At 44.1% G+C, this 568,649-nt stretch overlaps 5 protein-coding genes, 4 long non-coding RNA genes and 2 pseudogenes across 28 annotated transcripts; 3 read left to right on the top strand and 8 right to left on the bottom strand.

Moving 5' to 3' along the window:
• Window positions 1–3,099: 3,099 nt before the first annotated feature.
• Window positions 3,100–6,498, bottom strand: LOC103349368 (non-selective voltage-gated ion channel VDAC3 pseudogene; annotated as a pseudogene).
• Window positions 6,499–12,504: 6,006 nt separating this feature from the next.
• Window positions 12,505–38,483, bottom strand: CLUL1 (clusterin like 1). The gene is made up of 7 exons (XM_008261126.5): window positions 38,348–38,483; window positions 36,945–37,093; window positions 29,509–29,676; window positions 26,134–26,566; window positions 22,030–22,167; window positions 17,481–17,695; window positions 12,505–12,758 (listed from the first exon to the last, which is right to left on the bottom strand). The coding sequence occupies exons 1-7, from the start codon at window positions 38,451–38,453 to the stop codon at window positions 12,570–12,572; spliced, it is 1,398 nt and encodes a 465-aa protein (XP_008259348.4). The 5' UTR covers window positions 38,454–38,483; the 3' UTR covers window positions 12,505–12,569.
• On the top strand, window positions 20,600–26,618 carry LOC149123775 (uncharacterized). The gene is made up of 2 exons (XR_016214128.1): window positions 20,600–25,220; window positions 25,895–26,618. It is a non-coding gene; the product is annotated as an uncharacterized LOC149123775 (long non-coding RNA).
• Window positions 38,484–76,701: 38,218 nt separating the features above from the next.
• Window positions 76,702–78,124, bottom strand: CETN1 (centrin 1). Its single transcript, XM_008261127.5, has one exon. It carries the CDS (start codon window positions 78,072–78,074, stop codon window positions 77,556–77,558), a length of 519 nt encoding a protein of 172 aa, XP_008259349.1. The 5' UTR covers window positions 78,075–78,124; the 3' UTR covers window positions 76,702–77,555.
• An 84,886-nt stretch (window positions 78,125–163,010) lies between these two features.
• COLEC12 (collectin subfamily member 12) lies at window positions 163,011–368,665 on the top strand. Of its 2 annotated transcripts, XM_089305861.1 has the most exons (11): window positions 163,011–163,264; window positions 192,119–192,169; window positions 196,169–196,441; window positions 324,282–324,404; window positions 336,797–336,895; window positions 337,581–338,627; window positions 353,126–353,614; window positions 354,568–354,704; window positions 356,066–356,175; window positions 365,738–365,883; window positions 367,961–368,665. In XM_089305861.1, the coding sequence occupies exons 1-11, from the start codon at window positions 163,258–163,260 to the stop codon at window positions 367,978–367,980; spliced, it is 2,502 nt and encodes an 833-aa protein (XP_089161987.1). In that variant the 5' UTR covers window positions 163,011–163,257; the 3' UTR covers window positions 367,981–368,665. The 2 variants fall into 2 exon arrangements, with proteins under 2 accessions (XP_089161987.1, XP_051708036.1); XM_051852076.3 differs by lacking the exon at window positions 196,169–196,441 and having other exon boundaries at window positions 163,014–163,264.
• LOC138844042 (uncharacterized) lies at window positions 293,636–302,061 on the bottom strand. The gene is made up of 2 exons (XR_011379409.2): window positions 301,721–302,061; window positions 293,636–293,974 (listed from the first exon to the last, which is right to left on the bottom strand). It is a non-coding gene; the product is annotated as an uncharacterized LOC138844042 (long non-coding RNA).
• Window positions 353,558–434,131, bottom strand: LOC127492402 (uncharacterized). 4 transcript variants are annotated; one of them, XR_016214624.1, is made up of 5 exons: window positions 433,996–434,131; window positions 363,196–363,262; window positions 360,124–360,302; window positions 358,944–359,043; window positions 354,528–354,937 (listed from the first exon to the last, which is right to left on the bottom strand). It is a non-coding gene; the product is annotated as an uncharacterized LOC127492402 (long non-coding RNA). The 4 variants fall into 4 exon arrangements; XR_016214623.1 differs by lacking the exons at window positions 360,124–360,302; window positions 363,196–363,262 and adding exons at window positions 380,096–380,173; window positions 380,873–383,681 and having other exon boundaries at window positions 433,996–434,126; XR_016214622.1 differs by lacking the exon at window positions 360,124–360,302.
• LOC127489894 (transcriptional regulator ZNF706 pseudogene) lies at window positions 378,224–378,593 on the bottom strand (annotated as a pseudogene).
• On the top strand, window positions 433,642–490,476 carry THOC1 (THO complex subunit 1). Of its 13 annotated transcripts, none has more exons than XM_089305866.1 (22): window positions 433,889–433,905; window positions 434,481–434,585; window positions 436,105–436,178; window positions 436,271–436,331; window positions 437,523–437,589; window positions 441,592–441,710; window positions 442,130–442,178; window positions 445,190–445,285; window positions 455,188–455,270; window positions 457,175–457,248; window positions 462,567–462,675; window positions 464,712–464,843; window positions 475,577–475,677; window positions 477,711–477,777; window positions 477,976–478,026; window positions 478,117–478,187; window positions 478,518–478,613; window positions 479,381–479,446; window positions 486,474–486,557; window positions 488,721–488,868; window positions 489,595–489,670; window positions 490,077–490,476. In XM_089305866.1, exons 7-22 carry the CDS (start codon window positions 442,169–442,171, stop codon window positions 490,370–490,372), a joined length of 1,560 nt encoding a protein of 519 aa, XP_089161992.1. In that variant the 5' UTR covers window positions 433,889–433,905; window positions 434,481–434,585; window positions 436,105–436,178; window positions 436,271–436,331; window positions 437,523–437,589; window positions 441,592–441,710; window positions 442,130–442,168; the 3' UTR covers window positions 490,373–490,476. The 13 variants fall into 13 exon arrangements, 10 of the variants coding, with proteins under 10 accessions (XP_002713492.1, XP_089161989.1, XP_089161995.1 ...); XM_089305865.1 differs by lacking the exon at window positions 433,889–433,905 and adding an exon at window positions 434,066–434,202; XM_089305864.1 differs by lacking the exon at window positions 433,889–433,905 and adding an exon at window positions 434,193–434,289.
• LOC138844044 (uncharacterized) lies at window positions 474,414–490,080 on the bottom strand. Of its 3 annotated transcripts, none has more exons than XR_016214625.1 (2): window positions 489,988–490,080; window positions 474,414–483,511 (listed from the first exon to the last, which is right to left on the bottom strand). It is a non-coding gene; the product is annotated as an uncharacterized LOC138844044 (long non-coding RNA). The 3 variants fall into 3 exon arrangements; XR_011379411.2 differs by lacking the exon at window positions 489,988–490,080 and adding an exon at window positions 485,460–486,467; XR_016214626.1 differs by lacking the exon at window positions 489,988–490,080 and adding an exon at window positions 485,460–486,467 and having other exon boundaries at window positions 474,414–482,725.
• A 1,922-nt stretch (window positions 490,477–492,398) lies between the features above and the next one.
• Window positions 492,399–546,769, bottom strand: USP14 (ubiquitin specific peptidase 14). 2 transcript variants are annotated; one of them, NM_001082257.1, is given in 16 exon segments: window positions 492,990–493,288; window positions 493,772–493,879; window positions 495,157–495,217; window positions 507,071–507,199; window positions 508,712–508,804; window positions 508,954–509,019; window positions 511,910–512,024; window positions 512,713–512,795; window positions 513,165–513,245; window positions 514,350–514,480; window positions 519,328–519,386; window positions 525,172–525,275; window positions 528,489–528,593; window positions 536,962–536,994; window positions 541,162–541,307; window positions 546,390–546,507. In NM_001082257.1, coding segments are annotated over 16 exon segments (1,482 nt in total). In that variant the 5' UTR covers window positions 546,406–546,507; the 3' UTR covers window positions 492,990–493,136.
• Window positions 546,770–568,649: the final 21,880 nt, after the last annotated feature.

The following is a 568,649-nucleotide window of genomic DNA, read 5'->3' as shown; positions in this document are numbered from 1 at the left end:
ATGTGATTGTGGACCATCTCAATGGGGAAATACCCATCATGAGTAGGCCAGAGGTTTTTGAAAGAAAGCATCGGAACAGCACCCCAACTGTGGTCAGGGGCAAAAAGCAGGCTATTCCCTCTTCTCCACCTCTTTTATGAGGTAGGGGTAGTGGTGACTTAACTGAATATTCAAAGAGGGTGGGGTCTTAGCATTGGTGAAGTCAGCTGGGTTTTTTGTGGCACCACCAAGTGGAGTTTAATATGTGGTATCATGGCTTCTCCTCCTTCCTGGTCCAGGATGAGACACAGGTGCATCCTGGGAAGGTGGGTGTTTTAGGTTGCCAGGTAGAGATTACATTGCAGGGCTGGCAGGAATTCCAGCGCACCTAGACCTAAACCCTGCCTATGCCCACTATATAAATATCATTTTTTTCAATTTTAGTGAGGTGTTTACAGTTAGACTCCAGTGAATAGAAACTGTCTGATAATGACTTTAAGATGTATCGATACATGTGTTGTAAACACAAGCAGTCAATTACATCAGCAACTGTGTATTGAGTACACATTAAGTGCTCAAAAAATTTTTATTTTTGCTGTGTCTGGGAATATAAGAATAAAAGATAAAAAGAATACAATGTGGTGGGGTCAGAACTGTGGTACATCAGGATGCGGCACTGGCATCCCATATGGGCACTGGTTCGAGTTCCGGCTGCTCCACTTCCATTCCAGCTCCCTGCTAGTGGCCTGGGAAAGCAGAAGAAGATGGCCCAGGTGCTTGGGCCCCTGCACCCACGTGGAAGACCCAGACGAAGCTCCTGGATCCTGACTTTGGACCGGCCCCGCTCCAGCCGTTACTGTCATTTGAGGGGTGAACCAGCAGATAGAAGATCTCCTCTCTCTCTCTCTCTCTCTCTTTCTCTCTCTCTCTCTCTCTGTAACTCCGACCTTCACACAAATAAATCAATCTTTTAAAAAAAAAATTACCATGTGGGCTCTGCGGAACTTGTGAAACACTGTTTCTTGCCATTCAGTAAAGTGGATGTGTAACCAGACTGAGTACATCTTTCTTTTCATATTCTGATGAACAAAAGCAAGCTACTGAGCCTGCGACTGATTAAATTGTCTGTTCAAACAGATAAATGGTGTTTGTTAGTGAATTCCAGAGACTGGCCTTGGGAAGACCAGCTGCAGGTGCAAAGTGTTCTGGTCCTCCCAGGTCAGCATGGCCAAAGGTTTGAGTTTATCGTAATGTAATGTAAAGGGGGACCAACAGCTAAGGGTCAAGCATGAGCCCTGGGCCGAGTGGGCTTCATCCTGCTAAATAAAACACTGGAATCTCTGAACACAAGACTTTGCCTCTTTCAGATCTCAGCCAAAATAATCTTTTGTAGCTACTTAGTTGTACAGAATATGTTGCCTGTGTCTCCTCATGATAAAGTCAGCCATCAAGCAAGCTTCCCATGGAACCCCACTGGCGTCAGTGCCCTGCTCGCAGGCTTTGACACCTGGCCCAGCAGCCCAACCTCCTTTATAGCCTTATTAAATTCCCCGGACCAGGCGGGCATTGTGGCTCAGCAGTTAAGCTAACCACCTGCAACACCAGCATTCCATATCTGAGTGCTGGGCAAGTCCCGCCTGTTCTGTTTTTCATTCAGTCCCATGCTAATGAGCCTAGGAAAGCAGTGGGCCCCTGTCACCCACATGGGAGACCAGGATGGAGCACCTGGCTCCTGACTCCTGGCTTCAGCCTGGCCCAGCCCCAGCCACTGCAGCCGCTTGAGGAGTGAACCAATGAGTGGAAGATATTTCTCTCTTCCTCTCACTCTCTGTCTCTCACTCTGCGTTTCAACTAACTAAATCCATAAATCTTTAAAAACAAACCAACCAACCCCAGACCTTCCTCACTAAGCAGGAGTAGTTTTTGAGACTCAAAAGTCTGCTATTGTCCTCCTTGGTCAATAGATTAAAATGTCGCTTTGCTTTAACCTCAGATCTTGTCCTTGTTATTTTTATTCAGCGTGGGGCACAGGGACTGATTGAGCTTTCAGTTACTGGTGCTTTTTCCTAGCAATCCCTTATGTATTGTCTTTGCAAGATTCTAGAATCTTTCTGCAAACGCTCACCTCTCAAGCTCAAGTTTACAGTTTTTACGACAGGAAAACAGGGTAAAAAGAAGGAGTAAATAAATACCTCTCATCTGCAGCCTTGCCGCATCTGGTCAGCAATGTGGTCTGCTCTTATATGGCACAAAACCTTTACAAAATAAATCTCAAAGACAATTTACTAAACAGTTGGCCACTGGGTAAGTTGGCGGGGAAGAAAAATACTAAGAAAAGAATAAGGAAGTGTTTCAGGAAATATTTCACGAGCCTGGTGGATGGAAAAAGTGGTGCAACGAAGGCCACAGTAAACTGAATTACATTGAGTTAAAGGGTAGCAGATAGTTTACTTTTCTAATTATTGTTTTAAATTATGCTTTTAAATGTATTTTTTAAGTTTTTTAAGTTTTTGGGGATTGAGAACAATAATATTCAAAGGTCATGAAAAAGTGGTGTGGGACATGCAGGTTGTGATGTACAAGCTGGAGGGCTAGGTCATTTCCTTTAATGACAGGGCACTGCTGCTGAGGAACGCATTAAAGTTAACATGCAGACCTGAACCGAAATGTGGCACAAACATGACAACTTCCAGGCATGCCTTTAAGAACCTCCCTTAGGATGGCCCTGCAATCTCTAGACTTCAGTGTAGGGAGGATTATAATTCTTTGGAAGAATAAAAGGTTCAGGGCTGGCACCATGGTGCAGTTGTAAAGCCACTATCTGCAGCACTGGCATCCTGTATGGACATCGGTTTGAGTCCCGGCTGCTCCACTTGCCATCCAGCTCCCTGCTAATGCACCTGGGAAAGCAATAGAAGATGGCCCAAGTCCTTGGGCCCCTGCACACTCGTGGGAGACCTGGAAGAAGCTCCTGGCTTCAGCCTGGCCTACCCCCAAAGCTGTTGAGGCCATCTGGGGAGTGAACTAGCAGATGGAAGATCTCTGCCTTTCCTGCCCTCTCTGTCACTCTCTCTCTGTAACCCTGCCTTTCAAATAAATAAATATTTTTTTTAAAAAAGGAAGAGTAAAAATTCACATGTTTGAAATTTCACAGAAGAATTTTAAGGCCAAAACATAGTGGCTTCATTTCTCTTCACTGCCAGGGACCAATCTGATGCTTTACTCAAAGCCACATTAAGTTTCCTGTTCAAATCCCAGCCCACCTATGTAACCTTTTGCATTGAGGTTCTTCCTGTTGATGACAGCTTGAGGGTCAGTTTGACTCCTGGTTGAAGGGTCTGCTCAGTCCAGTAGGCTTATCAGAGAAAGTTCAACAATCCAGCTTGTATTTAGCTGCAATGCCAAAATGGATGGTGTCACTGCCAACTGTCCACGCAACATTCATTGACGTGTCTGTCTTCTCATTGACCTTCTGGTAGACAGAACCTCCAAATTCAGTGCCATAGGTTACATGAGTATACAGCTGGTAGTCTTGTAACCCAGGCCAAAATTATTCTGTGACGGTTTGGATTGAGCTCTTTCAAAACTTATCTGATAGTCTGCAAGCCAACCTTCAAAAGCCAGCACAGGCCAGCCATAGGTGGTTACTCCAGAAAAAATCTGTATCAACATTACTTCCAAGACTAAAACAATCCCATTTATAGGAAGCCTTCAATTTCCCAGTCTTCTTTTATGTGTTCAGTACATATATGGTATCAAGAGTTAGTTTCACAAGACTAGTGTCTGCTAATACTAACTGATAGAATTAAAAAGGAGAGAACAATCCATCATGAGAAGCAGGATACACAGCAGACTCATAGAATGGCAGATGTTCTACAGCACTCTGGCCTCAGAATCAGCCCTAAAGGCATTTGGATCTGGCTAAAAAGCCCATGAGAGTATTTCAGGCATGGAAAGCCAAAACACTGTGGCAAAAAAAAAAAAAAAAAAAAAAAAAAAAAAAAAAAAAAAAAAAAAAACACAACAACAACAACAACAAAAACACCTAAATGAAAGATCTCTGTGAGTGAGATCCCAGCGGAGAGAATGGGCCATCAAAGAAGGAAGTACCTTTCTCTGAAGGGAGGAGAGAACTTCCACTTTGACTATGACCTTGTCTAAATAAGATCCCAGTCAGCATTTGATGCTCTTTTCCTTTTTTTTTTTAAACCACTTCACTGCTTTGAATATGAGCTCCCTTTCCACCCTGTGAACTCTCATAGTTTGTTGGTTAGAAAATGTCAGGTTCCCTTTATAACTTATTTTTTGGCACCTCTCTAATAACAAATCTATGATGTGTATGGTTGAGTAGATGGTATTTATTTGAGGAATCTGGGATTCTATCAATAGTCCCTATTTTCTTCATTTTTCTTTCTTTTTATGGTAGCCTTCAGTTATGATTTAGGAAAAGCTTTATCTTCATTTGGAGTTGATTATATTAAATTGGCTGCTGCTGAACTCTAATTTTCCCTGACAAGCTTTTCTATCAACTAGATCAAGACCAGCTGAAAGGTTCTTTAAAGAGTTAGCGTCCTCTCTTTAATTACATTTGTTTTTATAATTTGAAAGGTTGTGTGTGTGTGTTCTGCATGTAATCCTTTTCATATAAACTGGCAAATAACATTCCTATCTCTGTGTTGCACCACTGTCATTAAGTGAGCATTAATTATGGCATTAAGTGAACATCAGCATAAAACATGTTGTGTTTTCCATGTAGTATGTTAAGCCTTGTTCAAAGAAAGCACAGTTGTATTAATTTAAAAATGAGAAGTAGCCATTTGGCCTAGCAGTTAAGATGCCCACATCCCATATTATAGTGCCTGGGTTTGATACGTGGCTTCTGACTCCAGCTCTCTGCTCATGTAGATCCTGACAGGCAGCAGTGATCGCTCAAGAGATTGGGTTCCTGTTACCAACGTGAGAGACGAAGACCAAGTTCTTGGTTCCCAGCTGTTGTGGGCATTTGGAGAATGAATCAGTGGATGAGAGCTCTATCTGATCCTTTCTCTCAAATAAATAAAATAAAAATTTTTAAGTAAAAAATGAAGCTCTACAGCACACCCATGTTCAAAGTAGCTTTTTTAACAATAGCTAAAAGGTAGAAGTAATGCAAGTGTGCATCAATGGATGAATGGATAAGCAAATTAGATTTACACATACAATGGAATATTACTCAGCCTATAACAGGAAAGAAATCCTGATATATGCAATGACATGGATGAACTTTGAAGGCATTGTGCTAAGTGAAATAAGGAAGTAACAAAAGTACAAATACTGTATGATTCAACTTATATGAGGTACCTAGAGTAGTCAGATTCATAGAGACAGAATGTAGTATGGTGGGTGTCAGGGGCTAGAAGGTAGGAGAAATGGGGGTTGGTATATAAAAGGTACAGAGCTTCAGTTTTAGAAGATGAGAAAATTTCTGGAGGTGGACTTGGTAGTGGTTGCATTACGGGAATGTAGTTGATGCCATGGAACTATACACTGAAAAATGCTTAAAGTTCCAGTTGGCATTTGGTTGTAGCAGTTAGGCCATCATTTGGGATGCCCATAGCCTGTAAAGGAGTGCCTAGGTTTGAGGGCTGGCCCCACTCCTGATTCCACCCTGGGAGGGAGCAGGTGATGTTTCAGAAGTTGGGTCCCTGCCACCTGTGTAGGAGACCAGATTGAGTTCCTAGCTCCTGGCTTCAACCTAGCCCAGGCCTGGCTGTTGTAGGCACTGAGGATTAAACCAGCAGATTGGTGAATACTCTTTGTGCCTTTCAAATGAATAAAAGTTTTTTGAAGCTTAAAATGTTACATTTTATGCCATATTTATTTTACTATGCACACAAATATACAATACAGAAGCTATTGAAATGAATTATATTTCTTTTTCTGAAATGTCAAATATACACATTCAAAAGCAATTTTTTAAAGATTGATTTATTTGAATAATAAGTACAGAGAGAGAGGGAGAGACAGATAGTGAAAACTTCTGTCCACTAATTCACAGCCTAAACAGCTAAGGCTGAGCCAGGGTGAAGCCAGGAGCTTCATCCAGGTCTTCCATGTGGGTGTCAGGGGGCCAAACACTCATTTGGGGCATGTCCACTGCTTTCCACAGACCATTAGCAGTGAGATAGATTGGAAGTGGAGCAGCCACAACACAAACAGGAGCCCATATGTGATGCTGTTTTTGCAGGTGGAGGCTTTTTCCATTACATCACAACACCAGTCCCCAGAAACAAATTGAAGGGGATGGGCATTTGGCCTAGAAATCAAGACGATGGTTAGGATGCCTGCATCTCATATTGGAGTGTTTGGGTTCAATCTTCAGCTCTGACTCCTGATCCAGCTTCTTAGAGTATGGATCCTGGGAGGCTCTGGGTGATGGCTCAGGTAATTGGATCACTGCTATTCACATGGGAGGACTGGACTGAGTACTTGGTTCTCAGCTGGTGCCACCCCGGACTCTATCCTGAGGGTTTTGGGCATTTGGAGAAAGCTAGTGGATGGGAAGTACAATTTTCTCTCATGGTGCTCTCTCTCTCTCTCTCTCTCTCTCTCTCTCTGCCTCTCTCTCTCTCTCTTTTTCTCTCTGTCTGCCTTTTGAATTAAAAACAAATTGAAGGAAGAACTTTTTGTGATTAGAAAGTAGCATGCTTGGAGAAGTGACAAAATGTGGAAATACAGGTGATTTAATATATAATACAAAGAACAGCAGTATCAGAATACAGTATATATGTACATTCAATTTTTAAAGGAGTTGTCATTTAATTTAATTTAAATAGCTATTGGACTGTCATCCAATTAATAGTACTCCATAACAAGTGACTAACATATTTTCTTGCAACTATGTTTATTGCATTACCCATATGTACTTCAGAATTATCAGGTCTCAACAGAAGGAGTAATTCTACTTGGCTGGATTTAGGATGTATTAGATCTTCTTACCTAAAAAAAAGCAATGATCAAAATACTAGTAAACTATTTATAGATTTAGAGTGTTTTTTCTTTGAGTGAATGTTCAACAGGAGTAATAGAATAAATGTTCTTGGCTTTTGTAAACAATAATAGCAAAATAATGAAAAACCCATGGTATGGTTATAAACATCACAATTTAAAGAAATTTTCATAGTTCCCCTAGTTTGTTGGATTTCTAAATGGTCTTTTTCTATTTCTGATGTGAAAATATTCTGTTCTCTGTGCAAACAGCAACTATTCAATAAATTCCTGTTACACCATTATTTTATTCAGGAGCTTATTAGATAGTCAAGATGTTCATGGCATTGTCTTACTGCCTGTAACTGTGGATCCCAGTGCCAGTGGCAGCTGGGAAAGTTTAGAATAGAGGGGCTGGTGCTGTGACGTAGCAGGTAAAGCTGCTGCCTGCAGTTACGGCATCCCATATGGGTGCCGCTTCATGTCCTGGCTGCTCCACTTCCCATCCAGCTCTCTGCTATGGCCTGGGAAAGCAGTAGAAGATGGCCCAAGTCCTTGGGCCCCTGCATCTGCGTGGGAGACCTGGAAGAAGCTCCTGGCTCCTGCCTTTGGATCGGTGCAGCTCTGGCTGTTGTGGCCATCTGGCAAGTGAACCAGCGGATAGAATACCTCTCTCTCCCTCTCCCTCCCTCTCCCTCTCTCTCACTCCCTCTCCCTCTCTCTCACTCCCTTTCTCTTCCTCTCCCTCTCTCTCTCCCTTTCCATCTCCTTCTCCTCTCTCTGTGTAAATCTGACCTTCAAATAAAACGTGAATCTTTAAAAAAGAAAGTTTAGAATAGGAAAATAACTCATTTGGAATCTCAGACACTTAGGATGCTAGATTATTGGATGAGAATTCCAGAGGAGGGTTCTAAGTATGTATTTTAGTCTATAGAATTGGAATCCATGCTTCAACAAGCTACATATCTACAAACACCTAACAAGTGTTCAGAGAATTGAAAATGCCAGGAGTTATTCTGTTCTACCTTCTTTCCTGTATTTTTCCTTAGAATTTTTCTCTTTCACCTTTCCTAGATGTGAGACACTGAGGTAACCGATATAAGCAAAACATGGATAAAGTCTTTAGCCACTATTTGAATAGGATGGTGCACAAGATGAAATTTAGTCATTAGGCAAACCTAGAAAAACATTGATTCTCATAAAAAATAAAAATTGTAACAGTGAGGTAAAAAATTGTCATTTATGAAGGACTTTTCACAATGAGGGGCTGGTTAGGATATGAGAAATGGGTGCTTTAGACATTGCTGTTACATTGGGCAATATCTATATCAAGAACAATGAAACATTAATCTTTAAGCAAGCAATTCTATCTTAGGGGACCCAATCTAAGAAAATACGTGGGAGGGGCCGGCATTGTGGTACAGAAGGTTAAGCCTCCTATGGCAACGGCATCCCATATGGGTGCTGGGTCATATCCTGGCTGCTTCTCTCCTGATCCAGCTCTCTGCTTATGACCTGGGAAAGCAGTGGAAGATGTCCCAAGTGCTTGTCCCTTGAACCCACATGAGAGACCCCAAAGAAGCTCCTGGCTTCAGATTGGCTCAGCCCTGGTCATTGTGACCATTTGAGGAGTGAACCAGCAGATGGAAGACCTTTCTCCCTGTCTCTCCCTCTCCCTCTAACTCTGCCTCTCAAATAAATAAAGCTTAAAAAAGGTGGAAATGTAAATAATAAAAATAAAAAATGATAATGGAAGTTTTATTAACATGGTGGGATTATAGATGATTTTTGTCATTTAAACTTATGGAAACTGTGATTTTTGTTGAATTTAGAATTTCTATTTTTAAATTTTTGATTAACTTTTAACACTTACACATTTTATAGCATTCAGTACAATTTTCCTTTTTTCTAAAGATGTATTTATTTAAAAAGCATAAATACAGAAAGGGAGGGAAATAGAGATCTCCCATCTGGTGTTCCATTCCTCAAAACAGCAGGGGCTGGGCCAGGCTGGAGCCAGGAGCTTCTTCCAGGTCTCCCACGTGGGTGGCAGAGGCCCAAGCACTTGGGCCATCTTCTGCTGCTTTCCCAGATGCATCAGCAGGGATCTGGATAGGAAGCAGAGCAGCCAGGACTTGAACTGGCGCCCATATGGAATGCCAGCACAGCAGATGCAGCAGATGAAGGCTTAACATTCTGCGCCATGGTGCTGGCCCCTCAGTGCAGTATTTCAACACACACATAGACAGCATAAACTAATTACACTAGGAAGCTAGCCTTTTCATTTCTTTTTTTTTTTTCCATTTCCTTTTCTTTGTGTTTGGGCCTACCAGCTTCTCTCTTCTAGGTCTTTATACAGTACATAATACACTATTGTGAATTGTCACCCCCCTGTGCTGTGGAAGCCTTGAGCTTGTTACTTCTCTCTACTATCCATTATGCAGCCTCCCTCTTTATACCTGCACCCTTCCTAGTCTCTAGTAATCACTATTCTAAGCTCAGTTCAACTTTTTAAAAATCCCCACATATGAGAAAAAACATGCAGTATTTTTCTGTGTCTGGTGTATTGCACTTAACCTCTAGTTTCATCTATTTTGCTGCAAATGCCAGGATTTCATTCTTTTTGTGGCTGAATGATATTCAATTGTGTGTATATTCCACACTTCCTTTATCTATTCCTCCATCAATGGACATCTAGGTTAATTCAGTATGAACAATTCCACAATGAAGATAAGAGTGCAGGTGTCTCACTGATACACTGATTGCATTTCTTTAGGTAATATACCCAGATGTTAGATAGCTGGACCATATGACATATCAATTTTTAATTTTCTGAGGAATCTGCATAATGGCTGTACTAACTTACATCCCACTAGCAGTGTGCAAGGATTCCTTTTTCTATATCCTTTCCAGTTCTATTTTGTCTTTTTTATAATAACCATGGTGTTGATTCTCATTTTCCTGATGGCTAGTGATATTGAGCATTTTTTCACACATTTGTCAGCCATATGAATTTTTTCTTTTGAGAAATGTTTATTCAGATCTTTTGTCCAGTTATTCATTAAATTGGTTTAATTGCTGAGTTCCTTGTATACTCTAGAAATTAATCAGTCAGTTTGCAAATATTTTCTCCCATTCCATTGGTTGTCTCTTCGCTCTGTTGATTATTTCCTTTGCTGTGTAGAAGCTTCTTAGTTTGATATAAACCCATTTGTCTATTGTTGCTTTTGTTGCCTGTCTTATCCAAAAATCATTGCCTATACCAGTGACTTGAAATGTTTTCCTATACTTTCTTTTCTTTTTTATATTTTAAAGATTTAATTTATTTATTTGAAAGGCAGAGTTACAGAGAAGCAGAGACAGAGAGAGAGAAAGTCAGTCTTCCATCCACTGATTCACTCCCCAGATGGCTGCAATGGCCAGAGCTGCATTGATCTGAAGCCAGGAGCCGGGAGCTTCTTCCTGGTCTCCCACGCAGGCGCAGGAGCCAAAGGACTTGGGCCATCTTCCACTGCTTTTCCAGACCAAAGCAGAGAGCTGGACTGGAAGTGGAGCAGCCGGGAATGGAACCAGTGCCCATATGGCATGCCAGCACTGCAGGCAGTGGCTTTACCCACTATGCCACAGTGCCGGCAGCCACTTCTCTGCTTTCTTCCAGTGGTTTCCTAGTTTCAGTTCTTACATTTAGATGTTTGATCTATTTTGTGTTGGGTGTGGGTTAGGAAATAAGTTTTAATCTTCTGCATGTGTGTACCCAGTTTTTCCAGCAGCATTTACTGAAGAGACTGTCCTTTCTCCAGTGATGTTTTTGGCATCTTCGTTGAGAATCAGTAGGCTTTACATTCATGAATTTTATCTTTTGGATCTCTATTCTCCATCATTTGTCTATGTGTCTGTCTTGATGCCAGTACCATGCTGTTTTTGGTTATAATAACTGTAGTTTGTCCTAAAATCTGGCACTGTGGTAGAGCCACCTGTAAAATTGGAAGGACAGAGTGCTCCCTAGTGTTATGAGGATGCATGAAAGGCGGCCCAGCCTACTTTAGGGGTCAGAAAGAGCAAACTGTCATCCGTGGAGAAGTGACAGATTTGACCTGAGATCCATTGGTGCCTCAGAGCTCCCTAGACGGAGTTAGTATATTGGAATGTTCACTGAGATGCCCTTCTGTGCCTGTGCAGAAGCAGACATGAGGCCCAGCCAGGCCAGTTTGGTTCCTCCCTGTGCATCAAATCTTGAGCAGAGTGACCTGTGAACAGTTCATGACTGCAGCTGCTTTGCCCTGACCACTGTGCCCCAAGCAAGCTATCCACTGGTTCCAGTTCAGAAGTTCCTGGGCTGCTGGAAAGTGAGCTGCCCTGCCCTGAGCTCCCAGAGCCTGCACTGGTGGACTCCTAAATCCTGCCCTGGGTTACAGTTACGTGTGTGTCTGTCTCGTGCCTCTTGCTGCACATAGGGAGCTCCTCTACAACCCTGTGCCTGAACCGAGCTATAAAAGATACTGTTGTTGACGATATAGCTAGCAAAGCAAGGTCTCCAAAACTCAGAGGTAAAGGGAGAGGCAGCAAATCTGTTAATAGCTAACTTAATTATACCATTGATGGGGACCTACTAACAAGGTCCCTTATGAACAATAATTTAGAATTAAAATGTAATTCCTCTTTAGGATTGGTTATGTTACCAAGATTTTTGCATCTTGCTTTTGTTATTCAAATGTCCTAGCAGAAGGCAGTACAGTGTGGTGATTAGGAGTCAGAGAACTGAGTTCAAATTCTGGCTCCAGGAGTCAGCCTTGTGATGGAGTAGGTTAAGCCTCTACCTGTGGTGCTGGCATCCCATATGGGTGCTGGTTCAAGCCCCAGTTGCTCCTCTTCCAATCCAACTCCCTGCTGGTGGCCTGGGAGAACAGTGGAAGATGGCCCAAGTGCTTGGGCCCCTGTACTCATGTGGGAGAACTGGAAGAAGTTCCTGGCTTCAGATCAGCCCAGCTCCAGCTGTTGTGGCCATTTGGGGAGTGAACCAGTGGATGGAAGACCTCTCTCTCTCTCTCTCTTTCTTTCTGTAACTCTGCCTCTCAAACAAATCTTAAAAAACAAAAAAAATTCTGGCTCCACCACCTACTGACTTGAGAAGTTTGTTTAACCTTGAACCCTGAGCCTCAATTTTCTTTTCTGTAAAATGATAATATGAAATTAATAGTGTTTTCATAAGCTTATTGAATATAGTCATAACCTATTTTACTACTCCTGTTTTTAGCTATAAAGATTTTTTTTATACTTCAGTATTTTTTCAAATATCTATATAGACCTCTATATAACTCTCTTGGAGGCATAACCTTTAGTCTTATTTATTCCTAAAGACTGATTCCAAAAGTGGAATTATTATATCAAGGTATTTTATAGCTTTTGATATGCATAATCAAATAGTTTTTCAAAGGGCAAAACCAGTTTATGTTCTCGTCAATAACAAGAATTCCCATTTTATCACAAAATGCTATCTTCTTTCATGTCTTTGGTTACTAAATAGGATTAACATATTTTCCAGATTTTTTGAAAGCTACTTTTGTTTTTTCCTTTTATGAATCATCTCTTCCTGTCACCAAAGCACTCCTAATGAGACACTCCGCTTACCAAGTTCTAAAATGTTCCTTAAAATGCTGTCGAACTTTTGCCGCTATGTAGTCAACAAAGCTAGAGCTCTCAGAACTTTCTTCAAGAAGCATCTTGAGTGTAGAATTAGGAGAAGGCAAAATGCTGAAGTCTACCTTCATTTCACCTTGTCTGGTTGAAGTTCTTTCACGAACACTTGGATCTTCCTAGAGAATTATACAGTAAAGGATTATTAAATTCCAGTATGCCTTTGATAAGAATTTTTAAAATTTATTTACTTGAGATAGAGACAGAGTTCCCATCCACTGATTGCTCCTCAGATGTTCACATCAGCTAGGGCTGGGCTGAGCTGAAGCTGGGAACTGGAAACTCAGTTCAGGTCTCCCATGTGGGTTGCAGGGATTCAAATGCTTGAGCTGTCTCCTGTTGCCATCTATGGTCTGTATTAGCATGAAGTTGGAATGAGGAGCCAGAGCTGGGAGTGAAACCAAGGCACTCTGATTTAAGATGCAGGCTTTCTAAGCATTGTCTGAATCCCTAGGCCAAATGCCTACCCTCAGTGTTAATTTAATACCACATGTCAGCATAGGATAGGTTTTGCTGAGAGAACAAATTAGCCTCAACATTTTAGGCTTCAAACAACAACAATATTTCTTATTCACATTGCATATCCACTACAGGAGCTCCATGTCAGTAAACACTCAGGACCCTGGTGGACAGAAGTGCATCAGCTCATGACTAGCAAGTGAGCGCAAGGTTTCTCCGTGCCCTCAGCAGAGAAAGAATGAATAAGCACACAGGCTCCTCAGTATGTCAGCCTAGAAGTATAACAGTCCTTGGCAGCTGTGTTCCCATTTCATTGGTCACATGGCATCACTTATCCACCAGGAGAAGAATTGAAAAACACAAGTGAGTAGGTGGAATGTTTGCTGAGCACTACCAATGCTCTGTGCCATGAGCATTGATGTGACATGCCAAATTTTGTGTTTAGTTTTCCTAGGAAATGTACAATTTATAGTTTTATGGGTGGTTTTAGCAAGAACTAGTCATGCAATACACTCATTGGTTACTCTCTTAATGAATTCTCAAGGGCATGTACTTGACTTTAATCATTTACATAGGAGCTGGTGCCGTGGCTCACTTGGCTAATCCTCCACCTGCGGCGCTGGCACCCTGGGTTCTAGTCCCGGTCGGGGCACCGGATTCTGTCCTGGTTGCTCCTCTTCCAGTCCAGCTCTCTGCTGTGGCCCGGGAGTGCAGTGGAGGATGGCCCAAGTGCTTGGACCCTGCACCCTCATGGGAGACCAGGAAGAAGAACCTGGCTCCTGGGTTTGGATTGGCACAGTGCGCCGGCCGTAGCAGCCATTGGTGGAGCAAACCAACGGAAGGAAGACCTTTCTCTCTGTCTCTCTCTCACTGTCTATAACTCTACCTGACAAATAAAAAAAATAAACAATCATTTACATAGAAATGAACTGATGTGCCACTTGATGGAACCTTAAATGGACTACTTTGGAAATGTTTTCAAACAAATTTCCATATCAAAACTAAAACAAAAACATTAGAAGGCCAAATTGAAACTGATGATTTTGTGATTCTAATTTATAAAGGAATAGCTCACGTAACTATCCCCCTTTCCTTTTGGTAGCTTAATAAATAACTATCCATTAAATACAACTGGGGCCATGCCTTTTTTCACCTGCTAATCTGTGTAGTTTCTACACAAGCCTTCCTTTTATCACTTCCTATTTTAGGAGTTTGTACTTTGCTTTGCATGAAATGAGAGCTGATTTGAGAAAACTTCTAGAGGCAGCTTAGGGAAGTGGTTAAGTCTCCTCACTCTGGAAAAATGCTGCTTGAATTTGAATTCCAATTACTAGTTACTAGCTGTGTGACCTCACACAAGTTGCCTACTCCCCTTTGTGTCTCATTTTGGAAAATACTACTGCTTACTTTTAGGGTCATTTAGGAGATTAAATTATCTGATATGGGGGAAAAATTCTTAGAACATTGCCTGACGCATGGTAAATGCTCTTTAGTGATCGTGATTATTAAAAAGATAAGTAATTGAAACTAATTTCATTCTACATGGAGGTTTTTATATAGAGGTGCCTTTGTTATTGGTATAAAGCATTTTAGATAAATCTTATGACTCAGACACTAGAATGGAAGCCAGCAGAAGCACAGGCTGGAAAATACTGATGATGATGATAAAAGCAACTACATATTGGTTGTAACTTTCTAAATCTTAAAAATTATTTTTTTCTTAAAGTTTTATCTTTTAATACAGGATTATTTTTCTTATTCAACTAAAAGTCCATCTGTCTGAGAATGACTGAACATATTGAATTATTTTACCCTCCTGGAATATAATTCTGATAGAATCATAAGCCAGAAAGTCATCAGGGATTGGAACAGTGGCATTCAAAACCCTTTGTGGTCTACAGTAACAACCATGAAGGGCTGCAGAAAGTTTAGGAACAGTGGAATTAAAAGGTATCTCATGGGGGCAAGCACTGAGCCCAACAGTTAAATGCCTGTGTCCCTCGTCAAAGGATCCAGCTCCCATTCCCAGATCTGGTTCCTGACCCCAGCTTGCTACTGATGCAGATCCCGGAAGGCAGTGGTGATGGTGTGAGTAGTTGAGTCCCTGCCACCCATGTGGGAGACCTGGATTGCGTCCCCAACTCAGGCCATGTAGGTATCTGAGAAGTGAACCAGTAGATGGAAATTCTGTTTCTGTCTCTCTGCCTCTCACATAAAAATCTAAAAAGGAAGAGTTCACATTTTCCATGAATGTTTTAAACTCCCTATTTCATTTCACACCATGACTCAAAACACAAGTCTATTCATGCAGGTGGTTTGGCCTAGCAAGTTTGACATCTGCAGCTCTGGCTCCTCACTCCAGCTTCCTACTAATGTAGAACCCTGGAGACAGCAGGTGATGGGCCAAGTAACTGGGTTCTTGCCACCCATCTGGGAAACCGGAATTGAGTTCCCAGCACCTGGATTCACCCAAGAGGGGTTGTGGAGTGAACCAGTGGTTGGAAGCTTTGTCTCTCTGCCTCTCAAATGAGAATTTTTACATAATACATATCCACATGCATATCTTACATACACACACATGCGCACACATGCACACACGTTCCATGACATGCATGACTTAGCAAACACAATGAACCATTTTTTTCATTTATTCTCTTTTGCTTGTTTTTTTAATGTGCTTGTTGTGACCATCTAAAATTATTTCCCAAGTCACACATAGGTTATAACTTTATGATCTGAAGGAGCAAAATGCTGATTACAGAATGTTATAGGTTAAACTCCTGGGAAGCAGAGCTCAAGATTCTTGCCTAAGTGATTCATAAAGGGATGCTCTCAGCTGGAACTTTTAAGATGATACCAAGCAAGACTGTGGCTTTGGGCAACTTCTAGCATCAGCCTGATCCTGCAGTGTAAGTGGCCACAGGGCAATCCTCAGGTGATGACCACGGGGAGAGCAGTGAACAGCAGCACCAGTAGGTGCTGGTAAAAGACACCCCAGGGCTCTGGAAGGGCACCGACATCACATACTGCCCCAAATATTGCGTCTTCAATTGTTCTCCCAGTGATGTTTGCATCCAGATCTTTATAGGAATCCACCATTACTAACCCCATCAGGAAGCATTAGCCTGGTGCATTTGGATATTAATGTGTGTGTATGGGGGGGTAGATCTCATGAAAAAAGTTACTATGCAGAAAGAGTTATTGATCGAACGCAGGAGTCACAGTATTGATGTAATTTAAGATGATACTATGTTTTATGTCAAGGTTAATGTATAAATATGTTTTTTTAAAAGATTTATTTGAAAGTCAGAGTTACAGAGTGAAAAGACAGAGATATCAATTGATCTTCCAGCCACTGGCTCACTCCCTAAGTGGCTGTAATGGCTGGGACTGAGCCAGGTCAAAGCCAGGAGCCAGGAGCTCCATCCTGGTCTCCCGTGTGGGTGGCACAAGTACTTGGGTCATCTTCTGCTGCTTTCCCAGTCCATTAGCAAGGAGCTGGATCAGAAGTGGAGCAGCCAAGACTTGAACCAGCAACTATGTAGGATGCTGGCATCACTGGCAGCATCCTTACCCACTGTACCACAACACTGGCCCCTAAATAGGTTTAAGATCAAGGCAACTCAGCAGCATAGTGTCAAATGCTGTAATCGACAGAGCTCTTGTTTGTTCAAGCATACTTCAAAAAGCTTGCTTTAAAAAAAAGGGATTAAAAGATGAGTTAATTTTTGGAGCTGGCATTGTGGTATCGCAGATTAAGCTGCTGTCTGTAGTGCCAGCAGTCCATATGAGTGCCCATTCGAGTACCAGCTGCTCCACTTCCAGTCCAGCTCCCTGCTAATGTGCTTGGGAAAGCAACAGAAGATGGGCCAAGTGCTTGGTCCCTTGCCACTCACGTAGGAGACCCAAATGGAATTCCAGGCTCTGGGCTTTGTCCTGGTTCAGCTCCATCTGGGTAGTGAACTAGCAGATGGATGATCTCTTCCACTCTGTCTCTTCCTTTCTCTCATTCTGCCTTTCCAAAAAACAAAATTTTCAAACTCAAAATAGTTAATTTTTGTGCAAAAAAGTTTTGAAATCAATACATAGTTTTTAAATAATATGCATTCTACACATATGATGAAAAAATTTTGCTAAACAAAATTAGCCATCTCTGAATTAGAAAATACTTGGTATTTTAAGTTGATTTTCTTTGTAGAGCTTCTTGTTTTCTTAATACCGTGAACTACATTACATCAAGTCAGCCTGAATACAATCACAATGGAAATACGAATATTCCTCTCTAGCTGATTTTTCAAATTCAGATGCAATTACTATGTAAGTTCACGGGAAGATGAAACATGTACATGGGGTCTCCATCTGCTCTTGGGTGTGGCCATTACCTTTGTTGAGTTGAAGGCATTCTCAGTTGGTGTGGTCTGGTTTGCCAGGTCAGACACCCAGCTGAATTGGGCTCTCATCTTCTCCATGAGATACATGGTGTCCTCCACATGATATTGGGCCATCCGCAGGATCTGGGCATATTGCTCATTGGATACGTTGACCAATTTGAGGGCCTCCTCCAATTCTGTGTGTAGTTCAGGTACATCAGGACAGTCTGGCAGAGAGGAAAGCACGGTCAAGGAAAGGTCCGTGAGACTTGGAGCGGAGTGACATGGGCCGCAGTCCCAGCCCTTATTTCTATGTTCCCCTTTGCCTATGAGAGATGCACTTTATGCCCGGTGTCTAAAGCAGTTATTAGTATTACCTACATTAGTTTCAAATATGTTCTGGTTTAGTTGTTAATTATATGATTTTATATCACAGAAACCAGGCTGCAGATAGAACTTCTTGCTGTAAACCCTATGTACCTATCACCTATCACCTATATTAGGAACAAAAATTACCCAGACGAAGCCCTTAATGTGTCCCTTCGACATTACCTCATTTCATCCTCTCAAAAGGGAACTTCTATTTTGGATTCATATTTTGAGTTTGGATACATATAAGAGTACATCGAAAAGTTCATTAAAAAGATGCGTAGAGGGGCTGGCACTGTGGCGTAGTAGGTTAAGCATCTGTCTTTGGCACCAGCATCCCATATAAGCATTGGTTCTAGTCCCGGCTGCTCTACTTCCTTTTTTTTTTTTTTTTTTTTTTGACAGGCGGAGTGGACAGTGAGAGAGACAGAGAGAAAGGTCTTCCTTTTGCCGTTGGTTCACCCTCCAATGGCCGCCGCGGCCGGCGCGCTGCGGCCAGCACACCGTACTGATCCGATGGCAGGAGCCAGGTACTTGTCCTGGTCTCCCTTGGGGTGCAGGGCCCAAGTACTTGGGCCATCCTCCACTGCACTCCCAGGCCATAGCAGAGAGCTGGCCTGGAAGAGGGGCAACCGGGACAGAATCCGGTGCCCCGACCGGGACTAGAACTCGGTGTGCCAGCGCCGCAAGGCGGAGGATTAGCCTAGTGAGCCGCGGCGCTGGCTGCTCTACTTCTGATGCAGTGGAGGATTGCCCAAGTGCTTGGGCCCCTACACTTACTTGGGAGACCCAGAAGAAGCTCTTGTCTCCTAGCTTTGGATCGGCTCAGCTCTGGCCATGTGGCCATTTGAGGAGTGAACCAGCCGATGAAAGACCTATCTGTCTCTCTCTCTCCCTATCCAACTCTGCCTTTCAAGTAAATCAATAAATTTTTTTTTTTTTTGACAGACAAAGTGGACAGTGAGAGAGAGAGGCAGAGAGAAAGGTCTTCCTTTTGCCGTTGGTTCACCCCACAACAGCCGCTGCGGCCGGCACGCTGCGCTGATCCGAAGCCAGGAGCCAGGTGCTTCTCCTGGTCTCCCATGGGGTTCAGGGCCCAAGGACTTGGCCATCCTCCACTGCACTCCCGGGCCACAGCAGAGAGCTGGACTGGAAGAGGAGCAACCAGGACAGAATCCGGCACCCTCACCGGGACTAGAACCCGGGGTGCCGGCGCCGCAGGCGGAGGATTAACATATTGAGCTGTGGCGCCAGCTGTAAATCAATAAATCTTAAAAAAAAAAAAAAAGAAAGAAAGAAAGATGGATAGACAATGAGATTACTTGGGATCAAAATTTTTGAGAACCACACATATGAATCTTCAAAAAAGTCATGGAAATTCATTTTATGAAAAATATGCACGAATTGCAAGTCTTTTTTGCACAAAAAATTAGCTTATCTTTTGGTTCCCTTTTTTTTCTACAAACATTTTTAAATCCCTTCATGTGTTCAGTGCTGGGAATTGATATGGAAAATGAGGAAGAGAATTATTTACAGTAATTCCACTTAAAATTGAGACCAGAAATGTATAATAAATAGTGAAAAATGATTAGTGATGTTTTAGGAATATTTATTATGATGAACTGAAATAATTTTGGCCTACATCTCTCTATACATGAGTGACAGCAGTTGGTCCAAAGCAGCCTCAACAGTGAGCTATACTTTAGCTTGATGTGTAAACAAATTGTAACCTGACTTAGTTAGAGAGTATCAAGGATTATTCTCTGTTAAGAATGATTTATTTGAGAGGCAGAGTTACAGACCGAGGGGAGAGAGAGATATTGTCCATCCACTGGTTCTCTTCCCAGATGGCCGCAACAGTTGGAGCTGGGCCAATCTGAGGCCAGGGCCCAGGAGGTTTCTCCTGGTCTCCCACGTGGGTGTAGGGGCCCAAGCACTTGGGCCATCTTCCACTGCTTTCCCAGGCCATAGCAGAGAGCTGAAATAGAAGCAGCCTGAACATGAACCGGAGCCCATATGGGATGCTGGCACCATGGGCAGAGGCTTAGCCCACTATGTCACAGTGCAGGCTCCATAGAGTAAGCACCTGAGTCTCAGCCAGTCACAGTGGTTGACTCTGAGTCAACTACACCCAGTCCCTATAGGAAGATGCCGCAGCACACCATGCCCACGTAAAACAAAGGCTGACTGCAGCTCATCAGGTTGCTCCTGTACATCACTTCCTTTTCTCTGTCTGTAAATACAGCCTGTATGAAGTGGAAGAGGAAGACAGCCATTCTTGTGCTGTAGCCTGGTGAACATTTCTCCTGTCCGCTTCCAAGCCCCATCAGTCTGAGAACTCAGCAACAGGAGGCCAAGCTGGTGGCTACTGTATTGAAATGAAAGAAAGGGAGTGCTTCTCTACAAAGAGTTAGTAACTACCCAAAAATTGATGTAATTTCAAGTTCAAGATTTGCTCAGTTCAAGTTCTGCCTCCACCTGACTTCCGTTGAATGTGTACTCTGGGAGGCAGCAGCAATGGCTTGCCACTCACGTGGGAGACCCGAATGGAATTCCAGGCCCTTGACTTCAACTGGACCAGTCCCAGCTGCTTAAGGCATCTGTGGAATGAACTGACAGATAGAAGATCTCTCGTTTTGGGGCCTGGCGTTGTGGCAGAGTGGGTTAACTGCAGTCTGCGATGCCAGCATCCCGTGTGGGCACTGGTTCAAGTCCTGACTGCTTTACTTCCTTTCCAGCTCCCTGCTAGTGTGCCTGGGACAGCAGCAGAAGATGGCCCAAGTGCTTGGGCCCCTGCACCCATGTGGGAGACCTGGATGGAATTTCAGGCTCCTGGCTTTGGGCTTTCCCAGCCCTGCCTGTTTGAGCCATCTGGGGACTGAACCAATGGACAGAAGATCTCACTCTTGCTCATTTTCTCTCTCTCTCTCTAACTCTGCCTTTCAAAGAAAAAAAATCTTCTTTGGAAAAAAGCTCTCTGTTTATCTATCTCTATTTGCATTTTTCATAATTATGTTAGCCTTCTCTGAGGTTTCTTCATAGAATAATTTTGTTAGATCTCAAAGAGCATCTTTGGTCCTTTACTTACAGATGACTAGACTGAGGCCTAGACAGTGAAAATGAGTTGCCCAAAGTCACAAGCTGGTGTGCTAGGTTAATTTATTGGTTTTAATTTGTCTTGCTCTTACTACATTGTCCAACCTTCTGCTCTAAGCCATTAACCATATTTTTACATTTTCTTTCCCTGAGAGCTTTAGTGAGATAAAATACGGAAATGTAGGAATCAAAAGCTTCTCCATTGCTTGTTAAAAAAAAAAAAAAAGGAAAGTAAATAATCTTTAAAAATTACCTACTTGAGCAAGGAAAAGAACCTGATCCCAGTTACTGATTTACTCCCCAAATGCCCACAACAGTGCCAAGAGTCAGGAGCTCAGTCCAGGTCTCCCACATGAGGGGCAGTGACTCAAGTACATGAGCCATCACCTGCTGCCTTCTAGGGTGTGTATCAGCAGGGGGGTGGAATAAGAACTGGACTTGAACCCAGGTATTCTGATATGGGATGTGGGTGGGCCAACTGGTGCCTTAACCACCAGGCTAAATGCCTGCAGTGTGGCCCCAGTGGGCTGAGAGGAGGAAAGGACTGGGACTTGGGGAGGGACAAGGAAAGGGAGAAGGATTTCCCTTTACTGTTAGCCACAGCCAGGGCAGGAGGTGGGGGTGGGGAAGCTTCCTAGGGTTTGGGAAGCAGTCATTAACTAGTTGATTAATCTACCAACTGGAAAGAGCTCATGCCACTCTTTTAAAATCTCACTTGACTAAAACTTTGTGTGCTCAATGGGAAGTTCTCCTTGATTTGTGGGTTTTCATATTCTTTGCAGAAAGAGTTGCCCTATTTTGTTCACTGTTTCTCTTTTGTGCATATATTCATTTTGTTTTTTTTGTCATTAAAAAAATTTGGTCCTTAGCCATAAAAATTTCCCAGGAACAATCAGATAAATGAAAAAAAAAAAAGTGGAAGGATTAGTTGATATACTTTGGAGTAATAAAAATCTATAAACCTTTACTGAGCACTTCCAGATGAAAATGAGCATGCAAAAAAGTACCTGAAGGAAAGCAAATGAATCCACAATGCTTATGAAAGTGAGACTTTGACCTCTGACCGGAATACTAAGAGAATACAAATTATTTTTACCTTTGGCTAAGTAATCTTGACACTTCTGGCATCTTTGGTGAAATCTGAAACATCCCGACAAGTCCTGGCTCAGTTCCCCACATGGTTGTCTGTCCTGCTCAGGTAACATCTTTGAAGCCAGGCGCCCGTGGCCAGGGTCTGCAGGGAATGTGCAATTTACACATTAGTGTCCTTAGAGTTTGCTTTAAAGAGACAGAGAGGATGTTGTTCCTTTGGCTTACCAGTGCCTTCAAAGTGTTTTCCCATATTCAAGCACGGGAGTGATGCTGGTCCAAATGTTTGCTAGGGCAATTTGACGTCTATTAACTGTTGCCTATATTCTTCAGTGGAGGAATCTCATTCCTAGAGATCTATTGTTTGTATATGCACACATTACGTTACTGTGTGCAATTTTATTTTCTAGAAGGTTTCATGAGGAATTAGTAGTAACTGTCTTTTGGAAGAGAGACTTAATGCAGTGAGAGCGAAGCTTTCATTTATGTTGTTCCTCTGTATATTTGGATTATTTTAAAGCTTGTATGTCTTTTTTTTAATCAAATTCCTGGCAATATTAAGTAAATAGGTGACATAAGCCTCTTTTTCTTTGGACTTCTACCAAGAATGTCTTTAACAATTATTTAAAAATTATAAACTGTAGTTGAAATATATTGGAAGTCCAAAGGTATTGGAAAGTCTGTTTCTTAAACTGGGTGCTGGGTATTTATTTTATTACAGTACCATTTTCTTGTGTATTGCATGTATGTGTACACACACAAACACACACATACACATGAAATGTATATAATGCCACGAAAAGTGGATCAAAGATTTAGAAAAATACTTAAAGTGGATTAAATTTTGAGAAACTATTCTAGGACAGTTAACCATCCATATAAAAACATTGATATCCAAGAAGTCTGTCCAATGGAAAACTGGCAGTTCCTAATAGACCATTTGACATTAGGACAAGTTCATCAACATCATAATCTGATGTTATTCGCTATTAAGTCTTCAATATTGTACAAGGAAGCATCTTACTTTGAGGCAAATTGTGAATCTCACAGTTTAAAAGCCTGTGCAGCATTGCTAGATTGTCTATTGTGTAAGGCAACCATCTCTTTGGTAACCAGAAAGTCATTTCCTCCCAGCTGCCTTCCTGCATCCTCTCTGCCCCCAAAACCTACTGTGAGGCGGCCCACTGTAGAAGATACCCCTGCTCTATGTGGTAGTGGTGCTTGCTTGCTTCTCTTCTTCCTTAGACTTCTAGCCTCCTGGGGGGAGGGACTTGACCTTGGCATCTTAATCTCATCATTCTTCTGAACCTTCTTCTGCCCCTTCACCTATAATAGATATGGTGGTGCAAATGTCCACCTATCTGTCTGCCTTTCTCTGGACTGAGCTCCTGGAAGTGAGGAACTGTGTCATAATCATGGTCTCATTCCCAGCATCTAGATTAACATCGTGGTGCACACATTAGAGATGGCAAATCCCAGGTCCCTGAAACAACCGTTCTCCATTTTGCACCCATGGCATCATCCATGACCCCAGTCAAGCTGGGACAATATCTTTCTAGGCAGCAGCTACTTCCAGTGCCATCACTGACAAATCATCCATTCTTGTCTCAGCCTCTCCTCCATGAGCAAATTAGGGTGGAGACACATTCCCTAAGGCAGAATTAGACCACATCCAGTCCTCTATGCAGTGTCAAGCTACAGTAGATCATGATCTCCTCTGTTCTGACTAGGGATTTATAAGATAAGTGAAGATCGAGTGAAGATCGTTGCAAGAGCTATTGTGTCCTCTTTTGATAAATTCAGGAACTGGGGTATGGATTCTGACTTTGGCTTTTAGGATGATCCTAACCAACTAAGCATAACTATGAAGGCTGCCAGCACATGTAGGCCATTGTCATCAACAAGAGGTGTCTATTAGTTTCATAGGACTGCTTTAACAAGTTACCACAAATTTAGTGGTCCAAGACAACAGATTCACTATTGTATGTTTTTCCATGTCCAAGGACTGAAGTGGATCTCCCTGGGCTCACATCCAGATGCCAGCAGAGTTGCTTTCCTGTGCAGGCTCTAGGGGAGGATCTACTGCATGTGTCCAGCTTCTGAAGACCTGCATTATGGACTAGTGGCTGAGCCAGCAAAGCAGGGCCAGGTCCTCATGCTGCCAGCTCTGTTAATGTTGTTCTTCCTCCTTTTTGCACTTTTAAGACCCTTGTGTTTACAACGAACCCACCTTGATAGTCCAGAATCATCTCCCTATTATAAAAATAAGTGAATCAGCAACCTTAATATCTCTTTGCCACATAACACAAATTCACAGGTTCTGGGAATGTGGGAATGTGGGAGGATATATCAGGACAGCATTGTTCTACCTACCATAAGGCAAAGCTCAACTCGATAGGCAGATTTTCTAGGGGCAATAGGCTTATTCTTCACCTACCACCTGTCCAGAAAAGTGATGGAAACCACCTGCAAATGTCCCATAGCCCTGTATGTCTCTTCATAAATAGTACACGTTTGCTCACCTGGGAAGAGAATATCTCTGTTGAGTTTGCTGTGTATTGTCTGGATAGGCAAGAATATTGTAGAAAGAAGAGCATAATAGGGTAACATGGGCTTTTAAAAAATTGCATTTATAGGGATCCTGAATATCCAGGTGTTACAGAGGGACAGGGGTGCAGGAGCAGCTGAGAGCAGAGGGGCTGGTCCCAGGTGTGTGAGGGAGGTGGGACTTCAGGTAAATGGTGGGAACCCACTTTCGTAGTCAGAGGGTGGGAGTTGTCATGGCTGGGAAATTGAGATTTTGATGTGTCTGAATCACTGCTGTCCGGCGCACATTTGAATGCAGCAACACATGAGTAAGGTTGCTACAAAATGTGAAGGAGGAGGCACCCTGTTCTAATGCACACATGCTGAATCAATATTTCAAGACAATTACATCCACTTATAGGATCGGGGGAAATGACTCCATGTCGGTCCAGCATTGATGTATTTGGTCTCTAGCCCTGATGCTTCTGAATATTTGATGAATTTGGAACCTTAGAGTGGAATATGAGACAAAACACCTGATTTACAGGACCCTGAAATAGAATTACAGGACCCAGAAATTCCAGTAACGATGGCTGTCCTGTAACCACGGAACAATGGGTCTGGAAGGCTGTAAAGCACTGTTTCCTGGCTCCAGTTTCTGTGAGGTGTGAGGTAAGCTCCTCTTCTATCAAGACCAGTCACGCAATGCCATGGGGATTCTGGGATCTGATTGAGATGTTGCCAGCTACAGCGATGTAATTGGAAAACAATCAGCCAGAAGGAGCCTGATTTATTTTTCATCTCAAAGGGGAGCAGCCTTTCACTTGGCCTAGTGGTCAATAAAAGCTAAGGTCAAGGAACCATAGGTCCTGCACTTGGCCCACCTGGCAGCTCTCATGTATGACATGCTTCATCTAAGCGGCTCCAGGGGAGCCTGAAGGAGGCATCTCCTGCCTTCAAACATAAAGCAGCAGTATTCTCCCAACACCAAATATTGCAGAACGCGATTAGCATTGATAGAAAGCAATTTCTTATCTATTCGCATTTTCTGTAGTTTTGGGTTTGTCTGTGGGCGTGTTCTGTGGTTTCATGCAAAAATTTTATGATTGAAGGAACTACAGTTGTGGTTCAGAGGGGGCCATGCTCTGAAGAGCACTCAATTTGACCATATTAAATGTGAGAGGAGGTTACATCACAATTTGGGAGTTGAAAAAAACTCTAGACTCATTTTAAAAAAGAGAAAATCCATGGTGTTCAAACAAAATGACCTTGAACATCCAAAGGAGCTCCGATAGATTAGAGAATGGGTTTTCAAGCTCTCACTCTATTAGTATTTTCTTTTTCAGCTGTGAAAATTGCTCGAAAGAGAGAGCGCCACACTAGAGTTCTCAGCACTGATGGAAGAGGGATGGTGTTTGGCAGACTTAAAAGCTTCTTTAAAGAGGCCCTGAAACCTGGTTATACATAAATTGTCATTTCAAGAAATGCCGCACAGTGACTCAGAAATGTCTAGAGTCTTTGAAGCTAAACAAAACTTGATGTTATTATAGACATCTAAGTAAAAGTAACCTTCTAAAATACTTGCCTTTGCCTTGTTTTGGTGAATCCTGTACTGCAGTCAGTGTCTCCGTGATGGCTCCACTGACACTTTCATAAATAGACACACTGAAATTACGAAACATCTGGAAGAAATCGGGGATGTTCCAATTCTGCACGAGACCTGCTTTTTGCATTGGCTCTTTGGATAAAGCCGGAAAAAAGTAAGGCTCAATGAGGTCTGTATCTGACATGAAATATAATTGAAAAGCCTCATCAAATTCTTGCTGCATCTGTTTGAAGACTGAAACACTCCTGTTAAAGAGAGATTTCACATCCACGCTCAGCTGGCTGAACACACCCTCTATTTGGACCAACTGTTCGTCTTCCTCAATGTACTTTTCACTGGCAGAGAGGTCTTTTTCATTATCTTCGTGGAAGGGAAACAGAAATTGGTATATCTTCCTGAAAAACTGTTCAATCTGTGGGTGGAAGAGAGGATGAAAATGGAATAAAAGTTAAATTTTTTCTGGACCATTTCTTACTGCAATTTTTATTTTATTTAAAAAAAAGGATTTATTTACTTGAAAGAGAGTGACAGGGAGAGAGATCTTCCACCTGCTAGTTCACTCCCCAGTTGGCCACACTAGCCAGGCTGAAGCTAAGAGCCAGGAACTCATCAGGTCTCCCAGTTGTGTGGTAGGGACCCAAGCACTTGGGCCATCTTCTGCCTTCCCAGGTGCATTAGCTGGAGCTGGATGGGAAGTGACATAGCTGGGACTCAAACCACTGCTCCTATGGGATGCCAGTGTCACAGGCAGCAGCTTTACACACTGTACTACAACACCAGTCTCCAGCTTACTACAAATTCTAAAGTCAACTTACATAGTTATTATAAATCAATAACATTTCTGGGCAAGCTAGGAAAAGGTGATTCACTTTATGATAATAATTTATTAACTCTCTTATACTGGCTTTGACTTTGTGGATATAGCATCTGAAATTCCTCTTGGCTTTTGTTTGCCCACCAGTGGCCTGAAAGGGTCTGATATTCAGGGCAGGTGCTGTGGTGCAGCAGGTTAAGCCACCGCTTAGGGCACCTCCGTCCCATATTGGAGTGCCTGGTTCAAGTCCCAGCTATGCGTTTCTGATCCACATTCCTGCTAACACACCTGGGAAGCAGTGGAAGTTCTTGGGCCCCTGTCACCCATGGAGGAGACTCAGAGTTCGATCCTGGGTTTGGCCTGGCCTAGCCCTAGTTGTAGCAGGCATTTGGGGAGCAAACCAACGCATAGAAAATCTGTCTGTCTCTCTCTCACCCTGTCTGCCTTTCAAATCAACTTTTTTTTTTTTTTTGCAAAAGGTCAGATTCACAATATAGTTGACAGCTTATAGCCTGATAAGCTGGTGACAGTTGGAATGCCATTCCCTGCAGGGCATCAGGGAAATTGCCTGAACACTGGAAAGAAGCCTCTTGTCTTTCACTTCTGTCTTACTTAGTTCTTTACTATTATCATTACTACTTTGTAGAGTTAGTATCTTGGTGTCATTAATGGCTATATTCTCTTTCTCACGAGACTAGTCTATGGAGAAGAAAATAACACATGTACACTGAATAATATATACTCAAGAGAGCTTGATAGGCTACATAGGGGTGCTTATATATTAGCAGTGAGGAAGCCCCTTTTCTATAGTCAAAGGAATAAATTTCTAATTGCAGAAATCTGGGCACCACACATTAGAAGATTTGCTAGTATTCACACTATGCTCTACTTCATCTGTGTGACATGTAAGTCTAGGAAGATCATAATTTCCCTTATGTGATTGTGACATGGATATTTTGGGTGTAATCAACTGTTGAATATAATTGGTATACATCATCCCTGTACTGTGCAAATAATTCTCCAGGGATTTTTAGAAGACCCATGCCTGTCTCAGAAATTAGTCTGGGTAGATTGTCTCTCCCTCTGCCAGCTTCTGTTTACTTGACTCCATCCACAAAAACCCAAATGTTAAATCCCCCATGAATATTTTATAAGGTCATACAACTGATCCTTAAGGGAATGGCCCCAAATTTCCTGACCTCCAGCCAGTTCTAATTCCACCATATTCTGGTGTATTAGAGAGTGGCTCTAAAAATAGAGCAGATGCCATTAACAGTGGAGGCAAATTAACTTGGCACGTTCATGATCCTAGGGGTGCCTCCCTGTAATTGAGTTTGGCACTGCCAAGCCAGGGGCATAGTCTAATTAGTGTGTGCTTTACTACAGAGTGCAATTCCACTCTACTTAAAATTCAGCTTAGTTCCTGGAGGGGGAAGAAAAAAATCCAGGTCAGCTGGAGCCTTTTAGGGGGCAGAGCTCATCCTACTCAGGTCACCCCCTTCTGTGATTCCCTCTGCCCTGAAGATCACCAAAGGGACAAAAAAGACAACATGGTAGGCCTGTAGGATACGTGTGGATGGGGCAGGAGAGGATGGGGAGAGGTGTGTAGGTACATATGCACATGTGTGCATGTGTGTGAGAGACACACTTACGAGGCCAAATGCTGGGACAGGTGTTGTGGTACAGTGGATTAAGCCACTGCTTGTGATGCCACCAGCCCACATTGGAGCACCAATTGGAGTCCCCCCAGTTCTACTTCTAATCCAGCTGCCTGCTAATGCACCTGGCAAAGCAGTGGAAGACAACCCACGTGCTTGGGGCCCTGCCAGCCACATGGGAGACCTGGATGGAGTTCCAGGCTCCTGGCTTCAGCTTGGCCCATCTTGGGCTGGTACAGTCATTTGGATGTTGAACCAGAAGATGAAAGATTCCTTCTCTCTCTCTCTCTCTCTCTCTCTCTTTCTTTCTCCCTCTCTCTCTCTCTCTCTCTCTGTGTGTATGTCTATATGTCTTCCTCTTTCTCTGTCACTCTGCCTTTCAAATAAATAAGTAAATCTTAAACAAAATGAAGGCAAGTACATGAAAGAAGAGATTGAGGGGGAAAATGTCTTCAAATATTTGACCTCCAGGGGTAAAAATTAAAGCAGATGGAAACCAGAGACAGCATGATTCCAAACACAGTTCAGCATGTTTATTGGATACCTACAGTGCTCAATGAAGACAAGTAAGATCCGATCCCTGCCCTCAAAGAGCTTACAATCTTGCAGGAATGTGAGCATGAATAAGAAAAGACAGAAATACGGTATTGCTGAGAGATGTGTAGTGACATTAAAAGGGGGGAATGAACGCAAAACAAATGTTCTGACGTATTGTATGTACACAGGCAATGGCACACAATCATTAGTGTTAAATTCGAGACTGCAAAGGCCAATATCAGATCAAGCACCCCTAGTCTACATATGAACATACACTCAGTTAAAAAGTAAGCTGAAGCAGGTGCACTGGGCACTCTGAAATCTTGAGCTCTATTCCCCCCTTACCGTGTTTTTCACAGAGGACCACCTGGGTTGGCAGGTTGTATAGAATCTCATGCAGTCGCTTTCCAGGCAAGACCTGCATTCATCCCAGGAATCTGCCGAGGACACCTGGCATAGCCTTTCTTCTTCTTCCAAATGATCCTGAACTTCATTCATAAGTTTCAGGGCCTCCTAATTAGAAAGCAGAAACAAAAGTCCTGTTTCCATTTCATGATTCTATTTGCACCTTAGCAGATTTCTCTGTTTAGCAAATTGTGTATAGCCACACCCCTTATCTGTTCCAAGGCACGCAGTGATCGCCTGAATCCATGGATGGTACAGCATTGTACTATGTGTTTTCCTATATGTACAGACCTGTGATAAAGTTTAATTTATAAATTAGGCGCAGTAAGAGAATAATAGAGAAATTACAAAAATACACTGTAATAAAAATCACTTGATATTTATTCATTATTTATCTATGAAATTTTCCATTTAGTATCTTCCGATCACAGTTGAAACCATGGGCTGAAATCACAAAAGGCAAAACTGCAGATTGGGGAGCAGGGGACGACTGCAGCCTAAACCCCTCAGTCTTTCTCCTTGGGGATCCTGGCACCTGCCGGATCCGCTCCAGTGCTTTCTGTGTGCTTAAGGAAAGATTGCTGATTGATCCCCGGGGAAGAATGTGCAAACCTTGTTCACTTGGTCATTCACTTGAGTGTTTGCTCGATGTGAGTGAACCTGTACTAAAAAAGCCGTTTCAATCTGGGGACAATGCCTGTGATTTACAGGTCGGCGGGTCTGTCTTCACGTCCAGTCTAAGGGGGATGTGGAAGGCGGACTTTTAAAGTGGACACCCTTTTTTTTTTTTCAATTATGCTGCCTTTAATCTCTGTATACACTTAAACACTACAAGAAAGCCCAATTCTCGGATTTCCACTCAAGTTCTCCCGGTGACTTGCCCTCCAGGTGCAGAGCTGCTTTCACGCGGCTTCTCTTCCCGTCTGTTTCTGGAGCACGCCCCCTTGTGGTGCTGGCTCTGCTTGACCAGGTCCTGTATGGGCTTGGCCAGGTCCGGGCGGGGCGGGGGGAGGGGGAAGACACCAGAAGCGGTGGCACCCCTTGGACCCCACCCCTCGGCGCAACAGGCCTTTGTTCTTGTGCGCCTGACTGCATCCCCAGCCTTCCTGTGAATGGGAACTTGTCCAGACCAGCTGCTCTGTGCCTGAAATGGAGCTCAGAGGAGTAAGGGAGTGGGAGGTGGGGGGTGGAGGATAAAGGGGACTATCCAGAAGAGAGACGACCCCCAAGCTGTAGGTAACTCCCTTAAGTGAAAAACCAGTGTGGGAGAAAAGTTTCTGTTCTTAAAAGCAACTTACTGTGCACTTTTGCCCAAGGGCAAAGCAAAAGAAATCAGTGATGGCCTCGGGTCTCCTCCACCTGCCTGGGACTCCTCAGCTGCCGTCACTGCGGAGTCCCCATGCTCCGCCAAGTAGCATTTGCTCCTGCCGCATGGGAAAACCAGCCAGGACCCCAGCCCGCCAAACACTCCTTACAACTCAGACAAAGTGTGCGTGTGTCTCCTTGGGCTTTGCAGAGCAATGTGGCGATCCTACAGCCTCTGAAGAGTGGTGCATCACCGTGGCAGGCAACAATCGCTCCTGGATTGTCTCCACCAGTCCTGATTTCAGATATTCTGCTCACTGTCCCTGTAAACCAAAATTTCAACTTTGCCAAATTCAAACCGCACTCAACTGTGTATCCTTGTCAGGTGACCTATCTCTGAGTCTCACTCTCATTAGCAAATAGGAATACAATAGGACCCGCATCTGAAGGTTTTTGTGTTGAGATAAGTGGACAAAGTCCCTCCTACATTATGAATAGTCTTCCTCAGACCACCTGCCACTCACCCCCAGAAACTAACAGAATTTTACAAAATCATGCGTTCCAACACCCTAGATGAAGTGCAATCTCTGCTTTAGGAATGTCTTGTCTTTTGCTTCCTTCTCCCATACATATTCCACCCATGGCCAGAGACTGTGTTTAGATCTCAGTGCCCACAGTTCACAGTTCAGCAACACAGTGTCTCAAGCTGGTGGTGGGCACTTCGCTGTGTGCTGCTGCAGGCTTTCCCATGTAGCAAGATGTGTTTCTGATGCATCATAGGGTGGGTGTGGGGAGGGGACAGTGATGACGCTGGGTCACCCAGCATGAGTGGCACTCCACCCTGGGAGATGGGAGAGCTGGCCCCATGATTGCCAAGTCATGATTTGTCTAAACCTTTATTCTAGATCTAAAGTGATTTTTAGTCAGGGACCCTCACGGATAAACAGGTTTTCTTTTATTTTTTTTTAAATTACCAAGTGCCCAAATTTAAGAGCATAATTCAAAGGATTTTTATAGAATAAATAGGTTTTTTTCCAGTTATGACTCTTTAGAACTTGTTTTAATTCGAAGACTTAACCATTTTTAGCATTTTGCCACATTTGTTTCAAGGTTTTTTTTTTTTTTTTTTTTTTTTTTTTGACAGGCAGAGTGGACAGTGAGAGAGAGAGACAGAGAGAAAGGTCTTCCTTTGCCGTTGGTTCACCCTCCAATGGCCGCTGCGGCTGGCGTGCTGTGGCCGGCGCACTGCGCCTATCCGAAGGCAGGAGCCAGGTACTTATCCTGGTCTCCCATGGGGTGCAGGGTCCAAGCACTTGGGCCATCCTCCACTGCACTCCCTGGCCACAGCAGAGAGCTGGCCTGGAAGAGGGGCAACCGGGATAGAATCCGGTGCCCCGACCAGACTAGAACCCGGTGTACTGGCGCCGCAAGGTGGAGGATTAGCCTACTGAGCCGCGGGGCCAGCTCAAGGTTCTTAAGAATAAATAAAAATTACTGGTAGTTCTGGATTCTTCAGGGCAAGCATGGAAATCAGTATTTGCTTACTTGACCCATCCTAACTGGAATATTCTTTCATAGCACCACACCCTGAGCTTGCCAGGAGGTTCAAGAGAGAGCGAACAGCAGAAGTCACCAGGTCCCACATGGCACATGTCTGTCTTCTCCCTGCTCATTCATTACAGTGTTGGAGTAATACCTTAATTAACTTCTCCAATCTCAGTATTCTTAACTGTGAAATGAAAGCAATGGTCTATTCTGATGTTGGAATCATTCCATGGGATAATGTGTTTCATAAAGGGTCTATTACTGCACCTAGTGTCACTCTGCCCAGATGGCAAGACCCACAAGCCCACCAGGAAAGAATTCAGCTATGAGCTTCTATATTTGCTTGATGAGGAGCTATTTTAGATTTCCTCAAAATCTTTGGTTTACAGCCCGAAGGGAGGAGGGTTTGCAGCTGTTAGTCAAGCAATGTTCCTTTCATGCTGGGAACCCTGCCTGCCTGGAAGCGGCAGGTGTAGCTGCAACATCAACCAGTTTCCTGACAGACAGGTTGCCACACAGCTTTGGGGCCCAACTGGCAGTTGCTTAATGGACTCCCAGAAGCCACGATGCTCGGGAGCTGAAGAGATGCAGCCAATGGTCATCCAGTGCCCCCAGTGTTATACTAGGGCACTTCGAAAAGTTCATAGAAAATGAAGTTAAGAGATAGGTTTATTTTGGGGTAAACATTGCTGGGGGGGTGGTCAGTCATTTGGTGTAGCAGTTAGGATGCCACGTGGGACAACTGCATCCCATATTGGAGTGCCTAGGTTTGAGTTCCAGCTCTGCTTCCAATCCCAGTTTCCTGCTAATGCACACCCAGGGAGGTGGCACTCCCTGGGAGAGTTCTCTCTCACGGAGAACTGGATGGAGTTTCAGGCTTAGGCCTTTTGCCTGGCTCAGCCCTGTTGTGGGCACTTGGAGAGTAAACCAGTAGGTGAAAGAACTCTTTCTCTGTCCCTCTGCCTTTCAAATAAATAAATATATAAATTATTTTTTAAAAAAACTTGAAATCACACATACAAAGAATCTACCAAAAGTTCATGGAAATGCATACCAGGAAAAAAAACATGCATTAGTTTCAAATTTTCTTGCATGAAAATAAACTTTTAATTCTACTTTTCGTGTACATTTTGAAGCATCCTCGTAGGTTGAAAGGTGCAGGAAGAAGATAGACTGTCTGTCTGTATTTTTCAACTAAGAAATTGACCAGGGAGAGAGGCTGTGGGCAATTGCTAAAATGGAGAGTTTCAGATGAAAACAGTTCTGGAGATTGGCTGCACAACAGTTTGAATGCACTTAACACTACTGAACAGTGCACTTAAGATGGCTGATGGTCAATTTTATGCATATTATTACAATTTAACATTCAAAAAATTAAAAGTATTTTACTCTTTTTTTTTTTTGACAGGCAGAGTGGACAGTGAGAGAGAGAGACAGAGAGAAAGGTCTTCCTTTTGCTGTTGGTTCACCCTCCAATGGCTGCCGCGGCCAGCGCACTGCAGCCAGCGCACCGCGCTGATCCGATGGCAGGAGCCAGGTACTTCTCCTGGTCTCCCATGGGGTGCAGGGTCCAAGTACTTGGGCCATCCTCCACTGCACTCCCTGGCCACAGCAGAGAGCTGGCCGGGAAGAGGGGCAACCGGGACAGAATCTGGCGCCCCAGCCGGGACTAGAACCCGGTGTGCCGGCACCACAAGGCGGAGGATTAGCCTAGTGAGCCGCTGCACAGGCTGTAATTTACTCTTAACATTAAATCTTAAATATTTTCCCTAAATTATTTTTGCTACAGGTTTTATTCCCTCTTTGATTTAGAAGTAATGTTGGAAAATAACATTTTTAAAAAGAAATGTAATTGTTTTGAGCATTAATTGTTCATGTTAGTAAACTGAGCTGTGCAATGTCTACAACTTAGAAATTTACCATTTTACACTGCAGAATGTAAACAATTTAAAAAATTTTTTTTTTCATTTACTTAGAGAGTGCACTTCCATTCTCTGGTTCATTCTCCAAATGCCCACAGTGGCTGGGGCTGGGACAGGGCTGAAGCCAGGAGTCAGGAAACTCAACCTACATTTCCTGCAGGAGTGGCAAGGACGCAATTACATGAGCCACCACCCAGAGTCAGCATTAGCAGGAAGCTGGAGTCAGGAGCCAGAGCCATGGGGCCAGCATTGTGGCGTAGCAGCCTAAACCTCCACCTGTGGCACTGGCGTCCCTCTGTCTGTAACTCCGCCTTTCAAGTAAATAAAAATCTTAAAAAAAAAAAAAATAAGCCAGAGCCAGGTATGGAACTCAGGTATTCTGACATGGGATATTGACATCTTATATCTTTTTTTAAAAAAAGTGTTTTTTTTTTTTTATTTATTTGAAATGCAGAGTTACAGAGATACAGAGGCAGAGAGATAGAGAGAGGTCTTCCATCGGCTGGTTCATGCCCCAGATGGCCGTGATGGCTAGAGCTATACCAATCCAAAGCCAGGAGCTTCTTCCAGATCTCCTATGTGGGTGCAGGGCCCACGGACTTGGGCCATCATCCACTGCCCTCCAAGGCCACAGCAGAGAGCCGGTTCAGAAGAGGAGGAGCCAAGTCTCCAACTGGCGCCCATATGGGATGCAGGCACTGTAGGCGGCAGCTTTACCCACTACACTATAGTGCCGGCCCCCAACTTACATCTTAACCACTAAGCTAAACATCAGCTCCTGAACAATTTTCAACATCTTCCAAAGATATTCGAATATAATGTTTATCAGTAAAATATGTAGTTTGAACTATAGCTATTAAGTAAGACTATTTGAAATTTCAAAAATAGATTAGGCTGATGTATTTAACATACACTAGTGCTTTCTTGAAATGCTTGTGTCAGACATTAATGTGGCCAGCTGTGTGTGAGGATCCTGGGGGAGAGGGCCTCCCACACCCTGGAAGCCTGGACCAAGGCTCACATCTCTGTTCATTTGCAGCTGATGTTTGAGAGGACTTGGGAGGACTGATGGATTTTATTGAGTTTCTTCTATTGAGTCATCCACAGCCTCTGTCCTCGTGGTATAAATTTGTCTACATACTCAAGCAATAAAATCATTGTTTAACTTAAAAAAATTCTTATTTAGCTAAGCCAACTAGATGGATATGAAACAAAGATTTTTAGAAAAAAGGCTAACAATCTGGTAGACTTAAAAATATATATGTGGGCCGGCACCGCGGCTCAATAGGCTAATCCTCCACCTGCGTTGCCGGCACCCCGGCGTTCTAGTCTCAGTCAGGGCACCGGATTCTGTCCTGGTTGCCCCTCTTCCAGACCAGCTCTCTGCTATGGCCCAGGAGTGCAGTGGAGGATGGCCCAAGTGCTTGGACCCTGCACCCCATGGGAGACCAGGAGAAGCACCTGGCTCCTGCCATCGGATCAGTGCGGTGCGCCGGCCACAGCGCGCCTGCCGCGGCGGCCGGGTGAACCAATGCCAAAAGGAAGACCTTTCTCTCTGTCTCTCTCTCTCTCACTATCCACTCTGCCTGTCAAATATATATATATATATATATATATGAACAGAGGACAGGCATTTGGCCTGGTAAGGTACTAGTTAAGATAGATGCCCACATTGCATATCAGAGTGCCTGGGCTGGATTCCTGGCTGAAGTTCCTGACTCTAGTTTCCTGCTAATGCAGATCCTGGGAGGCAGCAGTGATGGCTCAAACCCTTGGGTTCCTGTCACCCACATGGGAGACGTGAATCAAGCTGCCAGCTCCTGGCTTTGGCCTGACTCAGTGCTGTTGTACGCATTAGGGGAGAGAACTAGAGGATAACAGTTCTTCTCTCTGTCTCTCTCTGCCTCTTAAATCAGTAAGTAAATACATTTAAAAAATATGAATAATGAGCTCAGGCAAGAAGCAAATGGCAAAGCTGATCATTCTTCAGTATTTGCTCTTTTAGGTTTACATGATGACATAAAATTGTGATGATCCAATCAAGTCTGGCAAGTTGACTAAAAAGTTCAAAATCTCTAGAGGATTATGTAAATGTTGACTTGCGTTCATCCTAGCTAATGTTGAAACTCACCCTAAATGTATTTGTAAATTGTGCCTTGAGATATCAATGGTAGCTAATTTATAAACAAATGAATGAACATATATTTAGGAGTGAGAGCTAACAGTCTTTGAGTAACAGAGTGTGGGAGATAAAAAAAAAAAAAAACTGGGGGGGTATCTAATCTAGCCAAAAACTCTCTGAACACTTGACTCATGATCCTAATTCAGAAGTGACCAAGAACAAAAGTATTTTTGAGAAAGTAGCACTTCCCAAACAGAGATGAAGTCCCCAAATTTCTGTTTGAAGTCCTGCAAAGACCTATTCTATAAGTAATATGTTCGCTGAAGAAATTTAAATTTTCCTTCAAACTTGCCCTCAGTAAATGTTACCCCTCCAGGAAATTTATTTTTAGGGAAAATGAGGATGTCATCGCTTACACTAACAAGCATGGGATTTATGGCCCAGATATATTGACCAACAGGTGTTATTTCCAATGACTGTACCTGCTTTTCTTCCCTGCATTTCTTCAGGGTTTTCATGAGCTTCGTATGTTCTTCCTCTCTTCTTTCCATCATGATTTTCATCTGCTTAATGCCAATCAAAGCCATCTTCACTGCTTCGTCCTCATCTATCTCCCCAGCTTCAGAAAAACCTAAAAGGCAATGGAGTCTTTCTTGGAGATCTGATTAAAGAACAGCAAGTTCACCCATCTTCCATGTCCCCTAAATAGAGGCATAATTGTATTTTATAGCCTCGTTCTCTGCAAGCTGGTGGTAACGAATGGGCAATCAGCAGCCACGTGCACCCAGCTGCCACATGGACCCTGCCTTCTGCTCCTCCTGTGTCAGCTCCTAAACAAGTCACGGTTCATGGGACCTCATTCCTGCCATTTCCCCCTGGCACTGTTTCATTTATCCATTTTCTTTCATTTAAGACTCAAGTGTGTTTATATTAGAGAAAATTGTGAATTCTCTTCACAAACAATTTATATTAAATACCCAGCAGGGACTTCAGACACTGTAAACAATTTCCCTTTCTTTCAGCCTCAGTTACCTTCCAAGGAAGCACTGAACTCATGAAGTATCATCATTTAATTATTATCATTTAATACACAATGCCTTCATAACCCAATGGATGTCCCCTATACACCTTTAATAAGCCCGTAGCAGGTACGAAATTCATTGTCATTCTCTTTTCACCGTAGTCTTAGGCTTCCTAAGAAGCCTTATTCTTACCTCTGAATTTAATTACAGACATAGCCCAAGTCAGCTACTTTTTAGCCAATTTGGCCTAAATGTTAAGTATGCAAAACATATGAGGGGGGGTCTCAAAAAGTTTGTGGAAAATATGCATTATGAAAAAAAACCTATGCATAGATTTCAAAACTTCTTTTTCATCAAAATAAGCTTACCTATAATTTCCACAAACCTCTTTAAGTACCCTCATTTATCACTGAGTAAAGGTCACAAGTTAATGGCCACAGAACAACCAGATTCAATGTAAGGATAACCTATTCTTTTACTAGCTTAAGAACAGTCACACAGATCATTTTAATTGTTTAAATTTTTCAAATGCTAGTATAAAGTATTTCACTGTTCATTAAAGCTGTGCTACGATGATGCCAAACATCTGGATGATACAAAAAAAAAAACCCCACAGTCAAAAAGTTGGCAAGTTTTATCGACATGAGAGCAAACATCTGGATTTGTGAATGCTTGCAGAGACTTGATCGGAATTTTCTATTTATATCCAGACGTTTGGTGTCCTAGCAGCTTGGTTTACGTGCCCAGAGAACGTTGTGCTGTGAAAGGCAGTGAATACAATTCTCTCTCTGCCACTCACTATGAAGGCCAGCAGGACAGGCAGGTGCAGTCAGGATACAGCACAGACAAGAAACCAAACTCACTCTTCAGGTTTCCAGTAGGAGCGGCTTTGTCCTTCCAAGTAGGTGCACAGCGACCATCTTTCAGCCACAGCAGATACATAAGAAACACCAAGAGTGGCAGCTTCATGTCCCCGCTGTTGTTGGGCAGAAGAAAATAAACCTGCAACAAATGCCTCCCATTAGGTTAGATGCATTCAGCATCAATGGAAAACACATGGTGCTCCAAAGCGTTTCTCTGTCATTTTTTCTTTATGACTTCAGACAACTTATGCTAATGTGTCTGGGACATAAGGAAGCTGGGAATATAAGTTAACAAAACAAACAAGCCCGTTTGTTTAGTTTACATTCTTCCTGACTGTTAAGTAAGGCTGTCATCGGCTTTGCTTGAAACTCACGGCAGTGGATAGTGTGCATCACAGCCCCTGGTAGTCCAGCATAATTTTATTTCCTTGTCAGCAATAAACTTTTCTAATTAGAGAATGAATTAGAATCCCATGAAGAAATTTTTCCTCCAAAATTCTGAGTCCTCAGGTATGTTTCTACCTACGTGGCTCTCTAACTTTTTAAGACAGCAAAAAACAGTCACATACCTGTTCTCATACTTCTTATAGAAATCATCATACTATATGAATACTGCCTAGCTATTTTTTTCTTCTCAGATAATGAATCTCCTTTTGAGTTTAATTTCACATAATTAGCTATAAATATTCCAAATACAAAAGTTTGAAACTTTACTGAGAAAAGTTAAATGAAAACAGCTGTATACTTTAATGAAATTAAATCTATAAAATAGATTAGACTATCTTCCCCCAAAGGGAATATTATCTGCTTTACTTATATCTGCTATATTAAAAAACCTTTGTTATTTAATCAACATTTGGAGTGTCTTTTGAATGAAATAGTAAAATGGCACTTGTATTAGTAGTTACATAGTTATCACATTTTACATGTCTTTTGAACTAACTCTTCTCTATTACTAACCTACTTACCAAGCAAACCTTTTAATAGAGTGTATTTACCGCTAATTTTGCAATCTCTCCTCAGTGAGGTTGCCCTTGGCTTCTGGAAGAACCTTCACTTTTCTCTGGTGTAATTTTCATCTGTGCCAGGGATTTAGGCTTGTCCTACTAATTTGATGACACAGTTCTTAATCCCATTAAGCCCATATTTTGAGATTACAAATGTGGTTTAAAGTTTGGTAGGCTTTAAAAAGAAACACTAGAGGGCAAGCTATGCACACCCTCAGAATCAATGACTTCAGCCTACTTATTTTACACAAACATGCTTTGGTAGGAATCATTGAAGCCTTCATTAAGGCACTCTTTACATTTTCAATTTACGGCAAGTTTATTACTATATGGGCAAAACAGAACTCTAAGGTTAGAAATAGGAGCAACAGTGTGAAGGCAAAAAAGACTCACATAGAACATGTTGAAAAGAGTACTCACATTGCTGACTGGCATTTGACTAGATAAAGTGAAAGAACAAAGAGAATCACTTTTAATTCAGTAAAATAAAGCCTAGCATACAAGTAATGCAAGAGTGGAGTATGTCAGGCTCACTACAATTTGCTAATTGAGTAACTGACTGAAAATATGGCTCCAAATGATTCATTTGAGAGCAATTTGGAGAGCTGTTAGCCAGGAGAGCCAGCTCTAGACTCTACAGCCATGGGTGCGCTCTCTGGCTGCTGAAGTCTCAAGATCGTGTTGAGTTTCTTTGAAAGCCAGTCAACATGTACTATACACCAAGTACTCCTCTAAGCGGGTCACACCTTGACTGTTTTACCTGTCTTTCCAGAGCTCTTGGAAACTGGTCCTTGACTCCAAGCCAGATGCAGGCTGAGGTTTCTCTCTGCTACACTTGAACACCAAGATTCAGCATTACAGGACACACTCAGAGTCCAGCCCACACCCCATTTCAGCTGTCATGATTACTCGCTAATTCTGTTTTGGTTGGACACCTCTTAGTTCTGTTGGAAAACAGACCAGCTCAAAGCAAAGCTTGAACTATTGCTAGTTTAACCAGCCTAGTGTCACTTTTAAGCAACTACACTCCACACCTCTCACAGAAGTGTCTTATCCTAGGTGATGACTGCTTGGCCTGTGAAGGAAAGAGCACTTGGGTTATTTTTCTCAGGCAGAGAAGAGCAGAATTTTGGAAATGTCTGTCCTTATGAAATTGTCCAGCTCTCCTCAGCTCCTGCACAGTTTTGCTCATGAGTCTTCTGCTGTCCACATTTGGGCCAGGTTGAAGGCCTGGCTGTCACTTGCACGTTGTTGAGGAAGTCCAGTGTATTCTCTAGTAGCAGGTTTTTTCCTTTTCATGCACAGTCCCACTTTAAGCACGATTTCTGAGAACAGTGCTTAATTCCTAAGTAGTACTAATGACTAGAGTTTTAAAAATATCTTCCAAAAAAGCTTCCAGAAGGGTTCTTCCTCTAATTACTTCATTTGTTTTCACAGCTGCCATTTTTGGTTTTAAGGTTAAGCAACACGTCACGGGAATCCAGTTACTTTCGTAATTACAACGTTATTATGCTCCAGATTCAAGTGGATTATAACATATAACAAATAGCTGGTTGGTAATTAAGGTGGCTTAGAAGCAAGCTCATCTTAATTGCAAAAGATGGGAAGGGGAGCATGCAATATCAGCTGAGATTGAGGAGTCACACAGATAGACTTTATTTTTTATAGAAAGCTTTTATTTAATAAATATAAATTTCATAAGTACAACTTTTGGATTATAGTGGTTCTTCCCCCATACCCGCCCTCCCACTCCCAAACCATCCCACCTCCTACTCTCTCTCCCATCCCATTCTTCATTAAGATTCATTTTTAATTATCTTTATATATAGAAGATCAACTCGGTACTCAAAGTAAAGATTTCAACAGTTTGCACCCACACAGACACACGAAGTATAAAGTACTGTTTGAAGACTAGTTTTACCATTAATTCGCACAGTATAACACATTAAGGGCAGGAGTCCTATATGGGGAGCAAGTGCACAGTGACTCCCATTGTTGATCTAATAATTGACACTCTTATTTATGACGTCAGTAATTACCCGAGGCTCTTGTCATGAGCTGTCAAGGCTATAGAAGATTGTTTAAGCTATTCGAGGTCTCCTGTGTCTCCATATGAATTTCAGCATCATTTTTTCCAGATCTGAGAAGAATGTCTTTGGTATTTTGATTGGTATTGCATTGAATCTGTCAACTGGTTTTGGAAGAATGGACATTTTGATGGTATTGATTCTTTCAATCCATGAACATGGAAGATGTTTCCATTTTTTTTCTATCTTCTTCTATTTCTTTAAAGCTTTGTAATTCTCACTGTAGAGATCTTTGACATCCTTGGTTAAGTTTATTCCAAGGTATTTGATTGTTTTTGTAGCTAATGTGAATGGGATTGATCTTAGAAGTTCTTTCTTAACCGTGGCATTGCCTGTGTATAAAAAGGATGTTGATTCTTGTGTATTGATTTTATATCCTGCTATTTTACCAAAGTCTTCTATGAGTTACAATAGTCTCTTAGTGGAGTTATTTGGATCTCCTAAATAAAGAATCATGTCATCTGCAAATAGGGATATTTTGACTTCTTCCTTCCCAAATTGTATCCCTTTGATTTCTTTTTCTTGCCTAATAGCTCCAGCTAAAACTTCCAGTACTGTATTGAATAGCAATGGTGAGAGTGGGCATCCCTGTCTGGTACTGGATCTCAGTGGAAATGCTTCCAACTTTTCCCCATTCAATAGGATTCTGGCCGTGGATCTGTCATAAATTGCCTTGATTGTGTTGAAGAATGTTCCTTCTATTCCCAATTTGCTTAGGGTTTTCATCATGAAAGAGTGTTGTATTTTATCAAATGCTTTCTCTGCATCTATTGAGATAATCATATGGTTTTTCTTCTGCAGTCTGTTAATGTGGTGTATCACATTGATTGATTTGCAAATGTTGAACCATCCCTGCATACCAGGGATAAATCCCACTTGGTCTGGGTGGATTCTATTGGCTAACAGATAGACTTTAAAATGTCAGGTTTCTTGTCGCTGGCTTCAGAGCATCTTGGAAATGTCTGATGGCTACTTTGAAAAGTACCTGGGTAATGAAATTAAAATATAAATTTGTTTTGATGCAAGCATTTTTTAAAAACCTATACATAGTTTTTCCAAAATTCACGTTTTCTGTCAACTTTTCGAATACTCCTCTATGTTACCCCGGAGTTAGACATGTCCACCCCATGGCATAGCTGGTTAGCTTCTGGGTTTCCCATTGGGGCACTTGGCAGGGAGCAGGTTGGAGCCTGTGTGTAGCCCATTCTGGGGTACAATGCAGTATCCCTGCTGTTGTGTAGCCCATGAACCCTGCTTGTGTCCTATAGAAAAGCACAGATTTGCTGTTGTGCCCCTGTGAGGGCTGACAGGGAAAGGAATTCTCCATGATAGAAACCTATATGCTAACAACATGAACAAATAACACCCCTGCTTTGTGCGGTGGAAAATTTGAGGGTAAGAGGCCAGGAGCATTACCTTCTGGAAGAAGCCCTCCTCCTGTGGCCCACCTCCCAAAAAAAATCAAGGTGGGAATGCGTGACAAAAGTAAGATGAAAGAGAAGACCATAAAGATCTAAACAAATTATCCATGTAGATTACAAAAGTAATTAATTTCACCAGATTTATTCTCTCTTCCTCCCTCTCTGGAGCTTGCTTCCTTCCTTATCCTCATTTATTCAGCCACTTATTTAATAAAGGACATGATTCACAACAATAAACAAACTTTTAGAAATAGAATGTTAAGTACTCATTTCAAAATTGCTCCCTGTTCAGGCAAAGATTAACTAATTCATTTGCTATAAGGGACTAGTGGTGCAGTATTATTTAAGGGGCAAGTGGTGAGCCACCACTTGGGATGCCTGCTTTCCACACTGGGGTGCCTGGTTCAAGTCCCAGTCTCTCTGTGCTATCAATCCATCTCCCTTCTGATGCAGCTGGGAGGCAGTAGATGATGGCTCAAGTACTTAGATCACGACCACCAATGTGGCAGACACAGATGGAGCTCCTGGCTTCAGCCTGGCCTAGCCAGGCTGGGTATTTGGGGAGTGAACAAGCAGATGAATGATCTTGCTCACTCTCTCTCTCTCACCCATCCATCCCCCACTCCCCACCCTCTCTCCCTCTCCATCATTCTACCTTTCAAGTATTTCTTTAAAAACACTGATTTTTTAAAAAAGATTTATTATTTATTTATTTAGGAATTCAGAGTTACACAGAGAGAGGAGAGGAAGAGAGAGAGAGAGAGAGAGAGAGAGAGAGAGATCTTCCAACCGCTGGTTCACTCCCCAATCAGCCACAAGCTGGAGCTGCACTGATCTGAAGCCAGGAGCCAGGAGCCAGGAGCTTCTTCAGGGTCTTCCATGCAGGTACAGGGGCCCAAGGACTTAGGCAATCTTCCACTGCTTTCCCAGGCCACAGCAGAGAGCTGCATGGGAAGTGGAGCAGCCGGGACTCAAACTGGTGCCCATACGGGATGGCAGCACTGCAGACGGCGGCTTTACCAGCTATGCCACAGTGCTGGCCCCTAAAATCACGGATTTAAGAGATCAGATTCCATCAAGATGCCCACTACAGTCATCTTATAACCCTATGCACTCAGATATCATTGTTTTCTTCTAAAACCAGGAAAGCTGGAAGAAATGACCCCACTGCTACTCCCAGCTCTGGCAGTCTGTGACTGTGATTCACTGATTCTTGCCGAGCTGCAACATAGGTGGGGTGTAATAAATGAGTTGAAGTGATCTACAAAATGAGATATCGCAGCTACCTTACCCCCTCTTAGATCTCCTGAACAGATCAAATTAGCTAATGCAAATGAAAGTGTTTAATTGAGCCAAAGAGTACATTGTAATCAGAAGGTAGATCAATAACCTCTCTAAAAATTTCAGACTAAACTAAAGCTATTATTTTAGGCTCATATAACATATGTAGCAAAAGCAGGCATTGAATCTTGACTTCAAAATCTTACATGAGAAAATTCAAATTTGATAGGCCTGGCGTTGTTGTGTAGTAGCCTAAGCCTCTGCCTGCAGTGCCAGCATCCCATATGGACACCAGTTTGTGTCCCAGCTGCTCCTCTTCCTACTCAGCTCTCTGCTTATGGCCTGGGAAAACAGTGAAAGCTGGCCCAAGTGTATGGTCCCCTGTACCCACGTTGGGGACCCAGAAGAAGCTCCTGGCTCCGGGCTTCAGATCTGCCCAGTTCCAGCCATTGCAGCCATTTGGGGAGCAAACCCAGCGGATGGAAGATCTCTCTCTTTGTGTCTCCCTCTCTCTTAACTCTACCTCTCATATAAATGAATAAGATCTTTAAAGAAAAATTCAAATTTGAATACAATATAAGGAAATTATATCCTCATGTGAAGGATGAAATTTTGTAGCCAGAATCTATCTGTTTAGACCAGCAGTACACAAATTTAATTATTGATCAGGATGTATATAGCTATCAAATTCATTCTGAAATTTTCATTATGTCCATCACAGTGCTTCTCTTGCTTCCAGCAAGTTCAGCTCTTGGCACCATTTATTCAGCACATGTATACTGAGCACCTGCTAGGCTCCACACTGAGGATGCTGGGGTCTGTGATCTCTAGTTGCTAATGTTGCCTTCTAAGAGAGAAATACAAGAACATCTGGGCAAGAAAAAAGTGTTAGAAAGAAAATAAAATGGGAGAATGTGATAAGCAGTAACTTAGAAGAGAAGGAGCTACTTTAAAATAGATGACCAAGGAAGGCCTCTTGGAGGAAGGGGCCTCTAATACAGTCCCTGAAAGCAGAGCCAAGTACGGGTGGAGCTTTCCTAATCCAAAAGTGATGGACCTGAAAGGCTGCAAAATTGGAACCTTTTTGAGCACCTGCATGGTGCCTCAGTAGAAAATTCCATACCATAAAACATTCCATGTGCAAAATCCTTAAAAATATTGTATAAAATTACCTTCAGGCTGTGAGTATAGAGTGCATATGAAACAAATGAATTTCATGTTTAGAAATGAGTCTCCCCCTAAAATATTTCATTAGATATATGCAAATATTCCATATCTGAAAAAATCCAAAATCCCAAACACTTCTCCCAAACATTTTAGTTCTATGGCTTTTTCTTTAAAATGTTTGTTTTGTTTTCATTTTATTTTAAAGACATATAAAAAGAGAGCTCCCATTCACTGGCTTACTCTCCAAATGCCCACTACCCCTGAGGCTGGGCCAGGCCAAAGCTAGGAGAAGCTCAGAACTCAATCTGTGTCTCCCACATGGAGAACTATTAATTACTAGCACTATCACCTGCTGCCTTCCAAAATATGTATTAGCAGGAAGCTAGAATCAGAAGGGGAGCCAGGACTTGAACCTGTGTACCCAAGTATAGGACCCTTCTGAGCCCAGGGAACACATGCATGAAGCTAGCTCTGTCTGAAAGACAGGCAGCGGTGACTCTTCCAAGATCTGAGGAAGAGATCTGCAAACAAAGAGCAGGTGCACAGGTAGAAACAAGCTGGGCAAGTTTAAGGAAAAGAACGAATGTGGGCTGGCGCCGTGGCTCACTAGGCTAATCCTCCGCCTTGCGGTGCCGGCACACCGGGTTCTAGTCCCGGTCGGGGCGCCGCATTCTGTCCTGGTTGCCCCTCTTCCAGACCAGCTCTCTGCTGTGGCCAGGGAGTGCAGTGGAGGATGGCCCAAGTGCTTGGGCCCTGCACCCCATGGGAGACCAGGAGAAGCACCTGGCTCCTGGCTTTGGATCAGCACAATGCGCCGGCTGTGGCGGCCATTGGAGGGTGAACCAACAGCAAAAGGAAGACCTTTCTCTCTGTCTCTCTCTCTCACTGTCCACTCTGCCTGTCAAAAAAAAAAAAAAAAAAAAAAAAAAGAACCAATGTGGCAGAGTGCAGTGAGAACTACAAAGATACTTCACAGAGCTCATGAGAAAATGGATTTAAAAGGTAAGTGTATTGTGGTACAAAATTTTTGAAATCCATGTGTAGTTTTTTCATAATATGCATTTTTAAAGAATTTTTGAAGGTAACATGAGATGAAGAGGCAGAAAGGGATTGATCATATAGCTTTTGTATAGTAAGGCAGGTTGAGAAGTTAGAGATTTTTTTTTTTTAAAGGCAAGATTAGGTCACTGTGGATAAGTTGACACAAAGGATGGTAGGTTGAAGGTTGGGATGCCCACATAGCATACGGGAATGCATGGGTTCAAGGACCCAGTTCCAGTTTCCTGCTCATGTACACCTTAGAGGGTGACAGGTCACCAACTACCTCAAGTAGTTGGTCCTTGCCACTTCTGAGGGAGACCTGGATTGAGTTCCTAGAAAAGAGGGGTGGAAAGGGAGAGGAAGAGAGAAAGAAACAGTTCGTATCTGCTGGGTTCACTCCCCAGATGGAAATGCAATGGCTAAGGGGCTGAAGTTGAGAGCAGATAACCCAATCCAGGTCCCCTAAGTGGGTGGCAGGGACACAACTACTTGAGCCATCACTTGCCGCCTCCCAGGGTTTCCATCAACAGGAAGCTGGAATCAGGAATTGTAGCTGCAATCAAATGAGGTACTCTGCTGTGGAACTCAGGCAAATTAACCAGCATATTAACTGCTAGGCTAAACACACACCTGGCTGCTGCATTTTGGACTTGAGCTGTGGGTGGATGTGAGGCCATTTTAAGAGCTGAATAAGACTGGGGCAGTACATAATAGGGAACTGTTGGGGTGCTGCCCTTGCTCACTCCTACAGACTTCCCACCAAGCACCAGGCTTTCACTCGTACTACCAATGGGGATTTCTGTGGCTGGAGTCATCAAGAAACTATGATTACAAAAATCTGGTTCCTTTTTAAAAAAATTTTTTTAAATTTATTTTGGAAATTAGAGTTAGGAGGGAAGGAGAGAGGGAGGGAGAGAGAGAGAGAAAGAAAGAAAAAGAAAGAGGAGAAAGAGAAAGAGAGGTCTTCCGTCTGCTGGTTCACTCCTCAGATGGCTGCAATGACCAGCGCTGGGCCAGGCCAAAGCCAGAAGCTTCATTCAGGTCTCCCACACTTGGGCCATCTTCTGCTGCTTTTCCCAGGCCATCTGAAGGGAGCTGGAGTGGAATTGGAGGAGTTGGGACTCAAACCAGAAACTCTGATACAGGATGCAGGCATCCTAAGCAGCTGCTTAACCCACTGTGCCACAACACCCACCCTTCCAGGCAAATTTCTGACTAGCTGCCAGTAAGAGTGGGCTGAGCTTTCAGGCCCATCCACCCACCACAGTCACCAGTGTCCATTACTTATCTGCAACAACGTTCACCAAGTGCCTACTATGTGCCAGGCATTTATCAGCACAGAATACCTGCTCAGTTTCTTTACCACTCCTCTTCCTCTGCCCACTCTAGATGTTTTTACTAGGCTGCTTCAAAGAGTCAAAGGGATCACACAAACAAGACTAGTGTCTGCTAATACTAATTGATAGAATAAAAAAGGGAGAGAACGATCCATCATGGGAAGCATGATACACAGCAGACTCATAGAATGGCAGATGTCCTAAATAGCATTCTGGCCTCAGAATCAGCCCTTAAGGCATTCGGATCTGGCTGAAGAGCCCATGAGAGTATTTTAGGCATGGAAAGCCAAGACACCCTGGAAAAAAAAAAAGAAGACCTAAATGAAAGATCTCTGTGAGTGAGATCCCAGTGGAAAGAACGGGACCATCAAAGAAGGAGGTACCTTTCTCTGAAGGGATGAGAGAACTTCCACTTTGACTATGACCCTGTCAGAATAAGATCGAAGTTGGCGAACCCAAAAGGCTTCCATAGCCTTGGCAACTCATGACTAGAGCCTAGGGAGATTACTGACGCCATAAACAAGAGTGTCAAATTGTTAAGGGAACAATAGGAGTCACTGTGTACTTACTTCTCATGTGGGATCTGTCCTTAATGTGTTGTCCAATGTGAAGTAATGCTATAACTAGTACTGAAACAGTATTTTACACTTTGTGTTTCTGTGTGGGTGCAAACTGATGAAATCTTTACTTAATATATACTAAATCAATCTTCTGTATATAAAGATAATTGAAAATGAATCTTGATGTGAATGGAATGGGAGAGGGAGCGGGAGATGGGAGGGGTACGAGTGGGAGGGAAATTATGGGAGGGGAAAGCCATTGTAATCCATAAACTGTACTTTGGAAATTTATATTTACTAAATAAAAAAAATTTTAAAAATGTTCATGGAAAAAGGAATTAAAAGGTAAGTTTATTTTGGTGTGAAAATTTTGAAATTCATAGGTAATTTTTTCATAATACACATTTCTATGAACTTTTGGAAGATCCCTCATATTTGCTGGGATTTTGTCCTTGATCCTCTTTTCTCCTGCCTTGGGATGACGCTACCCAGACCACAGACATGTGCAGCCAAGCCTCTACTGGCTGCCTCTCTGTTGGCATGGTCCCCAGGGATCTCAGGTCAGCAGCCTGCCTGATCCAGCTTTTTCTCCTCAAGCTCACCCTACCATATCTCCCTGTCACCAGATCCAGACATTTGGGAATTATCCCAGACTTCTCTCTCTTTCAATCCAGTGGCCAACCCAAGCAAACTGCCAGATGTATTGTATCTGGGACTGTGCCATTTATAGGCCCATGTGAGTGAGCTGTAGAAGGGTTGTACTTTAGTACTGAGTAAACTAATGCATGTAGAGATCAATGGACCCTGGGAGAAAACAAGTGTCATTGTACCTAATTTAAAAATCAGGTTTTTCTTTGAATTCTGATGACATCAGCATGGCCCTGACAAATGTTTTTTGATTTGGTTCTTGATAATAACTAGATAGGGTGAAATACTATAACTATTTGATGATTTCTGTAACCTATCCCAGTGACCTGGGGAAGGATAAATCATTCTGTCCCCTCTAAGTAACACTTAAGTCTCACCTTCTGATCCTTAATTGGCTAAAAAATTGCAAGGCCAATATAAAAAGGAGCATATAAATAATGCCAGAATATATCGCTTGACTTATTACATGTGTGCTGAGCAAAACAGTTTCTCTATATGAAAAAAAAGAAAAGAATTCTTGTGTACTGATTGCAAATATTTTGGAAGGTGAAAACAGGCCTAGATTTTAATGGCCAAAGAACCCGTGTGTGTGTGTGTGTGTGTGTGTTATAACTAGATTAAGACTCTTTATGAAAGACTTTTGGTCATGGCCAGATTCTTCCCTGAAAGGAGGCAGGAGACTTGTCCAGGTCAGCAAAGACAGATTACTCACCATGCTTGAGAAAGCCTTTGGCTACATGTTAACCAAAATATCTTAAAAGTTGTTTGTTTTTCTAAACATCAGAACTCTGAATCAATATGACTATTTTCTTACAGTATGTAGAAGTGAATACTTTTTAAAATTATGTGTCTACATTAGAAAACAAGCAAACAAAAACACCTTGATCACCAAGACCTAGCAATTCCTAATCCAATTTTGTACCACCTACTTTGACTTTGCATTTGTCAGGAAACTGGAATTAAGTAGAATTCACCTCATAGGGTTCACATGAAAAGATCTGAAGGCTACTTACCAGCCAGTGGAAATCCTTTATTCTTCCAAAGGCCAAGGGGGAAAAGGGAGGGAGCCATGGCTCTGGAGCCCACTGAGAGCTGGGACAGGAGCTGTGTGGAGAGGATGGCAGTCCTCCAGGGTGAATCCAGAAAATCAGCCCAGAGGCCTGGTGATACCAACTCAGGGGCCAACCTCCTTGGAACACAGGGCAGAGAAGTGGGGTGTGAGTGGCCACAAACAGAACACCCAGTCCAGCCTCACTCGGCCTTGGTCACACTCTTGTGATGGTTCCCCTCTCTTCACCTAAGGTCTTTACAAGCAGGGTTACAGTTCACCATTCTGCATTGTGTAACTGATCAACTACTCAGATGCATACAATATTTCAAGAACTAGGTATGGCTAGTTGTTTTCTTTTCTCCCCACACACCCTAATTAATTTCTATAGGTGAAACTTTAACTGGGTTAAGTGCACAGATGATACAAAAGAAGCTTCATGAGACCAACTAAAGTTATCACAGATACTCTACTAACAGCACAGAGTAGAGGGTAGGAACTGCAGGTAAACTGGCTTTTCTATGGAGGCGTTGGGTACAAGGAAGGCTAGAACATTCCTATCCTCAATGTTCTGGAAGCAATCACCATTTGCCTTAGTTAATTCTTCTTCTTCTTTTTTCTTTTTAGCAGTAAGCACGCTAGCCAGGTTTAATGAACAGAATACACCTGGAAGACCAGGTGGGTGTCTCTGGAAACAGCTGAGACCACAGTTGCATTCAGACTGGAGTTTTTATGGATATGAATATGCTTCCCCTCCCCCATTTATCCTCCCTACCTCCCTCTTCTGAGAAGTTGCTGAGTAGAGGGATTTCTGGGTGTGGAATTCCTGAAAATCCTCCCAGGACTTTATTGGCACAATGTTATTGGACCTAATAGCCCTCATGGTACAGATCAGGGACAATTCCCCTGCCCATCAAGGGAGTGGGCTGGAGTCCACATAACAAGGTTATGCTGGTCTGCTTTCAAGGCTTGTTTCCTCATTCCATTGCTCAGAAATTCCTATTTTCTTTAAAACTTTCCACTTTTCTTTAACAATTCCCATTTCCTTCAAAATTTCCCATTTTTTTCAGCTCCTCTTACACATATGGGTTAATGTCTACCTGGCTACCTAGTATTCCCCCCTCAAGGGAAGTAATCCTTAATGTTCTGTGAGTAGCATGGGTGAAGATCCATCTTCTGTGTTTTCTTCTAATTGGCATTTGAGCATAGAGCTGATTGTGGGTATCCTTCTCTTGCTGTCTGTCCTATGGTGTTTGGAGAAGGCCTGGGAAATTATTGCTTTGCATAATCCAGAGGTCTGGTCACATGATCCAACAGGATAGGCTGGAAGCCCTGCCTCATGACCATCTGGAGCTGGATAGCCTGTATCCACTGCTGTCATTCTCGCCTGCCAAATAAGTTCCTGGAAATGGCTGATCAGAGGTTCTTGTATTTGTGCAAGAAAGAATTCAGACATGAGACAGAAAGTAGCAGTAAGCATGCCAGCCAAGTTTAATGAAGAGATTATGCTTGACAGATCAGGCATGGATCTCCGAAACGAGAGCCTTAATCCATTCTTGTGTGTATGTATGTGTGTACATTTGATGTTTTACTTTTCATAATGTCCTTTTCTTTTCTTCTCTAAACCTTCAATAAAATCTCTTTCACTTGAGAAAAGGGTCTAGTAGCCTTTCAGCTGCCCAAAGGAAGGCCTGCAGTTGAAGCTAAAGACTTCTGGATGACTGCGTCTTTGATTAATGCTTTGACTTCTGACTGGGGGTGCAGGTGAGGAAGATTGGGGTGCAAGAAAGGGTTGGAGATGGTGACAGTCAGTGTCTCTGAGATGTGGGGCTTTGGGACTTTGGAAAAAAATGTCATGAAGAAAACAGTTTGGCCCAGAGACCTTTTATTTATGGAATACAAACTTCATGCATTTCATAAGTACAGCTATAGGAACATAGTAATTCATCCTACTGCACCCATCTTCCCACACCAACTCCCACCCCTCTTCTTCCTCCTTCTCCTATTCCCATTCCTATTTTTTACTAAGATCTATTTCAATTAACTTATACACAAATGATTAACTCTATACTAAGTAAAGAGTTAAAAAAATAGTATTAGGGGCCGGCACTGTGATGCAGCGGGTTAAAGCTCTGGCCTGAAGCGCCAGCATCCCATATGGGCACCAGTTCTAGTCCTGGCTGCTTCTCTTCCGATCCAGCTCTCTGCTATGGCCTGAGAAAACAGCAGAAGCTGGTCCAAGTCCTTGGGCCCCTGCACTCACATGGGAGACCCAGAAGAAGCTCCTGGCTCCTGGCTTCGGATCAGCAAAGGATGTGGCCATCTGGGGAGTGAACCAGCAGCTAGAAGACCTTTTAGTCTCCACCTCTCTCTTTAACTCTGTCTTTCAAATAAGTAAAATAAATCCTCAAAAAATAGTATTAAAAAAGTGCTCCTCAACTGTTGAGAGAAGGGCTGTTCAAAATCATTGCATCTCAAAGTATCAATTTCACTTCTATAGATTTCCTTTCAGGTGCTCTATTATCACAGGGAGAACATATGGAATTTGTATTTGTGGGACTTGCTTATTTCACTAAGTATGATGTTTTTCCTGTTTCATACATTTTGTTGCAAACGACAGGATTTCATATCCCATAATTTCTTTATCCAGTCTTCAGTTGATGGACATTTGGATTGATTCTATATCTTAGCTATTGTGAATCGAGCTACATTAAACATGGGGGTACAGATAACTCCTTCCTTCCTTCCTTCCTTTCTTTTTTATTTATTTATTTGCAAGGCAGAGAAAGAGAGAGAGAGGAATCTTGCATCTGCTGGTTTACTCCCCAGATGGCCACAACTGGTGAAGCTGTGTCAATCTGAAGCTAGGAGCCAGGAGGTTTCTCCTGGTCTCCCATGCAGGTGCAGGGACCCAAGCACTTGGGCCATCTTCCACTGCCTTTCCAGGCTGTAACAGAGAGCTGGACTGCAACTGAAGCATCCAGGACTTTAACCGGTACCCTTATGGGATGCTGGTGCCCAGGTGGCGGCTTAGTCCACTACGCCACAGCACAGGACCCACAAATAACACTTTAATATGCTGATTTCATTTCCCTTAGGCAAATTCCCAAGAGTGGGATGGCTGGGTCATATGTTAGGTCTATAATCAGATTTCTGAGGTATCTCCATACTGTCCTCTACAGTGGCTTTACCACTTTGCATTCCCACCAACAGTGGATTAGGGTACCTTTTCCCCCACATCCTCACCAGCAATTTTTTTGACTTCTCTATGACAGCCATTCTAACAGGGGTGAGATGATTGTAGTTTTGATTTGTATCTCCCTGATGGCTAGTGATCATTTTTCATGTGTCTGTTGGCCATTTGGATTTCCTCTTTTGAAAAATTCCTGTTTAAGTCCTTTGCCCATTTCTGGGTTGTTTGTTTTGTTGTTGTTGAGTTTCTTGATCTCTTTATATATTCTTGTTATTAATCTTTTACCAGTTGTATAGTTTGCAAATAATTTCTCCCATTATGTCAGTTGCCTCTTCACTTTGCTGACTGTGATACAGTGTAGAAGCTTCTCAATTTGATGTAATCCCATTTGTCAGTTTTGGCATTGCCTGTGCTTCTGGAGTTTTTCCAAGAACTCTTTGCCTATGCCAGTGTCTTGCAGAGTTTCCTCAATATTATCTAGTAATTTCATGGTATCAGGTCATAGATTTAGGTCTTTAATCCATCTTGAGTGTATTTTTATGTAAGGTGTAAGGTAGGGGTCTTGCTTCACACATCTGCCTGTAGAAATCCAGTTTTCCCAGCACCATTTGTTAAAGAGAGTGTCCTTGCTCTAGGGATTGATTTTAGCTCTCTTGTCAAAGATAAGTTGGTTATAGATGCATGGGTTGATTTCTGGCATTTCTAATCTGTTACATTGGTCTATCCATCTGTTTTTTTTACCTGTACCAGGCTATTTTGATTATAACTGCTCTGTAGTATATCTTGAAATTCAGTATTGTGATGCCTCTGGCTTTGTTTTTATTGTGTAAATTGCTTTAGCTATTTAGGGTCTCTTGTGTTTTCATACGAATTTCAGCATCATTTTTTTGTATATCTGAGAAGAATGTCTTTGGTATTTTGATTGGTATCGAATTGAATCTGCAAATTGCTTTTGGTAGTATGGACATCTTGATAATTTTTTAAAGATTTATTTATTTCTTTGAAAGTCAGTTACACAGAGAGAGAAGGAGAGGCAGAGAGTGAGAGAGGTCTCCCATCCACTGGTTCACTCCCCAAGTGGCCGCAACAGTCACAACTGTGCCAATCTGAAGCCAGGAGCCAGGAACTTCTTCTGGGTCTCCCACGCAGGTGCAGGGATCCAAGGACTTGGACCATAGTCTACTGCTTTCCCAGGCCATAACAGAGAGCTGGATTGGAAGTGGAACAGCCAGGTCTTGAATCGGTGCCCATATGGGATGCTGGCACTGCAGGCAGCGGCTTTACCAGCTACACCACAGTGCCAACCCTGATGATATTGATTCTTACAATCTATGAATATTGAATATTTTTCCATTTTTGTGTATTCTTCTATTTCTTTAATGTTTTGAAATTTTCATCACAGAGATCTTTGTAATCCTTGGTTTATTCTAAGGTATTTGCTATTTTTTGTAGTTATTGTGAATGGGATTGATCTTAGAAGTTCTTTCTCAGCTGTGGCATTGTCTGGTTATACAAAGGCTATTGATTTTTGTGTGTTGATTTTATATCCTGCCACTTTACTAAACTCTTCTATGAGTTCCAATAGTCTCTTAGTGGAGTCTTTTGGATCCCCTATTTATAGAATCATATTATCTGCAAATAGGGATAGATTTACTTTCTCCTTCCCAATTTGTGTCTCTTTGATTTCTTTTAATTGCCTAATGGCTCTGGTTAAAGCTTCCAGGACTATATTGTATAAAGAAATGAGAGTGGGCATCCTTGTATGGTTCTGGATCTCAGTGGGAATGCTTCCAACTTTTCCCAGCTCAATAGGATGCTGGCCATGGGTTTGTTATAAATTGCCTTGATTGTGTTGAGGAATGTTCCTTCTATTGCAAATTTGTTTAAAGTTGTCATTATGAAAAGCTGTTGTAGGGGCCGGCACTATTGTGCAGTGGGTTAAAGTCCTGGCCTGCGGCGCTGGTATCCCATTGGGTGCCAATTCGAGTCCTGGCTTCTCCAGTTCTGAACCAGCTCTCTGCTATGGCCTGAGAAAGCAGTAGAAGATGGCCCAAGTGCTTGGGCCCCTGCACCTGTGTGGGAGACCCAGAAGAGGCTCCTGGCTCCTGGCTTCAGATTGGATCAGCTCAGCTCTGGCCATTGCAATCATTTGAGGAGTGAACCAGCATATGGAAGACCTCTCTGTCTCTCTGTAATTCTGTATTTCAAATAAATAAAATAACACTTAAAAAAAGAGAAAATATGTTGTATTTTATCAAATGCTTTCTCTGCATCTATTAAGATAGTCATATGGTTTTTGTTCTTCAATTTGTTAGTGTGATGTACCACATTGATTGATTTGCGAATGTTGAAGCATCCTTGCATTTCAGGGATGAATCCCACTTGACCTGGTGAATGATATTTCTGATGTATTATTTGATTCTATTGGCTAGTATTTTGTTAGGATTTTTTGAGTCTATATTCATCAGAGAGATCAGCCTGTAGTTCTCTTTCTCTGTTGTATCTTTTTCAGGTTCAGTAATTAAGGTTATATTGGCGGCCGGTGCTGCAGCTCAATAGGCTAATCCTCTGCCTTGCGACACTGGCACACCGGGTTCTAGTCCTGGTTGGGGCACCGGATTCTGTCCCGGTTGCCCCTCTTCTAGACCAGCTCTCTGCTATGGCCAGGGAGTGCAGTGGAGGGTGGCCCAAGTTCTTGGGCCCTGCACCCGCATGGGAGACCAGGAGGAAGCACCTGGCTCCTGGCTTCGGATCAGCGCAATGTGCCAGCTGCAGCACGCCAGCCACAGTGGCCATTGGAGGGTGAACCAATGCCAAAAGGAAGACCTTTCTCTCTGTCTCTCTCTCACTGTCCACTCTGCCTGTCAAAAAATAAAAAATAAAAATAAGGTTATGCTGGCTTTATAAAGGAGTTTGGGATGATTCCCTCCCTCTCAGTTGTTTTGAATAGCTTGAGAAGAATTGGAGTTAGTTTTTCTTTATATGTCTGGTAGAATTCAGCAATGAAGCCATTCGGTCCCAGGGTTTGGTTTTTTTTTTTTTTTTTTTTTTTTTTGGAGGTTCTTTGTTACTGATTCAATTTCTTTCCTGGTTATTAGTCTTCAGGTTTTCTGTGCCTTCAAGGCTCAATTTAGGTAGGTTGTATGTGTTCAGGAATCTCTCCATTTCTTCTAGGTTTCCTGGTTTGTTGGCATATAGGTCTTTGTAGTAATTTCTGATGATTCTTTTTATTTCTATCGTGTTTGTTGTTATATTTGTACTTTCACCTCTAATTTGATTGATTTGGGTCTTCTCCTTTTTTTGGTTAGTTGGGCCAATGGTGTGTCAATTTTGTTTATTTTTTTCAAAAACCCAGATCTTCATTTCACTGAGCTTTTGTATTTTTAATTTCAATTTTGTTTATTTCTCCTCTAGTTTTAACTATTTCTTTACTCCTACTAGTTTTGCGTTTGGATTGCTGTTTGTTTGTTTGTTTGTTTGTTTTAGGTTCTCAAATTGCATTGATAGCTCATTTGGTGCCTTTCCAAGTTCTTTTTTTTTTAAAGATTTTATTTTATTTATTTGAAAGTCAGAGTTACACAGAGAGAGGAGAGGCAGAGAGAGAGAGAGGGAGAGAGGGAGGGAGAGAGAGAGAGATGGATGGAGAGGTCTTCCATCTGTTGGTTCACTCCCCAATTGGCTGCAACAGCCAGAGCTACGCCAACCCAAAGCCAGAAGCCAGGAGCTTCTTCCGGGTCTCCCACTCAGGTGCAGGGGCCCAAGGACCTGGGCCATCTTCTTACTACTTTCCCAGGCTGTAGCAGAGAGCTGATCAGAAGAGGGGCAGCTGAGACTAGAACCGGTGCTCATATGGGATACTGGCACTTCAGGCCAGGGCAATAATCTGCTGCATCACGCCAGCACCCCCCCAATAAGTTTTGATATGTTGTATTGTCATCTTCATTTGTTTTTAGAAATTTTTTATTTCTCCAATGATCCACTGTTCATTTAAGAGTATGTTGTTCAATCTCCATGTGTTTTCACATGTTCTAGAGATCCTTGCATTGTTGGTTTCTTGTTTCATTCCATTGTGGTCCAAGACTATGCATGGTGTGATTTTGTTTTTTTGTTTTTTGTTTCTTATTTGCTGAGACTTGCTTTATGGTACAGCATATAGTCAATCCTAGAGATAGTTCCATACACTGGTGAGCAGAATGTGTATTCTGCAATTGTAGGATGAAAAGTTCTGTAGATATCTGTTAGGTCCATTTGGTCTATAGTGTTGATTAACTCTGTTATTTCCTTGATGATTTTCTGTCTGGTTGATCTGTGCTTTGCTGAAAGCACAATATTGAAGTCCCCCATTTCTATTGTATTAGAGTCTATGTCTGCCTTTAGATCCCTTAATATTTCTTTTAAATAGCCAGGTTCCCTGTAATTAGGTGCATATACATTTACAGTAGTCACATCTTCCTGTTGAATATATCCCTTAATCATTACATAGTGTCCTTGTCTCTTTTAACAGTTTTTGTGCTAAAGTCTATTTTATCTGATATTAGGATAACTACATCAGCTGTTTTTTTGTTTCTGCTAGCATAGAATATTTTTTTCCATCCTTTCACTTTCAGTCTGCCTACATCTTTGTTGGTGAGATGTGTTTCTTGTAGACAGCAAATAGATGAGTTTTGTTTTTTAATCCACTCAGCCAGTCTGTGTCTTTTAACTGGAGATTTGAGGCTACTTACATTCAAGGTGACTATTGATAAGTAATGATGTGGCCCTGCCATTTTCCCATAAATGTTCCTATGTTGACTTTGGATTTCCTTTGTACTTTTACTGGGGGATTTTCTGCCTTCACCTCTTTTCACAGTGATGACCATGGAATATATCCAGCCATTCTTTCCTAGCCTGTAGGGTTTCTGATGAGAAGTCCACTGTGAGTCTAATTAGAGATCCTCTGAAAGTAATCTGGCATTTCTCTTTTGCACATTTTTACAATCTTTTCATTAAGTTTTACTGTGGATAGTTTGAATACAGTGAGTTGTGGTGAAGATCTTTTCTGGTCACTTCTATCATGAGTTCTGTGCACTTCCTGTACTTGGATGTTCCTTTTTTTCTCCAAAATAGGGAAGCTTTCTGTAATTATTTCACTAAAAAGGCCTTCTAATCCATTTTTTTCCATGCCTTCAGGAACTCCTAAGACCCATATGTTGGTTCTTTGATAGTATCATAGTATCCTATACATCTCCAGCACTGTTTTTTAGTTTTCTAATTTCTTTTTTTTTTTTTTTTTTGGTGTGATGTAAAATTTCCAGAGTTTTGTTTTCTAATTTGAATATTTTTTCTTCTGCCTCACTGAATCTGTTGTTAAGGCTTTCCAGTGCATTTTTTATTTGTTCTATTGAATTCTTCATTTCCAATATTTCATTTTGATTTATCTTTAAAGTCAATTTCATATGAAAATTTTTCATTTGTGTCATGTATGGATTTCCTTAGTTTGTGGATTTGCTTCTGCTTATTCCTAAGTAATCCTACAATCAATTTTTTGAATTCTGTTTCTTACATTTCTTCAATCTCTTCATATTCACATTCTAGTATTGAAATGTTGTGTTCTTTGGGGGGCATCATGTTGCCTTCCTTATTCTTGTTTCTTGATTAGGGGCATTTATTATTAGGCATTTGTGGAGATACTTGTTGGTTTCTTTTTTTTCCCCTGTAATTGCTTAGTGGAGTGTCTGCTCTTTCAGTGAGTACCCAGAGATGTGTGTTGTGTGTGGTCAGGGAGCTGTGTTCAGTGCTCCAGGGTGAGGTGACTATCCAAGGTGACATCCAAGTTGGGTGTGGCATATCTCCTTTTTAAAAAAAAAATCAGAGGGGAGGTTTGTTCAGCTCTATTGGCATAGTCTCACGCTCACCTCCTCTCATCAAAGGAAAGCAATGCTAGCCCCAGTGTGTAAAGTAGTCATCATAAGAGCCACACAAAGGATCCATGCAATCCTTAGTCTGAGCACAGACCCCACAGCAATAACCCTCACCCGGGAATCAGGGAGCCCTGAGAATGTGGAGATGTCCACAGTGACTGCCCAAAGTCCCAGCAACTCCATGCATTCTCCCACATGCATCCTTTTTAGTGAAATAATTACAGAAAGCTTCCCTAATTTTGGAAAAAGAAAGGAACATTTTTAGGTTATTTTTTTAAAGATTTCTTTAGTTGAAAGGGTGAATGAAAGAGAAAAAGATGGGATTTGGAGGGCAGGTATCTTCCATCCATCTGTTCACTCCCCAAATGATTGCAGTGACCAGGGTTAAGCCAGGCTGAAGCCAGGAGCCCAGCATTCCATCCAGGTTTCCCATGAGTGCTAGGGGCCCAAGTACTTGGGCCATAATTCAATGCCTTCCCATGTGCATTTAATGGAGCTGGATCTCTGCTGAGTGGAGGAGCCAGGACTCTAACTGGTTCTCTGATTTGGGATGCCAACATCAAAAGTGATAGCTTAACCCACTACACCACAGCAACACTCCCTCATTAGGTTATTAGGAGAGATTAATGTCTTTCTTGCAAATCTTAGTTCTTGTGGAACTATTAGTTCTCAAGAAAACAGACTGTTATGAAGCAGGTCTTCTTTGTTTGTCTCTTGCCCTCTTAGCACATGTCCTACTTCTCTGCTGTGCAATGAAATAGCCCAAGGTCCTCACCCAACATGACTGCCCTATGGTGGGATTTCCCAACTTCTAGAACCATGACCAATAAATCTCTGCTCTTTAGAAATTACTCAGTCTCAGGTATTCTGTTATGGCATCAGAAAATGGGCCCTGAACAGGTGTGTGTGTGTGTGTGTGCACACGCATGTATGTGTGTATGTGTGAAATGAACAAAATTGCTTGCCATCTTTTCATTGTCTGCCTTGGGCCTGCCTCTCCACACTAACTCCTTCTGCTTCCTTGCACATACGTTGTGCTATAGCTACCAAAAGTTTTTGTTTGAAGCTGCCTGAAGTTGCATGACCATGGGTTATTTTCTCCGTGCCATATATTGCCCCTTCTAGGTCTTTCTCCTACTTGTTGCTTATCCTTCAGTGTTCAGCTCAAGAAATATTTACTTGTAGCCATTCTCTAGGCATTGTTGACAGCACAAGAATGCGCCATTTATTGCACCACTCTGCCTGTGTATATGTCTGTTATTTTACTTAATCTTCCTTTATTTCAGTAATCAGCTTTCCCAACCAAATGGCCAAAGTCTGCACAGGAAACAGTTCTCAGAGGAAATTATGAAATGCTTTTATGAAGGGACTATTTTCAGAAGAGGACAGCATAAGGAAATTGATTGTTGGATACAACAGCCATATGAGTGTTAGAGCTTGGAGGAGGGGATTATAACTGCAAAGGTGCTGCCAAAATGATGTCTTCCATGGCTGAACTCAATCAGAGGACATAAAAGCAAGGATCCCAGTGATACAACTCACAGAAGTCAAGACCTTGGGGAACAGGGTAGGTCAGAGAGAAAGGTGGACTTGGGGAGAGATGGCAAACCAATCAACCAGCTCACTCAATGGTTAAGATCAACTTTTTAAAAATGCAGGTTTTGATTTCTCAATATCTAGATTAATTGAGAGGTATTATTTAAAGATGGTTAAGCCATTATAGCTCTTTGATAGTTATCTTTTGAAACTTTTTAAAAAAAAGATTTATTTATTTATTTATTTGAAAGGCAGAGATACAGAGAGAGAAGAGAGGTCTTCCGTCTGCTGGTTCACTCTCCAGATGGCTGCAACAACCAGGGGTGGGCCAGGCTGAAGCCAGGAGTCAGGAGCTACCCAAATGTGTGCAGGGACCCAAGGAGTTGGGCCATCTTCCACTGCTTTCCCAGTCACAATAGCAGGGAGCTGGATCAGAAGTGGAGCAGCTGGGACTTGAACCAGCACCCATATGGGATGCTGGCACTGCAGGCAGAGGCTCAACCTTCTACACTATAGCGCCAGCCCCTGGAACTTTGTCTAGTTGATTAACCAATTAGCAAGTCCTAAGGGGGGGAACCTTCATTGCCAGTATTCTCTTACCCCTAATCCTTATTAAAGAAAAATTAATCTAATTAATTACCCAAGTACAAAATTAAAATAGATTCTAGGCTATTTATAGAAATAACAAGCCTGTCATTCCACTAATTTCCTCAGGCTCCTTGTTGTATTTCCAAACACCTTGCCTGCCTTCTCTTCGGGAAACTACAAGCCTTTGTGCTAATATTCTGCAGGAGGAATACACACTCACAACTACTGCACCATTTCAAACCTCTGCGTAGGACAATTAAAATGGCTGTGAACAATTTAAGACTTTTTGCAGCAAGTCTTTATCCTCCAGCTTTTGGCTGAACTATGGAAACTTTATGTGCAATAAAACTGCCTAGTTCTTGAACCAGATAAACTCTTTTCCCAGTGAGAAAACATCATATAGAGACTGATTTATATGGCCTTCATGCATGTTCAGGAAATATTTAACCAGAATATAGTATTTATTATTTATGAGAGATTAAAGAAAACATTGGAAAATGGATTGCTTGACTCTTGTTAGGAAAGGCTAATGTTACTAGAGCAAATTTATTGAAAAGTCCAACTGCTGAGTTCAGAGGCAACATACAACTTTTTACTTAAGAACAATAGATAAACCAGCCACCAAAATGAAGACTTGCCTACATGATGTGGTATTAAGGGAGCTACTTTATTTAATATACATGATTTAAGTAATGCTTGATTTTTGTGATTATGGCAGTCATTGACATTTTTGGTAACAAGAATGAATCATTCTAATCATTTGAAAGTCAACTATTTCTAAGATTTTTTTAAAAATCTACCAAGACATATAAAATCACCATCACCTGAAAAATCTGCTAGTAGTGAGAGCTACCTTTATTGAGCATCTTATACTATATCAAGCTCCATGTTAGACATTTTTTCATAGACTCTCATTCATCCTTTCAATCCTGGGATTGAATACTGGCAATCCTATTCTACAGATAAGTGAAATGAGGGTGGGAGAAGTTAAGTAAGTTTCCCAATATCATAAAATTGTTAAGGTAAAAACCAGAATTTTATTTAATCCAGGTCTCATTGTTCTTTCCACTTCAAAAAATACTTAAAGAAATGTAAAAACACTCTTCTGGTAACTATATTGGTTTGCCTTTCTCCACATAATTTCATTGTATTTTGCTAATTAAGAAGGAAGTCAAATAAGCAACTTATATAGCATTATAAAATCTGTAACGCTTTTTGTGTATTGTAGAGATGTTTGTACATTTAGTATTTATTGAATGGTCCTTCTAATTGAACTCATTTTGCTAATTTGCTCAAATATTTCAATTTCTGCAAAAGTTGCCAAAAAGTGTCTAAAGAGAACAATGGGCACATTTTTAAAGTAGAATAAATCAAAACAGCATGGGCACATGCTAAAGATTAATTTGGGATCATTTACATATATGGCATTCTGAAAAAAAGGAGGCGCTTCTTTAAGTGCAGAAAAAGGAATGCAACCTATTCCTTGCAAGGGCATATGAGTGGATCTCATGTTCTCACACATGGCTTTGTTTTCAAATTCTTGAAAGTGCAGAAATTCTTTTAATTTAAAGGTGAGCCCATGGAAAATCTGGACCAGCTGTAGAAAACTATCGGGGAACTCAGTGCCACAGCCACTTTTGTGGTTGTGACACCACCCCAGGGTGATCTGACCCTCTGCTCACCACTGTTCTGAATTATCAAAGACAGGCACCTCTGTCCCCATGGAATTCGTTGTCTCATTAGCTGATAACCACCTAAAGGATGTTGAGCATAGAAACTCAAGTCTTTGGACTCAAGATTCCAGAGTCTCCCCCAGAAGAAAGATTACCCCAAAAGCATTAAATTCAGCTCATCAGATGGTAGGAGGAGCGAAATAGCTGTATTTCAGCACACCATTTGAGGGACCCAGAAAAACAAGATCACCATGACTTTCTTTCTTTGAGGTCATGTGAAGTTTAAGTGATTTTTACTATCCCACATTCCAGAGTGTCCTTTTCTATGGATTCATTTCTCATGGTAGTTCATCATTCTATATTTATGGCATTTTTATTAGGTAACAACATCTCTTCTGGGTCACTGTGCTGCCCCATATTTCTGGAAGCCTTCCCACCCATCACTGTCGGGGGCTGATGGGTTTGAAAATCCTGTTCTTGAACGAGGCAGGTAAAAGTGGCTTTATAAGTATTTGTTTCGAGTGTCCTGAGAAAAGTCCTGGGGAGAGAAAAACAGCTAACAAAGCCTGATGCCGTCCACTGTGAAGATCTGTGCGTTGAAAGCTGACTAAGCCGGAGTAATCGGCTTAACGTAGCCATAATTAGTGTGTGCGCCTCTTCGCTTCATTAACCTCCGTTAACCAGGACGGGATGGAAATCAGTGGCTCCTCTGCGGGGTCCCCGAATTATGAATTGACCAAGTAGGGCTGAGAATGACACGAACTGCCCGAGCACGGGTCCTTGGATGTCCGAGGACTCTTTCTGCTTGGTTGCTGCCCAGGATTTGGCAGCGATGTCCCCTCGCCCTGCATCCACCTCATTCCTCCTCCTTCTGGATGTTTTGAAAATGCGAAGGAACGGTTTGGAAGAGTCCCGGAGGTTGCTGGCAGTCCCTGAAGCTGTCAACAGCTTTTCCCCTTCCCTGGCCAGCCTGGGAGTCACCTGGTTCTGCCCACGCTGGAGAAGCCGGGCGGGGTGCGCCCTACCCTGCAAGGGCAGCTTTCTCTGGCTCCGCCGGGCGGGGGTTGGGTGGGGGGGGACTGGAGGGAGTGGGGAGCGGGGAACGGGGAGAGCTCTGGGTGTTGACGGGTGTCGTCCCTCGCCTGTCACTCAGATGATGCGGGAGTGCTGCCCCCTGGAGGCGCCCGTGTCCTGGGCTGGGAGGCGGAGCTAAAGGCGGCACAGCCTTTGCACCTCCAAAGGGCGGGTACCCTAATTTGCCGCAGGGCCCGCAGGTAGCACAGTGCACAGGGCCCGCAGCCAACGCAGAGGCTGGGCCGCTCCCATTAACTGGGGACCGCTGTCGGGCCTACTGCGGAAAGTACACTCCCCCTCTTTAAAGGAGCCCGAAATATGGATGCTCACGTGCAGTCACTGAATTTTCATGCCTGGCAACTAACTCAGTGAAAAGAGAAACACAAGCAAAAAGTATTGTCATGGCAGAACCGTGGGGACTACATTCAGTGCCTCCCCCAAGGTCTCTGCTGAAGGTCTATGGTGTTCAAGCACTTGACTTAGCCAGTGGATCTCCCATCTGGTACCCCACCCCCCCACTTTTTAAATAAAATTTCTTAATAAATGCAAGAACAATTCTTTCACATAGCAAAGAATGCATCTGTATAGCATATAACTTTGAAAAATAATATCACCAGATGTACATGTCCAAGTGAGTGTTGTTCCTTCAAAACACTGGGTTGCCTTAGTGATTAGACACTTATTCCAACCATGCTGTTGTCAGTCACTGTTTTGCTGGCGCTTTTCTTTAGGAGGTACCTTCAAAACCAGTTAGCAAGCCATTTGATGAAACTAGGTTCATGATTTTAGTGGCATTTGCTGTTTTAAACCACAAATGATGCTATCCAGCTGTTCCAGCCACTCTGGTCAGTAGATCTGACTATAAACAACTGGAGGCTATTTCCAAAAAAATATTTCAGCTTATTCTCGACGGGCTTCATTCTTGAGAATTCAGAAGAATGTGCTGGAGGTTTTCAGGTTGACTCCAAAGAGGAGCTCCAAAATGTTCTAAGCGCAGCATCACCACTGGTCCCCTGTGTGACATTGGAAGGGCACGCATTCACTGCACTGGGCTAGTCCAACAAGTGGGTGAAACTAAATAGTGTTGGGTTGGTGGAAGGTATATTGATTATCAGCCTGAACTCTGGCGTGCAACCAACTGGGTTCAATCCTCCCTTTATCACTTACTAGCTACATACTCCTGCACAAGTTGGTTAATTGCCCCATGCCTCAGTTTCCCTGTTGTAAATGGAGATAATAATAGACTATGTAGAAGCTCCTGAACTTAGAGTAAGTGCTATACTGAATGCCATTGCTAAAATAGCACACATCACTTTATAGTCTCACCTTGAATTATAAATATATCAGTCAACATCCACACACAACAAGGCAGACACTTCTCCTCTAGGTTGATATCAATTGTAGTAATAAAACATTCTTATGTAGGAAAAAGTGTTTTGAAGATTTATTTTTATTTACTTGAAAAGCATAGTGACAGAGAGTGGGAGAGAGAGAGAAAGAGATCTTCCATTTCTGGCTCATTCCCCCAAATGACTGCAATGGTCAGGGCTGGGCCAAGCTGAAACCAAGAGCCAGGAATCCATCACTCTCTCACATGTGTGGCAGGGGCCCAAGCACATGGGCCATCTTCCGCTGCTTTCCCAGTCACATTAGCAGGGAGCTAGTAGAGCAGCCAGGACTGAAACCTGCACTGTGATACAAGATGCTGGCATTGCAAGTGGCAGCCTAACATGCACCACCACGGCACAAGCCCAGGAAAAGTAATTTTATATGGTGGTTGACATCCAAACGAAGTCTGTGGGTCTAATGATTCTTTAAAAACATTCCATTTCATTTTGCATTCTAGAAACCTATATGGAGGTGGAGGGTGGAGACAGTTTTTTTTTCTTTTCTTTTTCTTTTTTTTTTTTAGAGGTGGAGTTACAGAGAGAGGGAGAGACAGAGAGAAAGTCTTCTATCTGCTGTTTCACTCCCCAAATGGCTGCCATGGCTGGAGCTGGGCCAATCCAAATCCAGGAGCCAGGAGATGCTTCTGGGTCTCCCACGTGGGTGTAGGGACCCAAGCACTTGGGCCATCTTCTGCTGCTTTCCCAGGCCATAGCAGAGAGCTGGATTGGAGGAAGAGCAGCCGGGACAGGAATCAGTGCCCATATGGGATGCCAGCACCATAGGCAGAGGCTTAGCCCACTATACCACAATGCTGACCCATGGAGGTGGCTTTTATAGCGTCACAACATCAGTAGCCTGAGACACTTGCAGCATCTTGGCAAAACATTCATCGGACCCATGACTCTACACTCAGAAAGATGGGCCCTGCAGTCTGTCTTGGGGCAGGTTTGGCTGTTGAAAAATCTTCCTGATACTAAGAAATCTCTCCTTTATCATCCTCTCTTCTGGAAACCCAGAGGTGATGTGCCTCTAGAGAATTCTCTTTTCCTTTTCCTTTAAGCCATTTCTCTTCAGCCATGGTTTTGTATCCATTCACACTACCCTGCTGCTCTCAACAGACCTTAACTTCTCCAATTCCTTTTCAGGCATAACACTGCGAGGCAAGCTGGGTCCTCCAGCTTCTAACCAGGGCTCCCTCACTTGGTGAATTGAAATTGTAAGGATGGAGCTGAGGAGTGCCACTATTTCTATGTTAGTTTATTTTTTCTTTTGACAGATATATGAGTCCATTTTGAGTTCCTACAATGAAATACCTGAGGCAGACCAACTTTATTTTAAAAAAAAAAGGCTTTATTTAGCTCACAGCTTTGGAAGCTGAGAGTCCAAAGAGCATTTCACAGGCTTTAGTGAGGGCCCCTCCTTTGTGTGTCTCCCTATAGCAGATGGCATTGCTGGGAGTGCTCAAGGGAGGGAGACACCACATCCCCATCCAGGAAGCAGGAAAGGCTGAGGTCCCACAGTCCCTTTTGAGGGCACGCCCAATTAACCTACGGATCTCCCACTAGGTCCCACCCCACTACGGTCCCATCTCCCATCTGAGAACCAAGCCTCCAACACATGAACTCTTGGTCAAACCATACCGATGCCATACTGTATTCTTACAAAAGTGCTAAAGGAAATAACTTATTCCCAAATCCTACACCCAGTGAAGACTGTAGGAATGAAAGGGGAAATGAGGACATTCTTAGAGTAGAGAAGCAAAGGGGATTTGTCACTAGCAGATCTACCCTGAAAGAATGGCGAGGGAAGTTCTCTAAACAAAAAGGAAATGGGAAAGGAAGTAACCATACTATGAAGGAGGAAACAACACAGTGGCCAGATAAAGTGGGGGTAAATACAATAAGCTCTTCTTTTCTTCTTGAGTTTTCTATATTTTCCTAAAGCAAAACTTAGAAACCTGATCTGGTTCTGTACGTATGTAGAAGAAATATTTAAGAAAACTCTAAATGGAGTGATATAAGGGAAAGGTTCTCATATTTCATTGGAACTGGTAAAATGATGACACCAGTATACTGTGATAAGTTATGAATATGTACTGTAACACCTGGAGAAACCACTGAGAAAATTAGACAAAGACATAAAGAACACTATAGGTAAATCAAATTTAAATGATGAGAAGTATTCATGTAGGGGTGAGCATTTGACAGCATTAAGACACTGGTTAGAATGCCCATATCTCATATCAGAATGTCTAGGTTCATTATCTGCCTCTGGCTCCTGACTCCAGCTTCCTGCTAATGCAGACCCTGGAAAGCAACGGCAATGGCTCAGATGACTGGGCTCCTGCCACACATGTGGAAGACCTGGATTGTGTTCTCAGCTCCCATTTTTGTCCTACACACAACACTGGCCATCATAGGCATCTGGGAGTCAACCAGCAGACAAGAGCTCACATTCTTGTGTTTCCTTTCTCTCTTTCTGTGTGTGTATGTTTACTCTCAAATAGATAAATAAATTGGTTAAAAGTATTCATGTAACCAATGTAAAGGAAGGAAAAGTAATTCAAAAATGAAAAATGGAGAGAACAAAAAGGAATCCAAAAACTTTAGCCCTTATATATTCATACTTACATTCAATACAAATGTTCAAAGTACATCAGTTTAAAGAATGACAGATTGGAATAAAAATAGGACCTACATGTAGTCCATAAAAACCTCTCTTCAAATAAAACAATACAGACAAGCTGAAAGTAAAAGGATGGAAAATGTAAAAGATGAATCATTAAAGGAAAGAATGGTAGCTATATTACATATCAAGGACTTCAAAGCAAATACAATTACTGGGGACACAGAGAGAGAGAGACATTAGATAGTCATACAAGTGTCAATCTACTCAGAAATCAGAAATCAGAACAATTATAAATGTGTATGTACCAAACAACAGAACTGCAAAATATGTGAAACAAAAACTTAAAGGACTGAAAGGAAAAATAGACAAAGCCACAGTTTTATTTGGAGACTTTAACACCTCTCTAACAATAATTGATAGAATAATCAACAGAAAATCAGCAAGGTTATAGGAAAACTCACCCACACCATCAAGCAGAAGGATCTAATTATCATTTATAAACCACCACCAACAGCAGAATATATTTTTTAAATATCCATGGAGTATATTCTAATACAAGTCATACCCAGAGCCATGAAACAAACCTCAACAAACTTTTCTGAAAGGCAGAAAGACACAGTGAGACATACAGAGATCTCCCATCCACTGGGTCACTCTCCAGATGCCTACACAGCTGGGGCTAGATCATGCTGAAGCCAGGAGCCAGAAACTCAGCCCTAGACTCCCACTTGGGTGACCCAATTACTTGAGTCATCACCTGCTGCCTCCTAGCAAGTGCATTAGCAGGAAACTAGAGTTGGAGTTTACCCTATATTCAAACCCAGGTGTTCCAATATGGAATGTGGGCATCCCAAACATCATCTTTTGTTGTTGTTTCTTTTTTTAAGATTTATTTATTTATTCAAAAGTTAGAGTTACATAGAGAAGGAGAGGTAAGGGGAGGGTCTTCCATCCACTGGTTCACTCCCCAACTGGCCACAATGGCCAGAGCTGCGCTGATCCAAAGCCAGGGGCCAGGAGCCTCTTCCAGATCTTCCCATGTGGGTGCAGGGGCCCAAGGACTTGGGCCAGCTTCTACTGCTTTCCCAGACCATAGCAGAGAGCTGCATCGGAAGTGGAGCAGCTGGACTTGAACTGGTGCTCATATGGGATGCCAACACTGCAGGTGGCGGCTCCACACAGCGACGGCTCCTGTTGTTTATTTTTTAAAAGCGTTATTTTTTTTTTTTTGACAGGCAGAGTGGACAGTGAGAGAGAGAGAGACAGAGAGAAAGGTCCTCCTTTGCCGTTGGTTCACCCTCCGATGGCCGCTGCAGCCGGCACGCTGTGGCTGGCGCACCGCGCTGATCCGAAGGCAGGAGCCAGGTGCTTGTTCTGGTCTCAAAAGCAGTATTTTTTAAAGATTTATTTATATTTATTTGAAAGACAAAGTTACGGAGAGAGGTCTTCCATCACTAGTTCACTCCTTAAATGGTCTCAATGGCTAGAGCTGAGGCAATCAGAAACCAGGAGCCAGGAGCTTCTTCCAGGTCTCCCATGCAGATGCAGGGGCCCAAGGACTTGGGTCATCCCCCGTTGCTTTCCCAGGTCATAGCAGGAAGCTTGATCAGAAGTGGAGCAGCCAGGACTGGAACCGGCACCCCCAAAGGATGCCTGCACTACAGGCTGGGGCTTTAACATGCTGTGTTACAATGCCAGCCCCTAAAGCAGTATTTTTTAAAATTTATTTATGTATTTAAAAGGCAGAGTTAGAATGAGAGAGAGAGAGAGAGAGAGAGAGAGAGATACCATTCTTCCATCTGCTGGTTCACTCCCCAGATGGCCCCAAAAAACGGAGCTGAGCTGATCCAAAGCCTGGAGCCAGGAACTTCTTCCAGGTCTCCCACATGGGTACAGGGGCCCAAACACTTGGGCCATCTTCTACTACTTTCCCAAGTGCATTAGCAGAGAGTTGGATCCAAAGTGTGCAGCAGAGACTCAAACTGGTGCCCATATAGGGTGCTGGTGACTTTACCCACTATACCACAACACCAGTGCATCCAAGCACCATCGTAACCACTAAAGCAAACATCTGTCCCAAACCTCAACATTTAAAGGAACTGAAACTATGTAGAGCATGCTCTCTGGCCACAATGGAATCAAATTGGGAATCAATATCAGAAAGGTAAGAGGAAAATCTAAACACTTGAAAAACAAACATAATTCTAAAAAACAAGTCAAAGAAGAGATCTGAAGAGAAATTTTAAAAATATATTAAACGAAATGAAAATCCTGAACCTACAGATCCAAATTTGTGGAACATAGCTAAAGCAATACTAAGGAGTGAAGTTAGGGTCCAGCATTGTGGCATAATGAGTTAAGCCACCACCTTCAACACCAGCCTCCCATATGGACACCATTTCGAGTCCTCATCACTCCACTTCTGGTCCAGCTCCTTGCTGATGCACCTGGGAAACCAGTAGAAGATGACTCAAGTCCTTGGGCTCCTGCATCCATGTGGGAAACCCAGAAGAAGCTACTGGCTTCAGCCTGGCCAAGACCTGGATGTTTGGGGAGTGAACCAGCAGGAGGACAATCTCTCTTTCTGGCTCTCCCCCTCTCTCTCTGTAACTGTGCCTTCCAAATAAATAAATAAATAAATAAATTTTTCTTTAAAAAAGTAAATTTGGAATACCGAATGTACCCATCGTAAAAAAGGGAACATTCTCAACTTAATAGTACAAGTTCCTTCCTCAAGACAGTAGAAAGAGCAAAAATAAACCACAAGAAGCAGAAAAAAAAATAAACAGAAGAAACCACTGAAATTGAAAATAAAAAAAATCATGAAGAGGAACCGATTCTTTGAAAAATAAAGTAACAAAATTAACAAACCTTTGGAAAGACTGACTAGAGGGAGAGAGGACATGAACTACCAATATTGGTAAAAAGCCAAGACTACTGTTTTTCTTACAGTCGATTGATCTAGCAGATGAGAATTTGTTTGAAACAATAACACCAAAGATGTATTCGGTGATACAGCCACCGTAGTGTGGTGTAACGGACAAAATGGGTGGAGGCATCACTTGGTGTGAGCCCAACAGAAGTGAGCTCATTCCTGAGGATGACACGAATCTGCCGCCACAGCCCCGTCCCTCCAGGAGACCAAGTGGCTCTTGGTCCTCTTGACCTCCGCGTCAAGTGGTCTCCATCAGACTTTGTATCTTGGAAAGAGCAAGGACTCACCTTGACAGAACCTGCCGCTTATTGCACTCATGGATTTGCCTTTCTTGCTTGCAGAGCTTCAGCTGGTATCTGAGTATTTATTCTGTTGTATAGAGCCCATGTGCAATTACATTGGAATGAAGGGCTCACTTTAAAGAAAAGGAGGTATAGGGGCCGGCATATGACCATGGAATCCACTGGTCCTGTAGCACGCTGGAGCTTTCAACCTGATAGAACAATAGAACGGCCTGTTAAAGGTGATTCTGAGGGTGGCCGGTGCTGTGGCTTAGCAGTTTCAGCTGCTCCACTTCCCATCCAGCTCTCTGCTGTGGCCTGGGAAAGCAGTGGAAGATGGCCCGAGTCCTTGGGCCCCTGAACCCATGCAGGAGACCTGGAAGAAGCTCCTGGCTCCTGGTTTCGGACCAACACAGCTCCGGTCGTTGCGGCCAGTTGGGGAGTGAACCAGTGGATGGAAGATTCTCTCTCCCCCTCCCTCTTGCTCTCTCCCTCTCCCTCTCCTTTCTCTGTGTAACTCTGACTTTCGAATAAATAAATAAATATTTAAAAAAGTTGCCTCTGAGGGGCTGGTGAGGATGTGATGCCCCCCTTCCAGGAAGCAGAGTATAATGTAAATCAGTACCCACTCTGTGGTGTGGTATCATTTATATAGCAAACTAAGAGTCAAAGTCATTCTTACTGTAACTGCCGGCCATTTACTTAGGACTCTGATTCAGAAGTATTGTCCCCAGAGGAATAATGCTTTCACCAGTAGGCACAGCAAGAGTCCTGTTAAATTTCAAACTAAATATTGCACCCATTCACAGTGGGTTCCTCGGGCTGAGAGACCAATGGTCAAGGGAAAGAGTCAGCTGCTGTAAGAGAATGGGTATGCATGTTTGGCCCACGTTATCCACTCAAATGCCTCTTGGGACTCCTTCACTCCATTTGAGGGTAAAACGGCTAAGTTCAACAGCCACAGCCCAACACCCACAACCTGAGAAGGGCAAGGGATCGGGACCTCAGACCTCTCAGGGATGAGGATCTGGGTCACCCCACCAGGTGAGCCACTGACATCAGCAGAGGTGCTAGCTAAGGGTGAGGGGAATCTAGATTGGATGGTTGAGGGGGAAGATGACTGCTGTGGGGTCCTGAAGACCAGCAGCTGTGACAGGGGCTATAGTTTGTCCCTCTAACCTTCCTTTTATAAGTTTCCCTCGGGAAGAAAGGGCTGTCAGAATCCTGAATTAGCTGTTTCCGGGACTTTAACAGAGCCAGTGGATCTAAGTGGTGCAAGGCATGGACTGTAGTGGAAGCTATGGGGGACTCCCTCAGAAGCAACCACCCCTTCAACTGCACAACCCTTCCCTGTCCCTGCATTTTGCTGTTTTTTTTTTTTTTTAAGTTTTATTTGTTTATTTGAAAGGCAGAATGACAGAAAGAGGGAGAGATATAGCTCTTTCATTCTTTGCTTCACTCCCCAAATGCCCACAGCAACCAGGGCTGGGGTCTCTATGTGAGTGGCAAGGACCCAAGTACTAGACCATTATCTGCTGCCTCCCAGGCACATTAGTACAATACTGAATCAGAACTGGAGGCAGGGGCTGGCACTGTGGCATAGCGGGTAAAGCCTCAGCCCTAGTGCTGGCATCCCATATGGGTGCCAATTTGAGTCCCGGCTGCTCCACATCCAATCCAGCTCTCTGCTTTGGCCTGGGAAAGCAGTGAAAGATGGTCCGAGTGCTTGGGACTCTGCATCCATGTGGGAGACTTGGCAGAAGCTCCTGGCTCCTGGCTTCAGATCAGTGCAGCTCCGGCCATTGTAGCCATCTGGGGAGTGAACCAGTAGATGGAAGGCTTCTCTCTCTCTCTCTCTCTCTCTCTCTCTCTCTCTCTCTCTCTGTCTCTCTGTAACTCTGCCTTTCAAATAAATTAAAAAAAAAAAAAAAGAAGTGGAAGCAAGACTCAAATCCAGGCACTCCAGTATGGAATGTGGGCCACCCAAGAGGTGGCTTAACCTGGTGCACCCAACACCCACTCCCAGCCCTAAACCTTTAAATTGAAGTGTTCCATTGTCCCAGTGCTGAGAGTGTTGATGGCTGACAGTTTGTAGCTGTGTTCTCCTTCCCAGAGATTGCCCTTGGTTGAAGAAGAAAGCCACCTTGCCTAAGGTCATAGCTTCTTCTTGACTGCAGCCCATGCCCAATGATTGTCAATCAATGAGAAATTTTAACAGTCCAACTTCCTTGTCCCAATTTGGAATGTCTCTTCGGGGCCAGGCACCCTAGTTCCAGAGTTCCCTGTGAGATCATTTGAGGCTTTCGTTGTAATTAGGTCACAGCCCAACCCTCCCCTCCCCACCCCCACTCTGGTCCTGCTATCTCTCCTCCTCCACACTTGGATTTCCTGCACACATATCTCAGACTGAGTCTGCTTCCTAGGGCAACCAACCTGCAGCAGTTTCAAGAGTTGAGCCTACCCCTTCCTATATCTTCTTATTTTAAACATAACATTTCTTATCCTCAAGGCAGGGGGGAACCCTTTAAATTCTGTTTATTTGGGGCATTAGCTTTTGTGATATCTTTTAAAATTACTTTTGTATTTGAGAGGTAGAAAGAGAGAGAGAGAGGTGGTGGGGTGTCCCTCTCGTTGGTTCATTCCACAAATGCCTACGATGACTGGGCTGGGCCAAATTACCACACAGGTTCTAGGTCTCCCATATTGGTGGCAGGAACCCAGTTAGTTGAACCGTCACGGCTGTCTCCCAGGATCTACGTGGGCAAGAGGCTGAAGCCAGGAATCAAAGCTAGGCACTGTGACGTGAGATGTAGTTATCTTAACTGCTGTGTTGAATGCCTGCTCCTTGAGACTTTTGCATTTTCATCCTTGGCCCCATGCTCTTGTTTTCAGATTATATCACAAAGCAAGAGCTCATCCACAAGAATTTTACATGGTCATATGGGTTTCTTTTTTATTTTTTTAAGAAATTATGGTACATATATACACTACAGAGTACTATTCAACTGTAAAAAAAAATGAAATCCTGCCTTCTGCAACAACTGGAAACCACTGTACTTAGTGAAATAAGCCAGTCCCAAAAGACAGAAATCATAAGTTTTCCCTGATCCAAGGTAACTAATAGAGTACCTAAAACGTAATGTATTGGAATGAAATAGATACTTTGAGATTTGATGATTGTTTACAGCCCTGGTCTCTTCTGTTGAGGAGCAGTGTTTTTTGTTTTTGTTTGTTTGTTTTTCTCTTCATACTATTTGTTGAACTCTTTTACTTAGAGTAGGGTTAACTATACAATCAATAAGTATACTGAAAATAGATCTTTGTAAGATTTAAGAGTGGGAATCTGAGGGGGGGGGGTGTTGGAGCATGAGCAAGAGGGCAAGCTGGGAAGTACCACTGTGTTCCTAAATCTGTGTATTGAAATATAGGAAACTTGTATAACTTAAGTACAATTTTAAAAAAACATTTATTTGAGAGGCAGAGTTATAGACAGACAGAAGGAGAGATAGAGAGAGAGGTCTTCCTTCCGTTGGTTCACTCCCCAAAATGGCTACAACAGCCAGAGCTGTGCCAATCCAAAGCTAGGAGCCAGGAGCTTCTTCTGGGTCTCCCACGCGGATGCAGAGGCCCAAGCACTTGGGCCATCTTCTACTGCTTTCCCATGCCATAGCAGGGAGCTGGATTGGAAGTGGAGCAGCCAGAATATGAACCGGTGCCTGTAAGGGATGTCGTTACCACAGATGGAGGCTTAGCCTACTATGCCACAGTGCCGGCCCCACTTGGGTTTCTTTGGTTTGCTTCTTGCTCTTTTTTTTTAATTGGGGCCATCTGTAATAGCCCAGTGAAAAATTACATTTTTAATCCTTCCCAAATGTTCTTAGCTATGTTTCCTCATCTGCAAAAAGGTTTCCATAAATTCTTTGTATTTTCTAGGTTCTGCTTTTGTCGTCTAGGGTACATGTCTAACCCAACCAGTAGATGACTAATTTCTTTAAAAATTCTAGAGTCAGTTTAGGCCTGTCCAGCCAGCCCTCCCACTTCGCTCTACCCCCTCTTTGGAGAAGCAGGAAAAGGCAACAATGAGGGATTCTTCCTTAGGAATGAGGAGGATTCAGAAACCTTCCGAAGCCCCTCCCCTTGTGTGGGATGGATCCTGCCCTTAGGCCGCCCCTTGAAGTATTCTGCTGCAGCCTCCAGAACTGGCCCCACAGTGCAGCCAGCTGGACTGACTGCTGGGCTTCAGCCTGGGTTTCTGTGTTTCACTTTTTTTTTTTTTTTTAAGAAAAATTTTATTTACTTGAAAAGCAGAAAGAGAGAGAGAGAGGGAGAGAGGGAGAGATCATTCATCTGCTGGTTCATACTCAAATGCCCACAGTGGCCAGGACTGGGCCAGGCTGAAGTCAGGAGCTTCATCCAGGTCTCCCACGTGGGTGCAGGGGCCCAAGCACTTGGGCCATCTTTCCACTGCTTTCCCAGGTGCATTAGCAGGGAGCTGGTTTGGAAGCAGAGCAGCCTGGACTCAGACTGACACCTGTATGGGATGCCAGCACTGTAGGAGCACCTTAACCCCTGATGCCACAACACCAGCCTGTGTTTCACTTCTATCCTCTACTGGACCACGAACCAAAGCTAGCCTCGTCCAGTTGACTGAGGCGCTGACCCTTGCTTCTAGTTTCTGACACCTTTGCTTCCAGTATTTCTACTTAATGCATATGTCCACCCTTGGGCCAACACACTGCTCAACAAGGACGCCAGATTCCCATATGCTTCCTCTTGCTCTCCGAGCAGGCCCTTCATGTGAATGCTGGCCCAAGTTGTACTTGTTTCCATGACAACTGGATTTGAGCCCAAGGCTTTGCAACTGTTAGTCTCTGCAGCCCAAGAGTTCCCCTGCCCTGTGCCAGCCACTTCAACAAAATCCTGTTTCACAATGAATGTCCATGTAGTCATCACTGTAGTCAGTTCTGTTGGTTTGGCAAATTTGTCCCTGTCATTGAGAACTGAGACTATAATACTATGAAGATTTTCAAAAAGTTCCTGGAAAATGTGTAGTATGGAAAAAAACTATGCATGACTTTCAAAAAATTTTGCTCCAAAATAAACATATTTTAAATCTGTTTTTCCATGAACTTTTTGAAGAACACTCATCATTCTCCTGATTAGATCTACTATCCTCTGAAGAGCAGAACTGCTGGCAAACCAAGTAAAAAAAATTTCTAGAATTTGAGCATTTATCTCAATAGGACTTTACATGAAGTTTTAACTTAGATTTAGTTGTGACCAAAATATCTAGCCCCTTGAATAACTTTGTTGCCTATTTCCAAAACCTTAGTGAAAGCTTCCATCTTGGCAAACAGATTATATTATCTTCCCACAGTCACATTATTTAAATTTTCTCTAACTTCAATTATTTAAGAGTAGGCATCTTTATTTCAAAGCAAGAAAGAGTTAATTTATAAAAGAACAAGTAATATTATTTACACACATGCAAATCACAGTGAATTTACTAAAATGTATAAAATAGAGAACCAGAGAACTATCTGTATCTCAGACACTCTAATGTCTAAAGTACATCAGGGGTCGGGGCGGGGGGGGCTCAATTACCTCCAGTTATGATGTTCTAAGAACAGGTAGGTGGATAGCGCCTTGTAATTAAGCAGTAATGAAATGGCTAAGTTATGTTCTAGTGCTATAATGCCTAAAACATTCATTGATCTTTTCAAGAACAGATAAGTAGCTTAAAATGTATTTGACATTTTTTACGATTGCTTAAATGAAGATCTTACTTTTGTAAATACTCAAAATTGTTAGCTTAACGTCTTCATCAAATTTTATTCAATAGCCCAGGTACACATAGTGGTCCTGCACTGCTCACAGTAGATAATTTATACACAAAGAATCATACATATGTGAGGAAGCCAGAAAATAGTCTAAATTGCACAGTTCACTACCACCCACAGGCAAGCCTATACTTTGGTACCTTTCCTGAGCTCAGTAAGTTCTTAAATCGCCATTCCAGTTTCCTTTAAATCAGTAGTTAAATGATTATGCTAGGATAATGGCTTCAACTGAAGAAATCATATATGAAGCAAGATCATCTAAGACCACCAAAGAAGTGACAAGGGAACCCTATTTCTGCTCGTCCCAAGAAGCTGTCCTGGTTTTAGTTTGATAGATGTCCACACTCGCGAGGAAAATAACGGATGCACTTTAACCTAATGTACTCCAGGTCTGCTCTTGAGAATTAAAAACCAAAACTCATGTTGCATGCATCTTTCAAAGTCTGTAATTGAGCTAGAGGTTTGGAAATTGATCAAGACAAATTAGGAGGAAAAAGAAGAGCTAGAGACAGCCACTGCCCTCAAAGTGACAGTCTCACAAAACTCGGGCGAATGGCGTCCCGTGCCAGCGACTTTAATAGAGGCTGGTCTTTTTCATGATCTTCAGAAACTCCTCCTCGTTCACCTCGCCGTCCCCGTCCCGATCAGCCTCGTCGATCATTTCCTGCAGCTCCTCATCCGTGAGGTTCTCGCCCAGCTCGTTGGCCACGCGCTTGAGGTTTTTGAAAGAGATCTTCCCCGTCTCGTCGTCATCAAAGAGCCGGAAAGCCTTCAGGATTTCTTCTTTGGTGTCCTTCTCGGCCATCTTCTGAGTCATCACAGCCAGGAAGTCGTTGAAGCTGATCTTCCCCGTGCCCTCCTTGTCCACCTCCGAGATCATTTTCTTGATCTCTTCCTTCCTGGGTTCGAAGCCCAGCGCCCTCATGGCCACCTTCAGCTCCTTCACGTCGATGGTGCCACTTCCATCGGCATCGAAGAGGTCAAACGCCTCTCGAACTTCTTGCTTCTGATCTTCAGTGAGTTCGGGCTTCGGACCCGACTTCTTCCTCTGGCTGGCGGGAGCCGAGTTCGGCTTCTTGAAGCTGGACGCCATCCTGGCCCGGCAGTTGTTAACGCTAACGCCGCCAGCGCTGCCGTTGCCACTGCGCCTGCGCCCAGGCGCCCCCACGAGGAGACGCGGGATGTCCCCGCGTTCATCCTCAAAGCGGAGCTCTGTCCCCGCTCCGGCGCAGGGAGCCCCTGCCGGCTAAGGCCTCCACATCTGGGAGATCTTATTTACGTTAACATCCACAGTCCCTGGGTTTATAACCGACTTTCCAGGAGTTGATTCCCGAGCTGGCCAGAACTGCCTGTAGCGCGTTGTCTTCCATAATTCACCGCTCGCTGGTCTTCTTTACGGGCCATTGGTTAGCATCCATCAAACCCATCAGGTTCATTTGGAAGTTCTTCCTCTCTCTCCTTTTCCATACTAATTTTAAAAACATTCTTGGTTTTGAGGTTACTGAAGGGCAAATTTAGGATAATCAAGATTAAGTTTGTTCACTTGGCATTAAATATGGGGAAGGAGAAGGGAAAGAGAATATTAAAAGTCATACCATGTGTTCAACTTGACATAAATGGAAAGCAGATAAAATGGAAAAAGTTATGTATACAATTTGTAGAAGTTTGTCTCCTGACATTACACTCAGCAATAATAAAACTCCTGGCATGTTCTCAAATATGAAATGTAATATCCAAATGTATGATTTATTTTTGGTGTTTCAATTTGACTTCGTATAATTGCACTTGAATAATGGTCCTAATTTCATTTACTAGGCTTTTGATTCGGAGGGAGAGTTGTAATACTGTATTCCAGTTTTCTGGTAGGTTTTTTTTTTTTTCAAACTCTGGCAGCACATTACTCTCTTACAGTTTAACATCCAATCAGGGTTGTGCTCAGCCGCATGCTCTGGGAGTCTTCCCTTGACAGTGGACAGAACAGGAGATGATGCAGAGCACATTAGGACTCAGAATTGGCTCCTGGAAACAAAGGGGTCCTCCTGGAAACCAGAGGAGCAATTGAAAAATGGAAGCTTTTCAGGTGAAAAAAAAAAAAAAAAAGAAAAAAAGTTACCAAATAAGCCCACAGAGGAATTCCCATCAGAATAGTTGCATATGTCTTTAAACAATATTTTTTAAAAAGATGACTTTAATTTGTTAGAATTCTTTGTCCAAAAAATCTGAATTTATCACTACTCAATCTGTTACAACAGAGGAAACTTGGAAGAGTTTTTGTATGCTCAGCACCTAGAACAGTGCTTAAATGTCACGTAATAGGTGGATTAACAAATATTTGTAGAATAAATGCATAACAATGCTATCCTGAAATACCTTCTGAACCATCAACATAAAGCAAACCAAAAAACCCCAAAAGATTAAACGATGCTGGAAGCGCTTTACAAGCTGTTTTTAAAATTTGTGGGCAGATATTGTTTCCATGGCGTGTGGTATAGTTGTGTTATAGTTGTCTGTTTCTCCCTCAAAGTTCCTGTGTTGGAGGCTTGGTGGGGTGGGGGTAGGGGGAGGTATGGGGAGGGGGTGAGACCTTTAAAAGGTGGGGCCTACTGAGAGGTCTTTAGGTCATTAGAGGTGCTGCCCTTAGGAAGGCATTAAGGTAGTTCTGTGTTCCCTTGGTGGTTCATAGCCTGAAGCTGGCCCATGCAGCTCTCCTGCTCTCTGTCCAGTGCTGTGCTCTCACCGTTGCTGTGACTATGAAGTGACACAGCCCAGAGGGCCCTCACCGAACTGAGCCAATGCAGATGCCATGCCCTCGAACCTCCAGAACTGTGACCTAGAAAGATCTCTTAAAGGAGTTAGCTGGTCCCAGGTATTGCATTATAACAATGAAAAAAACTAAGCATGTTTCATTAGCCCTGTCTGACTACCTGACCCAATTGATGTGTTAGGTAGTGGACAGAGGGTCTGGACACAGAATTTCTAAAGGCAAAAACAAACAAACAAACAAACTTCCCTGGTCCCTCCGGTCCCCTGCCTTCCAGCACTTGTTGCTGGTGATGTCAACTCTAAGTAGACTCTGGCAGGCAGGTGTGATAGTTGCAAATCTTGCAACACTGCTCATTCCCCTGCCCTGTTTTATCCCATGTCAAAAAGCTTGGAATCCCACCCCAAGTCCATGACCGACTGTGCCTGTGACTTTGGAAAAGTCCTTTACCCAGACTCATCGGGAGCATCTGCAGAGGCGGCATGAACATGAGGCTTTCTGACACATCTCCAGTGCCAGATGATCCACAACAGTCCCAGGGACAGGGCCGCGGTGTGGCTGTACCTCACTGGTAACTCTTAGTGGAATCGGAATTCTTCCCAGACACTGTGCATTTCCTTTGACACCTACCCCTCTGCCCATCTTCAAGCCAAGCTATGATGTGTTGGGAAAAACTGAAAGATAGAAGCTGCCTTATATAGAGCTACATTTGGGCCAAGTTGAGCAGAAAGCAAAGCAGTTGTCATAGTTTCCAGATGTGTGCAATCAACAGTCACAACATTAGGCCACCAAGAGCTCCTTTTCATTGAAAACAGTGCTTTGGGTCAGAGACAGTTCTTGGTGGAGATTTACTTTATGTTCATCATCCAAACTCTGACTTAAAAGGGGCAGGGGACTTAGATTACCGTGTGCCTGGCGTTGTGCTTGTCCCCCCGTTTGTATTCTCATTCCATCCTTGCAATCATTTCTGCCTTTGCAAATGGAAAAAAAAAAAAATGAAGCACCAGCAAGGTGACCAACATGGCTAATCCATCAGTGGTAGCTCTGGAATTTAGAGTGTAGCCTGGCTGGGTGCAGTGCCGAGATTTTGTTAATCACACTGATCTTGAACTGTTCCTTTAGGCTCCTGCATTCTCAGGAACGTTGCTAAACCTGAAAACTCCAAGCTGGCCTGATTGACTCCAAATCCCGCTGGTTCAGCACAGCAAACACCTGGCTCTTGACTTTGCCTTGAGAAGGAATTCGAGAATAGCAAATAGTAGCAGGCATTTTATTGAGAAAATGGAAGTACACACTCCCCAGTAGTGCAAGCTCCTTTGAAGGGGAGTTGGCCCTGTCTTTGAGCTGTAGTTATCTATTGTTTAATAAAATGGGAGGTACATTCTCAGACAGGGGAGGAATATTCATGGTTCTTCTGGAGAGGGCGGGGAGACTGCCCAGAATCTAGCTCCCACCCTTTGCTTGCTCCTTTGATGGTTCAGTGTTCCCTGTCATGGTGGCCTGCAATGGCAAAAGAGGCAAAAGACCAAAAAAAAAAAAAAAAAGCCTGGGCCCACTGTGTTCCAGGCCTTTAATCCACTTTCAAAGGGGAGTGGTTAATTAGTCTGATTGGCCGGTGCGCACACAGGTGTGGCCTGGTAAGGGCATGAGGTCACACAGTGCTGAAGGTGTAGTCTTCCAGTTCACAAGCCTAATCAATTTTATCCTGTATGCCTGCCTACAACACTAGGACATGACAGTACCCAGCATCCGTGTCAAAGACATTGTGTAGCGGCGTGATTTCAATTTCTCCTGCTCCCTTACTGGTCAGTAATAAAGGCTCTCTCCTCTCAAAAGACTGACATCACACAGCATGTGGGGAGCAAACCCACCTTGTTCTGTAACAATACTGTCAGGCAGATAATTAGACAGGAGTCACTGGGAGGGGCCACAAAAAAGACCCTCCTCCAAGGGTGAGACCAAGGACCCTGTTCTCTAAGGGGGGTTCACCCAAAACTGCCTTCTTTGAATTTAATTTGTGGCTAAAATGCAGCCTCAGCCAAACCAGAAAGTTTTGGTTTACAGCCACATGAAAGAAAAGCCAGATGTCAATCACAAATGCCAATCATGGGGGCCGGCGCTGTGGCACAGCAGGTTAACGCCCTGGTCTGAAGCACTGGCATCCCATATGGGCGCCAGTTCTAGTCCCGGCTGCTCCACTTCCAATCCAGCTCTCTGCTATGGCCTGGGAAGGCAGTAGAAGATGGCCCAAGTTCTTGGGCCCCCGCACCCATGTGGGACCCGGAAGAAGCTCCTGGCTCCTGGCTTCAGATCGGCACAGCTCTGGCCATTGCGGCCAGCTGGAGAGTGAACCATCAGATGGAAGACCTCTCTCTCTCTCTCTCTGTGTAACTCTGACTTTCAAATAAATAAATAAAGATAAATCTTTAAAAAAAAATGCCAATCAAGAGCATCAAGGGCTCATCACCAGACAATGCCCCAAACCAGGAAGAAATGGGGCCATGTTTTCTCTTGACTGGCTCCTTCTCCCTTGGCAACACTTTAATAAAACTTTGCTATAATATCCTTACTTTTTGTCTCTCTGAACTGTACTCCATTACTGTGTCAGCAAAAAAAGTAAAATAAAATAAAATAAAAGATAGTTGAGACAAGCTGGCTGCCACGGGTGCCAATACTATGTTGTCTTCTCCAAAAGTTGAGATTATTACCAAAATGTATTCTGACTGGGAAGAGATGATACCCATTTTCTTCCCTAAACCTAACAATAATACAGCATCTTTCCTGGGAAGATTTGCCAGGAATTTGTTAAAAACAGAGTCCCAGTCTGGCTGGGTATCTACTTCTGTTCTTTAGTTCTGCTTCACTCCGTTGCCTGCTTTCAATGCTATGTACAAGTTAGTGGGAAGCAGCACCCCCCAAAGGGCCTTTGGTTGGCATAAGTGAAAGTCTACACAATGCATGTAAAATCAGCTTCATCACTTTAAAGTCATTTTTCAAGTTCTAAGGAGACCAATATAAAGAAAGCAGGATGTCTTAGAAAATCAGTGGATATGAGGATTTTTTGGTTGGTCAGTCTGGGAGGTTTTTTGCACTCCAAAGTTTTTGTTCCACAGTGTCCTAGGTTATATGCAAAATCGGCTGTTGATTATCTGAGAAGGGGAAAGGAGGTGATTGTTTAAGTCTGGACAGGGAGCCTGAACAGCTGGAAGTAGGGGGGAGGACTGGAATTCCACAACTGGATCTGGAGTCAGTTGAGACCAAAAGAAAGGACCCATGCAGCTTGCTTATGCTGATTATTTGCTTTTCCATTCAACTTGCAGGGCATGAAATAGGTGAGGCTCAGGAGACTTTTAAAATTTAAGTTGCACTCAGCAAATTCAGCAAATTCCAGGTGCCACCCAAGGCAGAAAACATGCATAAGAAAGCTCCTTTTTGCTGCCTATTTACCTTCCAACAAATGCAGAACAGAGAAAATGCAAATGCGTGATGCTGCTCCTACATAAGCAGGACAGCTGTTCTGGGATGGTGGAGGAGGAACCCCCAAACCAGCAACTACAGAGCTGAACTACTTATTCTTAAATAAAGCAGAGCAATTTACAAGAAATGGACTCCGCAGCAAACGTTTTACAATCCCGGTGGTCTCCGAATAGGAATATGAAGTCAGGTCCGATGACTCAAGCCCAAGCCTTCTTGGCAGGCCCAGGAACAGACTGAAGTATCCAGCCAAGGGCTACACGATTTCTCATTCCACGAACCCCAGAAATGAAGAAAATACTCCTTTCAGATACAAAAGTAGGTTGTATTTTAAGGCAGAATTTCACACTGTTTCTCAAACTTTCACCCAAATATTCCTAATAGCAAAGGAGACGTTACAACATTCCCCTGGGATCCAAGGAAACATTTGGAAGAAGCCTGCAACAAGCATGAAATATCTTTATCATCGTGTGTTTTCTTTCTAAAAAGCATATTTTGCTTTATATCTCATAGCACATTGGCAAGTTCTATTATGGTTTTAAATGAGCAAATTTGATTCCCTCAAAAAAAAAATGCACTTGGCTTATTTTGTGACTTTAAGACTAGTCCAAGGACACAACCAGGAACTTCGAGATTCTTACGTGCTTTGGCAAACGCAGACGTGGGATTGATTTAATATAGGGCTCAAGGAGAGTAAAATCAAGATCTACAGTGCTTCTCCCCTTACCCACTTACACATCCATGTGCCTCAACCTTCCACTTTTACATCGTCTGGTTTAGGAGTCATAGAAGAAGGCGGAAGAAGAAAAGTGTGAAGAAGAAACAAAGGAAGAGGGAATGAGCCCCCAGAGCATTTTGAACTTAACAGAATAAAGTGAAATACATCCAGTGGGTGAGAGAAAGACTGCCCCTTCCCCTGTTCCCCTTGTCTTCCTGGAACCCTGATTAGCCCAAGTTGAAAGCACTGCTCCGAGGAAAACAGAGCAAAGATGGGCTCGACGCTGATCTAAACTCGAAGCAAACCAGCTGGGCTTTGTATCACCCTGTAAGTAGTTCACACAGGCTGCATCGGGTACAGGCATCCAACAGAAAATGCAGAACGAAGGGGTCCAGGAACAGCTTAGTTGGATTTTTAAAATCTCTCTTCAACTGAGCTAACATTTACTCTTTGATCCACCTTCTTTTCATTCTCCAGGAGCCCTGCAGCTTCAGCCTCTGACACTGACTCGGAGGCTATTAACTGAGGAGAATTTGCTGCTCACCAGAGGTCAAAAAGGTCAGAGGCCCACAGGGGTGTTGGGTAACACAGAAGGAGCCACGTGTGGGCTTCACGGTAAGGAAGTGTTTAGGGATTAGCAGTGACCTGGAGAATTTGTGCCTTTTTTTTTTTTAAGGATGTTGAAATTCAAATTTAAAAAGAAAAGCAAGGAACTTGTGCAAGTTCTGGAAAGAAAGTCACTCAAACCACCTTTGGGCTGCACGTGCTGTTCACGCAGTCCTGGTGGTCACCTCCTCCATGTGACAATGACGCTTCTCAGAGAACGGAGCAGAGACCCAGGGAGGCTGGAATTCCTGCCTAAAGCCTGTTGGTGCCTGGTTCCTGTAGCACGGCATAGACATCTTTCCTGAAGGCTGAGCGCAGCGTAGACCCCGCGGCAGCAGCAGGTGAACTACTGGAGATGAAGCCATGAATCTGCCTCATTTGCTTCCCTGAACCGGCTTGGAAGGAGAGGAGCCCAGTCTGCCAGCCACATCCTAGTGATCCTTCTCCTAGGACCCCTCTGGGCCTCTAGGCCCCCGGGATTGGCAGGGAGGCCTATTTTGGTTTAGCCTTCAAGGTCTCCCATGAGGCCCTATGCATGGCATCAGGAGGGACAGAACCACTGGGAGCTAGAACTACCTCCATGCCCGACAACTGCCATGTCCCCCGACGTCTGTCCCCAGCTCCCAGAGAACTGGAAAGACAAATGGATGGGATAGAGGATGGTAGAGGAAACTCGTGTCGTTTATGATGAGAACACTTCCTATTTTGAAAAGCTCTGAGAAGTGAATTTTGGATAAAAATCAATTCCTGGGGACAAACACTTAGCTTAGCAGTTCAGCTGCCTGGCCCCACCTGAGTGCCTGTGTTTGCTACCCAGCTCTGGTTTCTAGACTCCGGCATCTTGGAAAGCAGCAATGATGGCTCAAGTAACTGGGTCCTTGTCACCCATGTGGGAGACCTGGATTGGGCCTGGCCCAGCCTCAGCTGTTGGCAAGCAGTTAGGGAGCGAACCAGTGGATGGGAGCTCTCTGTCTCTCACGTAAATGAGTAATTTTTACAAAAACCTTTTTAAAAAGCTGTAGTTTTTATTATTCCCATTTTATCAATGAAGCACCTGAAGTCAGACGCTCTCAGCTATTTTCCAAGGCACACAGCAAGCAGCAAGGTTTTACTCAACCCCGGTTTTCTGATCTCAGCTCCAATTCCCTTCTCTTAAGCCCTGCCCCCCACCCCAACCCTGCTTTTAGGCAACACATACAGGTGAAGTGCTCATGGACATGCTGAAGCCTCAGAGGATATCAGATCTTAATGTTGTAGTCAATCAGATTTAGCATAACGGGTAAGGCACTGGGTTTTGAGCCAGACATAGCTGTTGTCACACACTGGCTCTGCCACTTCCAAGCTTTGCCACCTTGGTCAAGTCTCCTTGCTTCTGTGTCACCATTCCCTCCCTCGTCATGTGGTCTCTTGCCATTAGCATGTTGTGCGCACTCTGGCAAGGTGTTTTACACGGTCTCTTCAACTTTCAATGCTAATTACATATCCGTTATCCAGTGAGGGTGTATTTAGTGTTCTGTAAGCTGTTTCAATTCTCCTTGAGCAGTCATTATTATACAGTGGTATAAAATAATCTTATTTGTAAAAAGATTACTATCTTTGTATTATTTTACTTTATCAAGGCAAGAATATATATATATATATATATATATTTAATAAAGTATTTGGAGAGACTGGACTTGAATGGCAATTAGCCACACCATTGATTCAACTACTCAGTACTAACCATTGGATGTGTTCTTTGGTGTCAGGGACTGAGCCACCCAGCAGTGAGTTTTTCAGTGTGGTCACTGCATGGACTATGGTTTTGTTGCTAACATGTAAAATTTTTATTCACTAAAAATTCCAGTTTGCTGTTTACCACTTATGATTGTTAGACTTGCTTTTGATTCATTTCCAAAATAACAGTTGTTTAAACAAAATAGATGAGTTTCTCTCTCTTGTGTAGTCCAAGCATGCATGGCTGCTCAGATATTCCCAGGGTCCCAAGCTCCTTCAGTATGTTAAAAAATTGGTTATGTTATTTATTTGAAAGGGAGAGAGAGAGAGGGAGAGAGAGATCTTACATCTGCTATTTCACTCCCCAAATGCCTGCAACAATGCAACGGCTAGGGCTTGGCCAGGTTGAAGCCAGAAAACTAGAATTCAGCATGGGTCTTCCATGTGCATAGCAGTGGAAGTCCTTGACCATCATGTGCTGCCTCCCAGGGTGCACACTGGCAGGAAGCACAACTGGAAGCGGAGCCAGCACTTGAACCCAGGTACTCTGAGTGGAATGTGGGCATCCCAGATGACCTCCTAACCGCTGGACCAAATGTCTGCCCCTTCTTCAGTGTTGTTGCCTTGTCCCTCCTAGTTTGTCCAGATCTATGTGAGCTGTGATCCCTCACTGCTTCAGGCATCTCGTTCTGCAGGAATTAGGACTGCTTGAGCACTACTTCAAATCCCCTAAGCCTCACCTAACCACCCCTGAGATGACAGATCTGTGCAGGCTCCGCCCATTAGCACAGATGCAACCTGACAGTGCTCTCACCTCGTTCTGTGCCCCCTGCCTCTCTCTTTCTAATCTGGGCTTCTCAGCCATCCCAGCAAGTGCAGCCCAGCAGCGCAGGAGAACTCACAGCATGTAGTAGCAGGCTAGTCCTCATGGATGTATCCCCCCTGTGTCTCCTCTGGGATCACCCACTGGGTGCCACTCTTCCTCCTTCCTTGTTGCTCTGCCTGTCTCTCACTTCTGTCCCTGGAATTGCTTCAGTTAAACATTCGCTTCAGATTTTGCCAAGGGAACTCGGGCCAAGAGAGGGGGAACATGAACTCTGTAACCAGAAGTTGCCTATACTTCCCTGTGCACATTGCCACAGGGAGCTGCAAGGGAGGCCAAGCAGTGAATTCTTTACTCACGTAACCTGTGTTCAACTGAAAAATCCATTAGCACATCTGACGTCTCTATACATGCCTCATATACGCATTTGTCTTTTGTTTGTTTGTTTGTTTTATTTGACAGGTAGAGTTATAGACAGTGAGAGAGAGACAGAGAGAAAGGTCTTCCTTCCATTGGTTTACTCCCTTAATGGCCGCTATGGCCAGCGCTGCGCCGATCTGAAGCCAGGAGCCGGGTGCTTCTTCCCGGTCTCCCATCCGGGTGCAGGGACCCAAGCACTTGGGCCATCCTCCACTGCCTTCTCGGGTCACAGCAGAGAGCTGGACTGGAAGAGGAGCAACTGGGACTAGTACCCAGCACCCCAACAGGGACTAGAGCCTGGAGTGGAGGATTAACCAAGTGAGCCACGGCACCGGCCACATTTGTCTTCTTTACAGACTTTTTTTTAAAGACATAGTCTGGAAAATTTTATTAAAGAACAGTTTTGCTTGATTTACTTTTTTTTTTTTTTAAGATTTATTTATTTGAAAGGCAAAGGGACAAAGAGACAGAGAGAGATCTTCCATCTACTGGTTCACTCCCCCAAATGCCCACGACAGGCAGAGAGAGGTCAGGCTGAAGCCAGAAATCGGGAATTCTATCAGGTCTCACACATGGGTAGGAACTCAAGTACTTGGGCCATCACCTCCTGCCTTGCCAGGCACATTAGCAGAAGCTGGATTGGAAGCAAATAGGAACCAGTGCTGTGGCTAGGCCTCCGCCTGCGGTGCCAGCATCCCATGTGGGTGCCCATTCATGTCCTAGCTGTTCCTCTTCCAATCTGGCTCTCTGTTATGGCCTGGGAGAGCAGCAGAGGGTGGCCCACATACTTGGGCCCCTGCACTTGTATGGGAGACCTGGAGGAGGCTCTTGGCTCCTGTCTTTGGATCGGTGCAGCTCTGGTCATTGCAGACATTTGGGGAGTGAACCACTGGATGGAAGACCTCTCTCTCTGTCTCTCCCTCTCTCTGTGACTCTACTTCTCGAATGAAAGAAAGAAAAGAAGAGAAGAGAAGAGAAAAAAGAAGAAAAGAAAAGAAAAGAAAAGAAAAGAAAAGAAAAGAAAAGAAAAGAAAAGAAAAGAAAAGAAAAGTAGCTTGGACTTGAACAGGAACGCTGATATGCATTCCAAGTGGCACCACAATGCCTGCCCATCATGCTGGACTTTTCACCAGTCTACTTTGGCCTGCCCCTTCCTCTCTCCCTCCCCCCCCCTTTCTTTCTTTACCAAAGAAACCTTTTATTTAATGGGTACAAATTTCATAAGTACAACTTTAGGAATATAGTGATTCTTCCCATCATACTTGCCTTCCCACCCAACCTCCTCCTCCCTCTCCCCTTCCCAGTCCCATTCTCCATTAAGATTCATTTTCAATCAACTTCATACACAGAAGATCAACTCTATACTTAGTAAAGATTTCAACAATTTGCACACACATACAAAACAATTGTTTGAGAACTAGTTTTACAGTTAATTCTTATAATACAACTCATTGAGGACAGAGGTCCTGTATGGGGAGTTAGTGCACAGTGACTTCTGCTGTTAATTTAAAATTAACACTCTTATGTATTACCTCAGTGATTACCCGAGGCTCTTGACATGAGCTGCCAAGACTATGGAAGCCTTTTGAATCCACCATCTCCAACAGTATTTAGATAAGGCCATAAGCAAGTGGAAATTCTCTTTTCCCTTCAAAGAAAAGAACATCCTTTTTGATGGCTGCTTTTTTCCACTGGGGTCTCACACAGAGATCCTTCATGGAGGACATTTTTTGCCACAATGTCTTGGCTTACCATATTTGGCCTATTTCTACGGACAGCAAAGTCACCTGGCTCAATGACAGTGTATATAACTATACCACTTTCCATATGCTTTCCCCAAGATGATATTGTTGGCACTGCGGAGCTAGACATGAGTTTTGGTCAAAGTGATACAATACTCTGTTTCAGGTTTCCTCAGTGCTGGGCAGTTGGTGAGGGTGATCAACCAGCTTTGCTTTGGCTTCTCCAGTCATCTTCAGATTCTATTTGTACCCCAACGTGGACCTTTCACCTTCATAACAATTTGGACCCTGGAATTGATCAACTCCAGCAAACTTTTGTCTTTTCTGCAGCCACCATCTTCCTGCCTTGGAGGTGAGATGGCCTCCAACCCTTAGCAGGTGCCACAATGGTTGGCGTGCAAGAAGGGAAGCTAAATAAATTTGTATGCTATGGGCACTCCAAAATTCATCACCACTGCCTCCCAGGGTCTGCATTTGCAGAAACTTGGAATCAGGAGCCAAAGCAAAGAACTGAAGTCAGGCACTCCACTGTGGGGCTCACATGTCTTAACTGCTAGGCTGAAGGCCCACTCCCTCCAGCCATTTCCAGGCAAACTTAAGCAAGTTATTTAAGTCTCTGGGCCTGAATTCCCTTCTTTGTAAAATGATGATAGTCTTTTCTCTGGGTGGTTGTGAGAAAAATGAGATTGCAAATTGGAAAGCATTTAAAAATGTTTAAAATGTAATGTAAACATGAATGAGATATTTTAAAATTTTTAATTTATTTTTATTTAAAAGGCAGAGAGATGGAGACAGCAATTTTGTATCTGCTGTTTCAACTCCCTAAATGCCTGCAACAGCCAGGACTGTGCCAAGCTGAAGCCAGGAGCCAGGAACTCAATCCAAATATCCCAAGTGTATGACACAGAGCCAAGTACTTGAACCATCATCTGCCTCCCAGGGTGTACATTAGCAGGAAGCTAGAATTGGAAGTAGCACCAGGACCTGAACCCAGGCACTCCTACGTGGGATGTGGGCCTCCCAAATGGCCAGTATGCCAAATACCAAAGGTCTGCCCTACAGGTTAGGTTTTTGTCACTGCCCATATAAAATGACAAAGGCGTGTAGAACCTCCAGCCCATTTTGTTATTATATCACCAGGCAGAGGATGACCCAATTTACCCCACAGTTGCCAAAAATCACCCAGACCACGGTCCCGGGAAACAGTGTTGGGTCAGGGAAATGTTTGCTGCTTGGTAGTGTGCATCGAGTAGGTCTCTCGCAGATAATCTCTCTTCATTTCATCACTATCTTTGTCTCCCCAAAGGTCATCTACCTCTGGAATTTACCCTTTAAAAAGTAATCATAAAGAGAAGAGGGGAGGGAGGAGGGGATAAAGCTACCCATGATGCTTGTTACAGAAGCCCAAGGGGCAAAACTATGTTCTCTCTCCCCATCCATAACCTAAGCTTTCAAACATGTACGGATAGTTAAGAATTCCTTCTGGACTATTTTAAGAAGCAAATTTATTGGTTCTATAGTATCTTGTAATCCTGAGGTATTCAGGAAAACGACATTCTTTGGATTCTGAAACCCTGGCTGTTTCCCTGAGCTGCTTCAAACAATGCAGCTTTTGCTGACAGGGCACTCTGTGGCCGGCAGTGTTGTTGAACTGTAAGTAAATGATCTTGAAGCAAATCCGTGGTTGACACAATGTCATATTATGTTTACTGCTCCTCAGGAGGGATTTATTCCAAGGATATTGAAAAATTCCATCGCTGTTTTGGGGAAGTGACAATGGGGGTCACCCATAAATTAAAGTGATCCCCCCATCCCAATAGAAAGATCCACAATGTAGTATATGTGCTCATGTATCACACATGGAATAGAACAGGGCTGGATAAAAACATATACAGTTCCTAAATAAAAACAGATAGCATGGATGCAAAAGATGTTTCCATTGCCAAGTTTGGCTGCAGCTACAGCTAGCTTCTTTCTTCTTTTAGGATTAATAAAAGTGGGAGCTTGGAAATAGAGCAGAAAAATTAACAAGTCCTGCTTTATTTTAGCATAGATTTCATGAAATAATTTAGATTACCTTTAAAAGTAGATATTTATTTATTTATTGTGTTTAAATGCAGAGAGACTGAGAGAGGTCCCCATCTACTAGTCCCCAAATACTGGCAACGCCAAGGACTGCCAGGCTGAATCCAGGAGACCAGAACCCAACCCGTCTCTCACATGGGCAACAGGGTCCCAAGCACTTAAGCCATCACCTACTGCCGGTCAGCATTAGCAGGATGCTGGGATCGGAAGTGGAACCAGGCACTCTGGTGGGATACAGGCATCCCAAGTGGCATATCAGCTGTGCCAAACACTTGCCCCAGTTACCCTTTCTATGGATTGATATTTCATGAGTCAGTTCTCTCATTCCTCCTGAGAAGGACATTAGCAGATGGTAACTTTCTAAAAATCAGTACTTTCTCTCCCCTCTGTGTCTTTCTCCAGGGCTGAGTCATGCAGGGGTTGGCCTGGCTTGCTGATGGTGAGAGGTCATTTAATAAGAAGGAGGTGCAAATATATAGTTGAAGCAGCTATCAACCAAGTCTTTTATTTCAGCAAAACTTCTCTAAGCTGATTCCATCAATATATAATCACAGAAAATCAAAAAGAACAAAGGGTAAAGCCACTTCTTGGGCATATACTCACCTTCCTCTAATATCTTCTAAAACCTCTTAAATAGCAAACTGTTCTTTTGTGACCATTTTTCTCTCTCTTTGATTTATTTGAAAGAGTGAAGAGAGGGAAAGACAGAAAGAGCAGGAGAGAGATCTTCCATCTGCTGGTTCACTTCCCAAATAGCCACAATGGCCAGGGCTGGGCCAGGCTGAAGCCAGGAGCCCAGAACTCCATCCAGATCTTCCAAGTGGGTGGCAAGGGCTTAAGCACTTGAGTCATCTTCTGCTGCCTTCTCAGGTGCACAAGCAGGGAGCTGGATGGGAAGAAGACCAGATGGGATTCAAACCAGCACTGTGATATGAGACGCAAGTGGTGCAAATGGTGGCTTAACCCGCTACACCACAATTTGCCCTTGTCAGCATTTCTCTGTGTATGATGAATGGTGGCCATGGAGTCTCGTGAATAAAGACTTCTGTGGTTGTGGTGGGAAACGAACACGCGCCTTCACTTTCTGGCTCTGCTGAATCCCCTAAGGTAGGGCTGAAAACTCACCTTCAGGTTCCTCCAGGAGAGCGTCCAGTACCCAGCAGGACAGTGGAGCAGGTGAGAAAAGCCAGACCTGGTGCAGACACAGCTAGCCCTGAGGCTGACGCCACCAGCAGGGGAGGAGGAGCGTGTTCTACAGGGTGATTGTGAGTGGCCACAAGGACAAGGAGTAGGGAAGAGCAGAAGACTTTTATGTCTCAGGAGAAGACATAAAAGGAGGAGCAGCGAGAAAGCGAGCAGCAGTTCAGAGCCACAGGCAGTTCATTTGCTGAAGCACAGGATGTGAGCACGTGAACTTTAGGGGTGGGGCCAGGGAGGGGAGCCAGGGGCCCATGGAGGTCTGCTGTTCCTCCTGCATGCCAGGCACTGGGGAGCAGCTGAGAGCCGTGGGAGTTCTGGTGGGGACAGAGTCAGAGAGGACAGTGTGATGGAGATGGGCTTTGTCTCTTATAGACCACCCAAGTCAGGCAGCTGATAACTGGTGTGACACAGTGTCCTGTTTGTATGCTTCTTCTGGCCAGTCCACAGGCTAAGGGTTACTGCCAAGCTAGCAAGTCCTCAGATCCCCAGCAGCAGACTTGGGCTACTGGTGCAGCAGTCTGTAGCCTCCCTTGGTGATCTTGCCTTCTCTGCTACTCCCTTGCCAGCCTGGCTGGGCCTTGCGTGTTCTCACACTTACACACTTATGTACACTGGATAACTCTTCCCTGCACATAAAGAAATTGCAAGGGGTATGCATTGGACATGGTGCATTTGACCTGGGATACCTGCATTCCACATCAGAGTGTCTGGATTCAACTCCTGACTCCACTTCTGATTCCAGCTTCCTGCTAAGGCACACCCTTGGGAGGCAGCAGGTGATGGCTCAAGTCCTGGGGTCCCTGCCGCCCACGTGGAGGGTCTGGAATAATAGGTTGCTGTCTCCTGGCTTTGGCCTGGCCCAGTCCCAGCTGTTACAGGCATTTGGGGAATGAACCAAGCAGATGGGAATGCTCGTTCTGTCTTTCTGTCTCTCAAATAAATAAAAATTTTAAAAAAATTTTTAAATGGAGCTGACAAGTTCCTCTTTGTCTGTCTTCCCATTGCTGTTTAATTTACCGTGTGCTCTAGTCTTTATAGCATGGACGGCTTCACGTTCAGATCATCAGTAAACATCCTCAGTTGTTTCAGTGCTAGTCTGTTGAAGTTTCCCCCTTTCCCAATGGCCAAACTGAACCCCCGTGTACACATTGCCCAGCTCCCCCAACTACCAGCTCATGGTCAGTATTGTTTCATCATTATCTTGCCCTCTGAGACAGTCAATATCTGTAAATATTTCAGGATGTCGCAATAAGAACAATTTGACTCACATGCCAACCTGGAGTTTCCCTCCCCAGCCATATGTTACAGGACTGGTTTTCTGTCCATTGTCCTCAATAATTTGTTCAAAGACCATTTGCCATTTTAAAAAGTACATGTATGTGCAAAATATTATGAGGGTATTTCAATAGGTTTGTGGAAAAAATGGAATTAAAAGATATATTTATTATGATGCAAAATAAATGTTTTAACTCCATGCATAGACTTACCTAACAGGATGAGAGACTATATAGGGAGAAAGAGAGGCTCAGGCAGCGCCCAGCAGGCACTGCGCCCCCAGCAGGCTCTGTGCACCGGAGTGAGGCTGTCTTGGAAGCTCTAGCCCCAGCCAAGCTCTCAGCTGGATGCATGTGGGACCCCAGCTGGCACCTGGGAAAGCTCTGCTGGGTGAGCTCAGCCTGAGTTCCTGACCTTCAGAATCATGGGCAATAGAATAAGTGTTGCTTCCAGCCATCAAGTTTTAGGGTAGTTTGCTTCACAATACATAATAGAAACAGTTCATTGTACGTGCTCTCAAAATTTTATCCCTCTGCGTGTTTTTTTTTCCTTTGCTCTCATTATGACATCTTTTGACTATCAAAACCTTTAGATTATAATTGAATTTTTCAATACTTAATTTTTTAAAGAGATTTATTTATTTATTTGAAAGGCAGGGTTACAGAGAGAGGGAAAGGGAGAGAGAGAGGCATACAGAGAGAGATCTTCCATCTGCTGGTTCACTCCCCAGTGGTCACAATGGCCAGGGACAAGCCATGTTGAAGCCCAGAGCTTGGAACTCAATCCCAATATTTCTTATATGGTTAATACTTCGTCTCTCTCATTTGAGAAAGCTGTCCTTGCTTTGAGGTACTGTATTTTCTACTAAAATTTTAAAGTTTTGCCTTTCACATTTTTCACATTTAAATCTCTTAATCTATCTTGAATTGATAAATGCCTTAATCTGCCTTGAAAACAGTAAACTAGGGATCCATTTTTATTTTTTCCCATGTGGATAACTGGTTCAGCACCAAAGATCGAATGGTCTTAGCAGTTTTCCACGTATGCTAAGTCTGTGGGTGGCCCCTTGATTCTATTTGTCAGCCCCTATATGAGTGCTGCCTTGTTTTAATTACTGCAGTTCTATAATCAGTCTTTTCTGTTCCTTCAGCTTGTTTGAAAGACAGAAAGATGGAGATACAGAGAAGAAGATCTTCCCATCTGCTGGCTCACTCCCCAGATTCCCACAACAGTTGAGGCTGAGCCAGGCCACTCCAGGAACGGGAACTCAATCCGTGTTTCTCACATGGGTGGCAGGGACTTAGACATTTGAGCCATCTCCTACTGCCTGCTGTGGCACAGTTAGCAGAAAGCTGGAGCTGAAGTGGAACCAGGAGACCAGAAACCCCAATGGGGTGTGAGCATTCCAAGCAGCTTCTTAAAAGTTGTCCCAAACACCCACCCCTGGGTAAGTCTTGGTATCAGGTAGGGCAAATCTCTTCTCTTTCATAAATGTCTGGTTATATTCTTGGCTGTGTGATCTAAGCTTTAAATTTTAGAATCGTCATAAATTCTGTGATGAATCCTCTTTGAGATTTTCATTGGATTTACATTGAATCTGTCAATCAGGAGGGGGCATCTTCAAATATTGTCTTTGTCCATAAACATCTTATCTCTCTATTATTAAAAGTTTTCTTTAATGATTTCTTGTAAAAGTTTATGATGTTTTACATATAAATCTTGTATAGCTTTTGTTGGACTTTGATGTATTTTATATTTTTTGTTACTAATGTTAAATGGTTCTTTTATTTGAACATTCTGACTGACAGCAGCTGGAGAAGAGAAAGGCAGTTGGCTTGGCATATTGACTTCCTATTTGGGAATTTTGCCTCTTTTTTTTTTAACTCTAAAAATGTATAAGCTTCTTTGAGTCCTCTGTGTGAACAATTATATCATTTCTGAGTGACAGCTGTGTTTTTTCTATTCCTATTAATATTTTTAAAAATTGCATGTGTCAGTTAAGACCTTCAAAACAACGTTGTTAATGAGCTCCTTGTCTTTTTCATGATTTTATTTATTGCTTTTAAATTATTGTTTTTGTTTATTTGAGAGACAGAGAGAAAGAGAGAGACAGAAAGAGATCTATCCTGTTTCACTCCCCAAATGCCCACAGTCGGGGTAGGACCCTGCTAAAAGAGTGGAGCTGGGAACTCTAACCAGGCCTCCCACATGAGTGGCCTCCCATGAGCAGACGCACATTAGCAGGAATTGAATTGGAAGTGGAGTAGGGACTCAAGCCCAGGCACTCTAATAGGGGATGCAGGCAGCCCAAGGGGCATCTTAACCTTGATGCCAATCACCTGCTCCATTTTACATGATTTTAAAATATTTGCTTTTAATATTTCCTCATAAATTATAATGTTTCCTGTCTGTGTGTATGTGTGTGTATACACTTTAAATATATTAAGGAAGTGTTCTTCTAATTGGTTAGTTGGTTTCATAATTGTGAATAACAGTTGAATTTTATTGACTACTTTTTCTGCATTTACTAAGGAAATAATATACCCTTTTAAACTCTTGTTTTACTTGATTTTTAGATACAGAACTCAATATTCTTCCAGTGCACTTAGAATATACTTTTTGTACATTACTGGATACAGTTTACTAATACTTTGTTTAAGATTTTTGCATCTATATTCATGATTAATCTACACTTTTTTTTCCCAATTGTCCTGGTCAAATTTTAATATTAAGTTTAGACTATTATCATAAACTTGAGAGTAGTTTTTTTCTATAATCTGAAAATATTATGAAACTTGGAATTATTTAATCCTTGAATATTTGTTAGAATTTAACAGCAAAATAATGGTTCTGATATTATCTTTGAATATGAATTCAAAATCTAAAGTTTTTTTCTTTTTAGCTGACACATAATAATTATACATTTTATAGGGTACAAGATGATATTACATATATAATATGTAATGGTCAATTCAGGGTAATTAGCGTTTCCATTTCCTTATGATTTCTTTATGTTTGGAGACTTCGAATGCCTATCCTCCAGTTCCTCACAGCATATATAGTAAACAGTGGTGATCTCACTGCGCCCTAGAATGTCAGCACTTACTATTTCTATTGTGTTTTGATGCCCATTTCCAACCTTCCTCTATGTTAGGAAAATGGTGTAGTCTTATCTATGGCGTGATCTACACCCTGATCTACATCCTAGGCACTAGCCCCCGCCGCCACTGCTGAAAGCCAGGTGGCCACAGGGCCCAACCACTGGTGTTAGCCCCACCCCCATCCTAATGGGATTCGCTATTCCTCCTTCCCTGCCCGCCTCTTGGAAAAGGGATATTAGACCTGCTTCCCGGACACGCATTCTCTTTTTCCTTCTTCGCCCCTCCCCTCCAGTTTGCTGGGTTTTCCCAACAAACCCTTTGCCTTACTCCGGTGTCTGGTGTGTTTTGTGGCGGCCTTACACTCTAGTCCCTATCCCGATTACTCTTCCACTCTCTTCTTTGTGATCCACTTTTTTAGCTTCCACATCTGAGTAAGAACATGTAATATTTGTTTTTCTGCCTCTTGCTGATTTTGCTTAATATAACATCCTTCTGTTCCACGACTTTAATTTCTTTATGATTTTTCTTATGAAGAAAAAGCCTGGGCAAGGATGAGGCCCAGACCCATCTATTCACATGGGATACTGGAAGAGACGTCATAAGGGAGGTGTGAACCTCCTTAGGGAAGGCACCCTGTTGACTCCCATTCCCTAGCTGGCCTGGGAGGAGAGCTAGCCTGAATAGAGAAGGTAAGTTCTATTCTTTTTAATTTATTAAGCTATATATATGCTTCATTCACAAACTTTAAGTTCATTATACAATTTCTCTATTCTCTTTCAAAATATTTAATATTGGAGCTGGCATTGTAGCATAATAGGTTAAAGCACTGCCTATGATACCAGCATCCTATATGGATACCGGTTCAAGTCCTGGCTGCTCCACTTCTGATCCAATTCCCCGCTAATGCACCTGGGACAGCAGCTGAAAATCGTCCAAGTCCTCGGACCCCTGCACACGTAGGAAACCCAGATGAAGCTCCTGGATCCTGGCTTTAGCCTGGTCTAGCACTGGCCATTGTGGCCATTTGAGGAGTGAACCAGTAAATGGAAGATCTCTCTAATTCTCCCTATCTCTCTGTAACTCTGCTATTCAAACAAATAAAATGAATATTTAAAAGATATTTTAATATTTACTAATTACTAACATTTTAAAATGTTAACATTCATTAGTACCAAGTAACCTTTCCTCTCACTTTACAGAGACATTAAATACTGCATATATTTTTTAATTAATTAATTAATTAATTAATTTTATTTGAAAGAGCATGCAGAGCATCTCCCATCCTCTGGTTCACTCCCCAGATTCCCACAGCAGCTGGGACTGGGTCAGGCTGAAGCTGGGAGCCAGGAACACAATCTTGGTCCCCCATGTGGGTGGCAGAAGCCCAGGTACTTCAGGTATCACCTACTTCTTCCCAGAGTGTGCATAGCAGGAAGCTGGATCAGAAGCAGACTCAGAGCTCCGTCCCACACACTCTGATATGCAATGCTTACATCCCAAGTGGTGTCTTAACCACTGGGTCAAATACCTGCCCCCACTTAACCATATTCTAAAATCTCATTGCAGAGTGGGTGTTATGGTGCAGCAGTTAGAGGCACTCTTGGGATGCCCACATCCCATATTGTTGTGCCTGGGATCAAGTTGAGCTTCTGCTTGTGATCCAGCTTTTTGCTAATTAGCCTGGACGCAGCAGATGATGGCTTATGTATTTGAGTCTCTGCCACCCAGTTGGAAGACCTGCATGAAGTTCCTGGCTCCTGATTTCAAATTGATCCAGCCCTGGATCCTAGCTGTTGTGAGCATTTGGGGAATGAACCAGTGGATGGACAATCTTCCCCCTCCACCCATCATTCTGTCCTTCAAATGAATAAAAATGAACAAACAATTAAAAAAAAAAACAAAACCCAAGACATATTTTCTAAAAAACCTTATTAAACCACACATGTTATAGCTAATTGAAAGGTCTGGTTGTAAGTTCAGTTTATTTCTATACTTTACTTTAATGTTTATCATAGCTGAAAAAGATATAAAAATATACAAATACAAAAGTGAAATATGTATATCATTAGATGTACTTACTGATGAGGGCAAACCTCCTCCCTCCCTTTTTAATTCTAGGTGGCAATTAAGCAAAATTTTTGGTAAAATGTGGTTAGAAAATTTTCATCTTCTCTGATCTAAAGATCAGATTTTATTTTATATTTTTGACAAATGGTTCAAAAACATTGACATTCTTTATTTGGAAGAGTTTTTAAAATAATGTTTTTTAGCCGGCGCCGTGGCTCAATAGGCTAATCCTCCGCCTTGCGGCGCCGGCACACCGGGTTCTAGTCCCGGTCAGGGCGCCGGATTCTGTCCCGGTTGCCCCTCTTCCAGGCCAGCTCTCTGCTATGGCCAGGGAGTGCAGTGGAGGATGGCCCAGGTGCTTGGGCCCTGCACCCCATGGGAGACCAGGAAAAGCACCTGGATCCTGGCTCCTGCCATCGGATCAGCGCGGTGCGCCGGCTGCAGCGGCGGCCATTGGAGGGTGAACCAACGGCAAAAAGGAAGACCTTTCTCTCTCTGACTGTCCACTCTGCCTGTCAAAAAAAAAAAAAAAAAAAAAAAAAAATAAAATAAAATAATGTTTTTTTTTTTTCAAGTCTAAATAGGCAGATACATGATTATAGTAGGTGAGGCATATCTTCTTTTTAAATTTTATTTATTTATTTATTTAAGATGTAGAGTTACAGAGAGAGAGAGACAGAAAGGTCTTCCATCAGCTGGCTCACTCTCCAAATGGCTGCAATGGCCAGAACTGAGCTGATCCAAAGCCAGGAGTTGGGAGCTTCTTCTGGGTATCCCACATGGGTGCAGGGGTCCAAGCACTTGGGCCATCTTCCACTGCTTTCCCAGGCCACAAGCAGAGAGCTGGATCAGAAGAGGAGCAGCCAGGACATGAACTGGCGGCCATAAGGGATGCCAGTGCCGCAGGCAGGGGCTTAGTCTACTATGCCCTACCACTGGCCCCGTAGCATATCTTTTAGGCATAGGAGTTACATAACATGGGAAGATTTCTAAACATACTCTGCAGAAATGATCTATTCTCCAGTTTCTTATCGTTGACATAAAATGTTTTACTAAGTTTCAATTTAGGTTGATACTGCTAATTAATGTCTTAGGGGTATTTCATTACATTGAATCCAAGTCATAATTTTTAATGTCAGCGATCTAGATAGTGAACATTTTAAATGCACTCACTTTCATTTATGTCATTATCACATATTTCAAATACACAGTCAGGCGGTGAAAATGAGAACATGAACATCCAGCATTTCTTTATTTTTAACCAGGTGGCATCAGCTTTCACTTACGTCCCAAGGTGCCTGAGGATTTTACAGCAATTGCAACATAAAGTACACACAGTAGGCACTGAGTGAATGGGTGGATGAATGAGTGAATGGGTGACCTCATTGTGTGGCTTTCTCCATAGGCTGAACTGAAGGGAAAGACAACTTCTGATCTGTCTTTGTATTCTAAGTGTTTAGTATAATACTTGCACACAGTAGGTGCTAAATGCTTTTGGCAAGAAGGGAAGAAAGAAACCTGAAGGAAAGGAAAGGCTGGAAGGAGAGGGAGAAGAATTATGTGTGTTCTTATCTGGTGTCTAAGTTAAAAGGAATGTTTAGAGTTTGGCCAGTTCAACTTTGACTTTATTAAAGACTTTTCAGAGCTTATTTTTAATGAGAGTCATCAAAAAAAAAAAAAAAAAGAAAGAAAAAAAAAAAGATTCCAGGGATAGCAATTGCTCTTCTGTGTGTGAAAATGTTTTCACAGGGGATGCAGGAAATAGTGAATTCTATTTTCATGGATTCTCAAGGTTACTCCTAATTGCCCATGAATTGGAAAAGATTCTTCTGTCTCTGATATTAGTCTTTAATTGTCTTTTTATAAATAATTTTTTTTTAGTTTTATCTTTAACTCTATTTCAAAAGATAAAAAGCCAGCGGATTTCTGTGACAAGGTTATGTTTTTTCTGTGTCAGCCTTGGAGGTCGGTGGTGGGATAGGACATAGCGACACTTCAATTTATTGAAACGTGAAAGTGAATGAAACTAAGTGGCTCTAATATTCAGCGCTGCGTGTGTATGTGTGGGATGCATAGCCACATGCTGACTCTCTGCCTCATGCCAGCTTGTTTAATCACTGCCTTTGACAAAGTTACATGGTTACCTGCAGTGAGATTCCAGTAATACTTTCAGAATCCAACCCACCGTGAGCTCTTGCTGTGAAGGTATTTAAATAATTAAAAACATTCCTCTATCAAAGGAGTCTCCTTCTGACAGTGGAATCCATAACTTCTGTAGCTTTTCTTCTCAAAACATTTAGATGAAAGACATGCTTGTGTCTCATGCGGCACCAACAATTTTTTTTTTAAATGAGACTCAATTTTGATTCAAACTGTGTGATAAGGCATCTTGGGCAGCATAGATCGAGGCACCCAGTGTCTGATGAGGCTGTGCCAAGTGTTTGTCCTAGAGGAATGCGTGGCGGAACTGTGCAATGTAAACTGTTGGTATTTTTTGTTTGGCCCTTGAGGCATTGTTTTTGTTTACACAGGAAGTCACTGGGCAGGAAGTCGCAGCAGCCTGTGTCAGGCCCCTTTCTGAAGTCAGACAGAGGAAACAGAAGGGCCCAGTGCACACAGGAGGGGCTCTTCTGTCTTCCCCGTGGCAGAGGAAACACACACAGCCCCCAAAAAGGCCCTGACATTCAAGATGGGACCCCTCTGGAGAAAGCCGAAAGAGGCTATGGCGCCCGGGGTGGGACATCGCACTGTCTGAGCATCTTCTTTAAAAAAATTTCCAATGACAACCACTACACCAGCAATGATGTCTGAGATGGGAGCTACTGAAACCCCCGACGGGTCCAGAGCTCCGAAGTCCTTTCAGTAGGAGGCCCCACTGTGGGGTTTTTGCCCCAGTGTAGGGTTTTTAGGGACACAGCTTGCAAGATCCACGCACCTCTGGAGGTGTCAGAATGTGGAGGCACCCTCTGTGCACCTCTCTCCCCTGCAGTGTCACCCCCAGGGAAGATGGGATGATATGGAGAAGGAGGAGAGTTGTCATGGCAAGAGAGCAAGGCGGTCTCCCTGGGGGAAGCTGGACAAGGCAGTCTCTGTGTCACACACCTAGGAATTTGGATTTGCAGGTGAGTTGTTCCTGCAGCCCAGCGGGAAGTCCAGCCTGGTGAAGAGCCCTGCTCTGTGTTCAAATTCTCCATTCTCCAAGTTGATTTATGAGCAGAGGCATGCTCTGGCCAGTGGGTATGTGGGGTCCTCCCCGTGGCAAACACATCAGCTATGGTGATGGCAAGATGCATTACCAGTTCATAAATCAGTTTCCTCAAGTTTGCTACTGTGGACATCCCACCCTCTCCCCAGGTTCCAACACCCCCTGAATGAACTGACTAGAGCAAGCTTTTCAAGCCACAGATAAGATCTGAGGCCCGGCTTCCAGGCCTCACCGATCCCATGTCCTAGTTGGCTCATAACACCCCAGCTGACATGAAAGGGCCAGGCAATTCCAGCAGCTTCAGGTGCCTTGGGAGGGACTAAAGGGCCATCAGCTCTCCACCTGGTGCCTTTTCTGATCTTGGACTTCTCATTCAGTATGGGACTATGGACACCTACCTTTGGCTGAATTCCTGCTCACCCTTATGGGCACCTTACTGTCTAAAACTCTTCACATCTGCAGTGTCGTGTGACCAATGCAACCATCCTGAACAGTAGGCATGTCAGCATCCCCACTGCATGGATGAGAAAACTGAGGCTGTAAGGAGCAAAGTGACTTACTCATGATCACTCCGCTGGCAGACCACAGAGCAGGCCAAGGCTTTATGCCTGGAATTCTGTTATGACAGCAAGTTATATCCTTAAACCACTGACAAACTGTTTTTAGCCTCATTTTCCTGTAAAAATGCTTAATCATGCATTCTAGACATATATACATATTTATGTATATATATATATGAAATAAGATACATGGCAGTATGAATGTTAGGTATGTGGTGGAACATGGTAAAACTGATTTTTAAAATTTATTGATTTATCTATTTGAGAGATAGAGCTCTCATCTGTTTGTTGATTCCCCAAACTGCTACAACAGGCTGGGGCTGGACCAGGCCAAAGCCAGGAGCCAGTAACTCAATCCAGGTCTCCCATTTGGGTGGTAGAGACTCAATTACTTGAGTCATCATCTGCTGCTTCCCGGGTTGTATATCAGCAGGAAGCTGGAATCAGAAGTAAAGCCTGGGCTTGAACCTGGACTTGAACTCTAATATGGAATGTGAGCACCCAAGCAAAGGCCTAACTGCTAGGTCAAACACCAGTCCCCAAACAGATGTTTTACACAAGGAAGAACAAAATGAGGACTCTGGCATTGTAGCGCATAAACCACTGCTGGTGACCCCAGCATCCATATGGGTGCCAGCCTGAGTCCCACTTGTTCTACATCTGATCCCGCTCCCTGCTAACAGCTTTGGGAAAGGAGCAGAAGATGGCCCAAGTGTTTGGGCCCTGCCACCTATGTGGGAGACCTGGATGAAGCTCCTGACTCCTGGCTTTGGCCTGGCCTAGCACTGGCAGTGTGGCCACATGGGGATTGAACCAGCAGATGGCAGATCTCTTTGTGTCTCTCTGTGTAACTCTGGCTTTCAAAATACATAAATAAAACTTTAAAAGAAAGGAAGTTTTAAAATTAGTATTTTTCCTAATTAAGGAAAAACTGATTCAGTTTTTTTTAAAGATATACACATGTATTTTAAAGATTTATTTATTTGAAAAGCAGAGTTACAGAAAGGCAGAGGCAGAGAGAGAGAGAGAGAGAGGGAGGGAGAGAGAGGTCTTCCCCCCACTGGTTCACTCCTCAAATGGCTGCAACAGCCGGAGCTGAGCCAATCAGAAACCAGAAGCCAGGAGCTTCTTCCAGGTCTCCCACGTGGGTGCAGGGGCCCAAATACTTGAGCCATCTTCCACTGCTTTCCCAGGTCATAAGCAGAGAGCTGAATCAGAAGTGGAGCAGCTGGGACTCAAACTGGCGCCCATATGGGATGCCATCATGCAGGTGGCAGCTTAACTCACTAAGCCACAATGCCAGCCCCTGATTTTGTTCTTAAGGTAGTTTTAATAACATTAATTTTTAGGGATATTGTGATAGTCAAAGCTTCAGTATTTGTGAAAATCTTAGTTTAATGCAAGGATCTATAAGTTTGATTCTCAATTCAATATATTTTGATATTATTTTTAAAATAACCTTTTCATTGGAGTCAGCACTGCAGTATAGCGGGTAAAGCCTCCACCTGCAATGCTGGCATCCCATATGGGCACTGGCTTGAGTCCTGGCTGCTCCACTTCTGATCCAGCTCCCCGCTAATGTGCCTGGGAAAGCAGCACAAGATGGGCCAAGTGCTTGGACACCTGCACACACATGAGAGACCCAGAAGAAGCCCCTGGCTCCTGGCTCCTGGCTCCTAGCTTCCACCTGACCCAGCCCTAGTCATTGTGACCATTTGGGGAGTGAATCAGCAGAATGAACATTCTCCCTCCCTCCCTCTCCTTCTTTCTTCCTCCTTCCCTCCCCCCTTCTCTCTCTCCCTCCCCCCCTTCCTGTAACTTTGTCTTTCAAATAAATAAGTAAATCTCTTTCTCTAAAAAAAATAATAAGTTCGGTTTTAGAATACTTTGGGGATTACCAAAAGCTGCAAAGGCAGTACAGAGTTGTCTATCCCATTCACCCAGTTTCTCCTATTGGTAACATCATACCTTGCTGTGGTACGTTCACCAAATCTCAGGAACCGACACGGTTGCATTATTATTAATTAAACTCCAGACTTTCTTGAAGGTCACCAGGTTTTGCATTAATGTCAGCTTTCTGCTCCGGAGCCCCCATGGCACTGACTTGTCTCACCTCCCAGTCTCCTCTGGTTTATGACAACGTCTCAGTCTAGCTTTTCACGACTTTGACGACCTTGAGAAGTTATTAGACGAGTGTCCTGTGAAACATCCTTCAATCTGCTTCATTTTTTCCTCATATCAGATCAAGATTATAATTATTAGTAGTATTCAAGAGTAGCATAGATGGGACTGGTGTTGTGGAGTAGCAAATAAAGCCAACACCTGTAACGCAGGCATCCCATGTGGACTCCAGGTTGTGTCCCAGCTGCTCCACTTCCAATCCAGCTCCCTGCTAATGGCCTGGGGAAAGCATCAGAAGATGGCCAAAGTGTTTGGGCCCCTGCCACCCATGAGGGAGACCTGGATGAAGCTCCTGGCTCCTGGCATTGGCCTGGCCAAGCCATGGCTATTGTGGCCATCTAGGGAGTGAACTAGGGGATGGAAGATCTCTTGCTCTCTTTGTCTCTCCCTTTGCAACTCTGACAACTCTGACTTTCAAATAAATAAATAAATAAATAATTTTTTTTAAGAAAAAGGATAACACAGAGGTAAAATTCCCTCTCATTATTTCACATTGAGGGTACATGCTAGCCACCTTATGTCACGCAGTTATAACCACCACTTGGGTAAGGCAGAGTTTATCAGGTTTCTCCACTGCAGAGCTTCTATTTTTCCATTTTTGGACTGCTATGGTCTGAACATGGTTTGATTCTTGAACTTGTGAAGATATTGAAATCCCAAAATCATAAGTTAATGGTACTATGAAGGTAGAAACTTAATCCAATTACAATATTTAAAAGTGGGTCCAGGGGGGCATGCCTTCAGAAGGTAATTCTTTAGGGAGAATTGATCTAAAAGCTGAGATGGGCCCAGTCTCTCTTTGCTTGCTTGTTTGCTGTGTGATCCTTATTCCAAATGCTCCCTTCACTCAAATGCTGCCCTCATCAGGGGTAGAACCAATGGAACCGCGTAACTTGGACTTAGATCTCCAAACTGCAAACCAAAATAAACCTCCTTCCTGCATAAGTAGGCTGTGTCAGGTATTTTGTCCTAGTAATGAAAACTGACTAATACACTCCCCGCCCCCTGCTTGGAAAAGCAAAACAGTAAGTCTAGCTGATCCTCAGAGCAAGGGGAAAATAGGATTGGGAACTAAGACTTGATTCCTGGAGAGGTAGTATCTACATAAATTATTTGAAATTCTGTGAAGAACATTTGTCTTTTCTCCTCCTGTTTATACATTTATTCAATCATTTGTTTGAATCAACATTGACTCATGAATATTTATTTATAATTTAAGTTATAATCTAATACTATATTATTTATTTTTTTGATCAAAATTTTTTAGCTTCTGAGTACCTTATGCTCCACCATCTTTTGGTGGGGTTTGGACAATTTCTTTCTTTCTGGCACTTCAAGATGTTCCAGACTCATCTCATATTTTCCTCGCCCCAATACTGGACTCAGCCATTTCTCCTAGGAGGTGTGATTCCTTTTATTGGAAAATGGTATTTAGAAACCATATTCACTGATTCTAGGCTCATCCAGTTGACAAAACTATGTCATACAGCTATGTCTACTAACTCATGAATAGATGCATGGCATTTGATTTTTAATGAGCAACACAGAAAAAAATTTGTTGCAAGTATGAATAGGCCCAAATAGAAAAATTATACCACTGACTACATTTTCTAAAATATAGTATGTAATTTTTAATAGGATAGCAGTTATACAAAGTTTTTTGTTCAAATTCAGTTGGTAAGCTTAAATATTCCCTGATGTTAATCAGTTTGCTTTTGTAAACTAGCCAAAAAGTGTTGGACTTCCTTATTTTTTCTTTCTTTTATTTATTTTTTTCACTTTTTTCTTCTTAGTATTACATTTCTGTGTTGTGGTGTGAAATTCCACTGAAACTTTATAGAACAGAAGGGTTTTTTAAAAACTAAAAATTCTCTTACCAGGATTATAAAATGTGCAGATTTCAGGATTTTATAGATGACACATATTATTTTTGACCACAGAACTCCAAAAACATGAAAATGTTTCCAGATAGCCAGTTTCATAATGCTTCCTCTGTAGCACAAATCTTACTTAGAAAATACATGTATTCTCACTCGTTGAGAGTATGCCACCTTTATTGTTAACTGATAGAGTAAGCATTTATTATTTGTTTACATATTTATTTCTTTTTTAGGATTTTATTTATTTATTTGAAAAGTAGAGTTACAGAGGGAGAGACAAGAGAAAGATCTTCCGTCCGCTGGTACACTCCCCAAATGAAAGCAATGGATGGAGCTGAGACAATCCAAAGCCGGGAGTTGGGAGCTTCTTCTGGGTCTTTCACACAGGTGCAGGGGCCCAAGGACTTGGGCCATCTTCTACTGCTTTCCCAGGCCATAAACAGAGGGCTGGATTGGAAGAGGAGCAGCCAGGACACGAAGTGGCACTCGTATGGGATGCTGGCGTGACAGGCAGAGGCTTAGCCCACCATGCCACAGCACGGGTTCCTATATATTTATTTCTTTGTGGTAGAATTTGCATCAAATAAGGGTTATTTTAAGAATTTTTTGTGTATACCTTAGTGTTATGAAGTTCATTCATATTGTTGTTCAATCAGCACCTCCATCCACCTCCAGAATGTTTTCAATTTGCAAACCTGGAAATCTGTACTCATTAAACAATAACTCCATATTTTCCTCACCGTCAACCTCTGATAACCACTACAATTTCTGTCTCTGTGAATTTGACTGTTCTAAATATTTGCTATAAGTGTATTCATATGTTTTTCCTTCAGTGACCGGCTTATTTCACTGAACATGATGTCTTCAAGGTGCACCCATGTATGCTATGTGTAATAATTTCCTTCCTTTTTAAGACTGAGTAATATTTTCTTCCATGTATGTAAAACATCTTGTGTATCCGCTCTTCATTCTTCCTCTGTCAATGGATAACTGGGTTGTTTCTACCTTTCAGCTACTACAAATAAGCTGCTATGAATATAGGTACACAAATATGTGTTCAAGTCTCTGCTTTCACTTCTTTTGAGTATACTCAGAAGTGAAACTCTTAGTTCACACAGTTTAATTCAAAGTGCAAAGTTCAACGTTTAATTTTTTAAGGGGCACTGTATTGTTATCATAGCAACTGTACCTTTTACATTTCCACCAGCAATGCCCAAGAGTTCCAATTTCTCCACTGTCCTTGGCAATACTTGTTATTTTCTGGCTTTTTTTTTAATACTATCCATGTTATTGAGTGTGAACTGGCATCTCAGTGTGGTTTTGATTTATATTTCTGTGATTATTAATGATGTTGAGAATCTCTTTGATGTGGGCATGGCATATATTAATTGCATTCCAGGCTCTTGTCTTGAATCCAGACAAACATGCTAAGTGCAGACACATTTAAGGTGCACACAGTAATAACAAATTGTATTCAAAAGGTGAGAAAGAAAGTATATACACATGCGTGCATGAGCATGAATTGCTCCAAGCAGAGAAATACCCATCATGACTGGGCAGTGGGCCAGAAGATTACCCGAAAGTAGCATGAGTCTGGGAGAGGGGACAAGGAGAGATGACCTGCACAGTACCTCCAGCAGTGATCTATGGTGGAATAGAAAAGAACACTCCTCCCCCTCTTTATGAGGTAGGGGCAGTTCTTCTCCAGGCATGAAGCCACCTGGGAATTTTATAGCACCTCCACATATTCCATATGGAGCTCAATAGCCATATTTTCCTGGATTTTCCCTTAGGTCCTGGATGAAGTAGTTGCATCTTGGGAGAGAGGTCATTTTGATTGACAAGTAGGATAGAATTACATGGGGTGGTGGCAGGGGGCAGGAGGAGCAGGAGAGGGGCCTGTGCCTTGCAGGTAGTTCCAGCTCAACAGACCTATCTAGTTGTCTGCCTATACCACATCATTATCATGTGTTTGTTGACCATTTGTATCTCTTTGGAAAAATGTTTATTCAAGACCTTTTGACCATTTTTTACTCAAGTTATTTGTTTTTTGTTGTTGAGTTGTAGGAGTTTATTGTGGATATCAATTCCTTACAGATATATCATTTGCAACCATTTTCTTCCATTCTATGAATTACATTTTTACTCTGTTGATAATGTCCTTTTATGCACAACTGTTTTTGACTTTAATGTAGTAGAATTTATCTGTTTTTTGTGGTTGCTGCCCAGCCTTTGATGTCATATCCAAGAAATTAATGCCAAATCCAACATCATTAATTTTTCTCCTTCTAACAGTCTTTTTGAAGATTTATATTTATCTGAAAGGCAGAGTTGCAAAGAGAGAGATAAAAACAAGAGAGCTTCCATCTGCTGGTTCACTCCCAAGATGGCTGCAACAGCCAAGGCTGGGCCAGGCTAAAGCCAGGAGCCAGGAGCTTCTTCTGGGTCTCCCATGTGGGTGCAGGGATCCAAGCGCTTGTGGCATCCTCTGATGCTTTCCCAGGTGCATTAGCAGGGAGTTGGGTCAGAAGTGGAATAGGTGGGACATGAACCCACACCCAAAAAGTGGCTTAACATACTATGCCACAACACTGGCCCCTAACATTAAAAAAAAAAAGATTTCTTTATTTTACTTGAAAGGCAGTTACAGTGGGGGTCATGGCAGTGGGGTGGAGGCCACGTAGAGGAGAGAGATCGAGAGATCGTCCATCTGCTGGTTCACTTCCCAGATGGCTGCCAATGGTCAGAACTGGGCCAGGCCGAAGTCAGGAGCCAGGAGCATCATCTGAGTCTATGTGAGTGCAGAGGCTCAAGTGTTGGGCCATCTTCTACTGTTTTCCCAGGTGCATAAGCAGGGAGCTGGAACAGAAGTGGAGCAGCTAGGACTCAACCCCGCCCTCCTATGGGATGCCGGCACTGCAACCAACCGCTTAACCTGCTGTATTACAATGCTGACCCCATCTTCTAAGAGTTTTATAGTTTTAGGTGCTATATTTAGGGCTTTGATCCATTTTGAGTTGATTTTTTAATACGGTGTTAGGTAAGGTTTCAACTTGACTATTTTTTCAGAAAATCTACAGGAATAGCAAACTGCTTGTCATCCCTATAAACTTGAATACATTTTATAAAAATAATGTAAAACTCGTCTTCACGTTCAATAGCTCTTTAAAATATTTTGTCCCAAGGTAACCAATGGCATGAAATATTTTCCTGGTCATTATCCATCTCCCCAAATAGACCTCAACAAGGACATTGTATAGCAGACATCTTTAAAACCTTGAGATTCACTGAAAGTGAACACAAAAATAAGAGCACTACTCTTTTCACGTACTGTGTGTGTGAACCTAGAAACTGTTGGAATCTGTGTTCCAGTAGTGGTGTGCAACAATTAGCGAGTCTTAATTTTTCTTATTTAAAAAAATATTATGCAGAAACCTTGGTGGTTTTTCTTCTCATGTCATTCAGCTGCTGTTCTAGCTGGTACAGGCAGGAGTCGGGGTTGGGTGATGGCCCTGTCCAAGTTTTGGTTTGCTTGCTTGCTAAGTTGATGATAACTGTGGTGAGAAGTGGGAGGATAAGTCTCAGGACCCCCTTCCCTAAGTGCTCTGTGGCCCTCTCACTTGGCACCTCCATCCACTCTCATCAATCACTCAGGTTCCATTCACCTCCTGGTATCCTAGATTCTCTGCCCACAGCTGCTTGCTGTAAGTTCATTCATGGCTGTGGTTAGGATGTGGTTTTTCCTTCAAAGGTTCATATGTTAGAAACTCGGAGGTAGAAGAAGCTTGTTTTTTGACAGGCAGAGTTAGACAGTGAGAGAGAGAGAGACAGAGAGAAAGGTCTTCCTTTTCCATTGGTTCATCCCACAATGGCCAGCACGGCTGGTGCACTGTGCCAATTCGAAGCCAGGAGCCAGGTGCCTCCTCCTGGTCTCCCATGTGGGTGCAGGGCCCAAGCACTTGGGCCATCCTCCACCGCCCTCCCGGGCCACAGCAGAGAGCTTGGACTAGAAGAGGAGCTACCGGGACAGAATCCGGCGCCCCGACCGGGACTAGAACCCGTGGTGCCGGTGCCACAGGCGGAGGATTAGCCCAGTGAGCGGCCGAAGCTTTTAAGAGGTGGGAGGTACTTAGGTCGTTGAGGTTTTGCTGCTGGTCTCAAGGAGGAAGTATGTTCCCCCAAGACTGCACTATCAAAGAGTAAGCCTGACCTCTGGCTGTCTCTGGTTTCCTGCCTTGCCACGCGATTACTTGCTCAAGAGTTCTTGCTGAGGTGATGCCATCTGCCATCAGGCCCTCCCCAGAGCCAGTGCCATGTTGTTTGGTCTTTCAGACTGTGGGCAAAATGAACCTGTTTCCTGCCGGCGCCGTGGCTCACTAGGCTAATCCTCCGCCTTGCAGCGCCGGCACAGTGGGTTCTAGTCCCGGTCGGGGCGCCGGTTCTGTCCTAGTTGCCCCTCTTCCAGGCTAGCTCTCTGCTGTGGCCCGGGAGTGCAGTGGAGGATGGCCCAAGTGCTTGGGCCCTGCACCCCATGGGAGACCAGGAAAAGCACCTGGCTCCTGCCATCGGATCAGCGCGGTATGCCGGCTGCAGCGCGCCGGCCGCGGTGGCCATTGGAGGGTGAACCAACGGCAAAGGAAGACCTTTCTCTCTGTCTCTCTCTCTCACTGTCCACTCTGCCTGTCAAAAAAAAAAAAAAAAATGAACCTGTTTCCTTCATAAGTTACCAAGCCTATGGCACCTCTGTCAGGACTTACAGTAGGAATTTGCTCGATGAAATCGTGCCTGGGCTTAGCGCCTCCTTCTGGTGTTAAGAAGTGTTCGCATATTGCTAGAAGTTCTTGAGATTAATGGATGTAAGGTAGAAAAGCTTCTGTGGAGACCTAAATATAGGACTTTGGCTGTATATTCACGTGGCAAATTAGTTACAAGCAGTTCTCACTACCTTCTTATGGAACTCATTAACAACAGGCTCTGAGGAAAACTGCACAGTCAGCATGATGACTACTTCTGTGTGTGCACCCATGTATGTGTGTTCAACTACAATTCAGAATTAGGACAGGCTTAAAACTATTCTGCTGTCATGCATCTAGGCCTATCCTTGCTTCATTTGAAAGGACAACCATCTTTAGATAGTTTCACGCAAGCACTTTTATTTAAACTGTCAGACAATCCATTTATTCATGCTGGATTTTCCTCTAACACTCTTTGGTGCTTTTCCTGTGATAGAGACTAATGGGACACATATCAGCACCTTTTTTCCCCTACATCAATGCTGACACTCTTCTGGCTGAAAAAGAAAACAAAAACAAAAACAAAAAAACAAAGAATTTTCTCATTTGACCTTACTCATTTGGCAGAAACACCACGTTTCCATGCCAATTCAAATAGGAAAGAGAGAAGGGGGAATGTGAGAAGGGGAAGGGGAGGTGAGCTGTTTTCTAATTAATCAAGGCATGCATATCAACACTTCATTTTTTACCCCTAAAATAGCACTGTGCCCCACCAACTGACATTTGGGGCCATAACTGTGAATGTAGACTTTCAATCTCAAGATAGGAAAAACAATTTTTAAAGTAAAAGAAATTATAAAATAAATTGGGATCTTAATTATTGTTCTCAGCTATGAATGTGCCCTAATGGATTAAATGCTACACTGATTCCTATAAAAACCTTCCTTGTCAAGAACTTTTCTCAATTTTCAACGAGAGTCTTCAAAATTGTTATTACCTATGTGGAGATAATCTTCCCCCTTTTGTCCCCACAAAAGTAACCTTCAGTAATGCAGCAAGGCTATCGCAAGCATCGACCTGTGTTCAACACAGGACACATGGTACACATAAGCAAAAAGTTGGGCATTTGCAAGGCAGGGCAAACCACTTGAGGTATACACAGAATAGTTTGGGGGAAGAAGGGACATGTGAGGTGCAACTTAAAAGAAAGCATGGTGAAGAGGAGACATTCAAAACTGAAGAAAGGGTTTGGTGCTGTGATATAGTAGGCTAAGCCCCCGCCTGTGGTGCCAGCATCCCATATGGGTGCTGGTTCGTGTCCAGGCTGCTCCACTTCCAATCCAGCTTTCTGCTATGGCCTGGGAAAGCAGTGGAAGATAGACCAGGTGCTTGGGCCCCTTTGCTCATGTGGGAGACCCAGAAGAAGCTCCTGGCTCCTGGCTTTGGATTGGCTCGACTCTGGCTGTTTCTGCCATTTGGGGTGTGAACCAGAGGATGGAAGGCCTTTCTGTCTTTCCCTCTCTGTGTCTGTAACTCTGCCTATCCTTTAAATCCTTTTTTAAATCCTTTAAAAAAAAAAACCTGAAGAAATGGTTGGGCTGTCATGTTGGGTATTAGGCAAAGGAACACTGAAGATCAAAAGCAAAACACATTTCTTTCCAGTCAACCTGAATATTGGTTATGTAGAAAAGTCTGATAAAGATGATTGGGGGCCAGTGCCGCGGCTCAGTAGGCTAATCCTCCACCTGCGGCGCCGGCACACCAGGTTCTAGTCCCAGTTGGGGCGCTGGATTCTGTCCCGGCTGCTCCTCTTCCTGTCTAGCTCTCTGCTGTGGCCCGGGAAGGCAGTGGAGGATGGCCCAAGTCCTTGGGCCCTGTACCTCCATGGGAGACCAGGAGAAGCACCTGGCTCCTGCCATTGGATCAGCGCGATGCGCCGGGCGCAGCACACCGGCCGTGGCAGCCATTGGAGGGTGAACCAACGGCAAAGGAAGACCTTTCTCTCTGTCTCTCTCTCTCACTGTCCACTCTGCCTGTCAAAAAAAAAAAAAAAAAGATTATTGGGAAGTGGCTGGCTGCATGGGTCCATTGTAAAGTTTTGAGGAGGAGAGTGGAAATGTCTTTGTACTTCTAGGACACCCTCTTCTGGTATTATGGTTCTTTTGAGCATTGAGGTAGAAGGCCAGTCTGACAGGAAGAATCTTTGGGAATTTTGTATTGGCTTCATGGAGTCTGGTGGAGACGAGACAACATTCTGGGTTTAACGCTAAGAAGTGCATTTTGACAAAGCATCATATGAAAGAGAATCCCAATTTCTAAATGGACATTTTCAAATCTCTCAATCTATCTTCCCAGCAGTATAAAAAGTCAGAGGGGCATTCTCAAAAGAGAGAGGAGGAGCAAGTCTGGCAGCATGACCTTTCTCCCGAATGGAAGATGCTTGTCTATGTAGGGAGCACCCAGTAATTCTTAGTTATTAGGGGGAGGGCTGTTATTGTCTCACTATGTGAATACTCCTGAGTCTGCCTTGGAATCAAGTATCCCTAACTTGGCATGAAGGCCGTAGCTTGAGTCTGCAAATGTCTCACCCACTTTCAGCCTACGTAGATCAGAACCCAACCAAAATCATATAAATGTATGTTATCAAATAGAGAAAACTGAAAGCAACAGCATTCCTAGGCAACATGGAATATGCTTCACTATCATTGCTCTGCCATCGGTAGTCCACAGATGGTGGCTGTCTTCCCAACACTTATTCCCGTTTTTGTTGCCATCTCAATTTTAACTTAAATAGCCACGCCAGCCAAATGCAGGTGTGTGTTTTTAGAGGAAAGATCACACTCTTGTATTGAGGAACTGGGTGTGTGACTCACCTGCTCATAATCTCAGCTTCTGGACACTATTCTCATGAATAATGATTGGGATATAGGGATTGGGAATAGGGATTGTCACATGACCCTTATCTTGAGCATTGGAAAGTGTGGAAAGGTTTGCTGAGGTCTTCAGAGAATACTTTTGGGATAATAGGCTTGTATCAATGAGAAAGAAACTGCACTTTATGAGAAAAGGCAGCTTTGGATATGACTTATTCTTTCATTCAACCAATATTGGGTGCCCATCATATGCTGCTGGGTCGCATGTTCCTGCCCTCAGGACAGAGTAGCTGGGCACGCTGACACATGAACAGATAACAGCAATACATTGTAGCAAGGGAAATTCATGGTGGTGTGCACCAGGTATTGTTCAAGGTCCGGTAACTAAAGGACTAGAGGATTCCTGTGTCACTTACATATTGGGATGAGTCTGAAAGCGGGGTTGGTGAGAAGAGCAGAACAGGCCTTGAAGGTGGATAGGACTTCATGAGCTGACACTTAAGGTACCCACCGGAGCCAAGGGAGAAGCTAAGATATTGAAGATAGGCTCTTACCCAAGCCTTCATCTGCAGGCATCATCTAGAGCGGAGTGCGTGACCATCCTTGGTAATATGACCAATGTGAGTGTCCATGCTAATAATTCAGATCTCCTGAAAGACACTTCTCTTCCTGGGGAAAGGAGTGTATGGGTGAAAGAAGAGGGATCACTACTGTTCCTACCATGTGTCAAGAACTATGTTTGATTGTCCACATTTTGTGTCATTTAATAATCATAACATTTTTGGCATTATAAGGAGCACATATTTGAAATTCCAATAGGTTAGATACTTTTCCCAAGGTTATACAGCTAGCAATCAGCCAAACAGGAATCTCTACTCAGAACATTGTGGCTCCAAATCTCAACTCTACACTTACTTTTGCTTACATAGAATCAGCTTGAAACTTTAGTTTGAAACCACTTGGTATTAATTAGAAGAAAGAGAAGTTGGCAAGTGTTATTTTAAATGCTTTGAACCACTCTCTGGAGAGCACATTCAATACCCGAAAAGCAAAGCAAAAAATGTATATTAATAAGATCACAGCCATTCAAAAGGCAATTGTTTGCCATCAGTTCCAAAAAGAATAAAAGGAGGGAGCTCAATTTCCCTGATTTTTCTTGCCAAGTGCTCAGGCTCCAAGTTTCCCCCACTGCTCTTTCTTCACCTCCTCTACTTACCCGTTACACGTTACAGCTTCATCCCGTAAGAGGTATTTAAAGGAAATGCTGATCACTGCCAACAAGTGAATGCTCACATTAAACACGATTTAAAACAACCTTCTCTCCAGTTGTTTATAATAACCTCTTGGAAGTTTGAAATTAAAATCTGTATCCCATCCAGCCTTTTTTCCCGCCTTGTACATTACACAAAGCCAAGAACTTGCCCTTGAACATACTTCAGCTTCCTGGCCCACCACCCTGACATGCTCTGTAGCTAATTATCCCAACCCCTAAATATTAGTCCTTTCTCTTGTCTTCTCTGGTTTCCTGGACATGATTCATCTTTCCTGGGTACTTCACTGTTTTTGTCTGCTTTGTCCCTTAAACAGACTCTTTCCTCTTTCCTTATCCTATCTTCCCGCAGCACCTTTTCATGGAATTTCTCTTCCTAAACAGGAAGAGCCCCCAAAGTGGAGATAATCTGACCTCCTCCTTAAATAGACAAGGTCACTGAGGCCCAGGGAGATTGCACAGTTACCTAAACTCCGCAGCCAGAAACAGACTGAGTCAAATCAAGACTCAGTCTTGATTGAATTTAAATTCAATGCCCTTTTCACCACCCCGTATCAACACCACTGATTCACACCCCAGCCACTAGCTAGTTTGGTATCACATTTCATCTGCTCAAGACAGGGTGTGTGTGCTTTTTTTTTTTTTATCTGTTTTTCAAGTGACACTAACATAGTGGTACCACTGTCTTATGGGCTTTATCTTATGGCCCCAACACACATCTTCATTATTCTACAACAATATTGCTTGCTTGCTTGTTTGCTTGCCTTCTCCCTTTCTTGCTTCTTCCCTTTCTTTTTCTTTCTCCTTCCATCCTTCCTCCTTCCCTTAATTCTTTTCTTCTTTTTTTTTTTAAGATGTATTTTATTTATTTGAAAGAGTTACACAGAGAGAGGAGAGGCAGAGAGAGAGGTCTTCCATCTGCTGGCCCACTCCCCAAATGACTGCAACAGCCAGAGCTGAGCTGATCTGAAGCCAGGAGCCAGGAGCTTCTTCCAGGTCTCCCATGTGGGCACAGGGGCCCAAGGACTTACGTCATCTTCCACTGCTTTCCCAGGCCATAGCAGAGAGCTGGATCAGAAGTGGAGCAGCTGGGACTTGAACCGGCGCCCTTATGGGATGCTGGCACTGCAGAAGGCGGCTTTAATCTGCTGTGCCACAGCGCCGGCCCCCTTCTTTTTTTAATTTGAGAGGCAGGGAAATAGTGCTCCCACCCACTGGTTCACTCCCCAAAATACTTGCAATAATCAGGACTGAGCTGGCCAAAGCTGGGAACTAGGAACTGAGAACTTAATCCAGGTCTCCTGCATGGGTGGCAAGAACCCAGTTACTTAAGCCATCTCCTGCTGCCTCCCAGAGTCTGCACCAGCAGGAAGCTAGAATTAGGAACTGGAGCCAAGGACCGAACTCAGGTACCCCAATGTGGGAGACAGGCATCCCAACTGGGGTGCTAAGACCCCAGTTGTCAAATACCCATGCCTGCACTAAGGTTTCTAAACCGAAGCATCATCCCCAAACCTTCCCTCTAAAGCTGGTCACTAATGTGTGCCATCTCTCCTCCAAGGATGTTTTCAAGGGAAGAGGTTTTAAGCTTAAACATTTCAGAGAGAAAATTGTCAAGGCAAAGTGTGTGAGGGTGGGTGGGCTGGGTGGGACTTGTAAGGCAGGGCTCAGAATTGCTAAAACTATGCAAACGTTTTGCTATGGAAATCTGGGAGGGATGTAACAAAAAAAAAAAGTTTCACTTTTTTCCCATCGCCCTACAACGCTTTGGGATTATTACAATCCAAATGAATACGGCAAGCCACTCGGAGGAAAGAACCGTGAGAGCCAGACTTCTCTTCTGTGCAGCTTGTGGACCTCCCGCCACTTTGGACCACTCGTGTTGGAATGCTTTTCTGCCATGGCTAGGGTCCTCCATCGCCCTGGTAGAGCCTGACATGCTTGTTGGTGGGAGAGGGCAGTGGTTGGCCCACTATCCAGGGCGGCTTCCTGGACGTGCAGCTTGTGCTGCATTTATTGCTCTGCTGTCACCATCTTGAAATTCCCAAGTTTTGAAAGGGGCCTCACATGTCATTTTGCACTGGGCCACACAAACTGTATAGCTTCTACCCTTCTCTTATTCCATTAAGCTCCATATCTAGATTCTTCACCAAGCTGGAGCAGAGGCACTGTGGTCTCTTCATGCCTGTTTCTCATTTGTACCTGGCAGATCGTGTATTGATTCATGGGACCAAAACGTTTATCTCTCCCTTATCAGTGCCCAATTTTATTAGTGCTCAAAACTTACAAATATAATTGACAAACATTACAAATTACAAACATACATCTATATGGGGGCTTGTATTTTATTTCTAAGTTTATCTTAGCTCCAAGATTCTGATTCTAATTTTTTTCTTGCTTGGGTGCTGATTAATTTTACAATCAGGTTATTTATAGAAACTTCGCAAAGCTGTGTTCAGAAGGCTTGAAAGACAGGTTTTCTTCACTATAAATGTAAATAAAAATGTCTTAAAATATTTCTCCTGAATATGTTTAAACTTTTTTCCCTCTCAGGCTTTTGAGAGGCAGACACACACACACACACACACACGCACAAAACACACAGTTCCCATATGCTCATTTACAACCCAAAATGCCTGCAGAGAAACCAGAAACTCAATCCAGGCCTACCACATGTGAACCAGGGACCAAAGTACTTGAACCATCATTGCTGCCTCCCAGGATGTACATTATTAGTAGGAGGATAGAATTGGGAGTGGAGCAGAGACTTGAACCCACACATTTGCATATGGATCATGGGTGTCCCAGCCCACAGTCTCAACTACTAGGCCAAATACCTGTCCCTAAATACTTTTCCTAAAAGTTGAATAGGGAATCATGGAGTCATTTAAATTTCAGTTGGCCAATTATGAACATTTTCATCTGAGTACAAGGAAACTTCAAAAGCGTTGTGGAAAAACGAATTAAATGATTTCATGACCATTTTAGAGCTTTTAGGCAGCCTTTATAAATAAAAGAAGGCTATTGGAAGCAAGAGTAAACATTGTAAGTAACATGTCTGATTAATACTTTAATAGTCATTATTCTTCATTAGGATTTTTATTAATCAGATGTAATTTTAACAGTTGTTAGTAAAAAAGGAACTAGGTAACTAGTAATGGATATCTAAAGAGATGAGACCCAAAACACAAATAACAAAAGGAAAAAAGTTGGCCAGTGTTGCAGCCCAGTGGGTGAAGCTACCGCTTGCAATGTCAGCATCCCTTATCAAAGCACCAGTCCAAGATCTGGCTCCTCTACTTACAATCCAGCTTCCTGCTAATGCACCTGTGAATGCGGTGGATGATGGCCCAAGTGCTTGAACTGTTGCCTCCCATTTGGGAGACCCAAATGGGGTTCCTGGCTCCTGGCTTTGGTCTGGCTAAGACCTAGTTGTTGTGGCCATTTAGGAAGTAAACCAGCAGATGGAAGAATTCTCCCTCCCTCCCTCCCTCTCTCTCTCTCTCTCTCTCTCTCTCTCTCTCTCTCTGTATGTGTGTGTGTGTCCCTCACTGATACTCTACCTTTCAAATAAATATCTTTTTTTTTCAAAGAAGGTAAAAACAAAACAGCCAATAAAGAAGGATGAAATGCTCTTATACAATTCCCCATAAGTCTGAAATTCAGCTCTTCTGAAGCAGAAGGGAAACAAAGTTCCTTCTGTCACATAACCCTGGGCTCCTTTCTCATTTTTGCAAAGCACAATGGTTCCAATCAAACACTCACTTGAAACTCATTGCCTTACGTGGACTTCTGGGTGCCAGTCACCAAGGTGGATGCTGAATGAGCAGAAAGGAGAACAACCTCATTCTTCAGGCAGGAAGATGGACAGGTGCTCTAGCACCTCACCCACCAGATTGTGAACCTCACCCCAGACGTGAGTCTCTCTTTGTGGGGAGCAACCCGGACTAGACTAAGTTACTGGAATTAAGACTTATTCTATGCATCTGCTCTCCCACAATATGGCGCTGAGAAGGGAGAAACAGCTTCTACGCAGCTGCCTCTTGCCAACTTGAGTGATGACCTCCAGGAGCTGATCCTGCTCCTGATTGGAGGAGAGCAGCGTACTCGGCGTGTGGGCAGCCGAGTTGGGATTGGTGGAAGAGGACTATAAAGGAGGAGAGAGACAACATGCACCAGGAACATCTAAGAGGAACATCTATCTGAAGGAACACCTGTGCAGCCCCTGAGAGAGCCGGCCGGCGGTGTGTCGCTCCCCCGCGGAAGTGGGGAAAGTGGCCAGGGGGAACCACCCTGCCACGGAGGTGGAAGGGTCGGTAGCCAACCCGGGAAGAACCAGCAGCAAACCCGGGGAGGGCCGAGCAGACGAAAGAACAGTGCAGGGTCCTGTGTCGTTCCTCCACGAAGACGGGGAGCGACACTCTTAAACCATGGGTGTCTAGCACAGTGCATATGATATCTGCAAGTGCAATAACTGCTTCCCAGCTGACTGATAGAAGGAATGCTTATGAGTGCACTACTCATCAGCTGATATTGTCTCATAAATGCCAGTTCTTCTTTGATAGCACCAATCAAGCTATTGAACAAGCACTTTGTTTTGGAGGGAAGCTGTGCAGATCTCTATGTCAGATTATAGCAACCTGACCTTCTATCCTCTGGCCTTTTTCATATTGTCCTCAAACAAGGGAGCCAAAGCAAATGATTTAGGTCAGTTAATGTGAGAAGTCTCAGATAACCTTTTTTTTTTTTTTTTTTTTTTTTTGACAGGCAGAGTGGACAGTGAGAGAGAGAGAGACAGAGAGAAAGGTCTTCCTTTGCCGTTGGTTCACTCTCCAATGGCCGCCGCGGCTGGCGCGCTGCGGCTGGCGCACCGCGCTGATCCGATGGCAGGAGCCAGGAGCCAGGTGCTTTTCCTGGTCTCCCATGGGGTGCAGGGCCCAAGCACTTGGACCATCCTCCACTGCACTCCCTGGCCACAGCAGAGAGCTGGCCTGGAAGAGGGGCAACCAGGACAGAATCCGGTGCCCCAACCGGGACTAGAACCCGGTGTGCCGGCGCCGCTAGGCGGAGGATTAGCCTAGTGAGCCGCGGTGCCGGCCTCAGATAACCTTAATTCAATGACCCAGGCTCAGTTGGAATAAAGCACATACAAAATGTGGAATTCTGGACCAGGTGTCATGGCGTCAATTTGTGTCCCGCTTGCTCTGCTTCCTATCTAGCTCCCTGCTAAGGCACCTGGAAAGGCAGCAGAGGATGGCCCAAGTGTTTGGGCCCTTACACCCACGTGGGAGACCCTGTTGAAGCTTTTGGCTCCTGGCTTCAGTCTGGCCCAATCCCAGCCATTTGGGGAATGAACCAGAGGATAGAAGATTGATTCTCTCTCTCTCTCTCTCTCTCTCTCACTCTATTTTTCAAACAAATAAATAAATGTTTTTTTAAAAAATGTGGAATTTGGCCGGTGCCGTGGCTCACTAGGCTAATCCTCCGCCTTGCGGCACCGGCACACCGGGTTCTAGTCCCGGTCGGGGCGCCGGATTCTGTCCCGGTTGCCCCTCTTCCAGGCCAGCTCTCTGTTGTGGCCAGGGAGCGCAGAGGAGGATGGCCCAAGTGCTTGGGCCCTGCACCCCATGGGAGACCAGGATAAGTACCTGGCTCCTGGCTCCTGCCATCGGATCAGCGCAGTGCGCCAGCCACTGCGGCCATTGGAGGGTGAACCAACGGCAAAGGAAGACCTTTCTCTCTGTCTTTCTCTCTCACTGTCCACTCTGCCTGTCAAAAAAAAAATGTGGAATTTAATGCAGCAATTTCAAATCCTATTAGGGAAATATAGTTGTGAGCATGATAAACTATGATGTAGCATTAAATTAAAAAAAGCCTACCAACAACAAGTTACTGTGTAGTTCCCCCAAACAGCTCTGAGTGTCACTTGGGCATCACTACAATTACGAATCTCCAGGGACAGGCATGGGGTGAGTTTGCTGGGCCTGATGCCAAGATCTACTGACTCTGGTTTTTGTATTTTTCATGTGTTTTTTGCTGCTGCTGTCCTACAATGTTCCTGTGTTCCTTCTACCCTGAGTCTTGGGATAATATTAGTGACACACTCTAAATACAGAGTGTTAGACTTAGAAGACTTTGAATGTATTTGTTCAGATTGGTCATGGCGCTTAATGCTGAGACTAGAAGCACCATCTGAGCAAACAGACTTCTACAGAATTGTTTTATAGCATTGGTCTCTCACTGAAGAGTTTACCACTCAAACCAGATCACTTCTGGGAATGAATAGAAATGTGTGCATCTTTGATCCTGACATACAAGGAAGACAGCTTGGAAAGCTGATGACCCAAGACTAAGATGCTCACTTCTTCAGCCTTATTGTTTGCATAAATGATAATAGGCACTGTAAGTAGCCAGCTGGCCTAATTCCTAGGCTGAGTCCTTTATGGTAATGTGCTTTGTGCCATGCAGAACTTCATACATGACTACCGTCCTCAGACCATGGTGAATAAAGTCCAGAAGTGGGGAGACTGGGTTTTAATCCTTGCGGTTTTTGCCAACAACTGGAGACAATTCCTTATGCTTCTCATATCAAATGCAGAAGTTTGCCTAGGGCCTTTCTCAGGATACATTTTTTTAAAAGATTTATTTGAAAGGCAGAGTTACAGAGAGGCAGAGAAAGAGAGAAGTCCTCCATCCAAATGGCCACAATGGCCGGAACTGTGCCGATCTGAAGCCAGGAGCCAGGAGCCTCCTCTGGGTCTCCCATGAGGGTGCAGGGGCCCAAGCACCCAGGCCATCTTCTACTGCCTTCCCAGGCCATAGCAGAGAGCTGGATCGGAAGTGGAGCAGCCAGGACCAAACTGGTACCCACATGGGATGCTGGCCCCTCAGGATACTTCTAATGCAGAGATTTTATTCTGTTAGAAAATCACCTTTGATGCTTCACTCCTGTTTTTTGGTTTATCTCATGTCATGAGAAACTGAGTTTCAAACTGGACTTCTTGGGGCTGTGGTGTGAGAGGCAGTTTGTTTGGGAAGGGTTGCTGGGGAGGGGGAGGGCTGAGAGGAAGGGGAAGAGGAAATTGGAAAGGGGAAGGGGGATAAGATAATTCGACAGGTCTGTTGGAAAAACAGTCCACCCAGAAAGGAGACCCCTGATTATGCTTCCGAGCAAACAGGAACCCACACAGGGCGGATGTTGATGCCTCGACAAGCCCCGCTCTGGTTGTGGGTACATCGCCACACTTACGGCTCCACCCCCTGCCCTAGCAGGAGCTGCTCTGCCAGGCCTAAGTGTTCCTTCAGCGTGATTTGGTCTCCTCTTTTTCTTTTCGATTCTTTTCTTGGAGAAAAATGACTTCTGTCTGTCTTTGACACAATGGCTTGGGTGAATGAGGAGGAATCCAATGGGAATGGCAGCAGACAAATCCACCTTGAGCCATGGTCCATTCTCTACTGAAATAGGTTTCTTTCTATTGTTCCCAGCTAAGATTCTGTCTTCTGGAACTTGGCTTCTAGGGTTGTGTTTTCTCCTGTGGTTGCCAGAGATCCTGTGCCATAATGACTACCCAGACACAAAAGGCCCGGCAGCACCAAGCTAGGTCCTCAGAGGTGCAGGCCAAGGGAAACTGGGTACTACACTCTTTCCTTCAGAGTCCCAACAGGATGTCCAGGCAAAAACCAGAAAATGCACTCATTAGTGTCTCTTTTTGGTCTGAATTACATCGTTTGGACAGGTAACTTAGTTATCTCTCTTTTTAAAAAAAGATTTTTTAATATATTTAATTGGAAGGGAGAGAGAGAAAGAGAGAGAGAGAGCATGAGAGAGAGAGAGAGAGAGACATATCTTCCATCTGCTGATTGACTCCAAAGTAGCCATAACCATTAGGGCTTAGCCAGGCCAAAGCTGGGAGCCAGGAACTCCATCTGGGTCTCCCATGTGCATGACGGAGGTTCAAATACATGAGCCATCACTCCCTGCCCCCCTCAGGCATATTAGCAGGGCACTGCCCCACAACACCCACTCCCCACTTCGCTAATTCTCTGTTATCCTGCCTTCTTAGGCACACATTCTGAGAAAGGATCTAAAGTACCAAAATTAAATTCACAAAATATGTCACTCAATGAAGACTTTTGCAAAATCAAAGATGGACAAAGCTGGAGATCTTTGAAGAATAGTTTGCACAATCAAAAGACATCAGTGCTGGGGTCGAGCCTCCCTGCCCAAGTGAGGATGGGGGAGCCCAGAGGGCCTGAGTGACTTCCCAAAGGCTTCAGCTTGCTCAAGGCCCAGCCAGCAAGCAGCGGGACTTCTGATTCATTCTTTTTTACTTCCCCTTCACTTTTCTTATTGGGTAAAATGCACTAGTGTAAAATTTATTTTAATACATCTTAATCACTTTAAGTGTACAACTGAGTGATATTACATACATTCTTGATGTTGTACAGCCTCTCTACTATCCATTGCCTGAATTCTTTATCTTATTAAAATGAAATTCTGGACCCAATGAAACACTAACACCTCATTCCACCTCCCTTTGCTTCTGGCAACCACCATTCTGCTCTCTCTCTCTGTAAGGTTGGCTGTTCCAGGTATCTCATATAAGTAGAATCCTGTAGTTGGCTTACCTTACTGAGCCTGATGTCTCTAAGGTTCACGACTATGTTGTAAAATATGTCATAATTTCCTTCCTTTTCAAGGTTGATATTATTACATAGTATGTATACAAGTGATCATTAAATAATTAATCAAAAAGCATAGTATGAAAAAGAATTATACAGATTTCAAAATTTTTGGCTGCAAATAAATATCTTTTAATTTAACTTTTCCATGAACGTTGTGAAGTACCCTCTTATATCACATCTTGCTTACCCTTCATGCAGAGATGAACACTTGGGTTCCTGTCATGTTCTAGCTTTTGTGTAGTTCATTCCTCTTCTTCCTCCTCCTTTCCAGAAATAACTCTTGATAGTATAGATTTATATAATTATAGATTTTTCTTGATGTTTATATACACATGAAAAATTATTTTATTTTATTTTGTTTTTATTTATTTTTCCCCAGAAGCCTTTTATTTAAAGAATACAAACTTCATATATTTTAATAATTACAAATTTAGGAACATGGTGATTCCTCCCACTGAACCCACCCTGCCACCCACTCTCCTACCTCATTTTGTCTTCCCTCTCCCATTCATATTCTTGCTTTTCACAAAGGTCTACTTTCAGTCAACTCTGTGTTAAATAGAGTTCAACAAATAGTATGAAAAAAACTGTTCCTCAACAGTCAAGAGAAGGGCTGTCAAACTCATTGCTTCTCAAAGTGTCCATTTCACTTTTATAGGTTACCTTTTAGATGCTCTATTAGTTATTACAGGTCAAGTAGAATATATGGCATTTTCCTTTTGTGACTGGCTTATTTTACTAAGTATGAAGTTTTCCAATTTCTATTTTGTGGCAGATGACTGGATTTCATTTTTTAAAATCTTTACAGCAGTGTAATATTCCATGGTATACATATCCCATAATTTCTTTATCCAATCAAGAGTTGATGGACATCTGGGTTGATTCCATATCTTAGCTATTGTGAATTGAACTGCAATAAACATGGGGATACAGATAACTCTTTCACATGCTAATCTCATTTCCCTTGGGTAAATTTCCAGGAGTGAGATGTCTGGGTCATATGGTAGGTCTATATTCAGATTTCTGAGGTATCTCCATACTGTCTTCCATAGAACTTCACCAGTTTACATTCCCACCAACAGTGGATTAGGGTATCTTTTTCCCCACATCCTTACTAACATTTATTGTTTGTCAATTTCTGCATGAAAGCCATTCTAACTACTGGGGTGAGGTGAAACCTTATTATGTTTTTTTTTGTTGTTTTTTTTTTTGTTTTTTTTTTTTGTTTTGTTTTTTTTTTGTTTTTGACAGGCAGAGTGGACAGTGAGAGAGAGAGACAGAGAGAAAGGTCTTTCTTTTCCGTTGGTTCACCCTCCAATGGCCACTGTGGCTGGTGCACTGCGCTGATCCAAAGCCAGGAGCCAGGTGCTTCTCCTGGTCTCCTATGCGGGTACAGGGCTCAAGGACTTGGGCCATCCTCCTCTGCACTCACGGGCCACAGCAGAGAGCTGGACTGGAAGAGGAGCAACTGGGACAGAATCTGGCACTCTAACTGGGACTAGAACCCAGGGTGCCAGCGCCACAGGTGGAGGATTAGCCTATTGAGCCACAGCGCCGGCCCTTATTATGGTTTTGATCTGCATTTCCTTGATGGCTGGTGATCCTGAGCATTCTTCATTGTCTGTTGGCCATTTGAATTTCTTCTTTTGAAAAATACTTGTAAAATCCTTGGACCATTTCTTAATTGGGTTGTTTGTTTTGATGTTGTTGAATTTCTTGATCTCTTTAAATATTCTGGTTATTAATTCTTCATCAGTTGCATAGCTTGCAAATAATTTCTCCCATTCTGTCAGTTGCCTCTCCACTTTGCTGAGTGTTTCTTTTGTAGTACAGAAGCTTCTCAATTGGCTGTAATCCCATTTGTCAATTTGGGCTTTGATTGCCTGTGTCTTTGTGTTCTTTTCCAAGAACTCTTTGCCTATGCCAATGTCTTGCAGGGTTTCCCAATTTTTCTAAAAATTTGAAGGTATCAGGTCACAGATTTAGGTCTTTAATCCATCTTGAGTGGATCTTTGTGTAAGGTGTAGTTTAGGGGTCTTGCTTCATACTTCTGCAGGTGGAGATTCAGTTTTCCCAGCACCATTTGTTGAAGAGACTGTCCTTGCTCCAAGGATTGATTTTCGCTCCTTTGTCAAAGATAAGTTGGTTGTAGATGCCTGGGTTGATTTCTGGCATTTATAATCTGTTCCATTGGTCTATCCATCTGTTTTTGTACCAGTACCAGGTTGTTTTGATTATAACTGCTGTGTAATATGTCTTGAAATCTGGTATTATGATTCTTCCAGCTTTGTTTTTGTTGTATAAGATTGCTTTAGGCCGGTGCCGCTGCTCACTAGGCTAATCCTCCGCCTTGCGGCACCGGCACACCGGGTTCTAGTCCCGGTCGGGGCGCCGGATTCTGTCCCGGTTGCCCCTCTTCCAGGCCAGCTCTCTGCTATGGCCAGGGAGTGCAGTGGAGGATGGCCCAAGTGCTTGGGCCCTGCACCCCATGGGAGACCAGGATAAGTACCTGGCTCCTGCCATCGGATCAGCGCGGTGCGCCGGCCGCAGCGCGCCGGCCGTGGCGGCCATTGGAGGGTGAACCAACGGCAAAGGAAGACCTTTCTCTCTGTCTCTCTCTCTCTGTCCACTCTGCCTGTTAAAAAATTAAAAAATAAAATAAAATAAAATAAAATAAAAAGATTGCTTTAGCTACTCAGGGTCTCCTGTGTTTCCATATGAATTTCAGCATCATTTTTTCCAGATCTGAGAAGAATGTCTTTGGTATTTTGATTGGTATTTCATTGAATCTGTAAATTCCTTTACGTAGTATGGACATTTTGATGATACTGATTCTTATGATCCATGAACATGGAAGGTTTTTCCTTTTTTATTTTTTTTTTTTTTTGGTATCTTCTATTTCTTTCTTTATGTTTATAATGCTCATTGTAGAGATCTTTGACATTGTTGGTTAAATTTATTCCAAGGTATTTTATTTTTTTTGGTAGCTATTATGAATTGTATTGATCTTAAAATCTCTTTTTCAGCCATGGCATTGTCTGTTACACAAAGGCTGTTGATCTTTGTATGTTGCATTTTTTTTAAAGATTTATTTTATTTATTTGAAAGAGTTACAGAGAGAGGTAGAGACAGAGAGAGAGGTCTTCCATTCGCTTGTTCACTCCCCAGATGGCTGCAACAGCCGGAGCTGTGCTGATCTGAAGCCGGAGCCAGGAGATTCTTCAGGGTCTCCCATGTGGGTGCAGGGGCCCAAGGACTTGGGCCATCTTCTACTGCTTTCCCAGGCCATAAAAGAGAGCTGGATCAGAAGAGGAGCAGCCGGGATTAGAATCAATGCTCAAATAGGACGCCAGTGCTTCAGGCCAAGGCTTTAACCTGCTGCACCACAGCTCCAGCCCTGTGTGTTGCTTTTATATCCTGCTACTTTACCGAATTCTTCCATGATTTCCAATGGTCTCTTAGTGGAGTCTTTTGTATCCACTATATATAGAGTCATGTCATCTGCAAATAGGGATAGACTGACTTCCTCCTTCCCAATTTGTAACCCTTTAATTGCTTTTTCTTTCCAAATGGCTCTGGCTAGAACTTCCAGGACTATATTGAATAAAGAAGTAAGAGTGGGCATCCTTTTCTGGTTCTGGATCTTAGTGTGAATCCTTCCAGCTTTTCCCCATTCAATGAGATGCTGGCCATGGGTTTGTCATAAATTGCCTTGATTGTGTTGAGGAATGTGCCTTCTTTACCTAATTTAGAGTTTTCATCATAAAAGGGTGTTGTGTTTTATCAAATGCTTTATCTGCATCTATTGAGGTAATCATATGGTTTTTTGTTCTTCAGTTTATTAATGTGATATATCACCTTGATTTAAACCATCTCTGCATACCACGGATAAATCTCACTTGGTCCCAGTGAATGATCTTTCTGTTGTGTCATCAGATTCAATTGGCTAGTATTTTTTTTTTTTTTTGACAGGCAGAGTGGACAGTGAGAGAGAGAGAGACAGAGAGAAAGGTCTTCCTTTGCTGTTGGTTCACCCTCCAATGGCCGCCACGGCCGGCGCACCGCGCTGATCCAAAGGCAGGAGCCAGGTGCTTCTCCTGGTCTCCCATGGGGTGCAGGGCCCAAGCACTTGGGTCATCCTCCTTTGCCCTCGCGGGCCACAGCAGAGAACTGGCCTGGAAGAGGGGCAACTGGGACAGAATCCGGCACTAGAACCCAGGGCACTGGTGCCGCAGGTGGAGGATTAGCCTATTGAGCTGTGGCACCAGCCAATTGACTAGTATTTTGATTATTATTTTTTTTTTTTTGCCTATGTTCCTCAGGGAAATTGGTCTGTAGTTCTCTTTCTCTTGCCTTTTTTTTTTTTCCCCAGGTTTAGGAATTAAGGTGATGATGGCTTCATAGAAAGAATTTGGAAGGATTCCTTCCCTTTCAATTGTTTTGAATAGCTTGAAAGATTGGAGTTAGTTCTTCTTTAAATGCCTGGTAAATTCAAAAGCACTGTCTAGTCCTGGGCTTTTGTTTGTTGGGAGGGCCTTTATTGTTGATTCGAGTTGTGTCTCAGTTATTGGTCTATTTAGGCTTTCTGTGTCTTTCTGGCTCAATTTAGGTAGGTTGTATGTGTCCAGGAATCTCTCCATTTCTTCTAGGTTTCCTAGTTTGTTGACGTATAGGTCTTTGCAATAATTTCTGATGATTCTTTTTATTTCTGCAGCATCTGTTGTTACATTTCCTTTTTCATCTCTAATTTTATTCATTTAGGTCTTCTCTTCTTTTTTTTGGTTAGTTGGGTCAAAGGTGTGTTAATTTTGTTTATTTTTTTTAAAAAAACAGGTCTTTGTGTTGCTGATCTTTTATATTTTTTCAATTTTGTTGATTTCTTATCTAATATTAATTATTTCTTTTCTCCTACTAGTTTTGGGTTTGGTTTGCTGTTTTTCTAGGTCCTCAAGTTGCATTGATAGCTCATTTATTTGGTGCCTTTCCAGTTTCTTGATGTAAGTGTCAATTGCTAGAAACTTTCCTCTTAACACTGCTTCTGCTGTATGCAATAAGTTTTGATATATTGTGTTGTCTTCATTTGTTTCCAGAGATTTTTTTATTTCTCTTTTGATTTATTTTATGACCCACTGTTCATTCAGGAGCATGTTGTTCAGTCTCCATGTGTTTGCATATGTTCTAGAGATTCCGGAGTTGTTGATTTCTAGCTTTATTCCATTGTGGTCAGAGAAGAAGCATGGTATGATTTCATTTTTTTGAATTTGCTGACACTTGCTTTATGGCGTAGCATGTGGTCAGTCCTAGAGAAAGCTCCATGCACTGGTGAGAAGAATGTGTATTCTGCAACTGTAGGATGAAAAGTTCTGTAGATACTCATTTGGACCATTTGGTCTATAGTGTCAATTAACTGTTCTTTCCTTGCTGATTTTCTGTCTGATTGAACTGTCCCTTGTTGAAACTTGGGTATTGAAGTCTCCCATTACTATTGTATTGGAGTCAAGTCTTGCTTTAGATCCATTAACGTCTCTTTAAAATAGCCAGGTGCCCAGTAATTATATGCATATACGTTTATAATAGTCATATCTCCCGGTTGAATATATCTCTTAATCATGACATAGTGCCTTTCTTTGTCTCTTTTAACAGTTTTTGTGTTAAAGTCTGTTTTGCCTGATACTAGGATGGCTACACCAACTCTTTTTTGGTTTCTGTTGGCATGGAATATCTTTTTCCATCCTTTCACTTTCAGTCTGCCTACATCTTTGTTGGTGTTTCTTGTAGGCAGCAAATAGATGGGTTTTGTTTTTCAATCCACTCAGCCAGTCTGTGTCTTTAACCTGGAGAGTTCAGGCCACTTACATTCAAGGTGACTATTGATAAATAATGACTTGGCCCTGCTATTTTTCCATAAATGTTCCTATGTTGACTTTGGATTTCCTTTGTACTTTTACTGGGGGATTTTCTGACTTCACCTCTTTTCATAGTGATGACCATGGAATATGTCCAGCCATTCTCTCCTAGCCTGTAGGCTTTCTGATGAGAAGTCCACTGTGAGTCTAATTAGAGATCCTCTGAAAGTAATCTGGCATTTCTCTTTTGCACATTTTTACAATCTTTTCATTAAGTTTTACTGTGGATAGTTTGAAAACAGTGTGTTGTGGTGAAGATCTTTTCTGGTCACTTCTATCATGAGTTCTGTGCACTTCCTGTACTTAGATGTTCCTTTTTTTTCTCCAAAATAGGGAAGCTTTCTGTAATTATTTCACTAAAAAGGCCTTCTAATCCATTCTCTTTCCATGCCTTTGGGAACTCCTAAGGCCCATATGTTGGTTGTTTAATAGTATCCTATAGATCTCCAGCACTATTTTTTAGTTTTCTTTTCTTCTTCTTCTTTTTTTTTTTTTTTTTGGTGTGATGTAAAATTTCCAGAGATTTGTCTTCTAATTTGGATATTCTTTATTCTGCCTCACTGAGTCTGTTGCTAAGGTTTTTCACTGCATTTTTATTTGTTCTATTGAATTCTTCATTTCCAATATTTCATTTTGATTTCTCTTTAAAATGAATTTCATAAGAAAATTTTTCATTCATGTCACGTATGGATTTCCTTAGTTTGTGGATTTGCTTCTGATTACTTCTTTTTTTTATTTTATTTTTTTATTGACAGGCAGAGTGGACAGTGAGAGAGAGAGAGAGAGAGAAAGGTCTTCCTTTGCCGTTGGTTCACCCTCCAATGGCCGCCGCGGCCAGCGCGCTGCAGCCGGCGCACCGCGCTGATCCGATGGCAGGAGCCAGGTACTTATCCTGGTCTCCCATGCGGGTGCAGGGCCCAAGCACTTGGGCCATCCTCCACTGCACTCCCTGGCCACAGCAGAGAGCTGGCCTGGAAGAGGGGCAACCGGGACAGAATCTGGCACCCCGACCGGGACTAGAACCCCGTGTGCCGGCGCCGCAAGGTAGAGGATTAGCCTAGTGAGCTGCGGCGCCAGCCCTTCTGATTACTTCTAAGTAACCCTACAATCAATTTTTAAATTCCATTTCTGGCATTTCTTTAATCTCTTCATCTTCACATTCTTGTATTGAAGTGTTAGGGTTTTTGGGGGGCATCACACTGTCTTCCTTATTCTTGTTTCTTGATTAGGTGCATTTATTATTAGGTATTTGTGGAAATACTTGTTGGGTTTTTTCTTTTTTTTTTTTTTTCCTCCTGTAATGGCTTACTGGAGTGTCCTGTTTTTTAGTGAATACCCAGAGGTGTGTGATATGTGTGGTCAGGGAGCTGTGTTCAGTGCTCCAGGGTGAGGGCAGTGCCCAAGGTGACATCCAAGTTGGGTGTTGTATGTCTACCTTTTTTTCTTTTTTAATCAGAGGGGAGGTTTTTTCAGCTATGTTGGCATAGTCTCATGCTTACCTCCTCTCCTCAAAGGAGACCAGGAGCCTGGGTGCTAGCCTCAGTGAGTACAGTATTCATCCATCCTACCCCAGGAACCACACAAAGGATCTGTGTAGTCCTTGGTGTGAGCACTGATCCCACAGCAATGACCCTCACCAGCATGTATATAGCCCTGAGCATGAATAGCTGCTCACAGTGACTGCCCAAAGTCCCAGCAATACCCTGCACCCTCCCATGAAGCCACAATATTTTCACAGTCCTGGCATACAAGCCTCCCGCAGTCATGAGCACCCATCCCCCTGTCAGTTCTCCCAACCAGACTGTGGCATCTCCACTAGGCTGGTTGTTAGGCGTGCGAACACAAGCTGGCGAAGCTGTTACGTATGTCCAAAATGTCACCTGCCCTCTCTTGGCTTGTTACAGGATGCTGGTGCAGGTGGTCAGGGAAAGAGAACCATCCCCCTTTTTTTTCTTCTCTCATTTGGCAGGTACACTGTCCCCCACTGGGCTCCAAGCTGTACTCACGCCAGACTCTTCCTACAGCTTTACCACCAGTGGCTTGGGCAGCTGCAGTCTAGTCTCACTCTCCAAAGCTGGTGCTGAGGTTCTCATCCACCTTCCACATAGGTCCACAGTGTCCCTCTAATTTGTGTGAAGTTTCCTCTGCCATTTTCTCCCTAACTCTTCATGAGACTGCACTCTCTGCTTTTTTTTTTATTTTTTTTTTAATTTATTTATTTTTTTTGACAGGCAGAGTGGACAGTGTGAGAGAGAGAGAGAGAGAGAGACAGAGAGAAAGGTCTTCCTTTGCCGTTAGTTCACTCTCCAATGGCCGCCGCTGCCGGCGCGCTGCGGCTGGCGCACCACGCTGATCCGATGGCAGGAGCCAGGAGCCAGGTGCTTTTCCTGGTCTCCCGTGGGGTGCAGGGCCCAAGCACCTGGCCCATCCTCCACTGCACTCCCTGGCCACAGCAGAGAGCTGGCCTGGAAGAGGGGCAGCCGGGACAGAATCCGGCGCCCTGACCAGGACTAGAACCCGGTGTGCCGGCGCCACTAGGGGAGGATTAGCCTAGTGAGCCGCGGCGCCGGCTCTGCTTTTTTTTAAACTATCTTCCCTTAGACTAGAGCAGTAATCTCCCTCCCTATTCTGCCATCTTGGATCTCCCCTTGAAAAATAATTTTATAATGCTTGAATCATACCATAAACATTTTAATTAAAAATATTTCATTCTATTTGAGTTTAAAAGAAAAAAATATGAGCTGAACAAAAGAATTGCTGCATTCCAAGAAAAGTACCTGAGCCATCATCTGCTGCTTATCAAGGTGCATTTGCAGGGAGCAGAGTGAGAAACAGAGCAGCCAGCACTCAAACAAACACTTGGATATAAGCGTCATGAGCAGAAGCTTAGCTCAGTACACCACAGCCCCAGCTCTAGGAGTTATTTTTTAATTACATATATCAGCATAGAGAGCTTTTGAAGGTAAAAGCTGAGGAAATTAGCCTATTTTCAGTTGCTCTTTCCCATCAAACAGTTTTTGTTAGTTACAATCTTTTGACAGTGTCAAGGTAGCTCAGTGTTTTTTATTATCCATCACAATACCTGTTGAAATAAAAAGAATGTTGAGGCTGAAAGCATAAAACATCAGATGATATTCTGGAAAGACATCACTAGATCAGCTTGACTGGGGTACACACAGTCTTTGTTCTGAAGTCTGAAGAAGCTGATGCAAAGATATTATCTAAAAAAATACCTGTTTCAGGGCAACTATTTGGCCTAGAGGTTAAGCCACTGGATGGGATACCCGAATCCCATTTTACAGTACCTGAGATCAAGTCCCATCTCCACCCTGATTCCAGCTTTCTATTGATGTGCACCATGGGAGCAGCAGTGATGGCTTAAGTGGCTGGGTCCCTGCCACCCGTGTGGAAGACCTAGATTGAGTCTGTGGCTCCCAGTTTTTTCTGTCCCAGCCCCCAGCCATTGCAGGTATTTCAGGAGTGATCCAGTGGAAGGGAGCTTTCTCTGTCTCTCCCTCTCCATTCCTCCTTTCCTCTCTCCCTCTGTCTGACAAATAAATAAGTAAATTTCAAAAATACTATATGAAAAGGAGCAACAGTTGTTTTTTAATTTTAAAAAATAGCTGCAAGCTGCCTGCTTCAGGAGGACTCGACCTCTTAAGAACAGGTTTGTTGTGACGAGTCCAGGAAAGGGCATCTGTTGAAGAGACTGCAAGGTTGAGTGGTAAAGAGCCTGGGCCTGGAGCCAGATCAGTGGGATTTCATTCTTATCTGTCTTCCTACCAGTGTGCAAGTTACCTAATCCCTCAGGCCTTGGGGTCTATGTAAGACGAGAAGAATGGCAATGCCTACCTCAGCAGGCTGTTGTAGAGACTAAATACGTGTGATGTACTTAGTACATGTTGACACCTTACAAATGCTAAACAGACATTCACCATCACTGTACTTCTAGATACTATATTATCACCGAAATAATTCATTTTGCGAATAATTTTAGAGCTTTTTAAATTTAATTTTAAAGATCTATTTATTTATTTTATTTATTTTTGACAGGCAGAGTGAACAGTGAGAGAGACAGAGAGAAAAGTCTTCCTTTTTCCGTTAGTTCACCCCCCAAAGGCGCTGATCCTGGTCTCCTATGCGGGTGCAGGGCCCAAGTACGTGGGCCATCCTCCACTGCACTCCCGGGCCACAGTAGAGAGCTGGACTGGAAGAGGAGCAATCGGGACAGAATCTGGTGCCCTGACCAGGACTAGAACCCTGTGTGCCAGCGCCGCAGGCGGAGGATTAGCCTATTGAGCTATGGCGCTGGCCCTATTTATTTATTTTAAAGGTAGAGTGGCAGAGAGAGGGAGAGACACAGAGAAAGACTTCTTGCATCTGCTGGTTTATTCCTCAAATGGCCACAACAGCCAGACCTGGGCCAGGCCAAAGCCAAGAGCCAGGAACTCCATTCAGATCTCCCACGTGGGTGGCAGGGGCCCAAGTTAAGCATCCCTCTGCTGCCTTCCCAGCTGCATTAGCAGGGAGCTAGGTTGGAAATAAAGAAGCCAGGTCTCGAATCTGAGCTCTAATATGGAATGTTTGTATTGCAAGTAGTGGCTTAACCCACTTTGCCACAATACCAGCCCGTGTACTTCCAGTTATTGGTTTATCTGGTGATCAAATTCATTCATTTCACAATAAATTTTGAGCTTCTTTGTGTCAGGGACTGAGATGAAAAAGTGTACATGAAACAGGGTTTGTCTTTAAAAATAAAAAGATAGAAGCTGGCATTGTGGCATAGCAGGTAAAGCTACCACCTGTAACATCAGCATCCGGTATGGATACCAGTTCATGTCCCAGCTGCTCCATTTCCAAGCCAGCTCCCTGCCAATGGCCTGGGAAAAGCAGCAGAAAATGGACCAAGTACTCAGGCCCCTGCTACTCTTGTGGGAGACTCCAGTGAAGATCCGGATGTCAGCACAGTTCTGTCCTGGCCATTGCAGCCATCTGGGGAGCGAGCCAGTGGGTGGAAGATCTCTCTTACTTCATCTATCCCCCCATCTGTAATTCTGACTTTCAAATAAATAAGTAAATAAACCTTGAAAAAATAAAAATAAAATCAAATAGTAATAAGATAGTAAAAGAACTAGAATGGAGCACCTAAAAGAGGTGGTAGTTGGTTTGGTCTGCGAGAGTTTAAGGATATCTGTTCTGGAGAAGGGGAAGTCCGAATAAGTAGCTATTAGCTAGTAAAGATGGTGAGATGGGAGTGTAATGAGGGGGTCCAGGATGGAGAATGGCAGGATGGGGTCAAGGTTGGGGGGTAATAAACGATTGTATCAGTGGGCTGGCGTGATTGTCATGTCCCATCCTCCTTCTTTTTAAAATTTTTTATTTATGTATTTATTTGAGAGGCACAGAGAGACCAAGAACCACAAATGCCCACAGCAGTCTCTGACCCCTGACGGCCTGAAGCTGGGAGTTGGGAATTTGATCCAGGTTTCCTTGTGAGTGGCAGGAGCCCAGTTACTTGAGCCATCACTGCTGCTTCCAGGGTCTGTATTAGCAGGAAGCTGGAGTTAGGAACTGGAGCTGGATATCAAACTAACGCACTCTGATATGGAATATGGCCATCCCAACTGTTGTCTTAACCTCTAGGCCAATACCTGCTCCCATCTGCCTTCTTAATGATGTTTTCTTTCTTTCTTTTTTTTTTTTTTAAGATTTATTTATTTATTTATTTGAAAGTCAGAGTTACACAGAGAAAGGAGGAGAGGCAGAGAGAGAGAGGGAGAGAGGGAGAGAGGGAGAGAGAGAGGTCCTCCATCCACTGGTTAACTCTCCAGATGGCCACAATGGCTGGAGCCACACAGATCTGCAGCCAGGAGCCAGGAGTTTCTTGAGGAACTCCCAAGTGGGTGCAGGAGCCCAAGGACTTGGGCCATCTTCTACTGCTTTCCCAGGCCATAGCAGAGAGCCGAATCGGAAGTGGAGCAGCTGAGACTCGAACCGGTACCCATGTGGGATGCCAGCACTGCAGGCGGCGGTTTTACCCACTACGCCACAGCGCCAGCCCCATGATGTTTTCAATAATCATTTTGAAAAATTTAGTTTCAGTGAATTATGCTTAATAGGTTGGCATATGTATAGATCAAAGGCCTTTGGCAGGTTAAAATGTGTCCCATCAGTGATGTGTTCCTACTTGCTGAATGGCCTTGTGATTCAAGAGCAAGCCACAAAGAGATACAGTTTGAAGAACCAAAGTTACTAAGAATAAGCAACATACATAATCCCTGAATGAGGTTGGGGTTCATCCCTGGAAATTCATAACAAGTGGAAAATATTCTACGTGAAAAATGCGTTGAATCCACACAACCTAGTGAGCGTCCTGGCTGAACCACTGAGCCACGCAGTACATGTGGAGTGCTGATTGCTCCCCTTCTGACTGCAGGGCTGGTGGAGCTGTGATGCCTCAGCTGCCCAGTCGCGAGAGAAGATTGTACAACATATCGCGAGCCTGGGGAAAGACGCGCATTCAAAATCCTCACGTATGGTTTCTACTGAATGCCTATCACCAGTGTAAAACCAAGAAGTCGTTATTACATGGAGCCTCCATAAGTTGGGGATTGTTTGTTTACCAACAAGAAAGAGCAGGGGGAAGGGAAGAAGAAAAAAGGAAGGCTGTCTTTTGGAAGTGGAATTTTGCTACATAAACTTTTCCTTTTTTACATTACTGTTTTGAACATTTCTTAATATTTAAGAGTGATTCCATTTTTGTTCTTTAAGGTATTTTCTTTCTTTTTTTAAAAAAAGATTTATTTATTTGGAAGTCAGAGTTACACAGAGAGAAGAGAGGTCCTCCCTCCGATGGTTCACTCCCCAGTTGGCTGCAACGGCCAGAGCTGTGCCAATCTGAAGCCAGAAGCCAGGAGCTTCTTCCAGGTCTCCCACATGGGTGCAGGGGCCCAAGGACTTGGGCCATCCTTCACTGCTTTCCCAGGCCATAGCAGAGAGCTGGATCGGAAGAGGAGCAGCCGGGAATAGAACCAGTGCCCATATGGGATGCCGGCGCTTCAGGCCAGGGTATTAACCCACTGCACCACAGCGCCGGCCCCTTAAGGTATTTTCAAAATTGGCAATCAAACTCCTACTGACATTAATTGAGAGTGGAACTATACTATCTCTGGTTCTCATAGGCTGGCTTTCAAAACCCTGAGGACTCTGGTTTAAGATACCCAGTGAGGCCAGCGCGGCGGCTCACTAGGCTAATCCTCTGCCTGTGGCGCTGGCACCCCGGGGTTCTAGTCCCGGTTGCTCCTCTTCCAGTCCAGCTCTCTGCTGTGGCCCGGGAGTGCAGTGCAGGATGGCTCAGGTCCTTGGGCCCTGCCCCCACATGGGAGACCAGGAGGAAGCACCTGGCTCCTGGCTTCAGATCAGCACAGCACACTGGCCACAACGCGCCGGCCATAGAGGCCACTTGGAGGGTGAACCAAGGGAAAAAGGAAGACCTTTCTCTCTGTCTCTTTCTCTCACTGACTAACTCTGACTGTCAAAAAAAAAAAAAAAAAAAAAAAAGACACCCAGTGAAGGATGAAGGGCTGCCACAAAACACACCAAACACTGGTGTTAAAGGAAAAGTTTATTGTTGAGGGGTGGGGAACCTGACAGGCTAGAGAGAGAGGGCTAGAGAGGAAAAAAATGAAAAAGAAAGAGAAGAGAGCCTGTATGGGAAAGCAGGTCTTGTTATAGCCTTGCAGGGGTAGGAAAGGGGGAGCAGCGAATCCTGTTAGGGTGGAGGTGAGGCTGACACTAATGTTTGGGCCTTAGGACCGAGGCTTATTGTACGAGATCGCAATGGGGCCAGAGCCTAAGATGGCGCCCAGGGCTTAAGATGACACCACAGATAAGACAGCACCATTTCACTAACAAGCAAAATTTACAAAACTTTGCCCAAAGAGGACTAAACTTCAGATGCCTGTTTTTGCTTTTCTGAGTCAGTAAGGCAGCGGTCTGAAGCTTGGCTATCATTAGGGTATGTCCAAATGACTTGTAATCTGGAAGATACATGGAATAAGAGCATCTCACTGGGGGTAACGGGACCGTTTTATTACTAGTGGCTTTCTTCCAGAGAGTATTAATATTTTGGCTTGAATGTCCTTAAAATGGAGAGATGTTAAACATCATTTGCAATATGATTGTCTAAACTTGGGAAATTCTAGATGGCTCTTTGGACAGAGCACAAAGTGCACACACATCTACGCGGTGTGACCTCCCCTGCAGAGATTTCGGTTTCTCTCCTTCCTCTGCTCCCAGTACCACTTACAAACCTCCCTCACAGCTTGAACTGCCTGGACACTGCCTGCAGCTGCCTGGCTCTGCCACTGAACCGTCAAATCTCGTGGGTGCTTTGGTGCTGTCCTCAGATTCTAGAACAGGTCTGCTACAAATTGAGGGTCAAGAAAATGTGTTACTGTTGAAGGAATGAGTGGCTCCTATTTGTTTTGTTTTGTTTTAAGATTCATGGCCGGCGCCGCGGCTCACTAGGCTAATCCTCCGCCTTGCGGCGCCGGCACCCCGGGTTCTAGTCCCGGTTGGGGCGCCGGATTCTGTCCCGGTTGCTCCTCTTCCAGGCCAGCTCTCTGCTGTGCCAGGGAGTGCAGTGGAGGATGGCCCAAGTGCTTGGGCCCTGCACCCCATGGGAGACCAGGAGAAGTACCTGGCTCTTGCCATCGGATCAGCGCTGTGCGCCGGCCGCAGCGTGCCGGCTGTGGCGGCCATTGGAGGGTGAACCAACAGCAAAGGAAGACCTTTCTCTCTGTCTCTCTCTCTCTCACTGTCCACTCTGCCTGTCAAAAAATAAAAAAAAAATTAATAAAATAAAATAAAGTTTAAAAAAAAGTTTAAGATTTATTTATTTATTTGAAAATCAAAGTTACACAGAGAGAAGGAAAGGCAGAGAGAGGTCTTCCATCCGGCTGCAACAGCCGGAAATGCACCGATCCGAAGCCAGGAGCCATGAACTTCTTCCAGGTCTCCCACGCCGGTGCAGGGGCCCAAGGACTTGGGACATCTTCCACTTTCCCAGGCCATAGCAGAGAGCTGGATTGGAAGTGGAGCAGCCAGGACTAGAACCGGTGCCCATATGGGATGCTGGCACTGCAGGTGGCTGCTTTACCCGCTGCGCCACAGCGCCGGCCCCTCCTACTTGTTTTCTGACTAGGTTACTCCATTAAGAGAATTGTCTAGCAGTCTTTGTCTTATCTCTAACTTGATCTCAGAGCAATGAATAAAATGATGACATTATTTGAAGCTATGCTTAGGCATACCTTTTATCTGATATTCAAGATTTCAGACTGCTGAACCATAGCCAAATATTTAAGAAACATCATCATCCCTCATCTTTGTCCTTTATCCAACTCATATTGGTGTATCAAAGTTTCTTCGTTCCAAAAAAGTCTGCATCAGTATTTCTAGTCTTGCATTCAGGTACTTCTTTCAATATGACTTGCGTTTGTGGCTCTCCCATTTAAGGGGACTACAGTGGTGAGGATTTATATCACCAAGGTGCTCCCACTATGACACTGGTAGCAAGGCAGGCTGTTTATGACAGACCCAGGGTCATGAGAGCAAGGAACTCACCTGAGAGAGCTGGGGTTGGATGAAATTTGGTGTGCATCTTTAAGCACATTGATGCAGAAGCAATTAAGAGTGTCCAGGAGAAGCAGTGGGTCATATAAGTAGTCGTGAGCCTTTTTTTAAAGACCAAATTTATTATATTACAGTTCTTTTTTTAAAGATGTATTTATTTATTTTAAGATTTATTGATTTATTTGAAAGGCAGAGTTACAGAGAGGCAGAGGCAGAGAGAAAGAGAGAGAGAAAGGTCTTCTATCCACTGGTTCACTCCCCAATTGGCCGCAACGGCCGGAGCTGTGCCAATCTGAAGCCAGGAGCCAGGAGCTTCTTCCAGGTCTCCCATGTGAGTGCAGGGGCCCAATGACTTGGGCCATCTTCCACTGCTTTCCCAGACCACAGCAGAGAGCTGGATTGGAAGAGGAGCAGCCGGGACTTGACTGGTACCCATATGGGATGCCGGCACTGCAGACCTGGGCTTTAATCCCTGGGCCACAGCACTGGGCCCATAAGATGTATTTATTTATTTGAAAATCAGAGAGAGAGAGAGAGAGAGAGAGAGAGAGAGAGAGAGAGAGAGAGAGATGTTCCATCTGCTGGTTTATTGCCCAGATGGCAGCAACAGCTGGGTTTGGGCCAAGCTAAAGCCAGGGGCCAAGAGCCTCATCACGGTCTCCCATGTTGGTGATGGGGGCCCAAGCATTTGGGCCATCTTCTGCTGCTTTCCCAGGTACCTCATCAGGGGGCTGGATAGGAAGTGAAGCAGCAGGGATATGAACAAGTGTCCATTTGGGATGAAGGCATTGGGCAGCTTTACCCACAAAGCCACAATGCGGGGGGATGAGCTTTGGAAAACAGGGCTTGCTAATACAGGCCCTGGGAGGCCATGGTGATGGCTCAGCTGACCAGGTCCCTGCCTCCAATGTGGGAGATGCAGATTGAGTTCCTGGCTCCAGCTGTCCTGGGCACTGGATCATGGGCATTTGAGGGCTAAACCAGCTGATGGGAACTCTCTCTCTCTCTCTTTCTCTCTCTCTCTCTCTGTGTATGTATGTGTGTGTGTCTCTGCACAGCTGGCACTGTGGTACAGTGGGCTAAGCCTCTACCTATGGCACTGGCATAGCCACATGGGCGCTGGTTCGTGTCCTGGCTGCTCTTCTTCGGGTCCAGCTCCCTGCTAATGGCCTGGGAAAGCTGTGCATGATGACCCAAGTGCTTGGGCCCCTGCACCCACATGGGAGACCCGGAAATAGCTCCTGGCTCCTGGCTTCAGACTTACCCAGCCCCAGCTGTTGCGGCCATTTGGGGAGTGAACCAGTGGGTGGAAGACCTTTCTCACTTTTTCTCCCTCTCTCTGTCTGTAATTCCGCCTCTCAAATAAATAAATAAATAAAATCTTTTTTAAAAAGTTAAACTGAGGGCCGGCGCCGCGGCTCACTAGGCTAATCCTCCGCCTAGCGGCGCCGGCACACCAGGTTCTAGTCCCGGTCGGGGCGCCGGATTCTGTCCCGGTTGCCCCTCTTCCAGGCCAGCCCTCTGCTGTGGCCAGGGAGTGCAGTGGAGGATGGCCCAGGTGCTTGGGCCCTGCACCCCATGGGAGACCAGGAAAAGCACCTGGCTCCTGGCTCCTGCCATCGGATCAGCGTGGTGCGCCGGCTGCAGCGCGCCGGCTGCGGCGGCCATTGGAGGGTGAACCAACGGCAAAAGGAAGACCTTTCTCTCTCTCTCTCTCTCTCTCACTGTCCACTCTGCCTGTCAAAAAAAAAAAAAAAAAGTTAAACTGAATTGTTGTTTTTTTAAAGTAGTCAGGTCCAGGCTCTCGGTGCCAAAAGGGACCACAAAGTCCACCCGAGCACAGCCCCGTCAATACCACCCGTAGCCAGTGCCCATGGTGAGCACTGACAGCAAAGGAAACCCAGACTCCTCGGGGAAAGCCTGGCCCTTTAGACACAATATTAGAAACGCGAGCGTGCAGGTAGAGCTCTTAGTGTTGCAACAAACACTGTGCCATCGTTAGTATTTTTCATGTACAGGAGAAACTAAACTTAGGACTTGACGGTCCCAAGTCTTCAGGAATCAAGGAAGCAGCAACCCCTGACGAAGGCGTTCAGACCTACTCAGCCTGATGTTCTCACCTCCCCTGGGCTGGAGGTGTGAGGGACCTGCAAGAGGCCAACACCATCGATAATCGTTAACTAATCTAGAACTGCACAATATTAAGGAGCGCACTCTGTTGGATGAGAACAGAAGCCTTAAGTGGGAGGACTGCTGAGTCAGACACAGGCAGCACAACTGACCACAAGGATATAGGGCTTTTCAAACCATTTGGAAGAGTGATAATGGAGAACAGCTGGCACTTAGTAGCACTCACTACATTTTAAGCACTTTCTAGACATAGTCTCATTCAGCCCCCACAGCATTTCTTTAAGGGGCTTATCATTGCCTGGAGGTTACCCTTGACAAACAACTTGCCCAATGCCACAGAGCTCATAAATGGTATAACTGGGATTTTAATTCATGCACGCATGATTCCAAAGCTTATTCTCTGCACCCCTGCACCAGAGAGCCACATTGCCACGGAACAGCTCATCTTACAGGTACAAAAGTTCACGGAAAGTGCATATCATGAAAAAAAATTAGGCATAGATTTCAAAACTTTTGGAACAAAGTAAATGTATATTTTAACTCATTTTTTTCACAAGCTGTTTGAAGTACTCTCACAGTAAGGAGTATACACAGCAAGACACATATTCTATGGTCGATCCAACACCAAGGAAAGACATATTCATGTTTGAGAGAGTCGCTTCCTGGCTCTGCCAAAAGGCAGTTCAGGGTAAGGGAGATAAACGGATTTATTTAGATATCAACTTTGTTGGCAGACAGCTGGCAGAAGAGGAGACACTGGTAGTTGCACTTCAGCCACTTCAAATGTGCCACCTCAGACGTGCAGTCATCAGTGTTCCGCAAACACAGAAAGTTGAGAACCACCGTCTTCAGGCTGTATGAGCCAAAGAAATCAAGTCACCTTAACGGAAGATGTAGGGCCTGCATACATGGTTGCCACGGGCGATTTTCATTAATTGAATCTCCATTCACTAAAGGAGGTGAGGAAATAAGATTAGGAGTATCTACACATTCTTGAGATAGTCCTTGCTTGGTATGTTTTCCTAGGAGCCAGTGTAATTTCACTTTTTCAAAAAGCTTGCATTTCTGTAGAAATGCTGGTGGAGTGGCCAGAAAAATGTTTGAAATGGCTTTTAGCAGTAACAGACTTTACTAATTCATTAAAATCTGAAAAAGCAAAGAAAGGAGGAGAAAGGAGTATTTTTGTGCTAAAAAAAAATCAGAAAAGGAGCAGTTATTTGGAGCAGCAGCTAAGATGCCCCTTGGGACGCATGTGTTCCATATCAGAGTGCCTGGGTTCAAGTCCTGGCTCTGCTCCTGGTTTAGCTTTCTGATAATGTGGACTCTGACAGGCAGTAAATAAATAATGGCTCAAATAGTTGGGTCTCTGTCACTCACATGGAAGACCTGGATTGTATTCTGGGCCACTGGTTTTGGCCTGGTCCAGCCCTGGCTGTTGTGGGCTTTTTGAGGAATGAGCCAACCAATGGGAGTGCTCCCTGGCTCTCTTTCTCTATCCCTCTTCCTATCACACTTTCTTTCCCTGCCTCTAAAGTCAAGACAGTAGGTAGAAATTTCTTAAAATATGATAACCTGAAAAACATTTAAATTTCACTTTCTAAATATGAGCTAAAATTGGAAATAATGCATATTTAATTTGTGAAACTTACATGATCCTCTATTAAGTATGTAGTTTCATAATTAACATAGAACTAAAATTGTATTCATAGCTAAAGATAAAAAGCAATTGAACTTGAATTCTGTTGCTAAAACTCACTGCATATATAAGTAGGTAATAAAGCACTCCTGAGGCCGGCACTGTGGCGTAGCGAGTTAAGCCACTGTCTGCAGCAGCGGCATCCCATTTGTGCGCTGGTTTGAGTCCTGGCTGTTCCACTTCTGATCCAGCTCTCTGCTCGTGGCTGGAAAAGCAGCAAAAGATGGCCCAAGTGCTTGGGCCACTTCCATCTATATGGGAAACCTGGAAAAAGCTCCTGGCTCCTGGCTTTGGCCTGGCCTAGCCCTAGACATCGTACCCCAGAGTGAATCAGCAGATGGAAGATCTCTCCCCACCTCCCCTCTCTAACTCTGACATTCAAATAAATAATTTTTTAATAAAGCACTCCTGATGGACTCCACAACAATCAACATCACTCCTTTTCTATTTTGAAAGAGAAAATCAGAATCTGTAAAAATCCAATGGGATTCCAACCACCTTTGAGAACAACAGAGAAAAATTGAGCAGAACAATGTGCTTTGGAAATCCATACCAGCCAGCTGAAGTTCTCCGGTTCTCATCCTACCCTCTGCCCAGCAAAGACACTAGAACAGTACCGTCTACAGGCACCCTGTACCTGCTGCCTGCGGACCCACAGTGAGTCCCTGCAGCTCAGACAATACAGACAGGGTTAAAACCAAACTGCTTGACATCAGACAGCCAAGAGTGTGAGTCCTGATTCTGACCCTGATGACCCATGGGATCTTGAACGAGTCACTGAACTCTTTAGAGCCTTCATTTCTTCATCTGTAGATTGGGGACAATGGTCTGCCATGGTTGCAGAGCAGTCAGCAGGGTGTTGCCCACGGTATGTGATCAGTGAATGTTGACTGTCTCTCCACTGTCCCTGGAGGCTGTGTGTTTGATACAACTTCTTATTTTCTAAGGTACCCAGAGATGGGACCAAGTGAAAGTTTCCTGAATGAACTCTTGAAATCTCCCAAACTTGAACTTGAAAAGTGTGGGGTAGCAAAACCAGGCAAAGAGATTGCAATGACTCTGATTTCTGAAATGTTTCGATTATATTACATTAAGTAAGGTCTCTATTGAATGAGTTTTTTAATCCTTAAAACAGTAATACCACAAAACCCAAACAACTGCAAATCAGAGACTCCCACTGGAATAAAACTATAATCAAGTACTTAAGACACAAATATAAAGACTACATTAAATGTCAAAAGTAATTATATACAATATAAATGCAACAAAGTACCTTTAACCTGATAGTCTTCTTTTGGGTTTTATCTTTAGCCTAAAACAATAAAAAAAACTCTGATAACCTAGAAATATTAATTAAAGCAACCATCAGTTTTACTGCCATAATATTTTGAGTCTGGAAACATCAAAGATGTGCTGATGTTCTCTATAAATAGTAATTTATAAGAGTTATAGTTAACTATGCATTTGATGCATAACAGTGGCAGAATGGGAAGACTGTAAGAACTCTTAGAGGTTGCCCAATCTAACTTTTTTGTTTATCAATAAGAAAACCAAAGACCTCATGGAAAAGACTTGCTCATGTATACCTCCAACCTAATAATACAGCACACATTCGTTGAGTACATGCTATGAGGGTATTTCAAAAACGTTTATATGAAAACAGAATTAATACATTTGTTTGGATGCAACAAAAGTTTGAGGGGTTGTTTTGTGGTGCAACAGATTAACCCACTGCCTGTGATACCTGTATCCCTCCCATGGGAATGCAGGTTTGAGTTCTGGCTGCTCCACTCCCAACCCAGCACCCTGCTAATGTGCCTGGGAAAGCAGCAGAAGATGGCACAAGTGCACAGGCCTCTGCACCCACATGGGAGGCCCGGATGGAATTCCAGGTTTCTGGATTCAGCCTGGCCCAACCCTGGTTGTTGAAGCCATTTGTAAAGTAAACCACAACTGAAAAATCTCTCCTTGTCTCCCCATCTCTCTGTCATGCAACTTTTCAAATAATAATCAAATATTTTTTAAAAATTAATGAATGAAAATTCTGATTGGAACAAATGGGTGGATGATGGTAATATCAACCAGAACAGGGAATCCAGAAAGTAGTGGTTGTCTAGGAAAGAGATGGTTGGAATCTCAGTTTTGTTTTGAGTGTATGAAGTACAAGGGCTTGGTGAACATGTACATAGAAATCTCTAGAATTCTGGTCCAGAGAGCATGGTGAGCATCCCTTCCCCAACTCCATACACACAAAAGCAAGGTAAATAGAGCACTGGACCAACACAGAATAGAAAGACAAGCTAGTAAGCGGGACTGAGGCTGCGGCGCTGTTGGACTGGGGTCTGTGAGCAGGTGCAAGCGGAGCTGATTCCCTAAAGGATAATGAGGACTGAGAGAACCGTAGACAAGCAGGTAGACAGCTGGTCTTGCCCCTAGAAACCAAGTGCTGGCTTTAACTCCAGGGAGAACGGAAACTCAGAAAAGCTGCAACTACCAGCCACCTGGGCCTTCACCTTATACGAATTTCATACCTAAACAGGGAGAGACAGGTGCTCACAGCCAGTACCTGGGTCAAGCCATCCTCTGGTTCAGGGACCCGAAGTGACTAACCCCAGTATTACCCCAGGATAGGATGCAAAGAATTAATACAAGGCAGCTCTGAACAGAGGTGTGGAGGTTTCTGAAGCTTACTAAACAGATAGTGATAAGCACATAGAAGAAAGAAGAAATCCAGGGAAGACTCTCATGTTCAAAGTAAGGCTGCAAATGGAAAACCTCAAAACAGGAGCGAATGCAATGAAGTGTAAGGTATTATTTGGCTATTGCCACAACAACAATGTGTGACAAACCCCAGTGGCTTCAAACTACCCATTTGTCCTCAAGTACATGGGTTGCTAGCAGGTAGCTGCTTGGTGGAGCTGGGCTGGACTGCAGGCACTCAGTTCCAGGTTGGCTTCAATCTGGTCCTTCTGGGAGCAAATGAGACCTAAAGCATGTGGTCTGCTTCACATCTCACATTGCAGGGCCTGAGCTGAGGCACAGCAATTATTGGGTTCATGTTCCTCTCATGACAGAGGGTGAGAGGGCAACTCAGCAACCCAACAGCACAGGTGTATTTCAAGTCACTTCCAATACAGTGGTGAGATTGAAGAAATCCAAACTGTTCTCTATTCTCACGCAGTCACTCAACACTTTTGACACCAGGTATGTGGGGTGTTTCCCCAGGTACCAAGCAAAACAATTTCCAGCAGTCTCCAGTGGACTCTAGCAAGGTGTTCTCTAATTCAACACAACTCTGGCATTATATACCTGCAGTCAGCATCAGGGCCCAGAGGTTGAAGGCTCTGTCACAGGACTGTCCCCCACCTGAGACGCCAATCACAAACCCCAGGTTGTGGTCTGTGCTTTTAATCAACAAGGCAATACTCAGGGCAACACTTACTTACATTTACCTATTCATTGTAGTAGATACCAAACACATACAGATGAACAACCAGGTGCAAGGGTTGTGCAGGGCCAGGCACTGGGAAAGGACGTGGAGCATCCATGCCCTCCCTGGGCGGGCCACCTTCCAGGAACCTCCGTGTGTTACTGGAAGCCTCTGAACCCAGTCTTTTTGTTTTTGTAGTGGAAGCTCCATTACAAAGGCATGATTGATTCGATCATTGACCAGAGGTCATCAACTTAACCTTCAGTCCCTCTCCCTTCCCCAGAGGTTAAGAGGGAGGGATTGAAATTCCAGCGCTTTAATCATGTCTTGGTCATTCTGGTGACCAGGCCTGATCCAGAATCTACTAGGCGGGCCTCAGCCACCTCATTAGCATACAGAAAACACTCCTATCACTCCAGAGATTCCAGGGATTTGGGGAGTTGGGTGTCAGGAAACAGGGCAAAGACAGATATACTTCACAATTTAAAAAAAGCAAATAGTAGAGCCAAGTACAAAACCAAGAGACAGAAAAGCACTCCACCCATGTGAGGCCAAGAGAAAGGTGTGAACATGAAATTCCATTGCAGGAAAGTGAAGAGTCTGCACAACCAGCAGGAGCATCTTGCAAAAAAGGAACTCATTCCACTTGAAATTAAATGAATGCAATGATCATCCAAAAATTGTAAAATAAGTAGCTGAGGATGGTCACAAAGATAAATGAGGGAATCGTAGGTGGAAAAAAATGAGCTGTTATAGACAAAAACAGAGCAATGAAGCAAGAATAGGTGACTAAGAAAGGGAAAATTAGAAATCTCAAAAAGGAACAATATCCACACTTTGAAAATATCTTCACTTTTTACAAAATTCAGTAGGTGAGATAAACTCTAGATGGGCCAAATAAACTGAAGATAGCTGTGAGGAATTTACCCGGAATGCAAGGAGATGAAATTATAAACAACAGGAAAAAGTCCTTGGAGATATGCACATAGAGAGAGAGAGGCTCCAATACGAACTGAAGAGAGTCCAAAAGAGAAGAATTGACCACATCTATGAGGAAGCAAAATTCAAGGAGGGGAAAGACTGAGAATTTTCCAGAAGAGAAGCAAGATATGACTTCTTATATTGAAAGTATGCTCCTAGAATCAAGTAAGAGAAATTTTAAAGATTCGATGCCTCGGTACACTATACCTGACACCACAAAACCTAAGGATAAAGAAAAGTCTGACAGAAAACACAGAGGACAAGCAAAGAGATAGCAGTTATATAGATGATAGATTCTCCTTGGCAACAATCTATGTCAGAAGTTAATTTTGTCAAGAGGTTATAATTTGCAAACGTGAAGTTCTATATCTTGAAAAATGGAAACACCAGATATTCAGCTTTGTTTCTTCCCTAGTGCAAGGAAGACTCTGCCTCCCAGCATGAGGTGGTAAATTACCCACCTTTGGAGGGGCATTTAGATAGTGGGCACCCTAAAATAGATCCAACTACCATTCAACTAAAAAAAAAAACACAGAAAAATAACAGAGCAAAACTAAAGTAAGAGGAATAAAACAATAAAGATAAGAGCATAAAGAAAAAGGACAAAATAAAGAGATGGCCAGTGCCAAGGCCATTTCTTTGAAAATGCAAATCTCGAAGATGGTGGAATAGTGAGGGCGTGCACCGATAGTCTGGGAAAAGACACCAAATAAATGAGCTTTGAGTTCATCTCAAGGACCTAGAAAATCTGCAGCAAACCAGACACAAATCTAGAAGGAGAAGAGAAATAATTAAAATCAGAGAAGAGATCAACAGGGTTGAATCCAAAAAAACATTACCAAAAAATCAGCCCAGCGAAGAACTGGTTTTTTGAAAAAATAAAATTGACACCCCATTGGCACAACTAACTAAAAAAAGAAGAGAAAAGACCCAAATCAATAAAATCAGAGATGAAAAAGGAAACGTAACAACAGACACCACAGAAATAAAAAGAATCATCAGAAATTACTACAAGGACTTGTATGCCAGCAAACAGGGAAATCTATCAGAAATGGATAGATTCCTGACACATGCAACCTACCTAAATTGAACCAGGAAGACATAGGAAACCTAAACAGACCCATAACTGAGACAGAAATTGAAACAGTAATAAAGGCCCTCCCAACAAAGAAAAGCCCAGGACCAGATGGATTCACTGCTGAATTCTACCAGACATTTAAAGAAAAACTAACTCCAATTCTTCCCAAACTATTCAGAACAATCGAAAAAGAGTGAATCCTCCCAAATTCTTTCTATGAAGCCAGCATCACTTTAATCCCTAAGCCGGAAAAAGATGCTGCATTGAAAGAGAATTACAGACCAATATCCCTGATGAATATAGATGCAAAAATCCTCAATACAATTCTGGCCAATAGAATGCAACAACATATCAGAAAGATCATCCACCCAGACCAGGTGGGATTTATCCTTGGTTTGCAGGGATGGTTCAATGGTCACAAAACAATCAAGGTGATACACCACAGTAACAGACTGCAGAAGAAAAACCATATGATTATCTCAATAGATGCAGAGAAAGCATTTGATAAAATACAACACCCTTTCATGATGAAAACTCTAAACAAACTGGGTATGCAAATAACATTCCTCAACACAATCAAAGCAATTTATGAAAAACCCATGGCCAACATCCTATTGAATGGGGAAAAGTTGGAAGCATTTCCACTGAGATCCAGTACCAGACAGGGATGGCCACTCTCACCACTGCTATTCAATATAGTTCTGGAAGTTTTAGCCAGAGATATTAGGCAAGAAAAAGAAATTAAAGGGATACAAATTGGGAAGGAAGGACTCAAACTATCCCTCTTTGCAGATGATATGATTCTTTATTTAGGGGATCCAAAGAACTCTACTAAGAGACTATTGGAACTCATAGAAGAGTTTGGCAAAGTAGCAGGATATAAAATCAATGCACAAAAATCAACAGCCTTTGTATACACAGGCAATGCCACGGCTGAGGAAGAACTTCTTCTTTTTTTTTTTTTTTTTTTTTTTTTTTTTTTTTTTTTTTTGACAGGCAGAGTAGGCAGAGTAGACAGTGAGAGAGAGAGACAGAGAGAAAGGTCTTCCTTTGCCGTTGGTTCACCCTCCAATGGCCGCCGCGGCCAGTGCACCGCGCTGATCCGATGGCAGGAGCCAGGTACTTCTCCTGGTCTCCCATGGGGTGCAGGGCCCAAAGACTTGGGCCATCCTCCACTGCACTCCCTGGCCACAGCAGAGAGCTGGACTGGAAGAGGGGCAACCGGGACAGAATCCAGTGCCCCGACCGGGACTAGAACCCCGTGTGCCGGCACCGCAAGGTGGAGGATTAGCCTAGTGAGCCTCAGTGCCGGCTGAGGAAGAACTTCTAAGATCAATCCCATTCACAAGAGCTACAAAAGCAATCAAATATTTTGGAATAAACTTAACCAAGGACGTTAAAGATCTCTACGACGAAAATTACAAAACCTTAAAGAAAGAAATAGAAGAAGATACCAAAAAATGGAAAAATCTTCCATGCTCATGGATTGGAAGAATCAATATCATCAAAATGTCCATTCTCCCAAAAGCAATTTATACATTCAATGCAATACCAATCAAAATACCAAAGACATTCTTCTCAGATCTGGAAAAAATGATGCTGAAATTCATATGGAGTCACAGGAGACCTCGAATAGCTAAAGCAATCTTGTACAACAAAAACAAAGCCGGAGGCATCACAATACCAGATTTCAGGACATACTACAGGGCAGTTGTATTCAAAACAGCATGGTACTGGTACAGAAACAGATGGATAGACCAATGGAACAGAATAGAAACACCAGAAATCAACCCAAACATCTACAGCCAACTTATATTTGATCAAGGATCCAGAAACAATCCCTGGAGTAAGGACAGTCTATTCAAGAAATGGTGCTGGGAAAACTGGATTTCCACGTGCAGAAGCATGAAGCAAGACCCCTACCTTTCAGCTTACACAAAAATTCACTCAACATGGATTAAAGACGTAAATCTATGACCCAACACCATCAAATTATTAGAGAGCATTGGAGAAACCCTGCAAGATATTGGTACTGGCAAAGACTTCTTGGGAAAGACCCCAGAAGCACAGGCAGTCAAAGCCAAAATTAACATTTGGGATTGCATCAAATTGAGAAGTTTCTGTACTTCAAAAGATACAGTCAGGAAAGTGAAGAGGCAACCGACAGAATGGGAAAAAATATTTGCAAACTATGCAACAGATAAAGGGTTGATAACCAGAATCTACAAAGAAATCAAGAAACTCCACAAAAACAAAACAAACAACTCACTTAAGAGATGGGCCAAGGACCTCAATAGACATTTTTCAAAAGAGGAAATCCAAATGGCTAACAGACACATGAAAAAATGTTCAAGATCACTAGCAATCAGGGAAATGCAAATCAAAACCACAATGAGGTTTCACCTCACCCCGGTTAGAATGGCTCACATTCAGAAATCTACCAACAATAGATGCTGGAGAGGATGTGGGGAAAAAGGGACACTAACCCACTGTTGGTGGGAATGCAAACTGATCAAGCCACTATGGAAGTCAGTCTGGAGATTCCTCAGAAACCTGAATATAACCCTACCATTCAACCCAGCCATACCACTCCTTGGAATTTACCCAAAGGAAATTAAATTGGCAAACAAAAAAGCAGTCTGCACATTAATGTTTATTGCAGCTCAATTCACAATAGCTAAGACCTGGAACCAATCCAAATGCCCATCAACGGTAGACTGGATAAAGAAATTATGGGACATGTATTCTATAGAATACTATACAGCAGTCAGAAACAATGAAATCTGGTCATTTGCAACAAAATGGAGGAATCTGGAAAACATTATGCTGAGTGAATTAAGCCAGTCCCAAATGGACAGATATCATATGTTCTCCCTGATCAGCGACAACTAACTGAGTACCAAAGGGGAAACCTGTTGAAGTGAAATGGACACTATGAGAAACAGTGACTTGATCAGCCCTTGTCCTGACTGTTGATGTACAATGTAATACTTTATCCATTTTAGTATTTTTTTTGTTCTAGTACTATTGGTTGAACTCTGTAATTAACACACAATTATTCTTAGGTGTTTACATTTTAACTGAAAAGTGATCCCTGTTAAATATAAGACTGGCAATAAGAGAGGGAGGAGATGTACAATTTGGGACATGCTCAATCAGACTTGCCCCAAATGGTGGAGTTAGAAACATGCCAGGGGATTCCAATACAATCCCATCAAGGTGGCATGTACCAATGCCATCTCACTAGTCCAAGTGATGAATTTCAGTTCACAATTGATCACACTGATAGGTCTAAGAGTCAAAGGATCACACAAACAAGACTAGTGTCTGCTAATACTAATTAATAGAATAAAAAAGGGAGAGAACAATCCAACATGGGAAGCGGGATACACAGCAGACTCATAGAATGGTAGATGTCCTAAATAGCACTCTGGCCTCAGAATCAGCCCTTAAGGCATTCAGATCTGGCTGAAGAGCCCATGAGAGTATTTTAGGCATGGAAAGCCAAGACATTCTGGGAAAAAAAAAAAAAAGAAGAAGACCTAAATGAAAGATCTCTATGAGTGAGATCCCAGTGGAAAGAACGGGGCCATCAAAGAAGGAGGTACCTTTCTCTGAAGGGATGAGAGAACTTCCACTTTGACTATGACCCTGTCTGAATAAGATTGAAGTCGGCAAACCCAGAAGGCTTCCATAGCCTTGGCAACTCGTGACTAGAGCCTAGGGAGATTACTGATGCCATAAACAAGAGTGTCAAATTGTTAAGGGAACAACAGGAGTCACTGTGTACTTACTTCTCATGTGGGATCTGTCCTTAATGTGTTGTCCAATGTGAAGTAATGCTATAACTAGTACCAAAACAGTATTTTTACACTTTGTGTTTCTGTGTGGGTGCAAACTGATGAAATCTTTACTTAATATATACTAAATCAATCTTCTGTATATAAAGATAATTGAAAATGAATCTTGATGTGAATGGAATGGGAGAGGGAGTGGGAGATGGGAGGGGTGCGAGTGGGAGGGTAGGTATTGGGGGGGGAAGCCAATGTAATCCATAAACTGTACTTTGGAAATTTATATTTACTAAATAAAAAAATTTAAAAAAAAGAAAATGCAAATCTCCAGCAGATGAGAAGGTCAGAAAATATCAGGACAAGAAGAGATGGAAATACAGACATGAGATTTTTAAAAAATTGTAAATGACTACTAGGACTTTGTCCCAGTAAACTTGAAAACTTGGACAAAAGGGAAAGGTTTTGAAATTTCTAGTAAGCAATTAGATATCTGTGTCTGAGGCTCAGAGAAGCTGAAGTGGGAACCAGGTAAGCAGAGAGGCATCATTGTTAAGGTTTTGGGGACAGAGCTGATGGCAAGGATCCTTGGGAGTATCATTATCTTGTAGATAAAGATGAGCTAATAATAAAAACAAGTTAAAAATTGTAGTGAGGCATTTAGCCTAGTGAGTAAGACATCGGTTGGATACCTGCATCTCGCATTGAGTGCTTGTTTTCCATTCCTGACTCTGGTTCCTTACTCCAGCTTCCTGCTAATGCAGACCTTGGGAGGAAGCTGGTGATGGCTTAAGTGGTTGGGTTCTTGTCATGCACATGGAGGCCTGAACTGAGTTCTTGGCTCCTGCGTATGGCCTGCCCTAGCTCCAGCTATTGTGAGCATTTGGGAAGTGAACCAGTGGATGGAAGCTTGCTCTCTGCCTGTCTCTGTCTCTCCAAAAGAAAAAAAAAAAAAAGTCATAGAGTTACAGGAAGAATGGGAGAAATGAGATGATCCGATCAGAAGGAGAAGAGAAGTTAAGAAGTTGAGTGGGCAACAGGGGAGACAGTAAATGACTCGAGGGGGTTTGAAAAGCACCACATGGATTTTGGTGGCTCAACTGTGATAAATAAGCTTCATTAGCAGGGTCAGCGCAATGGTGCAGCAGCAGACATGTGGCTGAGGTTTGAAGAGGAGACAGGATGTCTGGGAGAGCGCTCTCCAAGAGCAGACTGCTTCAGGAGCTTGGCTCTGACAACAGACAAGGGTGTAGGAAGGAAAAAAGGAACCTACAGAGACAGAGGGGGAGACAATTCTAGACAGTGATGGATCATGAGGGCAGGGAGCGGTGGGGGTTGGGAACACTGCTGAGGAGGAGCCTTGAATGGCAGATAAGATGCTTCCTGAGAGATCTCCTGGTGGGCAGAGGGCAAAGTGCAGCAACTCAAGATCCCTGCTAGATAGCTTCTGCTGTCCTGTAAAGAACACAGCGTCGTCTTCGAACAGCAAGAAGGCGGGGGTCGCTCAGGGTCTTGAACTGTCCTCCTACGTGGCCCAGGCAGTCCATCCCCAGCAACCCTCCTGCACAGGATGATTGAGGTCCCAGTTGACACTTGAGGCTGTGGAACCAGCTCTGACCCGTGTTGGGCTCTGACTTCTGGGCACTTTCCTTACAGCACATTAAAGTCGGGAACTCTAATGTTTTATGAAGATTCTAGTAGTGAATACCTTCTCCATCAGATATTAAATAAAATGTAGCTATGATCTTTCAACTACCCATATTCCTATATTCCTACAGCATTGGAGATTTACTTACAAAATTCACATCCTTTCTCTTTAGTCTCAAGTTTTTCATTCTGCCAAACCGTAGAAGAACGTAATTCTTAGGAAATTATATCCGATCTGAAATGTGCATGTTTTGGACACAGTCACTAGGAATGTCAGTGGTGCCGTATTTTCAACTGTAGTGGGCTTCGAAAAGTTGTGGGACCTTTGAGTGCTTCAGCTTCCATTGCTTAGAGTATGAAATATTTTTCATTGTGTGGCTTAGAAATCCACAAGTTATACATCTACAGGGCAACTAAACTTAATAGGCAATGTGAGAATTCTCTATAGCACAGGTGCAATCACCCGTGAACACCTTTCAAATTCACAAAAAGCCTAGGAAAATATATTATTTATTAAATTACCTGGTTCTCTCTATTTTTAAATAAATATTTTAGGCCAGCACCGCAGCTCACTTCGCTAATCCTCTGCCTGCGGTGCTGGCACCCTGGGTTCTAGTCCCTGTCGGGATGCTGGATTCTGTCCCATTTGCTCCGCTTCCAGTCCAGCTCTCTGCTGTGGCCCGGGAGTGCAGTGGAGGATGGCCCAGGTGTTTGGGCCCTGCACCCACTTGGAGACCAGGAGAAAGCACCTGGCTCCTGGCTTCGGATCAGCACAGCGCACTGGCTGTGGCTGCCATTTGCGGGTGAACCAACGGAAAAGGAAGACCTTTCTCTCTGTTTCTCTCTCTCTCACCACTGTCTAATTCTGCCTGTCAAAAAGATAAAATAAATAAATAAATAAATATTTTAGAATATTGATATTTCTCAGTGCTAAGAAAGCACACACAAGGTAAAGAACAATTTAAGCTTGAAGTATAATGTATTGTCTCAATGAAAGATAAATAACCAATGCAGAAAGAATTACTGGATTTTGACCTTGAATAAAAAATGTAGTGTGAGTTAGTTATAGGTGTCAAAAACTCCAATGAAAACTGAGAGTTATTTATAAGAAGAAAGGAATAAAGTAAAATTCTGCCAATCTTCAAAGACTATAATATCAACAGATGATACTGCATACAAGTGAAACCATACTGGGGAACCTCACTAATCTTGATAGATTTATTTGGAATTTGTGACAATTTTGACAAAAGCTTAGCAATAGTTTACCTTTTAACGATTATTAATCAAATTATAGTATAAACAATATTCATAAAGTTAATGTTTAAATAACTTTAGAGAATAAATTATGTTCAGATATCTTGACCATACCATACTTAGTAACAACATACATGTGAATTATAAACATTTTAATCTATTCCTTAAAGTAGTTCTCTTTAGGCTGTCTACTATTTTTGTACTTGTTTGGTTTTAAAATAAAAGTTTTTTTTTTTTAAAAGATATTCCATCATTCAGATTTTAAATTAATTTAATGAGGTTCTTCAACCCAATGGTTATCTTACATAAAATAATTGGATAAAATCATTTTACATTAATTTAACTGGTCTTCTGTTAGATCTTATAAAGAAAAGATAATAAATTAATAAATAATGATAAACAGAAACAGCTACAATTTACTGAGCTTCCCTAAGTAACAGGCAATGAGTGAGGCATTTTAAAACATTAACTTAATTCCTCCCCCAATATTGCAAGGTAGAGAAGATTGTCCTCATTTCTCAGATGAGGAAATTGATACTCAAAGAAGTAATTTCCTTGAGGTCCTAAGTATTTTCCAAATCTGATAATAAAGTAATTAGATACTATCAGTAATCTAGAGAAGACTTGAGGTATATACATCCTTCATGTGTACAGGTCATATGCAAATACTACATTGTTTTATGTAAGAAACTTGGGAATCCACAGATTTTGCAATTTGCAGGGAGTCCTGGAATCAATTCCATGTGGACACTGAGGGATGACTTGTATGTACTCAAATAATACATTCATACATATACACTACGTACATACTCATATGTATCTCCAAAACACATGTGAATTTCCAACTTGCCATTTTCTTTATCTTTATTCTGAACTCAAATGGTGATTATGTTTTTCACTTTAGAGGGTTTTAAAGTTATTTATATATTTGAGTGGCAGAGGAACACAAAGAAAGACAGGCAGGGTTCTCATCCACTGAGTCACTCCCCAAATGCCTGCAATGCCCGGGCCTGAGTCAGGCCAAGTCCAAGAGCCAGGAATGCCATCCAGGTCTCCCCAATTTACAGCAGGAACTCAACTACTTGAGCCATCATCTGCTGCCTCCCAGGGTGCACATTAGCAGGAAGCTGGAATCAGGAGTGGAGCTGGGACTTAAACCAGGCACTCTGATAAGGGATGTGGTGTCCCAGGAGGCATCTTAAATTCTGTGCCAAATGCCAGTGCCCATGTGAGAGATTTTGAACTGATAATGAGCTTGGAAATGAATCCCCAGACTTGCAGTATATAGATGAGAAGACCCGTGTCTAGCAACGAGAGAGCAGGGAGGTGCTCAGAGCAGAACAGGGCCTGGAGTCAGATCCTACTCACCACCAGACAGACTGCGGCTTTGTTCATGTGGGGAGCAATCCGGACTGGACTGAGTTACTGGAATTAAGACTTATTCTATGCATCTGCTCTCCCACAATATGGCGCTGGGAGAGAAGTAAACAGCTTCCGCACAGCTGCCTCCAGTTCAACTAATAAACTGTAGGACTTGCTCCTGATTGGAGGAGAGCAGCGTACTCGGCGTGTGGGCAGCCGAGTTGGGATTGGCAGAGGAGGACTATAAAGGAGGAGAGAGACGGCATGCACCAGGAACATCTAAGGGGAACATCTGAGGGAAAACCTGTGCAGCCCCCGAGAGAGCCGGCCGGCGGTGTGCCGCTCCCCTGCGGAAGTGGGGAATGCGGCCAGGGGGAACTGCCCTTCCACGGAGGTGGAAGGGATAGTAGCCAACCCGGGAAGAACCAGCAGCAAACCCGGGGTGGGCCGAGCAGACGAAAGAACAGCGCAGGGTCCTGTGTTGCTCCTCCACGAAGACGGGGAGCGACAGTTCACATCCACATGCTTCTTGCCCATCAGAAAAATTAATGTCAAAGGCAGATGAAAGATGAAGCCAAAATAAGTCTTTCCGTATCTATGCCACTACAAAAGACACACATTAGAAGCAAAAACAAACAGCAAATCTTGCTTACATAGGTAAGTACATGGAAATGTCCAAGTGCAATACAGCTGAAGCTCAATAGATAGACAATTACTAAGTTTTTGGAATTGGAACAGACCTACTGGTCATTTCCCTGCAGCTCCCTCGTCATGGGGAAGAAATCGTGGCCGGAGATGTTAAGAGATTGGCCCCCTTTTAACAATGCTGCGACTTGGGCCCCTATTTCCATTATCCTTGGCCTATGCCTTTCTACTGAACTTAAAAGGCTCCTGTACCATTCCCAAGAATCACCGCTGGGCTTGGTGGCTATTTCGGATTCTTTCTCAGAACTGGAATAAAATACAGTGACCCCACCATATCCATGAGTTACACATCCATGGATTTGGGCAACCATGGATAAAAAATACTGAAAACAATTCCAGAAAGTTTTCCAAAAGCCAACTTGAATGGACCTTGTGTAGAATACTAGGCTGATCCATGCCAGTGAAGGGCAGGCTCAGGTATTAGGTATCCCAAGTAATTCAGAGATGATTTAAAGCTTACAGGAGGAGGAAGTAGGCATTTGGCCTAGTGATTTAAAAGTCAGTTAGAATGACCAGGTTCCACATCAGCGTATCTGAGTTCCCTGGGAGGCAGCACTGATGGCTCAGTTCACTGAGTTCTTACCAACATGTAGGAGACCTGAACTGTCTTTCTGTTCCTAGCTTTGGCCAAGCTCAGTCTGGTACCAACCCCTGGATGGTAGTTCTCCCTCTCTCTATCTTTCTCTCTCTGCCTCTCAAAAAAAAAAAAAAAAAAAAGTACAAAGGAGGATGTGAAGGTCATATGCAAATGTAAGGCCATTTTATGTAAAGGATTTTAGCATCTGTGGAGTACCCATAGGGGTCCTGGAACCCAGCCCCCAGCAGTACTAAGCAATCACTGTATTGGCTTTTGGGACAAACAGGGAAAGGAACGCTCCATCAGAGCCTTCTTTCAAAAACCTTAAATTTGTTTAAAAGCTAAAGAAATAGAAACAGTAACTGACAAAAAACCATAAGCTTTTAAAGACCTAAAAGCTATTTCTTTATCCAAAAAACTTTTCACACAGTCTCAAGCATAATCACATCTCAGAGGTTGGAGATATGGCACCTGGCATCCATTACAACGTCATTAGTCTTTTTACAGGATGTATAACATTTTAGTGAACTTGGTTAACAGCACCGTGGCTACTCTGCCACACTAGGCTTATTTTGTCATGGATGGAAGAGAACATGAAGAGACTCAGATGGCCAGGCTATAAAAGCCAGTATCTTTCAAATGCAGGCTCCTCTCATGCTATACCCAAGACTTGATTTTCAGCGAGTGGTATAACATCCATTGGTGGCTAAAACTGTGACAGAATTCCCAGGGGGTGTTCCATACATTTTGCTTTTCTTGCTCTGCATTTTTTAGACACTTCCCACTATTGTTAATGCCCTCTCCATCTGTTCTTTCTTTCACTGAATGTTAATTGCTAGAAGCTGTTGTTACAAAGATGAAGAGAGGGTCCTTCTTTTTTTTTTTAAGATTTATTTATTTATTTGAAAGCAAGGGTTACAAAGAGAAAGGAGACACACCCACCCCCACCTCCACCCCCCCCCCCCCACACACACGGGGGTGGGGGGGAGGTATCTTTGATCCTCTGGTTCACTTCCCAGATGGCCACAATGGGCAACGCTGGGTCAGGCAGAAGCCAGGAACCAGGACCTTTATCCAGGTCTCCCATGTGGGTGGCAAGGGCCCAAACACTTGGGCCATCTTCTGCTGCTCTTCCCAGGCCACTAGCAGCGAGGTGGATTGGAAGTGGAGCAGCCAGGACTTGAACAGGTGCCCATAGGGGATGCTAGCGTCTTAGGTGGTAGCTTTATCTAATACACCACAATGGCAGTTCCCAGGAGTCTTTCTCTTAAGGACCGTCCAGGCCATGGGTTGATTCTCTAAGTTAATTGAGCATGGAACTCATTAGGGAGTGACATGAAGCAGCAGAACAGGGCATCTGCCTGTAAGTTCTGTTTTGGATGCTTGAGGCAAAGCCCAGGCATCTGTACTTTATAAAAACACTCTCGGGTAATTCTGATATAAGGGTTCCAGACCCCATTTCTCAACGCCCTGGTTGGAAGGGACAGCATGCATTTCCCGTGTTCATTCAGATCCAAACCATCGTTCAGGGCCCAGTCCTGAGGAAGCTTTCTAAGTTGCCTCAGTCAGAGTCATCATCTGCTTTCCCTCCTTCAGCTGTGTCTCTTTTAGGACATGATGCCTGCCACTTTCCTTTTTCAAAAAATGTATGAGAGAGAGAGAAAGAGAGAGAAACTCCCACCTGTTGGCTCCTCCCCAAATACCTGCAACAGCTTCCAACAGTGGCTAAAGCTGAAGTCTAGCTGGTAACTCAATCTGGAGGGAAGGATGGCTCACTTGAGTCATCACTGCTGCCTCCCATGGTCTACATTAGCAGGAAGCTGGGAGCAGAAGCTGGGGCTGGCTATCAAATGCCTACGGGACACAGGCATCACAACCTGAGTCTTAACTGCCAGGCCTCGAGCCCTCTCCCCACGTTCCATTTTCTACTGTTGATCCTTTCTAGAATGCTTTATCTAACAGAAACTGTGTTCTCTGTAGTATGAAGCGCAGTGCCTAGGACTTAGTAATCATGGAACTCATGCTTGTTGAGTGAAGGGGGACTCTGGATGTGGTGATGAATTTTGAAGGCAACCATGGACATCCTGCATGATAGAGAAAAGAGAGTAGTTTTGGAGGTGGAAGGTGAGGCGTGAAGCTACACAGGTGGGAATAAGACTTGGGTTCTCCCTGGGTTCCTCTGTGGATCATAGTCTGCGAACTCTCTCAGCTGGGAAAAAGGCAGAGTTCAGTTTATTTGTCTCCTATCTCTCACCTGGCCTTCAGGGCTGCTCTGGCTGCTATGTGTTGGGGCTTGGAGTGGAGAACAAGCCACACTGGGCATGCGGAGGTCACTTAGAAGGTCACTGCCATAGTCTGGGTGGGCTACAGTGGTGGAGAAGCTTGAAATGCTTTTGGAAGGTAGAAGCAGGTGAGGATGTAAGGGTGAGGGAAGGGAGTGCTCAAGGGTGATGGAGCTTTTATATCAGCAAGAGGAAATACCAGCAGGAGGTTGGGATGAAGATGCCTCCTGCAAATCTGTAAATGCAGTGAGACTGCAGGGCCTGGCTGCTGGTTGTGGGTGTGGGGAAGCTTGAATGCAAGCTGGAGGCCTGGAGCCCATCCCCTAAGGAGTTCAAAGCAGCCTCAGCTGTCCCACTCAGCCCTCCTCAACTGCACAGTCCTCCTCCTTTCTATTCCTCCCCCTCCCTGAGTCTCAGCACAGTTCTTGATTCCTGCTGGAACTCTGATCAACAGCTGATGATATGCAGGTGACCGAAAACTCAGTCTTTGCGTCCTCCATGTAGAAGCATTTCAATGCATTGTTTGTTCTGCAGGCCCAGTGGACTTTATTACAGGCCACTCTGTCTACCGAGTTCCACTAAGCGTCATTTACTGTTTATTCCCCTAAAACTTGTCTACCTTCTTCATTTCCCCCTCCCTCGTAGGAAAAGGGCTACATAAACATCTGAGTCATGTTGGACTAGCGCATTCATTACACTTCTGTGGTTTCTCCCTCCTGGATGTTCATACATTTGTATGCTTTTTCCCCTATTTAATCCGCCTTTGTCCAAATTCATTCCAGGGCAACTTCAGGGGACACAGTGGAAATTTCCCTTCATCCCTACAAAGTACAAAAAACTTGAATGTGATGAAGTAGATTTATCTATTTTTTTCTTGTGTTGCCTGTGCTTTGGGGGTCATACTCATAATTTAGAGTTCAACAATGATTATTTTTAAAAATTCAGAGGTTGAAATTGGAGCAAAGATTCCCTCCACCTTACAGCTGGAGAAACCCTGGGACGAAAAAGGCAAGGGACTCACTCCAACACAACATTGGTTAGTAACTCTGGGTAAGTCCATTTCTTGGGCTGAATGCAGGCACCCTCACTTGAAAAAAAAAAAGTGCTAGTTTCTGTCTTTTTCTTTGCTAGTCATATCCAAGTTTCAAATTTCTGCTTAACCATTCAGAAAAACTTCTGGAATGGATAGTCTATGAAACAGTTTTGCAGTTTCGGCACTGCCTTTTCGTGAAGCAGAGAATCCCATACTTAGGATGAATGAATGGGTTGGCTACACGGGGCTACCACGTCCTCAGCAGGGCAAACCCTGAGGATTGCAACCTCCGCCAGAATTCTGTTCCTTCCGGAGAGCCAGTACTTTGGGGAGGTAACCTGCGGCTCCGTGCCCACGAAGCCACTCACCACCTAGTTTATGTTTTAAAGCAGCAAACCCAACTAGACGGCAAAATAAACACGGGCTTTCTTAACTAAGTAGACAGGAGGGCAGTGACGGGCGACAATGAAAGGAACTTCGCGAGCTCCCAGCAGCCAGGCGTCCTTTCGCTAATTACACAGGAGACAACCTGACCGCTTCAGGGACGGCGGGCGGAAGGGTAATTTTTCCAGACAAGGGGGAAAATTGTGGGTTTCTGTCTTTTTTTTTTTTTTTCCTGGAAGGTCCAAAAGTTGAATGTTGATCCGAGTTCTGCGGGGGGGGGGGTGGGTGGGGGGTGTCTCACGGTGACTTCGGATTCTGCGACGCAAGCTCTCCCCTGGGTGACCGTGTGTCATTCGCGTTCCCAGACGCCTGCACTTGGCAACCCGGAGCCCGAGGACGTTGTCTAACTTTCCCTGCCTGGTAGCCTTTCGGAGAAGGGGCAACCTGACCCCGGCGTATCCCGGTGCGCCGCTGCTCCTCAACTCTACCCTAATTTGGGTCTAGGGACAGCTCCAGCAGTGGTGCTCTTCGCGCACGCCGAGAGGACACCCAGGTCGTGCCTTCCTCCCGACTTGGTGCCAAGCCTGGTCCAAAGGGGAAAAAGAGCTCAGGGGTGGAGAGCGAGGGCGAGCGCGCAGGCAGAGCAGAGGCGAGGGAGTACTGGGCAGGGGCGTGCGCGGGCCGAGGGCGGGGCGGGCGCGGGAGGGCGCGAGAGGGGCGTGGGCGCGGCCGCCCGCGCGCCCTGGCCGGGCCAGGGGGAGGGGCGCTGGCGGGCGCGGCGCCTCCCGCCGGGGTGAGCAGCGCGCGCGGCAGCCCCGCGGCACAGAGAGCGGAGCGCAGGCAGCGCGGGCCAGCGGCGGCGGCGGCAGCGGCAGCGGCAGCGAGGGCTGGAGCATAGACGGCGGGCGCTCGGCGCGGCTGCCATGGGCGTGCAGTGAGCGGCCGCTCAGGGCTTCTTCCTCGGCGGCGCGGCGCGAAGCTCCCTGGCTGGCGGTGCGTCCCCTCGGTCACCATGAAAGGTAGGGCGGCGGCGGGGTCCGCGGGGTCGCGGGGCGGACTACGGGGCGCGCGGGAGGGCAGCGAGGTGCAGCCTGCGCGAACTTCTCCCCTCGCGGCGGTGGCCGGGGAGCCCCGGCAGTCCCGGCGCGGACACGGGGGGCGCTCCCCCGACTCGCGCGCTGGGCACCGCCGCCGACCTGGAGGTCCTGGGCCGGGGGTGGGGTGGTGGGCTGTTGAGGCGCGCAAGTATCCCCTCCCTGTCGCGGCGTTGCAAAGTAGTTGGAAGCCCGAAGTCGTTGTTTACGGATTCCGGTTTCCAACTTTTTAATTGAAAAAACATGCGGAGGAGAGTGGCGGCATCTTTACGCCTCTCAGTGGGTTTTCCGCTCTGTGGCGCTCGCCAACCTCGCCCGGGTCCTCCTTCCTCCCCCCGTGGCCCCGTCTCGGTCCCTGCAGTCGCCGTGCGGCCGGCCGGGTATTTTCTCCCGGACCCGGGATGGTCTCGGTGCGCGCTCCGCACATCTGGCAGTGATTAGGTGCCCGCGGAGTTCAGCTGGCTCGGGAAGCGCATTTGGCATCCTTCTCCCATCAGATCCACCGACTGGAAAATAACTGCTCTCCGTGCCCGCGGCTGCTGAGCGGGCGACACGCACCGTCCCGTTCCTCACCCCCCTGGGCGATGTCCCCCGCAGCCCGGTTTATGGAGGGGTCATTTGTTATCTCCCTTGGGAAAGAATCACCAGGAGAGGGGCTTAGCAGGGCAGCCTCTGTTTAGTGGATGCACGGGCGCTTGTCGGCAGAACCCTGATTTATACGGGAGATAAATAATGACAGCGGAGGCATCAAAGGGAGTTGCTTGGCGGGGCCGGCGTGGTGTTTACACAAGACCCGGGTTGTGTGCTGGGATAACACGTTTCAGGCTCTCCGTGGCCCGGGATTGTGTGTGGGATGCCTCGCGGTGCGATCGTTTTGACCTGGCAGCCTCGCTGTTCCCGGGAGGCGCCCGGGAGCCCCGCGCGCTCGGAAAGTAACTTTGAACTCTGTAGCGTTTCTCCTAGAGGCTGCGCGCGCTGAGCTCCCCAGAGCGACCACGTCCGGCCGATTTGTCTCCTTCCGAAGGCGTTCGGTTTCCACCAAGGGAGATCCGGGGGAGGAAAGGGACTGACCGCAGGTGAAAAGGGCAGTGCAAGGCACGACGCTGCTTCTGCCCAGAGAATTCCCAAGAGCAGCGGGGTGTGTGCCTTCCCTCTCCACCCCCGTGTCTCCTCGCGTTTACCTGTCAGAAGCAGTGCACATTCCTTAGCTAACTTTGATGAAAGGACACTCTCTGAAGGGAGGGTTTCCCTGGGCTGAAGTTACTCCTGGGGCTCAGTGCCTGCCTGGTGGGTCTTCTTGGCGTCTTTAAGGCCAATAGTTTTTGAACTCTTGCAAGGATCAGCCGCGTACTATTTCAGCTAGCACGTGGGTTCCTAAACTTTAAAAAATGCTTTTTGTTAGGGGCAATGGCTGTTATTGTACCCTGGATACTTTTTACATTAATTCAAATCTATAATGGAAAAAAAAACCACCTAAAAGTCCTAAAATGAAATCCTGGTGAGATTTATGCTGCCTTTGGGACCAGCTTGCAGATTACCCGGAGATGGCTCCTGGCTTAACCTTTGTTGTCTGGTCACTGCCTAAAAGCCCCACCCACCTTCTGCCCTTGTTGGAGGAGGCTGGGGGGACTGGTGCATCCCCTGTGCTCTGAAGGCCTTTTTGAAAATGCAAAGATTCTATAAGAGATTGGCTTACCAACTGTTTGCACCCCTTTGTGTGACTGATGAGGTGAGGAAGGGAAGGTGCAGTAATAAGTATTCAGTATCCACCATGTGCCAGTCCCTGTGCTGTATCCCCTCCGTGTGCTCTAAGGTTGATCCTCTCAATGGCCCTATGATTGGCTATCTTAACCCCTACACTAAAAAAAATTATCTTGTGTATGTTTGTGAAACAAAGAGAAAGACTTCCCATCCTCTGGTTCATTCCCCAAGTGTCGATGATGGTTGGGAGGCCCAGGCCAGGAAGTCAATCCAGGTCTCTCCTGTGGGTGGCAGGAACCCAGTTATTACTTGATCCATCACTGTGGCCTCCCAGAGTCCGTGTTGGCAGGAAGCTGGAATCAGGAGCTGGAGCTGGGATTCCAAGCCGGGCAGTCTGATGTGGGACATGGGTGTCCTTACTTACAGTGTCATAACCGCTAAGCCAGATGCCACCCCATCTCCCATGTTAGATGTAGAAACCATGTCTAGAAGAAGTAGGAGCTGGCAGGCGGGAGGATGCGGTGGGCATCTGCACATAGACTTTGCATGGTTCCCAGCGGTGCACGGAAGGCCCATGGAACCCAAGACTTCTGAGCCTCAGCACAGGTGCCTTGCTGGACAAGAAGGAAAGCAACCTTTACCAAGTGGAATTATTTTCACCATTTGCCATAGGTCACCAACTCATGGTTTTTTCTGGGTTCCTGATTATGTCACAGAGTTGTTAACTCGCTGGGCTTCAGACAGGAAGCATTTTTTAAAAAGATTTATTTATTTGAAAGAGTTATACAGAGGAGAGGCAGAGAGAGAGAAAGAGAGAGAGAGAGAGAGAGAGATATCTTCCATCTGCTGGTTCACTCCCCAATTGGCCACCAGGAGCCAGGAGCTTCTTCTGGGTCTCCTATGCGGGTGCAGGGGCCCAAGGACTTGGGCCATTTTCTGCTGCTTTCCCAGGCCATAGCAGAGAGCTGGATGGGAAGAGGAGCAGTCAGGACTCAAACTGGCACCCATATGAGATGCCAGCACTGCAGGTGGCAGCTTTACCTGCTATGCCACAGTGCTAGCCCCAGCAGCATTTCTTGAGATTTTGATTTTCCCAAACGATAGAGAAGGCAATGGCAAGCCTTAAAAATGTTTAAAGTCAGGGTCAGTTGGTTCTCTCTGTCTTCAGATTGCATGGATGAAAAATACTGAAGAATTGCATCTGTACAGAATACATAGTCTTTTTTTTTCTTGTCATTATTCCCTAAACAACACACTATAACACCTATTTACATAGCATTTATATTGTATTAGGTATTATAAGTGCTCTAGAGAGAATTTAAAGTGTATGGGAGGGGATTGGTGTTTAGCTTAGGATTTGAAATACCTGTGTCTCACATTGAAGTACCCAGGTTGGAGTCCAGCTCCAACCCCTGACTCCAGAAAATCCTGGGAGGCCAGAGTAGCGGCTCAATTAATAGGGACATGTCAGAGACCTGGATCTTTTTTTTTTTTTTTTTAAGATTTATTTATTTGAAAGTCAGAGTTACACAGAGAGAGGGAGGTAGAGGGAGAGGGGGAGAGAGAGGTCTTCCATCCGCTGGTTCACTCCCCAGTTGGTCGCTATGGCTGGAACTGTGCCAATCTGAAGCCAGGAGCTTCTTTGGGTCTCAAAAGTGGGTGCAGGGACCCAAGCACTTGGGACATCTATTGTTTTCACAGGCCATAAGCAGGGAGCTGGATGGGAAGTGGAGCAGCTGGGTCTCGAATCAGCACCCATATGGGATGCCAGCACTGTAGGCATAAAGATTTATTTATTTGAAAGAGTTACACAGAGGAAAGGCAGAGAGAGAGAGAGAGAGAGAGAGAGAGAGAGAGAGATGTCTTCCACCCACTGGTTCACTCCCCAATTGGCCGCAATGGCTAGAACTGCACTGATCCGAAGCCAGGAGCTTCTTCCAAGTCTCCCATGCGGGTGCAGGGGCCCAAGGCCCTGGGTCATCCTCCACTGTTTTCCCAGGCCATAGCAGAGAGCTGGATTGGAAGAGGAGCAGCCAGGTCTCAAACTGGTGTCCATATGAGATGCTGGCACTGCAGACGGCAGCTTTATCCGCTATACCGCAGCGCCGGACCCGGAGACCTGGGTCTTGATCGTGGCTTCAGTCATGGACCAGCCCTGGCTGTTGTGAGCATTTGGGGAATAAACTAACAGATGAGAGCCCTCTGCCCCCCATCTCGGTTTCTCTGCCTCTAAAATTAATTAATCAATTAATTAAAAGTAAAGTGCATGGGAGGATGTGGATATGTAATGTACAGATACTTTATGACATAACATTTGGACACCTGTGGATTTGGGGATTCATGTCGGGGAAGAGGATTAATGTCCTGGAGCCAGTTCTCCTTGGATACCTAGGTTCAACTTCATTAACTCAAAAACTTCTTTAGCCAAAAATAAAACCAGTAGACACTGTAGAAGTTAATTTTCTAAAACAAACTTAACTCCTGTGTGAGTCAGGTGCCTTTTCAGGGTACCTGTTTGACTTTCTAATTCTGATGTTGACACCTTGTACATGGCCTTTGTGATAATCCAGTTTTGGGGGAGCGTGGTCCTGGATCTACAGTGAGCCACAGCGCCACCTATCTGTTGCATGCTGCAAACATCTGTCTGTCCTCATCCCTGCATCCCTAGAGTCACAAGTACCAAAATAATGACATCATTATATATTTTCCAGAAGAAAATGACTTGCCCCATTGCTGCAATACTTGAAACCTTCCAAGCTAGTTAAAACACGAAGTTTGTTTTAATTTTATTTCCAATTTCATTTTCAATTAGCCGTGCCACACGCATAAATCTCGAGGTTTTCGGATAAACGTTCACATTCTTTAGGGAGGAATCTGGCTCCTCTAGAGTTAGGTGTGCCGTTACTAAACCGCATTCCTGGTCCCGAAAGTTGGGGATGTTGCTGAACTTCAGTGCTGCAGCACTTGTTGCCTAAGAAACGGCTGCAAACAACCACCACCACTTGGGACCACAGGGATCCAAACCACTGTTCTAATTTAACACAGAAAGGAGGTTGGTGCCATCGAAACAGAGTGTTCAGCTGCTTATTTTTGTGCTTTTGTATATAAACATTTCTGAAATACTGTTTGCAATAACACTTTTAAAATGCACTAGTCAGCAGTGTACATCGCCCACCCTCATGTTTTTCAAGACTCACAGTCTCCTTGCTTTCCCAAGTGTCTCTGAGATTTTTTTTTTGTCCTTGATGAGGATAAGCAAACAAGCATGTTAGGGGGACTGCATTTAACACTGAAAGAAGCATGTTTTCTAAAGGGAAGTGAAAACAAAATGAGACCTCTTTCCCTTCCCTGATTCAGGATGGGGACTGTCCTTCCTCTGCAAGGCACATTTGCGATGCAATTATACTTTAGGCTTTTCATTAGTTTGGGGATGCTTGACATTCTTAATCTGAGGTTTACTTACTGCTAAGTGTAGATCTTCCCTGTGGTCTCATACAATTCCCAAGATCGTTCCCATGCCTCCCCTGACCCTTCACCTTGTGGCTCTTCTGCTGCTGATGGTGAGACTAGGAGAAGCTAAGCAGATGCTAGCTTTCAAGCCGTGTCATAACCGGGTGTCTGATTTTCCTAATAAATCCTTATTCTCATTAAAATACTATTTCAAAACAGCTGATGCAGTTGCTGCCAAAGTACGTTAAATGGCCCTTGGAGTATTAACTTTCAAATGGGAAAGTAGACATTTACATTTTGTGATAGAAGAAGTATGCTTTACCTTGGGTAAACCCAGCATGTGGATATTCTCTTAGGAAGGCAAGTCTGCCACGTATCTCCCTAGTGGGAACAAGGTGGGGTTCCAGGAAAGGAAGCCCAGAGCCGGAACAGAGCCGAGCCTTCCTGCCAGGCAGCGTGTGTCACTGAAGGTGCAGGCTGTCTCCACTTTCAGAGACCTGCCTGTGGCTAGGGGTAGGGAGCAAGGTCGTCTGTTGAAGATAAATGCCAAGGCTGAGTTCAATCTTTACTGTGATTTGAGCTTACAAGCAACTTCTCAGGTTTTATTGATAGGCTGCTTAATATTTCCATTTACTACTTTTACAGTATTTATTTACTTATTTGAAAGGCAGAATGACAGAGAGAGATCATTTTTCGTTTACTCCCCAAATGCTCATAACAAGGGTCCTGAAGTTGGGGGTCAAGGGCTTCTTCTAGGTCTCTCGCATGGGTAACAGGGGCCTAAGCACTTGAGCCACCTTCTGCTGCCTTCCCAGGCCATAGCAGAGAGCTGAATGTGAAACAGAGAAGCTAGGACTCCAATCAACACTCTGATGCATGGTGCTGGTGTCACAAGCAGCAGCTTAACCCTTGTGTCACAACACCTGCCCCAATATCCACACTTACTATTGTTTCTCTTAATAATAGCTAACATTAACTGAGTACCTGCCAGGCCAAGCGTTATTATTCTCTGTAATTTACAAATTGGTGCAGAGAGGTGGGTGTTACTTGTTTAAAGGCACCCAGCTAATCAGTGGGGGAATCCGTATTCTAACTCAGACTGATTCCAGAATCCACATGTTACATCTCTAGCCTGGGCTTCCCTAGTCATTCATTCATTCAGCCAACATCTCTTGGTTAAGTTCTACTGTGTGCCCTACTCTGCCAGATCCTGGGATGAGCAAGGTAGATAAGGCCCTATACCCTCTGGACCCGAAACTCTAACAACCTAGCATTCAAGGTCTGAAGAATTGATGTCCTCTTCAGCTAGCCACTGGAGGAGACGGTTCTGACTGGGGTTCCTGCAAAGATAAAGCAGATTCCAGAGCTGCTCCTCCCTGTAGTTTATCTTCTGGGAGGTTTTGCTTCTGGCAGCTTAATGAATGTGGATGGTCCTCTGACACCATCAGCTCTGAAAACAGCTCCTGCACAAGTCTTGCTGACAGATTTGCCATGAGACAGCAAAACATTGTCCAAAGTACCGTTTTCAAGAGCAGACTGTAACTACCAGTAAGTAATCAGTAAAAATGATAGTAAGTAAATACTTTAAATGATGGACTAGCAGATATCAATATTCCCTATGGAAAAATAATTTCATTTTTTACTGTTGGCAACAGTTCTTTTTTAACATTTATTTATTTATTTATTTTGAAAGTCAGAATTAACAGAGAGAGAGGGCAAGAGAGATCTTCCACCTGCTGTTTCATTCCCTGGATGGCTGCAGCTACTGGGCCTGCAGCTGGGCCAGGCCAAAGCCAGGAGCTTTTTCTGGGTCTCCCATATGGGCTGCAGGGGCCCAAACACTTGAGCCATGCTTTGCTGTTTTTCCCAGGCCATTAGCAGGGAGCTGGCTCAAAAGTGGAGCAGCTGAGACATGAACTGGTGCCCATATGGTATCCCAGCATTACATTCCACAAATCTGGCCCAATATTTTCTAATCATACCACACCATCCTAAGCTTGAGCAATGGCAGTAACTTTTCAATCAACAGTGATTTGATTTCTGTTTAAATGAGTGACACTTGAAGAACCAAAACCAATACTGTACCTTGAAAAGGTCCTGTTTATTACTTAAGGATGTTTTGTAATTATAAAGCAGTGAAAGCCGTTACACACAGACATTAGTAATCCAAGATTAAAATTCCAAGGAGATCCTAGGAATGATGGCTTTTTTTTTTTTTTTTTTTTTTTTTTTAATTTGAGAGGTAGAAAAAAATGGGTAGGGCTTCTGTCTCTGGTTTTCTTCAGAAATGCTCATAATGTCTGGAACTGGGCTGGGCCAAAGCTGCAGCCAGGAATTCAATTTGGGTCTCCCTCTAGGACGGCAAGGACCAATCACTTGAACCATTACCTGCTGCCTCCAGGGTCCACATCAACAGGAAGCTGGAACTGGGAGCCGGAACAGGAACTTGAACCTGGGTGCTCTGCTGTGGGACATGAGTGTCCTAACCAGTGACTTTACCTCTAGGCCAAACACCTGCCCTCTAGGAGCTCTTTGGATCCCTGAGTTTATCATACATATTTGCTTAGTATACCTTTTTTAAAAAAAGGTAAAAAAAGGCATAGTGGCTAAGATGCTGCTTATGATGCTAACATCCAAGATCAGAGTGTTAGAGAGGCTTGGATCCGATGTGGATTCCAGCTTACTATTTATTTGCATTTTGGGAGGCAGCAGGTGCTGGCTCAAGAAATTCAGTCCATGACACCTACTGGGAGATACAGAGTGAGATCTAGGCCCCTGGCCTTGGCCTGGCTCAGCTGAAGTTGTTGCAGGCATTTGGGGAGTGTACCAGTGGAAAGAAGATCTCTTTCTGTCTCTGTCTCTCTGCCTCTTAGATAAATAAAAACACATCAATAAAAGCTTAAAAGGAATGTTTTTTTCAGTGTGGGAGAAGATTAAAAATTAAATAAAAGTTTGTTGGCTGTATTAAACACGACTGCTTTTTAAGTGTTGAATGGCTTGGTAATAGATCTCAGTATTATGTGAAGTATGTTGTATTTGCTATCTGAAGAGGTTGGGCGTTTGACATCCTGTGTGGAAAAACTAACTTGTCATTATCTATGAAGTCTTAGTCATTTTCTTATGACATAAACAAGTTAGGAAACTAACTGGTGTTTATAAAGCAATTTATTATCCCAAGGTAAAATAGTCCAACTTTCAAGTAGGTGATAGATGCTTTAAAATCTAGCTGTCTCATAAACCAGAATTCTGCTTTATGAACCCAAGAGTTGGACCTGATTGTTTCTGTGTGCTGGGGGAGTGTGGTCTGTGAAGCCAGGGAGCCTGGTGACTGACAGGGGCCTTGCTTTCATTATCCGCCTAATGCGGGAGTGCTTGTGTTATCTCCCTGATAGGGCTGCTTTGAGGCTTAGCTAGGTTAGCATGGGTCAGTTGTTTAGAATGGTGTCTAGCACATAAGAACTTCAGACATTTTAGTTATTGTAAGATAGTGTAACCTGAGTACACTTCAAAAAGTTTATTGAAAAATGAAATGAAAAGATAAAGCTAGGGCCAGTGCTGTGGTGTAGCCAGTAAAGCTGCCACCTGCAATGCTGGTATCTGTGTGGGCCCCGGTTCAAATACCGGCTGCTCCACTTCCAGTCCTGCTCCACTTCCAGTCCAGCTCCACTTCCAGTCCAGCTAATGAGCCTGAAAAAGCCTCAGAAGATGGCCTAAGTACTTAGGTCTCTGCACCCATGTGGGAGACGTGGATGAAGCTCCTGGCTTCAGCCTGGCCCAGCCCTGGCTGTTGTGCCCATTTAGGGTGTGAACCAGAAGGTGGAAGATCTCTCTCTCCCTCTCTGTCTCTCCATCTCTCTCTCTGTAATTGTTTCAAATAAATAAAAAAAATTTTTTTTTTAAAAAAAGGTAAAATATATTTTGGTGCAAAACAAATTTGAGAGATGAGCATTTACCCAGTGGTTGAAGATCCCAAATCAGAACATCCAGGTTTCATGCCCTCTCCTGGCTCCTGACTCCGGCTTCTTGTTGTTGCAGACCCTGGGAGGTGGTGATGGTGTCTCAGTGCTTAAAGCCCTGCCACCCACATGGGAGACCTGGATTGTGCACTGGCACCTGCCTCTGCCCTGTTCAGCCCCAGCTCTCTAGGTATCTGGGCAGTGAGCCAGAGGATGAGAGTGCTCTCTCTCTCTCTCTCTCTCTGCCTTTCAAATAGAACAAAAAAAATTGAAATCCATGCATAATTTTTATATAATACATGTTTTCTGTGAACATTTTAAAAACCCCTTGTATGCATGCATTTCAGAATTTTTTTGCACCAAAATAGACTTATACTTTAACTACATTTTCCATCAACTTGTTGAGGTACCCTTACACTCTGTTATTAGAACCCCATGCTTCCTCCAGGCAGTAATTTAATTGCTGTTTATGAACTATTTGTGTTAATTTGGTCAAGATGTATAGTTAGACCATGAAGGTAAAATTTCAGCCTTGTAATTAAAGTAATCTTCAAATTATATAAATGTGTTAAAACTGACCCCAGGGACAGGAGTGAGTGTTCTGTGGGAACAATGTTAGTATTGGTGGCTCTCCAGATGTGTCACTCCTGTGACTGTCATTGTGAGGGTAGTAAAAAATCAGCTCTCCCCAAAATGCTGGGGTCATGTTTATAGTGGAGTTTGTAGTTGTATATGTGATTGTCCTCTTTGCTATGATGTTAGAAAATTGATACAGGGGGCCAGCGCCGTGGCTCACTTAGTTAATCCTCTGCCTGCGGCGCCGGCATCCCGTATGGGCGCCGGATTCTGTCCCAGTTGCTCTTCTTCCAGTCCAGCTCTCTGCTGTGGCCTGGGAGGGCAGTGGAGGATGGCCCAAGTGCTTGGGCCCCTGCACCCGGATGGGACACCAGGAAGAAGCACCTGGCTCCTGGCTTTGGATCGGCACAGCACCGGCTGTGGCGGCCATTTGACGAGTGAACCAATGGAAGGAAGACCTTTCTCTCTCTCTCTCACTGTCTATAACTCTACCTGTCAAATAAATTAAAAAAAAAAAAAAAGAAAAAATTGATACATGTATGTAAATATATTTAGTCTACCTAGAAGCACTGTTGTTCACATGCCCTACTGACAATGATGTGATATTTTTAAAAGGACTTTTTTTTTTTAAAGATTTATTTATTTATTTGAAAATCAGAGTTACACAGAGAGAGGAGAGGCAGAGAGAGAGAGAGGTCTTCCATCTACTCCCCAGATGGCCACAATGGCAGGAGCTGTGCTGATCCAAAGGCAGGAGCTAGGTGCTTCTTCCAGGTCTCCCATGTGGGTGCAGGGGCCCAAGGACTTAGGCCTTCTTCTGCTGCTTTCCCAGGCCATAGCAGAGAGCTGGATCTTTTAGAAGAGCAGCCAGGTCTTGAACTGGCACCCATATGGGATGCCGGTGCTTCAGGCCAGGGCGTTAACCTGCTGTGCCACAGCACAGGCCCCAGGGCTTTTTTTTTTTTTTTTTTTTTTTTTTTTTAGGTGTATTTACTTGAAAGGCAGTGCTTCCACCTGCTGGTTCACTCCCCAAACAGCCACTCTAGCCAAGTCGGGGCCAACCCAGAACTAGGATCCAGGAACTCCATCTGGGTCTTCCACATGGGTAGCAGGGGCCCATGCACTGCAGCCATCATCCTCTGCCTCTCAGGATGCTGAACGGGAAGTGGAGGGGCAGGGACTTAATTCAGTGTGCCCATAAGGCATGTGGGCGTGGCAAGCAACAGCTTTCAACCTACTGTGCCATAACCCCAGCCCCCTTTGTTACTCCATAGAATGTTAGTCACTAAGGTCAACAACCTAGAAATTAAGCAGCAAATACTTCAGTGAAAACCTTGGCATCTGGGGTTGGCACTGTGGTGTTGCAGGCTACATGGGTGCCACTTTGAGTCCTGGCTGAGCCACTTGCGATCCAACTCCTTGCTAATGCTCCTGGAAAAGCTGGTTCACTCCCCATTGGCTACAACAAGCAGGGCAGGGCTGGGCTGAAGCCAGGGGCCAGGAACTCCCCAGGTCTCCCTTGTGGGTGGTACTGCTTTCGCGGGTTCATTATCAGGGATCGGGATCTGAAGTGCAGCATGCAGAACTTGAACAGGTGCTCTGATTGGGATACCAGCCTCGCAAGCAGAGACTTAAGCCACTGTGCCACAGCACCTACTCCTTACTGGGCTGTTTCTCAAATCTAATGTTCAGTTTTATCTAGGAACAATATGACATCAAGGAATCGTTATATTAAACAAGCTTGTCTCTATGTAAGCATTAGGCCACATGTGTATTTGTGTATATATTTTTATATACATGTTCTAACAGCATATGATACCTATTAGCAGGGTTAATTTTCCATAAAACTGTTGTATTTCTATGTCTAGTTTAACTTTTCTTTATAATCGGGCCTCTAAGTCCTAACTTCCATTTATCCTCTCTTTTTTATTTCATTTTATTTTTTTGGATTTTATTTATTTGAGAGGCAGAGTTACAAAGAGAGGGAGAGACAGAGAGAGGTCTTCCATCCACTGATTGACCCCTCAAATGGCCACAACAGCCGGAGACAGGCCCATCTGAAGCCAGGAGTCAGGAGCTTCTTCCAGGTCTCCCATGTGGGTGCAGAGGCCCAAGGACTTGGGCCATCTTCCTCTGCTTTTCCAGGCATAGCAGAGAGCTGGATCGGAAGAGGAAGAGCCAGGACTTGAACTGGTGCCCATATAGGATGCTGGCACTACAGGTGGAGGCTTAGTCCACTATGCCACAGCGCCAGCCCCCATTTATTCTTTAAACAAATGTTTAAAATGTACTTTCGCCTGCAAAGCAATGTAGAAACAGCAAATAAAATGAATGAAATACTGCTTCTGTCCACATGGAGCTTGCAGGCTGGTGGGTAAGTTAAGACTTAGGCATAAACCCATGGGTCCCGGTGGAAGGTAGAAAGTATCCTCCTTCAGAGTAAGGTACCCTTCCTGAAGGCAGGGATGTTTTCATTTGGAAGAGAGATCTGAGCTATTCATTATCTTGAATTACATTTCGTACTTCAGATTCCATTATCTTAACATGGTAAGTGTCATGGAGAAAAAATGTGGAAAAAGAGAGGAAGAGTGCAGAAGGGGCACTGTGAAACCTCAAAGGGTGATAATTCCATGGGGGGAGACCAAATTCAGAGTTTTCCCAAACTTTGTTTCTTAAACTCCATTTGGGTTCATTGTTTTGATTAATCACTATACAGTTAATTTATAATAGATAATTACATTGCTTTGGCATAATTGTTTACATAATCAAATATGAAATTAAGTGATTTCAAAAAATATATATATTTAAAAAGTAGAGACCACTCTTTTTTTGGGCTTCCAGAGAAATGAATGGCATTGACTTTTCTCGCCCATGTATTTGAAGCTCTTCCAGGGCCCTTGTAAAATGCGAGACAAGGATTCGCATCTTCCACCTTGCTCTCTTGTGATTAACTTGACTGCAGGAGCACTCTCCTCTGAAAAAAGGAGACCATCATTGCCTCAGTCATCCAGGAAAGGTGGATGTGGATGCCAAAGTGGTTTTTTTTGTTGTTTTTAAAGGTTTATTTATTTATTTGAAAGACAGAGTTACACACAGGAGGAGAGAGAGAGAGATCTTCCATTTGCTGGTTCAGTCCCCAAATGGCCACAATGGCTGGAGCTGGGCCAGACTGAAGAACTTCCTCTGGATGTTCCATGTGGGTGCAGGGGCCCAAGCACTTGAGCCGTCTTCTGTTGCGTTTCCAGGAGCATTAGCAAGGAGTTGGATCGCAAGTGGCCCAGCCAGGACTCAAAGTGGCACCCATGTAGCCTGCAACACCACAGTGCCAACCCCAGATGCCAAGGTTTTCACTGAAGTATTTGCTGCTTAATTTCTAGGTTGTTGACCTTGGTGACTAACATTCTATGGAGTAACAAAGGGGGCTGGGGTTATGGCACAGTAGGTTGAAAGCTGTTGCTTGCCACGCCCACATGCCTTATGGGCACACTGAATTAAGTCCCTGCCCCTCCACTTCCCGTTCAGCATCCTGAGAGGCAGAGGATGATGGCTGCAGTGCATGGGCCCCTGCTACCCATGTGGAAGACCCAGATGGAGTTCCTGGATCCTAGCTCTGGGTTGGCCCAGACCTGGCTAGAGTGGCTGTTTGGGGAGTGAACCAGCAGATGGAAGCACTTACTTGCTCTCTCTCTCTCTGTCCCCCACCCCTTGCCTTTCAAATAAATCAATAAATTTTTTAAAAATAAAAAAGTAATAAAATATCCTTAATTATGCTGGACTGTAAAGGAAGGAACAAGGTACTTTATCTCACTTCATCCTAAAAGCAGGTGTTCACTGTTTATAAACATCAGAATTACAAGGTGTGCCAGGAATTAAATCATTTTATGTCTGTAATTTTGACTTAAATAAGTGGAGACAGACATTTAACCTAGGAGTTAAGCCACAGGTTAGAACACCTGCATCTCATATAGAGTGCCTGGGTTCATTGCCCACTTCTGTCTCCTGACTGGTTTCCTGCCAATGCAGACTCTCAGAGGCAAGTCAGGGCTCAAGTGATAGAGTTCCTGCCTCTCACCAGGGAGTTCCCTGGCTCCCAACTTTGGGTCCTCCTGTTTGCTGTGGGCATTTGTGGAGTGGATGAGAAGGGATGTCTGTGTGTGTTTCTCTCTCTCTCTCTCTCTCTTTCTCTTTCTCTCTCTGGCTCACTCTCACTTTCTCTGTCTCACAAATGAACAAAACAAAAGCACAACTATACTCTTGAATCACAAAGTGATACTATTGTTGCAAAACATGACATGTAGAAAGCAGCTCTAAATCTCCTGTAACACTTCTGCGTAATGTGCAGAATTTAAATTGCTGCAAATTCCTTCAGCCTTTTTAGGTAGCTTGGGAGGGAAGACCTGGAGCAATTGAAAGGAAAGTAAACCTAATGACCTCAAAAATGGGGCCTATGCTGTGGTGAAGCTGGTAAAGCTGCCACTTGCAATGCTGGCATCCCATATGGGAGATGGCTTGAATCCTGGCTGTTCCATTTCTGACCCAGCTCCCTGCCAGTGCACCTGGAAAAGCAATGGAAGATGGCCCAGTGTTTGGACCACTGCACCCATGCAGGAGACCTGGCTCCTGGCTCCTGGCCCCGTGCTGGCCATTGGGGACATTTAAGGGTTGAACAGTGGATAGAAGATTTCTCTCCCTCTCTTTCTGTGTAACTCTGCCTTTCAAATAACTAAAATAATTTCATTTTTGTTAAAAAATTTCTTAAGAAAACTTGAACCTCGGATATTTCGTTACATTACATTGAGCTCATTCATTTGCAGAATACTTAATCATAATTCAAAAATGCCAGCAACAGAAAAGGAAACTATTCAAGGAGGCACATAAGATCTTTGCATTTGTGAAGCTATAAAATCATGACTAATGCAGTAGTACCCCCTTATCCCTGGGAGATACATTCCATGATCCCTAGTAAATGCTATAAGTCTCAAATAGTACTGAACCCTTATATATACCATATTTTTCTATATATACATACCTGAGAGCACAGTAAGAGATTAACAAGATAATAAAATAGACCAATTTTTAACAGTGTGCTGAATCAGTTATGGGAATGTTCGCTGTCTCTCACCGTATCTTACTGTACTGTTCTCTCCTTCTTGCGATGCTTAAATGCCTATTGGAGGAGATGCAGTGAGGTGAATGACAGACACTCTGATGTGGTGTTAGGGTTACTTGAACATACACACACTGTTGATACCCCCTACTTGATATGCTTAGATGGCTACCACGTGACAGCGTATATAGCATGGGTACGCTGAAACAAAGGGATGACTCATGCCCCAGGTGTGAGAGAGTGCTGTGCCATTGCATTTATCATGTTATTCATAGCAGTGTGCAATTTAAAACTTATGGATTGTTAATTCTGGAATTTTCCATCTAATATCTTCAGACTGCAGTTAACCATGGGTAACTAACATGGAAAAGTGAAGGCATGGATGAAGAGATTACTGTGTTACTAATACTGCTTTTACGGGTAAAATCAAGATGAATGAATGTCTTCCTTCAGTTTTTATAGCCCAAAATATTTGAAGATAAATCTTCACTATCAAATAGATTCTTTAGTGACAATTTGCAGAGCCCAAATTGAACTCACCCTATATATTACTCTTTTGCTAATCCATCTTTCCTGCTGTTCCCTCCTTCAAATATTTTTCAGACTGGAGCTGTGTGTGTCTTTTATTTATTTGAAAGGGCAGAATTACAGAGAGAAGGAGACAGAGCGAGACAGATGTTCCATCTGCTGGTTCACGGCCAGTCGCATCAGCAGGGAGCTGGATCAGAAGTGGAGCGGCCAGGACTGGAACTGGTGCTCATATGGGATGCTGGAATCACAAGCAGTGGCTTAACCCACTGTGCCACAACACCAGCCCAGATTTATGTTTTTTGAAATAAGATGATTAAAGTAGTCCCTGCTCAAATCTAAAGCTATGCCCTATATTCAAGTCCTGGGTATTTCTTTTGGACCCGAAAGCCTTCTTAATTCAAAGAAAGGTCATATTTATTAAGTAGCTGTATGTGTCCAGTGTTTTCTAGTTATAGTTCATATTTCCTTCTCAAAAATGTGTGTGAGGGAAACCATTCTGTAGGGGACTGAGAGACAGGAACTTATGTTACCAGGGCAAGATGGAGCCAGTCTTCAAGCTCAGGTATTTTAATTCCAAAGCCCAGCTTTGCCATTGGCTAAACTAGCCTCCGGCAATAGCAAAGAAGCCTCCCAGAATATCCCAGCGTCAAGGGGATCCCAAATATTCAGCATCTTGGTTGACACACTGCTGTTCTGTTCTGAACACAGTGACCAGTATGCAAAGTCTGGGAATGCATTCAGGTATAAAGAAGTGGCTGGTGAATACTTAGGTGTAGACAGTCTCTCTGAGCCTACTTGGAAGGGAGATCCCTGTCTCCTGTCCATCAGCCTGGCTCCTAAATGAAGAAGCTTGCTGTGTTGGTCAGTTTGGCCTTTGTTGGGAACCCACTTTGTGCTAGGTATTTAGGGCTTCACCTGCAAACATTTATTCTGTTGTTTCAGGTTGAACGGTACCCTATGGCTCTTTGGGTACATTTTCTTCTGGCTTTTCTTTTGTCTCCCTCACTTTTATCTTCCACTCATATTCTCTTCTATTGCTTGCTTAACTTTGCTTTTTCTTTTTTTAAGATTTATTTATTAATTAAAGATTTATTTATTTATTTGAAAGAGTTATGCAGAGAGAGAGGTCTCCCATCGATGGTTTACTCCCCAGTTGGCTGCAACTGTGCCGATCCGAAGCCAGGATCCAGGAGCCTCTTCTGGGTCTCCCATGCAGGTGCAGGAACCCAAGAACTTGGGCCATCTTCCACTGCTTTCCCAGGCCATAGCAGAGAGCTGGATTGGAAGTGGAGCAGGTGGGTCTCGAACTGGTGCCCATATGGGATGCCGGTGCTTCAGGCAAGGGCATTAACCTGCTGCACCACAGCAATGGCCTCTTATTTATCTATTTTAAAGTCAGAGTTACACACAGAGAGAAGGCAAGGCAGAGAGAGAGAGGTCTTCCATCCACTGGTTCACTCCCCAATTAGCCGCAGTGGCTGGAGCTGGGCCAATCTGAAGCCAGGAGCCAGGAGCTTCCTCCAGGTCTTCCCACGTGGATACAGGGCCCAAGGACTTGGGCCATCCTCCACTGCTTTCCCAGGCCATAGCAGAGAGCTGGATTGGAAGAGGAGCAACTGGGACTTGAACTGGCACCCACATGGGATGCCAGCACTGCAGGCGGCAGCTTTCCTGCTACGCCACAGCTCTGGCCCAAGAGAACATTTTTTAAATTTCTTTTGTGAAGGCAGATTATGCCAATTTTGCCACTGAACCAGGACATGAAATTAAAGAGCATCTTTTCATAAGCAAAATTACAGATGTTTTAAGTAAAATATATTAATCAAATTATATATGGAAACAATTCATGAATAACAAGTGAGATAAAAATGTAAGATTCACTTTACTTTAAATTCTGATTAGAGTTAGAACTGTACTTAAGAGAGTCGAGTGGTACTGTAGGTTTATTATGAAAAACAGTATTCTGCCCAGGCCACCTTTGTCTCATCATTTTCCATTCCCAAGGCAACCTCTTGGTGATTTTGACAGCATTTTCTTTTGGCATTTCCTCCCCCCCCCCCCCCATGATAACAGCAAATCCTGTAGTTTAAAACAGTAGCTGTTTGTTTGTTCTGTAATCTGGACCAGGCTGGACTGGGACAGTGCAGCTCTGCTTCCTGGGTGGCCCAGCTGGCTCCCTGGAGGGTCTGAAGAGTCCCCAGGGGTGGCTGGAGTGGCTTGAGGGTTGGGAGTCTCTGTCTTTCCCTGCAGCCTCCAGTCCTCCAGGCTCTCTCTCTATCTCCAGGTGGCCTCTGCTCCAACAGGGTGGTTGGACTTTTCACAGGGCTGCTGGCTGCTAAGATCATGAAAACAGAAGCTGAAAGGCCTCTGAGGCCTGAGCCCCGAGTCACCCCTGCCTCATCCACCACAGTCCACGACCAGAGCAAGTTACCAGGCCACCCAGATTCAAGGGAAGGAAGGAGACTCGCATGCAGAGAACAGGAAAGAATTGTTGGTGACCCTTTATGCCCACCATCTATACAAACCTGCATATCTCCAAGTGACATTCTTTTGATGCTCTTGCTTATTATTATTAATTTTTGGTCTTAGGTGCTGTATAATGGACTTCCCTTTACGGCAGACAGAGATTTTGTTCTCTTCTACCTCCTGTCTCCATCTGACGACCCTCGTGGAACAACTCTTGTTCCCCTCCATCCTCCCAACACATAAGAACACTTCAAAAAGTTCATGGAAAATAGAACTCAAGGTTATGTTTATTTTGGTACAAAAAATTTTGAAACCCATGCGTATGAGGACTTGTCAATGCATTTGTGAAAAATACATATTGTGCAAAAGTACGAATTTCAAAAAAATTTTGCACCAAAATAAATTATCTTTTCATTCTATCTTCCATGAACTTTTTGAAGTATGCTTGTAGTTTCATTATCCTGGTTAAATCAACAATCAGGGTTTCCTGAATCGTAGTTCTTTTTTGCCTAACTTTTGTTTCCCGAGTTAATAATTCTCTCAATTTATCTCTGTCTATATGTAATGTGTGAATGTGTGTATCATAACTCATCCTCAGTGTGTCTTCCACTTTCCCACATCTCTCCACAGCATGCTCAAACACTGTAGGTATTCTGTCCATTTTACCTTGAAGAAATCTTTCCTGCGTCTTTCTGATGCAGCGTTGGGGTTAGGTTGCTATGTGTAACTCCCACACAGGTGCACTAAACACACTGGATTTGTTTTTTTTTTTAGTGTAATGCATTCTCCAGTAATATCCCAAGACAAGTGTGAGTGCCAGGTACACCCTGGGGATCCCATAGATCTGAAAGGGTCTTTAGGTTTCCAGTTCACTGAATTGAGAAATTTTTCTATTGGAAATAATGTTTCCTTAGAATTTTGAAAGCACTGCTCTATTTTCTTTTAGCTTCCAGAAATGTAAAGCTGTTTTCTGTTTTGTTTTTGTTATAAGTAACTTGGGTGTTTTTTCCTGAGAGCTTTTAGGATTTTCTTTTTGTCCCCACTGTGCTGAAATTTATGGTGCTTTGCTCTGGCGTGGCTCTCAGGACTCTGTCTTTGCTGGGCAGCCATGGGCCCTCGCACTCAGAGACTCAGGTCCTCCAGTACAGGGACCTGTGACTCTGCCACTCTTCCACGCTTCCCTCCTTCTATTTTTCACCCTGAAACACCTGCCATTGGAAATTGGATTTCCTAAAAGGGTTCTCTGCTTTTTTCCCCTTATCTTTGCTATTTTCTATTATTTGCATTTTTTTCTGCTTTCTGGAATATTTGACACTATTATCCAACCTTTTCACTGAAATTTTATTTATGTAGTCATATTTCTAATTTTTAAGAGTTTCTAATTTTTTTTTCTGATGATTGCCTTTTTACAGTTTCCTGCTTTTATTTTATGCATACGTTATCTCCTGTCTAGGACAGTATAGTACGGTATGGTTCTTTGTGGGCATTTTTATCTCCCTGCATGTTTATTACATCCATATGACTTTGGTTTCTATTCATCCTTGACGTTTTGGATTCAAGGCTGTCATTCTAATGACCCTGGGCTGTCTTTTCATATTTAAGAGAAGGTCTTTATAAAAGTCATTCAGGGCCAGCGCCCCGGCTCACTAGGCTAATCCTCCGCCTGCAGCGCCGGCACACCGGATTCTGTCCCGGTTGCCCCTCTTCCAGGACAGCTCTCTGCTGTGGCCCGGGAGTGCAGTGGAGGATGGCCCAAGTCCTTGGGCCCTGCACCCCAGGGGAGACCAGGAGAAGCACCTGGCTCCTGGTTTCAGATCAGTCAGCGCCAGCCGCAAGTGCGCCGGCCGCGGCGGCCATTGGAAGGTGAACCAACGGCAAAGGAAGACCTTTTTCTCTGTCTCTCTCTCTCTCTCTCACTGTCCACTCTGCCTGTCAAAAAAAAAAGAATCATTCAGAACCTCTGTTTTGGGTGGCTGTTTTCTGAACTCTGTCAGTCAGTCTAAGCTGATCTGCTTGGCCTCTTCCACTGGGAACATCCTAGAATGAGAACCATTCATTTATTTTTCTCTTAGCGAGTCACATTCCCGGAGAGCAATCCTCCAGTCTATCCTGGAGGGAATAGTGTGGCTGAGTAGCAGAAGAGGAGCAGGATCTGGTCACCTTTCCCTGCATATCATCATAGTTCCCTTCATCTCCCCTCTTAGTGGGGTCCACTAGATAAGGAACCTTCTGCTTTAACTTCCAGGGAGGAATAGTCACCAAGCAATGTGGGAGCCTGGGGGATTCAACTGCATCTTTTATTCCATGTATCATACAAATCATTCATTGGAAGTATGCAATTCAGTGTCTTTTTGATATGTTCATATTTTGTAGCCATCATTACTGTCAATTTCAGAACATTTTCATCACCCCAAAAAGAAGCTCCATATCCATTAACAATCACCCATTTTTATGTCCCCTGAGCCCCCAGCCCTTGGCAAGCAGTATTCTGCCTTCTGATTCTGTAAGTGTACCTTTTGTAGACATTGTATATAAACAGGGTCGTCCAGCATGTGGTCTGTTGTGGCTGGTGTCTTTCACTTAGTTTAGTGATTTCATGGTTTTTCCACATCATGGCGTGTGTCAGCACTGTTTCCTTTCACTGTTGAGTACTGTTCCACTGTATGGATAAACCGTGGTTTACCTGTCCACTCACTACTTGATGCGTGTTTATATGGCCCTAGTTTTGCCATTACAGATACCACTGTAATTAGCATTCATGTACAAGTTTTTGTACAGACCTATGTTTTCAGTTCTCTTGGATCTGTGCCTCAGAGGAGGACTGCAGGATCAAATGGGTACTCGCTGCTTAACTTTTGGGAGAACTGCTAGACTGTTTTCCATAGCAGTGTATGAAGGTTTTAATTTCTCCGTCTCCTTGCCAATACTTGTTATCTTTTTGATGATAGCTTCTTAATGTTTGTTTAACCAGTCCCCATGTGTTAGCCTCATTTTTTTTTTTTTTTTTGACAGGCAGAGTTAGACAGTGAGAGAGAGAGAGACAGAGAGAAAGGTCTTCCTTCCGTTGGTTCACTCGTCAAATGGCCGCTACAGCCAGTGAGCCGCGCTGATCCAAAGCCAGGAGCCAGGTGCTTCTCCTGGTCTCCCATGTGGATGCAGGGCCCAAGCACTTGGGCCATTCTCCACTGCTTTCCCGGGCCACAGCAGAGAGCTGGACTGGAAGAGTAGCAACTGGGACAGAATCCGGAGCCCTGACCGGGACTAGAACCTGGGGTGCTGGTGCCGCAGGCGGAGGATTAGCCAAGTGAGCCGTGGTGCCAGCCAGCCTCATCTTTTTTTTTTTTTAACTTTTATTTAATAAATATTGATCTCAAAAGTACAACTTTTGGATTATAGCGGTTCTTACCCCCATAGCCACCCTCCTACCCGCAAACCATCCCATCTCCTACTTCCTCTCCCATCCCATTCTTCATTAAGATTCATTTTCAATTATTTTTATATACAGAAAATCAACTTAGTATATACTAAGTAAAGATATCAACAGATTAAACCCACACGGAAACACAAAGTATGAAGTACTCTTTGAATACTAATTATACCGTTAATTCACATAGTACAACACATTAAGGACAGAGATCCTACATGAGGAGTAAGTGCACAGTGACTCCTGTTGTTGATTTAACAATTTGACACTCTTTTTTATGACATCAGTAATCACCCAAAGCTCTTGTCATGAGCTGCCAAGGCTATGGAAGCCTCTTGAGTTCGCCAACTCCGATCTTATTTAGACAAGGTCATAGTCAAAGTGGAAGTCCTCTCCTCCCTTCAGAGAAAGGTACCTCCTCCTTTGATGGCCCGTTCTTTCCACTGGGGTCTCACAGAGATCTTTCATTTAGGTTTTGGTTTTTTTTTTTTTTTTTTTTTTTTTTTTTTTTTTTTTTTTTGCCACAGTGTATGGCTTTCCATGCCTGAGAAACTCTCATGGGTCTCATCTTTATTCCCTGTCCAGAGTCAGATGTTTCCCAAATTCTTAAGTCTTCCTAGGATTCAGTGTAAACCATTGCTTCTGAGTCTTCCTTGCTGCTGGTACAGGGTTCAGTTTCTTGGGTCTGTGGGTCTGTTACCAGCATGGTGTGCAATGCCACAACCCCACAGGTCTGCTTTTAGTCTCATCTGGCTACTCACAAGTTATGAGACTTTAGGTCAAATAAAGTAGCTTTCTCATCAGTAAAACAGATCAACAAAACAAAATATGGGGCTGGTGCTGTGACATAGCAGGTAAAGCCTCCACTTGCAGCAGCAGCATCCCATATGGGTGCCAATTTGAGTCCTGGCTGCTCCACTTCCAATCCAGCTCTCAGCAATGGCCTGGGAAAGCAGTAGAAAATGGCCCAAGTTCTTGGGCCCCTGAACCCACATGGGAGACCTGGAGGAAGCTCCTGGCTCCTGGCTTCAGTTCGGCCTCAGTCTATTGCAGCCATTTGGGGAATAAACCAATGGATGGAAAAACCTCTCTCTCTGCCTCTCCCTCTGTGTGTAATTCTGCCTTTCAAATGAATAAATCTTTTTTAAAAAATGTGAGATACCTGGCATTCAGTTGGCACTGACTAATAAATATGTTTTTAAAGATTTATTTATTTGAAAGAGTGATTGGGGGTAGGGGGACAGAGATCGTCCATTTGCTTGTTCACTTCCCAGATGGCCACAATGGCTGGACTAATCCAGACTGAAGCCAGGAGCCAGGAGCTTCATCCAGGTCTCCATGGGGGTGCAGGAGCCCAAGGACTTGGGCTGTCTTCCACTGCTTTCCCAGGTGCTTTAGCAGGGAGCTGGATCAGAAGTGAGGCAGTCAGGTCTCAAACAAGTGCTCCAATATGGGATGTTGTGGAAGCAGGCAGCAGCACAGGACTCTTCACCACAGCACTGGCCCCTGCACTGACTAATAATAATTCTCTTCTTTCCCCCAACCAAAAAGAAAGACTTAATCTCTGTCTTTAAGGAATTCATGAGCTCGTGGGAGAGGTAGACAGACACTCCTGTAACCCCAGTTTGCTTCGTTTTCCATGACGACTGAGTGCCTGTCGCGTGCCTTAACTGTCTAGTTGCAAAGGGTACAGTGTGACAAGTGTCCAGGATGCAAAGGGCTGTTCATCTGGGGGAGTCAGAAAAAAACAGAACTGGAATTTTAGGCAGATGGGGGTGAGCGCTGTCACGCTGATCCCACGAGATGTAGGGGAAGGAGAGGTAAATTCTAACTGCAGGGCCATTCTAAAACTTGGCCCACAGATCTACTGGAACATTTTAATGTGTGTGACTCTCGACTCTCTGAGCCAACTAAACTAAACTCAGCTTGAACTCATGGAGCTCTGGAATAGCCAGGCTCAAAGAATAAATCAGCAGCAGAATTCTGCTCAGCATTCTCTGTTGTGAAATCTCTGGCCAGCATGGCTCTGTGCCAGTTACCAAGGAAAGTTGTGCGTGTGTGTTTTTTTTAAATCACATTTCAAAATAGGCAGGCAAGCTCCAGTGTAGCCCATAGGTATTAAAATGAAAATGTCCAAGTATAGCTGTGGGAGCCAAGGAAATATGTGCTGGCAGATGTAAATCTTCAGCACGTGTTGTTACTTAATATGCTAAGGTTGCTTCTTCCCTGCAGACAAACCACCGTCAGAAGCAGGGATGGAGTCACGGCCAGGGCAGAACTTAGAGGTCTTCAATCTTACCCAAGTCCTCACCCGTGGAGCAGTGCGGCTGTTGTGTGCCACTGACTGTCAGAGACAGATTCTGCCCAGTGGCACGTTGCTAAGCAGGCTGCTCTCAGAAGGCCTATCTTTATTTGAGGCCATCACCTTTGCAGGCGCTGATGCTGGAAAGAGAGCCTGGGACACATTTAGCGTGGGGCCACATGGTGTGAGGAAAAGGTTTTGGTAACAGACTTCTAACACTGTGCCTAAGACAGGTGATCTGTCTTTCTCAAGACCTGTTGGACAGCTGTTGGGAGCCCTGCCGTGTACCTGTTGCTCTCTCTAGTGTTCAGTCGTTAGGAATGCTGACTACCCGCTCTCTCTCCTGGGCTACGGTAGCCTCTTCTCCGCAGTCATGGGCCCTGTCAGCTTTTGTCCTCTTCCTCATGTTCCCCAGCACCCAGCCCCACCAGCCTGAAGGAGCTGTTTGTTATATGAGCCCCTGGGAAGATCAGTGGGCTCTGGCGGACACTCACACTAATGAACCATTCCAGATTCTTCCAAAAGTTCGTGAAAATTGAATTAAAAGATTATTTGGTGCAAATATTTTTTTTAATCCATACGTATGAGGGATCTTCAAAAGGGTCATTAAAATGCTTATTATGCAAAAATTATGCAGGAATTTAAGATACTTGGCAGCAAAATAATAATTTTAAAAGTATCTATATATTTGTTTGAAAGGCACAGTGATAGGAAGAGAGAGAGAAAGAGAGAGATGAATCCATCAGTCTTCTGTCTCCTGGTTCGCTCTCCAAATGCCTATAGCAGCCAGGGCTGGGCTATGATGAAGCCAGCAGTCAGCAGTTCCATCCATTTTCCCACATGGGTGGCAGGGACCCAAGCCACTGAACCATCATTTGCTGTCTTCCCAGGTGAGTTAGTAGGAAGCTGCATTGGAAGTGGAGTAGCCAGGACTTGAACCCTTGCTCCAGGATGGGATGCAGGCATCCATCATGGCAACTTAACCTGCTGTGCACAACACCTGCCCAGTTTATCTTTTAATCCCATTTTCCATGAGCTTTTAGAAATACCTTTGCTTTCCAAGCTTTACTTGCCCTAACTCTACCCAACTTTGAAGGACTGAAAAAAAAAGAGAAGGTAAGACTTTATCTCAACTTTGGAAAACATTGAATAAAACAGGACTAAACAAGTTTTAAAAAATTTTCCTCTCAGCACTTCTCAGAGTCTCTGATAGTTAAAAACCATTATGAAGGATTGGGGTTGTGGCGTAGCAGGTAAAGCTCTGTCTGCGATGCTGGCATCCCATACGGGCCCTGGTTCATGTTTCAGCTTCTCCACATCTGTTCCATCTCCCTGCTAATGGCCCGAGAAAGCAGCAGAAGACGGCCCAAGTGCTTGGGCTCCTGCTGCACATGTTGGAGACCCAGGCGAAGCTCCTGGCTTAAGCTTGGCCCACCGATGGTCATTGTGGCCATCTGAGGAGTGGATGGAAGATCTCTGTCTCTCTGTAACTTTCTCTTTCAACTAAATAAATATACTTTCAAAACAAAAACAATTATGAATTTCCAAGCCAAGGATTCAGTATGTGTTATTTCCTGATCGACCTTTTCCCGGCCTTAGAAGAAACATGGACAAAGATTGATTTCAGACCATTCTCCACAAGGGCTTTCCTGATCATCACAGCCAGGAGAAATTTCTAGTGCTTTATTTGTATGCTTCATATTGCATATGAATTGCTATCTAATTTTAGGGTTGGGTGAGATAAAGAAATTTTTATTCTTTGGTTGCTTTCATAAGCATTACTAAGCCTTCTGGGTGAAGGTTAAGACAAGAGACTGGAAGTCCATCGCTGCAGAGCTGTGTTGTAGGATGGGTGGAGGGGAGGTTAGCTGTTAGGACTTTGTTCTCTTGCATCCTTGATGGGTTTGAATATGTTAATTTGGAGGTAGGAGCAGGGGCAGAATGGGCTTGCCTTAATAACAAAACTATGAGGAATTTGAAGTTCCCAGGGAAATTTCAGGAAGGAGAGAAGAGTCAGTCAGACTAAATGGTGCATGGGAAAAAGATGCGAGAGGAAAAAGAAAACAAACAAACAAATGGGAGCCTGCTGAAGAGAAGCTGTGCAGGACAACAGAGCTGTCTAATGGGACATTTTAAGCTGTTTGCTACCAGGGCCAATGATTGAACAGTGAGACCTTCGTGAGCCTTCCTTGGCTGACCATGTCTGATGCAAGAGTTGGCAGGTGAGGCTGATGTCTGGGTGGCATCGTTACTTACATTCATGTCTTGTCAACTTCAGTATATCTATCTGCCCTCGCTGCACATGTGGGTTCTGCATGCTCAGATTCAACCAAGCTCAGATGAAAAATACTTGAAAAAAAAATTGTATCTATACTGAACATGTAAAATGACTTTTTTCTTGTCATTTCCCAATCACCATGGTCTAACAACTATTCACACAGCATTTACATCGTATTAGATATCCTAAATAATCTCCAGATAAAGTATACAGGAGAATGTGCTATGTGCATATACTGTACTGTTTTATAGAAGGGACTTGAGTGTCCAAGGTTACCCCATGGATACTGAGGGATGACTTTCTTGAATGAAGAATAAAGAAACAAATGGATTTCTAAGCAGAAGCAGCAGATGAGGGTTTCTCTTTAACTGAGGACAGACCAGACCTTGGCTATTAACTGATGGCTTACTAGGTAAAGTAGGCTCAGAGTGGGGCTTGATTTGTGTTTGTTAATCTAACCAGTCACTGAGTCAGCACTGAGAAAGGTTCTGCTCTCTTGGTTGTAAGTATGTTGTTCTTCATGCAGAAAGAACTAAGGTTTTAATCCCTAACATAAGAAGACTACTTTGGTTATAAATACCTTGCCCTCTGGATTCCAAGCCACCATCTATTCCCTGTCCTCAGAAATTCTCTCCTAACAATAATTGTTGTTTTTGTAAATGAATCAGACTAACATTCTAAGGTTTACCACATTGTGTTAAGGATATCATGTGACTTGTGTTCCTATCACATTTCAAAGTTCAGGTATAGCCAGGTCATGTCCCAGGTGGGGGTTGAAAAAGATCCTTTCCCCACCCTCCACAAGGGCTTCCTTTCCCCTTTCATGCTGTCTTCCTTGAAAGCCACTCAGTGTCTTGAAGGAAGGGGCCGTGACATCTCTGAAGCCCATGGCCTCACAGTCTCTGACCCTCCCCAGTGCTGAATGCCTGCCTCTGAGAGGAACTGCGCATGAACAGGCAGCCAAGTGCTAGGGCCATGATGCGGGCTAACTCCAAAACACAGATGGTCTTCCACTTACGATGATTTGACTTAAGATTTGTTGACTCTTTGGTGATGCAGAACCAATATGCACTCAGCAGAAGTGGCACTTTGGGTTTTGCATTTGGATCTTTTCCTGGGCTGCAGCATGCTCGTCTCTTGGGATGCTGTGCAGTGGCAGCTGCAGCTGCCAGTCAGCCCTGAGATCTCGGGGAACCCCCGACTCTGCAGGGTACAGTGTTGCTAAGCTGTGACCTTCGGTAGGTGGGTGTATTCAATGCATTTTCAACCTGTGATGTTTAGAGATCATGATGGGTTTATCAGGACGTAACTCCATAGAGGTCAAGAAGCATCAGTAATTGGTTAGGACCACTGTCAAAGGAATCCTTTAACTGCATAATTAATATGAAATTGTGTCTACTGTGCTTGCAGAAGTTATTTGTCGATGTGGTGAAGAATTGTGTCAGGTCCGTATTAGGAGGGAGATTTTTGACTCTAACGGAGAGCTGACATAGCATCCCTCTTGTTTCTGTAGTGGGTTTACATTTCAGAATTCTCAGAGCAAGGCCTCTTCTGAAATGCACTTACTGGGAGCTACCTGTTGGTCCCAGTTATCCAACAGAAGGAGAAGGGGCAGTGTTCAGTGGTCATTGCAGGAGCTGTGCTGGGCTCCTGAGGTGTGACGGCTGGTGGGAGGGATGATACCAGGGCCCAGACATCTGAAAGGGGGAGCTCTTGGATCAGGCACAAGAAGATAACCCCTTGGACAGTTGATTCTTCAGTCATTTGTGCAACAACACTGATGAAGCCCCTCTGTGACAGGCACCATCCTGGCCAGTTATTCATGTGAACCAAGACAGAGTTTCTGCTTACAGGAAGAATGATATAATAATAAACTCAAGCACACATAGACACACAAACAAGTGAGGAAAGTACCAGACAATAGTACTGAAATAGAATTGTGTGACGAGGAGTTGGCGGGGGTAGTCCTGAAAGGCATGTTGAAGGCAGAGCTGTGCTTTCGCTGAGACCAGAATTAGAAGAAGCTACGTTTAAGACAGGAGGGGGCCAGCATCGTGGCCCAGTGGGTTAAGCCATTGCTTGTGACACTGGCATCCCATATTGGAGTGCCGATTCGAGCCAGCCCTGGCTGCTCTGCTTTCTAACCAGCTCCTTGGTAACACCCCCTGGAAAGCAGCGGAAGATAGCCCAAGTTATTTGTGCCCCTGCCATCCATGTGGGAGACCAGAATGGAGTTCCATGCTCTTGGCTTCAGCCTGCACCAGCCCTGGCCATTGTGAATGAACCAGGGGATAGAAGACATCTCCCCTCCCCCTCCCTCTCCCTCTATCCCCTTTGTCACTCTTTCTTTCAAAATAAATAAATAAATCTTAACAACAAGAACTTCAACGACAACATCAACAGGAGGAGGAAGATTGTTCCTGGCAGCAGGAACAGCCGGTACAAAGATCTCGTGGTCTTTCTCAGAAGCCTGGTGCTGGGTTTGGATGTTGTTTGTCCCCTAAGGGTCTGCATGTTGGAGGCTTGGTCCTCAATGTGGCAATGGGAGGTGGTGGGGACCTTTAAAAGGTGGAGCCACTTGGGCAGTCCTTAGGTCATTGGGAGCACACCTGTGCCTTCAGAGGGAATTGTGGGATCCCCAGCTGCTCTCTGGCTTCCTGCTTGGGCAATGTGATCTCTCCCACTTGCATGTGCTCCAGCCTTTATGCCCTCACTAGAGGCCAAGCCAAGGGGACTACCTGATCTCAGACCTTCAGCTTCACACACTGTGAGCTAAATAAACCCCTTTTCTTTATAAAGTTAGCCTTCCTCGGGTATTGTGTTGCAGTCGTGAAAAATGGGCTGACCTGGGATGATCCAGGAGCAGAAGGCAAGCCTCTGTGACAGGCCTTGTGGTGCAGGCGGAGACTGGAGCAGGTGCATCCTGCAGCAACACTGCACTGCGGCGCCCTAGCCAGGGTTAACTCTGTGTCTTTTCTTCTCCTGCAGACGACTTCGCAGAGGAGGAGGAGGTGCAGTCCTTCGGTTACAAGAGGTTTGGTGAGTTCCAGCAAAGCTTTGCTCCTTCTCCACATCGATGCGCCTCCAGTCACAGCCCTCAGAGACTGTGACAAGGCTGTCATTGCAGCCTTGATGCACAGGATTTTTGTGGTTCTGGGTCTCAGTCTGGTTGGAAATTGAGTTTCTCTGTCATGGACGATGATTGCTCACCTGAGAGGCAGTGGGCAGGAGCTGCATTCAAGCATGGGGGAAGTGAAAGGATCTTTATGTGCCTGCTGTATACGAAATAGTTCACTAGAGGCAAAGTATGGCAGGAAAGGTCAATCTGAGACAAGACAGCACACGATCAAAATACATGGAATTTCCCTGTTTTGAAATTTAGAATCCATCCTTTCTTCTGTGTCTTATAGCCTCGGGCTCGTAACTTAGTGAATGAGAGGGCGCTGTTGTCCAGGAACCAGCTAGGCACAGATGCTCCATGCTAGGCTGGATAATGGCCCCCAGAATACCAGCATCTTGATTCCCAGAACCTGAGTGTCTCGTCATGGCAAAAAGGACTTGGCAGCCGTGATAAAGCTGAAAAGCTTGGGATGCGGGGAGCTTGCTGGATTACTCAGGCGTGCCCTGTCACAGGGCTATCCCAGCTGTCTTAGTAAGAGACAGGCAAAGGGAGAGTAGACTTCAGTAGACTTTCGCCATGATGCCATGGTGGAGGAATGTGAAAGAGGAAGGCCACACGTCAAGGAAGAACTAGGAAAGGCAAGGGAATGGGTTCTTCCTTCAAGGCTTTCAGAGGGGGAGGCCCTTTCTATATCACTGTTCCAGCCCACTGAAGCTGATTTCAGACTTCTGGCCCCCAGAACTGTAGGAGAAATTTGTGTTGGTGGAGCTCTGTCTCAGCAGCCGCAGGGAGTGAATTCGTGGTCCTCTGCCTCCCGGGCTGCTGCCTGTGGGTTCTCTCCCTTGCTTTGGCCACTCTCTGCTTCTGTGATGTCACTTGGAAACACAGAAAGACAGTTCAAGGGTGCGGAGGTTTTTCCAACCAGCCTATTTCTATGAGTTGGCCAGAGGAAGTGGGTAAGGAGAAATTATAGAGAACTGTGTGTGTGTGTAGAAAAGGAGAAAGAGAATACGAAAGAGTGAATCTACTTCCTGTAGCTTAAGAAAAAAATCCTGGCTGGACTTTGATTAAAACTAACAACCCCCAGCTGGTCTGGCTCCCTTCTTGCTTCGGCATTTTTCCTCTGGATACACACTTCTGCATTTCTTTCTGGGAAAAAGTAAAACTTTAAAATGGGAATGCAATGGCACCAGGCCCATGGCTCCCTCGTGCATGCCCTGGCAGAGGCCTGGGCGCAGGCCTTTCTCCCCTGGCCACACTCCTGTTCTTTGTCTGCCCGGTTTCTTGTTGCTGGATCTGTATCCTGTGTTGCTCTGATTCTCCTGGGGATTCACTGAGGGTGGCAGTAAAACTAATTATAAAGGAAAGCAAAATACACAGAAAAAACATGGAAAGGCAGAAATAGAAAACTCAGACTTGTCAAAATAAATGTTGAGATTAAAAAAAAAAAACATTTATTGGAAAGGCAGAGTTAGAAAGAGAGAGAGATCTTCCATCCCCTGTTAACTCCTCAAATGGCCACAGTGGGCATGGCTGGATCAGGCCCAGGCCAGGAGTCTGGAACTCCATCTGGGTCTCCCATGTGGGTGGCAGGGACCCAAGCACTTGAGCCATCCTTTGCTGCTTTCCTAGGTGCATTAGCAGGGAGCTGATTCGGAAACAGAGCAGCTGGGACTTGAACTGGCACTCATGTGGGATGGCAGTGTCACAGTCAGCAGCTTTAACCCACTGCACCGCAACACCAGCCCTGAGATATTTGTATATTTGGAAATCAGTGAATGTACAAGTAGCCAGGAGAAAAAGTCTCTGTAAAAAGGATGACCTTAGAGAAAATTTTTTTATAAATTCCATAACTATGTAGCTAGTTAGATGGAGAGGGATTTAGTAAAAAATACGGAAAAGGTTGTGTTGCCAAAGGGATTTTAATTTATGTGGTTAAATTATAGATGAGAACTGATTACTGAACTTTGAGATGATTTAAGTTAGCCTTTACTTTTACAGATAGAGGAGGTGGGGCTCAATAAATTCCTTGTTCAAGCAAGTAACTGGAACCGCACTTAGAAGATTCTGGGTGTTATGAGACTCAGGTTAATAGTGTCGTTTAGGGAAGGGCCTCACAGTGAGATTGAAGTGACCTCAGTTTCTGCATCCTGGAGAGTGACCCTGCGGTTCTAGAAGCCTGAAGTGAGTGGAACACCTAGAAGCCTGAAGTGAGTGGAACACCCACTCAAGTGCTATAGGGGAGGCTTCTCCACTTTTACATAACCTGGGACTCTGGGCCTGGTTCTTTACAGGGTCAGTGGGTTTTTACAAGTAGCCACATGTGATCATTGAGTCCAGCAAAACCTAAAAACCCATTCCTCCAGGCATGGTTAAACTTTGTCACCCAGGGAAGACCAGGTTCTTGCCCCACAGCAGGTTGGTTAGGAAAGTATAGGTGGCAGCCGTCCAGAGATGATGCAGCCTCTCCCAGGGGTGGGGAGCCTTTTGTCTGCCAAGGGCTATCCGTGGGCCATACAAAATTATCAACTTAAAAGTTAGCCTGCTGTTGATTTATTGGGTTTTGAGTCCCGCCTGCAGTTGCCTTGGCAGGGCCAGGCCGAATGATTTCACAGGCCTTATGTGGCCCCGTTCCCCCCCCACCCCACCCTCATGACCCTACCCCTCATCATTCTTGTGATTTAAAAGCAGTTACTTAAACTGGGGGGCCTCCCATGCTGCATCTGCCCAGTAAGCAGAGTGACACCTGCCACAGCAGATGAGTCTACTTCTCCAGGGCTGTTGTGGGGTTAAGAGAGATACCAGATGGACAGACGCTTTGAAGGTACAACCCTATAAAAACACAAAGCTGTGTTGTCACTCTCCGGAGACTTGGGGCTGGACATTTTGGGACAGCTACTGCAGAATATCAAAGGGTGACAGGGCTGAAACCTCATTCCTGAAGAGCAGTGCTGATGTAATTAGCCCCTGAACGTGGTGATAGTGTAGGCTTTTATTTTTGCAAACATAGACTTGATGTCTTGAAGACTAGTTATTGGCTAACTTTAAGTATGTCTTGTATATGCAAATACAATAAACACAACCTGAATGTAGCCTACAGATGAGCCAGGGGTGCATTATTTGCAGGGCAAAGAGACTCTTGTTTTTTACTAGATTATTGCCGGGTGAATTTCTTTCTGAAGTTACTCACATATAATTACTCAGACACATTTGCCACAAAACCAAAAATCAAGCTGCATATGTAACTCTGTAGTGTGCATTTTCAAATCAGCATGTATCGTTTTACAATAGAGAGAGTAGTGTGTGATCTCCTCCTATCATCCAGGATGGTTTTGTGCTATTTTAGCACAGTCGTATCTTGTTGATTCAGGGATTCATTCTTGTGTTGTAGTCTCAACTAGGTCTTCTGTTTTCTTCCATCTTTTCAGAAGCCAAGCTGGTTAGCCCAGTCCCCACAGCTCTGGGTAGTTGTTTCAAGCAGAGGTAGAGTTAGGTCTAAGGGTATCTTTATTTGCTTCTCTGACGAAAGTTTCAAGGAGGGCAAAGTTTGAAGGGTTAATTAAGTGAGCATTTTCAAGCTTAATCAGGCTTTGCAGGTCAGCATATCTTGGCCTCAGTATGCGGAGCTAATTGGGATGTAACTATAGTTACAGTTTGGCAGAGTTCCTTTTCTGGGACATGAGGTACCAGTATGTTACATGTTGAATACTGCTTACCCAAAATGCATGGAACCACAAGCGTTTTGGATTTCAGATTTTTTTAGATTTTCTGGAATATTTGCCTATTTAGAATGAAATGTCTTGAGGCTGGGATCGAAGTCTAAAGATAGAATTCGTTTATGTATCATATACATCTTGTACGTGTAGCCTGAAGGTAACTCTTTTTTTTAAAGATTTTTTTATGTATTTGAAAGTCAGAGTTATACAGAAAAAGAAGGAAAGGCAGAGAGAGCTTCCATCCGCTGGTTCACTCCCCAATTGGCCACAACAGCTGGAGCTGTGCCAATCCGAAGCCAGGAGCCTCTGCTGGGTCTCCCAGTACTTGGGCCATCTTCTACTGCTTTCCCAGGCCACAGCAGAGAGCTGGACCAGAAGTGGAGCAGCCGGGTCTCAAACTAACACCCATATGGGATGCCAGCACTGCAGGCGGCAGCTTTACCCGCTACACCACAGCACCGGCCCCGCCTGAAGGTAACTTTAAACGAAATGTTTAATGTGCCTGCGTCTTGACTTAACCTGTAATGAAGTCTGAGTGGAGTTTTCTTTTCATGGTGTCATGTCAGCACTCATAAAGTTTCAGATTTTGGAGCATTTCAGGTTTTAGATTTTGTTTTTTAAAGATTTATTTATTTGAGAGGCAGAGTTACAGAGGGAGAGAAGGAGAGAGACAGAGGGAGAGAGAGCTTCTGTCTGCTGATGCACTCCCCAAATGGGGCTGGGCCAGGCCAAAGCCAGGAGCTTCTATTCTGTCTCCTGGTGGTGCAGGAGCTCAAGCACTTGGGCTGTCCTCCACTGCTTTCCCAGGTGCATTAGCAGGGAGCTGGATCGGAAGTGGAGCAGCTGGGACTCAAACTGGCACCCATATGGGATGCTGGCACTGCAGGCCTCAGCACTTTAGGCTTCAACGCTGCAGTCCTCAGTTTTAACCTGCTGAGCTACAGTGCCGGCCTCCTAAATTTTAAAAAGTATTTTGTTTTTATTTGAAAGGAAGAGAAACAGAGATCTTCCAAATGAGCACAGCAGCTGGGGCTGAGCCAGGCCAAAGCCAGGAACCCAGAACTCAATCTGAGTCTTCCACGTGGGCATAGGGACCTAGGTGTTTGAACCATCACCTCCTGCCACCAAGGGTGCACGCCAGCTGGAAATTATATTGCAAATGGAACCAGGACTCAAACCCAGCACTCTGAGATGGGGGGCAAGCACTCCAAGCAACATTTTTACCACTGTGCCAAATGCTCACCCCAGGTTTCAGATTATCAACCTATAATTTTTATTTTCTATAGGTGGAATATGACATAGTACAGTGATGCTTTTCTCCTTATTTCCTAATTACTATTGTCTTCAAACATACCTCCCAAGACTCAAGAACCCTTGATTATTGTACTCAGCACAAAGGGACAGAAGATTAGCACTACCTGGATGCCCTAGCACTCCCTTTGGAGGCCGCTTTGCCCCCTTCTGTGCTGGGGCCGCTGGACCAACTTTATTTCATTGATTGGTCATTTGTGTTGTTTTTGCAATGTAATCTGGTAAAATCGTAGATGTCCAAAGTCAGGGTGATGGGCGAGCCGGAGCTAGAGTTGAGCCTATAAGGGTTTACCAGGAGCAACTGTGGGCAGCTGGAAAAGTTTGTTGTTTGTGTTTGACAAAGCTTTGACAAAATTGCTTCTTTGGGTCTCAGAGATAGGAATTATTAATAGCTAGGGGAGAAAAAGTCTGAAAAATTGCAAACGTGAAACAGTAACAAGAAGTATAAAGAGGCACTTTCTTTGGAGTAGAACTCAAGTCTTTTGCAAAAACTAAGGGGAAAGTCCAAAAAAATTACTTAGAGGTTACAGTACAAAAAGGGGCGTCAGAGGTCTTTTCCTGGCAGGTCATTAAATATATTCAAAGTGTGGCCTTGAGTAGTTTAATTTACCTGCAATGTCACAAACAAGCGGGTTTTTTCCTTTTCTTTGAAAAATAATTCCAGAGACTGATGCTGTGGTAGTAGGTAAAGATACCACCGCAGTGCCAGCATCCCATATGGGTGCCAGTTCAAGTCCGGCTGCTCCACTTCTGATCCAGCTCTCTGCTGTGGCCTGGGAAAGCAGTTGAAGGTGGCCAAAGTGCTTGGGCCCCTGCACCCACATGGGAGACCCAGAAGAAGCCTCCTGGCTCCTTGGTGTTGCTCTGGTCGTTGTGACCATCTGGGGAGTGAACCAGTAGATGGAAAACCTCTCTCTCTCTGTCTCCCTTTCCCCCCTCCCTCTCACTCCCTCTTCCCCTCTTCCCCTCCCTCTCTCTCTCCTTTCCCCCCACCCCTTGCTGCCTCTTCCTCTCTGTAATTCTGCCTTTCAAATGAATAATAAATCTTAGAAAAATAATTTCACATTGACATGCATATATCTAACATTTTAGTCCACACAGTGCTGGGTGAGTTGAAGCAGTCTGAGACATAAAAGAATATTCCAAATGGCTTGTGGAAAAATAGAATTTAAAGCTAAGTTATCAGAGTGCTTGGGTTCAAGTCCCTGCTAATGCATACCCTGGGAGGTCACAGGTGATGGTCTCACATGTGGGAGACTGAGCTGAGCCTCAGGTCTTGGTGCCTGGCCTCAGCCTGGCCCAGCCCTGGCTGCTGCAATCATTCAGAGAGTGAACCAGTAGATGAGAGATCTCTGTCTCCCTGGCTTTCAAATAAAATAAATAATTGTTTAAAAGATAAGTTTATTTTGGCACACAAAATTTGGAAATCCCACTTTTCTTGGAATACACATTTGTCATGAAGTTCACGTGTTCTGAATAGAGCCCAGCTCTGCTCCTGAACGTCCCCCCGTGCTCCTTGCCTTCGCTGTCCTCTCCTCCCAAGTACATCCTCTGAGATCAGTGCTAACTGTGGTTCACCCCCAGCAGGGCTCACGGTGAGGCTTGGTCCTCAGTGCAGTAGTGTTAGATGTGGGGCTTCGTGGGAGGTATTTGGGACATGAATGGATTAAGGCCTTTCTCTTGGGAACACATTAGCCATCCTGGGAATTCTGGCCTCCTTTCCTCACCAGTAGCCAAGTAGAATCTGGTGCTGTACCCTTGGGCTATCCAACCTTCTGCATCATGAACCAAAATGAACCTCTTTCCTTTATAAATCACCCCATCTCAAGTGTTCTGTTATAGTAACAAAACAGGCGAAGACATTGGCTCTAGTGAAATCGTCGCACTGTGTCTTGACCAGAGATTTAGAGAAATGGAATGACTAAAAAGCATGGAGGATCCTTCAGGCTTCTGAAAAATCCTAGCACATACGCTTAGCCAGACGGCCATGGGGAGGAAAAAAAAAAAGTCCTTTCCAAGGTTCCTGGTGATTTCAGTGGAGAGAAGGTTGGGAGAGGCTGCCAGGAGGATGCTTCCACTTCGGGTTTCCTGGGCTGGAGGCAGGCAGGTGACTTCTCGGCTCCCTCCTGGGACCCTCCTGGAAGGCCCATCTTCCCATCTTCGGGGCTTTGGGGAGCAGGTGCGTTTGAAGCTGTCCCCCTCCCACAACAAGGAGGGCCCCAGCATTCCTCTGCCACAGCCCTCGGGAAGATTGACACCAGCAGCTTCCCCAGCCCCTGATGAGAATGCCAGGAATTCCCATCATTTCCTGCGAAGAGCAAGGCAGCCCAGCGCCCAGCACAAGGCTGTGCCCTCAGCGGCACCTTTTCCAGGCAGCTCTCAGTGGACAGGGCCCCACGTGAGGCCAGGGACTGACCCCAGGAGCTGCGTCCTGGGCGAGGGAGCTGAGTGTCATGGGTGCTCTTTGAGGGGTTTCTTTGAAACGTTCGATGCCATTTACATCCTGTCACGGAACCCCTGTATTTGTGGGTTTTACAAATCCTACCCAGGCTGGTATTTCTGATTTTGTAAGAACTGGATGTCACATGGCAGTTAGAGAAGCTGGTGCAGGGGATTCTAAGGCAGAATAGGCTCCAAGGGAGTTTGCAGTCACTCCTCCAGCCCTCTCTGCCCTGTCTAAGCAGGCAGTGGTCGGGGTGGGGGGTGTCCCTAAAACCGGAGAAGGGAAGTTTGCCTGCTGCGTTTCTTCTGTGTGACCTGAGGAGACTTCCTAATTGTTACCAGTATTCGTAGTACCATTCACCACCTCCCCTGCCAACAGCGTGCATCCACGTTTCTCTTCTTTTCCTGCCCGGTCAGCGTCCTGTTAGGCCAGATCTTGACAACAACATCTGATTTTAAATTATTATTATTATTATTTGGCCATTTTCACGTGAAGGGGGCCATCAAGCGTCCTTTCTTGCCTGTCTCCTGGGCCAGGCCGTTTCCCACCCATCAGTTCACCTAATGCTCCCGGAAAGCCTTCCAGGTGGGACTTCCCTGTGGTTCACAAACGAGGAAGCAGGGGCTCCTGAAGCTTCGTGGCGACGCCCACATTTGAGTTAAGCATTGGTTTCCGTGCCCTGTGTCTGCTTGAACCCAGGGCTGAGAAGCACCCAGACATGTCTGTTCTCAGGGCACCCCAGGATTCTGATGGCACAGTTTGGTGGTCATGGGTAAGTGTGGATTAAATAAGCCGAATTTCAGAAGTTGTCTAGTGTGGAATACTTGAGCCCTGAATTCTCCAACCATGTTAAGTCATACCCCTGCCACCCTTCCCTGGCTTTCACTCACTCATTCACGGATCCTGGTGAGCAGGAGGGCAAGGGAGAGGGGAGGAGAAGGAGAATAATGTGTTTTTCCAACAACTGGGCTGAGGAAGCTGAATGTGGTTTGTTTTTATTTTTGGAAAAAACAGAGAAAAATCTCTGAGCCATTTTCCTGTGAAGACAGCATGAAGACATTAGGCTGGTTCCAGGGGTGGGTTGTTGGGGGGACGGTGGAGAAGAGCTACTCATTTTGGTTGCAACTCCAAGCAACTTAACACAGATGAACTCTGAGACCTCCCTTGAGAGAGCTGAGCCGCTCTTTGGAGGCCCCGGGGAAGGCAGGCTGTAGCAGGGCCACGTGCTGGGGAGGAGGCCGTGCTCCTCGTGCTCCTCGTCCCTGTCACTCTCCTGCTGCTTGTCACTGGGCTCAGGCTGCAGCTCGCTGGGTGGTCCCGGTTCCCATGCTGACTTTACCCCCTTCCTGGCAGTCATGGACCTTCTTCAGCATCACTTTGCTCATCTGTCAAATGGAAATGGCAAGCACTTCTCCTTTTGCTAGGTGCATAGATGATACAGACCTCTGTGTGGTATGCAGGGGGCCAGGCACGTGGTGGCTGCTGCCTGCCCTCCAGTGCTTGGCTCCTTCCCTTTGCCCAGGCCCCATATGCCTGGCTGGTGTTGCCTCTGTTCTCACCTTGGGAAGCCCATCAACCCTCATGCAGTCTGATGCTTCCCTTTTAGTTCCTTCCTCCATCCTAATCTCTGCCCTCTATGGGGGTCATAGTTGATTCAGGGAACATTCTAAAGAAGCTGTGGGCAGGGGTGAGGGGGTGTTAAGGATAGGTCTCATGGAGCGGTGGCCCAGCAGCAGGACTTGGAGAACTTGTGCTGGAGCTCCAGCTGTTGACACTCAGTTTCCAGCAAGAGAGCCATGGACACATGAACCTCTCGGGGCCTTGGCATCTTCGTCTGACCGATGGGGCTCATTTCAGTGTCTGCCTCGGCAGCGGCGGGTAATGTCTGGCCTGCAGGCTGCAGTAAGGCCCACAAAATCATTGGGGCTGGCCCCACCAAGGCAACCATGGGAGGGAATCAAAAGTCAATAGATCTACAGCAGGCTAATTTTTAAGCTGATCATCTTTTATGGCCTGTGCATGCTGTTATAAATACCCAAATGGTCCTTGGCAGAAGAAAGGTTGCCCACTCCTCTGGCCTATAAGCTTGTTGTGAGAAATGAGTGAGTTAATACTTAGAGCTGCACCGTGCACCTGGAAAGATCTACACAGAGGTACCTTATCTGAAAAGTGACTACTGCAGTTCTGGGTGGGTGAACAGAGTCTTGGTTTCTGTGTCTTTGTGTCTTTGGCTGACTGGCCCTAGCACCCCATTGGCCAGCGCTCAGTCTCAGGTCGTTTCTTCAGTGTGTTACGGCCAAAGGCACTGAGCTGCTCTGGTTGTCCTGTGCTGATGGACACGTAGAATTAGGTAGAATCATCGGTGGGTAATTAAGCACTTGGACCACAGTTATTGCTTACAATTTAATATACCTATAGTATTTAATATCATTGTTTAGAATTTAATATTAGATCATTATTAAGTAATAATCAGATATGTTATTGTTTATGATTTGTTCCTCTTATAAAATTATCATGTCTATATAACACATTTAAAAATTTAGTTGGGGGCCAGCACTGTGGGCAAAGCCTCCACCTGTGAAGCTGGCATCTTATATGGGTGGTGGTTCAAGTCCTGCTGCTCCCTGCTAATGTGCCTGGGAAAGCAGCAGAAGATGACCCACGTGCTTGGGCCCCTGCACCCACACACATGGGAGATCCAGAAGCAGCTCCTGGCTCCTAGCTTTGGACCAGCCCAGCTCCAGCCATTGCAGCCATTTGGGGAGTGAACCAGCAGATGGAAGATCTCTCTCTTTGTCTCTCTCTCTCTAACTCTGCCTTTCAAATAAAATAAATCTTTTTTTTTTTTTATTGACATAGAGTTAGTGAGAGAGACAGAGAGAAAGGTCTTCCTTCCGTTGGTTCATTCCCCAAATGGCCGCCACAGCCAGCGCTGTACCGATCTGAAGCCAGGAGCCAGGTGCTTCTCCTGGTCTCCCATGCGGGTGCAGGGCCCAAGCACTTGAGCCATCCTCCACTGCACTCTGGGGCCAAAGCAGAGAGCTGGACTGGAAGAGGAGCGACCGGGACCAGAACCAGCGCCCATATGGGATGCCGGTGCTGCAGGTGGAGGATTATCCAAGTGAGCCACCGTGCCAGCCCCAATAAATCTTTAAAAAATTAAAAATTTAGTTGATTCAAAAAAGAATTAAACATTCTCTTTTAAATTATAATTTTGTTATAAATGGAATTGCATGGTACTGATCATACAGGAAATGAGAATTTTTAGTTTTTTGACAGCCTATAAAAAGAGAAAACTTCAAAAGTAAAAAACATAACAGAGAAGTCAGTTAATAAATGATTGCACAGGAATTATTTTGTCTGCAGTGGTAAGCAGATTTTTGGTGAAGCATTTTTTTTTTTAAGAAGAGGAAGTGACAAATGAAAAACAAAGCCCAAATCTCAGTGACTGTATGTGTTGCCACATGATTCATTATAAAATTGGACCTCTATTTTGAGTCAACTTTCTTTTTTTTTTTTTAAGATTTATTTATTTATTTGAAAGTCAGAGTTACACAGAGAGAGAAGGAGAGGCAGAGAGAGAGCTCTCTCTTCCATCTGCTGGTTCACTCCCCAGTCGGCCCAATCGGAGCTGTGCCAATCCGAACCCAAGAGCCAGGAACCTCTTCTGGGTCTCACACGTGGATGCAGGGGCCCAAGCACTTGGGCCATCTTCCATTGCTTTCCCAGGCCGTAGCAGATTGCTGGATCAGAAGAGGAGCAGCCGGGACTAGAACCGGCACCCATATGGGATGCCAGCGCTTCAGGCCAGGGCATTAACCCACTGAGCCACAACGCTGGCCCTGAGTCAACTTTCTGCTGCTTCTGATAATGCATTTTTATTGTCCCAATAGGTATGTAAATACTGACATTTGGCTTTAATTGACAGTTTCTTTTTTTCTACATTCAGGTAGTTTTGGGTTTCTGTTTTTTTTTTTTTTTTTTAAATGAGTGTGACTATTTCTGTACCCAGATCAGTTTCTCTCCTGCTGCAGAAGGTGCAGGCATGTAGGCAGGATGGAACTCCTGCTGCAGAGGTCCTGGAACAAATCCAGACTGCATTCTTCCCTGTGAGGCGACTCTGCACTCTCTAATATTTGAAATAACCTTTCCAACATGTTCTTCTTGTGCAATGAAATAGGAAAACGTATGAGTACAATCACTGCTGACACTTCAGATCTTCCATCAGAGCTCAAGAACTCAACGGTCACACAAGTGAGAGAGAGCCACATCCTTCCCTCCCCAAGAACATCTGTGTGCTTTATTTTGTGCTTGTAAGAGGAAATCCTCCGACAGCTCTTACTTTGGACATGCCCTGGCTCATTTGGGCAAGGAATATTCAGATGTGACCGCCTACTCAGAGTCCACGTGGACCTCTTACTGTTGAGCTGCTACTGGAAATAGTTGAGGAGAAACAGGAATTCTTAGACTTCAGATAAGCATTCCCTGAGCACCCTCCACGTGCTGTCGGTCAAGGTGCAGAGATGAGTAAAACAAAGTCCCTGCCCTCGACATTTTTGCTCATTACCATCAACATTAAGAATTCATTCTTTTTCAGTTTCTTTGAGAACAAAAGCAATTAAAAATCCTTATGAACACAAAAATTGTCTCAAGAATGTCTGTGTGGGTAATAATGTCTCATCAAAGCCTTTCCCAGAAGATGCATGTGGGGATGCTCAGAAAGTCATGGAAAATGCTGATTATGAAAAAACTATGCATGCATTTCAGGTTTTTTTTGTACCAGAGTACTTTTAATTCAGTTTTCCATGAAATGTTTGAAGTTCCCAGATTCTAGTTACCTAGGTTAGGGGGCTGCCTTTTTATGCTGCAAATGACAGGTAATAGGGTGTTAGAGAGTCACATAGAAATTCTGTAGGTGGAGTGGAAAAGAACAGGGGAGGGCATGGGAAGTCCATTGGCTTAGGGAGGAAGTAAGCAGTGCATCAGTGGGAATTGGGGGAAGAAATGCAATCAAGGAAGACTGGCTGTAGGCAGATCCTGTTCTTGGGCAGTGCCTGCACTTTGTGAGTCTAAATGAGAAATTTCAGCAGGCAGGACTCATGGGAAAATGTCATTTGTAGTAAATGTAGTATGACAGTGATGTAACATTTATGAACCGGCCATAATATGTTGGGCATCATGCAGAATAAAAGAGGGAGATGTGGCCTTTTGCCTCTGGGAATTTCAGTTAATGAGAAGCAGAAAGATGTTTTAAACAGCGGAGTATTTGCACAAAGGAAAATATCAGCCAACCCTACAAATTGCTTTCCCTCCCACCCACAGAATTTCGAAAGGCACAATAGAGGGCACCATGTTCCAGATGGAACATGAACTGCCTCTTCTGCCTCGGAGATTGCTGTAAGTTTGGTATTGGCAAAACTTTGATGGTTTCCAAATAAGGTGGGGCTTCCCCATTGCACCTGCCTCTCCCTGTCTTGTGCAAGTGAGGAGAATGGGTATGAAGTCTGTAGGTATGAGAAGCTGTTGGAGATAAGCCCGTGCAAGAAGGCTTTCTGTCTTCATGTGCTGTACATGCCATCAGCCCCATTGCTCCTAAACTGCTGCCATGGGAATCCACTGTGTGATCAGCAGCTTTGCTCTCTTGAAACACAGAAGTGTGTAATGAAATCATTTGGTTCTGTGGCCTTCCCTCTTGGTTCCATGTCTGATGGCTCAAAATATACCTCCTATGACCAGGGAAACCCATGAACAAGGATCTCAGAGGGCCCAAATGACCTTAAACAAAGAAACATACACCATTGAGCCTTAGTTTTCTTGTTATAAAATGAGGAATAAAAAGACCACCTATGTTGTAGGGGCATTGAGAGGATTAATTAATTAAATCAAGTGCATAGCTCAGTGCCTGGTGCTGAAAAGGTGCTCCACAGATGCTCACTATTAATCCAGAGAGAAAGATGAAGGTAGATTAAAAAAAAGAAAAAGGTAGGACTTCAGTACCTCATCTGTCCCTGTCCCCCTCCCCAAATGTATATGTAGCATTGTGTAGTTGAAGAGTTCTGAATTAGAGGCATAGAGATCAGGTTTATACAAGGCTACTTTAAAAAGTTTAAGGAAAATGAAATAAAAGATGAGTTTATTTTGGTGCCAAAAAAGTTTGAAATTCATGCCTGATTTTTTTAAAAAAAATTTATTTATTTGAAAGGCAGAGTTACACAGAGAGAAGGAGAGATGGAAAAAAGAGTGGGGGAGGGAGAGAGATAGGTATCTTCCATCTGCTGGTTCATTTCTCCAGATAGCTACAATCGCTGGGTTTGGACCAGGCCAAAACCAGGAGCCAGGAACTCCATCGAGGTCTCCGACATGGTGCAGGGACCCAAGCACTTGGGCCATCTTCTGCTGCTTTCCCATGCCATTGGCAGGGTGCTGGATTGGAAGTGGAGCAACCGGGATTCAAACTGGTGATCGTGTGGGATACTGATGTTGCGGATGGTAGCTTAAACTGCTAGGCCACAACATGGACCCCAGTACATAATTTTTCATAATATGCATTTTGTATAGATATTTTAAAAACCTCTTGTATCCAAAATTTTTTGCACCAATAGAAACCCATCTTTTAGTTGTTTTCAATGACTTAAAATTTTTCTTAATTTTATTATTTTTTTTTTCATCTTATTTGAAAGGCAAAGAGATGCACAAAGAGAGAGACAAAGATGTAGATAGTTTGTCTATCCACTGATTCACTTCCCAGATGCCCACAACTGTCAGGGCTGGGCCAAGCCAAAGTCAGGATCCCAGAATCCAGTCTGGGTCTCCCATGTAGGTGGCAGGGATCAAAGTGCCTGAGCCATCATCTGCCACCTCCTGGGGTGTGCATTAGCAGGAAGCTGTGTCAGAAGCAGAGTAGCCTGATTCACCAGGTACTTCAGCATGGAGTGCAGGCATCACCACTGTGCCAAGTGCCCACTCCTGCTATGAGCTGTTTGAATCACCCTCATAGTTTTTCTTTCTAAATTTGTTTAATTTTAATTTTTAATTAGTTTTTTGACAGATTGAATATAGTTTTTAGATATAATTCTAAGACTATAATGATATTCCTTCCCTTCCTCCCCCTACCCCGCAGTCCTTCCTTCTTTTCTATTTTTAATTTCTTTTTTTAAGATTTATTTATTTGTCAATCAGAGTTGAGTTAGAGAGAGGGAGAGACAAGGAGAGATCATCCATCCACTGGTTCATTCCTCAGTCTACTGCAATAGCCAGGGCTGGGCCAGGTTGAAGCCAAGAATTAGGAGCTTCTCCCTGGTCTCCCACGTGAGTGGCAAGGGTCCAAGCACTAATTCTGTCTTCTGCTGCTTGCCCAGGCCATTAGCAGGGAGCTGGGGTAGAGGTGGAACAGCCAGGATTCAAACTGGGGCCCATATTGAACGCTGGCGGGGCAGGCTGTGGCTTGACCTGCTGTACCACAGTGCTAGCCCCATGCCCCCCTTTAAAAAAACTATTTGAAAGGCGGAATTACAGAGAAGGAGGGAGAGAGGAAGGGGAGAGGGAGAGAGTGCACATGCCCATAATCTGTCTTTTGCTTCATGTTAACTGTGAATTTTGCAAAATGATATAAACTCTCTGAATCTCAAGTGAGGTCTTCTGTAAAGTAAAGGGGTTAGGAGTGGACTTCAAAGGCTTCTTTAGGGGGCTGGCACTGTGGCGCACTACGTTAATCCTCTGCCCGAGGTGCCAGCATCCCCTGTGGATGCCGGGTTCTAGTCCTGGTTGCTCCTCTTCCAGTCCAGCTCCCTGCTGTGGCCCGGGAGTGCAGTGGAGGATGGCCCAAGTGCTTGGGCCCTGCACCCGCATGGGAGACCAGGAAGAAGCACCTGGCTCCTGGCTTCAGATCGGCATAGCTCTGGCCGTTGAGGCCATTTGGAGAGTGAACCAATGGAGGGAAGACCTTTCTCTCTGTCTCTCTCTCACTGTCTGTAACTCTACCTCTCAAATAAATAAATAAAAATCTTTCAATTAAAAAAAAAAAGATTCCTTTAGGTCTCTCTGTCAGTGGGTTTGGATCTGTTGTGATATTTAAGGCTTAAGACTCTATTCTGACACATTGCATTTGATTTTTAAAATATGAGTATTGCTTTTTACTCTTACCTCTTCTTACTGCAAAATTCAAAATAATTATTTTGACCCCCTCCTTTCAGATATATATTTCCAGTTGCCTGTTGTTAAATTTAGTTGGCAAAAAATTCACAGGTGGAAAACTCTTCTCATTAGCTTTGTTCAGCATCTGGGTGATCTCATAATTATTGCTTCTCCATTTGGTTGTACGGGGGTACTTCAGAAAGTTCATGGAAAGATGGAATTAAACGATAAGTTTATTTTGGTGTACAACTTTGAAACTTATACATTGTTTTTTTTTTTTTTTCATAATACCCATTTCCCATGAACTATTTTGAGACCCCCTCATCTGTTCCTTTTCTGTAGCTGTAAGTATTGAAGTGGTTTCTAGGCTTAAGTATTTAGAACAGCTATATTCTAGATGTCTAGACTCAAACATGGAAGACTATTCTCTCCAAGCTTCATGAAATCAATTAGTCAAACACAGGTGTTTGCAAATTTAATAGAAAGCATAATGTTTCCCTTAGTACTCCCAAGAAACATTGGCATTTCATTCCATTCAGTAATCTGTTTATATTTATCATATTATGAAATTTTCTTTGTGCTTCTCATGTTAATGGAAGACACATTGGATGTATGTTCAGTAGTTATCAACAAAGGGGAGTCACTCCAGGCCTGCGCTGTCTTCAGAAGGTGACCTGTGTGGAGCTGGGACTGTCTCACCTTTTCTGGTCAGCAACCAAGTGTTAGAGTCCACCCCTCACCCCAAGACATCGGGGTGCTAAGTGGTCCTCTGTGTTTAGATTATTTCCTTTCCTCTGAGATCGTGGTTATGTGAAGTGGGAACACACATATTTCAAAAACTTGTGAGCTAGTCCTTTTCCCAGCTGTGTAATTATTAGGTCAATTCTCTCCCTCTGCTTTTTTGTAAATAGTTAAGCTCCCTTTGAAAACTGAATCAGCATTAGAGTGAAGGAAAGAAGATAGGAGGGAGAGGAGGAAGGAAAGAAAGAATGAAGCATGTAAGTTTTTTTCTTCTATTTATGATTGCCAACACCTAGAGAGGGTGGATTCTGATACAGTTGTCCCCCTTAACCAGCAGGGGACATGGTCCAAGACCCCCGAGAATGAAACCATGCATAGTACTGATCTATATTTATATGTCAATATATAACTATGTTTTCTTTCACATATATATAGTCTTTAAAAATTTAGTTTATAAAGTAGGCACATAAGAGCAGCCTCTCCAGGAGTTCATATATTTTTTAGTGCAAATCTATTCATGAGTCTGTGTAACCAACCCTTATTTGGAGTAGTTGACTTGATATTTCTTGTTCCCAGGGATCTCTTGCTGAAGTCTTTTTAAGGGCTTCGTGTTTTCTGGCACTTGACACTGTCATCAGCTGGAACATGTTTTCTGTTCATTTCTCCTACCCCCAAAGTAATGTCTTTCCCATTCTCACTAAGTGCTGTACACTGTGGCTGTAAGTTCTGCAGTTTGAGGCGTAATAGAAAAATTAGTATGAATTCTTTTTCTTTCAGAGTGTTACAAATAGGAAATATGTTCTTCCTATACAGTTTAGCAGCTTTAGTATACAATTTGTTTTCTTTCAAGTTAAGAACTTTTACCTTTTCACTTGCGGGAGTGGGGAACTGTCAGTTCCCATGTAGATATTTGTAACCTCATTCACAAAAATGATCAACTTAAAAATTAGCCTGCTAATGATTTTGAACAGCCCTTGTTTCAACTGTTGAGGAACAGTTTTTTTTTCTTGTGTTCTTTTTTCATGCAAATTGTTGAACTCTTTACTTAGTATAGAGTTAGTCTTCTGTGTATAAAGTTAATCAAAATGGATCTTAGTGGAGAATGGGACCAGGAATGGGAGAGGGAGGAGGAAGAGGGGTGGGAGGGTCGATATGGTGGGAAGAATCACTATATTCCTAAAGTTGTACTTATGAAATGCATGAAGTTTGTATTCCTTAAATGAAAGCTTTCTTTGGGGGGGAAAAAAAAGGAATGACAAATATAACAACAAAAAAATTAGCCTGCTGTAGATTAATTGAATTTCAAGTCCCTCCTGCAGTTGCCTTGGCAGGGCCAGACCAGATAATTGTGCAGGCTTTATTTATACACCGAACCCCTGACTTAAAGGAGGCATTTATGGCCAGTATCACTACTCTTTTCCTTTTTTTTTTTTTTTTTTGATTTATTTATTTATTTGAAAGGCAGTTACACAGAGGCAGAGGGGGAGAGATAGGTCTTCCATCCACTGGTCTACTCCCTAAATGGCTGTAATGGCCGGAGCTGGGATGATCCGAAGCCAGGAGCTTCTTCTGGGTCTCTAACGTGGGTGCAGGGGCTCCAGGACTTAGGCCATCTTCCTCTGCTTTCCCAGGCCATAGCAGAGAGCTAGATCAGAAGTGGAGCAGCCGGGACTTGAATTGGCGCCCACATGGACCATACCTAGGACAGTTCCTCTGCTGGCTGTTTGAGAAAGGGAGAGAAGCGTGTTTCCGACACTTGTCCTGCACTGTTGTGACTCTACCAAGCTCGTCATCCTGTCGGCTTTTTCCTGAAAGGACTTGTCTCCGGGCTGAGAGTGTTTTCTGCAGTTGAATGCTGAGGACACAGCAGCCTAGACCCAAAATCCAGCAGTGAGTCCCAGCACACAGCCTCAAATCCTGGAAGAGTGAAACACGTAACAGAGGTAGGCCTGAGGAAGGACAGAAGAGAGCAGGACCCAGCAGGCAGGGCTTGGAGAGCCAGAGTGCGCAGTGTCGAAGGGAGAGGCCTGGGGGGAGCAGTCCCTCTGGGGACTTGTGCTCCTTCAGAAAGACCCCGGAAGGTCCTTGTTGCTTCCAGAATAGTACCCAAGCTTGAATTTGTCCTTTTGCTTAAACTCATTTAAGATCACAAGGCCACCAGGAAGCTTTATGAATATGGTAGCTGCCAATAGTCACCTGTACTGTAAGGTGACTATTATTTAGTTAGATCACTTTCTTCCTATAAAATCAAGCTGGAATCAGTGAGTCATCGTTGTTTTTGAGAGATTTGTATTTCAGAGACACAAAATGTTCAAGACACCTTGGATCCAACCCTCTGGGTTTGGGAAAGAAAAGTTGCATGCTGTGGGGTGGCACTCGGAGAAGAGTAGGACATATTCTGTAATAAACCAAGTCTTTGGTTGGGTCCGCTCCCATCTCCCTTTGCTTCCCAGAAAGCAGGTGAAGACCAGGTCATCCGTAAAGGGCGCCAGAGAGAAAATGAGCTCCGGAGAAGCTTCCTGTAAATTTAGGTTCCCAAAGTTACTGGCCGTGAGTCAGCACCTCAGATTCCTGCTGCTTAGGTTCCCTAACTGAACTCTGTGAAATGGGTTAACTTTCTGGAGGCAGAAAAAACAAGTTCATGCCATTTCCATGGGTCTTCTGCTGGGAGTTGGTCAGATGAAATTTTTTTTAAAGATTTATTTATTTATTTGAAAGTCAGAGAGAGAGAGAGAGAGAAAGTCTTCCATCTGCTGGTTCACTCCCCAGATGGCCACAATAGCCAAGGCTGCACCAATCTGAAGCCAGGAACTGGGAGCTTCCTCCTGGTCTCCCACACGGGTGCGGGGCCCAAGCACTTGGGCCATGTTCTATTGCTTTCCCAGGCCATAGCAGAGAGCTAGATTGGAAGTGGAGCAGCCAGGACTCGAACCAGTGCCCACTATGCAGGCCCCTGTCAGATGAAATTTAACAACATCTTCTGGATATGTTCTCTTCTGGCTCTGTGAGGACCCTGCGGTTGGACTGCTATAACATTGCTAAGACAGGGCACTCACACCCACGCTTTCTGGTCTAGGAGGGGAGGAACAGCCATTTGTAGAACTCTACTGTAGTTTGCAAAGTGCTTAAAAGGAAATGCAGGACAAAACCAAGACCCAGACTGTGAAATTCCTAATTCTACAGAGAGTGGAGGAACCTGTATGGACAGGAGACAAGGGAGAGGGGTGGCCTTTTGAGGGCGGGGCAATGAGGTCCCTAGGTGGTCAAGAGGGAGAAAGGGCCTCACAGCAGAAGCAGCAGAATAGAGATAGACACTGTCTGACTTATGATGGGCTTGCATCCCAATAAGCTCACCAGCAACTGAAAATGCACTAAGCGGCAAATGTGTCGAATGCATCCAATCTACCGAACATCACGGCTCAGCAGCGCAGCCACTGCAGAGCGTGTGGTGCTTGCTCTGGTGAGGGCATGGTGGCTGAGAGCTGTGCCTGCTGCCGCTACCGCTCACAATCCTATCACACATCACTAGCTTGGGAAAGACCCAATTTCAGATATTGCAACAAAGTTTCTACTGGTTGATATGGCTTTCACACCACTGAGAGGTCAGGAAACCCTAAATGAGACCATCATGACTTGGGGACTGTCTATCAGTAGCAAATTAAATACCTGTCTCCATGGGGAAATGGACTGGAGCCTGTATGAGGAAGAGGAAGGGAAATGTGTACCACTTCCCTCCAGGATCCCACGTCAAACGACTGTCATTACATGCTGCGTTTATTAGGCACCTAAGGTATGCTGGGTGCATGGAGGATTCAAAGTACATGAGTTGTGGTCCCTCTTCTCAAAGACGGAACAAGCAACTTGAGAGGATAAAAGTGGCTCATATGAAACCATAGCACATCACCCAAGGCAGTTTATCTGTGGAGATGTGTGGGGAAGATGAGTCCAGACAAGAAGAAATCAGAAAAGGAAAAAGAGAACCATGGTAGCAGCCGGGGTGTGGGTGAGCACAGGCAGAGGGGCAGGAATTAGCCCAGCTGCATGTGGAGCCTGGGAGAGAAGGCCCCCGAGAGGGCTGGGTCTAGGTTGGGCTGGGCTGTAGAGTGGAAAACCAGGCCACAGAATTTCGATTAGCTTCGATTAAAATGACTGATCTGTGAAAGTGTCTTAGAACAGCGTTGTGTGTAGTAGGAGTGTTTAGAGCTATCAAGGTGATGTTACTACACAGTGTGTTGCAGGACAAAGAAGAAGTGGGAGCTGGGGGCAGGGCAGGGGAGCTGTAGCTGTGTCCCTGGTGACTAAGCTGATGATGGACTTGTGACAACGGGAATGAAGTGAGAGAGAAGGCTAACGAAAGGCAAGGCGCTTTAATCTGTGACTCCGAGATGTCTGCTGACTCTTACTGGGTAACTGATAACATCTGCCCTCTAAGGTCCCAAGGTCAGCAAGGGAGAGAGTAGGGCCTGAGCCGCCACCCTGCCCAGCCCCCGTAATTGCTCAGCCTGCTGGAGGACTCCTAGGCACACTCAGTGTGTATGTCATATGCCATCAGCTTTCCTGGCACTGAGGCAATTAGGCAGCTGGTTATTTTTCTGTGTCTGTGTGGTTTCTTACCTTCTTGATTTTAATAGATCTAGATCTTTTGACTTGATTTATTATTGCCAAATGTCTTGAGGGCCCAGAATTTTTAAAACCTTTTTTTTATTTGAAAGAGAGATGAAGATGGGCAGAAAAAGGCCTCCCAATCCCTGGTATACAGCAGCTGGGGCTGGGCCGCTCTGAAGCCAGGATCTGGAACTCAACCTCGGTCCCCCACGTGGGTGGCAGAGACCCGAGTACGTGGGCTACCACTGCCGCCTCCTAACAGGAGGCTGGAATTGGGAGTAGAGTCAGGACTCAAACCCAGGCACTGTGTTACGGGATGTGAGTGTCCCAAGAGATGTCAGAACTGCTACACCAAATACTCACCCCAGAGCAAAAATGTATAGTCAGGTACAGATAAGTAGTGTTTAGTAAGCAGCTGTCTTGTAATGGGTGTGCGGGTGTAGTGTTGGAGACGTGTAAGATTGGAGCATAGAGGGATAAAACAGCAACAACAAAGCAAGTCTAAGAGCATGGTACAGAAACGAAATGAAAATCAGTGAGTCTAGTGCCCTACCAAAGCAAAGTCGATGGCATTCTGGAAGCTGAAGGCCGGCTCTGAGGTGGGAGCCAGAGAAGTGGGTAGAGGCCACACTGGCAGCAGGGGGACAGTGGGAATAGCAAGAGCAAGTGGATCCTCCCGGCTGGAGCTGGGGCTTCTGCAGGGCCTGCCACCCACACCCACCCCTCCCGCAGCACCCCATCCTCCCTCCCAGAACCCATGGAAGCCCTGCATTATTACTGGGGAGCAGTCAGATCGGACACATTACACTTTCCTTCTCATCATAAACTGTGGCCAGGGAGAAAGTAAACTGGGGCAGCTTCACTTTATCTCTCTCAAATAAAAGAAATGTATAAGCTTCCACATTTCAACCATTGTTTGCTTGTATTGGTAGAATGTTTGTATAGCTGTATTCAAGTGGTCCCACGTCCAGCCTTACAATAAAACGATGACCCTGATGAAATGTGTGCCGTGTGGCGAGGCCTCCCACGGCAGGCAGCCGTCCTCCTCCACTATTTATTTTTTATAAAGTTTATTTATTTTGAAAGGCAGAGTGAAAAGGGTAAGACAGAGAGAGAATCTTTCATTTACTGGTCCACTCCCCAAATACCCACAGCAGATGGGACTGGGCTAGGCCAAAGCCAGGAACCAGAAACACCACCTGGATCTCTCATGTGGGTGACAGGGACCCAAGCAAGCACTTGGGTGTGTTTGAGCAGGAGGCTGGATCAGAAGTGCAAGCAGGACCGGATCCCAGGCACTGTGACGGGAGACGGTGCAAACTTAGGCAGTTGCTTGCCTTTCTATGCCACAATGCCCACCTGTCTCCCACGGTTTTGCCTTTTAAATAACACTTTCATAGGGATGTGATTCAGCATATGCAGTAGTGAGTGGTTTTTAATGTATCCAGAGTTGAGTAACCACCACGGTCGTCCATTTAGAACATTTTCATCACCTCAGGCGGAAACTCTGCACCCATTAGCAGTCACTCCCCATCTCCTTCCGCTCCCTCTCACTCCTCAGTCCTCTGTAACCACAAATTACTCTCTGACTCTGGATTCGCCTGTTTGGGACACTTCATATCAATCGAACAATGTGTTATCTTTTGTGTCTGGTTTATTTCACTTAGTTTAATGTCTTCAAAGTTCATCTGTGTTGTGGCATGTATTGGTACTTCAAATAAATACACTTAATTTTCTAAAGGAATGAAAGGCAGGCAGACAGGCAGAGATGGCCCATCTGCTGGTTTACTCCCCAAATACCTACAGCATCTGGGGTTGGGCCCAGCCTGAGCCAGGAGCCAGGAGCTCAATCCCCGTTTGCCAAGTGGGTGGCAAGGACCCAACTTTTTGAGCCATCACCTGCTGCCTTCCAAGATGCACATTAGCAGCAGGAAGAGAAATAATCTAAATGTTCTTTGGGTAAATTCAGAGGATTCTTAGCAAATCTTTTTATTGCTGAAGAGAAATCAGGAACCTGTTTGCTCCCTGCATGAGACCGTGAGTCAAAGCAATGCCCCTGAGCTCTCAGCAGTAATGCCTTGCCCGACCCACCCACCAACCTTTGTTCAAAGCTAATTCGTCAGAGCAAAATAAGACAAAGTCTTAACTCTTAGATGCATGACCAGGAAGACACTAAAGCAAAGTCCTGTGATAATTGGATACCGTTTTCCCCTGATCACCCCCAGTGACATATGCATCGAATAACAGCTCTTGTATAACCCAGGAGAGTGACTCAGGGACATTGCAGACCCTGCAGGAAAACAAGAGTGGGGATACATGTGGCAGATTCTGAGGCAGAGATTGTGGGAGGTTAGTCACTGGATCACCTTTCCATTAATGCCTGAATACCACTTAATCATAGAGTTGGCCCTGGGCTTCTCACCTGCCTTTTATCGTGGATCAATATTCAGATTGTCAGGAAAACTGTGTTGAAGGCGTAATGTACTTGGCAACCATCTTTTATAAAATGCACATTATGAACTGGTGTTTTTAATCTCAAATATCTGGACATGAGGATACCTCTAGAGGTTTCATGATTCAAAACAGAACAGACCTGTATTTTGGCAACATCCCCAGGTAACATAATTTAGCCTGACTCAAGACCTTAAGACAGACAAATTCCTGAATTCCACTCCATTGGGAAGAAAACTTCCCCTTGGCCAAGACTCACTGATGTGTAAATTGAAACTTGGGGTTGGAGTGGAGGATTCTAAGGGTGAGACAAAGTCCATAAAACCTTTGGCGTAGAGTAAATGAAGAGTCCCGGCCTGTCTTGTGGCCCTTCCCAGGTGACCATGGAAGAAGAATAAAAAAGATCCAAAGCAACCAGGATTTATTCTTGTGTGACAGCAGAGGGGCCTTATGTGTCTTTAGGTGACATCTCTTGTCAAAACCGTCCCTGACCGCTTAACTGATGCTGCACACTTGACCTCACAGCCCAACCAAAATAGCCAAGCCTGTTTTCCTCTTCTTTCTCTTGATGAGTTCTTCAGGGAAGAATTTGGCAGCCTCATCAATCATCACCCATCACTTGTCCATTTTAAAGGAAGAACCTCAGGGCGGTCCCCTTGGGAAGTCCTGAGAGATCACTGTAGTTTACTGAGTAACCGGATAATTAAGAGTGATAACCGTCTGATAAACTGGGAGGTGTTTTGAATACGTGTGTTTTACTGGATTTCCAGAAGGATTTCAGGGCCAAACTTAGCAGCAATCATCCTTCTTCGAGTAGGTCCTCAGCATGCCCTTTTCGTCCTCTGCTCCCCTCCCTCATACTGAGAGGCAGGGGGGAAGTCAGGGTACTGTATCCTGACCCTGGCTCCACTTGCACCATTGAAGCTTCCAAAATTGGAGAAGGGTCAGACAGGCATTCCAGTGTGCGCTGGGGTCTCCTGGTATGGATATGGCATTAGCCTAGTTTTCAGGTAGCCAAAAATGGTCTTAAAGGCCCCCCTTGAATCCCCATCGAGTCCCCATTGAGTTTTATACACTGCACCCTTTGTGTCTTCTCCAGCGTCTAGCCCCTTCCCTCCTTTGAGCTCACCCAGTGAAGAGAGCTGTCTGATTGATGATTGCATTTAGAAATTCATTCCACACATATGTGCCAGGCACCGTGCATGCTGGCTCTTCCCAACATGTATTCGTTCACAAGTAGACGTTTGTGGTGGGCACTGTGTAACTCCAGAGAACACACAACATGTGGCTTTCCAGACTTAGAGAAGATGGACTGGCCTGAGTACATGTTGTCGGCACCCTCCAGTTCTGCAGAGAGGTGGGGGGTGTTTCTTTGCCCGTTCCTAGGAGCTGTCCTGTCCCAGCTTGGTCCAAACCTCTCACTAGAGGCTGGGCAACCCAGCTCCAACTCCCAGTGACTTAGAGAGCAGGTAAGCGTTCTCTGGGTAACCCCCCGCCCCGCTCCCCTCCCCCGACATCGAGAACTCCACCAGGCCTGCTGGAATGGAGGGGAAATTCAAGCAAACTGCAGAAAGTTATAGGGAGTGATCAGATGGAGCGAGAATCCATGGTCAGAAACTCTGCAGGAATTTAGAGGAAGGGGTCCCAAGAACAAAGGGTACAAAGTACAGGCAGACCTGTCCAGCATTGTTTGAGGCTGCCCAGCGCTGAGGTCCTGCGCTGCCACCCTTCACAGAAGTGAAGGTTCACCCCGAGATGCCTGGTGCCAGAGGGGAGGGCCAGCCTGGATCTCCAGGTCAGCTTCGCTTCCTCAGCCCACCCTTGTGTCTTCGCATTGTTTGGATAACTCAGCAGGCTCAGGAGAGGAAGGAGGATTTCTGTGCATTACCAGAAATCAGTGTCTGTTCAGGCACGAGCCTTCATTCCACAGTAGTGACAATGATCATTGCTTTTCTAACTCGAGAAACAAAAACGTGTCCCCCGTGCGATGTTCCCAGGGTAAATGAGGAAATGAGCGACAGAGTTTTTGGTCTGATGGGGTTCTCTGTGAGCATGCTTAAAAATTACTCACTTTGCAGATAAAGGAACTTAGGAGAGGGAAAGTAACTGCGAATGGGACACACACAGATCACCAGTGAGCTGAATGTTTTTCTCTCTCCAGCTTTTGGGTTTGAGGTTTATCTGAGGCTCACAGCCCCCTCCTCTTCCTGAGCTCTTCTCTGGCAGGGCACAGCGGGTCCCTTTGCCACAAAGAAAACACGATGCCTCTGGCAAACCACATCTTTACGCACTTCTAGACATATTTATGTAACTCTGTCAGAAGGGTTTAATATGTAAATTTCTAGTTCTGCAGACTTACTGTAACTTCGGAAAAACTACCTCCATCCTGCCAGTAAGATATGCCATCCCCTTAATCCTAAGCTCTGAACCGTCAAGGATCCAGTTTTTGTTGGCAGCGCTGTTTTAGAATGCTGAATGAAAAAGTTTCGCTTTCATCCACTCCACTTGGACGTCAGTGCTCAGAGTGGCCGAAAGAAGGAAGCCACTGAGAAATCCTGCATTGTGGGGCCCTGGCTCGCTTTATCAACACCTTGTTATAAGTAAACAAATACTGACTTGTCCACGTGTTTCCCAACTGGTTAGCAAACTCCAGCAAAAGATTTTGCAGATTCTGAGTTTTCCCCCTGATTTCAGAGATGGGGAAAGGCTCACCCCCGTACTTTCAGCCCACTTGCTGAATATGTGCACTCTGCCTCAACGCCACACTCGCCTTGATCGGCTCCAGCACGTGAATCGGACATTCTTCAAGGCAGGGTTAACAACATCTGCAGCTTCGAAATCAGCAGAGTTCCCCAGGGAGGGTGTTAAATCCAGAGTGTGCTGATCTGTTTCCTGTCTTTGTTATGATTTCTTCACTGTAACTGAATATCCTTCGGCGCTCCAGCGAGTGGGCACTCTGCAGCTGTGTCAGCAGGCCAAGGACTGCTGGCTTAGAGGGCTCCCAGCCCGTTTACACAGCTCACTTCCATAATCCCAGTCAGGCCTATTCATTTACAGGGTGAGCCAACTCCTTGTCTGCGGATCAGCAGACCTCACGGCACAGTGCACGTGGTCGCGTATCATCTAATTAAGACTAATGGAGAGGAAGAGCTGCCACCTGGCTGCTTTGACGCTTGCCAACGGAAAACTCGGGAATGACTGTTCCAACTAAATGCCCGTGACAGTGCAGCTGAGAAGCAGGAACATACTGAAGTTCTTGTCGCCAAGAAGTGACAGGGCTGCGTACTTGACGGAGAACAAGTGGGAGTGGTAGGGGCGGTGCAGGGGGCACGGCTGCACAGCTCTGCCCTGCCACCTGGGTTTCATTTTTGTTCTCTGGATAGAAGAAAGCTGATCTTGCCATCTGAACAGACTTTGATCCCCACGTGCGATCTCTCCAGACTGGAAATAATGAGCAACCGAGGGATTCCCACTGCCTCAGTCCATGCCTCAGGCAGCACGTTCCTCTTTGTTGGAGAAGAAAATGTGCCTTTTGGAAATCTTGCAGATTACATAGTTTATTCTCAAAACACAGCCTTCAGCCGCCAGTGGGTTTCCAGTAAGCTCCGAGAGCGTTTAACCCAAAGTGGGTTGTGACCTCCCGGTGCAGAGGTGTGAGAAGGCTGCAGCGAAGTGTGGGGAACAAATCCTCGGTAACTCGGAAGTCATCCCGCTGTTCCGACGCTGGAGAGCCCTGCCAACTGCGGATTTATTTCTCCAGAGATCTTTCTGGGCAGCTTTGTGCTCCTCCTGTGAAGCGCTTCATCTGTGTGAGCACAGGTTGCTCCCAGCACATGATTGGTCCATGCTTCCCAGTGCTTCCTGGTTGCTTCTGAACCAAGGAGGGGTTGGGCTTTTGCACGAAGGCCATGGAACCAAGCAGCATGCAAGATGGCACTAGCAGCATTCTGCATCGCTCAGGCTTACTGCCAGTATTACACCTGCCAAAAAGAGTTTGCTGTGTTCACTGAGAACTCAGACTGGGCACAGTTATGCATGCCTATTAGATTTGAAGATTGTTGCACCCACCACCAAAGTGTGTGATGGTAAATGTGGAAGTCATATGGTTTTCCTCAGCATAATGTCCAAAAAAGTAGTAAAACACTCTATCGCCAAGGCCTTCTTGAACCAGCCAGCCTTCAGCCACGTGTTTTGCATCACCCCCTGTGGGCTGGCCTATGATGTCTTTCCACACACTGCCTGAGACACTTAAGTATTGACTCTCTTATGCAGTCTTATAATGTTATTACACTATTGTGCCTTCCATACCTACTTGAGTACTGGTTTAGCCATACTGCAGCCATGGAGTGGGAAATGATGATTGTTAGCCTTGGTTCTTTCTGGCTCACAAGTCCTGTGTGGTCTGTTGACCAAAGGTGTCCTGAGGAGGAGATGGGAAGGCCTGGGTGACAGTGGTAAAATTGGGACCATGAGTCATTTTCAAGTATGAGTGCAGCCAACGTGGATCCTCCACTTCCTTGGAAATCAAGCTCAAAGCTCTGGCTACAGGAAGTTCATTCTAGTCAACTCCATTGGCTCAGCATTGATTATTCACATTTCTTTTCGAGGACCTGTTGTATGTCAGTGTCTGTTTTAGGCTCTGAGAATACAATAGAGAATGAGACAGAAAATCCCATCCTTGTGGCAGATGAGAAAACAGTTAATAAGCAAATAAAACACAATTCAGCTAGTGACCGCTGCTATGAAGAAAACCCAGGATGAAACTAGGAAGTACTCTGGATTTGTTTGTTTATTATTATATTTTATTTATTTGAGAGACAGAGCTTCCCAGGGGCTGAGATGAGGAGAGAGAACGTAGCATTTGTCTATTCAGGGAAGTTGACGTTGACAAATGTCTGTGCCTGTGCCCTAAACTCCCAACGAACAGCTCTGTGCTTTTCATGTGTAATGATGAGCCGAGGACACGGGGGCTGATAGTTCTCCTTCTCCTTCCTCCTCCTCATCTGTTCTTTCCTTCTCTCTCCTCTCTTGATTAATTCCAAAATTCTGGAGATTCCCAACCTGGACAAGAGCAGCTCGTGACCTTGCATTTCCCAGATGGCCATTTGTCCAGTGATCTCCTGCAGAAGCTCAGTGACATTGACTGTGTGACAACAACCCACAATTCCTGCTTGCTAAATCCACTGTCACTTCTAAGTAGGGGAAGTTGGACTGGCAGGGGAGAAGGGGAAAAATAAACCACCAAACCCCAGAGACCTCTCTTTGTTGTTCAGAAACTCTCCTATGGAAATGGATTGGCAGAGGACCATAGAAATTACTCCAGTTTCCTGCTGGTTTTTAGGATGATGTCGTCTGGTTGCATTCTTCCAAACTGTAAACTATTCATTTCAAGTTCTCATGGGTTAGGACTTCGGACGTTGCTACCCTGAGGGACGCTGTTTGATGGGACGAATTCAGGGCATCCTTACCAACCTGCCTGGCAGCCACATGCTGCAGTTGGAAGTTCCTGTTGGCAAATGCTCTTGGGTGCTTGTGTTGAAGGAGAAGCAGATGTGACAACCAGAAAAGGAGAAATACAATCCAAAAAAAAATATATTGGCAGACACAGTAACTTACAAAAATAAATCTGAAAGCCAGTCCTAGAGGTCCAGTGTTTTGGGCCTGGCTTCCATTGGGAAGAGTTTTGGTTTTGTCAGGGGAAATCACAGCTGGTCTTCTGCACTCCCACAGACTCCACCAGAGCCGATACTTGGAAGCACAAAACGAGGAGAGGATTCCTCCCAGGGTTCTTGACTTGTTCTTTGATGATCTTGATGGTGAGGAGGCAGAGGATGCTGTTGCTACTGAATAGGAAGTTCCTAGAAGCAGCAATTAGAGTCCTTCAAAGAATAAAAGATGATGGTATGATTGATGATGATGATGATAAGGATGATGATGGTGGCTGCTGCCAGTTGCCACTGCGTGAGAACTTACCATGTACCAGACACTGTGTTGTAGGTTACACACCTCAATTAATTCTTCCTTTTAATTTTTGCTTGGTGTGACATAGAACTTTTTTTTTTTAAGATTGATTGATTTGAAAGGCAGAGTTAGAGGGAAATAGAGAGATATCCTCCATCTGCTAGTTCACTCCTCAAATGGTCGCAATGATTGGAGCTGAGCCAGATCAAAGCCAGAAGCCAGGAGCTTCATCCAATCTCCCACATAAGTGGCAGGGGCCCAAGCACTTGGGCCATTCTCCACTGCCTTTCTCAAGCTATTGTCAGGGAGCTGGGTTGGAAGTGGAGCATCTGGGGCTTGAATCGGCACGGATATGGGACACCAGCATCACAGGAGGTGGCTGAACCTAATGGTGTGCCACAATACCAGCCCTCAGTTCTCACTGTACTTCTATAAAGGACACACTAAATGGGAGTAACTCATTCTATCCACGAGGAAAATGAGGCTTAAGGAGATTGTATTAAGTGCCTGAAGTTATAGGCCAGCTGGTGATAGAAAAGTGAAACTAAGTTTTCCTTCTTTCAGAACCCCAGCTCTTAATCACATAGTTTATTTTGAACAGGATGGTGTACTCCTGCACAGTGTACATGAGTCATCATTGATGCCAGTAAAATGTATTCATTCAGAGACATCTGTTCTACCTAACACTAGATCGTGTATAGTTGGGGACATTGAAAGGTAAGCAACATTATTCTTTTTCTCAAGCAACTCACAACCTAGATGTGAGAGAAGACATAATCTTAACAAAATAGAGGAAGTATAAGGATGTATGTATTGAAATGCCAAATTGGAGGTATACACAGTGTTACAGATGCTCAAGGGAGAAAGTAAGACACCGTGAGTTGTGAGGATCAAAGTGATGTCTCTCTTATGATATAACTCTCTCTTTTATGGTGTGTAAAATATTTGAGGTGTGCCTTCTATCAGTATGAAACCTTTGTTGGTAAAAATACTGCTCTAAGAAATATTGCTCCTTTATTTGTTTATAAAAGGGAGTCTGTTTCCAAGTCCCACAGGCAATCCCAAATATTATGGGTTTTGCTTTTGTGTATATAATGTAATTTATTGAATGAGTTCAATGATCAATATTGTATTTACTTGAGGTGAGGTGGGGAGAGAATGAAAATGGTTCCATCCACTGGTTTACTACCCCAAATGCCCCCAACAGCTTTGACTGGGGCAAAATCTGGGGGCTAGGAATGCCCTCCAGGTCTCCCATGTAGGTGGTGGCAAGAACTCAATTACTTGAATCGTCATTGCCTTCCAAGGTCTGCATCAGCAGGAAGCTGGAATCAGGAGCAGGAGTGCAGCCAAGAATGAAACCTAGGTATTCTCTCTCTCTCTCTCATTCTCTCTCTCTCTCTCTCTTTTTTTTTTTTTTTTTTTTTGACAGGCAGAGTTAGAGAGAGAGAGAGAGAAAGGTCTTCCTTTCATTGGTTCACCCCCATTTGGGCCGCTATGGCAGGCATGCTGCGCCGATCCGAAGCCAAGAGCCAGGTGCTTCCTCCTGGTCTCCCATACAGGTGCAGGGCCCAAGCACTTGGGCCATCCTCCATTGCCTTCCCAGGCCACAGCAGAGAGCTGGACTGGAAGAGGAGCAACCAGGACAGAATCTGGTGCCCCAACCGGGACTAGAACCCAGGGTGCCGGTGCCGCAGGCAGAGGATTAGCCTAGTGAGCCACGGCGCCAGCCAAACCTAGGTATTCTAATGTTTGAGGCAGCATTTTAACTGGTGTCTTAACTGCCTGGTCAAATGCCTGGACCTTACTAGTGTTTTCTGAGCATCTTCTATGTAACAAGAACTGTGTGAATTTCTTGGGATTCCAAGGTACACGAGATACAGTCCATATCCTTGATGAGCTCAGAAAGATAGAAAGGCAAATGTGAGAAGGCAAGACTGGACAGTAGGAGGCCATTCAGAATCCACTGCTGCAATGGATGTTAAGAACCTAAACTCTTAACCTGCAGGTGTTAGCCGGAAGGATGCAGAGGAGCTGATAAAGGCCAGTAAATCTTTAGGAGATAAAATAGGCAGGATTGAGTGTGCAGTTTGTAATAAAGCAAGGGGTGGAGGATAGCTCTGAGACTGGTGTGTGGGTTGGTGTGGGCGGCACTGTCATGTCTCCGTTGGAATATAGGAAGAAGAACATGTTTAAAGGAAGTTGGATTGTTCTGTACGGACTGGATTTGAACTTATGAGTTGAATTATGTCTCCCCAAAAGCTAAAGTCCCAGTTCTCAGTACCTGTGGACGTGACCTTACTTGGAAATAGAATCTTTGCAGATGATCAGGTTAGGATGAGCTCATTAGGTGGCGCCAGTACCATATGACTGCCCTTGTAAAGAGGGCAAATCTGAACACAGAGGCACACACGCAGGAGACGGGGAGTGAAGGTGAAGGCTGAGACCAGCCATGTAGCAGGAGCCAAAGGGGGCAGGAAACCACCAGGAGCTGGAACAGTCATGGAACAGAGCCTCCACCTCAACCTGACAACACTGTGCTCTTGGACTTCAGCCTCCAGAATGTGAGAGAATACATTTCTGTTCAGTCACCCAGTCTGTGTTACTTGGGTTAGCTGTCTTAGGAAGTTAATCCAGTACTGTATCAGTTTCTTGTGGTTTTCATTACAAATTGCCACAAACTACTAAGAAAACAGCAGTCCAGAAGTCCAAGAAGCAGTTTCACTGGGCCATCATCAAAGTGCTGGTTCCTTCCCTAGGTTCCAGGAGAGAATCCGTTCTTTGCCTCTTCCAGGTCCTGGTGGCTGCTGGAGCTCCCTGGCTCTTGGACACATCACCCCTGTCTCTCTGCCTCTGTCGTTGTGTGACTTTTCCTCTGTGTTTGTCACATTCTCTCCACTCCTGTCTTCTCATACACTTGTGATTGCACTTGGCCCCTGCCAGGATAATCTTCCCATCTCAGTTTCCTTCACACAGTCACCCATGCAGAGACTCTTTGCAAACAAGGTCACTTGTATGAGTTCCAGGGTCAGGAGTGGACCCCTTTGGGGGCTGTTGCTAACCTCCCACTGATACTCTGACATCCGGATGGACATGGTCAGTAAGATGTGAGTCTGAAATCCACAGGAGGCGAAATGGTCAGAATGCATGTGATAATAAAAAGCTACAAGAAGGGGATATACTTATGTTCAGGGAGCAGGCAAGAGATCTTGGAAAGAGGTCATAGACAGAGACCTGGGGGCTGCCCACTTGAAAGAGGTGGGTGGAGGAAGATGCTCCCATGAAAAAAGCTGCAAATAGTTGGCCCTAGGGGTGAGAGGAGAGCCAGGAGAATGTGGTGACCTGGAAGCCAAGAGAGGAATTTAAAAAGAGAAGGACATGGCATTGTAATTAATGATTTTGTTCCAGGTAGTGTTCCTTTTTTTGTGACTGTACTGAATGCACAGTAGTTGTTCAATGAAAGAAACTATAGAATTCCTTCCTCTATACACTGTAACAAAAGGCATTACTTTGTTTCCATGAGATTTAAGTACAGTATAGGAATTTTAAAAATATTTGAACTCAGAATGGTCTTTGTACCTATGTAAAGGGAAAGAATTTGTTCAAAGAAATTTCTCCGCACAAATTCCTTTTGATCATCTTCATTTACTTAATTGCTCTAATTTATGCTTGTTTTTGTCCACTGGCAACCTAATTGGCCTCACAGCCATCTCATTTTATTCGGAGTCCACCAGCAGTTGGTTCTTTTGAATACCACCCCCCCCTCCCATTTGAACTCCACAGGAATTTGAGGAAGAATTGTGAAGTCTGTGGCTGGGCGGTGGAGTGGAGCTGTCCACATCTTATGAAACACATTGAAGAGAATAAATGGCATTTCCAGGGACTTTGGTTTTACATAGCAGGGTCTGCATCCAAGTATTTGTTCACCACACAGCCACGAAGGGCTTCGGGAGGTCAGTGTGTTTACGCTGTTTCTTAAGCCAAGGGTCCTGTTTTTACCCAAGGTTTTCCAAACTCAGTTACGCTGCGGCAGCACTCTGCCAAGGCGAAGGCTGCGCCCCAGGCGGTGTTGTCTCAGTTCAACCCCAACCTCCCGGGTTCATTTTGGAAACTGCTGTGTTTATCCCATGATGATGACAATGTGGTTAAAACAGATTACTACAAAAAAGTAGTGTTTTTAAGAGAGACACAAAGACACTGATACTTTGACAGAGCTTTACAGAAAGACAACCTGGAGCTTGGAAAGCGGCAGAATTTCCGTTTTTCAGTCACAGGGGTGCTCCATTTGCTGTTGAACACTTTCGAGATGTGTTTTCATGCACACTATCCTCCAGTGTCTGATTTCCCTTCCCCCAAATTACAGTGTACCTTGACTGCTGCTGACTGTCTCTGAGAAGAGTTCTAGAAGTATTTGACCTTTTAAAAAAAATTAAAGTTGTCACTTCTCTCCTCATCTGGTTGGTATATTTTTTTGTAGGGAGGGGAAAAAGTGATCTAAAGCATTATACTCAGTAAAATCATAGATGACAAGACCTGAATGGTTTATCTTTATGTTTGCTATTTATGAGCAGATGTTCCAAGCAGCGGAACCTGCTTATGTTGCTGTCAAGACCCTGCGGAGGGGTGAATTTCACAGAAGGAGAAACTGGAGTAATCCCGTCTCGCTCTTTACAGTGGCTCATAAAGGGCAGAATGCTGGGCTCTCAGCACACCTAGGCTCTGAACTGCTGTTTTCCCGGGGTTCCTCTGGGGTGCATCTCTTGCACATGCTCTGGCAAAGTCATCAAATTCCTTTGAGAAACCAGACTGGGTGGCCTCTGCTCAGCACACCAGGCAAGAACCGTGGGTGACAGTCCAGTGGTGTTAGGTAGCTCCGCCTTCCCTCTGTCCCCTGACAAGCAGCCGAGGTTCCTGCTGCCCCAGGGGAGGTGGAAGGGCTGTCTGACTGCCGCTGGTGAAGTCAGCTTCTGCTCAGAGGAGCAAGGCCTCTTCTGCATGGAAAGATGCCACTGATACAAGGATCTCTTTCACAGTTACACGCATGGTGACTCCCAGTTGGATAGAAAAAGGGAATTTACTGGAAGGTACCATGCTTGTTGTTTAATGAAGTCTATAAGCCTAGGGAAACCTGAGTGCATGTGTTGCTTGCATGGTATGCAGATTCTCCGGAAGAAGGGATGTAACATGAGCCTGCCTGACTCAAGGACCACAGTTCCCAGGATGAAGTTGCTCCTTCCACTGTCGTGAGCCAGAGGAGCCCATAAACAGTCAGCATATTGATCATAGAAAGAAAAAGCAGCATAAATGGCCAAGGAGTTGGGAGGGAGTGGTTTGACTTATTGGTTAAGGCACCAATGAGGCTGCCTGCATCCTTTATTAGAGTATCTGAGTTTGATACCTGGCTCCTTCCCAGTTCTAGCTTCCAGCCAAAATGTAGACTCTGGGAAGCAGCAGTGATGATTCAAGTAGTTGGTCTCTGGCATTCATGTGGGAGACCTGGATTGAGTTTCCAGATCCTGGATTTGTCCTGGCCCAACCCCAGCTACCATGGGCATTTGGGAAGTGACCAGCAGAACACTTGTTTGTTCCCCTTCCCTCTCCCCATCCCTCCCAAATAAATAAATAAAAAATAAATCCTCAAGAATAAATTTTAAGATGGTACTAATTTGTCAAGGTTAATTTGCAAGAAATGAATGCATAATTTTTCAAAACCCTGTTAATGTATTTATGTACCTTGGGACCCTTGAATTCCAAGGAAAATGGGTAGTATTAGGAGAAAGTTGGGTGAAAAAAAGTGACTGAAATAAATGCAGTGTTGTTTTTAGGGGTCTCAGTTGCACAAATGAGTGGCTGACATAATGTTGCAGCGCACTTTAAGATCCACTGGGCTTGTCTTAGTAAGACAGCGTACTTTGCAATTAAGTAAAGTCATTATTTTATGCCTATAGTGCTACACCTTCAGAATGTTTGGAAATTCTTTTAGAAAGCAGGCAGAATTTTCCTCTCTTTGCATTCTTGTTTACATCATGAGTTTGTTCACGTAGTAGTTTACGTAGATAATAAAAGGATAAATGTCAGAACAGGCTGGCACTTCCTCAACATTGAATATAGAGTCTTCATGTGACCCAGCAATTCCCCTGCTAGATGTACACAAAAGAGAAGTGGAAACAAGTCCACATAAAAACTTATATGTGAATGTTCATAGCAGTATTATTCATCATCGCCAAAAAAATGACAGCACCCCACACGTCTGTCAGCTGATGAGTGGCAAATGAAATGTGGTCTATCCATACCAGGGAATAAAAAGGAAGTTCTGGCGCAAACTGCAACATGGATGACCCCTCAAAGCATTCGGCTGAGCAAAAGAAGCCAGGTGCAGAAGGCTGTGAATGGAGTCATTCTGCTTCTAGGAACTGTTTAGAACAGGCATACCTGTAGGAACTGAAGGATGAGTGGTTGCCTGGGGGCTGGGGAACTGCTACTGGGTGTGGGATTTCTTTTTCTTGTGATGAGATTGTCCCAAAACTGACTACAGTGATTGTTGCCCACGTCTATATTAAACACCATAGAAAAAATTTTTTTTTTGGACAGGCAAAGTGGACAGTGAGAGAGAGAGACAGAGAGAAAGGTCCTCCTTTTGCCGTTGGTTCACCCTCCAATGGCCGCCACGGCTAGCGCGCTGCGGCCGGCGCACCGCGCTGATCCGATGGCAGGAGCCAGGTACCTATCCTGGTCTCCCATGGGGTGCATGGCCCAAGCACCTGGGCCATCCTCCACTGCACTCCCTGGCCACAGCACAGAGCTGGCCTGGAAGAAGGGCAACCGGGACAGAATCCGGTGCCCCAACCGGGACTAGAACCCGGTGTGCCGGTGCCACAAGGCGGAGGATTAGCCTAGCGAGCTGCGGCACCAGCCAAACACCATAGAAATTTATACTTCAGATAGGTGACTTGTATGACCTGTGAACTATATCTCAATAAAACTGTCAGGTTAGAAAAAGGATAAATGTCAGGTCCACTGCATCAGAATTTCGTAATTCTGAATAACTGGAGGGCAAATCAATGAGATCGTACGTTATAGCCCAGGCAGCATTTGCAGGTTATGAGGAACAAGGCTGAGAAATGGTAGCTCGAGCCCAGGAAGGATGGATGTGTTTTCCAGGGGACTCTGAAACCTACACTAAGTCGGATCTGCTGCTGCGTGCTGTGTGCCTGTGGGAAGGACAAGCGCGTGTTACCGCACCCCCTGGCACTTGTTTCATTCTCTTCTCCAGATGAAAGTGATTGCCCTGGTCGGGTTTGATTACATTATTATATTTCAGCCCCAACCATCAAGTGTCATGTGGGAAAACCATTTTCAACTGGGAGAAACGAATGGTGGCTGTCACAGGAAGAGGACACTGAGTCCGAGTGGACCTCTGCATGCAAAGGTTGAATGAGAGAAAGCAATCAATGCATACAACTAGCTCTAGTGGGTAATATACAAGCCATGAAAAAAATCAAACTGGAAGTAGGGCCCTAGATCTGGAAAACCAGGCCATGTATTATTACCTTTGTCAACCTTGCACACCCCTTAAAAAGCTGATTTAAACTTCTTGCTTTAAGGCAATTGGAAAGATCATATGAGTAACATACACCGTGTGTGTGTGTGTGTTGTTTTCATATCGGGAACAGATCATTTTCTTGTTTTCATTCCTATATTTTAACTTTTCCTCTCTGTTCTCTACCTCAACCAGCCATCAAAATGACTATGTCTCTGTCTCTGTCTCTCTCTCTCTCTCTCTCTCTCTCACACACACACACACACACACACACACAGGTAAACATGTCAGGGTCAGAAGCCACTTCTGAAAATATCATGTCTCAAAAGTTAGTTTCATAAAAAACACTTCTTGAATTTTACTCTGAAATAAATGTTTTCTTATTTGCAAAGCTTTATTAGCTATGCAGGTGGTACATTCTGCTTAGTTTTAACTTCCATTTCTTAACATGTTCACTTGCCACAGTGTGTCACTGAACTAGCCTCTAACTGTGGATTCTAGCCTATCTCAGTGATCTCAAAAGAGTAATACAATGCTTATTTATTTATTTGAAGGCAGAGAGAGAGAGAAATGGAGAGAGAGATGTTCCATTTGCTGGTTCATTCCCCAAATACATGCCACAGCTGGGGCTGAGTCGGGCAGAAGCCAGGAGCCTGGAACTCATTCTGGATATCCTACATGAGTGGCAGGGACCCAATTACTCAAATGATTACCTGCTGCCTTCCAGGGTCGACGTTAGCAGGAAGCTAGGATTGGAAGTTGGGCTGGAACTCAAACCTAGGCCCTTCGGCACAGGAGGCAGGTGTCCCAAGCATCTTAATCTCTGTGCCAAACTCCCTCTCCACTTTTCCTTTTTTATTTGAAAAGGAGAAAAACATTTAAGGTATAAAGCTATTTTAATGCACCGATCAACATAGCAACATGGTATATAGGTATAATTTATAAATAGATATGCACATACTGAGGAATACTCTCTTATATTTCTGATGAGGGTGTTTGATCAGAGAACACTCTTTTTTATTCTTTATAGTCTCTTCCTCATCTTTACTAAGCCTTCTTCTTATGCTCCAACCACAGGGTAGATTCCCATTGGTCCTCCTTGCCATTACCTTGCAGCGTTAGGCGAAGGGAATGCAGGCACTTGGCTGAAGCCAAGAGTATCTTAGGGAGTTCAGGAACAAACACACATTCCCATGAAAACCTGAGTGGAGAACCATACTTTCAGAGCCAATATTTTTAACCACCATTTAAATGGAAGACCCAAGAGAATACTTAACCGAAAAGTTAGATTCATTTCACTAACCAAAAGACATGAACATGAGATACAAACCAATTGAGTTTTTTTTCAAATTTGATCCCGGTGTCTTTCAGGCATGAAAAAATGTTATATCTATTTTTCCAGATTTGGAGATTTTGACTAGTAATTTAACTTCACTCTGAAGGTTCTTGAAATCATTTTAAAACCCATCAAGTATACACTATGTTTTAGGTTCTGTGGGAACATCAGAAAAGTATTTGTTCTTTTTTTAAACAATATTTTGTTTATTTATTTGAGAAGCAGAGTTACAGACAGAGAGAGGGAAAGACAGAAAGGTCTTCTATTTGCTGGTTCATTCCCTCAGTGGCCACAATGGCTGGAGCTGAGCCAATCCAAAGCCAGGAACTTCTTTCAGGTTTCCCACATGGGTGCCTTCACACCTTGTGGCCTCCTCTACCTCTCTACGTCACCCTCTGGCTCTAACTCCTCTGACACCCCTAGCGTTAGTCTTGAGGAGCACATGGGTATGGACTCGGATCCCCGTGGATCACCACCTCCTCAGTCCCCAGGAGCAATTTTTAAAAGTAGATTCTAGAACTTCATTTTAAGAGAGTGAGGTGGTAGGAGAGATCTGGATAATGCTGGAAGGGACTTGAGACATTTCAACACTGATCATTGTTCAGAACTCATTTCCAGCATTAGGTTTCTCTGCCATTTTACCCACTCCCTCACCACCCACCTCCAGCAGTCCTGAGCGCCCTCTCTGGTACTGGCGTATCACATCCTGGCCCAGCCCCAGCATTCATTTTATCAGATGATGATGTTGGTTCTACTTGTCTGTGTTGTAGACTGTGCCACTTGAGTGAATAATTTTGTTTTGGTGGGTAGGTGTTGTGGTGCAGTAGGTTAAGCCCCTGTGTAGGGTACCCACATCCCATATCAGAGCGCTAATTTGATTCCTGGATCCTCCACTTCAAATCCAGCTAATGCACCTGGAAGGCAGCCAATGATGATCGAAGTAGTTGGGTTTCTGCCACCCATATGAAAGAATGTGTTGGAGTTCCTGGCTTCTGGCTTTGGCCTGGCCCAGCCCTGGCTATGACAGGCATTTGGAAGGTGAACCAGCAAATGGAGTGTTTCTCTGTTCTCATTTCCCTTCTCTATCACTTTGCCTTTCAAATTAATAAATGTTTTTAAATATATTTTTTCATCCATCTTTCTCCCTAGTAGCTAATAGAGTAACTGTTCAATAAATGCATGTTGACTAACTTTTCCTCCAACCCCCTAATATATTTTATTTTTCTTACACACCTGGATAAGGAAAATTTGTAGTTTACAAATCTGTTAATTGACATTGCTTTTCTGATTATGATATGATTTTTTATGTAATTGTAAATTATACAGAAGGGTTTTTTTCTTTTCGACTTTTATTTAATAAATATAAATTTCCAAGGTACAACTTTTGAATTATAGCAGCTTCCCCCCCCATAACCTCCCTCCCACCCACAACCATCCATCCCATCTCCCACTACCTCTCCCATCCTGTTCTTCATTACGATTCATTTCCAATTATCTTTATATATAGAAGATCAACTTAGTATATACTAAGTAAAGATTTCAACAGACTGTACCCACACAGACACATGAAGTATAGAGCACCGTTTGAGTAGTAGTTTCACCATTAATTTTCATAGTACAACACACTAAGGGCAGAGGTCCTACATGGGGAGCAGGTGCACAGTGACTCCTGTTGATTTAACAGTTGACACTCTTATTTATGTCAGTAATCACCCGAGGCTCTTGTCATGAGCTGCCAACGCCATGGAAGCCTCCTGAGTCACCAATTCATTGGTACATGCCATCTTGATGGGATTGAATTGGAATCCCCTGGTATGTTTCTAGCTCTACCATTAGGGGTAAGTCCGAGTGAACATGTGCCGAACTGTACATCTCCTCCCTATCTTTTTTTTTTTTTTTTGAAAGGCAGAGTGGACAGTGAGAGAGAGAGACAGAGAGAAAGGTCTTCCTTTGCTGTTGGTTCACCCTCCAATGGCCGCCGCAGCCGGCGCACCGCGCTGATCTGATGGCAGGAGCCAGATACTTCTCCTGGTCTCCCATGGGGTGCAGGGCCCAAGTACCTGGGCCATCCTCCACTGCACTCCCTGGCCACAGCAGAGAGCTGGCCTGGAAGAGGGGAAGAGGGGCAACCGGGACAGAATCCGGCACCCCGACTGGGACTAGAACCCGGTGTGCCGGCGCCGCAAGGTGGAGGACTAGCCTAGTGAGCCGTGGCACCGGCCTGCTCCCTCTCTTATTCCCAGTCTTATATTTAACAAGAATCACTTTTTGGTTAAATTTAAATGACTAAGAATAATTGTGTGTTAATTAAAGAGTTCAACCAATGGTATTAAGTAGAACAATAAAAAAAAAACACTAAAATGAATAAAATAGTAAGTTGTTCCTCAACAGTCAGGACAAGAAAGCTGATCAAGTCATTGTTTCTCATAGTGTCCATTTCACTTCAACAGGTTTCCTTTTAGGTGCTCAGTTGTCACCGATCAGGGAGAACATATGATATTGTCCCTTTGGGACTGGCTTATTTCACTCAGCATGATGTTTTCCAGATTCCTCCATTTGCAGGGACCCAAGCACTTGGGTCATCTTTTGCTGCTTTCCCAGGCACATTAGCAGGGAGCTGGATTGGAAGTGGAGCAGCCAGGACTTGAACCAGTGTTCAAGTGGGATGTTGTGCCTAAGCTTTACCAGCTTTGCCACAGCACCGGCTCAAATTTTTTTCACCTTTATTGAGATGTAATTGGCAAAATGGAATATATTTAAAGTGTACCATGTATTGGCTTGATACATACATCCATTGTGAAATGATTATTATAATCAAGCTAATTAACATATCCATCACCTTAAATAATTACTTGTTCTTATAAGAATGCTTAGGATCTTTCTTAGCAAATTTCAAATACAAAATACACTACTATTAACCTCAGTCACTGTGCTGTCCAGAACCTCAGAACTTGTAATTGAAAGTTTGTGTCCTTTGACCAACATCACCTTGCCTCTCCCATCTATCTCCCCGGCAGTCACCATTCTACTTTGTTCCATGAGTTTGACTTTTTTAAAAGATTCCACAAATAAGTGATATCAGACAGCAATTATTTGTATCTGGCTTATTTTACTTAGCATAGTGCTCTTCAAGCTCTTTTGTGTTGTCATGAGTGGCAAGATTTTCTTACTTTTTTAACGACTGGATAGTATTCTGTTATAAAGCACCATGTTTTCTTCATCTGGTCACCAACTAAAAGGCACTTAGGTTGTTTCCGTATCTTGGCTACTGTGAATAGTGTGATTACTGGATCATGTGATCATTCTATTTGTAATGTTTGGAAGACCCTCCATGTTGGTTGTACCAATCTGTATTTCCAGCAACAGTGTACAAGGGTTCCCTTTTTTCCACATCTTCATGAATACTATTTCTTCTTTCATAGCACTTTTTTTTTTTTTTTTTGCCAGGCAGAGTTAGAGAGAGAGTTATAGACAGTGAGAGAGAGACAGAGAAAATTCTTTGTTCTGTTGGTTCACCCCGCTAATGGCCACCACGGCTGGTGCTGTGCCAATCTGAAGCCAGGAGCCGGGTATTTCCTCCCAGTCTCCCTTGCAGGTGCAGGGACCTAAGCACTTGGGCCATCCTCCACTGCCCTCCCGGGCCACAGCAGAGAGCTGGCCTGGAAGAGGAGCAACCGAGACAGAATCCAACGCCCCAAACAGGACTAGAACCTGGGGTGCCAGCGCTGTAAGCGGAGGATTAGCCAAGTGAGCCACGGCGCTGGCCCATAGCACCCATTGTAATAGGAGTGAGGTGATATCCTTTGTGGTTTTGATTAAAAAAGATGAATTTTATGTAATGTGAGTTACACTTTAGTACATGAGTGAATTGGGAAAATGAAGAAAAAAAACTACACTCCTGAAGACCATGAGGTTTAGGAAATCTCCATTATTTTGGATATTAGTTAGGATACCATCATCTTCTGGTGATGTTCTGGATTTTCTATTCATTGCTGGCATAGATACCTCTTTCATTTGTTCATTTATTTATGCTACAAATAGTAAGCATTGAAAATGATGTCCCATTGTTGTTGGAATGGGCATAGTGGACGACTATGCATTAAACAGAATCTCTTGATCTCATGGTCTTCAGTTAAAAGCAGACATGTGAACACATAAACAGTGGGGAATAGGCCAGTGTGGAAGTTTGTACGAAGAAGGGGAAGCAAGGGTGCCATTAGAGGAAGGTAGAGGGAAAAGTTTCAGTTGAGTTTTGAAAAACGTTCCCTGGTTAGACAAGACATGTTAAGGGTATCCAGTCCCTACGCAAAGTTATTCTCCCAGATTTTTAATATTTTACTCCTTCTTTTTAATTGCTCCTTTCATTTCCCACCATTGTGGCCTCATTCCCTGACTTCAGGTCTGGTCTTTCTTATGTGACTGTTAAAAGAGACCCAGTTTATATTTGTACATGTAGGGTACTTAGAACTTCGCAGGGTGGGAGTTTTTGATCTTCCATTGTATCTCTAACATGTCTTCTTTTTGTATAAAGTACAACTAAACTTGTTGTGTAATTCTTTAAAATAGTAAGAGTAAAATGCAGATGTTCACTTAAGATTTTAATATCTTAACAGTAATAGTTGGCAAAATATAAAGTATTTAAACATTTGAAATGAATTTTAGCTCCATGATACAGTTCCACTTTATATTTGAACAAAGCTATCAACTTAGAAGACACAAGTTGGGAAAAGTAAATTATTAATGCATCTATGACCCAGGATTGTAATAGTATGAAGTTTATGCTGGCACTGGGTCTACAGCATCTGAAATCACTCACGTCTACTTTTTTTCATGTCTAATAGTATCTTTATGACCAAATTTCTTTCTTTCTTATTTTATTTTAGAATATAGCTTTTATGAGATAGCTCACTAGTCATTTTACTCCTTTTAAATTTTTAAAATGTTAAACTCAAAATATATCCAAGAGTTTAAAGCTGAATTATAATTGATTATACACATAAGTAACATATGTAGACTGTACATTTCTTTAAAAATGTGCTTTTTAAAGATTTGTTTATTTATTTGAAAGGCAAGTTACAGAGAGAGGAAGAGAGAGAAATCTTCCATCCACTGGTTCACTCCCCAAGTGGCCACAATGGCTGGGGCTGGGCCACGCCAAAGTCAGGAGCCTGAAACTCCTTCTGGCATTATGGTGCAGTGGGTTAAGTCTCTGTCTGCAATACCAGCATCCCATTTGGGAACCGGCTTGAATCACGGCTGCTCCCTGCTAATGGGATGCTGGTATTGCATACACAGACTTAACCTACTGCACCACAATGCCAGCCCCAAAGTGTATTTCTTTAGAAATACTTGTGTTATGGGACTTATGTTATGCTGTAGCAGGTAAAGCTGCCACCTGTGACACTGGCATCCCATACAGGTGCTAGTTTGAGTTCCAGCTGATCCACTTCTGATTCAACTCCCTGCTAATATGCCTTGGGAAACCAATGGACTATGGCCCAGGGCATTGGGCCCCTGCACCCATGTGGCTTCAGCCTAGCCCAACTCTAGCCATTGCAGCCATCTGGGAAGTGAACCAGCAGATGGAAAATTCATTCTCTCTCTCTCTCTCTCTCTGTAATTCTGCTTTTCAAATAAATAAAATAAATCTTAAAAAAAATACTTGTGTTATGAAAGATCAGAGTGTTAAGTCCTACTTTCCTTAGAGAATTGTTAGGAATCTTTAAAATCCAAATTGTAGTTCAAACTGCCCATTTAATTAACATACAGATCCAAAAGAGCTTCAAAAAATGCTTGGCCCTGACCCTGGTAAGTGCTCTATGAATTCCAGCTACCTTTATTACTATTACTTCTCCAGAGACTTTCCTGTTGACTCAAATACTGTCACTTGAAGTATCACCATCTGGGTTGACTCAAGCCTTTTTTTTTTTTTTTTTTTTTTTTGACAGGCAGAGTGGTTCACCCTCCAATGACTGCTGCGGGTGGCGTGCTGCGGCCGGCACACCGCTCTGATCCGAAGGCAGGAGCCAGGTACTTCTCCTGGTCTCCCATGTGGGTGCAGGGCCCAAGCACTTGGGCCATCCTCCACTGCACTCCCTGGCCACAGCAGAGAGCTGGCCTGGAAGAGCGGCAACTGGGACAGAATCCAGTGCCCCAACCGGGACTAGAACCCGGTGTGCCGGCGCCACAGCTCAATAGGCTAATCCTCCACCTAGTGGCGTCGGCCAACTCAAGCCTCTTAACCAAATCAGAATAAAACTTCTTAGTCCTGGAGTCATTTCCTGCCCTTTCTGATTGTACTTAGGAATATACCAAAGAGAGAGAAGTCAACCAATTATCAGCTTAGCAAATGACTGTACGTTCCTCATTCCTGTGTGGGTGCAAGTGCCACCAACACAAGGAAAATCAGCTTCAGAGTTAGGAGAGAAAAGACACTTTGGAATCCAACTTGAAAAAAAATGTTGAGTTTAGGTGGAGAGTCATGGGACAGGTCAGAGTGGGCAGGGAAAAGAATTCTGGAGAAATGAAAATGCTGTGCAGGTGGCCACCCTGAAGCTAATTTAACTTGGGTCATCTATGATCTCTTCCAGCTGTGAGCATGTGCATTGTGGCCCAGTGGCCCAGATGTTCTTCCTCGGTCTTTATGTTGCATAGCCCATAAAATGAAAACAGGATTGGAATTTAATTCTAGACTTTGACAGTCCTGTCATCAATATTTAATGAAACTGTTCCCTGGAATTATAGGGCCCTGCTAAGTGAGGCCTTGGTTGGGCCAAGACAGCCTGCTGTGCCCTATGATTTGTCCTCGGGACTGTTGCCGCCTTCCCTCCACTACCCCCATTACTTTCTTCCATCCCTGATGTTTTTTCTCCTTGGAGAATTGCTTCTCACCTCATGTAATTAATAAGCCCCCAGCCCATGTCATTATATAGCTATTTCTCGTTACAAGCTAGAAATCTCTGGAAAATACAAGTGTTGTCTGTTTATGGCAAAGTCAATTATTTCTTTAGCGTGCATTAAGTATTTCAATATTGGTAACTCTGTCAGCCCCATGAGGGATACAAATAAAACATGAAAGGTGGACCTTGTCCTCAAGAACCCTGCCGTCTGGTTGTAGAGGGAAAGCTGACCCTCATCAGGTGCTGGGAGAGCAAAATGTCAGTCTTCCACAGCTGATGAAAGGAGACCCTCAGGCCTCTTTGGGATGTGCTCCTGGCGCGGCAGCTGGCTCAGGTGACTCTCGGATAGGTTGGAGTAGGGCCTGCGAGTCCTAGCTAAACACCGAAGTGATCCGTGTACTGTCTCGTCCCAGCCTACAGTTTCCGTGTAGAACTCCAAATTTAAATGCCAGAAAGTCCTTTCTTTACTTTAGTACCTGTACAGCGAACGGCTCTCTAGCTGACAAAGGCATTTTTGCTCCAGCTCGTCCCCCAGCAGAGCAGGGCCTTTTTGAACAGAATTTTAATTGGTAAGGAAGGGAGCCAGTAACTTTACCAAGACACAATGTTGTGACAGAGGTGATGGCTAACTAGAGATTCCTTGTTTCGTGGAAGTGGTCTGGCTGACATACTATGCACATTAGTCACGGATTCTGACTTAAATTCTCTCCAGAGACAACACAGACACACAGAAGACAAGAGGGGAAAGGTGAACAGTTATTAAGAATATCTGACTGCCAGAAACACAATCACGGGCTTTTACGGACATTTGTTGTGAGTAGGAGATGAAGAGTCTAGATTTTGGTCCAAATTTCTGTTGTGTGTTATCAGAAAACAAGAGTGCAAAATTCCAGGAAATTCTTCAGGCTGACCCATCAAAATAATAGTCATTATCTTTCAACACTTTTTACATTTTGAAAATAAATGAACATTTCCAACTTATGTGTAAGAGCTTGCTATAGTTATATAATAGTAAAATCCATGTCCTGACCATCTAAGATATTTTAAAAGTGGGAAAAATTCTGATGCTTTGTCTAACTGTGGATATTCAGAGAAAGGCCGTGTATAAACAGACTTCAAATGTGTGTATATGCATATATCTATCTCAAAGAATTTCAGTGCTCACCATTTGTCCAATTTGAAGATCAACTCAGTTACATTTTTGTGAACATTAATAGGTGTTCATTACACGCAAGACTGTTAGGTGCTAGAATCTGTAAGGAACTTAGAATCTAGTTAGGGAAGTGTAAGTGAAGAGAATTATAGTATCTGGAATACATGCTAATCACCAAAAAGCTGCCTGTCAAAATCAGGGCAATTGATGGGACAATAGGCAAGAATGAGAGGATTAGTGTTCTAAGCTGAGCAAATGGTAAGAGCTATGGCTTAGAGCTGGGGCCAGATAGGCTACTTCTGGAATGACAAGTGGTTGACTGAATTGGAGGATAGGGGGAGAGCCAGGATAAAAAATGAATCCGGAAAAAACGGTTCAAGCCTAGGCTAAGTTACTGGGGGTACAGTGGGATGCTGATTGTTTTGATAACCACGTGATAGAGTCTGTAAGGACCAGGCAGTCCTTACAGTCCTGTTTAGCTAGGGAGAATGCACTGCAACTGTGTGCCTGGGGGAGATCGTTTGGATGGCAGCACACTCGGGGAAGTGACTAGAGAGAGGGCGTAAACGAGGTAGAGAGCTGAGATTGACAGGCCGTTGCATCCCACCAGACCAGAGGCGGTGACAGTTTTAGCTGCTCAAGACTGTGACAGAGACCTGTCATGAGGGAAAACAGCCAGAAAGGCCTCACTGAGGAAGAATGGGCCTGCTGATGGCTCAGAGTATAGGAGTGAGAGAAACATGGACTCCAAGCCAGTTCACAGTTGACTGTGGAAGCACAATGTGGGTCCCAGTTATAGTTGTCCTGAAAGTCCTGTGAGCTACACTTATCTCTCTGGGTCATTATCAGCCAGTATTGGTATGTCTATTAAAATATCTGTCATTTTACACAGTATATAATCTTCGGTTTCTTGCCATTTCAAATGATGCTGAGTCACTTTTTAATCATTGGCATAAGCATTTTTTAAAAGATTTATCTATTTATTTGAAAGGTAGAGTTAGAGAGAGAGAGGGAGAGAAAGAGAGAGAGAAAGGTCTTCCATCTGCTGGTTCACTCCCCAGTGGCCACATGGCCGGAGCTGAGCCAATCCAAAGCCAGGAGCCGGGAGCTTCTTCCAGGTCTCCCACATGTGTGCAGGGGCCCAAGGACTTGGGCCATCTTTTAATGCTTTCACAGGTCATAGCAGAGAGCCAGATTGGAAGTGAAGCAGCCAGGACTTGAACTGGTGCCCATATGGGCAAGTGGAGACTTAGCCCACTATGCCACAGCACTGGCCCCCCATAATCATTCTTTAAGGAAAGTGACTCAATCTTGAGGTATGAATTTGAGCTTTTTGTCAACTTCATGCAAAGTACTTAACTCTCCTCTTTTCTTCTCTCAGTTACCTTTAGAAGATCATTAACTCCCATACACAAAATTGATAGCAAAAGCATAAACATTTGTATTTTAATCTCAGACTGAAATCAGTGCTGTTATGTCCAGCCTCCTGTTGGCATGCTTCAGCACATTAACGTTTTGTCTGAAGTACTAGGAACTGCACAATGACATTAAGCAGAATTGACTATGAAATTTGAAAGTGGTCCCAGTCCAGTTAGGTCCTGTGACATGTTGCCTTCCTAGAAGTCACCACAACTGCAAGATTGTGCCATGAAAGCCAGACTTTTGGGAAAAGGGGAGTAAGTGTCCCAACACCTGAGAACTTCCCCCGTGATGGATGTTAACAAGAGATAAGAACCTCATAAAAGAACAACCACAGGTTTATGCGAGCTAAAAGGTGAGGAGATACAGAAGTACTACAATAAATATGGTAGTTCACCCTGACATGCCTGCCCAAGTAGGTGACCTCCAGGAAGGTTACAGCCTGTGAGATTTTGTAAGGAGTAGAAGGAGGGTTGTCTGCAACCAGACAGAAAGCTACAACACTGGATGTGGCTGGGTATGCCTTCCAACACAGGGTGGACTAAGGTGGCTGGTATATGGTTAAGATTGGGTGCACACATGTGCACGTTTTATATATTTCGGTGTGGCGTGGTTCAGCTGGGCGAAGTTTTATACAATCACTTCATGAATACAGAAGAAATTGTTCACTAGCAAAAAAAAAAAAAAGCAAAATTTTACATTAGCTGAGTTGGAATGAATTTTTTTTTAATTCAGTGATACAGCAATTGATTGTAGGGGCCAGTGTTGTGGTACGGCAGGTTAAGCTGCCACTTGTGATAGCGGCATCCCATATCAGAGCAGCAGTTCAAGTCCCAGCTGCTCTGCTTCAATCCAGCTTCCTGCTAACGTCCCTGGGAAGGGAGCAGAAGGTAGTACTTGAGCTCCTGCCACCCACATAGTGAAGTCCCTGGCTCCTGGCTTCAGCCTGTCCTAATCTTGGTTCTTGCAGTCATTTGACAAGGGAACCAGTAGGTGAAGGACTCCTCTCCGTCTCCCCCTCTTTCTCTGTCATTTTGTCAAATCAATCAATCAAAAAAAAAAAAAAAGACGAAGAATCGGTGGTAATCTTACCCATTTACTTTTATGTAAGGAAATTGGAGACCCATCCAAACTCCAGGAGATTTTGTAGCCAGGGTAGTAGCGGAGCTGAATATGGACACCTGGACATCGGGTTCCATTCCTAGCCAGGAGTATTGACTATACTTTCCTTTTTCTTTTGCTGTATTTAAAAATCCCTTTCTTTTTTATAGGGACTACTGATCATACTTTTATTTTAGTGCTTAATTGTTTAATGTAGATCTCAGAACTAGGTCTTTCATGTAGATATCAGCACTTAACATGGTATCTGGAACTCAATATTTGTTAGTGAATGAATGAATGAAGTCAATGACTGGACCTAATCAAGTCCAGTTTCACTGTAAACCCAGTTCCAAATGACTCAGAGTGTAGATAGAAATGCAGAGAAGATGGATTATATACAGTCATCCCTCAGACCCCAGGTGGCATGATTTCAGAACCCCAAGGATACCAAAACTCACAGATGTTCAAGTTCCTTACATAAACTAGTATTTGCTTGTAACCTATCCACATCCTCCTGTTTACTTTAAATCATGTCTAGGTTACTAATAACACCTAATACAATGTAAATACTGTGGAAGCAGTTGCTGTATTGAATTGTTTAGGGGATAATGACCAGAAAGCAAAGTCTACATGATCAGTGGATGTGATTTGCTTCCAACATTTTCTGTCCACAGTTGGTTGAATCCAAGGTGCAAAACCCACAGATGAGGAGTTGATTGTATTTAATTAAGGACTTTGAGGATCTTATTGGGTTGCTTTGTATTTTAGTAAAATGATCAAGAGTATGAGCTTTGTGATAGACCCCAGGCAAGTTATTAATCTCTCTCTATAGTAATGTCTACCTCACTGGATTTTGCTAAGATGAGATAATATGGGGAAGAGGGGTTCTTCCAAAAATCCATGGAAAATGCATACTATGAAAAAATGATGTATACATCAACTTTTTTTGCATCATTGTAAGCTCTTACCTTTTGATCTGATTTTTCCAAGGACTTTTGAAGTCCCCTCTTCTATGCACTCTGCACTGTGTCTGGCAGATGGCAAGAGTTCAGGAGGTGTTAATGTTTATCTTTCTACTGCTGTTGCTACTTTGCCAATATACTCCTCTGTGTGCCGAAGGGAACTAAGGACAGGTAGATAAGGGAGAATGGGCTGTGGCTCTTCTCCTTAGTTCTGGCCCACTTTTCCCAATAGGACGCCTCAGCATCTATGCAGTAGGACTCCAGATGCAGCATGTCCAAGAGTGAGCTCCTCGTCTTGTCCTGAAGGTGCCCCTCCTCGTGGATTCCCACTGTCACTTTATGTTTTACTACATGAAATTGATACTGCATACAATCATGGGGCCATTCTATGCTTTTAAAATTTTGGCCTCTTGGGTTAACAAAATATATTCATCAGGAAAATTAGTTTTATAAATGTCCTTTGACTTGACAATGACTTTCCAGTAATGGTTTTCATCTTTATTAGAATATTCAGTCCTTCTATTGGATTTGTGTTATGCGATGATTGTTTTTTGTGGTGATAGGTAGGTTGAAAATCATTTAAAACTGTCTTTTAGTTAAAATTGCAAATTTTTATGCAGTAGTCTGGTCTTAGAAATATAACTTAGTCTATGCCTACGCATGTTCCTAAAACTCCTTGGAGATTTTTTAATCATGAGAAAGTTACAGATTTACCAAATATTATAATATATGTTAATATATTAGTAATATATTAGAAAAGAGCTTTGTAAAAATACAGTGTTCCAAAATTTTGATCATTTGCGAAGTTGTCTAGGTGTGGACTTTGCATTTCTCCAGTCTTGCAGTGGATGTTTATTGAGCAACTTCTGTGTGCCAGCTGCTCTTCTGGGAGCTGGGAATGTCGAAATCAGCACAGCAGAGACCCTGCTCCAAAGCAGCTTAGATTCTGTTTGGAGAAGCAGAAATAAATGAATAAACCATTAAGCTATCATGCCAAGACGTGATAAGAGCTATGAATGGAAATAGAGACCACAGGACTAGAGATTAAGGGGTGCCAGTTTAGGTGGGTGAAGTGGCGAGGTGCCGGGGCGGGGTGGGGAGTCTCTCATCAGTTACAGGGCCCTCACTGGTGTTTCATTAATTCACGCAAGCCTGGAATTGGGCTTTGAAATCCACATCTATCATGCAGTCCTACCCTTCTTTCACGCTGATGCTTGCACTTGGCTAGCTCGTGCTGGTAATGAATTGCATGAGGAAATAGCTTGTATTGTTTACTATCAAGTCAGCCAAGTATAAAGATTGTCTAATGTTGTACACATCGTTCTGACAATAGTTTAAATACTTTGAAATCTGAATCACTAACATGGGGGAAGCACAATACTTTTGTTAAAAAGTAAACACTGAAAAATTTGTAAAAGTGAACACATTTTTAGTTTCAGGTTTGGTGACTTCACAGTCGCGAGAGGATTTTCTTCCTTACTGGTTAGGAAAAATCACTCCCCATTGCATTTTAAAGAATTAAAAATCTCACTTGTATGTTAAGGATATGCACTTTGGCCTATTAAAATTTATGATTACTAAAAAAGGGGGAGCTTTTATGACCTTTTACATTTTAAAGTAAAGCCTTCCATCTGGTTAAAAAATATCATTTGGAAAAGCTCCTTTACTGTGTGTGTGTGTGTGTGTGTGTGTGTTTCCTAGTAAATGTTATATTCACTCCTTGGAGAATTTGTTCTAGGGCTAGTTCATTTTGGCTTGATGTAATTTAATCCAAAAGGAGAGAAACATTAAGTTAATAAAACTCTTAAAGGGAAGACATTTCATTTGTATATAGTTTGGTGTTAATTATTATTCTCCAAAATTAGATTGACATGATTTTTAATTTAAGTAAAAAAAGAGGTACAGTTTTTGACACCCAGTTAAATGCAGTACTGCCTCATTTGGGCCATAATGCCTTATTTAAAGTAATTTTATGATATTGAGCTTGTATGTGCCTGTACATATCAACTGGATATAATTTCCACTTGGTTACTTTTTTAGCCAAATAATAGCAGATTACCAAGCAATTGGGGATGTGTTTTGGTTTGTGGTATTCAGTTGCCAATGAGTAACCTGAAATAATCAATTTAACAGTATTTTAAAGAAAAATCTGATTTTTTTTTCCTATTGTCTGAAAATGAGAGAATCATATATGAATCAATTTTCTTGGTTCCCATTTAGCCTGGAATGTTCTAGTAAGGTATGGATTTTTGTTTCTAAGCTTATTTAACAATTTTGTTTTTTGAACTTCAAGAATGACTGTATAATTTTTAAAGTTTCATAGTGTTTAGGTTTTAAAAATTCTTTTGTAAAAAATTCTTTTGTAACAGGGTCTTCAAAATGTTCATGGAGAATGCATATTATGAAAAAGTTATGCATGGATTTCAATTTTTTAAATTTGTTTTCATTTTGTTTGAGAGAGAAGGAGCTCTCCCATCTGTTGGTTCACTCCCCAAATTCCCATAACAGCTGGCTGGAGCTGGGCCAGGCTGGTGCAGGGAGCCAGGCACTCAGCCCAACTCTTCCAGCTGGGTGGAACCCAGCTACTCAAGCTGTCCCTGCTTTCTTCCAGGGTCTGCATTAGCAGGAAGCTGGAATGAGGAGTGGAGCCAGGACAGGAACCCAGATACTCTGATATGGGATGCGCCTGCTCCCCAATTTCAACATTTTTTGCACCAAAATAAAGATCTTTTAATTCCATTCTATCTGAACTTTTTGTGTTACTTTCGAAGTTTCATTTATCTCCAACCACCACCCTGTGTTACCCCAAATTGAAAATAAACAGAATAGAGACTTTATCTGCTTTAGTCATTGCTAGCTTCCTACAGCATAGATGGAGGCATGGTCCATGGTAAATATTCCATCAACACTGAGTGGAAAATGCTTCTTAAAGGAGGATCTCCATAGGGCAGATAACAGTGTGTGTAGAATTGCCCATTACAAAATTTATGTATATTTTTATTTATTTTCATCTGCTTAAAAAGCAGAGTGATGGGGGCGGCGCTGTGGCTCACTTGGATAATCCTCCGCCTGCAGCACTGGCATCCTGTATGGGCGCCAGGTTCTGGTCCTGGTAGCTCCTCTTCTGGTCCAGCTCTCTGCTGTGGCCCCGGAGGGCAGTGGAGGATGGCCCAAGTGCTTGGGCACCTGCACCCTCATGGGAGACCAGGAGGAAGCACCTGACTCCTGGCTTCAGATCAGCGTAACTCTGGCCATGGAGGCCATTTGGGGGGGGGAGGGGTGTGAACCAACGGAAGGAAGATCTTTGTCTCTGTCTGTCTCTCACTAACTCTATCAAATAAATTAAAAAAAAAAAAAAGAGTGATGGAAGAGAGAGATAATCTTCTTCAACTGCTGGTTCATTCTTCAATTGCCTACAACAGCCAGGGCTGGGCCAAGCCGAAGCCAGGAGCCCAGAACTTTATCTAGATCTGTCACATGGTAGCATAACCCCAAGTACTTGAGCCATCATTTGTTGCCTCCCAAGATACATTAGCAGGAAGGTGAATCAAAAGCATAGTAGTTAGAACTCAAACCCAGGAACTCTGATAAGGGATGTGGATGTCCCAAGCAGTGGCCCTACCTGTTGTGCCACACGCCCATCCCAGAATTGCAAGTTTTTAAAAGATGATAGTTAAACACCAAAGGCAACTTTCAAAGAGCATGAGAATGTCACACCCCTTCCCCTCACTCCCCTGACACACACACACACACACACACACACACACACACACAGAGTAAGGTGAAATCAATTAATGTTGAACACCATGGAGTGGGCTCAGTTCCCCTTCATCCTGGCTGATGCTAGGCATGTGTCAGGTGCCCGATAAATGTAGTCCTTGAACTTGTCCTCAGTTCAGTGCCATGTGCTTTGAGGGCCTTTTATGAATTGCAAAAGTCACTAGGGAGACGCAAAGATGAGTAAACCAAGATCTTTTTCTTCAAGGGATTAAATACAAAGATAAGCCTCGTGGCCACAGCTCAATAGGCTAATCCTCTGCCTGCAGCGCCGGCACACTGGGTTCTAGTCCCGGTTGGGGCGCCGGATTCTGTCTCAGTTGCCCCTCTTCCAGTCCAGCTCTCTGCTGTGGCCAGGGAGTGCAGTGGAGGATGGCCCAAATCCTTGGGCCCTGCACGCACGTGGGAGACCAGGAGAAGCACCTGGCTCTTGACTTCGGATCAGCGCAGTGCGCCAGCCGCCGTATGCTGGCTGTGGCGGCCATTGGAGGGTGAACCAACGGTAAAAGGAAGAACTTTCTCTCTGTCTCTCTCTTTCACTGTCCACTCTGCTTGTAAAAAAAAAAAAAAAGATAAGCCTCATATCTTTTCAGACACAGCCGTAGAACTTCCCTTTTTTTCAAGAAGGCTGCATTCCTGAGACACTGCCCAGGGTGCAGGAAAAGCCTGCAAAGGACTAGGTCTGGGCTGGCACTGGCACAGTGGGTTAAGCCATCGCTTGCAACTCCAGCATCTCACACTGGAGTGCCGGTTCAAGTCTGGCTGTTCTGCTTCCTATTCAACTCCCTGCTAATGCACACGAGAAGGCAGTGGAGGATGACCTTGGGCCCCTGCAGTTTTGTTATTGCTAGTTCCTTAATTACATCCTGTGAATGTTCTGAGGACCAATAAAGTGATGTAGAATTCCAAAAGTGCTGTAGAATCTGTGATGTGTTTTGCAAACAGTAGTGATAGTATAAAAGAGGGAGATGAGGCAGCTTGGTCTCATTCCTACCTCTGATACTTTGTATATAGCCTTGGGCAAGTCAGCACCTTTGTACCTCTGTTCTCTCAACTTTACAGCCAAGTGCAGTGTATTTGCGATTCATTGCACAAGGCTGCGGTGAGGATTAGATGAGGTAATATATGGGAAAGTATTTTGGAAAATAAAAATGCTCTACCAAGATGAGATGTGATTCTATTACTGCTCTCCGCTTAGATTTGGGTCCATTTTTCTCTCAGAAGAGGAGGCTCTGGAACAAGAGATGTAGTGGTGAGTTCTGAAACTCACAAGGTCATTATTACTGCAAGTTGTAAATCATATGGAGAAGTCTTTAACTCGGTAACAGTGATTTATGGTACTACTGTTAGTCCAAAAGCACTTCTCCTGTATTCACCCACATGGCCCGATGGCTCCAGAGAGGTTCGTGGTGCCAGGAATGGTAACGTTGATGGCCGTGGGGGCCATGTGTCCCTAATTAAGCCTGTAAGGCCTGTGTTTTACTCTCCTCCATTCCTCCCCGCAGTGCTCTCAACTCAGCGAATCCTGGTTATGACATAAAAAGAGGCTGCATGTAGGGACTCTAAGGAATTTGTAGGAATTGGGAAGGAAAACCTTTGGCCCAGCACACTTCTTCCCTGCTCATGCTCCAGTTCTGAGTTTTGTAATTGAGAAGAGACAAGGAACGAGCCCGGGACGTGACCCTATAAGCGCTGAAAGGAGGTGAAGAGGGAGCCCCTGCGTGGGAGGAGCTGGGGCTAAGCTTGGGAAAGACTAGACTGGGGCATGGCCCTATGTACAGAAAGATGGCTCCGTGGAGACCAGCCTTCCCGCAAAGGGGACGTCACTCCCACTGCAGCCAGCTCAGGGTTTGAAGCGTGAAGACTGAAACCCCTTCTGCACCATTTTGATGAATACTATGGGCAGGTTTGAGAAGGGTGCACTGAATTCTTTGCCAATTTTAAAAAATAAGAATAGATCCCATGGAACCTGAAATATTCTAGATCATACCTCCCTGGAGAGGAAGAAGGAAGAAGAAACGGAGTGCAGGAAACCTACATCTTGATTGTCCCACCTTGCTTATTCTGAGTAAGGTCTGGGTATCAGTTTAACTCTGGTCTCGAGAGCTGGCCTGCCTGTTTATTTCCCAACATACCCGGCTAATCTGTGACATGACATCTCCCACGTTGCCTTCTGGTTGTTGGTTAACTCACTGCCTTCTCCTTAGACGGAGCTCCTCAAAGATGGAGCCTTGGTTTTGGTTTCCACGCCCCCAGCCCCTGGCATAGAATTGACACATAGTAGAACTTGACATACTCGTGTTTGTTGAATGAGTGCATTGATGAATGAGTCCTTGACCAGCCGAGATCAGGTCAACAGAAACCTCAGTGCCTGAGACACCAACAGAAATCCCATTCAAAAGCTGGTTTTGCGAGCCAACCTTGGGGCTTGAGCTCTGTTGGACTGTTCACCATGAAATAGTAAGGGAAGCCTGAGTCCAAATTTCCACGTTCGTGGTGAGACTATTTTCAGCTTTCTCAGAGACAGCATCTGTAAATAATCAGGCAGAAGCCTTTTATAAAACAACATAGGAAAAACCTCAAAGACTATTCTAAGGCTGCAACATTTAAACAAGATTTTTAACCCATGGGGACGCCAAGATCAACATGGAGCTTCCTGCACATAAAAGCCTGGAATTTCATAGCAGTGTGGGGGCAAAAGCTATGATTGCATTTCCCCCTTTCTAAATTATATACTGCTTAGTGTTAATGTGCGCGGAGGGCTGCATGGAGGCGGGCCTGTGGCTTACGTAAGTCCCACTGCAATCTTCATTCCTTCTGTACTACAGCATCGTGGTGAAGGGGACTGGGGGAGTCACCAGGCAGGCTGAACTGATGTAAGGCAAAAAGGTCACTTGTAGGTCATGCCATGATTTAAATCTTTGGCGTGATTTATAACGGGGCTTTCACATGATCAGGGACATTGGTTGTATAATGTTCTTTCTCTCTCTAGAAGATGCTGTTCTGAAAACCAGGGTTGGTGGCAGCTATGAATGCTCATCTCAGGCACACTCCAAATTCACTTTCTTTTCCTTCTCCATTGGAAGGAGGAGCGTGAGACCACCTTGTGCTGAAAGATGGGGTCAAAGCTTGACATCTCATGAACTCTTCAGCCCTCTCCCCTATAGAATTACCTCCTGGGCACAAGAGTCTGGTCCCCAGAGTGCTTCTCCTTACTCTGAAGCAGAGACCACATCAGCATGGTCTCACCGAGTCAACTGAACTGTAAATGACTGGAAAAACAGCGCTCCTCAAACCTGTCCGTACTGTCAGGCTAATCCTGGACATGTGAAAGCTATTGAAAGTCTTGTCTGTTTCTTACAAAATCTCACTTGCTGGCTTTTCAAGTTATCTGAAATTTCCTCTAGGAAGACAGGCATTGATACTGGGAAGGCTGCTATTTCAAAAGCTGTCACCAGGGCACCTGCTAGTTTGTACAGTATGAAGGAGAGAAATTATTTATGATCAAAAGGATTTTTTAGGTTATTTTGTTAAAATTTTAAAATTTATTTCTTTTTACTTATGTGAAAGGCAGAGAAAGAGATCTTCCATCCACTGATTCACTCCCAAAATCCCTAAAACAGCCAGAAGCCAGGAGCCAGGAACTCCATCATGGTCTTCCACATGAGTGGCAGGAACACAAACACTTGAGCCGTCACCTGCTGCCTCCCAGGGTGTGTGTTAGCTGGAAGCTGGAATCAGAAGTGGAGGCAGGGCTTGAACCCAGGCACTCTGATATGGGGTGTGGGCATCCTAAGAAGCATCTTAACTGCTACTGCAAATTCCCACCCCTTCTTTTTTTTTAATTTGGAAAACTAGTACATAGGTTACTTTAAATTCTATGTACGGTGGACTTGAGGGGAAGGCGCTATGTTCATCATCATATTATTAGTTAGCACAGTTGTCTGGCACATGGTCTAGACCTAATGATGCATGCATGCTTCCAAAAGTTTGCAGAAAATGGGACTAAAAGATGATGCAAACTTTTCATAAACTTTTTGAAGCCCCCTCATTGTTTTGAATGAGTGGGAAGAATGTTAAGAGACCAGAAGCCTCAGTGCTGGCTGTATGTGGTGCCAGAGGTGACTTCTTATTGCAAGCTCTGAGGAATTGATATAAACAAAAATATAAGACTAGCAATTTTAAGAGTGTTGAGTATAATTTGCAATCGTTTCTACTTCTTATCTTATGGGTACCAGATCTACAATTGTGCCTGAGCACCAGCCTCCACCTGTCACACTTCCATTTGTCTGTGTTGATAATGTTATGTAGAGACTCTGTGTGTGTGTCTCTGTGCGTGTGTGGTTTTGTAGAGCTATGGAATATAGAGATTGTTACCAATAGTTTTCTCTACGAAGGGAAGTGGAATTGGGAAAGATAAAGGGAACTTGCACATTTTTACCTGATCCATTTCTCATTGTCTGAATTTTTCTGCTAAAAGGTATGGGTGTGTACTTCTCCAGCTCTTAACATGTGACCCGGCACATCATATACATTCATTCCATGTTAACCAAACAGGTGAATTCAGTCAACACAGTGACATGAGAGTTACACTTAAACATTTGACTTTAAGAGGATTAGGAGAGGGTCTAGCACTGTGGCATAGTGGACTGGGCTGCCTGCAGTGCCAGCATCCTATATGGGTGCCCCTCTAGTCCTAGCTGCTCCTCTTCTGATCCCAGCTCTCTGCTATAGCCTGGGAAGCCGTGGAAGATGGCTCAGTGGTTGGACCTCTGCACCCTCATGGGAGACTTGAAAGAAGCTCCTGGCTCATGGCTTCAGATCCATGCACTGCGGCCATTGCAGCCATTTGAGGAATGAACTAGTAGATGGAAGAGCTTTCTCTCTGTCTCTCCCTTTCTCTGTCTGTAGCTCTACCTCTCAAATAAATAAATATTTTTTTTATTTAAAAAAGAGGATTAGGAGAGTGGTGATGATTAGGAAAAACTGAGGACTTAACAAAGAGATCAGGATCTGTGTCTATCACTGCAAAAGGCCATCAGACATTAGGGAAGATGTTTGGGTTGCCATTGCTAAGTAGTGTGATTTCTACTCTTAAAAGTGGTCCCAAGCTTGTTACCTGACTTCTATTGACAAATACTGTAGTCCTGGTCATCCTAGTCATAGGTGTTCCTGTGGGTTTGTCTTTGAACAAAGGCCAGTGACGTGACACGAAGGCCACTCACTAACCCAGAGAGCAGCTCCCCGACAGGACTGGCCAGGAACAATGGTCAGAGGCCTTCGTGTTCATACACAGTGCAGGCAACACCTGGCCGGCTGGATCGTGTGAAGTGCTAACCAGGCACTGCCCTGCAAAGGGACAACCATCCTGTGGCCTGGCCACCATCTTTTGCCCAGGTCCATAGGACAGGCATGCCCCATGGGTGAATGTCCCAAAGTTGATGGAATGAGTGGGAAAGTTTGGCTCCCATCCCAGCTGGCACGACTCAAACAAATAGAACTCTTTCTTGGCTCCTCATCTGGGAAAGGAGTTGGAGACGTTTAAACTCACTCGAATGGCAGCTTGGAGTCTATTTGAAGGCACTAGTGGAAGGGCCCCACTGGCAGGAATGCCTCCCTAGGACTCCCGCCAGTAGCTGGTCTTTGGGATCCCTGAAGAATTTTGTGCAAGTGAGGAGAGTGCCACTCAGCTTCAGTCTGGGTGGCAAAGTCCTTCCAAGCATGCCACTGACTGTCTGCATTACTCATGCTGTGCAGTAGGTGATTTAAGTCACTGACTTCTCAAATTAAAGGCACACAGATGCAGCCATGTAATTCTCATAATTACACGCTCAGCCCTCTCCTCGACTCCTTGGGCTCGCTCATGTTTGCCTCCTGCTTTATCAACCCACAGGCAGAAACCACGCTTCGGTGAATGTGGTGGATCTTATTTGTTTTTACTATAGTTTTTATCAGAAAAAAAGTAAAGCCACATGTTTGGAAAGTTAGAATACATGAAAGCTGGTTCATGTTGATCGGAGAGAATGGTAAAGTGTTGCGTAAGTGAGTCATACCTTTATATGTTTGTCATCTGCTCTCTACCAACATGAGCAATTAATAAAACATATTTGGCTTTTATCACCATAAAGAAGATTGCATTTTGTCTTGTTTTTCTATTAAAGTATATGTTTATGGGGCTGGTGGTGTAGCACCACCCTGGGCACTGGCATCCAATACTGGAGTGCTGGTTTGAGTTTTGGTTACTTTGTTTCTGATCTAACTCCTGCTAATGTGTCTGGGAAGGCAGCAGAAGATGTTCCAAACACTTGAGCCCCTCCACCTATGTTGGAGGCAGGATGAATTTCCTGGCCCTGGCTTTGGTCTGGTCCAGGCCTGCCTGTTGCAGCCATTTGGAATTTGGACTAGTTAATGCAAGATATTCATATTCTCTCTCTTTCTCTCACACCCCCTCTCCCCCATTACTCTTCTTTTTAAAAAAAGATTTATTTATAGGCCAGTGCCACAGCTCACTAGGCTAATCCTCTGCCTGTGGCGCCAGCACACCTGGTTCTAGTCCCAGTTGGGGCGCTGGGTTCTGTCCCAGTTGCTTCTCTTCCAGTCCAGCTCTCTGCTGTGGCCCGGGAAGGTAGTGGAGGATGGCCCAAGTGCTTGGGCCCTGCACCTGCATGGGAGACCAGCAGAAACACCTGGCTCCTGGCTTCGGGATCGGCGTAGCATGCCGGCTGTAGTGGCCATCTGTGGGGTGAACCAACAGAAGGAAGACCTTTCTCTCTGTCTTTCTCTCTCACTGTCTAACTCTGCCTGTAAAAAAAAATATATATATATATATTTATTTATTTATTTTAAAGTAGGAGTTACACAGAGAAAGGAGAGGCAGAGAGAGAGAGGGAGAGAGGTCTTCCATCTGCTGATTCACTCCCCAGATGGCCGCAACAGCCAGAGCTGCGCCGATCTGAAGCCAGAAGCCAGGAGCTTCTTCCGGGTCTTCCATGTGGGTGCAGTAGCCCAAGGACTTGGACCATCTTCTACTGTTATCCCAGGCCACAGCAGAGAGCTGGATTGGAAGTGGAACAGCTGGATCTCGAACCGGCACTCATATGGGATGCTGGCACTTCAGGCCAGGGTTTTAACCTGCTGCGCCACAGCGCCAGCCCCATACTCTGCTTTTCAAATAAATAAATAAATATTTTTTTAACTTTTATTTAGTAAATATAAATTTCTGAAGTACAGTTTATGGATTACAATGGCTTCCCCCCATAACTTCCCTCCCACCCGCACCCTCCCATCTCCCGCTCCCTCTCCCATTCCATTCACATCAAGATTCATTTTCAATTATCTTTATATACAGAAGATCGATTTAGTATATATTAAGTAAAGATTTCATCAGTTTGCACCCACACAGTACATAAAGAGTAAAATACTGTTTCAGTATTAGTTATAGCATTAATTCACATTGGACAACACATTAAGGACAGATCCCACATGAGGAGTAAGTACACAGTGACTCCTGTTGTTGACTTAACAATTTGACACTCTTGTTTATGGCATCAGTAATCACCCTAGGCTCTTGTCATGAGTTGCCAAGGCTATGGAAGCCTTTTGAGTTCTCCGACTTCGATCTTATTCAGACAAGGTCATAGTCAAAGTGGAAGTTCTCTCATCCCTTCAGAGATGGCCTCTTTGATGGCCCCGTTCTTTCTACTGGGATCTCACTCACAGAGATCTTTCATTTAGGTTGTTTTTTTTTTTTTCCAGAGTGTCTTGGCTTTCCATGCCTAAAATACTCTCATGGGCTTTCAGCCATATCTGAATGCCTTAAGGGTTGATTCTGTGGCCAGAGTGCTGTTTAGGACATCTGCCATTCTATGAGTCTGCTGTGTATCCCGCTTCCCATGTTGGATCATTCTCTCCCTTTTTTATTCTATCAGTTAGTATTAGCATACACTAGTCTTGTTTGTGTGATCCCTTTGACTCTTAGATCTATCAGTGTGATTTTTTAAAAAAAACTCATTCTTACAACTCTAATATAGAGTTTTAATACTCAGCAATAGAGACAGACTTCTTTTTCATAAGACACATAGCCCTGTACAATTTAAAGCTGTGTGGCTTAGGCCAGGCCCTTAGTGGGGTTTCTCTAGGAAGGCAAGCCTGAGTAAACCAGTGAGGATTGGCTCATTTGAGGGACTTTGGTGAGCACTAGACTGTAGATGTGACTCCTAGTTGGCCTGCTACCTGGGCCTGGGATTAACACAGAGGAATATGGCTGCTGCCGGGGTTTGGGGGCTGCAGAAGGGAGGTCTGGTCTGGATTGGTTAGTTTGCCTATCAAAGGCATGCCACTGGTCAGGCCCTTTGCTCTCTTTGAGGATGCTGGGCCCATCCTAGGAGGGACAGGTAGCATATGCATAGCTAGAAAGGCTTCTTAAGATGTCACAACCTTGAAATATATAGAAAACCTGAAATATACATCATACAAACGAGTTTTTTTACATTAACCATCTCTTTTTCTTTAATATTTGTTTTGTTATTTATTTGAAAAAGAGAGATCAATCTCCCATCCACTGGTTGACTTCCCAAATGGTCCCCACAGTCAGAGCTGGGTCTCGCAGAAGCCAGGAGCCAAGAATTGCATCTCGGTCTCCCACATGGGTGGCAGAGGCTCAAACACTCATGGGCCGTCTTTGATGATTTCCCAGGTACATTAGTGGGGAGCTGTATCTGAAGTGGAGCAATTAGGTCTTGAACCCATGCTCATGTGGGATGCTGGCGTCACAGGTGGAGGCTTAACCCACAGTGCCACAGCACTGGCCTCTGTTTCTATCCTTGCTGAGTCACCTCTCATTGAGTGGCACAGTCATTTGCCAAATACTTGAGTACTTCAGAAGGTCGGTGGAAAATGGAATTAAAGGATAAATTTAATTTGGTGCAAAAATATTCAGAAAGCCATGTAGTTTTTTCATAATATGTATTTGAAAACCCCTCTCGTTTATACAATCTTGAAGTTATTGTCTAATAGGAGTCAAAACTCTACTTTGGGGGGGTAACCTTTTCCCAAAAACTTTTCAAGGGTCTTTTGGAATTTGTGATTTTTTTATTTTCTATTGGATTTATGTGGAAGAAATTTAGCTTGTGTATATTTTGTTGATTTATAACACCTTACAGGGCTTTTCTCGTTTTCAGTGTAGTTGGCAACACTGCAGTTTGTAGTAATTTCTCAGACACCAACTGGCAGTTAGCCAGAGGAGAACTTTGCTTGTTATAAGACTGAAGCAACTTTGGGGCTGAAATTTCATTTGAGTGACGCCCTTGTTCACCGACTGCCAGCAAACCTTTCATCATTTAGTGTTGGGATGATTTTCTACTTGTCTATTGCTGTGAAGCAAACCATTCTAAAGCTCAGAGTCACCAAGCAGTTTGTTAGTATGATAAACGATAACCCTGTGTGTCAGGGATTCAGACAGCACAGCGGCACAGCTCCTCTCTGTGCCACCACCCTGGGTAGCAGCTGGTGTGACAGGAGTGGCTGAGAGGTAAAGTTGCTGCAAGCAGCCAACAACTCCCAGTGTGCTTTGGCTGTGTCCAAGTGACCAGCTTGGGCTTCCTCACTGAATAGCAGCCTCAGGGCAGCCACACTCCTTGCTGGGCTCTAAGAACAAGTCTTCCAGCATTAGAAAGTAGGAGTCGCTTAGTCTCCTAAGGCTCAGCCCGGAAATTAGCACAGCATCTTCTCTGCTACATTCTGTTGGTTCAGTTTTCTCAGAAACCACCCTGACCCTGCCCTACAGATTCAAGGAGAGGTGACATAGACTTCACCTCTCTTTATTTTTTTTAATTTGAGGGGCAATGATAAAGAGGCACAGATCACATCTCTGCTGGTTCACTCCCCAGATGCCCTCAGTGGCTCAGCCAGGGCCAAAGGCAGGGGACCAGAACTCAATCCAGATCTCTCATACAGAGACCCAACTATTTAAGCCGTCATTGCTGCCTCCCAGGGTCGGCATTGGCAGGAAGTCGGAGTCAGGAGCCCAAGATGTGGATTGAACCTAAGTGTTCCAATATGGGACACAAAGCTAAGTGTCCCTTTCATACTTCTTTTCTAAAAAATATAATAAATTTTATTGTGCATACTGGACACTTGAAACATGATTTTATGGGGTGCATATGAATAGTACAGTGGTTACTGTGTGGAGCAAGTTAACATTTCTATCTCACATAGTTACTTTTTTGTGAGAATTACAGCAAAAATCTACTTATTTAGTAAAAAAAAAACCCTAATACAGTGCATTTTTTATTAACTGTAGCCCCATATTATCAAAAAGATAAGAGATAGCAAATGTTGGTGAGAGTATAGAGAAAAAGGAACCCCAGTACCCCATTGGTGAAAGCATACATTGGCATAGCCATTATAGAAAACAGTATGGAGGTTCCTAAAGAAAGAATTAAAAATAGAACTGCCATATAGCCCAGCCATCCTTTCCATGCTGTATCCCCGAAAGGTGGTGAAATGACTACTTCATAAAGATGTCTGCACTCCCATGTTCACTGCAGCATCACTGACAGTAGCCAAGAGATAGACACAGCCCAGGAGTCATTCACAATAGCCAAGAGATAGACATGGCCCAAGTGTCTGTCAATGAATGAATTTAAAAATGTGATACACATGCACATACACAAATGGACTATTATTCAGCCTAAAAAGAAAAAAAGACTACACTTCACCTCCTAATGGGGAGAATAGCAAAGAATTTGCAGTAATTTTTAGTTTACCATTCATGATGAATCAATAATCCTTGGCATTTATTGCATCCTTATAAAAAGGAGATTAGTTTTATTTTGCTCTGCATTGGCCTTAAGAAGGTAGATATTCAGCTGCAATTTCTTTCAGAGTTTTTTCTATAGTAAGATTATTGAGAGCAAACATTTGGTGGAAACTCAAACTCTGACTCTGCAATTATTCAAAGAATATGCCAATGTGTAGGATGCTTTGCTTTATTGAATTTTTTTAAGATTTATTTATTTACTTGAAAGGCAGAGTTACAGAGAGGCAGAGAGAGAGAGAGAGAGAGAGAGAGAAAGGTCTTCCATCCATTGGCTCAATCCCCAGATGGCCTCAACAGCCAGTCTGAAGCCAGGAGCCAGGAGCTTCTTCCAGGTCTCCCACATGGGTTCAGGGGCCCAAGGACTGGGGCCATCATCTTCTGCTTTCCCAGGCCATAGCAGAGAGCTGGATCAGAAGTGGAGCAGCCAGGATTTGAACTGCTGCCTATATGGGATGCTGGCAATGCAGGCGGCAGCTTTACCCGCTACTCAATAGCACTGGACCCGAATATTTTCTAAAGAAGTTTAAGATACAGTGTCTGATACCCCACCCCAGCCCAGCTCTCGAGGATTATAATTTTCATTTTGGGTGAAGGAGCTGGGGCTCCGAGTGACTTGATCACTCATTCCAGATCATAAGACTGATTGCCGTGGTGGCAGAGACAGGTTAGTTTATGCTTTCACTGATGGCTTCTTTGGATTCACTTTTTTCTTTAGATTTATTTATTTGAAAGACAGAGTGACAGAGAAGGAGAGACAGAGACAGAGACAGAGAGATCTGGTTCACTACCCAGATCCTCTTGAAGCCAGGAGCTAGGGAACTCCATCCTGGTCTCCCACATGGATGACAAAAACCCAAGTACTTGGAGCATCGTCTGTTACCTCCCAGGCACATTAGCAGGAAGCTGAATTAGAAGTGGAACTGCTGGAACATAAACTAGGCACTCCGATTTGGGATGCAAATGTCCTGTTGTTCCACATTATACACATTATACACACAACACCCTCCCATTGTACCATAACACCCTCCAACTCACTCACACCCCACCCCCAAATTCTTTCTTTTTTTAAAGATTATTTATTTGAAAGAGCTACAGGTCGGCGCCACAGCTCAATAGGCTTATCCTCCACCTAGCGGCGCCGGCACACCAGGTTCTAGTCCCAGTCGGGGTGCTGGATTCTTTCCCGGTTGCCCCTCTTCCAGGCCAGCTCTCTGCTGTGGCCAGGGAGTGCAGTGGAGGATGGCCCAAGTACTTGGGCCCTGCACCCCATGGGAGACCAGGAGAAGCACCTGGCTCCTGCCATCGGATCAGCGTGGTGCGCTGGCTGCAGCGCACCAGCCGCAGCGGCCATTGGAGGGCGAACCAACGGCAAAAGGAAGACCTTTCTCTCTGTCTCTCTCTCTCTCACTGTCCACTCTGCCTGTCAAAAAAAAAAAAAAAAAAAAAAAAGAAAGAAAGAAAGAAAAAAAAAAACTACAGAGGGAGAGAGAAGAAAGAGACACCCCATCCGTTGGCTTATTCCCTAGATAGCTGCAATGGCCAGGGCTGAGCCAGGCCAAAGCCAGGAGCTTCTTCTAGGTCTCCCACATGGGTGGCAGGGGCCCAAGGACTGGGGCATCTTCCACTGCTCTTCCATCAGCAGTGAGCTGGATTGGAAATGGAGCAGCCAGAACACAAATGGCTTCCATATGGGATGCCAGCGCTGCAGGCAGCGGCTTAACAGGCCACGCCACGTCACAGTGTTGGCCCCTCTAGATTCTTTAATACAGGTTGAAGTAAGCTGAAGACCATGCTATGAACTTTTTAGAAATAGCATCCTTTTGAGTATGGACCTCCTAGCATGAAAAGAAGATCCCTTGTTTCAGGCAAATACTTGGTGTTTGTATGGCCCTAGATAGCAACACTGTTTTTCAAATGGGGAAACAGAGGTATAGAGAGGCTGAGTAGCCTGCTTTTGGGTTACACAGCTGTGAGAGCTGGAGCCTGAGTCCAAAGCTTGAGATTCTGAATCCTGTCGTTCTCACCAGGATTCCCCTGCACTCTTCACCCCGGGTTCTTGGCCACACCCATGGTTTAGTTGCATGGTTTAGTTGCAGAACCACCATCCCCAGGACAGAAATGGCTGGTCTCACCCAGAGTGGTTAGAGGATGGTATCACTGGCATCGTTAGAGGAAATGGGAACACTTTCTAACGTCAGGCAGTTTCCAGTCTGGCTGGCTGTCTCCAGGGAGAACTAATACTGTTAGTATTTCTCCTGATGCATATGAAATCAGTTGCTACAGCAATGACCACTGTTTCTTGAAACTTGCTGACAGCAACTGATCTTGAGAATGGAATGTCTCCCCTGTTCATCACATTTCTGATGCTGGCGTCACCCTTCCTGCACCTCTCCTATGCCCGCTTCCCACCATGGTCACTTCCTGGTCAGAAGGAGGGTCTCTGCTCACCTCACTGGATAGATGTGTTGACAATGGCCTTGGGAACACAGGCTGACTGGTTCACAGCCAGCAGGGACCTTGTCTGTATTGGTCACCACTACAACCCTTAGAAGAGTGCTGGGCTCAAATCCTGTACATACATGCGTGTGCAGGTCACGCACAGACACACATGGATGTATTTGTAATGAATGAACTCCTAGTGACTGCAGTTCTTTAAACCTGTGTGTATTTGCACACAGCCATGTCTTTGCACATGCTGGATCCTCTCCAGAATGCCCTTCCCTCCCTCTTCCTTTCCAGCCTCTTTATTAGTTTGTCAAACTTCATCTGGGGCTGTCCAGAATGTAGGGCAAGACAGGTCTCCTAACTTTAGTTGTTATATGTGTATCTGTATATTTTTAAAACGTTGGGTACAGATACCTGAAGGACTTTTTTTTTTTTTTTTTTTTGGTCAGGTAGAGTGGACAGTGAGAGAGAAAGAGATAAAGGTCTTCCTTTTCCGTTGGTTCACCCCCAGTGACCGCTGCGGCCCGTGCACCGCGCTGATCCAAAGCCAGGAGCCAGGTGCTTCTCCTGGTTTTCCATGCGGGTGCAGAGCCCAAGCACTTGGGCCATCCTCCACTCCCTTCCTGGGCCACAGCAGAGAGTTGGAATGGAAGAGGGGCAACTGGGACAGAATCCGGTGCCTCGACTGAGACTAGAACCTGGGATGCTGGAGCTGCAGGTAGAGGATTAGCCTATTGAGCCACGGCACCGGCCTTGAAGGACTTTTTTTTTTTTCAGATTTATTTTGTTTATTTGAAAGAGTTACAGAGAAAGGTAGAGACAGAGACAGAGAGAGAGGTCTTCCATCTGCTGGTTCAGTCCCCAGATGGTTGCAATGGCCAGAGTCACGCCAATCTGGAGCCAGGAGCTTCTTCCAGGTCTCCCACGTGGGTTCAGGGGCCCAAGGACTGGGGCCATCTTCTACTGCTATCCCAGGCCATTGCAGAGAGCTGGATCGGAAGTGGAGCAGCTGGGACTAAAATCAGCACCCATACAGGATGCCAGCGCTTCAGGCCAGGGCTTTAACCCACTGTGCCACAGCACTGGCCCCTGAAAGACTTTAGCCATCCCTAGAGTTGATGCCTTCCCCAAGGGCCCCAAAGAGAAGGGTCTGAGCAGTGTTTGTGCCGTGCCCGGGAGGAGTCCCAGAGCCTGGTAATGTGGGTGGGAACTTGAAGCTATGTCCCTGCTCAATATAGAAGACGTCCCCTACCAGAAAGGAGGCATGGGTTCCCTTTTCAAAGAGCAATGGAATTCCTCTAGGTCTAGGATATTGTAAGACATTGGAGCAGCCTGTTCGATTTAGAGACTTCTAATTGGCAGACAACCTTGTGGTGACACTCTCTTGAGATCTCTTGCCCATCATCTTTCTTTTCCTCCACATCAAATCATCTCATAAAACCCAGGTCTGTTTGATATTTCAGTCCCCTACAATAGCCAGCCTGTGGTAAGTACTTTACTAGGTATTCCTGGCTGGGCTTCATTGCTTTCCAAAAGCTTTTGCTTTTTGATAAAACAATATTCACATCATATTTTTTGGGTTTCACCATGTGACAATGTCAAGTTTGCATTTTTATCTGTTGGATGTTTAGGTTTCTTTAAGAAAAGAAGAAAATAAGGCTTTTTGCAGATAGCTTGTATTGTATTCTAGAATATATGTTAAAATCCATAAGAGATGTAGAAGTCATCTCCCTGTCTCACAGAGATTTCCCCTACATCTGCTAGCATGATGATATCGCATCTGTGTGGCGTGAAAATCAGTAGCCTGCCCAGGAGCTTGGGCTATTGCTGATCATTTCTCATTGTTTCTTTTCAGTCCAACTTACCTGAAGCCCACATTCAGCTCCAGAGTATTGAGTAGTTAAAGACAGACAGATGTGAATTATAGTGTAATTGAGTTCATATGTCATTATGACAGGCAATGGAATAAACCTCTGTGTTATTTTCTGTTTAGCCAGAAAAGCTGTGAAGCTATTTATTCTGTTTCTCTGGGTCCTCAGAGGGCCCGTTCCTTTTCTCTGCAACACACACCTGCTTGCCAGTGTTCCTAATAGGAATTTATAGAATCTAAATATGGAACCTTTTAAATTTCAAAGAAGTCACCAGGTAAGGCAGCCCAATGGAGGTAAAGTGACAAGCGAAGCAAATTTCACAACTAATATGGTATCTATTGGAGAGGATATAAAGATTAGTATAAAACAATTAAATAATTATAATTTAATAAATCACAAAAGTAAAACTGTGTAAAATTATATGGTGGTAGAGAGAAGGTACGGAACATATTGGCAAGGAGTTAGTCCTGCCTCTGGGTCTGGACATTGAAATTCACAAGTTGGATGGAGTGAGCCTTGTGAAGACTTAGGTGCTACCTCACCTCCATGTTTAGGAGAACAGACTGTCAAAGCAATAGGAGGAAGAGGCGGCAGTAACAAAACAGAAAAATCCAAGGAGGAGCCCTAGTTCTGCACCTTGCTAGTTTCTCGACTTGGGCTTGATCACCAAGCCTCAGTTGCTTCATCTGTAAAATGGAGATGGCATTAATTCCTGTGTCCCCCGAATCGTTTCTTATCATCAAATGAAATGATGTTAATAAACTGTAAAGCCTCCTGCAAATGTTCGCCATCATCCTAGCTCTATAAAATTATAGATAAGAGCATCAGAATGAGATAGAATAGTTTGCACAGGTGTAGTTTGAATTCAGCCACTCTCATACCTTTTTGACAGTAGCTTTAAGGTACAGAGAAGCAGTGAAATGTTACGAGTGAAATATTTTGGGTTCAGGTAGGAAGAAAGCTCCACCAGCCCTCCTAGCGATTTGGGTGATACATAATTTAAAGCAATACATGAAATCTCTTGGTCACCTTACAAATGTATCACTAGACCTTCATCAGCAGTTCCAGTGGAGCTGCACCTGTTTGGTGTGGCCTGCAGTCTAGGCGTCTGGGAGTAAGCCAAAATTAGGCAGTTGCAATCCTAGATCTCTCCTTTGTCAAGTCACTGCAGCAGTGAGCCTGATTTCAGAGTAAGAAGTCTAACATGTTGATAAGTAAGGACTCTTCTATCTTTAAAGGTGTGGGTTTGAGAAGAGTTTGTTGTTTGTTTTCTTGTATTGTTTTCCTTTTGCTTAATCTCCTTTTTGCAGATCACTTCTATAGCATTCAATTTTTTTTAACTTTTATTTAATGAATATAAATTTCCAAAGTACAGAATATGGATTACAATGGCTTCCCACCCATAACGTCCCTCCCACCCACAACCCTCCCCTTTCCTACTCCCTCTCCCCTTCCATTCACATCAAGATTCATTTTCGTTTCTCTTTATATACAGAAGATCAGTTTAGCATACATTAAGTAAAGATTTCAACAGTTTGCTCCCACACAGAAACATAAAGTGAAAAATACTGTTTGAGTACTAGTTATAGCATTAAATCTCAATGTACAGCACACTAAGGACAAAGATCCTACATGAGGAGTAAGTGCACAGTGACTCCTGTTGTTGACTTAACAAATTGACACTCTTGTGTATGGCATCAGTAATCACCCTAGGCTCTTGTCATGAGCTGCCAAGGCTATGGAAGCCCCCTGAGTTCACCGACTCTAATCGTATTTAGACAAGACCATGGTCAAAGTGGAAGTTCTCTCCTCCCTTCAGAGAAAGGTACCTCCTTCTTTGATGACCCGTTCTTTCCACTGGGAGCTCACTCGCGGAGATCTTTCATTTAGGTGTTTTTTTTTTTTTTTTCCAGAGTGTCTTGGCTTTCCATGCCTGAAATACTCTCATGGGCTTTTCAGCCGGATCCGCATGCCTTAGGGTTGATTCTGAGGCCAGAGTGCTGTTTAGGACATCTGCCATTCTATGGGTCTGCTGTGTGTCTCACTTCCCATGTTGGATCATTCTCTCCCTTTTTTATTCTATCAGCTAGTATTTGCAGACACTATTCTTGTTTGTGTGATCCCTTTGGTTCTTAGTCCTATCATTACGATCAATTGTGAACAGAAATTGATCACTTTGACTAGTGAGATGGCATTGGTACATGCCACCTTGATGGGATTGAATTGGAATCCCCTGGTATGTTTCTAACTCTACCGTTTGAGGTAAGTCAGCTTGAGCATGTCCCGAATTGCACATCTCTTCCCTCTCTTATTCCCACTCTTATATTTAACAGTGATCACTTTTCAGTTAAGTTTCAGCACTTAAGAAGAATTGTGTATTGATTACAGTATTCAACCAAAAGTATTAAGTAGAACGAACAAAAAAAAAATACTAAGAGGGATAACATATTATGCTGCTCATCAACAGTCAGGGTGAGGGCTGATCAAGTCACCGTTTCTCATAGTGTTCATTTCACTTTAACAGGTTTCCTTTTTGGTGCTCAGTTAGTTGTCACCTATCAAGGAGAATAAGTGGTATTTGTCCCTTTGGGATTGGCTTATTTCACTCAGCATAATGTTTTCCAAATTCCTAACAGGGATCACTTTTCAGTTAAAATTTAAACACCTAAGAATAATTGTGTGTTAATTACAGAGTTCAACCAACCGTACTAGAACAAAAAAAAATACTAAAATGGATAAAGTATTACATTGTACATCAACCATCAGGACAAGAGCTGATCAAGTCACTGTTTCTCATAGTGTCCATTTCATTTCAACAAGTTTCCCCTTTGGTGCTCAGTTAGTTGTCATCGATCAGGGAGAACATATGATATTTGTCCCTTTGGGACTGGCTTAATTCACTCAGCATGATGTTTTCCAAATTCCTCCATCTTGTTGCAGATGACCGGGTTTTGTTGTTTTTGACTGCTGTATAGTATTCAATAGAGTACATGTCCCATAATTTCTTTATCCAGTCTACTGTTGATGGGCATTTGGGTTGGTTCCAGGTCTTAGCTATTGTGAATTGAGCTGCAATAAGCATTAATGTGCAGACAGCTTGTTTGTTTGCCAATTTAATTTCCTTTGGGTAAATTCCAAGGAGTGGGATGGCTGGGTTGAATGGTAGGGTTATATTCAGGTTCCTGACTTCCATAGTGGCTTAACCAATTTGCATTCCCACCAACAGTGGGTTAGTGTCCCTTTTTCCCCACATCCTCTCCAGCATCTATTGTTGGTAGATTTCTGAATGTGAGCCATTCTAACTGGGATGAGGTAAAACCTCATTGTGGTTTTGATTTGCATTTCCCTGATTGCTAGTGATCTTGAACATTTTTTCATGTGTCTGTTGGCCATTTGGATTTCCTCTTTTGAAAAATGTCTATTGAGGTCCTTGGCCCATCTCTTAAGTGGGTTGTTTGTTTTGATGTGGAGTTTCTTGATTTCTTTGTAGATTCTGGTTATCAACCCTTTATCTGTTGCATAGTTTGCAAATATATATTCCCATTCTGTCGGTTGTCTCTTCACTTTCCTGACTGTTTCTTTTGCAGTACAGAAACTTCTCAATTTGATGCAATCCCAAATGTTAATTTTGGCTTTGACTGCCTGTGCTTCTGGGGTGTTTTCCAAGAAGTCATTGCCAGTACCTATATCTTGCAGGGTTTTTCCAGTGCTCTCTAATAATTTGATGGTGTCAGGTCGTAGATTTAAGTCTTTAATCCATGTTGAGTGAATTTTTGTGTAAGGTGAAAGGTAGGGGTCTTGCTTCATGATTCTGCACGTGGAAATCCAGTTTTCCCAGCACCATTTATTGAATAGACTGTCCTTACTCCAGGGATTGGTTTTGGATCCTTGATCAAATATGAGTTGGCTGTAGATGTTTGGATTGATTTCTGGTGTTTCTATTCTGTTCCATTGGTCTATCCATCTGTTTCTGTACCAGTACCATGCTGTTTTGATTATAACTGCCCTGTAGTATGTCCTGAAATCTGGTATTGTGATGCCTCCAGCTTTGTATAGCATTCAATTTTGAAGTTAAATTTTAATTTTCTTTTTTTAAAAGATTTATTTATTTATTTGAAAGAGTTACACAGAGAGAGGAGAAGCAGAGCGGGAGAGAGAGAGAGATGGTTCACTCCCTGATTAGCCACAATGGCCAGAGCTGTGCCGATTCGAAGCCAGGAGCCAGGAGCTTCCTCCAGGTCTCCAACTTGGGTGCAGGGGCCCAAGGGCTTAGAACATCTTCTACTGCTTTCCCAGGCCATAGCAGAGACCTGGATCAGAAGTGGAGCAGCTGGGACTCAAACCGGTGTCCATATGGGATGCCGGCACTTCACGCCAGGGCATTAACCTGCTGTGCCACAGCACTGGCCCCTACATTTTAATTTTCAAATCAATGTGTAAAATTTTTTTAAATTTTAAAATTTTTTAAAAATTTAAATTTTTTAAATTAAAATTTTTATGCATTACACAGTCTGTTCTCCTAAACATGGAGGTGAGGTAGCACCTAAGTCTTCACAAGGCTCACTCCATCCAACTTGTGAATTTCAATGTCCAGACCTAGAGACAGGACTAACTCCTTGCCAATTTGTTCCGTACCTTCTCTCTACCACCATATAATTTTACACAATTTCAATTCATGTAAATTCACATGAAGTTGTAAAAAAAAATATAGAAGGCTGTTGTGTACACTTTGCCCTGTTTCCTCTAGTGGCAATGTCTTGTAAAGCTGTTGTACCATATCATAGCCAGGATACTGATACTGACAAGAGTCAAGATACACCGCCGGCGCCGTGGCTCAATAGGCTAATCCTCCACCTTGCGGCGCCGGCAAACCGGGTTCTAGTCCCGGTTGGGGCGCCGGATTCTGTCCCGGTTGCCCCTCTTCCAGGCCAGCTCTCTGCTATGGCCAGGGAGTGCAGTGGAGGATGGCCCAGGTGCTTGGGCCCTGCACCCCATGGGAGACCAGGAAAAGCACCTGGCTCCTGGCTCCTGCCAGGATCAGCGCGGTGCGCCGGCTGCAGCGGCGGCCATTGGAGGGTGAACCAGCGGCAAAGGAAGACCTTTCTCTCTCTGTCTCTCCCTCTCACTGTCCACTCTGCCTGTCAAAAAAAAAAAAAAAAAAAAAAAAAGAGTCAAGATACAGGAAACATCCATTATCACAGGGATCCCCTTTCTTCCCGTGACCTTCCCCTTAATCCCAGGTAACCTGCTGATCTTTTTCTACTTCCATAATGTCTTTTCCAAATGTTGTGCAAGTGGACTCATGTAGTTTGTAATCTCATGGTTGACTTCATCTCCAGCTGGACATAATTCTCTAGAGTTTCATTAAAGTAGTTGCAGATCTCAGTATTTCATTCCTTTTTTATTGGTGAGTCGTTTTCCTTAGGATTCTGTATCACCATTGGTTAAACCATTCACCACTCAAGGACCTCTAGGTTGTTTCCAGTCGGGGGCGTTATGAATGAAGCTGTTACAAATATTCATGTACTAATCTTTATGTGAACATAAGTCTTCTTTCTCTATCAATGCTTTAGTTACCTGAGGTCTGAAGATAGTAAATAGAATTACTACCTACCTGGAATGAATTCTTCCTACCTGAATGCAGAATATTTCACTCAGAACATTTCACTGCTTCTCTGTACCTTAAAGCTACTGTCAAAAAGCCATGGGAGTGGCTGAATTAAAAATAGTAAATGGAAAATTCTAAAAATAAATCATTGGTAAATTTTAAATTGTAAACCATTCTGAGTAGAGTGATAAAATCTTGAGCCTTTCCACCTTTGTCTTGCCTGGGATGAAAACCATCCCTTGTCCAGCACATATGATGTATGCATGGCAATTTGTCACTAAACTGTCTCTCTCTCTCTTTTTAAAGATTTATTTGTATATTTAAAAGGCAGAGTTAGAGAGAGGCAGGGGCAGAGGCAGAGGCAGAGGCAGAGAGAGAGAGTGAGAGAGCAAGCTTCCATCCTCTGGTTCACTCCCCAGATGACTACCATGGCCAGAGCTGAGCCAATCCAAAGTCAGGAGCCAGGAGCCAGGAGCCAGGAGCCAGGAGGTTCTTCTGGGTTGTAGCTTCTTCCATGCTGTTGCAGGGGCCCAAGGACCTGGACCATCTTCTATTGCTTTCCCAGGCTATAGCAGAGAGCTGGATCAGAGGTAGAGCAGCCAGGACTTAAGCCGGTGCCCATAAGAGGTGCCAGCACTGCAGGCGGCAGCTTTACCTGCTATGCCACAGTGCCTGCCCCACTAAGCCATCTCTTACCATCTATTGTGGTTCCACAATGCTTATGTTCAAGTAACTTATTTTATATAATAGTTGTGTGAAAATACAAAAGTAGTGATGCTGGCAATTTGTATATGCCTGAAAGAAGCCATAAAGTGCTTTCTTTGGTGGAAGTTCTTAATAAGGAAAGGAAAAAAATCATATGTCAGGGCTGCTAAGATATACAGTAAGGACAGTTCTTTTTCTGTGAAAGCATGAAGAAAGAAGAAAAAATTCCTGCTAGCTTTGTTGTCACACCTCAGCTTGCAATAATTATGGCTACCATATGTGGTCAGTGCTTAGTCATTCACCTCACCTCATCTCTTCATGTAAGCATTGTATCTCACATCATCACAAGAATAGTACAAAGTATCTTGAGAGAGAAAACACATTTACATAACTTTTATTGGAATATATTAGTATACTTGTTTGGCCTCATTACTGTTATTAATCTTTTATTTACCTCATTTATAAATTAAACTTGATCATATGTATACATGTTTAGGAAAGATACCCTGTATTTAGGGTTCATTACTGTCCATGGTTTCAGACATCCACTGGGGATGTTGGAACGTGTCTTCCTTGGATAAGGGAGGAATGCTGTACTTTCACCCCTTCTGTACTGTTCTGTTTAAAATGAGTTCTAGTTGACAGTATATGAATCAAACTTTTATAATCCAGTCTGTCACTGTATCTTGGTGTTTTTTTTTTGTTTTTGTTTTTGTTTTTTTTTGTTTGTTTGTTTTTGTTTTTTTTGACAGAGTGGATAGTGAGAGAGAGAGACAGAGAGAAAGGTCTTCCTTTTGCTGTTGGCTCACCCTCCAATGGCCGCCACAGCTGGCATGCTGCGGCTGGCGCATCACGCTGATCCGATGGCAGGAGCCAGGTGCTTCTCCTGGTCTGCCATGGGGTGCAGGGCCCAAGCACTTGGGCCATCCTCCACTGCCTTCCCGGGCCACAGCAGAGAGCTGGCCTGGAAGAGGGGCAACCGGGACAGAATCCAGCACTCCGACCGTGATTAGAACCTGGGGTGCTGGCGCCACAGGCAGAGTATTAGCCTAGTGAGCCATGGCGCTGGCCTCCATTTTTATTTTCCCAATGATTTTTAGTGTATCCCTTTGCACATTTTTTAGTGGTTTTCGGTGCTACATTATGTACCTGTATAATTTATCAAAGCCTGCTATTGACATTTTAATAGTTTAAGTGAAATATATAAACCTTGCCTCCTTTTACCCTTCTCCATTTATAATATATTTTTCCTAAATATTTCATCTACATACACTTAGAACTAGATCAGTTTTTTAATCTTAGTTTCACCATCAAGCATAATTTAGAAAGCTCAAGAAGAAGGGGGTGCCCATTCATTTACCTGTGTTTTTGCTTATCACACTCTTCCTTCCTTCATGATTTTCCAAGTTTTCTTCTTTAGAGAGAATGTCCTTTAACTATACTTTCAGAGTAGGTATGTTGCTAAGAACTCTTCTTAGTTTTCCATCCTCTGAGAATGTCTTTCATTCCTGAGTGATATTTTTGCTGGATACAGGACTCTGGGTTATCAGTTGCTGCCATTACCTCCTGGCTCCCATATTTTCTGATGAGAGAGCCACTGCCATTTGAATTGTTCTTCCCTACAGGTAAGATGGTGTTTCTCTCTTGCTGATTTCAAAGTTTCCTCTTTGTCCTTTATTTTCCGGAATTTACTTTTCATGTGTCTTGGTGTGGATTTCTTTGGCTTCTTCTGTTTAGGGTTCACTCATCTGCTGACTCTATAGGTATATACTCCTTGCCAAGTCTGGGGAGTTTTCAGCCTTTAATTTTTTTCCTGTCTAGCCCCTCCCCCACCTCCCTCATCCAGGACTGTAATGACACATATGTTAGGTTTGTTGTTGTTGTTACAGTCCCATAGATCACTGAGGCTTTGATCATTTTTACAATCTCTTTTTTCTCTGTTGCCCAGATTGATAATTTGTACTAGTCCATGTTCAGACACTGATTCTTTCCTTCTTCCCTCTTTTCTGCTGCTAAACTCTTCCAGTAAGTTTTTCATTTTGGTTATTTTATTTTTTAGTTCTAAAATTCCATTTAGCTTTTATTTAGGACATCTATTTCTTCTCTGACACAGATTTTTCTTTTAATTTACTTATTTGAGAGGAAGAAGGGTGTGTGTGTGGAGAGAGAGAAATCAGTCTTTCATCCACTGGCCCATTCCCCAAATGCCCACAACAGCTGGCACTGGGCCAGGCAAAGCCAGGAGCTGGGAACTCAGTTCAGGTCTCTCACTTGAGTTAGGAACCCGATTATTTGAGCCATCACCACTGCCTCCCAGGGCCTGCATTGGTAGGAGCTGTAATCAGATATCAAAGTCGTAAGGAGTCGGGGCAGCTCAACCAGTGTTTAAACACTAGGCCAGATATTTCTCCCGTCTATTCTGAGACTGCCATTTATTTTCAGGAGCTATTTTTTGGTTTGCTTTAAACATATTCATAATTTCATGGAAGCAGTTTATTGTGGCTGCTTTAAAATCTTTGTCAGGTAATCCTAAAATCTCTGTCATCTTGGTGTTGACGTCTGTTGATTGTCATTTTTCATCAAGTTTGAGGCCTTCCTGTTTCTTGCTGTGGCAAGTGATTTTAATTGAAAGCAGAAGATTTTTGTATTGTGCTTTGAGACTGGGGACTGTATAGAAACCTGCTTTCAGCGGCTTCCTCTGCCGTGGCTTTGGTTAGGGCAGGTTACTGCCTGGGTGGAGGCGGAAGCCAGGTGTCATCATTGCACCCGCTGTATTCCTCATTATTAAGCATTCTTCATGGGCAGGGGTGGAAGTTCCAGCTCTCCTATTGGGCTCCTATGGCATTGCCATGGAAGTAAGCTTGTTACCTACTAGCAGTAGTGGAAGTCCTGTCTCTCCCCCTTGGCATTCTCTCCACCCACCACTCTCCCGAGGGTGCAAAGACACCTGATGTCAGCCACACAAGGGTGGAATCCTAGGATCCCCACTGGAGCTTTGCTGTGTGGATGGAGGTGGGTTCACATTTTATTCTGTGGTGTTGGGCTGGAGTGGAGCATTTGTTTGAAGGTTTTCTATCTCACTAGGCTACCCCTATCCTGAAGAGAACAGGCTTCTGTGAAAGCGGTGGTGTTTTAGTTTGGTTTGGTTTTTCTGTCTGTGCGCTTTGGTGTTTCTAGGGTGCTGGCTTCTTAAGCTGTAAGTCTGGGGTAGATGAGGCAAAAACAACCCAGCGATGGGTTGTTCTGGGGGTCCTGAGATCCTGAGCCACCTGCCTTTCTCTGCCTCTGAGTCTTCTTGTGTGTGTTTTCTATCTGATATGCAGAGTTTTAGTTATTATACTTATCTGGCGAAGTGGGGGAAACTGTCCCTTCATCTTCCGGAAGTGGAAGTTCTAGAGCTTTCATTTGTAGTCAGCTTGGGTATTTTCAAGCTCAGTATTTTATGAATACGCTGCACAACGAAGCAAGCCAGAAGGCTGCAAAACCGCCTGCAGGAAGCGTTTGTTTCCAGGGTTTATGTAAGAGGAAAAGTGTCTGTCACGTGTGTGGCATTGGCACTTCGTGCATAATTTCAGTTAATCCTCAGAAGAATGCTCCAAGTGGGATGTTATTAACCCTGACGTGCAGAGGTGAGAGCTGAAGTTCAGAGAAATGAAGTAACTTGTTCCAGATCACAGCTCGTCAGTGGCAGAGCCAGGACTTGAAGCCAGTGTTGCCCACAGTTTTCTGCCTGCTCCGGGCCTCTGTCAGCCAGTTAGCTCCCCAAAGACAGATGCTCTCTCCTGCATATTCTGCATATGTACCCAGGAAATCCAGGCAATCTCAGGCCAGTTTTCACATAGGTGAAACATAGTCATATATGTTTGGTTATGTGCATAAGTGTAGGTACAATTTTACAGTTACAGAGGAGTTCTATATTTAGGATAGGTCATTAATAAATATTTATGATAGCAAACTAAGGAATGACTAATATTTATATGTTCCAATATTGCTATAAAAAGGTGAACTCATAATAGATCCCATATGTGAATAAATACCTATCAAATCATAAATAAAGAATTCATTGATGAATTTAGTAGGGATGCTTGCTTTTGGGAGGAAGGAGACATTTCCCTTAGAGCCTAAGACATTTCAATGCAGAATATCCAGATAATTTTCTTTAGGGTTTAAAAAATATTTGATTCCACTTAAGATGAAGAAGCTAATACTAACTGTAGTACACAGTCATTTCTAAGTCCAGCATTTCAACCCCCATTCAAGTGTAAAATATCTTGTTGTGGCAAAATTCTTTTCTGAAGAGCTCAGTAGACTGTAATGAGTTTGGATCTATTTCCTGTCTCTGAAATTTTACTTAAAGAAGTCATCTTAAATCTCTTTCCTCCCTCCATTTTTTTGTTTTCCTCAATATTTGGCAATACTTGAATACCTTGGAGGGTTTCAATTTTGAGACAACTATGAATAATTCAAGCTTAAACTTGCATTCATTTTTTTCCAAGTTCAAAATTGGACTTTTTTTTGGCTGTTTATGAACCATAGAAAGTATTTTTGCATGAATCTTGATGTGAATGGAATGGGAGAGGGAGCGGGAGATGGGAGGGGTGCAGGTGGGAGGGAAGTTATGGGGGGGAAAAAGCCATTGTAATCCATAAACTGTACTTTGGAAATTTATATTTACTAAATAAAAGTTTAAAAAAGAAAGTATTTTTGCGAGATAGTGATTGAAAAGAAATACTGTTAAAGGAAATACAGCATGTAGTATACTATTTATTGAAAACATACGTGTATGGCATTACATGTATGATGAAAATATTTCTGATTTGCAAATTTTAAGAGTATCCTGCCCCTGCTGAGTTTGGAAGAACAAAATGACACTTGCTAGTATCCTGTCTGGAGCCAGGCACTGTTCTGGCTTTTAGAATATCATCTGTCACATCATTATACAGGTTGACTTTCCCTTATCTGAAATGCTTGAGACACTAAGTGTTATAGATTTTGGAGTGTTCTGGACTTCAGAATATTTGAATATTCTTTACTGGTTGAACATGCTGAATCTGAAAATGTGCAGTTGAAAATTCTCCAGGGCTCAGGTGTTTGGCCTGGCAGTTCGGTGCCAGTTAGGATACCATACCTCACACTGCAGCATCTGGGTTCAGTGCACAGCTCCAGCTCCTGATTCCAGCATCCTGCAAGTGCAGGCCCTGGGAGATGGTTGTGATGACTCAAGTGGTTGAGTTCCTGCCACCCATCTGAGGCAAGATAGAAACAAGAATCACAAAATCCAGCCACTCCTGACCTGACATGTATTCATCTCCCACCCAAAGACATCAATCTCCAACTATGTGTTGCTCCACCGTGCTCCAAACCAGTCAGGAGCACAGAGAGTTCACACCCTGATCACAAAAGACTTCCTACTATCCCATCAGGGTCTTCCCCAACCCCACATGCATGCCCCAAATAGCTGATATGACTAATATTTGACTTTTTTTAGGGAGACAGTGGTGGGCAGCACCACCACTTTGATCATGTTGTGTACCTACACAAGACCTGGTACACACCGAAGCACCATATGCCAAGGGGGAACCATCACACCTCCCCACCCGATGAAAACCTCTGCCCAGTTCCCCTCATTGAGTGCATTGGTGGATCCTTTTCCTGCTGTGCTGTCTCCGTTGTGCTTCAGCATGAGCCACAGTAAACCTTGTCTGAGTTGCACATTGGCCTCTTACCAATTTCTATTACAAGAGAATCAAAGTACCTTGGATTGTATCACTGTGGTCCCTCACTGTTGTGGGCATTTGAGGAATGAAGCAGAGGATAGGAGCTCTCTGCCTCTCAAATAAATCAATGAAGTTAAAAAAAAGAAAAATGAGGGGCCGGCGCTGTGGCATAGTGGGTAAAGCCGCCACCTGCAGTGCTGGCATCCTATATGGACGCCAGTTTGAGTCTCGGCTGCTCCACTTCCAATCCAGCTCTCTGCGATGGCCTGGGAAAGCAGCAGAAGATGGCCCAAGTCCTTGGGCCCCTGCATTCTTGTGGGAGACCTGGAGGAAGCTCCTGGCTTCTGGCTTTGGATTGGCTTAGCTCCAGGCATTGTGGCCAATTGGGGAGTGTGCCAGAGGATGGAGACCTCTCTCTCGCTCTGCCTCTCCTTCTCTCTCTGTGTAACTCTAAGTAAATAGAGTAAATAGCAAATCTAAAGAGTAAATAGTAAATCTTAAAAAAGAAAAGAAAGAAAGAAAAAAAAAGAATCCAAAATAAGAAACTTTTTGAGCATCATGGCCTTCCGGGAATTTCTGATGACGGTATTAGGTGTGCTCAATCTGTATCTACTTTTCCAGGTTGGAAATTAGGGTTCAGAAAGATTAAATAATGGAGTGATAGAACTGGAGTTGAACCTACACTTCATGATTTTCCCAAGACACTATCATCCACACCATGCCAAAAGCTAAGGAAAACTTAACCTCTTGTGTTCTAAACAAGAGTCATTAAAAATTCATTTCCTAGCATAGTGCCAACTGGATTCCTTCTGTTCATCAGTTGTATTCCTCATTCACCCAGCCATTTATTCTATTTTTGTCCTAGTCCAAAGTTTTGTGATTCTGACAGTATGTCAAAATCACCCAAGGAGGTTTTTAAGAATATAAATGTCAGGGACCTACCACTGCCCAGAGATTCTGGTTTTGTACCTGGGGTGGGGCCAGGCAGCTATTTTCAGACTGTGCAAATTTCTGGGTGAGGTCAGCACTTGCATCCACAGAGTGAAACAGATTGCTCTCCCTAGCACCAGTGGGCCTCATCCTGTCAACTGAAGACCTGAATAGAAAGGAAGGAACTCCTCTTGCCAGACTGCCTTTCAGCTGGGACATTGGTTTTTTACTTTCTTTTTAGCCACCAGTAGTCAGTTTATTAAAATCGTTGGTTGGCTTAGCCATCTGCAATGGTGACTGCAGCCTCTTCTCCTGGCTCAAAGCTGAAGGAAGTGATCTGCTTAACCTTCTCAGAAGGGCTGTGCAAGTCAGCCCGAGGATTCTCACCTGGAACCCATCCCACGTCTTAGACCTTCACCACAGGGTGTTTTCTTGCAGTGACTCGCAATGTCTTGGTAGGCATCCAAGTTGGTCCTTTCACTCCCAGATCCTGTGCCTTTGCTCCTCTGATCAAGTCAGCATGCACCTTCTCCGGGGACTTGCCCTTGTGGCTGGCTGGTCAGGGTGACCTTAATTCGGTGAACAACCTCCTCTGGTTCCACGGGCAACTTGTAGCCCGGCTTTCTGACCAAGCTGTTCCTCAGCGAGAGCAAACAGTGGTGAGTCAGGAGCAGGAGCAGGCAAAAAGACGCTTTGCAGCTTCCGCATCTTCCCCCAGAAGGTGGTGGTTTTTCTTACCTTTGAACTCAAACTGAAACATTGGCTCTCTCTGGCTCTCGAGCCTGCTGCCTACAGACTGGAACTTACACCGTCAACCCCTTCATTCTCTAGCTTGCCCGGGCAGATTTGAGACGTGCCAGTCTCCATCATCTCTCAAACCAATCCTTTGCTGTAGAAGCACACATCCTGTGGGTTCTGTTGCGGGTCAGTCTGCTAAGGGGCCTGGCCACATAGCCAGTGCTGAACTTGGGGTCCAGAGCCGAGCACTTAGTGAGGCAGTGATTAGCCAAAGAGACAAGAGAAAGATGAATCAAAGTGGGGTGCAAGACAGTCCATGGGAGCACTTAAGGGCTGAGCCCCAGCCTGATGCTCTCCCAATGGCAAGCAGGTGGTCAGAGAAGAACATGAGGTCAAAGGGTCAGAAGCAGGCAGAGAGAAGGAAGGAGTAAGTTGTAGTGTTCTGTAGCACAGAAGGGTGAATCAAGTTCACGACAACTTATTATATATCTCAAAATAGCTGCAAGAAGGGATTTCTAGCATTTCCAACACAAAGAAATAATAAATGAGGCGATGGATCTGCTAATTACTCTAATTTGGTCATTATACCTTGTATATGTATATTGAATTATCATACGGTATCCCATAAATAAGTACAATTATGTGCCAATTAAAAATGATAATAAAAACCTTAAAAACCAGGGTCAGAGCCCAGTAGATGTAATCAGAAGAAGATCAGATGGTCCTTAGTCTCACTTTAAACTCATGTGTGGCTCCATCCTCTCTTTTGATTATTGTGTTCTATTTAACAACACAAGTTCATGACTTGGTAACTAAGTAAGACAAAAAAAGCCTTGGTTTAAAATGCCTTATGCTACCTGGCACCATAAATAATTGCTACTATACTGATAATATCTTCAAGCATATGAACTAGCCCTTTGGAATTCCATATCTTTCAACTAAATTTTATTTCATTTTAGTGTCTTTTCTGTAAACAGCAAGCTTAGGAATGATATTTTTGTTTTACCATTTGCTTCTTTTTTGTTTGGCCACATTTTTCCAAACTTTGAAAAACAATTGCTCATAAACAAACAAAGCCACAGGAGTTATTTCAGTTCAAGAGAAAAAAAATTTCAAGTGATCAAAAAAAGTCACCAAAGTTCATCTAGCAATGCTTTTGTTACTGTATTTCACTAGTGCTTCAGTGGGACCATGTGTGAAGATAAAAGATTCATAGTTTCCATTTCGTGCTTTATTTTCTGATGTTTTTTTTTTCCCATTGCATTTTACCTAAATATAAATAAGCAAAAAGCCAGGAGTACATTTTGAAGAAAAAGGAAGCTGTCTTTTGAAGGGTGACTTCAAAAAGTTGGTAGAAATGTGTATTATGAAAAAATTGTGATGGATCTCAGAATTTTTTACATCAAAACAAACTTTTAATTTCATTTTCTACAAGCTTCTTATTTTACTTATTTTTAAAATTTACTTTATCTATTTTTCATTTGAAAGAGTTAGAGAGAGGGAAAAACAGAGGTCTCCCGTCCACTGGCTCATCTCCCCCAAATGGCCACAATGGTCAAGACTGGACAGGGTCAAAGCCAGGAACCAGGAGCCTCACCTGGGTCTCCCACGTGGGTGCAGGGTCCTGAGATTCACACAAATTAGAGCTGGAAAGGGTTTTGAAGGTTATTGGATGTCCCCACACCCTCATTTTAAAAAAGATTCTATTTATTTATTTGAAAGGCAGAGTGAGAGGGAGAGGGAGAAGCAAAGGGAAAGAGAGGGAGAGACACCTAGAGAGAGATCTTTCATCCATTGGCCCACTCCCCAAACGCCCATAACAGCCAGGACTGGACCAAACCCAAAAACAGGAGCAAGGGATTCCATTCCAGTCTCCCAGCTGGGTGTCAGGGACCCAAGTACTTGGGCCAGTATTTGCTACCTCCCAGGCATTAGCAGAAAACTGGGAGCACAGCCAGAACTTGAACCAGGCACTCTGATGTGGGATGCAGACATCCAAAGCAAGGGCTTAACCTGCTGCACCACAGCACCCACCCCACCACACCCTCATTTTATAAGTGAGAAAGTCATAAGCAGTGCTAGCACCACAGTTGAACCCAGACCCCATAAATGATGCTTTATGATGTCATGCTTTTGCTGTTGCAGAATGGAAGCCATTGTTGGAGCCAAGTGTGAAGTCCTCCAGAAGGCACAGGGCCGTTTCAGGCGTGCTTGAGTTCTAGGTTGATGTGCATGTAGCACAGCTGGTTCTCAGCTGTTCTGTCCTGCTCCCTGAGAAAAAAAGGACTTGCAGTCTCATGTAACATGAGGCAGCCAGTCCCATGCTCCCAGGAACTCTTTTCAAAAAATGATTTTGAGCATGTTCCCTAAGGTCGGTCCCTCCCTCCCTCCCTCTCGCCCTCCCTTCCTTCCTATTCTAAGATTGATTGCTATTTACTTGAAAGGTAGAGTGACAGAGATGGAGAGAGATCGTCCATCTGTTGGTTCAGTCCCCAAATGGCTGCAATGGCCAGATCTGGGCCTGGCTGAAGTCAAGGTCCAGGAACTCCATCTGAGTCTCCCACATGGTTGGCAGTGGGCTAAGCACTTGGGCTATCTCCTGCTGCTTTCTCAGGTGCATTAGCAGGGAGCCAGATCACAAGCAGAGCAGCCAGAACTCCAACCAGCACTCCAGGATGAGATGCTGGCATCGCAAGCAGGAGCTGAACCCCCTGCACCATAGTGCCAGCCTCTGACATATTTCTTAAAGAATCTCTGTGGAGTGATCGTCTAACTTCGTGAAGAACTTTGAGGTGCCAGGAGACTGTTGTGAATCTAAGGTCAGTGCTGGCGTAACCTCTGCCCATTGAACTCCAAGACTTTGGAACCGAAACAGTCACTGAACACTGAGGACAGGTCCTTGGCAACAACTAGGAAGTGTTCTTTCTGATAATACATGTACTTTCCTGAGCACCTAAGGAGCCACAGAGCATTTGGCCTTGTGAAAACTTGAACTGTTTTTCTTGGAATAAGGGTTGAATCCCTGTAAAGAAGCCAAAGGTAACCATGTTGCTTTGAGTGGCAGAGTTGCTGGAGATTTTACGGAGAAATAATTTAAAAGAACAGCCAGTGTGAGTGGTTACAGATCTGAAGGATTATAATGCAAATAGAAATATTTGGTTTCACTCATGAATAACCAGTTTAGATCCCTAACTGCTAAGAAGGTGGTAGCAAGCCCGCAAGTGCAGATGGTATGAAGAAGGGCCTATGCCTTTCCTAGGTCTGCATTGTCGAGTCTCGGTCCAGAGACATTCACGGGAAGGCCAAGTCTACCTTTCATCCAACTCTTGCCTTCCTATGTTCTCCTGAGGTCGCTGTTTCCATGGAGAACAGTCACAAGGAAAACAAAAATGTCCGTTTTTTAATCTCGGTTTCATGAGGGATAAAGAATGCATCTTAACAAAATAAGGAAAGCAAGTTTATTTTTCAGGAAGCTGGAACATATGTTTCCAGATGCTGCTTTGCTCAAAACCTCAGGGAAAGAAGTAATTTAGGCTATGTCTTTAAAAAAAAAATACACACTCAAATTGTTATTTCTTAAAACAGAACAACAAACCTTCCCAAACAGTAAATGTTGCCAGGACAATAATAAATAATGGCATACATGCCCATCTTCAGAAACACATTCAGTCACGTTCACGTTCTAACTTCGCACAGCCCGCAGCCATGTGCTCGGGCATTTCTGAGATGATTGAAGACACCCATCGCAGATGTGAGTGTGCGTGTCAGGATTCCAGAACCACAGGCTGCTGCGACAGCCCATCACTGACACACAAAGCATGACTGAGCTCTCTGGGTTTCCACCATCCAGCTGAAATAGCGCCCGAGGGAAGGAAGTACCTGGGGTGAAATAACCCTACTAGATGCCTAATAAAGAAGAAAGGAAATGTGCCATTTAAAGCTTGAATTGCTTTATTGAAACATCACCAAATCTTACATGAAATACAATGACCTTTCCACTGCCAGAGGAGAAATTGCTCAATTCCCCTGCATGCCCTGGGCCCTCTCTTCTGTTAAGTTTCATTACATGTTTAAGTGTATGTTATTGGTCATTCCAAGTGCATGAACTTCCGACAGCCTAAAAGGCTCTGTTTACACTATAAACCGATGCACACAGTAGTGGCGTGAGTTGGACTGGATGTTGCTCCATGTACAGCAATGCTTCATTCCTCAGTACTCAGAGGTTTATCTAGGATAGCTCTTGTCTGGGCCCTTTCTGTCTCCTGCATCCCCACCGTCATCTTGCAGGTTCATTCCTCCCCACCAGTCGCAGCACATCTGCCCTGGGGACTCCAGTGGCGATGAAAGGGTTAACCATTTATACCAAGAGAAAGCTGAAAGTCATTGCTAAAACTAAATCATGGGATTGTTCTGTACACCGAATAAATACAGCCTCCCCAGTCCTCCTCCCCCAATTTTCAACCTTTAACAGGGGTTGCCTGAAGATTTAGCCAAGAGCTGGGGTCTTTATTAGGTTGGGCTTGTCCCAAGCCAACTGTGGAGCAGATGAAAATAAATTTCCCGAGTGCTCCACCACAACCCTCACCGCAGCTGTCCCTAGTCTCTTTCCTCTGATGGTGGTCTTTTGGGGAAGGGGAAGTGAGAATCTGTTCCTTCCAAACTCTCAGTGTCAACCCCAAATTTAATGACTCTACTGACTGATAGCAGCACAAAGGCTCGCTGTTCTCCAGTGCACCTGCATTTTAGCCCAGATTAAAAGTCAAGGTCAAGCAACAACTGCCAGGGAGACGTAAGAGAAAGCTTCACGTGAGAGTAGAGACTGCGTGGGTACCATCCTCCGCCGTGTTCCCTGCATCTGACACTTAGGAAAGAGGGCAACAGGTAGCTGCTCATGGGTGACTCAGTCAGTGGAGGCCTTGACCTGGGCTGGCCTGGCAGGCACGGATTCCAGCTGGCAGGAACAGTCCCTGCAGGCAGGGGCACAGAGCTGCCCACTGGAGAATGAGAGGCATGCTTTCAAGTTCATCGCTCTTCGGTTCTGTTTTGGTCTCCTTTTGCCACACATGCAGGACCTCAGCCACCACAGCCATCTGAAGTTCAGTCCATCAGTAGCGTCATACCCTTAGCCTGAGATGAGCCTGATAGGAAATCTAAACCTCAGACACTGCTGTGTATTTTCTGGATAGTATTTCAGGTTTGGGGTTTGGGTTTGGTGGTTTTTTTTTTTTTTTTAATTGGTTTTGCTTTTGAAACAGTGCCTTAAGCTGCTGACAGAGTAGCCTGGTGTGCATGGGTGGCCCTTGCATTGCCTTGCACTATTTGGCCTTATTCTGCTGTATTATCCTGGTAATAAGATCAGAGGAATTTGGATATGTTTAGGTTAGGATTTCGGTCTGGATACAACGTATAGACAGGCCTTTAATTCCCTCTTCCCGTCTTGCATTATCTAAGTCCACGGACACTTAGAATCTGTTTATAAACATCTCCAAGTAGCATGAAAAGAGGCAGCGTGTGGATGTGAGGGAAGAGCTGTCGGCTCACGTGTTTCCCCCCAGAGAAGCCTGGAGACTTCAGAGGCCTCAATCCCTGTCTTCTGTAACAATGGATTTCCTTGGACTTCGTGTGGAAGTCCCTGAGTCAGGTAGTTCGTGGGATAAGTCTCCTGCCTTTTCCCACTCGTGAGATGTTCCGATGACTGAGTCTTCCCCATGACTCCCTTCCCTGGCCCAGACCCACTCCCCGGGAAGCTCGAGTGTGGAGAAGGACCAGGCTCAGGAAGGTGTTTCCAGTCACTGCAGAGATGGCCCCGGAAGGGTCTTCACCGGCCACGTTGGAAATCACGTTGTGTTTTTACCGTAGAAGTGGATGGGAAGGAGGATGTGTTGCTGGTTCCTTTCATCTCGTGGGGGTTGCTTTTCTTGGATAAAGTTGCAGAATTCCTTTCACACTAGAACTTGAGACCTCAATGTTGAAAAGGTAGGTAGCAGCTCTAAGTTTTTCAAACCCAGAATGAAGTGACAAAATCCATTTGCTGGAGGTGTTAAGACTGGAGGTGTGACAAGAGGCAGTGAGGATGTAGCGCACGGGGGATAGCAGAGCCCTCCCCAGCTTCTCAGAGTAGGCGCTTGTGGGGCACAGATGTGTGCAACAGGCACGCATCTCTACTTAGTTGCAAATAAGACAGCTAGACCCCGTCCTTTTGGAAGGATTTAAGACATCTGGACAGATTTAGTACCTGCAACTTCCCTTCCGTTTCTAAAAAGTACTCAAAACCAGAAATGAGGTACAGGTGGACTCAACTGTGAAAGTGTTTCCTGGAGCCCACAGCACTCTGCCTCTGCTCCAGGCTGGATGGCATGAGTGAGCCCTAACTGAATGGGCCAATCTGTAGTCTTGTCTCCAAAACAAGGACAGAGCATATACTGTGCCTGGTCATCTGTACCTGGTTGAATGAATTGACTGGTTGTCTTATCTAGTTTTAGCCTTCACAGAATGAGCATATGGCTTAGAAAGACTACTGTGAAAGAACCATGGATTGAAGATGGCACCCTGGAAACCAAACAAGCAAAAATGGAAATGGTAGCCCTTCTGCTACCCCTCCCCCAGACTCTTGGCCAGCCAACCACCGTTACCAGGTAGAAACAGCCATGGTCTGATTTGATTTGCCAAGCAGTTGGCCAAAAACCAAATCATTCAGAAGTATTAAAATTTACCTAGGAAATAGTGATGAAAATTCATATTTATAATTATTATATTAGATCTCACTCAAAGTATATATTGTGCCTTGAACTACGAAGTAATGGTAATGGCCTAGGTAGATAATTTATAAGTTGTCAAAGAAAGAGTAAATAACAAGTTTGGGAGATATACAAGTATGAGGAGTCTTCAAAAAGTTCACGGAAAATGCGTGATATTGAGGGAGACACTTGGTGCAAGTGAGACGGTGGGGACTTGGAGAAAGTGCGGGTATCGATTTTGTTTGGTGATGAGGACTTTTTGAATTATTGTCTAAATGTCATTTGTTCCCAGATACTAAAAAGCTCTGTGTTTCTTACTCATTCCCTGCTGCCACTCTCTTTCTAGAGAACGCCGGTGTTGGAGTCCTTACCTTCCCAGGCTGGCTAAGAAGCAGAGGGTTAGTTGTGACTCTGGCTGGGAAGTGACAGGAGAGCTCACAGGAGGCTGCAGAGGGTGTTGTCTCCATTTACAAACCTGTAGTAAAGTAATCAGACCTAGCCGCACAGGGAGCCCAGGCCAGCTCCTTGGCCGCTGTCTCCACGTGCCGTGTGCTCTGGGTCGCAGAGGGCCGGTAAATTGCACCATAATGGCTGGTTCCTCAACAGGAGTAAACATGTGCTTTGAGTTTTCCAAGTGAGTCGGTCACTAGCTGTGAGATAAATGCTGATAGCAAGCAGATGTGACATGTGCTTTTCAAGAGCCACAGACAGGGGATTCAGGGACGGGCACCTTCCACGCTCTTTGAGATGATGGGCTGACACTGAATGGGGCCTGCTCCCTTGAACAAGAAACATTGGGTGGTGGGTGATTCCCCCCCTTCTTTCTTCCTCTAAGAGGAATCTACGTTTTAAGCCCTAAATGTAAACGTGTTCTGGCTCCAATTTGTCGGCTGACTCTAATCGCCTCGGAACTTATATAAACTCTAGGTGAGTAATTCCCCTGAGTACAGTACCCTCTTGGAATGCATGTGCTGTGAACTCAGATTAAACTTTTAACCTCACATTTTTCTGGGAAGGATTATTATCCATGTTTTTGTTGTTTAAAAAGGCAATCAGAAACTCAAGAATGTCTGGTGCTCCCAGTGGTTGAGTCAGTCCCCCCTCGCCTGAGTCTTTCGTGTGTGCTGTGCACGCCTGGGGATTAGGGACACCCTTGGCCTCCCAAACATGGGACAAGAAGGCCTATTGGGCAGGAATCAAGGGCTGCAGTGCCTCCTGCCTTCCCTGTGACACTCTAAATAGAATTGTGAACCGTTCAGAAAGCCCTGTGCCCACCCAACCTAGCTACAAAAATCCTGATAGCTTTTTGCTAATGCATACCATGTGCGAGTTGCCAAGTGACATGCATAATGCCATCGTCAGCAGAGCGTGAGGTCTGAGTCCTAGACTTCTGTCGCATTCTTCCCTCCTTGGCTGTCACTCACCTTGTCTCTTTCCCCCAGTTCCTGGATCAACAGATGTTGTGCTCTCTAAGACTCTTTGGCAGAACAGTCCCATCGCCATCCTTGAAGATACGACATCTCTTTGTAACCCTTGTCATCCCTGTACCCATTCATCACTGGCTCAGACATTTAACAGAGTCAGTTAGGCCTTCAATACTAGAATCACTTTTTTCACTGAGTTGGCACTAATGAGGGAATGAGCAAACTGGCTTATTCTCCCCAATGTGTACCATTATTTGTATGCAGTTTTCATTTGATGATTCCCAAGGGGCAGCTGGCTTGGTACCATGGGAAGAACAGTGGGCCTGGAGGCAAATACTGGTTCCCCTGCCAACTCATAGGGTAGCATGGGCAAGCCAGTGTATTTGACAGGGCCCCATTTGTAAAATGAAGGTGTGGGATTCAGTGGTCTTCCTGCTGAAACAGTCATGAACCCATTAGTTTTAGTGAAGTTTCAAAGAAAAGTAAACATCAAACAAAAAGCAAGACCAAGAAATTGCCAATGCAAAAAATTCCTGCTTAGTGTGTTGAGCATACTCTGTTTTGATACAGAATTTTACTGTCAGCGCTGTGATGCCATGTTCACATTCTGTTGCATCATCCACTGGATATTTTGGGATTCTTAAACAAATGAGAAACACTGTTCTAGCACTAGAAGAGCAAGGGAGGCTATGATAGCCTTGTTTCCACCCCAGGGTTTGGAAACTTGATTGACTGACTGGTTGCTGGTGCTAACTTTTTTTCAGTACCAAGGTACCTTGCACCCCTCCTCTGAGCTCCTCTTCTCGATCCTATAGAATCTCAAAACAGAATCAGGCATGTTTTTCTGTATTCCTAGCTTCATTTGATTGCTCTTTTGCTGTTGACCTCATCAGTAATCAAGCAGCTAGAATTTTACCAAGTATAAAACACCTCACAGCATTCCTGTCTCCAGAAGAAAGTTAGAGGATTGTAGTCTAAGGAGGGACTGTTGCGTCCTTGATATCTTAAACACCTCCACCCATACCTGTGCCTCTGAAAGCCATCAGCAGAAGCCCTGTGAATGTTGAAATGCATCTTGTTGGCTGGCACCGCAGCTCACTAGGCTAATCCTCCGCCTGCAGCACCAGCACCCCAGATTCTGGTCCCAGTTGGGGTGCCAGATTCTGTCCCGGTTGCTCCTCTTCCAGTCTAGCTCTCTGATGTGGCCCGGGAAGGCAGTGGAGGATGGCCCAAGTGCTTGGGCCCTGCACCCTCATGGAAGACCAGGAGGAAGCACCTGACTCCTGGCTTTGGATTGGCTCAGCGTGCCAGCCTTAGTGGCCCTTTCGGGGGTGAACCAACGGATAGGGAGACCTTTCTCTCTGTCTGTTTCTCTCTCACTGTCTAACTCTGCCTGTCAAAAAAAAAAATGCATCTTGTCGTCAGCCTTGGTAATGTGCTGAAGAGTCCTTCATATTGGTAGTAGTAGAATAGGAGTGTTCATGACTGGCTAACTTTACAAACATTTGTTGAGCATTTATTATATGTTGGGAACTCAGGATACACAGGTAAATGTAAATGATACTGCCTAAAGGGAGTTTTATGATCCAGCAGAAGACACCAATGTGTGCTGGGATGTGCTGCTGGGGTAGTGTCCTGAGGTATAATAAGTGTCACACTGCTGAGTTGGAACAAAGATAAGTACTATGAATCTCACTTGGCTAAGAGATAGGTAAAGGGTATTCCAGGCAGAGGAAACTGCATAGGCAGGTGCAGAATAACTTGAAAGTCCATGGAATATTCAAGAAATTATGAGGGTCAGTGCGATTGGATCGCAGATTCATGGTAGAAAATGGCAAAAAAGCCGGCGCCGTGGCTCACTAGGCTAATCCTCCGCCTAGCGGCGCCGGCACACCGGGTTCTAGTCCCGGTCGGGGCGCCGGATTCTGTCCCGGTTGCCCCTCTTCCAGGCCAGCTCTCTGCTGTGGCCAGGGAGTGCAGTGGAGGATGGCCCAGGTGCTTGGGCCCTGCACCCCATGGGAGACCAGGAAAAGCACCTGGCTCCTGGCTCCTGGCTCCTGCCAGGATCAGCGCGGTGCGCCGGCCGCAGCGGCCATTGGAGGGTGAACCAACGGCAAAAGGAAGACTTTTCTCTCTGTCTCTCTCTCTCACTGTCCACTCTGCCTGTCAAAAAAAATTTAAAAAAAAAATGGCAAAAAAAAAAAAATGGCTGGAGAGATAGATTGGAACCTTGAAGAGCCTTATGCAGAGCTAGTGAGTTAAATACAAACTTGTTCTCAAGAGATTCAGAAGAAGTGATGGAAACACACAGTACATAAAGAAGAAATTTGTGGCTGGCGCCATGGCTCAATGGGCTAATCTTCCGCCTGCGGCACCAGCACACCGGGTTCTAGTCCTGGTCGGGGCATCAGATTTTGTCCCAGTTGCTCCTCTTCCAGTCCTTCTCTCTGCTGTGGCCCAGGAGTGCAGTGGAGGATGGCCCAAGTGCTTGGGTCCTGCACCCCACGGGAGACCAGGAGAAGCACCTGGCTCCTGCCTTCAGATCAGTGCGGTGCGCCGGCCACAGCGCACTGGCCGTAGCGGCCATTGTGGGGTGAACCAATGGAAAAGGAAGACCTTTCTCTCTCTCTCTCACTGTCCACTCTGCCTGTCAAAAAAAAGAAGAAGAAGAAAAAGAAATCTGTGGGGCTGGCTACACTGTGGTGTAGCAGGTTAGGCCGCCACCTGCAGTGCCGGCATCCCATATGGGTGCTGGTTCGAATCCTGGCTGCTCCACTTCCAATCCAGCTCTCTGTTATGGCCTGGGAAAATGGTGGAAGATGGGCCAAGTCCTTGGGCTTCTGCACCCATGTTGGGACCAGGAGGAAGCTCCTGGTCCCTGGCTCTGGTTGGCACAGTTCCAGCCATTGTGGCCAAATGGAGAATGAACCATCGAATGGAAGATCTCTCTCTCTCTCTCTGCCTCTCCTCTCTCTGTGTAATTCTGATTTTCAAATAAATAAGTAAACCTTTAAATAAAAAAAAGAAATGTGTGATATATATACAATAAGATTAAAATTCATATTTATAAACTATAAGATTTAAAATTTTTCAGTAAAATATTTTTAAAAATTATAAGATTAGAAAATTCAATCAGAAATATAAAAGATAAAAAGAACATAAAATCATTAGCAGTTCTTCATATATAGTCAAGAACAGTTATTAGGGGTGGGAATGTGACCCTGACCCTGAGCTTCCAAACTCCAAAGCAAAAAGAGAAATAAATAAATGTGCTGTATCTATAAGAAAAATAGCCAATGACTCAAGAAACAGGCTTCTCCTGGAACTCAGAGTCAAGGGAAATTCCTCCATTAATTCTCGTCAAAAGTTGAATGTGGGAAACAGTGGAAATTTCTTCCACAGACTCCCTATGCTAGTGATTTTTTTAGGACTGTTTCTTGTAATGTCCCGCAATGCAAGCCAGTGGCGTAGTGCCAAAGTGTAATTCAGTAAAAGCCATTCTACACAGGGCCAGAATGGTTCAGTCTAAGCCTGCTGCTTTTACTTGCTTTGGCTCAATGTGTGCACACAATTTAAGGTATCTGGAGGAATAGGTATTCTTCATGTCTTTTAGGCAATCATCCATGAATTTTATTTCTTACAACAGAGCTCTTAAAATGTGGTAGACAACAGGCAGTGAACTTAAGCTTCTATTCATTGCAAAGACCTCAAAAACAAAAGAGTTTGAATCTTGCGTTATATAACAAAGGAATCTTTTCCAAAGATATTTAATCATGAAAAGGAAGTCATTGGTCATTCTGGACTAATCGAGCTCAAACTGACCTGGCATTTGGGTTGGGGCATTAGTAAAATTCTCTAACTTGGCAGTGTCTTGCAGTGAACTCTAGGCTGAAGTTGGGCGCATAAACAGCCCCTGGGTTATAAGAAGCAAAGCTGTGAGCTGAGCATTTCTTGTGATTTGGGCCTTTCCTTTAGTAGATAAAGCAGTTGTGTGAAGCACAAATGTAGGTGAAAAACAGGGGCTGGGGGCATATGTGTGTGTGCATGCACACGCACATGCACACACTTGCATGTATCATTTTGCTTTTGTCCCAGAAGGCTGTGACATCTGCCTATTAAGACAGGAGCTAAAAAAGGGTGTAAATTTTTCCAAACAAATAACACATCCACATTTTTATGTAAAGATGTATTTGTTTATTTATTTGTTTAGAAGACAGAGATTTTTTAAATTTATTTATTTGATAGATAGAGTTAGACAGTGAGAGAGAGAGAGAGAAAGGTCTTCCTTCCGTTGGTTCACCCCTCAAATGGCCGCGCTATGGCCGGCACTGCGCCGATCAGAAGCCAGGAGCCAGGTGCTTCCACCCTGTCTCCCATGAGGGTGCAGGGCCCAAGCACTTGGGCCATCCTCCACTGCCTTCCCGGGCCACAGCAGAGAGCTGGACTGGAAGAGGAGCAACTGGAACTAGAACCCAGTGCCATATGGGATGCTGGCGCCCCAGGCAGAGGATTAACCAAGTGAGCCATGGCACCAGCCGAAGAAAGAGATCTTCTATCTGCTGTTTCACTCCTCAAATGCCCACAACATCTAGGGCTGGTTAACACCAAAGCCAGGAGCCTAGAATGCTATCTGAGTCTTTCCTAAGTGAGTAGGAGGGACACAAGTACTTGAGCCATCAGCTACTACCTCCCAGGGTACACATTACCTGGAAGCCCATCTAGAAGCAGAGTGAGAACTTGGACCCAATCTCTCTGATATGGTATGCAGGCAACCCAAGTGATGTCTTAACCATTGCACCAAATGCTTGCCCCAGTTTATACAATTTATAAACTATATGTCCATTATTCCTATCCAGTAACTCATTTGAATTAATGAAAAACCATGTCCAGGACTGATGATAATTCCTTCAAACAGATGAGAAAACTACAAATTGAGTGACTTGGTGTGGATGTTGGGTAAAGGAACCAGGATTGCAACTTAGGTCTTTTTTTAAAAAAAGACTTATTTATTTACTTGAAAGTCAGAGTTACACAGAGAGAGAAGGAGAGACACACACACAGAGACAGAGAGAGAGAGAGAGAGAGAGAGAGAGAGAGAGGTGTCTTCCATCCCCTGATTCACTCCCCACATTGCTGCAACAGCTGGAGCTGCCCTGATCCAAAGCCAGGAGCCAGGAGCATCTTCCCAGTCTCCCACACAGGTGCAGTGGCCCAAGGACTTGGACCGTCTTCCACTGCTTTCCCAGGCCATAGCAGAGAGCTGGAAAGGAAGTGGAGCAGCTGGGACTCGAACCGTTGTCCATATGGGATGCTGGCACTGCAGGCAGCAGCTTTACCCGCAATGCCACAGTGCCAGCCCCGCAACCTAGGTCTTTTAATTTTAGTATAGGAGTCGGCGCTGTGGCGCAACAGGTTAACGCCCGGGCCTGCAGTACAGACATCCCCTATGGGTGCCAGTTCATGTCCCAGCTGCTCCACTTCCGATCCAGCTCTCTGCTATGGCCTGGGAAAACAGCAGAAGATAGCCCGAGTCCTTGGGCCCCTGCATCTGTGTGGGAGAAGTTCCTGGCTCCTAGCTTCATATTGGCCCAGCTCTAACCATTGCAGCCGTTTGGGGGATTGAACCAGTGGATGGAAGACCTCTCTCTCTGTCTCTACCTCTCTCTGTAACTCTGTCTTTCAAATAAATAAATCTTTTTTAAAAATTTAGTATGCTTATTTTTCTACTTTTCCATGCTCACCTGACGTCTCTAAAGAAGGTGAATTATAGGTTATAATATATATATATAATATATATAGCCACCAGACTCCCATAGCAGCTGGTGATCACATAAATGGCCCCAGATATAGACAGTGTAAGAATTTGTTCTTTCCTTTATTTACCAAACTTACAAATTATATTGCCACATGTGTGTGTATATGTATGTTATCAATGTGATGTAAGGTTAGTTTTACCAGCATTGTAGAGACTTTAAATAATCTTACTGATATTCAACAGCCAAATTTTCCCAAAGGCACTTACTCATTGTAAATACAAGGATGAACTAGAACTCCTAAAGACAGTTGTTTCTCTGAGTACTAAACATAAGTGAAATTGATTATTGCTATCTTCTGCATACATTTTCAGTGCACATCTAAAAAGCTGACTAGTTCCTTTGATGTGAATAGAAGTAGTGGCTATTGATTGTTTTCTCTTGGTTTTCACTCAAAATGCGAAGATATGAAGTAAATGGGGACGTGGATCTCTGCAGTAGCAATGTACTAAGGTGTAAATTAGTGTCCCAAAAGACAGGACTCTTTTCCCTGTCAATCAAAGTGCTTAAAACCAGAGAGCCACAGGCACTCAGGGTGACACTAAAATACCCCCTAATTTAAAGCCAGGGAGGGGGTATTCCAGATCTCAGTCATGTGGGTGGACCTGGTCACACAGCACAGGTTGGGTGGGTATTCACTGAAAAATAGACACTCTGATGCAATTCTTGCCAACGTTTTCCAAAAGCAACCCAGCCCCAGAAATGATCAGGGGAAAATGTTTCCGAATGTTCTTTCCTTTTCTTTTCTCTGTTTGGGCACACACAGTTCCACTCACTCCATTTCAGTTGGCACCTGCACATGCTCCAAAAATAAGAGAATGTGTCATCTAAATCTCCTTCGGCTCAAGACACTGGGATTTACAGAGGTGGGATTTGCAAAACACAAATGGCTACGCAATAAGTAGCCTTCTTCACTATAAGCCTACATATTGTTAGAGACCAAGTTCATGTTAGGGTGATTGGAACAAGACCCTCTGACAGCCCAGCCTGAGAGTTTGGTTTGGAAAGCCAAAAGAAATGACTTAGCAATAAAACCAGAAATTCAGATTCAACAGTAAAAATAAAAACAGAACCAGTTCCTGTGGACACACAGCTTCCCCAAACCACTGCGTGGTCACTTCTCACACACAGAACACACAAGTTTCCTTCTGTTAGGACAGTGTCTGCAGCAGGCCAGGAGAGTCCCACGTCTATGTCACCTGCTGCAGACTGCGACAAGGGCGTTAGGAAAACAGGATCTTCTTGTTCTCGGGGATTTCAATGCATGCATGCACCCATGGAGTCATTTTCATGGTTATTTAAAGGTCATTTAGCACAGAAAAGACTCATTTGCTGAATGATCCTTACTGCCTTGAAACCGTTCATGGAATATACCAAAAGCACCCACTTTTTTTTTTTGAGTCCCAGAGAGTAATTTCTGTTTTGAAAGGGTCTAATTCAGATTTGCCTTTGCACCTCCTTCAGAAGTGGCTCATAGGAAGAGAGGCGTCGGCCAGCCCGATTCCATAACACCCTAGTGTTGGGCAGCTGGGCAGCTTCCCGTCCCAGGTATCAGGAGCACCTGAGGCTTGCTCTTGGGAAGCACGTGAATGCCCGCTCCCTCCCCCCATGGCATCCTGGGAAATGCCTTGAGAACTGCCTCTTGTTGAGGTGGCACCCTGTGAAATAAGTCTCAGAGTGCTTTGCTCTTTTGACTTGTGCTTTTAGTGTTGTTTTTTTTTTTTAATCCAGCAGGATCTTATCTTTGGCCTTGGTTAGAACAAAAATGAAAACAAAAGGAAATCATCAGCAAGCTGTACATAGGTCTTGTGGATACACAGTAGAAAACAAATTTGCATTTGGGTGAGATCTGTGAGTGTAATTTTGACCACAGAGAAGATTCTCATGTTCACGGGTCAGACCCAGGAACCTACATTCTAAGGAGGGGCTGTGCTGAGTCTGTGGGTGGTGCCAAATGTGTCTGGATTAGTCCCATTTAGTGGGGAAAGACTGGGGATGACTTGACTTGTGACCTCTTGGTGAGATTTTAGAAGCCCAAATGAGCCTGATGTTATGGTGTCTTGGAGAGATCCATTTTAATATATATAAGTGTAGGGTGTGTTCCTTTTCTCTCTCTTTTTAATTGCTGCATAATATTCTTTTTAAAGATTTATTTGAGAGGTAGAATTGCAGACAGAGAGAGAGAAAGGTCTCCATCTGCTGGTTCACTCCCCAAATGGCAGAAATTGTGGGAGCTGAGCTGATCCAAAGCCAAGAGCCAGGAGCTTTTTCCAGGTCTCTCACATGGGTGCAGGGGCCCAAGGACTTGGGCCATCTTCCACTGCTTTTTCAGGCCATAGCAGAGAGCTGGATCAGAGGAGGAGCAGCCAGGACACAAACTGGTGCCCATATGGGATGCTGTTGCTGCAGGCAGAGGCTTAGCCTATTATAGTCTGTAGCAGTGTGTGTGTGTGTGTGTGTGTGTGAGAGAGAGAGAGAGAGAGAGAGACATACAGACAGAGACAGAGAAGTGGACACACATTTGTCCCTCAGAGCCTGCTGGAAATGATTTCAAAACTTCTTGTGGATACTTATGTCTTTTATATAAGAGTAAATGTAGTGCTATTTGAATATAACCAATGCACATCCTCCCCCATACTTTAAATCATCTGTGGATGATTTACAGTGCCAAATACAATGTAAGTGCTATGTAAGTGGCTGTTTTAACGTGCTGGTTAGGGAGTAATGATAAGAAAAATGTGTGCATATATTCAGTACAGAGGCTTTTTTTTTTTCAAATATTTTCAATCCAAGGTTGATTGAATTCTCCAATGAGGAACCAGTGAATAAAGAGGCCAGGATGTATGTGTAGCCTATTTTTTGAACATTCTTTTCTCATTCTGCCTGAAATAACTTCTTTTGCAAAATCACATTGGCTGAAGTTCTATCAGTATGAACTCCGTTGTATCCGTAAGCTCATCTTTCGATCATCACTAGCCATGGACGAGTTGTGGTGAGTGGTCCCAGCTTCACACTCAATGATGAGTAATGCAGCCAGCTTGCTCTCCCTCCGGTGCTGGGCTTAAGACACACCACAGGAGAGAGAGGTTAAAGAAGCAGGAGGAGTTACTGTGGACCAACAAGAATGGAGCAGGAGGGTGCCACAGGAGGAGCTGTGGCTTGCTGTCAGGCACATGAGCACACTTGGGGACAGGGACAGTGTGCTCAGGAAGAAGAAAAGCAGTGCAGAGATGGAGGCAGGAGGATTCCAAAGAAAAACTTACTCATGTTGAAAATGGAACTCAACTGATCCTGTTGGGTGCAGGGCAGGTGCGTGTTTTCCAAGGGTTCCTTGTTCAAGCAAGGATCAGCAGCAAGTGAGAATTTTATAAGCACGATCATTAGTTCAGTTACTGGCGTATCTACTTTGTGTTCCTGGGAATCAGGTTTTGTGGCAGAAGCTGCCTCGAGTGTCTCACTGATCCATTGGAGTCTCGTCGTTGTTGGGTATATATCAGTTGTTTCCCCACTGTGAGTTCTGTGTAGCCCACCTCTGTGACATTCCTGCTCTGAGGTGTGTCACAGGTGGTGAATGAAATGACGTCAGCAGATTAAAGTGGGGGACCTGCAGACTTCATTAGTGTGTGGTTGGCATTTAGAGGTATCCAAACAAATAAGGAAACATTGTGAGCTACCCTCTTCATGAAGAGGTCAGTGGATGATGTTAGCTCCTTCAAGCTGTGTGAGCATGCACAGTAGTGATGTTAATTAGGATGAGTGGCCAAAGAGCCATTGCAGATAGTCCAGTTATGCAGATTCAGCTCAAGATTATACAGATAACTGATGAAAACCTCAACTCAGTTCAATTCTACAAGGCCTGTATTTAAAGTGAGGTGGTATTTGACTGCAACAATATCACATAATAAGTAGTTTACTATGTCTTGCCATGTGGAAGCTGAGGGCTCCTAACAGCCTTAAAATTACTATTGAAGCTTCTTTTTTTTTTTTTTTTTTTTTTTTTTTGTCAAGGACCAATTACGTGCATGGCCTTTTCCCAAGTTCATTTTGTTCCTTTCCCCTCCTGCTGTCCAGTTGGGACTGTTTTACAGGTCATTAGCCCCTTGACTAGAAGGAAGAAATGAAAGGCTAAATTTATATCTGTCTGCCTACTAGTCAATCCAATAAATTGTTTGGTGGGGAAGATGCTGAAACTATTGGCTAAAATAGACCAGCCACTGTGGGGCCGGTGTTATGGTACAACAGGTTGAACCACTACCTGCAGCACTGGCATCTCAAATGGGTACCAGTTCAAGTCACAGCTGCTCCACTTCCAATCCAGTTCCCTGCTAATGTGCCTGGGAAAGCAGCAGCAGATGGTCCAAGTCCTTGGGCTCCTGCAGCCACATGAGACCCAGATGAAATTCATGGCTCCCAGCTTCAGCCTGGCCCAACTCCAGCCATTGCAGCCATTTGGGGAGTGAACCAGCAGATGAAAGATTCATATTTCTCTCTCTCTCTCTCTCTTCCTCCCCCCCCTCTCTTTCTCCCTCTCTCTCCTTCTGTAACTCAGCCTTTCACATAAAAAAGTAAATCTTGAAACACACACACACACACACACACATACCATTGTGTTCTCCTATAGATTAAATTTCTCTTTGATTTCTCTAGATCCCCAACATTGGCAAAAGCTAAAAATTGGTTGAACTGAATATCTCTTAGTGATGTGAAAAGTAAAGTCAGCAGGATTCTGTTTTATGTAGTATTTGTCATACACCAAGAAAAAAAAGTGATAAACCCAACAGGGTAGTGAAACTTTCAAAATTCACACCAGGTTAGACGGTGATGGCGCTCATCAAAACGGTTTGAACTTAACTCTGAGTCTCATCAGCAAAGGTTTTGAATTTGCCTAAAGCAAGCTATTTAGTTTTAAGAGATATGAAGCTACACAACTGTATATGGTTGTGTCTGAATCAGTGCTATGAGATATTGAGCAATTCTCAAATCTCGCACAGGAAAACATCATTCAAGCCTGACCCGATGGCACCACAGCTTCCAAACATTTCTTTAGTGGAATGGGGAAATCATGGTGTTTTACTGGTGGAAATTTAATCATGAGGCTTAGACTGGAGGCAGATCATCCTCTGCCTTAAAGAGAGATGGAAATTTTTCCCATTCAGCATGGAAATGTGTCTGTAGTGTGGCGGGGTCGGGGAGCCTGAGAGGGAAGGCAGGTAAAAGACTGGTATACAGGTACAGCAGCCTCCTCTCCTTTGTTGCTTAACACGCTCTTCTGGTCACTGCCACATGATAAATTCCTCAGTGAGTTCTTCAGTTTCTTGTCCTAATGCAAGAAACCCTTTTTTAAAAAAGCAGGACATACTTTCTCCCCCTGGAAAAAGAAATAACAAATAATTAAGGCCACAGCTCTCAGGGATCCAAGTTTATTGGCAATAAAAGGCAGCTGTGCTGACAACGCTACCCATTAACCTGCCAGAAGCAAGCATGTCACCATTTCAGAGTACGGGACTGGAAACATCAGGGGACTCTATAAAGCATAGACAATAGTCTTAGAGAACATGGTCAGCAACCTGGCATCTCACCCTTCAGCTGATAGAGTAGCCTCCCTCCTTCTTTGCCCATCGAACCTCCTCACCCCATGGAGAACCCCTCAAACCCAGGCCTGAGTCAGGTGTACACCTGGCCTCTCTGCTCTCCTTGGTTCCCATGCTGGTTCTTTGCCTATAGCAAGTCCTTCTAGATGAAGAATCAAGCCATATTTGTTCTAGACCTGGCTGCCGTGAATTCATGGTGTGATTCTGAGTACGTCTCTGAGCTTCAGATTTTTTTTTTTTTTTTTGACAGGCAGAGTGGACAGTGAGAGAGAGAGAGACAGAGAGAAAGGTCTTCCTTTGCCGTTGGTTCACCCTCCAATGGCCGCCGCTGCAGCCGGCGCACCGCGCTGATCCGATGGCAGGAGCCAGGAGCCAGGTGCTTTTCCCGGTCTCCCATGGGGTGCAGGGCCCAAGCACCTGGGCCATCCTCCACTGCACTCCCTGGCCATAGCAGAGAGCTGGCCTGGAAGAGGGGCAACCGGGACAGAATCCGGCGCCCCGACCGGGACTAGAACCCGGTGTGCCGGCGCCGCAAGGTGGAGGATTAGCCTATTGAGCCACGGCGCCAGCCGGTTACTGTTCTTAAGAATGGTTACTCTGGCCAGCGCCATGGCTCAATAGGCTAATCCTCCGCCTAGCGGCGCCGGCACACCGGGTTCTAGTCCCGGTCGGGGTGCTAGATTCTGTCCCAGTTGTCCCTCTTCCAGGCCAGCTCTCTGCTGTGGCCCGGGAAGGCAGTGGAGGATGGCCCAAGTGCTTGGGCCCTGCACCCCATGGGAGACTAGGAGAAGCACCTGGCTCCTGCCATCGGATCAGCGCGGTGCGCCCACTGCAGCACACCGGCTATGGCGGCCATTGGAGGGTGAACCAACAGCAAAATGGAAAATCTTTCTCTCTCTCTCTCTCTCTCTCTATCCACTCTGCCTGTCAAAAAAAAAAAAAAAAAAAAGAATGGTTACTCTGACCAGATTTTCATCGTCTTCGTGGGGAAACATATTCCATAAACTAAAGACAAAAATATACCATGAATTCAAGAAATGGAAACAATTGACACTAAAATGTCTTTCTTTTTAAGATCCTGCTTTAAATCACTTGTTTAGAGTTGGGTCTAATTAGAGTGCTTTAGAAATAAAGCCATCCTGTGTTGTGCCTATAAAGAAGTAAATGCTATTTTAACATAATCTTTTCTTATAATGCCCAAAAGGACAACACTATGTATTTTCATAGGATTGTCAGGGGAATGAGTCAGCTCCAAATATTTGACCTAGATAAACAATACCATTTGCTTCATCTGAAAGTAGAGGGATAATTAACTTGGACAACCATATAAACAGCAGGAGTCTCCTCCAGAGTGTCTGCCTTCTTAGATCAGCAGATACTCTCCCGGAGAGCTGCCACAGCAAGTCCATTGACTGTGGCTGCCTTTTACTGCTGTGTTTTGAGTTGTCCTAATGAACTGTAGAGTGTTGGAAAAAACTTTCAGGCAGTTCAGTCTTCTTGGGTTTTATTCCCATGTCCCAGCTTACTCCTGTTTATCCATTTGGTCAGGTTTACAATGGATTTGTTCTCTTTAGTTAAACAAAGTGTTTTTCTGTGTTCTGCCATGTTAGTAATTAGTCCGCGACTAGCCATTGAACCCCTGGAATCAAAGAACCCTGGAATCACAGAGTAACATGGATCTTAGAGGTCATCAGGCCTATGTCCCTGTGTCCAGGGCCTGGTGTCCTCCTCCAGATTCTCTGTCCAGTAGGGCTTCCCTCTGGCTTGTGCTTACACGTGTTCTTTCAATTACACCTCTAAGTCCCTGTCTGAAGAGTTCTTACAAGAAAGTTCTTTCTTATATGGAGCTTAAATCCAGAACCTCCTAGTCCCATGCTTTGATTCCAATGCAGGGAAAACAAAACAGCTTCCTGTTACACATGACAGTCCTTCAGGTATTCCCAGGTACGACTGCACTTCCCGCATCTCCCCTTCTCTATGTCTTTTTGTCCTGTGACAGACACTAGAGTCCTCACTATTCTGGTCACACTCATTGGCTCCTTGGAACAAGCTCCAATCTTTGTCCAGCCTTCCTCAGATTTGTGGCCCAACATGGTCCCCAATCTTCCAAGTGGAAGTAGGACCAGCATTCTCAACATTGGCTTCACCTTGGAATCACCTGGATGCATGCTTCTCCCCCACACCACCCCCTCCTCATACAGTAATCCTGGTTTAATTGACCTAGGGTATGGTCTGAATCTCAAGGTTTATCAAAGCTTCTTGAATATATCACATGTAGCCCAGATTGAGAACCAGTCTTCTGGGTTCTTCACTACGCAGACATTGATGGTTACACATATGGAATGTGCAGAAGGATTGAGGGGTGTTGGAAGGAGAAGTGACATTCTGTTGTTGGGTAAATAGATCTCCCCATAAGCTGGAACTTATGTTTGTTTCTTGATCTTTACTTTTTATCTTGATTTTTCTTTTACATTGATACAAAACCAATATAATCATAACTTAAATTCCACCGCTAAGATAGCTGAGCCCATGTTTTACTGTGTTTCTGGCTGATGTTGTATTATTTTTGCCCTTGGGATGTTATGATGAGGCATTCAGGGGGTTGAGATGTGGGGACATCCACCACCTTTCTGAGACATCCCTTCCTCACATTGCATATTAACCACCCCACTTGCTACTCAAACTCCCCAAATATTTTTCACTCATGCTGCTACCAAGTCATTATTCTGATCTTATATTTTGGTAATTCCTTTTTTAATTTAAAAAGTGGACCTTTAAGGATGGAGGAGATTATAGGGCTTAGAGGTACTGAAACAATGAGCTTCCCAATTGCAGACTCCAGAATCAGGCAGACTTTACAGGTGCAGTCACAGAACATACTGGAAAACCAAAGACTCCTCATTAGGGACTGCTCTGGTCAAGTAGACACAGCACAGACATGGAGACCAAACTGCATGGTCTCTATTTCCATGCAGACACCCTCCCAGAAAAGGAGAGAGGATAAGAGAATGACTATACATTGACCCAATCTGTGCCACATTCATAACATTCATTGTAAGTACATAATCCCATTTAATGTATACCATAATCTCATGATATGGTTGTAATAATGCCTAGATTACAAATTAAGAAACTCGGGCCGGCGCCGCGGCTCACTAGGCTAATCCTCCGCCTAGCGGCGCCGGCACACCGGGTTCTAGTCCCGGTCAGGGCGCCGGATTCTGTCCCGGTTGCCCCTCTTCCAGGCCAGCCCTCTGCTGTGGCCAGGGAGTGCAGTGGAGGATGGCCCAGGTGCTTGGGCCCTGCACCCCATGGGGAGACCAGGAAAAGCACCTGGCTCCTGGCTCCTGCCATCGGATCAGCGCGGTGCGCCGGCCGCAGCGCGCCGGCCGCGGCGGCCATTGGAAGGTGAACCAACGGCAAAAGGAAGACCTTTCTCTCTGTCTCTCTCTCTCTCTCACTATCCACTCTGCCTGTCAAAAAAAAAAAAAAAAAAAAAAAAAAATTTAAAAAAAAAAAAAAAGAAAAAAGAAACTCAGGCTCAGAGGGACTTAAATGCTAACAAGTAGGGTATCAGGATGGAAACTTGAGCCACACACTCTTTGTACCATGCCATACTGCTAAGGTAAAGAAGAACTCCACCCCTATTGAATTTCATTATGTTGGGTTTGCTCCAGAGTTCCAGCCTTTCAAAGTCTTTTTCAATCCTATTCCTGCATGCTATGTATTTTCTAGGTCAGTGCAAGTTGTGATGAGAGAAGAGCACTTAGAAGACACTCTTCGGCCGGTGCCGCAGCTCAATAGGCTAATCCTCCACCTAGCGGTGCTGGCACACCGGGTTCTAGTCCCAGTCAGGAGCCGGATTCTGTCCCGGTTGCCCCTCTTCCAGGCCAGCTCTCTGCTGTGGCCTGGGAAGGCAGTGGAAGATGGCCCAAGTGCTTGGGCCCTGCACCCCATGGGAGACCAGGAGAAGCACCTGGCTCCTGCCTTCGGATCAGCGTGGTGCGCTGGCTGCAGCACGCCAGCCGTGGCGGCCATTGGAGGGTGAACCAACGGCAAAAGGGAAGACCTTTCTCTCTGTCTCTCTCTCTCACTGTCCACTCTGCCTGTCAAAAAAAAAAAAAAAAAAAAGACACTCTTTCTACTGTTGAGCTATTCACCATTTCAAGAAGTGACTCAGACCACATTCTCGTGAAACTAATTGATCCTGGATTCTTGACTGTGCATGAAAAATAGAAATAAAAAGGGACTATTTTCATCAGTGCATCTGAGTGATTTATATAGGAAGTCTTAATTTAGAACAGGTAAGGTGATTTATAAGGAAGATTTTGATTATTTGAAGGTAAATTTTTTCCCTAGAAAATCTTCTGGCCATATGCAACGCCAGCTTAACCCACAGGGGATAGCATAATAAAACCACTATTCTAACTCTGTCATGGGTTTATTACAGATAACTGCTGACGTGTATTGCTAATTCCTAGGAAGGCTTCTGTCTCCCCCATGGCATTGCTAACTTTCTAGGTCTCTAGGAGATCTCAGACCTGCATGCTGCTTTAACTCACTTTACCAGTGAGTTCTTGGCCTTGGTAAATTCAGCAATTATTTTCCTGACGAGAAGTGAACAGTTTTAATGGAATCCAAAGTATACCAAATTTCAGGACCACAGAACACTTGCAATTTGGAAATCTCTCTTTCTTCTACTTTCATGCCAGACTTATTGAAAACTGGAAGCAGAGTGATGGAGGAGAATCATGTTTCAGTACAACTGACAGATTCAAAAATTGCTTTCTATATAAATAACCACATGTGCTCTTGTCTGCACTCCCTTACAAAGCAAAGGGTCCCTTCTACCTTACTTGACTTTCTCTGAGTTGGCACTGGCCTTTCGATACTTAATAAAAGTCTCAACTTCTTATCCTAGTACCTTTGGCATTCTGTGGCTCTTGGGGGAATGGGCTAATTAAAAATGGAATTAACACTGATGGAAATAATGTATGACTCTTCAGATGAAACCACTGAACAGGGCCAGTCGCCCAGAGAGCTGGAAGGGAACCAGGTGGAATTCTCTGCATAAAACCCTCTGCCTCTCCTTTCTGCTTTCACTCACTTTTATCTACTCTGATCTGTCGGGCAAAAGATGTACACAGCCTGAATTGAAAGCTGAGCCTGAGAGTTTGGTAAAGTTGCAGGATAGAAAATCAACACACAAAAATCAATAGCCTTTGTATATAGAGACAATACCATGGCTAAGAGAGAACTTGTAAGATCAGTCCCATTCACAACAGCTACAAAAACAATCAAATACCTTGGATTAAATTTAACCAAGGAAGTGAAATATCTCTACAATGAAAAGTATAAAACATTAGAGAAAGAAATAGAAGAAGACTGGAAAAATCTTCCATGTTTGTGGATTGGAAGAATTAATATCAAAATATTCATATTACTGGAAGCAATTTACAGATTCAATGCCATCCCAATGACATTCTCAGATCTAGAAAATATGATACTAAAATTCATATGGAAACACAAGAGACCCCAAATAGCTAAAGAAATCTTAACGAAAACAAAGCCAACAGCATCACAATACCAGGTTTCAAGACATTCTACAGGGTAGTTATGATCAAAGCAGCCTGGTAGTGGCACTAAAATAGACATGTAGACCAATGGATGAATAGAAACCCCAGAAATCAATCCATGCATCTATAATCAACTAATCTTTGACAAGGGAGATTAAAATCAATTCCTGGAAAAAGGACAGTTTCTTCAACAAATGATGCTGGGAAAACTGAATCAAGACCCCTACCTCATACCTTATATAAAAATCAACTGAAAATGGATCAAGGATCTAAATTACTAGAGGAGAACATTGGGGAAGCATTGGCATAGGCAATGAGTTCTTAGAAGAGACTCCAGAAACACAGGCAATAAAAGCAAAAATGGACAAATTGGAATTACATCAAGCTAAAAAGCTTCTATACTGAAAAGGAAACATTCATCAAAGTGAAGAGGTAACCAACAGAATGGGAGAAAATATTCGCAAACTTTGCAACTGATAAAGGATTAATATCCAGAATCTATAAAGATCTCAAGAAACTCAACAATAACAAAACAAATAATCCAGTTAAGAAATGGGCAAAGGACTTGCACAGGCTTTTTTTTCAAAATATCAAATTCAGATGGCCAAGAGACATGTGAAAAAATGATCAGGATTACTAGCTGTCAGGGAAATGCAAATAAAAACCACAGTGAGGTTTCATCTCACCCCAGTTAGAATGGCTCTCATTCAGAAATCAAAAAACAATAAATGCTATCAAGGATGGGTTGGAAGTTACCCTAATATACTGTTGGTTGGTATGTAAACTCCTACAGCCATTATAGAAGATAGTATGGAGATTCTATACACTATGGAATACTACCCAGCTATAAAAAAGAATGAAATCCTGTTATTTTGCAACAAAATGGGTGCAACTGGAAACCGTTATACTTACTGAAATAAGCTAGTACCCAAAAGACAAATATCATGTTTTCTCTGATCTGTAGTAACTAATAGAGCACAAAAATGTAATGTCTATGAGAAAAATTGACAGCTTGAGGTTTGATTATTACTTACATCCCTCATCTTTACTGTTGAGGAACAGTGGTTTTTTTCTAAATATATATTATATATATAGTTATATATATATATAGTTATATATATATAAAGCTGATCCTGTATGTATGAGGTCTCTGAGCCCTTGGAGCCATTTCCAAGTTTCAAACTTGATGTCTGATCTGCAGCTCACTCTGTTCCAGTGCCTGCATGCTACTGCTGGAATAGTGGTCAGAAACTTCATAGCAGTGTCCTCACTAGAACCCACAACTCCAGAGATAAAGGAGGTGATGGCATTGTGTTGTATGTGTGCATGGGTAATTACACTTGTAGAATTCAAATGAATGATCTCTGAATAGTCAACACAAGCTCAAGGTACTTCTTGTGTTAGGCACTGGTGAGAAAAAGATGAAAAGATACCGATCTAATACCTATTACCATGAGGACTAAGAAACATCCTTGGGTGCCACTCAAGGGCATTGGGCATCTGGGAGACGGAACCCTTTAGCAGTCAGGTTCCCCAGAGGAGCTCGGGTTTTGAGATGGGGTACAGATGATGAGTGTAGTTGGGCCAGGCAAGCACGCAGGGGCTGGGTGTTTCTAGCAGAGGGAAAAACAGACCCAAGGGAAGCAGGAGACATGGGAGCATGGTCTGGGAGCTGCAGATACTCTCAAGGCTGAGCGGAGGAGTGCAGAAGGATGAAGGTGGGGAGTTAGCCAGGGGCCCCTGGGGAAGGCTTTCCATGTCATGCAGTGGAGTGTTTGCTGTACACCCTGGGCCACAGGAAACTGCTGAAAAACCGCAGGCTGAGACAGGACACAGCCAGACATGTTAGGTACCAATGCTGAGGCATGGATGCTAAAAATATTATAAATCAAAGGGAAGTAGGATTCTTTCTTCATCGTTGGGGAAAAAAGAAAATAAAGCTCTTACCTCAGCTTTGTGTAGAAATCTTTGCTTTTTCCTCCGGAAATACAGCTTCATCTTCTCCTTTGTGGTTTTGATGCTGATGCTTTCTTAATCTGGTCTTGCAAGCGAAGCTGCCAGATGGCTCCCGTCCTGTGCGCCGCCCAGGCGTGCTCTCACGGGCGGGTTGATGAATGAGCTCCTCCCTTGCACATCTGACCTCTGCATCGCCACCTTCCCCACTGGTCGGCCACGGCTCTCCATTGAGCCATGGTGCGTGGAGATGCACGAGCCCCTCACCCCCTGCCATGAGCTGACCCCTTGGCCATAAATCACTTGTCACAGGCACTGAGAGCTGCTACTGAGTGGCACATTAGACACAGTTTTAGTGTTTTGAGCTTTGACCTGGATAAATTGTGATCACTCTGAAGTTGGGTCTTTCTCTTCTGCTCTTTGTCCCTGTAATTTCTTCCTCCACCCCCATCCATGGTTTTCCTCCATTTCCTTCACTTTCCCAAAATGTGTAGATTGTATGGAACGGGTGTGGTCTAAGTGACATTTCCTGCTTGTTAGCAAGGTCAAGTGTTGTGATGAACAGGTTGACAGACCCGCCCAGCCCTAGTCCAGCAGTGAACCTGGTGTTGGGGAAGGTGTGGCTGTTGCACACTGTTCTGCTCACTCATCCGGGTTATTTCTGGCAGTTTTGATGTATAATCCTTTTTTTAAAAAAAAGTTTTTAATATTCATTTACTTGAAAGGCAGAATGACAGATACGCAGATAGAGAAATTTTCTATCCCCTGGTTTACTCCCCAAATGCCTGCAAAAGCCAGGACCAGAGGAGGCCAAAGCCAGGAGCCCGAAATGCCATTGAGGTCGCCCATGTTGGTAGCAGTGGCCCGAGCTCTCCAGCCATCTTGCACTGCCCTCCAGGATGCATTTGGCAGCAGAACAGCGGGAGCTCGAACTGGCGCTCCGATAGGGGATGCAGGCATCCTAAGCAGCCACTCAGCCCACTGCAGCATGACACTCACTCCGAGTGTATAATTCTTGAGGACACTAGTGGAAGGAGGGAACCAAGAGTCGGAAGGTGGGGGCACAGCTGAAGGAAAGCAGGTGCATGCGGCCGGCAGGAAGGTAGAGGCAGGCGAGAACCCGGAGGCTGACAGAGGGAAGGGAAAAGGACTGATAAATTGGATCAGAGTCCACCACATGAGAAGGGAAGTTCTCGAAAGGACGTAAATGTCATTTCCAGAGAATACCCTCTCCTACTCAGAACTTGCCCCTGGAGGGTGGCAGCCCAGGACATCGATGGCAAAGGCCTCCTTATAAGTTCATGCAGGGCAGCTCTGTCCCGCTTGCTACCCTCACGGCCGGGCTGCACGCCATTGGTCGCCAGGCTGAAGGGCCCGTGCACTGCCTCTGACTGTGCTGGTTACCAAGCCACACACTGCGGGTTTTCACCCAGACTCCCAGGAATGGAAGAATATTCCCCAAGCCCTGGTGCCTGTCATCACAGCTACTCTCCTTAAACAGTGGAACAACTTAAAATAGCTTCTCATCCGTCTGCTTTTATTTCTGACAGTTTGGCTTTTTAATTCACAGCTTGGGCGTGGAGTCTGTCTTCCGAGGGACCCTCAACCCCACACAGTGTGGGTGACACCAAGCAGGGCCCTCCAGGAAACATGCCAGGCAGTGAGAGCTCCCTGTCCACAGCGGAATGTGTGCTGGCTGTTCTGGGTTATTATATCCGTAATGACCCCTAAGTCATTACTGCCATCTCTTGTCTGATGGGGTGCAGGCAGGGCTGAGGCTGATTGAGAGAGGGAGAGAGAGAGAGCACTGTGGGGTCTCCCTTCTGATTCCAGTGCCCAGGCCACAGCAGTTGTTAGACACTTGGGACACCAGCCCCAGGTGCAGGGCATGCACAAGTCCGCATTCTGCTTTTGGTTGAGTTGGCGTTTGGGATGTGGGATGTTTCAGCATCTGAATTCTCCTGCAACCCTCCCACTGGGAAAGGAGTGCAGGCTTCCCCCACTCAACCCTTCTCCTAGCCTGGGCTCCAGCCCAGGAGTGAGTACTTTAAGAAGGGACTTCAAAAAGCTACTGGAAAAATAATGGAATTTTTAAAATAAATTTTATCTTTATGCAAAAAAAATTTTGAAATCCGTGTATAGTTATTTTGTAATGTGTTTTTGCTATGAGGCGCGGCTCAGCCCAGATTTCAAAAAAAATTTTTTGCACCAAAATGAAGTTACCTTTTCAATCTAATTTTCATGAATTTGTTGAAGTCCTCTGGTGTGCTCTGCTGTGCCCAGCTGGCGGTGCCCCTGTGGGTCCACGCCCTGGCTTTCTTGGGCTGCTCACCAGCCTCCCTGTCTTTCTTTGGAAGGCAAGTGCTCCAAGTTCAAGGTCTGAATAGACAGAGGATTAAAAGCTTTGGAAATCCAAAATAGGTCTTTAAAGCTGCCAGCGATGGCCAAGGATTCCCTCTACCACAGCAGGGTCCAAAATCCAGCCCAAGAGCATTTCTCCAAAATTCGGGAAGCACCCTTCCTTTAAGCAACAGGACCTGTGCTGTCCAAACTTGAAGCTCAGGCTCTGAGGCAGAGGAGCAAGCATGGGTGGGGGCGGGGGGTGGTGGCTTCTGTGCTGCCCAAGACAGAGGACGGGGATCTGCCTGCCAGGAACACACACAGCCGGTGTAGCCAGGGGACCTGAGTTTGCTGGAGGAAACCATCTGGGTTCTTTATGAGTTCAGGTCAGCATCCCGGCTGATGGGCATAAGACCCCTCAGGCTCACACGCGCAGATGCATCCTGTGCTGGTTGCTCCTCTGCCATCTGGAAGCCATTACCCTTGAAATGGTTTCAGCCACTTGCTGAGCACTGGGTTTTGCAGGAGGCACGGCTCAGCCCAGATCCAGGAGCCAAGAGCCTTCACATCCTGCAGGATTTCCCGTTGAGAGCCCAGTGAAGCCCTGCCCTCCAGGCCACAACAAGGTTCCCTTCTCCCCCTTCCTTCTTTGGACCCCTAGAGCAACGACTGTGCAGGGGGACCCTGGCATCTCCCCCTGGTCTATTTCTTGCCCTCTTTGGAGGTTTGAAGGGAAAGGGAGAAGTCCCTTTTTTGAACAGCCCTTCAGGAGAGGGGTTGTACTTTGCATGCCCTGTTGCATGCATTGGTCAAAATGAAATGTCTGAGAAGAGCCCCTGAGAAGACCCAGCCCTCTGCATCTGAATGCATGGGAGCAGCCACATCATAATAGCCACCAGGGCCACCTGGCATGCCCGACTCTCATCCGCATGCCGACCCTGCACGCAGGGACACTGAGGCTCTAGGGGCTACACAGCTAGTCAGGGAAGCATTGAACCCTCACTGAGCTCTTCGTAATCCCGAAGCTCTGTCTGCTGTACAACCCACGCTCCCATCGAGGTCCAGGTCTGGTGGGAGCCCCAGGAGGCTGCAGGAGCTAGAGAGGAACAGGCATCTGCCGTTCACGAGAGACTGAGGCCGTGTAGTCGTGGCCTCCGCAAGGAAGCAGAGTGATCTTTTGAAAGGAAGCTCACACAGCCTGTCCACTTCTTGCCAGCTCTGCTGCGGTGCGACCTGCCAAAAACAGCCCAGCCTTGTTTGGGGTATGAAGGCAGCTGTTATAATAAACTCCTCTGCTCTCCCTCCTTTCCTGTTATGGTGGAATGACTGTTTAAAGTAAATGTCTCCCCTCCACGGATTTTCTGGGGTCATGAAAACATTTTTTAATTGGCAGGCTCGCTTACATTTTTGGTGAAATTAGGAAGTAAACAGAATGCCACCCACCATTTCAGATCCGTGAGACGTAAGGATCTGTAAGGAAATGCTCTCTGCATTCTGGAAGCTGTGTTCCCTCCCCCAGCCCCTGGGCTGGACCAGCCTTCCCGGGGTTTGAGCTTGTTTCAGAAAGGAGAGGTTTCTGCCTTCCTTTCATCCCAGGACTTTCAAAGCAGAGCAAGAGGGAATGAGTGCTCAGAACATGCCATCAGGTCTGGGTTTGAGTCCTGGCTCTGCCAGACACGAGTATGGAACCTCAAGGAAATTACTCTGAACCTCAGTCTCCTAATCTGTAAAATGGGTGTAATTAGGTTTATCATCAAGTTTAAAACAAAATGAACAGCAAACATTGGTACAGTTCTTAGTTTGTGGCATTTGCCATTCAGATGTTTTTCATTAATTCATTTAATCATCTTTATAACCCTGGGAGATTGATACCATTCTAACCCTTTAGAAGCCACTGGGTGTACATTACTGAACACAAGTGACAAAAATCTCTACCTGCATGAACCATACAGTGTTACTGAGGGAGAACAAAATATAAATATTTTATAGGGAGTATGTTAGTGGTGATAAATGCTGTGGGGAAAAATAAAAAGGAAAGGGAGATGGAAAATGAGAGAAGGATTGAATTTTCTATTTTATTTTTTTGACAGGCAGAGTGGACAGTGAGAGAGAGAGACAGAGAGAAAGGTCTTCCTTTGCCGTTGGTTCACCCTCCAATGGCCGCCGCGGCCGGCGCGCTGCGGCCGGCGCACCGCGCTGATCCGATGGCAGGAGCCAGGAGCCAGGTGCTTTTCCTGGTCTCCCCATGGGGTGCAGGGCCCAAGCACTTGGGCCATCCTCCACTGCACTCCTGGGCCACAGCAGAGAGCTGGCCTGGAAGAGGGGCAACCGGGACAGAATCCGGAGCCCCAACCGGGACTAGAACCCGGTGTGCCGGCGCCGCTAGGCGGAGGATTAGCCTAGTGAGCCGCGGCGCCGGCCTAGGATTGAATTTTCTAAAGAATGACCAGAGACGGCCTCTCTGAGAAAGTGACACATGAGTAAACACCAGGACATAGTGCAGCAGGGAGCCATGAAGGTCCGCAGGGGAGTCCCAGCCTAGGGCGACAGCAAGTGCAAAGGCCCAGTGGCAGCACGTGTGTTGGGTCTGAGGCATAGCAGGAAGGTGGGTGTGGCTAGAGGAGAAGGATCAGGCCAGGATTGAGGGGCAGGTGACATCAGGCCTTGTGGCCCTCAGCCCGTTCTCTGTGGGAGGAGAAGCTGTCAGAAGAGCGTGAGCATGGGAGGTACATGGTCAGGGTGAGGTGAGGGCAGCTAGGAGAAAGGACACTTTGGGTCTGCTCGCCACAGCTGCTGCTCCTGCTTCTGGTTCCCACAAGCACAGCTGCCAACTTCCTCAGACTGTTTAAGTGGGACGTTTCCTAATGGGACATCTGGGCCTCCAGAGTCGACATTGTTCTTGTTGATTTCAACAGGCGAACTTTCCCCAGCTTCCCCTGCCTTTGCGTTTGCGTCCAGCCCGCTCCCTTTCTTTGGATGGCTCTGTCCGTGTCGTCATGACAGCGCTCCTCAGTGGCTTCCAAGCTGAGTGTGGTTTGCACTCGTGATGGACAGCGTGGGGCCGTGTCGTTGCACTAGCTGCTGGGGCCAGGTCACCAAGGGAGTCAATGGGGTGGAAGGAGCTGTTTGTGAATGGAGTTGCCCCTTCCATGGAACGGGCAACCAGAAAACTTACATGCACCTGTGAATTCTGGCAGGAAAGAATCAGCAGGTCCTTGCAGGAGGGCCCAGGAGAGGCCAGCATCACGCACTCCGGGCTTCAAGTCACTGGTGGCTTCTGGAACTTGCGGAGCTCCTGAAACCCTGTCCAGATGGTGTCGGTGGGCATTTTCCGGGGTTGAGGTCAGAGCATCTCGTGTGGCATGTCACTCGAGTGGCCTTTGCACAGTGGTAGGCCACACTTGCAGCCTTGGCTATGCTAGGGCATTAGCCTGTGTGCAACCACGTGGAAAACGTGCACATTTCAAAATGGAGCTTAAGGGACCCTTTAATTCCTGAATATTAAGAATCCACAATAGCTGTTTTGACAAATATTGCTTATAGTGTTCCCTTTATTTCCTCTTAGACATTCAGGGATGTATTTTTGAGGACATCCAGGGCTACTGTTTTGCCTCCTTGCCCAGTGGTTTCGATCCCCAGGAATTCACCCTGATGTTGGACCATTTACCCTCACAGGCTCCTCGTTGCCATTGAGACACCTGCAGTTCTTCTGATGCCCTACAGGCTTGCACGTGAGCCAAGGGGTTTCAGACAACAACCTCGGCCTTAGACGTTTGGAAGAACCCTGACCTCCCGGCTCCTTCATGGAACAGGGCCTGTGTGTGAGAGGAGGTTCGAGCTTGGGCTGAGGGAGCAAGGAGCAGTGTACAGAGGAGTTCAGCAGCTTCACAGGGTCTGGCAGTATATGTTCTGAAAGTCGCACTGGTACATAGGAGAGAGCTTCAGGAATTCATGGACAGTGAGTGTTGGGAAAATACTCTGTGTGAATCTCACAATTTTTGCACTGGGGTGGGCCTTGGGCCTAGCAATTAAGATGGCCACATCCCATATCCAAGGACCTGGCTTCCATCCCAGCCATGCTCCCCCTTCCAGCTTTCTGCTGATGCTAATGGAGACCCTGGGAGGCAGGAGGTGATGGCTCAGGCAGTCGGGCCAAGGGCATTCAGGGAGTAAACCAGCAGATGGTAGAGCACACTCATTCTCCTTCTCCCTCTGAAATAAGTTAAAAATTTTTTTTTTTTTTTTTTTTTTTTTGACAGGCAGAGTGGACAGTGAGAGAGACAGAGAGAGAAAGGTCTTCCTTTGCCGCTGGTTCACCCTCCAATGGCCGCCGCTGCAGCCGGCGCACCGCGCTGATCCTGGCAGGAGCCAGGAGCCAGGTGCTTTTCCTGGTCTCCCATGGGGTGCAGGGCCCAAGCACCTGGGCCATCCTCCACTGCACTCCCTGGCCATAGCAGAGAGCTGGCCTGGAAGAGGGGCAACCGGGACAGAATCCGGCGCCCCAACCGGGACTAGAACCCGGTGTGCCGGCGCCGCAAGGTGGAGGATTAGCCTATTGAGCCACGGCGCCGGCTCTAAGTTAAAAAATTTTTGAAGATTGTTTTTATACCAGAATAAACTTGCCTCTTAAATTCCATTTTTCCTATGTACTTTAAATTTTCTTGCATGTCTTTGTCTTGGCCTTGGTTGATACTGGACCCAGCGGTGCACGAAGTATGTGTGTTAGCTGATGCTCCTCTGCAGATGTCCCAGGAAACATAGCAGGCAGAATTTTGCAGGGGCTGCTGCGTGCCCAGGCACTGGAGTTCTGGTAGAACAGTCAGCACTACCCAGTTCTGAGAAGCCCGCAGGGGTTCTTAGCTGGGACTGACAGAAATCAACAGAAGGATTTGTTGAGAATGACTGATCCCATGCCCAAGAATGCAAACCATGCAGATTCTGGTACGTAATTATATACCATAAACTATAAAGGACATATAGTGGGTTTTGATATCAGGTTCCAGCTCTTCCTTGCTAAGGAACAGGCAAAAACCCTTCATCAGTGTGGCTAACGTCCTGTCTGAATCGGTTTCCATGTGTCCACGCTGCTCTTTCTCTCACTGTGTGGTCACACTGGAGAGGCCTACTTCTCATGTCAGGGTCACAAGCATCATGGGAGATGGCACAACCACCCCCCTTAGCAGCCCGCCACTGGGAGTTGGGGGAGGGGAAGCATGATGATGTCAGAAACATTGTCACACATGGCACACTTGTATTCCATAACTGGTAGGATCAGCTATAAAATTATGACTTGGAGTGTGCACTGTTGTGGCAGTTTAGATGCCATTTGCAAGGCCCACATCCTATACTGGAGTGCCTGGGTTCGTGTGCCAGCTCCACTCCCGTTTCCAGCTTCTCCTGACGCACATCCTGGGAGGCAGTGATGGCCCAAGGTGTTGGGTTCTTGCCGCCCACGTAAGAGACTTGGATTGAGTTCCTGGCTTTGGCCTGGCCCAGACCCAGCTCTTACAGGTATTTTGGGGAGTGAATTAACAAATAGGAGATCTCTCTTTGTCTCTTTCTGTCTCTCTGCCTCTCAAATAATATAAATAAAAGTTTTTTAAATGTGAGGGGAAAAAGACACAGAAGGCTGTATATTGTTCAATTGCATAAAAATGTTCTATTTTCCACCAAGATGAAAATTTTAAAAGAAGAAAACCATGAGTGCCTCCCTCGCAGCATCAACCTGTGTCCCATCCTCCGTGCCCACTGCCAACAGGGAGCGGAGGTCTGTGCGCCTCATGAAGCTGAATACACCCATCTCGCCACGGGGTTCATCACCTTTTGCTGTGGAGGTGCAATCCCTATGTCCTTAAAGATGGGAAAAGCTTCACTTCTTTGGCTAGAAGTGTCATCCTGCTGGCATATCAGGCTGAAAATAGTACCCTGTCCAGGACATGTCACGTCCCTTCCTGTGTCACATCAAACGTCCCCTTGGCCCAAAGTGTAAGGTACACCCTTGAATCCCCGGAAGCTCTGTTTTGTGTGAGTTTCTGTCAGTGTCAATAATTCTTCCAAGTGTACTGTCTCCAACGTGAGACAGGAAGCTGTTTTGCCCCTGCTTCGGCCCCAGCTTCAAAGATTTGAAGTCTTTGGCTTTCAGCTTTGGCGCAGTGACTTTGGGACTATTGCCCTTGACTTAGGAGAAATGAGACAGTACAATAAAAATGAATCAGTTTGACCTCTATTCCCTGTTCCATATTGCATATGGGTAGGTCAAAGGAAAGAAATGCAGATTAGGGAAGAACTTTGAAATGCGTTTTCCAGAAAAGAGTCTATCCTCATCTAACCACACACCCCTGGGTAGGGGATGTTGGACACGTGGGTGCTGCCAATCAGGTGCAGACATAAAACTTTAACGTTGCAAGCTGATCTGCCACTTTGGAAGCTAGAATCTCCACAGGAGAGGCCACAGCACTCCATTATTTTTTTTTTTTTTCAGTTTAGTTGTAAGACAGAGACAGACAGCAAGAGATTTTCCATCGGCTGTTCACTCCCCCAACTGTCTACAACTGCCAGGGGCTGAGCCAAGCTGAATCCAGATCTCCCACGTGGATGGCAGGGACTCATCTACTGGCGTCCTCATCTGCTCTCTGCCAGGGTGTGCGTTAGCAGGAAGCTGGATCAGAAGAGAGTAGCTGAGGGCTGGCGCCGTGGTTCACTAGGCTAATCCTCCACCTTGCGGCACCGGCACACCAGGTTCTAGTCCCGGTCGGGGCGCCGGATTCTGTCCCGGTTGCCCCTCTTCCAGGCCAGCTCTCTGCTGTGGCCCGGGAGTGCAGTGGAGGATGGCCCAAGTGCTTGGGCCCTGCACCCCATGGGAGACCAGATAAGTACCTGGCTCCTGCCATCGGATCAGCGCAGTGCGCCGGCCACAGCGCACCGGCTGTGGTGGCCATTGGAGGGTGAACCAACGGCAAAGGAAGACCTTTCTCTCTGTCTCTCTCTCTCACTGTCCACTCTGCCTGTCAAAAAAAAAAAAAAAAAAAAAAAAAAGAAAGAAAGAAAAGAAAAGAAGAGAGTATCTGGGACTCAAACCAGGCAGTCCATCTGGGAAGTGGAGTGCCCAGAGTAGTAACTGCTCTGCCCAGTGCCCACCCCAACAGTGCTTATTTCTCTACCCTACATAGAGTTATCCCTTAATATTCTCCTGGGGTATTGATTATAGATCATTCAAGTCCATTACATAAAATGGCATAGTGTTTGCATATAACGTATGCACATCCTCTTGTATACTTGAAATCATCTCTTGATTATGATACCTAATACAACATAAATACTGTGTAAATAGTCGTAATGTTTATGGGGTGGCAAGAAAAATATATGGATATTGAATACAGAAGCAATTCTTTTTCAAATACATTCAATCAGGTTGGTTAACTCCGTGGTTACAGAACCCATAGATGTAGAAGGTGGATTGTACTTGGCTGATTTGCCCTTGATGTCCAAGTGATTTTGCCATGGTTGTTGAGTAGGTGCCAATTTCGCACCCTGATTGTTTCACCTTCACACACTGTAGCCTGTCCTTTATGACTAACAGAGATAGTCTGTGTCATCCCTAGGCCCCAGCAAGCAAGGTACAGGTCCTGCACCCCAGGGTCTCCCGGCTTGTTAGGACACACATTACCTAATGCTGGAGCATCCCTACAGTCTGTTCCACAAGCCTGACGTTGCTGTGTCCATTTCCCTTTGCCATAGCTCTTCCTTGTCTTGTATTCTGACCAGAGAGCCACAAGTCTATTCTTCTCCTCCAGAAACACCCGCATAAAACCCAATTGTTTCCAGCCCCCTTACTCTGTGACCCTTTCCATCCATCCTAGGCCTGAGCTGCAGAAGTTTGAACAAGGGAGCTCTCCCTGAACCCCGGGGCCTTCCTGGAGCTCTGACTTTTCCAGCTCCACTTGGATAAACATTTCTCACATATGATTTGTGCCCGGTTGTGGTGTGTGTCTGGAAAGGAAGCAGGAGTGGGAACAGACAGATCTTCCTCCAAGCTCAAAGCCATGAACATTGATTTGTGTGCAGCAGTCCTATGGATAAAATTTAGCACATGTACAATCACACAGGCATTTGGTCTCTGTGTACCCTAGTAAATTAGTGCTTCTAATTTTATAAGCACTGTCATAACCCCGCAATTATAAGTGGGATTTTTTTCCCCTTTGACTCTAGTATATATTCTTTTGCTTTACTAGGTGTTGATTATTAGGTGTTGTTTCCCCTAAGAGCCATAGAAAGTAACAGGTTGTTTCAGGGCAACCAGTAGGTTGTGTTGACAGGTGGCTGGTTGTCTTGACTAACTTCACTGCTGGATTTCAGCATTACAACTGCCTTCCGGCAGGAAGGAACTCTTCATGGTAGTGAGAGCTATAAAGTCCAGACTTAATTTTATTCCTCATTTAGGAGTGGATGTTTTGTGAATCCCTGAGCCCTCCTTTTTCAGTTCCTCTTCAGGGCCACGCATCACACGAAGAGAATGAGACACGTGTGCGAAGGGACACTCCCGGCCCATCCCCAGTAGGACCTAAGCTTAAGGCTTCCGTGCCAGCAGTAGGGTTGGGAGGCCTGTGTTTTCTTGACTGGTCAGGCTGAGTCCACCACTGCTATCACAGTGTGTGTCTCAAGAATGTCAGGCTATCTTACCTTCCTTTGCCAAACTCTTAGATTTTCTTCCCGAGCCCCAGTTGGAGTTTTAATTCCTGCATGATTCTAGGAAGCAAAGAGAATGTCTTCTGGACTGAAAGGTCTCATCCAAATCCCTTCCTCAGGGTGGCTGTTTAGCCTGGAGTCCCTGGGTTTGATCCCCAACTCTGCCTTCTTATTCCAGCTTCCTGCTTATGTGGACCCTAGAAGGCAACATTGATGACTCAAACATTTGGGTCCCTAACACCCATTTTGGACCCCTGGATTGTTGAGTTCCTGGCTCCTGAAACAGTCCTGGCCCTTGAAGGCATCTGGGGAATAAACCAGCAGGTGGGAGTTCTTTCTGCCTCTCTAATTAATTAACTTTTGAAAATGAAATCCCTTTCTCTGTGATTTCTCCTTCATCTGAACCCAAATGTGTCTTCCATAACCACCAACCCATAACCACCTGCTTGGGCCCCATCTCTTAACTTTGCCTTGTGCACTTCACGTGGGTGACAGCTCAGGTCAGTCACTCTGTCTGTTGTCTCCACATGAGAAGGAAAAGCATTTTCAAAGTGGTTGGTCAGAGTGAAAGTACACAATGAAACTTAAACATTGTCAGGTCACTAGGAGCTTAATATTACCTTCTGCCAAAGAGATAATGAATTTGAAATTTACTACATTTAATTCACAGTATCTCATGTGCACCAATGCCACTAATAGGAGTGCATATAAAATCTCTATAATCTGCAGAGGAATGGAAGGGACAGTGTCCAGTGTAATCCTACCATTCCCAGGCTTGACAGTGTCTGTGATCCTGAACTTCTCAAGTGACTGGCGTCATGGACAGAGGAGTTGTTTGACTTCGTTTAAACAGGATAGGTTCTGTGCACTAGGAGAGAGGCTGGCAGGAGTTTAACAACCAGCTTTCCAGAGGCAGAGTCCCCATCTGTATGCTGGTTTTTGCAGTGTAAATATTCATGGCATGATCAATTTCAAGCTACAAGTCTGAAGAGAATCACTCGTGTGTGTTCATGCATACACACGTGCAAGAATGTGCACAAATGTGTTGTCATCTAGTTAGTTCAGCTTTAAACTGTTTTCTAAATTTAACTCTAATTTATGAACACTTCAGCCTGGAAAATTTAATAAGCATACATTTTCCCATTTGCTTTCCATTTAATTATAATCCACTGCATGCCTTCTGACTTTTCTGTGAAGTCGTCTTTTTGTTTTTATTTTCCAGCTTCATTCCTTTGTCCTCTAAAGCATGACTGTCCGTGCTGTGAAAAGATTTCTTCCTGTCTCTGGCCTTTGTCCCATTTTTTCGCAAGTGTGGCTGGTGAATGGGTTGCTCTTCCCTAAACAGGGGCCTCACTTCCCTCACAGCCTCCGTGGGCAGGCAGTCAACAGCTAAGTCCCTCCTAGTTCCCTCATTATTTATCTGCCAACTTCTCCTCCTCTATGATGCTTCAGGTTGATTGGCTTGCTTCTCATTAAGCTGCAGCATAATTGTTTTGAGACAGTGATGGTAAAACTCTGTCCTTCTGTCTTGGCTTTTAGCCTCCTTTATTCTGGATGCCAACTGTCATCTTTACTTGAAGACAGTAAAAATCAAACATTCCTAGAGGAGTGAGAAAGGCCCGTCAAGCTGATTAATGTTTTCATTTACATAGAATTCCCATCCCCCCATATATTCCCCGTCCAAACACTAGTTGTGTCGGCGAAGGAACTCCAGTAAGTCTGTGTGACAGTGGATCTGAGTACTTTGCCTGCACCTGCTGTGAGGCGTAACTTTCATGTGCCCCGACAGCATTCTGGTTAGAACAGCAGTTCCGCTGTCATTAACTGAGATTTGTCCTGCTCACACCGTGCCCTGCCGTCATTACAAGTCCTTCAGCTGCCCTCAGAATGATGCTTTCTAAAGCAGCGGCACTGGAGGCAAGCGTTGGGTCATGGCTTATGTTTTGTGTATTTGTTCTGTCAGATGTAGCATTGTGACTACTAAAAGACACAAAACACAGTGTGCTGCTTTAGGGTTGGGGTGCATGGCCCTCTGAGGAGGGGTCTAAAGGCATGTTTCGTCTTCCTTCCATTGGTGGTAGCCCTTACTCTCAAGTCCCGCCTCCAGACATCTGTAGGTTCCCATGGACCAGCCTTGGTGGTGCAGGAGGAACATGGTCTTGCGGGTGTCCGCATTCTGCAGGTCAGGGCCCTGGACAGGCTGCGTCTTCCCGGACAGCCACACACCAGCCTGTAGGACTGTGAGATCCGAGTGCCAATCATCTCCTAGAAGGTTGGGCACCACGGTGGGAGAACAGACTGTGAAATCCCCTGCACCTGTGAAGTGGTCGCACTCAGAGCGAGCGACATTGATGGAGGAAGTGGTGGAGTCCTCTTTTCCCGCTGCTGAGATCCACACACTAGTCGTGGACCAAGGTTCTTCAGAAAGTTCATGAAAGTGCAGTTCAAAGATAAGTTTATGTGGGTGCCCCGAAATGTTGACACACATGCATAGATTTCTCATTAGAAAGCCCGTGGAGGATATGTATTATGAAAGAACTATGCTTGGATTTCAAAAATGTCTTGATCCAAAACAAACCTACCTTTGGACTTCATTTTCCATACACTTTCTGAAGTATTCTTAAGTTTTATCAGCCCACATCATGTGCAAAGCACTAGAGAGTTACTGGTTTGCTTAGGGAAATGTAAAAGCAATACTTGGAAAAATGTAGCCCCCACTCCTGTAGGAGAAGGTGGCCATGAAAACAGCCTTGAAGGCTGGTGCCACGGCTCACTAGGCTAATCCTCCGCCTGTGGCACCAGCAGCCCAGGTTCTAGTCCCGGTTGGGGCACCGGATTCTGTCCTGGTTGCTTCTCTTCCAGTCCGGCCCTCTGCTGTGGCCCGGGAGGGCAGTGGAGGATGGCCCAGGTGCTTGGGCCCTGCACCTGCATAGGAGAACAGGAGAAGCACCTGGCTCCTGGCTTCAGATCAGCACGGTGCGCCGACCGTAGCAGCCATTTGGGGAGTGAACCAACGGAAAAAGGATGACCTTTCTCTCTCTTTCTCTCTCTCTCTCACTAACTCTGCCTGTCAAAAAAAAAAAAAAAAAAAAAAAAAAAAACAGCTTTGAAGTCATCTGAGAAACACTTAAATGAGTGAGGGTGCGTGCAGTGTAAACCATGCAGGTACTGAAGGAGTCAGGTCCAGCTGGGCTTGGCAAGGCTAATTAGGAAAGGAATCGTTGATTAGGAAATCTGCAATCTGGTAGAGAAGGGACAATCTTCAGACTCAGAGCAGACCTTAGGGAACACAGCAAGCACAGGTACCCCCAGGCCCTTTCCCACGCTCCTGCAAGCTTTTCTGCCCAAGTGTTACTCTATGGAGATGCCTCCAGCTAAGCAGTTTAAATGGCACCCACTTCCTCCTCCACCTGCTCCTGGCTCATTCCTTGCTTTCCTTTTCCCAATCACATGTCACCTGCTAACATGCTATAATATTCTGCCTCTGGGGTATGTGTTCCATAAGGACAGAGATTTCTGCTGTTTTGGTCATCATTGTACCTAGTGCTTCACACTTAGTTCTTGAATAAGTGGGGTGTGTTGGGAAAGGAATGTGGTAAAGTGAGCAAGTGTCTTGGGGTCTAAAGAACTTTGGCTGGGAGTCAGCTGGAGTGCCAAGGCCATGACTGGCCCATGTATAAGCTGAGGTGGGCAGTATGGTTCCTGGGGTGAAGGGTCCTCACTGGTAAGATGGACATTGGCTGAGATGACAACTGGTACTGCTCGTGGCCCCAGATTCTGCTAACAAGCCTGGCTTTTTTTTTTTTCTCCAAAGAAACCATTTATTTAATGAGTACAGATTTCATAGGTACAACTTTAGGAATATAGTGATTCTTCCCATCATACTTGCCCTCCCACCCCACCTCCTCCTCCTCCTCCTACCATTCCCAATCCCATTCTCCATTAAGAAAAAAATTTAAAAAAAGAAAAAAAATCTTTCTCAACAGTCAAGACAAGGGCTGTTCAAGTCATTGTTTCTCAAAGTGTCAATTTCATTTTTGCAGATTTCCTTTTAGGTGCTGTATTAGTTATTACAGATCAGGGAGAACATACAGTATTTGTCCCTTTGGGACTGACTTATTTTGCTCAGTATGATGTTTTCCAGATTCATCCATTTTGTTGCAAATGACCAGATTCATTTTATTTTTTTACCTCTGTGTAGTATTCTATATAGTACATAGCCCATAATTTCTTTATCCACTCTTCTGTTGATGGACATTTAGGTTGATTCCATGTCTTAGCTATTGTGAATTGAGCTGCAGTAAACATGGAGGTGCATATAACTCTTTTATTTGCTGATTTCATTTCCCTTGGGTAAACTCCCAGGAGTGGGGTGGCTGTCATATAGTAGGTCTATATTCAAATTTCTGAGGTATCTCCAAACTGAGTTACATAGTGGTTTTACCAGTTTACATTCCCACCAACAGTGGATTAGTGTGCCTTTTTCCCCATATCCTCATGGCATTTCCTTTAAGGCACCAGAGTAAACTGTGGAATCTAGGTGGCATTTAAAAAAAAAAGTCTTAGGGGCAAGTGTTTGGCACAGTGATTGAGCCACTACTTGGGAGGTTCCCAGCCCATATTGAAGTGCTTGGATTCAAGTCTGCCTCTGCTTGGATTCCAGCTTCTTGCTAATGCACACTTTAGCACGTGGATCCCTGCCATCCATGTGGAAGACCTGGATTGAGTTTCAGTCACCTGGCTTTGGCCTAGCCCAGCCCTGACTGTTGAAGGCTTTTTTTTTTTTAAAGGCAAAATGAGAGCAAGAAGGAGTGAGAGATACAAATCTTCTATCTACTGCTTCACTAAGCCCAATGCTCACTACAGCTAGGGCTGGGCCAGACAGAAGCCAGTAGCCTGGAACTCCATCTATGCCTCCCATATGGTGGCAGACATCCAAAAGTGCTTGAATCATTATCTGCTGCCTCCCAGCTTGCACATTTGCAGGAAGCTGGATCAGAATTGAAGGTGGGACATGATCTCAGGCACTTTGATATGGGGTGCAAATGTCCCAAGGGGCAGCTTAACCCACTGCACCACAATACCCACTCCTGTTGCAGACATTTGGGGGAGTGAACCAGTAGATGGAAGGTCCTTGTCTGTCTGTGTCTCTCTCTCTCTCTCTCTGCTTTTCAAATAAAAGGGGAAAAAATGGTACAGATCTTGAAAGACCTTTTAAAAAATGACTTTTGCCAGGGTACTCCAGAAAGATTATATTTTTTTTTTGGAGGGAAAGTAAGAGGCTAGAGATAAGTTATTTTTTTTTAACACTGCTTGATATGCCTTCCTTTCACCATCTTTCATGCTGACTTTCCTTCACCCAACTCCTGAAACGTGAACACCCACCATTGTCCGGGTCCATAGATGAATGAGCCATCGGAGCCTGGCTTCTGAGTCTCCCATTTCAGTAATGAGAACTTCCGAAGAAAACCCAGTAGTAGCAACCAACTTGCTTTGTTTTCCAGCTTAAACGGATCAAGGCCCCTGCATGTCCCATAGTTTACCTTGAAGTTACAAAGCTGCCTTCTCTTCCTGGCCTACCCCACTCCAAACAGCCCATTCATTGCCTGTGGGGTTATTCCCCTGAGGGGCTAACAGGCCCTCCCAGCCAGGCCTCCGAGCCCATCCTGACCTCTCCTGGACATAATGAGCGTTTATTTACAATGGAATTACCTCGCTGCTGCTTGGCTGTGTCACCATAGCACAGCAAGAGAAGTGACAGCCTGTAATAGATAACTTGCTGGAGAGGAAACTCTACTGTGCATGTCTGAGAAAGGCTGATGGTCGACACGTGAACGGATGCTTCTGCACCCCTTTATTTTGACAGAACACTTTTCAGGTCCAAGCCGTCAGCCCTCTGCAGGTCTTCCGTTTCGCCATTCTTCCTCTTTGTCTTGTTTTTCTCTTCCAGAGGTGAGTGAACTTAGAGAGGCAACGTGTGTGAGTTCTGCATTCAGCTCCCAGCTCAGCCACTCGCCAGTTTGCCTCTTTGACCCTCTGAGTTCCTAAATCTATAAAATTGGGGTCAGAATCCCCTCTCTGTAGGAGGGGTGCCAGGCCTGTGTCAGGTCCTCAGGAACAGCTCTCATCCTCAGCCGTTCTCTGCCCTCACAGCCATCGTAAACTCACCCACAAAGAAACGTCCAGGGACCTCCTTCCAAATACCTGGGCATGGCTCTGTGAGGTGGCAGACTTGGATGACCCACGCCGGGGCTGCATTTAAGATTCAGCACTTAATCACAGAAGGACATTGCGTGGTAGTGCCAGCTGACGAGGTTGTCAGGGTTGTTGACTGTTCATGCTGTGCCTCTAGAGTGAAAGGAACAGAAACAGAGCCAAGAGGACATGGCCAGTGAGGAGGGCAGATGTAAGAGATGTGATGGGTGAGCTCCCCAGTTGAGTGAGGATTCCTCTCCTTGCAGCTGAAAGCATTTGTGGACAGTGCACACAATAAGGGATGTCTTACTATAAAAACCGCAGAGAGACAATAATGGTGCTCCTTGGAGACACTGTAGATAATCCGGCAGACACCATATATTCTGAGTGGAATTGTTAGGTCTCCAGTGATTCTTTGTTTAAACAGAGTATAAAGTATAAATTTTAAGCAAATAAGACACTTTTTTCAGCATTAAAGCCAAACTGAAACTGACCACGGCGGCGGGGGGGGTGGATATAATACACATGAGAACATTTTCTGTTGATATACGTGAAGACATTTTAATTAAAAAACCTGCACCCTGGGTTAAGTGTGCATAGCATTGATGTTAGTTCAGAAGGAATGGTGACTAATGCATATTATCATAAAACTCTTCTGCATATTTTCTGGTTTGAATGCATCTTCATAGTTGTGGAGTTGCCGTAACGCTAACTAAATCCATAGCCCATCATTTAGCAAATGCCCTTCATAATAGGGAGGAGCTAATTGTTTGTGGGATGAAGTGTTTCATGTATTTAGCCTTTATCCTCCTGATGTTGTGTAACATTCACACAACTAACCAGGATGTTAACTCTTATTGTTTTTGTTGCTTTTTGAGGGCATTTTAATGGCATATGGGGATTTATTTGAATCATCAGTTTTACTGTTAGAGCCAAATTACTCTCCTGGGTTTATGGGAATAGATGCCACCAGGCAGTAGATTAATAACTACCGAAAAACCACATGAAAAGTTCACTACAAATCTCAGATCAAAAACTCTGGTTTTCTGGGTTTTGCAATCTACCAGCTTTTGGAAGCTTAGCTTTGGTAACGTGATCTTTATGGCAGCACCGCTGGGCAGTAGACCCTTGTGATAAGTAAGATAGCCCAGAGGTGCCCCCAACATGCCCACGGAGCCGGGCTCCACCTACCCAGGACAGGGGTCCATCTGTGAGGACCCTTTTTAACAGATACTCCTCTGGTCTGTTAAACAGCGCTCCTTCGGTGGGACACACTTGGCCAAGAGTAGGAAAGTGAAGGAGATTCTTTTTTCTCCAGAAAGATTAGAAAAACAGACTGGAGGGGAGCCTGAACCACAGCACTTGGGAGGGCCCTTTATGGGGAACCACAGGAGAAAGGAATTCTCATTGCTGGCCCCTTGCACTGTCATTCCTGGAGCGCTGGGGTCATTCTCTGCAACCAGCTCACTGCCCCTGATTGGTGGCCTCACCAGCCCCACACCCCTTGCTTGCGACCTGTTACTGGAAACAGAGCAACATGGGAAACTTGGATTTGGGGCACTGGGGACCCAATTGTCAGCCCATCCTGCACTTCCATGGGATATTCAAGGAGTTCACCAGCGTGATCCTGGCTCCGCCAGCCCCCAAATGTTTTTGTATCACAAAGACTTGGATACTGGAAAAGACATTCAAAACCTGAGCCAAGAGTACAGTTCAGCGGGAGGTGGTTTGAGAGGGGTGACCAATGGCAAGGCGGGGGCTCTGCAGGCCCCTTCCGCTTGTGGCCTGCTGAATTACACATGTGCAGTTCGGGCCAGGTTTTCTGAGAAGCTGTCCCTCACTGCTCAGAGCAGGACTGCCTCGCTTCCTGCACTGGTATCCCTTCTCCACAGCGCCCTGCAGATCAGTCCCCTGCCCTTCCTCCCCCGCCACCCCCTCCCCCCATGGGAACAAAATCCCCAGTCTCTGGAAAGTAATGCTAAGAAAACAAACACTACAAAGGCTGGTAACAGGGGGGTATCTCTGCCGAATGTTTTTTTGTGACCATCTAGGTTCAAGGAGGAGGGGTCCCCAGCTCCGTGCGCCAGCAGGGTCCCTTTGTAGTAGGCATCTGTATGTTTGGCCAGATGTCCTCCCAGGGGCAGGCAGAGAAGGAAAGATAAAACAGAATTCCTATTAAAAAGAAGTCTCAGGAGGGGAGAGAAAAACAAGACGGAGAAAGTGTGTCAAGTGGGAAGGGAATCCGTGACATGTGATGCTGATTAGAAGCTGATAGAGTCAGCGCTGAGAGGCACACCCCGGGAGGAAGGGCCCCTGCGATGGGGAATGCACACCGGTGACAACTGTCTGGGAGTGGACCCGCATGGGAGCCACACACACAAGATGCCTGGTGGCAGCCCGGGGCCAGAACACAGGGAGGGACCTGTGGTTCCTGCTCCGGCTTCGCTTCAGCCAACCCTCACTTTCCTCATCAGTAACACGGTGACACTTGCCCAGGAGACCTCGCTGCCACCTGCTAGTCCCCAGGGTCTCTTATTCCCTGTAATCTCCGCTCTGACCAACTCTCTGAGAGTCTACTAGTGGAATGTAAGGAATCACCCTGGAGAGACACTTCCACTGCAGTGCTGAAGTCCAAAAGGCATGGAACCTGCCCTCCACTGGGGAGGGGTTACCCAGGCCTTCCGCAGGAGGTCGCTCCAGCGTCCCTGGGTCTGCCATCCCTGTGTGCTACAGCTGCCGCCAAGGCAAGGTTACAGTTTTCTCATCATGGCTGTTTGTGGATTCATTTATATTCCCGCCCCCTCTCAATTTCAGAAATATTTTCACCCTTACTGGAGGGGAGGGGTCCTTATTTTGTTTGAGGCCAGCAGATTAAGAGTGCATAAGAGGTGTTTGTGTGTATGTGTGTGTGTGCGCGCACTCATCCTTTAGTTAAGGGTAAGCCATTGAAAAATGTTTTGTTTTTGTCTTTGTTTTTTTTTCCCCCATCTTGGCAAATGTCATGAGGAGAGCAGGATTTTAGTACAGGGTGAGGCTGGATTCCAGCAGAAATGGAAGAGGAAGCTTCCGTTGCGATGAGCAGATCTCACCCTAGGTTGGTGGCAGCAGCGATGGAGAGGACAGAATGAGCAGAGACAGGAACAGGGGCGCAGAGGATAGCGAGTGGCGTCTGGAGTCTGGCACACAGCGGAATCCCCCCTACGGCGTGTATAGGATGTTGTTTCAGCTCTCGCTGCCTTGCCTGCTTGCAGGGTTGTCTGAGGGATTAGGGAGGTGGCCGGTGACATGCTTAGCTCAGAACCTGGCACAGTGTAGGCAGTAAATGAACCGCACTGAACTACAGATGGTGATTGTCATGATAAATACATATGAAGTCAATGTGGCAGAATGTTAAAAGCTGCTGAATTTTAAAACTAAAAAAATTTATATTTAAAAATATATATCCCATGATATGAACAGTGTCTGGTGACTGGGTGAATTGAAGATAAGTACTCAAGAATTCATGGTGTTTTTTTTTTAATTTAGTGTAACCCCTGGAAGGATTAGGATAATGGTAACATTTAATGAGTGGAAATAAGAAAGTTGGGTGGAAGTTGAGATCTGGCCTGGCAGGACTGGAACTGAGATCAGTTTTGGACCAGCGAGTTGGCACTGAGACCTACAAGTGGCTCTTTGAAAAGATGGAAGGAGAGTACAAACATGGGAGAATCCCAACACAAAGACGTTTATTTACTCCACGTCTGTTTGATCAGTCTGGTTTTACAGCTTCATCTTCAGGGAATTAGCTAACCAGCCTGATGATCTTCTCAACCAGACCCTTGCTCCTCAAAGTGTGGTCCAAGGCCCAGGCATCACGGGATCTTGTTAGTGATGCAGAATCTGAGCTTTTCACCTCACACCTGTACATTTCAGCCATGTGATTTGTCATCACTTTAGACTTTGAGATGTACCACTTTAAGGTGGTTTCTGGACCAGTAGCATCAGCATCACCTGGGAACTTGTTAGGAACCCAGGCCTCCTGAATTAGAAAGGTTGCATTTTGAAGAGCCCTCTGAAGGATTCTGATGCACCTCAAAGTTTCAAAGCAACCCTCTAAGTTATGAAACAACTTGTGAAACAGGCAGATTGGACCCTCTCCCTGTGTCTGTAGCTCAGACACCAGAGAGACTGGTTGAACCCGGAAAGCTGAATTGAAGTCATTGTTACATGCTGTTTCCATCACCGTTTTGCATTAAGCACAGCTGAAGAACTCTTTTCATAAGAAGGGCGCTTTGCATAAAATTACAAATCAAAGTCAAGAGACATCAACTATCTCTTAATCCTCATGACTTCCCGGTGAGCACGGTTAAAGGCGATCAGTCCTCTATGGGCAGCACTGTTAGGAGACACACGTAGGCGAGCAGGGCAGGGGAGCGCAGGGCTTGACACCCTCACAATGTGATTTTCCCATTAAGGTGTCCACAGCCTTTGTTCTTCGTCTTTTTAATCAAGCAGATGGAAAGTTCTCTTTTAACGAGCTCGTTTCTAGAGTCACTTGCAGCAGTGATGCTGGTTTACCACTTAGAATGTTTTTCAAAAAGGTGAGCTGTAAGAGTAAAAATGTACCTCCTGTCATCAAAAGTATCTGGTTTTTCTATTTGTTCCCTAATTGTCATTCAAATCACTGTGGTGACTTAAATAAGGGTCAGTGTCTGTTTGCTGGACACATGTAATGTATTAAATTACCTGTGTTTTCAGCAATAGGTTCTGGTCCATCACAGCCAATGGCCTGATGATAAACTGTTTCTCTGGGGCATGGGGCCAGGGGGCGTAGTCCTAACATACAATGTTTGCCAATTTCCATGGTGTAAAGTCTTCCTCCAGGGCTGATTTCAAGCTACCAGCAGTTTAACAAGAGCTCCCAGTACTTCTGTAAGTTGAACAATGATCTCTCACAAGCCATCCGGGACCGGCTCTAGCACGTGACTGAAGCAAACATCAAGATAGGCCACAGATCTATCTAGGGAGTTGTCTGAACCACTGTCAGTCCACTAATGTCTAATAACAAGCAGACTTACATGTTTTAAGTCTTTTGTCATATACAGATGTTTATTGAAATTATTATAATTATCATAATGAAATTTGCTTTAAAACTATTCCGTGAGACACTTATGTGCTATTTAAGTCATATTCAATCATAACATAATATTTAAAGTACTTATGTTGGTAAATGGTATGTTAAGTTTTAAAATAGTTTTTCCTTGTAAAGCATACAGAACAGTTAATCATGGTCTTAGACCTCAAGTGCACAGACACTTTTGTTTTTACTGCTATTGACATTTGACTTCTTTTACAGGTATTCAGGAAGGAACACAATGCACCAAGTGTAAAAACAACTGGGCACTGAAGTTCTCTATCATATTACTGTACATTCTGTGTGCCTTGCTCACAATCACGGTGGCCATCTTGGGATATAAAGGTAAGTACCCTTTCTGTTTACCTCCCAAGTACTGTGTCTCCCCTCATTAATTCTCTTCATTAACTTAAGCATGAAGAAAACCCACTTTTGCAAGCAGAAAGTTCCAGGACCTCAGAGGCTACCCAGATTCATGGCTGTTCAAATCTCGTAGATAAAATGGTGTAGTATTCACATTTAACATTCACAGCTCCTCCCATATACTTTAAAACACTTGTAGATTACATATCATACCTAATTGTCGCTCCCCCTCTTCGTGGAGGAACGACACAGGACCCTGCGCTGTTCTTTCGTCTGCTCGGCCCTCCCCGGGTTTGCTGCTGGTTCTTCCCGGGTTGGCTACTATCCCTTCCACCTCCGTGGAAGGGCAGTTCCCCCTGGCCACATTCCCCACTTCCGCAGGGGAGCGGCACACCGCCGGCCGGCTTTCTCGGGGGCTGCACAGGTGTTCCCCTTAGATGTTCCTGGTGCATGCCGTCTCTCTCCTCCTTTATAGTCCTCCTCCGCCAATCCCAACTCGACTGCCCACACGCCGAGTACGCTGCTCTCCAATCAGGAGCAAGTCCTACAGTTTATTGGTTGAACTGGAGGCAGCTGTGCGGAAGCTGTTTACTTCTCTCCCAGCGCCATATTGTGGGAGAGCAGATGCATAGAATAAGTCTTAATTCCAGTAACTCAGTCCAGTCCGGGCTGCTCCCCACAGATCCCCCTTTCTTTTTATTTTTTGGCGTTGATACGCGCCTGTCTTCGGTGTCCTGCGGCACACACTCTGCTCTACTTGCTAGAGTTGCCACAGGTTCTTACAAGTCCTATCAATCAGGCAAACCGAATCCGGGTCCTCTCTTCGCCATGTTGTGAGGAGGTTTTTAGGCGCTGATGCGTGCCTGTGTTCGGTGACCTGCGGCTCATACTTTGGTCGAGCCGCCTGCTGGCGCTTACCGCCTTAATCAGGCAGACCGAATCCAAGCTTTCTCATTGCCGTATTGTGGGGGAGACTTATTAGTGTTGGTTCGTGCCTATCTTCGGTGACCTGCAGCTCATACTCTGGTCGAGCTGCTTGCTGGTGCTTACCGCCTTAATCAGGCAGACCGAATCCAAGCCTCCTAATTGCTGTATTGTGGGGAGGCCTTTCTGATGTTAATTCGTGCCTGTCTTCGGTGACCTGCGGCGCATAAGCTGCTAGCCGCCGCAGGTGCTCATCGCCTCACTAATCGGGCAGACCGAATCCAAGCTTTCTCATTGCCATGTTGAGGGGAGGCCTTTCTATTTCTCTATTTCTCTATCTCCGGGCATTCCTATTTCTCCCATTTTACTTCTATCTTCCAGCATTCCTATTTCTCTCATTTTACTTCTAAACTTCTGTTTCTCTTATCCCTGCGGCTTTCCGGCGCCCGCCCCGAGGCTGCTTCTCGGCGGCTTTCCGGCTCTGAGCCGCTTCAGCCCGCGCCTCTCTCATCTGCGCGGCTTCTCGGCTCTGCGCGGCTCGGCTTTGCGCGCACACTCCGCGGTCTCTCACTAGCCCTTTCGCGTCTGAACCACGGCCTCGCGCCAGCCCCGCGTTCCCTATCTATTCACGCCCCATGCTCTCTCTGCACGCGGCGGCTTCCGCGAGTCACACAGCGTAGCTTGCGTCTCCACCACTAGCATTCAATCCAAGTTCCCCGGGCTAGCCTGGCGAATTCAACCCAGCTTACGTCTCCGCCCCACGGTTTGGCTTCCCGTCCTTTGCTCCCCGGGCTAATCAGACGGATCCCAACCAGGCTTACGTTTCCGCTTCTGGTTTTAACTTTTCGCCCCCTATTCCCGGGCTAACTTGAGAATCCCAAAGTGGCTTTCGTTTCCGCCTCGGCCTGCCCCCCGCGGCTTCAATTTCCCTAACATTTTTCTCTACCCGGTATGTTTCCCCAAGCTTTCCTCCAACAATACTCCTCCCTCATTTCTCCTGGCCTCTCCCCACAGTCCGCATCCGAGTCTGTTTGTTCTAGCTTTCACTTTCGCTTTCGACCTTAGAGATTTCTCCCAGCTTCCCCCCGTAGTCCATATCTGAGTCTATGCCTAGGCTTTCAATAGCTTCTTCCGGCACCCTTTTTCGTCCGGCTTTTCCCTAGGCTGTTTGCTAGTCTCTCTCTCCGATATTTTCCACTTCTTCCCGTTTCTTCCCTCCTAAGTTTCCTATCCGTCCTAGGTTTCCTATCCGTCCTGGGTTTCCTATCCGTCCTGGGTTTCCTATCCGAGTCACGGCACCATTATGTCGCTCCCCCTCTTCGTGGAGGAACGACACAGGACCCTGCGCTGTTCTTTCGTCTGCTCGGCCCTCCCCGGGTTTGCTGCTGGTTCTTCCCGGGTTGGCTACTATCCCTTCCACCTCCGTGGAAGGGCAGTTCCCCCTGGCCACATTCCCCACTTCCGCGGGGGAGCGGCACACCGCCGGCCGGCTTTCTCGGGGGCTGCACAGGTGTTCCCCTTAGATGTTCCCCTTAGATGTTCCTGGTGCATGCCGTCTCTCTCCTCCTTTATAGTCCTCCTCCGCCAATCCCAACTCGGCTGCCCACACGCCGAGTACGCTGCTCTCCAATCAGGAGCAAGTCCTACAGTTTATTGGTTGAACTGGAGGCAGCTGTGCGGAAGCTGTTTACTTCTCTCCCAGCGCCATATTGTGGGAGAGCAGATGCATAGAATAAGTCTTAATTCCAGTAACTCAGTCCAGTCCGGGCTGCTCCCCACACCTAATACAACCTAAATGCTATGTAAATCATTGTTGCATTGTATTTAGGGAATAATGACAAGGAAAAAAAGACTGTCGGTGTCTGCAGGCAATTTTTTCCCAATTTTTAAGAAAAGATTTATTTAACTGAAAAGCAGAATGACAGAAAGAGGGATTCTCCATCTGCTGGTTCACTCCCCAAATGGCTGCAAATGCCAGGGCTGGGTTAGGCCAAAGCCAGGCAGGGACCAAGCACTTGGACCATCATCTGTTTCCTTCCCAGGCTCATTAGCAGGGACCCAAACCAGCGCCGTGATGTGGGATGCTGGCATCACAAGCAGTGGCTGAGCTCACTGTGCCACAGCACCAGCTCCTTCCCAAATTATTTGCAACCTGCAGTTGTTTGACTCTGCACTCACACTGTCACAACTCAGGTGTAAAGCTTAGCCACTTCCCGAGCTCCTGATCTGTATCCTGAACCGCCAGTAGCTATGGGATGTAGAAGGTGGAGGAGCAGTAATTCCTTCTGAATAGTTTCAACAATGACAATGGTTCTCTGTGAGTTATAAATTTGTTTTTCTCTTTGTTTCTTTTTCCTACCTATCTCCAGCTACTCCCTCTTCCTCTGTTTTTTTTCCCCCCTTATCACTAAGAGGCTGTCTGGAAACCCTGGAGTTGGCATACAGGAAAACTATTGATAGAGGAGAAGCAAAACATAAGGTCTCTGGAGATAGGACTAACTTCACCCAGGCACTGGCCACCTCATCCCTTTTTTCATTTTCAGCACATTTCCTGTAGTCACCCTTGTTTACTTAGCTCAGTAAAACACTGCCCTGTAGAAGTGAGCCGCGGAGGCAACATCACCACCTCAACTCCACTTGATACAGCACTGGGCTACACAGGCCTGGCTTAGAAAAAAAAAAGGGAAGCTTTCTGTCTGAACCATGTAGGCTTGCAGACTACAGAGCGGACTCCCCTGCCCCTTCTGCCCTCTGCCAGAGCCCACAGGTGGGAGGTGTCGCTATTGAGAATCACAGACCATGTAAACCAGCTTTTACAGAAAACAGCCCAGGAGCCCTCCTGTCACAGTCCCGGGACACAGACGTGGAGTCCGCAGACCCTCAGCTTTCCCTCAGAACTGACATGCCGCCAGGGGAAAGTTCCCACAACCTCTCTGATCCTGAACCGGCCACCTGACCTAGGCAGAGAAGGCTCGAGATAAATTCCTCCGACTTGTGATGCCTCCCACTGCTGTCCCAGTGTGTTTGAACAAGAAGGGCTTCAGAACCAAATGATCCAGTTCAATTCATTTTTTAAAAAGATGTATTTATTTATCTGAAAGTTAGAAAGAGAGAGAGATGTTCATCACTCCTCAAATGGCCAGAATGACCAGTGCTGGAGCCATGGACTCCATCCTGATCTCCCACATGGTAGCAGAAGCCCAGGTACTTTGGCCATGTTTTGCTGCTTTCCCAGGTGTGTTAGCAGGGAACTGGATTGGAAGCAGTGCAGTTGGGACTTGAACCAATGCTCTAACATAGGATTCTATCATAAGTAGTAGCTTAACCCACTACACTGTAACACTGGCCACTCGATCCATTTTTTTAATTGTTATTTGCTTATTTTCATTTTATTTGAAAGGCAGAGAGACAGAACTTTTCCATCTACTGGTTTATTCTCCAAATGCCTGCAACAGCCATGGCTAGATCAGGCCAGAACCAAGAGCCCAGAACTCCATCCAGGTTCCCACATGGGTAACAGGAGCCCAAGTACTTGGGCTCCGACTGATGCCTTCTAGGGCACACATTAGCAGGAAGTTGGAATCAGAATTGAACCATGTTCAATTCTTGATCCTGCCATCATCAGTATAATTGCAGGGATTCAGTCAGTGCTTGCTGGAGAGCCAGCCTCGTGCTAAGTCTTTGATGAGGCTCTGTAACCTGGGTAAGAGTCAGTGCCTCTTGGCGGTTCTGATTCCTCATCTGTGAAATGAAAGCCCAACTGCTGCTTTCCACGGTGGTTGGGATGAGCAAGGAGGATGTACTAGGACCCCTCTCACACTGTGGCTGTGAAATCTCTGTTCTTTGCTTCTTCATACGTGCCTTTACCCACTATACCTGTCATGTTGAAAGCCCTCAGTATATTTGAGGCTTCTCAGTCCCACCCCTAAGGCCCTATCCATGGAAAATCACGTGCATCATAGAGTATGCTGACTGATGGATTTGGGCAATGGAAATCTGGCAAATTGCCAGATCATCTCATCCACCTGTTATGAGATAATGTAACCTGGAGTGCCTTACGTTTTCAGAGGAAGCAGCAAACAGAGCAAAGGATGAGGAGAGGCCGTGGAGTCGTGCAGAGGACAGGCAGAGGGCTGGGGTGGGAACCAAGTGAGGGAAAGAGGGTGCTGTGTGTCCCAGGCAGTTCTCGGGGCTCTTCCCCTTTACTAGGTTATTTTCTATCTATCTATCTATCTATCTATCTATCTATCTATCTATCTATCTATTTATTTTGAATCTATCTATCTATTTATTTATTTTGACAGGCAGAGTGGACAGTGAGAGAGAGAGAGACAGAGAAAGATCTTCCTTTTACCGTTGGTTCACCCTCCAATGGCCGCTGCGGCCAGTGCACTGCAGCCGGCACATTGCGCTGATCCGAAGCCAGGAGCCAGGTGCTTCTCCTGGTCTCCCATGCGGGTGCAGGGCCCAGGGACCTGGGCCATCCTCCACTGCACTCCCAGGCCAGAGCAGAGAGCTGGCCTGGAAGAGGGGAAACCGGGACAGAATCCGGCACCCCGACTGGGACTAGAACCCGGTGTGCCAGCACCGCAGGCAGAGGATTAGCCTATTGAGCCACGGCACCGGCCAAGTTTATTTTCATGATTATTCACTTCTCCATGACTTTGCCTAGTGAACTGAGATGAAAGAGAAGTTTGAAGTCAAGCAGCCACTTAGTAAGTAAGTTCCATTAGGCTCAGTACCATGTGATGTTAGGAGTACACAGTTACTACTGAGAGGTGAAAGTGGTGATTTTTATCTGGGCTAAGAAATAAGATCTAGGAATTTCTGCCCTAAGAATCATACAGAGAGACCTAAAGGAGAAGTTTCTTTTTTTTTTTTTTCATGTTAGAGAACAAGTAATTCCCCTATTTCTATCTCTTAAAAAATTCTTCCAGCCCTGATGTGTTTCACATGTGCTGGCCCATTTACCCGGGCACCTTTTCCCTGCTACAATGGCTGCTTGCTCTTGGTGTTTCACTTGGATAGCATGTCCTGCATCGAGTCCCTGAGAGTTGGGTTCAGCGCCCTCCTGTTTGTTCCTATAGAGCTCTTCGTTTACTCTTAGCCCTGTGACACAGCGGCATCATGGCCAGTGACCTTGTCTGTCTCACCACCAAAATGATAACTTTTTATAAAGATTACCTTTCATTTGTTATACCTCCCACTGGCACCTAACCTCACACAACTCAAACAGGTGCTCAAGAAAGTTTACTGAATGAATTACTGTAGGATGGATGGATGGGATAGATGATTAGGGCTGAATTTTATACAAAGAATAGATGCCAGGGGGGGTCTGTGAGTCCATCTGCAAGTGGGAATTGCTTCCCATCAAGGCCCTCCCTAAGAACCTAAAATCCTAGAAATCCACTTGGCTTGCTCTGTGGGCGTAATCTCAGCAGAGCGGAGGGAGACGAGACCAGTGGAGCCTCTTTTCCTCCCTCCGATGCCCTCATCCCTCAGGACTCTGCTGACAGAGAGAAGATAATGCAACATGCACTTTTGGTTTCCAGCACGGCCTTCATGAACTAAAATGTTGATGTTTTCCAGATGTTCTTTCTCTTCGTGTGTACAGTGGTTCCTATTTCTCGCTGATAAGATTCCGGTGACCCAACACTGAAAGAGGCAGAAAGATAAGACCCAGTTCTCCTCTCACACATCTCCCTTTGATGTCTGGAGAAACTCTTCTCCATTAAAAAAGGAAAAAAAAAAAGAATACTCAGTGAAAGATACACAGTAAGGTGTTTCTCTGAAGAAGTTGAAAGGAAATGAAATAGAAACCCCTTCACTTATCAGAGTTGGCAAAGACAACTTGTCCTCTTTTTTCTCTCACTTCTGCAGCTACAAGTTAGGATATAATGAAGTTCCTTCTAGAGAATTTGCCAAACAGCCAGGGAATCACTTAGTCACCCACACTGGGTCTGTAAGGTGGCTGTGACCGTGAGGCACAGCAGCCACTGTGCTCAAAGCCTGTTCCTATTTACAGCTTGGTACAGCCTCTGCCCTGGGCTTCTGGTCATCAGTTGATGGAGCATCCTGGCAAAAGCTGTCTTCTTTTTTTTTTTTTTTTTTTTTTTTTTTTTGACAGGCAGAGTGGACAGTGAGAGAGAGAGAGACAGAGAGAAAGGTCTTCCTTTGCCATTGGTTCACCCTCCAATGGCTGCCACGGCTGGCGCACTGCAGCTGGCACAGCATGCTGATCCGATGGCAGGAGCCAGGTACTTATCCTGGTCTCCCATGGGGTGCAGGGCCCAAGCACTTGGGCCATCCTCCACTGCCTTCCCGGGCCACAGCAGAGGGCTGGCCTGGAAGAAGGGCAACCGGGACAGAATCCAGTGCCCCGACCGGGACTAGAACCCGGTGTGCCGGCGCCGCAAGGCGGAGATTAGCCTAGTGAGCCGCGGCGCCAGCCAAAAGCTGTCTCTTAAGTTCAGTGGGTCACATCTCCTCCAGAACATTCCCTGAACAGGGAACTCCTACTTTACTACCCTGCCCAGTCCACAGCATTCTTAAGGTACTTAGGATAAAGAAGAAAGACAGAAATATGAATTTTTCTCAGGAAGAATCTGGTTTAAGGGACAGTGTTTGGTGTAATACTGCTTGGGACACCTGCCTCCCATATTGGAGTGCCCGGATTCAATTCCCAGTCCTGCTCCTGGTTCCAGCTTCCTGATGATGTACAGCCTGGGAGGCAGCAGTTGAAGGCTCAGATACTTGGGTCCCTGTCACCCACATGGGAGACAATTGGTTCCTAGCTCTTATTTTGTCCTGGCCCAGCCACCAGTGTTGTAGGCATTTGGGGGAGTGAACCAGAAGATGGGAGACACTTCTCTATCTTCTCTGGTCTGTCTGTCTGTCTGTCTTTCCCTTTCAAATAAATAAGAAAAAAAATTGAAATAATCTCCTAGCCATAGAATGTTGATCTTCCTACTAAGTTCTACCAAAATAGCAATTACAAGTGGATACGTGGGCTTTCAGATTATTTAAATCACACAGCAGAGCTCTGTGGATTCCTGGATAGCACCCTATAATTACATTTTGTGTTTGCCATGAACTTTGATAGCGCTCCAGGTAGATATGCCTTTCATGGAACTCCAGGTAACTGGCACCCCTGGCACGTGCAAGCACCATTGAGAGGGTGTGCTTCTTTCTCAGCACCAGGATCAATCCAGTAGATGTCTCGGGATTGAGCACTAGGCAGGAACTCTGTGCTCTGGTCTTGTTTCCTCCTGGGGCCTCGGCCTGCGTCTCTTACATCCTCAATGTGTAGCGCTGTGATACCACACACATGGCAGGTGCTTCATAAACATCTGGTGGTGATAACTTTAAAGAAGACATAATCCTTCCCCTCCAGGGATTTTTCTTTTCATCAGAGGACACCTGACTCAGGAAAGAGAACTGTTAAGTGAAAAGCAATCCGGGATTACAGAAAGAGCATGGGTTTTGGAGTTAGATCTCCCAGCCTGATACAACACTTAACAGTTCACAAGCTGTGTGACCAAGTTATTGGATGTGTCTAAGGCTCAGTTTCTTCACCTATAAAATGGGAGCTATGAGGACGAGCTGAGGTGCAGTGTGCCCTGCTAAGAATATCTACTTTTAGTATGATTATCTATGGTAGACACAGTAGCTGCTGCCATTCTTATTCAAAGAAGGGTTCAGTTGATGTGCCGTGGAATCAAATCACAGAGAGTGATTAAAGAATGAGTGAATGACAAGTGGAGAGGTTAGTGACCTGGGCCTAGGGAGGATACCAAAGTACTTTTTAAAACAAAATTGTTTATTTATTTGAAAGGCAGAGTACAGAGAGAGTTTATTGTCAGGTTATCTTAGAGAACTGTGCTTTCAGTGTTTGAAGAGGAACAGCTCCAGGTTCAATACCTGAAACACCCTGTTCTGAAGAGGGCGTATCTGCTGAGAAGCAATTCCTCGTAGAGGGAGCCTAGGAACAGCCAGACTGCTGGTGATCCTTCTGTGTTTCCCGTTTGTTTTCCTCATGTAAGAATGAGCGACAAACAAGCCCATGTTTCTAACTAGAGTAAGATAGGATGGCTCTGCCACTATGTCTCTGATTAAGAATTTTAAAGTAACCATCAACGAAAATACTTTGTACTATTACAGCAAGTGCTAGTTCTGAATCTCCTTCAGTCGAGTATTTTTATGCACCAGCAAGCTGCCAGCATTGCAACCCTAAGGTTTGCAGTTTTATACCAGGATCCTATTTTTAAGCAGACACCCTCATCCTCTGTCCCCCGTACATGTAACAAGTTCATTAGCACCTGTGGGAAGGGCACCTAGTTTCCTTGCTGCACAGAAAAGTTAATAGCTCTTTTTTAAAAAAAAAGTAGATAGACAGATAGATAGATAGATAGATATAGATTTATTTATTTATTTATTCCCCGTCCTCTAAGCAAATCCGAATTATCTGTCTCAACAGTTCTGTGCTTTTTAAAACTAAAATGGAAGAAAAAAGCAGAGAGGGTAGAAAATGACTGTCAGCACATTTAGAAGATTCTTTGGCTTCCAGGAAAGAAAGGCAGGACTTCAGACCCTTCGTGTGGTTTGAGGACAGACCAAGGCATGTGTTTTGATTTGAGGATCAAAACTGAACCTAAACTCATAAACATTCCATATTTTATATTTAAAAAAAACCGTAGCTTTGCTAAAGCACATACGAAACATTTTGTTCTCAAGAGTTTCCAGGGATTTAGGGGCATGCATGCCTATCAAACAACCCGAAGGTATAGATTACTGTAACTATACCTCTGTGTCTATATAGTGATTTAAAAAAAAAAAAAAACAGTAATTACTCAATGAAATGTCCTACTCGGTGCCAATGCTGAGGCCTCCTTGGGTTAGCTGATCTGTAAGTTTGTGTGTGAGACCCATATCTCAGCCTGTTTTTCACAGACCTCAACAGCCACTATGCAGACTCTGACTTATCTAAATAAATGACATCATAATATTTGTTGAGCACCTACTGAGCACTACACACTGGTCTAGGAGATGAAGATAGAACTGAATACAGATGATCCCTAATGTATGATGGTTCAACTTAAGATTTTTCACCTTGTTGGTGTGGTACGAAGCAATAAGTACTCAGTGAAAACCATGCTTCCGATTTTGAATTTTGCTGCCTTTCTGGGCTAGTAAAATACGATCCAGGTCTCTGTCGTGATTCTGGGCAGTGGTGGTGCAGCTCCTCATCAGCACCACAGTCATAACGGGACCATTACTCTGCAGTGTGCTGCATTGCTGAGTTAGGATTTAGGAGTATTCTTTGCATTTCAACTTATGATGGGTTTATAGGGACAGAAAGTAAGTAAGGCCTTTAAAGAGCATCTGTACAAATTTTCCTGCCCTAAAACATCTAGTAAGCAAGCCGTGACAGCACAGTGCACTGAGTCCTGTGGTGGGGAAAGCTGCTTGCCAAGAGAGTTCTGCAAGGTGGCCCTCAGCAGGTTTCCTCGGGCAGTGACAGGCTGAGTCTTGAAGGGCAGGTTGGGCTTGGCTTGGGGAAGAGGCCAGGGAAGAGCATTCTGCGTCCAGAGAGGAACGCATGGAAAGGCTTGGGAGAGAGAGCGAGCATGTGGTATGGTGCCCACATCTCATTACAGCAGGGGAGGGAAGGGATGGGGGTGCACACTGAACTCCTCCAGGGCTAGTTCCAGGATCCACGGAGCAGGTTCACTTTGGGTCACACAAACACATGGGAACTTGCTTCTTTTTCCTGACCGGAGCCAGGAGAATCTTCTCATATGATGTATAGGTAGAGCACTTGATGAATTACTGTAAACTGGACCTATTAGCTCACAGTTAATATATAAAACATTCATGCTAAAAGGCTTTTTGGGGGCCTGCACCATGGGCACCGGTTCTAGTCCCGAAGCTCCTCTTCTGATCCTGCTCCCTGCTATGGCCTGGGAAAGCAGCAGAAGATGGCCCAAGTCCTTGGGCCCCTGCACCCATGTGGGAGACCCCAAGGAAGCTCCTGGCTTCAGATCAGCCCAGCTCTGGCCGTTGCAGCCATTTGGGGAGTGAACCAGCTGACGGAAGACTTTTCTCTCTGTCTCTCCTTCTCACTGTTTATAACTCTACATCTCAAATAAATAAAATCTTTAAAAAAAAAAAAAGGCTTTTTAAAAAATTCTTTTTTAAAATAAAAGTTTATTGATACCAAGAAAGCCAAACTTGATATCCAGCTGCTAGCGGTTCAATCTCACAGGAGCCACTTCTGGAGAAATATCCTCCCCTTAGACTTTCTAGAAACATAAACTTGAATTTGTAACCATAGAGAATTACTGGCTATGCAGAACAAACAAGAACCAAAGTTTTTATTTGACGTAGCATCACTTACCTTCTCTGCCATATATAATCAAGAAAATGCTTTTTTAAAAATGATGTTCATAGATCATTGTTTGGAAATACCGTTAAGGCATCTGCTTGGGAACTGAGACACTACAGACTGAGTTGTCCCTGAAGGAGACACAAGCTGTCAGGTATCAGCAAAGGAATTTTATCAGACAATGGCAAACACCTTGCCTTGCCTTTCATCCCCTCTACAAGGTATAGACTTGGACTAAGTGTTTTTCACCAGCAGAACCCCTGTGAGTCCTTTGTGCTGGGAATGTTAGGGAGATGATAAATGATGATATTTTGTGAATGATCACCATGTTCTTTGCCTCTGCCTGTGGAAATTAACAGAAAATAAGAAACAGATCGAGGAAGGATATCTTTAACTCACTAAAAAAATAAAAGTTAGTTCCAATTTCTGAAACCTCCAAGAAATTACAGAATCTCTTTTTTAAAGATTTATTTATTTATTTATTTGAAAGTCAGAGTCACACAGAGAGAGGAGAGGCAGAGAGAGAGAGAGAGAGAGAGAGAGAGAGAGAGGTAGGTCATCCATCCGATGGTTCACTCCCCAGATGGCCACAACGGCCAGAGCTGCGCCGATCCGAAGCCAGGAGCCAGGAGCCAGGAGCTTCTCCAGGTCTCCCACATGGGTGCAGGGGCCCAAGGACCTGGGCCATCTTGTACTGCTTTCCCAGGCCATAGCAGAGAGCTGGATTGGAAGTGGAGCAGCCGGGACTAGAACCAGCGCCCATTTGGGATGCTGGCGCCTCAGACCAAGGAGTTACCCTGCTGCGCCACAGCGCCAGCCCCCAAATTACAGAGTCTTAAGAACAGTTAAGAACATATAATTCTCAACCAAGTAAATTACACCACTGGCTTTTGTAGCAGGTAACTTATTTTTCTAAAAGAATACCTTTTCCCCCATATTTAATTCCAATTATAATTTTCATTTCAAACTGTTCCCTTTATTCTGTAATGAAATAATCTCATCTTGGAACTGTAAAACACAAACATGAGCAAATATGTGGATTAATGTACTCTTCTCCAAATCTTAGTTGTAGAGAAAATGGACAATGTCACAGGTGGCATGGAGACATCTCGCCAAACCTATGATGACAAGCTCACAGCAGTGGAAAGCGACCTGAAGAAATTAGGTAACCTCCAACAAGAGGGAACCATTAAGTAGAAGGAACCCCCAACTCTACTCAGTATAAGAAACTGCAGCCTTTTAGAGTGACATTGCTTTGAACGCCCATTCACCCAGAAGGATTTTTTGTGTGTTATGTTTTGAGTCTTTCCTCATGATTTAATTCAGAGACTTGGCATTTTAAAGTTAAGGACCAATTCTGGAGTTGAATGCTGCCCAATGTGTTACTATGTGCCAAATAAAATCTGACAAGCCATCCAGACTGTTGAATTCCTACTTGACATATTTTAAACTGCATAGAGGAATTATAGAAATTAATTTTAAAATCAAAGATTCCTGCTTATCCTATTCCTTGATTTTTGTTTGTGTTTCAAAAAACAGAATTTTGGTGAATTTCCAAGGTATTTCTTTATAAGGATACCCTATCTGGGGTCCTAGAATCCAGAATCCCCCTTCCTCTTTGAGGAAAGTGTTCACCCAAGTGTATCAGTCCTGGTACTGCACACTCTTTCTTATTCCCCAGGACCTAGTTTTATAGATACGTGTATTTTACTACTGCACAGCAGTCTGCATCTAAGACAATTTCACATCTAGAGGACTTTGGCTGCCAGCTAGGTCCCCTCGGGCTCCTTGACCTTGCCTGAACACTTCTCCCTACCACCCATCTAAGTACAAACCAATTCTTATTCCAGGGGACCAAACTGGGAAGAAAGCCATTAGCACCAACTCAGAACTGTCCACCTTCAGATCAGACATTCTGGATCTTCGTCAGCAACTTCGAGAGATCACAGAAAAAACCAGCAAGAACAAAGACACGCTGGAGAAGCTACAGGCGAGCGGGGACGCACTGGTGGACAGGCAGAGCCTACTGAAAGAAACTTTGGAGAACAATTCTTTCCTCATCACCACTGTAAACAAAACCCTCCAGGCTTATAATGGTTACGTCACGAATCTGCAGCAAGATACCAGCGTGCTCCAGGGCAACCTGCAGAACCAAATGTATTCTCATAACGTGGTCATTATGAACCTCAACAACCTGAACCTGACTCAGGTGCAGCAGAGGAACCTCATCACCAATCTGCAGCGCTCTGTGGACGACACGAGCCAGGCCATCCAGCGAATCAAGAATGACTTCCAAAACCTGCAGCAGGTTTTCCTTCAGGCCAAGAAGGACACCGATTGGCTAAAGGAGAAAGTGCAGAGCTTGCAGACTCTGGCTGCCAACAACTCCGCCTTGGCCAAAGCCAACAATGACACCCTGGAAGATATGAACAGCCAGCTCAGCTCATTCACGGGTCAGATGGACAACATCACCACCATCTCGCAGGCCAACGAGCAGAACCTCAAAGACCTTCAGGACTTACACAAGGATGCAGAGAACAGAACCTCCATCAAGTTCAGCCAGCTGGAGGAACGCTTCCAGCTGTTTGAGACGGATATCGTGAACATCATTAGCAACATCAGTTACACAGCACACCACCTGCGGACGCTGACCAGCAATCTGAATGAAGTCAGGACCACTTGCACGGATACCCTAACCAAACACACGGATGACCTGACCTCCTTGAATAATACGTTGGCCAACATCCGTTTGGATTCTGTTTCCCTCAGGATGCAACAAGATATGATGAGGTCCAGGTTAGACACTGAAGTGGCCAACCTATCAGTGATTATGGAAGAAATGAAGCTAGTGGACTCCAAACATGGGCAGCTCATCAAGAATTTCACAATACTACAAGGTAAGAAGTCTGATTTGTTTTTCTTATTTATCTAATGCTACATAATGAATTAGCCCCAAGTTTGCAGAGTTCAAACAATATAAATATCTATTTGTCTCATCATTTCTGTGGAATTCTGTGGAGCCAGTTGGCTAGGTGGCCTTGACTCAGTATCTCACAGAACGTTACAGGAAGGTACTGTCTAGGACTGCATGCTGAAGGGTTGACTGGGGCTATTGGATCTGCTTCTAACATCACTTACTCACTTGTTCTTGCAAAAAGGCCTCAGTTCCTCCCCCTGTGGAGTTCCCGAGTGTTCTCAGGGTGGCAGCTGGCTGCCTCTAGAACAAGTGATCCAAGAGAGAAAGCAAGGTGGATGCCAGGGTGCCTTTGATAGCCTCGCTCCAGCAGTCACTACCTATTCTACTGTAACCCTGCTCTTAAGTCACTAGGTTCAGCGCACACCCTGGGGGAAGGGCATGAAAAGAGGTGTAACCGAGTATTTGTGGTCAGTGCTCAGAGATGCTCCATTAATTATTTGTTGAATGAAAGATTAGTTAATTTGGATGGATTTTCTCAGTACCTTAGAAATGTCAATACAAATTGAGCTCCTAGTGGTTAAGATGCTTATATTCATAGTAGAGTATGTGAGTTCAACTCCCAACTCTGGCTCCTGATGCCAGCATCCTGTTAATGTAGACTCTGGGAGGCAGCAGGGGTAGCTCAAGTGACTGGGTTCCTAACACCCACAGGAGAGACATGGATTGCATTCTTGGCTCCGGGCTTCAGCCCTGACCCAGCTCCAGCCCTTATGGGCATTTGGGGAGTGAACCAGCAAGTGGTGATACTCTGTCTCAACTCTTCCTTTCAAATGAACAGATGAGTTTCTTTGAAAGCAAAATTAATCCTTTGAGGTCACAGAGCTATCATTCATGGATTCCTGTTTCCAAATGCCATGTACAAATGGATGTGTATTTCGCCATGACAGTTACTACAGGTCACAGTGTGACTTGTCTATAAACTCTGAGTTTTACTAGCATCCATGTAAATTCACAGTCCTTAGCTGAGAGTAAGTCTTCTTTTGAAGATTCACAACAGCCATACGTTGACAGTATTTTCTGCTCATAAATCGTTCTCACAGACTGTAAGTTGAAAGTTCTATGTGGAAGATGCTGTGCTTAGCAGTCTGGGGTATGCAGAGAAGACCAGTGGCCCTTGTTCTTAGGTAGCTTAAAATCAAGAGAATTTTAGGGGATCAGAAAATAAGCTATGAACAATTGTAATGCTGAATTTCAAAAAGAGAATAAAATGAATTCTACACATTCAGTAGTAGAGGAATTTGTCTTCCAGCCCAAGAACAATTTGAGAGATATTATTAAAAGAATAATTTGTGAGCTTTCTGGAAAACCATAGTCCTCAGAACAGATTTGCAAAGAAAGCAGGTAAACCTAATCATACTTCCTTGTATTGATAGTTATTAGATTCTTACTTCCTTGTATTGATAGTTATTAGATTTATCTGGACTTTAGCCAGACCTTTGACAGTAATGTCCTTAGGAACAAGATGGAGAAATGGGTTCTGGATCACAGCATAATTAGGTGGATCTCTTGGTTTTCTTTGCATAACAAATGACCACAAATTGAGCAACTTGTTATCTCAGAGTTGAGTTGAGTCCTCTACTCGGGCTGCAGGCTCACTGCTGGGCCATAACAATGTTCCTTCAGATTCTTTGCACAGTTCTTTGAGGCTACAAGTTTGAGCCCTCTGTTCTCTTTCTGGTAGCACTCCTCAGCTGCTAGAGGCCACCAACAGTTCCTTGCCAGGCAGCCATCTTGCATTCCTCCAGCTTCTTCAGTCATCAAGTGAGTGTCACCCAGTCGGCTAAGACAGAGTTTTAATAACATCAGCTAATTGAGGGAGGGGCAGCCCATCACCCTTGGCATATTCTGTTGGCTACAAGCAAGTCACATGTTCTGTACTCAAGGGGAAGGAACTATGCAAGAGAAGAAGTCCCTGGGGTCATGCTAGGATATGTCCCCCATATTAGTCAATGACCAAGTGTGAAAAAAAAGGTCATTCATGAGCCCTTATGAGCCTAGAGACAGACCCAAATAGCAGGTGGCAGGACTCTGTTCAACAGCTTTGTCAGTGAACAGCAGGGGGAGACAGGTGACCTGGTAACCCAGTACTTGTGTGATGTGAAACTATATACATACTGTCTAATAGATGGCAGAATCTTAATCCAAAATGATGTAGAGAGGCGGAATAGTAGCAAGATGCCGACCAAATGAAATAGATAGGAAATGAATGTAAAATCCTGCTTGGAGGTGGGTGAGACTACACAGAGAAAAGTTGATGGGAGCCGGCGTCACGGCTCACTTGGCTAATCCTCCGCCTGCGGCGCCAGCACCCCGGGTTCTAGTCCCGGTTGGGGCACCGGATTCTGTCCCGGTTGCTCCTCTTCCAGTCCAGCTCTCTGCTGTGGCCCAGGAGTGCAGTGGAGGATGGCCCAAGTGCTGGGGCCCTGTACCCGCATGGGAGACCAGGAAGAAGCACCTGGCTCCTGACTTCGGATCAGCATAGTGCCGGCTGTAGCGGCCATTTGGGGGAGTGGGGTGTGTGAACCAACAGAAGGAAGACCTTTCTTTCTGTCTCTCTCTCTCTCTCTCTCTCTCTCTCTCAGTGTCTAACTCTGCCTGTCAAAAATAAATTTTTTTTAAAAGTTGATGGGAGGGCATGGCTCAACAGAAGGACTCGCATGGATGTTTCAGTTGAGTAAAAGCAATTACATTTGTCCTCCAGGAAAATCAATGTGGTCTTTGGCCACACTAGTAAAAATCTGATATCCAAAGTCATGGAGGTGGTATCTTCATTCGTGGCGGCAAGGCCAGCCCTGAGGATAGTGGTACACTGGAGGGCCCCTTCCAAGAGGGACGTTCAGGGTCCAGGAGAAGTAGGAGCAGGGTGACGGGGTCCAGAAACCCTGTGCTGTGAGGAAGGGTCGAGGACCTGGGAACGTTAACCTAGAGGAGAGCCTGCTTAGTGGAGAACAGGCAGCTGTCCGCAACCATGTGCAGCGCATCTGAGGAGTTTCAGAGAGGGAAATCCGAGATCGCGGGTTTCTCTGAAGGAAGATCAATTTTGATTTAAAAACTCATCTTAGCTGAAAATACAAGTGTACTGGTTTCCTGGGGCAAGATGGGCACTCCAGCTCTAGAGCGGCTGGGCAGCTGCATGTCAGAGAGACTGCAGGTGTGAGTGGAACGCTGAATAAGGGGCGGGCCTCAGGTGATAGGAAAGCTCCTTTTTGCTTGCGTGTACTTTTCCTATTCTTCCTCAATCTAAGTTCAGAATAAGGGAAGGTCACAGCCATTGCACATGCTTATAAAACAAGAGCTTTCTAAGTGTCTCTTGGAGTCGTAATACCTTGGACAATCCTATCAGTGTATTCTGGCTGCTGCTTAGCTATTAATTCCATGGTTGTATCATTCCACTGGCTGAAGTGTTAGCTTGTCTTTTCAAGGGAATTTCTGAAATACTGAGTTTATAGACGGTGTGCCCTAACAGCCGAGTCAGTGTATGAAAAGCTAGCTCCTTGTTAAAGATTAGCCCCTGATGTTTAGTTAATGTTTCTGTTATGATGATTCTTTTTGTCAGCCAATATTGAGTGTGGGGGTACTGAGGGCTTTTCACAAACCAGTCTCAATCCAGGTAACCATTCTAAAGCAGGTGCTTCTAATCTCATTGTTACTTTATAGATGAGGAAATGAAGGCCCAGGAAGGCTTACCTAACTTGCTAAAGTTTATGCGGCGGCCATTGGAGGGTGAACCAACGGCAAAGAAAGACCTTTCTCTCTGTCTCTCTCTTACTGTCCACTCTGCCTGTCAAAAAAAAAAAGGTGGTGACTTGAGCTGTTTTATATATATATATTATTATTTTTTTTGACAGGCGGAGTTAGTGAGAGAGAGAGAAAGGTCTTCCTTCCATTGGTTCACTCCCCAAATGGCTGCTACGGCCAGCGTGCTGCACCAATCTGAAGCCAGGAGCCAGGTGCTTCCTCCTGGTCTTCCATGTGGGTGCAGGGCCCAAGCACTTGGGCCATCTGCCACTGCCTTCCCGGGCCACAGCAGAGAGCTAGACTGGAAGAGGAGCAACCGGGACAGAATCTGGCGCCCCGACCGGGACTAGAACCCGGGGTGCCGGCGCCGCAGGCAGAGGATTAGCCTAGTGAACCGTGGCGCCAGCCCTGATTCATATTTCTTAAAGGTCATTCTGGGTGCTGGGTTTGGAATAGATTATAGGTGAGTCAGCCTGCAGGCAGCAGTCTGGTGTGAGGATGAACCAGTTGTGGGTGGCTTGGAATGGAACGGTCGCTGAGGAGGTGGGACAAGAAAGCCTTCTCATTCAGCAGTTTGGAGGAAGAAATCAAGGACAGCCCTGCCCTTGCCCTGACAACAAGGCCTCCTGCACCAGACCCTGCTTTAGGAAGTCCTCACTGGCCTCCCCTGTGAAGAAGCCACAGTGATCAGAGCCCACGCCAACCCATGCTGACCGTGTTTGGTGCCCTTGACCTTGGAATTTCCCACCCAGTGTGCCCCACCCCCAAAAGAGCAGCTAAGAGGCACCTGTGTGTTGAAGGAGGCGTGATGTGGACAGAACTTGATCACAGGGTAGGGGATGGTGTGTGTGTGGCTGGATGAGGCTGATCAGCAGGACCTCCTGATGGATGAGCTCCAGGAGTGGGAGAGAGGGGAACAGGGCAGGGGCAGAAGGAAAGTCTGTGTAGCCGTGCTAAGTGGGAGATGTCTCAGAATGAGGGTTCTGACTGTCTCTCAAGTGCCTCCAAGCTGAGTTTCAAATGATGCTTTTTCACATGGGCTTTCCCACGTTACCTATATCCCTGGGCTCTATTCATTGTACTTTCTGTGAATTGATCTGAGCAACCTCTCAAGCCAGCCAGGCGACCCCTTTCTGGTCAGTTCGCTCAGCTGCCTCCAGACCAGCAGTAGCTGCAAGTGTTCCCTCCCACACCTCATCATCCCTAGCACCTCTCCTCTCTCTGCCCCTGCAGATGTCATTTCTGAGGAAGGAGGAAAGGCAAATAATGCAGAAGGGAGCAGGATGGACTGGGGTTGTGTCTGCAAGGTTCTGCTGCTTTCCGGGAAATTCTTGTTGACTCACACTTAATGAGCCCCAGGGCGTGCAGTTTGGCTTCATTAAGAAGTGGAAGCTAAAGCTGACCAACTGCACTGAAGCCAGGAATAACATGGGAGTTAATGTGCAGTCACTTACGGAATTCTGGCAACAGGTGTCTCCACATCTATCTACCAAAAAACCTTGAAAGGAGCCTGGTTTTATTTGATGACAAATAGTGTAAACATTTTTTACAGATTTATTTATTGAAAAGGCAGGGTGACAGGGAGAGAAAGATATCTTCTATCCTCTGATTCACTCCCCAAATGGCTGCAGCAGCCCGGGCTCCATCGTGATCTCCCACATGGGTGGCAGGGACCCAAGAACTTGGGTCATCTTCCATTGCTTTCTCAGGTACATTAGCAGGGAGCTGAACCGAAGTGTGGCAGCTGGGACTCAAACTGTTGCTCATATGGGATACCAGCATTGCAAGTAACAGCTTAACCCACTGCACCACAACGCTGGCCCAGTAATGTAAAGATTTCTATTCTAAGTATGTATGCAGACTTTTCACACACATATCCTGAGCTATTCCTCTGCAAGCTAAGGGAGTGTCAGTCACATCAGCTGTACAATCAGACATTTTCTGTCTCTGCTTTTCTGAGAAAAGCATAAGATTTATGGGTAGGAACAAGAGCTCTGGAATCAGGCAGACCTGGATTTGAATACCAAGTTCTTCAACCTCTGTGCTTTTCCTCATCTGCGTGTACCTTTTAGAGTTACAAGGATTCAGTAATACAACATGAGGGCACATGACAAAGTTTGTGGGAAAATGGTATTAAAAGATAAAAAATATATATTTTTTTACTTATCTGCATAAGCTCTGTCAAGTTTAAGACACTTTTGTGACACTATCAGCCATGTAGTCCATCCCTAAAAACCCCAGAGGATTTCTGGGAATCTAACCATGCCAGTGCAGTGTTTCTCACATTATTAACTGAAGAAAAATGGGTGCTCTTTATAGACATGTTTAACATTAGGAGGGAAAAAGAAATCAGAAGGAGCCAAATCAGCTCTATAAAGTAAATACCTAATGATTTCCCATGGAAACTCTCATGAAATCGCCATTGTCTGATGAGAGGAAGGAGCAGGAGCCCCAGGGTGGGCATTCAGCCTCTGGGTGGATTGAGGGGGCTCTCTGGTGAGGTTCCTGTGCATTTTTCTGCTCACGTTCTGCCTGACGTTCTGAAAACACTCTCATAATCAGCAGAAATCATTGTTCTTTGGCCCTGCGGGAAGTCAGCAAGCAAAATGCCTCCCCATTCCCAAACGCCTGTTGCTGTGTCCTTTGCTCTTGACCTATGCCTTCTGGTTTGACTGGGCCACTTCTGCATCCTGGTAGCCACTGCTCGGATTGTGCTTTGTCCTCAGTTCTTCCATAAATGCTTCCAAATCTTGATCCCACTTGTTTAAGACACCTGTTAAAGGTTCTGTATTCAGCTGATCTGAGTACAACAGTTCTGGCACCCGTTGAACAGGTTTACACCACTTTAACTTTTCCATCAGAGCTGTGTAAGCTGAACCAGTTGAGATGTCTATGCTGTTGGCCGTTGTTTATGCGGTTGATCGCTGATCATCTTCAATTAGGGTGTGACCAAGATTAATTTCTTTTCCTTGCAAATAGATGTAGATGATCTGTCACCACAGGCTTCATCTTCAACATCCTCTTGCTCCTTCTTTAAAAAGTTATCCACTTGTAAACTGCTGATTTCTTTGGGGGCATTTTCCTCATACATTTTCTTAAAGCATCAGTGATTTCACTGCTCTTCCACCCAAGCCTCACTGTAAATCTGACATTTGCTCTTGCTTCAGTTTTAGCACAATCCATGTTGCTCTGAGAGCACTTTTCTTTAAGATTTGATGGGGCCGGCGCCGTGGCTCACTTGGCTAATCCTCCGCCTGCGGCGCCAGCATCCCATATGGGCACCGGGTTCTAGTCCCAGTTGCTCCTCTTCCAGTCCAGCTCTCTTCTGTGGCCTGGGAGAGCAGTGGAGGATGGCCCAAGTGCTTGGGCCCTGCACCCCATGGGAGACCAGGAGAGGCACCTGGCTCCTGGCTTCGGATTAGCGTAGTTCTGGCCGTAGCGGCCATTTGGGGAGTGACACAACAGAAGGAAGACCTTTCTCTCCGTCTCTCTCTAACTCTATCTGTCAAACAAACAAACAAAGATTTATTTGAGAGGCAGAGTTACACAGAGAGAGAAAAGGAGAGACAGAGGGGTCTTCCATTCACTGGTTCACTGCCCAGATGGCCACAATGGCCAGATATGGGCCAATACAAAGCCAAGAGCCAGGAGCTTCTTCCAAGTCTCCCATGTTGGTGTGGGGGCCTGACCACTTGGACCATCTTCCACTGCTTTCGTAGACCATTAGCAGAGAGCTACACCAGAAAAAGAGCAGCCAGGACATGATCTGGTGCCCATATGGGATTTCGGGGCCACAGACAGAGGCTTAACCTACTATGCCATGGCACTGACCCTAAGAATGCTTTTCAAACCAATGTCTTATCCTTCTTAGCGGCAGGAACTAAGTGGTTATGTTCAGGAAAGCTGTTGGTGTTAAGGGATTGACACTTGAGCCTTGACAGATACATAGAAAGACAGGAAGGACAGGGAACAGCTCATAGAGGATCAAGCAGGAGGTCTCAGTTCTTCCCATGCCCTGCCCTGCCCTTCTGGCTGTCCTCCCACAAAGAAGAGTGTAAGTGGAGGATCCACAGCATCAGAGGGTAGAAAATCGGATGTGGCCACTTGGCAGAATGCAATAGCTTAATTATACCCTATACCGTGGACAAGGGGTGGACGTGCCTTCCAGGAAGCCTGGCTCTCTTAAGCTCAAGGTCAAGAACCAAATTATTCTAAATAGTAGCTTAAATTTCTATTTTTATATTCCTTTTTACCTCAGTGAAGCACAATGACTTTTTCATATTGTAGGCGTGTAATAAAAATTTACTTAATCTAATTGCATTCAGAATGCGTTGTTAAACAAAGGGCTGGTGGTGGCACAGCCGGTTAAGCTTCTGCTTTGGGCGCCTGCATCCCATATTGGAGTATCAGTTTGTCTCAGCTTCTGATCCAGCACCCAGCTAATGTGCCTGGGAAAGCAGTGGATGATGGTCCAAATACCTGGGCCCCTGCCACCCATGTAGGAGTCCTGACCTCCTGGCTTCAGCCTAGCCCAGCCCCAGACATTGCAGACATCTGAGGAGTGAAACAGCAGATAAAAGACGTTCTCCTTCTCTGCCTTTTAGATATACATAATTGTTTAAATATAGCTCTCCTTTTTTTTACAATTTATTTAAGAGGCAGAGTTACAGGGCAGGGGGCGGCAGCAGGGGCTGGGGGAGACAGAGGGAAGTCTTCCATCTGCTGGTTCATTCCTCAAATGGCCACAATAGCCAGAGCTGGGCCAATTTGAAGCCAGGAGCCAGAAGATTCTTCCGAGTCTCCCATATAGGTGCATGGGTCCAAGCACTTGAACCATCCTCCACTGCTTTCCCAGGCCATAGCAGAGAGCTGGATTAGAAGTGAAGCAGCCAGGACTCTGATGCCCATATGGGATGCTGGCGTCACAGGCAGAGGCTTAAGCTACTATGCCACAGCACCGGCCCCAGTATATAATTTTTTAAAATGGATTATTAAATGAGAACAAAAATGCATTAAGTTGTATCACTTATTTTTTTTTCCTACTTTGTCTATCTTCCAACTTTATCACCTGTGGTTCTTAACATCCAGTTTCTAAGATTTTGGGTGGCAGTCAGAATTAAAAGTTTCTCTGCTTTCTGTCAAGCACCAGCAGTTTTGTTGAAAAACACATTTGAGACGTCTGTCTCAGAGGGGGAGACCGGAGACTCCTCAGAAGCCTGCAGTGTGGCTGCTAGTGCAGAGGCGGCACAATGATGTAAATCTGTCCTCTCTCAACTGTAAAGGATCTGAGTCCCTCAGCTGTGGGGCCTGGGGAAATCAGGATGGGGAGAAGTTTTGCTGGCAGCCCAAACATGAGGCTGCTGGCAGTCCTGGCGTTGGTCCCATTTGGGCATTTCCAAAACTTGAAATACCTTTACCACCTGCATAAGTACCTGGCATCTCAGGAGTCCCAACTGAGATGCCACCCACTTGGCCTTGACATTTAAATTTCAGCAAATCTGAAAGCACAACTCCCGTGCTGCTGTGTGCGACATCGTGTGTACCCTCACAAGTGGCATTACTATGTTCTTGACTCTGAATTAAAATTATGACTGCCCAAGCTCATAAAACCTGTCATTTATATCAGTTTTGGGAATTTAAGGCACAAGAGGTGCCTTATATTTTATTTTCACTTCAACAGCTTCCCAATAAGACATTCAAGTAAGACTTGAAAGCCCGAGATCATCTAGATGCTAATAAGCAACACCAGGGCCGGCGCCGAGGCTCACTAGGCTAATCCTTTGCCTGCGGCGCCGGAACACAGGGTTCTAGTCCCGGTTGGGGCGCCGGATTCTGTCCCGGTTGCTCCTCTTCCAGTCCAGCTCTCTGCTGTGGCCAGGGAGTGCAGTGGAGGATGGCCCAAGTGCTTGGGCCCTGCACCCGCATGGGAGACCAGGAGGAAGCGCCTGGCTCCTGGCTTCGGATCGGCGCAGTGCGCCAGCCACAATGCGCTGGCATTAGCAGCCATTTGGGGGGTGAACCAATGGAAAAAGGAAGACCTTTCTCTGTCTCTGTCAAAAAAAAATTTAAATTTAAAAAAATAAGTAACATCAGCGTCTCAGGTCCTAGAGGAAAAGGTACCCTAGCACTAACCATTGACTTTTTAAGAGCATCTAGTGCCAACTTTTTTCCAAAGATTTATTTATTTGAAAGTTACACACAGAGAGAAGGAGAGGCAGAGAGGTGGGGGTAGGGGTCTTCCATCCACTGGTTCATTCCCCAATTGGCCACAACGGCCAGAGCTGTGCCGATCTGAAGCCAGGAGCTTCGTCCAGGTCTCCCACGTGGATGTAGGGGCCCAAGAACTTGGGCCATCTTCTACTGTTTTCCCAGGCCATAGCAGAGAGTTGGATCAGAAGTGGAGCAGCTGAGACTTGAACCGGTGCCCTTATGAGATGCTGGTACTGCAGGTGGCGGCTTTGCCTGCTATGCCACAGTGCTGGCCTCTAGTGCCAACTCTTAAAATAGTCTCTCAATGATTTTTTTGAAGACTTATTTATTTGAAAGAGCAAGAGAGGCGTGGAGAGACAGAGAGAAAAAGATCTTCCATCTGCTGGTTCACTCCCCAAATGCCTGCAACAGCCAGGTGTGGGCCAAGATGAAGCAAAGAGCCAGGAACTCCATCCATCTTCTGTCCCCTTCCCAGGTACATTAGTAGGGTGATGGATCGGAGGCAGAGCAGCTAGGGCTTGAATCAGCACTCCAATATGGAATGCCAGTGTCACTGGCGGCAGGTTAACCCCTTGCACAACGCTGTCCCCTCTCAATATTTAAAAATTAACAGTACATTTCTAGTATATTTTAGTGAGAAAAATGCATTATGTGAATATGAATCCCCTTAACTGAAATATATAGAATAATGAGAGAACTTTGAGAAGTTCCTGGCTAAAAGGTAAATTTATTTTGATGCAAAACTTTTTGAAATACATGCATATGAGGACTCCTTAAAAAGTTTATGGAAATGCTTAGGAAAAAATACAGATTTTGAAATTTACACAAAAGTAAGCTTTTAATTCCATTTTCTATGAACTTTTTGAAGTACCCTCATACATATTCATGTAACCCAGCACCTCAGGGCAGAGTTCCCATTTTCTTATGGGTTTTTCAAGACCGGGCTGGCTATGAATGAAGACATTGATAATGGTGAGCTTGCCAAATTAATCCACAGCCATGAATATCACACTTTTATCTTTTTAAGAGAGAAACAGATGGCCTATTTATGATGGATTTAATGGTCTGTATGGGAAAAGTTGGTTTTTATACTAATCCATCTGGGAAAATGATCACAGTAGGATTGCAGATTTTTATCAAAGGCAAACACTTGCTCCTTCTCTCAGTACCTACTCCCTTCATTCACAAGCTCGGGATACGGGCATCTGTTGATGTTCTGTGTTGACTGTGGGATCCCCGTTTGACTGAGCCACAGCTTACATGTGGAGTAGGTGGGGTCTCCAACAACCACTTCTAGTTCCGAGGGAAACAGCTGCACCATAAACTACCTTCCCCCAGAAAGAGGAATGCAGAGCTGTCCCTCCATGTAAGGGAGGTCTTGGGTTCAGGTCAGGGGAAGGAGAGAGACTTGTGTGTCTTGGGAACTCTGTGAGGAGCCAGAGGAAGGTGTTCTGGAAGAAATACAACTCCTCCCATCAGTCTGTCAACACTGAACAGTGACTATTTCACGGTTGCATGTTAGCTCATCTCCAGTAACTTGTGTACAGAACCAGCCCAGGTGCGAGTGACTGAGAAACACTGATTGCTGGCAAGGGGAATCTGAGACTTTCTAAAACAACTGAATTAACCAGCGGACCTTCTTGATTTGAATTTCCTAAAGGTCAACACAGAACACCAGGGGTAGGCATTCGGTCCAGCAGTTAAGATGCCTGTGTCCTATATCAAAGTACCTGGGTTCAATTCCCAGCTCTGACTCCTGCCTCTACCTTCCTGCTAATGTGCGCCCCGCGAGACAGCAGTGATGATACTAATAGTTAGACCCCTTAGCCAGCGCCACAGCTCACTAGGCTAATCCTCCACCTAGCGGCGCCAGCACAACGGGTTCTAGTCCCGGTCGGGGCGCCGGATTCTGTCCCAGTTGCCCCTCTTCCAGGCCAGCTCTCTGCTGTGGCCAGGGAGTGCAGTGGAGGATGACCCAAGTGCTTGGGCCCTGCACCCCATGGGATACCAGGATAAGTACCTGGCTCCTGCCATCGGATCAGCGCAGTACACCGGCCGCAACGCGCCAGTCGCGGCGGCCATTGGAGGGTGAACCAACGGCAAAGGAAGACCTTTCTCTCTCTCTCTCTCTCTCACTGTCCACTCTGCCTGTCAAAAAATAAAAATAAATAAATAAAATTAAAAAAATAAACAGATAGTTAAACCCCTTTATGCACATGGGAAACTGGGATTGAGCTCTGGGTTCCAACCCCAGTTGTGGGCATTTAGGGAATGAACCAGAAGATAGGAGTGTTCTATATCTGTTTCTCAAAAAATAATTATGCTTTTAAAGCTTTATATATTTTTAAATTTATTTTAAAGGCAGAGTTACAGAGAAAGAAGAGACATCTTCCATCTGCTGATTCACTTCCCAAATGGCTGCAGTGCAGTACCATGCAAGGCTGAAGCCAGAAGCCCAGTGCTGCTTCTGGGTCTCCCATGTGGGTGCAGGGGCCCAAGCACCTGGGCCATCTTCCACTTTCCCAGGTGTATTAGCAGGGAGCTGGATTGGAAGTGGGGCAGCTGGGACTTGAACTGGTGTCCATGTGGGATGCCAGGAGCGCAGACAGCAGCCCAACCCACTATGCCACAGTGCCAGCCCCTCTCAAATTATTTTTTAGGGGTTGACGCTGTGGTGTAGCGGGTAAAGCCACCGCCTGCAGTGCCGGCATCCCATGTGGGTGCCAGTTCGAGTCCCAGCTGCTCCACTTCAGCCAGCTCTCTGCTGTGGCCTGGGAAAGCAGTAGAAGATGGTCCAGGTCCTTGGGCCCCTGCACCCATGTGGGAGACCTGGAGGAAGCTACTGGCTCCTAGCTTTAGATCGGCACAGCACCGGCCATCTGGGGAGTGAACCAGCAGATGAAAGACCTCTCCCCGTCTCTCTCCCTTCTCTGTGTAACTCTGACTTTCAAGTAAATAAAGAAATCTTTAAAAAATCATTTTTTAAAAAAAGAATACAAGATGTATAAAACAGAAGAGGCCAGCCTTGGTTGTGGTGAGGGAATGAAGAAGTCAATGCTTCATCACCTAATCGTATATTTTTTAAAAATTTACTTATTTGAAAGTCAGAGTTACAGAGAGAGTGAAAGAGACACACAGAGAGGGAGATCGATCTTCCATCCAGTGGTTCACTCCCCAGATGGTCACAACAGCCAGGGCTGGCCCGAGTCAATGCCAGGAGCCAGGAGCTTCATGCAGATCTCCCACACAGGTGCAGGGGTCCAAGTACTTAGGCCATGGTCCACTGCTTTCCTAAATGCATTAGCAAGGAGCTGTGTCAGAAGTGGAGCATCCAGGACTTGAACCGGTGCCTATATGGGATGCTGGCATTGCAGGCAGTAGCTTTACCCGCTATACCACAGCGTCAACCCCCCAATTGCATTTTTTTGTTCTAAGTCAACTCCACATACCCCACAGCATTTTGTCCAGTGCTTGTCTTATAATTGGTCACCCATAAACTTTTGTCAAATTAGTGAAAAGGAGAGGAAGTCCCAGTTCCAATCTGTATCACTCTTAGGTGCCAAGCCTCCCTCCCCTTCCTCATTGCCAATGTCAACATGAAAACCCTCACTGGTGCACCCAAAAACTGTGCACTGTTAAGGTCCACTCAATGCTTGTGTCAGGGCCAAGAGTGAGCTTATTACAACCACCACCAGGGCTGCATCAGTTTGCTCCGGCTGCTGTAACAGTACTGCAGACTGGGGGCTTCAGTGACAGTGATTTATTTCCCCCCAGCTCCAGCTGGGGCTCGGAGATCAAGGCTGATGAGCGGGGTGTTTGTCCCAAGGCCTTCTTGGGTTGCAGATGGTACCTTTCCTCTGTGTGTCTATGTCCTGCACCCCTCTTCTTAGAAGGTCACAGTGATACTGGAGTAAGCCCTGTCCTGATGACTTCCTGTTTGAAGGTCCTTTCATCGGGGCCCAGGTGTGGTGCAGCCGGTGGTGGCCACCTAGGACACCGGCATCCCATGTGAGCACTGGTTTGTGTTCTGGCTGCTGCACTGCTGATTCAGCTCCCTGCTGGTGATCTGAGAGGGCAGCAGAGGATGGCCCAAGTGCCTGGGCACCTGCTGCCCACATGGGAGACCCAGAAGAGGCTCTTGGCTTTGGCCCAGCACTGGATGTTGCGGCCATCTGGGGAGTGAGCTAGCGGATGGAGGATCTGTCTCTCTCTCCCTCTTCATATAACTGACTTTAAAAATAAATATTTTTTTTAAAGTTCATGTAAAAAGAAAAAATAAAAATTCCTTTCATCACATATAGGCACATTCCGAGTCCTGAGTGCTTAGACTTGAACGAACATACAACCACCAACAAGAGTAGTGTATTTACCTCATATGCTGGATTGTTCGTCTACCTGGAGGTTGCAGAAGAAGCAAAGTCCTCACCATGGGATTCATGTTTATGCCTTTTACTTTGTTTTACATTTTAGGTCCTCCTGGCCCCAGGGGTCCAAAAGGTGACCGAGGATCCCAGGGACCCCCTGGTCCAACTGGCAACAAAGGACAGAAAGGAGAGAAGGGGGAGCCTGGCCCGCCAGGCCCTGCCGGCGAAAGAGGCCCCCTTGGACCCGTCGGCCCCCCTGGAGAGCGCGGCAGCAAGGGCTCCAAAGGCTCCCAGGGCCCCAAAGGCTCCCGCGGGTCCCCTGGCAAGCCTGGCCCTCAGGGCCCCAGTGGGGATCCAGGCCCCCCAGGCCCACCAGGCAAGGACGGGCTCCCTGGGCCCCAGGGCCCCCCCGGCTTCCAAGGACTTCAGGGCACTGTGGGGGAGCCTGGGGTGCCTGGACCCCGGGGGTTGCCAGGCTTGCCAGGGGTACCAGGCATGCCGGGCCCCAAGGGTCCCCCCGGCCCCCCAGGCCCATCAGGGGCAGTGGCGCCACTGGCCCTGCAGAACGAGCCAACTTCAGCACCAGAGGTTAACGGTAAGTCTGAACCCTCCCTGGAACTGGGGCCAAGGCTGAGTGTGTGCTCATGGCTGGCCCAGCCCCCAGCATGTGCCCTCCCCATTTGAGCTGGCAGTGAGAACATCACGGTGGGTGGCATGCAGCACCCCTGCTGCGTAATAGGCCTCCACCCCAGGGGAGGCAGGTGGTGGGGGCGAAGGTGTCACTCAGGCCTGTGTTTCCTTCCAAGCAGGACTGGGCTCTCACGTGCTTACATAGTTAGGAGTTGGGCCCTCAAGACAACCGGATCTGAAACCATACCTTGGTGACAGCCTATGGCTCCCACCCCTGACCTGGCCTGTTTTACACTCTTCACCCTGGGTCAGGCCATTCCCTAGTGCCCTTCATCAGCATGAGGTGCAGCTTTGTTACCGAAGCCCAGATGTTAGTCGTTTGAGATGGTGTCATGGTCATGGAGCCTTCTGGTCCTTGGTTAAGCCTTCTGCAAAACTCTGGTCAGCAACCACGCCCGTTTCCCTCTCCTTTGATCAACCCTGATTGCACATGATTTCCTTCCTTGAGACTCCAGTCACCTTTGTTGTTCTGCTGGCCCAGTTTAGGTTTTGGGTTCTCCTGTCAAGTTCATTGTTCCATAGGATTCCACATTGACACTGCCCATCTGTGCCTGCCCTGTTTGCTGCTGTTATTTCTGTCATTGTAAACACTCATCCAGATGCAGAGACACAAGACCCAATCATGGAGGTTTTCCAGATTATGTGGTTGTCACTGCTGTGTGCTCCACGGTCCCCTCCTGGGTTAGTCTGCACCAGGCACATCCATGGCCATTAGCCACGAGCTCCGTGTGGGCTGCTCCTGGCCTGGGAGCAGTGCAGGGCCCTGGCTTTGGCCTCGGCAGCCCAGCTGAAGAAAGGCAGAGTGTTCTCTGTTTGGGTTTTGTTTTTAATCAGTGTCTTCAACCTCTGCATTCCTAGGCTGTCCACCCCACTGGAAGAACTTCACAGACAAATGCTACTATTTTTCAGTAGAGAAAGACATTTTTGAGGATGCAAAACTTTTCTGTGAAGACAAGTCTTCACATCTCATTTTCATCAACACGAGAGAGGAGCAGGTACGTCTGCTGCATAGTTGGTTGGGAAAGTTGTAATTTAAGGATAGTTTACATCTGGAAATTGCACACCTGCTAGGGCTTCACAGGTACCAAGAATTCACCGTCGCATCCACAGGGAAGACTGCACTGTGGAGAGCCGGGCTTCCTGCAGCGATTGCTGCCCCCTGGGAGATCCACTTCCCACGGCAGTTACTGTCGTCATGCTGAGAAGTCTGCGAGCAGCCACCAGGCACCTGTGCAGAGAGAGAGAGACATGCGCACTGTAGGGGTGGAGTGTGGTGGGTGCAAGGGATAAAAAGTGTGGCCCCCGAGGGGTCATGAAGAACAAAGAAGGCTAAGGGGGCACAGGCCACATGCGTTAATGACAACGACCACTCATCCATCCCCTCCTGTGTGCCGGACACTGTAACCCACACAACAACTCTAGAGCATAGGTATTATCCCCATCCTACAGATAAGAAAACCGAGACCCAGCAAGGGATGGTTAGTCAATGCGGAGCTGACACTGAAACCGAGGTCCCTGTAGCAACAGTGCCCATGTTCTTCCTCTGGTGTCACCCTTTCGCAGTGGCCTCCTTGTTCTTAAGCAACTCCAGACACGACCCTGAGAACAGATGTTTCCCATAGGAGCTGACCGAGAATAAGCAAGTGAAGGCAGTGGCCAGGAGCCTGGGCTTTGGGATCTACAGACCTGCCCAGCCATCTGTCACCTGTGGTGGGGAAGCCCAGAGACAGACTGTGTGCATCACCCCGCACAGGGGAGCCGGCCCTGAGAAAGCACTCAGCAGTCCCGTGGCTGTTCCTTGTATGAAGGCACAGGAGAGATGCTGAAGGGGAGTGCTGCCCGGGGAACTCACTGAGTTATCGTGGGGGATTGAGGGGAAGAGCATCACCCTAACCTCACTTGTAAACTTGTGAGAGGGGAAAAAAAAAAAAAACCAAAGCTCCTGAAACAGTTCCAAACACAACAAGTGTAGTAGCAAAGACGACAGCAAAAGCTGCAAATAGGTCTGACAAACATCCTCTGTCAAGTCGTCCTTTTTCCCATTTAGAAAAGCCCCTGAGGAGTGGGCATTTGGCCTGGGTTTCAGGTTCCAGCTTGCTGCTAATGTGCACCCTGGGAGATAGCAGGTCATGGCTCAAGTAACTGGGTCCCTGCACACATGTGGGAGACCTAGATGGACGTAGGGGCTCCTGACTTTGGCCCGGCCTGGCTGTTGCAGATATCTAAGGAGTAAACCAGAAGACAGAATGCTCGCACTCTCTCTCTCCCTCTCTGCCTTTCAAATAAAAATAGTTTAAGTCTCTGAAGATATCTATCCCAAAAGAGAGTAATGTGCTGTCCCGGATTTATCTTGCAGCAATGGATAAAAAAACAGATAGTGGGGAGAGATAGCCACTGGATTGGTCTCACAGACTCAGAGCATGAGAACGAATGGAAGTGGCTCGATGGGACAACTCCGGACTACACGTGAGTACTCAGAACCCTCCCGATGGGTGGGCAGACGCTCACTGTTCCCCACCTCCTGGCGCGCTCCCTACAGCTTCTTCCTCGATGACATCCTACCCTGGCCACTTGTGTCAGCTGCAGGCCCCGGGTGCCCACTGTGTGTTGTGGTTCAGGAAACTGGGATGCCATCAAGTAGGGTTTCCTGTTTTCTTTTCATGGAGTATATTTTTTCTTCCTTGTCTAAGAAAGAAACAAGACACTCATAAAACCAGATGGATCTGTGAAAATACGCAACAAACTGTTCCACATGAACAGAATTAAAAAAAAAAACACCCCTGAGTAACCTTCAGTTTGCCAGAGGCAGAGAAGCCAGGCCCTGCAGAGGCTCCCCAGGTGCAAGAGCATCAAGGCATGGAATGCACCTGCCAGGTGGAGGACAGGGTCCGTCGGGGGCTGCAGTCCTGGGACAGGGGAAATGAGGTGTTTCACGGGGAATGGAGGCACAGACTCATACCAGTGAAGGAGCAGGATCAGAGTTGGTGGGGAGGCCACACATGTCTCTGCATGAGCGTGTAGATAGACAGGCTCTTCTGCACCTTTTTAAAAAATAGTGAATATGAACTTTATTTGAGAAACAATGAGAGTAGCAGGAACCCGAGCCATCACCTGCTGCCTCCCACAGTGTGCATGAGCAAGAAGCTGGCATCAGGAGTGGAGCTAGGATTCAAACCCAGGTACTCTGATACAGGATGTGGGCATCCTATTTAGCATCTTAACCACTAGGCCAAAAGCCTGGCCCCCTGGCTTTGTATTTTTAAATCCTCCACATGAAGAACATGATTAGAGAATGGAGGCAGAAAACAGAATAGGGCTGTCTCTTTAAGAGAGGAAGAGGGGGAAGGGAGGGGTAGCCACATGTGGTGCTGGAACGCTGGGAGACTGAAGATGAGCCCCACCCTGCCGTGAGGGCGAGCAGACCCCTAGCTGCTGCCTGGCTGGACACCCTGGCTCTCAGGTGTACACCTGATGTACCGAGGAAAGTGCCCTGCCTGGCAGGGATGCACTTCGGAGGTGTGAGCCCGCATGGGAGCTGGCTTCTGGAGCAGAAGGAGCAGGTTGGAGGTGGGGACAGGAGGCAGAAATGACTCAAGGCAGAGACAAATCTGTTTGGACAGTTGAGAGTGCCAGAACCTCTTTTGTAAGTTAGCTGGGGGAAGCTGAAAAACAAAAATCCACCTCCTCCACTTTTTCACCACCATAGAAAGGGTCTGGGTTAGACTCACTGAGAAACTCCAGCTGAAGCCTTCCTCCAAGAAAACCCTGGATGGGCCCATATGGAATGGATTGAGCTGGAACATTAATGTCTATGCCAGCTCTCCCAGGGTGAAACCTCCCTCCTCGTCCCTGGCTCCAGCAAGAATTATGTGATTTAGGAGGACAGCACCAGTGTGGGTACCTCAGCCCCGGGAAGGATTACATCACCAGACACCTGTCTGGGGCTGGTCCCCAGACACAGCCACCTTCGAGCTTCCTGAAAACTTCAGCTCCTGCACCCCAGCCACAGTTCAGTTCAGAGTGCCTCTCAGTTTCCACCCACAGGAACACATATCCATGGAAAAATCCCCGGGATCAGATTTTGAAAGCATGAATAATTTAGGCAGACATCGTATGAGGTCTCAATAACTGAAGGCTAACTTAAAGTGACATGTAATAATAAACACTGCACAAAGCAGAGAGAGCCAGTGCGGTGGAGGGGCAGAGCATGGGCTCTGGCATCAGCGAGATCTGGGCTCCCAGAACTCCCAACACTCAGAGCTACAAGCCTCCCGTGCAAGGTACACAACCATGCACATCTCCTTGTCCCACACAGGACCTGAACTGTACAAAAGCACCCATGCCAGTATTCAGAAAAGTAAATCATATATATGAAGGGTCTTTGGAAAGTTCATGGAAAATATGTATTATGAAAAAAAATCATGCATAAGCTTCTAATTTTTCTGCACCAGAATAAATTTATCATTTAATTCCATTTTTCCACCAACTTCTTGAAGTACCCTCATATATAAAGCATTTGATACAGGAGTTGGCACATGGGAAGTGCTTAAGAGATGTTACCTGCTAGTACTGATATATTTGATTATTGTCATAATCATAATTACTAGTCCATAATGAAAGAATAAGACTAGCTAGAATTTATGTATTTTTACAGTATCCTGATTGAGATACCACACTCAGTATCTCAGCCATGTCTCAATAGGTTTGTGGCAAAAGACAAAAGTATTTCACTGTCCTGGGAGTGGGGACCGGGCTTAGGCTCTCGGGGGTCTCTGCCCAATACTTCTGCAGCCACTCAAACTCACCCTCACCTCCCAGTCTTTGCATGGTAGCGCCATGCATTGGCCATCCCCCTCCCTTTCCCCTGCCACCTGCCATGATTTTGGGCCCTGAAGATCATGAGAGACTATCATGAACAATTACACACCGAAAAACCAGACCATATAGAAGAATGGATAAATTCCTGGAAATACACAAGCTACCAAAACTGACCCAAGAATAAACCCTGAACAAACCAGTAACAAGTAAGGAGGCAGAAGCAGTATCAAAAATTTTCCAACAAAGAAAAGCCTGGGACCAGATGGCCTCATGGCTGAATTCTGCTAAACATTTAAAGAAAAATGAATACCAATTCTTCTTAAACTCTTCCAAAAAATACAGGGGTTGACAGCCCTGGCACCAGCTCATGCCTTGCCGGGCTACAGGAGAACTAAGTGTCACAGCTTTCCTCTTACCCTTTGGATGTGGCTCAAGGTTCCTGTGACTGAGAAGAGACAGGGATGAGAAGGCTCTCTCCTCATCCTCTCGGGCTTGCTCTGCTTTTTATGCTGAGACCTGGTGGAGAAAGACAATGCTGTAATAAACAGACACAAAGTAATGGTGAATTGAGATAGATGCCAGAGGCGTAAGGCACACACAGACCTCAACTCCGATTTATTTTCCGTAAAACATACAGCCTGGCTCACTGAATCTTACGGCCATTTCTGCAGTGATATAGAGCAGGACTAGACAGGGAAAAGGAATTCAGGCGATGCAACCTATGATGGCTCAGGACAGTGCTCAGGTCAGTTCCCAGGTGCCGTGGGTCCACACCCCACTCAGTTTCAAAAGATGTAGCTAGTCAACATGGCATATGCTATTGTATTAGCCCATTTTTTATTACTATCATGAATCCCTGAGGCTGGTTAACTTTATAAAAAAAAGTTGTTAGCTCACGATTCTGAAGTTTCAAGGGCACAGCATCAGCTGGCTTCAGTGTAACCCACGCGGCGGATGGAGTCACAGCGGCAGACGCACAGGTGCGAGGAAGGGCTCACGTCAAAGACAGGAAGCCAAGAGGAAGAATTTGGAAGGGGTTTGCTCTCAAGAGAACTTACTGGGGGTCCTCTGAAAACTAAATTCCATCTGCAGGCAGGACCTCCCTATAAGCACCGCCTCTTAAAGGACCAACACGGCCATACAGAGGACCAAGCCTCCAGCACATGACTCCTTGAGGGATAAACCACATCCAAACTGAGCACCAATCAAGGACCTAGTTTTTAAAAATTACCCATCAGCAAATCTCAGCATGTAAGAGAAGTAATAACCCTACAATGCTTTCCAAGAAACAACAGCTGGACACACACACACATATTACCTTCCTTTTTGCATTTCACCACAGACATGCTAAAATGTTATTCACCAGCACCAGCACCCTGACTGGAGATTGGATTCCACTTGCCCAGTTCTGTGATAAGACTCAGTGAATGACTGTGGCGTGCACTGTGAACCAGGCTCTGTGCTGGCCTGCAGGGCAGCGGCTTGCTCCTTGTACCCATGTGGAAAAGGCTGAATTCTAGGACCAGGTCAGAAGCAAGAGGACATCCCAGGTGTATACACGGACAGAGTAAACAGCAGCGTTTTTAAGATTCCTACCTTCTCTTGGCCAGCGCTGCAGCTCAATAGGCTAATCCTCCGCCTAGCGGCACCGGCACACCAGGTTCTAGTCCCGGTCAGGGTGCCGGATTCTGTCCCGGCTGCTCCTCTTCCTGTCCACCTCTCTGCTGTGGTCCGGGAAGGCAGTGGAGGATGGCCCAAGTGCTTGGGCCCTGCACCTGCATGGGAGACCAGGAGAAGCACCTGGCTCCTGCCATCGGATCAGCGCAGCGGCCATTGGAGGGTGAACCAATGGCAAAGGAAGACCTTTCTCTCTCTCTCACTGTCCACTCTGCCTGTAAAAAAAAAAAAATTCCTACCTTCTCTTAATAACTGATGGAACAAGTAGTGAGAAAACCCAACGATGATATAGTTGACCCTATCAGCTAACTTGGTGTTTATGAGACCCTTCAGCCAACAATGGCCAGCACACAGGCTTTTCAAATGCAACTGGTGCTGTATCAAGATATACTCACTATGTGCTGGGCCATAAAACTAGTCAATAAACTTGAGAGAACTGGGATTAGATGTTAGAGTATGCCCTCTGAGTTAGAAATTGACAACGGGGATCTGTGAAATCTCAAATACTTGGAAATTCAAGGACTCGTGGATCAAAGAGGAAATCTGAAAGCATTTAAAGGAAATGTAAACACAACATAACAAAATTTGCAAGGTGGAGCTAAAATGGTGTTTACAGGGTCACTGACAGCTTTAAAATGGATATATTAGAAATGTTTCTAAAGGTTGAAAATCAATTGCTCCAAGCTTCTACTTCACAAGGGTAGAAAAAGAACAGGAAATTAATGCCTGAGCAAGTGGAAGGGAAGAAATAATAAAGACCAGAAAGCAATGAAATAGAAAGCAGATAAACAACACAGAGGATCAGTTAATCCAGGGGCCCAACAGAGCTGATCTTTCTACGCTGGTGCGAATCAACGCAGATGTGTCATCTGGCAGACTGTCACTGGTGACAGACTACCCACACCGGGCAGATTCAGATACACATGGGATGCAGGCTCTGCCCACCTGCTCACGGCACAACTCTGAAACAGAAGTTTTTTGTTTTTTCAGTTCAAGAGAGCACATGTTTCCCTCCACTGGTCACTCCACAAATGCCCACAATGACTGGGTCAGGCTGAAGCTAGGAGCCAGGGACTTAATCCAGAAATCCCGCCTGGGTGGTGGGGACCCAACTACTTGAGCCACCACCTACGACCTGTCATGTCTGTACAGGCAGGAAGCTGGAATCAGGAGCTGGAACTGGGAAGTGAACCCAGGTGTTCCAATATGTGGGCACCTTAATCACCAGGCCAGACATCTGCCCCTAAGGTAGCTTTTCAAGCCTCTCTTGACCTTAGGTCATCAAAGATGTGATTCCCAGCACACACTTGAATCTCCCCCATTCCTCTTGGCCACAGGACTCAGCTGGTGGGAACATGCTGGCAGGTTATGAGCCGCGGCTTGCATCTGTACGTTGCAAAGGGAAAGCCCAGGTTACGTTTCTGCCAGGCAGATTTCTTGCTGTGATGCTGCATCCTGGGATTGAAGAGCCACAGCATGGTAGGGCCGGAAGAGGACCTACAGCGTCCTCTCATCCATGAGTCACCCACTTGAGGTTGCAGCCAGAGGGGCGCTGACTCAGGCCGCAGGACAGGCCTCTTCCCTAGTAGTGGGAGAAAATTCTGCTGCAACAAAACACTTCCCAGTGCTCCGATTTTCCCACTTGGAGGCCAGGTCCTTACCGGCATGAGTTTCTTAGCCAGGCGGCCTCAGTTTTGTGGTTGATGAGACAGTAATGAGTGAGGTTGAAAGGCTGGGTTCCAAGAGTGAGAGCATGTGCTCTGTCTCCATTAGGGGGACCCCCCCAAGTCCTGCAGGGGTGCCACACCCACTCCAGCTCCCTGGCGCAGGCAGCTGGAGCATTTCTGTGGTTCCTGGTGTACAGTATGATCACCCAAGTACATGTGTGTTTACCCCATCACTTCCATGATGTATGCATTACGAGATTCAGGGATTTTTCACTTACACTTCAGCCCTTCTTTCTGGAGTCTGCTTGTGAATGTGGTTAAGGCACGTTTAAGCTGACATTTTTCTCCAAAATTTTATAAATACACACACACACATCTTCAAAAAGTTCATGGAAATATATATTATGGACAAACCCTGCATAAATTTCAAAAACTTTTGTACCAAAATAAACATTTTTAAAATTTATTTTCACTTTATATCCAAAAGGCAAACAGGGGCCAGTGCTGTGGCGTAGCAAGTAAAGCTGCTGCCTGCAGTGCTGGCATCCCATATGGGTGCCAGTTCAAGTCCCAGCTGTTCCACTTCCAATCCAGCTCCTTGCTAATGCTCCTGATAAAGCAGTGGAAAGATGGCCCAAGTCCTTGGGCCCCAGCACCTGTGTGGGAGACCTGGAAGAAGCTCCAGGTCCTGGCTTCGGACCAGTCCAGCTCCAGCCATTTCAGCCATTTGGGGAGTGAACCAGCAGATGGAAGACCTCTCTGCCTCTGCCTCTCTGTAACTCTGCCTTTCAAATAAATCTTTTAAAAATGTCTATTTAAAAAAAGGCAGACAAAAGTCTTCCACTTTCTGGTTCACTCTCCAAACACCCTCAACAGCCAGGGCAGGCTACACTGAAACCAGGAGCTGAGAACTCAATCTAGATGTCCCACATGGGTGGCAGGGGTCCACATACTTCCCATGATGCACGTGAGGAGGAAGCTGGGTCAGAAGCAGAGAAGCTCGGACTCCAACCAGGCATTGTGACATGACCATAGGCATCCCGAGCAGCAGCTCAACCGCTGCACCCAACACACACCCGGAAACTCGTTTCGTTTCATTTGTCCATGAACTTTGTGAAGTACCGTCATACAGCTTTTTTCTCTGATATGTTCTATTCTATTCAAACCATGTAGACTGAGTTCTGCCACACGTCACCCCCTGTGATCTGAAGCTTCTGAGACTCTGCAAGCTCAGCCTACAGGACCAAGTGCTCCGTACAGTGGCTTAGGGCCACCCCACCCCATCCTTGGTGGGCTCCAGCAGTCACACACACATCCCACTCACCCAGAACTGCTTTCTGCTTCTTCTCCTCCAGAAATCCCTCCACACTGTATCTGAAGAATTCAGTGACCTGCAGAAAGGTGACAAAGATCGCCACTTTTTTTTTTTTTTTTGACAGGCAGTTAGACAGTGAGAGAGAGAGAGAGACAGAGAGAAAGGTCTTCCTTCCATTGTTTCACCCCCCAAATGGCCGCTATGGCCGGCACGCTGTGCCGATCCGAAGCCAGGAGCCAGGTGCTTCTCCTGGTCTCCCATGCAGGTTCAGGGCCCAAACACCTGGGCCATCCTCCACTGCCTTCCCGGGCCATAGCAGAGGGCTAGACTGGAAGAGGAGCAACTGGGACAGAATCCGGCACCCCAACCGGGACTAGAACCTGGTGTGCCAGCGCCGCAGGCAGAGGATTAGCCTAGTGAGCCGCGGTGCCAGCCACCACCTTTCTCTCCACCTGGTTATCACTCCATCTAGTTAATGGATCTCTTTTATCTACTTAAATCTTTAAAAAAAAAAAAAAGTTGGTTTATTTGAAAGACAGAGTTTCAGAGAGAGGTAGAGACAGAGAAAGAGGTCTTTGATCTGTGGTTTCACTCCGCAGATGGCTGCAATGGCCAGAGCTGAGCCAATCTGAAGCCAGGAGCTTCTTCTGGGTCCCCCATGGGTACAAGGGCCCAAGCACTTGGGCCATCTTCTACTGCTTTCCCAGGCCATAGCAGAGAGCTGGATTGGAAGAGGAGCAGCCGAGACCAGAACTGGTGCCCAAATGGAATGCCGGCACTTCAGGCCAGGGCTTTAACCTGCTGTGCCACAGCGCCGGCCCCTTATCTACTTAACTTAAAATGACTTTAAAGGAGGGGGAAATATTAAACACATCTTCTAAACCCAAAGAAGTCCTGTTTATCTAGTTTCTCAGTTAACTGAGAAATCGAGAATATCAAATGTTCTCTTATTATATATTCAGGAATTGCAAATCCCATCAACAAAATTAGAACCAAGCGATCTCACCTGACCAGCAAAAATGAATGACGTGTTTTAACAAGAGCAAGCAGCTCAGACATCACTGACATTGCTGGGGGAGTCCTGCAAAGTAGACAGAAAGTAGACACAGAAAAGGCAGCTTCCTCCAAACTATCTTTTCATCACCGGGCTCATGTGAGGTCACTATTCATTTTTTTTCCAATCTCATACACTTGAAAATAAATTATTTTTCCTTCCAGTTTCATCTGTCTGGCCTCACCATGACAGCCTGAGATTCTGAGTCCATCTGTCTCTTGTCTGTTATGTAAGTGCTCTGAGAGCAGCGACTCTGGGCTCTCTGTGTGCTGTGCTGCCATCACAACCTAGGTTATAGACACGTAGTCGCTGCTCTATGGGTATCTGTTGAGTGTGTGCGTGAATAACTATTTTCTAACTCTCTCTTCCAAGTATTATACCATTCTTTTTACTCCATTTCCTCTTATTTTTTTTATTGCTGGATTTATTCAATGGGGGTCACTATTCATTTTTCTAAAAATCCCAAAATACACACTTGGTGTGCGGCAGTCCAGTTGTACCATTTGTTCTGCACCCCTTGATTATATACTTCAAATGTCCCTTCCCGCTGCCCTCTGGTCTTGCTGGTCTTATTGTCCAAAGATGTAGGACGCCGTGGGCTGTCTCCTGGAGTGACCCCAGGACAGCTGGCCTGCGGCTGATGGGGAGCAGCCCCCTCCCCAGCCTCCACAATGCTCCTCTCAGGCATTGGCCACAGCCTCGCTGCATGAACCTGCATCTTCAAAATGACGCTACAAATTGAGTCTGGAAACACGTCTGATTTATGGCGCAGAAACAGAATCAAGAACTGTTAAAAGTGCCATTTTGGAGCAGCAACATCCAAGTGAACAAGCCTCGAATGAACTCATCCTGAAGAAACACTTGTTTAAGAATCTCAGTCTCAAAAAAAAAAAAAAAAAAAAAAGCAATGAAATGTATGAGTCATTTTCCAGAGGATTAAATTACTATTTCTTTCTAAAGCCATCAACCAGAAAACTGCAACCAGTTGTTTGTAACTCTAGGTTCTTGCAAACAAAGGGTCTCAAAGGGTCTTCCACTTCCTCTTCCTGACACTTTGACTTGGAGATACTGAAATATACAAGGATCCGTCTGGGTTCTCACAAGATAGAGAGGGAGAGTGATGCCCTCATAGTGCATTATACTAGTGAATTCATGCATGTACACATGTGGGTGTATGCATATACAGAAGTCGGTATTCCAGTACACACTAAAAAGTCATCTTTCTCAAAGAAGGATTCACACACTTAGCACTGTGATGGAGAAGCTCAATGAACTGATTTCATTGTGGCAAACAAAGAATACAAGCCTGGCTACTCATAACTCAGCTGCGGCTTTTTCTGAAAAAGAGCACGCACTGCTTTTTAAGCAACACATTTTCATTCCAGGACAAATGATATGCCTCAGTTTTTGTTTTTCACATGGCTTGGCTGCTCTCGAGTAAAGAAAACCTCTGCATTACTGTGCAAATAACACTCATTTTTTCTCTTTTGTTAAAAGAAATTGGAAAGCTGGACAGCCAGATAATTGGGATCGTGGCCAAGGGCCAGGAGAAGACTGTGCCGGGTTGATTTATGCTGGGCAGTGGAACGATTTCCAATGTGACGAGATCAATAACTTCATTTGCGAAAAAGACAGGGAGACAGGTGAGTGAGCAGTCAATGGCAGCTGCGGGGCTTAGTTCTATTACAGAATGAGAGATTGTAAGTTTGAGGGCTGTAAATAGTCTCCACCTTGGGTACCAGTCCTGGTTTTGTCACTTAATAGCTGAGCAGCTTATGCATTTCAGGGGAACTGTAATAGTGTCTTCTTTATAGGGTTGTGGTAAAGACTTACAGAAGTTAATGGATTTGCCTGTTGTATAATAAAATATTTAATAACTGGCACAGGACAACAGCTTACAATATTGTTAGTTAATTGTTGTTTAAGACATGGCACCAAGGTTGTTTATGTCTTTTTCATAGACATCCACCCAGTCAAGTCAGGTGGCCAAGCATTCTATCCCACATGCATCTGTTGACCATCTACCTAGGCCAGATACTCTGCTAGATACTGGGGGTGCATAACCATTGCCCCTTAATAAGCAGGCTTGCGGAAAATTTTTTATTTCAAAAGATACTTATCTAAGCTTCATTTAATACACAATCCTATGTGGAACAGGGCATCTTAGTTTTCTTCATCAGAAAGCGATTTACAGGTTTGGAGTGGGCAATGAAGGAAATGGGAAATGATTGATGAGTGCAGGGTTTCTTTGGAGGGTGATGAAAATGCCCTAAATTATACAACTTTGAATATATTTTAAAATACTGAATTCTATATGATTTAATTATATGATTTGGGAATTATATTTCAATGAATTCATCGTTTTTAAAAGTTAGTGGTTTAAAAAACCTTCAGACATATGAAGGGACTTCAAAAATTTGTGGAAACAGAATTCAAAGATGCTTTTAAGCTTTTTATTCAGTGAGAGAAACACATAGGAGAGTGAGGGCTCTATCTAAGAAAGAAAGGGAAATCTGGATTCATACCAAGTACCAGGAGCCAGCCGTGTGGAGGAACAGGCAGCCAGAAAGCACTGGGTGGATGGCCAGAAGGCACAGGGCAGCAAGGACCCAAAGTGGTGAAAGAGGCAAACGGGCTGGACCCACCGCGTTCCAGACTTTAATCCACTTCCAAAGGGGAGTGGTTAATTAGCCTGATTGGCAGGTGGGCACACAGGTGTGGCCAGATAGGGGCATTGTGAAGGCATGGTCTTCCAGCTCACAAACCTGATCAATTTTATAAGAGATTTATTTTGGTACAAAAAATTTTAAATCATACATGAGGGGACTTCAAAAGACTTGTGAAAATGCATATTATAAAAAACTATAGTTGAATTTTTTTACACCAAAATACACTTATCTTTTTTAAATTTTTTGACAGAGTGGACAGTGAGAGAGAGAGAGAAAGGTCTTCCTTTGTCGTTGGTTCACCCTCCAATGGCCGCCACGGCCGGCGCACTGCGCTGATCCGATGGCAAGAGCCAGGTGCTTCTCCTGGTCTCCCATGGGGTGCAGGGCCCAAGCACTTGGGCCATCCTTCCACTGCACTCCCTGGCCACAGCAGAGAGCTGGCCTGGAAGAGGGGCAACCGGGACAGAATCCGGCGCCCCGACTGGGACTAGAACCTGGTGTGCTGGCACCGCAAGGCGGAGGATTAGCCTAGTGAGCCGCAGCGCCGGCACTTATCTTTGAATTCTATTTCCATGAACTTTTTGAAATGCACTCATATTTTGGCTCATTATTTTTGGAAGAACCTGGGATACCAGTTATCCATACATCCAGTCAACTGACTATTATTATTTTGTACCTCTGATGTGTCAGGCATTGGTCCACGTGCTAGATCTTAACACACCAAAGGAACACACAGCTTGTTGGACTGATGGAATGGAATACAGATAGCTAAGCAAGAGGTTACAGTAGATGCTGACAGGTTACCTAGATCTGTCATCTGTTTGCCTTGCTTGCCCACTGGAGATCTGAACAAGAATGAGACTTCCCCAGAGGGGCTCTTGCAAAATGAAATTTACCTTTTACTTAACATGCATAAGAACTTCTAGACATTGAGAAAATAAACATTATTGAAGGATCCAGCTTAGACTCTTTCCTATAAAAATGTTTCGTTTTTAGAATTGTACATTAACTCTTTAAAAAAACTAACGCCACCCTTATTTCTCTCTTCTAGTACTATCATCCACATTGTAATGGACTGCTGTAATAATGTGAGCAGATTCTTAGCCGGCTCTCCAAGGCAAAGGACACTCCTTCCAGATCACATCACCTCCTCAGACTGGAGGGGAAAAGCACTGAAAACCAATTACTGAAAAAATTGACAACTCCTGTTTTTTGCCATCCCATCATCACTAAAGGACTTAGAAACTCAAAAGGTCCCTCCTGGGTGATATGTTGATTTTCAGTGTGCAGACGGCATCACAGATTTTTCTCACCTGATAACCATACAATTATGCAAATTATATCTTCCAAAGTATGGAATGCTCCAATCAGAAAAAGACTATCATTGGTTGGTGAGCTATAGGGAGAATTTAAAACATATACTGTGTAAACAGTACCTTTCATGTCTAAAATCCCAAATGTAGGAAAGATATGCAGATATACAAATATATAGGCCAACTTTTAGTAATAATATGAACTATACTTAAAGAGCTTTTAAAACTTTGTATTTTTGTACAAAATATTTGCCTTTTACAATTATTCTTTTTTCCTTTTTGGGGAGGGTAATTTTACCAATATAATACATGGAGCCAAAGAAAACAACAATGGTACCAATAAAAACTCCTAGGGTTACTTGTCAGATTTAAATCCACCCAGTGGCAAAGACTTTTTTCAGTTGTGGTTTAAAAAAATAATTAAATATACTTGTGTAAATATATATATATTTTACTGTATCATTTCCTCAGAGTCCATCAGTTGAGAGATCCTTGTGGATTTCACCAGTGTCAAGCAAGCTTGAGCACATACATGGCTCCATCCACAGAGCTAAGCCCTGAGCCTGACGTGTGCCTGGCCAGGCCCAGGGAACCTGGCAACTCGAGACGTGGTTTTGCTTCATTTGGGTGGGGCTGGGAGTGATAGACAGGCATTGTTGGGAGGGACAGAGAACTTGGATCTCACTGTCCACAAGGTGCTGTATTATGGCTGCGATACGAACAGACCTGAGAGCAGACGCACACCAGAGCTGGCATTAATAACCAGGGCATCACAGCAGCCAAAGACAGAGATGCTAGGGAGATGGGAACCAGTTGTATGCCACCTGGAAACCTTGTTTTTTCTAATTCCCAAAAACATAACTCCAAGGCCCAATGCGTGATGAAGTGCAAGAGTAAACTTTTGGTCACTGCGCTAAACTCTTACATAAAAGCACCTTTCCTCTGAGCCAGTCTTCCTTCCTCTCCTTAACTTACCATTAGAAAAGTCTAATATGACAAGTGCTGAAATAAGGCATTATGTATAAGGGTGCATCAAAAACTTCATGGAAAAAAAATTAAAAATCTGACTTGGTGCAAAAACAAATTAAAATCGACACATTTTTTCATAATACACATTTTCCATGACCTTTATGAAGAACCCTTATATGCAGAGATTTAAGAAATTTTGTGCACCAAAATTAATTTATCTTTTAATTCCCTTTTTCATAAGCTTTTTGGGGTCTCCTCGTGTAACTGAAGCTCAAAGCTAAGATTTGCACTCAACAGCTTCCCTGTCTTCCCCCACAAGGGTCTTCCCAGGTAGTGCTGCTACCTGTTGCAAACAAAGTGGGAAACAGTTTGATTGTCACACCTGCAGCTGTGTGTACTGTGGCTTCGCCGATGGTCACCATCCATGCCGTTTTGTAGCCCAGGAACAGCCACCACCTCTGCACCTTCAGACCCTACTGCCCCATCCATGTGGCCTGCTCAGGTTGCCACTGGACTCCAAAACCTCTCCAGACTCAAGAACTTTTACAGACTGAACTCAATCCCCTTTTTCAAGTGTCAGCTAAGATTTGTCTTCAGAAGAAACTTGAAAGTAACTACCTGATGCCCCCATCAGAATAACTATTGCCTGCCTTCCCAACTCAGGTCCTTCCTCTCCCAGCCCTAATAATAACTTCTAAGTGCTCCTTTACCAGGTCCCCTACAAAGTGCTTCAGTCACACCATCTCACGTAAGCATCCACGCAGCCCAGTGCAGCGGGCCCTAGGACATTCCTCACTTTACAGGGAAGTGACACGATTTCCTGGGTCACACCTGCACTCGCTGGGAGACGGCGTGCAGACCCAGGCTCCTGTTTTCTTTAGCAACCTGGATGCCTCCGAAGCACACAGGGAATGAGGTCAGGTGAATCTCGTGTTCTACCATGCCTCCTATATGGCTCTGTATATTTAGCTATTTCTATACCAGCTCTCTGTTCATCTACTGATGCTCTTTTGGAGAGGAGAGTTTTAGCAAAATATGATATGTTCAGGTATCTGAGCTGCCACATACTGTCGAGGAGATAGTAAACATTTTTCTGGCCAAAAACAAAACAAAACCTCTTGAAGATCCCTGCTTATCACCACTCCCTCACCCATCCCTCCATTGTGAAGCAGTTGGTCTATGCTGAACAAACAGTAATAGCTGCTCCCATTTCAAAACAAAAACAGAAACCAGATGTTTAAGGATGTGGACAGCCGTATCAATCAGGTAACAATACCAGCATGTGCCTTTTGCCTCAGATGACAAAAGTAATCTCTTTCTGGGAGTGAGCATGTTAACTCACTTATGACTCAAAAATCACATGTAATACTTCACATATATTTACAACTTGCAAACACCCAAGCCCCTCATGCCGACCTGTGGTCCCTGCTTTAGAAATAAGCAAACGGGCCGGCGCCGTGGCTCAATAGGCTAATCCTCCGCCTTGCGGCACTGGTATACCGGGTTCTAGTCCCGGTCGGGGCGCCGGATTCTGTCCCAGTTGCCCCTCTTCCAGGCCAGCTCTCTGCTATGGCCCGGGAGTGCAGTGGAGGATGGCCCAAGTGCTTGGGCCCTGCACTCGCATGGAAGACCAGGAGAAGCACCTGGCTCCTGCCTTTGGATCAGCGTGATGCGCCGGCTGCAGCGGCCATTGGAGGGTGAACCAACGGCAAAAAAAAAAAAAAGCAAACGGAGGCTCAGCTTGAAGACTGACCAGACTCCTGGCTCTTCTGTCTCTTAATGCAAGTCCACCCTTAGCCTCTGCTCGAAGCCCAGCCAAGGATCCCCATTATCTGCAGGATACACACACAAGGGCAGTGAGGCCTTCCCTGCCTGGTTCCCAACTCTGTCTCCAGCCTCCTTTGCCCACCCACAGGCACAGGCACACCACACTGCCTGCTCCTTCCCTACCTTTTCTATCTAAAAAGTACTTCTAAGGCTCCACTCAAGGGTCGCTTCTTGCCTGAATCCTTTCCCAGCGAACCCACCCTGAGGTGTTAACAGAGTCCTTCTTCCAGGCCAGTGCTGTGCACCAGGTATCTGGGTAAAACAGAAGAAATCTTACAGTTTCATTGAAAGGCTTAATACTGACCAAGAAGACAGAAATGTGAATGCAGCTGGACAGTTATGAAATCTTGAACTAAGGGGTGAGGAGAGCTAAGCAGGAAAAATGAAGGCATGAGTATTGCTAATGGGCGGCCACACACATACACACAGGGCCTTCAAAAAGTGCATGGAAATGTGCACTATGAAAACTGCATGGATTTCAAGGTTTTGTACCAAAATAAACACTTTTTATTTATTTTATTTATTTGAAAGAGTCACAGAGAGAGGTAGAGACCGCGAGACAGAAAGAGAGAGAGAGGTCTTTCATTTGCTGGTTCACTCCCCAGATGGCTGCCATGGCTGGAGCTGGGCAGATGAAAAGCCAGGAGCTTCATCCAGGTCCCTCACATGGATCCAGGGGCCCAAGCACTTGGGGCATCCTTCAGTGCTTTCCCAGGCACATTAGCAGGGAGCTGGATTGGAAGTGGAGGAGCTGGCGCTCATATGGGATGCTGGTGCTGCATCCAGGGCTTTAACCCACTGTGCCACAGCACCAGCCCCTAATATGAACATCTTTTAATTCTATTTTCCATGGACTTTAGAATCATCCTCCTATAGATAAATATAAAAATAAATGGCAGTCTGAGTGAAAAGAGTCCAGTAGTAAGCCAGATTCATTCTCTTTTCCAAAACACGGCCCTGCAGTGCGAGGGGTATCTCACTTCTTATTGTCATACTCTGCAGTTTCACAAGGAGCAGTGACCTTTTTAGTCTAAGAAGCTGTATGCACAATTGCCCCATTTTCCTGGATGAATCCCTTAATAGCATGCCACCATGTTTACTGAATCACAAGACAGATGGTGACAACATTTTCAGGTAGGTACTCCATCCTTCTTCCTCCATCCCCTCAAATAAGTTTTTAGCTGACCAAGGTTATAGCAGGTGGGCCAAAGGCCAGAAGAACACAGCCTTCAGAAAACTGACTTGGATTCTTCAATGGTTTCCCCCTACTTCTGCATTTTTCAGTGAATGAACATATGAATGAGCCATCACTATCTCAGTGCAGCCCTGTCTGCCATAACCAGGATTGTATCCCAGCCTCCAGCCTCCTCCAAGAACTTATTAGCTTGGAGTTTGCAACAGCAGGGATCACTATGCAACTCGGGTGGGAGTCAGCTTCCAGAACTGGGGCTTCTTCCAACAATTCATCCAGACAGATCATTAAATGGGCTTAACCGAAGGGTCTCCATTTAGTTCTCTTGGCCAGGAATGGAGAACTGTCCTTTGGCCAGTCTTCTAGCATTTGCTGCCAGAGCTTGCTGTATTTTTTAATCATCACTCATTGCCCATGCCCCACTAAATCATGCCTGGAAGCTACAGAGTTACAAGAGTCGTAAAGTCAATTCCTATGCCATGGAGCAAAGGAGCTGGGCCAGCCATGGCTTAAGTACAAAGTGCTGGCTCTATAGTAGCTATAATAGCACCCACGATGGGTTAGAAATTTGACATATTTTCCCCTTGGTTTTTGTTACTGAACTGTAGGAATTTTTTCTTTTGTTTTTTCCTTTTGCAATTTTATTTAAGAGGCAGAGAGACAGATAAAAAGGGAGCTCAGCTTACTGATTCATTTCCCAAATATTTGTGACTGCTGGGTCTGGGCTACAGCCAAAGCTGGGAGCTCAATCTAGGTCTCCTAAAATGATGGCCACTTGAGCCACCATTACTGCCTCCTAGAGTCTGCATTAGCAGGAAGCTGGAGTCAGAAGCTAGAGCCAGGGATTCAACGCACGTACTCCAATGTGGGACATGGACAAACTTAAATGCTAGACTGAAAACCTGTCCCCAATACTTAACATATTACCTCCAACTCCTATGCAAGGAAACTGAAGACAGGTTCAATAATTTTCCTGAGAGCTAGAATTTTTTTTAAAGATTTATTTATTTGAAAGGCAGAGTTACAGAGAGGCAGAGGTAGAAGCAGAGAGAGAGAGAGAGAGAGAGAGAGAGAGAGATCCATCTTCCATTCACTGGTTCACTCCCCTGATAGCGGCAATGGCCGGAGCTACGCCAAGGAACTTCTTCCAGGTCTCCGACGTGGTTGCAGGGGCCCAAGGACTTGGGCCATCTTCTACTGCTTTTCCAGGCCACAGCAGAGAGCTAGATGGGAAGTGAAGCAGCCGAGACTCGAACTGGCGCCATACAGGATGCAGGTGCTGCAGGCGGTGGCTTTACTCGCTATGCCACAGTGCTGGCTCCATTGAGAGCTAGAATTTGAACTGTGACAACCTCACCTCCACATCTGTGCTTTAATACTGACTTTACTGACAGTCAGCACTTTCATTCTCTTTTGTTCTTCTTGGCCACAAGAAATCAGGTGAGTTACCAAGAATATCCTCTTTAACAAAACCATTTTGTGCATTTGTACATTTGAGATGGAAGTACTAGACCGGGGGCCAGTGCTGTGGCATAGTAGGTTAAGCCTCCACTTGTGGTGCTGGCATCCCATATGGACACCTGTTTGTGTCCCGGCAGCTCTTCTTTTGATCCAGCTCTCTGCTATGGCCTGGGAAAGCTTAGGTCCCTGCACCCACACGGGAGACCCGGAAGCAGCTCCCAGATCCTGGCTTCGGATCAGTCCAGCTCGAGCCGTTGCAGCCATTTGAGAAGTGAACCAGCAGATGGAAAACCTTTCTCTCTGTCTCTCCGTCTGTAACTCTCTCTCAAATAAATACTTTTTTTTTAAATGTACTAAACCAATCCCTTCGCTGCCAATGAACAAATAAGCAAGAGTCAATTCGGTTTCTTATGCCCTGGGCATCCACAGAAATCAACTTTAGATACCACCTTAGGTTCCAGAATAGCTAGGCCCCTCCTAGAATCTGACCTCATTGACCTCGAAGGAATGGAGCACAGGCTTTGGAACACAATGGGTCCAGGTTAGAATCCTGCTTTCTTCTTTCTAGTTGTGAGCCATATTCCAGCAAGTGGCAAATGGCTCTGTCCCCTCATCTCTCTCCTTTTCACCTGGATCCCCTGTGCACAGAAAGAACAGGTGCTGGCACTGCTTGTCCTGCTTCCATTAGGGAGACCTTATTTTGATAATTACCTCTCCAAGAATATTTCCTTTCCAAATACTGACCAGGGCTGACAGGAGAAAAAATTAAAAGTTCCGGTGCCTCTGCTGTCTTGGACTAGTAAATGCTGAAAACAATGAATCTATACCTCTGTGTTATCCCGTCCTCGAGGTATCAGAGTAGAGGCTCCTATCAATTTGCTCACAAAACAAAGACCCAAAATAATAGCAGCCTAAATAAGATGAAGGCCTCTTTCTATTCCACCTAACTTTTATGAAGCTCCTTCAAAAAGTTTTTGGGAGCTGGCAGTGTGGCATAGCAGGTAAAGCTGCTGCCTGCAGTGCTGGCATCCCTTATGAGCGCTGGTTTGAATCCTGGCAGCTCCACTTCTGATCCAGCTCTCTGCTCTGGCCTGGGAAAGCAGTAGAAGATGGCCCAAGTACTTGGACCCCTGAACCCATGTGGGAGACCCGGAAGAAGCTCCTGGCTTCAGATCGGCACAGCTCCGGCCATTGCAGCCAATTGGGGAGTGAACCAGCAGATGGAAGACCTCTCCCTCCCTCCATCCATCCCTCCCTCCCCCCCCCCCACCTCTCCTCTCTCTGTGTAACTCTTTCAAATAAATAAATTTTTAAAAGTTTATATATAAATAAAGATACGTTCATACGCCGGCGCCGCGGCTCACCAGGGTAATCCTCCACTTTGCAGCACCGGCACACTGGGCTCTAGTCCCGGTCGGGGTGCCGGATTCTGTCCCGGTTGCCCCTCTTCCAGGCCAGCTCTCTGCTGTGGCCAGGGAGTGCAGTGGAGGATGGCCCAAGTCCTTGGGCCCTCACCCCATGGGAGACCAGGATAAGTACCTGGCTCCTGCCATCGGATCAGCGCGGTGCGCCGGCTGCAGTGCGCCAGCCGCGGCGGCCATTGGAGGGTGAACCAACGGCAAAGGAAGACCTTTCTCTCTGTCTCTCTCACTGTCCACTCTGCCTGTCAAAAATAAAATTATAAAATAAAATAAAAAGATACGTTCATTTAGGTCAGGAAAAAATTAAAATCTATACAAATATTTTATTATTTGAAAGGCAGAGTGAGCAAGAGAGAGAGAGAGAGAGAGAGACAATCTTCTATCCACTGATTCATTCCGCAATGGGCCAAGCAAAAGCCAGTAGCCAGGAACTCCACCTGGGTCTCCAACAAGGGTGGCAGGGGCCCAAGTGCTTGGACCATTATCAACTGCCTTGCCAGGCACATTAGCAGGGAGCTGGATCCGAAGCAGAGAAGCAGGATTCAAACTGGCACTCCAAATGGGGTGCTGGGATTGTAAATGGCAGTTTAACCCATTGCACCACAATGCCAACCCCATGCATAGTTTTTTCATAATGTGCATTTTCCATAAACTTTTTGGAGACTCCTTGTATGCATGGATTTCTAATTTTTTGCACCAAGCTAAACATATTTAAAAGTTGCATTTTCTATAAACTTTTGGAAGTACCCTCATATGTACATAAGCAGCCAGGGAGCCATACTCCAACTGTGTTGTTGCTTCACCATCTGTGACATCCTTATTGGTGTGCACCAGGAGGCCTCAGCAGCAGCACACCTACAATCCCAGGCAGCAGGCTTAAGGGAGAGGTGGGAAATGAGAGTTCTGTCTTTAAGAACAGAAATTATATGCCCCATGTCCACCAGCTATCACCTAGTCAAGCTCAAAAATAGAGTCTTTAGATGGGAAATGCAGCCATGGAGCAACGACACACTGTATTTCCATAGAACAGTAAGAGAATGGATGTGGATGGCAGAAGAGCATAAATAGTAGTTGTACTCACAAAGCCATTTATACCTGCAACTTACTTTCTACCTCGCCCTCCCAGGGTTACTGGCTGTAATCCTTGACACCTCCTGGTTCCCACCCATTCCACCATGTCACCTGGCAGTTGCCAACCCATAGGCCTGAGAGAATACACGCTTAATGCTATAAACAGGCCGCACCCTAATCTTAAAAATTCAAAATCTGGGCCAGCGCCACAGCTCACTAGGCTAATCCTCCGCCTGCGGCGCCAGCACCCCAGGTTCTAGTCCTGGTTGGGGCGCTGGTTCTGTCCCGGTTGTTCCTCTTCCAGGCCAGCTCTCTGCTGTGGCCTGGGAGAGCAGTGGAGGATGGCCCAAGTGCTTGGGCCCTGCACCCGCATGGGAGACCAGGAGAAGCACTTGGCTCCTGGCTTCCGATCAGTGCAACACGACAGCCGCAGCAGCCATTTGGGGGGTGAACCAACAGAAGGAAGACCTTTCTCTCTGTCTCTAACTCTGCCTGTCAAAAAAAACACACACAACAACAACCAAAAAACAACCAAAATCTGAAATGTTCCAAAATGAACAACTCTGAACAACTCTTTAAGCACTGACATGATGTCACAAACGGAAACTTTCACTGCCGACTTCACGTGATGGGTCACAGTCAAAACACAGGTGCTCTAAAAATACTTGGATCCCATCCCCCAGGTATCTCTTTATGTGTATGCAAATATTCCAAAATCTGAAAAGAAAAAGTCCAAAATTCCAAAACAATTCTGACCCTAAATGTTTCAGACTAGTAGTCAACCTGCACTGCTCCATTGAGACTTAGGGTTGTTCATCACACAGCACTCCAGGGGCCACAGCTAACACAAGTCCTTGGGCCCTCACCCAAGAGCTCTTTACGTGGTTTTATTAATTTAGTCCCTCTAGACCCCTAATCCACCCTTTTCTACCATTCTCTTTGCTTCGGGAGGTGGATCTTTATGGACTTTCTGGGTTTCTGGCTTCCGGCTGGGTCTAGACAATGAAAGGCACAGCAAGAATGAAACAGAGACAGACAGACAGAAAGTTGGGGTATTTATTTCCCTGTTCTCCTCCCTGAAGCTCACCAGGGATAGGCTATACCCATCTGCCACAGGCTGCATCTCCTGTCAAGTGGTCCAGCTTGCTCTCATTTTCTCTCCCACTGGGACTGGGAGTAGCAACCTCCTCTTGCCCCTTCAATGCTGGCAGCAGACACCAGCCAAGACTCTACACTCTCTCACTGCTCTCCCCAAGCCCCGCCCACCGCCATCCCCACAAGGCACTGCCATCTGCAAGGCAGCTTCACGGTGCCTCCTCTGAGAACAGGCCACTCAAGGAGCATCTTCAGTCTCCTCCCTGTGACTCACTCCTCTCCCCCTCACTCAGTTTCTCTCACTCTGAAACAAATTCTTTAGAAAGGGGAAAATGTTCAAAATAACTTACTTCTTCCCCTTCAACTGCTCTTTTTTTGATGTTGTAAAATCAAAGTACTACTTTATTAAATGAGTTATTTTACACAATATGAACATCAATATAATTACAATTGTAAAAAAATTTTTATAACAAGGATGGACTGATTTCCAGATTTCCAAATCAGAGTCAACTGTACATTTACACAGAATTGTCTTTGCATGAAGCTCAAAAGGGAACAGCATAAAAATGAGTATTTTTGTAGCCCCTGTATTTTTGCTGATCAACAGTTTGTTAGAAAAACAGCTGCATGGGCCGGCGCCGTGGCTCAATAGGCTAATCCACCTTGCGGCACCGGCACACCGGGTTCTAGTCCCGATCGGGGCACCGGATTCTGTCCCGGTTGCCCCTCTTCCAGGCCAGCTCTCTGCTGTGGCCCGGGAGTGCAGTGGAGGATGGCCCAAGTGCTTGGGCCCTGCACCCCATGGGAGACCAGGAGAAGTACCTGGCTTCTGCCATCGGATCAGCGCAGTGCGCAGACCGTGGCGGCCATTGGAGGGTGAACCAACAGCAAAAGGAAGACCTTTCTCTCTGTCTCACTCTCACTGTCCACTCTGCCTGTCAAAAAAAAAAAAAAAAAAAAAAAGCAGCTGCAGGTTTGTTACCTAGGGCCTGAGACAGCAGAAGAGTCAGAGGTGTCACAAATTCGCCTGTAAACAACTTTAAGCCTGAACATCAGCCAATTCTGGAGGAAGCGGAGTCTTAGGATGTTTGCTCTCCAAGTGCTGCTTGAAGGTCTTAGGGTCTGGCATTTGTGTCCTGCAGACAGTGCAGGTGTATATTAAGGCAGCTTTGGCAGCAGCCTTTTGGTCATGTCTTTGTTTCTTCTTTTGTCCAGCTTGCTTCTTGGCATTTTTCTGCTGAGACTGAATCTTCTGCTGTCCACAAGCCATATCAGGACCGGGACAGTCCTGGTCTGGGAGACCACGCAACGCGAGAGGGCCGGGGCAGGTTGGCGGAGAGAGCGCTCCCAGCACTGCTGCGGCCTCCTCCACCCACCGAGCAGGGGAAAGAGCCAACTGCTCTCTTTCGCCCCTCTTCCTGTCACCAGCACACATCTTAGAAGTTTGGCCCAGACCTGCAGTCACCAACTCCCCTCACCTTCTCGCACCTTCACTTCTTACAGATCTGGCTCCCATCATGCCCTGGAGAAAGTGCTCTCCACGATCCTCAGTGACTGCTTCTCTGTGGCAGCTAAGTTAAAAAATACAGGTCAGGTGCTTCAAGGCCAGCACGTGGCCCACGTGACTGCTGAGTGCCAGGACTGTGCTGTGATCCTGCCCTGGCCTCACTCCCCTCTTGTCACATGGACCAAGACATTGTGGCTGCACCTGCAGCCATGCTGCCAGGGAAAGGGCCACTTCCACCTGCACAGAGAACTCAAATGTTCTGCACTTAGCTCCTTAGAAGGCAAGGTATGCGCCAAATGGCCCTTCCCATGTGAATTCACTGAGGGACTGCCCCAGGACCAGCTCAAAGAAACAAGCAAATGGCTCAGCCACAGCTCTGCTTTGTATCCCTCAAATCGACTCTCCTGACAAAACATCCACAACACATACCCTCTTTTTTTTCTAACTCTGGCTGACCCAACTTTGAGGTACACTGAGGTATGCAGAGGTCCTTAGTCCCACCAGCCACTGTCACTTCTTTCCTCTACCTGTGTCCATTTTCTGTAACTACAGTGGAATACCTGAGGCTGGGTAGTCTATGAAGAGATTTATTTTGGCTCATGGTTCTGGGGGCTGGAAGCCTAGGAGCACCAGTGCTGGCATCTGGAAGGGCTTTGTGCTGCTTCATGACCCTGCAGCACAGTAGAAGGGTGGGGAAGAATGTGCAGAAGAAGCAAGACATCAGGTGGCCTCGCTCTACAACAACCTGATCTCACGATAGCGTATCCCGTCCTGTGAGCGCCAGAGCTCACCTGCTGTCAGCAAGATGAACCCAGTCCCTTGAGAAACACACAATCCTTCTTAATGACCCTAATCACCTCTTAAAGACCTCACTTCCCAGCACTGCCATCAAATTTCAACTCGATTTTCGGAGGGGACAAACCACGTTCTAATCACAGCAGTGGGCAAAGTCTGATAAGCTCCACGTCTCTCTCTTCCCGGGGCCTATTTCTTATCCTCTTCCCAAGACCAACTCCTCTCCATCTTCCCAGGAAGGGACCTTTGTTTATTTCCCTGTGTCGAAGTGTCAGAGACCTGCATACAACAACTGAAGTCTCAGGCAATCCTGGAGGTGATGTGGTAGAGGCAGTGCGGGGAAGGGAAGCAGGGGAACAAACTGGATCTGCTTCTGATATCACGTGCCCTGGGGTCCACAGAGGAGCCAAGAAGATTGAATTTCTATATCCTTGGTTATCCTTGGTTGGTTTTCCACAAGAAATACTCTGCCTCTTATATAAACTGGGGTGGGGAGGCGGAGAAAAAGAGACAGATAGACAGATAGAACTCCCACCTGCTGGCTCATTCCCCACATGCCCCTGAGGGCCAGGACTGAAGCTGGGCATGGGGTTCTCAATCCAGGTCTCCCACACTGGATAGAAAAAGAAGGCACCATTGCATTAGGATATGCATCAGCAGGAAGCTGGAATCAGTAGCCGGAGCCAGGAATTAAATCCACATACTCTGACAAGACAAGTTCTTAACTGCTAAGCTAAATGCCCACTCCTCAGGGGGAATACTTTGTCCACACCCCAACTCAATGAAATCTAGACCTGCTTACAAAATCTGTCTAAACTGCTACATCTCCACAGATACCAGCAAGAAATAATGTTTCAAGCTCCCTCATGCCCTCTGTTCTCTAGTAAAGCCCTTGTCTTCCACCAGGTAGACTTACCTGCATATTCGTCTACCCTGCGCCTCACTAGGCAACAGGCCCTCTGGAGGCAAGAGCTGAGATTTTCCCATTTTGCATTTTTCTTGCCACCTATCTCAGTACCTTGTACAGAGACGGCATCAGTAAGTAGGAATTGCATTAAGAAACAGACTCCTACGGGTATCTATATGTAATCTGATGTAAGCTCCTCCTAATGTTTGTTTCTCAAAGAAATGAAACAATCAGCCAAGGGCCTGGCACAAGGGAGAAGCCAGCCTCTCATTCACGGTACGGGCCCTCCATCCTCAGAGCGCTGCTGTTCGAGAGTGTCTGCGAGATCGGCGAGCACGGGCTGCCACTGCACGACTCCCAGCAGTCACTCTGCCCTTCCCCTTCCCTTCCCAGCCCCTTACTTACCTACTTCAAGACTCAGGGGAGCCCCGGTGTGGCAGGAGGCTCTTCAGGGGACAGATCTCTTTGAGGCCCTTTTGCTTAGAAACTTGGCTATCACAGGGCTTTTAGGAGCATACCAGAATAAATAAATAAAATCCGCCTGCAAGAAGAGGACAGCAAGGCCAGGCCTGCCAGGATGGGTGACAGACACCGCATGCTCAGCGCCATTTGCACAGTGAGGGAGAGCTTGCAAACTGACACTGCTGAGAAGAGTTTGTAAGGAAGCTTTACAAAACAGGATTCCTTCACGGATAGCAGTTGTGAGCCTGTCTCGAGTCCACCGCTGTGCAATCTCAGCTGCGATTCCTCTCTCTGATGCTCCTTACTACAGGCACTTTGGGGCACCCTCATACCCTCAACACGATCCCTTTTGTCCACTCAAAACACCTCTTTTGCTGTTAACTTCAAATTCACAACTTCCACTACTCAAGGATTTCATGTACTGATATCCTTACTGATGTTCCAGTCTTTTTTAAAAAAATTTATTAGACAGAGGGCTCCCTTCTGCTGATTCACTCCCCAAATGCCCACAACGGCCAGAACTGGGCCAAGCCAAAGCCAGGAGCTGGGAATGCAACACAGGTCTCCCACACAGGGACTTGAGCCATCACTACTGCCTCCCAGGATCTACATTAGCAGGAAGCTGGTGTCACGAGCCAGAGGTGGGTGCTGAACGCAGATACTCTGATGTGGAATATGGATACCTTAACCACTAGGCTAAATGCCCATCCCCGAGGTGTAGTCTTTAGAATCTTTTACTACTGGTGCTTTATCCATTTCCTGTTGCTATAACTAAATACTACAAAATGGGCAATTTATAAAGTCCCAGAGTTTACTGGGCTCACAGTTCTAGAGACTGGGGCGTCCAACAGCATGGCACCAGCACCCAGTGAGGACCTCCTTGCTGCTTCATAGCACCACCGGGGGCATCGCACAGAGAGACAGGGCAGGCTGCAAGCTCAGGTCTCCTTCTCATAAAGGCGCTAACACCATGACCTCATTAAATCCTAATCACCTCCCACAGACCTCACCTCCAAATATTATTAACATATGAATTTGGGAATTAAGTTTCCATAACATGAACTTTAGTGAGGAACTTATTCAAAGCACAGAAACTGGAAATGCAGAATAAAATGTTTTCAGGATGCATCAAACCCCCAGCAAGGTTTCTGAGGACCCCTGATGGGAAAAGCCTCAGTCCTTGTGCTAATCTTTCTGGATCTCTCTGCAGCATCTGAAACTGATAACGCCTTCCTTTTAAACCCCACGCCCACTCCCTAGCGTTTGTTTTACAGCCAGGCAGAGCCGCAGGAGGCTGGAGTCATCCTGGCCCTGGAGTGTGGTCTCGGGCCAGCTCCTGCACCTCTCCAGGCTGCTTCCTCCTAGGTGAGGCATTGCGCATGCTATTCTGAGATGTCATCCAAGGTTTCTCCTGCTGCTTTCTGGAGCCCTTGCCCTTCCCTTCATTATTTAGATGGACATGGGGGGGCGGGGAGGCAAACAGAATTCTAAACTGATCTGTGTGTTAATTCCGATCTTAAGCGTTTCATGTTCATTTCTAGAAAAATACAAGCAAACAAATGAAAGCAGTTTTCCTTACATACTGCTCTTGGGGACAGGAGTCAAGGTGAAATCACAGGACTCTCTGCTCACCTTTAAGTTCCACAGCAAACTTTCTAGAGCCTGGAGTGGAGACAACACCTAGGAACAAAGCTCTGTGGCTACTGCGGGCAGCAGGTTGAGAAACAACATGTTGAGTTCCTAAGAGACAAGGATCCTGAAAGGCTCAGCAGAGTTTACACCAAGAACTAAAAAACGGAGGGTAGGGGGGTAATGTAGCATGATGAAAACCATGTTTTTTGGGACTGGCACTGTGCGTAACAGGTAAATTACCCACCGTCTGCAGTGCAGGCATCCCATACAGGCACTGGTTCGAGTTCCCGCTGCTCCACTTCCGATCCAGCTCTCTGCTATGGCCTGGGAAAGCAATGGAAGATGGCCCAAGTCCTTGGGCCCCTGCACCCTCGTGGGAGACCCTGAAGAGGCTCCTGGCTCCGGATTAGCACGGCTCTGGATTAGTGCAGCTTCAGGCATTGTGGCCAATTGGGGAGTGAACCAGGGTGGAAGACCTCTCTCTGCCTCTCTTCTTTCTGTGTAACTCTATCAAATACTAAATAAATCTTTAAAAAAGAAAACCACATTTTTTTTTTTTTTTACTTCAAAAGGAAGGAGAAGGAAAAGGAGGTGAGGAAGAGGAAGAGAAAGCGCTCAATGACTGTCGAAAGAAGGGTCAGCCCAGGACACCCCACAGTTCAGATCTATAGGGAATGCCCTCTACAATGGCTCCCTCTGTGGATCAAAAGCCTTGGATAGAAGGGGAGAGAGAAACCCCAGATACACTGACAGGGTCTCCAGGGTCAAAGCGGCCACCGCCTGGCTTCCCAAGTGGGAGCTCAGGAGTTCAAGTCTCACGCCAGCACAGTCACAGAGACATTGCCTAGCGCTGTGCTCTGAATGTCTGTGTCCCCCAAAACTCATATGGTAAAATTTTAGACCTCCAGGTGACGGTACAAGGAGGTCTTGCAGGTGCATCCTGCACGAACGGGATCAGGGCCCTTACAGGACAGAGAGCTTTGAGGGCTCTTGCCCTCTCTCGCCTTCTCTCTCTTCCGTGTGAGGACACAGCTAGAAGGCGCCATCCGTGAACCAGGAAGTAGACGCTCAGAGACTGAATGTATTGGCATCTTGATCTCAGACTTCCTGGCCTTCAGACCTGTGAGAAATAAAGTCGTGTTGTTGATAAGCCTCCCAGTTTACAGGACTGTATTGCAGAAGCCCGGGGAAAGGATGAGAAGCCTGGCAACGGCTGAGGAATGCCTTGGTGTGGTGGGGCTCTCAGGTCAGTCTCAGAACTCTGAGAAGTCTCCGTGAGTCCTGGAGAAACAGGAACATGATACAGCACGAGCCACAGCCACACAGGATCCAGGGCTTGGGACAAGATGGATGAGGAGTGCAGGATCCCCACACACAGGATACTGAACCAGGAGGGTCACAAAGACCAGAAAACAGGAACTTCCCAGTGGAATGCAGCAACAGCAGAGCCAGCGATCAGGCTAAATGCCTGCCCCCGCCCCAGGTCGGTCTACAAGCCAACACTGTCCCAAGAGACCCAGCACACCTCAGGGATAAGGAGTGACAACAAGGGCCGTACGCTACTGTATTATTTTTTCATTTTTAAAAATTTGAAAGGCAGAGAGAGAAAGTTCTCATCCACTAATGCCTGCAATGACTGGGACCAGGCCAGGCTGAAGCCAGGAAGGGGCAACTCAATCCAGGTCTTCTACATGTGTGGCATGGACCCAACTACTTGAGTCATCACCTGCTGATTCCCCGAGTCTGCATCAGCAGGAAAGTGGAGTCAGGAATAGGAACTAGGGATTGAATTCAGGCACTTTTATGTAAAACATGGGCATCTTTTTTTTTTTTTTTTTTTTAAGATTTATTTGAAAGGCAAGTTACAGAGAGGCAGAAAGAGACAGAGGTCTTCCACCCTGGTTCACTCCCCAGTTGGCCGCAACGGCCAGAGCTATGCTAATCCGAAGCCAGGAGCCAGGAGCTTCTTCCAGGTCTCCCACTTGGGTTCAGGGGCCCAAGGACTTGGACCATCTTCTACTGCTTTCCCAGGCCATAGCAGAGAGCTGGATCGGAAGTGAAACAGCTGGGACTCAAATCGGCACTCATATGGAATACTGGCAAAGCAGGTGGCAGCTTTATTCACTGCACCACAGCACTGGCCCCAGAACATGGGCATCTTAATCAGGCCAAATGCCCACCCTTGTACCAACTATATTTAAATTCAGAAGTAACTGGATTACCTTGGGTTGACAAAATTAAATTTTCTGCTTTCTGTGGAAACTGGACATCATGACTTAAGAAGAAATTTATGGAAAGCTAGAAATGCTAACTATAAAATTTGAACTTGTCAAACAAAAATGGATTTGCTACTACCTGTCTCCTGGCATTCTTGCAAACTTTAATGAGTTAGTGCAGGAAAAGCAGCCAGCACAGTGTCTGGTCCTCAAGACGCATGTCATGTTCTTAGTTCCATTCCCTGCCCTGTTTTTCTTTCTTCCAAGACCCTAGTTCACCTAAGGAAATGACAGGCTTTTAGTCATCCCAGACACCTAATAATATGGCCTGTGCAAGTGGTGAGCAGTTTTCTGGACAGATCAGAGTGGCAGCTCCTGTAGGAACAGTCTGGGCTCCATCCACAGAGAAGATGGGACCAGGCAGAGAGTGAGAAAGCAGCTGTGTTTTCTGAAGAGCTGGGTTGACAAGCAACCCCACCTAGGGACTATTCAATCTGTGCATCCATACCCTCAGTGAATTATTAAATGTCCTCCCTGGCACTACATTTGGAAGAGGTTAAGAGAAAGGGTACGGAGTGGTTTCTCTCTCTCCATGTTCATACCAGACCAATGGGCCAAATATGGCTCCCTACATGTTTTCATAAGTCAAGTTTGATTGAAGCACAGTCATGCTCATTGTTGTATGTCCCACCTACATCTGCTTTTACATGACAACAGAAGTGAACAGCTATGACAGAGGCTGTAATGGCCTGCAAAGCTGAAAGCACTCATTATCTGTTTACAGAAAAACCTTGCCACCCCCTGTACTAATTGTATACTCTTCCACAGTATTATATTTATATTGCTAAGAAAGCATTTGTAGGCTGGAGCTGTGGCACAATGGGTTAAGCCAATGTCTGCAGCACTGGCATCCCATATGGGTGCCACTTGACGGCCCAGATGTTCCACTTCTGATCCAGCTCCTTGCTAATGCTCCTGGGAAAGCAGAACATGGCCCAAGTTCCTGGACCCCTGCCACCCACGTGGGAGACCTGGAAGAAGCTCCTGGCTTTGGCGTAGCCCAGCCTAGGTCATTGCAGACACTTGGGGAGTGAATCAGCGGAGGGAAGTTCTTTCTCTCTCTCTTTCTGTGTCTCTCCTTTTCTAACTCTGCCTTTCAAATAAATAAACCTTTAAAAAAGAATTTCGCCCTGCACCCCATGGGAGACCAGGATAAGTACCTGGCTCCTGCCATCGGATCAGCGCGGTGAGCTGGCCATGGCGGCCATTGGAGGGTGAACCAATGGCAAAGGAAGACCTTTCTCTCTGCCTCTCTCTCACTGTCCACTCTGCCTGTCAAAAAAAAAAAAAAAAAGAATTAAAGAAAGAATTTCACATATGTTATTTCATATATTCCAGACAAAACATCTCTATGGATTAAGACATTTTATCAATCACAGTATTATGCTATTATATTTCCTACTTTACAGAATGACAAAGCTGAGGCTCAGATGTTAATGGACTTGGCACTGAGTAGCAGAGCCTTCAAACCCAGCCCCTCCTCCCATTCCACTGCCCTGCCCCTCTCCTTACAAATAATAATACAGTTGGGAGTCTTAATGTGACCAGATAACTTATCAGGGCACACGAAATCATCCCTAGAGTTTTAAAAGCAAAGTGCTACTTTGAACAAACACTCTCATAGGAGGATACCAATAACAGTACCACTTATCAGAAATGTCCGCTTGGGTCACCCTTAGAAGTGCTTACCTAGCCCAAGACCACATCAAGGTCCATGTTAATGGAAATGGGGTTAGCAACAAGCCTGAAGCCAAGCCACAAAAGTAATATGAAATTCAAGAAGCCTTTTATAAAAACAGCATATGTTGAGGGCAACTGGCCTGGAAGACAAGACATGGGTTAGGATGCCCACATTCCATATCAGAGTGTCTAGGTTTGAGTACCTCCTCTGCTCGTGATTCTAGCTTCTTGGCAATGCACACCCTGGGAGGCAGCAGATGACGACTCTGGTTGCAATTCTGCCATCCACATGGGAGACCAGGACAGTGTTCCTAGTTCCTGGATCTGACTCCAGCCACTGCCAGCATTTGGAGATGGGAGCTATCACTCTCACTCTCTTTTTTTTTTTTCTTTTTGACAGGCAGAGTGGCTAGTGAGAGAGAGAGAGAGAGAGAGAGAGAGAGAGAGAGAAAGGTCTTCCTTTTCTGTTGATTCACCCCACAATGGCCACTGCAGCCGGCGCACCGCACTGATCTGAAGCCAGGAGCCAGGTGCTTCCTCCTGGTCTCCCATGCGGGTACAGGGCCCAAGGACTTGGGCCATCCTCCACTGCCTTCCCGGGCCACAGCAGAGAGCTAGACAGGAAGAGGAGCAGCCGGGACAGAATCTAGCGCCCCAACTGGGACTAGAACCTGGTGTGCCGGCGCCGCAGGCAGAGGATTAGCCTATTGAGCTGTGGTGCCGGCCACTCTTTCTTCATTTTCTCTCTCTCTCTCTCTCTCTCTCTCTCTCTGTATGTATGTATGTAAGTCTGCCTCTCAAATTAATAAATATTTAAAATCCATTTCAAAATAGCACCTCAAGATAGGACTGTCAAAAGGTGAAAATCAATTCTCACACAAATATCTAATAGGCACGCATATATAAGGCTAATGAAGGAATTGGCAAAATAGGAACACTGATTCCAGTTACCCAGGACATGAATATCCATGTCATATAGAGTGAGGCTATACAGTCAGTGAATAAAGAGGTAATGGCATAGATGTTTATAACAGCTTTATTCACCATGCCAAGAGCTGCAAGCAAACAAGACACCCTTCAACAGGTGGATGGATGAATGAACTGTGGTACATACATGCAATGGAACATTATTCAGTGATGAAGCGAAATGATCTGCCAAGGCACAAAAAGACATGGAAGAACCATAAACGCATATTGCTAAGTGAAAGAAGCCAGCCTGAAAAGACTGTAACTGGGTGATTCCAATTCCATGACATCCTGGGAAAGGTAGAGCTACGGGGATAAGAAAATGACCAGAGGTTATCAGCAGGTAAAGGGTAGGGAAGTGGGCTGAGTAATGGCACACAAGGGGTTGCAAGTCTGCAGAACTACAGAAACTGTGAGGTAGCCGCATGATATCATACGCTGGGCAAAATCCATAGAACTCCTAGCACAGAGTGAGCCCCAATATGTATAAATTTTAAAAAACTCATTTTGGCTGTCAGAGAACCCCAGGAAAGAAATGCAGGGTGTGCAATTATACAGTTCGGGACTAATAATACTTTGACTTTACAATGGTGTGAAAGCAGACCATACAACTGTTCTGCCTTTGACTTTCAGCCTAGTATTCAATAGACTCCATGAGATATTCAACACTTCATTATTTTTTTTTTTTTATTTGACAGGTAGAGTTATAGACAGTGAGAGAGAGGCACAGAAAGAAAGGTCTTCCTTCCGTTGGTTCACTCTCCAAATGGCTGCTACGGCCAGAACTGCCGCCGGTCCAAAGCCAGGAACCAGGTGCTTCCTCCTGGTCTCCCATGGGGTGCAGGGGACCAAGCACCTGGGCCATCCTCCACTGCCCTCCCAGGCCACAGCAGAGAACTGGACTGGAAGAGGAGCAGCCGGGACTAGAACCAGAGCCCATATGGGATGCCAGTGTCAGAGGCGGAGGATTAACCAAGTAAGCCTCGGTGCCAGCCTCTCAACACTTCATTAGAAAATAGGCTTTGTGTTAGATGATTTTTTCCCCTTAGCTATAAGTTAATGTTAGAGTTCTTAACACATTTAAGGCAAACTAAGGTATGATGTCGAGTAGGTTAGGTGTATTAAATGCATTTTCAACTTGCAACAGGTTTATTGAGTCATAACCCCTTCTTAAGTCAAGGAGAACTTGTATTACAAATATGTGAAACAACTTCACTGAGGAGGGTGGGGTGGGAGGAGTGCTGACTTACATAACTTCACAAATGAGCGATGTCCGTAAGACTACAGCAAAAGGACCTGCACGTAAGCACAGATAAAGCAGCGCCACATTTTCCATGTGACACAGGTTAACAATTCTGAGACTGCCATGCACGCACACCGGAACTGAACAGTTGAGTAATTGGATGGTGGATGGTCAGTCAGGTTTCCCACACTGGAGTAAGACTTAACAGGCGAAGGGAAGAGACTAGAATGATCATCTGGTGGTGGATTACAGCTGGGGACATCAGTATGAACTCATGTTTAGCTTGATATAAATGGTTATATATAAAAATATTCACAGTTATGTGTTTATACATAGGCTAACATGTGTGTTTTGTCAGCTGAGAGAGCTTAAAAGAAAAAACACCCCACTATCAACAAGTAGAACTGACGCCAGGGTCTGTGATCCACACTCACATAAATAAATGATTGAGTAATTTAATACATAGGAGCAAAGAAACAGATTTTCCTTCCTTCAAGAATTCCAAATAATGGACACAGACTTCCATCCTCCTGAGGGCAAGCACAACTCCCTGCTCCTTAGGTGTGAGCTGCACACAATAATGTCCCTCTCTCCAAAGAGCACAGAATGAGAAGGGGAAGAGCTGGCTTACAGCGGGTAAACCTGGCAAATGCAACCTCTGTCAGGCGATCAAGGTCAACATTCACAATCAAATCGATTTGATCATGTGACCGCTGACCTGATGTAATGAAAACAGCATTTCACCTCCATGGTCTTAAAACCTGTCCAGTCATGAGGAAAACACGGAAGAAATTTCAGTGGAAAGACACCCTACAAAATACCTGACCAGTACTCCTCAGAAGAGCCAAGGTCAACAAAAACAAAGTCTGAGAAACTGCCAAAGCCCAACAGAGCCTCAAGAGATGTGACAATGACATGCAATGTGGGAGGTCAGCGTCATGGCACAGCTGGTTAAGCCACTGCCTGTGATGCTGGCACAAGTCCCAGCCACTAACACATCCGGGAAAGCAGCAGAAGATGGCCCAAGTACTTGAGTCTCTGCCACCCACATGGGAGATCTGATGCCGTTCCAGATTCCTGGTTTCAGCCTGGGGAGTGAACTAGTGGATGGAAGATCTTTCTCTGTTTCATCTAACTTTCAAGTAAATAAATAATTCTACCTTCCAAATAAATACATAGATTATTTTTTTTCAATGTCATGTATGTGGCATCCTAGATGGAATTCCTGGTGTGAAAAAAGGGCCTCAAATCACAACTAAGGAAAACTGAATAAAGTAGGGACTTTGGCCAATAATCATGTGCCAATATTGGTTCACTAGTTGTAACAAATGTACCACACTAATGTAAGACATTAATGATCGGGGAAACTGGGTACAGGGTATACAGGAACCCTCTGTATTGTCTTCTTGGATTTTCTGTGCACATAAAACAGTTCTAGAAAGCCTATTTTAAAAAAAAAATAAAAGTTGCTAGAATAGGCTGCTAAATTAGATAGACAAGCTTCCTACACAGCAACGGAACCACAATCCTTAAAGGTATCTTTTCAGTCAAGCAGAAGTCAACTGTCTCTACTGGACAAACATTTGCAGTTCACCAATTATCTTCAATAACATTTAACGTCACAGCATTTGAGCCATAATCAGCATAGTTGTCATGGTGACACGATCATAGAGGCCCAAATAGCCTTTATATGGGCTTGTTGGACTGCAGGTCGACGTTTGCATGCATATATAATCCTGATTTTACTTAAGTTTTGAACAATTTAATTTAACCAATGTAACTCATGCCCTTTATTACTTCTTTATTCACAGAAATCACCTCAACTGGCTAGATTTGTGGTTCTTAATTGGTAAGTCACATACAGTAGACTGGCATTTCACAAACTCATCACTAACATGTACCCAAATATTGAGATAGACATTTCGTTATAGGAACAACTAGAATAATAAATGTTATAGCCGTGTTCAAAAGATGAAACACAGATGAGAAGGTTGTGAAAAGTGATCTAGAGCTTTATGCAACTTTGTGATGAAAAAACATGTATTTTTATTGGGCCCATATCAAAGGTAAACTTTACGCATATTCAAACACATGAGAGAAAGGTCAGAGCTATGTAAAGTTCTTCCTAAACCATACAGGCCTGAAAAACTACCAGGTGAATGGGAAAAATGTGTAGAGGCATTCCATTGGCACCATGAGAAAATGTTCAACTCTAGAAGTGATTACATGGTAAGTATTGTGTACTCATTTAGTGCAGTTTTGAGTACATTCACTCTCTTTAAGTATGCATTTGAGAATTCACTCAGCCAGACTGTTGAAACCTAAGACGAGGGCCAGTTTTTTTGGCATAGCAGGTTGAGCCACAGCATATGAAGCTGGCATCCCAAACTAGAGTTCCAGTTTCAGTGCCAGCTGCTCAGCTTCCAATCCATTTTCCTGCTCATCTGCCTGGGAAAGCAGCAGGTGACGGTCAAGTACTTGGGCACCTACCACGCGTGCAGGAGATGAAGATGGAGTACCTGGCTCCTGGCTTTGGCCTGACCCACCCTGTCTGTTGCAGCCACTTGGGGAGTGAATCAATGGATGGAAGACCTCTCTTATGTCTCCTCTCTCCCTGTTAAACTGTCTTCCACATAAATCTTTTTTAAAATGTCAAGCTGGAGGGCCAGCGCTGTGGCATAGTGGGTAGGGCCACTGCCTGCAGTGCCAACATCCCATACAGGCGCCAGTTAGAGTCCAGGCTTCTCCATTTCCGAATCAGCTCTCTGCTATGGCCTGGGAAAGCTGTGGAAGATGGTCCAAGTCCTTGGGCCCCTGCACCTGTGTGGGAAACCCAGAAGAAGCTCCTGGCTCCTGGCTTAGGATCCGCACAAATAAATAAATCTTTTAAAAAAATTGTCAAGCTGAAGAGGAAGCAAAAAAGATGGGAGCAGAGAGAAAGACTGACAGATTTCCCAACCCTATCTGCCATGCCTCTGTTTTCTTGATTCAGCACAAGACAAAAACACCTCTGGGCCCATCCAGGCCTCAGATTACATTTCAACAAAATGCTCCTATGTTAAGAATTCATCTGTAACCAACGGATCTCAGGACAGAGAAATGAAGGAATAGAGGGAAAGCAACTTTTCACCTAGCTGAACTTTAGAATACTGTCAGTGTTGTAATTGTATTACACTTGCTGATCATTTTGGTAATTTATCGAAATAAGGTACATGGGCTAATTTAAGAACGAAACTCATTCAGTCACTTAGAAAAACATTCAACCAGCCTATGCATGAAGCAATAGAGTGTGAAAGTGACACTGCTTCCAAATTGTAGCCATGTGTGACTCGGCTTTTTCATTTAGGAGAAAGAAAATGGTTAAGCCCTAAGGATTGTATTTCTCTCTGTCGCTCCCACTTGAAGAAATAATGAGTTCCTGCTGGTGACACAGTGGCTTGCAGTGGCAAGCAGGGAGGCGGTTTGGTGCCCTTCCAGAGCTATGTGTGAGTCTTTGCCACAGGAGCCCTGGTTCTGCAGGAGGACATGTGGGGAGCCTTGCTGAAACAGGCTGGGAACGCCACGTGTCAGCAGATTCCCCCAAGATCCTATGAACGTCTCAAGCATGAAGGAATACCTTCCCCATGGAACATAGTACACAGTGATACATTAGTATAATCATCCAAGATTCAAACTGTCAACAACATAGGGCCTCCCAATTGTTTTTAAAGATGCCCTTATTTATCTAATTGAAAAGCAGAGTGACAGAAAGAGAAGGAGAGTGAGATCTTCCATCTGCTGGTTTACTCCCCAAATGGCTGCAATGGCCAAATGGAGCCAGGTGACAGTCAGGAACCCGAACTCCATCCAGGACTCCCACATGAGATGTGGCAGGAGCCCCAAGCACTTGGATCATCATCTGCTGCTTTCTAGGCATATAGCAGGAAGCTGGATTGGAAGCAGGGCAGCTATGATTTGAACACTCCAATATGGGATGCCAGCGTCACAAGCAGCGAGTTAACCGCTGTGCCACAACGCTTTTAAGTTGCAGATCCTGTGCCTGGTGTTCATGGTCATTCGTAAGTTCCCTGGAAAACAGTTTGCAAGACAAAGGGAGCCATTCGTGACTTCACTTGGCCAGTACTGGAAGGCAGTCAAGAAGCCTGCCTGAAGGGCAGACCCAGACCTTCAGCTCGGAGTCCTGGCCTCATCAAGCCCTAGCTGTTGCCGTTGCTCATTTACTGTGGTCCTCTGAGCAAGGAAACACCAGGAGACGTTCCCACCACATCCCCTTGGTTCCTTTCACACTCAATTACATAGGAGCAGCCCTGGCTGCACTTGGTAATTAGGGTCAGTTTTGTCCATTAACATAGTAATTTATTTGCCGTGGCAATTTGTCCACTGATACGAACGGCCTCAAATGACCTAGCAACAGTTATAGCTTCAAGGTCAGTGACTCCCTGATTTCCCCTGTGTAAACCATCATCATTTATATGGCAGAACCTAAAGTTGTAAGCAGTAATAATGGTAGGATCCAAAGAAACGTATACCTCTTGACTCCTGTACCTGTGAATACATTCTAATTATCAGGAACATAGCCCCAAAGCCAACAATTCAGTACAAATACAGTGCCCTAACCCTGCAGGTTACTGTCCCGATACTAACACCCTAGCTCGGCCTTCCATGGTCTTCCCACTCTCCCATATGACTAGCTACTTCTTGTTGATAAGGCAACCAAGAGTAGTGGATCTCACGGTCATACAGTCATTGCCACAATGCTGTACAGAACACCATGCCATTACATCAGATATCATGGGAGCTCTTGGATGGTTCTGCTAGCTGAGACACATGGCAGTGTAGGCATCCATTTTGATAAGAACAAATGGAAACTGAAATCCACCTGCCACCAAGTAGCTTTCATATTAAAGGCTCAGCATTGGGGATGGGTGTTTGGCACACTGGTTAAGACACCACTTGGGACGCCGGTATCCAATATCAAAGGACCTGTGCTCAAGCCCTCGTTCTGCCTCTTTCCAGCTTGCTGCTCATGTGCACCCTGAGAAGCAGCAAGGTAGTTGGGTATTTGGGTCCCTACCACCCAAGTGAGAGACTGGGCTCCTGGCTTCAGCCTGGCCCAGTCGCAGCTGTTGTGGACATTTGGAAAATGAACCAATAGATGGAAGCACTTTTTTTAGTTCATGTTCTCGCTCTCTCCCTTCCTAATTAATTAAAAAATAAAGGCTCAGCATTAGTTATCCACATCTCCCAAAGGAGACATCCTGAGTTCACAGTTGAGGGCTTTCTGCACAGTGGGAGCACTCTAATGGACATTAACTGCAGATGCAAAGACACACACACATTTTGTGACTGCCATCGTAAGTCTGTCCCCATAGAAAACCCCTAGACTTCCTTCCAGGCCCCTGACCAAGCAGTCAAGATATTCACTCTTGCCCCAGAGCCCATTCAATCTGGACCTCAAGTTGCTTTTTCCTAGAAAGTGAACCACCAGGTGTGCAGCTTTCACTTCTGCCCACTGGCAGAATTACCCTCACCACTTTGAGGGTCATTCGGAGAGGGGCTACCAAGTGGCGGCAATCCATTTTCAACCAGCACTGAGATCTTTCTCTCCCATTCCGCTGGCCAGCAGTGGTGGCTGGTTAACCTTCCTGCTGTGGCAGGCTCAGGGCAGACTGTGATGTGAGTAAGGCTCTCATGTTTGCTGTCCCTCAGCCCCCCTCCAAGAGTAGCACTGGGCTGGGGAATACAGAACTTCTCCCAGGAGTTCCTTGCACAATGGGTGGTCACTACAACTCCACCAACTGTCTAAAACATGACACCCTCCACAGAGCAGATCTTAAAAATGCCTACGGTGCCAGACCCCACTCAGCCCAGTTTTCAGGGACACACTTTCAGCTGCAGCTGTTGGTGCCACTTTGAAAGCCACTGCTACAGAAGAATGAAAAACCACAATAGGGTTTGAGCCAAACCTGGCTCAGAAACTGTATTCCAGCCAGCTGAGAGATTGGCATTCCTAGGAGAACAGAACAGTTAAGAAATCTGCAAGAGGTCTGCCCTGTGTTGATTTTTCAAGGGATTTAGAAGTTGCTGGAAGCTTCAAAATATTGAGTGACTAATTTCCCTTCCTTTTTTTCTAAACTCTCACATGGCAAGCATTTATTTCCTGAAAACATGCCAAAAGAGTAAATTTTTTCAGAGTTAGAATATTATTTTAAATGTAAAATAAGTCCTTATAGCATGTATTATCACCACAGGCACTTAAGTCTACTTCAGCAGAATTGCCTTCCTTTAGTTTAGGGGTTGGAGAAAGAGTGAAGAAGGGAGGAGAGGGAGAGGGAGAAGAGGAGGGGGGAGGGGGAGGGAGGGAGGGGAAGGGAGGGAGGGGAAGGGAGAGAGGGAGAAAAGAGGAGAGGAGAGGGAGAGGGAGAGGGGGAGAGGGAGGGAGGGAGGGAGGGAGGGAGGGAGGGAAGGAGGGAGGAAAGAGAAGAGGAGAGGACCTCCAAACGTTTCCAAAGTGTGCTTATTTTCCTCTGAGATTCAGGCTTGCTTATTGGACAAGAACGGTCAATCCAGGACAGTTGGCAATTCCAGGTAAAAATGCGCCTACAATTTGTTTTCAGTTGGGTTATTGCACCTCTCAAGCCAAGGCTGCAGGCTGGCAGTGCCCTGAAGAAAGGAGAGAACTGGACATTACCCACAGCTCCATTAAGGGAGGCCTCCAGACAGCCTGCTCCAAGGCCATGCTGGAACAGAGATCCAGGTCCCAAATCAGGGCAGCATCCTCTGGACCAATCCTCATCAGAGCTACTTTGCATAGGACTGAGTGCACAGGAAGATTTTCTAGGTGGGGACTTGTGTTTCTCATAAGAAGTATCTATGAAATCCACAGTCTAGGCTGGACGATGGTGATAAAGCCAACTGGAAACTACCTGTTTTTCCCCATTTCATGGCAGTGTAGACCTTCCAGGAAAGTGTGGATTGAATGTAAGGTATTTTGTCTCAAGACATAGATGTGCAGTTAACCTGGAATTTAAAAACATTTTCTAAAAACAAATCATATTTTTAAAAGAAGTTTGCATGCCTCATGTGTTATGAAATTCCCTTGATTAACCAGTCACATTATTTACACACTGTTGGAGGACCAATCTTTCACTGTACAAACTGCCAATTGATCATTTGGGAAAGGATCCAAAGGGTCAGGGAGGTTCTTCATCAAACTAATGCAGAAAGACACACAAAGCATGACCCAGATACCAAAAAGGGGTCAGCACTCTTAGCTGACGCCATTCATGGTTGAGCTGAGGAGGCTGCTGCCTGGGAGCCTTAACAACAAGGAAAGAGATGGAGAAGCTGGGGAAAACACTGGCCACAGCGAGACACAATGGTGGGCTCAGAAGCATCTGAAAGAGGCCTGGCTCCTATAAAAAGGTCAGTCCTGCGTAAAGGACTCTAGCTACGTTCTTCCCCACTTCCTGTAGATTTGAATCTAACTAAACAGCATATGTGACCCCAAAAAATCTACCCCTTCCATGTGTTCTATCATGGTTATAGTCACAAGGAGGATATATTAATTAGGATAACACTAGCTGCTACAACAAACAGTCCCTCAAAAGTATACATGGTGCAAAGTTGGTTTGCTTCTTGTGCATAATTCAGCATGAAGGAGATATTCCCAGGAAGTTTCGATAGTGCTCTTCTACATGGTGGCTCAGGAACTCAGGCTCTATCCATTTTGTAGCTGTACCATTTCCTAGATCCCGGTCATTTCTACATCAAGATATTAGAATGGAATCAAGGAAGAGGAGGGCACATTTGCCTCTTAAAAACCCTGACTCTGGGCAAGTATTGTGGTTGAGTAGCTAAAGCCACCACTTAGGGGGCGTGTTGTGGCACAGCAGGTGAATGCCCTGCCCTGCAGTGGCCAGCCTCCCATATGGGCTCTAGTTTGAGTCCTTGCTGCTCTACTTCTGATCCAGTTCTCTGCTAACACACCTGGGAAAGCAGCAGAGGACGGCCCAAGTGCTTGGGCCTCAACACCCACATGGGAAACGCAGAACAATCTCCTGGCTCCTGGCTTCAGATCAGCTCAGCTGTAGCCATTGTGGCCATTTGGGGAGTGAACCAACAGCTGGAACACCTCTCTGTCTCTTCCTCTTTCTAACTCTTTCAAATAAATAAAAATCTTAAGGAAAAAAAAAAGCCACCACTTGGGTCACCTGGAACCCATAGTAGGGTGTTAGTTCAAATCTCAGCTGCTTCACTTACAATCCAGCTTTTCCTGCTAATGTGCCTGGAGAGGGGTGGTGGTGACTGATGATGGCCCAACTACTTGGGTCCCTGCCGCCCATATGGGAGACCCAGATGGAATTCCTAACTCCTGGCTTTGGTCTGGCTCAGCTGTTATGGGTATTTGGGAGTCAGCCAATATATGGAATTCCTCTGCGTCTTCTACTCTGACACTGTGCCTGTAGAAAGAACGAATAGATGAGAGCACATCTTTTAAAAGATAAAAATCCTGGTTCAAAAGTGATATACAAAACTTCTACTCAGAAACTATTGGCTAGAAGTTAATTACAAGATTGCCAGAAATGTGGTCTAGCTGAATGTGCAAGAAAAAGAAATGGATCTTTCGGTGAGCAGCCAGCCACCTGCTTAGAAGAAGATAAAGGCATTATTCATCTTTGCATGAGTGCCTCCCACCATGCACTGCAGCACCAGCAAAGAACACGAATGAAATGTCTGAACCACCACTGAGATTACAGCAACAACAATACTAATAAACACTGATAGTTAATTATATATACCTTTCTAAGTTACTTACACAATATTATTTTGTGTTGTTCTATGGATTCAGAAACTGAGGCACAGAGAAATTAAGGAGTTTACTGAAAGTCATGTGGCTAAGTGGCAAAGTCGGGTTCTGAGTCCAGGTTCCTCATTTTAATCAACTGTGTTTTGCTGCCTCCCAGAGTATAACTTTTGACCACAACTCACTCATGCACATAAGAAGCCAACATTTAGAATTTCATAATCTAATGGTTAGCATAATACAGTTAGTGTGCCTCAAACTGGATTCCTGATGTTGGGCATTGAATTTACTATAACAATATCATAGTTTTGAATTTGCATTGCAAGGATACCTTTAAAAAATACTATGGGTTGGCCGGCACCACAGCTCAATAGGCTAATCCTCCACCTGCGGCACCAGCACACTGGGTTCTAGTCCCGGTCAGGGTGCTGGATTCTGTCCCGGCTGCTCCTCTTCCTGTCTGCCTCTCTGCTGTGGCCCAGGAGGGCAGTGGAGGATGGCCCAAGTGCTTGGGCCCTGCACCCACGTGGGAGACCAGGAGAAGCACCTGGCTCCTGCCTTCGGATCAGCGCGGTGCACCGGCCGCAGCGTGCCAGCCGCGGCGGCCATTGGAGGGTGAACCAACAGAAAAGGAAGACCTTTCTCTCTGCCTCTCTCTCACACTGTCCACTCTGCCTGTCAAAAAAATAAATTAAAAAATTTAAAAATTAAAAAAAATACTGTGGCAGGTATGAATCTCAGTCTGCAACTGCAGACATGTTATCTATTACCTAAATTATTGTAATTAATTAATTTCTAACATTAAGGCCATCATCCCACCAAGAAGGCAGACAATTTCAGATTTCCTTGTTCCCCTCTCTGTACACTCCCAGGCTCCTGTCACAAGTCCATCTTTCACAGAGCCCAAACACCAAAGCACAGGGAGAATAGGTTGCGTGGGAGGAAGGACATCTGTCCAAACAAGTGGCCACTGAGACATGGCTGTCCAATCTCTTGCCAGTGCTTCCCACTGGCTGAACCCAAGCAGAAGCCAAAAGCAAGAGGGCCCAAGGATGTAAGAGGTAACACAAGCCCCCAAGGGCACAGGTCAGGGCAGAGGAAAATGGAGAGCAGATGTGTAGATAGGAATGGAGTCAGCACATTGAGAACAGGTGTACTCTGAAATGTCACTGTCAACTGAAGATAAAGGGTACATAAACCATGAAGCTTGCAATGATTTCTACTTTTCTGACCCATCAGCTTTTTCCCATTAGGTCACAGGCACAGAACCCAAGCAGGTACTTGAATGGCTGGGGAAAAAGGGGGAGGACTGAAGAGGAAAAACTCAGAAAATTCAAATCAGCTTAAAACTCAAGTCTAGGGGAAGATAGTTCAAAAAACAGTGGAGAAAGTGCAATATCAGGTAGGAGTTAGGGAGAAAACTGCAGAGGAAACTCCACACAAATTAGAGGGACACTGTGGACCGACATGGAGGGTGTGGATGTACGCAACTCAGGACCCTAGCAGCCGAGAGCCTCAGCACCAGCTTTGGAGAGTGAGGTGAGACCAGACCACACCAGCCCAAGCCAGCAGAGATAAAGCTGTGGGAAGAGCCTGGCGTGAGCCCAGCTTGAAGCACTGTGGGGGACACTGTACCAGCCAACCTAGAGGGAAAAAATAGGCATCAGCACTGGCATCCTGGAACCAGTTGAGAGAGGACAGTCTCCATTTTGGATACATGGAACAGCTGTGCCAACTTGTGTCCGCAAGCCCAGCAACCAGCTGAGAAGAGACACCTGAGTCTGACAGGGAACTGGGTGCTCCTGACTGGGAGAGCCTTGTGTGCTGTGACTGTGAAAATACTGTGGTTGTGTGGGAGGGTGCAGGGTGTGGCTGGGTCTTTGGGTAGTCACTGTGGGGGGCTCCACACGCTCAGGGCTCCCTGAATCCCTGGTGAGGGTCATTGCTGTGGGATCTGTGTTCATACCTGAGGGCTGCACAGATCTTTTATGTGGTTCTGTGGCAGTAGGAATGAATATGGTACCCACGGGAGCTAGTGCCCAGGCATTGTCTCCTTGGAAGAGAGGAGGTAAGCATTAGACTATGCCAAAGCTGAACAAATCTCCTGTCTGATAAAAAGAGAGAGGAAGAGAGAGAGAGGACATTTACCATGCCCAATGTGGGTGTCACCATGGACACTCCTCTTACCCTGGAACACTGAACACACCCACTCAAAACACACTGAACACACCCTACAAATGCCTCTGGGCAGTCACTGAAAGAGAAGACACTGCATAAAGCTACAGAGTCATAAAAAACGCAGCAATTCAAGAAACAATAAGGAAGACAACACAACACCATCAAAAGAACACAACAAAACTTCAATGCTAGAATGTGAAAATGAAGAGATTGAAGAAATGCCAGAAATGGAATTTAAAAAATTGATCATAGGATTACTTAGAAATAATCAGAAGCAAATCCACGAAATAAAGAAATCCATACATGACATGAAAGAATTTAAAGAGAAATCAAATGAAATATTGGAAATTAAGAATTCAAAATAACAAAAAATGTAGTGGGAGGCCTTAACAACAGAATTTGTAAAGCAGAAGAAAGAATATCTAATATAGAAGACAAACCTCTGGAAATTATACAGTCAGACCAAATAAAAAGAAATTAGGAAAAAAAGAAATCAGTGTTGGAGATTTACGGGATACTATCAAACAACCCACCATATGGGTCTTAGGAATTCCTGAAGCTGTGGAAAGAGAATGGATTAAAGGGTTTTTTAGTGAAATAATTACCGAAAACTTCCCTAAACTGGGGAAAGAAACAGATGTTCAAGTAAAGAAAGCACATAGAATTCGTAATACACATGACTCGAAAAGACCACGACACATTATAGTCAAACTCCCCACAGTAAAACATAAAGAAAAGGTTCTAAAATGTACATGACAGAAATGCCAGATTGCTTTCAGAAGTCTCACAGCTAAATTCTCATCAGAAACCCTACAGGCTAAGAGAATGGCAAGATATATTCCAAGTCTTAAGAGAAGAAAAAAAAAAATGCCAACCCAGAATACTGTATCCTGTAAAGCTTGCGTTTATGAAGGAAGTTGAAATAAAGACCTTCCAAAACAAACAGAAACTGAAAGAATTTGTCACAACTTATCCAGCCTTAAAAAAGATGTTTAAGGATGTGCTTCACACAGAAACATGGTCATCACTATGAAAGAAGGTAAAGACAGAAAATCTCCCAGTAAAGGTACAAAGGAAATCCAAAGTAAACAATAGTAATATTTATGAAAAAAAAAAAAAAAACTGGCAGGGCCAAGTCATTACTTATCAATATTCAATTTGAATGTAAATGACCTCGACTCCACAGTTAAAAGAGACAGACTGGCTGAATGGATTAAAAAGCAAAACCCACCTATTTGCTGTCTACAAGAAATGCATCAAACCAACAAAGGTATGTGAAGATTGAAAGTATGAAAAAAGATATTTGATGCTAACAGAAACCAAAAAAGAGATGGTGTAATCATCCTAATATCAGTCAAAATAGACTTTAACACAAAAACTGCTAAAAGACACAAAGAAGGGCATTACATTTCATTCAGAAATGAAAAAAATTTTGTGCATTGGAAAAAATACACAAAATTGACACATTGGCCCAAACAGAAAAAGAGATGATCCAAATCAATAAAATTAAAGATGAAAAACAAAATGTAACAGACACCACAGAAATAAAAAGAATCATCAGAAATTACTACAAAGAGCTATATCCCAACAAACTGGGAAACCCAGAAGAAACAGATTTCTGGACACATACAACCTACCTAAATTGAACTATGAAGACATAGAAAACCTAAACAGACCCATAACCAATCAGAAATCGAATCAATAAAAGGCCCTCCCAACAAAGAAAAGCCCAGGACCCGATGGCTTCAATGCTGAATTTTGCCAGACATTTAAAGAACTCCAATTCTTCTTAAGTTATTCAAAACAATTGAAAAGAAGGGAACCCTCCCAAACTCCTTCTATAAAGCCAGCATCACCTTAATTCCTCAACCTGAGAAAGATGCAGCAGAGAAAGAGAATTACAGACCAATTTCCCTGGTGAACAGACGCAAAAATCCTCAATAAAATTCTAGTCAATAGAATCCAACAACACATAAGAAAGATCATCCACTCAGACCAAGTGGGATTTATCCCTGATATGCAGGGATGGTTCAACATTTGTAAATCAATCAATGTGATACACCACATTAACAACTTGCTTAAGAAAAACCCTATGATTATCTCAATAGTTGCAGAGAAAGCATTTGATAAAATAAAACACCCTTTTAAGATGAAAACTAAGCAAATTGGGTATAGAAGGAACATTCCACAGCAAGACCAAGGCAATTAATGACAAACCCACAGCCAGCATCCTATTGAATGGGAAAAATTGGAAGCATTCCCACTGAGATCAAGAACAAGACAAGGGGCCTGCGCCACAGTTCACTTGGCGAATCCTCTGCCTGCGGCACCAGTATCCTGAGTTCTAGTCCCAGTTGGGGTGCCAGATTCTGTCCCGGTTGCTCCTCTTCCAGTCCAGCTCTCTGCTGTGGCCCAGGAAGGCAGTGGAGGATGGCTCAAGTGCTTGGGCCCTGCACCCACATGGGAGACCAGGAGGAAGCACCTGGCTCCTGGCTTTGGATCAGTGCAGCACACTGGCCATAGCAGCCACTTGGGGGGTGAACCAACAGAAGGAAGACCTTTGTCTGTCTCTCTCTCCAACTCTACCTGTCCAAAAAAAAAAAAAAAAAAAAAAAACCAGACAAGGATGCCCACTCTCGCCATTGCTATTCAATATAGTCCTGGAAGTTTTAGCCAGAGCCATTAGGTGAGAAAAAGAGATCAAAGGGATACAAATTGGGAAGGAGGAAGTCAAACTATGCCTAATTTGCAGATGACATGATTCTATATATAGGGTATCCAAAAGACTCCACTAAGACTATTGGAACTCATAGGAGAGTTTGGTAAAGTAGCAGGATATAAAATCAACACACAAAACTCAACAGCCTTTGTATACAGAGACAATGCCATGACTGAGAAAGAATTCTAAGATCAATCCCATTCACAATAGCTACAAAACAAATCAAATACCTTGGAATACATTTAACTAAGGATGTCAAAGATCTCCATAATGAGAATTAAGAAACATTAAATAAATAGAAGATACAAAAATAGTTTCCCATGTTCATGGATTGGAAGAATCAAAAATATCAAAACGTCCATACTACTGAAAGCAATTTACAGATTCAATGAAATACCAAACAAAATACCAAGGACGTTCTTCTCAGATATACAAAAAATGATGCTGAAACTCATATTGAAACATAGGAGACTCTAATAGCTAAAGGAATCTAATACAACAATTACAATCGTATACAACAAAATCGGAGGCATCACAATACCAGATCAAGATATACTACAGGGCAGTTATAATCAAAACAGCCTGGCACCGGCACAAAAACAGATGGATATACCAATGGAACATAACAGAAATGCCAGAAATCAATCCATGCATCTACACCAAACTTATCTTTGACAAAGTAACTCAAATCAATCCCTGGAGCAAGGACGGTCTCTTCAACAAATGGTACTGGGAAAAGTAGATCTCCACGTGCAGAAGCATAAAGACTTCTACCTTACACTTTACACAAAAATCCACTAAAAATGAATTAAAGACCTAAATATACAACCCAGTACAATCAAATTAGAGAATATTGGGGAAGCACTGCAAGATATCGATATAGGGAAAGACTTCCTAAAAAGACCCCAGAGGCACAGGCAACCAAGGCCAAAATTGACAAATGGGATTACATTAAATTGAGAAGCTTCTGTATTGGAAAAGAAACACTCAGCAAAGTGAAGAGGCAACCAACAGTATGGGAGAAATTATCTGCAAACTATGCAACTAATAAAGAATTAATAACCAGAATACATAAAGAGATCAAGAAACTCAACAACAAACAAACAACCCTGTGAAGAATTGGGAAAGAGACAAACAGGCATTTTTCAAAAGAGGGAGCCCAAATGGCCAGCAGACACATGAAAAAATGCTCCTGATCAGTAGCTGTCAGGGAAATGCAAATCAAAACCACAATGAGGTTTCGCCTCACCCCCATTAGAATGGCTTTCATATAGCAATCAACAAACAAAGCATGTGGGGAAAAAGGTACCCTAATCCATTGTCTGTGGGAATATAAACTAGTAAAGCCACTATGGAAGACAATATTTAAATGTCTTAGAAATCTGAATATAGACCTAACATAAAATACAGCCATCTCACTCCTGGAATTTACCCAAGGTAAATGAAATCAGCATATTAAAGAGTTATCTGCACCCCCATCTTTATTGCAGCTCAGTTCACAATAGCTAAGATATGGAATCAACCCAGATGTCCAACAACTCTTGCCTGGATAAAGAAATTAGTGGATATGTACACCATGAACTACTACACAGTGGTAAACAAAAAAATCTGGTCATTTGCAACAAAATGGATGAAACTGGAAAACATCATTCTTAGTGATATAAGCCAGTTCCAAAGGGACAAATACCATATGTTTTCCCTGACCTGTGATAACTAATAGAGCACCTAAAAAGGAATCTGTAGAATTGAAATTGATATTTTGATAACCAATGACTTTGAACAGCCCTTGTCTGGACTATTGAGGAACAGATTTTTTTTTTCATACTATGTGTCAAACTCTTTACTTAGAGTTAATAATATGTGCATAAAGTGAATTGGAAATAGAACTTAGTAAAAAGTTAGAGTGGGAATAGGAGAGGGAGGAAGAGAAGGGGTGGGAGAGTGTATGGGAGGGCAGGTATGGTGGGAAAAACACCATGTTCCTAAAGTTGTAATTATGAAATTTGTATTCCTTAAATAAAAGGTTTCTGGGGGGGAAAGAAAAGGGAAAAAACCTGTCAACTCCGAATATACCCTGAAGAGCTCTCATTTATGAAGGAAGGTGAAATAAAGAACTTTCATAACAAACAGAATTGAAAAATTTGTCACTCACTACTTGTCCAGCTTTACAAAAGATGCTTAAGGATGTGCTACACACAGAAACATGGTCATCACTATGAATGAAGGTGAAGGTAGAAAATCTCCCAGTAAAAGTACAAAGGAAATAATAGGAATATTTATGGAAAAATGCCAGGGCCAAATTACATATCAATAGTCACTTTGAATGTAAAGGGCCTCAACTCTTCAGTTAAAAGATACAGACTGTGGGCTGGCGCCCTGCAGTGCTGGCACACCGGGTTCTAGTCCCAGTCAGGGTGCCAGATTCTGTCCCGGTTGCTCCTCTTCCAGTCCAGCTCTCTGCTGTGGCCCGGGAGAGCAGTGGAGGATGGCCCAAGTGCTTGGGCCCTGCACCCGCATGGAGACCAGGAGAAGCACCTGGCTCCTGGCTTCGGATCGGCACAGCACGCCGGCCGCAAAGTGCCACTTGTAGGGTGAACCAACGGAAAAAGGAAGACCTTTCTCTGTCTCTCTCTCACTGTCTAACTGCCTGTCAAAAAAAAAAAGAAAAACAATAAAAAAAGAAGAAAAAAAAAGATACAGACTGGCTGAATGAATTAGAAAACAAAACCTATCTATTTGCTGCCTACAAGAAACACACCTCACCAGCAAGGAGATGGACTGACTGCAGGTGCATGCTGTGTGGGGGCGGTGTGGAGTCTGTCTGTGGCCTGATTTCCAGGCTACCTGGAGCATCCACCGACACAAACAGGACTCACAAAATGAAGCCCCTCTGTCCCTTACATGTGCCCATCACCAGGTCCAAACCAATCAGACAAAGACCCCCTACTGCCCTGCTAAGTAAGAACTTTCCCCAACCTGCATGTATCCCCAGAATAGTCCACTGTAAGCAATGCCTGGTCTTCCTTTGGTGGCACGAGTGGGCAGCACCACTATTTTGAGTGTCCTGTGAAAAATAACCAAATAGCATCTACTCAGAACACCAAGCCACATGCAGACTGAAATGCCATGTGCTAAGGTAGACAAGCCAGGACTGTGGACAGGGTGCAGACTGAAGGGCCCTGTGCCAAGGGGGAACTGCCCCACCTCCTTAGCCCATAAAAGCAGCCATTCAGCCCTCCTCATTGGCTAGCCAGCACAATCTCTTCCCACCATACAGTCTCCCATGTGCTCAAGCCAAAGACCCAGTAAACCTTGTCTGGGTCAAAGAGAGAGAGAGAGACAGACAGACAGAGACAGACAGACACTGACTTACCTTGCTTCCTTTGGAAGCAAGTCACTTCCTCATTGGGTTTAAGGTAAAAATATACTTTCACCTTACACAGAGCAATGGTTCTTCCACAAATTACTTCCTCAATCCTCTGCCTCCTCCATGCACACATTGTCAGAAAAAGATCCCAGCACTGTGACTCAGAGAAGGGGCAACAACCACAACTGAATGGATCCAGGAGGGAGAGCCACAGCAGGTGACAACTAAGCTGAGTCATAAACCTGAGAAGAATTTGACCAGAGGAGAAGACAAGGGCATTCCAGGAAGCATCAAAACTATATGCAAAAGTTATCAGGCATGGGCCCAGCGCAATGGCTCACTTGGTTAATCCTCCACCTGCAGCACCAGCATCCCACCAGGTTCTAGTCCCGGTTGCTCCTCTTCCAGTCCAGCTCTGTGCTGTGGCCCAGGAAGGCAGTGGAGGATGGCCCAAGTGTTTGGGCCCCTGCACCCACATGGGAGACCAGGAAAAGCACCTGGCTCCTGGCTTCGGATCAGCACAGCGCCAACCGTAGCAGCCATTTGGGGAGTGAACCAATGGAAGGAAGACCTTTCTCTCTGTCTCTTTCTCACTGTCTAACTCTTCCTATCAAATAAAAATTGGAAAAAAAAAAAAAAGAAAAAGAATGTCTCTCATTAAAAAAAAAGTTATTAGGCAGGCCGGCGCCGCGGCTCGATAGGCTAATCCTCCACCTTGCGGCACCGGCACCCCGGGTTCTAGTCCCGGTCAGGGCGCCGGATTCTGCCCCGGTTGCCCCTCTTCCAGTCCAGCTCTCTGCTGTGGCCAGGGAGTGCAGTGGAGGATGGCCCAAGTGCTTGGGCCCTGCACCCACATGGGAGACCAGGATAAGTACCTGGCTCCTGCCTTCAGATCGGCACAGTGCGCCGGCCGCAGCGCGCCAGCCACGGCGGACATTGGAGGGTGAACCAACGGCAAAAGGAAGACCTTTCTCTCTGTCTCTCTCTCTCACTGTCCACTCTGCCTGTCAAAAAAAAAAAAAAAAAGTTATTAGGCATAAAAGGAGCTGAGAGTAGTGCAGGCTTCCTAGTGAGGATGTGGTTGTGATAAGAGGAAAGAAGGGATGTAAGGCATGGTTAGGACTTTGGAGCCACATGCTCCCAAGTTCAAATCCCAGTACCGTAAAGATTTTTTATGTGAGAGCTCTTTTGGTTTCCTCATTTGCAAAGAACATCTCAAAAAGAATAAATGAGAAAATGAATATAAAGTATGAAATGTCATGATATATTATGCATTCTTAGAATAGGATTAATTAATAAGAAGATATAAACATACATATTTAAAGCTGAAGGTTTGAACAGGGCCAGATCATTAGCAATTTTAAATGAAGAGTTCCTTCATCAAGGTCTTGAAAGCTATGAGGACATTCATCTGGGGAATGCAATCAGGTTTATTTTGATTAAGGAAAACATCCAAGTACCAAGCAGTTTGCTAGCCAATGTGAGGAAGATGGTTGAATCAAAATACTGTCTTTCACTCCCACTGTATAAAGTGTTACCATCAAAACTGACAATTTAATGTATGCATGGTGCTAACTTCAAAACAGGAAACTCTTCACTACTTTTTATTTGTTTGTTTCTATGAAGTGGATGGGAAGAAATTGGAGTTGGGTCAAGGAACAGTAGTGTAAAGTCCAACCAGAACCAAGTGACGGGGATCTCTTCCAGGCTTGAGGGCAAAGTGATTCGTTTTCCTCTTAGAGGTATAAAGGAAATACACACTAGAGGGAAGGTCACAAAACCTCATGAAATAATCATAGCTTAGTATTTCAGCCTGATGTAGATGTGTCACTTTTTTCCTAAACTGACAAAAACAGACATTGGAGAAAGCTTGGGGAGAAAAATACCACCCAAGTCAAGATCAGTCTCCATGACTTCTACAGCAGGGGGCTGCTAAGCTGCTGAAAACTAATGAAAGTCAAACATCCTGGCACATTACTACAGACACCATTTTTTGGAACAACAACTTAGAATCTACATTGACTAAGACAGCTGAATGTCAGGACCAGAATCCCTTTCGTTTAGGAAAACAATCTCAATACATCTAAACACAAAAAGTTCATTTTTTATTTTGTTTTTGTTTTATTTTCAAAGATTATCATTTTATTTTATTTTATTTTTTTGATCTCATTTTTTCCCCACTATATGCCATTGGAAGAGATATTTCCATCCAAATGCTGTCCCCTTGTGGTAGGAGCCGGTTACTTCAAAGGTTAATTCAGTGGAATTTAAGATAATTTACAGATAGAAAAAGTCAAAGTTAAATGATACTATTTTAACTGTTTTTTAAAAAAACCTTTGAGAGAGGCACCAAGAAGGCAGAACAGGGAAGGAACTTACTGCTTTAGTCTAGAGGGATATAGTTAAAAACGTGGAGAGAATGCAATCTCAGGGAAGAGTTAGGAAGAAAACAGCAGAGGAAACTCCACACAAATTAGAGGGACACTGTGGACCTACATTGGAGGGTGTGGACGCACACAACTCAGGACCCCAGTAGCTGAGAGCCTCAGCACCAGCTTTGGAGTGAGGCGAGACCAGATTGCGGCAGCTCAAGCCAGTGGACATAAAGCTGTGGGAAAATCCTGAGTACAGCTTGGAGTCCTGTTGGGGACAGTGTACCTGCCAACCTAGAAAGGAAAAAGGGGGGCACATTTCTTTCTCCCCAACACCAGGAACCGGTGCCCTGTAACTAGCCGAGAGAAGGCAGGAACCATTTCGGACATACATAAAGCTGTGCAAAATTGTGTCCACACACCCAGCAACCAGCCAAGAGAAGATGCCTCAGTCCGGCTGGGAGAATTGATAGGGGCTGGGTGCTCCTGACTGTGGGCTGTGAAAACACTGTGCAGGGCCAGCGCTGTGGCATGGCAGGTAAAGGTGCCACGTGCAGTGCCGACATTCCATATGGGCACCGGTTCAAGTTCTGGCTGCTCCACTTCTGATCCAGCCCTCTGCTACAGCCTGGGATGGCAGCAGAAGATGGCCCAAGTCCTTGGGCCCCTGCACCTGTGTGGGAGACCCAGAGGAAGCTCCTGGCTCCTGGTTTCGGATCGATGCAGTTCCAGCCATTGCAGCCAGTTGGCAAGTGAACCAGTGGATGGAGGATTGATCTATCTCTCCCCCTCTCCCTCTCCTTCTCTCTCTGTTTAACTCTGACTTTCAAATAAATAAATCTTTGGAAAAAAAATAAGGTCAATCATCTAAAAAAACAAAAAAAAGATACAGACTGGATAAATGGATTAAAGAACAAAACCCATCTATTTGCTGTTTACAAGAAACACATCTCACCAATAAAGATACACACAGACTGAAAGTGAAAGGATGGAAAAAGACATTCCATGCCAACAGAAACCAAAAAAGAGTTGGTGTAGCCATCCTAGTATCAGGCAAAAAAGACTAACACAAAAACTGTTAAAAGAGACAAAGAAGGGCACTATGTAATGATTAAGGGATCTATTCAACAGAAAGATGTGACTATTCTAAAGGTTTATGCACCTAATTACAGGGCACCTGGATATTTAAAATAAATGTTAATTGATCTAAAGGGAGACATCGACTCCAATACAATAGTAATGAGGGAATTCAATATCACACTTTCAGCAATGAACAGATCAACCAGACAGAAAATCAGCAAGGAAAAACAAGTTAATCAACACTATAGACCAAATGGACCTAACGGATATCTACTTTTCATCCTACAGTTGCAGAATACACATTCTTCTCACCAGTGCATGGAACTTTCTCTAGGATAGACCACAGGATAGGCCATAAAACAAGTATCAGCAAATTCGAAGGAACTGAAATCATACCATGCATTTTCTCTGACCACAATGGAATGAAGCTGAGAATCTCTAGAACATATGCAACACATGGAGATTGAACAACATGCTCCTGAATGAACAGTGGATCATAGAAGAAAGCAAAAGAAACGTCAAAAAACCATTGAGGGACAGTTATTTTTTTATACTATTTGTTGAACTCTTTACTTACTATAGAGTTAATCAAATCTTAGAAAAAATAATAGGAATAGGAGAGAGAGGAAGAAGGGTGGCAGGGTGCGAAGAATCACTATCACTGTGTGCCTAAAGTTGTATTTACAAAATGCATGAAGTTTGTACACCTTAAAAGATTTCTAAAAAAAAAAAAAAAAAAAAAAAAAAAAAAAAAAAAAAAAACCAACAACAACAACAACAAAAAAAAACCTTTAAGCACAAAATGCTTTCTTCATGGAAACCCCCAGAATTTTCTCATTCCTCCATGGGATTCTCATTAAAATTGTTTGCTGTTGAAAACCTTAAAAGTTAAATATGAATACTGTAACTGAAGAAATTCACTCCCATTGAGAAAAGCTGACTCAGTGACCCAGTTCTTTCATTTTCACTGCCTGACATCCTCGCCAAATGGGTGTTTAAAGCTTATTCATCAATTCATTGATAGACATTTGGCATTTCCAATTCTGTGGTACTGCAATGAACATTCTTGTACATATCTCTTTGTGTAAATACATGGGTAAGGAATCCTCAGGTTCACATCTAGAGAGTTCTGGGCTAAAGGGTATTACATCTTCAACCTTATAAAACACCAAATTCTTCTTTTTAAGAGGTTATTTATTGGGGCCAGCGCTCTGCTGTATTTATTGGGGCCGTCTGTGGCTTCAGCATCCTATACGGGTGTATCCCGGCTGTTCCTCTTCCAATCCAGCTCTCTGCTATGGCCTGGGAAAGCAGCAGTAGATGGCCCAAGTGCTTGGGCTCCTGCACCCACATGGGAGATCTGGAAGAAGCTCCTGACTCCTGGCTTCAGATTGGTCCAGCTCTGGTTTTTGTGGCCTTTAGGGGAGTGAACCAGTGGATGGAGGACCTTTCTCTCTGTTTCTCCGTCTGTCTATAACTCTACCTCTCAGATTTTTTTTTAAAGATCCTATTTATTTATTTCAAAGTCAGACTTGCAGAGAGAGATAGGAGAGATGATGGGAGCGATGATGGGAGAGATGGGAGAGGGAGAGAGAAAATCTGGTCACAACAGCCAGAGTTGGTCCGGGTTCAAGCCAGGAGCTAGGAACTTCATCCAGGTCTCCCGCATGGGTGCAGAGGCCCAAGCACTTGGGCCATCTTCTACTGCTTTCCCAGGCACATTAGCAGGGAGCTGGATAAGAAGTGGAGTAGCCAGGACTCAACCTGGTGCCCATGTGGGATGCTGGCACTGCAGTGACTCTACTTGCTGGACCAGCCCCCAAAATTCTTTTCCAAAATGGTTATACTGAATATATTTCCACCAGCTGAGTATACCACCCTCACTTTCCCACCAACATTCATAAGGATTTTTAACTTGTGCCAACCAGATAAGACCGTAATCCAGTATTGTTTTATGCACTTCCCTGATTATTTGGGAGATTGAACAACTTCTCAAATTTCTTCACCAATTTCCTGTTATGTCATGTGCCATTTGTAACTTAGTTGTTTGCCATTTTTCTTCAGAAACATTTTTAGTGCAGTATATTCTAGACACTATTCACTAATCATGTGAATTTCAAATATCTTTGACCACTCTAAGCCCCATCTTATCATGTTTATGTTATCTTCTGATGAACTACAGTTAATTTTAATGTAACCAATCTTTTTCTTTGTGGTTAATGTCTTTGGCATTTCATTTAAGAAATCCCTCCCCACTCCCAAGGGAAGTCAGATATATTATAAACAATTCAGTTTTGTGTTTCATATTATGTCTTTAATACACCTGGAATTTTTTGTAAGATGTAAAGACTCCAATTTGTTTTATCTTTTTATGAGGATAACCCGATGTCCCAGACTGATTGATCACTTGCCCAATTCCCTACTTCAGTTACAATGTCTTGTAATGGGGAGCAATGAAACACAGGTGCATTTCTGTTTATGTGTGAGTCTGTTTGGGACTCCCTCTTCTCTTCCATTAGCCTATTTATCTACCCCTAAGCCATTACAACAACAGTTTAAGTGTTCTGTCAGGTAGGGCAAGTTTTTATTTTGAAACAGTCCAATTTAACAGCTTTTTTCTTTAATGATAAGTACCTTTTGTGTTATGTGTAAGAAATCTTTGCCTAACAGACATGCATGGCACACTTCTATTTTCTCTCCTAAAGCTTCATAGTTGTAGTTTTCATATTTTAAGATGGCTTGTCCATTTTAGGGTGATTTCTATACATGACAAAAGGTAGAGGTCATGATTCTTTTTTGGGGGAATGGTGTTCAGTTCCTGCAGCATGATTTATTAAATAGATCTTTTTCTATGTTGGATTCTATTTGATTTTATTTTTAACAAAGGCGCAATCTATTTTTGGACAATCTGTGCTGTTCCTCTGGTCCATTTTCCTATTCTTATGACATGATTTCTGTTTACTTTTAAGATTTATTTATTTGAAAGAAAGTTAAAGAGAAGGAAACCCAGAGGGCAAGACAGAGATCTTCTGTTCACTCTCCAAATGGCCACAATGTTTGGGGCTGGGCCAGGCTGAAGCCAGGAGCCCAGAACTCCATCTGAGCTTCCCACATGTGTGTAGGTGACCAACTAAGGCCATCTTCCACTGCTGCCCCACGTGCATTAGCAGGGAGCTGGGTTGGAAGCTGAGCAGCTGGGACTTGAACCAGCACCCATTTAGAATTATTTGGGAGCAGGTGGCAGCTTAACCTGCTGTGCCACAATGTGATCCTTATGGCATGATTTCATTGTCTTAATTATAATAGCTTTATGAAGTCTCAGTATCTGGTATGGTAATTCCTCTAACTTTATTCATATTCAAGATTATCTTAACTATTATAGGTCTTTTGCATTGTTTGTGTGAATCTTAGAATCAGCTTATCAATTTCTCTTTAAGATTTTTTAAAATTTGAAAGCTATAGAGAAAGGAGACAGAGAACTTCCATTCACTGGATCACTCTCCAAATGGCTGCAATGGCTGGGGCTGGGCCAGGCCAAAGCCAGGAGCTCCTTCCGGGCCTCCCACACGGGCCCAAGGGCCCAATGACTTGGGCCATCTTCCTCTGCCTTCTCAGGTTCACCAACAGGGAGTTGGATCAGAATTGTAGCAGCCAGGGCTCGAATCAGCACCCACATGATGCCAGCATTGCAAGCAGAGGCTTAACCTGCTACACCATAATGCCAGCCCCCAGCTTATCAATTTCTTTTTTTTTAGGAGATTTTTTTTTCTTTCAAACTTTTATTTAATGAATATAAATTTCCAAAGTACAGCTTATAGATTACAATGGCTTCCCCCCCCACAACGTCCCTCCCACCCGCAACCCTCCCCTTTCCCACTCCCTCTCCCCTTCCATTCACATCAAGATTCATTTTCAGGCCGGCGCCGCGGCTCACTAGGCTAATCCTCCGCCTAGCGGTGCCGGCACACCGGGTTCTAGTCCCGGTCAGGGCGCCGGATTCTGTCCCGGTTGCCCCTCTTCCAGGCCAGCCCTCTGCTGTGGCCAGGGAGTGCAGTGGAGGATGGCCCAAGTGCTTGGGCTCTGCACCCCATGGGAGACCAGGAAAAGCACCTGGCTCCTGGCTCCTGCCATCGGATCAGCGCGGTGCGCCGGCCGCAGCGCGCCGGCCGCGGCGGCCATTGGAGGGTGAACCAACGGCAAAGGAAGACCTTTCTCTCTGTCTCTCTCTCTCACTGTCCACTCTGCCTGTCAAAAAAAAAAGATTCATTTTCATTTCTCTTTATATACAGAAGATCAGTTTAGCATACATTAAGTAAAGATTAACAGTTTGCTCTCACACAGAAACATAAAGTGAGAAATACTGTTTGAGTACTAGTTATAGCATTAAATCTCAATGTACAGCACACTAAGGACAAAGATCCTACATGAGGAGTAAGTGCACAGTGACTCCTGTTGTTGACTTAACAAATTGACACTCTTGTTTATGGCATCAGTAATCACCCTAGGCTCTTGTCATGAGCTGCCAAGGCTATGGAAGCCCCCTGAGTTCACCAACTCTGATCATATTTAGACAAGGCCATGGTCAAAGTGGAAGTTCTCTCCTCCCTTCAGAGAAAGGTACCTCCTTCTTTGATGACCCATTCTTTCCACTGGGATCTCACTCACAGAGATCTTTCATTTAGGTTTTTTTTTTTTTCCCCCAGAGTGTCTTGGCTTTCCATGCCCGAAATACTCATGGGCTTTTCAGCCGGATCCGCATGCCTTAAGGGCTGATTCTGAGGCCAGAGTGCTGTTTAGGACATCTGCCATTCTATGGGTCTGCTGTGTATCTCACTTCCCATGTTGGATCGTTCTCTCCCTTTTTTATTCTATCAGCTAGTATTTGCAGACACTATTCTTGTTTCTGTGATCCCTTTGGTTCTTAGTCCTATCATTATGATCAATTGTGAACAGAAATTGATCACTGGGACTAGCGAGATGGCATTGGTACATGCCACCTTGATGGGATTGAATTGGAATCCCCTGGTATGTTTCTAACTCTACCGTTTGAGGTAAGTCAGCTTGCAGCTTATCAATTTCTACAAAATGTTTTCTGAAACTTGAGACTGTGTTGAATTTATAAGTCAATTTGATCCTTTATAATAGTGAATCTTCAAATCCATGAATATGATTTGTCTTTTCACTATTTATGCCTTCTTTATTAGCAATTTAAAAAATTCTTATATATCCCTTATGAAATTTATTCCTAGCTATCTGGTTGTCGCTCCCCCTCTTCATGGAGGAACGACACTAAACCCTGCCTAGGCTTCATATCCAAGTCACGGCACCATTATGTCGCTCCCCGTCTTCGTGGAGGAACGACACAGGACCCTGCGCTGTTCTTTTGTCTGCTCGGCCCTCCCCGGGTTTGCTGCTGGTTCTTCCCAGGTTGGCTACTGACCCTTCCACCTCCGTGGAAGGGCGGTTCCCCCTGGCCACTTTCCCCACTTCCGCAGGGGAGTGGCACACCGCCGGCCGGCTCTCTAGGGGGCTGCACAGGTGTTCCCCTTAGATGTTCCCCTTAGATGTTCCTAGTGCATGTTGTCTCTCTCCTCCTTTATAGTCCTTTTCCACCAATCCCAACTCTGCTACCCACACGCTGAGTACGCTGCTCTCCTCCAATCAGGAGCAGGTCCTACAGTTTATTGGTTGAACTGGAGGCAGCTGTGTAGAAGCTGCTTCTCCCTTCTCAGCGCCATATTGTGGGAGAGCAGATGCATAGAATAAGTCTTAATTCCAGTAACTTAGTCTAGTCCGGGTTGCTCCCCACACTGGTACCATTTATTATAGTATTTAAAAATAGACTGTTCCTATTTTGTGATCTTGGTAAATTCATTTATTCATATTAATAGTTCTTTATATATCCTTTTTAGTTAATATCTTTGAATTTCCTATGCAAATAATCATGCTATCTACATATATAGACATTTCTTACTTTTCAATCTGAGAATGAACAATGAAAAGACATTTGCTTTTTCTTAATACAACAGCTAAGGTCTTTGTTAAATTGTTAAAAGTGAGGAAATGTGGACTTATTGTATTATATTATCATACTACTAGCCATCATTTACTAATCCTTTTGATTTACTAATAGGCTTTTTTCTTTCGGGACTCTACCTTCTTGACCCTCATTGAAAACTCCTCCAGTAGACTCCTTCAAAGCACCCCAAAGGAAATTATATTTTAAAAAGAGATGTTGAAGTCAGCATAGTGGCGCAGCAGGTTAAGCCACCACCTGAATGCCACCACCATGAGCGCTGGCTCAAGTCTCAGCTGGTCCACTTCTGAGTCAGCTCCCTGTTAAAGCACTTAGGAAAGTAGCAAAAGATGGCCCAAGTCCCTAGATCCCTGGTATCTACACAGGAGACCCAGGCCGAATTCCAGTCTCCTGGCTTTAGCCCAGCCCAGATCAAAGATTCTCTCTCTCTCTGCATCCTTCTCTCCCTAACACTGCCTTTCGAATAAATAAATAGATTTATTTAATTAACGCAATTCTAAAGCTTTATGGCTATGTTTCCCAACCAGGAACTGGACTGCCAGAGGCAGTGGGGGGTGGGGAGAATTGAAGACCTAACTGGCCAGGCCTGCTCTGGCTGTGTAGTCAAGTAACACACCAAGAGATACCAATGGGCTGCAGTTCTCAGAGCAAGAACAATCAACTCAAAAAAAAAAAAAAAAAAAAAAAAAAGTCACAGAGCTGGCACACCCAGTAATGAGTTGTAAAGCTGCACATTAAACCTTTTCTACACTATCAATACCATCTCCACTAGGCTGAGTTATCTTCCTCTTGTTTTTTATTAAAATATTACATGTTATGAGGTGATAGAGAATAGATAGCCAGAACTGTTGGGGGAAAGTATTATAAAGGCTTTTCAGCCAGGTGATGTCATTCTGGGTTTTATGACATGTGTGACACCTATAATATACTGTCATTTTCTTTTATCATTCCAGAGAACTACTCACTTTTATATCTAATTTTGTATTTATAATTTTATTCTTAAAGACCACCCTTCATAAATTATGAAAACTTCAGGCTAGATCCATCTCTGTACTGATGTCTGTTTTTGTTTCTATTACCATAAGTTATACTTGACAGTATACATACATGCATAGATATATTCTCTCTCCACACCTACACGGGGAAAAAAAAAGATTGTTCAATTTGCCTTGCTTTCTAACTCGTTATACGAACTACATTTTTTTCTCTTTTCTACAGGAATCTTGGAACCGTGTACAGTACTTTAGATTCTACTAATGGTAGAATCAATTTGAACTTGAGCTCTATTTTTGAAAATTAGCTGAGACCCAGCTAAACAGTTCATTTTAGCTCCCCTTATGTACGATTAAGGGTTCAGTACATTCCCTCCCTTATAGTGTACATCTCTTGACTCTTCCTCACATCTTCTGGATCCACATCTCTAGTCACTGTATCACAACCAGTTCCACATGGGTGAAACTGACTAGGGATTCTCTAATATCCTACTACTGCACAGAACACCTGTGAGAACCCTCTGTGGGCTTGTGCCTGCACAACAGCAACATCCCTACCACTAGTCTTGCAGAAAGGGGATTGCAAGCTAATAGTCAATATTCACCCCCACTTTTCTTTGGGCAAGTAATTCTGAGGCATGTTATACACAGTATCTCAAAAGATCTCTGGCGGCCGGCGCCACGGTTCAATAGGCTAATCCTCCACCTAGCGGCGCTAGCACACAGGGTTCTAGTCCCGGTCGGGGCGCCGGATTCAGTCCCGGTTGCTCCTATTCCAGGCCAGCTCTCTTCTATGGCCCGGGAGTGCAGTGGAGGATGGCCCAAGTCCTTGGGCCCTGCACCCCATGGGAGACCAGGAGAAGCACCTGGCTCCTGCCTTCGGATCAGCGCAGTGCGCGGCGGCCTTTGGAGGGTGAACCAACAGCAAAAAGGAAGACCTTTCTCTCTGTCTCTCTCACTGTCCACTCTGCCTGTCAAAAATAATAATAATAATAATCTCTGTAAAACTGAGCTCCAAATCATACCTAATAATGTACTTCTGCACCAGCTTTTCCTTTGTTTCTTTTCCCTGGTTCCACTGTTCTGCTTCTTTAGATAAATTTCCAAATAAACTATTGGACCAAGTATTTGACACAACTCTGGGGATAATCCAGGTTAAAATACCCCTCTTCTATTCCTCTCAATCCACTTTTTGGGCTTTGTTGACATAATGTGAGTGTCTTATTAGAGTCCCAATACTACAATATTAGGAAAGGAATCCTACTTATCAGATCACTTCCTGGTCAATTAATAATAGATTGATACTCACATATACAAGCACTCAATACACTCAACTGAGAGCATGGCTACTGCTCTGTTCTGCATCCAAGAAGAAATCCACCAACTACCACTGCTCAAGGCTATAATCCAATTGCAAATGTCACTTGCCTCATGGAAAGTAATGCGAGTGTGCATTTGCTAGACCATAATCCACGCTGGATCATCAATCCACCCTACTCAGAACTTCCAACCTCATTTTGGGATTGAGAAACGAAAAATAACTGATGCAATTGTAAAGAGCACTCCCCATCCCCGCCCCCACCAGCTCCTGCATTTATTAGAAGTGACTCTTTGATGGCAAACAAATCAAGTCCAACTCCAAATGGCATTCAGTTCTTATAGAAGTGACTCTTTCAAATAAATAAATCTTTAAAAAAAAAAAAAAAAAAAGAGTTGGTTGGAGCCAGTCACATACTCCCAATCTATGGCCTTGAATCAAGAAGAGACACAAAGGCTTGAGAGGCGCAAACTGTGCAGGATAGCTGCAATAGTATGGTAGACTGGTGAGTGTTCAGAGACTGCAGAACCCAGGAACAGAGTTAAACCATTACAGCTGGTGTTAGCAGGAGCAACTTAAAACTGAAGATCTGTTGTACTTCTGAGTCTGCCCAAGCTTGGTCTCCAGCTGGCTTCTTGGTTGTGCAAGCTTCCCAACAGATTCCTAATAACTTCAAGATGTTAACCAGAATACGTTTCTATTCCTTATTTTAAAGAAAAGAACTAGTGACTAGTACAGCTTCCAGAAGACCCTTCGCTGGCCAGGCTTGATGGTATGCCCACACCTATTGTGCTTGTTGTAGGAATGGAGGATGGAGACAGGGGAAACAGGGAAAAGAACAGGAAATGAGCTGAGCAGACCCTGTGATAGCTTAAGGATTCAACGCTCTTGGCCTCCACGTATAAATCTGAATGCATAATGAAAAGTCACCATCCCTATGAAGGAAGTCAGATGGCCTAGAGTGGAAACCAGGAGACCAATGACAGCAGATGACTCTCCTCTGACACAGTATACACCAAAAAAAAAAAAAAGAGAGAACTTTAATAATTAACAATAATAATTTTAATTATTTAAAAATAATTTAACATGATGAGATTCCGTAAGACTGTATGTAGTACACCATAAAGAACGATTAGCCACTGTTGCAACACTGGCATCCCATATTAGAGTGCTGGTTTGAGTCCCAGTTGGTCTGCTTTCAATCCAGCTCCCTGCTAATGCACCTAGGAAAAGAGTGGATGATGGCCCAAGTACTTGGGTCCCTGCTGCTCATGTGGGAATCCTGGATTTAGTTCCAGCATCCTGGCTTTGGTCTGGCCCAGTCCAGCCATTGCAGCCATTTGGAGAGTGAATCAGTGGAAAGAAGATCTTTTTCTCTCTCCTTCTGTCACCTTGCCTTTCAAATAAAACAAACAAAGAATGACAAAAATGAAATTCCGGGGCCGGCCAGCATTGTGGCATAGCGGGTAAAGCCACCACTTGCAATGCCTGCATTCCATATGGGTGCCAGTCCGAGTCCTGGATGCTTCACTTCCGATTCAGCTCTCTGCTATGGCCTGGGAAAACAGTACAAGATGGCTCAAGTCCTTGGGCCTCTGCACCCGCGTGGGAGACCAGAAAGAGGCTCCTGGCTCCTGGCTTTGGATCGGCAGAGCTCTGGCAATTCAGCCACTTGGAGAGTGAACCAGCAGATGAAGACCTCTCCTTCTCTCTCTGCCTCTCCTTCTCTCTCTGCCTCTCCTTCTCTCTCTGCCTCTCCTTCTCTCTCTCTGTATAACTCTTTCAAATAAATAAATAAATCTTTAAAAAAAAAAATGAACTAACGGGGACCGGCGGTGTGGCACACTAGGCTAATCCTCTGCCTGCAGCGCCAGCATCCCATATGGGCGTCAGTTCTAGTCCCAGTTGCTCCTCTTCCAGTCCAGCTCTCTGCTGTGGCCTGGGAAAGCAGTGGAGGATGGCCCAAGTGTCTGGGCCCCTGCACCCGCATGGGAGACCAGGAAGAAGCACGTGGCTCCTGGCTTCGGATCGGCGCAGCTCTGTCCATTGCGGCCATCTGGGGAGTGAACCAATGGAAGGAAGACCTTTCTCTCTCTCTGTCTGTAATTCTACCTGTCAAATACATAAATAAAAACATGAACTTCCAAGAGCTGCCAGGTCTTGGACAACCTGGCCTTGTCCCCTTCTTCACTTTTTGAGTCTACACTGCCCTGTCTTACTCTCTATCCCTCTAGCCACCCAGCTACCGTTGAGCTCTCAAAAATGCTTTTCTGTTTCCTGACACAATCTGTGCACAATATTCCTCCCATCTAGAATGCTCTTACCCATCAGAGCCTCTTCTCATACATTATGTAATAATTCCTCCCCATCATCATGCTTTAATTTTTTTTATTTTAATTTTTTGACAGGCAGTGTTAGAGACAGAAAGGTCTTCCTTTTTTTTTTTCCTGTTAGTTCACCCCCCAAATGGCCGCTACAGCCGGCGTGCTGCGCTGATCCGAAGCCAGGAGCCAGGTGCTTCCTCCTGGTCTCCCATGTGGGTGCAGGGCCCAAGCACTTGGGCCATCCTCCACTGCCTTCCTGGGCCACAGCAGAGAGCCGGAGTGGAAGAGGAGCCACCAGGACAGAATCCAGCGCCCCAACTGGGACTAGAACCCAGGGTGCCGGTGCCGCAGGCGGAGGATTAGCCAAGTGAGCCGCGGCGCCGGCCATCATACTTTAATTTTAACATCACTCTTAAGAGTTGTCAGCAAAAACATCTATTCAAAAAATTATTTTATTTGGAAGGCCAAGTTAGAGGGAGAGGGAGGGACATCACGTGCATGAGAGAGAGATATCTTCCATCCACTGGTTGGTTTACTCCCCCAAATGGCCATAATGTCCAGAGTTAGGCCAATCTGAATCCAGGAGCTTCTTCTGGACCTCCCACGTGGGTGCAGAGGACCAAGCACTTCGGCCATCCTCTGATGCTTTTCCAGGCGCTTTAGTAGACAGATCAAAAGTAGAGCAGCTGGGAGTTGAACCAGCACCCATATGAGATATTGGCATCAAAGGCGACGGCTTTACCCACTACATCTCAGCGCCAGTCCCTAACAATCCTATTTTAAGTTAACTACTACAAAGTATTCTCTATGTCTCCAGTTTCTTTGATTTTGAGGCTATTTTTCCTAAGCACTGTTCACCTCAACTTCTTCAGCTGTAAAATGGGAATGATAAAGAGTTTAACCCACCTCTTAAGGTTCTCAAGAAGCTTAAATGAAAAGCACATAGAATTCAAAAACACAATAGATGTTAGCTATCATTTCTTTCACAGCGTGTATCATGGAGTGAAATTTTTATATTTTTATGCACTTTAAAAAGAAAGCTGATTCAATACAGGTTAAAAGCTCCACAACAGTAGGCACTCTATTTGGTTTGCAGTGCTAGGTTTGTATATAAATGAAGAAAATGTTTTGAATATAAGTGATTACAGCAGTTCCCCCCTTACCCACAATGGATACATTCCAAGACCTCCAGTAGATGCCAGAAATCGAGGATATTCTGAATTCTCTATCATTTATATTTTTGCCTATACACAGGCTATCAGATGACTAACAATGAGTAGTGTTACACTGAACAAAGGGATAATTCACATTCCAGGCAAGATGGAGCAGAACAGCACAAGATTTTATCATGCTGTTCAAAACAGTGTGCAATTTACAACTTACCAATTGTTTCTGGAATTTTCCATACATTTTCCAACCACGGTTGACCATAGGTAAGTGAAATTGCAGACTACCATTTATCAACATCTTAGGACTGTGTGGTAGCCAAGGAAATAATACTCAGCTCTTTTGCTGTGGGGACCACAACTGATGGTCCCAGTGCCTAGCCTCTGGACCCACCACCACATTTGTACTAGGCCAAGACTTCTTAGGCTGATTCCAGTCAATGACAAAACATCAGAGGCACCCTGACACCAAAACACAGGTTTCTTCCAAAAGGAGCTCAGATTGAGGCTCCTCCAGTGTTCAGTGACAAAGCCAACCCCTTCTTGGAACTACACTTCACCCAGAAACTTCCTACCTAATCCTCCTTCCTTCCCTCATTTCCTTCCATGAATGTCAGACTTCACTGTTGACTGCAAGCTCTCTCTCCCAGCTCTTGCTTTCTCTACAATAATTTTTTTAATTGGGCAGGTAGAGTTATGGACAGTGAGAGAGAGAGAGAAAGGTCTTCCTTCCATTGATTCACTCCCCAAATGGCTGCCATCGCTGGCACTGCGCCGATACGAAGCCAGAAGCCAGGTGCTTCCTCCTGGTCTCCCATGCAGGTGCAGGACCCAAGCACTTGGGCCATCCTCCACTGCCCTCCCGGGCCACAGCAGAGAGCTGGACTGGAAGAGGAGCAACTGGGACTCGAACCGGTGCCCATACGGGATGCAGGCGCCACAGCCGCAGGCAGAGGATTAAGCAAGTGAGCCATGGAGCCGGCCCCTACAATAAATCTCTTGCACTCTTAATCCGATACTGAGGTCTTCCTCTTTGTAGACCCGAACTAACGTAAGTAGGATCTCCAGGAGCAAATCTTGAGGTGAGAATTCATGAGCAAATGATTAAGGTAATGCTCTCAAGAGAAAAACACAGGATAGGCATGGGGGATACACCAAGCAAAGGTGTTACTTCAAGCAAAACCCCTTCCTAACCCTGCAAAGAAGCTGGGTATTCCAGGCAAGAAGTCATCCACTATTCTATTTCTTATCTTGATTTATGCTCATTTCTATGGTCTAACCAAGCTCAAATGGGATTTTTGTAACGTACACTAGATAACTATATATAAATACCTGCAATATAATAATACTACATATATAATTCAATATTTATACCCATGCCTGGCAGACAGTAAGCACTCAAATGTGTTGAATATTATAATATCAACCATATAAATTGCCACCATATTTTTAAAAATACAGCATCCCCACCACTGTTTTTGTGAAATTCCTCTTCCACAAAATTTTATGTCCTAAAATATATACAAAGTGTCACCCTTTTCCACATTTTTTGTTCTTATTTCTACTCCCTTTCCAACATAGGACTCTTCTTTTGCTCAACTTTACCTCTCAAACATCAGCTCCCTACAGATACTTCAGCCCACTTAAAGTACAAGAAAGGGAAAGGGAGAGAAGGGCCCAGAGCCTGAACCAGCCTCTTCGTCCTTTTCTCCTACATCTTACCAGTCAATGGTAAACTGAATCACAGTAAGGAAAAGGGAAATGAAGATGTGAATGCCTAGAATTGATCTAAACCAGCTATACCAGAATCTCTGCAGGAAGATATTTCCTAACATGGAAGCAGTCTAGTGCATGTTACCTTGCTAGCTAGCATGACAGGACAAACAGGTGCTCAATAAGCAGAAGTGAAAAAGGTTACTTGTCATTGATTGTCTGCTTTTTCATGTCTGCTTTTTCATGAACTATTACATTTTTTAGAAATTCTTGCTATTCAGAGCAGCTCCCTTACTGCGATCTATTGAAAGTCAGCCCTCGACACAAGGGTTTGTAAAGAAAGCGAAAATAAAAAAAGAGGAAAACATGCTATTAATAATAATATGGACTTCACCCTTATCCAACCATAATGAAATAATCTGCAATAAACCACAAACTATTCACTGACCAGGTCCATGCTTTGGTACAGATTCAAGAGTTGAGACTTGGCGGAGTGGGTGTTCAGCCTAGCAGTAAGGTGGCCATGTCCCACCTTAAAGTACCTGGGTTTGAGTCCTGCCTTGTGACTCCAACTTCCTGCATGCAAACCCTAGGAGGTAGTGGTGACGGCTCAAGTAATTGGGTCCCTGTCACCCAACTGGGACACCTGGATTGAGTTTTCCACTCCTAGCCCAGCCTGGTCTAGCCCAGCCTCACCCAGGACCATTGAGGACATTTGGGGAACAAACCCACAGATGGGAACTCAGACTCTCTCAGTCTCTCTCCATTAAAATAAATTAAAAAAAAAAAAAAGGCGGCTTAAAAAAAAAAAAAATCAAGCTTTGGGAGTAGAAAAAGGCTCTAACCAAACTCAGGTTTCTCTAGCCATGTGACCAGGTCCAATGAAGCTATTCATCCTTAATCTGTAACTGTGAATGGTACTGTTGTATAGAGTAGAAACAACACAAAGAAAGTGCCTGGCTCTCAAGAGGTACACAACATTACTTTGTCACCACTTAAGACAGCCAACAGTAAAAAGTACAAACTTTGTACTAAAAACCCCTGGGTAGTCTCATTTTTAACAATTACATCTAACAAGAATCATTTCTCTAAGACTGCTTTTTTTTAATTTATTTTTATTCTTTTTTCTTTTTGCTTTTTTATTTGTTTGAAAGGCAGAGTTGACAGAAAAGAGACAGAGCTCTTCCACCCATTGGTTCACTCACCCAGTGGTCACAAGAGCCAGGCTGTAGCCAAGAGGCAGTAACTGTATTGGGGTCTCCAATGTGGGTAGCAAGGGCCCAAGCACTTGGGCCATCACCTGCTGCCTTTCCAGGCACATTAGCAGGAAATTGGAACAGAAGCGGAGTAGCCAGGACTCAATCAGTGCTCAGATGTGGAATGCCAGCAGTGGAAGTGGTAGCTCAACCTGCTATGGCACAACTCTGGCCCCTGAGGTTTTTTTTATGTGTAAAATGGGCATAATAGCTATACTGTTGCTTCGAAATATCATTTAAAATATCAACTGAGGTACTACATGTTAAATATACTATGAATTATAAAGCATTAATATCTAAATGCTAATGTATTTTACTACAGTGACTTTTGATGGACTTTTTCAGTTTTTTTTATTTATTTATTTTGTGATAGGCAGAGTGGACAGTGAGAGAGACAGAGAGAAAGGTCTTCCTTTGCCATTGGTTCACCCCCCCAATGGCCGCCATCAGCACACCGCGCTGATCCGAAGCCAGGAGCCAGGTGCTTCTCCTGGTCTCCTGTGGGGTGCAGGGTCCAAGCACTTGGGCCATGTGGGGAGCCATTGCACGGCGCCCTAAAGATGGCGCCGGCTCCTTTCCCCCGGAAGGACTGGCGAGAAACAAACATCTCCTAATAAGGAGATGTTTGAGCTCCCTTCCGGCTTCCGCGTTGCTGTACCAATCAATGCTTGCCACTTGGCCGCTTTTGATTGGTGCGCGGATGGCTATAAGAGGGAGGGGAGAAAAAAGGGCGCGAGATTCAAAGTCTGAAAGAGGTTCCTGAATAAACTGCTGGAAGAAGAGTTCGGGTCGTGTCTTCCTTGCTGGTCGAGGGACGCGACAACTGGTGGCCCGTACGGGGAACATCTCGAACGCGAACTCAGAACTTCCTGCAGTCAGGGCAGCGCTGGTAAGTCCCCCGGGAAAATAAGGTGGGGATCCGCGATAAGAGCGGGCAGTCCTGCGATAAAAGCGGGAGGGTAGTTCTGCGATTAAAGCAGAGGAAGTTCTGCGACAAAAGCAGAAGGAGCTCTGACCCGTGGCCAGGGAAGGAGCGCAATTTTTTGACAATGGGTAATTCACAGTCCCATGAAATTTTTCTGGCGCTGAATGCGCTGCTTCGGGAAAACGGTTTGAAACTTAAGCCTAGTACGTTGCATAGGTTTTTACGTAACTGCGATACCATTGCACCCTGGTATGGGGTTTCGGGAAGCCTTACTATCCCTTCATGGGACAAACTAGGCAGGGATTTGGATTTTGCATTTGAACAGGGTAATCTTGAAGGGGGAGTGAGACCAATATGGAAGTTAGTGCGAGCATGCCTCGAGGATGAGCAGTGTAGTGAAGCTATTCTGAGCGGTCAAGCTGCCTTGGAGGAGCTTCAGGAAGAGCGCTCTGAGAGAGCTGCTGGAGAAAAAGGGAAAACTTTGAAGGAGAGTCGGAAAAGAACTAGGAAAAAACTGTACCCCGATCTTTCCGAGTTGCGCAGCCCCTCCTTAGTAAGTAGTTCTAGTGCAGAAAGTAGCTCAGAAAGCAGCAGTGAGTCTGAAGAGTGTGGCGATAACAAAGAGTCTGATATAAAGCAAGTACGGGAATTAAATCGGCAAATGAGGAAATTGCAATTAAAAGGAAAAAAGGAACTTAAGCATGGTACTTTCAAGGGGAACTTAGGGGAGGAGCCTGAAGCCTCTCCTCCTCAGTATGAGCCTGTATCCGCGCAAGAAAGAGGGCGGACTTTCTGTCCGGGAGTCTGGAAACAGGTTGGTGCGGAGTTGTTAAGTGCCTATCCTGTCTTCCAAGATCCGCAAGGGCAGAGGTACGAGGAACCCCTCGACATAAAGATAATCAAATCACTAGCGGAGTCAGTAAGAGCCTATGGCATCAGCGGCTCGTTCACGCTGGCTCAAGTAGAAAATCTTCAAAGATACTGCATGACTCCAAATGACTGGAGCGGGTTGGCTCGTGCCGCATTGTCACCAGGACAATACTTAGACTTCAGAGCTTTCCTGATTGACTTTGCCAATGAACAAGCAGCAGAAAATGCAGCGGCAGGGAATCAGCATTGGGACAGAGATATGCTGCTAGGCATAGGGAGATTCGCTAACCAGCAGACAGGTTACCCACATGCAGTGTATGAACAAGTTAACAAGATAGCCATCAAGGCTTGGAAGTCTATACCCAACAGAGGAGAGGTAAGTGGGAATTTGACAAAGATTACACAGGGACCCACCGAGCCGTTTTCAGACTTTGCAGCGCGCATGGTGGAAGCTGCGGGTAGGATTTTTGGAGATCCAGATCGCGCCATGCCGCTGATAGAACAGTTGGTTTTTGAGCAGTGCACTAAGGAATGCAGAGCCGCTATAACACCATGGAAGAGCAAAGGGCTTCAGGTATGGATAAAACAATGCAGGGAAATAGGAGGGCCGCTATCCAACACTGGCCTTGCTGCAGCAGTCCTTCAAATCACGAAGGGCAATAGGGGATCAGGGAACGCTGGAGCATGTTTCAGCTGTGGAAAAATGGGACATATGAAGCGGCAATGTCCGCAAAGGGGAAGAGGCAAAGAACAAAGACAGGAAGGACCAGGAATTTGTCCAAAATGCAGGAAGGGAAAGCACTGGGCCAACGAATGCCGCTCGGTAAAGGACATTGACGGCAACGTCCTTGCTTCTGGCAATGGTGGGGCGCGTCCAAAAAACGGGCAGCGGGGCCCTCGTCCCCAGGGCCCGCAAATATATGGGGCATTCGAGAGTCAGCATCAGGGCGCCCATCAGGACCAACAGCAGGGGAGGCAAAGTCAGTGGCCCAGCTTCAGACATCCCAGAGACCACGGAGAGCCACTGCAGGCTCTGCAGGCCTGGACCTCTGTGCCACCACCAGACTCATACTGACACCAAAAATGGGAGTGCAAGCCATTGAGTCAGACTTTCAGGGACCCCTAGAGGAAGGGACAGTGGGATTGTTGTTGGGACGTTCATCCTCTACCTTGAAAGGTCTCATAATTCATCCAGGAGTCATAGATTCGGATTATACTGGCATGGTGAAAATCATGGTTGAGTCCCCTAGAGGTATAACAGCTATTAATCCAGGAGATAGGATTGCACAACTTGTAATCCTTCCTAGCAAGCATTTGCAGTTCAGTGCATCAAAGAAACAACGAGGAAGTGAAGGCTTTGGATCCACAGGCGTAGATTGTACCTTCTTGTCTTTAGAACTAGACCAGAGACCAACCTTAAAGATAAAAATAAATGGAAAGGACATTCTCGGCCTACTAGACACAGGTGCAGACCGTAGTATCATCGCCTCCAAGGATTGGCCTCCAAAGTGGCCTAAGCAGGCATCCTCACAATCCCTTCGGGGACTGGGATATTCAGAAACTCCTGAGATGAGTGCAGTAATGCTGCGCTGGGAGGATGCAGAGGGACATTCAGGCACGGTGCAACCTTATGTTTTGGATTTACCTATCTCTTTATGGGGCCGAGACCTTTTGAAAGACATGAACTATAAATTAAGTAATGAATACTCCCGTGTTTCTCAAAAATTGATGAAGGATATGGGACACCATCCGAATTATGGAATAGGAAAATTCTTACAAGGAAGAAATGAGCCCACTGAAGTAGTGCAGAGGCCTTCTCGCCAAGGGCTGGGTTTTTCATAGGGGCCGCTGAGGAAGGTATTCCCATTACTTGGAAGCACGAGGACCCGGTGTGGGTTCCTCAGTGGCCTCTGTCCTCAGACAAATTGGTCGCAGCGCAGCAATTGATTCAAGAACAATTGAATTTAGGACACATTAGACCCTCTGTATCGCCTTGGAATACTCCTATTTTTGTAATAAAAAAGAAATCCGGGAAGTGGCGGTTGCTACATGACTTGAGAGTTATTAATATGCAGATGCAGGTCATGGGGCCGGTGCAACGTGGGCTGCCTCTTCTATCTGCACTTCCACAGGGATGGCCCATAATAATAATAGATATTAAAGACTGTTTCTTCTCCATACCCCTACATACAAAGGATTGTGAAAGGTTTGCCTTTACCTTGCCGGCGTGCAATCATGAGCAGCCTGACCAGAGGTATGAATGGGTTGTGCTTCCACAGGGCATGGCTAACAGCCCCACAATGTGTCAGCTATTCGTGGGTCAAGCGATTGGGCCTTTACGTAAGAGATTTTCTTCCCTAAAATGCATCCATTACATGGATGACATCCTCTTAGCAGCAAAAGACGAATTCGTATTAGATGATGGCTTTGCATATTTGATTCAGTTGTTAGAAAGTAAGAAGTTATTTATTGCCCCTGAAAAGGTTCAAAAAGGAAGCATTGCAACTTATCTGGGATCCCGCATAACTAGTACTCAAATTGTTCCTCAAAAGGTGGAATTGCGCAAAGATAGTTTAAAGACTTTAAATGATTTTCAGAGATTATTAGGAGATATAAATTGGGTTAGGGGTTATTTGAATCTTCCCAATTATGAACTTAAGCCACTTTATGTCATTTTGCGTGGTGATTCGGCATTGGACTCACCGCGGTGCTTAACTCCGGAGGCCAGGGAGGCCCTAGAGAAGGTAGAAAAGAAATTACAGGAGGCATTCTTATGCAGAATGAATGAAAATCTGCCATTGTCATTATGCATTCTCCCAACGCTTAGCCAACCTACAGGGCTAGTATGGCAGGAAGGTCCGCTTTTATGGATACATCCAAGGAGCTCTCCAGCCAAGTCTATTGAGTATTATCCGGCAGCGGTGGCAAAGCTAGCACTGGAAGGTTTGCAACAATGTTTACAATATTTTGGAAAATTGCCGTGTGAAGTGATTGTTCCTTATGATGCCAAACAAGTCAACGTCCTATGTGCTCTTTTAGATGATTGGGCAGTGTTTCGCTGTGGGTTCCCAGGCTTTATAGACAATCATTTACCAAAAAGTCCATTGTTACAATTCTTTAAAGAACATCCGGTAGTATTTCCAAAAATTACAGCCACTGAGCCATTACTAGGTGTTCCAAATATATTTACGGATGGGTCAAAAACAGGCTGTGGGGTTTATATGGTAGAGGGTAATGACCCGGTATTTCATCAGTTTCAGCCAGGCTCACCTCAAGTTGTGGAGTTAAAAATAGTTATTGAGGTCCTTAAGCAGTGCTCTTTTGCCTTTAATTTGTTGTCAGATTCCTTATATGTGGTGAACGCATTAAAGATATTGGAAACCGCAGGGCCGATTAAACCTTCTAGCCCAATTGCATCCCTATTACATATAGCCCAGCAGTTGCTTTGGTCACGGAAAAATCCCTTTTTTGCTCAGCATATTAGAGCCCACACAGGCATGCCTGGTCCTTTATGTGAAGGCAATGCGCGAGTAGATCTGTGTACTAGACAGGAATTCATCTTTTTTACTACTTCCGCAGAGGCTGCTAAAGCTTTCCATCAATCTTTTCATGTCAACGTGCGCGCTTTGCAGCAGAAATTTCATCTTTCCCGCGCAGATGCCAGACAGATTGTACTTGATTGCGCTGACTGTGCTGTTACTCGTGCACAACCCAGTGTTGGCGTAAACCCTAGAGGGTTACTGCCTGGGAGAGTATGGCAGATGGATGTGACCCATGTATCGGAATTTGGGAAATTGAAATATGTTCATGTCTCAGTGGACACGTGCTCAGGCATTATGTATGCCTCTCCCCTCAGTGGTGAATCTACACGTCAGGTGATTGCTCATTGTCTGGATGCATGGGCCGCCTGGGGGAAACCCCAGGTGCTAAAAACTGATAATGGCCCGGCCTATACATCTCAAACCTTTACCACCTATTGCCAAAAAATGGAGGTTCAACTTGTCCATGGATTGCCATACAATCCTCAGGGCCAGGGCATAATTGAGCGAGCACACCGCACACTGAAAGAATATCTTTTAAAACAAAAAGGGGGAGTTGGCTATAGCCGCACCCCGAGAGAGAGAATTGCCTTAGTCTTATTTACAATTAATTTTTTAAATTTGGATGTGCATGGGCACTCAGCCGCGGACAGGCATCAGCAACAAGGAAACCCAAGTAGAGGGTTGGTAAAATGGAAAGATCTCTTGACGGGCCAGTGGCGTGGCCCTGATCCCGTGCTGGCATGGGCACGAGGTGCTGTTTGTGTTTTTCCACAGGATCAACATGACCCGGTGTGGGTTCCGGAGCGAGCGGTCAGGCGGGTCTGCCACGAGGAGAATCCTGCTGTTGCTTTTGATACTTCTGCCTCAAATGCAGTGGACACTGGCGGAGCAGAGATGGGGGATTCTATCAGTATTCCCAAAGCCGATGCCGAATTGGTCCGCGGAATTTGACTACACCTTGGAGCAACTGCGCCTTGCCGTGGTCACCATCAACTCCACGCGTGTGGATGTCTCCTTCGCATCTGGACTGTCATCCCAGATCCAGCTGTCTCCAGCCTGAAGGAGTGGGCGGGACTTGGAGCTTTGACGGGGTTGCTGTTACTTGTTGTGTTATTTTGCCTGTGGTGTTTGTGCAGGATGAGGACAGCTCATTGGCGGGAATTGGCCATGATAGCTCAAGCCTTTTATGCCCTTGAGGCTGGACAACTGCCGCAAGCATGGCTGGCCTTCCTTGAATGCTAGGCATGGGTGCAGGGTGCGAGGCAAAGCACTGCAGAGAGAACGAGCCATTACGTTCTCTGGAAGGCAAGTCTGTCTGCATGTGGGTTGGCATCCCAGATCCCACCCCCGCGAAAAGGATGCTGTTCCAGGTGGATGCCTGGCAGTGGGGGACAGACCCCTACCTTCTCCTGTAATCCTTAGATGCCTAGTTCTAAAACAAAAAGGGGGAACTGTGGGGAGCCATTGCACGGCGCCCTAAAGATGGCGCCGGCTCCTTTCCCCCGGAAGGACTGGCGAGAAACAAACATCTCCTAATAAGGAGATGTTTGAGCTCCCTTCCGGCTTCCGCGTTGCTGTACCAATCAATGCTTGCCACTTGGCCGCTTTTGATTGGTGCGCGGATGGCTATAAGAGGGAGGGGAGAAAAAAGGGCGCGAGATTCAAAGTCTGAAAGAGGTTCCTGAATAAACTGCTGGAAGAAGAGTTCGGGTCGTGTCTTCCTTGCTGGTCGAGGGACGCGACAGGGCCATCCTCCACTGCACTCCCAGATCACAGCAGAGAGCTGGCCTGGAAGAGGGGCAACCGGGACTGAATCCGGCACTCCGACCGGGACTAGAACCCAGTGTGCTGGCGGGGCAGGAGGAGGATTAGCCTAGTGAGCCGCGGCGCCAGCCTTGATGGACATATTTTCAAATGCATCACCTGCCTCCTTGCCTTACTGAATATGACCTGGGGTGGAGGGGAGTACTCAAGATCATATGATGTGTCTGCCCCTTACATAAACTATCTAGCTTCAAGTTGCTCCCTTTTTATAATAGCTTCTAAAATATTTTGTGACTATACATACATAAAATTTAACTATTTTTAAGTGTTCAAGTCAATGGCATCAAGTACATTCACACTGTTGTGCGCCATCACCACAACCCATCTCCAGAACCTCCTGATCATCCCTAACTCAAACTAGAACTCTACAACCCCGACATCTGCTTTTTCCCTTCCCTTTATCATGTGTTGCTTCACTCATTTTGGCAGCACAACAGCTCATCTCTCTCCCTCACCTACAACGTACCGCCAGCTACAATTTGGTAGGGACTATAAATACCATCTTTTAATCCATAACATTCTTTGGCCTCAAATAGTAATATAATTTGGTTCTGATCTGACTTTTCAGCATTATCTCCCTTGTTTCTCTTTTTATTTATGTAAAAGGCAGAGTGAGAACACACACAAGCATATGGAGCAAGACCAAGCTCCTATCCGCTCGCTCATTTCCTAAACAACTACAGGGGCAGGGGCAGGGGCAGAAGCCTGCACTCAATCTAGGTCTCCCACACCAGCGGCAGAGACTCAAGCACCTGAGCCATCACCTGCTGTTCCCAGAGTGCACATTAAAAAGCAGCAGGAGGCTGGCGACTCACTAGGCTAATCCTCTGCCTGCGCACCGGCACCCCAGGTTCTAGTCCCTGTGGGGGCGCCAGATTCTGTCCCGGTTGCTCCTCTTCCAGGCCAGCTCTCTGCTGTGGCTTGGGAGTGCAGTGGAGGATGGCCCAAGTACTTGAGCCCTGCACCCGCATGGGAGACCAGGAGAAGCACCCGGCTCCTGGCTTAGGATCAGCGCGGTGCACCGGCCGCAGTGCACTGGCTGCAGCGGCCATTGGGGGGTGAACCAACGGAAAAGGAAGACCTGTCTCTATCCACTCTGCCTGTCCAAAAAAAATAAATAAATAAAATTATAGCTATGTTCCTTTTATGTCAACCAAACTAAGAATTCCTCAAATTAGGAACTACACTTTATTATTTTGTTCATCCAATCATTTGTTACCCATTCAACCAATCCAAGTGCTGAACAGGTATTTGTAAAATAAACAGTTCTAAGTCACTGGGTTTTGCTAAGTCAATAAACTCCAGCTCTTCTGTATTTCTTTTACAAATAATTCACCTCTGAGGTTTCAGTTGTGTTCCAGAGCGTTAATCATCTGTAATAAGAACAATAATTCTATTACACCAGGTACCATCGGACTAACAAAGCACATTTCTGAATTAAATCATTCTTGTTTTGCCAATTTGTAAACTCAACGTATATAATCAAATCTGCATGACTGTGGATTCTGGGGAGGCTGTAATGCTCCAGGTATTCATTGTTCACAATTTCCACTTAGGAGCAGGACCCTGCATAACTATCTTTGCCTTAGCTTCCTGTGTTGTTATTGGATGTCAGGGAAGTGATGGAAGTTCGGCGCCGCCTGGATTTCTTAATTAGGTACAGGTGTGAAGGGTAGGACCTGGTAGGAAGTCCCCAAGTTTGCATCACGGCTTCCTTCCCCGCCGCATAAACTCAGAATTACCGCCACTTGGCTCCTCACAGGTCAAGTTTCCCCTGGAAAAGTTTCTCTCTTTCAGCAGAGACCTCCCTGTACCAGTAAACAGAATTGATTCCCAGGGTAAAGGCATTCCTCACCTCCAGGCATTATTTCATTCAAGCTATTAATCAACAGTCCTGGAGACAAGTACCAGTTGATTTTGAAGAAGGAACAGCGCTCTGTGAGCTGCAGGGCCCATGAGCTACACGGCCGATACACTCCATCTGAGTCCGCCACCACCCCAACCTAAAGATCCGGAGACGACGCGAACAAGCGGTACAGGACCACCGCCAACACCTCCCCGGCTTGGAGCTTTCCCCAGATAAGGCATGTATGTGCCTTAGACTCCCGGGCAGCGGCCACCTTCCTGCGCCGCCCACCGGCGCCGCAATCAGCCGCCATTCAACCGCCTCCCAAAACCTAGAAAACCCACCCAAACTCAAATGCGCCTCGGGCCTTTTCTGCACTGGGGAGAGCAAAGTGAGGCTGCCCAAGTCCCCTCACCCCAAGGACGCCCCAAGAACCCGCACGAAACACTGCGCGGTAACTCAGTCTCCCCAGAAGTTCCCAACCGCGAGCTCGCAAGCCCCAACGCCCACAGGCCACTCTAGCCGCGCGCGGAGCCAATCTCGTTGCTCCCGGCTTGACGTCATCGGCAGGCGCCGCAGCGCAGTGGCGGGCACGCGCAGCCGGGAAGATGTCTCCGACGCCGCCGCTCTTCAGTTTGCCCGAAGCGCGGACGCGGTTTACGGTGAGCCACTGTCGGGCATACGCGGACGTGACTCTGGGCTATTCTTTTCCCCTTCCTCTCTCCGAAATTACTGGAGTTTTGCCCCTTTGATAAAGCGAGACAGAGGTGTGTCCTCCGCGGCGTTCGCTCCCGGCCCCGTCGGGGGCTGGGAAGGAGGAAAAGGTGCACTACCTGTCCTTACGGTGCGTCCGCCGCTGTCCGCCTACGCCCTCCCGCCCGTGGGCCCCCGACCCGGCGTTCTGGGCGCCCTCGGCGGCGCGTGGAGAGCTTACCTGGCGACGACCTCCGGTCGGGTGCAGCCCCTCTGCTCGCTTAGCCGGGCAGGTGTCTCCAGAAGTGGGAGGGGAACCGCTGAGGGGGATGGCGGGAGAGCTTTCAGCCGGGAGACCCGGCTCCCGCCCCGCCTCCTAAAGGGCCAGGTGGTGATTCCAGCTGCCTGTTCATCAGGCTTTTAACCTTCGGGATCTCCCAGAAGATAGGTAAGGCGCTCCTAAGCGGGAAGAGGCAAACAGGTCACCCTGGAGAGGGTTACCAGACGCTATCTTATTCTTGACCAAATGCGGGAGGTAGTTTGAACTTTGGGGAAACACGTAACTATTGGAGTAACACTGTGAAACTGACTAAATTTTATGGCCCGGGTGCTTGAGATGGAAGCTGAGACGCTCCCCTCATCACCAAATACCAAAAAAAAGAAAAAGTTAAGTGACTGGACTGATTTTTCTGATTTTAGAGCCCTTGTTTGTGTTCCCCATCATAGTTTGTATGAAGACGTTGTTGTAAATGGACTGTACTCGTCTCTAGCACTCACACCCATGTTTCCAAGACATGACTCAACTAATCAGATATTTAACTGCTCAATTAGGTATGAAGAATGAAAATCCTGTGGGGGGGGGGGGGATTGATTCTTTGTAAACTCAATAGTTTTCTCGTTTGCCAGGTTTTTGTCCATACAATGTTCATTTTCTTTGTTGTTTTTAAAGCTGATTTATTTGAGAGTAATCTCTCATCTACTGGTTCACTCAAAATGCCTGTAACAGCGTGGAGCCACAGATTCAATCAGGTGATCTCCCACGTTAGTGGCAGGGACTCAACTAATTGAGCCATCACTTGCTGCCTCCCGTAGTGCATCAGCAGGAAACTGGAAGGGAAAGCAGAGCCAGACTGGAATTCTGGGCACTCTGATGTCGGTACCCCAGTGTTTTAACCGCTAGGCCAAGTGCCTGCCTCCATCTGTTTTTTAACAGATTACAACTTGTTTACATTTTCAGAATCTTTTTCTTTGTATGCATTTTGCTACAATCCCTGGTGCTTTGAAATTCTGCAAAAATTTAGGATTATTCAAGATCTTATTAGTCCTTAAAGGGACCATTTAATTAGAGATGATCTCATCTAGTGCTTCTCAAACATCCCTGTCTTGGGATCACCTGGAAATCTTAAATGACAATGATTCAGTAAACCTGGACTGAGGCCTGAGGTTCTGTACGTAGAACAAATTCCCAGGTGATGCCAGAGCTGCTGTTAGTAAGGATCTATAACAACCACCATGTTTAACACATTTGGATAATGAAACAGACAATGGGATAAGCCCCAAACTACTAAGCCTACTAGTCACAAAAACCAGGAGTGGAACTTTCCAGTCTAGATCCAAATCCTGTGAGGTAATAAGATGACTTTCCATGTATATATGAATCTGATCAGCAGGTATTGATTCAGTGCTTACTATGTGTAAGACTGCTGAGCATGGTACCCAGAGGAGGTAGAACTTGAGATGGGTTTGGAAAAATGGGTTGAATTTGGATGAGCCAGTGGGAAAAGTGGCATGAATGTGTGAATACATTAGGTAGAGCTTGACAGAAAGTGAAGAAATGACTAGACTTCAGTGGAAGGTGAAGGAAGTAGTGGGAAGTAAGTTCGGATGAACAGATATTAACAGGAACCTTGAGAGTGCTATGAAATTCAAAAGCTGAAACATGTAAGTAAGGAGCCACTGTTAATTTTTTTTTAAAGCAGAAGGTGATATTTTAAAAAAGGTAGAAGGGAGAGTCTAGGATGAAGAAATCTCGCTAGGAAGCTTTTGCTAAATTTAGAGGATATGTATCATTCGGTGGCATTTGGAATAAGAATTACTGAAAGAAAAATTGGTATTTTTTTTCCGGGTATAAGTATTTTTTAGACTTATTTTTGATTAATGGTATGTTTTTCTCTTTTATACAAGCGATTTTGTTGAGGCGCTTCAGGTGTAGGGGCTTGAAGTTTGAGGCTAGTGAGATCCAACCTCTTGGGACAGGACAGAATCTGGTTTCACAGTGGCCCAAAACACTGTTTTTCAGTAAATAATCAAAAATCAAAATTCCAATTATTTGCCATTTTTATTTGTCTAGAAATCTACCAGAGAGGCCTTGAACAACAAAAATATCAAGCCATTGTTGAGTACTTTTGGCCAGTTACCTGGAAGGTAAGCATTATTACCTCGAAAAATTACTTACCTATCACTTTGTACTTAATCTGAACTATTTTTGAAACGAGGGTATCTTTTGTATCCGATAGTGAAAATGAAAAAAAATGTACCCTTGACCAGGCTTTCAGAGGTGTTCTTGAAGAAGAAATTGTAAGTATATTGTTCTTTATTCACTTAAAATTTTGCTAGCAAATTAATAAGCCATGTTATTTAAAAATGTTTTTTCTTAGATTGAATATTTGATTCTTTTTGTAGAGCTTGCTGCCTTGTGATAGTGATACAGGAATTTATATCCTAATTAAGAATTTTGGTAGCACAGGTGCAGTTCAAAGTTTTGGTTTAATAAAACAAGAAAAGGCAGTCTCTTTCACTTTGCTACATAAACAGTGACGCTTCAGATCATGGCGTGTAAGGTCTCATCAAGGACATTCAGCCTTAGAGGCTGGGATTCCAAGCCATCATTGTCCTGTGGCATCCTTCTTATCAGAAAGCATGCATAAATAACTGAGGCCTCTCCCACCTCAATAAAGAAATTAACCGTGAAAAATGTGATTTTTATTTACAATTAGTGGGACTTTTGAAAGAAAGGAAAAATTTCCAACAGTTTATTCTTGTTCAAGTAAAGGTCAGTGGCCAGAAAGCTAGATTCTCTTCTAATGGACACAATGCAGTGTTCTTTTCTCTCAGAAAAGTCCGGATCAGACAGGTTCCTTCCTTTTCTTCAGACATACATTCTATTTGTGAGACTTTGGACAAATTACTTTGCGTTTGTTTAATTTGTAAGAAGGGAACTACTATTTTACTGTTGTATAAAACAACACAATTGAACACTCAATAAATGCTGGTTTTTATAATTTTTTATAACCTAAGCACACTCCTTCACCCCCCATTAAAACCCTTTCTCACAGGTGTTGATTCCCTAGTACATTAATTCCACCAGCCTTGCCTTTATTTGATGCCATTAATTGAGTTAGGGTCTCAGCACTTCTGTGCTTCATTATCTTGCTAATGTAACCATTCTTCTTTTTTTTGTGTGTGTGTGGTTTTTTTTTTTTTTTTTTCTTTTTTTTTTTTTTGACAGGCAGAGTGGACAGTGAGAGAGAGAGTAACCATTCTTCTGAGATTATTGGGTTTTGAATTAGTCACCTGATTTTTACTTACTTGTCATACTTCTGCAGTTACTGATATGTTAATGTTCATTTTTTATATTTTATCGCAGAAAATAATGTTTACCTTCTGTAAGAAATATTTTTAACCTATATTTGTAAAAAGTTAATGTCAGGATGTTTTTGTCATTAACATGAACTGTTGCCCCTAAATCAAATTGTTTCTCCTCTGTAGATAAATCATTCGTCATGTGAAAACGTTTTAGCTATTATTTCTCTTGCTATTGGGGGAGTAACTGAAGGTAAGAATGTTTTGTTTTTTTTTTTTTAAGTAATCTTGGATATGACATGCTTTATTTAAAACTTTTTCTCTACCCATCTGATTTCATTCACTCTTCAGGCCATGAAGTTCTCCCAATCAAATTAGGTCATACTTATTTCTCATCACTATTACACAGTGCACATTTGGTGCTTGCATTTTTTCACTAGTTGTTTGATTCATTCAGTAAGCATTGAGCATCTACTGTGTGCCTAATACTGAGCTAAGAGTTGGAGAGTCAGTGATAAATAAAACGATCAACTCTCACCTGTAAGGACCTAGTGTCTAATGGAGGAAGCAAATGTATGAATATCTTAACTGTGTTGTAAATACTGTAGTTGAAGTGTGAATAAAATGTGTTTGAAGGCAATAGAGTAAAAGTGACTTTCTAAATCTCAGAATCTAGAGTAATCAGAAAAGCTCTAACAGAAGAGCTGGGATGTGAGGGATGAAAGGTTTATCAGACAGAGAAGGGAATGGCTATGCAAAGGCCAAGTTCAGCATAGCAAGAGGACTGTGGGGAGCAGGAGTGCTGTGGAAGTCAAGAGGAGAATGTTAGGGACCAGATTCTTCTGGATCTGAGACAATGAACTTAACAAGGCTCACACAGACAGTAAGTATGACAGCAAGGATGTATTATAAGAAAAAAGTGTGCTTAAGGGAGTAGAGATGGGCCAAAAGCCAGACCTCAAATTGAGGCTGAGACTTGAGACCCCAAATGTGAAAAATGTTGCATTTTTATAAGGGTGGTTATTGGGTAAGGGACCCTTTAGTGTGGCTTTGGAAACACCTGCTTTGTGAGTTGTTTGGTTATTACTGTATCTGTGCATACAGCTTGTAAGAGAAGGTTTTTTCAAACAAGCAGTTGGGCTTCTAAAATTTTTGGAGTTTCTTTGGTTGTTATTTATACAAACAGCCTCTAAGCTATGACTTTTGGCGTTTCTTTTTCTCAGCTTCCCCAATTAACCTTTAGGTGTCTCCTGCCTCAAGGGTGAGAGGAAAAAAGAGAATGGTGAGGAAAGAAGTAGGAGGGTGGAGTAAGGTCTGTTGTAAAAAGCTTGTGTGCTATACTAAGGGGCAGCTATGGGAAAATTGATTGGGAGAGGCTACTGGCAGGAAAACTAGACGGAGGTCTGTTAAAATGGGGCAGTGGTGTTGTGGGGCAGTTTTAAGAGACAGTAACTAAGGCACATAGTAAGTACACAGTGCCTAATGTTGTAGAAGCTCATTGGATATTTTCAGAGAGAAATGAGAAAAACGTTCAGCAACATTTCTCTTTAACCAGTTTGGGTAAGATACTTGATTAATTCAGATAATATATATGAAAAGTGCCTTTTTTTTGTTTGTTTATTTGGCAGGTAGAGTTATAGACAGTGAGAGGCAGACAGACAGAAAAGTCTTCTTTTCGTTGGTTCACTCCCCAAATGGCTGCTACGGCCAGCGCTGCGCCAATCCAAAGCCTCAAGCCAGGTGCTTCTTCCTGGTCTCCTATGTGGGTGCAGGGGCCCAAGCACTTGGGCCATCCTCCACTGCCCTCCTGGGCCACAGCAGAGAGCCGGCCTGGAAGAGGAACAACCGGGATTAGAACCCGGCGCCCATATGGGATGATGGCGCCAACCCCGAAAAGTGCCTTTTAATCTATAGTGTTACTCACCATTTTATTTTATACTTAATTCCTACTAAAATTTGATCACATATGGTAAAACTGGTCTCCCACTGAAGCTGCAAGCTGTTTTGTGAACTTAAGTTCATAAATTCTGACTGCATTTTTTAAAGATTTATTTATTTGGAAGTCAAGAGTTACAGAGAGGAGAGACAGATCTTCCATTTGCTAGTTCATGCCCCAAATGGCCGCAACAGCCAGGACTGGGCCAGGCTGAAGCCAGGAGCCAGGGGCTTCAATCTAGTCTCCACCATTTTCTGTTGCTTTCCCAGGTGCATTAACAGGGAGCTGAATTAGAAGTGGAGCAGCCAAGGCCAGCACCGCGGCTCACTAGGCTAATACTCCGCCTGCGGCGCCGACACACCGGATTCTAGTCCCGGTCGGGGCGCTGGATTTTGTCCCGGTTGCCCCTCTTCCAGGCCAGCTCTCTGCTGTAGCCAGGGAGTGCAGTGGAGGATGACCCAGGTCCTTGGGCCCTGCACCCCACGGGAGACCAGGAGAAATACCTGGCTCCTGGCCTCAGATCAGCACGGTGCGCCGGCCGCAGAGGGTGAACCAGGGGAAAAGGAAGACCTTTCTCTATGTCTCTATCTCACAGTCCACTCTGCCTGTCAAAAAAAAAAAAAAAAAAAAGAAAGAAAGAAAAAGAAAAAAGAAGTGGAGCAGCCAGGACTCAAACTCGTGCCCCTATGGGATGCCAGTGCTGGAGATGGATGCTTACCCTGCTGCACTACAGGGCTGGCCCCTTTAGATTTTTATACAAGCTGCATAATCATTCAATAAGCATAAAATGAATTCTACAATGCAGCATTCCTTGCCCAGTTCCTTTCAGTTTACAGTGTGTTTAGTTCATTGAGTACCTTGCTATATTACTGTTATAAAGGTGATGATGTTTTTGACACTTGAAGTTGTACAAAATCTACATTTAGAACTTTTACTTTAATTGAGAGATGAGAATTTGTGAACTTAAACTATAAAGACATGAACTTTGAGTTGGAAAGGTTCCTTCTTGGGAGAGACATGGGACATAATTTCAAATTGTTCATTTTTATTTTTAGGTTGAACTCAGCAGATGTTTATTATGCTTCTGTTTGGTGTCAGGCACTTCCTATAGTTAAAATATACAATAAGATCTACCCTTGAAAAGTTCACAGTCTGCATTGAAGAGATAATTAGAATATGCTAAATGCTACAGTAGGTTTATGTTAGCTGTGATTCCAAAGCATAGATAGGTGCTGTGCTCAAAGATAGCAGGAAGTTTTTTCAGATGGGCTGACATTTACTGTATGATTTGAAATTTACCCTGTGATAAAGAGGAGGAAGACACTTGAGGCAGAAATAGTGTTGTAGACAAAACAAAGTATGAGTGTAGCACAGTATTCAGGAACTGAGAGGGACATCCGGCTAAGGTTAAGGTAAGCAGAGGGATCATGGTGGAAGCTGGGATGCAGGTTGTGAGTTCTGGGGATCGTGCTGTAACTCATGGCTCCCAAATTTGCCAGCTCATCAGAATCACCAATGAGTTTCTATTTTTAAAGGCGATTCCCATGCCTTCGCTTAAGTCTACTGACTCAGGATGTTTTGCATGAAATGTAGAGAATTTCCTTCAGCTCTGTAATTATTAAATGTGCATAAAATGCCAGACTGTACTGTGACTACGGGCAAGGATTATGCCTCTCAAATATTTTGAATGCCAAAGATGTGGTATTAAAGAATCTCAGTGTTGTAAGGGACTTTAGAGGTCATCTAGTTCAATCTCATCTCTGGTCTTGTCTGCCTCCCTGCCATAATTTCACTTAACATAAGCAATTTTCCAGGTTACTATGGTTATCATAATCATTGTTTTTAATTGGCTTCATTATATTCTTTTAAATAACTCAGTGATGACAAAAACAGACTGTGAGCCAAACTGTCTGGACGTGTGTTCTAGCTCTACTACATAATTGCTCTGTAATTTTGGGCAAGTTATTTAACCTATGTGTCTGTTTTTCCCCATTCTACAAAATAAAGATAATGATAGGATGTACCTCATAGGAGTGTATGAATTAAATGTATAACTATATGTAAAGCACTTAGCAAACAAAAAGCACTAACTTCTGTAAATGTTCTAGATGTTACCAAGAATTAGATCATTTTTACTTAGTGTGCATATTGAAATTATGTAAGTGTCCCATTTTGGAAATTTCTGATTGCTTTTATGTTTTTTTCTAAAGTCTTATTATGATTGACAAAGTGCCTCATTTAAGATAATCTTCAGAATTCTTTTTCATAGTCTATTTACAGTTTTAAAAACTTTTAAATTGGCTTGTGCTCCACTTGAAGGTATTTGCACTGCATCTACACCTTTTGTATTATTGGGAGATGTTTTGGATTGTCTTCCTTTGGATCAATGTGACACAATATTCACTTTTGTGGAAAAAAATGTTGCTACTTGGAAATCAGTAAGTGCCTTGGTTTCTTTTCCTGCTGACATTTTTCTGTAGATCCAGAGTTCTAAAGGAAGATCTTTTGCTAATATTTCTAATATTGCTTATTACCAAAAAGTTTGTCACTGTGAAAGAATTATATACTGTGCTTTCTCAGTAGAACCAAATAAGAGCCATGCGTAGAGAAGAACTTCACATGCACATTTTGATTGAGTAGTAAAAATTAATTTAAAAATACATAATTTCACAAATTTAAACGAGCTACTTCATGTTTTCTTAAAAATCTGAAAATATTTCACTAAAAAACCACTGAAAACAAAAGTGGCTTGGTAGATTCTTGGTGTAAGTTAGTGTTCTTTAACATTTAACTTCCTATGACTTGTTGTCGAAGGGGTACAAGAATTCCTGAAAAATAATTTCTTTCTTGATTTCAGAATACATTTTATTCCGCTGGGAAAAACTATCTACTGCGTATGTGCAATGGTAAGTAATTCTATGATAAATTTTTTTTTTTTTTTTTTTTTTTTTTGACAGAGTGGACAGTGAGAGACAGAGAGAAAGGTCTTCCTTTGCCGTTGGTTCACCCTCCAATGGCCGCCGCGGTCGGTGCGCTGCGGCCGGCGCACCGCGCTGATCCGATGGCAGGAGCCAGGATCCAGGTGCTTTTCCTGGTCTCCCATGGGGTGCAGGGCCCAAGCACCTGGGCCATCCTCCACTGCACTCCCTGGCCACAGCAGAGAGCTACCCTGGAAGAGGGGCAACCAGGACAGTATCCGGCGCCCCGACTGGGACTAGAACCCGGTGTGCCGGTGCCGCAAGGTGGAGGATTAGCCTAGTGAGCCGCAGCGCCGGCCTGATAAATAATTGTTTTTAAAAATGTACATGGGGGAGGCCAGCACTGTGGCATAGCGGGTAAAGTCACCACCTGCAGTGTGGACATCCCATAAGGGTGCCATTTCAAGTTCTGGCTGCTCCACTTCCCATCCAGCTCTCTGCTATGGCCTGGGAAAGCAGTAGAGAATGGCCCAAGTCCTTGGGCCCCTGCACCCACACAGAAGACCCTGAAGGAGCTCCTGGCTCCTGGCTTCGGATCAGCATAGCTCTGGCCAGTGCAGCCAACTGGGGAGTGAACCAGCGGATGGACGACCTCTCTCTCTCTGTCTCTCTGCCTTTGCTTCTTTCTGTGTGTAACTCTGATTTTCAAGTATATAAATAACTCTTTAAAAAAATGTATATATGGAGGCCAGTGTTGCAGCACAGTGGGTTAAGCCACAGCTTGCGATTCCAGCATCCTGTATCAAAGTGCCAATTTGGATCTTGGTTGTTCCACTTCTGAATCAGCTTCCTTAGTGAGAATGTGCCTGGAAAACCAGCAGAAGATGGCCTACATGCTTCGGGCCCTTGCCACCTATGTGGGAGACCAGGGTGGCTGTTGCAGCTATTTGGGAAACCAGCAGATTAAAGAAATGTTTCCGTGGCTGTCCCTCTCTCACTCTGCCTTTCAAAAAAATTTTTTTAAATGTGGCCAGAAGATTAGGCAAATTAGTACCAGTGATAACATTATAAAGATAAAACAACATTTTTTTAAATACCTGATTTATTAAGAATGATTATTTACTTTCCTAAGAAAAATTAAACTGTTCAAGTTCTGAGATATAAAGCTAATGAAGCCGGCGCCACGGTTCACTAGGCTAATCCTCCACCTTGCGGCGCCCGCACACCGGGTTCTAGTCCCGGTTGGGGCGCCGGATTCTGTCCTGGTTGCCCCTCTTCCAGGCCAGCTCTCTGCTGTGGCCCGGGAGTGCAGTGGAGGATGGCCCAAGTGCTTGGGCCCTGCATCCAATGGGAGACCAGGAGAAACACCTGGCTCTTGGCTTCGGATCAGCGCGGTGCGCCGGCCGCGGCGGCCATTGGAGGGTGAACCAACAGCAAAGGGAGACCTTTCTGTCTGTCTCTCTCACTGTCCACTCTGCCTGTCAAAAAAAAAAAAAGAAAATTAGAAAAATTTAGTAAAGTTTTCTTATGCTGAACTTTTTTTTTTTTTAAGATTTTATTTATTTGAAAATCAGAGTTAGAGTTCTTCCATCTGCTGGTTCACTCCCCAAGTGGCTACAACAGCCGTGGCTTGAGCCAGGCCGAAGCCATGGAACCAAAAGCTTCAAATAGGTTTCCCATGTCAGTGGCAGGGATCCAAGCACTTCGGCCATCTTCTACTGCTTTTCCCAGGTCATTAGCAGGGAGCTGGGTTAGGAATGGAGCAGCCAAGACTTGAACCAGCACCAATATGGGATACCATCGAAACAGGCAGTGGCTTAACCTGCTACACTGCAACACTGGCCCCTGAATTTTTTATTTAAGGTGTTTTTTTGTTTGTTTATTTGAAAGGCAGAGTGACAGAGATGGAAAGAGACAGATAAAGAGATGTTCCATCTACTGGTTCACTCTCCATATGGCCACTTCAGCCAGATCAGGGCCAACCCAAAACCAATAGCCAGAAACTCCATCTGCATCTCATACATAGGTGGCAGAGACTAAGCTGCTTGACCCATCTTCCACTGCTTTCCCAAGCACATTAGAAAGGAGCCTGGGCAGCCAGCATTGTGGTATAGCAGGTAAAGCCACTGCCTGTGACGTTGACATCCCATGTGAGCACCAGTTCGTTTCTTAGCTGCTCCACTTTCAATCCAGCTCCCTGCTAATGGCCTGGGAAAAGCAGTAGAAGATGGCCCAAGCATTTGGGCCTCTGCACCTGGGAGATGGGATGAAGCTCCTGGCTTCAGCCTGACCATTGCCACCAACTGGGGAGTGAACCAGTGGTTGCAAGATCTCTCTCGGGCCGGCGCCTCGGCTCACTAGGCTAATCCTCTGCCTTGTGGCGCCGGCACACCGGGTTCTAATCCCGGTCGGGGCGCCGGATTCTGTCCTGGTTGCCCCTCTTCCAGGCCAGCTCTCTGCTGTGGCCAGGGAGTGCAGTGGAGGATGGCCCAGGTGCTTGGGCCCTGCACCCCATGGGAGACCAGGAAAAGCACCTGGCTCCTGCCTTCAGATCAGCGCGGTGCGCCGGCCGCAGCGCGCCGGCCGCGGCAGCCATTGGAGAGTGAACCAACGGCAAAGGAAGACCTTTCTGTCTGTCTCTCTGTCCACTCTGCCTGTCCAAAAAAAAAAAAAAAAAAAGATTCTCTCTCTCTCTTTCACTCTGATTTTGAAAATACGTACATAAATCTTTAAGAAAAAAAAAGGAGCTGGATAAGAAATAACAAATGGAGCAACTGAGAGACTCAGACCTGTACTGTGATAAGGGGTGCAGATGTTGCAGGCAGCAGCTTAACCTTCCATGCCACAACACTGGCCCCATGCTGAAATTTTTTTATTACTGCTTTTTAGTACTTTTATGTGGCAAATACTCCTGACAAACTCGTTAAGAAGCTTAGATGTAGTTTTAATAAATGTTGAATGATCTTTCCTCTGTAATGTTCGTTTCCATATATTGTTAGATCTCCTAAGAAGATTATCTAAATCGCAGAATACGGTCTTCTGTGGACGAATTCAACTCTTTTTGGCCAGGCTTTTTCCTCTATCTGAGAAATCAGGTAAGCTTTTATATACTAAATAAATTCTTTTCCACATTTCAATGGATTAAAATCTGTCATAATGAGGAAAATGGTCCTAAAAAGTTGAAAGTTATACAAAATAGCCACTTTATTTCCTTTTACTTATCCTAGAATATATTAGTTAATTCTGAAACAGAATCACTGATTCTTTAAGTTTAAAGTTCATTAATATGCAGCTGAGTTACTCTGAAATAATGTGGATGTGAACTATGAGGTCTGTTTTTCATTTCATAACATAAGCAAATTTTTCTGTTTTCATTTTTTCTCAATCACTGCTTTTTTAGCCATGTTTACCTCTTTTCATTTTTACAGATTTTTACTATTAAATGGAGTACTCCTAAGAAAAGCACATAATCAAATATGTACTGTAATTACTTAGCAGACACTTGTATAAACACTGTCTAGCCCCAGATATGGAATGTTGCCAATTTTCCAGAGCCTTCCTCTTCCCTAATTTGTTCAAATATGCCAGATTTTAATATCACTTTGCTTCACTTTTCCCTTTCTTAATATTGAGCTCATACTTCCATCTGTTGTGAAGATTAAAGTATGTGAAGAGCCATGTAGCAAGACCTATAGTATGTGAAGGAACTTTAAAACATTCATGCAATTAAACCAGACTGCATGTTTCTGTGAACTTTTTGAAGACCTGCCTTGTGTGTTAGTGGTAGTTTTGTTTTTGTTTTTTGTTTAATTTTTTTGACAGGCAGAGTGGACAGTGAGACAGAGAGAAAGATCTTCCTTTTGCCGTTGGTTCACCCTCCAATGGCTGCCTCGGCCGGCGCACCGCGCTGATCCGAAGCCAAGAGCCAGGTGTTTTTCCTGGTCTCCCATGCGGGTGCAGGGCCCAAGGACTTGGGCCATCCTCCACTGCACTCCCGGGCCACAGCAGAGAGGTGGACTGGAAGAGGGGCAACCGGGACTAGAACCCGGTGTGCCGGCGCCGCAGGCGGAGGATTAGCCTAGTGAGCCTCGGCGCCGGCCCTCCTTTATTCTTTTTTTTGTTTTGTTTTGTTTTTTGTTTTTTTGACAGGCAGAGTGGACAGTGAGAGAGAGAGACAGAGAGAAAGGTCTTACTTTGCCGTTGGTTCACCCTCCAATGGCCGCCACGGCTGGCGCGCTGCAGCCGGCGCACCACACTGATCCGATGGCAGGAGCCAGGTACTTCTCCTGGTCTCCCATGGGGTGCAGGGCCCAAGTACTTGGGCCATCCTCCACTGCACTCCCTGGCCACAGCAGAGAGCTGGCCTGGAAGAGGGGCAACCGGGACAGAATCCGGCGCCCCGACCAGGACTAGAACCCGGTGTGCCAGCGCCGCAAGGTGGAGGATTAGCCTAGTGAGCCGCGGCGCCGGCCCCCTCCTTTATTCTTAAAGAATGTTTTCAGCAGATAAAAGCTTTTGTGTTGATACCATATAGAGGAGTTAATCTCACCATAAATAATCTTTACTTTCTCTCTTCCATTAATCTATAGACAAACCAAAAATCTAACTTCTTTAAAGATAATCTGATTTTTTTTCTGTGCTTTTAAGATTTTATTTAGTTTTCTTAAGTTTTATGGTGATGTATCTGTGCATGAATTTCTTTTTATCATGTGGGCATCCTCAAACTGGATTAGTATTTTTAATTCAGTTGGCAAAAAATTTAACCATTTTCTTTCCAAATATTATGTATGCCTTTTTTCCCTCTTTCCAGATCTGCAGTTAAACATCCAGTATACCATCTCAGTGTGTCCTCTGTTTCTTAATTTATTACTGTTTATGTACTTTAATTTGTGTGTCTCTCTTCCTTATATTTTGGATAATTTCCTAAGAACTACTTTCCAGTTCACTGCTTTTCTCTTCAACTGTGAATAATCTAATCTGCCTCTAAATGAGTTAGTAATTTGTTATGTCTTTCATTGTACTTTACTGTGTTTCTTATTTCCAGGTTTTTTATTTGTCTGCTGTCAGTTTTTAGTTTCTTAATGCCTAATGATAGTTCAAGTTTATTTTTTTTAACATAGTCAGCTTTGTATTTTTATTGCCTTTATCTGATAGTTCCAATATCTTATGTTTCTGTGGGTCTGCTTCTACTGTTTGAACTATTTCTCACTCATGATGTCTTGTTATTGTTGAATGTTATTTTGTTGTTGTTGTTGATTTTGTTTTTTAAAGATTTATTTTATTTATTTGAAAGGAAGAGTTACAGAGAGAAATAGAGACAGAGAGAACTTCCGTCCACTAGTTCACTTCCCCAAATGGCCACAACAGCCCTGGCTGGGCTATACTGAAGCCAGGAGCTTCCTCCAGGTCTCCTATGTGAGTGCAGGAGTCCAAGTACTTAGGCCATCTGGGGCTGCTTTCCCAGGCCCATTAGCAGGAACTGGTGCCCATATGGGATGCCAGTATCACAAGCAGTGGATTAACTGGTATACCCCAATGCTGGCCCCTGAATGTTATTCTTGAGGGAATGATTTTGAGGCCTAGGTAGGATAGGTGACCTTTTTCCAGATAATGTTTTCATTTGGTTCTGCCAGGCACTGGCAGGATGCAGGGCTAATACCAATTCAGGTTACCTTAATCCAGCCCCATTGAGAGGCTTATGATTCCCTAGATAGTAGAGACGACTTTCTACTAGTCCACAGTTTGGCTCATCTGTTCTTGAGGGTATATAGCACCACAAGTTCCCAGCTTTGATAATGATTGGAAATTGGATTTGTCAAGATGATTGTATTTATCACCTTCTTTGGGTTCAGAGGTCTGCTTTTATCCTGGCAGCTTCAGAAAGCTACTAAAAGAGTAGCTCAGGTTTGCAGTTGATTCCTCCTGTGGCAGATGTCCTCAAGGCAAAAGCGGCTTTGAGTATTATTCATGCGTTATTTATCTTTCTGGACTTCCAAATTTTTGCTAGCTTTTCCTCATCATATTGTCAGTTCTTTCCTGTTTCTAAGAAAATCATTTTTCTGTTTCATTGCCTAAAACAATGCTCTGAACTTGATGTGTGTTCTGTAATTATTTACATATTAAAGTAATTTATTCAAATTTTTCATTGTCCTTAAAGGGTGGAAAGGTTAAAGAATAACCTTCTGTTACTGGAAATCTCACTTTTTTTTAATGGCTTTTTTTAAGCAACTTTATTGAGATGTAAATTCACATACTATACAGTTCACTCATTTAAAGTGTGCAGTTAATTGTTTTTTAGTATATTCATGGGATCATGCAACCATGACCACAGTCTAATTTTAGGACATTTTTCCCTCTAAAAGAAACTCCATACCTGTTGGCTGTCATTGTCCCCTTATTCCAAATTTTTCTTTCTCGCTTCAGCCCTAACCAACCCTTTTTTTTTTTTTAAAGATTTATTTATTTATTTGAAAGTCAGAGTTACAGAGAGGAGGAGAGGCAGAGAGAAAGAGAGAGGTCTTCCATCTTCTGGTTCACTCCCCAAATGGCCACAACAGCCGGAGCTACGCCAATCTGAAGCCAGGAGCCTGGAGCTTCTTCCGGGTCTCCCACACGGGTGCAGGGGCCCAAGGACTTGGGCCATCTTGTACTGCTTTCCCAGGCCATAGCAGAGAGTTGGATCAGAAGTGGAGCAGCTGGGACTCGAACCAGCTCATGTAGGATGCTGGCACTGCAGGCGGCAGCTTTACCCACTGCCCACAGCTCTGGCCCCAACCTAATCAACCATTAATCTACTTGTTTTATATGTATAGATTTCCCTATTCTGGGCATTTAATCTTAATGGAATAATACAATATGTGGTTGTTTTGTGAATGACTTCTTTGACTTCGTGTGTTTTCAAGGATGATCTTTGTTGTAGCCTGTATGAGTATTTGATTAGTTTGGTATGACCAAATAATAGTCTCCTAAGTGAATATTACCACATTTCATTTATCTGTTCATTGGATGATAGACATTTGGATCATTTCAGCTCTGACCATTGTAAGTAATACTGCTGTGAACACTCGTGTACAGGTTTTTGTATGCACAAGTATATTTTCATTTGTCTTAAGTATAATACTTAGAGTGGAATTGCTAGGATGTATGATAACTCTTAAGATTTTTTCTTGAAGCCGGCGCCGTGGCTCAATAGGCTAATCCTCCACCTTGCGGCGCCGGCACACCAGGTTCTAGTCCCGGTTGGGGCGCCGGATTCTGTCCCGGTTGCCCCTCTTCCAGGCCAGCTCTCTGCTGTGGCCAGGGAGTGCAGTGGAGGATGGCCCAGGTGCTTGGGCCCTGCACCCCATGGGAGACCAGGAAAAGCACCTGGATCCTGGCTCCTGCCATCGGATCAGCGCGGTGCGCCGGCTGCAGCGGCGGCCATTGGAGGGTGAACCAGCGGCAAAGGAAGACCTTTCCCTCTCTCTCTCTCTCACTGTCCACTCTGCCTGTCAAAAAAAGAAAAAAAAAAAAAGATTTTTTTCTTGAGTATATTTCTAACAGTTGAACTGTGGGATCATGTAGTAACACGGGAGGAACTACCAAACTTCCAAAGAAGCTACACTATTTTACAGTTCGCTCAGTAATTTGTGTGGGTTCTAGTTTCTCCACATTCCTGCTAAGGCTTATTATTATCTTTTTTTATTATATTCATCCTAATGGGTATGAAGTAGTATCCCATTGTGGTTTTAATTTACATTTTCCTAGTGATTAGTGAAGTTGAGCATCGTTTCATATTCTTAATGGCCATTTGTATGTCTTTCTTGAGGGAATGTCTGTTGACATCCTTTGCTTACTTTTAGAATCAGGTTGTCTTTTCACTGTTCAGTTTAAGTGTATTTTATAAATTCTGGATGCTAGACTTACCAGTTTTAACATTTGCAAATATTTCCCCCATTCTGTGGATTGTCTTCATTTTCTTCACACTGTTGTTTGTAGCACCAGAAAAATTTTAGATTTTGATGAAATTGTGTCTAATTTTTCCTTTTGTTACTTATGTTTTTGATGCCTTATCTTAAAAACCACTGCCTAATCCAAGAAAGCTTCATTGTGTTTTCTTTTAAGAGTTTTACTTCTTAGATTTAGGTTTGTGGTCCTTATTTGTTTGAGAGGCAGAGAGACCAAGACCTCCCATTCACTGAATAACTCCTTAAATGGCCATTCTGGCAGGGGCTGAGCAGAGACCAAAGCCAGAAGCTGTGTCAAGATACCTACCTATTTGAGTGATAGGAACCCAAAAATTTGAGCCTTCCCTAGTCTGCATAAGCAGGAAGCTGGAATCAGGAGCCAGAGGCAGATATCAAACCCAGGCACTCCATTAGTAAGGGATGCAGACACCTTAACTACTAAGCCAAACGCCCATTCCCATGCTACATTTTGAGTTAATTTTGCATGTAGTTTGGGGTTGAAATCTAGTTTCATTCTTTGCATGTAGATACCCAGTTGTCCCAGCACTCTTTGATGAAGAACTGTTCTTTTCCCCTTGAATTGACATCTCACCTGTAATGCCTTCAGAATTTCACGATCATGGACATTTTAGGGCCTTAGAGTTGATGCTTCCCGCCGTAAGCCTTTTTTGTTTGTTTAATCATCACTAACTTGGTATTGTTCAATCTTAGTTTCAATGTTATTTCCTCATTTAGGCTGTCCTTGAGTATCTAAATGTAAACTCATTATCATTACCTGATTTTAAATCTCTTATCATTTCACACTGTCTGGTATTCACTGTGTTTGTGTTGTTCACTCTGTATTCTCTGTACCAAAATAGTGACAGGCATCTAACTGCCATTTAAACATGTCATGAGGGACTGGTGTTTGGCCTAGCAGTTAAGATACCAGTTAAGGTGTCCATGTCGATCATTTGGAGTACCTCAGGTGAATTCCTGGCTCTGGTTCCTAATTCCAGCTTTATCCTAAGGCATACTCTAGTGGGGTTCCTGCCACTTACATAGGAGTCCTGGTTGCATTCTCGGCTCCCAGCTTTGGTCCCCTGGCCTTCACAGGCATTTAGGGAGTGAACCAACAGAGGAGAGGGTGTTCTCACTTGCTCTCTAGTGCTGTCTGCCTCTCAGGTACATAAAATAAATAATGTGTGATGATGAGGTAGAAATGTGAAATGAAGTGATGTAACATTAATCTGTGATTTTTTTTTTCTTTCTTTCTGGAAGTTGCTGGGTTTTAACTCCTTGGCATTCTTTTGTTCTTCCTAGTTGTCTCCAACTCCAACTCTGTTTTTGAAACATTTTATAGTTCTTTTTCAATGTATTGCATTTTTTACTTGGCACGATATAGTGAAAATACATTTTTCTTATCTTTAGTACCTGTTGAAAGACTAACAGTATATCACTAAAGATAGCTTTATATATATTTATATATTAATGTTATATTTTTAAATTTTATTTTTAGGGGTAGGGGCTTGGTGTCACAGTTAAGCCCCTGCTTGGGATGCCCACATCCCATATTAGAATCCTTGGTTTGAGTCTTCGCTACTCTGCTTCCCATTTAGAGTTCCTGCTGATGCACACCCTGGAAGGAAGCATATGATACCTCGATTACTCAGATTCCTTCCACCCAGTTAGGAGACTGAGACTGAGTTAAGGGCTCTCAGTTTCGGCCTGGCTCAGCCCAGGTTGTTACAGACATTTAGAGAGTAAACCAGCAGATGGAAGATCGATCCCGCTCTCTCGCTTTCACTCTTCCTCTCTCCTTCTCCCCCTCCCTCCCCACTTCTCTCTCCCTCTTTCTTTGTCACTCTACCCTTCAGAAAGTTATTTTTTAATTGTAACCACTACTCTAACAAACTAGATTGGAATTTAGGTATATTTTCTTAAAGTCTTTTAACTTTTTTTTCTCCTTTTCTTCCCCCCTTAACACTTCGCAGATCTTTAACATTGACTGCAGTATACTCTAAGATCAAGAAAGAGCCATTTTATATGTAATTTATCCATTAAATGTTTTGTACACTGTGACTGAGATTTTGAACTCTCAATGAAAATCTAGAATTATAGCATGTGCTATATTAAGTAATAGAAAATAGCGGTATTTTATGTAGCCAGTATGGACTGGTTAGCCAAACAAGCTCGTTTACTCTCTCAATGTCTTGATGTAGCAGCCTAGCTTTTTTTTTTTTTTTTTTTTTTTTTAAAGAACTTTTGAAATAGTTTCAGACTTAAAGAAAAATTGTGAAGATAGGCCGGCGCCGTGGCTCACTAGGCTAATCCTCCGCCTAGCGGCGCCGGCACACCGGGTTCTAGTCCCGGTCAGGGCGCCGGATTCTGTCCCGGTTGCCCCTCTTCCAGGCCAGCCCTCTGCTGTGGCCAGGGAGTGCAGTGGAGGATGGCCCAGGTGCTTGGGCCCTGCACCCCATGGGAGACCAGGAAAAGCACCTGGCTTCTGGCTCCTGCCATCGGATCAGCGCGGTGCGCTGGCCGCAGCGCGCTGGCCGCGGCGGCCATTGGAGGGTGAACCAACGGCAAAAGGAAGACCTTTCTCTCTGTCTCTCTCTCTCACTGTCCACTCTGCCTGTCAAAAAAAAAAAAAAAATACCTTAGGCAAGCTCGCTTAATAATTAAAGAGATTTATTTTAGCTCACAATTCTGAAGGTTCAGAGTCCAAGTAACATGATGCAGGCTTTGACCCTTGCAGGGCTCCATGGTAGATTAAAGGACCTTGTGGTAAACCATGGAGGAGAGTAGTTGACCCCAAACTCAGGCTTTTACAACAACCAACTCCTGAGAATGCTTTCTGAGGGCACATTCCCAGTGAACTAAGGATCATCTAAAGATTCTACCACCTGGGGACCAGGCCTTTACCACAGGGACCTCTGGGAAATATTTAACATTCAAGGCATAGCAGAGGGGCACGCTTTTGTCACAGCAGTTAGGATGCTGCTTAGGACAGCTACATCCCATATCAGAATACCTGGGTTTCAGTCCTAGTTCCTCTTCTGATTCCAGCTTCCTAATACACACTCTGGGAGGCAGTCGATGGCTCCAGTACTTGGGTCCTTGCCACCTACGTGGGTGACCTAGATTGAGTTCCTAGCCCCTGGTTTGGGGCTGTTACAAACATATGGGAGTGAACCAGCAGATGGAATATCTGTCTCCATCCCTCTCACACTGCCTGTCTTTCAGATAACTTTAAATAAATAGATAGTAAACAAACCATAGCAAAAAGTTCTTTGATTTTCCTGGAGTGAGAAGACTATCCAGGCAGATCTTTTATTTTCCCTACTGTTAGAATCATCCAGTTTTCTAACCCTAACCCTAACCCTAACCCTAACCCTAACCCTAACCCTAACCCTAACCCTAGAATTTCTTTGTTTTGTTTTTTAAAGAATGATAGTTGAAACCAAGATCTAGGCCTTAAAGTGCTCAGTGCTTCTAGAATATCACTGCTTCTGGGCTCCCTCAGTAAACAACTAGGAGGCCAGCGCCACGGCTCACTAGGCTAATCCTGCACCTGTGGCGCTGGCACACCGGGTTCTAGTCCTGGTTGGGTTGCCGGATTCTGTCCCTGTTGCTCCTCTTCCAGTCCGCCTCTCTGCTGTGGCCCGGGAGTGCAGTGGAAGATGGCCCAAGTCCTTGGGCCCTGCACCCACATGGGAGACCAGGAGGAAGCACCTGGCTCCTGGCTTCAGATCAGCGCAGCATGCGGGCCATAGTGGCCACTTGGGGGGTGAACCAATGGAAAAGGAAGACCTTTCTCTCTGTCTCTCTCTCTCACTGTCTAACTCTGCCTGTCCAAAAAAAAAAAAAAAAGTAAACAACTAGGAAAGATGTGTATATATATACTAACCCATGTACATATTTATATTTCCGTATCTATATAGATTTTATAAATGAACATCAGCAAAAACTGTAAGAGCATACAGATACCTCTGAGTTTTATCCAGCACTAGTAGACTTGTTTATTTATTTATTTATTTTTTGACAGGCAGAGTTAGAGAGAAAGGTCTTCCTTTTCTGTTGCTTCACCCCCCAAAATGGCCGCAACAGCCAACGCGCTGCGCCTGTCCAAAGCCAGGAGCCAGGTACTTCTCCTGGTCTCCCATGTGGGTGCAGGGCCCAAGCACTTGGGCCATCCTCCACTGCCTTCCCAGGCCACAGCAGAGAGCTGGACTGGAAGAGGAGCAACCAGGACTAGAACCCAGGGTGCCAGCACCACAGGCAGAGGATTAGCCAAGTGAGCCATGGCGCCAGCCGACTTGCTTATTTTAATGTCTTTCAGTGACCTGGTTCTCATTAACTATATCTAACTTATTTTTTAAAACACCCTCTATTTTTGATAAGTATAATTTATATTTGTGCTTTAGCAAAATTTTTTTTTTTTTTTTTTTTTTTGACAGGCAGAGTTGACAGAGAGAGAGAGAAAGGTCTTCCTTTTGCCATTGGTTCGCCCTCCAATGGCCGCCATGGCTAGCGTGCTGCGGCCGGTGCACCACGCTGAAACGAAGGCAGGAGCCAGGTACTTATCCTGGTCTCCCGTGGGGTGCAGGGCCCAAGCACTTGGGCCATCCTCCACTGCACTCCCGGGCCACAGCAGAGAGCTGGCCTGGAAGAGGGGCAACCGGGACAGAATCCGGCGCCCTGACCGGGACTAGAACCCGGTGTGCTGGCACCACAAGGTGGAGGATTCGCCTAGTAAGCCACGGCGCTGGCACTTTAGCAAATTTAAGTTACTCCTTACTGCATCATGTAGAATTGTTCTTAACTAATTATGAATAACAAGGATCAACTATTTGTTACATAATGTAAATAGAATACTGTGCATTCTAAAGGCATATTTAAGGCATATTTAAGACATAAAACTATTTGGAAATCAAGTGCAGAATGACTTCTTACTTGGTCTTTTGTTTAGTTACGGATTTAGACTTCATGTGTTTGGGTTATATGACACCAATTATATTCTTACATTTTAGGTGTCAATTTGCTTTGAAAATTTTTTTTTTTTTAACTAGGTCTTAACCTGCAGAGTCAGTTTAACCTGGAAAATGTCACTGTTTTCAATACCAATGAACAGGAAAGCACCCTGGGTCAGAAGGTGAGACTGAAAATGAAATCTTCCCACAAAACATGTTTGTACTTTTGTTACTAAGATAATTCATATGAATGGGCCTCTAAATCATAAAAAATTAAAAGATATTTGGCTGTTTCTTTTTACAGGCATAATATGTATTCCTTGTAAAAAAAAATATTTTGGAGTAGCTATACTGTTCTGTTTTGCTTTAGATTTTATTATGTATTTGAAAGAGAGAGAGAGAGAGAGGTCTTCCATCTGCTAATTTGCTTCCCAGATGGCCACAATGGCCAGGGTTGGGACAGGCCAAAGCCAGGAGCCAGGAGTTTCTTCTAGGTCTCCCACATGGATAGCAGGAGCCCAAGCACTTGGGCCATCCTCCACTGCTTTTCTCTGGCACATTAACAGGGAGTTGGATAGGGAGTGGAGCAGTCAGGATGCAAACCAGCACCCATATGAAATTATGGCATTCCAGGTAGCTTTACTCACTAAGCCACAATGCTGGCCCCAGAATAGCTATTCTTTTATTAAAGTGAATTAACAGAGTAGCTATGTTATGGGTATTATGGTGCAGTGGGTTAAGCTGCCACTTGCAATACCCACATCACATATTAGAGTGCTGATTCAAGTCCCAGCTCCTTTGCTTCAAATCCAGCTTCCTGCTGTGCATGTGAGAAAGCAGCAAATAATGATTCTAGTGCTTAACCCCCTGTAGCCATCCACATGGAAGACTTAGATGGAGTTCCAACTTTTGATTTGGGCCTGGCCCAACCCTGGCTGGCATTTGGGAAGTAAATCAGCAGATGTAAGATCTTTCTCTGTCTCTCCATTTCTCTGTTGCTCTGCCTTTCAAATAAATAAAATTTAATAGTAATAATCATAATGTAAATTATGGAGTAGCTGTCCTTTCTGACATTGACCATTTTTACATGCAAAACACATTTCTGTAAATATATATTACTGTAGCCATGTGTAGCATTATTTATCCAACCTTTTAGAACTTGTGTCTAGGTACAAATATAGGTCATTTTTTTTCCCCAAGTGAGATCATACAATACATAACTGCTCTTAAATGCATTTTCTTCTTTTAACTGATGTATTTCTGCAGTGGTGCATTAATCTTGGGTTTTTTAATGTCTCCTCTGTCTTTGAATAGATATATCACAGTCACCTCTCAATGGATATTTAGATATTCTCTAATCATGAAAGATTGTTAACATTACAGTGGGATAGTACTATATAAATCATTACTAAAATATGCTGTTATCGCCTTAGAGTACATTCCAACAAGTAGAATTGCTGGGTATGTGTGCATATTTCAGATTTTGATAGCTATTGCCTGGTTACTTTTCAAAATGATTGTACCTTAATACTACCACCAGTGACAGAGAATGCCCATTTTCCTGCAGCCTCAAACCAACACTAAGAATTATCAAGTTTTTTTTAAATCTTGGCTTAGTTAGTGTAAATACTGGAAAAGTCTTATTTTAATTCACATTTCCTTGATTATTAATAGTGTTGAAGGACATTTTAGTAACTGGAATTTATTTTTTCTTTTGTGAATGTCCTATTTATATCACTTGCCCATTTTACTATTGGATTGCTTTTGTCATTGTATATATATTCAAAACAAATAGCTATGGAGCCTTTATTCCCAGAGAGAATCCATTGACCATGTTTTGAGAAATATTTGTTTGAAACTTTCCACTGTATCTTTGTGACATGTATTATTTCATTGTCATATGGCTCATGAGTTCTTGGATCCTTGTCACAGAACTCTTATTGCCTTAAAGGTTAACTATAGGTAGTTACTATGACTGGACGTCTTTGAAAATAGTTGCTTAGCAGTGTGCAAATGACATTATTTTAGTGTTCATCTTCTGCTTCATGACTGCTTCATAACTAGCTGTATATTTTTTTCAATTTAGCACACAGAGGATAGAGAAGAAGGAATGGATGTAGAAGAAGGTGAAATGGGAGATGATGAAGCTCCAACAACTTGGTAAATTCTTAGAGCCTACAATTTTTTGATTTAGAAAAATAGTTCTTTAATGAGTCATCAGGTTCTGAAGTAAGGATATAGACAAGGAAGAGGGAATCATGCTTATAGCTTTCTTTCATTTGTAACTTTGGTGTATAGTAAATGATAAATTCCAAATCACTGATGGTGCAGACATTTCATTGTTTATATAGTTTAACTTTTGCATAATCCCAGTGTTTGAAAAGCCAACTACAGGCCATCTTTTGAGCTCCTCCCCTTCTCCCTTTCATTAAACTTGTGGACTTCTTACCTGTGGGTATTAGACTAACTTTTAATGAAGTAACAATAATAAGAAACCTCCTTTCCATTTCCTCTTCCCTCTTGCTCTTATTACTGTTTCTGATCTCATCTTCTTTAGCCTTGTGCTTTTTCTCCAAATAATTTCCTCTGTGCTAGTTAAAAGCAATAAGGAAGAAAAAAGGAAGGTATAAAGGTATACTTTTTTTCACTAGTACTCTTGCAAATGTTTTGAGGGGATGAAAGTTATCATTGGTTGTTGCTGAAAGAATTTCCATTACTCTCTTCCAGAAGATAAGAGCAGATTCCTTTATGTGCATAGGGAGATATATTCCTAGCATCTCAGATTTCAAATTCAAACACATATCCCCAAAAGAAAGAAAAGAAATTGTATGTCTCCAGGTTTAGTTCTAGTATTTCCCAGTGATAGGATTGAACAAGCTCTAATCTCCGTACAACTCAATTTTACCATCTTTAAAATGTGGTAATGTCACCTATTCATTATAACTCTTTAAAAGATTAAATAAGATGATCAAAAATGATCTAATAAGGCACTTGTTATTACTGTAGTTGTTGGTTTTATATGTAATAGTAAACACTTAGTGTTTATTCAGTGTCAGTAGATAACTATTATTAACTATGGTTAGTATGCTTTTAGCAACCTATTCATAGACATGAATAAAACGTAGCAAAAGCTTGACTTCAGTCACTTAAAAGTTGTTATTCATTATTTATTTGTAGCAAGATGAACATGCTTCAGGTAGTAGCTGTTACTCCAGCAAAGTTAGCATACTTTATTAAGCTTTCTAAATTATTTATCTGACATTACACATAATTGACTGCCATTGCAATCTAGGTGGATACTACATGATCGCAAGTCACTTTTGAAAAATAAAACGCACAGATCTTAGTGGCAACTGTTTCATTGCAGATTAGGAAATTTTTCAGTTACTTCCAAGATCACAGTTTTGTTGCAGGTGGTTGAAGTTCTCAAAAGTGGAAATGTGCAATACCCAATAGGTTGCTCTGCTATAGACGTGTATTTTTTCTTGAATTTATACGCCAATTGTTATAAATTTTTAAAAAATTATTCTTCAAAAAGATTTTAGGATATTGAATTGTAGTTTGATCTTTTTTAAAAAGATTTGTTTATTATTTATTTATTTGAAAGATGGAGTTACAGAGGTATGGGGGGTTTTCCGTGCGCTGGTTCACTCCACAAATGCCCACGACGCCGGAGCATGGAGCTTGACGCTTCCTCCACATCTCCCACATGGGTGCAAGGGATCCAAGGACTTGGACCATCTTTCATTGCTTTCCCAGGCACATTAGCAGGGAGCTGGATCAGAAGTGGAACGGCCAGGACTCAACCCAGCACCCATATGGAATGCTGGCACTGCAGGCAGTGGCTTTACCCACTAACACCGGCCCCTCTAATTTTCACTTTAAAGCTCTGAATATTTTGTTGTTTTCTTTGAAGTGACATGCCCACTTCATTTTTAATAAAATGTTGGCTAATTGCCTATCTAAAGTCATGATTTGTCAGTAAGAATGATTTTCTGTTAACGGAATTAACTAGTCCAGTTTGCAGTACAGACATTTGCACAAGTGCTTAAGCAAGACAATTTTCATTCTCTGCTTTGCAGCAGAAGTGTTTATCACTTCAGCTCAGTCCATATTTTAGAATCTCAAAAGAAATGTATTTGAAGGACTGGCATTTTGGCACATTGAAACTGCAGCTTGTGATTCTGGCACCCCATATGCCACCACACCAGCCCCCTTTGTTTGTGATCTTAATATGAATTAGATTGTTAGATGGAGATTTTTTTTATCAAATGTGCTTTCATATGTTTTACTGAAATACTTTTCCTCGGGCTGGCATTGTGGCACAATAGAGTAAACTGCTGGTTTTAACACCATATTAGAATACCAGTTCAAGTCCTGGCTATTCCACTTCCAATTGCACACTCTGCTGGTATTCCTGGAAAAGCAGTGGAGGGAGAATGGCTCAAGTAGTTGGGCTCCTGTCACTCTTGAGGGAGACTCAGATGGAATTCCAGGCTCCTGGCTTCACCATTGCAGCCATTTTGGGAGTGAACCAACACATGGAAGGTCTTTCTCTATCACTCTGGCTTTCAAATAATTAAATAGATAAATCTTTAAAAAAAAATACTTCATTGGGCCAGTGTTATAGCATAGCTGGTAAAGCCGCCACCTGTTGCACTGGCATCCCACATGAGCGTGGGTTCATGTCCAGGCTGCTTCACTTTTGATCCCTTCTGGTGGCCTGGGAGGGCAACAGAAGGTGAAATGAATAAACTTTAAAAAAAAAAAAAAAAAGAAAACTCTTCTTTTTTTCTATCTGAAATCACATCTTTAAAAAATTTTGTAAAAACTATATTTTCAACTAGTTATTTTATACTATTTTAAATCCAAGGAAACTAAGGTAATTTTCTTTTATTTATTTATTTATTTGAAAGTCAGTTACACAGAGAGAGGAGAGGCAAAGAGAGAGAGGTCTTCCATCCAATGTTTCACTCCCCAGTTGGCTGCAACAGCCGAAGCCGATCTGAAGCCAGGAGCCAGGAGCTTCTTCCAGGTCTCCCATGCAGGGAGCTGGTGGGTAAAGCCACCACCTGCGATGCCAGCATCCCATATAGGCACCGGTTCAAGTCTTGGCTGTTCCACTTCCAATCTAGCTTTCTACTATAGCCTGGTAAAGCAGTAGAAAATGGCCCAAGTCCTTGGGCCTCTGCACCTGCATGGGAGACCCTGAAGAAGTTCCTGGCTCCTGGCTTCAGATCACCCCAGCACTGGCCATTGCAGCCATTTGGAGAGTGAACCAGCAGATAACAGAAACCTCTCTCTCTCCCCTTTCTCTCTCTCCCCCTCCCCCTCTCCGTCCCTCTTCTCCCACCCTCTCCCTCTGCCTCTCTCTCTAACTCTGCGTTTCAAATAAATAAATAAATCTTTTTTAAAAAAAGAAGTAGAAAAATCTAAAAATAGCTATCGCTTGGGTTAGAAAAAGTCTAAACTATTTGTTTTGACATTAAAAAATAAAGCTAATAAAGTCACTACAGAATGGGGTTTTTTTGTGTGAAACTAACTTGATAAGTAATATATTTGTCTCATACTAGAGTTTCTTACCCTGGTGTACTAGTTATAATTCCTGGGACTTTTTTTTTTTTTTTTTTTAAGAATTATTTAATTGAAAGGCAGAGTGTGAGAAAGCAAAGGAGAGCAAGAGACACAGAGATCTACCATTGGCTGATTCACTCCCAAATGGCCACAACAGCTGGAGCTCAGCCAAGCCAAAGCCAGGAACCTGAAACTACACCCCAGTCTCCCACATGGGTGGCAGGAGCTCAAGTACTTGGGCAATCTTCCATTCCTTTCCCAGGCATCACAGCAGCACGACAAAGCTGGCCCCAATTCCTGGGGCTTTTAACATATTATCAGATTAACCTGATTTGAAATAACATTGAAGTTATTTCTTCTCATGTCAAAATCTGGAGACAAGCAGTCCAGGACTGGAGGAGCTAATCTCCCACTCAGTGAGATTTTCTAGGCACCCAAGTTCTTTTCTTTCTTTCTTTTTTTTTTAATTAGTTAATTAATTTATTTATTTGAAAGACAGTGGCGGGGGGGGGGGGGGACAGATCTTCCATTTGCTGATTCACTCCCCAGATAGCCGAAGTGCTTAGAGCTGGGCCAGGCTAAAGCCAAGAGTCTGGAATTCTATTCAGGAGTCTCCCATGTGGGTGGCAGGAGTCCAAGTACTCTGACCATCTTCTGCTGCTTTCCCAGGCATAATAGCAGAGAAACTGGATCAGAGGAGCAGCTGGGATTCAAACCAGGGCTCAAATAGGATGCCAGCATCCCAGATGGTGATTAATCTGCACTACAGTGTCAGCCCCTCCTAAATTTTTGTTCCATTGTACCTCATTGTTTGCCATTTTACTGTGCTGCAAGAAGGCTCACTCTCCTGTCTGCATGCTGGTCAGCAGGAACAGAAAAGGGCAAGTGGTAAAACATGGCCCAAAAGTTGCACATATGACTTCTACTCCCAAGCTGAATGGTCAGAATTGAATCACGTGGCCGTATCTGGCAGCAGTAGAAGTTGGGAGACAGTCTTTAATTTTTTTAAAGATTTATTTATTTATTTGAAAGTCAGAGTTAGAGAGGAGGAGAGGCAGAGAGAGAGGTCCTCCATCCGTTGGTTCACTCTCCAAATGGCCGGAGCTGTGCCCATCTAAAGCCAGGAGCCAGAAGCTTCTTCCAGGTCTCCCATGCCCATGGAGTTGGGCCATCTTCTACTGCTTTCCCAGGCTATAGCCGAGAGCTGGATCGGAAGTGGAGCAGCCAGGACTCGAACCATTGCCCATATGGGATGCTGGCACTGCAGGCGGCAGGCTTTACCTGCTACACTACAGTGCTGGCCCCGACAGTCTTTAATTCTTCATAACCATGTGTGCAACCAGAATTCAGGGACTCCATGAGTATACTTAAAAAGCCTCTATTGGAATCTATGAGTCATCTGAAATGGCATGTAAAATTTTATATAATTACTTGTGACTGTGCGCTTTTCTAGGGAAAGAAGCCATTGCTCTCATGATTCACTGAAAAGAGTTTGTGACCCAAGAAAAGTTAAGACTATTTAGAGGGGCCGGCGCCATGGCTCACTTGGTTAATCATCCGCCTACAGCGCCAGCATCCCATATGGGCTCCGGGTTCTAGTTCCGGTTGCTCTTCTTCCAGTCTGGCTCTCTGCTGTGGCCCAGGAGGGCAGTGCAGGATGGCCCAAGTGCTTGGGCCCCTGTACCTACATGGGAGACCAGGAAGAAGCACCTGGCTCCTGGCTTCGGATCAGTGCAGCTCTGGCCATTGCGGCCATCTAGGGAGTAAACCAACAAAAGGAAGACCTTTCTCTATGTCTCTCTCACTGTCTATAACTTTACCTGTCAAATAAATTTTAAAAAATAAGAATATTTTGATATTTGTTAAACTATTTGACATCTTTAATGTAACTTTTATTTTATTAGCTCCATCCCAATTGATTACAACCTGTATCGAAAATTCTGGTCACTTCAGGATTACTTCAGGAACCCCGTGCAATGCTATGAGAAGATTTCATGGAAAACTTTTCTTAAGGTGAGTTGCCAATCACAGACTATCAGAAACCCAGTATAGATAGCTAATGGCAGACCAAAAACTAAATTCTTGTCCACCTTAAATTTTTATATCTATTTTATAATATACAAAGCTAAATTGTAAATTAATTTTAAACCAGTAATTTTATGGAGTATTTTCTAAGTAACTTGGGGATTTAAAAATTGATGATTATAGCCCTTTTTAATATTATAGTGATTGTTGTCAACATAAATTGGTGATTTTTTTTTTGCACAATACATTCTCTATTTGCACAAAATTATTTTTGTTCTCCCATTAAAACAGGGGTCTGCAAACTGGCCTTGCCAAATCCAACCTGCTGCTTTGTAAACTTTATAAAAAAAGGTTTATTAGAATACATCCATGACCATTCATTTAATCTTCAGCTGTGTTCCATCCAAATGACATAGTTGAATAGTTGAAGTTGAGACTATATGGGCCAAAGAGTCTAAAATACTTATATTTTACAAAAAGTTTGTCAGCTCCTGTTTTAGAACAGTCCTCTATGTTCATTTTTCTTGAGCAATTGTTATCTTTTTCATCATAATTAAAATCCCAGAAAAACAGATGGCTCGTAAAGTGTGGGCTGCTATTGTGGTGCAGTGGGTTAAGCTTCCATACACAACACCAGCATCCCATATGAGCTTCCAGCTGTTCCACTTCTAACCCAGCTCCTTGCTAATAGCCTGGGAAAGCAGTGGAAGATGGCCCAAGTCCTTGAACCCCTGCCACTCACATGGGAGACCTGCATGAAGTTCCAGACTCCCGGCTTTGACTTGACCAGGCCCGTTGTTGTGGCTATTTGGAGAGTGAACCAGCAGATAGAAGATCGATCTCTCTCTTTGCTTCTCTCTGTAACTCTGCCTTTCAAAAAACTATTTTTCAAAATGTAACATAATGTTTATTATGTTTTCTAAGTTGAAATTTTTAACAATTTTTATTAAGAAAAAGAGGGGAAAAGAGATTGAACTCCCATATGCTGGTTCAGCCCCAAACACCTGCAATGGCAGGCAGGTAGAGGTCCAGGACACAGCTGAGAGCCAGGAACTCATACCTTCACATCTGTGGACTCAACCAACTGCGCTAGAACATACTGCGGGGGAAGGAACTGAATGTGTATTGAATAGGTATAGACTTTTTTTCTTGTTGTTACTCCCTTAAAATACAGTGTAACTATTTATGTAGCATTTACGTTGTATTAGGCACTATATAAGTTATCTAAAGGTGAATTAAAGTTTATAGGAGCATGTGTATAGGTTACATTCAAGAATGATGCTATTTTACATGAGGTACTTGAAAATTCACAGATTTGGTATCTGGGTGGCATTTCAGAATCCATCCCCAGCAGATACCAAGGAACAGCTCTATTCTCAAACATTCCATTCTCTGTCTCCTTTACAAACTGTATAAGAAAGCATGTTTCCAGCCGGCGCCACGGCTCAATAGGCTAATCCTCTGCCTGCAGCGCTGGCACACGGGGTTCTAGTCCCGGTCGGGGCGCCGGATTCTGTCCCGGTTGCCCCTCTTCCAGGCCAGCTCTCTGCTATGGCCCGGGAGTGCAGTGGAGGATGGCCCAAGTGCCTGGGCCCTGCACTCCATGGGAGACCAGGAGAAGCACCTGGCTCCTGCCTTCGGATCAGCACCATGCGCTGGCCGCAGCACGCCAGCCGCGGCGGCCATTGGAGGGTGAGCCAATGGAAAAGGAAGACCTTTCTCTCTGTCTCTCTCTCTCTTTCACTGTCCACTCTGCCTGTAAAAAAAAAAAAAAAAAAAAAAAAAAAAGGCGTGTTCCCTCTGGAGTAGACCGTTTAATACTACTTTTACAGTACGATAAAAACGATAAAGTCTCATACTAAATAGTTGTTACTACTTTTTTGCTATGATGATTCTTGTTTAATATGCCTCACAATATACATCTTTGATTCATTGAGAGTAAATTCTAGGTATTTTCAGAAAAGTACTAAACAAATTTGTGGTACCAGTACTAAATAGAACTAACTGATGTTTTTACTTTGCAGTATTCTGAAGAAGTTTTAGCAGTTTTTAAAAGTTATAAATTAGATGATACTCAGGCCTCAAGGAAAAAGATGGAAGAATTGAAAACAGGAGGAGAACATGTATATTTTGCAAAATTTTTAACAAGTGAAAAGGTATAAATATTTCTTTTTCACTAAGCATAATAAGAAATTATCTCCTTTTTTCCATTTGATCGCCTTTTCAAATTAAGGGCAATAGAATTGTTTCTTTTAATTGGAACTGATAAATGTTAGTTTGCGAATCCCATTTCTTCCTTGCACAAGTAGGACTAATATGATTTCAAAGGTGAAAGAGGTTTTACAGTGAATCTGTTTTACAGACATACTTTAGAATACCTGTAGTTTAATTTCAAGTGTGTATATATTTTAAACTTGATTAGGATTCAGTGTGTGCTTGTGAAAATATTTTGTGACTAATTTATCATTTAGGTACAGATAAGGATTTTGAAAGTTCCCTGTTAATCTTATTTATACATTGTAATAAGTTTATTTTGTTCAGATTTAAAGGGTTTTATAAGTTTTCTGGTCAAGATGACATACTGAGTTTGTTTCAACTCACTTCCTTTGCTCCAAATACATAGCCATGACAGGGAAAATATAAAAAAGAAAACCAAAAAAGCAAAGCTGGGCTTCCAGAAACAAGATAAATGTCTTCATGGACCTGAAATGTCAAGTAGTAATTGAAACTGAAGCTGTGGCCTGTTGAACTCTTTCCAAAGTAGGTGAAGGCACCAAGAGTTTGGCTACAAATAATGGAAATCAGATGTACTCCATGTGGAACAAGGGGCCAGAGCCAGATTCACTGCTTGAAACCAGGGACTGGGTGAAACTTTACCCACTTAACATAAAAATACTGCCAGTCTTCTTCCAGTGGCTGTGGTTTTAATAAGAAGACCTGAGGTTAATGAAGACCCAGCTTTATGTCCATCTGCTTGTTCAGTGTCTAGATTGTAGTCTCCTCTGTATGCTCATGAAAGAGACGCTCCAGCAAGTCATCATAAGATTTTTCTAGACTTGAGCCTAGGGCCCTGGTGAAAGAAATTGCAAAAACTGCTAGATAGGGAAGGATGTACAGAGGGAAAAGGAGGAAGTAAGCAAACATCCCAAAAGAAAAGCCTCCTGCTCAAAACTCTCTGGTAAATTAAAGTTCAAAAATCCATAAAGAAATCCAGTGAAGGATCTTCAGCAAAATCGGCTATTGGGATATATGTGTATCTATTCCTGGTGAACTATACAGCCTGATCAAGACTTTGTGTATGTTGTGGGTACTCAGAGCTAATTGAGATAGCACCCATTGAAAAAGAGCAAGAAATCATACAGCAAACAGGCAGAAATGAAATAGCCTTTTAATTGAGAGTCCTGGAAATCATTGAAACCAAAGCATAACACCCAGAATTAAACTATAGATTGGACATAGATGAGGAAAACTACTGAATTGAAGATAGTGATAATAACATCATTCAGCATGTATCTCATAGAAATAGTTTCATGTTTTAGTGAAAAAGCAGTTAAAAGCTGTGGTGCATTTCTCTAGTAAGTTTTCTGAAGAACAAAATTGAGGGAATGGTATAGAAACTGCACAGAAAGTAATTCAAGGAAATATCAGTCCCTCAGATTAAAAGTGTGCTCCAGCTAATCAGGAGTAATAAAGAAAGTTAAACACACATTTCAGTACTTCATGCTGTAGCTCTGGGGATACAGAGGAAGAAGGAAAACCTTAGTCACCAAAGGTAAACAGAGACACATCCTGGGAAGGAACAGCAGTTTGACTGTTGGCAGATTTCTAACAGATAACAGCCATCAATACCAGAAGACTGCAGAGAAATGAAGTGCTGAAGAAAAATAACTATCAGTATAGAATTTTTTACCCAGCTAAGTGCATTCAAGACTCTGGATGTAAGAAGGACATTTATATACAAAGGCTGGGAAAAATTCTGAAAAAACTACTAATGGATGTTCTTCAAGAGGAAGGAAATTGAATCCATAGGAAAGGAGTGAGATACAGAAAGCAGTGGTGAGCATAAAAATTGAAAATTGTGATAATAAATTTGCTATTATAACAGCAAAATCTTAACTGATTTTTAGAATTAATGTGAAACAGCTAGATGACAATATGGGGAGGGAAAGCAGAGATTTAATGAATAATTTAAACTCACTGCATTCTATGTGATCTTCAAGGAAGACAGGAGTCTGAATAACTTGAGACTTTTTATGTATGTTAAATGGGTAACCACTAAAAGAAAACTAACCTGTAATTCTCAGCAGAGACTAAAAGGGTGGGGTTTGGGGGGGATCCAGAGTGCTTTCTAAATCTAATATCAGCAAGAGGGGAAGAAAAGGACTAGAAAGTAAGGTAGAATTAGTTTCAAACATGTCAGTAATATCACCTACGACTGATTTAATTCATGTAATAAAAGAGATCATCAGATTGGATCTTTAAAACTTCAGATATATTTATTAATTATTGGTTGAAGAAAAAATCCAAAATTTTTACCCTATGTAGAAGATAGGAAGAAGGGCCAGCACTGTGGCATAACAGTTAAGGCCGCTGCCTGCAGTGCCAGCATCCCATAGGGCACTGGTTCAAGACTTGGCTGTTCCACTTCTGAGCCAGCTCCCTGCTGTGGTCTGGGAAAGCAATGGAAGATGGCCCAAGTCTTTGGGCCCCTGCACCCACATGGAAGACCCGGAGGAAGCTCCTGGCTCCTGGCTTCAGATCGGCACAGCTGTGGCCGTTGCGGCCATTTGGGGCATGAACCAGTGGGTAGAAGACCTCTTCCCTCCACCCCTGTCTCTCTCTGTCTCTTTCTGCCTCTGCCCCAGCCCCTCTAACTCTGCCTTTCAAATAAATATTTCAAAAAAGGGGGGGGGAAGAAAATATCAAAGCTGAAGTGTCAGTTTAAATATGTCATCAGGGTAGAAAAATTATAAAACAAAACACTCAGTAATAGTTACATACATGAGTTATAGGATGCATTTCTCAGGACATGACAAGTATTCTAAATTCTGGGTGTCTTAAAAGTTTTTTTGTTTTTTTGTTTTTTGTTTTTGTTTTTTGTTTTTTTTTTGTACAGAGAACATTTCTAAAGGATGTTTTAATAATGGGTAACAGGATTAAACATTTTCAGAGATATCTCCACATTGGATTGTAACATTAATGCTGCTATATCATTCTTCATTTATTTTATCAGACATGTCTTTGTAATAGTTTCTCCTAGCCAAAATCCTGTGAGCTTTCACTAGCAGTTTGGAGAGCATGAATTTTTGCAGTTAAGTGCTGGAATTCATTAATTAGTGACATGGAGGACATTAAAACAGCTTGGAGAAACATAAAACTTACAATATGAAAAAGAAAAAAGCTCAGAATTGTACTAAAGAGGTCGTGAGGCATGTAGTGTTTTGCATATTCAGTTTCATTCTTTGTTGCCTCTTAAGCAACAACTTTTTAAGTTTAGAACCCTTTCTGTATATTTTTCATATTTCTAAGTATTTTCAGTGTTTGCTAATTAATATCCAAGTGAAAATAATTAGAATGCATTACCTACAGCATGAAAAACATGCTGCATTTTATGAACTGTGCTGCTCCTCTGGAAGAAGCCACCCAGCATCTCCATACCTTAAAATACCTTGTATGGTCTTTTAAATCTCAGGGCTCCCAAAACGGCCATTCTACCAAACTACATGCCAGTTTTTAGTCTGATGTTACTTTTAACTTTCTTCTGATGAAGTAATGGGAAAGCTGATTATTTGCAGAGACATAAGTGCTTTATTTCTTGCTGGTAAGAGCTTATTAAAGTGAAATCTAGATGATTATTTGGAGCAAAATTTTTTTTTAAATATTACTTATTTGAGAGACAAATGGAGCTCCCTTCTGGTTTACTCCCCAGATGCCCACACTGGCTGGGGCTGGGCTCAGCCAAATCTGGAAACTCAGTCTAGGTTTTCCATATGGGTGGCAGGAACCCAGTTACTTGAGCCATGACTGTTGCCTTCAGTGCCTGCATTAGTAGGAAGCTAGAGTCAGGAGCCATAGCCAGGTAGGGAACCTAGATACTCCAACGTGGGATGCCCGTGTCTTAACCACTAGGCTAAATGCCTGTCATTTCATTGGTCATCACTGTAGACAACCTATGATCCTGTCTAATGAGAATGTTAAGATCCAGAAGCATTATGTTTTGCTTATATAAATATTATCAAATTTTTCCTTAGGGAAGGCCACGAGATGACAAATGGCAAGTATGATCCAACTTTATAGTTAAGAGACTAGCCAGTTGCAGCAACTGGGTAGACATGGATTTTACAAATAAAATCAGTGTGTTTTGAAGTTACCGTACCTTCTTTCTTAAAGACATTTCCCCTGGAAACAAAGTGGCACTGTAATTTTCAAGGACTGTTGTTTTGTGCTGCCTGGGGTATGATAGCAAACTCTGTCCATAACAATACAGTTCCCTGGCTAGCATACCAGTAACTGATAATCCAGGGATATCAGTCACCAACTGTAGTGCTGAGACATTTGTATACACAGGGAGAAAAGAGGGAGATAGAGCGGTCTTCCATCGGATGGGTCACTCCCCAATTGGTCGCAATGGCCAGAGCTGTGCCGATCCGAAGTCAGGAGCTTCTTTCGGATCTCCCACTGGGGTGCAGGGGCCCAAAGACTTGGGCCATCTTCTGCAGCTTTTCCAGGCCATAGCAGAGAGCTGGATTGGAAGTGGCTGAGTCTTGAGCCAGTGCCCATGTGGGATGCCAGCGCTTCAGGCCAGGGCATTAACCAGCTATGCCACAACAGTTGCCCCAGTCCTTTTTTTTTTTTTTTTTTTTTTAAAGATTCATTTACTTATTTGAAAGTCAGAATTACAGAGAAGAGGCAGAGAGAGAGAGAAGTCTTCCATTTGCTGGTTCACTCCCCAGTTGGCTGCAACAGCTGGAGCTGTGCCGATCCAAAGCCAGGAACTTCTTCCAGGTCTCCCATGTGGGTGCAGGGGCCCAAGGATTTGGGCAATATTTTATTGCCTTCCCAGGCCATAGCAGAGAGCTGGATTGGAAGTGGAGCAGTTGGGACTCAAACGGCAGCCATAAGGGATGCCAGCACTGCAGGCAGCGGCTTCACCTGCTATGCCACAGTGCCCCTTGAATTTGTCTTAATTTTGCTGAGATAACTTATCAATATGGAAAAATTAAAATTCAGTCCATATCAGACCTTGAACAAAGATAATTCTATGTTAATTGAAAGTCCAAATGAGGAAAGCAAAACTTCTAAACATTTAGAAAAAAAATGTGATATGTAATTGAGATATAAAAAGCATCAATCATGAGAGGAAAGATAGTTAAGATGTAGTACTAAATTGTAAAAATCTCTAGTAATATTATATTACTGAAAAAGATTATTGAGAATATCCCATTGATAAAATGCAAGCCAACCAAATGGAAAACTGGAAAGATGATATGAACAAGTAACTTCTACAGATGGAGAAACCTTAATGGCTTATAAAAGATACTGAACATCTCTGGTGGAAATAAAATGATAAGCAAACAACCATTTCACACTTAATCAAATTGGCAGAAATTAAAAAGCCTGATAATAAATTGTATTTCAAAGGTATGGAAAAATGAGAATTTACACATACAAAGAAATCTATGAGAGTACTTCAGAAAGTTTGTAGAAAATGGAATTAACATTTTGAAGGGCCGGTGCTGTGGCGTAGCGGTTAAAGCTGTCGCCTGCAGTGCCGGCATCCCCTATGGGACCTGGTTCTAGTCCTTGCTGCTCCTCTTCCATTCCAGCTCTCTGCTGTAACCTGGGAAAGCAGTGGAGGATGGGCCAAGTCCTTGGGCCCCTGCACCTGGGTGGGAAACCTGGAAAAGGCTCCTGGCTCCTGATCAACGCAGCTTTGACCATTGTGGTCATTTGGGGCGTGAACCAGCAGAATCGAAGACCTCTCTCTGTAACTCTGTCTTTCAAATAAAATAAAACTTTAAAAAAATTATTTTTGTGCAAAAAATTTTCAAAACCCATGAACAGTTTTTTCATACTATGCATTTTCCATGAGCTTTTTGAAGTATCTTCATGTAACATGACTGTATCATTGTTTACGAGTGATGGGTTTGGAAATAGCCTTTGCTCATAAGCATGAGATTGATTGGTAAATTTATAAAGTGCTATAAAGCACTAAAGGTGGATGAACTAAAGCAAAGGTTGGCAAATCAGGCTTACTGCCCTTTTTTGTTTTTAAGATTTATTTATTTGAGAGGCAGAGTTAGATCTTCCACCTGCTGGTTCACTCCCCAGATGGCCTCAATGACTGGAGCTGGGCCAATCTGAAGCCGGGAGCTTCTTCCAGGTCTCCACATGGATGCAGAGGCTCAAGCACTTGGGCCATCTTCTGTGCTTTCCCAGGTGCATTAGCAGGGAGCTGCATCAAAGTGAAACAGCTAAGGCTCTATGCAGCACCAGCTTTACCCACTAGGAACAGCGGCCCTACTACCAATTTTTTTAAGATGTGTTTATTCAAAAGGCAGAGTGACAGAGATCTTCCATCCACTGGTTCATTCTCCACATGCCTACCACAGCCAGAATAAGGCCAGGCCAGAACCAGGAGCCAGGAACTCTGTGTGGGTCTCCCATGTGGTGGCAGAGACCCAAGTATATGGGCCATATTCCTCTGCTTTCCCAGGAACATTGTCAGGAAGCTGGATCAGAAATAGAGTAGCCAGGACTCGGACTGGCACTCTAATAGGGATTACCAGCATCACAAGTGGTGGCTTTTCCCACAGTGCTACAGCACTGGCCCCAGACTGACTGTTTTTGTAAATAAGTGTGATTGGAACACAACCACACTATTTACTTGTTGTCTCTGAAGGTTCTTGTACTATAAGAATAGATGAATAACTGTGTCAGAGGCTATACAATCCACAAAACCTAAAACATTTACTAACTGGTCATTAACAGAAAAATTTGCCAACCTCTGAACTATTGCTACTTGTATTAGCATGGCTAAATTTCAGACTTAGTGTGTGAAAATAACAAATTGCAAGTAATGTGTACAGCAGAGTTAAAATATGAAGAATATTTATGCATATTTATAGATGCCTGCAAAGGTAGTAATAGTATAAAATACCTGTAAGAATCGTAGCCATCAAATACATGGTAAGGGTTAACAAAAGAGGCAGGGAGATTATACAGAGAGTTTGTTAACAGTTTCCATAATTATTTTTTAACAAGTTTGGGACAAATAAAGATGGTAGGATATAATATCTAACTGGGTAGTGGTACATGAATGCTGTATTACTTAACTATACCTCTGAGTATTTGAACTTTGTAATTTAAAAATTGGATAATTTATGATGACAATTAGATTTTAATTAATGATAATGCTCTGAATACTTTGTTTTCCAACACAGATTTTTATAGTATTTATAGAAATGGAAGATTTCTTTAGTTTCATCAGAAATATTGTTTACATGTGAAATTGATTGACAGGCACATAAGAATGAATAAAAAGGATAGCTTTACCCTTTTTTAGCTTTAGAGTAATATCAGGAATGTAGAGGCCTGAGCAGGATGTGTAATAAAAGCCAAGAACAATAAAAGGCCCTTTGTTCAAGAAACAAAGACATTTACAAAGAATGCTTGACCAATGACATGAAATAGTATAATTTTTAAAATAATAAAGAAAATTGAAACTATAGAAAGAGTACACTTGACTATGTCAAGTTTTAGCTTCAGCTGTCACTGTGTACCCTGTGTGATCCTACGTAAGAGGTTTAATTTCTCTGGGCCTAGTTTCCTTAGGTATAATGGGAAGTGATTGACTTGAATGAATACACCAGTCCCTTCTCACTTCTGATTCAGTGTCTGTTTACTCCTACTTTTAATCCATTGTTTCTATCAAGAAAAAGTATCTTCTAACGTAAGAAATAAATGTTGTAAAGAGGACATAAAGACAAAGGTAGCCACTTTGGCTTATCTCTTCAAGCCAGGCATTCAGACCATTCCAGGCCTGTTGAACTACTTAAAAGTTTTTTGGTGGCCCAGTCTCTTTCTTTCTTCCTGCGTACTCTCCAACTTGAGATTTGCTCCTGTTGTTTATAATTTAGATGCTGCTTCCTTTTGGAAATCTTTCATTACGATGTTAAATAGTGGAGCTTCTCGTTGGAATTAGCCCACACTGGAGAAGAACAGGCTTTGTGAGGAAAATTAATATGTTTGATTTTGTTCTTGAAATCTGGTCAAGTGTTAGCTGAACATTCAATTAAAGATGTGAAAGCTTGTTGTGTGTAGAAATCAGGAGATCAGGAGTGAGATCTAGGTTGAGACTTGGGAGTTATCATCTTGAAAGTACTAATTAAAGCTGTAGAGTAGATGAGATCAGCCAAGAAGGAAAGTGTAGATTGGAAGGGAAAGCATTGAACTGAATCCTGAAGAAAACATTTCAGAAAGGAGGAAGAGGGGAGGGGAGAGGAAGATTGAATACAGTGAAATTACAAAGAAAAAGCTTGAACTAATGGAAGTCAAGTGTAGCAAGTAGGCTGAGGACTATACAAAATGTGTTCATTGGATTTCACAACAGATCATTGGATGATCTTGGCAGAACATTTGGAGCAATTAGTGAATAACAAAGCAGATTGTAGGGCAAAATGGAAGCAGTGAATGCAGCCTTTTTTTTTTCCAAGAAATTTTGCTATTAAAGGGAGGATAAAGTGAGGATGTGAGATATCTTTGAGAGAAGTTATGTAATGCTAATAGGCATTTGAAAGAAGAGACTGAAGCTGCAGGAACTGCCCAATAACTAATGAAACTGAGTTCTTAGGAAGATTGGGATGTCCCAAAGAAAGATTAGCGGTAGCAATGAAGATTGTGAGAGAAGGAAATGAGGAAAACAAAGGTAAAGGTGCAGCTGATTTATAGCTGTGGGGATCAAGAAAGTAAATGATTACCAATTTAATGAATTTTTCTCCACATCGGAGACAGCGGTAGTTACCTACTGAAAGTAAGAAGGGAGTAGTAAGTAGTGTTCAGTAAGTGGAAAAGGTTTGAAAATGTTGCTGTGGAGAATGGGGAGAGAATATTCTTGAAGAAAGGTTGGTAGTTAGGGAATAGGAAGCTTGTTAAGATAACAACATAGCAGTTGTACCTTCTGCATAGCTCTGTGACTTGGTATATTCCTTCAGACACCTCTACTTTCAGCCCACATTGGAAGACTTAGGGTTGGTATGGCAATGATTGTCATTTTATCCAAAGTTACCATATGCTGAGTAGATGGGACAGAATTATGGGTCAAGAATGTTGAGGAAGTTGGAGAGAAAATGGTTGAAGAGAGAACCATGTAGTCTAATCCAGGAGGAGTCAGACTTAGAGCCCTCAGCCAAATCTGGCTCCCACCTGTTTCTTTTATTATGATTATTAGTTGTTTACATTCTAAATGCTCACAGAGGTACCAGCATGCTATCCATAATATGCTTCTTAGCCAACAAAGCCTAAATACATTACTATTTATTTAGCTGTTGAGTAAGACTGCTGACCTCGTACCTAGACTAAAACAGGATTATAATGAAAAGATATGACCAACAGGCAGAGAATAGAGTTCAAAAGATATTAGGTCTCAGTAATATCCTAATATCCAAATATTATGTATATTGAGAGCAACTGAATGAGATAGTGGGGAAGATGGGAGGTTGTAGAGAGCTGGGTTTGTGAGATAACAACTTCAGAGGTGGGATGGCTATGCTCACTAGGACTAGCTGAGGCCACATAGTGGGTGGCCAAAGCAGAGGGGACGTGACAGTGGAGTTGCTGTGAGCCTCCATTGAAACAAGAAAGTCACACAGGAGTTGGAGGAAAGGAAGACTGGTAGCATGTTGTTCACATTTGCCAGCAGTGGGAGAGTTAATATGGTAAATAAGAGAATCAAAAATTCAGTTTCTAAGGGTGAAAGAAATCTGACCAGAAGCTGATCATATCTTTTAAGACATGCAGGAGTCCTAACAGCAGCAGTAAGGAAGGGGTTTCCAGTGACTAAAATGGTTAGTGCCTTTTAGGCTGTATGAACAGATAGAAACATACCACTTAAGGCAGAGCCAGTGGAACTTGGAAAACTTGAACCTAAAGCTGGTGCCAGGGCTCCAGCTGTTAGGATTCACGTAGAAGAAGGTGGCTTCCATCTGTTGCTCTAGGGCTGGAAGGCAGAACCAGCACAAGTTGGTCAATAGAAACATCAGCTTTCCTTCAGTGCCCGATGGACATAATCAGAATGATTCCCCTTCCTCACTAGTGGCTGTTGTTAGAGTAGTGCCAGCCAGATGCAGAGCTATTGAAGAAGCTTCCTCAGAATGACCTACAAGTCCTTTCTGATCCACAGTCTGTGGCAGTACAAGTATGATGCAGTTTTCTCTGAAATCTGACAGACCGTTTAATTCACAGATGATTCTCCACCTCTCATTCCTTGTTAAGAGCACCTCCTCTGTTGCAGGCACTTTGTAAGAGGATCACCCTGGATGTTAATACATTTTTCCAAATGGACCTCCCCTTTAGCCATTATTTATATGTGAGACAGTGTGGCCATACTGTTATATTTCCACCTTATTTTGTTCTGATGTCAAGACCACAGATGGGACCTTTTTGACCACCAACATGAATATCTCACGGCATAAAATAACCAAGGAATCAAAATGACACCTCTGCTGCTCTGCCTTGGGCGTGTACAGTAATGCCTCACAGGCAGTGCACTCTCAAAATATTTTTTTGGTTGAATTGGAAACTTCCATTTCTATAGTAACATAATGTGTATCTTTAGGCAAAACTTATTTTAATGTGCTTTTTTGTGTGTGTGTGCTTGTTTTTTGAGTAGTTGATGGATTTACAGCTGAGTGACAGTAACTTTCGTCGGCACATCCTGTTGCAGTATCTCATTTTATTCCAATATCTCAAGGGGCAGGTCAAATTCAAAAGGTAAGTTAATATTGGTAGCAAGAAGTTTATAAATAGCAGCAAAGAAAAGGACTTATTGTTGTAATTTTTTTATGTGTCGCACCAATTTGATGTTAAGAGCTCCATCCCTGTAATACTTCTGTTTCAGCAATGTATAGCTGACTGGGGGTTTTTAGATAGTAGGATATCTGTTTTAAGGAGCAAGTGTTAAACATACCTACTCTCAGATAAGTCTTTCCTGCTGAACTTTGTGCTTCTGGGGAATTCTTTATTCCTGGGTGGATGGAGGTCTCTGCTACAGACTCCCATTATTCCTTTCTCACCTCACTCAGACCTCCTCCTAAGCTAACTTGCAAACTAAGCCATTAATCTCTCTCACAAGGTGTGAAGCCATTTAGGACATTAAAACTGAAAGAAGCAAAGAAAATGCTTGAAGCCAAGAGGGGTTCTAATTTCCTTGGTGTGTCACAAAACCTCATAAGGATCTCTGTATGTGAATGCTTCCATCCAGAACAGACCATTTCCTTTTGTCCTGTCCATGTAGAATTGGAACCTACTGTTACGTGACAGTATTTTTGTTTAGTACACAAAGAAATTCAGTATTATATAAGGGACCTAACTTTACTACTTCCTGGGGTTTAGTCCAGTGTTATCACTTGCTGGCTTCAATACATTGCCTTCAGGCTTTTTTTTTTTTTTTCTTTTTAAGATTTCTTTGGGGCCAGCTCTGTGGCACAACAGGTTAAGCTTCCGACTGCAGTGCTCGTATCCCATATGGGCACCAGTAATAATCCCAGCTGCTCTGCCTCCAATCCAGTTCCCTACTAATGTGCCTGGGAAAGCGGTGAAGGACAGCCCAAGTGCTAGGATCCCTGCACCCACATTGGAGACCAAGAAGAAGCTCCTGGCACCTGGCCCAGCCCTGGCCGTTGCAGCCATTTGAGAAGTGAAACAGCAGATGGAAGATCTCTCTCTCTCTCTCTAACTCCGATTTTCAAATAAATATTCAGTTTTTAAAAATTTATTCATTTAATAATCAAAAAGCAGTTAGCAGAATGAGCTATCTTCCATCTGGGTTCACTTCCCAAGTGCCCACAACAACCAGGTCTGGGCCAAGCTGAAGCCAGGATCCTAGAACTCCATCCACATCTCCCAAGTACTTCCTTCCTCTGCTTTCCCAAGCACATTAGCAGGCAGCTGGATTGGAAGCAAAGGATGCCAGCATCACAGGCAGTGGCTTAACTGGCTGCACTCCAATGCCAGCTCCCAGACTTATAATTTTAAGGTAGTATATGGTAAACATTTAACAATCTTTTTTTAAGATTGACTTATTTATTTTAAAGGCAGAGTTACTGAGAGAGAGAGAGAAAGGTCTTCTGTCTGCTGGTTCACTCCCCAAGTGGCCACAACAGCCAGGGATGGGCCAGGCCAAAGCCAGGAGCCTAGAACTCCTTCTGGGCCCCCCACGTGGGTAGCCTGGGCAAATGATTGAGCCACTGTAGTCTCTGCTTTGTGAGTGCTGTAGTAGTTCTGGGAAGTCAATGGTTGAGCTCAATCCTGCAACATGGTAGGCTATCCATAATTTCTGTATAGCACTGAATGCACAATGACAGTTCAGTTAATGGCAAGTAATAATAAATGGGTTTGCTTTTGGCCTTTTCTCAGGTTTTGTTTTTTTTATTCATTGTTTTTTGAATGAGTTTTAAAGGAGTAGAGCATGCCTGTCTGAATGTGTATCATCTATAGGAATGTTAATATTGTCTGAGGGGCTTTCATCCTTCCTTAAACTTACTTTAGAAAACATCTGTTTTGGTCATTATATGATTGATTAAGTAAATGTTTTATTATTCCTTATGTCCCTTATATCCTCACTTCTAACCCTCTTGAGGATGAAATGTAGAGTTTTCTCTTAAAATCTCCATCAGTGTTGACACTTATTTACAGTATCGCTAACCTGTACATTATATACCTTATGTTTCCTCAAGACCATAAATAAATCTCAAAATTGAATAGACATTGCTGTAATGCAGTGCTTTTATTGCTTTGTTCCCTAGTTCAAACTATGTTTTAACTGATGAGCAATCACTCTGGATTGAAGATACTACAAAATCAGTCTATCAAGTAAGTCCAACATGCAACAAACCCATGATTGAAAAAAATGGAAATTTAGAATTTTCTTTGTTTCAGCCCCAAATAGGAAAATAAGGATAAAGTTAAGCTCAGGTACAAGACCACAAACACTTCTTGGTTCTCTGCCTACAAACCACTTCTATGATGCAGAAAGTTGTTGAAAGCTTAGTATATTCTTTCTAATCACAGCTACTATCTGAAAACCCCCCTGATGGAGAAAGATTTTCAAAGATGGTAGAGGTATGTAATTTATATTTTACTTAGTCATCTTAGTACCAAGTAGAGAATTTCATAGGATTCTGTTATGCAAATATAATTTGTTTTTATCAGCATATATTAAACACTGAAGAAAACTGGAACTCATGGAAAAATGAAGGCTGCCCAAGTTTTGTGAAAGAAAGGTAAATAAATACTCATATCTTATGAAAAAGGAGGCAATCATTGAAAAATAGTTTGACCTGATTTTTTATCATGTACAGATGCATATGCACATTTCACATATTAAATGTAAAACTCTTTGGTTTATTAAGTTCCCAGACCAAATAGATATATTAATTATTGAAAAAATGCTATAAACTACTCCTTGTATTTGCCCTTCTTCCTGATCAGTGTTCTACCATAATATGAAGTTTTCATCTTTAGGAAGAAAACAGCATAACTAAATTTTCTTTAATTCCTTCTCTGCTGTCCATCTGTAGTTCCAAAAATAGCTCATATTTTGTTCTCCACAGAACATCAGATGCCAAGCCCACAAGAGTAGTAAGGAAGAGAACAGCTCCAGAGGACTTCCTAGGGAAAGGACCCAACAAGAAAATTCTTATGGGAAAGTAGGTTAAGTTGTCTTTGTATGTGGGATGTTCTTTCTTGTATCTTTTGAAAATGTTGTAAGAATTCTCCACTTGTTCCCATGCAAATATAATAAGGATTTGTATTTGGTACCTACACAGATAACAAAATCAAACCCTGTTGGTCTGTGGTGTCTGTTGTGCGTTCATGCAGCAGATAAACCTTCAGTTTGTCTCTGGCTTTTAGAATCCATGGCTCTTGGCTATGCCATTTTCCCCATGTCACAGACAGTGGAATTGTTCAGATTGATACAGCTCACTTCTGGTTGTTAAAGTTGTTAATTAGGGTTTATTTAGTAAGTCCTTGGTAAAAGTGACAATGTAAAACAGGAAGGAGTGATCAGAGTTCAAGAATGTTAGGGAAGAAGAGAGAGATCGAACAACTACACTTTTATAAGCATGCTTGTATAAAGTATGTAAAAGAAATAATAAATATTGTAAGCCATTTAAGAGGTAAAAAGGTAAATACAGAAAATTTTTGTTATGTTAAAGGTACCATAATGCATGAATTCTGTTACCTTCCAGTATGTAGTATTCATTGCTTTATACTGTGCTTGAATATTTTTAGGAAAAATAATTATGTCATCAATAAATATATATTCATGTTAGAAAATTTGTTAATGCCAAAAATTAAGTAAAACTCATACTATCACCTCCCAAAACACTTGTTATTTGCTTTTCTGTTCAGTATTAAGGCATATTGAGGAAGGTGTCTATAAAATATTTATTTATGTATCTGTCTTTTGTAGTGAGGAATTAACAAGGCTTTGGAATCTCTGTCCTGATAATATGGAAGCCTGTAAATCTGAGACAAGGTAAGTTTACAGTTTTTCAAATAAAGTGTTGCTTTTCTTAGATGTTAAGTAGAATAGAATGGAGCCTTTTTTCACCTGTTACCATAACTCAAAAAAAATATAAAAGCTTTTTTGGTTGACTTTTGGCTGTGAAGAATAGGGCATCTTACCATAAGAAAGCAGAAGCACAAATAAAATAATTTTAGAAATCACAAGAAAATAAAGACCCACCCAAAAAAAATCTGAACTAAAAACCAGAAGAGTAAGCTGATATGGTTGTTCCTAGTTAGGGAACAGTACAAATGAATCCCAGTTTTGGGAACCAGGTAACTTGGGTATGAGTAAGGGTAGAGAGATTAGAAACCTGCTCTGATACAGTCTTAGGGTTTAAATTTCTACTACCAGCAGTATAAGGAGCCCCCAAACTAAGCCAGTGAACTAAAAGGTCCCTCTTCCTAGAGGTTGTACCTTCACCCCATGCCACCTAATGTTCCCACAGGTGAAAGCAGAAAAAAATAAGTTCACCATCCATATTAAAAAATCCTAAGAAACAGTTCATTTACCATGAGTAAATATCAGGTAGATCAAGCAACAGGCAGTTCAAAAAACAAAAATGTCAGATAAAGAGCTATAAAATACATTTCAGATGGTTAAAGATAAAATAAGGCAAACGAAGTCCTTTCAAAAAGGAATGGGTAAACATGAAAAAGCAAGTAATATTTGTAGAAATGAGAAAATAGTCATTGAAATTACAACTTAGCTTAAGTAGGGGACTATACACAGTAAAGTAATGATTAAGAAAGCAGTACAGAAAGAACAAGAGTTAAGAATGAGGAGGTCCAACAAGCATAATGGCAGAAGGAAACCGCAGAGAATGGGAATGAGGCAGTAACTGAGATGATGACTGAGGACAGGCAGTAATTCTTAGGTTCAAGGATGTAGCGACCTGGGGAGGGCATTGAGCCTAGTGGTTAAGGTGCCCACATCTTGTGTTCAGAGTACTTGAATTTGATACCCAACTCTGGCTCCTGACTCCAGCTTCCTGCCACGGAGAAAATGGAAAGCAGCAGTGATGGCTTATATGTTGGGTTCCTGCCACCCACATGAGAAAGGTGGTTTGAGTTCCAGGATCCTGCCTGCCCAGCCTTGGCCACTTCAGGCATGTGAGGAATAAACCAGTGCATAGGAGCACACATTCATATTCATTCATATTCTCTCTCTACCTGTCAAATAAATAAAAACTTTTTAAGTACAGGCCTTACGTAGGATAAACTGAGTAAATCTCTATCTCTATACATAATAGAGTCACTGAAGAGGAAAAATGAAATTTCCAAAAGAAAAAAATTAAACAGCCAACTTCAAGAACAAAAGAAGTCAGAAGACAGTGGAAGGAGAACTTCAAAGTGTTAAGAGAAAACAACAACCCAGAATTCTATAACAAATTAAACAGTCATGGTTAGCTGACTGGCTAAGAAATATTTATTTTCATAGTATACTGTGAGTTTACCATCAACAGTTCCTACTGAAACTATGATAAAGGAAGATTAAATCCCAAAAGGAGGAAGACATTGCAAGAAGGGTTGTTTTACAAAGGCAGTGGTAAAAAAGAATAGATCTTGTTATAAATTCACTGTATAAAATAGTAATAATTATTTATTATACTAATATACTAGTATAATACTTTTATTAGTAGTAGTAGTAGTAGTAATTACTAATTAGGGTAGTAATTATTTAATAGGGTAGGACTACAAGTGGCATGTAAGACAGGAGGGAGTGATCAGAACTGAAGAATGTGAAGAATGAAGACAGCTCTCAAATAACTAAATGTTTAAGTATGTGAAAGAACTATATGGGGCTGACATTGTGTTTTAGTGGGTTAAGCCACCCTCTGCAGTATTGGCATCCCATATGGGCACTGGTTCGAGTCCCTGCTGCTCCACTTCCAACCAAATTCCCTTCTAGTGCACCTGGGAAAGGAGTGGAGGATGGCCCACGTCCTTGGGCCCCTGCATCCATGTAGGAGACCCAGAAGACACTTCTGACTTTGGCCTAGCCCAGCCCCGGCTGTTGTAGCCATTTGGGAAGTGAACCAAAGGGTAGAAGATCTCTGTCTTTCCCTCTCTTTGTGTAGCTTTGCCTTTCAAATAAATAAATCTTTAAAAAGAAAAATATTTTTAAACTAATTGAGGGTAGGGGCTGGTACTGTGGCACAGTGGCTTAAAGCCCTGGCCTGAAGCACAGGCATCCCATATGGGCGCTGGTTCTAGTCCCAGCTGCTCCTCTTCCAATCCAGCTCTCTGCCATTGCCTGAGAAAGCAGTGAAAGATGGCCCAAGTCCTTGGGCCCCTGCACCCACATAGGAGACCTGTAAGAAGCTCCTGGCTCCTTACTTCAGATCGGCTCAGCTCTAACCATTGCAGCCGTTTGGGGGAGTGAACCAGTGGATGGAAGACCTCTCTCTCTGTCTCTACCTCTCTCTGTAACTCTGTCTTTCAGATAAATAAAATAAATGTTTAAAAAGTAATAAAAAATAAACTAATTGAGAGTAAAAAGGTAATTAGAGAATTTTAGTAATCAAAGGAAAGGAGTAAAAAACACAAGAAACAAATAATACAAAGCAAAAGAGTTAACAGTCTTTCTCTGTTGTGCATGTTCTCCTGTAACTAACTGACTTCCAGGTAAATAAATAAATCTTTAAAAAAAAAGATTCGAAAAGGTTGAATAAAAGATGCACTAGGCATTGTTATCAAATAATAGGAGGGTCTTAAAAGCAGATTATTAAAAATAAAGCTTGATCAAATGTAGACAGTCATTGCACTAAGATAAAAGGCAGAAATTTTTGAATGAGAAATACACAGACAATATTTATTTCCTAAAAAATAGACCAGACTCAAAAATTTGGATGAGAAATTGACCAATCTACCATCTGGTAGAGGGAGTTTGATATATCTTCCTCACTATTTAGTAAAAATCTTATTTTAATACATTCAGAATTTAACAATTCACAGGGTTGGTTTAACAAAAAACAAATTTATTTAAATCATCCATGTATAGCAAACACTTTTAAAAATATGTCGTTTAAGCTGCCACTGGCAATGCTTAGCATCCCATAGAGGATGACCACCATAGAGCCATGACCACTGTGCTTCTCGTCGAGCTTCCTGCTGAAGCATCTCAGAGGCAGCGGACACTACCACCCAGGGGAGAGATCCAGAGAGCATCCAGGCTCCTGGCTTCCTGGCCAAAACCTGGCTGTGGCCAGCAGGTGGATCTCTTCTTCCTCTTTTTCCTTCTGTCATTCTGCATTTCAAATAATAAATCAATGATTTTTTTTTTCATTTAAACACACTTCTAAATAATCGCTGAATCAAAGAAGAAATAATGGAAATTTAAAAAACATAGAACTAAAAGATAATGAAAATACTGCACCGGGGGCCGGCACTGTGGCATAACAGTTAAAGCTACTTCCTGCAGTCCCATGTGGATGCTGGTTCAAATCCCAGCTTCTCTGCTTCTGATCCAACTCTGCTGATGCCCCTGGGAAAGCATCGGAAGCTGGTCCAAGTGCTTGGGCCCCTGCATCCATGTGGGAGATCCATAGGAAGCTCCTGGCTCCTGGCTTCAGATCAGCCCAGCTCCAGCTTGGGGAGTGAACCAGTGGGTGAAAGACGTCTCTTTCTGCAACTCAGCCTTTTACATATTTACATACATACATACATATATGTATATACATGCATACATACATACATCTTTTTTTAAAAAAATATTACACGGAGATCTAACTCTGTAGAACACAAGAAAGAAATTTACAGCCTTCAGTATTTATATTCATATTTTTTAAAAGAATAAAATCTGGAAACTTCTTTTAAAGATTTATTTATTTTTTATTTACTTGAAAGGCAGAGTTACACAGAGAGAAGACAGATTTTCCATCTGCTGGTTCACTCCCCAAATGACCACAACAGCTAGGCCTGGGCCAGGCCTAGGGCAGGAACCCAGAGCTGCTTCCAGGTCTCCCAGTTGGGTGGCAGGGACTCAAGCACTTGGGGCATCTTCCTCTGCTTTCTCAGGAGCATTAGAAGAGAGCTGAAACAGAAGTGGAGAAGCTGGGTCTCAAACCAGTACCCATATGGGATACCGGCATCACAGGTGGGGGCTTAACCTGCTATGCCACATTGCTGGCCCCGAAACTGTTAAAAGAGTGCAGCACTGAGAGTCAGTCAAGCATAGTAAACTCACAAAGAAAAATAACATTTGAAATCAATAAAATAACAACAAACCAGAAGATTTTAATAATGTATAAGAAAATAGATTAACTTCTAGCAAAACTAATAAATAAAGTTTTTCTGAAGTCTTTGAGAATAAGTCAGCCCTGCAGAAAAAACATACAAGGAACAGTTTCAGAAGCAGAAACTCAGGCAAACCTCTGAGGAGATGCTTAGCTTCACTAGTAATCAAGAGTAGTGAATAACCACAGGAGTGTCTTGGCCAACAAATTGAGTAATTGTTAAATGCCCAGGTTTTATACTGCTACTAGTTGGGGCATCAGATGGTCCAGCCACTTTGAAGACATTTGGCCAGGACTGCAAGTTAAAGATGTGCATGCCCTATGTCCTAGCCATTCTACCCCTGCGTATGTGGATTCTAAAGTAGCATTTTTAAAGCTTTTCAGAATCAAATCACTGGGCACAGGTCAGTTTAGTGGTTTCAGCCAGCATCTTTTTAGTGAAAAAATATGCTGTTGTCAAACATTAGTTTCACTTACATTGGATTGCAATATAAAATGCATTTCTTAGTATGGGTTTGCTGTGAAAAGAAAGTAGTTCAGGGCCAGCTCTGTGGCATAGTGGGTGGGGCCGCTGCCTGCAGTGCCAGAATCCCATATGGGCGCCGGTTCAAGACCCAGCTGCTCCACTTCGATCCAGCTCTCTGCTATGGCCTGGGAAAGCAATGGGGGATGGCCCATGGCCCAAGTCCTTGGGCCCCTGCACCCACATTGAGAGACCCAGAGGAAGCTTCTGGATCGTGGCTTCGGATCGGCACAGCTCTGGCTGTTGCTGCCATCTGGGGGGTGAACCACCAGATGGAGGACAACCTCCCCCCCCCCAGAGTGTGTGTGTGTGTGTGTGTGTGTGTGTGTGTGTGTGTAAAACGCTGACTTGCAAGTAAAAATAAAAAGGTAGTTCAACCACACTATGTGACAGGTATAGGATGTTTGTTTAGCATTATCAGAACAATAAGTGGGAAAAAGAACCTAATTATCTATAAACAGGATATGGATAGCTTTTTACCTGTCCATAAAGTTGAATTTCAAATACACAGCATTAAAAAGTAAATGGATGAGAACTGTATCAGCATGAGCAGAATTCAGAAAAATCAGTTGTAGAATACAAGCCAGGTTACATGAATAGAAAGTTTGAATATTCCAAATGATATATATTTTTTAGGAAACAATGTACAAAGAATGATTAACTCCCAAATTCTGAATGGTGGCTACCTCTGTGGGAAAAGGAGAAAGAAACTAGGGAGAGATACACAGAGAGATTTAGTTGTATTTGGAAAGTATTTGAAAAAATCTGAAGCAAATATGCCACAAGCCTAGGATGTGGACACAGGTATATTTAATATATTGGTCCTGATTCCTGGAACTGTAGGATTTTACACTAGCAAACAGTTCCAAAACAAAACATTTGTGAATAATAGTCAGCTCTGGCCAGGTTTTGTTGTGAATTCTGTATTCTCTGGTCTGTCTTCATGTACAAGAGTGATGGTAATCTCACTTACGTTTATTGATTAGTAACTGTAATGTTTACTGGTTAGGATGCATGTTGCATTAGCATGGGATTTATTAGGAAGCAGGTTATTGTAATGGAATATTGTCATAAGCCTGGATACTTGAACTTTGTTTAGCAAGCAAATTTTTCTAGTTTTAGTCAAAGATATCTTCTGATCCTTAGATCTTGTTTTTTGCTTGACTCTACAAAAACTTTATTTCTAAAAAACAAATTCAACAAAGGTGGAGTTAAAAACCAACCTGAGGTGGGCGTTTTGTTTGGCACAATGGGGAATACCCATATCCCGAACTGTACTGGAGTGCCTGAGTTCTGATCCCAGTTCCGCTCTCCATTCCAGCTTCCTCCTAATGCAACTCTGGAAGTTAGCAGGTGATGGCTGAAGTAATTGGATCCTTGCCAGATTGAGTTCCTGGCTCCTGGCTTTGGTCCAGTCCAGCCCTGGCTGTTGTAGCATTTGAGGAGTGAAGCAGCAGACAGGAGGTAGCTCTCTCTGCCTTTCAGAAAAATAAAATGATTTAAAAATAAAAACAAAAAACCTACTGGGGTAAAGTCAGGCATAGCAATTAAGACACTTCTTGGGATGCCAGCATTCCTTATCAAACTGCCTGGAGTCAAGTCCCAGCTCTCTCCCAATTCCAGCTTGCTGATGTGTGTCCTACGAGTCAGCTATGGCTCAAGAACTTGGGTCCCTGCCACGACATGGAGACTCAGACTGAGTCCCAGCCACTGGCTTCAGCCTGGCCATGCCTCGGTGTTGCGGGCATTTGAGGAGTGAACCAGCAGATGAAAGATCTCTCTCTGCCCTTCAGATAAATAAAAGATGGGAGCAGGGGGGCAGGCCCATCCTGCTGTTACAGTAATTATCTAAAATAACAGCTAGAAGTTACTGTTGAAATCTCATTATAGTCTGGCTGTTAGTTCTAGTTTGTTTTTTTTAAAAAAAAAGGGTATACATGGGTTGAAACAGAATGTGAGCATATTACGTTTGCTGGTTAAATGCTTTAAAACCCATCTGGAATAGCAGCATATCCAAAAATTATTATGTATAATATACATATCATATAATACAGCATTGTACATTTCAGACTGCCCTCCCTTTTATTGTCCGCTTTTAGTGTTTTTACCTTCTAAAAATTCTGTGTTCCTAAGTAATCTAGTGACAACTGAAGTATAGGTACTATTCGGATCTCTTATTGCCACCATTTTATGAGTATTAATGTACATGAACCTCACTAGTTACTTGTAATGCCCAGGGAATACATGCCAACTTTGGAGGAATTCTTTGAAGAAGCCATTGAGCAAGCAGACCCTGAAAACATGGTTGAAAATGAGTACAAGTAAGTCATGTTCTCCTGAGCCAACTTCACTTGTTTTCTTAGCACTTGTGGGTAGATTGAGTAAGTAAGGGAGGCCGATGAGGGAGGAACTCTGTAGGTGACTTTGTGTATAAAGTTCACATCATTACACATGCTGATTTCAGGAATTACCCCATTGACTAAGAAGAAGCCTCCCCTGATCCCATACCTCCTAACTTCCCCCTTTTTCCTGTTCCCCTTCAAAGCTGTCTCTGCCTGGAACTGTTGACTGCTGCCTTCATGTCCTCATTTCCCACTCATACATGGCTGCTCCAGCCAGGCTGTCTTCCCTGTCGCACCACTAAAGGAGCTGGTACCAAGGCCATCTCTTTTCCTGACCTCTCGCCAGCATTTGTTGGCTCTTCATATTTTAGAGTAACTTCAGGAGTCAACCTGTTTAAACAGAATCTTCTAGGTGATATTAAAGTCAAGTAAGCAATATAGAGTAGCAATTTAAGGACAAGGGCCCTAGTGTCAGTATGCAGATACCAATCCCCTCTTCTACTTGCTAAAGGACAGAAGCTAACTTGATGACTTAACCTCTAAACCCCCTTCCTCATCTGTCACAGGATGTTGAGAATTAAATGGGGTGGTTCACTTTAAACCATGCCACAGCATGTAGTTAGCACCCAGTGTTTATGACTAGTGTGACTACCATGACCACTAGTCTGACCTCGGTCAATTTCCCACCCATCAGCCTTAAAATAAATGCCCAGGTCTTAAGAGTGAATGCCTGTTCCCAACTGCTTCCCAGGACCTGCTGCATCTGCTCTGTGTCATTTTCTCTGCTGTCAGACCAGATCCACTGCTCTCCTGTGCCTCAAAGGTCCCTCCCCTTGGACCTCAGGGCTTGCTGTCCTGCTCGCATGAAGTGCCTTTCCCACTCCCTCAGCTCCTGCTCTGCCCAGCTGCCTTTCCTGAACTGTGTAGTTCCTACCACTTAGCATCCTCTGGAATTCTCATTTCTTCTCCATACCACTGTCTTTCTGTCATAAACCTGTGTTAACCAGTAGTGCTGCTTGCCAACACATTCCACAGCACTGTAAGTACTTGCTTTATGCTGTTTCACAGCTGAGGAAACTGAGGGGTAGAGGGCAGATAAGAGGTCAGATCACGTACTGAAGTTCTCAGTGTAAGGAATATTGAGGGTTTAAAACAATCAAATTGGAGGGCCGGCACTGTGGCATAGCGGGTAAAGCCGCTGCCTGCAGTGCCAGCATCCCATGTGGGCTCCAGTTCGAGACCCGGCTGTTCCACTTCCGATCCAGCTCCCTGTTGGTATGCCTGGGAAAGCAGTAAATGGCCCAAGTCCTTGGGCCCCTGCACTTGCGTGGGAGACCCAAAAGAGGCTCCTGGCTCAGATCTGGCCGTTGCAGCCAATTGGGGAGTAAACCAGCAGATGGAAGACCTCACTCTCTGTCTCTGCCTTTCCTTCTCTCCCTGTGTAACTCTTTCAAATAAATAAATCTTTAAAAAGAAAAAAATTGTTTAAGCACAGGTGTCAGAACTGTTCAGGCTAAACCTCACAACTGGTGTTGAGAAGCATTCCTGCTCTCTAGGAGTAATTGTTCAGGTCTCCAGTGGACCAGGACATCTCAACAGTAATCTTATTATTACCATTTATTAGAGATGGTCAAGTAAGTAGAATGCTACTCTGAATTTGCGGGTGTGGGAGATAAACTCATAAATGGAGTTAGAGCTTTGGCTTCCTCTGCAGTTCCGCTGCTTCTGGAGCAGTATCTTCAGACTGTCTGGAACCACCTGCTGCTGCTGGGCTTTAGTAGGGACGTTCATGGCTGTTCTTGCCAGCTCTGTGTTGGCTGTTACTTTTAGTATTTGAACCATTTTTATTCTTTCAAGTGGGCATTAATGCAAGTTAAAGCTTACATGTTATAAATAGAAAAACCAAATAAAATATATGTAAACATTTTAAATGTGCTTGCGTCTGAGGCTGACTCTTCATGCAGTTGGTTTCTATTACGTACATGTGCCCTGCATACAGAGATGGTCTTTAGGAGTTGGACAGAATGACAAGAATGGCTGCTTTGCTCTGTTTACCTTACAGATGTCATGTGGCAGAATTAAATAGAAGAGAATATACAAATAGAAAACACTAAGTTATACAATTGACATCTCTCTTTGTAGGGCTGTGAACAATTCAAATTACGGTTGGAGAGCCCTGAGACTGTTAGCGCGAAGAAGCCCTCATTTCTTCCAGCCAACCAACCAGCAGTTTAAAAGTTTGCCAGAATATCTTGAGAACATGGTAATAAAGCTAGCCAAGGAATTGCCAGTAAGTAATTTAGATTGTCTCGTACTCTGTAGTTGACGTCATCTTTTTAAAAACTGTCACTGTGTGAGCAAAGAAATGAGCAAAATTTGAGATTTGTTTATCATGTCAAAAATAGCAATGCACAAACTTCCCTGTTTAGAATGAAAAAAATAATTTGAATATGTACACTTCCAGGAAATAAAGTAGCTGATAGTTTTCTGTAGCACGTAACTTAATACAAGTCTACAATATTTTAGGTAAGCTATTTATCCAGCCATTAAACTCACACATGAATGTTTCCCATTTGCCGTTATTGTCTTTCATCAAAAACAGGGGCTAAGGGTAGAAAATAGAGAATTTGCCCTTTGTTCCTGTTCTCTTTTCCAATACAGTTTTCTAACCATATTACAGCATGGATTACCATTAGATAATACCATATGACTGAAATCTAATAAAATTTTCAAAAAATGTTAAGGACACTGTGGCTCTCCGGCCTTCTCTACCAAACCTTTAGTCTCTGCACATCAGCTTCCCATGCTTTTCACTGCCTCCCTTCAGTGCAGGCTGGGGACAGGGGGAAATCTTCCTACCTGTAATCCTCACCTGATATTCACATTTAGCACTCCTGAGGGTAAGGTACTGGGGTCCTGTACTTAAGAGTCTCAAACCTCTGTTTATTTAAAAAGCATCTTCAGTTATCTTACTTCACAAGGTAGTATTCTTTTAAACATCTTTTCTCATTTTTAGCCTCCTTCTGAAGAAATAAAAACAGGTGAAGATGAAGATGAGGAAGATAATGATGCTTTACTGAAGGAAAATGAAAGTAAGAATTCAGTTTTCTTAGTTATTTTACAAAATTGGAAAAGACTGGGGTTCTTTATGGGGAAGTAGGTTTATTTCATCCAAACCACTTCTCAACTTCTGCCTCTTTATCTCAGTACTGTCTTCTGATAGGAATTAACAACAAAAAATACTACATTTTTGCAATAAAATTTGGAAGTGATGGTATTTTTAATGTAGAGAAGTGGAGTTGTAACTGATAACTACTGGAGGGGGACAGCTGTTGATAATAATCATGATCATAAGAGCAGTATTCACCCATGGAAAATGTGAAAAAAGTTATGTTACAAGAAAGCTTACTAAAAGTGGTAATTCAGTGGCCCCATAGCTGTCCAGTTCTGCTGTATAGTGTCCTTTACATGTATTATACAATAATCTCTCTTTTCTAGGTCCTGATGTTCGGCGAGACAAACCTGTAACAGGGGAACAAATAGAGATATTTGCCAACAAGCTCGGTGAACAATGGAAGATTCTGGCTCCCTACTTGGAAATGAAAGACTCAGAAATTAGGCAGATTGAGTGTGACAGTGAAGATGTGAAGATGAGAGCTAGGCAGCTCCTAGTTGCCTGGCAAGATCAAGAGGGAGTGCATGCAACACCAGAGAATCTGATTAACGCTCTGAACAAGTCTGGATTAAGTGACCTTGCAGAAAGTCTAACTAATGACAATGAGACAAATAGTTAGCTTCTTTTTTCTTTTTTTATTAAAACTGTGATAAGATTTTGTTACCAAGCAGCATTTGATAAGAGGTCCACTGGTTTTGGTAAACAATAAACATTTTTATAACAGTTGTTGTACAGTTGGCTGGTGCTCCAAGAACCATAGAACACACATTGGCTCAAACCTCAGGGTTGGAGGGGGTTGGGAATGGGAAAAATGACCAAAATGAGGTGACCTCAAGATCACAAAATATATTTTTGTTAAATGTATTTGTAATGAAGTTAAGTGATATTTAAGGATATGTTGTTTCATACACCAAATTAGTTTCCTGCACCCTATTAGTTATAAAATGTAGGGCTCTGAAATCCCCGATTAACACCTTCTGAAACCAAGACCACTCTATTCCACTTTATTCATGCTTTACAGCACAAACTGAGCAAATGATCTGTTCACTTCATGTTTTTATAATTAAAATTGTATTGGCACTCACTGTGCCTAATCCTGTTGGCCATGGTCCCTGCTGCCCTACAACACTAAGTATTTGCAACAGACAGACACCTATGGCCTGTAAAGCCTCAAATATATACCATCTGGCCCATTACAGAAAATGTTTGCCAACTCCCACCTTTAAAAACCTTACTCTTCTAACCTTAAAAAGATGTCTTAAGTCTACCTCAGAGATTATGAAGTTCAAATGAGATGTATGTGAAAGCAGTACATGGTAATGGCTAAGATGGTACCCTCTGCTTTTCCTGTTCCCATATAAGCCATCCTTTAGGGCTGTAGGATTAGATCTTTGCAATTAATCCTGAAAAGGCTGCCATGAGCATCTGTCCTGTCAGTGCTCTTGGCTTAGAACTCAACGTCACTAGCGCCCAAGCAGGGATCCACCACAGCTCTAATGGGGCAATGGCCTCAGTGTTCATGGCACACAGCATATAAGGCACATTCAGGAATCAAGACTTTTTTGCCTGCTTGCTCTTAAAGACCTTACATGCAAGGCTGAAATCTAACACAGCCCTATTTGTTTAAAATACTACTGATGTAAATCCAATTGTTTAAAGGTATCTTTGGAATAGTGCTTTTTTTTTTTTAAGATCAAATAAATGAAACCAAGTTTTTTTTTTTCATAATGATGCAAGGAATTTACATTTTTTAAAACTCGAATACATTCCATATGAGGCTTACTACGTACTTCATTTTAAACCTTCCTCACCTGGCCTAGGAGCTGCAACATCCATCAGGTGAGAAAATCTGCATTCTAACTGCTAAATTCATATCCTTAACAAAACTATCCTGACCAAATATGACAAAGAAGAAAAAAGACTATAAAGTTACAGGCAAGATACAAACACTAATCATTACAACTTTTAGTATCATCACCTCCATTCTATTCTGCCCCCCAATAAAAGAACTGATTGCCAAGTCAATGTTGAGATGAAGAAGCTGTTAAAGAAATTTCCCTGAAAAGCTTATTTTATCCCCTAATGTTCTCAGATTACACTGCTCAGATGTGAGAGGAAAGTGACCATCATTCTCTTACGAATCTAACAGTTTACCAGTGTTATGCTCTACTGAGCACTGAAACAACGTCATGATAGTCCCCAAGCTTTAAATAACCTAAGTCAGTGTTCGACACAGCTACTATTCAATCCTTTATCTTCTCCCTAGCAATCAACCAAGGCTCCTGAAACACTGAAAAGTATCAAAATCTAAGAAACTTACCATACCTCATATTCCTGGTGTTTTCTACCATTACTGTAAAAAAAAATCACTAGTCTAAATCCTGAGGTGGACGCAAGATTTTGGGAATTAACAGGAGAATAAATAACTGAGCCAAGGAACGATTCTGACCAGTAACATCACTACATTCAGCATCCAAAGGTATCTATTACTTTTACAACTCTGCATGAAGAGGTAAAGAAGATAAATATTTTTAAATGGATACATTAACAGTGCAGTAATATTAACCATCTGCAGAAATTATATAGTATTAAACATATCAATCTTTAGCCAAGCTCTAACACTCAGAAGACAAGAGATCAAAAGCTGTTTATCCCCCTTTTTTATTAAATATCCTCATTTTCTAAAAATAAGCCACCAGAGCTTGTCAACATTTAAGGCTGATTACTACAAAACCATTGCAAAGTTACATGTACAAGCCATAGTACATTGGAGAGAGACACAATAATAAATGTATAATCAAATGTACTCTTACTGATCACAATTTATTTTAAAGTCATGAAAAGCCAGCAAGAGTCCGGCTGGATAAATACTTGATTGTACCCATGTTCCCATGGGATGTGGAAAGCAGCACTGAAGTACACAAGGAGAGCAACACTTCTTTTTCCACCTTCTTGGAAAAATTTTGTTAGATAAGGCAAAGGATGGGCAGCTACTGAGTGGCGGTTTGAACCATGCAACAACAAATAATAGGTAGTAAGTGCAATAAACATCGGATTGCTAAACCATTGGCTCAGGGAAAAAAGCAGGGAGAAAAATTACCACAATGTAATGGTTGAAAAGCATTTGAACTCGAATCTTTAAAAATTAATGCAAGAAATTAGCTTTTTAAAAATGTCTTCCATCCACCTTTATACATGGCAGCACAACCCAAAGAAAATTTTTTCTGTATTTTTTTAGTTTGAAATTTGGAGCAGGTCTGCTTCTCCCCTCGTTTCACATGAGGGGAATCAGAACCATCTAAATGTCTTTCTCTAAAGCTCTGGATTATAGAAATGATCAACAAATAGCATTTCACACCTAAGCATAAATAGCTACATGAAGATTACTGTTCATTTTCCTCTTCCATTATTTCAACTCTGCGAGGCCCGTAGAGTAAAACATAGGCGATATGCCAGTCTCCACCACCAGAAAGCCGCAAGATATCCTCTGGTGTGACGATGCTGACTTTATCATCATCAAACTTAATCCATTCATCTAAACCACAGAAAAGAAAATGGAAGTTAACATTACCCAGGAATCTTTTCAAAGTCTCATTTCCAGATAGGTACTGAGTAAGCTGGGGCTCTACAGCACTCCATCTGAACCAACAATTAGTGGTTCAGAGGATGGGGGTGTCCAGACAAGTATGAGGGGTGCATGAGGTCCCAACTGCTTCAACACTACCATCAAATAGATGAATCCACCCAAAAAACCCAAAACTGTAAATACCATTTCTTGTTTTTAAAATGACATTTTTAAAATGTTGTTAATAAAAATGTGTGCTTGTCATTTTCAAAATTTTTTAATTTCTCAATTATAACTGCTAACATTGTACTGAAATATTTAAGCATCATAAACAAAAGCTCCTTGGGACCTCAATAATAAGGATGTAAGGAATGAGACCACACATGCACACAAATGCTCAGAACTATACAATTTATGATAAATCATGAGTAATTAAAAAGAATGACCACTTACCGTGTTTCCTTTTCACCCATGATACATAATGACCTGAAGAACTAGACCTTCCCTGGTGTGTCAGCACTGCTTGTAAGTCATAGTATCCACAATTATTGGAGCCAATATCTAAAGAAAGATGGAACTCTATTAACATTGGACAATAAATACTCAAACATGTACTTTCTCTGGCTAAGTTAACAATCAGAAATAACTGCTTTAGATTAGAGAAGCACTGCTTTATTAGAATGCGTAAGTTACCACATCCAATCAGAATTAAGGCTTCATGTTAAACAGCCTTTCAGGGCAGACATTTGTCACAGTGACTGAGACCCCTTAAGACACCCACACCCCAAATTCAGAGTGCCTGATTCAAGTTCAGTAGTTGCTTCTGATTCCAGCTTATTGCCAATGTGCAGCCTGGAAGGCAATGAGTGATGGCTCAATTAGATGGGTCCCTGTCACTCAAGTGAGAGACCAGGCTCCTGACTTTAGCCTGGTCCAGCAGTGGCAGTTGTGGGCATTTGGGAAGTCAGCCAGTAGATGAAAGATACCTCTCTCAAATGAAATGAAAATAAATTTAAAGTGTGTCACTCAGAAGTGTATGCTAAGAGTAATTTTACTGTATGTCATGTTAAGGTCATTCAAGAAACCTGACTTAACAAAAATAAAAGGGCGAGGGGGGGGGGGGGGACAGAGCCGTGGCATAGAAGGCTACACCTCCAACTGCAGCACTAGCATCCTAGGAGGGTGTCAGTTCAAGTCCCCACAGCTCTACTTCTGATCCGGCTCCCTGCTAATATGCCTGGGAGAGCACTTAGGCCCCAACACCCACGTGGGAGACCTGGAAGAAGTTCCTAGCTCCTGGCTTCAGCCTGGCCCAGCCCCTACCTTTGCAGCCATTTAGGGAGTGAATCAGCAGATGGATGATTCTCTCTTAACTTGGCCTTTCAATTTCAAATAAAATTTTTTTTTATTTTTTATTTTATTTATTTGAAAGTCAGAGTTACAGAGAAAGGTAGAGAGAGAGAGAGAGAGAGAGGTCTTCCATCTGCTGGTTCACTCCCCAGATGGCCGCAATGTCCGGAGCTGAGCCAATCTGAAGCCAGGGGCCAGTAGCTTCTTCCAGGTCTCCCACATGGGTGCAGGGACGCAAGGACCTGAGCCATCTTCCACTGCTATCCCAGGCCATGGCAGAGAGCTTGATCAGAAGAGGAGCAGCCGGGACTCGAAGTGGACACTTCAGGCCAGGGCTTTAACCTGCTGTGCCACAGCACCGGCCCCTCAAATAAATATTTTTTTAAAAAACAGCATGAGATCCAAATAGATATGTGCCAATAATTTCCCCTCAAAAAACATACAAGCACACACAAGGATAACTCAATCAGATTGACAATTTCACTTACCATCTGCAAATGAAAAGGGTTCATACCTAACTTCTTTCTGGGGACTGCTCTTCTTGTCACTCTAAGGGGAAAAATATTGTGAATTTAAAATCATGTTCTATTACTGGAAGTAAAATTTGTATTCTCAATGAGCTTCTGATTTCGCAAATATTTACTATTTACAATGCAAAGCACTGAGGTAAAGTAACTATCTACCTCACAGATTACAGCCCACTGCTCTCACTGCTAATGCACCCAAGAATGTAGAAGATGCTCCAAGTGCTTGGGCCTCTGCCACCCACATGGGCAACTCGGAGTTCAGGCTCCTGGCTCTGGCCTGGCCCAAAAATGGCAATTAGGTCAACGAGTTCTTTCCCCACCCAGACAAGGGAATTTCTTATTCACAGTACAGAAGGCAGCGTGAATTGGCAGCATGAGCTTCAAATTCACACCTATTCTCCCTGTCCCCCACGTCCCTCCAGGCCATGTGTAAGGCCTGGGGCGCCAGACAGATGCTTCCTACATATCTGGTCTGTGTCACATCTGAAGGACACAACTTAAATCCTCCATCTTTTTAGAATAATCTTCTAAAGCAAACCTGCTCTCAGACCCTGAGGGAGACGTCATCTTTATTATACAGGGCAGGAAATCTACCCTTGGCTGAAAAGGAACACATTGTGTACTCTCAGGCTGTTTAGTACTCAAACTTACTTGAAAAGAATTTAGAAAAAACAGAAGAACTATCAGTGCCTTGCTCTCTAAAGTTACAGAAACCACGAGATCCGTCTCCTACAAAATGGCAATAGGTCAGACATCACTGCAGGACCCATGAATAAAGAAATGGGAACATCAAACTGAAGTAACCTCTACTCCCATGCCCCTCCCCACCAAGCCCTGCCAGTGACCAAAGCAAACATGATGGGTAGTATTAATGACACTTAGGGACAGAATCATCAAGTACTTACTCAATAAATTTGGATTAAAGTATCAATTATTCCATGCTCTGAGAGAGCAACTCTATCTAATCCATGGTAGTGGCCCTGTCCCTCATGCCTCCACCTCGGACAAGGACAAGCAAGCAAGTGATGCTGGGATTATAAGGGGTTTGTTACACAGCGGAACAGAGCAGGCTGGTGAAAGGCATGGTTTAGGTAACCACTTTGGGCACACAACAAGCCACTTCAAAAAGAGGGATCTTGTTATTTCTTTCCTTTCTGTGGTAAGATTTTTCCTTTGTTTGCTCGTCTTTCTTCACTTCCACCTTACCTACACTTACATAACCTATCAGTTGACAGCACTATTCAACTGACATGGTTTTACAGTGATATATCTTCATTTACTTATCCACTAAGGATACATCCAGTTGATTGCACATCTGGGCTATTATGAATAGTGCTGTAGTAAACACAGGAGAGCAAGTGTTTCTTCTGGTGTACTGAACTCCGTTCCTTTGGATAAATACCTAGTGGTGGAACTGTTGGGTTATGATATTTCTATATATTTTCTGAGGCACCTCCACAGTGCTTTCCATGATTATACTAACTTACATTCCCACCAACAGTGTGTAAGAGTTCTCCATTCTATGCACCCTCATCAGCATTTGCAAATTTTTTTTCTATTGGATTATATTTGGAGATGACATCTCATTATGATTTTGCTGAACATTTCCCTAATGAGTGATGTTAAGCATTTTTTCATATACTTGCTGGCCATTTGTTTATCTTTTAAGAAATGTTTATCTTGGGCCATTGCTGGGGCACAGCAGGTTGGGGCCCCAGCCTGCAGCACTGGCATCGCATATGGGCACTGGTTGCCCAGTTCTCTACTTCTGATCCAGCTCTCTGTTAATGCACCTGGGAAAGCAGCAGAGAATGGCCCAAGTGCTTGGGCTCCTGCACCCATACGGGAGACCTGGAGGAAGCTCCTGGCTCCTGGCTTTGACTCAGCCAGTCATTGCAGCCATCTGGGGAGTGAACCAGAGAATGGAAGACTTCTCTCTCTCTGTGTCCCTACCTCTCTAACTCTGCCTTTCAAATAAATAAATATTGAACAACAAAAAAAGAAATGTCCAGTCAGGTGATTTCCCCATTTTTTAATCAAATTATTTGTTGTTTTGCTACTGAGTTTTGTTTCTACAGCCTTTAACAAATGTATTCTGAATACTAAAACCTGTCAAATGAATAGTGAAACAAATATTTTCCTCTTGTGCTGCAGGCTATTTTCACTCTGTGGTTGCCTTTGCTGTACACAAATTTTTTAGTTCAATATAATCTGATTTGTTTACCTTTGCTTTTGGTGCTTGTGCTTTTGAGATCTTATCCAAAGAGTCACTGCCTATATCAATTTATTACTGGCTTATGTATTTACTATACTTTTAATCATTATTTTAGAGTGTACTTCCTCTACTTACAAAAAATTTACTTGGAGGAGCCAAGACGGCAGCACAGCAACAGGACATTCTATGCGTATGGATAGTTAATAAGGCAAGGGGATGCGGGCTGGTGACACAGCCACATGAGTTTCAAGCAGAGAAACCCAGGAGTCCAGCAGAGACTGAGCAGGCCCACACACGGGGAGCAAAAAGTCACTGAGACACAGCAGAGGTGCTGTGGAGAAGCAGAATGGGGCGACGCCATGCCCTCCCAGCTCCCTGGGCGGACCAGGTGAGACGCTAGGTCGGGAGTTCACGGAGCTGCGGTTAGCAGCAGGCGTTAGCAGCAGGCAAGAGAACTGAGGGAACTGTTTGAAATTCCAAGAGGGAAGAATCGGGGAAAAGACAAACTAGGGCATACCACCACCCATCCACATCTCCCCATCCCCCTAATCGGACCTGCAGCCAGCTGGGAGAAGTCATATTGTCTGTTTACAACTCCGAAGGTAAACATGGTGCTACTGTATCTGCCCTCCATGCACACGCCCATCGACTGTGAAGCCACTTTGCCACACACCCCCCACCCCAAAGCAAGGATCAACATTTCAGATCTGCAAGATTCTATCAAACAACCCAACATTCGGATCCTAGGAATTCCACAAGGCATCGAAACAAAGAAAGGATCAGAAGGGCTTCTTAATGAAATAATAGCAGAGAACTTCCCCTTCTGGAGAAAGAAAGGGACATTCAAGTTCAGTAAATCCACAGAACTCCCAATAGACATGACCAGAAAAGATCCTCACCTAGACACATAGTGGCAAAGCTCTCCCCAGTAACACACAAAGATCCTAAAATGTGCCTGAGAGAAACGCCAAATCACATTCAGAGGAAACCCGATTAAACTCACCCCAGACTTCTCATCACAAACCCTTCAGGCAAGGAGAGAATGGTGAGACACACTCTAAGTCTTAAGAGAAAAACACTGAAAACCCAGATAACTGTACCCTGCAAAACTCTCATTTATGAATGAAAGAGAAATAAGGATCTTCCACATCAAACAGAAATTGAAAGAATTTGTAAGCACACACCCAGCTCTAGGAATCATGCTCAAACAAAACATGCTACACACAAACACAAAAACAGGAATATCACTGGAAAAGTAGATAATTACCCAGCAAAAGAACAAATGAAATCCAAAGTACATAAACAGAACAATTTGCAGAAACATGACAGGACAAAGTCAGTACTTAGCAATAGTCACACTGAATGTAAATGGTCTTAACTTCCCAGTTAAAAGACACAGAGTGGCTGAATGGATTAAAAAAGAAAACCCATCTATCTGCTGCCTACAGAAAACACATCTCACCAACAAAGATGCTCGCAGACTCAAAGTGAAAGGATGGAAAAAGATAATCCAGGCCAACAGAAACCAAAAAAGAGCTGGTGTGGCCATCCTAATATCAGACAAAATAGACTTTAACACAAAAACCATCAAGAAACAAAGAAGGACACTATATAATGATCAAAGGATCAATTCAACAGGAAGATGCAACCATTATAAAAACATATGCACCCAACCACAGGGCACCTGCCTATTTAAAAGAAATGTTAAAGGATTTAAAGGGAGATAGAGATCCAAATACAATAGTGATGGGGGACTTCAATACTCCACTCTTAGCAATGGAAAGATCAACTAAACAGAAAATCAGTGAGGAAACATCAGAGTTAATTGACAGCACAGACCAAACAGACCTAGTAGATATCTATAGAACATTTCATCTTATTGTTGCAGAATATACATTCTTCTCAGTAGTGCATGGAACTTTCTCTAGGATTGACCACATACTAGGCCATAAAGCAAGTCTCAGCAAATTTAAAAAAAACTGAAATCATACCATGCATCTTCTCAGACCACAATGGAATGAAGCTGGAAATCATCAACTCAGCAATCTCTAGAGCATATGCAAACACATGGAGACTGAACAACGTGCTCCTGAATGAACAGTGGATCACAGAAGAAATCAAAAGAGAAATCAAAAAAATTCTGTAAACAACAAAGATGACAATACAACATACCAAAATTTGTGGGATACAGCAAAAGCAGTGTTAAGAGGAAAGTTTATAGCAATTGGTGCCTACATCAAGAAACTGGAAAGGCACCAAATAAATTAACTATATATACACCTCAAGGACCAAGAAAAAAAAGCAACAAACTAAACCAAAAACCAATAGAAGGAAATAAATAATTAAAATTAGAGAAGAAATCAACAAAATTGAAACAAAAAAAAATACAAAAGATCAACAAAATGAAGAGCTGGTTTTTTGAAAAAATAAACAAAACTGACATGTCATTAGCCCAACTAACCAAAAAAGGGAGAGAGAAAACCCAAATCAACAAAATTAGAGATGAAAAAGGAAATGTAACAACAGACACCACAGAAATAAAAAGAATCATCAGAAATTACTACAAAGAGCTGTATTCCAACAAACTGGGAAATGCAGAAGAAACGGATAGATTCCTGGACACATACAACCTACCTAAATTGAACTATGAAGACACAGAAAACCCTAAACAGACCCATAACCAATCAGAAATTGAATCAGTAATAAAGGCCCTCCCAACAAAGAAAAGCCCAGGACCGGATGGGTTCACTGCTGAATTCTACCAAACATTTAAAGAACTAATTCCAATTCTTCTCAAGCTATTTAAAACAATTGAGAGGGACAGAATCCTTCCAAATTCCTTCTATGAAGCCAGCATCACCTTAATCCCTAAATCTGGAAAAGATGTAACAGAGAAAGAAAACTACAGACCAATTTCCCTGATGAACAGACACAAAAATCCTCAACAAAATCCTAGACAATCAAATTCAACAACACATCAGGAAGATCATTCACACAGACCAAGTAAGATTTATCCCTGGTATGCAGGGGTGGTTCAACATTCTAGAATCAATCAATGTGATACATCACATTAACAAACTGCAGAAGAAAAACCATATGATCTCAAGAAAAACCATATGCATCTGAATAGATGCAGAGAAAGCATTTGATAAAATACATGATGAAAACCCTTTCATGATGAAAACTGTAAGCAAATTTGGTCTAGAAGGAACATTCCTCAACATAATTAAGGCAATTTATGAAAAAACTCATGGCCAGCATCCTATTAAGGGGAAAAAATTGAAGCATTCCTACTGAGATCTGGAACCAGACAAGGATGCCCACTTTCTCGCTGCTTTTCAATATATTCCTGGAAGATTTAGCCAGAGCCATCAGAAAAGAAAAAGAAATCTAAGGGATTCAGATCGGTAAAGATGAAGTCAAACTATGCCTTTTTGTAGATGATATGATTATATATATAGGGAACCAAAAGACTACACTAGGACACTACTGGAACTCATAAGAGTTTGGTAACATAGCAGGATATAAAATCAGCACACAAGAAACAACAGCCTTTGTATACACAGACAATGCCATGGCTGAAAAAGAACTTCTTAGATCAATCCCATTCACAATAGATACAAAAAAAAATTACATAGCTTGGAACAAATTTAACCAAGAAGGTCAAGGATCTCTATGACGAGAATTACAAAACTCTAAAGAAAGAAACAGAAGACATAAAAAAATGGAAGAGGGGCCGGCATTGTGGCACAGCAGGTTAATGCCCTGGCCTGAAGCGCCAGCATCCTATATGGGTGCCGGTTCAAGTCCCGGCTGCTCCACTTCCAATCCAGCTCTCTGCTGTGGCCTGGGAAAGCAGTAAGAGGATGGCCCAAGTCCTTGGACCCTACATGTGCATGGGAGACCTAGAAGAAGCTCCTGGTTCCTGGCTTCAGATCAGCGCAGCTCTGGCTGTTGCAGCCAATTGGGGAGTGAACCATTAGATGGAAGACTTTCTCTCTCTCTCTCTCTCTCTCTCTGCTTCTCCTCTCTCTGTATTAACTCTGGCTTTCAAATAAATAAATAAATCTTTGAAAAAAGAATGGAAGAAACTCCCATGTTCATGGATCCGAAGAATCATCATTATCAAAATGTCCATTCCTCGAAAATAATTTACAGATTCAATGCAAAACCAATCAAAATACCAAAAACATTCTCAGATCTCGAAAAAATGATGCTGAAATTCATTTGGAAACATAAGAGGCCTAGGATAGCTAAAGCAATCTTATACAACAAAAATAAAGCTGGAGGCGTAACAATACCAGATTTCAAGACATAATACAAGGCAGTTATAATCAAAACAGCCTGGTACTAGTACAAAAACAGATGGACAGACCAATGCAACAGAACAGAAATGCCAGAAATCAATCCAAGCATCTACAACCAACTTATATTCGACCAAGGAACTAAAACCATTTCTTGGAGCAAGAAAAGTCTCTTCAACAAATGGTGCTGGGGAAACTGGATTTCCACATACAGAAATATGAAGCAAGACCTCTACCTTAAACAAAAATCCATTTAAAATGGATTATAGACCTAAATCTATGACCCAATACCATCAAATTACTATAGAGCATTGGGGAAACCCTACAAGACATCGGCCTAGGCACAGAGTTCCTGAAAAAGACCCCAGAGGCACAGGCAATAAAAACCAAGATTAACAAGTAAGATTACATCAAATTGAGAAACTTCTGTACAGCTAAAGAAACAGTCAGGAAAGTAAAGAGGCAACCAACAGAATGGGTTACAAACCATGCAACTGATAAAGGATAATAAACAGAATATATAAAATGATCAAAAAACTCAACAATACCAAAGCAAACAACCCAGTCAAAAAGTGGGCAAAGGACTTAGACATTTCTCAAAAAAGGAAATCCAGATGGCCTACAGATACATGAAAAAATTCTCAGGATCACTAGACATCAGGGAGATGCAAATCAAAACCACAATGAGGTTTCACCTCACTCCATTTAGAATGGCTTTCATATAGAAATCAACAAACAAATGTTGGCGAGGATGTGGCAAAAAAGGTACTCTAAGCCACTGTTGGTGGGAATGTAAACTGGCAAGGCCACTACGGAAGATAGTTTGGAGGTACCTCAGAAATCTGAATATAGCCCTACCATACGACCAGACATGCCACTCCTTGGAATTTACCCAAAACAAATGAAATCAGCAAACAAAAGAGACATCTGCACCTCTATGTTTATTACAGCTCAATTCACAATAGCCAAGACATGGAATCAACCCAAATGCCCATCAACAGAAGACTGGATAAGGAAACTATGGGTTATGTACTCTATGGAACACTACATAGCAGTTTAGAAAAACAAAATCTGGTCATTTACAGCTAAATGGATGAATCTGGAAAATATCATACTTTGTGAAATAAGCCAGTCCCAAAGAGACAAATATAATATGTTCTCCCTGATCTATGACAACTAACTGACCACCTAAAAGGAAACCTGTAGAAGTGAAACAGACATTATGAGAAGCAATTACTTGAACAGCCCTTGTCTGGACTGTTGAACACTTTATTACTTAACTTTATCTTTTTTTACTCTTTTTTTCTTCTCTACTTAATACCATTGGCTGAACTCTTTACTTAACATAGAATTAATCATAGATGTATTAAGTCAATTGAAAATAGATCACAAATCAGCACACATTCCCACACACCTACCCTTAAGGATGAAACTAAAAACTTGCCATGGAACTCCAAATCCCATTTGGCTGGGTGGCACTAATCCCATCTTACGTGATAAAGTCGTCATATTAAGTATGGAAGTGATCATATACATAAGACCATCAGTCAAAGGGATCACATAAAACAGACCAAGTGCCTAGTAATAACAATAGATAGAATTACAAAGGAGAGAAAGTTCCAACACAGGAATCAGTCCACACAGCAGACTCATAGAATGACAAACACCCTAAACAGCACCCTAACCTCAGAATCGGCCTCTAAGGCCAATGAGAGCATTTCATGCATGGAAAGCCAAGACATAGTGGCAAAAACTATGTTGTGCATGAAGGATCTCTGTGAGTGAGACCCTAGTGGAAAGAAGGGTCCAAGAAGGATGTACTTTCCTCTGAAGGGAGGAGAGAACTTCTGCTTTGCATATGGCCCTGTCTAAAAACCGAAGGAGTTTGTGAACTCAAAAGGCTTCTATAGCCTTGGTAGCTCATGTCAAGAGCCTCATGTGATCACTGACATCATAAATAAGAGTGTCAATTGTTAAATCAACAACAGGAGTCACTGTACATTTGCTCCCCATGCTGGACTTCTGTCCTTAATGAGTTGTACTATGAGAATTAATGGTAAAACTTGTCTTCAAACTGTACTTTATACTTTGTGTGTTTGTGTGGGTGCAAATAGTTGAAATCTCTCCTTAGTAAAGAGTTCGTCTTCTGTATATAAAGTCAATTAAAAATGAATCCTGTCCAGCACCGCAGCTCAATAGGCTAATCCTCCACCTGCAGCGCCGGCACACCGGGTTCTAGTCCCAGTTGGGGCGCCGGATTCTGTCCCAGTTGCCCCTCTTCCAGGCCAACTCTCTGCTGTGGCCCACGAGTGCAGTGGAGGATGGCCCAAGTCCTTGGGCCCTGCACCCGCATGGGAGACCAGGAGAAGCACCTGGCTCCTGGCTTCGGATCAGCGCAGTGTGCCGGCCGCAGCATGCCAGCCACAGCAGCCATTGGAGGGTGAACCAACGGCAAAGGAAGACCTTTCCCTCTGTCTGTCTCTCTCACTGTCCACTCTGCCTGTCAAAAGAAAAAAAGAATCTTAATGGAAAATGGAACAGTAGAGGGAGTGGGAGGAGGGATGGGAGTGTGGGTGGGAGGGCAGGTATGGGAAGAAACACTATATCCCTAAAAGCTGTACATATGAAAATTTGTATTCATTAAATAAAAACATTCACTCAAAAAAAATTTAAAAAGAAAATGCTACACCTAAAAAAAATACAGTATGTCTTGTAACATCAACAGCAGCCAATACTGCTTGTGTTGATTACATCAAGAAACTACATAGAGTGGATGGCATATACTATGTAGGTCTGTGGAAGTACACTCTATGATGACTGCATGACCACAAAATTACTGGATCAGAAAATAGCCCTGTTGTTGAGCAACACAGTAACTATACTAGGAACAACTCCACACACAATTCTGAAACGCATGGGCCAGCACTGTGGCACAGATTAAGCCACAGCATCCTCAATGTCTAAGTGCCGGTTCGAGTCCCGGCTGCTCTGCTTCCAATCCAGATTCCTGCTAACATGCTAGGGAAAGCAATGGAAGATGGCCCAAGTGCTTGGGTCCCTGCCACCCACATGTGAGACCTGGACAAAGTTCCTGGCTCCTAGCTTTGGCCTGGTCCAGTCCTGGCTATTGCAATCATCTGGGAAGTAAACCAGCAATTGGAAGATCTCTTTCTCTGTCTCTCCCTCTCTCTCACTTTGGCTTTCAAATAAATTAAACTAAATCTTAAAACCTAATGGAAATGGAAAAATTCTGCAAAAACACAAACTTATTTTGTCAAAAACAAAGTAGAGACATTTCTCTAAAGAGGAAATACAGATGATTCACACAGAAGTACAAGTCCTGAAAGAATGGAATGAAGTTCCTAGGCTTACTTCAGGGCAAAGTTACTTTGCTTATATTATTTGAAGGGATTTGTGATGTCTATGAGGAGTAACCAGGGAAGGGTATTTCAACCACGTAATCAAAATGTATCTGTATTACTATTCTGCAAATTCAAAGTAGTAAGATAATATAAATTTTTGTTGAATGTACTAACATACTGTGGTCTGAAAATGTAGGTTTTTATTAAGCACATTAAATAAAGTGTTTGACCAGGAAAAAAAAAAAAAAAAAAAGACACGCTGAACACCAACAGCCACTAGGGAACTGCACATCAAAAACACAATCAGTTATTACTACAAACCTATCAATGGCTAAAATAAAAACTAAACACATCAGCAAATGTTGGGCAAAATGCAAAGAAACCACATCAGTCACATGCTGCTGATTGGAATGTACAACGGATGGCACAGCCTTTCTAAGTAACATTTGAGAGTTTCTTGAAAAACTAAACATGCAACCTAAGCAACCGCACCCCTGGGCATTTGTTCCAAAGAAATGAAATAAATATTTATATCAAAACCAGTACACAAATGTCTAAGGCAGCTTTATTCATAATAGACAAATGCTGGAAAAAGTCTAGAGGTCTTGCAATAGGAGAATAGTTAAGCGAAGTTGGTATATATTTACCAGGGAATACTAATTAGCAATGAAAATGAATGAACTACCGAGCTCCATAAGAATTTGGATGAATATCCAGATATTATGCAGAGTGACAAAAGTCAATCCCTAAAAAGTATTTTATTTCATTTATATGAGCTCCTTAAAATGACAAAATTAAAGAAATGGAAAACAGATTAGTGATGGCTGGGAGTAAAAGAAGGGGTAGGGCAAGAGAGAAGTGAATCTACGGCCTCAAAGGGAAATTATGTGGCTCTTTGTGGAGATGACAATGTACTCTATCTTGACTACAAAAATGTCAATATGCTGGTTGCAATACTGAATTACTCTTTTGTGGGGCCAACGCTGTGCCAACATCCCATATGGGCACTGGTTTGAGTCTTGGCTGCTCTACTTCCAGTCCAGCTCCCTGCTAATGTATCTGGGTAATCAGCAGAAGATGGCCCAAGCCCCTGGGACTCCATACCCATATGGGAGACCCAAAAGAAGCTTCTAGCTCCTGGCTTGGGTCTGGCCCAGGCCGTGAGGGAGTCAACCAGCAGATGGAAGTGCTTACTCACTCGTGCATGCTCTCTCTCTCTCCTATCTCTGCCTTTCAAAAATAAAGAAAGAAATGAATCTTTAAAAAAAAAAAAAGGAATTATCCTTTTGCAAGATGTTACCACTTGGGGGAAACTGGATAAAAAGTGATCAGGATCTCTGTAATCTCTTAAAACCACATGTGATTCTATATTCTCAACATAAATTTTTGTATATTATTTGTAACATACATGCAAATGATGACCTGCAGAATTGTAATTTGAAAACCTGAAATACTTGTAGTCACCTGGAATCTCTTTTTCATTCTGAAGAAAAAAAAATTCAACATATAATTTAATCATACCTTATCTGAACTTAAATATAAAACTGCTACAGTTATGATTTTGGCAGCCATTGAAATGCCAGCAGCACCTTTTAAAGGATGTGGCTTAGTGGGCGCAGTGGGCATAAACAAGTCAACATTCTGTACCACCAATTCCACCGAAAGATGGCACTGATTTCATGCCTCGCAAAGAAAATAAAAACATGTGCTGAACACACTGGGTAAGATTTTATGTGAACTGTTTTAGCAAATAAATACAAAAGGAATATAAGCTGAAGATCATGGGGAAAAAGAAAGCACTAAGGTTATTCACCATCAGAGACTCATTTACTGTTTCCTGTAGGCTAAAATACACCTTTACGTTTAAGATGTGTATATCTGCTCATTGAAATACAGATTCATCCATTTTTACTGATAGATTAATACAATGTAACTGCTAAGTCTTGACTGAAGATTAAAATATTAAAATTAGAAAATCAACAATAAAAACCTACTGCATTTGGCTGTTGATTCACTTTTTTATCTTCTATATCCTTGAATTTTGATCGAAAAGAGACCATTTTCTCTTGAAGTTCTGGTGTACATAATTCATACACATCCAACATAAGAGGAAATTTGACATCCTATGAATAAGCCAGAATGAAAAGAAATTTGTGAAAAGAATTAAAAGGTAGTTATTTACCTATGACACTGTCAACATAATGCACTGATAATTCAAATAAAAGGAAAATAAAATCTCTGAAAATCACTTGGAAATTTGTGCTTTAAAAAATTTAAAAATCAGAAAATCCTTAAAAATAAGCATCAGCTTTTTTAAGGTAAAAAACCTTTTAAATGGGTTTTCTACTGCTTAATGTAACCCACAAAAGTGACCACAGAGGAGTTATAAAAACATACAAAAAGAAGTGTTTTAGAAATATTACACCAGTTGCTGTGAAAAAATGGATATCCACAACAGGATTTAATTTACAAATTTTTTAACATTTGAAATAAAATTCTAGAGGGTTGGCATTTTGACAAAGCAGGTTAAACTACCCCTTGAAATGTCAGTATCCCATAATGGAGTGCTGGTTCAAGTCCAGGTTGCTCACCTTCCAATCCATCTCCCCACTATGCCTGGGAAAGCACAGGAAGATGGCCCAAGTACTTGGGGTTCTTGCCACCCACATGGGAGACCCCGATGGAGTTCTAGGCTCCTGGCTTTGACCTAGCCCAGCCTTGGCCACTGTTGCCATTTGGGGAATGAACCCATGGATGGAAGATCTGTCTCTCCCCCTCTCCCTCTTGCTCTGCCTTTCAAATAAATATGTCCTTAAAAAAAATAAAAATTGTGGCTATACATTATAGCATAATAGGTTGAACCACAGCCTGTGATACTAACACCCCATACTGGCACCAGTTCAATCCCAGCTGGTTCAATTCTGACCCCGCTCCCTACAAATGGCCTGGGAAATCAGTGGAAGATGGTCCAAGTGCTTGGGACCCTGTCATCAATGTGGGAGACCTGGATAGAGTTGTTGGCTCTTAGCTTCGGCCTCACACAGCCCTGACCATTGTGGTCACTTGGTGAGTGAACCAGTAGATCGAAGATCTTTTTGTCTCTGCCTCTCCCTCTCTCTAACTCTGCCTCTCGAATAAATAAAGCAGGGAAAGAGAAAGAGAAAGGTATATAGGTAGGTCAAACAATCTGTTGGTCAGTCTCAGGATTCAGATCTTTGTAGAAAAAAAAAAAATCCCATGTTAGAGTACCTCAGTTTGAAGTCCAGCTCCAGATTCTGATTCCAGCTCCCTACTAATACAAACCTCAGGAAGCAGCACTGATGGTTCACATACACATGGGAGACCTGGATGAGTACCTGACTCCTAGACCCTGCTCAACTCAGCCCCAAATGGTGCACATTTTTGGGGAGCGAACCAGCAGATAAGAGCTAGCTTTCTGTCTCTCTGCCTCTCAAATAAATAAATATCAAATAGTTTCAATATATACTCTTATTTAGGACACTTTTCTAATGTCAATAATTCCACTAAATGTTTCAAAGATTAAATACCCTGAAGAAATTAAAGAAAATAATTACAAGTAAGGAATTGCCTTCAAAGAATTGTATTTTATATACAAATTAAGGTTTGTCACTAACCTTAAGAACTTTGGCATTCACAGATTCCTTTTCTTTATAAAAAAATCGAACCATCTGAATAGTCAAGTAAGCAGGAAGCCTGCTGATCTTGGACTAAGAGAAAAAAAAAGAAATTCTTTACATCCAATTATCAAACACATTTTTAATTCCTGAAAGACAAAAACAAAAGCTGGATAAAATGAATTAGCTAGAAATTTTCCAACAAAATTCAATTCAAATTCAAAAGGAATTGCACAACTTACAGATTTGATGTACAAAGCATTTCTTTGCAATGTTGGAGACTGTTTAGTGATTTCTTCCTGAAGTCGCTGAAAAAAGAACATATAAAAGATGACCAAATGTTAGCTTTAAATTTTTTTCTGCAATACAGAATCATAGCTAATTCTTTTAAAACATATGACTACTTAGTAGGTAACATACAGTATGTATGTGGAATTATACCATCAAGAATTTGAAATGAAGAAAATATAGAAAGGCTTTTAGATATTGTTTAAAAGATTCATTTATTCATTTGAAAGAGTTACAGAGAGGAGAGACAGAGACAGAGAGACAGAGAATATCTCTTTCATCCACTAGTTCACTCCCCAAATGGTTACAGGAGCCAGGAGCCTGGAGCTCCATCCAGGTCTTCTCTGTAGATACAGAGGCCCAAGGAGTTGGGACATCATCTGCTGCTTTCTAAGGCAGGGAGCTAGACCCAAAGCAGAGCAGCTAGGACCCGAACCACCACCCATATGGGATGCCAGTACTACAGGTGTCAGTTTAACCCAATACACCACAGCACTAGCTCTTAAATACTGTTCAATTATTATAAGGAACCAAATAAATTACATTAGTATGAACTCATCTGAGTATAAATGTTTGAAGTTTATTAGTTATAATCCAAATTTAAAGAATTTATACTGTATTTTATATAACAAAGCCTTCCTTCATTATTCTATGGATTATCAGATATATTTATATTAGAGGAAAATCAAAAGAAAGTAAGAAGGGCCAGCACTGTCACATAGTAGGCTAAACCTCCGCCTGCAGTGCTGGCATCCCATATGGGCACCAGTTTGTGTCCCTATTGCTCCACTTCCAGTCTAGCTGTCTGCTAATAGCCTGGAAAAGCAGTGAAAGATGGTCCAAGTGCTTGGGCCCCTGACACCCACGTAACATACACAGATGAAGCTCCTGGCTTCAGCCTGGCCCAGCTGCAGCCATTGTGGCCATCTGGGGAGTGAACCACAGGATGGAGTATCTTTCTCTGACTCTCCTCTCTCTGTAACTCAACTTTCAAATAAATATACATCTTTAAAAAAATAAAAATGAAAAAATAAGAAAAGGCATAATACAGAAAAGTTCTCTTGATCTAAAGGCTGTGGGAAAGCCTATAGCCACTGTATATTCTTCACTACCAAGACTACCTTTCCATTTTTTTCCCAAACTACAGTAGGGGAGGGAAGGGGAGGGAAGGGGAGGGAAGGGGAGGGAAGGGGAGGGAAGCGGAGGAAGGGAAGAAGGGAGGAGGGAAGGGAGGAAGGGAGGAAGGGAGGAAGGAAGGAAGGAAGGGAGGAAGGGAGGGAGGGAGGGAAGGAGGGAAGGAGGGAAGGAAAGAGAGAGAGAAGAGAGAAGAGAAGGAAGAAAGGAAAACAGAAGCTAGACAGTTTCAGTAACTTTCCTTAAAGTTAATACTCCAAGTACGTTACAGGGCCCATGGAAACAACTAACCCTAAGGAAAATTAAATATGCTCTTTCTCACTTATTGAATGTGCCAAAGTAGAGCAAGGCATTATCAAAAGGCACTGGGCACTATCACTTAACAGCATTAACACAGGAACACCCACACTGATTCAGATTATACCAGAATCCGTTAGTATATCTAGTTAATAATGATTTTTTTTCTATGAAACACAAAGTTGAAGTTTGACTTGTGAATATACAGCTGATTCTTGTTAGTCACAGTAATTATGTTATGCAATGTCATCATGAGCACTGAATTTGTAAATACTAAACTAGTGCTCCCAGCGAAAAGGGAGGTAACGTTCCCATGAGCCTCTGTTCACAGTATGTTCACTGACCAATCAATACACAACCTTGTTTCATGTGTGTGGTTTTCTTTTTTTTTTTTTTTTTTTTAATAGTGCTTTTCATTTTGCTTTTCAATTCCTGCGGAGAGAAAAACAGCATTCCCCTATTTCCTGGTTCACTCCTCAAATGCTCAGGTGGGGCTAAGGAGTGAAGCCACAAGAGGGAACTCAATCCAGGGTCCCCATGTGGGTGGCAGGAACCCAATTATAAAGGACTCCACTGTTGCCTCTCAGGGTCTGTGTTAGCAGTAAGCTGGAGCCAGGCACTTTGATAAGGGTCTCCTAACTGGTGGTTTAAAGCTAGATCAAACCCTGGGCCCTGTGAGTGTTTTTGTCTTTTTTTTTTTTTTTTTTTTTTTGACAGGCAGAGTGGACAGTGAGAGAGAGAGACAGAGAGAAAGGTCTTCCTTTTGCCGTTGGTTCACCCTCCAATGGCCGCCGCGGCTGGCGCGCTGCGGCCAGCGCACCGCGCTGATCCGATGGCAGGAGCCAGGAGCCAGGTGCTTTTCCTGGTCTCCCATGGGGTGCAGGGCCCAAGCACCTGGGCCATCCTCCACTGCACTCCCTGGCCACAGCAGAGAGCTGGCCTGGAAGAGGGGCAACCGGGACAGAATCCGGCGCCCCAACCGGGACTAGAACCCGGTGTGCCGGCGCCGCTAGGCGGAGGATTAGCCTAGTGAGCCGCGGCGCCGGCCAGTGTTTTTGTCTTAAAAATACATTATACCATATATAACTTTCAACTCATTGCCAAAGCAACTTAACTTATCCCCTGTACTTCAGAATAATGGATAGGACTTCACCACTATGCTTGCAGGCCAATTTAAACAGCAACATCACCATCAAAAGGCACAAAGAATAAGGCAGAAAAAAGGGCACTGAAATCACTGCAAAAAAAGACACTTGTTTACACTAAGAGAACTGAAACAAAAAGGCAAAGTACTGCTTTCCTTGTTTGACCTCAGCTGGGACTGGCTGTGTCAGGCAACTCAAAGTTGTATAACTCTGTGTATGTATGAAAACAACCATTAAACCAGAAGTAGGGGCTTTAAGGTTCCAAGTAAGTTTCAGCAAGCAGGTGTCTTCATATAGAATCCACATGTAATGAGAGTCAACTAATAGTCCTTACCAACTTAAGTCCTGTAAAAAGATACTTGACTTCTTGATTGATAAAACAGCTAAGCTGAAGCTGATTTTCCTTTCCTTTGGTGACTTCTTCTTCTTCAGATTCTGTACATTTCATGCTTTACAAATAAGATAAGGAACATGCCAACAAGTATTAAATTTGTCATAAAATCCTGAATATAATAAATTATCCTAGTGGCATTAAAACTAAGTTTCACTGATATTTAAAACATTTTGGTATGAATACATTCATTTCAACATAATTAAGAATGCTCACTTGCTCACCAACAACTCTGGACAATGACTAATGAATATATGTCAAAGACAAACTGTAATGAACTCTAAACAAATGTAACTTGGTATTTAGAATGGTCTGTAAAAGGGCTTAATAATCCAAAGATAAATGAACAGAAATCCTTTCTAAGTTTCTACCCATGACTTGGAAATTAGTATGATCATATCTGATGAATTGGTTTAATCTCATACATAAGTTGACATATTTTTCATATAACCAAGTATTTCTAGAAAGTGGAATTAATGAGGTAAACTCTGCTAAAGATGTTCTTAGGAAAATATAATGAATATCCTTAAAGTATACATATTAGTAAACCTCAAGAGCATTCCAATGGGTGTATTTTTCTAAATTCTTCATTTCTATTATTATACTTTTACAGGCATGAAAACTTCTGAGGAATTTTAATTCTACCCCACCCACTACAATCATGTCAAAGAGCCAACTACTCTATACCAATTTACTTCTAATAAGTTATGAATACAGTCCACACAAATCTTGGCTCATAAGGATACGTAGTTTCAAACTCAACACCAAAGAACTGATCAATTAAACTTTTCTTTTTAGAAGGTGCCACTGCTGCTGCAGATGAATCTGTCTGTAAAAAATTAAAATGAAACAAAAATTTCAATTTTACTTTATATAGATATTAATGCCTATTTCCTTCCCCACAACCTAGTGTAGTAATACATAAGGTTTTTGTTTTTAATATATTCCCTATGTGTAAAATCCTTTTGAAATTCAAAAAACACTATCAAAGATAACAGGTGCTCTAAAACACCTGAGATTAAGCTTAATAAATAATACATTAAATTCAAATGTCAAATCAAGCACTCAAATCTGACTATAAATTAAGTACCCAAAGTATTCAAACACACTTATTAAGATGAAATTATTTCAAACTTTTGGGCAAATAAAAACAAAAATGTATAACAAAAGTTTATAATTACAAATTAACTTCAATTACCTCTTTAACAGAATCATCCTCTATGGCTTCCAATTTCTGTTGCAACACTCGCATCATCTGTATCCAACATTCATTAGCATCCTAGAATTTTTAAAATGACATACTAAGTTATAAAATCCTTCTAAAACTGTTGCTACCTTGGGGGAGAAAGCTTTCTTTTTAAAACACATTAAGCTAGGAGCCAGCACTGTGGCATAGTGGATAAAACCACCACCTACTATATGACCACCAGTTTGAGTCCTGGCTGTTCCATTTCCAATCCAGCTCTCTGCTTATGGTCTGGGAAAGCAGGAGAAGACTGCCAAAGTCCTTGGGCCCCTGAACCCACATGGAAAACCTGGAGGAGGCTCCTGGCTTCCAACAACCCCAGCTCTGACTGCAGCGGCCATTTGGGAGTAAACCAGTGAATGGAAGACTTCTCTTTCTCTCTCTCTTTCTCTCTCTCTCTCTCTCTCTGAGACTCTGCCTCTCTGTAACTCTCTGCCTTTCAAATAAAGATTTTAAAAAATGTGCAGCACTCAAAATAAAAAATGCTAAATTAGGAATTACATGATCTTCAAAAAAAATAAAGAATTCCACAAGAGTTTATTCATTCACTGAACAGCTATTTACTGAGCTCCTACTTGTGCCAAACACTGCTAGAATACATAGTGGTGAAAAACAGGAAAAATTCTCTAAGTTCAGATAGTGAAAAAGACCATGAAGAAAAAAAATGTTATGGGAGCAGGTGACCAGGGGAAAACAAAATGTGCTATTTCAATAAAGTAATCAGAGAAAGCCGCGGAGTCAGGAGACCTGAAGGAAGCATGTACCTAACAGCCAAAAGAACAAGAACAAAGACCCTTCAATAAGAAGGTACTTCAAGGACGTAAGGAAAAGGAAACCAGGTGGCTAGACAAACGTGAGCAAGGGAAGAGATCTGGGACAAGCTCAGAGAAGCATCCAGGAGCCAGAGGATTTAGGACTAGTGTAGAAATGAACTGGGGACCAACATAATCTTACTATTATATATTAAAAAGGACACTGGGGCCATGAGGAGAAACACTGCAGAGGGAGCAGAAACCAGATGGTGATGTGAGCCAAAACAGACTCATACTAGCATTTTTAAATACATCCCAGAAAGTATTATGAGTGTAGGAAATCTAAGTTTATGTTTGCAGAATGAAAAGACCTTGTCCTGATTACCTGTTGAAGATACTGTCCTTGTTCACCCTTCTCCGCAAACTGTGGGAAAGCCATGTGCAAAAACTGCAGTAGAATAATAGGTGGAATACTAGATGAAGTTTTATCCATGGAATCAAACAAATCTCTAAGGGCTTAAAAACAAAGCAAACATTCTGTTAGTAAAACAGTGATATATTTTATGCATGCTACTGACAATTCCTAATACAAAAAAACGTCTTACTTAACTATTTAAAGTTTATCTATCTTTTCACAATTGTTGGACCACCAAAAAACAAGAACAAAAAAATTTTAAGTTTTAAAGAACTCACCAAAGGGTATTACAATACAATCAGTAGCTATAAAAACCTCAGACCCGCCTCTCTTTCTTGTCTTCCCGAACGAGGTTGTATTAATACAGAGAGCACATAACTCCCACCTAGGGATCAAATAGGCACGATGTCACTGCTCTGCCACTCTGCCAGGTTCAGGTCCTCAGGTCACCACACCCAACATCTCTTTGTGGATACTCATGTACTAAAGTCCTGGATATTGAAACCTGACTCCTTAAACATACTTCCTGATTCTACCATACCAAACAGCAAGGAACTTCACCTAATTTGCCTTCTTCAAAACCTTTCCTCTGCTTATCTCCTACCAGCACAAATATGGTCATGGGCTCAGCTGTGCTCTTGGAGTTCAAAAGTGTCTTCCTCTGCTGTCTGCTGACTTCTGAGCCATCACAGTTTGCCCTTACTTCATGAACAACAATGTGTTCATCTAACTTACCTTAACAGCTAAAATACGAATTGTCATTTATCATTGATAACAGACTAAATAATCAGCAAATACGACAGCATCTCAGCACAAAGCAAGGATTCAATAAAACGTTCCTGAATAAAACATCTAAACCCAACTTGGAGAAAAGGCTGAAATTTGGGCATCGGCACCAAGCTAGTTATTCATTAAATAACAGAAATTTTCATACTGTATTAAAGTACACCCGACTCAAAAAATAAACCCAATTCGGGACCAGCGCTGTGGCTCAGCGGGCTAATGCCCTGGCCTGAAGCGCCAGCATCCCATACAGACGCCGGTTCAAAACCAGGCTGCTCCACTTCTGATCCAGCTCTCTGCTAGGGCCTGGGAAAGCAGTAGAAAATGGCCCAAGTCCTTGGGCCCCTGCACCTGTGTAGGAGACCCAGAAGAAGCTCCTGACTCCTGGCTTCAGATCGGCACAGCTCTGGCTGTTGAGGCCATTTGGGGAGTGAACTAGCGGATGGAAGATCTCTATCTCTACCTCTCTAACTCTTTCAAATAAATAAATCTTTAAAAATAAATAAGTAAAATAAAGACAATTTAAGATTTAGTATAAACCATCAACAGAGCATTGTCAAAGTGTTTTATTCTTTCAAATGAAAAAGGTGAAGACATATAATCTAGATAGAGACAAATGATTCAAGATAAGTAAATACAATGTGTGATTCTAAATTGAACCCTACAGCAGGAAAAAAAAAAAATACTTGTTAACAGGCAATATTGGGACAACTGAGGCCGGCGCCACGGCTCAGTAGGCTAATCCTTCACCTTGCGGCACCGGCACACCGGGTTCTAGTCCCGGTCAGGGCGCCGGATTCTGTCCCAGTTGCCCCTCTTCCAGGCCAGCTCTCTGCTGTGGCCAGGGAGTGCAGTGGAGGATGGCCCAGGTGCTTGGGCCCTGCACCCCATGGGAGACCAGGAGAAGCACCTGGCTCCTGGCCTCGGATCAGCGCGGTGCACCAGCCGCAGCGCGCTGGCCGCGGCGGCCACTGGAGGGTGAACCAACGGCAAAAGGAAGACCTTTCTCTCTGTCTCTCTCTCTCACTGTCCACTCTGCCTGTCAATAAAAAAAAAAAAAAAAATATTGAGACAACTGGCAAAATGTGAATGAAGTCTATATGTCAGAGACCGGCGTTACAGCACAACATACAGTTGCTGCCTATAACGCAAATATCCCACATGAGCACTGGTTTGTGTCCAGCTACTCCACTTCCAATCCAACTCCCTGCATAACTGGCCTGGGAAAATCAGTGGAAGATGGGCCAAATGCTTGTGTCCCTGCCATGGGAGACTCCCAAGAAGCTCCTGGCTCCTACAGGACCAACCCTGGCCATTGCAGCTGTGTAGGGGAGTAAACCAACGAAAACAAAGATGCTCACTCTCTCTCCATCTCTTCCTAGCTCTGCCTTTTGAATGAATGAATGAATGAATAAATAAATAAATAAATAAATAAATAAATGTATGTCACAGTACTAAGCAAAACTAATAATGTTAAACTTCCGAATTTTGCAAACTGGTAAATGTCTTGTGGTTCCAGATGTCCTTTTTAAGATTTTATTTACTTGAGAGATACAGTTACAGACAGAGAGAAGGAGAGACAAACAGGTCTTCCATTCATTGGTTCACTTCCCAAACGGCCAGGCCGATCTGAAGCCAGGAGCTTCTTCTGGGTCTCCCACGCAGATGTGGGGGCCCAAGCACTTGGGCCATCATCTACTGCTTTCCCAGGCCTTAGCAGAGAGCTGGACTAGAAGAGAAGCAGTTGGGACTGGAATCAGTGCCATACAGGATGTGGATGCCACAGGTGGAAGCTCAGCCTACTATGCCACAGTGCTGGCCCCTAGATGTCCTTATTCTTATGATACATTGAATAAAACACATGATGCCTGGCATGTTATTCCAAACGGTTCAGAAAAAAAATTATATGCAATACAGAAAACTGAGAAATTAAATGTTACAAAAAGTTGGATGATTTCTTGCAATTGTCCTATAAATTCACTTTAAAAAAAGCTAAAAAGTCAAAAAGTGAAAGTGTAAAGAACAGTATTGTTTAGCTCACCAACAGTATAACTCTCCGCTCTATGATGCTGAAGTTTCTCAAATTCTGAATCACTCAGACACAAGCTATCAAATAACCTAGATACATGTGATCACAATTGCATCTTAAACACTTCAAATGAAATCAACGTATTTTCAGGAGCAAAAGATCTACCTTCAAATAATGCAAAGAAATTACCACTTATTGTACTAGAACTCGACAGTTTACCACAATGAGATAGCATTTCACTTCCTCACAGTGGTTATACTCAAAAAGACGTAAAATCCTGTTAGCAAGGATATGGAGAAATCAGAACCCTAATACACTGCTGGAGGGGATGTAACATGGTGTGAACCCCTTTAGAAAGCAGGCTGACAGTCCCTTAAAATATGAAATGTAAAATTACCAGCAATTCCACTCCTAGATATATACCCAAAAGAAAGGAAACTGTAAGTCACAAAAGGACTTATACATCAGTGTTGACATTTAGAAGTCAAAAAGCAGAAACACTAAAACGTCCATCAGTGATAAATGAATAAATGAAATGTGGTATGTCCACACAATGGAAGCCTGTTTAGCAATAATAGCCTGGAAAGTACTGGTACATTGGACAATGTGGATGAATCTTAAAAACATTACGCCAAGAAGCCACAAGAGTTCATATATTGTCTAATTTCATTTTAATCCAAGATCAAGAACAGGCAAAGCCACAGAGACAGAAAGCAGGTTAAGAGTTTGGGGAGGGTCAGTGCTGTGGTGCAGCGGGTTAAAGTCCCGTCCTGCAGCACCGGCATCCCATGTGAGCACCAGTTCAATTCTCAGCTGCTCCACTTCCAATCCAGCTCCCTGTTATGGCCTGAGAAAGCAGTAGAAGATGGCCCAAGTCTCTGGGCCCCTGTACCTACGTGGGAGACTTGGAAGAATCTCCTGGCTCCTGGCTTCAGATCAGCTCAGCTCCAGCCATTGTGGCCATTTGGGTAGTGAATCAGTAAATGGAAGACCTCTCTCGCTCTGTCTCTACCTCTCTCTGTAGCTCTTTCAAATAAATAAGATAAATATTAAAAAAAAAAAAAAAAAGGTTTGGGGAGGACTGAGAGTGGGAAAAGAACAAACAGTCTAATCGGAAGGGAAGAAAAGGAGGCTAGAGAGGTGCTTTCTGGAGTGATGAAAATACTCTAATAAAATTTACTGTGGTGACACTGCCCAAATCGAAATACTCATACTAAAAAACAATTAACTGCATACTTCAAATAGATGAATTGTGTCACATATCTCAATAAAGCAAATGTCCACAATTGGGCTGGAGTATAGTTCTCATGTAATAAAGAAACAAGTTAATTCTACCCTTTAAGAATTTGTATTTCTCTTCATTTACATCATTTCTTTACACTAACACTAAGACTCTTAAAATGATCATATCACCTATAATGAAACCTGTCTCTGGCTATCTTCAAAGTCATCCTCAAAGATATATTACATTTATGTAACAAAACCTGAAGCCAATACTATCACTTAATCCAAACAACTCAAAGATTATTTTTCAAAAAGGAAAGCCATCATGGGTTTATAATTTGGATTTATAATGTGGTTTATAATTTATGATTATTTTATCAGTAATTTTTCAATTATTTTATTCCAAGTTATATAAGATAGAGTATAAAAGTACTCCAATCTTTTTTTTTTATTTGACAGAGAGAGAGAGACAGAGAAAGAGAGAGAGAGAGAGAGAGAAAGAGAGAGAGAGAGAGAAAGGTCTTCCTTCCATTCGTTCACCCCCCCAAATGGCCGCTACAGCTGGAGCTACGCCGATCCGAAGCCAGGAGCCAGGTGCTTCCTCCTGGTCTCCCATGTGGGTGACAGGGGCCCAAGCACTTGGGCCATCCTCCACTGCACTCCCGGGCCACAGCAGGGAGCTGGACTGGAAGAGGACCAATCGGGACTAGAACTGGCACCCATATGGGATGCCGGTGCCACAGGCAGAGGATTAACCAAGTGAGCCACGGCACCAGCCCAGTACTCCAATCTTAATGAGTATGTTTTATATAATACAATTCGTATACTGAAAAAGGTTCTATCAGATTGTGAATTAAAAAAATAACATTAATTAAACACCAATACTAGCCAAAACTAGTATATCATACTGACCTGCAGTAATATACTGTGCTGAAGCCATTTCCCCTGAAGCTCTCAAGGCACCTGCATACCTAGGAACATTAAGGCAGAATTAAATAGGACGCAATTCATTCTGAAACTCAAATGTGAAGAAATCAGCAAAACAGACTTATAAATAACATCCTCAACCACAAATTTCTCAGAGTTGTTCCCACCTATCCATTTTTCTCTTCTGGTCTTGCTCCTTTAGGTATCATTTACATTTTAAAAGGGGTTAGGAGGTTGTGGTAGGGGTTTTGTAGCAGTTAAGACACTGCTTGGGAATGCCCACGTCCCATACAGGAATGCCTGGGTTCAAGTTCCTGTTCCTGCTAACATGCAGGAAAACAACAGTCATGGCTCAAGTAGCTGGGTTCCCATCAGCCACATAGGGGATTCACATTGATTTCCCAGCTCCTGGCTTTAGCCTGGCAAAACTCTCACTGTTACATGCATTTGGCGAGTAAACCAATAGATGGAAGATCTGTTTCCGCCTTTCAAATAAAATTAAACAAATAAAATTTAAAGAAAGAAAAGGCTAAGGAAAAGGAATTTGGAGGAAGCCTACATTAAATTCTTGTTCCCTATGCCTAACAAAATTTCTGAAAATACAGTGCAAAATAAAAATATCCAATAATTACAAAAAATAACACAATCTCAGAAATACCTGAAAAACTTTATGCTCAGATAAACAAAAAAAACCATGTCCTATATAATTATATTTAAGTTTCAGAATGTGCAAATCAACATGAAATCAGAAATTGATGAACGGGGTAAAGGGGATGAGGATTAACTACAAAAAGACACCAGGAACTTTCTGGGATGATGAAAATGTTCTAGACCTTGACAGAAAAATGGATTACATATGATTTGCATACATCAAAACTGACCAAATGGATCGCTTATTTTCATGAGAATATGGGTTCTTCAAAAAGTTTATGAAAAATGCTTATTATAAAAAACTGGAAACATTTCAAAATTTTTTAACCAGAATAAACTTCTCTTTTTGTTTGCAAGGTACAAAGACAGAGATCTCCCATCCCCTGGTTTATTTTCCAAATGCCTCCAACAGGCAGGGTTGGGCAAGGCCAAAACCAAGAGCTCAGAATTCAATCCTGATCTCGCATGTGTGCAGTAGGAACACAGTATTTGAGCCTTCACCTGCTACATCCCCACCAGGGTACATGACAGCTAGAAGCTGGAACTGCAAGTGAAGTCAGAGAAGGAACCCAGCTACTCTGACAAGCATCATGGACATATTAACAGCTAGGCTGAACACTTGAGCTTAGATCAGCATTTTGGAAACTGTTTTTATTTTGAGAGGCAAACACAAAGGCGGAAAGGAGAACAGAGTTAAAGTGGGCACAGTCAGACAGAGAGATGGGCAGAAAGATGGACAAGACACACAAAGACAGGGAACACAGACAGAGGGGCACAGCTAGGCCCTCATGCTGGTTCACTCCCCAAATGCCTATGAAAGCCAAGCCTGAGCAAGGCCAGGCTGGAGCCAGAAGTCAGGAACTCTACCTCTCAAAAAAACTGTTATTTATTCTTGAAAAGAAAAAAAAAAAAAAAAAACAAAGGGCCAGTGCTGTGGCACAGTGGGATAAAGCCCCCACCTGCAGCACCAGCATCCCATATGGGCACCAGTTCGATTCCCAGCTGCTCCACTTCCAATCCAGCTCACTGCTAATGCGCCTGGGAAAGCAGCAGAGGATGGCCCAAGTCCTTGGGCTTCTGCACCCACATAAGAAACCAGGAAGACGGTCCTGGCTCCTGGCTTCAAATAGGCTCATCTCCGGCCATTGCAGCCATTTGGGAAGTGAACCAGCAGATGGAAGACCTCGATATATCTCTGTAATTCTTTCAAATAAATAAATCTTTTTAAAAATTTAAAAAAACAAGATTCCATAAAAAAAAAATCTAGAAAAAAAATTTTTTTGACAGGCAGAGTGGACAGTGAGAGAGAGAGAGAGACAGAAAGAAAGGTCTTCCTTTGCTGTTGGTTCACCCTCCAATGGCCACCACGGCCAGCGCGCTGCGGCTGGCGCACTGCGCTGATCCAAAGCCAAGAGCCAGGAGCTTTTCCTGGTCTCCCATGCGGGTGCAGGGCCCAAGCACTTGGGCCATCCCCCACTGCACTCCCGGACCACAGCAGAGAGCTGGCCTGGAAGAGGGGCAACCAGGACAGAATCCGGCACCCCGACCGGGACTGGAACCCGGTGTGCCGGCACCGCAGGCGGAAGATTAGCCTACTGCGCCATGGCGCCGGCACTAGAAACAAATTTTTAAAAATATTTAAGAATGCTTACTAAATTGTCATTTCAAATTAATTAAATTATTGACCATATAATAAATGGTGCTTAAGAAAAAGAAAGGTAGGCCGATGCCACAGCTCAATAGGCTAATCCTCCGCCTTGCAGCACCGGCACACCTGGTTCCAGTCCCGGTCGGGGCGCCGGATTCTGTCCCAGTTGCCCCTCTTCCAGGCCAGCTCTCTGCTGTGGTCCGGGAGTGCAGTGGGGGATGGCCCAAGTGCTTGGGCTCTGCACCTGCATGGGAGACCAGGAGAAGCACCTGGCTCCTGGCTTCGGATCAGCACGGTGCGCCAACCGTGGTGTGCCAGCCACAGCGCGCCGGCCACTGCGGCCATTGGAGGGTGAACCAACAGTAAAGGAAGACCTTTTTCTCTGTCTCTCTCTCTCTCACTGTCCACTCTGCCTGTCAAAAAGAAAAAGAAAAAAAAAAAGGTAGATTAGAACCTCTTAACATGAGAGAAACACAAATTACCAATAAAGTCATCCGTAATCAAAGTTCTATCTTACCAGTAATCAAGGGCACTTTACCCTATTAACTTTGAGGAATATGTACAGGATGTCATGTTTATATTTTTCTACCTTTTGGAATAATAATTAACAATATCTAAACAGCTAAAAGTGTTAAATCTAACATATTAACCCAGCAACTTCACTTTCAGAAACTGATATAGGAATCTGCACATAAAGACATATAGCAAGGGCTGGCACTGTGGTGCAGCAGGTAAGCCACTGCCTGCAACACTGGTATCCCATACATATGCCAGGTCCAGTCCTGGATGCTCCATTTCCAACCTAGCTCCTAGGAAGGCCAGAGTGTTTGGGAGCTGGATTGAGTTCCAGGCTCCTAGAAAACCAGTTTTCTTTCTTTTTTAAAACTACTGTTCATTGGCATAATAATAGACACTATTTCTAAATGAAATAGAATCTAGAGTCCAGAAATGAACTAATACATATGGTCAACTGCCTTTCAACAGAAGTGCAATGTCAATTCAACGGGGAAAGCACAGTCTTCGACACATGGTTTAGCAGAACTAGATCTCCAAAGGCAAAATAATGGGGTACAACGCATATCTCCAGCCATACATAACAATTAAATGAAAATGGATACCAGACCTCAATATAAAAGCTAGAAACATGCAACTCTCAAAAAATAATAAAACAGTAAATTTCTATGATCTGGAATTAGACAATGGTTCCTTATATAAGATACCAAAAGTACTGGTGACAAAACAAAAAACTAAAATTAAGTACATCAAAATTTTGAATTTTTGTGCTCCAAACAGATAATCAACAAAGTGAACTGGCAACTCACAAAATGAAAAAAAAAAAAATTATCTTATAAGGATCTTGCATCCAAAATACATGTTTAAAACATTCAACTAAAACACAGGCAAGAGATTTGAACAGACATTTAAAAGACAAATAGCTAATAAGCGTAAGAAAAAATGTTCATTATTTACTAGGGGAATGTAAATCAGAAACAAAATGAATTATCACTTCCCATGCCTAGGATGACTATAATCAAAGTCAAATAAAAACAAGTATCAGCACAGAAGTGAGAAACTGGAAGGTCCTTACATCATTGGTGAGAATATAAAATGGTGCAGTTACTTTGAAAAACAATTTGATAGTTCCTTAAAATGTTAAACATGGTATAAATTCACTGAGTAATCCATTGCTAGGTACATAATCAAAAGAAATGAAAATAATTCATCCACACAAAATGTGTAAACATGGGCCACTACTGTGGCACAGCAAGTTAAAGCCCTGGCCTCCAATGTCAGCGTCTCATATGGGCACCCTTGAGTCCCGGCAGCTCCACTTCCAAGCCAGCTCCCTGCTACTGCGCCTGGGCAAGCAGCAGAGGATGGCCCAAGTCCTTGGGCCTCTACACCCACATCGGAGACCCAGGTGAAGCTCCGGGCTCTTAAGCTTCAGATCTGCTCAGCTCCAATCACTGGGCATTTGGGGAACGAACCAGTGGATGTAAAACCTCTCTTTCTCTGTAACTCTTTTTTTTTTTTTAAACAGGTAGAGCTATAGACAGCGAGAGAGACAGAGAGAAAGGTCTTCCTTCCGTTGGTTCACTCCCCAAACGGCCGCTACGGCCGGCACGCTGCGCCAATCCGCAGCCAGGAGCCAGGTGCTTCCTCCTGGTGTCCCATGCGGGTGCAGCAGCCTAAGCACTTGGGCCATCCTCCACTGCTCTCCCGGGCCACAGCAGAGAGGCGGACTGGAAGAGGAGCAACCGGGACTAGAACCCAGCGCCCATATGGGATGCCGGTGTGCACCACAGGCGGAGGATTAACCAAGTGAGCCACGGCGCCGGCCCCCTCTGTAACTCTTTCAAATAAATAAAATAAATCTTTAAAAACGTAAAATAAATGTGGACATTCATAGCTCCACTGCTCCTAACAGCCAGAAAATGGAAGTAATTCAAATGACCATCAACAGACTGAATGAATAAACAAAATGTAGCATATTAGTACCATGGAATACTATTCCTTCACAAAAACAGAATAAAGAATTATCACATGCTACAATAGAAATGAACCTTGAAAATGTTATACTAAGAGGCCGGTAATGTGGCATAGTAGGCTAAAGCTCTGCAGTGGCATCCCATGTGGGCACCAATTCTAGTTCCAGCTGCTCTTCTTCCAATCCAACTCTCTGCTATGGCCTGGGAAAGCAGCACAAGATGGCCCAAGGTGTTGGGCCCTTGCAAAATGGAAGACCTTTTTATCTAACTCTATGTCTCAAATAAATAAAATCAGGAAGGAAGGAGGAGGGGGGGAGAGGGAGGGAAATGATACTAAGTAAAAGAAACCATTCACGGCTGGCGCCGCGGCTCACTAGGCTAATCCTCCGCCTAGCGGTGCCAGCACACTGGGTTCTAGTCCCGGTTGGGGCGCCGGATTCTGTCCCGGTTGCCCCTCTTCCAGGCCAGCTCTCTGCTGCGGCCAGGGAGTGCAGTGGAGGATGGCCCTAGTGCTTGGGCCCTGCACCCCATGGGAGACCAGGAAAAGCTCCTGGCTCCTGCCATCGGATCAGCGCGGTGCGCCGGCCGCAGCGCGCCAGCCGTGGTGGCCATTGGAGGGTGAACCAACGGCAAAGGAAGACCTTTCTCTCTGTCTCTCTCTCTCACTGTCCACTCTGCATGTCAAAAAAAAAAAAAAAAAAGAAACCATTCACAAAATATATTGAATGATTCCACTTATAAGAAATGCCCTTTTTGGGCAAATTTATAAGACAGAATGTAGATTAATGGTTTCCTAGAGTTAGAGATGGGTGGAAGGCTATAAGGAGTGATTATATCAATGAGTATGAGGTCTCTTTTAGTGGGGAAGAAAAAGTTTCCAAAATAAAAATTATGGTAATGGGTACACAGCCTTGTGAAAAAAGCCACCACCAAACACTTTCAGAGACTAAAACGAATGATAAACAAATCATAACTAAATAAAGATGCTAAAAAGTAAATACTCATCAAATATGAACCTCAAACACCTCCCTTCAGTCTTACCTTTTAAGGGCATCTTTGAGTTCAGGCACAGAACGAATACATTGAACTGTAGCATTCATGTAACAAGTGTTACCAAGGTTTGTCAATCCACATGGTAATTCCATCTGATGGGGGGGAGGATTAAATCATTTTAATGAAATGACATGGCATATCCTTGTATAATCACTAAAGTTCACACTCAGAATCAAGTACCATCAAAGAAAAAAAAAATACAGTATCTTAAATTTAAAAAAGAGGTCTGGTGCCATGGGTCAGCGGGTTAAAGCTCCAGTCTGCAATACTGGCATCCCATAAAGGTGCTAGTTCGCATCCCAGCTACTCCACTTCAGATTCAGCTCTCTGCTCTGACCTTTGTAAGAATCTTTGCTGTGGCCCGGGAGAGCAGTAGAGGATGGCACAGTTTTTGGGCCCTGCACCCGCAGGGGAGACCAGGAGAAGCACCTGGCTCCTGGCTTCGGAGCAGCGCAGTGCGCCAGCCATAGCGACCATTTGGGGGTGAACCAACGGAAAAGGAAGACCTTTCTCTCTGTCTCTCTCTCACTGTCCACTCTGCCTGTCAAAAAAAAAAAAAAAAAGACAGCCCAAGTCCTCAAGCCCTTTGCACCTTCATGGGAGACCCAAAAGAAGCTCCTGGCCCCTGGCTTCGGATCAGCATAGCTCTGGCGATTGCAGCCATCTGGGGAGTGAACCAGCAGATGGAAGAACTCTAACTCTCTCTCTCTCTCTCTGTAAGTCTGCCTTTCAAATAAATAAATCTCTTAAAAAAGAAAAATCAAGTACCATTTACTAGCACCAGCCAACTGATAGTATACATTTACCCTGATATAACAATGTTTCATTTTCCATCAAAAATGTTTTACTAGTTGATTGCCTTCCTGCCCTCCCCCTGCCTCGAATGCAGACTTTGCTGATATTTTGGGGAGCCAGCAAGTGGAAGATTTCACTCATAGGTGCTTGCTCTCCCTCTCTCCATCCAGAGTTTCTCAAATAAGTAAATTTGAAAAATTTTACTTGCATCGGGCTGGCAATCATTTTGTGTTTTAGTTCCCTTCTTGAAAATATTGAAATATCATCTCAGTCTCTCCTTCTTTGTGAATGTATTATGAGAACAGGATAGCAAAACATGCATAGAAATACTTCAAAAAAAAAAAAAAAAACAGCCGGCGCCGCGGCTCACTAGGCTAACCCTCCGCCTTGCGGCACCGGCACACCAGGTTCTAGTCCCGGTCGGGGCCCCGGATTCTGTCCCGGTTGCCCCTCTTCCAGGCCAGCTCTCCGCTGTGGCCAGGGAGTGCAGTGGAGGATGGCCCAAGTACTTGGGCCCTGCACCCCATGGGAGACCAGGATAAGTACCTGGCTCCTGGCTTCGGATCAGCGCGGTGCGCCGCAGCGCGCCGGCCACAGCGGCCACTGGAGGGTGAACCAATGGCAAAGGAAGACCTTTCTCTCTGTCTCTCTCTCTCACTGTCCACTCTGCCTGTCAAAGAAAAATAAAAATTAAAAAAAAAAAAAAAAAAAGAAAGAAAATGACACTACATAAATGTCAGATGTTGAAACATAATAGTAAAATTTGACACATTTGTGTCATCCAGTTTCTAAACCAAATCTGTATTTAAACTCAGATAAGCTTTATGTGTTTTCCATATTGGTTTTAAGAATTAAACACTCAGTGGCTGTCACTGTGCTGTAGTGGGTAAAGTCGCTGCCTGCAGTGCCAGCATCCCTTATAGGCCCCGGTTTCGAGTCCCAGCTGCTCCACTTCCGAACCAGGCTATGGCCTGGGGAAACAGAAGATAGCCCCTAAGTCCTTGGGCTCCGGCACTTGGGTGAGAGACCCAGAAGAAGCTTCTGGCTCGGATCAGCTCAGCTCCAAGCACTACAGCCATTTGCGGAGTAAAATAGCAGATGGAAGACCTCTCTCTCTGTAACTCTGCCTTTCAAATAAATAATCTTTAAAAAAAAAAAAAATTTACACATCCCAGCATTTAAACTATTATTTGAAACTGCTTTCTCATCAAACAACAGTAAACATTTAAATAATTCTATCTGCGAGACACAGATTATACGCATTAACTTTATTTTCTATTAAGTGTGTGCATCTTATTATTGTGGGAATGTAGGTAGCTAGGGAAAGAACTGAGGTCTCACAGATTCAGCCAAACTGTGGTTGGACAACTCTCTGCCAACCTGTGCAGGTCGCTGATTGACAGCTCCAGATAATCCATGGTTTGACAGCCCTGGCTGGCCCATATGACAATCAGGCCTAGCCTGCATGACATGCACCCTTCTGCGCACTATCCAAATCTCTTCCCTTTCTGTGTATAATCCAAGCCTCCCTCTTTCGCCTATTTCCCATGCACCACCAAGGCCCTTACCTTTTCAGTTTAGAAGAAACTGCAAGATGCACAAAGCTGCAAATGTAGAACCATCACTAGCTAGAAATATCCAATATGGTTGCAGGATGTATCCCATCCTCCCATGACCTTTAGGTCATTACAATGAAATAATAAAATTACCATGGTGGGGGCCTTTCATCCCCATTATGTATCTGAGGCCATGATACTATGGATATTTCCAGAAAGGGCATGGAAATTCTCAAGCCTTACCCCAAACTCTGCCCTCTTTTGAGTATTCAATTAGGCTCCACTCCAGATATCATCCCCAGTGCCTCTGGTTGATATAAATAGGAGGCCTAATCTTGCTGGTAGACAGAGAAACATTCTTTTTTTGAAGGCTTTTTCCATGTTAGAAGTTCTTCTTTGGTGAGGGGTTTTTCTTTGGAGCCATTTTGATTATGGCTGTTTGTTCATGCTTGTTCTAACTGGTTTGATTTAGCTTTTGAATTTTTAACTTCTGCTTTGCTCTAAATAGATCCTGCTTTCCTGTCCACTTTAATGCCTCCACCTTTGAATTCTTTCACAAGTGGAGGAAAGAATCTGCAATAAGACTTGCCTGGAGCCCTGCACACAATACAACAACCCTCATTTGTAAATTAAGATTCATTATAGTCTTTAACATCTCATAGCTTTGAGGCTTTTAATAGCTCTCAATTACAATCTTATGTTTAATGTTAAATGTAAATAAATTCACTTGGAAGCTAGGAAAGCAAAAATAATGCAAGTGCACCACAGCAAAAAAAAAAAAAAAAATTCACAAAACCTAATTTTATGAATTAGATATCTGACTATGGAAGAACTTGCTCAAGTTAATTTCAAGAACAACTAACGACAAAACACATGGGCCGGTGATTAAATCTACAAAACATTTAGCTGCTACTTCTACAATGTTTTTCAAACATAAAACATGGTATGTCTTACGGCAGATGCTAACTGTTCTTCTGTCATGTCTTCTACGAAGACAGTTTTAGCTGAGGGTTCTTCAGGAAGAGCATCTGCTGACCCCATCATCAGTATAGTCATTCCCTGTTTTAAAAAAAGGAATTTCGTAAAAATCTTGAGAATTGATAATAGTTATGTCTAATGAAAGAGACACAAAAGAACATACACTCCATGACTATATTTGCACCCAAAAAAACACAAATCTATACAAAAAGGAGTGGTTATACAGGGCTAGAGGTGGGAAAAAGTGATTTTAAATGGGTTTCTTTCAGAGGTAATCATAGTGTTTTAAAATCAAATTGCAGGGGCTAGCGCTGTGGCACAGTGGGTAAAGCTGCCAGCTGTTCCACGTCTGATCCAGCTCCACGCTAATACACCTGGGAAAGCAGCAAAATATGGCCCAAGTACTTGAACCCCTGTGCTCACATGGGAAAACCGGAAGAAACTCCTGGCTCCTGGCTTCAGCAAGGCCCAGCCCTGGTCATTGTGGCCATTTGAAGAGTGAACTGCAGATGGAAGACCTCTCTCTCTGTCTCTCCCTCTAACTCTGCCTTTCAAATAAATAAATAAATCTCTATTTTTAAAAAAATCGAATTGCAATGAAGGCTACGAAATCTATAAATCAGAGGCTGACACTGTGGCATAGCAGGTAAAGCCACTGCCTATAGTGCCAGAATCCCATATGGGTGCCAATTCGAGTCTTGGCTGCTTCACTTCTGATTCGGCTCTCTGCGATGGCCTACGAAAGCATTAGAGGATGGGCCCAGCCCTTGGGCCCCTTGCACTCATGTGGGAGATCCAGAAGAAGCTCCTGGCTCCTGGTTTCAGATCGGCCCAGCCCTGGCTGTTGCGGCCATTTGGGAAGCAAACCAACAGATGGAAGACATCGCTCTCTCTCTCTGCCTCTACTTCTCTGTAACTCTTCCAAATAAATAAATAAATAAATGAAATCACTAAATTTTTTTTGAAAAACTTTTAAAATATCGGGTTGGCTGCTTGGGGCTAAGAGGTCACCTGTTTACAAAGGAACACAGAGAGTGATAAAACTACTAAATCCTCATTGTGGTGGTTACATGACTATATAAAATTATAGTCATATAAAATTTGAATTACACATTATAATACATTAATTTAATTGTATGAAAACTATATCTAAACATAGCTGGGAGGAAAAACTAAACAGTGCTATAAAAATTGATGTCTACAGAGTGAACCAATGGAAGGAAGACCTTTCTCTCTCTCACTGTCCGTAACTCTACCTGTCAAATAAAAAAAAAAAAATTGATGTCTACAATAGTGGCAAGGGAATTACTCATGAATATTTAGTGGCATCACTTCTCCATTAATAAATCCATCACTGATAAAATTCTTCCTCTGAATGCTTACTGTTTAACAATGATTTCCATCTGCACATATTTTCAGAGAACTGAAATCTCCATTATTGGAAAACACACCAAACACATCAATTATTTCAAAATACTCAATTTTATAATTATACACATTAAGCAAATAGTTATATTGAATACTGAATGAATATTACCTTAGTCTCTTAGTTTTAAATATTTATTTTACTTGAAAGGCAGTTAGACAGGAAAAAAGACAGGAGCTGCACTGTAGAGTAGCAGGATAAGCCACCACTGTGTGAAAGGCAGAGTTAGAGAGAGGCAGAGGCAGAAGGGGAAAGAGAGGTCTTCCATCTGTTGGTTCACACCCCAGATGGCTGCAATTGCCAAAACTGTGCCGATCTGAAGCCAAGAGCCAAGAGCTTCTTCCAGGTCTGCCAAGTAACCGTGGGAGCCCAAAGACTTGGGCCATCTTCTACTGCTTTTCCAGGCCATAGCAGAAAGCTGGATCAGAAGTGGATCAGCCGAGACTTGAACCGGAGCCCATATGGGATGCTGGCACTGCAGGCAGCAGCTTTACCCACTATGCCACAGCACCAAGCCCAAAGATACTAACTTCTAAGTATTGCCACCAGGGCAAGTGTGTGGTAGTGATTAAGGTCATACCACTTGGGACACCGCATCCCATGTATTAGAGTGCCTGGTTACAGTTCAAACAATTCGACTTCTTACTAATGTTTAGGCACCCAAGGAGGTAACAAATGATGGCTCAAGTACTTGGGTGCCTGCTACCCATGATTGGCTCCTGGCTTCAGCCTGGCCCAGCTTTGGCTATAGCAGGCAACTGGGGAGTAAACCAGCAAACAAAAGGTCTCTCCACGTCTCTGTCATTCAAATAAAAAGTGTTTTTTAAAAGTATTCCCACTGGGAACTGGTACTGTGGTACTGCACCTCTCTCTATAGTGCCAGCACCCCATATAGGAACCAGTTCTAGTCCCAGCTGCTGTTCTTCCAACCCAGCTCTGATACGACCTGGGAAGGCAGTGGAAGATGGCCCAATGCTTGGGCTCCTGCACCAGTGTGGGAGACCAGAAGAAGCTCCTGGCTCCTGGCTTTAGATCAGCCCAGCTCCTGCTGTTGTGGCCATTTGGGGAGTGAACCAGCAGATGGAAGACCTTTCTATCTCTCCCCAACTCTGAAACTCTGCCTTTCAATTAAATAAATAAAATCTATTAAAAAAAAAAAAGAAAGAAAAAACACTGGAGGACTTATACTACTGGATTTCACAGCCTGATTAACAATGACAGTGGAGAGTGCACATTGGTGCAAACATACATATATCAAGGTACTTCATAAAGTTCACAAAAACAGAATCAGAACACGAGCTTATTTTAGTACAAAAAATTTCATGCCCATGCATAATTTTTTCATAATATATATTTTCCATAAACTTTCTGAGGACCACTCAGATGCATAGATTTCATTAAAAAAAAAAAAAAAAGAAAAAAAAATTTAGACTTATTTATTTAAAAGGCAGAGTAACAGAGAGAGCACATCCATCTACTGACTCATTCCCCAAATGGCCACCACAGCAGGACTGGTCCAGGTGAAGCCAGAAGCCCAAAATTACATCCAAGTCTCCCACATGAGTGGTGGCAGGGGTCCAAGTACTTAAGCCATCTTCCACTGCTTTCCCAGGTACATTAGCAGGGAGCTGGAATGGAAACAGAGCAGCTGGGGTTCAAACCAGCACTCCAATATGGGATGCTGGCATCACAACCGACAAGTTAATCCACTGTGCCACAATGCCAGCCCCTAACTTTTTATTCACTTTATGTATTTATTTTTTGGCTGTTTCTTTGTTTGAAAGGCAGAGAGACAAAAAGAGAAACAGAGAAGAGAAAGAGATCATCTCTTTGATGGTTCACTCCCCAAATGACCACAACAGTCTCTACCTAGAGCCAAAGCCAGGATCCTGAAACCCGATCCAGTTCTCCCGTATGGGTAGCAGGCGCACAACTACTTGAACCTTTACCTTCTTCCTCCCAAGGTTCACATTAGCAGGAAGATACAATCAGGAGCATCAGTGAGATTCGAACCCAAGCACTGTAATATGGGATTCCTAGTCACCAGCTTAACCACTGCACTAAACACCCACCACTGAACCTGTCCTAATCCATATTTCACAAATTATTTTAAGTATCTTCGGACAAATCAATGGATGGGAATCCAAAACAGCCCAACATGTGTACAATCACCTGCGTTTCAATGAGGGTGCTGAGGTACAATTGGAAAAGTCTTTTCAACAAATGGTATTTACACACCTGAATCATTTCTTCACAACAAACTTAAGAATTTACTCTAAACAGATGATAAATCTACATATAAAAGCTAAAACACAGGGCCAGCGCTGTTGCTCAGCGAGTTAATGCCCTGGCCTGAAGCACCAGCATCCCATATGGACACCGGTTCGAGACCCGGCTGCTCCACTTCCAATCCAGCTCTCTGCTATGGCCTGGGAAAGCAGTAGAAGATGACCCAAGTCCTTGGGCCCTGCACCCGCGTGGGGTCCTGGAGGAAGCTCCTGGCTGCTGGCTTTGGATCGGCACAGCTCCAGCCACTGTGGCCATCTGGGGAGTGTTCCATCGGATGGAAGATGCCTCTCTCTCTCTCTGCCTCTCCTCTCTCTGTGTAACTTCTGACTTTCAAATAAATAAATAAATCTTTAAAAAAATAAAAAATAATAAAACCTAAAACACAAAGAACACAAAAAAGTCTCCTGTGACCATGACATGGGCAAAGACTTCATACAAATTAGTATAAACCATAAAAGAAAATTTGATATTTAAAAAAACATGGAAAACTTTTAACAAAATTATAAACACTAAAATACAACAGATTAAGAGAAAATATCCACAGCACAGACACCTCACAAATGGACTTTTTTGTACCCAGTGAAAAGAATATTCAAAACTTAGTTAAAAAAAAAACAAATAACCCGACAAAAACACTGGCTCAGGGTCAGGGTTCAGTGTACCAGTGTGGATGTCACCTGGGATACCTGTATCCCAAATCTTAGTGCCTAAGTTTATGTCCCAGCATGGCTCCTGATTCCAGCATTCTATTAATGCACAACTTGAGAAGCAGCAGGTGATGGATGCTTCAAGGAGTTGGGTCCCTGCCACCCACATGGGAGACTCAGATTAAGTTCTTGGCTCCTGGCTTCAGCCTGACTCAGCACCAGCTGTTGAACCAGCAGATTCTCATTGTCATTTTTTCTTTCAAATAAATAAAAATTATAAGGGGTACAAAATTTGAATAGATAGTAAGATAAACAAGTGCCCAATAAACTCATGAAATAACATTCAGCATTAGCAATTAGAGAAATGCAAATTAAAACAAGTATCACTAAATTCCCATGAATGCTGGTGATGATATAGAATAATTAGATCTCTCAATTACTGCTCACTGGAATGTAAAGTGAGTGGTATAACCACTCTGCAAATTGTTTGGCAGTTTCTTATAAAGTTAACTTAAGCTTACCATTATGACCAATTAATTTCATTCCTAGCTATTTAGTATTTATCTACAAAAATGAAGTTTTCCAGGAGTTTATTCAACATAGTTAAAAAGTAGAAAGAGACATCCAAAAATGAACAAACAAGCAAAAACACAGGGGACCAGCGTTGTGGCACAGCAGACTGGCATCCCTTATTGGAGGACCAATTCAATTACCATTGCTGTTTCCTGAGAAAGCAGCAGAGGATGGCCCAAAAGCCTGGGCCCCCAAAACCCATGTGGGACGCCTCGATGGAGTTCCTGCCTCCTGGTTTCAGTCTCAACAACATGCCTAGTGATACACTAACAGTCAGAGCTGGGGCAGGCCAAAGTAGAAACCAGGAACTCCTGCCACATCTCCCACATGGGGGATAGGGACCCAAGCAAAAAATTAGATCAGAAGCAAGCAAAGGGAATTGAACTGGCACTCACATATGGGGTGCCAGCATCATAAGCCACAACTTAAATGTTCCACAATATCAGCCTCTCAAATACATTTCTTTAGAGATTCTAAATTACGGACTGAGCAGAAGTGATGAAACACTTTTGCTGCAAACCAGAGAATGAAAATTGTCTTGTTTAAGCACTTGTGCAAATGTCTGTACTGCAAACTGAACTAGATAATTCTGTTAACAGAAAATTATTTTTACTTATAATAACTGACAAATCATGCTTTTTTAGATAGGCAATTAGCCAACATTTTATTAAAAATAAAAACAGTGGCAAGTCACTTCAAAGAAAACAACTGAAAATATTTAGAACTTTAAAGTAAAAGTTAGAAACTTTGTCATTATGCAGCTTTCCAGTAAAGATATTTCTGTTGAGGTCAGTAGTGATACTAATGAATGCAACTTTTTCACACTGTATAATGAAATGCACCAATACATGTAAGATCTAAATAATGCAGGAAACTAACCTGAATCACCAATACAAAAAAAATGAATGATTAATACAAAATCAAACATGGGTATGAGACTCCTTCTAAGCACAAAACAATAAATTTAAATGTACACAAGATCACCGATACAGTTTCAGATTCTATCCCTACAAGGAAACTAAAATACCATGTGTTGAGCTTTGGCGCACTATAAAATAAGTTTTTCACAATTTTTTTGAAAAAATCTATATAACTAGGCGAGGTCAGATTTCCTTCACAGGGGCTGGCGTTGGGGAACAGCCTGTTAAGCCACTGCTTGTGATCCCAGCATCCCATACTGGAGTACCAGATCAAGTAATGGCTGCTCTGCTTCCAATCCAGCTTTCTGCTAATGCATCTGGGAAGGCAACGGATGACGGGCCAAGCACCTGTGCCACTACCATTCATGTGGGAGACCAGAATGGAGTTCCTGACTTTCAGCTTCTGCCCAGCTCAGATTTGGTTGTTGCAGCCATTTGGAGAGCAAACCAGAAAAGATATCTGTAGAAGATCTCTGTATCTCTTTCTCTCTCTCTCTCTCTCTCTCTCTCTCTCCCTCTCTCTTTTTCCCTCTAACTCTGCTGTTCAAAAACACAAAATCAATCTTTAAAAAAAAAAAAATAATAAGGCCTTCATATCATTCAACCCAAAGAACACACTGCAACAGGCTGAAAACAGAAGCATGAAAATTCAACTATTTCCTATTTAGATAAAGATCTAATAAAAAATGTAGGAAAATGCCAGTCTTTTTACTAAATTTAATTTTGCCCAGAAAAATTTAATTAATATAATGTACTTGTTAAAGTTTTTAAATAAAAATGTTCTGATTTCTTATGTGGTAGACACTGATAAATCAGGCCCACATATACAAAACTCTTCAGGGTCAATCATAATTTCTAAGCACAGAAGGAGGTCACAAGATGAAGAAATCTGAGAACTGCCCATCCCAAAATGTAAAGTTTAACCATTAAAATATATATATTGAATGACTGATACTAAACACATTACCATAACAAGAGAGAAAAATATGATCATTTTAACAAGAAGCACAAAAAGCACAAAACAAAATTGAGCAGTCATTCATAATTTTAAATCTCAGTAAACTAGGAAAAAACATGACATCCACTCTTACCATTCTTTAACACTGCATTAGAGGGCCTAACAACACAAATTACAAGTCATCTGTTTATCAAAATACCTCAATAAAACTTTAAAAAATTAGGCCGGCACCGCGGCTCACTAGGCTAATCCTCCGCCTAGCGGCGCCGGCACACCGGGTTCTAGTCCCGGTCGGGGCGCCGGATTCTGTCCCGGTTGCCCCTCTTCCAGGCCAGCTCTCTGCTGTGGCCCGGGAGTGCAGTGGAGGATGGCCCAGGTGCTTGGGCCCTGCACCCCATGGGAGACCAGGAAAAAGCACCTGGCTCCTGGCTCCTGCCATTGGATCGGTGCGGTGCGCCGGCCGCAGCGCGCCGGCCGCGGCGGCCATTGGAGGGTGAACCAACGGCAAAGGAAGACCTTTCTCTCTGTCTCTCTCTCTCTCACTGTCCACTCTGCCTGTCACAAAAAAAAAAAAAAAAAAAAAAAAAAAAAAAAAAACTTTAAAAAATTAGAAATCATAAAAGTTGAGAAGAAATAAAATTGTCGGGGCAGGCACCGTGGTTCACTTGGCTAATCCTCTGCCTGCGGCACTGGCACTCCGGGTTCTAGTCCCAGTTGGGGCGCCAGGTACTAGTCCCGGTTGCTCCTCTTCCAGGCCAGCTCTCTGCTGTGGCCCGGGAGGGCAGTGGAGGATGGCCCAAGTACTTGGGCTCCTGCACCTGCATGGGAGACCAGGAGGAAGCACCTGGCTCCTGGCTTCAGACCAGCGTAGCTCCAGCCATAGCGGCCATTTTGGGGGGTGAACCAATGGAAAGAAGACCTTTCTCTCTGTCTCTCTCTCTCACTAACTCTATCTGTTAAGTAAATAAATTAAAAAAAAAAAGAAATAAAATTGTCATTATTTGTAAATAAAATGCTTATATACATATAAAACTAAATGGAATCCACCCAAAAATTATGTGCAACTATTTAGTGAATCAATTGCAAGGCCACAAGATGAAAATAAGAAAAATTCCATGTGCTTTTATAATCTAGCCATGAACCTATAAACAGCAAAAGTTTTTTAAATAGAAGAAACACTGAGAATCTAACTTTTTCATACTAGAAAACTACAACTCTGCTAAGAGAAAATAAAGAGCTCAATAAATGAAATAGTACATCATACTTAAGGATTTTAGTACTCAGTACTGTAATGGTGCTCATTCTCCCAAAACTGAGCCACAGATTCAGTGTAATCTCCAACCAAATAGAAACCAACAGGCTATTCTAAAATTTTAAGTGAATGAGAAGAGTTAAAGTATTCATAAAAAAGTTGAAGAACTTATACTATCTTAAAGACATTATAAAGCTTTAGTAATCAAGATTTGTGGTACTAGTATTAACTTAAATCAACTATATCAGTGAAAGAAACAAGTTATGGAAAAAGCATTTTCAGCAGATGATGCTAGAACAGGATCACATTCAAAAAGAAGGGCATCTGGAATTTATTTTGATTTAGTTAATAGGTTACTGCTAAATAATTGTCCATAATACTTACATTTTTTATTTTGATGTTTCCCCAGTCATCATCCTATTTCAAAGACAAACAAAAAACAATATATTTAACCATCCCTGTACAAGCTCAACAAAATCTAATAATTAAGCTATTTCAAAATAGAAATTTATTCTGTATTTTGATTTAATTTACAATCATTATGATCAAAAACAGTTTTTTGTTAAGCACATATAGCCCTAAAGTCAAGAAGCCTAACAACTGCTTAAACTGAATATGGTAACACAGTCTCAGACAATAAAATCAGTAGCACCAAGCACTAAAAAATAGTTAAGTATTAAAAACACTTTTAGCAAGTACTAAAAAGCACTTCACAGATGACAAATGACATATACTAATTTTTTTATGTTTGGAACTAGCAGAGCTAATTCATTAGCTTAAGACAATTTAAAAAAGTAACCTGTGAAATTAGATCTACTTAATTAGGATGACTCTACCTGATTTATCATCCAAACAAGGAAACTCTTGAGAATGCAAGTGCTATTACAAATTATACCAGGACAGCAAACCAGCCCACCCAAGGCAAACTCTTAATACTTGCATGTCCACAAATGCTTCTCAAGTCCCAATTAGCAAAGCAATTAACAAATGCTTCCACTTCAATGTGTTCGCAAAAAAAAAAAAATTGTTTTTATGTCCTGATCATATAACACATTCTGTTTTAAAGATTTTTTTTATTTATTTGAAAGTCAAGAGTTACAGAGAGAGACAAGAGACAGGGAGCCAGAGTTAGAGATCTTCCATTCACTGGTTCACTCCCCAAAATGGCCACAACAGCCAGGTCTGGGCCAGGCTGAAGCCAGGAGCCAGGAGGTTCTTCTGAGTCTCTCGTGTAGGTGGCAGGAGCCCAATCACTTGGGTCATCCTCCACTGCTCTCCCAAGTGCATTAGCAGGAAGCTAGATTGGAAGCAGAGCAGCTGGGAATCAAACCAAAATGGGATGCCAGCATCGTAGGCAGCAACTTTACCTGCTACACCACAATGCTGGGCCCAGCAGATATTTGAACTAACTGCAGCTAAGCTCTTTACCTTCACAGGATAAAGTCAGGTCCACAGAACTATTTTCATTTCACAGAAGGCATAGGTGCTCAATATATCTGTCTCCCCTCATTGGTGCACTAGTTATCTCTTTGGATACCCTGCTTTAAAGTAGAACATGAACTTCCTAAAAGCCTTCTCAGTTTAGAGACGCTAATCATAGGATTGACACCACTCTAATCACAAGGAAATGTAAATATAAAATGCTCCCTCAGATGACTTAGCAGAGGTCACACAAAGTTGGGAATGGCACTCAGATCTGCTTGATTTGTAAATCCCATGCTCTCTTGGTGCCTCACTGTGTTACTCTCTGACATTCAATTTCCTCATTCATAAAACCTGGATATCATAGGGATGGCGTTGTGGGACAGTGGGTTAAGCCATTGCTTGGGGTATCTATATCCATATCTGAGTGCCAGTTCAAGTCTCAGCTACTCTAATTCTGATATAGCTCCCTGCTAATGAACCTGGGAAAGCAGCAGATGGTGGTCCCAAGTACTTGAGCTCCTGCCACCAAAGTGGGAGACCCAGACCGAGTTCAGACTGGCCCAGCCCCAATTCTTTCCGGCATTTGCCAAGTGAATCAGAAGAAGGAAGATTTCTCACCCTCCCTCCTCTCATGCTGCCTTTTGAATAAATGAACAAATAAATGTTTAAAATAATAACAATGGGGGCTGGCATTGTGGTACAGCAGATAAAGCCACTGCCTGCGACACCAGCATCGCATACGGATGCCGTTCAAGTCCTGGCTGCTCCATTTCCAATCCAATTCCCTGCTAATGGCCTGCAAAGGCAGTGAAAATGGCCCAAGTGGTTGGGCCCCTGCTACCCCCATGAGAGATCGAGATCAAGCTCTTGACTCCTGGCTTCAGTCTGGCTCAACCTGGCCACTGTAGCCACTTGGGGAGTAAACCAGTGGATGTGGATGCAAGATCTGTTTCTCACTCTCTCTCTTTCAAATAAACAAACAAATATTTAGAGGAAAAAAATGGAAAATACACAGTTGAGAATTAAAACAAAATAAATAAAAAGCCTGGCACAAATATTCAAATGGTAGTTATTGGTAGTTACAGTCAATTTAATTAAAATTTTTCTTTAATTCTCCATAATATACCACTACTACATGGCTTAGCACAAGCTAGATTTTGAAGTTCACTAAACTCCAAAGGCTCAGACAGCAATGTGCAGAAAGTTTTTCACCAACATCTGTTTCACTGTACAGCAGACAGTACTTATCTCTAAAGTTAACCACAGCTCTTTTAGCATTTCACATTCAGCCCTTAAATAAAGTACTTTTTTTTAACGTGGACTTGCATATCACAATCGTAGAAAAATATCTCTATTATTTTTTCTGGCCTTTATCAATGAAATTGGTAAGCTTAGACACTTAAGTATAGTCAGTGTGATCATTCCAAACAAACTTGAAGCAAAATTACCTTCCCTCTCCTGGTTTTTTAAATAAAATGTATTTATTTGAAAAGCATAGTGAAAGAGAGAGAGAGAAAGAGGAGGGAGGGAGGGAAAGAGGGAGGGAGGGAGAAAATCTTCCATCCACTGGTTCACTCTGCAAGTGTCTACAACTGTCAGACCTGGGCCAGGCCAAAGCTAGCAGCCAGGAATCAGAAACCTTTTCTAGGTCTCCCACAGGATACAGGGGCCCAAGCACTTGAGCCATTTTTCACTGCTTTCCCAGGCACAGTAGCAGGGAGCTAGATTGGAAGTGGAGCAGCCAGGACTTGAACCGGCAGCCATATGGAATGTCAATGTCACAGGTGGCAACTTAACCTGCTGCCCCAGTTTTGTTTTGCTTTGTTTACAAATAAAAAAAATTATCCATATAGTTGCATATTTTAAGAAATAAAATTTTCCAGCATTGGGGGCTGGAATTGTGGCATAGTGGGAAAAGCCACAACCTGCAATGCCGACATCCTATATGGGCACCAATTTGTGTATCAACTGCTCCACTTCTCATCAGGTTCCCTGCTAATGGCTGGAAAAAGCAGCGGAAGATGGCTCCCTAGTTTCTGCCTGGCCCAGTGCTAGCCATTGCAGCCATCTGGGGATTGAACTAGTGGATGGAAGATCTCTGTCTCTCCCCCCTCTCTCTCTGTAACTCTTTCAAACAAATAAATAAATCTTTTAAAAAGAAACGTCAGAGTTACAGAGAGAGAGGAGGAGAGGCAGAGAGAGAGAGAGAGAAAGGTTTTCCATCTGCTGGTTCACTCCCCAATTGGCCATAACAGCTGGAGCTGCGCCAATCCACAGCCAGGAGCTTCTTCTGTGTCTCCCATGCAGGTGCAGGGGCCCAAGAACTTGGGCCATCTTCTACTGCTTTCCCAGGCCACAGCAGAGAGCTGGATCGGAAGTGGAGCAGCCAGAACTTGAACCAGCGCCCATATGGGATGCTGGCGCCTCAGGCCAGGGCATTAACCCACTGTGCCACAGCACTGGCCCCAAATAAACCTTTAAAAAAATTTTTACCCAGCACCGTAATAGTTATTTCTCAGGAAATAAAATAGATTTTATACTAATCTAAAACATTTAATACATTCAATATATCCTCATAGGAAAAAAAGTGAAACAATATGGATAATTATAAAGAGACTTCCATATTTGGTATAGTGCTTAAAATGCTGTTTAGAATGTCCACATGAGTATCAGAGCACCGGGGTTTGAGTTATGGCTCCACTTCTAATTCCAGTTTCCTGTTGGGGCATACCTTGAGAAGTAGCAGGTAATGGTTCAGGTAGTTGGGTTCCTGCCGCCCACATGGGAGACCCAGACTAAGTTCCAGGTTCCTATTTTCAGCCTGGCTCAGCTGTGGCTGTTGCAAACATTTGGGGAGTGAACCAGCAGACGAAGGGCTTGTTTGTCTTTGTCTCTCTTGGTCTTTCAAATAAATTTTTTAAAATGTAAATAAAATTTTAAATGATATTTTCATAAAATAGTGTTTTGAGATGGATGCCAACATTTTTCCCTTACACCAACGTGAATAAAAGTTTTAACCCTGTGGCACATACAAGCATATTCTCAGCATATAAAAAATACTTCAAATGCTACATGAACACTAAACACAATTTCTGGTGTTAAATATTTCCTCTAACTACACAATAATAATAAGTCATGAAAATGTAGACTAAATTTTACCTTCAATGTTCCTCCTTTCACCATAACTCTCTGTCTGGCTGGCTGGACACCAGTTAGTGCAAAAAGCTGAGCCTTGAACACCATGGGCGGTTCATCAGTATTCAATTCTACACCTCCAAATTTCTCCTTTCCCCACTTTACAGTAACTGCAAACAAAATCACAGTTTTTTTCATTTACAAAATAACAAGACTTCATATTTAAAAGATCCTTAAAGGGTTACCAATTAAATGAGTCCTTCATTTTCCACGCCCTCAACACCTACAAGAGTAACATGAACACAACAGGCCTCTTATAAAATTTTACTAGATCTAATCAAACTTTTCACCTGATAAATAAGTGAATTAACATAGGTTGACTGGTTTGCCCAATATCACAAAAATGGTTCGTAAAAACTGAAGTCTTCTGAATTCCTGTCCAACAACCTTTGCAAAATATGATGATCACATTGAATTCCTATAATAATGAGGTTCATAACCTTCACTATGTGTTTAATTAAAGAATCACTTAAATCAATAGAAGGGTAGAGGGAGAAGAACATCAGATAACTGAAGAGAAGAAAAATAATCTTTGAGAGAATAAAACACATTTATAAGAGGTTAAAGAACACAGATTTCTGGAAGGTAGGTATAGCAGAACTGAGAAAGTTGTCCCTCCACTAGAAGTGCTCAAATATATTAAGAATTCAAAGATATACCTACATCACGGAACATAAAAAAGTTCTGGAAGTAGATCATAATGATGGTTATACAACCATGTGAATATACTTAATACCACAAAACTTCTCACTTAAAATGGCTTAAAGAGTCAATTTTATTGCATGTTTTAACAAAATAAAATAATTCAATTAACCTCCTTTGGAATACATTAAACAAAACAAATAAAATTCAAAGATATACCTTGTTCCCACTGAAAAGTTTAGATCATCTATCTTTAAGGTAAGAATCTAAACATTAATTAATTGTCTTATTTCCAACTTCTGAAATCAGAACCTGAAAAAATGACCCCAACTCCGAATCCTGATTCCATCACCAGTTCAATGAATGTGCTGAGCATTCATTTAAAGACACAGTATCAAGCATCAGGGGATGCCTGGTAAACTTAAGGTCTAGTAAGTGAGAAATGGAGAATAAAAGTTAAAACAAATAGCAATATGTGTTTTTTACAGGCTACAGAAGAACAGAGGAATGCTTGATGAGTAGTGAAGGATTTCCCGGAGAAGTGTTAACTTTTGAATTATAACAATTTTGGGTTGAATCACAAAGAAAAGTATAAATCAGAGAATGAAAGTGTTCCTGGAAAAGAAGACAAGAGAAACATCCGATGGCATAAAGCAGCATGGTGTGTTCTGAGACGGAAGTAATTTCCAAAGTGAAAGAAAAGCAGAAGAAGAGGGCCTGGTGCTGTGGCATAGTAGGCTAAGCCTGTGCCGGCATCCCTTGCAAGTGCCAGCTAAAATCCCAACTACTCCTCTTCCAATCCAGATCTCTGCTTATGACCAGAGAAGACAGTTGGGAATGGCCCAGGTGCTTGGGCCCCTGCACCGTCATGGGAGACCCAGAAGAAGCTCTCGGTTCCTGTCTTCGGATCAACCCAGCTCTGGCCACTGCAGCCATTTGGGAGTGAACCAGCAGATGGAAGACCTTTGTCTCTGTCTCTCCTTCTGTCTGTAACTCTACCTCTCAAATAAATAAACCAACCTTAAAAAAAAGAAAAAGAAAAGCAGGTGAAAACTGGTACCTGGCTATGAACCAAGTCAAAGAAAACAAGTTATGATAAAACATACAAGAGAACTTCAAAATGTTTGTGGAAAATGGAATTTTAGAAGTTTATGTTGGTGCAACAAACTCTAAAATCCATGCACATGAGAGATCTTCAGAAAAATCATGGAGGGCCGGCGCCGCGGCTCACTAGGCTAATCCTCCGCCTAGCGGCGCCGGCACACCGGGTTCTAGTCCCGGTTGGGGCGCCGGATTCTGTCCCGGTTGCCCCTCTTCCAGGCCAGCTCTCTGCTGTGGCCAGGGAGTGCAGTGGAGGATGGCCCAGGTGCTTGGGCCCTGCACCCGCATGGGAGACCAGGAGAAGCACCTGGCTCCTGGCTCCTGCCATCGGATCAGCGCGGTGCGCCGGCCGCAGCGCGCTGGCCAAGGCGGCCATTGGAGGGTGAACCAACGGCAAAGGAAGACCTTTCTCTCTGTCTCTCTCACTGTCCACTCTGCCTGTCAAAAAATTAAAAAAAAAAAAAATTTAAAAAAAAAAATCATGGAAAACATGTCATGAAAAAAACTACTCAAAAAATGTTTTTCCACTAAACTTCTCTTTTAATTCCATTTTCCCACAAACTTTTTGAAGTGCTTTCATACATACAGGCTTTGTTTTGTAGGCAAGGTATAATCCTTTAACAGTCTTTACAAAGGCCACTTTGGGGCCAGCGCCGTGGCTCGATAGGCTAATCCTCCGCCTGCGGTGCCAGCACACCGGGTTCTAGTCCTGGTCGGGGTGCCGGATTCTGTCCCGGTTGCTCCTCTTCCAGTCCAGCTCTCTGCTGTGGCCCGGGAGTGCAGTGGAGGATGGCCCAAGTGCTTGGGCCCTGCACCCGCATGGGAGACCAGGAGAAGCACCTGGCTCCTGGCTTCGGATCAGCGCAGCGCGCTGGCCATAGCAGCCACTTGGGGGATGAACCAACGGAAAAAGGAAGACCTTTCTCTCTGTCTCTCTCTCACTGTCCACTCTGTCAAAATAAATAAATAAATAAATAAACAAACAAACAAAGGCCACTGGATCACTCTAGCTGCAGCAGAGAAAATGGCTTTAAAGGGGGCACAACTATAATCACAGACAAGCTAAAGGCCAGCTGAGACAAACCATATTCTGAAATGAAAGAGAAGAATCTACCTAAATGTAGATGTGGCATAAAGGGCAAGCTACTTAAACTTTCTGCTTATCCATAAAAAATTAAACTTATCAGTTATCACAGGATTATAATGAAGACTAAAACAAAACTCTACCTCTCTGCCAAACACACTGTTGTAAGTGTTCAATAATTTTTACTGTACTTACCCTCAACTATTAAAGAATCTAGATACTTAATTTTTTACTCAAACTTACAAAGTGATACCTAAAATTTCTTTTAATTTTAATACAGGGCTTTTTGCTGATCCTGAAAATAAACATTCTCAATACGGAGATGTCAAAGGAAGGGACCTTGGAAAGCTACTTCAATTCCTTCATTTTGGAGATGAGGAAAAGATCTGATAAAATGAACTCAGATATGCATTTAGCATAGCGTTTAAGATGCTGCATGGGTCACCCACTTCCCTTATAAAGGGGCCTGGGTTCAAGTCCCAGGCTGGCTCCTGATTTCAGTTTCCTGTCAATTCATTTCCTGGGAGGCAGCAAGTGATGGCTCAAGTAGTTGGGTCCTTGCTGCCCATGTGGGAGACCCATACTGAGTTCTAGTCCCCTGGCTTTGGCCTGGCCAAAAACTAGGCTGTTTCAGTCATTTGCAGAATGAACCAACGGATCTCTCTTTCAAATAAAAAAAAATTTTAAAGGTTTATTTATTTACTTGAAAGTCAGAGTTACACAGAGAGAGAAGGAGAGACACAGAGAGAGGTCTTCCATCTGCTGGTTCACTCCCCAGTTGGTCACAATGGCCAGAGCCAGAGCTGCGCCAATCTGAAGCCAGGAGCCAGGTGCTTCTTCTCGGTCTCTCTTGTGGGTGCAGGGGCCCAAGGACTTGGGCCATCTTCTGCTGCTTTCCCAGGCCATAGCAGAGAGCGGGATGGGAAGTGGGGCAGCTGCGTCTCGAACCAGTACCCATATGGGATGCCAGCACTAGAGGCGATGGATTTACCCACTAAGCCACAGCACCAGCCCCTCAAATAAAAATTTTCAAAAATAAAACAACTCAAGGCTAGCACTGTGGTGTAGTAGGCTAAGCCTCCACTTGCAGCACCAACATCCGACATGGGCGCTGGTTCATGTCCCAGCTGCTCCTCTTCCAATCCAGCTCTCTGCTATGGCCTGGGAAAGCAGCTGAAAGATGGACCAAGTGTTTGTACCCCTGCACCCACATGGGAGACCTGAAGAAGCTCCTGGCTTTGGATAGGCCCAGCTCTGGCCTCTGCAGCCATTTGGGGCCTGTTTCTCAAATAAATAAACAAAATCTTTAAAAACATAAAATAAAAACTCAATTTTTTAAGACAGAGCTTTGGTGAGTGGTGGGATGTCTTAAGGGGCTGGTTTTGTTGTCTTTGTGGGAATCTACCATGTGTTTAAGTATTAGCATACTAACTTACTTAGGTAATCATCATTAAAGCATCAAATTCGAGATTCGAGTCCATCAAGAATGCACCTTCTTTTTGATTCATATCATTCTTTGAAAACGCAGAATATTCAATACAGAAATTAAGACAGAGTGAAGAGTCAGAAGGTGGTCAATGAATCATCCATCTTAGCCAACTGGAGCCACCACACACATTTCAGGTTCCGTAACTCAGAAAAAAATGTGACCCCTCACCAATACCTCAGGTTGCCATAAAGTAAATGAATCCTGTCAAACGCCAATCAAAAAGCAATGACGCCCGCCAGAATGTCTGTGTATTCCTCTACCTCCCAAAGCTAACACTAAGCTGCGGATACAGGAGTCCAATGCAATGATGATAAAACGAAAACGAAGCCCAAAGTGAGGTTTGCAACCCGCCACGGGACAGAATTGAAACTGCTACATAGGGGTAGCAAGGAGTAAGCCGAGGACGAAGGACAGCTCTCCTAGGGCCATCTCGAGAGAGATGAAGGCAAACCTCGCAACCCTGGTCCCCCCAACCCTCCGCGCTCCCTTCCAAGTCTCCACAGTGCAGCCCAAACGGATCGCACCGCACCTCCAGCTCGACCCCTGGCCTCCCAGGACATACACCCTCACCATTCCCAGCCCACGAGGGCAGCGACAGAAACTATTCTGCAGAGTCACGACTCCGAGCCGCTTCCCTTGTCCACTCCCGCTCCCACCCCAACCATCCGCTAGCCCGGGCGAAAGCGCTCCCACGCCGGTAGGCCTCCGACCCAGGAAGGGAAAGGAAAGGTGTCAAGGTCGACTCCGCGCCACGGCCACCCCGCACACCCCACCCTGACCCACCCTGGCCCGCGCCCCGAGCGCGCCTCAGCAAGGCCAGGCCTACGCGGAGGCCTAGCGTCGAGCCGGAGGGCAGGCGCGGGGCGAAATGCTTACCAGAGTAGAGTGGCATGGCGGAGCGGGGAAAAGGCGGCGGTGCAGGAGAGCCGGGCCTGGCAAGGGCGGCGAAGGGAGACGGACGAGCAGACTCTAAGGGCGGCCGAGGCAGAGGTGCGGCGGCGGCGGCGGCGGCGGTGGCGGCGCTGCGACGAGGCGTCTCATTCAAACCGGCCACTGGCGATGACGCAGCAGCACGCAGCGCTCCGCAGGAGTTAGAGGGTGACTACGAGGTGGAGGCTGCGCGCGGGCTGGAGGCGGGGCCTGGAGGGTGGCGAGAGGAAGGGCGGGGAAGGCGCGGCAGGAGCAGGCGGGGCGAGAGCGCGGCAGGAGCAGGGAGGAGGAGGCGCGGGCCAGCACGCGGCCCGAGCGCCCCGAGCAGGTGCGCGCCTGCGCACTGGGTGCCTGCCACGCCCCGCCACGCCACGCCCCGCGCGTGCTGGGGCCGCGTGGTCTTGGTGCCGCCCCCACCTCCTCAGCAGGTGGAGAGGGAGCCTGGTAATTGTAGGCTGTGTTTTTCTGAAAAAACTGATTTACTTCCTTTTATTTTTTGAAGCGGTGGCTTGTTTTCTTGTTGTTAATGTACCAAGTAGAAGAGAGGGGACTTGGGAAATTTATTGAGGAGACTAAAATTTAGTGAGCATTGCGGTTTTTCAGTATATTTAATTAGTGCTTATATACTAGACGTGATTTGAATCGAAGCTGGGTGGTACCGCTGAGCCTCGCTTTCTTCATCTGTAAAATGGAGGTAGTAGTATGCACATCATTGGTTCGAAACCAAATGTATAGAGGACACTTGGTACACTTAGCATGCAATGCATGACAGCTATTCTACGTCACACGCTAAAAACTTATAAAGGGGTTTTGTAGCGTGCAGCTAAAGTAGCAGGCTGTGAGTAGCCTTATTATCCATTGTGCAAATGTTCAGTACTATATTTCTATAATATATGTCTTGAAAAATATATTGCAAGGTCATCTAAGGAGCAAATCTTTGAAGTAAGCAAAGCCTAAAGATTGAAGAATATATGTTTATTTTGTTGTAAAAATTTTTGAAATTCATGTATAGGAGGAACCCCAAAAAAGTTAATTTAGGGGCTGGCATTTCCTCCAAAAATTAATTCAGGGGCTGGTGTTTGGAGCAGCAGTTATGATGCTGCTTGAGATACCTGTATCCCGTGTCCGAGTGCCAGGGTTCAAGTTCCTGCCCCACTCCCAATTCCAGCTCAAAGCCTGGAAGGTGATGGTGATTACTCAGGTAGTTTGGTCCCTGCTACACATGTGGAAAACCTGGGTTGAGTTCCCAGCTCCCACTTTAGCCTGGCCCAGCCCAGGCAGTTGCAGGCATTTGGGGAGGGAGCCAGCAGATGGGAGATCAGTCTGTCTCTCTTTTCCTTTTAAATTATTTAATTTTTAAGTTAATCTAGGTCTGTACAGTGTGGTCAAACACCAGGTTTTTGGATGGTGAACTACCTACAGTTTGTTACTTAGTGTATCACCCCCTCCTCATCTGGCCAACAGAAATCCTAAACTGTAAAGTCTCCATTCAATAGTTTCTGCATGCCCTAAGAACCTACTACAAGGGGGCTGGGCAGTGCCAGCATCCCATATGGACACCAGTTCAAGTCCCAGATGCTCCACTTCAGATCCCTGCTAGTGCGCCTCAGAAAAACAGCACTTTATGGCACAAGTCCTTGGGCCCCTGCACCTGCATGGGAGACCCGGAAGAAGCTCCTGGCTCCTGGCTCCAGATCGGCCAGTTCCGACCATTGTGGCCATCTTGGGAGTGAACCAGCAAATGGAAGACCTCTCTCTCTATGTCTCTCCCTCTATCTGACTTTGCCTTTCAAATAAATAAATAAATCTTTTTTTCCTTTTTTTTAACTTTTATTTAATGAATATAAATTTCCAAAGTACAGCTTATGGGTTACAATGGCTTCCCCCCCGAATAACGTCCCTCCCACATGCAACCCTCCCCTTTCCCACTCCCTCTCCCCTTCCATTCACATCAAGATTCATTTTTGATTCTCTTTATATACAGAAGATCAGTTTAGCATACATTAAGGAAAGATTTCAACAGTTTGCTCCCACACAGAAACATAAAGTGAAAAATACTGTTTGAGTACTAGTTATAGCATTAAATCTCAATGTACAGCACACTAAGGCCAAAGATCCTACATGAGGAGTAAGTACACAGTGACTCCTGTTGTTGACTTAACAAATTGACACTCTTGTTTATGGCATCAGTAATCACCCTAGGCTCTTGTCATTAGCTGCCAAGGCTATGGAAGCCCCCTGAGTTCACCGACTCTAATCATATTTAGACAAGGCCATGGTCAAAGTGGAAGTTCTCTCCTCCCTTCAGAGAAAGGTACCTCCTTCTTTGATGACCTGTTCTTTCCACGGGGATCTCACGTCCTAACGGTTGATTTACAATGTAATACTTTATCCATTTTAGTATTTTTTTTGTTCTAGTACCATTGGTTGAACTCTGTAATTAACACACAATTATTCTTAGGTGTTTAAATTTTAACTGAAAAGTGATCCCTGTTAGGAATTTGGAAAACATTATGCTGAGTGAAATAAGCCAATCCCAAAGGGACAAATACCACTTGTTCTCCCTGATAGGTAACAACTAACTGAGCACCAAAAAGGAAACCTGTTAAAGTGAAATGAACACTATGAGAAATGGTGACTTGATCAGCCCTCACCCTGACTGTTGATGAGCAACTTAATATGTTATCCCTCTTAGTATTTTTTGTTTGTTTGTTCTACTTAATACTTTTGGTTGAATACTGTAATCAATACACAATTCTTCTTAAGTGCTGAAACTTAACTGAAAAATGATAGCTGTTAAATATAAGAGTGGGAATAAGAGAGGGAAGAGATGTGCAATTCGAGACATGCTCAAGCTGACTTATCTCAAACGGTAGAGTTAGAAACATACCAGGGGATTCGAATTCAATCCCATCAAGGTGGCATGTACCAAGTCCCAGTGATCAATTTCTGCTCACAATTGATCATAATGATAGGACTAAGAGACAAAGGGATCACATAAACAAGAGTAGTGTCTGCAAATACTAGCTGATAGAATAAAAAAGGGAAAGAACGATCCAACATGGGAAGTGAGATACACAGCAGACCCATAGAATGGCAGATGTCCTAAACAGCACTCTGGCCTCAGAATCAGCCCTTAAGGAATGCGGATCCGGCTGAAAAGCCCATGAGAGTATTTCAGGCATAAAAGCCAAGACACTCGGGGTGGGGTGGGGGGGATCCTAAATGAAAGATCTCCGCAAGTGAGATCCCAGTGGAAAGAACGGGTCATAAATCTTTTTTTAAAAAATTTCTTTGTATACTCCTATATTAGATGGTTTGGTTTCCCTGGAAAACCCTGAAGTGGTACATCATTGTAAAAATCGGGAAATTGGAGACAAAAAGGTCTTACAAATTACCCGGAAAAGTAAATAAATAAACCAGTTAACTTACTAAGGGTCAATATTAGAATGGAATATAAATACCTAGTGCATCTTGTGAGATTTAGAAATTGAATGGCAAGGCCACAGTTGAATTAATGAGAGGTACAACAAAAACTAAATGAAATTTAAACAGAAAATATAGAGAAGGAAAAGTACTCACTTCCTAAGTGGCTCAGCATTGAGCACTGTCTACATGGCTGTAACTAAACACTATTGATGACAGAACCCAAATATCATCGTATTAGAAGGATGTTGAGAAGACTTAATTTGTAGAAGGATTAAGAAGAAAACAAAGCAAAATTCTCATGATAGAAGGATATAATTAAGGTTTAAAAATCAAGAATAAAATATGACTTATTTAGAGACCTACAGCTAAATTCAAAATAATGACCTAACAGGAAAAGTTAATTAAGTTGGTTTTGGGATAATGTGGAGAGAAGGGTGATGAATTCTGTTTGTTGTTTTAAAGATCTATTTGTTTTGTTTTGTTTTGTTTTGTTTTGTTTTGTTTTGAAAGTCAGAGTTACACAGAGAGAGAAAGAGAGGAGCTGCGTCAATCTGAAGCCAGGAGCCAGGAGCTTCTTCCAGGTCTCCCACATGGACGCAGAGGCCCAAGGACTTGGGCCATCTTGTACTGCTTTCCCAGGCCACCGCAGAGAGCTGGATCAGAAGTAGAGCAGCTAGGACTTGAACCGGTGGCCATATGGGATAAAGCCCTGCAGGCAGCAGCTTTATCCATCACACCACAGCGGCGGCCCCTGTTTTTTGTTTTTTTTTAAGATTTATTTATTTACTTGAGAGGAAGAATTACAGACACAGAGGGAGAGACGGAGAGAAAGGTCTTCCATCCGCTGGTTTGCTCCCCAAATAGCCACAACTGCCAGAGCTGCTTCCTCCCAACCAAAGGTCTTTTTATTTATTTGAAAGGCAGAACTGCAGAGAGGAAAATTGATTTTCCATCTGCTGGTTCAATCCTCAAATTCCTGCAACAGCCAACTCTGGGCCAAGCTGAAACCAGGCACCTTGAACTCCATCTTGGTCTCCCACATGGGCAGCAGGTGCCAAGCACCTGGATCATCATCTGCTGCCCTCCCAGGCACAATAGCAGGGAGCTGGATCAGAAACAAAGCAGCTGGGACTGTGGTATTGCTATATATAATACCACAAGTAGTGGCTTAACCTGCTATGGCACAACCCCAGCCCATCGCCCTCCATTTTTTCACTCCCTGCTCCTACCTTGGAATGCTCCCCCCGCATCCTCTACACTTACTCAGATCTCACCTCCAAGACACAGGTCTAAACTTCCGAAATTGGAAAGTTTTCTCTGCTTCCTTAAAGCAATTGCTTTTTGTATCATTCAGCATTTAATCACTTACTCTCTTTTGATATTTACTAACTTCTAACATTTAATATTTTCTTTTTTATTTAATTATTTATTTGAAAGAGTTACACAGAGAGAGAAGGAGAGGCAGAGAGAGAGAGAGAGAGAGCTCTTCAATCCACTGGTTCACTCCCCAATTGGCTGCAATGGCCAGAGTTGCGCTGAACTGAAGCCAGGAGCCAGGAGCTCCTTCCAGGTCTTCCGATGTGGGTGCAGGGATCCAAGGGCTTGGGCCATCCTCCACTGCTTTCTCAGGCCTTAGCAGAGAGCTGGATCAGAAATGGAGCAGCCAGGTCTCGAACCAGTGCCCATATGGAATGCTGGCACCGCAGGTGATGGCTTTACCCACTACCCCACAGCTCTGGCACCAGTATTTTCTATTTATCATTTACTACTTACTATTTTATGTGTGTTCATGGCAGTTATATTTTACATTTCCCACTAAAACTGAAAATACTTCTTGGCACCTCCTTCAGAAATATTTGACAATTGGCCTGCGCCGTGGCTCACTTGGCTAATCCTCCGCCTGCGGCGCCGGCACACGGGGTTCTAGTCCCGGTTGGGGCACCGGATTCTGTCCCGGTTGCCCCTCTTCCAGTCCAGCTCTCTGCTGCGGCCCGGGAAGGCAGTGGAGGATGGCCCAAGTGCTTGGGTCCCTGCTCCCACATGGGAGACCTGGAGGAAGCACCCGGCTCCTGGCTTCAGATCAGTGCAGCGCCGGCCGTGGTGGCCATTAGGGGAGTGAAACAATGGAAGGAAGACCTTTCTCTCTGTCTCTCACTGTCTATAACTCTCTCCCTGTCCCTCTCTCTCACTGTCTAACTCTGCCTGTCAAAAAAATTTTGACAATTATTTCAATTATACAACTCAGGATCTTTTTATTTTTTAAGATTTATTGATTGATTTGAAAGTCAGAATTGAAGAGAGAGAGAGAGAGAGAGAGAGAGAGAGATCATCCATCCACTGGTTCACTCTCCAAATGACCACAATGACTGGGACTGGGCCAGGTGAAGCTGTGGGGACCCATGAGCCGGCCATGGGCCCACATGCTAAGGCTTAGCTTGCTGACCGTTTGCAATAGTTAATGCTGTGTGGATGTTTATGGTTCCTGTTGAGCTGCGGGACCATTTCATAACCTCAGGCTAGAGTCAAAACAACTATGGCCTTGGGGCTTCCCGTACTTCTTTTTCCCACTGACCAAGGCTGAGAAAACACCAGGTGGAAGCTTGTTGTTAGCACCCGAGTCGCCTGCTACGTGACCAGGAGCTTGATTGGATGAAGGCACGTGATCACCTTTATGGTTGGACAAGGAGCGCATGGACTATGCATGATCAGGCACCCGATGGGAGCGCCGCCGCATGGACTGTAGCATGGACTAAGCTTGCATTACATGCTTCTGCAATGATATACTATATAAGCCGTTCGTGAAATAGAAACGGGAGCTTCCCCTTTCTTTCGGAGCTCCCCTTGCTCAAGGGTTTCTTTTTCTATCCTGTTTAAATAAAAGTCTACTGAAGACCAATCAGCTGGGAGCAGTGTCATTCCTTTGCGCGCAAGGGAGCGACACTGGGCCAGGTGAAGCCAAGAGCCAGGAGCTTCATCTGGGTCTCCCAAGTAGGTGCAGAGGCCCAAGCACTCGGGCCATCCTCTACTGCGTTCCCAGGCACATTAGCAAGAAACTGGATTGGAAGTCGAGCAGCCAGTACTCAAATTGATACCCATATGGGATACTGGCACTGTATATGGTAGCTTATAGCTATCATTAGATCACTCTGTTTCATATCTGGACAGTTACTGAGTCTATCTTGTTCATCTCTGTGTCCCCTGGGCTCAGCACAAACCCAGCAGGAAGTAGGGATTCTATATATTTGCTGAATAATTAAGGATAAAGGATTAAGAATGTTGGTGATTAGAACTCAAGAAAGAAAGAAACAAAAGCTGGTGGGAGACAGTTGGGGACAGGAAGGTTCTAGAGAAACATAGAAAAAGCAAAACTTCAAAGCAACGAAACTCATAATTCAATCATTTTTGATTGATTGTGTGCCCATGGATGCTGAGGGGCTCATACTCTATCAGAAAATGAGGGGAAAATTATTAAACTACGTAACAACCTTGCATCTGGATCATAAGATAGAGCAAGGGACATGTGTGTGGAGCCATGGTCACAGATAAAGTAGGCAGCGGCATATGGAGTGTGATTACAGAAAGCCTGAGGGCCAGGATAACAGGTTAGTCTCAATTAAGACAGTTTTCTATTTTCTTAAAGCCACTATTCATCATAAACAAGAAAAGTAGTATTGCCATGTCTATATGGTAGACTAAATAAAACCTGTGGTGCAGTGAGTTGAGCCACTGCTGTGGTACTCACATCACTTACACAAGCTGGTTCAAGACCCTGCTGCACCACTTCTGAATCCAGCTGCTTGCTAATGCCCCTGGAAAAGTAGTGGAAGACGGCTCAAGTACTTGGGCTTCTGCCACCCACGTGGGAGACCTGGACGAAACTCCTCATTCCTGGCTTCAGCTTGGTTCCGCCTTGGCCATTGCAGCCATCTGGGAAGCAAGCCCCTAGATGGAAGATATCTGTCTCTCCCTCTCTCTCCCTCACTTTGCCTTTCAAATAAATAAATAAATGTCTTAAAAAAAAAAAAAAAAAAAAAGCTTGTGCAAGGTTTACAATTTAGTCACAGGAAAATATTTATTTAAAGTCAAAGAAAATTCAATTTCCCCTCACCCTCAGGCCCCCTTCTCACAGGCAACTGACTCTATCCAATTCTGATTTAGTTCAGCTGGCATTGAGTTCCATAATTCTAAATAACATGCTAAATAACAAAGCCCACTCCTTGACTGTTTCATGACTGCTACTACATACTGTGAGAAACTTAGAATTTATAGTCTGCTCGTCCTCTTGTATCTACCCTTTCTCCTTCCAATTTATTTCAGCTGTACCATTACTTTCTTTTTTTTTTTTTCTTTTGACAGGCAGAGTGGACAGTGAGAGAGAGAGACAGAAAGGTCTTCCTTTACCATTGGTTCACCCTCCAATGGCCACTGCGGCCAGCGCTCTGCAGTCGGCGCACCACGCTGATCCAAAACCAGGAGCCACGTGCTTCCTCCCGGTCTCCCATGCAGGTGCAGGGCCCAAGCACTTGGGCCATCCTCCACTGCACTCCCGGGCCACAGCAGAGAGCTGGACTGGAAGAGGAGCAACCGGGACAGAATCCGGCGCCCCGATCGGGACTAGAACCCGGTGTGCCGGTGCCACAGGTGGAAGATTAGCCTATTGAGCAGCAGCGCTGGCCACCATTACTTTCATATAGTGAAATATTTTTCACTGAAACTAAGATTACAAGATCAACAATGAACGGACAAAAATTACGGAATTTCCAAAGGCTAAGGAATACAAATGATGTGTTGTTGACAACAGTCTGCTCAGGATTCTGCCAGGAAAGACACCAGTTGCCAGGCATCTGTTCGCTGGTTCCTGCTTCTGACTCACAGCTGTTCACTGTCCCCAAGAAACAAGTCGGGCCAAAGGCCACTGGAAAGACACCAGGGGAACCAAGGTGGGGTCACCCTGACCAGTCAGCCACAAGGGCAAGTCCCCAGAGAAGGTGTGTACTGACTTGATCAGAGGAGCAAAGGGACAGGATCTGGAAGTGAAAGGACCAGTTTGGATGCCTACCAAGACATTGCGAGTCACTGCAAGAAAACACCCTGTGGTGAAGGTCTAAGACGTGGGATGGGTTCCAGGTGAGAATCCTCGGGCTGACTTGCACAGCCCTTCTGAGAAGGTTAAGCAGATCACTTCCATCAGCTTTGAGCCAGGAGAAGAGGCTGCAGTCACCATTGCAGATGGCTAAGCCAACCAACGATTTTAATAAACTGACTACTGGTGGCTAAAAAAAATAAAAATAAAAAAGATGTTGATGCTCAGGTGAATGAATTGTTTCATCATATATTTTAAATTTTTTAAAAATTTTTAATTGAAATTATTTGAGAAACAGCATGCTCACATCTGCCAGTTCTCTCTCCAATGTCTGCAACAGCTTTGGCTGGGCCAGGCCAAAGCCAGGACCAGAACAAGAGTCTAGATCCCCCACATGGGCATCAGGAATCCAACTGCTTGTGCCTCCCAGGACCTGCATTAGCAGGAAGCTGAAGTCAGGAGCCAAAGTCAGGGGTTGAGCCCAAGCCTGCCTCTAATCATTTACCTCCCATCATATTATTAATGTTATAAGTATGCTACCCACGGGGCTGGCACTATGGCATAGTGAGTGAAGCCAGCACCTGCAGTGCCACTATCCCATATAGGCACCAGTTTGAGTCCCAGCAGCTCCACTTCCGATCCAGCTCTCTGCTATGGCCTGAGAAAGCAGTGGAAGATGCCCCAACTCCTTGGGCCCCTGCACCCACATGGGAGACCCAGAAGAAGCTCTTGGCTCCTGGCTTCTGATCAGCCCAGCTCCGGCCTTTGCAGTCATCTGGAGAGTGGACCAATGGATGGAAGACCTCTCTCTCTCTCTCTCTGCCTCTGCCTCTCTGTAACTCTGCCTTACAAATAAATAAGTAAATCTTAAAAAAAAGAAATGAAGTATTCAATAAGTCAAATAAAAAAGACAATGAAAGCCTTAACAACAGACTTGGTGAGGCAGAAGAAAGAATATCTGATCTAGAAGACAGGTTTTATGAAAATATCTCAGTCAGACAAAAAAAAAAAAGAATCAGAAGAAATCAAAAAGACTGAAAACAGTGTTTGGATAAAATGATCAAATTTTATAAGTCTTAGGAGTTCCTGAAGGAACAGAAGAAACAAACAGCTCAGAAAATCTATTCAGTGGGGCTGCACTGTGGCGTAGCAGGTAAAGCTGCTGCCTGCAAACCAGCATCCCAGATGGGTGCCGGCTCATGGCCCAGCTGCTCCACTTCTGATCCAGCTCCCCATTAATGCTCCTGGGAAAGCAGTGGAAGATGGCACAAATGCTTGGGGCCCTGCTACCCAGTTAGGAGACCCAGATGAAGCTCCTGGCTCCTGGCTTTGGATGTGCCCAGCCCCAGCCATTGTGGCCATCTGCAGAGTGAACCAGCAGAGGGAATCCTCTCTATCTCTCTCTGTAACTCTGACCTTCAAATAAATAAATAAATCTTTTAAAAAAAAATCTGTTCAGTAAAATAATAGAAGAAAATCTCACCAAATTAGATAAAGACATGGACATCTAAATACAGGAAGTGCATAGAACCCCAAATATGCATAATCAGAAAACATCTTTACTGTGACACATTATAGTTAAACTTTCAAAAGTAAAACATAAAGAGAATATTCTAAAATTTGCAAGAAAGAAATACCAGACCACCTTTAAATAAACTCCTATCAGACTGGCAGCAGATTTCTCAACAGAAACAGGCCAGGAGAGAATGGAAAGACACAGTCCAAGTGCTAAACCAAAAAACGGCCAAACCAGAATACTGTACTCAGCAAAATTCTCATTCATAGATGAAAGTGAAATGAAAACATTCCAAGACAACAAAAATTAGAAGAATTTGTCACTAACTGGCCAGCCTTACGAATGATACTTAGAGATGTACAACACACAGAAACAGGGACAGATGACAAGCATCACAAAAGAATGTGAAGGCAGAAAAACTAGTAAAAGAAAAAAGGAGGGGGCCAGCACCGTGGCGCAGCAGGTTAACGCTCAGACCTGAAGCGCTGGCAGCCCATATGGGCGCTGGTTCTAGTCCCAGCTGCTCCACTTCCAATCCAGCTCTCTGCTATGTCTTGAGAAAGCAGTAGAGGATGGCCCAGGTCCTTGGACCCTGTGCCCGCATGGGAGACACAGAGGAAGCTCCTGGCTCCTGGCTTCGGATAGGTGCAGCTCCAGCCATTGCGACCATTGGACAGAAGACCTCTCTCTCTCTGCCTCTCCTCTCTCTGTGTAACTCTGAATTTCAAATAAAATAAATAAATCTTTAAAAAAAAAAAAAGAAAAAAGAAAAAAGAAAAAAGGAGGGGGCTGGTGCCGTGGCACGGTGGGGTAAAGCTGCTGCCTGCAGCACCGGCATCCCATACGGGCGCTAGTTTGAGTCCCTGCTGTTCTACTTATGATCCAACTCCCTGCTAATGGCCTAGGAAAGCAGTGGAAGATGGCCCAAGTGTTTGGGCCCCTGCACACATGTAGGAGACCTGGATGAAGTACCTAGCTCCTGACTTTGGATTGGCCCAGCTCAGGCCATAGTGGTTGTTTGCGGAATAAACCAGCAGATGGAGAACGTTTGTCTGTCTGTCTGTCTGCCTCTCTCTCTCTGTAACTCTGTCTTTCAAATAAATAAATAAAAAACAAACAAACAAAAAGGAAATTCAAGCATTGGAAATATTTATTTAAAAATGCAGGACAAAGGTCATTATTTATCAATAATAACCTTAATGTAAATTGAATTCCCCAATTAAAAGATGCAGATTGACTGAGTGGATAAAAAAAACAAGACCCATCTATATGCTACCTACAAAAAAAGAATACATTACCAATAAAGTGAAAAGATGTAAAAAGATGTTACATGCAAATGGAAATAAAAAATGAGGGGCCGGCACTATGGCGCAGTGGGTTAAAGCCCTGGCCTGAAGCACTGTTATCCTATATGGGCACCGGTTCTAGTCCCCGCTGTTCCTCTTCCAATCCAGCTCTCTGCTATGGCCTGGGAAAGCAGTAGAAGATGGCCCAACTCCTTGAGCCCCTGCACCTGCATGGGAGACCCAGAAGAAGCTCCTGGCTCCTGGCTTCGGATCAACACAGCTCCAGCCATTGCAACCATCTGGAGAGTGAACCAGCGGATGGAAGACCTCTGTCTCTACCTCTCTCTGTAACTCTGTCTTTCAAATAAATAAAATAAATCTTTTAAATAAAAGGAAATAAAAAATAGGGAGTAGCTATACTCATATCAGACAAAATAGACTTTAAGACAAAAACTGTTAAAAGAGACAAAGTGGTCAATTAAACAAGAAGATGTGGCTATAGTAAATGTATATGACCCAACGCAGGGACACTCAGTTTTAAAACAAATGTTAACGGAGCTAAAGGGAGACATAAGCTCCAATACAACAATAATGGAGGACTTCAACACTCCACTTTCATCAATGAACAAATGAACAAGACAAAAAAATCAACAAGATATTAATAGAGCTGGGGCCAGCACTGTGGCATAGAGGGTAAAGCTGCCAGCTGCAGTGCCAGCATCCCATATGGGCGCCGGTTCAAGTCTTGGCTGCTCAACTTTTGAGCCAGCTCTCTGCTATGGGCTGGGAAAGGAGTGGAAGATGGCCCCAGTGACTGGGCTCCTGCACGCATGTGGGAGATCCAGAGGAAGCTCCTGGCTCCTGGCTTTGGATTGGCACAGCTCCAGCCATTGCAGCCAACTGGGCAGTGAACCAATGGATGGAAGACCTCTCTATGCCGCTATTTATCTTTCTATGTAACTCCAACTTTCAAGTAAATAAATAAATCTTTAAATAAAAATTAACAGAGCTAATTACACTATAAACTGATAACTACAGATATCTCTCTTTGCCTCTCCTCTCTCTCTGTGTATCTCTCTCTACCTTTCAAATAAATCTTTAAAAAATATATGGGATATAGAAAAAGCAGTGTTAAAAGGAAAATTTATAGAAATAAATTGACAGATATCAAATAAATGATCTAACAATGCATCTTAAGGACCTACAAAACAAGAACAAACCATACCCCAAATTAGTAGAAGGAAAGAAATTTTAAAAATTAGAGAATAAACAAAATGGAAATTTTGAAAAGCTACATAAAACATCAGTGAAATATAGAGCTGCCTTTTTTAAATAAACAAAATTGATAAATCATTGGCCCAATTAACCAAAAAAGGGAGAAGACCCAAATTAATAAAATCAGAGATGAAAAAGAAGATATTACAACTGATACCACAGAAATACAAAGAAACATTTGGAATTATTACAAAAAACTATCTGACAACAAATTGGAAAATCTAGGAGAAATGGATAAATTTCTGGACATGTGTATTTCCTAAAATTGAGACACAAGGATATGGAACAATAACAAGAACAGAACAATAACCAAGACTGAAATTGAATCAGTAATAAAGAGAAGTCCAAGAAAGAAAAGCCCAGGACCAGATGGTTTCACGGCCGAATTCCACCAAATTTTTAAGGAAGAACTGATACCAATTCTTCTTAGACTATTAAAAAGAATTGAAAGAGAGGGAACCCTTCCATACCCATTCTATGAGGCCAGCATTACCTTAATTCCAAAACCAGAGAAAGATACAACAACAACAACAACAACAAAAGAGAACTATAGACCAATATCCCTGACTAAAAATGCAAAAATCTTCAACAAAACACTGACAAATCCAACAATACATCAAAAAGATCATTCACCTAGATCAAGTGGGATTTACCACAGGGATGAGGGATGGTTCAACAAAAACAAATCAATAAATATGATACATCACATCAATAAGATGAAGGAGAAAAACCATGCAATTATCTCAGTAGATGCAGAGACAGCATTTGATGACCTACAACATCCTTTCTTGATAAAAACCTTTAAAGATGTTGGATATAGAAGGAACATCCTCAGCACAATAGGACAAACCCAAAGCCAGCATCATATTGAAGGGGAAACAGCTGAAAGCATGTCCACTAAGATCTAGAACCAACAAGGATGCCCACTATCACCACTATTGTTCAATATACTTCTGGAAGCTTTAGCCAGAGCCTTAAGTCAAGAAAAAGAAATTAGGGGCCGGCATTGTGGCACAGCAGGTTAAAGCCCTGGCCTGCAGCGCCAGCATCCCATATGGGCACTGGTTCTAATCCCGGCTGCTCCTCTTCCCATCCAGCTCTCAGCTATGGCCTGGGATAGCAGTAGAAGATGGTCCAAGTCCTTCAGCCCCTGCACCCACGTGGGAGACTGGAAGAAGCTCCTGGCTCCTGGCTTGGGATTGGTGCAGCTCCGGCTATTGCAGCCATCTGGGGATTGAACCAGCGGATGGAAGACCTCTCTATCCATCTCTACCTCTCTCTGTAACTCTTTCAAATAAATAAAAGAGATATTTTAAAAAAAGAAATTAAAAGGATAAAGATTAGAAAGGAGAAAGTTAAATTATCCCTGTTTGCTGATGACATGTCTATATAGGGGGGAACCCAAAGATGTAACTAAAAGACTATTACAACCAAAAAGAATTTGGCAAAGTTCCAGGATATAAAATAAGCACACAAAAATCAACAGCATTCTTCAACACCAACAATGCTGTGGCTGAAAAAAAACTTGTAAGATAAGTTCCATTCACAATAGCTACAAAAAAATTAAATACTTTGGAATAAGTATAACCAAGGATATGAAAGTTCTTTACAATGAAAATTAGAAAACATTAATGAAAGAAATAGAAGAAGACACACACACACATGCACACACACAAATGGAAAAATCTTCCATTTTGGATCAGCAGAATTAATGTCATCAAAATAGCCATACTAACCAATGCAGTTTACAGAGTCAATGTGATCCCAATCAAAATTCTTAACAGAACTAGAAATAAACACCCTAGAGTTCATAAGGAAACACAAAAGACCTCAAATAGCCGAAGAAATCTTTTTTTTTTTTTTTTTTGGACAGGCAGAGTGGACAGTGAAAGAGAGAGACAGAGAGAAAGGTCTTCCTTTGCCGTTGGTTCACCCTCCAATGGCCGCCGCGGCCAGTGCACCGTGGCCGGCGCACCGCACTGATCCGAAGCCAGGAGCCAGGTACTTATCCTGGTCGCCCATTCGGGTGCAGGGCCCAAGGACCTGGGCCATCCTCCACTGCACTCCCAGGCCACAGCAGAGAGCTGGCCTGGAAGAGGAGCAACGGGGACAGAATCCGGTGCCCGGACCGAGACTAGAACCCGGTGTGCCGGCGCCGCAGGCAGAAGATTAGCCTTTTGAGCCACGGTGCCAGCCCAAAGCAATCTTAAACAATAAAAACAAAGCCAGAGGCACCACAGAACCAAATTTCAAGACACTCACAGGCAGTTAAAAATCACAACAGCCTGGTACTGGTACAAAAATAGACGTGTAGACCAGTGGAACTAAATTAGAAACCCCAGAAAATAACCCATGTATTTACTATCAGCTAATATTTGACAAACCAGGTAAAATCACTCCATGGAGAAAGGGCAGTCTCTTCAACAAATAGTGTTGGGAAAATTAGATTTCCACAGCAGAAGCATGAAACAAAACCTTACACCCCATACAAAATCAACTCACAATGGATCAGTGATCTAAACTTAAGACCTGAGATCATCAAATTACTAGAGGAAAGCACAGGGGAAATGCTGCAAGATATTAGCCAAGGCAAAGACATCTTGGATACGATCTCAGAAACACAGACAATAAAAGCAAAAATAGACAAATGGAATTACATCAAGCTAAGAGGTTTTGCAAAGCAATGGAAACAATTAACAAAATGAGGATGCAATTGACAGAATGGGAGAAAATATTGCAAGCTATGTACCTGATAAAGGATTAATATCCAGAATATATAAGGAGCTTAAGAAGCTACTCAACAGCAAAACAAGCAGTCAAATTAAGAAATGAGCAAAGTGGGCCAGCGCTGTGGTATACTAGGTTACAGCCTCTGCCTCTGGTGCCGGCATCCTATGAGTGCTGTTTGTGCCCCGGTTGCTCCTCTTCCTATCCAGCTGTCTGCTAATGGCCTAGGAAAGCAGTGGAAGATGGCTCTGCATCCATGTGGGAGATCCGGAAGAAGCTCCTGGCTTTTGGTTTGGCTCCCACTGTTGGGGTCATTTGGGGAGTGAACCAGTAGATGGAAGATCTCTCTCTCTATTTCTCCCTCTCTCTCTCTCTGTAACTTTATCTCTCAAGTAAATAAAGATAAATAAATAAATCTTAAAAAGAAATGAGAAAAGGATATAAACAGGCATTTTTTAAATAAGATGTATTTATTTATTAACAGATAGAGTTATAGACAGAGAGAGATGGAAAGAAAGGCCGGCGCTGCGCAGATCCAAATGCAGGAGCCAGGTGCTTCCTCCTGGTCTCCCATGAGGGTGCAGGGGCCCAAGCACGTGGGCCATCCTCCACTGTCCTCCTGGGACACAGCAGAGCTGGACTGGAAGAGAAGCAACCGGGACTAGAACCTGATGCCCATATGGGATGCCGGCGCTGCAGGCGGAGGATTAACCAAGTGAGCCACGGTGCTGGCCCCAATTTATTTATTTATTTGAAAGACAGAGTTACAGAGACACAGAGGCAGAGAGAGAGAGAAAGGAAGAGGAAGAGGAAGAGGAAGAGTCTTCCATCAGCTGGTTCACTCCCTAAATGGTCGCAACAGCCAGAGCTGCAGTGATCCGAAGTCAGGAACTAGGAGCTTCTTCTGGGTCTCCCACACAGGTGCAGGGGCCCAAGGACTTGGGCCATCTTCCACTGCTTTCCCAGGCCGCAGCAGAGAGCTAGATTGGAAGTGGAGCATCTGGAACTCGAATCAGTGCCCATATGGGATGCTGGCACTGCAGGTGGAGGCTTTACCTGCTACGCAACAGCACCGGCCCAATGAATAGGCATTTTTCAAAGGATGACTATAAATAACCAACAGACACATCCCAAAATGCTGAAGATCACTAGCCATCAGGGAAATGCAAATAAAAACCATAATGAAGTATTGCCTCACTCTAGTTAGAACAGCTATTATCCAAAAATAAAAAAATAATAAATGCTGGCAAGGACGTGGAGAAAAAGGTATTCTAATACACTGGTGGTGGGAATGCAATTGGTAAAACCATTATGAAAAACAGTATTGAGATTCCTCAGAAAACTAAAAGCAGATCTACCAAATTACCCAGTTATCCCACTCCTGGGTATTTTATATCCCAAGAAAATAAAGTCAGCAGATGAAGGAAATACCCGCATTCCCATGTTTATAACAGCTCAATTCACAATAGCTAAGATATACAGTCAACCTGGCTGTCCATCAACTGATGACAGGATAAATAAAATGTGGTAAACACACATGATGGAATATGAATCAGCCGTAAAATAAGAATGCAGTCCTGATATTTGCAACAAAATAGATGCAACTGCAGATCATTAGGCTAAGAGAAATAAGCCAAACCCAGAAAGAGAAATGTTACATTTGCTTTTATTTGTGGGTGTTAATGCATAGACAAAATGAAGCTTGCATGGATGCCATATCATTTAATATTCAGTTATAAATATTGCTTTGCTGAATCATACCATCCAAAATAACAATGTATGCTCCTTTTCCACATTAACAAAAATAAGAGAATAGTGAAGTGTCACTCCCCCTCTTCGTGGAGGAACGACACAGGACCCTGCGCTGTTCTTTTGTCTGCTCGGCCCTCCCTGGGTTTGCTGCTGGTTCTTCCCGGGTTGGCTACCGACCCTTCCACCTCCGTGGAAGGGCGGTTCCCCCTGCCACTTTCCCCACTTCCGCGGGGGAGCGGCACACCGCCGGCTGGCTCTCTCAGGGGCTGCACAGGTGTTCCTTCAGATAGATGTTCCTGGTGCATGTTGTCTCTCTCCTCCTTTATAGTCCTCTTCCACCAATCCCAACTCTGCTACCCACACGCCGAGTACGCTGCTCTCCTCCAATCAGGAGCAGATCCTGCTGCTTATTGGTTGAACTGGAGGCAGCTGCATAGAAGCTGTTTCCTCCTCTCCCAGCGCCATATTGTGGGAGAGCAGATGCATAGAATAAGTCTTAATTCCAGTAACAGTCTAGTCCGAGTTGCTCCCCACAGTGAAGGCTCTTGAAGTACTAGTAATGTTTTGTTCTTTTTTTTTAGATTTATTTTATTTTATTTGAAAGTTAGAGTTACACAGAGTGAGAAGGAAAGGAAGAAAGAGAGAAAGGTCTTCTGTCTGGTGGTTCACTCCCCAATTGCGGCAATGGCTGGAGCTGCGCCAATCCAAAGCCAGGAGCCAGGTGCTTCTTCCCGGTCTCTCTTGTGGGTGCAGGGGCCCAAGGACTTGGGCCATCTTCTCCTATCCCAGGCCATAGCAGAGAGCGGGATAGGAAGTGGAGCAGCAGGGTCTTGAACTGGTGCCTATATGGGATGCTGGCACTGCAGGCGGTGGCTTTACCCACTACACCATAGCGCCGGCCCCATGTTTTGCTCTTAATTTGGGTGTTGGCTATGAGTATGCTCAGAGGACAGAAAACTCATCTGGACACTAACGAGCACTTCTTCATAGGTATATTGTATTTTAATAGTTTTTCAATAAACAACAAAAAAGAAATCGATTTAGATTGACAGAAAGTTTGAGAGAGAGTTCAGGGAGTTTCTATATTTCCTTCACCCAACTGCTCTAATACTTAGATTTTACATATTTATCAGTTATTAAAAATCATGCTAGTAGGCCAGCGCTGCAGCTCAATAGGCTAATCCTCTGCCTGCAGCGCCGGCACACTGGGTTCTAGTCCCGGTTGGGGCACCGGATTCTGTCCCGGTTGCTCCTCTTCCAGGCCAGCTCTCTGCTGTGGCCCGGGAGTGCAGTGGAGGATGGCCCAAGTCCTTGGGCCCTGCACCTGCATGGGAGACCAGGAGGAAGCACCTGGATCCTGGCTTCGGATCAGCACAGTGCAACGGCCGCAGGTGAACCAATGGCAAAGGAAGATCTTTCTCTCTGTCTCTCTCTCACTGTCCACTCTGCCTATCCAAAAAAAAAAAAAAAAAAAAAAAAAAAAAAAAAAAAAGAATCATGCTAGTACAAAACAATTAGCTATGGATTTCATCTAGACTTCGTCAGTTTTCCCGCTGATGCCTTTATCCGCTTAAAGATCCAGTCTAGGAAACCACATTGCATTTCTCCTCGTGTCTTCCTAGTCTCTGCCAAACTGGGACAGCTTCTCAGGCTTTCTTTGATACTTTTGAGGAAGACTCGTCAGATATTGTGTAGATTCTCCATTCTCTTGAACAAATTTATAAGTAGATGCATGATAATTTGCATACCATGTATTTTGGGGCAAGACTTTTGGAATCTGGAAGCAGAAAATTATGGTGGGGAACTGAGGAGCGAGCAGCAATGGTAACAATGGCGTGAAATCTACTCCTGTGCCTGCCAGTAATTTCTGAGCATGACAGGAAGTTCTGTCAAACAATAGTAGTGCTCTTGCTTTCCCCACTGGCAACTCACCTGGAGCCACCTGGCGCGCAGCATGTTGAGGAGCAAAACAATAAGGAAATGCGTGGACACCTCCCAAATGAAAATGCACTGTTCTTTAAGCACATATATTTTATCATTCCCAAGTTACTTTTGATCTTCACATTCAGAGTTCTTTGATTCCACAGAAAAGATCACTGTGGTTATATGGGTTATATTAAAATTTCTTTTGCTAATCACTGCCAAACTTTCTTTTCCACTGTACAAGGACACCTGCTGCGGTTTGGATACAGTTTGTCCCCCAGAGCTTCATGTAGTGGGACTTGGTCTCCAGTATGGTTGTGTTGAACTGGTGGAACCTTTGAAGTGGTGGTGTTTGGGGGTCAATATTGAGGCACAGTAGGTTAAGCTGCCTGCTACATCCCATGTGAACACTAGTTTGTGTCCTGGATGCTCCACTTCTGATGCTGCTCCCTGCTAATGTGCCTTGGAAAGCAGCAGAAGACGGTCCAAGTACCTGTGCCTTTGCCACCCACATGGGAGACCCGGATGGAGTCTCAGCTGGCCCTCTGGCCATTGTGGCCATCTGGGGAGTAAATAAGTGGATGGAAGATCTCTCTGCTTCTCATTCTCTCTCTGTAGCTCTTCCTTTCAAATAAACCTTTAAAAAAAAAGAGGTGATGTTTAGTGAAAGGTCATTAGGTCATGGGGAAGGCCTCCATGAATGGATGAACGCTTCCTTGTGGGAGTGGGTCGCGTCTCTTGGGAGTGGATTACTTTGCTTGAAAGCAGACATTTATGAAAGTGGGCCTGGCCCCTCCCGTCTCACTGTTTGATCTCTTCCACACTCATCCCCACCTACAGAGCCCTCACCAGAGCTGAGCAGTTGCCAGCTCTAGAACTCTTGAGTGTAATAAGTCTTGGCTCTTTATAACATACAGTGACACATAATGCGGACTATGTCAATACTTATACATCAAACTCTTTTTTTTATAGATAGTTTTTTTTTTTTTTCCCTGACAGGCAGAGTTAGACAGTAAGAGAGAGAGACAGAGTGAAAGGTCTTCCTTCCATTGGTTCACCCCCAAAATGGCTGCTATGGCCGGCGCGCTGTGCCGATCCGAAGCCTGGAGCCAGGTGCTTCCTCCTGGTCTCCCATGCGGGTGCAGGGCCCAAGCACTTGGGCCATCCTCCACTGCCTTCCTGGGCCACAGCAGAGAGCTGGACTGGAAGAGGAACAACCGGGACAGAACCGGCGCCCCAACTGGGACTAAAACCTGGGGTGCCGGCACCACAGGCGGAGGATTAGCCTAGTGAGCCACAGCGCTGGCCCCAATAGCTTCTTTTTAAAGATTATTTATAGGCAGGGATCACTGAAGGCCAGGGGCAGGTGTAGATGTGCCCTTGGTCTGGGGGTGGGAGGGAGCTGATTTGAGGGTGGGGCTGGGAGGGTGAGAGTAGAGGGCAACACCAAAGCAGTTAAACATGTTCTTGCTCCTCATATATTTGTTTGCCAGGGCCCAGGATTGAAGGGCCTTACATTTACACCCTATGTATACAAGAATCAGACATATAATACTTCCCCCTTTTTTTTTAAACATATGAATGCTATAACCCAGGTGCCCCAGTATGGGATGTGGGCATCCTAGTGTCTTGACTACTAGACCAAATGTCTGCTTGGAAATGATGTGCTGTTTAATAAATATGAGAACATGTTATCATTCAGTACATATGATTCCATGTACACACCTATAGATAAATCTACTTTAGTTTTTATCATGGGTATAACAGAATTTTGTAATTTATTTATAATTGATTTAAGATATTTAGAGGGTTTTTTTTTTTAAACATTTTTATTTATTTGAGAAGTAGAGTGAGAGAGAGAGAGAGAGAGAGAGAGAGAGAGAGAGAGAGAGGTCTTTCATCGCTGGTTTACTTCCAAAGTGGCTTCAACAGCTGGAGCTGGGCTGATCCAAAGCCAGGAGCCAGAGATTTTCTAGGGTCTCCTAGGTGGGTGCAGTGGCCCAAGCACTTGGGCCATCTTCTACTGCTTTCCTATAAGCAGGGAGCTGGATAGGAAGAGGAGCGGCAGGAACTCAAACAAGCATCCATATGGGATGCGGTGCCGCAGGCAAAGGCTTAGCCTACTACACCACAGTGCCAGTCCCAATATTTAGGTTTTATATTTTTGTTATTACAGAGGTAATAATATAAAGTGTTTCATAACACTCAAGATACAAGGAATGTAATATTTTTCTATATACATACAATAACATCCATACATATTCTTATTTTCCAACATTGATCAAAATTACCATAGGATGACCATATGTCCTAATTTATGCTGGTTGTCTTGGTACAATTAATTCCTTTCTTTCAAAAACATCCCAGTTTGAACAATAAACACACATATTCCTCCAATATCAATCATTATTTGAGCTCCTGCTCCATCTCCACTGAATAATATTAGAACCCAGAAGCTTATCCGGCTCCAGGAAAACAGGAAGAAAATGTAATTTAATCCATAGTGGTTGCCACTAATACTGTCAATCCTTCTGTTACACAGTTTGAAGTTCCCCAGAGCCTGGATTTTTTTTTTTTAAAAGATGTATTTTATTCATTCAGAGAGCTGGCCTGGAAGAGGGGCAACCGGGACAGGATCCGGCGCCCCCACCGGGACTAGAACCCGGTGTGCCGGTGCCACAAGGCGGAAGATTAGCCTAGTGAGCCGCAGTGCCAGCCAAGATGTATTTTATTCATTTGAAAGTCAGTTAGACTTTACACCCACATAGGAGACTTGGATGAAGCTCCTGGCTCCTGGCTTTGGCCTGGCCTAGACCCACTTGTGGGGAGTGAACCAGCGGATGGAAGATCTGTCTCTCCTTCTAATTTTGCCTTTTAAATAAATAATTGCATCTTTAAAAAAAGTAATATTCTCTGTAGTGTTGAAAAGGCTCATAATTCATTTGATAGTTCCTTCATGGAGTATAGAGCCAACCAAAGGTTTTCAGTCCAGAATAAAATGACACCAATTATATTTGTTGTTCTGCATTTGATGAAATGTTCCTTTAAAGATGTATATTTTAGCAAGCCTACTATGAGTTCATACCATAAACCTTAGAAAAACAAAACATTCTTTTCCATATCATGACACTGAAATCCAATACCCCCCCACACACTCACGCAAATAATGGGTCACAATATGTAAAATATACTAAAGTCCAGTAAGAGTCAGGATT

The sequence above is a fragment of the Oryctolagus cuniculus genome, chromosome 10 (assembly GCF_051225735.1).
Source record: "Oryctolagus cuniculus isolate XC-2025 breed Fujian yellow rabbit chromosome 10, ASM5122573v1, whole genome shotgun sequence".
Lineage (NCBI taxonomy): Eukaryota > Metazoa > Chordata > Mammalia > Lagomorpha > Leporidae > Oryctolagus > Oryctolagus cuniculus.
This window is presented reverse-complemented; position numbering and strand designations above follow the sequence as displayed.

What these genes read in the sequence shown, in the direction of transcription:
- CLUL1 (XM_008261126.5), bottom strand. Translation starts at nt 38,453, where the DNA reads ATGAAGCTGCCACTCTTGGTGTTTCTTATGTATCTGCTGTGGCTGAAA. An exon ending in TCAAGATTACTTAGCCAAAG is followed by an intron (nt 17,696 to 22,029) that starts GTAAAAATAATT and finishes CCTCTCTGCCAG; the next exon opens with ACTGTCCTGATGTACCTGAA. An exon ending in ATGCCTTCAACTCAACAAAG is followed by an intron (nt 12,759 to 17,480) that starts GTAATGGCCACA and finishes ATAATTCTCTAG; the next exon opens with GAAGATCCAAGTGTTCGTGA.
- CETN1 (XM_008261127.5), bottom strand. Translation starts at nt 78,074, where the DNA reads ATGGCGTCCAGCTTCAAGAAGCCGAACTCGGCTCCCGCCAGCCAGAGG.
- COLEC12 (XM_089305861.1), top strand. An exon ending in TCAACACGAGAGAGGAGCAG is followed by an intron (nt 354,705 to 356,065) that starts GTACGTCTGCTG and finishes TTTATCTTGCAG; the next exon opens with CAATGGATAAAAAAACAGAT. An exon ending in CGAAAAAGACAGGGAGACAG is followed by an intron (nt 365,884 to 367,960) that starts GTGAGTGAGCAG and finishes TCTCTCTTCTAG; the next exon opens with TACTATCATCCACATTGTAA.
- THOC1 (XM_002713446.5), top strand. Translation starts at nt 433,670, where the DNA reads ATGTCTCCGACGCCGCCGCTCTTCAGTTTGCCCGAAGCGCGGACGCGG. An exon ending in AAGCGCGGACGCGGTTTACG is followed by an intron (nt 433,724 to 436,104) that starts GTGAGCCACTGT and finishes TTATTTGTCTAG; the next exon opens with AAATCTACCAGAGAGGCCTT. An exon ending in AATTTTTAACAAGTGAAAAG is followed by an intron (nt 464,844 to 475,576) that starts GTATAAATATTT and finishes TTTTTTGAGTAG; the next exon opens with TTGATGGATTTACAGCTGAG.
- USP14 (XM_089304872.1), bottom strand. Translation starts at nt 528,590, where the DNA reads ATGACTATACTGATGATGGGGTCAGCAGATGCTCTTCCTGAAGAACCC. An exon ending in TTTTTACAGGACTTAAGTTG is followed by an intron (nt 509,020 to 511,909) that starts GTAAGGACTATT and finishes TTCTTTTTTCAG; the next exon opens with CGACTTCAGGAAGAAATCAC. An exon ending in ACCCTTTTCATTTGCAGATG is followed by an intron (nt 493,880 to 495,156) that starts GTAAGTGAAATT and finishes ATCTTTCTTTAG; the next exon opens with ATATTGGCTCCAATAATTGT.